Source organism: Myotis yumanensis, unplaced genomic scaffold (genome assembly GCF_028538775.1).
Source record: "Myotis yumanensis isolate MYYU_CA2020_CCGP unplaced genomic scaffold, mMyoYum1.0.hap1 SCAF_5, whole genome shotgun sequence".
NCBI classification, from domain to species: Eukaryota; Metazoa; Chordata; class Mammalia; order Chiroptera; family Vespertilionidae; genus Myotis; species Myotis yumanensis.
The window spans coordinates 89,895,941-90,429,240 of record NW_027223756.1 but is presented as its reverse complement, the minus strand read 5'-3'; the positions used below and the strand labels follow the sequence as shown (position 1 = coordinate 90,429,240).

Below are 533,300 nucleotides of genomic sequence, written 5' to 3'. Positions count from 1 at the left end.
CCACTGAGCCAAACTGGCTAGGGTTGAACCAGGTTTAAAAATAAATAAGCCCTGGCTAGTCTGGCTTAGTGGATAGAGCATTGGCCTGCGGACCAAAGGATCCCAGGTTCTATTCCGGTCAAGGGCACATGCCTAAATTGTGGCTCAGTCCAACGTGCAGGAGGCAGCCAATCAATGGTTTCCTCTCGTCATTGATGTTTCTATCTCTCACTCTCCCTTCCTCTCTGAAATAAATGGAAATATATTTTTTTAAAAATAAATAAAATTTTTAAAAGAGGCTTGTCACACCTTCCTGGGGGCAAGGAGCCTGTTACTTCATATTGACATAGCTGAAGGCTGCAGGTCAAGGGAATTATTCTGTATGGGGTCAAGCGAGGTTATAGCCCGGTTCCCCTCCCAGTCAGTGCAAAGGTGTCTGCCGGGCCAGCAGCCACAAGGAGGAGAGCAGCCCAGACCTGGGTGGTTCCCACGTCCTTGACAGCTAAACAAACTTCACCAGTCTCTCTTTGTCTTTGGCCTGCACAAGCCGTTACAAGCCTGGCTCCCTCCTCCTCCTCACTGCTAGTTAAGTGCCTAGCAGACCCCTAGCAGAAACTCACCTGCCAGGCCGTCATTGGGCCTTCCCCATTGTGTAGATAACAGAAGCTATGATCTTCCCCTCTGGTCTCCCGTGTGGTATCTTCAGACTAGCAAAGAACAGCGCGGCACTCCCAGGATGGGGGGTCCTACAGTACACTAGGCTAGTCCGGAAAACCTGGCCTCTAGACCGAGGATGTGGGCAAGCCTAGTGGGGAAGCGTTGGGAAGGAAACCTCAAAGTCTGCCTGGGGCAGTCCTGGATCCACAGGGCGAATCCCAGGGTGGCCCGCAGGTCCCATGGTTTGCTGTATTCTGGGGGACCACCAAGGGGCAGGGGGGATGCCCCCTGCATGCCGGCAGGATTGCTCATGGTCCTGGGGGCTGAGGGGAAAGAGCAAGCAAGGAAAGGAAAGGATTATGAGGCGCGGCTGCCATGGTGGCGTGGCCCCTTTGACCCGAAGTGCGGGATGCCAACAGCGAAACAGTTGGCGGCTGAGGCAAAAGTACTCAGGCTGGAGGAGGAAGTAAAATTAGAATGGGCCGAAACCGGTTTGGCTCAGTGGATAGAGCGTCGGCTTGCGGACTGAAAGGTCCCAGGTTCGATTCCGGTCAAGGGCGTGTGCCTGGGTTGCGGGCACATCCCCAGTGGGAGATGTGCAGGAGGCGGCTGATCGATGTTTCTCTCTCATCGATGTTTCTGGCTCTCTATCTCTCTCCCTTCCTCTCTGTAAAAAATCAATAAAATATATTTAAAAAAAAAATTAGAATGGGACATGCGTCTGATGCAGGCAGTTCACATGGAGACTTTGGGGTGGCAGCGAGAGCGAATGGGGCCAGCTGCAGGATTTAGTGGTCTGGTGTGCTCTCCTGAGGGTGCGGAAGCTGACCCCAGCCTGAATCCAGGCCATGGTAGCGCACCCAGAATGGAGCGCTAGTAAGTGAGGTCCTACTGCTGAAAATATCTCTGCCTCGGATGAGGAGATATTAGTTGAGATAGACCCAGCCATGCAGGCTCGGTCCCTTATTATTCAGAAACTGAAAACTCAACAGGAGAGGCCGGACAGGCGGGACCTGCCCAGCTGCCTCTACTGCTCAAATACATGCACATCTCAGCTCAGCTGGTAGGGTCAGCCAGCAACATCACCAGGAGGGGACAGTCCAGCGCAGGGTGGCTGTGGAGGTTGTGGTACCTTGGGGCCGTTGGATAGTCCTGTCGGGCGGTGAGTTGAGCGCATGGCCTCGGTCACTCCACACCCTCTCTGTGGCAGCGCATCCATGGGGCTGCACAGCACACTGAGCATGCCTCCCTTTTGACATGGGTGATGGCAGGGTGTTGGGCCACCTGGCCCAACGAGGGACATTTACCCATGTCTGTGCCTGGCAGAGCTCCAAACTTTCCTCCCGGAGAGGGGGATGAGGCTCGCTATCTACGATGACGACTTTCTGGGGCCGGAGGCAATGGCTCTCGCCACTGGCGTGAGAGACCACAACCTGCAGGCGGCCCTGGCTGCCTACTCCAGGCCCCTGGTTCCCAGCCTTTCAGGTTTGCTGGGAGACACAGTGCAGCCAGCCGCCCAGGTAGCGTTGGATCTGGGAGAGACTGAACTAGCCTTTTACCCATAAAGGCGTGGGCAGTAGAGAAGAATAAACAGCCCGGGCGGCTGGCAGGGAGCAGCAGAGTGGTGACAGTCACCCAGAAGCAAATGTGGTGGGACCTCCTAAGAGTCGGGGTGGGTCCCAAGAAAACTGACAGGCAGCCTAATAAGATCTCGCTTCTCCTGTGGCCGCAGGTGAAGCTGCAGCAGCCGTTTCAACCCTTGCCCCAGGCTAAGCCAGAGGTGCAGGTCTTGGAATGAACCCCGAGCACCAAGGTCGAGCCACCCTGCCCCCCTGCCCCACAGCTGGTGGGTTATCTCAAATCGGGCTGGGGCAGAGACTCCGCGGTGGCCGCAGGTGGCCGGCGGCCTGGCCGGGTGGCTGTACTGCAGGCTGTCCTGGAGATGACCCTTGGGGCAGCCTCTTTGCAAAGGGGGCGGCTAACGTTCCCACCTGGTTTGGGGTCTTCCGGGAGCCACGTGTAGAGGTTGCCATCTACTGGTCCTGCAAGAGTGTTCAACGGGCGTCAGCCCTCATAGACACGGGCTGAGTGCACACTTCTCCATGGGAACCCTGGCCGTGCCATCGATGGGTACGGGGGTGCTGCCATAGGCGTGAGGCACGTCACTGGCTCATTTGCCATTGGGCGCCTGCCCTCCCTCCCACCCTGTGCTGTGCTTGTTTCTCCTATACGAGGGTGTATTTTAGGGATTGATGGCCTCCTGGAGTTCCGGTTGAGAACTACCGCTGGGAGTTCAGGCTGTGCATCTGGGTGGTGAAGACAATCCTGCAGGGGCGGGCGAGAGCACCCCCAATAGTTCTGCCACAGCCAGGGTATGTGGTAGGCACTGAGCAGTACGAGCTACCCGGGGGCCACAGAGAAATAGGGGGAACTATTGAGGAGCTCAACAAACTAGTTATTGTCTGTCCAGCTCATCGTCCCCACAATCCCCCCATTTGGCCTGTGAGAAAGCCAGACGGGACATGGTGAGTGACCATAGACTATAGGGAATTTAATGAAGTGGTTCCTCCCCTCTTTGTGGCAGTGCCCAATAGAACTGACGTCTTAGACACGCTGGCAGGTCAAGCCGACACGGACCACTGCGTGGTGGATTTAGCTAATGCTTTCTTCTCCCTTGACATCCACCCTGACAGCCAGGACCAATTTGCCTTCACCTGGGAAGGATGCCAATGGGCGTTCACAGTCCTGCCCCAGGGGTACCTGCACAGCCCTACTCTGGCTCATGGTTTGGTTGTGGGGTACCTGGCGCAATGGACCCACCCCCTTCTATGACCTTGCTAACCTCTGACTGTCTTGCACATCAGAGAATCATGCCCCTAGCTCTTGGAGCACCTAGACCAGTGGTCGGCAAACTGCGGCTCGCGAGCCACATGCGGCTCTTTGGCCCCTTGAGTGTGGCTCTTCCACAAAATACCACGTGTGGGCGTGCACATACAGTGCGATGGAAACTTAGTGGCCTATGCGCCGAAGTCGGTATTTTGTGGAAGAACCACACTCAAGGGATCAAAGAGCCGCATGTGGCTCGTGAGCTGCAGTTTGCCGACCACTGACCTAGACAAATGGGTTTGGGCCTGGCTCCTGTGTCAAATTCTTGGCTGTTGTCTGGACGGATAAGATGAAGGTCCTCCTGCAAGCAGTAGTTGATAAGATCCAGGCCTACCCACGGCCCCTCACACCCCAGCATCTGCAAGAATTTTGGGGGCTGTTGAGTTTTCATACTGCGCTTAGCTCAGATAGTCCGCCCGTTATAGGCCCTGACCCGAAGGGGGGCCACCTAGGAACGGACTGAGGCCCACCAACAGGCCTTCACAGCTGCCAAAGCAGCGGCAGCCATGGTACAGACCCTGGGGCCCTCGAACCCTCCTCACCCTGTGAACTAGATGTTACCCATTCGCCTGAGGGGTATGGCCGAGGGCTCTGGCCAAAGCAAGGCAAAACACAGGTCCCCATAGGCTTTTGGTCCCAACTATGGAAAGGGCCTGAGCCCTAACCGGTTTGGCTCAGTGGATAGAGCATTGGCCTGTGAACTGAAAGGTCCCAGGTTCGATTCCAGTCAAGGGCACATGCCCGGGTTGTGGGCTTGATCCCCAGTGGGGGACTTGCAGGAGGCAGCCAATCCATGATTCTCTCTCATCATGGATGTTTCTATCTCTCTCTCCCTCTTTCTTCCTCTCTGAAATCAACAAAAATATATTTAAAAAGAAAGAAAGGAAGAAAGGAAGAAAGAAAGAAAGGAAGAAAGAAAGGGGCTGAGAGCTGCTACAGTCCCATTGAACAAGTCCTTGCTGTCTCCCATGCTCTCATCGCCATGGAAGCAAGGACTGGGCCAGCACCTGTCCTTGTGCGGACTGCCCTTGCGGTCTCGGGTTGGATCTACAACATAGGGCAGTGGCCCGAGAGCAGACCGCCCAGACCGCCAAAGCGGAGCGCACACCGATGTGGAGAAGTCCTCTCTCCAGGAGCCCTCTAAGCACCCACTTGCAAGAACTCCTTGGCCCTGGCACTTATGTGACCACTGAAGACTCCCCTCCCCACCCAGCTGACAGACTCCACCCTTTGCCCATGACTGAAGGCAGACCGCCCATACCTGAACCTGCGGGGTATACACACGGGGCCTGTAAGGGGCAGCCGCCCGGTTAGAGGGCGGTGGCTACCACCCACAGACAGACAGTATCTGGATGGAGGACGAGGCAGGACACAGCAGTCAATGGGCAGCGCTCCAGGCAGTGTGGCTGGTGACATGTACAGACCGGTGGGTGGTGTTTCGAAGCTTGACGCTCCAGCTCCTGAAGTGGCAAGCCGATTCATGGCCAATGGGTGGAAAGCCCCTTTGGAGGTCAGAGCTCTTACAGGACCTGGTCACTCTCGGTGCCCAAAAGGCTGTCCCTCTCTATCAGGTGACTGGGCATGCCCCCTTGTGGCTAGTGCCCGGGGAATGACAAGGTGGATGCCCTAGCACGCATCCCCTGGCGAGAGGAGGCCCCCACTGAAGAGACTGCAGCCTGATCCCACCAGGAGATGACACATGTGGGCCAGCGGACGCTCTGGGCCATGGTGAAGGCCGGGTCTCCCCCTGAGCTACTCGGACATGGTGGCCGCCTGCCAAGTGGGCCCTTCCTGGCAGAGACACCTGCCAGTTGAGGGAGGGCACTTGTGCCAGCGCAGCCAACCCCTGGTGCGTTGCCTAGTGGACTACATGGGGCCACTGCCCTGCTCAGAGGGAGCTCAGTACGCTGTGACCTGTGTGGACACTGCTCAGGCCCGTTCCAAGAGCACCCGTGTGGAAAGGCATCACAGGGAGCCACCATCCAGGCCCTGAAGCAACAGGGTGCTGCGTATGGCACCCAGAGACCATCGAGAGCGACCAAGGCACCCATGTCACTGGGCACCTAGTCCAGCAAGGGGCCGAAGAGCCCAACATCGACTGGCGCTTCCACCTCCTATACAACCCCATGGGAGCAGGGCTCATCGAGCGGTAGGTACAATGGCCTGCTCAAGAAGGCCCTGCAGGCAGGCCACCAGCCCCTGCAGGGCTGGACTACCTGCTCGCATGATGCCTTGTGGACCCTGAATGAGAGACCTTGGGCCATGCCTGGGTCGGTCCCCCGTCGACCTGCTAACGCAGCCCTGGACTTCCCCTGTGTGCCTCCAGAGAGCTATGGCGGAGGAGAGGAGGCCTTGAGACCAGGGTTGGGAACCCCAAACAATCTGCTTTTGCTGGCCCCTTAGGACGTCCCCCTCACCGCCCTGGGCGAAAGGTGGCCATGGGCTGCCCAAGTTGGGCCCCGCTGATGCTCCCTGGTGGCCCTTTGGGGTGAGGGCTTAGAGAGGGAGTTGACTCTGCTCCCAGGAGTAGCTATGACATGGCACCTCACCCTGGTGTGCCATAATCCCAACACGCATACTGTGCCCACGGGAACATACGGAGCATCTATGTAGCAGGTTCGCCTGGCCCCCTTGGTTTTGACCTCCACAACCACGTGCAGAGGGGGGCCTACTTGGGCCTGGTATACCAAGCAGGCTCGCCCCCACAACAGTGACCATACTAACCCAAGATCGCACCCCTGCAAGGCTGTTACCGGATAGGAAAGACCTGCCTTGGCTGATCCCATTAAAACATCTTTCTTATCACCCCTGGTCTGACCACAGGGAGCCTGTTCCACCGGTCGGCAAGTACCCTGACCAGGGGGCCAGCCGTCCGGACTGCTGGGCAGGCTCCCAATTTCCTCCGTCGGTAGCTCCGGGTCTCCCCTGGCACATCAGCCCCAGCGACGAGACAGCACGGAGCTCCCCGCGCCTGTGGAATGACGCTGCCCCTGATTCCACTGTAAGCCGAGGAGGTCTTCCGCCTCCTCCAAGAACAGATCAGTCACAGTCGACCATGGCTGGGGTGTTCTGTGTGGGACAGACTAGGCCGGCTGATGGTGGTGCAGGTAGAATTGCAGGGTCAGACTCCCCACTGTATTGAGAGAGTAATTCCACAGCAAACACCACACAACATCGCATGGGGTAGACTCGGGTAAGGAACAATGCCAGAACTCAGCCATTCTCACTGACCAAGACCCCGGGGAAAACAGGACCACAGCTTAAAGGCTGGTGCATTCCCTGCCCCCTGGGGGACCCTCTGGGTCTGTGGAACGTATGGCTGGCCATATCTCCCCTATAACTGGACAGGGCGCTGCACTCTGGGAAGCCCCTCCATCCCCGGCCAAGGGGTGACCACTCTGCTGGCTATTCCCCCACAACCGGGAGGCCTACACAGCCCAGCATGGGACCTGTGTATGCCTGACCACCCCCTAACCCCCGTGGTTCTATGCTCTTGCCATCTTCTCCCCCCAGGGAGGGAATGTAAGGACACAACATGAGATCCAGGCTCTAGCAGACCACACAGCTCAAGCCTTGAACCACACGGACCACGCCTTCCCCTTGCTGAATCGGTAAGTCGCGGAGATGCACAAGGTAGTGTTACAGAATCGACGGTTCTAGACACGAGGGACCTTGGCTCTCATCGGGTCCCATTGCTGCACCTACATACCTGACTCAGAAAGCAGCCTGCTGACAACTCGATCTCATACACAGGGAAATCAAAATAAGTCTCTGTTTTGTTTTGTGTTTTTTTTTAAATATATTTTATTGATTTTTTACAGAGAGGAAGGGAGAGAGAGAGCCAGAAACATCGATGAGAGAGAAACATCGATCAGCTGCCTCCTGCACACTCCCCACTGGGGATGTGCCCGCAACCCAGGTACATGCCCTTGACCGGAATCGAACCTGGGACCTTTCAGTCCGCAGGCCGACGCTCTATCCACTGAGCCAAACCGGTTTCGGCAAGTCTCTGTTGTTTTAAGCCACCCAGTTTGTGGAACTATTTTACAGCGTAATACAGTAGAAACTGATACAGTAGATTTCCTTTTACAGGTCCTCTGACGAGGTACTTAATCCCAAACTTCATCTTGTAACAACTGGATCTTGATCTCAGGTCAACAAAATGACTTTCTGCTGAGATAATTGCAACCCTATCAGCCAGCCCAGCCTGTCGAGAGTGGGAACAAATATTTGGGTTCTCTTTGCCATAATAACCAACATGTTCTCCCTAGAGGCACCCCCACCAGCTCTGCAGGAACTGTTTAACTCCATTCAGAAAATCTCTCCCCTTAAGGGACCAGTGTTTGGCTTCACTCCCGCTGCAGTAAATAATGCTGTGTTCCCAACAGAGTCTGTGCCTTTCTCTGTTACTGCTTCTTATGACACAGGTTCTGCCCTGGAAGTCCCACAGACCCTTTAAATTCCTTGGCCAGTAATGGTTTCCTCGTAGCCAGACATGGGGGAGTCTGTACTATGGCAAACACTTCCTGCTACACTATAATTCTGCAGGTCAAGTAGCGAGTCTGTGATCAGAAAAAAAAAAAGGAAAAGGCCACCTGGACCTCCAGTACAGACCCCAGCTGGGTTGGGGGCACGCTCTCCTTGCCTGGATTTAGTTATCTGGGATCCTGGCTTTGGGACCTGTGAGGGGAAGCCTTCAAGATGGTCCCCAGGGATACCCCACCTCCAAGTATTCACATCTTTGTGTTAATCCCTGCCTCTTGAGCTTGGGCTAGACTTGTTAATTTGCTTTTAATGAATATCACACAACAGAAGTGATGAGATAGCACTTCCAAGATTAGGTTTAAAAGACTATGGTTTCCTACCTCCCAACTTCCCAGCTTCCTTTGCGTAGGTGTGGCTATGTTTGCAGTATGCTGTGGGATTTCTAGGAAAGCTTTTTCCATCTTGATAAGAGGGAGCTGCAGCTGGCTTCCTCCTCTTTCTGCTGTGATACCTGGAGGTTGCAACCATTTTTCAATCAGAAGGCAACAAGTCTGGGGATAAAGAGAACATGGAAATGGTGGGATCAAAAAGAAAAAAAATCTATGGCATCATGGAGCAGGTGAAAGGACACCTGTAGCTGCCTATTCTAGACTTATTGTTACATAAGAAATGTATTTAAGCTTAGAAGGAAATAAAAAAGACCATGGCTATTGTCTTAAATCACTGTTTGCTCTTGGATCACTCATGCTGATGGCAGCCAGCTGGTATGTCATTAGGCATCCCTGTGGAGTGAGTGAATATAAAATTGGATACTTCAACCCCAGTCAAGCCTTGAGCTGACCACAGCCCCCGGCAAAACCTCAACTGTGGTCTCATCAATCACATTAATCCATGTGTACCCAGCTAAGCCATTCCCAGATTCTTGACACACAGAAACAATGAGATAAATGTTTTTTTTGCTTTTAGCTGCTAAGTTTTAGGGGTCATTTCTTACGCCGCAGTATAGAGCGAACATAGGGCCTACTACATGGACTAATAAAGAGTTTATTTCTGAAAGTTGCAATAGTGCAGTTGGCCACCATAGCCTGCCCAAAGTCTGAAACTCTACTGTAGAGCCAATATCTAACAACTGCAACCAAAAAAGAAGGAGGTGCCAGGTGGCCCAGGCAGTGGCTGACTTTGCACCTTCCTGGAGACCCTAGAGCCAGTGCACCTGGTGGACAGCGTCAGATCATACCAGGTTACAACTCCTCACATCCATAAGCGACACACTCAATGGGCAGACTCAGTGAGCACCGAAGCCCCACTGAAGCAAGTCCTGCTCCATCAGGGTGTCTCCTGCACAGCAGCTCTCCCTCACAGCTGGACCTCACAGCCAGTTGGCCTGGAGGTCAATTCGTCCTAGTGACGCCAACAGCAATCAAGGCTCAACTACAACAAGACTGTGCACACAGCCCACAAAGGGGTGCACCTCGAGTGCCCAGCTCAGGTGACTGGAGAGACTAAACCACTGGGCCCTAAAGGACACCTACTACACAAGGCCACTCTACCAACTCCAGGAGACATAGTAACTCTACCCAATACATAGAAACAAACACAGGGAAGCAGCCAAAATGTGAAGACAAATAAATATGTCAGAAATGAAAGAAATGGAAGAAAGTAAACTACTGGATACAGAACTCAAAACCACAGTTACAAGGTTACTCAAGAATCTTCATGAGACCTTAAAGCGACTTAGTGAGACTTTCAAGGATTTTAGTGAGAATGCCAAAGACATGGAAAAGGACCAGTCAGAAATTAAGCATACACTGTCTGAAATAAAGAATAACATATAGGGATTCAACAGTACAGTAGAGGATTCCGAGAATCAAATCAATGATTTGAAATATGAGGATGCAAAAAACACCCAATCAGAAGAGCAAAAAGAAAAGAGAATTCAAAAATATGAAGATAGTGTAAGGAGCCTCTGGAACAACTTCAAGAGTACCAACATTCGCATTATAGGAGTGCCAGAAGGAGAGGAGGGAGACAGCAAGATACAGTGGGGCCTTAACTTACGAGTGTCTCGACTAATGAGTTTTTTGAGATACCAGCTGTCTCTCGGCCGATTTTTTTGCATCGAGTTGATAGAGTAATTTGAGTTAATGAGCTCCTTAATGAGCTCCTTAACGAGCTTGGTCTTGGAACGAATTAAACTCGTAAGTCAAGGCCCCACTGTATTTGAAAATCTATTTGAAGAAATAATGACAGAAACCTTCCCCTACCTGGTGAAAGAAATAGACTTACAAGTCCAGGAAGCATACAGAGTCCCAAACAAGAGGAACCCAAAGAGAACCACACCAAGACACATCATAATTAAAATGCCAAGGGCTAAAGACATAGAGAGAATCTTAAAAGCAGCAAGAGACAAGCAGTCAGTTACCTACAAGGAAGTACCCAGATGACCGTCAGCTGATTTCTCAGCAGAAACGATGCAGGCCAGAAGGGAGTGGCAAGAAATATTCAAAGTGATGAATAGCAAGGACCTATAAGCAAGATTACCCAGCAAAGCTATCATTTAGAATTGAAGGTCAGATAAAGAGCTTCACAGATAAGAAAAAGTTAAAGGAGTTCATCACCACCAAACTAGTATTATATAAAATGTTGAAAGGTATTCATTAAGAGGAGGAAGAAGAAGAAGAAAAAGAAAAAGATAAAAAAATATGAACAATAAAATGGCAATAAATACATATAATCATACTTGAATCTAAAAATCAAAATAAATGAATAAGAAATCGAATGAACAGAATAAACTGGTGAATAAAATAGAATCCGAGGCATGGAAATGGAACAGACTGATGATTTTCAGAGGGAAGGGGGAGTGAGGGTGGGAAGAGAGTAAACAAAGATCTTATATGCATATATGCATTACCTATGGACACAGACAATAGGGTGGTGAAGGCCTGGGGTGGGGCAGGAACCAGGTGAAGGGGGCAATGGAGGGGACAAGGGTATTACAGACATCTGTAATACTCTCAACAATAAAGATTAAAAATAATAAGAGCAGGAGGGACTAACTACCTGGCAATGCTTTCTGGACAACCAACTGGTCAGCAGTGTTGACAACATTGGAAGCCTCAAGATACCAATCAAAATAGGTGTCCCATTTAGTTTTGCTAATTTTAGACTCATCGCCGTCCAATTTAGTTTTTGAGAAAAGTAAGTTTGGGGAGATTGAAAGTTACCCAGAATGGCCATTGGTGCTCTAAATTACTTTTGGGTAAGTAGGTCCCTTTAGTAAGAAGTGCACATGAAGAGATCCCGGGGGCCAGGGATCGAACCTGCAACCCAGGTATGTGCCCTTTTCCGGGAATCGATCCCGTGACCTTTTGGTGTGGTGGCCGATGCTCTAACCATTTAGCAACATAGCCGGGTGAGTGACGTTATTTTAAACATCATTCCATTGGAGGTAAGTGAGAGTTCAAGGTGGTGATGTTTCTCATTGGCTAAGTGAGGAAATTTTCCTTCCTCCCAGTGGAGTAGTAAAGCCGTATCCACTTACCAGGGGAATCTCTTCTTGTTGTGGTCCCTACTTGACAATTCTTCTTGTTTGGGTTTGTAATTGACATGGAGTGATAGTGCCTGAGGGCTCTCCCTTCTGGCCTCCCAACTCCATTAACATGAGGTTTCCCTTCATTAGTTTTCACACGTTTTAATCATGTTAAGTGCACAGTTCATTGGCGTTAAGTACATTCACATTATTGTACAACCATCCTAACCATCTAGCCACAGAACTTTCCATCTTCCAAGCTGAAATTCTGTCCCCGTTAAACACTAACTTGCCATCCTCCTCCCTCACCCCTGGCACCCACAATTCTACTTTCTGTCTTGATGCATGTGACTCTTCTAGGGAGCTCGTATAAGTGGAATCATACAGTATTTGTTCTTTCGTGGCTGGCATATTATACTTAACATAATGTTCTCAAGTTTCATCAAGGTGTCAGGATGTCTTTCCTTTTTAAGGCTGAATACTATCCTACTGTATGAATATACACATTTTGTTTATCCATTCATCTGTCAGTGGCCACTTGGGTAGCTTCCTCCTCTTGTCTATTCTGAACAATGCCATTATGAAGATAGGTGTGCAGAAATCTTTTCAATATTTGCTTTAAATTATTTTGGGTATAAACCCAGAAATGTATTGCTGGAACATATGGCAGTTCTGTGTCTAATTTTAAAAAATATGTTTTTATTTTTTAAATGTTTTTATTGATTTAATTTTATTATTTAAAAAACTAGAGGCCCGGTGCATGAAAATTTGTGCACTTGGGGGGGGGGGGGGCGCAGGTCCCTCAGCCAGGCCCACGCCCTCTCACAGTCCGGGACCTCTCAGGGTATGTCCACCTGCCGGCTTAGGCCAACTCCCCAGGGGAATTGGGCCTAAGCTGGCAGTCAGACATCCCTCTGGCAGCCCGGGAGCCCTCAGGGGATATTCAACTAAAGGCTTAGGCCTGCTCCCTGGCCAGCCATGAGCCGGCTTCTGGCTGAGCAGCACTACCCCTGTGGAAGTGCACTGACCACCAGGAGGCAGCTCCTGCGCTGAGCATCTGCCCCCTGGTGGTCAGTGCACGTGATAGCAACCAGTCATTCCTGGTCTTTCCACTGTTAGGGTCAATTTGCATATCACCCTTTTATTATATAGGATATTTTTATTGCTTTCAGAGAGGAAGAGAGAGGGGGAGAGAGAAACATCAATGATGAGAGAGAATCATTGATCAGCTTGGCTGCCTCCTGCATGCCCCACACGGGATAGAGCCCACAACCTGGGCATGTGCCCTGACCAGGAATCAAACTGGTGACCTTTTGGTGCATGGGATGATGTTCAACCAACTGAACAACACTGGCCAGGGCTGGGATTCTTTTTTAATTAGATTATTTATTTATTTATTATTGAAGTGAAATTCACATGATTTAATTAACCAATTAAAGTGTACAATTCAGAAAAAAATAAAGTATACAGTTCAGTCATTTAATACATTCATGATGTGCAACCATCACATCTGTCTACTTCTCAAACATTTCCATCACCCCAAAAGGAGACCACATTTGCATGAGCAGCCACTCCCCATTCTCTCTCCTCCAACCCCTGGCACCCGCTAATCCACTTTCTGTCTCTATGGATTTGCCTGCTCTGGCCATTTCATAGACATGGAATCACATACTATAACCTTCTGGGACTGGCTTCTTTCACTGAGGAGGATGCTTTCAGGGTCCACTCATGTTCTAGCACGCATCCGTGCTTCCATTCTTCCTATGGCGAAGGCTGCAGAGTCTGAGTCCATGGCTCATGCTCTGAGCAGTGCCTGCTCTCCTGCTGCAGGGCTGCTGGCCCCGAGCCTCAGGCTTGGAGAGAAGCCCTCAGATCCAGCTGCGTGCAGCCCTGTACGTGCACCTCTCCCCCTCTGCCCCAGCTGCGAGCTCTGACCCTGATTAGAGGGCTTGGGGCCTCTGGATTTAGCTTGTCTTGAAAACAAATGTTTGACCAAGGACAGAATTCAGCAAACACCCTCGCCTTCATGCAGATGGCGGTGGCCTGGTGGGCTGGGCTGGGGATTAGATGTTAATGTGTGACCAGGCCCCTTGAGGACACAGAACTGCTGTTTGCTTTCTAGGGTTGACCCTTCTCCCCAATAGATGCAATCTGTGGGCTCCCTGCCGTCCTCGCACACCTCAAGTGTTTTCACTTTGCCCATTAACGGCCAATCTGGGTGCCTCTTTCCCTACATCAAACATGGGTCTCCACCAGCCACCGGCGCTTGGGGCCCCGGAGCCGGCAGCCACCCTGGTAATGCCTCCCATCCAGGGCTGTGCTTTTATAGCACCCAGAATACACACCTTTGCTTTGTTTGTTAATCCTCACCCAAGCCTATTTTTTTCCTTTGATTTTCAGAAAGAGTGGAAGGGGGAAGAGGAGAGAGAGAGAGAGAGAGAAAGAGAGAAACATCGATGTGAGAGAGACACATCAATTGGTTTCCTCCCGCATGCACCCTGACTAGGACCAGGGATTGAACCTGCAACCCAGGTACATGCCCTTGATCGAGAATTGAACCCACAACCCTTTGGTGTACGGGCTGATGCTCTAACCACTGAGCCACTGGCCAGAGCCACACACACCTATTGTCATGGACAGGGACTGAAGTAAAAGTGACAGAGCTGCCCTCGCGGGTATGGCTCAGTGGGTAGCGCGTAGGCCTCTGAACTGAAGGGTCCCGGGTTCGATTCCGGTCAAGGGCATGTGGTTGCGGGCACATCCCCAGTGGGAGGTGTGAAGGAGGCAGATGATCCATGTTTCTCTCTCTCATTGATGTTTCTAACTCTCTATCCCTCTCCCTTCCTCTCCGTAAAAAATCAATAAAATATATATTTTTTTAAAAATCAATGGAAACATATCCTCGGGTGAGGATTAAAAAAAAGAAAGAAAACTGATGGAGCTGCCCAGGTTTAGCTAGTGAACAACAAGGTCAGAATTCAAAATCTGCTCCACCAGGCTCTAAGTCCAGGGTCCTCCTCATCTCACGGGCACGGGGATGAGGAGGGGAGTGGGGAGACGGAGCAGGGTATCAGAGCTGGCTTCATGCTACCAGTTTAATTCTGTTCTGAGAGCAATAGGGAGCTATGCAGGGTGTGTGAGCCAGGGGAGGGGGGGAGGGGGGAGGCCGGTAGAGGCCAGAACACTGAAAGGGGAGAAGAGGGGCTGATCCAGTCTGAATGAACAGGACCTAGGGACAAACGGGTGCCGGGAGTGGACAAGAGGGAGGCTTGTCCAGGTGTTTGGCTTCACTCACACCTCCCCATTCCCTAACACCTTTGAGCCCACGACTCCACAACAGTGTTCATATCTCTTCCATGATTGTGTTGATTTTTAAAAAATCCTCACCCGAGGATATGTTTCCATTGAATTTAGAGGGAGAGGAAGGGAGAGGGAGAGAGAAACATCGATCGTTCGCACCCCCGGCTCATGCACCCTGAGAGGAGGTCAAACCACAACCTGAGTATGTGCCCCGATCAAACCCACGACCTTTTGGTGTACAGGGCAATACTCCAGCTAACTGAGCACACCAGGGCTGTGTTGATGTTTTTCTTGATTTCATAATTCCTGGGAACTGCAGGGGGCTGCAGCTTTTCATAACAAGCCTTCCAGAACAATCTGGCTCTTTAAACTTAATATGGTGTGATTAAAAAGTAACAAGAAAAGACACATTTAAAAAATTTAAAGATAAATAAGATTTATAATTACTAACCAGGAAACATTTCTATGATTTACTCTCCCCCCCCCCCCACTCATTAATTTATTAAAGATTAAAAAGATGAATAGTGTGGGTTTAGAGAAAGAGTGTATGGAATAGGAATATATTAAAGTTACAAGTATAAATCGGTTCACTCTTCCTGGAGGCAAATCTGGCATCAAACCTCATGAGTGGATACTCTTATTGTCCTCACTTTAAAGCTACAGCATAAAACTACAGCACAGGGAAGTGAAGCAAGATAATGAAAGTATAACAGTTAGTAATTTGCAAAATTGACAGCCAAACTCATGCTTGAGGTCTGAGCTCTTAACCTCCAGGTTGGGCCGTGAAATCCATTCAGCGGGGTGTGATCAGGATGGACTAAGGGTGCCTGACGCCTGGTGTGAGAGTCCTGTTATGGAACTTCAGCTTCTACGTTCTGGGTCAGGAAATGAAATATATCTCTTCTTGCCAGGATCGTTGCACTTGCCCAGGCAGCTCAATTCCGTCTCCAGCCCCTGCCCGGCTCTTCCCCCAGGTCTTCCCTGGGCAGAGCTTCATGTTATCTATGATTTAGTCTTGACGAAAAAAACGAAATTTCTGAGAAATGTGAATAATCTGTGTGTGTGTGTGAATAATCAGTTTTTTAAAAAAATAAAATCTTTCTCTAAATCGTTTTTTCATTTTTCATGATGTGGGGGCTCTGCCTTGCTGGGGCAACCTGGGTTTGACTGACTCTTTTTTTAAAATATGTTTTTATTGATTTCAGAGAGAGGAAGGGAGAGGGAGAGAGAGATAGAAACATCAATGATGAGAGGGAATCATTGATTGGCTGCCTCCTGCACGCCCCTACTAGGGATCAAGCCCATAATCCGGGCATGTGCCCTGACTGTGACCTCCTCCTGGTTCCTTGGTCAATGCTCAACCACTGAGCCACACCGGTCAGGCTTGACCAGGTAATAATGCAGATTTTTTCAATAGATGGAGTTACACATATGTTGATATATATGTGATTTGATATGTATGCTATTTTGTTGTATTGACAGCAAGCTTCAAAACTTCATATGTCAAATTTGCTGAAGGTGTTAACATCACAGATATTTTTAAGCTTAAAAATGTCGAATTTCGTGCCAAAAAAAGATCATTTGCAGGAAGTTTTAATTCATTACTTTATTTTGAAGAAAAGTGCTGCTGAAAGTTATCATATACTTCGGGAAGCTTATGGTGAACATGCTCCATCTCAAGATACTTGTGAACGCTGGTTTAAACGCTTTAAAAGTGCTGATTTCGATGTGGAAGACAAAGAACGTCCAGGTCAACTGAAAAAGTTTGAAGACCAACAATTACAAGCATTATTGGATGAAGATGCGTGTCAAACTCAAAAACAACTTGCAGAAAGATTAAACGTTGCTCAGCAAACAATTTCCGACCGCTTACAAGCAATGGGAAAGATTTTAAAGGAAGGAAAATGGGTGCCACATCAATTGAACGAGAGACAAATGGAAAACGGAAAAGTCCTCAGTAAAATGTTGCTTCAATGGCATGAAAGAAAGTCTTTTTTGCATCGAATTGTGACTGGCGATGAAAAGTGGATTTATTTTGAGAATCCCAAATACACAAAATCATGGGTTGATCCAGGTCAACCATCAACATTGACTGCAAGGCCAATCGCTTCGGAAAGAAGACAATGCTCTGTGTTTGGTGGGATCAGGAAGGTGTGGTGTATTATGAGCTTCTAAAACCAGGTGAAACCATTAATACTGATTGCTACCGACAACAAATAATCAATTTGAACCACGCTTTGATCGTGAAACGACCAGAATGTGCCAGAAGACACAGAAAAGTAATTTTGCTTCATGATAACACACCATCACACACTTCAAAACCAGTTAAAGACACGTTAAAAGATCTTGCCTGCGAAGTATTAACCCACCCCCCGTATTCACCAGACCTTGCTCCTTCAGATGACCACTTGTTCCAATTGATGGCACACGCGCTTTCTGAGCGGCACTTCAAAACATACGAAGAAGTGGAAAATTGGGTCTCTGAATGGTTTGCCTCAAAACAAGAAAAGTTCTATTGGGACGGTATCCACAAATTACCTGAAAGATGGGGAAATGTGTAGCTAGCGATGGACATTACTTTGAAAAAAGCACTTTTGATGTTTCTCTTGAAATTATCGTGTTTTCTTTGATTACAAATCCGCATTATTAACCAGTACACCTACTCTTTGCATGACCCATTGCCAGGTCGGGATTCGGAGAACGGGATGTGGCTGACACAGAGAGGGGCGGGGACTGGCTGCAGGAGGCCAGCTTTCCACTGGGATCTGTATTGGTGGATGGGGTGGTATTAAGCGAGCTGCCACCGGAGGAGCTGCTGGTTTAGGGGAACCCCTGATCCCAGCCCCAGTCTGAGACCCGGCTGCAAGGACAGAATGTAAGCCAGATCCTCCTTCTTGCACTGCGGTGCCCCTGGAGCCAGCAGTGCCTGAGGCTGACCCAGTTGTGAACCTGGGGAGGAGGCAGTAGGGGCATTCCAATGAAACCTACCTGCCAAGCCCCGAGTTCTGCTCAATCTGGCTCCTTGACAACGGTCCCCAGGACCAGAAGGACCAAGGACTTGAGGGCCCTGGCCGGGTAGGTCACTTGGCTAGAGCGTCATCTCAATACACCAAGGTTGTGGGTTTCATTCCCAGTCAGGGCACATAGAAGAATCAACCAATGAATGCTTGCTCACTCTCTCTCTCAAATAAATAAATTTAAAAAAAAAAGAATTTGTGGCCTCTGTCTTGGCTTTAGCTGAGGATACCAAAATCAGCAGGGGACACTGGACAAGCCCACGGCTCTGGGGTGTGTGCGGGTGAGGGGGAGCTGTATAGCTGGCCCCTTCCCCCTTTAGGAGATGATTCAACAGGACGGGGGCGGGGGGGATGGGGTGTAGAGGACCAGTGAAATAAGGCAAGGAGGCCTGCCCAGCCCATGTGGCTCAGTGGGTGAGTGTCAACCTATGAACCACGAGGTCACGGTTCCATTCCTGGTCAGGGCACATGCCCGGGTTATGGGCTCGAACTGCAGGAGGCAGCCAATCAATGATTCTCTCATAATTGACGTTTCTATCTCTCCCTCTCCCTTCCTCTCTCTGAAATCAACTTTTTAAAAAAAGGAGAGGAGACCCTCACTGGCGTAGCTCAGTGGTTAGAGTGTCAGCCTGGAGGGTCATGGGTTCGATTCCAGTCAAGGGCACATACCGCGGCTGCAGGCTCGACCCCCTGGCCCGGGTCAGGACACGTGCGGGAGGCAACCAAACGATCTGTCTCTCTCACACTGATGTTTCTCTCTTCCACTCTCCCCCTCCCTTACACACACTCTAAAAATCAATGGAAAAATTGAGTGAGGATTAGTAACAACAAAAATAGATGAAAAAAATATCCTCCAGTGAGGATTAACAACAACAAAAAAGGTAAGGAGGCTGCGCAGGGTGCAGGGTTGGCCAGCAGGCTCCTGGAGGAGGAGCAGTTCTGGGAACTGCGGAGTTGAAGTCGCCTGGTTGAGCTCCTGCGGAAGTTCTGAGCAGACCCTCCCCCATGCCCTGCGGGAGTCAGCTCAGCTGCAGGGTAAGGACCTGCCAGGAAAGGGTCAGGAGCCTGGGCACATGCAATCTGAGCTCAGCTCTGCTTAAAGGACAGCATACCAGGGGCATGCAGGGCTTTCTTCCAAGGAGGCGGGAACGTTTCACAGCAGAAAGCCTCCTTGGCTCCATCAAGACACGAAAGGAGAAAAAGGCCAAATGAGTAGCTCTCGGTGCTGGAAAACACCAGACAGCCTTCAGCACCATTCCTGATTTTTAAATTCTTAGTAAATGGGGAGTAGGAAGAAATTAGTCGGATCAAAGATTGTGATTCAAAAGAAACCGTCTGCATTGTATTGGATGTTGAAACAACAGATACCGTATTCCAGAATGGGGCAGGGGTGCCCACAATCACAGCTAATATTAGATGCTTAATATGCAAGTGCGGGCCAATGTAATAAGAAAAAGAATCGAGACCAGATGATACTATCATCAATAGAAAATCAAAAAGAAAAAACAAACAAAATGGATAGAACTGATTTAGAGGTTGGAGGCAAGACGAATACAGTATAGGTGTAACAGGGAATTTTTAAGGCAGTAAAAGTATTCTGTATGGTAGTATAACGGTGGACATTATGCACTTGCCAAAATCCACAGAATGTACAACACAGTGAATTCTAATGTAAGCTGTGGACTTCAGTTAATAATAATGTATCGATATTTACTCATCAGTTGTAACACATGTACCACACTAATGAGAGATGTTAATAATGGGGGAAACTGGGAGCGGGGAGAAAGGGATCTGTGGGAGCTCTCTGAACTTTCTGCTCAATCTTTCTGTAACCCTAACACTGTTCTAAAAATGTATATTAATTAAAAAGAAGCCAAAATAATTACAAAAAGTGCTTGTTACTGAGTTGATGCTCAGTAAACATAGACACTTTTACCCATATATGAGTAAACCACTTGGCACAAAGTATATGATCAAGGAATGTCAACCATTTCATAATATTCTTCAGATTATGAAAATGAATCACTTTATCCCTAGCTGGTTTGGCTCAGTGGATAGAGAGTCAGCCTGCGAACTGAGGGGTCCTGGGTTGAATTCTGGTCAAGGGCACATGCCCGGGTTGTGGGCTCCATCCCGAGTAGGGGGCGTGCAGGAGGTGGCCGATCAATGATTCTCTCTCATCATCGATGTTTCTCTCTCTCTCTCTCTCTCTCTCTCCCTTCCTCTCTGAATATCAACCCATGAACCAAGAGGTCATCAGTTCGATTCCTAGTCAGGGCACATGCCCAGGTTGTGGGCTCTCTATCCCTCCCCATTTCTCTCTGTCTCTCAAATCAATAAAAACATATTTAAAAATTTTTTAAAAAATGAATCACCTCAAAAATGAAATAATACAATGGAATACATACGTCATCTATTCTTTTTCACATACTAGTAGAATAGTGATGCTTGCCCTAGCTGGTTTGGGTGAGTGGATAGAGCGTTGGCCTGCGGACTGAAGGGTCCTGGGTTCAATTCCGATCAAGGGCACGTACCTCGGTTGCAGGCTCCTCCCCAGGCCGGGCCCTGGTCCGGGCATGTGCAGGAGGCAACCGACCGAGGTGTTTCTCTCACATCGATGTTTCTCTCTGTCTTTCCCTCTATCTTCCACTTTCTCTGAAAGTCAATGGAAAAATATCCTCAGGTGAGGATTAACAATAAAAAAGAATAGTGGTGCTCAACTGGGGATGACTCTGCCCCCCTACACACACACACACACACACACACACACACACACACACACACACACTGCCCAGTGATACTGGAGGCATTTCTGGTTGTCATAGCTGGGGAAGGGGAGCGTGCTACTGGCACCTGGTGAGTGGAGGCCAGGGATGCTGCTCAACACCCTACAATCCACAGGATAGCCCCCTCAACAGAGGATTACTCAGCCCAAAATATCAATAGCGCCAAGGCTGAGAAATTCTGGCCTTAACCTGACTATGGGCATTGCTGAGCAACTTGCTTTTGCACCTTGTCCCTTGGAATCCTCTGCAGCCCTCCAACCCCAGTGAATTATTTTTTTTAATTGCCAGCCTGGTGTGCTGTCCCCTAAAAGCCCATGTCCCATATTCCAGGCTCTTGCGATGGACCTATGGATGTTTTCTTCCTTGTTACCTCCAGCCCCTTGGTGATCTGAACGCCAGGGTGCCCCCTGTACACACCAGCCCATGTCCTTGGACTGGGGTCAGGTGGCATGCTCCCAAGGCTCACAGTCCCTGGCCTTGGACAATGCCGAGGTCTTACTATAAAGCTGGGGAGGCACTTGTGTCGGCATAGACCAGGGCTCTCGCTCAGGGGCAGCTTTGCCCTCAGAGGTCACTGGGCAATACCTGGAGACATCTCTGGTTGTCGCACTGGAGGAGGGTGCTACCGGCACCTAGTGAGTTGAGGTCCAAAATCAAGAATGTCTGCTTTTTAAAAATTTCTGTCAACGTCGTATTGGCAGTTCCAGCCAGAGCAATGAGGCATGAAAAGGAACTTAGAGATACCCAAATTGGATATATATGCATAGTCCACGGTCACAGACAATAATGTGGCAGAGGCCTGGGGAGGGAGGGGGGCGCTGGGTGAAGGGGGGCGAAGAGGAGGAAATGGGGGAAATCTGTAACAGTGTCAACAATAAAAAAACACAGTTAGTTAGTTAATTAATTAATTTAAAAATATATATATCCAAATTGGATGGCCAGGGTCAGGCCAAGCAGGACAGCAGAGATTTCATGACGCGACTCAGAACTGTGTGTAATTGAAAACGTGAATTGTGTCCCTGGCTTGCATAGCTCAGTTGGTTGGGCATTGGCCCACACACTGAAAGGTTGCCGGTTCGATTCTGGGTCAGGGCACATGCGCAGGTTGCGGGCTCAATCCCTGGTAGGGGGCATACAGGAGGCAGCTGATCGACATTCGGCTCTCACATAGATGTTTCTCTCTCCCTCTCTCTCTCTCTCTCTCTCTCTCAAAAAATCAATAAAAATATTTTTTAAAACCTTATTATTTACTTCTGGAATTTTCAGACCCCAGGTGACCTTAGGAAGTGAAACTGTAGATAAGCGGGGACTACTGCGTTAGTTGCTGTCACCGTCATAGCTTAAAGCCAATAAGAATGTATTCTCTCACAGTTCTGGAGGCCAGACGTTCAAAATCAAGGGGTGGGCAGCGCCATGCTCCCTCTGAAGGCTCGAGGGGAGGGGTCCTCCTTGCCTCTCTCATTTCTGGCGGCCCCGGAGTTCGGAGGCTTGTGGCAGCATCACTTCAATCTCTGCCTCCACGTCCACAGGACTCTCTGCCTTTGTGTTTATGTCTCTTTTATGTCTCTGGGTCTCTCCTCTCTTCTTCCTTTTTTTTTTTTTTAATCCTCACTTGAGGATATTTTTTCCATTGGTTTTTAGAATGAGTGGAAGGCAGAGGGAGAGACAGAGGGAAACACCAGTGTGAGAGAGACACATCGATTGATTGCCTCCTGTATCCCAGAGCTGGAACTGGCAACCAAGGTACCGTGCCCTTGACCAGAATCAAACTTGGGACCCTTCAGTCCACAGGCCAGCGCTCTATCCACTGAGCCAAACGGCTAGGCCTAGGGCTCTCCTCCTCTTCTTATAAGGACACAGTCATTGTACTCAGGGCCCATCCAAATCCAGCATGCCCTTACCTTAATTTAGATTACGTACACCTGCCAAGAACTTATTTTAAAATAAACTCACTTTCTGAGGAAAAGCTGGTGTCCAACTCTCATGAATGGGGCGGGGGCTCTATTGGACCTGGCGGCCTCGACGGCCAGGTGAGCAGGGGGCCACGGAGCCATGGCAGGTGTGTGGGCAGAGGCAAGTGCAGCCAGCGCTCGTGACCACAGAGCCCCCGGCGGCTGGTGCAGGGACATTGAGGAGGCCAACCGGGTGCACAGGGCAGCCAGGAGGGAGTGCTTCAAGGAGTCAGGAGAGGAGACGAGCTGTGGGTCAGGGAGGGCAGTACCGTGCACCCTGACCTGGGAGTGGTCACCTCTCTCTGGTGATTTAAAGACTCAGGTTTATTCACTTGCAGGCTTGGGCAAGAGACACAGAGATCCGTGCTCAGACTTGGAGAGCTGAGGCCAGAATGACTTTTCAGAGATATCAAGCCCGAGTCCGTTTATTGGATGTGTGTGGATGTCGCCTCCAGCCAAGAGCCGGGGGCGTGCACTCGCCCGGTCGATCAGACCCTGGACACCCGTGTCCTCAGTGGAGCCTCATGTAGCACCCAGGCCTGTCCCTGCCTGGCTGGACTTGCTGGGGGGTCTCAGGCAAACTCCCCGAGCTTCCGTTTCTTCCTCTGCAAAGTGGGTTCACGGTTCTTAATGAATGAGATGGGGAAAGTGTCCAGACGCAGGAGGAAAGCTGGAACGTCATTTCTCCTTCCTCCTCCCACCCTGCTCCCAAGGTCAGAGGCCATGTACCATCTGACCCTTCAAAGGGAGGAAAACAGGAAGAGGTGAAGGAGGAAAGGCTGGTGTCCACCTCTCAATGTGTCTCTGGTTTGTTCTGTGGCCTTGGCCACCTCCCTGCCCCTCTCCAGGTCTCGTTCCCCTGCCTGCGAAATGAGGGACCGGGGGACTGGGCCTGAGGACCTCCACAATCCTTGCTAAGGTTCAGGCACCTCGCAGAAAGAGCTGGGGTCTTTCTTCGACCCTAAGGTGGGACCTGGGAGTTTCCCATGTTCTCCAGAGGGGATTCCAACATCTTTTTATTGTAGGTATGGAAAAATACGGCCTCATTTTGGGGGTGCTGGCAAGGGTGCAGCATCTAAGACTGACTGACTGCTGACTGGAGGTGGGGCTGCCCCATGAGTTTCCACTCCAGGTGGCCAGTCCTGGGCTGGTTCAGAGGTCTGTCTCCCGCAGGTCACGGCCACCCTCACGTCCTCTGCCAGGGTTCCAGGAGCCAGAGCTAGCTCCATTCACCTCCTTCTGCCCCAGGAAGAGCAGCTGGTCCTCGTTCGTGGGCCGGAAGCCAGGAGGCCTCTTGGCGCTGGGAGGCAGTTCCTCGGCCCCCTGTGGAGAGGAGAAAAGAAAGACCCCTTCAGGGACTCCTTTTTCTGGGTTAGCTCATCCCCCAGATGGGGACGCCGAGGGCCTGGGAGCATGGAACCTGGGCAGGGTTGCACAGTGTCCTCTTGTCCAGCGCCTCAGCCAGTTCCCTCGGTCTCCAAAGTCTCCGTCCACTTGCCTCCCCCATGGCCATGTCATCTACAGTCCAGGCCAGGGGTCCTCAAACTTTTTAAACAGGGGGCCAGTTCACTGTCCCTCAGACCGTTGGAGGGCCAGACTATAGTTTTTTTTAAAAAAAACTATGAAAAAATTCCTAGGCACACTGCACATATCTTATTTTGAAGTAGAAAAACAAAACGGGAACAAATACAGTATTTGTATTTGCATGTGGCCCGCGGGCCGTAGTTTGAGGACCCCTGGTCCAGGCCATCAACGCTTGCATGCAGGCCTGCCTCCATTCTCTCTCTCTGACTCTCTGCCTGTTACCCTTCAAGAAAATAAATATTTCCCCACAGCAGCTGGAGGGAGCTTTAGAACATTCCAGCCAGATAGGTTCCTCCCCAACCCCCCTCTTGTCAAACCTATTCCAGCCTCAGGGCCCTCACGCTTGCTGTGCCCTCCATGGAGACTGCCCTTCCTCCTCATCTGGGCTCTATCCATGTCCCCTCTTCGGGAGGCCACCCCCATACGGTAGCCGGTTTTGTTGTCTTCCTAACACTCACCCCCTGCCCAAGACCCTACTCTTTTCTCAGCTTAGTTTTTTTTTTTTTAATATATATTATTGATTTTTTACAGAGAGGAAGGGAGAGAGAGCGATAGAGAGTTAGAAACATCGATGACAGAGAAACATCGACCAGCTGCCTCCTGCACACCCCCCACTGGGGATGTGCCCGCAACCAAGGTACATGCCCTTGACCAGAATCGAACCTGGGACCCTTGAGTCCGCGGGCCGATGCTCTATCCACTGAGCCAAACCGGTCAGGGCTCTCAGCTTAGTTTTCATCTGCTCCTGCTAGACAGTGGGCGTGGTACAGTGAGTGCTTAATAAATGAGGAAATGAAACAGGGAATCCAAAGCAGGACATGAATCAGACCCCTCAGGGACAGTGTTTCCCAAACTCAAGGCATCCACATAGCAACCACGGGGCTTTGAGCAAAGTCTGTCTAGCCCAGTGGTTCTCAACCTTCCTAATGCCGCGACCCTTTAATACAGTTCCTCATGTTGTGGTGACCCCCAACCATAACATTATTTTCGTGGCTACTTCATAACTGTAATTTTGCTGCTGTGATGAATCGTCATGTAAATATCTGATATGCAGGACGTATTTTCATTGTTATAAATTGAACATAATTAAAGCATAGTGATTAATCACAAAAACAATATGTAATTATATATGTGTTTTCCGATGGTCTTAGGCGACCCCTGTGAAAGGGTTGTTTGACCCCCAAAGGGGTCGCGACCCACAGGTTGAGAACCGCTGGTCTAGCCCATCACATTTCCTTAGGTAAGTTATCTCCATGTTGACTCACTTTTTAAAAAAATATATTTTTATTGATTTCAGAGAGGAAGGGAGAGACAGAGACAGAGACAGAAACATCAATGATGAGTGAGAATCATTGATCGGCTACCTCCTGCATGCCCCACACTAGGGATCAAGCCCACAACCCAGGCATATGCCCTGATTGGGAATCGAACTGTGACCTTCTGGTTCATAGGTCACTGCTCAACTGCAGAGCCATGCCGGCTGGGCTGTTTTTATTTTTTGTTAACCCTCATTCGATGATATTTTTTCCATTGATTTTTTTTTTTAGAGAGAGAGGGGAAGGAGGAGGGAGAGAGAGGAAAAAAATCTATGAAGGGGAGACACATCGGTTGGTTGCCTCTCGCACACACCCTAACCAAGGCTTGGGATTGAGCCTGCAACCGAGGTACGAGGTATGTGCTCTTGATGGGGAATCTAACCTGAGGCTTTTCTGACTTCAAGGCCAATGCTATAACCGCTGAGCCATACCGGCCAGGGCTGAGTCACTTTTGAATTAAGTAATTTTATTTTCAGGAGAGATTTTCTATCAATACCCTAAAGGCAAACCAGTTTCACCTGCCATAGATCGAAAGTAAGTGTAAAAACAGATACACTGTTGTTGTTGTTTTTTAAATGAAAATTATGAACTTCTGCTTAGTCTTTGTTAAAGGGGATAATAAAAAGTGTTGAAGATACATCACCTCCCGACGGAGTCTCTCCACTGGTGGTAACAAGAAGTTGAGAAAGACAGTGACTGATCATCGCGTCATCCACTTGAGTTATGGCCACGCCCAGAGCACCCCAAGCTACTTCACAGCTACTTTATTGTCCCTTCCCCCATTTTGGGAGCCCCGCGCTGAGACTGACCTTCACCAAGCTGTCACCCTGGGTGGCCACTTCTTCCTTGGGAGCCACTGATGCTGTCTGCGACGTGAGGTCCCACCACAGCAAACCAGGACCCAGGGCATTGCGCTTGGTTGGGCCTGGGGGTCAGAGAGAATTGGGGTCAGTAAGGGAGGGGTGGCTGCAACTGGAGGCTGGGATGGGACGGGAGAGCTCGGATGGACTCCAATCCAAGATCTGATAGGGACCCACGGGGCGACCCTGGCAAGCTTCTGCCCCTCTCCAGGCTTCAGTTTCCTCATCTCTACATCAGTGGATGGCCAGGGGGGGCCAGTGTGTGGTTCTGTTCACAGCACGGAGACAGACTCAGTAAACACCTGGTAAATGTAAAGTCTACACTCAGAAAGCTGAACGGGCCCTAACCGGTTTGGCTCAGTGGATAGAGCGTCAGCCTGAGGACTCAAGGGTCCCAGGTTCGATTCTGGTCAAGGGCATGTACCTTGGTTGTGGGCACATCCCCAGTAGGGAGTGTGCATACCTACAATAAAAAAGAAAGCTGAACGGGTACTGTTATTACTATTGATTTCTCTTTTTAAAAAAATATATTTTATTGATTTTTTACAGAGAGGAAGGAAGAGGGATAGAGAGTCAGAAACATCCATGAGAGAGAAACATCCATCAGCTGCCTCCTGCACACCTCCTACTGGGGATGTGCCCGCAACATGCCCTTGACCGGAATTGAACCTGGGACTCTTCAGTCCTCAGGCCAACGCTCTATCCACTGAGCCAAACTGGTCAGGGCACTATTGATTTCTCTTTATCTCTTTTCACTTCTTTGTTGGGTTCAGAATTCCCTGTGGAATGCATAGCGGCCAAGGTCCCGATGAGAAGGTGTTTCAGCACCACGGACAGCATCTCGCGGCCTTACCCCACATTCTCTAGCAAGGACTTAATCTTTGGGGGTGTGCGGGGTGTCTCCGTTTCTGCCTTTGCAAAATAAGACAAGCCCTGCAAGGTGCAGGGTGGTCCTGAAGGTGACACAACATAAAGAGTGCAGATGTGTCCAGTATATAGTGGCTGCTTGGCCACTGGGGGCTTCCTTCCTCTTCTTCCTGCCCAGTGGGTCCTGGAGGCAGAGGGATGGACAGGGTGCCTCTGAGGAAGCCATAAGCCCTGCTTACCCGTCAGGTAGCTGATGAGGGCTCCACATAGCACGGTGCTCAGTGTGCCCAGGGCACCATAGTACAGATAGGAGATGGCGTAGAAGCTGTCAGCCAAGGTGGGTCGACCAGGGTCCATTCTGGGGGTGGGAGAGACGAGCCTGAGTCTAGAAGCCACTCTCAATACATTCCCTTCCTTTCATCTTCACTGCCATAGCCTAGCCCAGTCCTCCATTATTGCTCACCCAGATGTGTGCAGTAGCCAAATACTTCTCTCCCACTATCCTGCCCTCAGCTCCAGGCTTTTTCCTCACACCACCAGAGGGAGTGTTTCCAAAATGTAACTCAGATAACCTCCTGCCTCTGCTCATGGCCCTCTGTGGCTCACTACTGTCCTCAGGATAAAACCATATTAAACTCTTAGAAGAAAACATAGGTGTGAGGACCTAAATAGGCACTTTTTGAAAGAGGACATTCAGAAAGCCAAGAGGCAGATGAAAACATGCTCAAAGTCATGAATCATCCAAGATATGCAAATCAAAACAACAATGAGGCACCATCTCACACCTGTCAGAATGGCTATCATCAACAAATCAACAAATGATAAGTGCTGGAGAGGATGCGGAGAAAAGGGAACACTCGTGCACTGCTGGTGGGAATGCAGACTGGTATAGCCACTGTGGAGAACAGTATGGAGCTTCCTCAAAAATACTAAAAATGGAACTGCCATTTGACCCAGTAATCCCACTTCTAGGAATATATCCCAAGAAACCAGAAACACCAATCAGAAAGGATATATGCACCCCTATGTTCATAGCAGCACAATTTAATATAGCTAAGATTTGGAAAGAGCCTAAATGCCCATCAACAGATGAGTGGATTAGAAAACTATGGTACATCTACACAATGGAATATTATGCTGCTATAAAAAAAGAAGGAATTCTTACCATTTGCAGCAGCATGGATGGAACTGGAGAGCACTATGCTAAGCGAAATAAGCCAGGCAGTGAAAGGAAAATACCACTTGATCTCACTCATTTATGGATAATAAAGAACATTATAACCTAATGAACAGAAAGATAGATACAGAGGCAGAGAAGCATCAAACAGACTGTCAAATTACAGCGGGAAGGCTGAGGAGTGTTGAGGGGGGGGTAAGAAATCAATTGAAGGACTTGTATGCATGCATATAAGCATAACCAATGGACACAAGACACTGGGGGGGTGGGGTAAGGGCATGTGCCGGGGGATAGGGGAGGCCGGGGGAAGGTCAATGGGGAAAAAAAAGGAGACATATGTACTACTATTTGTAATACTTTAAACAAGAAAATAAAATTAAAAAAAGAAAACCATAGGTGTGAATCTTTATGACTTTGGGTCTGGCAATCATTACTTGGATATAACACCGAAAGCACAAGCAACCAAAGAAAACATAGATAAATTGGACTTCATAAAAATTAAAAATTCTTGTGCATCAAAGAACACTATCAAGAGAAGAAAAGACAACCCACAGAATGGGGCTGGAAGGAGACTTTACTCTGGGTGGTGAGTGCACGATGCAGAATGCAGATGATGTTTATTGAGTTGTACTCTTGAAACTTGTATGGTTTTATTAACCAATGTCACCCCAATAAATTCAATTAAAAAACCTAACACTTGCCCTAGCCGGTGCGGCTCAGTGGATAGAGCGTCGGCCTGTGGACTGAAGGGTCCTGGGTTCAATTTCCATCAAGGGCACATGCCTGGGTTGCAGGCTCGATCCTCAGTAGGGGGCATGCAGGATGCAGCCAATCCATGATTCTCTCTCATCATTAATGTTTCTCTCTCTCTCCTTTCCTCTCTGAAATCAATAAAAATATATTCTAAAGACAAAACAAAACAAAAACCTAACACACACACACACACACAAAGACAACCCACAGAATGGGAGAAGATATTTGCAAATCAAACATCTGATAAGGATCTAGTATCCAGAATATATAAAGATATAAAGAATATATAAGTTACAACTCAACAATAAAAAGACCCAATTTAAAAATGAATGAAGAATTTAAATAGACATTTCTCCAAAGAAGGTATACGTATGGCCAACAAGCACATGAAAAGATATTCAACATCATTTGTCATTAGAGAAATGCAAATCAAAACCACAATGAGATACCTCCTCACACCCACAGGGTGGCTAGAATTTTTAAAAAAGGAAACTGATGAGTGTTGGTGGAGAAATTGGAACTCCCAGACATTGCTTGTGGGAATGTGAAATGGTGCAGCTGCTACAGAAGACAGTCTGGTGGTTCCTCAAAAAGCTAAACATAGAATCACCATATGACCCGTCAATTCCACACCTAGGTATAGACCAAGAGAAATGAAACGTATGTCCACACCAAAACTTGTACATGAGTGTTCATAGCAGCACTGGTCACATTCACCAAAAAGTAAAAACAACCAAAATATCCATCAGTTGATGAATGAATGGACAAACAAAATTCGGTCGATCCACACAAGGAAATGTTACTCAGCCATAAAGAGGACTGCAGCATTGGCAAGCACCACAACATGGATGAACCTGGAAAACATCATGCTGAGTGAGAGAGGCCAAACAGAGAAGGCCACACATTGTATGAATCCATTTATATGAAACTAGTGACCCGGTGCATGAAATTCATGTGGGGGGGTGGGGTGTCCCTCAGCCTGGCCTGCACCCTCTCCAATCTGGGACCCCTCAGGGGATGTCCGACTGCCGGTTTAGACCCGAACACATAGGTCCCTCTTGCAATCCAGGACCGCTGGCTCCTAACCACTTACCTGCCTGCCTGCCTGATCGCCCTTAACCACTCTGTCTGCCAGCCTGATTGCCCCCAACTGCCCCCCTGCCAACCTGCTCGCCCCCAACTGCCCTCCCCTCCTGGCCTGATCGCCCCTAACTGCCTCTGCCTTGGCCCCGCTACCATGGCTTTGTCCAGAAGGACATCTGGAAGGTCTCCTGACCTAATTAGCATATTACCCTTTTATTAGTATAGATGTCCAGAACAGGCAAATACATAGTGACAGAAAGTGCTTAGTGGTTGCCAGGGCTGGGGAATAGGAAGTGACTGCTAATTGGCACACAGCTTCTTTTTGAAATGGTGAAAATTTTCTTGTTAGTTAGTGGTGGTGGTTGTATAATCATGCAAATATACTAAAACCCACTTGTAAACTACTAGTTTTTAAAACATATATTTTTATTGATTTCAGAGAGGAAGGGGGAGGGAGAGAGAGAAACATCAATGATGAGAGAGACTCATCGATTGGCTTCCTACTGGGGATTGAGCCGGCAGCCTGGGCATGTGCCCTGACTGGGAAGCCAAGAATCCAACTGTGACCTCCTGGTTGGTTCATAGGTCGACTCTCAACCACTGACCCATGCCGGCTGCGCGTAAATGACTAATTTTATGGTCTGTAAATTATGTCACAATAAAAAAAAAAAAATCAGACACCAAAGCCCTAGCTGGTTTGGCTCAGTGGCTACAGCATCAGCCTGTGGACTGAAGGGTCCCAGGTTCGATTCCGGTCGAGGGCATGTACCTTGGTTGCCGGCACATCCCCAGTAGGAGGCGTGCAGGAGGGCACATGCCCAGGTTGTGGGCTCGATCCCCAGTAGGGGCAGCCGACCAATCATTCTCTCTCACCATTGATGTTTCTATCTCTCTCTCCCTCTCTCTTCCTCTCTGAATTCAATAAAAATATATATATTTTAAAATTTTTTAAAAAGTAAAAGAAAATATAGAAGACACTTGTTAAAGGGAGAAGAAAGAATAGGAGACAAGGTCCAGACAGGGGAATTGGGTCTGTTTTTTTGTTTGTTTGTTTTGTTTTTTAATTTATTGATTTTTTACAGAGAGGAAGGGAGAGCGATAGAGAGCTTGAAACATCGATGGGAGAGAAACATCGATCAGCTGCCTCCGGCACACCCCCCACTGGGGATGTGCCCGCAACCAAGGCACATGCCCCTGACCGGAATCGAACCTGGGACCCTTCAGTCCACAGGCCGACGCTCTATCCACTGAGCCAAACCGGCGAGGGCTTGTTTTTTTTTGTTTGTTTTTTTTTTAATTAAGTCCACCCCAACCTCACCGCACTCATCTGAACCTGGGATCCCTGCTCCCTCAGCTGGGAGCGCCTTTCCTCCCCTCTTACCAAGCTCCGGCTCCTCATCTGGGGCTCAGTTTAAGGCCCTTCCCGACCACACTCTCCCGCCAAGCCTCCCCGCTCACCTGGCGGCCCCGCTGGAGGCGTTGGCGAGGAGCAGCGGGCCCAGGAGGCCAGAGGCGTTGGCTGCGGGGCCCGCACAGCCGGCGGCCGAGGACGGCAGGACCCCCATGGCCTTCGCGGTGGGCGGGTACAGAGTGGCGCCCACGGCCACCCACAGCGAGACGATCAAGCCGGCCAGCAGCCCGGAGAGGACGCCCTGGGAGCCGAGCCGGAGTCAGCCTCGGGGGAGGCTGGCCGCGCCCCCAGCCCCGAGCCCCGCCGCCGGCCCCACTCACCGGCGTGTTGCAGGCGGGGAGGAAGATCCCCAGGGAGAAGGCTCCGAGGAGGGGGCCGCTCAGGACGCCCATGACAGTGAAGGAGCCCTGCGGAGCGGCGGGGGGCGGGGGGGGGGGGGGGACTGAGGGCAGAGCCACCCCCTCTCCAGCCTCGGTTTACCCGCTGGGAAAGCAGGACCCGAGGAATCCCACTGCGGGCCTGAGATCCTCTGTGCCTCAGTTTCCCTAGGAGAGGGGAAGCCCTGTTTCTGTCTCCCTGGGTTGGAGGCGAAGAGACCCATTCTCTCCCCTAACGGATGCATGCGGGTGCGATCGATCCCATCCCACGTCCAGTCCCTTCCTACCCCCAGGCCACCGCCTCCCCCTACCCCCCTCCTCCCAGGCGGCTGCAGGCAGTATCCCTCCGCGGGTGGCAGACGGGACCCAGAGAGGGTGTGACGCCCTCTAACCTCAGTGCAAGGCAGAAGGTGCCCGACCTCTGGGGCGAGGGCTCACCTGGAGGACCCCGCCCCCCAGCAGTGAAGACAGAGCCGCCACGGAGATGCAGGCGGAGCCATAAATGAGCGCTGCAGCGAGGGGAGGCACCGTCAGTGGGGAGAGGCTGCCCTGGCCCCCCACCCAGATCCCCCCAACTCACAGAGCGCCTTGGAGATGATGACGAGCCTGCGGGGTGCCAGGCCGGGCAGCCGCGGTTTGATGAGGTCCTCCACAGTGACCGCAGCCATGGCATTGATGCTGGTGGATGCGGTGCTGGGGGGCGGGGGGAGGGAGGGTGTGTGGTCAGGCCATATCCAGAGACTGGTCAGCCATCTCTGGGGCCCACCTGCTGGGGATCCCCCTGCTGGCCACACCGTCTGGCCTGCCAGGACCCCACCTAGCCAAGGGCAGAGGTATGGGTGACAGACTCCCCTAAGAGTGGAGGCGAGGCCTACCCTGCCCCCATCCACAGACTTGAGACCCCCCCCCCCCCACACACACACACACACAGGAGCAGGGATACCCATAACCAGAGACACAGATGACACACGTTCTTGTTACAGAGTCATAATGGGCTGCAGAGACCTGCCACCTGGGACTCTGGTCACCCTGTGGCCAGAAGTCATGGAAGACTTAAAACCACCTGAATGTGAGGCCCATGAGGGCAGGAGAGGGGGACGACTTGGTCACGGCTGTGCCCCCCGGGATTTAAAACAGCAGCTTTAAAGCAGAGTCATTCTCAATAAATATTTGTTTGGGGGAGAAGATGGAGAGGGAGAAGGAAGACAGGGGAGCCAGCTGTGGCTGCCAGGTACTGAGGCAAAGACCCCACAGCTGGGGTCCGTGTGCCCAGGGTGTGGCCTCTGCCAGACCCACCCGAGCTGCCGCTGGGAACCAAGCAGGAACTGTGAGTGGTAGGCGTGGTCCAGAGCACTCTGTCCCAAAGAGGGGCGGCTGGTAGGGACAAGGCTCTGAGGGGCTGGGACAGGCTGGGCGAGCAAGCAAGGCCACTCACCTGAGGGTGCCACTGTAGGCACAGGCCAGGAAGAGGCCAGGGACTCCAGGCAGGTCCTTGAAGATGTCCAGCACGAGCAGGGGCATGTACTGGGGGGAGCAGGGGGTCAGCCTCCGGGACAGGAGCACCCAGAGGCTGGGGCTTCTGTCTGTCCTCACCCTGCACGGCCCCAGCGCCCAGTGCAGACCGGGCTCACAGTGGACACTCAGTGTGTGTTTGTGGATGGGCTGCACGCACCTGTGATTGCCACTGAGCCCCGCCACGCAGAGCCCCGGGGTCCCGCCGAGGCAGGGCCCTGTGTCATCGCTTTATTGACGAGGACAGTGAGGCTGAAAGGTGCAGCCCCACCTGAGGTTGCAGTCAGGCAGGCAGGATTCTGACCCCAGAGGATGGCAGATGCAACAGCCTTGCAGCCTCTGTCCGCTCTGTGCCCTGTAGCTAGAGCTGCCCTTGACTTGCCTGCGGACCCTAGACAGTTGCCTCCTACCCTCTCCAGCCTCAGTTTGCTCATCTGTAAAGTGGGCACCATGACATCCTTGGCCTTATCACATACTGAAGGATTGGATGGGACACTAACTGCTTGTGAAGGGAGGGAACGGCATGAGGCATAGGGTCAGTGCTTGGCACACGGGAACTGGTCATTATTAATATTAACACCGTCACTGTGCGTCGGACCACGGTCCCATCTTCTCCTTGATACCCCTCAGGGAGTCTGACTCGAGGTCTGAATGTGCCCCTCTCCTGCTCACATCTACCATGGCTCCTCATCGCCTCCCAGATCCTCCTCTGAGCCAAACTCTCTCCTGTGTCTGCACCTTTGCACAGGCTGCTAGGAAAGCTCTTCTACCGTCACCCCCAGAGATTCATCCATATAGAGATTCAGAGTGGGGTGGGGTCAGGAGTGGCCTAGGAGCCTGGACCAGACTCACCTGGTCGGGGGCAGAAATACGCCCTGTGAGGAGGGGGTCGCAGTCCATATAGAGTGTGAACATGATGATGCCACAAGCAACAGCACTGGACACAATCAGGAACAGGCCCAGCTGGTTGATGAGCAGGGCCCTGTGGGGAGGTGTGCCTCAGGCTGGGGATGGGGGGCACGGTGCATCCTAGAGACCCCCATCCTGCCCCCCCCCAAACACTTACAGCTTGGCCTGCTTCTCTGTGCGGCAACCCACATAGCGCTGCACCTGTGCTTGGTTCACGCCATACATTGAGAGCCACACCAACGTGCCGCCCACCGTAAGAGTCCAGAATGTGTACCGACTCCGTGGGTCTGGGTCAAAGCTGGATGAGGGCAGGGCAAGCCATCCATGTGGGGACACCACATTGAATTCACTTTCCCAAGGGCCCCAGATGGCCATTACCCTTAAGGGCCTTAAGGGGACATTTGGGATGGGTTTTGAAGTGTGAGTAGGAGTTTGCCTGATTGAAAATTCATTTATTTGTTTACTGAGTCATCTGTGTTTGTGCCCCAAAACCATTCTTTCTGTGCCCTGCTAGGACCTCAGAGAGCCTTCGGTTTCCAGTCTGGCCGGAGGTGGGGGTGGGGGAGTACAGAGAAGGGGAGCCAGGGTGCTACCTTTGGGGAGTCTGGGGAGAGAATGGGGGGGGGGGCTTCCTGGAGCAGTAGGCATTGGCTGGCTTCTCCCAGGGCAGAGGGATGCCAGCTCCATCCTCTTGCATTATCCCCCTCTACAGTTTCACTCACTCCAACAGGTTGATCCGGGAGTGGTTCTGGGCAAGCTTGAACACCTGTCTGGGCCCGCCCACAAGCATCATCCCTCGAACCAGGACAACCCAGAAGCCAGCCAGCATCACCACAACCTGGAACACATCGGTCCAGATCACAGCCTTCATGCCGCCCTGCAGGATGTGACAGAGAGGGAGAGAGGGGGTCAGACAGAGACCTGTCTGGGGCCTGCAAGACAGGACAGAGTGAGGCAAAGAGGGAGCAGACAGGAGACCTGGCTGGGCCCAGTCTGGCCTGGCCTCCCCCAGTAGCCTGGACCAACGTCCCCTTCTGCCTGTTTCCTATCTGTAAAGCAGGGTTAAGAACAGTACTCTCCTGCCCTGGCCGGTGTGGCTCAGTTGGTTGGAGTGTCGTCCCATACAAGGAAAGGTGGCGAGTTTGATTCCCGGTTGGGGCAGGGGTTGGATTTCCTGTCAGGGTGCGTTCGGGAGGCAACCAATTGATGGTTCTCTCTCTCTCTCTCTCTCTCTCTCTCTCTCTCTCTCTCTCTCTCCCCTCACCTTTCCTCTCTCTAGACTCAATTAAAACAAATAACAGCACTCTCCTTATGGTGATGTAAGAATGAAATTAGTTAATATGAGAAAAATATTTGGAATGGCGCATATAAGTGTTCAGTCAGTGAGTGAGTGATGGCTGCTGCTATGATGACTATCACCATTATTATTCCCTGCTGCCTTTTCCCTCCCGGCCTCCACGCCTTTACATTCCCACGGCAGCCCCTGCACTTTCCTCTGGAGAAGCCCCTTTTCCCTCATAGGCTGTTCAGGTGAGGCCAGTCCTGCTCCCAGCTCCAAGAATAGCCAATGAGAATATCCGAACCCCAAAAGGTGAAGGGATTAAGCCACAAAACCAAAAACCTCTTAGACACAGACAACAACATGGCGATTCCCAAGGAGGCTGGGGAGGGTGGGGAGGTGGAAGAGGGCCTCGGGGGTAAGTGGTGATGGAAGGAGACGTCTTGGGGTGGTGAACACACAACAACGTACAGATGGTGCATTATAGAACTGTACACCCGGAACCGATATACCTTTATTAACCAATGTCACCTCAATAAATTCAATTAAAAAAAAAAAAAGAATATCCCTGCCGAAACCGGTTTGGCTCAGTGGATAGAGCGTCGGCCTGCAGACTCAAGGGTCCCGGGTTCGATTCCGGTCAAGGGCATGTACCTGAGTTGCGGGCACATCCCCAGTGGGAGATGTGCAGGAGGCGGCTGATCGATGTTTCTCTCTCATCGATGTTTCTAACTCTCTATCTCTCTCCCTTCCTCTCTGTAAAAAATCAATAAAATATATTAAAAAAAAAATATCCCAGCCCCCCAAACTTCTGCTCATTCTGTGCACAAGACCAAAGCCGGCTAAACAGAGCCCTCCCGGACTTTAGCCAGCCCATCCTGAAACAGGAACTCACTTTCTGCCAAAGGGATGGATGCATGGGGCTGATGGAGCCCCTAGAGATGGGAGCGGTACACAGAGGACACTGTTGTAGCCCCTGGATCCAGCCAGGCCTGAAGCGACCTTATCCCTGGACCCTAACCAATAAGCCTTTCAAATATTCTTTCATTCTAAAGATGAGGAAACCGGCCCAGCTGACACGGGGCTTCCTCAGGAGGAAGGAAACGTAGGGAGTGTAGACAGCCAGCCCAGGGTCTCCCTTATCCAGCGGGCATGAAGCCCCCAAGTGCGGGGGGGAGGGGGGGCGCGGCGGGGGGCGGGGTCACTCACCACAGTGGTGTACAAGGTGCAGATGACTCCAGTGGACAGAAGTGACCCCCAGATGTCCAGCCCGGTCACTGTTCAAGGAAATCCCCCCATTAGGCCACCAAGTGGGGTACAGATTTGGACTCCAGTGTCTTGGGCTCTTCTCCCTCCAGGAGTCTTCCCTCCCCAGGGTCCCTGGGACAGCCCCTGCCGCCTCCTCTGGGATAGCCTGTAAGCCTTTGCCGCATCGCAGACACCCTCCCCTCTTTTCTCTCTCTCTCTCTCTCTCTCTCTCTCTCTCTCTCTCTCTCTCTCTCTCAGAGCCAAACCTTGGTTCAGGATGAGTGCAGGGGCGTAGATCACGATTCCAGTGTATAGCACCTGCAGGGGGGAGAGGAGGAGGGTAGTGGTTGTGGTGACTGGGAATGAATCAGAGATGGGAGAAGGAGGGTGTTTGGGGTAGAGAGGAGGCAGGTGGGCGGGGGAGGGCAAGTGGGGGCGGGGTCAGGTCAGGTCAGGTCTTGGCTGGCATAGGGGGAGGCCGCCAGACCAAACCTGTAGACCTGACGGAAGTGGGCAGGGCGCAGGCAGAGTCTTGCTTGGTGGAGATGGGACCCACAGGGGTAGGTGGGGAAGGATGGGGGAGGGCTGTGGGCAGGGCCGACGAAGGCAGGACCCTGGGGGAGAGGGCAGGGCCCAGGCCACTCACTGTGGCCAGCAGGTACTGCAGGGTCCCACAGAGCCGCACCGCCCGGCTGAAACGGAGCTCCAGGTACTGCAAGGAGGAGCCGAGGACTCGTGGTCACCTGGACAGATCCTACCTCGGGGCTCCAGACCTCGGGGTTCCTTCACCCGCCCCTTTGGCTTCTGCCCTCTCTCCAGAGGACAGCTTTGCTCTCTGCACTCCTGCCCGTGGGAACCTCTACCAAGTGCACACATTCCCACCGTCCGCACACACCTGTGCACACCCACCACCTCCATGCCTGTGCCCACAGCATGTGCGTACACGTCCCCCCCCCCCCCCCACACACACACACTCGTGGCCAACAGTTATTAGCCTCGATTTTAATCACTTCACCCACTGCCTAAGGAAGGTCCTGTAATTAGCCGGGTTGGACACGTGGGAAATCTGGACAGAGGCCTGCCCTCAGCCCAAGTAGGAGACAGAGGGGAAGTCAGGTTTGGAATTTCCAGCCCGCCGTCCGTCCGACAGCACTCAGGCATCGACATGCTGAGGCATGTGGGGGGCAGGTGCGCACCTGTCCACAGGTGAGTGCAAGCCCGGCCCCACCCCCTGCGGGCTTCCACCGAAGAGAACCAGGACAGGGCTCCTCTTCCTCCTTCCTGCCCCTGGCCTCACTGCCTGGGGCTTCTTCCCAGAACCCTGCCCACCTGGATGCCTAAGGGGTGGGGGCGGGCACGAAAGCACCAAGAAGCCCCTCTGTGTACCCCTGCATAGCGGCCCACCGCCCCAGGGCTCCCCCACTGCATCCCCGCGTCCCCAGCCAGGCAGGTCCGGCTCCCGGCCTCTGCCCAGTACCTGGTACGTGCTGGTGAGGCCCAGGCGGTAGAAGACGGGCAGGTAGAAGGCAGCGGTCAGGAGGGAGTTGAGCAGCTGGCCCAGGCACATCCAGAGGAACTTGAGGCCGTAGCGGTAGGCCTCCGCGGGGACACCCAGCACCTGCACGGCCGACATGAAACTGGCGGCCAGCGAGAGGCCGACGGGCAGGGCGGCCAGGCGCCGGCCCCCGGTGAAGAAGTCCTCCGCGCTGCGCTGTCCGCCCCCCGCCAGCCCCACCCACAGCCCGATGCCCATGGACACGAGGAGCATGAGCGCGAAGACCCCATAGTCCCAGGCTCCAAACGTGGCCCGCGCGCCCGCCCCGACCGTGGCCATGAAGGGCAGGTGCAGGTGCAGGTGCAGGGACCAGGCGCGACCCCGCCCACCCCGCGCGCGGTCCCCGCAGGCAGGCGGCGGCGGGGGCCGGGGCTGAGCGGCGGTGGAGGATGCTCGGCCTCCTCCGCGAGGCGCACGCCTGTTCCCTTCGGTTCCTGGCGGCCTTCGCCGTGGCCCGCTGCCTCCCTAGCTCTCCTTTCCGTGTACGCGGTTGCCTCCGCCGTCTGTCTGTCTGTCCGTGCACCTCGCCTCCCGCTCCGTCGGGCTCTGTCCCTCTCCCAGGGAGGCGCGCCCAGCGCTGACAGCAGGAGGTCTCGGTGGGGCTTCAAGGGGCGGCCCCAGGCCGCGGGCTGCGGATTTATTGGGCTCCCGCCCAGGTCAGCAAAACTCCACCCCCGGACCTGCCCGCACTCTTTCCTCCCTGGACGGGGTGGGTCACGTGAGTGGCTGCTGGGGGTTGGGGCGGGAGGCTTCGCCGGCGCTCCACCCTGGCTCCTCCTGTCTCCCGTTGCCCGGTGCGGGAAACTGAGGCTCAGAGGTGGCTGTCACTCCCCCGAGGCCGCACAGCTGGGAGCAGTGGCCTCGGCATTCAAGCCCCGCTGTGCTGGAGGGCCTTTGAGCTACCGGGGCTCACGCTCGCACAGGACTGGGGTTCGCTTTCAAGGCTGCGGGGTCCTCTAGGGCAGTGGTTCTCAACCTTCCTAATGCCGCGACCCTTTAATACAGTTCCTTATGTTGTGGTGACCCCCAACCATAACATTATTTTCGTTGCTACTTCATAACTGTAATTTTGCTACTGTGATGAATCGTCATGTAAATATCTGATATGCAGGATGTATTTTCATGGTTACAAATTGAACATAATTAAAGCATAGTGATTGATCACAAAAACAATATGTATTATATATGTGTTTTCCGATGGTCTTAGGCGACCCCTGTGAAAGGGTCGTTCGACCCCCAAAGGGGTCGCAACCCACAGGTTGAGAACAGCTGGAGAACTGGGCTCGGTTGAACCCCTTCTCCAACTGGACTCCCCGTTCTCTAGAGCCTAGCGGGAGCGCATCACCAACCCCACCCTCGGGCTAAGCCGCATGGAAGACATGGGGGCCAAGTCCTTAGTGCATACGCCCTGGAAGAGGTGCGTATGGGCCCGTTTCCCCGTCTGAAGTAGGGATAGAGGAGCCCCTGCCCCAGAGGAGTAAACTGAACCCGCAGGACACAAACCTGGTGCAGACTAAGAGCCTTTCCCGTCAGTCCTTAATTTATTCGTTGGCTCCTTGTCAAACACGCACAGAGCATCTGCCTGTGTCGGGCGCACCGTACAACGAAGGTGGCGCGGAGGGGCTGTCGGTGGCCACGAACCCGAGTAAGTGGTAGACCCACGACTACCTGGGAAGGTGGCGTCAGGCGAGTGCCCATCACACAAATGAGGACACTGCGCCGGGAAGTCCCTTGCCTGGGGTCATGCCGCCCAGGTACCCAGACACTGTCATTTTGGGGCCCTTCGCCGGGGGGGGCCCCAGAAAGGACTTTGGTCTCTGGCGGCTCCAACCTCTGATTCGCCCTGGAAAAGCTGGGTACCTTCCTCGGTAAGGGGGCGGGACCTAAAAATCCGCGGGTGGAATGCTAGGGCCCCCTCAGTCCTCACCGGCCTCTGTCGCCCCCTGGTGGCCCCCTCTGGCCTACATGCGCCGCCCCAGCTGAGTCCAATGTGCGGGGTACTTGGGGGAGGGGGGGGCGCAGGGGAGAGGGAACGGGGTGGGGGGAGGCGCCTTCACGAGTGTCCCCGGGACTCGCTTCTCATTATATATGTGATGTGTAGGCACCTCTCTTAGGGCTCCGGCACCGCAACTGTCACACTTCCATCTGTGGCTCGCTGGCTTGCCCCCCCCCCGCCTACGCCGGGAGGATGTGGAGGACACCAGTTTCTCTTCCTCCCGCCTCCATTATTTTCCCAGGCCCAGGCGAGACATCTTCCTGGAAAACCTGCTGGGAAAGGGGAAATCCAGGCAGGGATCTCTTTTCCGGAAAAGTCATGCGAACAAATTAAAACATATGCAAACCTGTCCTGTCTCCCCAGGGAGGTTCTTGGAGGGGGTACCGTTTGGTGTCAGCATGAGTCTTCCCCTACCCTACCCTGGAGGCCTGTTCATGGAGCACCTACTGTGCACAAGGCCCTGCACCAAGCGCTGGGGACCCAGGTGGGCCCATCGGGCACACAGGATCAGGACACTGACCCAGCCAGCAGATGAATACCCATCTTAGAAGCGATTGGATGACAAGAATGACGGTCTGGGGGCAACCATAGGTGGGGCCTGTGGGTGGGGCACTTTCTGGGTGGTGAGTGGAGACTTACTAGCAGAGAATGAGCCAGGCTGGGGGAAGGGCCAGGGGTGGAAAGGAGCTGGGCAGGGAGGGCCACCAGGGGATCTTGAGCCTTGGTGGGGGATGTGGATTTTATTCCAAGGGCACTGGGAAGCCACTGGAGAGTTTGGAGCAAATGAGGGATCTAATCAGTGGGGCCTAGCGGGGCAGATCTAATCACAGACCTAATGAGATGGGAGAAATGTGCGGATTCACAATGTTCCGGAATTTCAGGGCGTGAGAGGAGGAGGTTCAGAGTTGGGAGCCTTGGGGGTAGGCAGGGCCATCTCCTGTGCCTGCTGCGGAGTTGGGGCAGGAAGCATGGAGGGGGGCAGGGAGCAGGGTGGAGAGAAGTAGCACCTTAATGGGAAGGAGGCAGGCAGGGCCAAGGAATATGAAGGGGTAAGGCAGTCCTGAAGACCCAGCAGCTGCAGTCTGAGCAAAAGGGGCAGGAATATTGGGATGTCACCTTATCTGCTGTCCTGGGAATCCTGTCCTCCCACAGCTCCCTGGAGACATGGCAAGGGTCAGGCTGTGAGCTACTTGCTCCAGCATGATCTGCTGGGTCCTTGAACTTGTACCCTGCACTCAGTAAAAGCAAACCTTTATTACCCCTGGTGCTGTCACTGTGAGATTCCAGGAGTCTAGTCCATTATTATTATTATTATTATTATTATTATTACTAGAGGCCCGGTGCACAAAAATTTGTTCACTCGGGGGGTGGGGAGGGGGGTCTCCCAGCCCAGCCTGTGCCCTCTCGCAGTCTGGGACCCCTCGGGAGATAACGACCTGCTGGCTTAGGCCTGCTCCCGGGTGGCAGAGGGCAGGCCCAATCCTTAAGTGCAGCCCCTGGTCAGGCTCAGAGCAGGGCCGATTGGGGAGTTGGGGCGCCGCCCCGTCATGCACAGAGCAGGGCAGATCGGGAGGTTGCGATGCCACCCTCAGTCACGCTCAGGGTAGGGCCGATTTGGGGGTTGGGGCACCGCCCCCTGTCACACACAGAGCAGGGCGGATCAGGGGGTTGGGGCGCTGCACCCTGTCACACTCAGGGCAGGGCCAATGGAGAGGTTATGGCTCTACCCTGTCACACACAGAGCAAGGCCCATGGAGGGGGGTTGGGGCGCCACCCTCTATCACCCACAGAGCAGGGCCGATCAGGGGGTTGGGGAGCTCCCCACTGTCATGCACAGAGCAGGGCCGATAGGGGAGTTGGGGCACCGCCCCCTGTCACACACAGAGCAGGGCTGATCAGGGGGTTGGGGCGCTGCACCCTGTCACACTCAGGGCAGGGTCAATGGGGAGGTTATGGCTCTACCCTGTCACACACAGAGCAAGGCCCATGGAGGGGGGTTGGGGCGCCACCCTCTATCACCCACAGAGCAGGGCTGATCAGGGGGTTGGGGCGCCGCCACTGTCATACTCGGGGCAGGGCCGATGGAGAGGTTATGGCTCTACCCTGTCACACACAGAGCAGGGCTGATCAGGGGGTTGGTGCGTTGCACCCTCTCAAACACAGAGCTGCAGGGCAATCAGGGGATTGGGGAGCTCCCCCCTATCAGGCACAGAGCAGGGCTGATCAGGGGGTTGGGGCGCCTTCCCCTGTCACAAACAGAGCCGGGCGGATAGGGAGGTTGTGGCCCCACCCCCTGTCACACACAGACCCGCAGGGCGATCAGGGGGTTTGGGCGCTGTCCCCTGTCACGCTGATCCCGGTGCCGGGAGCCTCGCTGCTCCGCTGATCCCTGTGCCGGGAGGCATATTATCCTTTTACTATATAGAATAGAGGCCTGGTGCATGGGTAGGAGCTGGCTGGTTTGCCCTGAAGGGTGTCCTGGATCAGGGTGGGGGTCCCCACTGGGGTGCCTGGCCAGCCTGGGTGAGGGGCTGAGGGCTGTTTTCCGGAAGCGAGTGACTGAAGCTCCCAACCGCTCCTTGTTTTCTTTTTTTTTTTTTATTCTGGGCCAGCTTTAGCTCTGAGGCCTCGGCTGCTGAAAACATCGATACAATGTTGCGGTCTGGCTGGCTTTCAGTCCGGCTGGTTTCTGGGGTTTTGTTTAGCTTCTTATTTGCAACATAGTATATAGTTGTTTAGACTTGCAGCTGAGAGGCCGGCAAGTTAGGCGGGGAACGTTGAGTCCGCAGTCACTGAAGCAAGCAAGCCTCCCTGCTTGCTTCAGTGCATGGCTGCCGGCCGCCATCTTGGCTGACAGTTAATTTGCATAAGGATATGCTGATTAGCCAATGGGAAGGGTAGTGGTTGTACGCCAATTACCATGTTTCTCTTTTATTAGGGTAGATTATTATTATTATTGGTTTTAGAGACAGAGAGGAAGGGAGAAAAATGAAATTTGTTGTTCCACTTATCTATGCATTCATTGATTCTTGTGTGGCCTGACGGGGGGATTGAACCCGGAACCTTGGCTTATTGGGATGATGCTCTAACCAACTGAGCTATCCAGCCAGAGCCCAGGGGCATCCAGTTGGAGAAGTTCAGGATCCAGTCTTAAGAATGTTATGATCCTGATTCTCAAGTCTCTGTGTCTCCTGGGGCCCCATTCTTCTTGCCTTGGTACCTACCTGATGGTCCTAACTCAGGAGCTGGGTGCAGGGTGGGTCAGGGAGGAGGGGTTCTGTCTCTCTCCTCCAGGGCTCCCAGCCTTGCCTGGGCAAGATGCCTGGCACCTGGACATGCCCAGGAAGGGGTCCTGGGATGCCTCAGCACCTGAGGCAGAGGGAAGGGTGCACTGGGAAGACCAGTGGTGTCAGCAATCCAAGGACCATCCTGCCTCACGGGCCCACCTCCTCCTAATTCTGGCCTTTGCCCTGGTGGTTCCCGCACAGCACCCTTGGTTCAGTGGCCCTCACCTCCAGCCAGTGTCCCACCAGCTGCTCTTTGCAGGGTTTGAGGGGAATTGGCAGGTGGGTGGTTACATGGCAGAGGAGTCTGTGGGCAAACCGGTAAGACGATGAGCAAATGGCAGGGTGGGTGGGTGAGCAGGTTGAAGATAGGGAGCTGGGCTTACTATCCTCAGTTCAAGGCCCCTCAATAATGGGATTGGCCCCACACCTTGGCTAGTGGGGGCAAAGCCCTCCCAACTGGTCCCCAGGCCATAATGTGGATGAGGCCTCAATGGAACCCCAAGGTGGAGATGAGGTGCCTGGTGGGCCTTTGTGGGACGCTGAACTTCCACATTCCTGGCAGTATATCCTGGATGCTCAACCGCTAGCTTATCTGAAGCCTTCCCACCCCCCAAACTAAAGGATCACCATTCCCACTTTACATAAAAGGAACTAGGCTCAGAGTAGGCAGTGACTTGCTCCAGGCACAGCCATCAGGGCCCACCTCCAGGCCACATCAGGAGTGATCTAGCAGCCGCACAGAGGGTCAGGAACCCAAGCTCTTCCCACTTGGTTGCTGGTGTGGCTTGTGTCCAAGGATGGCTGTTGGAGGATTGGGTATTGTGGCAATATTCCAACTGTATGGGTACTTCCTGTTAGTGGCACACATCACTACTGCTATCACATGGCCACTCCTAACTGGAAGGTAGGCTGGGAAACTTTCTGGGTGGCATCTAGATATAGAGAACCTATTACTGAGGGGGGAAAAGGAATATTTGGAGAAACTAGGAACTTTTGCTAGAAACCACAATAAGTTAACGGAACTCCACAAGGCAAACGTGTTTGCAACATGGGGAGATTTTTCTTCCACGGTTTTACAGATCCATAACCAACGGCCCAATGAGCCAAGATGATACAAATGAATTCATGGGGAGGTGGGGAAAGCCAATCCTAAAATTTGATTTTTCAGCCATCAGTTTACTAACCCACCAGTGCTGGCAAACTTGGGGAAAACCAGGATCCCTTTTAAAATATATATTTGAATTCAGAAAGGGATAGAAACACCAACAATGAGAATTGATTGGCTGCTTCCTGCCCCTTAATGCTGTTGGATATAAAGGATGTCCCAAAATTCACCTAAGATTTGAATTTAATGGTGCTCGCTATCGCGACATGATAATCCAGTTTTTTGTGCCTAAATTGCAAGATATGGATGTTGATGACGTGGTTTCAACAAGACGGTGCCACATGCCATACAGCCAGAGAAACAATTCAATTACTGCATGAGTCATTTCCTGGTCGTGTAATTTCCCATTTTGGTGATCAGAACTGGCCGCCCAGATCATGTGATTTAACGCCATTGGACTTTTTTGAAGTCTAAGGTTTATGCCAACAAGCCCATGACCACCCACGCCTTGAACAAGGAAATTGAGCGCTGTATCAACGAAATTCAGCCACATTTATGCAAAACGGTCATGGAAAATTTCAGCAAGTGCATATGTGCCAGCAAAGCCGTGGAGGCCATTTACCCGATATGCTATTCCATACATAACCCTATACTTGTATACTTTATGAATCAATAAAAAATTTACAATTTTTAATTACAAACCTGTGTTTTCTATCAAAATTACTTCTTGTGTGAATTTTGGGACACCCTTTAGATGCATCTACGGAGGGTAGTCTGGCAGTGCCCAAATCAAATACCTGGCCCAGCAACTTAACAGTTAGCCCATGTGCTGCAGACACACACAGGTGGAGGGATAGTCATTGGCCATCTGCCCTTTTCTGGGTCCCACAAACTTACAGCTCTGCCAGGGACAGTGACAGATGTGGTTCCAGCCCTGTCTGGTGGGGGTTGAAAGCTGTCCTTATGGATATACTAGAGGCCTGTTGCACAAGATTCGTGCAATAGGCCTTCCCTTCCCCTGGCTGCTGGCACCGGTATTCCTCCGGCACCCCGGACCCAGGCCTTAGCTCCGGCCGGAGGTGTCTGACCCCGCCACTTCGTGCCTACGTATGCAAATTAACCGCCATCTTTTGTTGGCGGTTAATTTGCATATCTCACTGATTAGCCAATGGGAGGCATAGCAAAGGTACAGTCTATTACCATGTTTGTCTATTAGGATGGTTCAGAAACATTACTGAGGGGAACCCAGTGATAATCTGTGGAGAGCAGCCCAGGTAGAGGGCCCAACATTGTTGACTAAGCAAAGCAGCTCTGAGGTCCTCAGAAACCTGGGACCCCCAGACCCATCTCGCCTAGAATGGGGGCTATGCACACACTGTGCCCTGGGGATCTGGCCTCTCCAGGTGGGTTGGAGACCTGGTTTTCATGCACTGCTCCCCTTCTGTGGCCCAGCAGCTGTGTTCCCTGCCCAGGACTGGCTTTCTGCCTTTTGGTGTTTTGGGATCCATGGTGGGTCCTGCCCAGCCTGTGCCTCTGGTGCTTGCACCCCGAGCACTGCTGATCAGTAAAGGTGGTAGGTGGCCTGGACACCTGTGCTCAGAGGGATCAAGGTGACACATTAAGGACAGGTGCTCCCACAGCTTGTGTCAACCTCCTTGTTGAGGGCTCAGCCAGGTGGGATTAGCTTTGTGCCTGCACTTTCCAGGCTTCCAGTGGTTTCCTGGAGACATGCCCTCAAACACCCTGGAAAGACCTTGGAACCAAGAACCAGGTTCTGGGCCAGGAGGGGAGGTCCCAGGTAGAACCAGCCAAACTATCCTGGTTTCCCCCAGGGTCCAGCTGCCGCATCTCACCACCAGAATGGGGGGAAATGGAGGCCCGCGGGACAGATTTGGGGGCCAAGCCTGTGTCCTACAATGCACCCTCAAAACTCACAGCAGAGGCTGCCTGATAGGGCTGAAGACTCTGCCCTCACACTAGGACCCATGACAGCTCCTCACTGGACAAAGCCCCAAGAAACTGAGTGGGCAGGAGAGCTTGGGGGCGAGACCCTCGCTATTCCTGGGACTCCCACCACCCCTTCTGAGGGTCCTGCTGTCTGGGCCCCACTGGAGCAATACCCCCTCTCAGAGCAGAGAACTCATAGCTTGGCTGTGCCCTTTTGAGTTCTGCAGGGTGTGCAAAGAAAACAAGTGTGTATGAGCACCCGACTTTCCCAAAGAGTTTATTTGGGCAGACCAAGGGACGGAGAGACCCTGCATCTAAAAGAAGGTGTTGGGCCTCTTGGTGGTGAAGCGTGGCTTGTGCTGGCGACGAAGGACCCGGTGCGGCAACGGGAACTTGATCTTGGAGTCCTGTGACAAAGAGAGGCAGGTGAGGGGGTGGTGTGGTGGAAGCCTCTTAACCTTGTCCTTTGAAAGGTCTACAGAGGTGTGGACATGCCCCACTGGGCTCCTGCGTCAGACCCAAGGCTAGGGGGAGCCCCCCCTCAGTCCAGCAGGGGCCCAGCGCACTCACGTGGAACTGCTTGACTGCTGGTCGGCGGCACTTGCTGGCTGCAATCTCCTCCACCTTCATGATCTGGATTGAGTGGGCGCGGGCACGGTGCCGGGCCCCCATATCTCGGTCTGCAGGGTGAACAGGCACGAAGGTCTCTGGGTGTTCCTCAAAACTCCCATTAGGTGCTTGCCTAGGAGACCCCTCTCTGGCCACCGGGAGTGTAGAACCTTCCAATTCACTTTGAGGGGCACAGTGACAGCCCCCAAAGGCGACAAGATCCACTTGCTGTTAGCACCTGTTTCAACTGCTGCTACAGCAAACAGCAGTTCTTGGGTTTAGGTGCTTGGGTTTCAGCCCTGATAGGTGGCCCACCCTGGGAGCACCTTGGCCCACTACAGGTCCCAACACTGGACAGGGGCTGGACGCGGTGATGGGTGGGAGCTGTGTCTCTACCAGAGACTGGCCCCAAAAGTCCACTTGCTGCCAGGATCCAGGAAAAGGTGTTCCTGGGATATCCTCTCCATTTCTACCCCTAAGCAAACACCCATCACCATCCCCGGGACTCCCCACACCCCCAAAAGGCTCCTGCATTTGTCCTGCCCAGTCTAGGGGGGAGGTGTCAGACAGATGTCTGTCGAGGATGACTCTAAAAGGAAGGACGTGGCTGTGGCACAAGACAACTCACAGCACTGGGTGACGGCGCCGGCGGTGGTCAGGTCCCGGTACTCCCGGTACATGTTGTGGGTGCCGCTGCGGGAGTCGTAGCGCAGCCAGATGCCGAAGTTCTTTACCCGAAGGGGGGATTTTTCAAACACCTGCCAAAAAGGAGACTGGCTGAGGGGAGAGTAGTAAATGGGCCTCCACCCCAACCACTACCCTCACTTAGCCAATACTTCTACCCTTGCTGTCCCAAGGACAACCCCTGAACCGGTGGTTCTCAACCTTCCTAATGCCGCGACCCTTTAATACAGTTCATGTTGTGGTGACCCCCAATTTCATTGTTACAAACTGAACATAATTAAAGCATTAGGTCTCTGGGTGTTCCTCAAAACTCCCATTAGGTGCTTGCCTAGGAGACCCCTCTCTGGCCACTGGGAGTGTAGAACCTTCCAATTCACTTTGAGGGGCACAGCGACAGCCCCCAAAGGCGACAAGATCCACTTGCTGTTAGCACCTGTTTCAACTGCTGCTACAGCAAACAGCAGTTCTTGGGTTTAGGTGCTTGGGTTTTTGTGATTAATCACAAAAACAATATGTAATTACATATTTGTTTTCCGATGGTCTTAGGCGACCCCTGTGAAAGGGTTGCGACCCAAGGTTGAGAACCACTGCCTTGAACCTTCAGACAACAAAGGGCAATCTGCTGTCCACAGAGATCTCCACGGCAAAAGTGGGGGGTGCAGAGTAGTCCAGGCCACTTTCCTCACGGGGACCAGCTGCCACCCAGTGTAGCCACATGATGCAGAGTACAGTGCCCATTATGGCATTGTGCCCAGGCGACGGCACCTTTTCCCCTTCACAGATGAGGTCCAGGGAAGGTGGTGACCTCAGCTGAGACATCCCAGGCCTTGGGCTTTCTCGTTAAGAGAAGAGCAGATTCACCCACCCCATCCTGATCTAGGGCCTGAACTATACCTGTGAACAGGACCAGGGGCTCTGAAGCGCCATAACCCTGTGAGGCCAGGGCTGCCTCATGGGAGGTGTAAACCCACTCCAGACCCCACCGTGTCCTGGGCACTCCATACCTGCCCACAGTAGACGATTTCCCCTGAAGACTTCTTCATCTTCTTTAGTTGAGACACAAAGTACCAGAAGCGGGACTTGGCAACAACATGGTTAGGTGCAAAGATGCGCATGCGGTAGAGGGGTGGCGTGTGGCACTTGGGGGTGGGCAGGCAGCGCCCCACCACCTTGTACTCTCGAAGCTGAAACAGAATCAGAGGTGAGGTAGGACCAGCAACCAGGCAACTGTGGAGATGCCTCGCTCTCGTTCCCCGAGACTTGTGATGTCGATCAGGGGATAGATGGAGGGCAAGTCCCAGCCCTGGGCTTCCACGTGGAATCCAGGGGATGGTGGCTCACACCACTGTCCTGCCTTCCCCATAGAAGTAAGGGCGGTGTGCCCGTTGCCCTGGCTCCAGAAAGCTGGGCAGGACCATCAGCCCCACTGTCTCTCCCTTTCTCTTTATACTTGTGGCAAAATGGAGGCCTAGACTTGCAGCCTCAGGTTCAGAACCATCAGGCAACCTTCTTGTCCACAGCATCTCCGCAGCTCACGAACATCCTGCCAAAGTTCTCTTTCACTCTGGGGCTGAGACAGAAACCAGCCCCGGATCTCACAGCCCGCCCCAGGTAGTCCCGAAACAAGAACCCAGTTCCCTCTCCAGCCTGGGTTCCTGCACCGCTGCCAGCAGCTTGCAGCTGCCTGCATTTCCCAGGTGCCCAGGAGATGTGGGTTCCCCGTCTACATGATGCTAAGATGAGGTGTCTGCCAAACCGAAGCCCTGAGACATAGCAGAAAAGAGCCACCTACCTAAACGACTCGCCATCCTTTCATTAAGATCAGAAGGCAGCACCAAACACTGCAAACTCGGCTACTTCCACCTCTGAATCGGCCACATGAACCGCGCGGACCACCCGTTCTTAAAGGGGCCGACGCAATGCCTTTCCCAGCGTGGAAACCGAGGCTGGAGAGCTGCACATGGCACCCCGCCCTGTATTTCCCCGGGACCCACTCTCCCATCTCTGCCTCACAGCGCCCTCTGATTCTGCCCAGCACCTGCCACAGCGATAAGGCTCGCAATCTCCTCGTCAATTCGAGTTCATAACTTTCCTCTACTTCTCACGGCCATCCTGGGAAAATGGGAACACTACTGCCGCCCCCAGAACCACGCTCACTACCCAACTGAGATCCGGAGACTCAACGAGGTCTGGTAGCACGAGCCTCCCTCCGACCCCGCGATCCCCGAACGGGCCCGGATCAAGAACCGGCCTCTCTCTCCACGCGGCGCCCAGAGTGGCCGCCATGTTGACTGCACCTCCGGGCAGCCGCACGCGACCGCACGGGTCCCATCCGGGAGCGCGCACTACCGACTCGGCCCACAACCCCTCCTGGGTCCCCCATTCGATCCACGACGCGCTCCCCGGCCCCCTCCCTTGTCGCGGCCGCCTTACCGTGCCCGAGGCCTTCATGGCGTTCTCCCCGCGTTCGCCACCACCCACAAAAGGAAGTGTCTACTCTCACGCAGCCGCTCACCACGACTTTGTTACAGGAAGTCCCGCCCTCTCGAAGCCGCGGGTCCATTGGCTTCTTGGCCCCGCGCTCAACCAGATCTGTTTCTTCATTGGCTCTAGATGCACCAATCACTTTACAGCCCCGTCTTCCTTAGCGACTAGACTACAACTCCCAAGAGGCAACGCGGATAGTTTCTCCTGTTCCGTCGCGACCATAAGGGTGCGTAGGCGCGCGCAGCACGCGGGGAGTGGTAGGCTCCCGGAGAGACCTCTGTGGCGGGTTATAGCGTTTTCATCCCACCCCCACCCCCCCTCCAAGCTTAAGTATAAATGGAACCAGCTCTAGGGTGGGCGTGATGTTATGATACGATGGCGGCGCCTTTCCTGGAGGTGTATTACGGAGGTCTCAAGCCACATCTCTGAGAATTCTTATCTGTAAAATGGGAATAATTCCACTGTTTTTCTCCTAGAAATGTGACCATAATTAGCTGGGATAACCCATGTAAAACGCCAGACACAGAGCAATTAACAAGTGGTAACATTCATTAAGCGCTAGAATGCTAGTTGTTGCTATTATTATGGGGACCTGTTTGTGTTTCGTAGAAGCAGAAATTCAAACCCTGTCTCCTTGCCTCCACTACAGATCCTGGGGGGCGGGGAGGAAGTGGGGGCGCTGGAACTGACCTGGTGCAGCCCCGCCTTTGAGAGGCTCCCCTGGAGGAGAAACCGGAAGATGGAAAAGGAGAGAACCACAAACACCTCACGATTTCAGGCTGTGAAGAAAAACAGAGGAAAGAGGATAAATTGGAGGGCTTATTGGGGCGGAGGCGGCTCTTGGAGAAGATGACAAATGAGCCCAGTTCGCATTTTTCTTTTTCTCTTTCTAATTAAGTAATTAATAGCTTCATTGACACATAGTTCACATACCATACAATTCGCCCATTTAAATTGTACAATTCACTGGCTTTTACTACCATTTATTCCCAGACGCATTCATATACTTAGTATATGCACAGTTGTGCAGCCATCACAGTAAAATTTAGAACATTTCCAGCATCCACAAAAGAAGCCCCTCACAGTTAGCAGTCACCTCCATCTCCCCGCCCTCAGCCAAACTAGGAATCTGTTTTCTGCCTCTAAACAGCGGTTCTCAACCTGTGGGTCGCGACCCCTTTGGGGGTCAAACGACCCTTTCACAGGGGTCGCCTAAGACCATCGGAAAACACATATATAATTACATATTGTCTTTGTGATTAATCACTATGCTTTAATTATGTTCGATTTATAACAATGAAAATACATCCTGCATATCAGATATTAACATTACGATTCATAACAGCAAAATTACAGTTATGAAGTAGCAAAGAAAATAATTTTATGGTTGGGCGTCACCACAACATGAGGAACTGTATTAAATGGTCGCGGTATTAGGAAGGTTGAGAACCACTGCTCTAAGACTTGCCTATTCCAGGTATCTCACATTATTGTAACCAGACAAAATATGAGGTCTTTTGTGATTGGTTTCTCTCACTTAACGTCTTCAAGGTTCATTCCCTGTGTAGCATGGCTTAGTACTTCATTTCTAATTACTGCTGAATGATATTCTATTGTCTAAATATATCTTGTTTATCCATTCGTCAGTTGATGGGTGGTTCCCACTTTTTGGCTATTGCAAATAATGAGCTATTGATATTTGCATGCAATCTTTGTGTCTTAGCTATTGTGTAGTCAGATTTTTTAAAGTTGTATGTTTTCATTTCTCTTGGGTATATATAGGTAGGAGTGGAATTGCTGGGTCACAGGTAATTCTATGTTTAACCTTTCAAAGAACTGCCATACCTTTTTCTAAAATGTCTGCATCATTTTACACTCCCATCAGCAATCTATGAGGGTTCCAAAGTCGCATCCTCACCAACACTTTTTTTTTTTAATATATTTTATTGATTTTTTACAGAGAGGAAGGGAGAGGGATAGAGAGTTAGAAACATCGATGAGAGAGAAACATCGATCAGCTGCCTCCTGCACACTCCCTTCTGGGGATGTGCCCGCAACCAAGGTACATGCTCTTGACAGAATTGAACCTGGGACCCTTGAGTCCGCAGGCCGACCAGTTAGGGCCTCACCAACACTTTTTATTTGTCTTTTTTATTGTAACACTAGTAGCCCAGTGCACGAAATTTGTGCACATTAAAAGGGAATTAATTGCCCTAACCGGTTTGGCTCAGTGGATAGAGGATCTATCCACTGTAGACTCAAGGATCCCAGGTTTGATTCCAGTCAAGGGCATGTACATTGGTTGCAGGCACATCCCCAGTGGGGAGTGTGCAGGAGGCAACTGATCAATGTTTCTCTCTCATCGATGTTTCTAACTCTCTATCCCTCTCCCTTCCTCTCTGTAAAAAATCAATAAAATTTATAATAAAAAAAAGAGTGAAAACACTTTCAGAGTGCTTGAATTGGTCATTTATATTGGGAATGAAAGGTTCTTCCACCGAGAAGTAAATTTGCAGTAATTCCTGTAGGCACTGTGGGTAAAACAGTACCACCACAACCTCTAATATAATGTATTAAAACTTTATTGTGGAGAGCCGCTACAGTGTTCTGGACAGGTTCAAGCCTTGGACTGATGAGAGGGCACAGTCCTCTCATTGCCACGTGCAAGTCCCAGCTTGGAGGGCAGGGCCCTCCCAGCACAATTATAGCCAACAGCTATAGTTGTGAGCTTGAACCTATGGTCGGAACATGTGGCCCCATGTGTCTGAGTAATATGGGCTTGATAGAGTTCAGGTGCATGTAGTTGAGTAGGATTGAAACCCAGGAGAATCTTGTAAACATCTTAGTCACACCCTTACTTTGCCTTGTGGAATCTGCTATAAAATAAAGAAACGGCTGTGGGCGTAGTCGCTGTCTCTCAGAGAAGCAGCCTCCCAACGAGACCCAGATTTCATTCTCTTGTCTGTCTTTTCTAAGCCTTTCAGCTGTCCCCACTCAGGTTCACCCTTGGCTGTGCCGGCGTGGCACACTTTATAAAGATATGCCTCCATGCTCCGAGGGTGGGTTCCTGCCTCAAACCCCGCCCTTACAGGAAACAGCTCCGGGAAACAGCTGCGGGGGAGGGGAGGGTGCAGCTGTTTCCAAGAGGACCCCTGCAGGACTGACTTCCTTCCAGTTGGTTGCGGTTCTGGACGTGATGTTATACCCAGGGTTTTTATATAAGTAGATTCCTAGTGAGTGGAAGTGGTTTTGATTTGCTTTTCCTTATTTTATTTCTTTGTTAATCCTCACCAGAGGATATTTTTCCATTGATTTTTAGAGAGAGTGGAAGGGAGAGGGAGAGACAGAGAGAGAAACATCAATGTGAGAGAGAACCATTGATCGTTGCCTCCTGCACCCCTACCTACACCCCCATCCCACCCCGGAGATCGAGCCCGCAACTCTGGCATGTGCCACTCTCCAGAATCAAACTTGGGACCCTTCAGTCCACAGGCCCATGCTCTATCTACACAGCCATTCCCGCCAGGGCTCTTTGCCCATTTTAGATACATAGTTCCTTATCAGACACATGACAAAAACTTTTTTCATTCTGTGGGTTATCTTTTCACTTTCTTTTTTTAAAAGTTTATCTTTATTGTTGAAAGTTTTACAGCTGTCCCCCTTCCCCCCCCATTGACCCCCTTCTAGCCCACACACACCCCATCACTCTTTTCATTTTCTTAAAAAAAAAATTAAATCTTTATTTTATTTTTGTTTGTTTGCTCATCCTCACCTAAGGATATTTTTCCATTGATTTTTAGAGAGAGTGGAAGGGAGGAGGTGAGACACACAGAGAGAAACATAGATGTGAGAGGGCCTGACCGGGGCCGGGTGGGGATTGAGCCTGCAACCGAGGTACATGCCATTGACTAGAATCAAACCTGGGACCCTTCCGTCTGTGGGCCGATGCTTTGTCCACTGAGCCAAACCAGCTAGGACTTTAAAAAAAATTTTTTTTAATTTCCTTCTTTCACTTTGTTTTTTTAATGAACCACTTTTTAAAAAAACATATTTTTATTGATTTCAGAGAGGAATAGAGAGATAGAAACATCAATGATGAGAGAGAGTCATTGATTGGTTGCCTCCTGCACACCCTCACCTCCTGCACACCCCCTACTGGGGATCGAGCCCGCAACCCACGCATGTGCCATTAGCTGGAATTGAACATGGGACTCTTCAGTCTGCAGGCTGATGCTTTATCCATTGAACCAAACTGGCTAGAGCCCTCTTTCACTTTCTTGACTGGTTTCTTTGAGGCACATTTTTAATTTTTTTATTTTATTGATTTTTTACAGAGAGGAAAGAAGAGAGATAGAGAGCTAGAAACATTGATCAGCTTCCTCCTGCACACCTCCCACTGGGGATGTGCCCGCAACCAAGGTACATGCCTCTGACTGGAATCAAACCCAGAACCCCCAGACTGCAGGCCGACACTCCATCCACTGAGCCAAACCAGTCAGGGCAACATTTTTAATTTTGGTGAAGTCCAATTTATCTTTAAATATATACTGAGTGGCCAGATTATTATGACTACCTGACGTTTGTAGGCAAATTAGCTATAATTTCGCTCTGAAGTTGCTAGAGGGCCAGACCATTATAAATAGGGAAGCAGGTTGTTTACCACGAGAGTAGAAGTGATTTTTTTTTTCTGAAGATATGGGTAAACAATGCGATTTAACAGCCTTTGAACATGGGATATATTTGAACGTGAGTGGCCAGATTATTATGACCACCCCATCAGTACTACGTTGGGCCACCTTTTGCCTTCAATACTGCGGCGATTCTTCTTGGCATTGACTCCACGAGATGTTGAAAGGTGATGCGAGGAATCTGACAGTGCCTAATGAATAGCACTGTCCAGTTCTGTGAGATTTTATGGTTGTGGAACCAGCTGCCTGATGGCTCTTTTAACTTTGTCCCACAAATGCTCAATTGGATTGAGATCTGGTGATTGTGGGGGCCACCTAAGCAAGGTTAAGTCTCCCTCATGTTCTTGAAACCACTCCTGCACAATACGAGCACTGTGGCATGGCGCATTGTCTTGTTGGAAGAAGTCATCTCCATTGGATACACCACAACATGATAGGATGAACTTGATCAGCAATGTTACTTAGGTATGTTGTGCTATTCAGATGTTGTTCCACACGAATTAAAGGGCCCAAATCATGCCAGGAAAACATGCCCCAAACCATAACCCTGCCCCACCAGCTTGAAGGGTTGTACTCATGCATGTGAGGTACATGCTGTCATGCTGTTTCCGCCAAATTCTCACTCTGCCATCTGCATGATGCAACTGGAAACGTGATTCATCGGACCACGTGACTTTTTTCCAATGCTCAACTGTCCAATCCTTGTGTTCCCGTGCGAATTGGAGGCGTTTTATCTTGGTAACTGCAGACAGCAAAGGTGTTCGAACAGGCCTTCAGCTGTTTTGCTGATACTCACTCCATGGCTCCAAGTGCCAACAATCATCCCACGTTCAAAGGCTGTTAAATCGCATTGTCTACCCATATCTTCAGAAAAAAATCACTTCTGTCATGGTAAACAACCTGCTTCCCTATTTATAGTGGTCTGGTCCTCTAGCAACTTCAGCAAGAAATTGTAGCTAATTTGCCTACAAACGTCAGGTGGTCATAATAATTTGGCCACACACACACTCTATTGGCCCGGTGCATGAAATTCGTGCACATTAAAAAGGGGATTAATTAAAGGAAATATTTTAATATTGCTATTTGCCCTTTCTCTGTAATAGAAGTGTCAGAGATGAAAGAAAATTAGTAAAATGTATATGAAAATCTTCCTCCTGTCAGAGTCTGGGGTGTGCAGCGGGACCTAGAGTCAAGTCCCCGCACACCTGCAGAGCCTCAAAATTACGCAAGACCCAGACCCAGCCGGCCCCACCCCCATTGGGCGAGATCCAGACCTGGCTGGCCCCACCCTTGTCAAGCCCCGCCAGGCGGGGGGCGCAGCCTCAGGTCCCCAAGTGCACCCTCAGGTCCCCTGGCCCGGTGCCAGGGCTGGGGCATGACCTGAGGTCCCCTGGCTGGGGCAAGGGGCACGCCTTGAGGTCCCTGTCAAGCCCTGCCGGGTATGGGGCGTGGCCTCAGGTTCCCTGTCAAGCTCCACATGGCGGGGGCGGGGCCTCAGGTCCCCCAGCCTGGCACCAGGGTGGGAGGCACGGCCTAAGGTTCCCTGTCAAGCCCCAACCGGCGGGGGGCGCAGCCTTAGGTCCCTGCTGATTGCTCATTAAGGCTTGTTACAGGAACTCAGCCTCCACTGTGGGTGCAGCCATCTTGACCATTAAGGCACGATGGTCAATTTGCATATTCCTTCTTTATTAGATAAGGTGTTTGTGTATATGTATATGTGTGTGTGTGTGTGTGTGTGTGTGTGTGTGTGTGTATTATTGATTTCAGAGAGGAAGGGAGAGGGAGAAAGGAATAGAAACATTGCCCTAACTGGTTTGGCTCAGTGGATAGAGCATCGGCCTGCGGACTCAAGGGTCCCAGGTTCGATTCCAGTCAAGGGCATGTACCTTTGTTGCGGGCACATTCCCAGTATGGGGTGTGCAGGAGGCAGCTGATCGATGTTTCTCTCTCATCGATGTTTCTAACTCTCTATCCCTCTCCCTTCCTCTCTGTAAAAAATCAATAAAATATATTTAAAAAAAAAAAGATACATCAATGATGAGAGAGAATCATTGATCGGCTGCCTCCTGCACGGTCCACACTGGTGATCGAGCCTGCAACCTGGGCATATGCCCTGACTGGGAATCGAACCATGACCTCCCGATTCATAGGTCAACATTCAACCACTGAGCCATGCTGGCCAGACTATCTTTTTCTATTACTTGTACTTTTATTTTTAATTGATTTTTTACAGAGAGGAAGGGAAAGGGATAGAGAGTTAGAAACATCGATCAGCTGCCTCCTGCACGCCCCCTACTGGGAATGTGCCCGCAACCAAGGTACATGCCCTTGACCGGAATTGAACCTGGGACCCTTCAGTCCACAGGCTGATGCTCTATCCACTGAGCCAAACCGGTTAGGGCTATTACTTGTACTTTTGATATCATATCTAAGAAACTATACCTAATCCAAGGTTATGAAGTTTATGTCTATGTTTTCTTAAGAATTTTATAGTTTTAGCTCTTCTATTTAGGTACTTGATCCATTTTTAATTAATTTTGCATATGTTATGAGACAGGGGTCCAATTTCATTCTTTCACATGTGGATATACAGTTGTTCCAACCATTCGTTGAAAGATTATATTCTCCTTTGAATTGTCTTGTTGAAAATAAAATGTGATTATTTCTGGAATTTTTAAAATTGGATTTCTCTGATCTGTATGTCTCTCTCACTTTATACCAGTACCACTCTGTTTTTTGTTTTTTTTTGTGGCTTTTAAAAAAATTTTATTTATTGATTTTGAGCGAGAAACGTTGACTTATTGTTCCACTTATTTATGCACTCAATAGTTAATTCTTTTTTATTTTTATTTTTTTATTTCTTAAAGTATTACAAAGAGTGTTACACATGTCTCCTTTTTTCTCCCCCTTGACATTCCCCCGGCTCCGCCCACTCCCCAGTGTCTTGTGTCCATTGGTTATTCTCATATGCATGCATATAAGTCCTTCAGTTGATCTCCTACCCCACTCAACCCTCCTCAGGGTTCCCACTGTAGTTTGACAGTCTGCTCAATGCTGCTCTGCCTCTGTATCCATTTTTGTTCATCAGTCTATAGTGGTCCTTATTATCCATAAATGAGTGAGTTCATGTGGTATTTTTCTCAGCTTCCCAGGGTCCATCTCAGTCTCACAGGGGCCATCTCAGCCTCACAGGGGCCGTCTCAGCCTCACAGGGACCGCCTCTACCTCACCGGGGCCGTCTCAACCTCACCGGTGCCGTCCCAGCCTCACCGGGGCCGATTCGACCTCACCGGGGCCGTCTCGACCTCACCGGGGCCATCTCAGCCTCACCAGGGGCGTCCCAGCCTCACAGGGGCCGTCTCAACCTCACATGGGCCGTCTCAACCTCACTGGGGCCATCTCAGCATCACCGGGGTCATTTCAGCCTCACCGGGGCCAATTCAACCTCACCAGGGCTGTCTCGACCTCACTGGGGCCGATTCAACCTCACCGGGGCCGTCTCAGCCTCACCGGGGCCGTCCCAGCCTCACCGGGGCCGATTCGACCTCACCGGGGCCGTCTCGACCTCACCGGGGCCATCTCAGCCTCACCAGGGGCGTCCCAGCCTCACAGGGGCCGTCGCAACCTCACATGGGCCGTCTCAATCTCACATGGGCCGTCTCAACCTCACCGGGGCCATCTCAGCATCACCGGGGTCATTTCAGCCTCACCGGGGCCAATTCAACCTCACCAGGGCTGTCTCGACCTCACTGGGGCCGATTCAACCTCGCCAGGGCCGTCCCAGCCTCACCGGGGCCACTGCAACCTCACCGGGGCAGTTGCAACCCCACTCTGTTTTGATTACTGTAGCTTTGCAGTCAGTTTTGAATGGGAAAGTGTGAATTCTCCAATTTTGATCTTCTTTTTTAACACATTTCTTACCGCTCAGGAGTTTTCTCATGTTTCGCGCGCCATCTGTTAAGGACTGCTCATGAGTATTCTCGTTTTTCATGCCCATGGAAAAAGGAGTGAATCTAGATACTTATGTAAATTTTGTTTGGTCCCTCTTCATAGAGGAAAATGTTTTACGCAGTACCATATGTTAAAAAAGTACTAGGAACTTTAATTGTTTAATTGTTTTTGTAAATAAAAATGTTATAATTATTGAAAAACAACACCTAAAGTGCATTATGATGATTTAAATAACGTGCAGTTTTCCCAAAAACGTGCGGTCCCTGGCATATGTCTTAGAGATTTCTATGCGGTATGCAATGTGTTAAGATAGAAAAGGTTAACCTGAGTCCCTTGAGTTTTCATATGAATTTTAGGATCAGCTTGTCAATTTCTGCAAAGAAGCCAGCTGGGATTTTGATAAGGACTGCATTGAATCTTTAGATTGATTTGGGGAGGATTGTCATTTTAACAACATGACATCCACAATTTTACTTTTGTTTTTCTATATCTGGTGTCTTTTTTGTTGTTGCTTCTCTATTCTTCCTTTACTGCTTCCTATGCATGAAATGACTGTTTTCTAGTATAACATTTTAATTCCTTTAATTATTTTTTCAATATATTTTTTGAGTTATTTCCTTAGTGGTTACTCTAGGGCTGAACATATACATCTTAACTTAGAATCTACTCTAGGTTTATGCAGCCTTAATTTTAATGACATATAGAAATGTGATTTCTATATAGATCATTTCCTCTCCCCCCCCACCCTTTTTTAAAATAAATCTTTATTGTTCAGATTATTACAGTTGTTTCTCTTTTTTCCCCTCACAGCTCCCCTCCACCCAGTTCCCACCCCACCCTCTGCCCTTACCCCCCCCAACACTGTCCTCATCCATAGGTGTACGATTTTTGTCCAGTCTCTTCCCACACCCCCACACCCCTTTCCCCCCCAGGAATTATCAGTCCACTCCCTTTCTATGCCCCTGATTCTATTATATTCACCAGTTTACTCTGTTCATCAGATTTTTTTAAAAATATATATTTTATTGATTTTTTTACAGAGAGGAAGGGAGAGGGACAGAGAGCCAGGAACATCGATGAGAGAGAAACATTGATCAGCTGCCTCCCGCACACCTCCCACTGGGGATGTGCCCGCAACCAAGGTACATGCCCTTGACCGGAATCGAACCTGGGACCCCTCAGTCCACAGGCCAACGCTCTATCCACTGAGCCAAGCCAGCCAGGGCTGTTCATCAGATTTTTTATTCACATGATTTTTAGATACACTTGTTGATAGATATGTATTTGTTGTTCATAATTTTTATCTTTACCTTTTTCTTCTTCTTCCTCTTCTTAAAGAATACCTTTCAGCATTTCATATAATACTGGTTTGGTGGTGATGAACTCCTTTAGCTTTTTCTTATCTGTGAAGCTCTTTATCTGACCTTCAATTCTGAATGATAGCTTTGCTGGATAAAGTAATCTTGGTTGTAGGTTCTTGGTATTCATCACTTTGAATATTTCTTGCCTCTCCCTTCTGGCCTGCAAAGTTTCTGTTGAGAAATTAGCTGACAGTTGTATGGGTACTCCCTTGTAGGTAACTGACTGTCTTTCTCTTGTTGCTTTTAGGATTCTCTCTTTGTCTTTTGCTCTTGGCATTTTAATTATGATGTGTCTTGGTGTGGTCCTCTTTGGATTCCTTTTGTTTGGGGTTCTCTGCGCTTCCTGGACTTGGAAGTCTATTTCTTTCAGCAGGTAGGGGAAGTTTTCTGTCATTATTTCTTCAAATAGGTTTTCAATATCTTGCTCTCTCTCTTCTTCTGGCACCCCTATAATTCTGATGTTGGTACGCTTGAAGCTGTCCCAGAGGCTCCTTACACTATCTTCATATTTTTGGATTCTTTTTTCATTTTGCTTTTCCAGTTGGGTGTTTTTTGCTTCTTCGTATTTCAAATCTTTGACTTGATTCTTGCGATCCTCTAGTCTGCTGTTGGGAGTCTGTATAATATTCTTTATTTCAGTCAGTGTATGCTTAATTTCTAGTTGGTCCTTTATCACAACCTCGAGGGTCTCATTAGATTTCTTGAGGGTCTCATTAAGTTTATCGGCGGTTTCTAGAAAGTTCTTGAAAAACCTTAAAAGTGTGGTTTTGGCCAAAACCGGTTTGGCTCAGTGGATACAGCGTCGGCCTGCGGACTGAAAGGTCCCAGGTTCGATTCCGGTCAAGGGCATGTACCTGGGTTGCGGGCACATTCCCGGTGGGGGATGTGCAGGAGGCAGCTGATCAATGTTTCTCTCTCATCGATGTTTCTAACTCTCTATCCCTCTCCCTTCCTCTCTGTAAAAAATCAATAAAATATATATATTTTTTAAAAGTGTGGTTTTGAACTCTATATCCAGTAGTTTGCTTTCCTCCATTTCTGTCATTTGTGTCCTGTTTCTTTGTCTCCGCATTTTTTTATGCTTCGCTGTGTCGATAGAGTGGCTTTCTGTACTAGGTGTCCTATAGGGCTCAGTGGCTCAGCCTCCCCAATTACCTGAGGTAGACACTCTTGGTGCACCCCCTTGTGGTCTTTGTGCACAGTCTTGTTGTAGTTAAGCCTTGATTGTTGTAGGTAACACTGGGAGTGATTGACCTCCAGGCCAATTGGCTGTGAGAATCAACTGTGTCTGCAGTGAGAGAACTTCTGTGCTGGAGACACCCCTCCGGGGCAAGACTTGCTTCAATAGGGCTTTGGTGCTCACTGAGTCTGCCCCCTGAGTGTGTCCTTTATGAAATCGAGGAACTGCAGTCTGGATGGTCCCACTCTGACCACCAGGCACACTGGCTCCTGGATCTCTAAGGAGATGCTAATCTAGCCTCTTCCTGAGGCTATCCAGTAGGAGCCAGCTGTGACACAATGCAAGTTTCCCTGGGGCCTTGGGCCAGCTGCAGATTGTTAGGTAATTATCCGATTGCAATGGGCCAGGCCTTTCATATGCAAAAGCCTCTGTGGCTTGGGCACAGTGGGGTTCCAGGGGATCAACAGGGCGGAGCGAGCAGTTATGGCTGCTCTCAGTCCTGCCCTTAGAGGCCCTGCTTCTCAGTGTCCCAGCAATTGCTGCAAGCACCCCCAAGAGAAAGCTGCCCTTGAGTTTCGACCGATGCCAGACAGTCCAGTTTCTCCCGTATGAGTCTGGGTCCCCAGAGACTTGCCTGGAACTGGAGCTCAGAGCTTGAGACTCCCTCCTGATTGAAAAAGACAACAGTGTCCTCAGCCGCCAGCCCTCTCCACATGCACCTCCATACCTCTGTATTTTACTTCCGCACCGCAGCTCCTCTGCGTCTCGGTATGCTTTTCTCTTTCCTTCTAGTTGTAGAATTTCCACTCAGCCAGCCTTCCTGTGGTTCTGGATGATGTCCGTTCCATCTTTTAGTTGTATTTTTGAAGTGGTTGTGTGAGGCAGCAATCTCCGGTGTTTACCTATGCTGCCATCTTGGTTTCCTCTCCTCTTCCCCTTTTGTACAATTATTGTTATTACTAGTGGGCTGGTGCACAAAATTTGTGCGGGGGGGGGGGGGGGTGTCTGTCAGCCCAGCCTGCACCCTTTCCAATCTGGGATCCCTCTCGCAATCCAGGACTGCTGGCTCCTAACTGCTCACCTGCCTGCCTGCCTGATCACCCCTAACCACTCTGCCTGCCAGCCTGCTTGCCCCCAACTGCCCTCTCCTCCTGGTCTGATCGCCCCTAACCACCTCTGCCTCAGCCCCGCCACCATGGCTTTGTCCAAATGGACACCCGGAAGGTTTCCCAGTCTAATTAGCATATTACACTTTTATTAGTATAGAAGAAGATAGAGGCCTGGTGCACGGGTGGGGGCTGGCTGGTCTGCCCTGAAGGGGGTCCTGGATCAGGGTGGGGGTCCCCACTGGGGGCGGTGCTGGCCTGGGCAAGGGGCTGGGGAGGTTTGCAGGCAGGCCATGCCCCCATCGGGGTGAGGGTCCCTGTTGGGGGGCATGGCCAGCTTGGGCGAGGGGCTGAGGGCCATTTGGGGGCAGTTTGCAAGCCGGCCAAGCCCCTGGCTTTGTTTAGAAGGATGTCCAGAAGGTTTCCGGAAGGTCTCCCAGTCTAATTAGCATATTACTCTTTTATTAGTATAGACTAGAGGCCCAGTGCACAAAAATTTGTGCACTTGGGGATTGGGAAGGGGGGGCCCTCAGCCCGGCCTGTGCCTTCTCGCAGTCTGGGACCCCTCGGGAGATAACGACCTGCTGGCTTAGGCCTGCTCCCAGGTGGCAGAGGGCAGGCCCAATCCTTAATTGCAGCCCCTGGTCGGGCTCAGAGCAGGGCCGATTGGGGAGTTGGGGCGCCGCCCCCTGGCATGCACAGAGCAGGGCAGATTGGGAGGTTGTGATGCCACCCTCAGTCACGCTCAGGGTGGGGCTGATTGGGGGATTGGGGCACTGCCCCCTGTCACACTCAAGGCAGGGTCAATGGGGAGGTTGCGGCGCCACCCCCTGTCACGCACAGAGCAGGGCCGATCAGGGGGTTGGGGCGCTGCACCCTGTCACTCACTGAGCAGGGCCCATCAGGGGGGTTGGGGTGCTGCCCCCTGTCACACACAGAGCAGGGCCGATCAGGGGGTTGGGGCGCTGCCCCCTGTCACGCAAAGAGCAGGGCCCATCAGGGGGTTGGGGCGCTGCCCCCTGTCATGCACAGAGCAGGGCCCATCAGGGGGGTTGGGGTGCTGCCACTGTCACACTCAGGGCAGGGCCAATGGGGAGGTTATGGCTCTACCCCGTCACACACAGAGCAGGGCCCGTGGGGATGGGGGTGGGGCGCCGCCCTCTATCACCCACAGAGCAGGGCCAATCAGGGTGTTGGGGCGCAGCCACTGTCACACTCAGGGCAGGGCCGATGGGGAGGTTATGGTGCTACCCTGTCACACACAGAGCAGGGCTGATCAGGGGGTTGGGGCGCCTTCCCCTGTCACACACAGAGCAGGTCCGATCAGGGAGGTTGTGGCCCCGCCCCCATCACACACAGAGCTGCAGGGCAATCGGGGGTTTGGGCGCTGCCCCCTTTCACGCTGATCCGGTGCCAGGAGGCCTTGCTGCTCCGCTGATCCCGGTGCTGGGAGGCATATTACCCTTTTACTATATAGGATAGAGGCCTGGGGGCCGGCTGGTTTGCTCTGAAGGGTATCCTGGATCAGGGTGGGGGTCCCCACTGGGGTGCCTGGCCAGCCTGGATGAGGGGATGATGGCTGTTTGCAGCTGGTCACACATCCTTCAGAGTGGGGGTCCCCACTGGGGTGCCTGGCCAGTCTGGGTGAGGGGCTGAGGGCTGCTTTCAGGCTGGCGGTTATTGATTGAAGCTCCCAACCGCTCCTTTTTTTTATTTTATTCTGGGCCAGCTTTAGTTCTGGCTCTAGCTCTGAGGCTGCGTATCTGGTTTGTTTCGGTTCTATAATCGAAACAATGTATAACTTCAGCTCTGAGATCCCAGCCGGCTATATTTGTTAGAATGTTTCAAACTGCCAGCTCAGAGGCTGGCAGCGGCAGGCGGGGAACGTTGGAGTCTGCAGTCACGGGAGCAAGCAAGCCTCCAGTTCGCTTCCAGCTGCCTGGCTGTCGGCCGCCATCTTGGCTGACAGTTAATTTGCATAAGGATACGCTGATTAGCCAATGGGAAGGGTAGCGGTCGTACACCAATTACCATGTTTCTCTTTTATTAGTATAGGATTGTGCTATTAATGTTGTACATACTACATCTACATATGTTGTAAACCCCCACAAGGCCTTGTTATAATTACTACTCCATACCATTAAATTGTATGTCTGTTGAAGAAGCAGACAACAAGGGCAAGTATATATTTCCTAGAGGCCCTGTGCACAAAAATTCGTGCACTCTGTGGGGAGGGGATCCCTCAGCCCGGCCTGTGCCCTCTCACAGTCTGGGACCCCTTGGGGGATGACCACCTGCTGGCTTAGGCCTGCTCCCTGGGGGATTGGGCCTAAGCTGGCAATCAGACATCCCTCTGACAGCTCGGCAGCCCTCGGGGGATGTCCACTTGCCAGCGGGGAGCAGACCTAAGCTGCAGTCAGACATCCTTAGCGCTGCTGAGGAGGCAGGAGAGGCTCCCACCACCACCGCTGTACTGGCAGCCACCAGCATGGCTTGTGGCTGAGCAGAGCTCCCCCTGTGGGAGTGCACTGACCACCAGAGGGCAGCTCCTGCATTGAGCGTCTGCCCCCTGGTGGTCAGTGTGTGTCATAGTGATGAGTCATTCCCAGTCTTTCTGCTGTTAGGGTCAGTTTGCATATTACCCTTTTACTATATAGGATAGAGCAGGGGTAGGCAAACTTTTTGACTCGTGGGCCACAATGGGTTCTTAAACTGGACCGGAGGGCCGGAACAAAAGCATGGATGGAGTGTTTGTGTGAACTAATATAAATTCAAAGTAAACATCATTACATAAAAGGGTACGGTCTTTTTTTTTTTTTTTTTAGTTTTATTCATTTCAAATGGGCCGGATCCAGCCCTCAGGCCATAGTTTGCCCACGGCTAGGATAGAGGCTTGGTGCACGGGTGGGGGCCAGCTGGTTTGCCCTTAAGGGTGTCCCGGATCAGGGTGGGGGTCCTGCTTGGGTGCCTGGCCAGCCTGGGTGAGGGGCTGATGGCTGTTTGCAGCTGGTCACACCCCCTTCAGGGTGGGGGTCCCCACTGGGGTGCCTGGCCAACGTGGATGGGGGGCTGATGGCTGTTTTCAGGCTGGCCACACTCCCTTTAGGGTGAGGGTCCCCACTGGGGTTCCTGGCCAGTCTGGGTGAGGGGCTGAGGGCCATTTTCAGGCTGGCTGGCAACTGAAGCTCCCAGACTCTCCTTTTTTACTTTTTTTTTAAATTCTGGGATTTATTTACCTTCTATAATTGAAACTTTGTTGCCGTCACTGGAGCTGAGAGCTGGGTCTTGCTCCCTCCAGCTCTGAGGCCACAGCATGCTGAAAGCAGGTATCTGGGGTTTGTTTAGCTTCTATAATTGAAACTTTGTTGCTTTCAGAGCTCAGAGCCAGGCCGCGGCAGGCGAGGAACCTTGGCTTCCTCCATCACTGGAGCAAGCAAGCCTCCTGCTCGCTTCAGCTGCATGGCTGCCGGCCACCATCTTTGTTGGTGGTTAATTTGCATATCGCCCTGATTAGCCAATGGGAAGCATAGCAAAGGTATGGTCAATTACCCTTTTTGTCTTTTATTAGATAGGATAGAGTTGTTATATTAATTTTCTACTTTTGAGTTTCTGGTTCCCTTCATTAGTTTTTGTGGATTAATTATTACTTGGTGTCATTTCCTTATTCCAATACAACTTTGCTCCCTCCACCTCCTTTGTGCTGTTATGGTCAAATATATATGCTATAAACCCAACAGTACAATGAATGTATATAGGGTGTCACAAAAAACATATACACACTTTGAATGATTATAAAGTCAGTGTTTATTAACATCCAGTTCATTTTCAAAATTTAAAAGAATCTACAGAAATAATCATTTTTTTTGGTCTACACCTGTTTTCAAACTGATGACCGTCCTCGTGCAGGCACTGTTATAATGTGAAGCATTGGAATCCCAAACATCAGGAATCATTTCCTTCGGTATTTGTGTGCCTGCAATTTGTCCACTGTTGCCGGTTTTGTACCGAAAGCTTTATCTTTCATGTGTCCTCATAAAATGTTTTAGTGGATAAATTTTCTTTGTTCAAAGCTTAATCTGACTTCACCCATTATTTCAAATCAGTTAAACCCGAAAAGGAGTGAAAATTAAGTGAGTTATCAGCTGTTAAAGTGTGTATACATTTTGGGGGTGATACTGCCCCCCCAAAATGTATACTCACTTTGAATAATTATAGAGGCAGTACTTGTACTTCAACTGCGTTTGCAAACTTCCAGCCGCATTTTAGGATGAATTTCCCTTGTTCAAAGCTTAGTCTGGCTGAAAAGAAGCATCAATTGGGCTATCGACTGTTAACGTGTGTATACGTGTTTTGGGGACACCCTGTATTTTTATACAACTGTTTTTTGAATAATGTAAGAGACAAAAGGAGAAGCAGTGCAGGTATGGCCTCTTTTATAATTACAGAATTACTTTGTGGTCTTGTCCTGGTCCCTTTCCAGGCTAGAGGGGACGCCAACCGAACGGCACCGCCCCAAAGTTCCACTAGGTGGCAGCAAAGCCCTTTTGTCTCCGGCGGGCAGGTAGCCTGGACACTGGCTGGTGGGGGGCAGGTTTGAATCCCATTGATAGCCCCTCAGTCTTCCCACCCATTAGATGAGGCTAATAATAGGTCCCGGCTCGTAGGGTTGCTGTGCGACTCTATAACTGTCAGGACTGGGGAGGCAGGCGTCCTGCCCCTGCTGGTCGTGCCCCTCCCTTTGTGTGTGAACTCGGGGCTCTGAGCCTCAGTTTCCCCAGACTACGTGGAGTAAATGGTGGGTGGAAAGAGGTCCTGAGGAACTCGGGGCTGGGACGGGGGTACAAAGTAAGTGTCCCAGGGAGAGCACGAGATGGGCCAAAGGAGAGTCAATAGTGAGGACAGAATTAAAAGGGAGGGGGAGGAGGAGGAAGTGGGGACGGAGAGCCCCAGCCTTGGGGCCTCCTGCGTCTGACTCCAAGGTCTTGGTCAGGGTGACCCGCCCTGCAGCTGAAGAGGATGATCTGGCTAATGTTTGTTTAAAACCTTTTTTTGTTGTGGTACATTTTGGCTCCCCGCTGTGCCCGGGACACACTGTCTGGTCCCAGTGCACCCCTCCCTTCTGCTCCCCCCAGCCTCCACCCATGCAGGAATCCAAGCCGGGAAAGCTGGTCCTGGACCTCGGACCACAAGCCGAGCCCTCTTGTGCTGCTCGCCCACTCTTCCGTCTTGGCTGCTGGTACTCCAGGGCTCACCTGGCTAGAGTTCTGCTCAAAACGCCCCAAACCACCCACTCCCCTGTACCCTCACTGCCAACCCATTCAGACTCTGGCCTTCTGTCCCCGATTGTCCCTGCTCCCAACCCTCCCGAATGCATTCATTCATTCATTCATTCATTCCCACTGAGGACACAGCCCAGATCAGGACAACCAAAACCTGCAGTCCTGGGGGGAGCTGGCATGCAAACGGGGTAAATAAATGAACAAAAACAAAATAAATAAGAAAAATATGTATCTGGGCAGAGTGATATGTGTTAGGAAGAAAAAGAAGGTGAAGAAGGGGTTCCTATGGGCTCCAAGTGGTGTCTCCCCGTCCCCTTTCTCCTTGGCTCAGCCTAATGAGGGGTGTTCTGGGGCGTTGTCAGAAGGGGGAGCAAAGCAAACTGGAACCTCTTCCCGCCTGTCATTTCACACCCCAGCCTCAGTGTCCCCCTTTGTAAATGGGTTCACAGCGCACCCCTCTGAGACGGTTTCAGGGCTAAACGAATGGCTACGGGTAAGAAGCAGTGGCGGCTGCCCGTGCACTGCTGAGCACTGGATACGTTTGCTATTGTCGTTAACAATACGGTTGTTTTGGTTCATGGTCAACTTCTGAGTAACAGCTCCAACTGTTCCATTTCTATCCCATTCCGTGTGGTTACCTATACTTTATTTTTGTATGAAACACCTTTTAAACACTATTCACAGATACAGAATTCAACAAAAGGTAAAAGCTATAAACTAAGTCTCCCCTTTTTGCTGATCATGGCTCCCCAGTACCCCTCCCCAGGGGCCACCAGAGGAACAAGTTTTTCATGTTTTGATGCAGAGAGCGTCTACGCAGAGGAAATCTACATCAACTCTTCTCTTGACAAACTAACCCTTCCTGCCCAGGTGGATTTGCTCCTGCTTTTTCCTCACAAAGTCTCCCCACGTTGTCAGCACTGTGCTGCCCTATTCTCCTGCACAGCTGCCGACCATGTCACGCTGAGAATGGCCAGAGTTTCCCAGCACATCCTCGGCAGCTAGGCGTTTAGGTCCTTTCCAGCTGGTTGCCGGTGCAAACAGCACTCAGGGAAATAAATAACCCTGGATGGATGTCATTCCTGGACGGCTCAGTCGCTTGCAGGAGACGCCCTGGGGCCCAGGGCAACTTCTTCAGCTCCCAGCTGAGCCAGTCTGTACAGCTGAGCCATTTCCACTCCTCACAGCAGCAAACGAGGATTTGTTCCTACACACCCTTGAGAATACACTGAGTTCTCATACCTTTTATCTGTCAGTCTGACAGGTGGAAATGGCCCCTTGCTATTCCTTCCTCTTCCTCCTACCCGTCTTTTCAACGTTATTGAAGTATAATTGGCGTACGCTAAATTGCACATTAAAATTTTTTAAAATTTATTTTTCAGTCATATTTGCCATGCAGTATTAGGTTAGTTTCAGATGTACAACATAGTGATGAGACACTTACATAACTTACAAACCGGACACCCAGACACAGTTATTACACTGTTATTGACTATAGTCCCTGTGCTGTATTTTACATTTCTGTGATATTTAAAAAATATATATTTTTATTGGTTTCAGAGAGGAAGGGAGAGGAAGAGAGAAAAACATCAATGATGAGAGAATTATCGATCGGCTGCCTTCTGCACGCCCCCTACCGGGGTTTGAGCCTGCAACCCGGGCATGTGCCTTGACTGGGAATTGAACGGTGACCTTTGGGTTCATGGGTCGATGCCCAACCACTGAGCCACACCAGTCAGACTCTGACTTCTTCCTACCTTCACCTTTCTACCCAGGCTCCAACCCCTCCCATTTGGCGATCATCAGTTTGTTCTCTGTATCTATGAGTTTGTTTCCATTTTTGTTTGTTTATTGCTCTTTTAGAGTCCACATATAATATATTGAACATATTTTAAATCCACACTTTACACCATTTTGACACGGGTATAAATCTATGAAACCATGACTGTGATCAAGATTAATTTTCGTGTTTTATTTATTTTTTTAAAAATATATTTTATTGATTTTTTACAGAGAGGAAGGGAGAGAGAGAGATAGTTAGAAACATCGATGGGAGAGAGACATCGATCAGCTGCCTCCTGCACATCTCCCACTAGGGATGTGCCCGCAACCCAGGTACATGCCCTTGACCAGAATCGAACCTGGGACCCCTCAGTCCGCAGGCCGACGCTCTATCCACTGAGCCAAACCGGTTTCGGCAATTTTCGTGTTTTAAAAAAAAGATGAATTTGCTTGTTCCAGAATTTCATATGCAAGCTTTGTGCTTGCTTCATGCACTTGAAGCATATGGTCCCTCCTCTGGAAAAACTGCTGTTTGAACTGCTCCATTATTCTTAGTCTCTTATTCTATAGATCAACTCCGTTATTTTTAGGCTGTAAAATAACTTTGTGTTTTGCTTGAATAGAAAAGATAAACTGAATTGTCTGACCTTGCAAGCCAGCCATCTAAAGGGGCTGATCCACTGATACTGATATTAATTCACATATTCCGCCACGTGTTTGTTCATCCAAGGTTACAGGTGTTTGATTAGATATAATATGTACTCAGAGTTACAAGCTGTCTGTGTAGATATGACAGGTGTTTGATTAAATATGATATGTACTCAAGGTTACAAGCTGTCTTACACAAAGAACTAGATGGCTATAAAAAGGAAATACTCCCGCCTGTGTTTGCTCATGATTTGACAGAGGTAATCTGCTCTGAACCTGCACGCAATAAAGATGACTCCTAACTAACTGGCTCATTGGGCGTCCTGTCCAGCTCGCTGATTTGCGATACAACACACGTGGCGTGATGATTCGGAGACTGCTCCGTGCGGGTGCATGCATCAATATTTTGTTGCCTTTTATTGTTGAGTCTACTCCAGTGTATGGCTGGACCACAGGTTGTTCACCTATTTGCCTGCTGAACATTTGGGTTGTTTTCTGTTTGTAAGTATTACGAATAAAACTACTATAGATGTTCATTTATGTCATATGGTCACCTGCTGTAATTTCTCTCAATACCTACGAGTGGCATGGCTGGGCCGTAGGGTAATTCTACTTTAAGAAACTGCCAAACTGGCCCTGGCTGGTGTGGTTCAGTGGTTTGGGCGTGGTCTCATGCACCAAAAGGTTGCTAGTACGATTCCCCATCAGGGCACGAGGCAGCTCTCACATAGATGTTTCTCTCTCTCTCTCTCTCTCTCTCTCTCTCCCTTCCTCTCTCTAAAAATCAATAAAAAATAAAGTTCTTACCCTGACCGGTTTGGCTCAGTGGATAGAGCATCGGCCTGCAAACTCAAGGGTTCCGGGTTTGATTCCGGTCAAGGGCATGTACCTTGGTTGCAGGCACATCCCCAGTAGGGAGTGTGCAGGAGGCAGCTGATTGATGTTTCTCTCTCATCGATGTTTCTAACTCTCTATCCCTCTCCCTTCCTCTCTGTAAAAAATCAATAAAATATATTTTTTTAAAAAATAAAGTTCTTCCGGCTGAACATCGCACCAACTCCTGCTGGTGTGTTTTTCTGGGGCCAGAGTAGCAGATTAGCCTGTGCCCAGCAAACAGGAGCTGAGGCCTTGAGCAGACACACCAGCCCAGTGACCCCAGCTGCCTTCCCCCATCGACTGTGGTACTGTTGGCCACTGGCATGCTCCTCACCTCCTGGTTCTTCTTTTATGAGGTCACCTCCACCCAGCCCACTGGGGACATCTACAAAGAGCTCCTCAGTTCGGCCAGTGAGGCTCAGGGGTTGAGCATCCACCCATGAACCAGGAGGTCACTGGTTCGATTCCCAGTCAGGGCACATGCCCAGGTTGCAGGCTCGATCCCCAGTGTGGGGCCGGTAGGAGGCAGCCGATCAATGATTCTCTATCATCATTGATGTTTCTCTCTCTCCCTCTCCCTTCCTCTCTGAAATAAATAAAAATACTTTTTAAAACAAACACGCATATTAAAAAAAGAAAGGAAGAAACTGCCAAATTGTTTGGCTGCACCATTTTGCATTCCTGTCAGCAATACATAACCCACACGTGCTATTGCGTATCTTTGTAATCTTGCCCATCCTAGTGTGTATGAGCTAGTAGCTCATGGTGGATTGTGCTAGGACCAGAGGGCCGTATAACCCTTAACGGCCATTTGTAAGCTTTCCACCGCAGAAGGACAGAGACCAGGAAGATTTGCTGGACACCAGGCATCTGAACATGTAAGCGATTAAAACTGTCCTTTGGCTCAGTGGATAGAGCGTCAGCCCGAGGACTGAAAGGTCCCAGGTTCGAATCTGGTCAAGGGCACATGCCCGGGTTGCGGCCTCAATCCCCAGTGGGGGGCGTGCAGGAGGCAGCCAGTCAATGATTCTCTCTTCATTGATGTTTCTATCCCCCTCTCTCTCTTCCTTCCTCTCTGAAATCAATAAAAATATGTTTAAAAAATTTTTTAAAAACAAAAACACCTGATCACACATCTGAGCTCCCAGCCCAGCAGCCCAGCCCCAGACCCACTGGTGACAGGAGCTTCCTGCCAGTGGCTGCCCGTGAGCGTGAGACAGACTCCAGCCCCTGGTGCTGCTGTCACCCACCCGGTGTCTGCTCGGCTCGGGCTGTGCAGCCCTTCCCTTTGGGTCTCCCACCCACCATCCCCTTCCCGTAAATACATTCAATGTTTCTTTATCTGCCGTCTGAGACGGCCCTTTAGCCTGTCCACGTGCCGTACCGTTAACCTCTCAGTTTGGAGTTGCATTTCCCTGATGACGAATGAGGTTGAGCATCTTTTCCTGTGGACAGGCTCCGCCTCAGGAGTCACTACACTCTGTGCTGACTGTTCCCTCCCCGGCTCCTCCATCCTCACCCTGCTCACCTCTCCACCTCCCCTCCCCCCTCTCAGAACTCTGCCTGAACAGCCTGGAAGGTTCTGAGCTCTCTCTGTGTCTCACATTCAGCCCTTCGCATATTTGGTGTCTTCTGCCTAGAACACCCCTCTTCTCTCTCTTCCCTAATTCCTACCGATCCTCACCGCCCCAGAACCGTTGCCTGATCTCCAGGCTGTGTCGGCGGTCTCTGGCCACCCCGGGTGCCCTGCGCTGTCCCCATCGCACACGATCATGTCACCTGGCCAGCCTGTCACGTTCTGGGCTGTGCACCCAACTCCTGGGGTGAGCTAAACGGGTGGGATGGAGGGTGGAGGGCAGTGTGGCCCTGACAGAGTGGCAGAAGGTAGTCAGTGAAGTGACATGGAACCAGGTCTGGCCTGAGAGTGTTCTGGGGCTGGTATTGGTGGGAGCCTGGAGGGCGACTGAGGGGCACATGTACAGCGATGGGCCCTGGAGAGGCTCAGTGAGGCGGTGGGAGTGGGGGGTGGAGGGTGGGGGGGCACAGGGTGTCTCTTACTGTCTCCGGCTATGCAAGCGCCATGAAGCAACACGAGATGCTGATATGACACTTGGCTCATCAAACTCGCTCAGTCCAAAGGCAATTTGGGGTTCGGCGCAAAGCAAGTCACCAGGTCAGACTTCTCCCCGAAAGCCCGCGCCTCCCTGCCCTTGGCTTCCGTGCACAAAGCGCAGGAAGGCCCGCTCGCTGGGGGCGCGGCCGGCCCTGGTCACGGAGGCGGGCTCGCTGGAGGCCTGCGGACGCTGCTGCTGGAGCCAGCGCGGCGCAGTGCCGGCTGCGGGCCCGCCCTCCGGGCTCCCAGCGCCCAGCACCTCGCCTGCCGGTCAGCATGCGCTTCGGCACCATCGCGCGGCGTCGGGACCAGGCGCCGTGGCCTGGAGCTCCTCCTGCCCCAGGCTGAGCGGCGTGGCGACTGCAGCCTGGCCCTGGCCGCGGGCAGCTCAGCCGCGCGTCTTTCAAAGGAGGAGATGAAGCTTTCCCAGCTGCCTGCCCCGAGCTGTGCAGCAAACCGCCGACCGCCACGCGGCTCGGCCTCCCCCTGAGCACGGACGCCCCTGACAGCTCGGGATGGGGTGCAGATCCTGCAGCGCCCACTCCACGGTCAGGGTGGCCCCGTGGAGCCCTGCCCTTCCGGTACGGGGGGAGGGGGTGTGGCTATCATGCCTTCCGCAGGGACATGCTGGATGCCCTGGGCATCACGGCCTTGCTCACTCTCAGCCATTGTCCCAACCACTTGGAGCGTCACTACCAGAGCAGGGCATCCCGGAGGAGGACAGCACCAGGCGGACATCAGCTCCTGGTTCAGAGGCGATGGCCTTCATAGACTCCACCGAGCATGCGGGGGAGCCCGGCTGGTTTGGCTCAGCGGATAGAGCGTCAGCCTGCAGACTGCAGGGTCCCGAGTTCAATTGTGATCAAGGACACAGCCGGGGTTGCCGGCTCTATGTAGGGGGCGTGCAGGAGGCAGCTGGTCAATGTTTTTCTCTCAGCATTGATGTTTCTATCTCTCCCTTTCCCTTCCTCTCTGAAGTCAATAAAAATAAAAAGGAAGGAAGGAAGGAAGGAAGGAAGGAAGGAAGGAAGGAAGGAAGGAAGGAAGAAAGAAAAAGGAAGGAAGGGAACCAAACCTCCTGGTTCATAGGTCAATGCTTAACCACTGAGCCATGCCGACCGGCTGTTACTTATTAATTATTGTATTTTTTATATGAACAACTGTAAACCTACTTTTGCTCCAACCTGTATAAGACTATAAAGTGTGTAAAAATGCAATAGAATTTTGTCTATTAACTTTTTAACCTGTAAACTTGCTAAATTCACTTATTAGTTCTAGTAATTGTCATAGATGTCCTTGGGTTTTTTTGTTTTTGGTGTGTGTGGTTTTTTTTTTACACTTTTTTATTGATTTCAGAGAGAGGAAAGGAGAGGGAGAGATAGAAACGTCAATGATGAGAGAGAATCATTGACCGGTTGCCTCCGGCACACCCCCTACAGGGGATGGAGCCCCCAACTCAGGAATGTGCCCTTGACCAGAATCGAACCCGGGACCCTTCAGTCCGTAGGCCGACGCTCTATCCACTGAGCCACACCGGCCAGGGCTCCTTGGGTTTTTACATAAGCAATCATGTCATTTGCAAATGGGCACGGTTTCCCTTCCTCGTTGTGAAGCATGGTGGTCCCTCCTTTGGAAAACCGCTGTTTGAACGACTCTGTCAGGGCCAGCCTGACAGGTGGAACCGGGCTGAGGCAGGGAGGTGGGAATTGAGAAAAGAAAGAAAGACAGGAGAGCGGGATCGGGAGGACCGCCGTTCCATCGAGGAACTGCGGCAGCTTCATTAACCACACAAGGCCTTTTACACACAACACACTGAATAGGAGGTCTGTCAAGAGGAACGAATTCTTTGTTCCTCTTAATCTCTAAGGGAGGACGGAGCAGGACAAGTTCTCGGTACAGCAAATCTCAGTAAATAGTTACAGACTTCTTGGTAAGCCGTGAAAGGCCGTTCTCATTCTACAAAGGTTGCTCTCATCCTCCTGATAACCGCCATCCAAACAAGTCTGGGAAAACTGTGTGGGTAAGGGTTCCAGCCTCGCTAGCCCCTTCAGGTGCAAGGACCGTGTCAGCTCACACCCGGTCTCCAACAGGAAAACTGCTGTTTGACCTACTCTGTGATTCTTAGACAGTCTCTTATGTTGTAGGTCAGCGCTATTATTTTTAGGCTGCAAAATAACTTTGTTTTTTAGCTCGAATACTAGAAAAGATAAACTGAACTGTCTGACCTTGCAAGCCAGCCATCTACAGGGGCTGATCCACTGATACTGATATTAATTCACATATTCCGCCAAGTGTTTGTTCATCCAAGGTTACAGGTGTCTGTATAGATATGACAGGTGTTTGATTAGCTATAATATGTACTCAAAGTTACAAGGTGTCTGTGTAGATATGACAGGTGTTTGATTAGATACGATATGTACTCAAGGTTACAAGCTGTCTTACACAAAGAATGAGAAGGATATAAAAAAGGAAATACTCCTGCCTGTGTTTGCTCATGATTTGACCGAGGTAATCTGCTCTGAACCTGCGCGCAATAAAGATGACTCCTAACCAATTGGCTCATTGGGCGTCTTGTCCAGCTCGCTGATTTGCGATACACTTTTCCATCTTTTTTTTTTTTCTTTTTTGTCTCACGTTTCCATCTTGATGCCTTTGATTTGTTTTTCTTGCCTTATGGCCATGGCTACAACATCCAGAACAGTGCTGAACACAGGTGGTGAGAACGGGTACCTCTCTTATACCTCGTCTCAGGACACAGTTCAGCCTTTCACAGTTAGTGTGATATTACCTGTAGATTCTTTCAGTAGATGCTCCTTATCAGTTTGAGGAAGTTCCCATTGATAACTAATTTGCTAAGAATTTTTATTTTTAACTATATTTTTATTGACTTCAGAGAGGAAGGGAGAGAGAGAGAGAGAAACATCAATGCTGAGAGAGAATCATTGATTGGCTGCCTCCTGCACGCCCCCTACTGGGGAAGGAGCCGGAAACCTGGGCATGCGCCCTGACCGGGAATGGAACCGTGACCTCCTGGTTCATAGGATGATGCTCATGCATTGAGTCATGCCCGCCCGGCAAGAATTTCTATTTTTAAATCATGAATGGGTGTTGAATTTTGTCAAATCTTTCCTGCATCCACTGAAGTTATCATATGGCTTCCTGATACTTTTAATTTGCATTTAGCAAGGCTGAATGTCTATTTCTGGGGTTAAGAGTACTTCATTTTCTGTGATTTCTAGGTTCATAGCCTGCAGTTTCTGGCATTTTCTTATTGCTTCCTAGGAGTTGCTGATATAACAAAGATATTTTATCCATAATGTGCGTTTAACTTTTTACCCATTTCCTTTGTTTCCTCCTTGACTTCTTATGGGTTTTTTTTTTGAGCAGAAAAATTGGGATGTTTGTATCACTGAAGTTTTCAGTTTGCTCTTAGGCAAGTCCTGGGCTTTGCCTCCTCAGAAAGTCCTCATGGAGCCTTCATGCCCCCCTCTTTGGAGCTGGGGGTGCCACCTTTGTCTTGACCCTGTCCCCCTCCTGCTCATTTTTCAAATACCGCGGTGGCCATCACGCTGGAGTTGCCGGGGTCCAGAGACTCCCGGTCCTGCCTGGGGTCAGCAGCCTCTGTCTCAGGGGCAGGGACGGGAGTATGTCTATGTTTGTATTTCTCTCTGCTGAAGCCACTCAGGAAGTGAAAGAAAAACACTAAGCCCCACATAGCACTTCCTGCCACAAGCCAGCTGTGCTCCCACTTTGCTAAGGGCAAAACCCCAGCCCTTTTCTTCCCCCCACGAGGCCCCACTGATCCCTCTAAACAAGTCTTGGCATCTTGTGCCTCTGCCACCCCACCCTCCTCAGGAGCACCCACCCCTCTCAGGAGCACCCTACCCCTCTCAGGAGCACCCTACCCTCCTCAGGAGCACCCACCCTCCTCAGGAGCACCCCACCCCTCTCAGGAGCACCCCACCCCTCTCAGGAGTACCCCACCCCTCTCAGGAGCACCCTACCCCTCTCAGGAGCACCCCACCCCTCTCAGGAGCACCCTACCCCTCTCAGGAGCACCCCACCCCTCTCAGGAGCACTCTGACCTTATCCAGCCTCCACGCCTCCACATCACTCTCTGGCTAATCTTACCTGTCCTTGGATTTTAGTATCAAAGTTGCTTCCTCGCCCTGACCAGTTTGGCTCAGTGGCTAGAGCGTCGGCCTGTGGACTGGGGAGTCCCAGGTTCAATTCCGATCAAGGGCATGTACCTTGGTTGCGGGCACATCCCCAGTGGGGGGGGGGGGGGGGTGCGGGGTGTAGGAGGCAGCTGATGGATGTTTCTGGCTCTCTATCCCTCTCCCTTCCTCTCTGTAAAAAATCAATAAAATATATATATTTTTAAAAAGTTGCTTCCTGCAGAAAGCCCTCCCAGACTCGGGGGCCTCTCCTAGCAGCCTGGGCGCAAGGGCCATTGCAACAACTCCTAGGGAATAGATTTCTTTCCTGTCATCTCCCCAGAGGGTGTGTCTGCTGTGTTCCCGGCTGTGTCCTCCTCGTACCCTTCACGGGGAGGTGCCCAATAAGTATCTGGAAGATTGCATTAAAGTCAACAAAATACATACCTAAGTCATTTTTGGGCCAGGACGTGTGATGGGATTACCAAGATAAAAGAGTCCTCTCAAACCTCTCCCCAAATTTCTTTGCATGGTTCTTATCCTATTAAGGACACTGGCCGCAGTCTCCCCTGGATGGGGTCCAGCTTCCTCCACTGAAGACCGCTTCAGGGGAGTTAAACACACAAACCATCAATCAGACCCCACCCTCTGTCCCTCGCCCTCCTCACTTCCTCCAGCCCTAGGAGCCTCCTGCTTTTGTCCTTGCGGTGCCCTCTGCCAGGAGAGCTCCGTGTCCTGCCTCAGATCCCAGCTGGATGGATCCTGGCCTTTGCCCAGTCCCACTGGGCCCTGGCCTGTCAGCTAACTTTCTTTGCTGTCCATGATGATTAATTGCCTCCCTGCCAGACAGATGGTGAGGTGTGCCCTCGGGCAGGAGCAGCTGGGGGCTGGGCACAGGGCGCCATGCACTGGGGGGGAGGGGCTCTGCCCCTCCAGGGTCTCCTGGGAGATACATCTGGAAGGAGAACTTGACCTTTGAGACAACTTCCTGGCCTCCTTTCTGGGAAGATCCAGCCCAGTTCCCTTCCCTGGGCATAAAATTAGTTCCTCTGGGTGCCCAATCTACCCATGCCACAGATGGGTAAACTGAGGCCTGGGGAGCTGGGGTGTTGCTAGGACCCCACAGAGAGTGGGTCTGGAGCCTGCTTGTAACTGGGCAACGAGTGGGTCCGGGCTGCCCGTCACTACTTGAGCCAATAAAGCAGACACAGGGTTGAATAGGATATGAGTGTTTATTCTGATACTGCCGGCATATGGGAGAGCAGCAAGTCATCCAGGAAAATCTGCTCTGTCCCTCCCCATCCGCCAGCTGCTTCTATTGGGTCGGAGGTAAAGATTTCATGGGAAAGGAGGAACTACAGGCCTGGGGAAGTAGGTAAGGCATAGTGCTCACAGGTTACAGGCCACGCGGGCTGAGGGGGTGGCAGAGGGCGGGCGCCTCCGGGAAGAGATGGACTGCATTCCAACGTTAGTCCTCATGTCCCCAGGGGCGTACAACTCTCAGCCCAGTTAGAATGCGCTTCCTCTAATCAGCACAGAACAATCACCGTTAACAACATGATTAATATTTCTTATAATTATAGCTAGTCCCCGTTTCTCTATTTCTGCCCTCAACATACTGATACCCCTACGTGACCCGCTGCTGCGCAGGCTTCTGGAAATTTCTGCCCCTCCCCAGCTGGGCCCTCTCACCTCCCCGCCCCCGTCCCCCACAAGGCCATGACTTTCGGTAAGTGACAGCCGCTCAGGAAGCAGAGGGGCCCACACAGGAAAGAGCCCAGCGGGACTTTCCTTCCACTGCCACCGGCTCTGCCTTCCCGTCGTTGGCCCAGGGTCCCCACCTGCCAGGTAAGATCTGGTGGTGCCACGGGGCTCTGGCCAGGCCCAGGGGGGTGCACGGTTGGGTCTGGGGATGTCAGGGCGAGCGGAGGGCACTGTGACCGCCAGGGCGAGTTCGCCTTCCCGGGCCTGCGAGGAAAGCTGCGAGCCTCATGTGAGCTCGGACGCTGGCCAAGGACCGGCTCTGGGGGCCTCGGCTTTGTCGGCCATAAAATGAGGCGTCACCGTCCCAGCTGTGGGAACCCGAGTCAATCCCCGTACTTGCTTCGGGGACCAGCTCCAGCCCAGACCCTTGCAGCCCCCGCCAGAGCCCGGGCTGACCCAGCATGTGGGAATTTTGGTGTCAAACCAAGGGCATTTTTCTCGTCCCCAAACCGTGGGTTTTCACCTCTGAGTTTTCCTTTTTTTTACTTTCGATATTTAAACAATCATGTGGGAGTTTTTTGTTTTTTTTTAAAGACTTATTTTAAAGAGAAGACATGCTGTGTGATTCTGTTTTTATGAAAGTACAAAGTCGGGCAAGATCCGGGTGGCTGTTAGAAACAGGACAGTGGTCCCCTCTGTGGGGCGACGGGGTCCCCGGGCTCCTGAGGCTGTGAATGTTCCCATGGCTGGTCTGGGAGCTGCTGGCACTGAGGTGTTCCTAAGGGAAAGTCCTGTCCCTACCACACCCTCCCTCCCTGACAGGAACCTCTAAACCACCTTGCCAGGGGACCTTCCTGTGCGGTTTAGCTGGCGTTTGTCCAGTGCTCACTCGCTAAGGATTGGGTCAGTTACTGCAGATTGAACGGGTTGACACCTCTGGCCGGGCTCAGGGCACCACCTCACTGAGGTGGGTGAGGAGTCAGCTCATTTCACAATTGACAGAGAGACCCAGTGGTAGGAGCCCTGCTAGGGTCACCTGGCCAGGACATGGGCGTGGGGTGGGGTGGGGTGGGGGTGGGGGCTGGGATTTGAACCCAGAGCCTGGAGTCTTCATCTATCCCAGCCCCAGGCTGATATTCTGAGTGCGTGACAAATACATTAATGCTGTCCCCTCTTACTCCCATTCCCTACTATTATTTTGTAACATCATTTTTTACCCAACATTCTCTTTGTATTGTCTTAATTCTGGGCAGTTTAAGTGGAGCTTGACCACCTCCCCAATTTTCCTCATTGGGTTCAAAGACCAACCCCTTGCCCAGCCCAGCCAAGGGCCCTGAGCTCTGGGGATCCCCAGGGGTGATGCTGGAGGTTGGCTGTGAATAAAGGGGGTATTTTCCTCTTGGGCTTCCTGCCCTGGGGCCTGAGATGCCCTGAGGGGCTCCATGATAGGAGTGATGAGACAGAGATGGTGGTGGTGGTGGTGGTGAGTCAGACACAGGGACCCCTGTGGGCAGAGTCATCAGACTGGGTCTGCCCCCTGGGCACGAACCACATCAGCTGCGGAAGCTTCCAGCTGGAAGTGCTTGAGTACCACTCCCACCAGCAGAGAGTGAGGGATACCCTTACTCCTGTGAACCCTTATGTGCAAAAGCCAGCACCCATCTGCTTCCTGGTGGCAAATCTGCACATCTGTTATCAATTGCTCCTGCCTTCCTGGGGCAGGGGCTGGACTAGGGGGTAAGTGCAGAGGCCGCAGATTGACTGGAGATGTCTGCCTTGGGGACTAACGATGTGGGTGCAGAGCGTATTCCAGCACAGACCAGCCGTGGCTCCTCACCCGCCTGGCATACTCAGCACCCCCCCCTCCCCCATCTTTCTCGTTCTCTCTGTGTATCTCTGTCTCTCTGTCTTCTTTCTCTTTTTCCAGCCGAATCCCTACCTCACCCACCCCCACCCCCACCCCTTCCCAATCTAGGAGGTTTGTACAGTAAACCCTGCACTTTGTGGAGCTTGATTTAACAGATTTGGGCTATAATGAACAAAATTTCTGTATGTGAAAATTAATATCTTGTTAATTTTAAAATGCTTTTAACCAACATTTACTTATAATTAAATCAGCGGTTCTCAACCTGCGGGTCTCGACCCCTTTTGGGGTCGAACAACCCTTTCACAGGGGTCGCCTAAGACCATCGGAAAACACATATATAATTACATATTGTTTTGTGATTAATCACTATGCTTTAATTATGTTCAATTTGTAACAATGAAAATACATCCTGCATATCAGATATTTACATTACGATTCATAACAGTAGCAAAATTACAGTTATGAAGTAGCAACGAAAATAATTTTATGGTTGGGGGTCACTACAACATGAGGAACTGTATTAAAGGGTCGCAGCATTAGGAAGGTTGAGAACCACTGAATTCAATTAACAGAGGGGTTTTTTTTGTTATTAATTCACTGTTATTTTATTATTTTTGCTTAATTCTCACCTGAAAATATTTTCCCATTGATTTTTAGAGAGAGTGGAAGGGGTGGGAAGAGACACAGAGAGAGAAACATCGATGTGAGAGACCCACAAGCCCCGACCAGGGTCGGAATCAAGGTACATACCCTTGACTGGAATCAAACCCCAGACCCTTTAGTCCACAGGCCGATGCTCTATCCACTGAGCCAAACCAGCTAGGGAAATTCATTGTTATTTTTAACAAATTTTAGCAAATAGACCATATGTTGGGAAAAAACACTAATAATTTCGCCGACAGAAATAAATATTACATATCTACAACTATAGTTTACATATTTAAGTCCAAGAGTCACTGCTCCTAAACAATGTTCGGGAACGATTAGCACGTGGTCACCCATCACGCAATTGGTTCTGTGTCTATTGGTGTGACTTTCTGCAGAGGCCCGTGTTCCAATGTGCACTGAGCCACACCCAGCCTGTGTACTGTTTACTCTCTGTGACTGGTGAGTGCGTGCATTTACTAGACCCATTCAGTATAAATTTAAAACTATAGTAATAGACAGAGAAAATTTTCTGTGAAATTAAACTGTTCCTACATACTTGACTTTTAAAATATATATTTGTATTGGTTTCAGAGAGGAAGGGAGAGGGAGAGAGATAAAAACATCAATGTTGAGAGAGAATCATTGATCAGCCCACAACCCAGGCATGTGCCCTGCCCGGAATCCAACCATGACCTCCTGGTTCATAGATCAATGCTCAACCACTGAGCCACACCGGCCAGGGCCACACATACTTAATTTTAAGCACACAAATGTGTCTACATAAGTAAAAAACAGGTAAACAAACTAATTTGTCAATTTTTTAACATACACATCCAGAAAACCCACTTTATTATAGAATGGACTCTTGGCTTTAACGGACCCCGCCTCGCCCAAATTAGTCCGTGATATCAAGGTTTTACTCTATGTCGTCTCGCCCCTCTGCCCAGAACTCAGGGCCTGCCCCTCTCTGTCCAGGCAGCTGCACTCATGGCGCCTCCCGGTGAAGAGACACCCCTGATCCCCGAGCGCTCTTACAGCCTCTCGTCTTCCGAGGCTGGTGCCCTGCATGTGCTGCTGCCCTCTCGGGGTCCTGGGCCCCCTCAGCGCCTAACCTTTTCCTTTGGGGACCACTCGGCTGAAGAGCTGTGTGTTCGGGCTGCTAAGGCCAGTGGTGAGTGGGCCCTTAAAATGCGGGGCCAGAGGGATGGGTAGGAGTGAGGGGCCCGGATTGGGAGCTAGAATAGCTGCCAGCCTGAGTCTGCATGGGAACTGAGGCGTGGCGGGATGAGTAGGAGTTTGGTAAGGGAGGAGGGAATGGCATGTGATAGCACAGGAGGGAAAACAGCTGATCATCCTCCAGGTAAAGAGTACAGGGGAGAGAGATACCCTGGGGAGAGGGGGAGAGAGCCCTGAGAAGATGGTGAGTGGCTTCTCTCCTGAGGGCAATGGGAGCCCGGGAGTGTGTGTGAGCAGGGGTGGAGCAGTGTCACAGCTGAAGGTGCCAGAGAGCCTGTGGCACTGTTTGGGGGCAGCAGAGGAGAGGCGGGAGACCAGGAGGGAGCTGACAAGGGCCTCCCCTCAGGCATCCTGCCCGTGTACCACTCCCTCTTTGCTCTGGCCCTGGAGGACCTGTCCTGCTGGTTCCCCCCGAGCCACATCTTCTCCGTGGAGGATGAGGGCACCCAGGTCCTTGTCTACAGGCTCCGGTAGGAAGCCCCCCCTCCCCCCCCCCCCGCCAAGCACCCCTCACCACCACCCCCGCCCCCTAGCAGGATGCCTTTGGCTGAGGGCTTAGGAAATGGGAGTTTGAAACAGTGATCCTACAATGTATCATTTCCCTGTACCTCACAATGAGCGCTCCAGGGAGGGTATGATCACTGTCCATTTCACAGATGGGGAAACTGAGGCCAGAGAGGGTAGGTGGCTTGCCCAAGGTCATACAGCAATTCATTGGCACACCCTGGGTTCTATGAGGTCTTGGCACAGTCCTCTACCCCCACCCCCACCCCCAATACCCCACACTCTAGGGTTCTCCCCTCCCCTACACAGCTTTTACTTCCCCAACTGGTTTGGGCTAGAGACGTGTCACCGCTTCGGGCTTCGGAAGGACTTGGCCAGCGCCATCCTTGACCTGCCAGTCCTGGAATACCTATTTGCTCAGGTAGGGGTCTGTGTGGGGCCTGGCCCAGGGTTGGGGGTCTGCAGAGCCACCTCAGGGGTGGCCTTGGCTGATCCTCCCTGTGGCAACCCAGGGAGGGGGGTCAGCCCAGGGGTGGGGGGGCCACAGGGCAACCTCAGGGCTCACAGTTGGGCTATGACCGGCTCCCAGCACCGCAATGACCTGGTGAGTGGCCGACTTCCGGTGGGCCTCAGCCTCAAGGAGCAGGGCGAATGTCTCAGCCTGGCTGTGCTGGACTTGGCCCGGATGGCCTGTGAGCAGGCCCAGCAGCCGGAGGATCTGCTGAAGACCGTCAGGTGAGGGCCTCCAGGCTGTGGTGCCCAGCTGCTAGCTGGGAGCGCACACATATGGCTCCACCAGGGCATCCCAGAGCTCAGGAACCCCAGAAGGCTCCCTACCTACAAGCCTGCAGTGTGTCCATGTGATGACCCAGGCCTCAACCCAGTCCCATGCCCCACTGAGGCTCCAGGGCCCTGCCTCCTGCCCCCGAAGGCCTGCCCGTGTCCCTGTCTGTCCTGTGGGCCCCAATGACCTTCACCACACTGAGGCCCTGCTCCCATGCACGCCCCTGAGTGTGTCCCCATGCCTGCAGACAGGCCACACTACGGCCCCTCAACTACAGCCTGGGTGGGGTGCGTCCCTGTCAGTCCTGCCGGGACTCGTTCCCACACTGAGAGTCCACGCCCCCCACTCACAGCTACAAGACCTGCCTGCCCCCTGGCCTGCGCGACCTGATCCAGGGCCTGAGCTTCGTTACGCGGAGGCGCATCCGGAGGAGGGTGCGCCAGGCCCTGCTCCGCGTGGCCACCTGCCAGGCTGACAGACACTCACTCATGGCCAAGTACATCATGGACCTGGAGAGGCTGGACCTGGCGAGGGCCACGGAGACCTTCCTCGTGGGCCTCCCCGGGTCGGCTGGGGGTCAAGAGGCGAAGGGGCTGCTCCGCGTGGCCGGTGGTAGCGGCATCGCCTGGAGTCCAGGAACAGAGGAGGTGCCAGCAGAATCTGGGCGGGGGCCAAACGGCGGGGGCGGGGCCTATCTGGGAGGGGCGGGGAATGGGCAGGGCTCTTGGGGGCGGGGCCGAAGCTGGGGGGAGACTGGGAGGGCTCAGGTAGTGGCTAGCAGAGTGAGGAGGCGGGGCTGAGTGAGGAGGCGGGAATGAGAATGGGCGGGGCTGAGAGGGAAGGAGCTGGTTGGGCGGAGCGAACCGATAGTACAGGGAGGAGGCGGGACTAAGAGAGGGGGTGGGGCTTCCGACTGGACTAAGGAGAAATCAAGTGGAGCTCAGCAAGGGAGGGGCTCAGGGAAGGTTCCCACTGAGATGGAGGAGGGTTTTGGCAGGGGTCGGGTGGGGGAAATTTGGGGATGGGCAGGGTAGGGTCGAGAGGGGTGTGATTAGTAGAAGAGGGGGGCTTGGCAGGGGCGAGGTGGGAAAGGCATGGACTGGGCCCGGCTGCGAGCTGGAGGGTTCATTGTGCGGGCTGGTGGGGTTCAGGCTTCCAAGAGCGTTTGGGGGCTCCGAGAAAGCGGACTCCCGCCCTCAGGCCCCGCCTCCCTCCCAGGTCTTCCAGCCTTTCTGCGACTTCCCAGAAATCGTGGACATCAGCATCAAGCAGGCCCCGCGCGTTGGCCCAGCTGGGGAGCATCGCCTGGTCACCATCACCAGGACGGACAACCAGATCCTGGTGGGTGCTGGACGCCCCTCTTCCGACTTACCCGAGAGCGGGGACCACAACAGGCGCTAACGCGGCGCTCGACCCCTCGGCCCCTCGCAGGAGGCTGAGTTCCCGGGGCTGCCAGCCTCCTTGTCCTTCGTGGCGCTCGTGGACGGCTACTTCCGACTGACCACGGACTCCCAGCACTACTTCTGCAAGGAGGTGGCGCCGCCGCGGCTGCTGGAGGAGGTGGCCCAGCAGTGCCACGGCCCCATCACGTAAGGACCGGCCTCCCATACCCGCCCTGGGTAGCCTGTTCCATCCCGGTCCAAACCCTGGTCACTCCCTTTCTTGGTGCCTCAATGTCCCCGCCTTCCCGGAGCCCTGGACAAGGGGTCAAGTGCTGGACAGCGGCTGGTGCATGGTCAGCACTCAAAGAGGCTGGGGTCTCTTGCTTCCCGGGCAACCATGTCCTTCCCTCTGATGCCTGGGGTCCCAGGCCATTTCCTCTTGCTTAATCTCCTAGGCAGAAACCCATCATTTGGCCCATTTTCCATATGGGGGAGGGAGGGACTGTTACCTGGTGAGGATCCCAGGGCCTCAGAGAGACCAGAGTTAGAAACCAGGCCTGGCTTGGTTTCTCTGCCTCCATCTCTTTGTCTTGCAATCTTGGCTCCCTTCCACCTTTCCCCAAGCCTGGATTTTGCCATCAACAAGCTCAAGACTGGAGGCTCCCTCCCTGGCTCCTACGTTCTTCGCCGCAGCCCCCAGGATTTCGACAGCTTCCTCCTCACTGTGTGTGTCCAGGTTAGTCCACTGCTAGGAGCCAGGAGGTCAGGGAGGGCTTCCTGGAGGAGGTGAGATTTGAGTGGAGACCTGAAAGATGTGTGAGCATTTGCTTCCTGAAGAAGGGAAGGGGAGAGACATTCCCAGTGGAGGGAAACAGCATGTGCAAAGGCTTGGAGCGCTGTAGTGCTCAAGGAAGTGGGAGAGATCGAGGGGTGTGGCCTACTCCCACTCAGGGACCACTCCTCCTTGCAGACCCCGCTGGGCCCCGATTACAAGGGCTGCCTCATCCGGTGCGACCCCACAGGAACCTTCTCCCTGGCTGACCTTGGCCGACCCCATAGCAGTCTCCGAGAGCTCCTGGCGGCCTGCTGGGATGGTGGTCTGCATGTAGATGGGGTTGCTCTGAACCTCACCTTCTGCTGCACCCCTAGGCCCAAAGGTGAGCCCGCCCTCTCCTTTGAGCTGAGGAGTCATCTAGGGACCTGCTCTTCTGTTTGTCACAGCTCTTGGGTGGCAAGTGGCAGAAAATGCAAGTGCTTTAGGGGAAAAAAAAAGTTGATTCATTGGCTTGTGGGATAGATTACTGCCTTCGGGCTGAATCCAGAATCTGATGGAGGGATGCCACTAGCACTCAATCTCCCTTTGTCTTTTGCCCTTCCCTCTGGGTGAATTTCACTCTCAGACAAACCCCTGGGATGGGGCAGCTCTGTGGTCTGAGTGCTGAGTCTCCCAGAGCCCCGGGCAACACTGAGACCCCGTTGACCATAGTGCTGGTTGCTCATTGGCACCCCCCACAGGTTCCTTCCCTCTCTGTTTCACTCCCCAACCCCTCACCCAGGGGCTACCCGGAGTCTTCTTTCAAGTGAACCCTGTGCCCTAGAGTCCTCATCTCAGAGGGCCGGCTTCCTGGGGCGACTCCAAACTAAGACAGGAAGTGAGCAAACCTTTGAGGGCCTTTTACCTCTGACCTCTGGTTTTTCTCTCTGCACCCCCTCCTTGCAGAAAAGTCCAACCTGATTGTGGTCCGGAGAGGTTGCAGTCCACCCACATCATCCCCTGTTCAGCCCCACTCGGGATGCCAGCTGAGTCAGATGACATTTCACAAGATCGCCGCTGACAGCCTGGAGTGGGTAAGGAGCCTCAGGAAACAGGGGTGGATGGCGGCCTCAGCTGGAGTCCAGAGACCTGGTCTGTATCCACCTCTGCTGTGTGGCCTCAGGCATGTGATGTAACCTCTCTGTGCTTCTGCTTCATCATCTGAAAAATGGAACCAGTATCTGTGCCTTGCTCAGGCCAAGGGGGGCGGGGGAGGTCAGAATCCCACAGGAGTGCCCTTACTGGCCTCTCCTATTGTTCCCTCACCCTCCAGTGTGAGAACCTGGGTCATGGATCCTTCACCAAGATTTACCGGGGCTGTCGCCACGAGACTGTGGATGGGGAGCCTCGGGAGACGGAGGTGCTGCTCAAAGTGTTGGATGCTAAGCATAAGCACTGCATGGAGGTGAGCGGGTGGGGACCAGGCCTTTGGGGTCAGGGCTGGCTGGAGAGAGGGTCATGGAATCAGAGGCATTTTAAGACACAGAAATGTAGCCACAGCATCTCCAAATGATGAAGTACAGAAGAGCTGGGGGACACCAATGCAAATGGAAAGAATGCACTAGCCAGTGCAAGGGTCAGTGAGGAGGCCAGTGGGCTAGAGAGGAGTGTGCAAAGGACAGGGAGTGGTGCCGATGGAGGCATCAGAGGGGCTAGGCCTTGCTTAACCCCCAAATCTCCCACTTACCTGTGAGAGACTCAAGGTAGACTACAGTGCCCACTTCCAGCCGCCGTCAGAAAATTATGGTATACCGTGCGGTGTCCACTCACAGTGGGACCCAGGCCCAGAAAAAGTTGGGGCCAGGCCTCCTCCCAAGGCAGGTTTGTGAGCTGCAAGTTTGGGGCCTCTGGTCGGATCCTGGAGTGAGAGGAACCCATGCATCTTCTCTCCCTCCTGACCTCCCCAGTCATTCCTGGAAGCAGCGAGTTTGATGAGCCAAGTGTCGTACCAGCATCTCGTGTTGCTTCATGGCGTGTGCATGGCCGGAGACAGTAAGAGACACCCTGTTCCCCCCCACCCTCCACCCTCTACCCCCACCGCCTCACTGAGCCTCTCCAGGGCCCATCGCTGTACATGTGCCCCTCAGTCGCCCTCCAGGCTCCCACCAATACCAGCCCCAGAACACTCTCAGGCCAGACCTGGTTCCATGTCACTTCACTGACTACCTTCTGCCACTCTGTCAGGGCCACACTGCCCTCCACCCTCCATCCCACCCGTTTAGCTCACCCCAGGAGTTGGGTGCACAGCCCAGAACGTGACAGGCTGGCCAGGTGACATGACCGTGTGCGATGGGGACAGCGCAGGGCACCCGGGGTGGCCAGAGACCGCCGACACGGCCTGGAGATCAGGCAGCGGTTCTGGGGCGGTGAGGATCGGTAGGAATTAGGGAAGAGAGAGAAGAGGGGTGTTCTAGGCAGAAGACACAAATACACAAAGGGCTGGATGTGAGACACAGAGAGAGCTCAGAACCTTCCAGGCTGTTCAGGCAGAGTTCTGAGAGGGGGAGGGGAGGTGGAGAGGTGAGCAGGGTAAGGATGGGAGGGAACAGTCAGAGCACAGAGTGTAGTGACTCCTGAGGCGGAGCAGAGGCGGAGCCTGACGCACAGGATGCAGTCCTGCCTCCCAACCCTGCCCTTCCCTGTGCTGCCACCAGGCATCATGGTGCAGGAATTTGTACACCTGGGAGCACTGGACACATACCTGCGCAAGTGTGGCCATTTGGTGCCAGCCAGCTGGAAGCTTCAGGTGATCAAACAGCTGGCCTATGCTCTCAACTATCTGGTGAGTGCTCCTCTGCCTGCTCCGTCCTCCATTCTGGGGGGGCGGGGGGGGCGGGGTTTGAGGGTGGGCTCTGTTGTATGGATCGCAGTTTGCCAAGGGTGCCAGGGGAGGCATTTTAGATGGAGGGCAAAGCATATGTACGGGCTCAGAGATGTAAGAGCAGAGGAAGGGAACAGCTGGTCATGTGGACGCCGGGGGGTAGTGAGCCATGAGGCTGGGTCAGGGGGACGTCTTCCCCAAGAGCCAGGGCCTGGAAGGTTGAGCTGGAGCTCATCATGAGGAGAAAGCAAGGAGGGCGTGTCAGGCTGAGAGAACAGCCTGGGCAAAGGCCTTGCAGCGAACAGGGTATGTTTCATGTCGGGGTGCATCATTTCGTTCACTTGGCAGGAGACCAGGGTGGGGGTGTGCGAGCTCATGGGAAGAATGCAGAAGGGCTGGGCTTCAAAAGACCTCGAACGCCAGGCTGAGGACCTTTGTCTTTTTTAAAAAATATATTTTATTGATTTTTTACAGAAAGGAAGGGAGAGGGATAGAGAGTTAGAAACATCCACGAGAGAGAAACATCCATCAGCTGCCTCCTGCACACCTGCTACTGGGGATGTGCCTGCAACCAAGGTACATGCCCTTGACCGGAATTGAACCTGGGACTCTTCAGTCCACAGGTCGATGCTCTAGCCACTGAGCCATACTGGTCAGGGTGGACCTTTGTCTTTATCCTGAAGCCAATGGGGAGCCAGCCACAGGGTGGGAGAGCAGTATTCGAGGAGGGCGGGGGGGCGTTGTAATAGGGGGTGGACTAGAGGAGGCCAGTCAGGCTGCCAGTATTCTAGGGAAGATTCTAGAGTGTGGTCTGAGCAGCCCCAGGCGGGCTTTGCAGGGCGCGTAGCCGTCAGCAGCCAGCATATTCACGCATCACACCCTCCCCGGCATCTCCTTATGCCCGGCCCACTTAGGAGGACAAAGGCCTCCCGCATGGCAATGTCTCAGCCCGGAAGGTGCTCCTGGCTCGGGAGGGGGCTGATGGGAGCCCGCCCTTCATCAAGCTGAGTGATCCCGGTGTCAGCCCCACTGTGCTAAGCCTGGAGAGTAAGTGCGGAGGGCTGGAGGCAGGAGGGGCCTCGTGGGGCAAGGAAGTGACCCTTGGTGCCCTCTCCGCCCCCACAGTGCTCACTGACAGGATCCCCTGGGTGGCCCCTGAATGTCTCCAGGAGGCCCGGACACTTAGCTTGGAAGCTGACAAGTGGGGCTTCGGTGCCACAGTCTGGGAGGTGTTCAGCGGTGTCACGATGCCCATCAGCACCCTGGAGCCCGCCAAGGTCAGAGTTCCCCTTTGACAGCTGCGGGAGGACGAGTGGGTCCGGGAAGGGCTCCTGAGGGGGCACCAGGGTGACTAGCTCCTCCTTCCATCCTCAGAAGCTCCAGTTTTATGAGGACCGGCAGCAGCTGCCTGCCCCTAAGTGGATGGAGCTGGCCCTGCTGATCCAACAGTGCATGGCCTACGAGCCAGGCCACAGGCCCTCCTTTCGTGCTGTCATCCGTGACCTGAACAACCTCATTACATCAGGTGCTCCCTGGGCCGCAGGGTGGGCAGGACCTGCATGTGGTATTGGGCCCCGTGGGAGCAGAGCCCAATCTGTGTGCCTAGAAAGATTGGAGTGTTGGTCCTGTAACAGTCAGCTATAATGGGCAGTTTGATAGCAGCTGTAACAAACAGCACCTGAGCTCAAGGCTGAACATGATGGGTGTTTAGCTCTCATTCAATGTCCAGGTCAACAGGCACCTCTTCTTTGGTGGCTCCACCCATCCCAGGGCCTCAGGTCTCTGTTGGATCCTCTGTAGTTAAGAGAAAGAGTGTGGAGGGTCCCATTCTAGGTTTCCATGTGCCAGGCCTGAAGGGGTGCAGAGTGCATCTCCCCCATCAGTCTGAGCTCAGTCATGTGACCACAGCTCACAGCAGTGGAGTCTGGAAAGGCCCTTCAATACCCATAGCCACGTGTAGTGGCACAGGGTGTGCCCTGCCTGAGGGACCTGCCTGGGCCCTGAGGGCACTACTTCAGCCCCACGAACTACCCTTTGGCTCGCAGTGGCCATGTGCACAGAAGGGATCTGCGTGCAGATTGAGGTCACACAGCATATCAGTTTCAGACCACTCACTGTCTGTGGCCCCCAGATTATGAGCTCCTCTCGGACCCCACACCTGGTGCCCTGGCGCCCCATGATGGGCTGTGGAATGGCGCCCAGCTCTACGCCTGCCAGGACCCTACCATCTTTGAGGAGAGACACCTCAAGTATATCTCACAGCTAGGCAAGGTGAGGTGGGCTGGGCTGGGGTGGGCAGGGTGGCACCCAGGCACGTGGACACCAGCCCTGCTCTCCCTCAGGGCAACTTTGGCAGCGTGGAACTGTGCCGCTACGACCCACTGGGAGACAACACGGGCGCCCTGGTGGCTGTGAAGCAGCTGCAGCACAGCGGGCCAGACCAGCAGAGGGACTTCCAGCGGGAGATCCAGATCCTCAAAGCCCTGCACAGCGACTTCATTGTCAAGTACCGCGGTGTCAGCTATGGCCCAGGTGCACCCCGCCCCAACGGGCGCTCTTTACATCCCACTTCCTCACCACCCTGCAGTGCCGCTTTGGGGTAGTCTTCGAACACCAATAGGTGCCGTGGACACTGTTATTTATTCTTCACTATCACTTCCCACCCTGTCCCAAGGGCTGACCGTGGATGGGTGATTTTTCTGAGTTTCAATATTCCCACCTGAAAAATGGGTCATTCTGAGGTGTCAATGCATCAGTATATATGGTGCAAAGTACTCAAGAGACATCAGCAGTAAGTGTTGTTGCCTTCCCATCTATAATAATAAAAGCGTAATGTGCTAATTAGACCGGACGTCCTTCCGGTCCAAGCCCGGGCTGCGGATGCAGCCGCTGCATTTCGTGCATCGGGCCTCTAGTGTTATAGAAAGCAATACTGAGTCCAGGAAGAACCCAGGGTCCCACTCGTACAGGAGGAAGCATGGGGAAGGGAGTAGACAAGGGCTGGGCCCCTGGTGACTCCTCCCGCCTCCCTGCCTCCTAGGCCGCCAGAGCCTGCGGCTGGTCATGGAATACCTGCCCAGCGGCTGCCTGCGCGACTTCCTGCAGCGGCACCGGGCGCGCCTCGATGCTGGCCGCCTGCTCCTCTACGCCTCGCAGATCTGCAAGGTGCGGCGGAAGCCCCTGGACCTGCGGCCGAGCTGGCTGGCCTGGGGGGGTGCGGGGAGGGGGGCAGTCTGAGTGGAGTCTGGGGAAAGCAGAAGGTTTATGTTCGGGGTCCAGGTCTGGTTGGAGGTGGGGTTGAGTTCGGGCTAAGGTCAGGACTGGAGTGTAGGATGGGGCAGTGGGGTTAGGCTGGGATCTGGATCCAGGTCGGGCTCGAGGACCGCTGCTGAGTCATCCTGGGGTCCGGACCCCATGTCCGCCGGCAGGGCATGGAGTACCTGGGCTCCCGCCGCTGTGTGCACCGCGACCTGGCAGCGCGGAACATCCTGGTGGAGAGTGAGACGCACGTCAAGATCGCTGACTTCGGCCTTGCCAAGCTGCTACCGCTGGACAAAGACTATTACGTTGTCCGGGAACCGGGCCAAAGCCCCATCTTCTGGTGGGAAACCCCGCTTCAATTCAAACCCGCCCTTCTTCCCCACAGGCCTTTCCCTCCCTGGCCACGCCCCTCCTCCCAGGGTGCTGGCCCCGCCCACAGCTGCAGCTGCACCCTGAGCCCCGCCCTGGTCCCTGCTTCTCCTCTCCACCATCCCGGCCCCTCCCTTCCTCCCACAGTTCTGATCCGGCCCCTTCTCCTTACAGTCCTGGCTCCCCCCTCCTCCCAGCCCTTCCCAGTGTACTGGCTGCGCCCCTCCCCCTCGGCACTGGCCCCTCCCGTCCCCACAACTACAGGCCCCACAGTTGACTCCCCACCCCACCCCACCCCCGCCCCCAGGTCCCGCCCTGGCTGGCCACAGACTCAGCTCCAATCCCACAGTCAGGGGGCCTGAGACCCTGGAGCTGGAGTCTGACCCTCCTTTAGCCCACCTGGCCTGGACAGCTGCCCGAGCCCAGTGCTGCTCCTCTCCTGTCCTCCGCCCCGCGCTCACACCCCAACGCCGCCCTGTCCCCTCCAGGTACGCCCCGGAGTCTCTCTCGGACAACATCTTCTCCCGCCAGTCAGATGTCTGGAGCTTTGGGGTTGTTCTGTACGAGCTGTTCACCTACAGCGACAAGAGCTGCAGCCCCTCCGCTGTGAGTCAGCGCCCTGAGCCCCTAGCACCCTCCTTCTCCCACCCCCTCGCTATGGCTGACCCCCTCCCCTCAGGCAGCCCCCTGCATCACAGAGGACCCCTCCCCGACCCCCACCAGCAGTGAGCCCTTCCTCCCTTCAGGATGGCTTACCCCCTAGTCACCTGCACCCCTCTTCCCCGCCATCACCTGGGTTCCCTCTGGCCCCAGGAGTTCCTGCGGATGATGGGATGTGAGCGAGATGTCCCCGCTCTCTGTCGTCTCCTGGACCTGCTGGCCGAGGGCCAGAGGCTGCCTGCACCTCCAGCCTGCCCTGGTGAGGTGAGTGTTTGCAAGAACTGACTCGGTCCCACACTAGGGTTTTGGGCAAGCCGGCTGGCCCCTCTGAGTCTCTCCAGCACGTTCTCTCTTGGTTGAGAGCTCCTGCTGGGGCGTGAGGCTGAGCGTTTTCAGAGCCACAGTTTACCCAAATCCAAAATGGAAATAACAGTGGCTGACGGGATGGGAAGGCCCAGCACACAGTGGGCTCTCAATAAAATCGTAGGGACTCATGTTTATCATCACAACTTTGTTGTTGTTGTTGTTAGTCCTCACCAGAGGAAATTTTTTCCATTGAGTTTTAGAGAGAGTGGAAGGAAGGGAGGGAGGGGGAAAGAGAAAGAGAGAGAGAGAGAGAGAAACATCAATGTGAAAGAGACACATGAATTGATTGCCTCCCATGCTTGCACCCCAGCGGGGCAGGAATCAAACCTGCAATCCAGGTACACTCCCTGGACCAGGAATTGATCCCACGACCCTTTGGTGCATGGGTCAACACTCTAACCATTGAGCAGCACCAGCCAGGGCTATCATCACAACTTTTGTGAGAGTTTCTGCCATGCAGTTGGTCATTCATAAATTAATTGGTTTGGGCCACAAATATGGAGCTACGACTGTGTGCGGATGCTGGGGACTCAGCAGGGTCCTCCCAGGAACCAGCAGAAACTAACAAAAACATTCTGGTGGCTCCCTGGCCTGTGTGGCTCAGTTGGTTGGGCAAGATCCTGTGCACAGAAAGGTTGCTGCTTCAATTCCGGGGTCCGGGCACATGCCAGGCTGCAGGCTTGATCCCTAGTAGGGAGCGTGCAGGAGGCAGCCAATTGATGTTTCTTCCTCTCCCTTCCTCTCAATCTAAAAATCAATACAAATATTTTTAAAAAAGAAAACCATTCTGGTGGGAAGGAGATGAACAGGGGAGATGAACAGGGGAGGTGATCAGGGAGGACCTCTTAGAGGAGGTGATACCTAGAGGAGGAGCCCATCCATGGGGAGAGCTGGCAGAGGGCTTTCTCGGTGGAGGATACGGCAGCTGTAAAGGCCCTGAGGTAGGAATGAGCTTGGTGCGTTTAAGTAATGATGTGGCTGATGGAAGAAGGAAGGAGGTAACGGAGGGAAGGAGGCAGAGGAAGGGTGAGGTTTTGTTCTAAGACCCGTAGGGAGCCATGGGAGGCTTTGGAGCAGGGGAGGGATGGAGTCTAAGCATATTTTAGAACAAGAGTCATGTCCTTCCTACCACTCCCATGTGACCCTGTTGTCTTCCCCTCCCCCACCCCACCCCCAGGTTCATGAGCTCATGAAGCTGTGCTGGGCTCCTAGCCCACAAGACCGACCATCCTTCAGCACCCTGGGCCCCCAGCTGGAGGCGCTGTGGAGTGGAAGTCGGGGGTAGCGCCCACCTTCCCTGCTTGTCCGGAGGGAGGCCCTCACTCACTGTCGTTTTTATATCTCCCGCACCTCTGGGTCCTTGTCTCAATGGACTGGCCTCGCGAGTTTGGGCAGGATGCTGCTCCTCTCTAGGCCACCGGCTTAGAGTCTAATGACATTGCATATGGGGCATCCCTGGCTTGTGGAGCAACGGCGGCTTCGTGGCCTTTGGAACTTGTAAAACTTCAAGACAGATGGCTCTGTGGGGCCGCTGAGCCCTGCTCCCAGAGGGGAGGGGCCACATTTAAGCTCCTCCCATTTCCCCATCTTCTCAGGGGATGCCTTCCCGTCTAGTTTCCAGCAAGGACTTTGTGTAGCTCTCAATATATGATCTCAGGCTTCTGTTCGCCCATCCTGCTCTCACCGGAGGAAGCCAAGGACACGAGCAGCTGCTCTGGTTGGAAACTCACTTTTTGGGAGAGCAAGTGTGACTGGGACTATGTCAAGGGCCCGGAGACGCTGGGGTCCCAGTCCACCCTAATTGTACCCCAGGGCTTTTCCCCACCTGTACACTGGAGCCTTTCTCTCTTGACCAGAGGGTTACACACTGATGACTCTGAAAAGCCTGACAGGAGCTTTTCAGCAGCTGAGGGAGGGAAAGGCATTCTTGGCAGAGGGAACATCATGGTGACAGTGAGGAGGCTCAGTACAGAGTTTGTTGGAGCCACTTATTTGCTGTGTGACAGAGGGCAAGTTGCTTGCCCTCTCTGGGCCCCAGTCCCATATGCTGGCTCCTCAGCTGTGCAGAGTCAACTTGCAGAGTCAACTTGTGGAGGCTTGTGCAGATTAAGCCCCACCAAACCTCCTCACCTGCCTGCAAGGCTTCCCTGCCCGTTAGCCCCCCTGGAAAACTTGCATTCATCTCTCAACCCCCAGCTATCAATCACCTCCCTGTAGCCTTCCTCGGTGTGCTCCCGCCACACCCCGCAAGGCCTGTGCTTCCTTCTGACCATAGGGCTGGGGTGCCGACTGTGTCCAGCTGTCTCTTCTGACCTGGAGGCTCCATGGGGGCTGGGTAGGGCGGGCACAGAGGGGACTCTGGGGTGTTTGTTGAACGAGTAAAGGAGTTCAGTGGAAGGGATGGTTTGTTGCTGGACTTGGGTGATGGGGAACCTTGAGAAGGGTACTATCAAGAGAAGTGTAGTTAGGGCTCGGGGGATAGAGACTCCTGAAGGGCACAGGCGGGGGGGGGGGGGGGGGGGGGGGAGGGCGCCTTGGGATAGGCTGCAGGAGGAGACACAGCAGGGTAGGGCATTGGCTGGGGCCCTGGAGGACAGAAGCCCTCCCCCAGCCCCAGCTGCTGGCCTCGGCTCTGTCCTGGGGAGCTGATTACAGGCTTTTGGAGGGTGGAGGGAACAGGCTGTTCTGCGTGGGTCAGAGGGGAAGGCCCGGTTGGAAGAACTAGGCTGAGGGGAGGGGTTCGACATCAGGAGGGCCAGCTAGTCCCCTGTGTGCTCCTCAGGACTGCTGGAAAGACATGGAGAATGACAGAGAGGGAGAGGGAGAGAGAGAGAGAGGCAGGGAGGGAGAGAGGCAAAGACAGAGATCTCTCAGCCCAGGAAGAGCCTCTTCTTCTTCTTCTTCTTCTTCTTCTTCTTCTTCTTCTTCTTCTTCTTCTTTTTTTTTTTACAGAGAGGAAGGGAGAGGGATAGAGAGTTAGAAATATCGATCAGCTGCCTCCTGCACACCCCCTACTGGGGATGTGCCCGCAACCAAGGTACATGCCCTTGACCAGAATCGAACCTGGGGCCTTTCAGTCCGCAGGCCGATGCTCTATCCACTGAGCCAAACCGGTGAGAAGAGCCACCTGCTTTGGTGAAAAGTGTGGAGTGAGCGATGCTCTATCCACTGAGCCAAACCGGTGAGAAGAGCCACCTGCTTTGGTGAAAAGTGTGGAGTGAGTCAGGGTTGCAGGGCCGCTTTAAACTTGAGCAAGACCAGCTCTTCGGCTCAGGCTCTCTCTGCCTTAGCTTCCGTTCTTGGTAAAACAGGGTCCTGTGGCCTCCCGGGCACCAGGGTGCCACCCAGTAGGTGCTGAGCAAATGCAGCCACACTTGTCTGGGCCCTTCGGTCCCTGCCCGGCCCAAGGGGACCCTAATGTGAGAGAGGCAGAGCAAGCCAGCACCCCCATCCCAGGGCCCAGCCCCCTGCGACCTTGGGCAAGTGTGGGGTCTGCTCTCCGAGCCAGTTTCCTTATGTGCACCCTCCTAACAAGACTCCAGATATCCCCGGTCTCAGCTGGCTGAGCGCCACCCTCACCCCATGAAATTATTTCTCAGTTTATCTATTTCACTTCTTTCAAACAGTTAGGAATGATAATAAAGACTCCTCAGCCAGCAGTCCACTTGAGGTGGGGACACCCAAGGCCCTGCCCAGGGAGAGAGACCCTTGCCGTTTCGTGTCCCTCTCAGCCAATCAATAACCAGCGCAGTGGACAAGACGCCATCAGTCACCATCCGGGAACTCTGAGAAAATAAAGGTTTATTATCTACTTAGAACCTGGAAATGACACAACACACGTGGGGCCACACAGCCCAGTGGCAGGTGGCGGGAGAGCATGGTCAGGTCTGGGCGTTGAGGATTGGGGCCTAACGTAAGAGTGGTCATTTCAAGCATCAAAGAGGAAAAGCAAGGGGCCCAAATGGCCAGTTACCAGAATCAACCAAGATCTCTCAGACAGGAGCCTCGCGGAGAAGGGCAACTGCGCTTCATCTAGCTGCTGGGCAGGCGAGCGCTTTGTGGCAATGGCTATCACGGGGGCGGCTGCCTCCACAATCAAAGCTTCATGAAGTCAGGCGCTAGCATTACAACAGAGAGCACAGCGTCAGGGCTCACGCTGGGTTCACCCTGATCCTGACCCTGACCCTCTCACAGGCCTCCCCCTGCTTCCAAGGCCCCCAGCTGGGCCGGCTGGGAGCCTATAAGCCGGGTGCCCGCTGGGCTCAGGCGCTTCCCGCCGCCATGGACCCCCGCCCGCTCCCCTGGGCGCTGGTGCTGCTGAGTTCGGCCCTGGTGGTGACGCTGGGCCGCGCGCCCACCCCGGAGGGGCCGGAGAAGCTGTGTGGCCACCATTTCGTCCGCGCGCTGGTGCGAGTGTGTGGGGGCCCGCGCTGGTCCCCCGAGACCGGGAGGCCAGTGGCTGGCGGAGACCGTAAGTGGCGCAGGCGGGGGCCGTGTTCCTGGGTTTCTCAGTGGGCACGGGGTGCGTGTGGGCTTCAGGGCGCGGGCGGGTTGGTACGCGCGCGGGGCGGACCGGGGTCCACCTGCCGGCCGCAGAGGATGCTCTCCCCGCTGGGCGGGAACCGGCGCGAGGCCTAGCGGCAGAGTCTTGCAAGTGCAGTCAGATCCTCTACCGCTTCAGGATTGTGATCTTCGAGCATTTTTGTATTAATTTTGATTTTTTAAAATTACTGCATTAAGACAGGATTTATTTTGATTGTTTTGGCGCTACCAGCGCTCACTCTCCTCCCCTAGCCCTGGCCCTGGTGCAGAGGGCGTAACACAGGTTTGTGCGCACGTGTGTCACACACGTGTTCTGTGTGCGTGTGTCTGTGTGACATGGGTGCAGACAGGTGTGTAGAGGTGCACCTGGCAGGTGGGGGCAGTGGGAGGGGGTTTGAGGGCATGCTACTTGTGTGTGCTCATCCAGGGGCGTGCTTGTGTCCATGTGTACCCACTGTCTGCACACCCATGCGCATAAGTGTGTCACATGCCACCTCTGCTGTCTTCTACTCTGGGAAGTGCCTGTGCGTCCATGTGATGGGTGGCACATGTGTGTGTGCACTGCGAGGGGCTTGAGTGTGGGTCAAACGTGCACACACCTGGATGGTTGATGAAATCTGTGCCCGGTATACAGTAGTTACTTAATAAGTGCTCGCTATTTGTGTGCATGATGAGTGTTTGGGGGGGCACTTAGCAGGATGTGAGCATGCAGGGGTGTGCACACAGAGTGGGGGTGTCTTCTGGGGTCCCCTATCTATGCTGAACTCTACCCTGTCCCCAGGTGAGCTGCTGCAATGGCTGGAAGGACGACATCTCCTCCATGGCCTGGTGGCCGAGGACCAAATGCTGGTACTCGACCCTCAGCCCCTGCCCCAGGCCTCTCATCATCACCACCACCACCACCACCACCATCGCCGGGCAACTGCCACCAACCCTGCCCGCCACTGCTGCCTCAGCGGCTGCACCTGGCAAGACCTACTGACCCTCTGTCCCCACTGAGCCCTCCTAGGGCAGGGCCTCGGGGAGTCAGAGACCCTGGTTTGGTGACCTCCTGAAGCCATACAGCACCATAAAGCCCATATCTGGGGGATTGTTGATTACATCCTAGGACAGGGTACTCACCACCTACCCTAGGTCACCCAAATTCTATGGGCTCAACTCAGGGGGGGGCACCCCACCACCCTGGCTTGGAGAATCCTTGATTTTACAGTGATGTCAGACACGGAGGGCCAAATATTCTCACCTCCAAGTAGCCCCAGGTACCACCCTCTCTGCACTTGTGAAACCCCATCTTTCTGTCTCCCCAATAATAAATAAATAAAACTCCTGCAGAATTCAAAGCAGCTTTATGGCATTTCCTCAAGAAAAAGGGACCAGCCTAGGTCAGCCCTCACATGGGCTTGGCCCCTGGCAGCCATAGCCCCACCAACACTTCTAGGAGTTTGACAACTTGAGTCATCACAAGGAAAAATGGGGAAATTAAGGCCCAGCGAGATGACTGCTTGCCAAGATCAGACAAGGCGGGAATGGCCAGGTGCAGGACTCAAATCCTGGGAGGGCCTTAATGTCATTTAATGCCCACTTAACGGTACACACACACACACACACACACACACCTAAGTTAGTCACAGTGGATATTTATTGATTCAGTTCTGACCATTCTTCTCACTTGCATCCTCCCTTCATCCTGGGATGGGGATCCTATGATATAACCTCCTTGCTATAAGGTGGGTCTGTATCTGCTGACCCTTCCCATGGGTTTGGGAGAAAGAGTACCGGGCAAGGTGTGCAACACACAATAGGTGCACAATAATTACTTAAAGGGAGAGGAGGCAGGATAGAGGACAGCAGAGGCACAGTCCTCACGGGAGGAGAGGAGGTTGGGTGGGATTGAGCAGGGGCCTGGCCAGAAGCAGGAGCCTGAGGTGGGCCCCGTGTCCCTTGCAGACAGGAGCAGACTCAACCCGTGCCTTTCTCTCCCGAGACTGTCACCAAGCTGGTAGTGAGAGTCAGACTTGGGGTATATAAGCTTAGGGCAAGTGGGAGCCATGGTGGGTGTGTGAGCAGGGATGAGGTAAGGTCAGATCAGCATGAATGAGACTCCTGCAGGTCTATCTTTTCTATTGGAAATGAGATTTTTATAAATAAATGTAGATTGACCTGAGTTAAAACTTGTAAATAACTTAAAAAAAAAAGACGCCAGGTCTTCAACAAACATTTTATTCCCTGAGGACCCACTCCCCCATCTGTACTCTGCTGCCTGAGGTGCCCCGCCACCGCCCCAATGCCTGGGAGGACCGAGTCCCAGACACCTGTCAGGGCCGGCAGGATTAGGGTTCACCAGTTAGCTTAGATCTCCCTAATCAGAAAGACACTCGGGGCGGGGGGGCAGCCCTGGGCCCCAAGAGCTCAGGGCCACTCGAGGATCTGAACCTCCTCCTTCTCAGGGCACTGGGGTGAGTGTTTGTGTGGCCTTGAGCCCAGTGAAGAACCCGCTGGTCCCAGTACTGTTTCCTGAGTTCTTGGGGATCCCAGGTGTGGGGCCTGGGGCCTGCCGGGTACTCCAGAGCGAGTCTTCACAGCCTGAGACAGACCGCTGCCCCCTCCTCTGGCCACTATTTCCACCACCAGAGCAGTTAATACCACAGGCAGGGAGGGGGCGGTCCCATTCATGGCCTCTCTGACCCCTCCTACCATCTGAGGGTCCAAGGCCCTTCCTCTAGCTGAAAAATGCTTCTCCCTTCAGCTGCATGCGACCTCGGGAATTCCCCATTGGCTGTGAACCATGGCCAGACCTCACTCACGATTACCTGCAATCCACGCATGTGGCCACTATTTAGGGGCCAGTCCATGATCAAGTTGGGGCTGGGATGTGGGACTTTATTTTTATTATTTTTTTATATTTTTTTTAATTGCTTTTAGAGGAAGGGAGAGGAAGAGAGGGGTAGAAACATCAATGACGAGAGAGAATCATTGATTGGCTGCCTCCTGCACACCCCCTACTGGAATTCAGCCTGCAATCCAGGCATGTGCCCTTGACTGGAATCGAACCTGGGACCCTTCAGTCCACAGGCTGACGCTCTATCCACTGAGCCAGACCGGCTAGGGCTGGGATGTGGGACTTGGACTCAAATGGGCTGGAAGCAGCAGCAGCAGCAGCTGGAACCCTGGCCGAAGCGCTGAGAGTCTAGGAAGGATGATGAATCTGGTCTGAGCAGTACTGGGTGAGTTTTGAAGGATGTGTAGGAATTTGCCACAAAGCTATTCACTAAATCAGCCCTGGCCAGTGTGGCTCAGTTAGCTGAGCACTGCCCCGTGCACCAAGAGGTCGCCGGTTTGACTCCTGGTCAGGGCACATGCTGGGTTTCGGGCTCAAGCCCCAGTGGGGGCACGCAGGAGCCAGCTAATCAATGTTTCTCTCTCTCTCCCTCTCCCTTTCTCTCTCTCTCCCTAAAATAAATAAAAGCTTATATGTATAAAAAAAAAAGCAAACAAACAAAATTATTCATTCATCAAACCCTCCCTGGCACTTCCCTATGCCCTAGGAGGACAAAGGTCTCTTCTGGGAAGAAAATGTTCCCCCCTCCTGCGGGGTGGAGACAGGAGCCCAGGGGCCAGGGCCCCGACGCCCCTCAGTAGATCTGCCTGCGCTTGCCACAGGTGAGGTTGGGCTGGCTCAGTGCCTCCCACATGAGCCACATCTCGTACGGCAAGAAGCGGTGCACCAGCAGCAGGTCCCGGTAGAAGCAGGGGTCAAAGGTGGACAGACGGGCCGAGGGGGCCCAGATGCCGGCAGTGCGGATGCCACTGTGCGAGGCGGGCTTCAGGCCCTCGTGCTTTAGGCACATGCCCAGGAAGACATCATCGATGGGGAAGAGGTCTAGCGCGGGGGCCGCCCGGCGCAGGGCCGCCGCCGTGAAGCGGGACAGCAGGAAGCCACCGCCTCCACAGTAGGGCGGGTAGTGCTCCTCCTCTGTCACTATCTTGGGCACATAGTACTTGCTCCAGGAGACCCGGATGGGGCCCACGTACTGGATGAGTTGCCCCACAAAGAGGTGGTGGTCAGGGTTGTGGCCCTGCAGGTAGGAGACCATGTTGTCCGTGTGTGCAAAGACATCATCGTCCCCGTTGAGTATGAAGCTGGCGTTGGTGCACCGAGTCTCCTGCCACTGTAGGAAGAGCACCTGCAGGGGGTGGACAGGGCATGTGGGCTGAAGGGCGGGGACCATCAGCCTCCCCAGGCCATTGAGACCAGGGGAGGATGTGTCCCCCAGTCAACCCAGCCTGGGTTCAAGGCCCCCCCTTCCCCACCCTGTGGGGTGACCTCAACCACCAACTGCTCTTCTCTGTGCCTCAGTTTCTAACTTTCCACTCAGGACCTGCCTGCAGGATTGCGGGGGATCCATGGAGATGATGTTTGTTAAAGCGCCAAGAAAATGGTCACATTTATGTTTATTGCTATTCCTCCCACTCTGCCTGGTCGAGTGCTGCTGTCATATAATTACTTGTGTGGTTGTCATTGAACATCTACCTCCCCTGCCAGACTCTGGGTCCCCCCTGGGTGGGGGCTGTGTCTCCTACCCGGCCATGTTCCGGGCAGCCGTTGTGGGCTCAATGCCTCACGGGGGCTAGATTCATGTCTAAGTTAATGTTTACCATGCCCTTCGGTGTTTTGGGTTAAGATCGTGGCATGTTGAGGGGTTCTGGCGCTCTGCTTACTTTGGCTTCCGTTTCCTCCATCATAACCTTTGCTGCCTGCCAAGTCATGTCCTCAGGGCCTGCCCTGCTTTGAATCCCTAATGCAACCACAAGCGGTACCTGTGGTCTGCAATCCCATTTGCAAATGAGGAAACAGGCTGTCCAGAGACGGTGCCCTGAGCAAGGTCACATAACACAGAAGTAGCTCCTTGAGATCTGAACCCAGACCTGTCTGTACCTACGAGGAGCAGGAACCTGAACTGAATCTCCACCCAGCTTGCTCTACCCCACCCCCAACCTGCTCGACCCTTGGAGCCGCCAACTCCTGCTCTGCATGCGGATTCTCTCTACCTGCCATGGGTTCTTGTCCATCAAAAATGTCTTTATTGCCCGGCCAGAGTGGCTCAGTTGGTTGAGCATTGTCCCAGGCACCCAAAGGTTGCCAGTTCAATTCCTGGTCAGGGCACATACTTGGGTTGTGGGTTTATCCCCGGTTGGGGAGTATACGAAAGGCAACCAATCAATGCTTCTCTCTCTCCCTCCCTCACTTCTTCTCTCGAAGCATGCCCTGGGATGAGGATTTAAAAAAAAAAAAGTCTTTATTGAGTACTCACTGCACAGACTAGACCTCATGGGGAGACAGAACCAGACCAAATAAACAAGAGGCGTTCTGTCCAGTACCCGCGCCCCCCACACCACTGCCAATATTACTTGAGAGCCTGGCACTGGTCCAGGTGCCTAATCTCATCTCATGTAATCCTTACAGCAGCCCTCAGGTGGATTAGTCCGATTAATAGCCCACGTTCCCTGATGAGGAAACTGAGGCACAGAGGGGTGGACCATCATTAAGGGCAACACCGAGCCTGAGTTTAAGCCTGGGTCATCCGGCCCCTAGAGCCAGGCTTGTAACCTCTGGCCCCACCCCCCACCCCCACCCCCGAGAGGAAATGGACTACGGGTGCCATGTAGACAGTAGAGGGGGTAGGGTGGGGGGACGGGTCTGCTGGTCCTCTCGGAGCCCCCGGAGGAGATGCTGGTGACCTGGGCAGGAAGGACAGGGGCCGCCTCGCCAGCCTACCTGCTTGAGCGTGAGGTTGAAGAAGGAGTCGTGGAAGTCCCACTGCAGGATGTCCCCGTGCACCCTGGCCTCCATCGCCAGCAGCTGGTTGACCTTGCGGGCCTCCTTCGGCTCCGGGGCCGTGCCCACCAGGAAGAGACGCCGCAACAGGACGCCGTGCACCTTCCGCTCGCGGCCCCACGTGCGCCGCACCAGCTCGCGGCGCTCGTAATTGCTGGGCGAGGACTTGATGGCCAGCAGCAGGAAGACGGGCTGCGCGCACTTGTTCAGCGGCGCGTCCTGCAGCAGCGGGAAGTCGCGGCAGTGTCTGTGCAGCAGGAAGTCGCGCACGTGCTGCGGCTGCTCCGCGAAGTCCGGCAGCTGGGCCACCGAGGTGTTGGCCCGGCAGGGGGCGGGCGGGGGCCGGGAGGGCAGAGGGGGCCAGGTCACGGCCCCCCGGGTGCCCGGCAGCTCTTCCCGGCGCGCGCGGGGGCACGGGGCCGGCGCCGGTGCTGTGTGCAGACTGAGGAGGAGGAAGAGGAGCGAGAAGGTGCAGAGGACCACGGCCAAGACCGTCTCTGTCCGCAAGGACCGGAAACACCTCATCGTGGTCTCCAGGTTTGGGATTGGTCCAAGGGGAACCCCGGGGCGGCTCCTGGGGAGAATACCATTCACTGACGATCCAGGATGCGCCAAGCACTTTGCCGGAGACGCCTGCGGGCCCCAACACCTGTTGCAGTGAACAGTTGCTCAGGTTAGTAAAATACTGACATTCACCCCATCGAGTCCCCCACACCCCATCTCCTCTAGCACCCCAGGCCAGGTTGACTCTGACAGTTGCCGGGGATTCTGTTTATAAAGAAAGCTGAGGCACAGGAATGCAAGGGGAGCCCGCCACACTCAGCCTGCCCAGAATCCGCCCCTCCATATCCCACCTGGTCCTCACGTCCCTGCCCCGGCATGGCCCGGGAGCCTCCCAGATGCGGGAGGGGTGGTGGGGGCAGAGAACTCCCTTTCTACCAGTTGAGAGCTGCTGGGATCCTTCTTGCTTCCCTTTCACCTGCCCCTCTAGGAAGCTCTGAGCTCTGGGATTCTGATACAACCATTCCATTCTTCTTGACTATATAACGGGCCAATCGAGCAGTGTCTGTTAAATCTGAAAGCCTATCCTATACAATAAAAGCCCAGCAACCATAATGGCGTAACTACCAGAACAGAACGACTGCTCAACCAGTTGCTATGAGGTGCACTGACCACCTCTCGGTCCCTACTCCCCTCTGCCCCCCCACCCCCCCCTCCCCACTCCCCCGCCAGCCCACAGGCTCCGATCGCTGGATGGCGAATGGGGAACCAGGGTGGGTGGTGGTGGGGCGGGAAGGTCAGACCTCTTGGTCCCTCCCCCCGGCCTGCAGGCTCCGATTGATTGCAGGATGGCGAATGAGGAACCACAGGGAACCGGGGTGGGTGGCGGAACTGGGGACTGGTGAGCAGGCGGAAGATGGCCCTGATCGCAGGCTACGCCTAGGGACTCTACCTGTGCACGACTTCGTGTGCTGGGCCTCTAGTTATATAATAAAGTAGGTTTTCCAAACGCATATGTTAAAAAATTAATAGATTTGCCCTAACTGGTTTGGCTCAGTGGATAAAGCGTCGGTCTGTGGACTGAAGGGTCCCAGGTTCGATTCCAGTCAAGGGCATGTACCTTGGTTGCAGGCACATCCCCAGCACGGAGTGTGCAGGAGGCAGCTGATTGATGTTTCTCTTTCATCGATGTTTCTAACTCTCTATCCCTCTCCCTTCCTGTCTGTAAAAAATCAATAAAATATTTAAAAAATTAATAGATTAGTTTACCTGTTTTTACTTATGTAGACATGTTTGTGTAATTAAAATGAAGTATGTGCCCTAGCCAGTTTGGCTCAATGGATAGAGCGTCGGCCTGCAGACTGAAGGGTCCCAGGTTCGATTCAGGCCAAGGGCACATACTTGGGTTGCGGGCTCGATCCCCAGTAGGAGGCATGCAGGAGGCAGCTGACCAATGATTCTCTCTCATCATTGATGTTTCTATCTCTCTCTCCCTCTTCCTTCCTCACTGAAATCAATAAAGAGATATATTTTTAAAAATAAAATTAAGTATGTATGGCCCTGGCCGGTTGCTCAGTGGTTAGAGCAGTGACTGGTGGACCTGAGGGTTGCAGGTTGGATTCCTGGTCAAGGGCATGTGCCTCGGTTGCAGGTTCCCCAGCCCAGATAGGGGCTCATGCTGGAGGCAGCAATTGATGCATGTCGATGTTTCCCTCTCTCTCTCTCTCTCTCTCTCTCTCTCTCTTCTGCCTGCCCCCCTTCCACTTGCTCTGGAAACCAATGGAAAAAATATCCTCAGGTGAGGATTTAAAAAAAAAAGAAGTATGTATGAAAGTTTAATTTCACAGGAAGGTTTTTAATATGTATTGCTGTAACTTTAAATTTATACTAAATAGGTGTCGTAGATGCGTACACTCACCAGTCACTGTAAGTAAACAAAAGTGCACGTGGGAAACTGAGCCAGTCGGCATTAAAACTGCTGCAGAAAGTCGTTCATGCACAAAAGAACCCATTACCGCGCAACGTGATCCTAGTCACGCCTGGGACATTGTTTCAGAGCGGTGGCTCTTGGATTTAAATGTGTAGACGGCCCTGGCCGGTTTGCTCTGTGGCTGGAGCAGCCAACTGCAGACCAAAGGGTCTGGGGTTCGATTCCTGGTCAAGAGTATGTACTTGGTTGCAGGTTCCCCAGCCCCGGTAGGGGCACATGCAGAAGGCAACCATTCGATGTGTCTCTCACATTGATGTTTTTCTCTGACTCTCTCTCCCCTCCTCCTCCCTCCCTTCTACTCTTTCTAGAAATCAGTGAAAAAAATATCCTCGAGTGAGGATTAAAACATTCATTGAAGTCAATATTTATTGTGTCTGTACTCTGCCTCCAGGGAGCTGGGCACACATGGTGAACAGGTACAAAGGACCTACAAGTCTCTGCCGCTATGGAACCAATACTCTCAAGGGGGACAAACACTGAATGAAAAACCTTGATGAAATGATACAAGGTGCCCTAGCCGGCTTGGCTCAGTGGATAGAGCGTCAGCCTGCGGACTGAAGGGTCGTGGGTTTGATTCCAGTCAAGGGCACATGCCTCGGTTGCAGGCTCCATCCCCAGTAGGGAGCGTGCAGGAGGCAGCCGATCAATGAGTCTCTCTCATCATTCATGTTTCTATCTCTCTCTTCCTCTCTGAAATCAATAAAAATGTATTAAAAAAAAAAAAAAAGAAGAAATGAGACAAGGCAACAAGAGGCAAGGGAGAAAATGGGGTCTGGCGGCAGGTCTGGATTTTGAGGGCTGGATGACATTGAAGCTGGGTTGTGAGCGTGTGGAGGAGCCAGCAGGACTGCGGTTTGGGGGAAGGTGCCCCAGGGGAGGGAACAACAGGTGCAAAGGCCCTGAGGTGGGAACCAGCTGGAGAGCCTGCCTGCAGGGGGCACAGAGCCTGTCTTGTTGCCGTGGCATCCCTGGAGCGGCTGCCAGTTCCCCGGGGTTCAGCTTCTGGCAGGCAGACTTGGGAGACCCAAAAGGCAAACCGTCTGGGGATGAGACTGTGAACTGATGAATGTGACACAAGAATGAACTGAATCCCTACAAGGACCTCTTCCCGCGCTGAAGAGTGGCCCGCGTCCAGGTAGGCGATGACCAAGGAGCCCTCTGGGCAGACGGGCAGATCTCTGAGCTCCAAGGATGGGGAAGTGTGGGGCGAGGTTACGGTGTTTGGCCAGGTTCAAGCCTCGGACTAATGAAAGGACGGGGTCCTCTCATTGCCACGTGCAAGTCCCAGCTGGAGGGCAGGGCCCTCCCAGCACAATCATAGCCAACGGCTGTGGTTGTAAGCTTGAACCTATGGTCCAAACACGTAGCCCACGTGCCTTGTGATAGAGTTCAGGTGCATGTAGTTAAGTGAGGTTGGAGCTCACCAGAATGCTGTAAACAACGTGATCACGCCCCTACTTTGCCTCGTGGCATCTGCTATAAAATAAAGACACGGCTTGTGGGGGCTGTCGTTGTCTCCTCATCAGGGAGGCAGCGTCCCACCGAGACCCAGCTTTTATTCTCTTGTCTGTCTTTCCTTAATCCTTTCACCCCCCCCCCCCCCCCCCCGCCCCCGACTCGGGATCACCCTTGGCTGTGCCGGCGTGGCACAGGGAAGACCTCAGGAGCTACAGCAGAAAGACGGAGCCACCAAATAGTAAGTCAGACGAGAGATGCCACAGCATCTCCTGCCACAGGGGTGCTGGAGACCCCAAAGGCTGGGAGACAAGGACGCACCTAAAAACCCTCCTCCCAAGCCATTGGAGGAGAGTTTGCCCTCAGGGACGCGTGGCAAAGTCTGCAGACATTTTTTGTTATCATGGCGTGGGTGGGGTGGGGTGGGGTGGCGGTGTGGGAGGCCAGGGGTGCCGCTTCACATTATGCGGCCCTGCTACATAAAAGCCCCAAATGTCAACATTGGCAGCATTGAGAAACCCTGGTCTAAACCAACAGAAACCAGAATGGAGAACTCAAGATGAAGGATGGTCAGAAAAGGAGAATTAGGGAGTGAGCAAAGAATCTTTTCTTAAAAAATATATTTCTTTATTGATTTAAGAGAGGAAGGGAGAGGGATGAAGAGATAGAAACATCAATGATGAGAGAGAATCATTGATTGGCTGCCTTCTGCACGGCCCCTACTGGGGATCAAGCCTGCAATCCGGGCATGTGCCCTTGGCCGGAATCGAACCCAGTACCTTTCAGTCCACAGTCCGATGCTCTATCCACTGAGCCAAACCGGCTAGGGCTGAGCAAAGAGTCTTAATATAGGTTTATATAAATTCACCATATGGACTATTTATGAGATTTACTACTGCTTATTTATATATTATTTATATGTTTATTAAACATGTATTCAATAAAAAAAATCAAACCTAAATGGCCAAGGATCAGTTCACTGGGAGTGCATTCTGTAAGTTCTAAACAAGGGCTCCAAAGCAAAGGAAGACACCTCTGCAAATACAAATAGTTACAACTCAGCCAAACCTGAGGGCTGGGGAGGGGAAAAGCCTGAGAGGAGGTAGCACAATTACGTATATAATGGCTCGTATGACGGGGATCAGAGAGTTAGGGCAAAATAGAACCTCAATTATTTCCATTAATGCCTGTTCCTTTCCTTGCATTCTTTTTTTTTCTTTTTTATTTGTCAGAACTCTTTGCATATGGAACACCCTTTGTTGGCTGTCTGCATTCTCAACTTTTTCTCACCTTGTCTGTCTATCCTTTCTCTAAACGGAGGGATCCCAGGGCGATTCCACCCTGCAGGCCCCCATGAGGTTCCTGATGGAGTGAAGAACTCGTCAGAGGCTGGCTTCTCCTCTCCCCTGCACTAGACCTCCATTAATGCACCCAAGATCTGCTTCCCTTTCCATCCACCAAGGGCCTCTGCTAACTCATGGTCTCTTAAAACCTCAATCAGGAAATGACGCCAACCTCACGATATCGCACAGCTAGGTTGGCTTGAGAAAGAACCCCGGGGCCTCCCTTTTGGGAGGCCTGAGAGTGCTGACGATTCACTGGCCCAGGTGCCCCTGTGGGCTGTGCCCAGGTAGTCACTAACCTGTCCTCAAGGCCTTCACTGTCTGAAGGGGCTGGGGCCCCACACCTGCCGTGGGAGACCTTGAGATTCGAGGCTTGGCTTTGCAAGGAAGGAATGACTCTTGGTAGCAACTCTAGGGCCACAAGAAGCTCTTCTCGGGCTTGGGTTCGAGTCCCCGATCCCCACCCAAGATCCTGCTGTCCATCCTCTCCAGGTCTCATTGTAAAACAGAACAACTAGCCTGGTTGAAGACCAAATAGCTGTTTAGTCTGAAGTTCACAGGGTCTGAACAACTCTGGGGGAGCCTTCACCCCACTTTATAAATGGGGAAATGGACTCAGGGGTTGTCCCAAGTGCTTGCTTCACATTACCACAGAAACGACCCATTTTGTCTGCAGGTACTTCAGCCCTAACGGTCTCAGCAGCTCTTATCCCAAAACACACACATGAAAATCATTCATTTATTTAACAAATAGGATCTGAGGAACCCAAGAAGCCTCAACCCTGAGCCTGGCCCCTTGGAAACCCTTACTTTAGGGGAGATAAATCCAGACACCGGTGGGATCAGGGCTGGGCCAGAAGAAGGTACCAGGATACTGAAGCTGAGGCTTTGAAGGATGAATAGGAGTTCACTAAGGGCATGGAAAATAAGACATATTCAAGGAATTGCAAACAGTATATTTTGCTGACAAGTAGAATTTGGAGAAGGGGTGATTTCTGAGGCTAGGGGATGTGTGGCCAGACCCTGTAAAGACCTTGAATGCCATGCTGAGAAGTGGGACTGTCTCCTGGGGGGCAGGGGGGCGGGCCATGGAGGGTGTATGAGCAGGGAGCAGAAAAGTAAGATTTAGATTCGTTGTTGTGTGCTGCCTCTTTGCCCCGAGCTGACCTCGGCAAGTTGCTTCGCCTTGGGAGTCTGTTTCCCCATGAGGATGTGGGAGAGCTGAGACACCTGTCACTTTCAATTGTGCATCAAAGGGCGTGGCTGAGACAGGCCATCCTGCTCTGGGCTGATTGCCCTCAGTGCCCTGGTAGGATTTCACCAGAACCCACTTCCTCCAACAAAATAGCCATGTGTTTCCATTGGCCAAGAACCTCTTGGGCTGCTTCTGCCAGGTGTGGGTGCTCTCGGGCACCCGCCTCCCCTGTTATCTCCCCACCACCAGGAACTCAGCCGCCTCTCATTTGGTCCAGCCACACTAACCTCTTCACGGTTCCTCAACCGCCCAGGCCCAGCCCTTTGCACTGCGATTCCTGGGAAGCCCTGCCCTCCTGCCCTTGGTCTTCGCACTCAGCCCAGTCACTTCCTGGGAAGCTGACCCTCCCAGCTAACATACCATGCTCTGGCTTTGCGTCTCTCTGCAGCTCTCGCCACTGTTGGACAGATCTACCCACTTCTCTCCTGTCCATCTCCCCAACCAGCCTGGACCCCAGAGGTGGGCCAGGGGTCTTATGCCAACAGCTGTGCCCCCACTTGCTGCTCACTGGTGTTTGTTGCCAGAGGTAAGGATATAATGACCCACATGCTAGCCATTTAGTGCTTCACTTCAGCCTCGTTCCTCCGAAGGTGACAGCTGCCATGGCGGGTGGGGGTGGGGTGGCCTTGAAGAATGCATTGGATTCAGGGGGCAGGACCGAGAGGCACTGAATATTCCCCACTCTAAATATTCCTCATGTGCCAACGGGCCCCACATTCACAACACTGAAATATTCAGGAAGTTTTTAATGAGCAAGACGTGCTGATTGTTAGGGAAGGGCTGAATATTAATGACTCGCTAAATATGCAGGAGGCACCCAGTATTTACAATACATGACACAGTTGTAAAGCAACGATTAATAGCTGCCAGGCACATTCATGATGCACCAAGAAGTATTAATACTGTCACAATGAATAGGAACAAGCCACTGAACAGCCCCGAGGCACCAATATAGACAGTCACTAAATATTCATGACTCATTGTATTATACACAGTACTAAATATTAATGAATTGTTGAATATTAATCACACACTAGGCATATGGAAAGGACTGACCACTCAGCAGCATTAGGGTCCCTATTTTTTTTTAAAATATATTTTATTGATTTTTTACAGAGCGGAAGGGAGAGAGATAGATAGTAAGAAACATTGATGGGAGAGAAACATCGATCAGCTGCCTCCTGCACATCTCCCACTGGGGATGTGCCCGCAACCCAGGTACATGCCCTTGACCGGAATCGAACCTGGGTCCTTTCAGTCCGCAGGCCGACGCTCTATCCACTGAGCCAAATCGGTTTCGGCTAGCGTCCCTATTGGTGACAGTGCCCTGGCCACACATCTGTCTTAACCCTCAGAAAACAGCCAAGGCCTGGGAAGGCTTCAAGCATGTGTGGCTCCAGGCAACTCTGTCCTCACCTTGTTCTTTCTTACTTTTGTCAACCTCACCCAAGGGTATTTTTCCATTGATTCCTAGAGAGTGGAAGGGAGAGGGAGAGCCAGAGAGAAACATCAGTGTGAGAGAGACACATCAATTCGTTGCCTCTTGCACACGCCCCAACCAGGGCCCAGGATCGAGACTGCAACTGAGGTACGTGCCTTTGACTGGAATCGAACCCGGGACCCTCCAGTCCAAAGGCCTACGCTCTATCCACTGAGCCAAACCAGCTAGGGCTCCTCACCTTGTCATTGTCACTGTCATGGGGGAGGCCAGAAAGGCAGGGAGGCTAAGATACATGGGGTGTGTGGAAAGACACCAGGTGGCAAGGACCCCAGTGCTCACACCCTCGGGGCCTGGCCCTGCTCCCTCCGCACCCTGTGCTATTCAAGACCATGGGGACCTGCCTGACACTGACTTGGAGGCCTCAGGGTGACCCCAACCAGACGCTCCCACTTTCCAGATGAGGAAACGAAGGCTTGGAGGTGAGTGTTGGGTCCCTCTCCAGGCCCATCAGACACATGCTCGCCCCCCTCCCCAACCTCACTCCAGCTCCAGGGACCCACAGGCCTGAGTGCCTCCAGCTTCCAAACCAGGAAAACAACAGCTCATGCCCTCCTTGTCCAGCAGCTGGTGCCCTTGAAGCAGCCTGGTGCCCCTGGGGAAGGACATCCTGGTACCCCAGGGCTTTGGAATCCTTGCCTGCAAAGTTGGAGGGTGTCAGCTGCCAACTCACAATTAGCCCCCAACAGGTGCTCAGTATCAGCCTCACTGTGGTGGTCATTGGTCCTGCACGTTCACCAACAGTCCCCTGGGGTTCGGATAGGGGCATGGGACGTTTCTGGGCTGCTGAAAGGGGAGGTGAAGGGTGGGGGTGACAGAAGCATCTGGAAGAACCCTACTTGTGTGCCCAATGACCTATGTCCTGGGACAGGCTGGAGGCCAAGCAGTGGCCTTTACTCTGTCATTCGCTTATGAAGTGGCAACAATGACAATATCACCATCAGCCACCACGATCACGTGTACACTCATGACGCCTCTGAGCATCTGGTCCGAGCCATGCCCTGGTCTAGGTTCTGGGCACGCAGACCACTTGACAGAGACATGCTGAGCTCACGGGGCTGATGTGCTAATGGGGGCAGCGAGGCCGTGAACAAGACCATTTTCTGGGGACTCAAGAATGAGAATCGGGGCACTTGCAGGGGAGGGTTTAACCCCTTGCCTGTGGATGAGTCCCTGTGGCTCTCACTGAGCCATCTACGGGGCCCCTAGGTTCCAGTTCCCAGGGAGTGAACTGGGCACAGAGAGGGCGCCCACCTACCAGAGCTCACACAGCCAACCGAGGCCAAGGGGTTGGTGGGATTTGGACTCTGGCCTGCGGATCTGAGGGTGACCCCTCACCATTTTTTTACCGGCTTGGCCTCTAGTGGTGATGGGCTGGTCCCTATTCACAAGGAGCATGAGTGGCTTTTGTAAGCAGAAAAGAAAAAAAGAAAGAAGAAATAAAACACCAGTAAAAATAATTCTTCTTAAAAAAAAAAAAAAAATATATATATATATATATATATATATATATATATATATATTTCAGAGAGGAAGGGGGAGAGAGAGAGAAACATCAAGGATGAGAAAGAATCATGTGCCCCCGACCGGAATCGAACCCGGGACCCCTCAGTCCCCAGGCCAATGTTCCATCCACTGAGCCAAACCAGCCAGGGCAAGGTCATTCTTTAGAAAGGTGTGTAATGCAGATTCTGCTTTAGTAAAACCATGTGTGCAGGTGGATTTACGCAAACATGCACTTCCACACTGATGAACACCTGGGTGACGAAGAAGGGTGGCACGCACCCTTTAGACCTTCGCATTCTCCGCTTCTCGTCCCAAGGCTAACACAGTGACTCACTGACTGAGCTGGTCCTCCCCTATAGCAAACCAGCCTTCCTGGGAGGAGTCCAGGAAGGAATCTGAGGCTCCTGATTAAGTGCCAGCCCTGCCCCGGCTGAGCCTCAACGGGCATCTCTGGGCCGATTTCCCAGTTGGGGAAACTGAGGCCTCCTGGTGCCTTCCTGTGGGAACCTCCTGAAGGACCCCCACGCCTTCGTGCTGGTCAGGACCCTCCTCTAAGCTAGGCCTGTGCTTAGAGCCCTGCAATCTTCACATTATTCTGTGTCACCCAGAGATCAATGTCAGGAATGAGAACACAATGAGCAGTGCAGTCAGGATTAGAGGTGACACACCAGGTCCTGCGTGCGGCCTCCAGGTGCTCATACATGCGCACACCTACACTGAAAGGGAAGGCCGAGGTGGCCTCGATTCTACGGACAGGGAAACTGAGGCCAGAGAGGTCAAAGAACTCATTCAAGAAAGGTCAATCCTGCCTTTAACCACCACCTGATGGGACCTCCTTTAGTCTGCTATGTTGGTGGTGAGCTCCTCATCACGGGGAGCAATCAAGCCCAGCCAGACTCCCATCAGGAGGGATGACAACGGGCATCCTTCCTGGTTCACAGGGGGGGGAGGAGAGGGGCCATGTTGCTCGCTGCTCCAATCTGGACCTTAGATGCAGTGGCAGGAAGTCACCCAGTGGCATTTTACCTCTTGGGGCCAAACTGGCTTGTCTGGATTCCCCGCGTCTGCCCTGGAGCAGATCACCTCTGAGGCCCCTTCTTGGTTTCCCCACACTCTTGGGGTCATCACACACTTGGGATAAGAGGGAGGAAGAACAGGTGCCAGGCTGGCCTGGCTAAATATTAGCCACTTATCGAGGCCAGACTGGAGCCTAATCATTGTCTGACACAGGCCGCACCTGTCCCTATGACCTCCTCAGCCATGTCTGGTGTGGCAGCAGCCTCCACGCCTTGGAAGCTCAAAGGGCAGTGGGAGGAAATGGTGGTCCCAGGGCTGGCTCCAAACCTGACCAGCTCCCCCTGGACCCTGAACCCCAGATCTGGGCCACAGGAAGCCCTGGACTGGGGAGGGTGGAGGACCCTCAGTTTACCCACCTGGAAAGTGGCCATGGAAAAAAAGCCTAATCCCGAGGAAAAGTTGGTTGGGAACTAGCTAATGCTGTAATTGTGATTATACTAATAATAGTTATTATTCCGATAGTGATGGTGATGGTTGAAGTTCCCGGGCTCCCACGTGATAACCATAGGGCTCACTGACTGATTTCCCCTTCACCACTTTCACCCGCACCATGAGCTCCGCTTGACCTCCTAGAGCAGTGATGGCGAACCTTTTGAGCTCGGTGTGTCAGCATTTTGAAAAACCCTAACTTAACTCTGGTGCCGTGTCACATAGAGAAATTTTTAAAAAATATATATTTTATTGATCTTTTACAGAGAGGAAGGGAGAGGGATAGAGAAATAGAAACATCGATGAGAGAGAAACATCGATTAGCTGCCTCCTGCACACCTCCTACTGGGGATGTGCCCGCAACCAAGGTACATGCCCTTGACCGGAATCGAACCCGGGACCCTTCAGTCCGCAGGCCGACACTCTATCCACTGAGCCAAACCGGTCAGGGCTAGAGAAATTTTTTGATATTTGCAACCATAGTAAAACAAAGACTTATATTTTTGATATTTATTTTATATATTTAAATGCCATTTAACAAAGAAAAATCAACCAAAAAAATGAGTTCATAGGTTCGCCATCACTGTCCTAGGGAAAGTGAAACTCAGAGACCTAAGGTCACTCACTTGAGGCCCCCCATGGCCAGAAGTACCCTAATCATACAGCCTCTGCCTGCTGAACACCTTGGACATCCTCCTGGGAGCTGGGCCATTGTCCTGCCTCACAGAGGAGAAACCGAGTCACGTCAAGAGCCAGCAGCAACCTGCTCAAACCACAGGGGAGGCACTGGCCGAGCAGAGATCTGAACCCCAGGGGAAGTCGTGGCTGGGGCCCTCAGGTCTCAATGTGCCCAGTGCCTGGCATGGCGGGGGCCATGGACGAGGCTGGGGTGGCAGCAATTCCTTCAGTGGGGCCTTGACTTACGAGTTTAATTCGTTCTGAGACCGAGCTCGTTAAGGAGCTCCTTAACTCAAATTACTCTATCAACTCAATGCAAAAAATCCGCGGAGAGACAGCTGGTATCTCACAAAACTCGTTAGTCGGGACACTCCTAAGTCAAGGCCCCACTGTAAGCCCCACCTGGGCCCCAGGTGCTCTTCCTGCCCAAACCCTCCCAACCAGTGCCCCTAACGATGTCCACAATGAGACAACAGTAACAGTACCGGCCAGAGCCCTCCACTCCTCCTTCAGGTCCCCCCGATCCTGGGAGGAGGGCAGGTGGGGGCAGGGGTCCGGGCCACCTCGCTTGTCCACCGGGAGGGACGGTGCAGGGCTCGGGGATGCCAGAGACCCAGGTGGCCTCGGCCTCCCCTCTCCGCTGGCGTGGGGGAGACTTCCTGCCCAGCCCCGCTGGGTGCGCCTTGGAGAAGCCGGGGTTCGTAGGGATGAGTGAGGACCACGGGGAGTGGGAGGGGTGTGAGACGGGGTAAGGGGGTGGGCTCCGGGATCTCCTCGCAGGTCCACAGTCAATGCGCGCGGAGATCTGACCCCAGGCACCTGCCCGAGGTCCTCTAGTGTCCCACTTCCTCCCTCCACCCCGGGGGCTCCACCCCGGGGAACCCCGACACTCACCCCCAGACACGGACCGGCCTCCGACCGCTGCTCCTCTTCGCTGGCGATGAGGAGGACGAGCTCCACCTGGGCGTGAGCCCGGATGCCTGGCGCCTCCCCGTCTCCCTCCGGGCCTCGCCTCCCGCCCGCACATCCCTCCCGGCACCCGCACCCTCAGCTGGGCCGAGTTTCCTGGTGGCCCAGTCGAGATCGCCCCGCCGGCTCCTCCTCCTTCCCTCCCCGGCCCCGCCCCTTCCCCTCTGCGGCCGCTGTTTCCCGCGCCGGCCTTCTCCTGGCCTCGCGGTCCTCCAAGGCTCACGGTGCTCCTGGAGTCCAACCCACAGACGGGTAGTGAGCTCCCCGCCGCTGGTGGTGTGCAAGCCGCGCCTTGTCAGTCCCGGGCCCAGGGCCCGCCCAGCGCTGGTCCAACGTGTGTCCAGTGAAGAGAGGATTGAAAGGGGGCAGGAGGCAGTTTGAACTGAAGCACAGTGGTCTCTCCTTTGGGAAAACGGATGTTTAAAACCGCTGTTTGAACTACTCTGTTATTTTTATTTTTTTTTTAAATATTTTTATTGATTTCAGAGAGGAAGGGAGGGATAGAAACATCAATGATGAGAGCGAATCATTGATGGGCTGCCTCCTGCAGGTTGGACCAAGCCCGCAACCCAGGCATGTGCCCTTGACCGGAATCAAACCTGGGACCCTTCAGTCCGCAGGCTGATGCTCTATCCACCGAGCCAAACTGGCCAGGGCTACTCTGTTATTTTTTTATAATCTCTTATTCTATAAAATATAACTTTGTTTTTTAGCTCGAATAATAGAAAAGATAAACTGAACTGTCTGACCTTGCAAGCCAGCCATCTAAAGGGGCTGATACACTGATACTGATAGTAATTCACATATTCCGCCACGTGTTTGTTCATCCAAGGTTACAGGTGTCTGTATAGATATGACAGGTGTTTGATCAGCTATAATATGTACTCAAAGTTACAAGGTGTCTGTGTAGATATGACAGGTGTTTGATTAGCTATAATATGTACTCAAAGTTACAAGGTGTCTGTGTAGATATGACAGGTGTTTGATTAGCTATAGTATGTACTCAAGGTTACAAGCTGTCTTACACAAAGAACGAGGAGGATATAAAAAAGGAAATACTCCCTCCTGTGTTTGCTCATGATTTGACAGAGGTAATTGTTAGGTCGACAGGGGGTCCAGGAGCTGGTGCATGCCTCTGCCAGGCAGATGGTGAGGTAGATACTGGGCGCTTCCTAGAATCGGTAACAGGCCAGTGCACCAGGTAGACGGTGACGCAGATACCGGTCCATACCGGTCCCGCCCTGGAATTCCTAACTGGTCAGCTACCAGGCAGATGACGACACCTGGAAACGTGACGAGCCCCGAGGCGGGAACTCCCACAGCGCGTGCTCCCCGGCCCTCACTGAACATCTGTATAAAAAAAGCGCCCTCCTCCCTGTAGGTGCGGATCCACGTGCCCTGTCTTTGGGGTCGGTGGGCCGCCCAGGGACGCAGAATAAAGCCTTTCCTTTCTTTCTTTTCTGATTCACTGGACTCTCTTTATTTCCTACGCCGCCTCCTGAGCCACCTAACCTAACAGTACTCTGCTCTGAACTGCACGCAATACAGATGACTCCTAACCAATTGGCTCGTTAGGCTTCTTGTCCAGCTCGCTGATTTGCGATACAACAGAACCCAGTGGTTCTTCAGGTCTCTGTAAGCGCTTGGAAAGTTGTGAGCCCTAAAAACAGAGTCCCCAGACATCAGAGGCTACGGTCTAGCATTCGGAAAGATTCCGGAAGTGGCAAGCCCGATGGGAAGATTCTTGGGGTTGAGGCTAGTGAAGATTTGAAACCCCCTCACCCCAACCCGGAGCTGTGTCTGTCTGAGTCAGAAGTTTCTAATCTTCACACGTTGGGGTCAGGAGATGTGGGTCCACAGATCTAACCCTGCACTCAGGGCGGAGGAAGTGGGTTCTGTATACAACCAGCCCTGCAGGCCTCAGGAAACTGAGGCTTGGCCTTGTCAGTGTTAGGTTAGGTGGCTCAGGAGGCGGCGTAGGAAATAAAGAGAGTCCAGTGAATCAGAAAAAGAAAGAAAAGGAAAGGGTTTATTGTGTCCCCGGGAGACCCACGTACCCCCCAAGGACAGGGCACGTGGATTCACGCCAACAGGGAGGGGGGCGCTTTTTTTTATACTGCGGTTGGGTGAGGGGCGGGGACATGAGCTGAGGGATTCAGCTGAGGAAGTTTCCGCTGCAGGGGGTCAGCAAGGTATTCAGGAAGGAGTCAGTATCTGTGTGGGGGTCGTGGAGAAGCCAGTATCTGTGTCTAGCATGCTGATCTGTTAGAAATGTCAGGGGGAGTCCATTATCTCGTCACCCGTCTGCACGCATCCGATCCTGGGCTCTTTCTGATCTAACAGTCAGGGATTGAGGAAAGGAGACCCCCCCCCCCTCCCACTCCCCTCCCCTGAAACAGGAATTTTAGGGGAATATAGGCAGGCTTCGGGGATTTTTAGAATTGGGGTCCATGGAAAAACACAGGGCTACAGACTGGGACAGGGGTGGGCAAACTTTTTGACTCGAGGGCCACAATGGGTTCTTAAACTGGACCGGAGGGCCGGAACAAAAGCATGGATGGAGTGTTTGTGTGAATTAATATAAATTCAAAGAAAACATCATTACATAAAAGGGTACGGTCTTTTTTTTTTTTTTTAGTTTTATTCATTTCAAACAGGCTGGATCCGGCCCTCGGGCCATAGTTTGCCCACGGCTGGACTGGGAGAAGTTACATTTCCATCACACAAGGAAGCCAGGCGCAGCTCCATTTCCTTAAGACAAGGGAACTGGAAGTAGCCAAAAATAAGTCTACATTTACAAAATAAAGGAGGAAGAAAGCCCAGAGGGAATAGGAGGACAACGAGGGAGGAGGGCCCCAGGAGTTACTATAGTAACCAATTGGGAAGGGAATATTGACCAATCAGAGGGGATATCAGGACACAGGAACTGCAGCCTTTATAAACCCTGGAAACAGGAAGTGGGTGGGACCCTTTCTCCCTGCAACGTGGGAGTCTGTACTTGTTCTTCAATAAATCTCCACTTTTGCTAAACTACCCTCTGTCCGGGGATTCATTCTTCGACTCCAGTGGCCAAAGAATCTGGGTTCCAGGCCCAAAATTCCGTTTCACCCCCATCGAGAGTGGCTCCAGAGATCCCGGGGCAGATTCTGGCACTGAAGGGCCCCGGTTCAAATCTGGACTATTGTTATCATAGTGATATTGTTATCATATGACTCAGCAATTACAGTCCTAGATAACCACCCCACACAGGTGTTCACACCAACCCTTGCACATGCATGTTCATAGCAGCACCAGACACGAGCACCGAAAGGTGAAAACTGATAGATCCTCCCTTCCCCCAACTGGTGGGCGGAGTATGACTGGAAATACCTGAGTGACTAACCAGGTACCTTATATGGACTGTACATTGGACCACCAATCCACACCTGCCAAATACCCTAAGGCTAAGCCCTTGTCCTATATGGGCAATGCAGTAAGCCACCAATCAGTGTGCGCCGAGTACACTAAGCCCCCACCCCTTCCCATTCCGCCCCTCAAAAGGCGTGCCCACCCTGCACCTGCTGCTGTCCTCCCCTTGCCAGACAGCCCGGCAGGTGCTTCTCCTCTAATAAAGCCTGTAGTCCTGGTTTTCGGCCTCCGATTTTTCAACAACAACCCCAATGTCCATCAGCTGGTGAAGGATGAACAAAACGTAGCTCACACACACACAGTGGGCCATTACTCAGTCATGAGGAGGACTGGAGCACGGACACAGGTTTTTGTGGGCGAACCTCAAAACATGCTGAGTGAGTGAAGCCAGACACAGAAGGCCACGTGTATGACTCCATTTATATGAAATGCCCAGAACGGGCAAATCCATAGAGATAGGAAGCCCGGTTTGTGGTTGCCAGGGGGAGGGGAGCTGGCGGGGAGGGGGAGGGGGAGTAGGAAGGGACTGCTCATGGGCTTGGGGTCTTCTTGGAGGGTGATGGAACGTTCTGGACCTAGAGGCTGTCAACTGAAAAAATAATATCGACTAGTTGTTGTTAGGTCGGAGAGAGCGCAGGATCAGATACATACAGACATGGGATGAGACAATGGACTTCCTCTGGAATTTCTCACAGACCTGGGATTTCTCACAGGTCAACGTGCCAGACACAGATGGCTCCTTCTCCCTGAATACCTTGCTGACCCCCCTGCAGCTGAAGCCTCCTCAACTGAATACCTCAGCTCATGTCCCCGCCCCCCACCCAACCGCAGTATAAAAAAAGCGCCCCCCTCCATGTTGGTGTGAATCCACGTGCCCTGTCTTTGGGGGTACGTGGGTCTCCCGGGGACGCAGAATAAACTTTCCTTTCCTTTCTTTTCTGATTCACTGGACTCTATTTCTTGCGCCACCTCCTGAGCCACCTAACCTAACAGTTGTTTTGTCACCAAAGGGTTTATTTGGAAAAAAGAAAGGCTTGCAAAGTGCACACAGGTATGGCAAGCCAGGTGCACAGTCCAGCCTGTGCGCCGAGACGGAGGAGTCCTTACATCAGGGAAAGGAAGTTAACCATAAAGTTTATTATCTCTCGCTTCCTCTCTGAAATCAATAAAAAAAAAAAAAAAAATTTCCAGTCAGTCTTTATCAAGGTGGTGGTTGTGCAACATTGTGAATGTGCTAAATGCTACGGAATTGTTCACTGTAAATGATTAATTTTATTATGTGAATTTCACCTTAATTAAAAAATAAATCCCCAACCAGGCCACTCACCAACCGGGGTGGCCTCTGGCGAGTGACCCAGACACTCTGTGCCCCCCCCCCCCCCCCCCCCCCCCGTGAGGTTTTGGGCTTCCCAGGCATGGGAAACCCGGGTATCAAACAATGCCAACCTGCCCGCCCTGGGTTGGCAAGTTAAACAGGCGTCCCACCCTCCTTCCTGGCACATGTCACACCAGTTCTGGATCGCCAGGCAGTGGAAAGGCCACACGTGGGAAATGCCTTCTGTTTTATTTATTTATTATTTAATTTTTATTGATTTCAGAGAGGAAGGGAGAGAGATAGAAACATCAATGATGAGAGAATCATTGATCAGCTGCCTCCTGCACACCCCACACGGGGGATTGAGTCCGCAGCCTGGGCATGTACCCTGATCGGGAATCGAACCGTTCATGAGTCCTGGTTCATAGGTCGAGGCTCAACCACTGAGCTATGCAGGCCGGGCTAAATTTCTTTTTGTTGTTGTTAATCCTCGCCAGAGGACATGTCTTCCATTGATTTTTTTTTTTTTTTTTTTTAGAGAGAGAGAATGGAAAGGAGGGGGAGAGACACAGAGAGAGAAACACTGATGTCTCACACCGACTGGCTGCCTCCCTCACGCGCCCCAACCGGGCCCCCAATAGAGCCTGCAACCAAGGTATGTGCCCTTGACCGGAACGGGACCTGTGACCCTAGAACAGGACTTTGGAGCCGGTTGAGGGATCCTCGCCCCCTTGCGAGGCCTGAGCCCCATCAAGGAGCCAGAGTCAAACATCTGATCCTATGGGTGTTTCCCCTCCGTCCCAAGTCTTTGTACACACACGTGTGTGCACATGTGTGTGTGCAAAGACTGCAGGCCGACGCTCTAACCACTGAGCCAAACATAGGGCTGCCTCATGCTTCAGAAGATACCTAACCTCACTTGTGACCCACCAGGAGGTGATGATGAACAGCGACCCCTCTCGCAGGAGGAGATAACCCCACTTCCTGCTTCCTGGGCTCCACCTGGCCTGGCTTGGTCCCTGGGATCTGCACAGCCTCAAGGTCAGGTACGCCGGGTCCTCACATGTCCATCAGGACCCAGGACTTTCCACGGAGCTCAGATCTGCTCCCCACCAAAGTGTGCTGGTTACCATGCCTGTCCTGGCCCCGATCAGGCTGCTTCTTGCCCACCTGCACTGAGGCCCACCCCCTCCCTCGCTCCCATCAAAGAAAAGCTGCTGGCACTGCTGGGGTGCTTCCTCTGCACCAGGGTCTTGTCAAAGTGTGCGCCCTCCCCTCAGCCACCAGATGAGGAAACTGAGGCCCAGGGAGGTCAGGTCACTCGCACGCTCTAAACCTCGGCTCACAGCTGCATGGCTCCCAAGAGCTTTCTCCTGCTCACTGTTGGGTCCTTACTGCCTGACACACAATAGGTACTCAATTGATATTCGTAGATGGACTAATTGCTTTCTCACGGAACTCACAACTCTGTATCTCTCTGCCTGGGGTGTCCATCCCCATCTTGCAAACTCCTACTCATACCTCAAAGCCCCATTTAGAATATCCACTCCTTAGGAAGTCTTCCTGACACTCCCACTCTAGTCTGTGTTCCTCTAGTCCTCATTCCTTCCACCAGCCCAGCTCTGAGTCCATGGAACTGGAGGTGTCCATGGGGCTGGGGTGTCCATGTTTGGCTTTTTCTGCCCTGAGTGGGAGTAAGCGGATGGGTGGTGCTGGGGTCCAACCCCAGCAGGTCCAGGGGTCCCCAAAGGTGAGGACGGGGACGGGGAACATTAGGGAGGTTAGATCTCCCCCACGCATCCGTCTTCTCTTCCTCTCCTCTCTGGCGATGGAAAGGAAACTTCCAGGAGCAGGAAAATTATTTTATTAGAAAATAAAGTGTTTATTCAAAGAACATTAAAAGTCCAAGGACCTGTGTGGGAGCTGGTATGAGCGGGAGTGAATCTCAGGCTCAGCCAGGCTGGGCGTGGGGCTCCTCTCCACAGAGTCAGGGCCTCGGAGGAGGCCAGGTTGGGACCCCAGGATCCGGCAGGCAGGCAGGGAGCAGTCACCAAGCACCAGGACTCTGCAGAGCTGGGGCCAGTGGGCTGGTCAGCCTCCCGGGCTCAGCAGCTCACCAGGTACATCCCTGTGGGGGTGGGGCCGTGAATGGGAGGAGGGTCGCTTGTCCCTACCCTCGGATCCCCCAATCCTTCTCAAAATACCCCTTAACTCACTGCCCCATGGACCCCAGCAGCCCCCCGTGGGGGCAGGAGAACAGGGTGAGGGTGCTGGTGCAGTGGTGTTTCTGGCTGTGAGCCTTGGATCCTTGCAAGGACACCCACTCTCCAGGGGATGGCCCAGACACATTCATCTTCTTTCCTGACCCCTTCCCCTGGGACCCTGGCCACCCCTCCCTGTCTGTGACCACCCCACACTGGGTTTCCAGACCGGACACCCACCTATCCTTCCCAAATACCTCAAATGCCTCCCTCACCCCTGCATCCTGGCAGAAGCAGGGGGTGGGGCTTGGCCACAGCAGAGGCCTGGCTCCCAGGAAGGTGGGGGTGGTAGAGTCAGTACGTACCTGTGGCGAACCTTCTCTTTACCAGCGACATGCGGTAGCCACTGCCCACCAGCTCCACGTCCACGCCGGACAGAGTGGCCCCTTCACTGGTGAACTGAGCGGCCACGGGGCTGGGCGTGCTGGGCCCTGAGCATGGCTCCCAGCTGGCAGACAGGCGGCCAGAGCCTGGGGAGGCCTGAGGTCAGCTGTGTCCCATTCCTGGCCCCAGGCCCACAGTGACCCAGACTCTTCCCTGGCCCTGCTTTGATTTGTGGCCTCTCTGACCCTCTGACCTCCTCTTGTGCCCCTGCACCTGTTTTCTTTGGCTCCACAAGACTGTGTGTGGTTTGTAAAGCGGCCCTGCCCCAGTGCCTTTGCACCTGCTGTGCCCACTCCCAGGATGCCTCTCCTTCAGCTCTGTCAAAGCCCTTCCAAGCCTGGCCACACTCCCCTACCCCAAGCACATCCCCGATTCTCCCACCTGAGACCCCTGAGTCCTGATGTACAGCCACAACTCACCCCCTGCCTCGGAGACATCTGGAAGCTTCCATAGGAACCGCTTCTCCTCCAGGTTCCTGGCATCAAGAGAAGCTTGGTCAGGTCAACCCCAGAGAGAACACTTAGAACCCAGGGTCCCAGCTCAGTTTCCTCTCAGCTACAGTGGGGCCTTGACTTACGAGTTTAATTCGTTCTGAGACCGAGCTCGTTAAGGAGCTCGTTAAGGAGCTGGTTAACTCAAATTACTCTATCAACTCAATGCAAAAAATCGGCGGAGAGACAGCTGGTATCTCAAAAAACTCGTTAGTCGGGACACTCGTAAGTCAAGGCCCCACTGCATATGACCGGAGCAAGCCAGGCCCTCCCTTGCTTCAGTTTCCCGTCGGTGAAGCAGGGGTGGGATGTGGAGCAGCTGGTCCCGAGGGCCCACAGCCTTGCAGCATCTTTAGAGGATGCATTTGGTCCTGTAAGCCTGGCTTCTCCGTGACAGGTTCTATCCTTTATACAAAACCAAGGCAACACTGGAGCTGGATTCAGATCCTGCTGTGATCTTAGATAAGCCATTTAGCCTCCCTTTGCCTCAGTTTCCCCACCCATACATAGGGACAATGGCAGTCTACACCCGGAGGGATTGCTACGAGCTGTAAGCCAATCAGCGCGTGCTGAGCCCATGGACACCCCTGGCACGGAGGAAGCTCTGTGTCAGAGAGTATCCCTGTTTGATCACAGCACCCTCAGCTGTGAGCGGGTCGAGCTCACACCCACCAGTCAGGTGCAGGGTGGACCCTTTAGTTATGGGGTGGGGCCACAACATGAGTAACAAAGAAACAGAATTTCCGGAGGATGAGGCCCAGAAATCAGGATTTTAGAAAGATTCCCAGGTGATTCTCATGTGCAGCCAAGGTTGAGAACCACTGCTCTAGTTGCTTCATCAAGGGGAGGGTTGGGGGGTTCAGGGGCACCGCTGAGCCCCTCTTGGCCGTCCACATGCCCTCACCAGGTGGCAGCCGGCTGCAGGCGGACATTGGTCACAGGCTCCCCCACAGGCAGCAGGATCTGGACATTGGTGAGTGGCGTGGGCACAGCCGTGGCACCGGGCCGGTAGCTGTACTCCACCGAGACCTGCGTGAGGGTCGCCTCACACTGCCAGTGGGCGCTCAGCTGCAGCGGCACAGACTGGGGACCCGGGCGGGAGAACTGGAAAGAGAGAGGACGGAGCTTGGGCCATCCTGTCCTACCACACGGCGCACTACAGCCAGCTGGAGTCTGTATGGCACACACGGCCCCAAGAAAGACCCTTTCCCGGAGGCTTTGTAGACAGGAGTCTGCATTACACCACACGTCCAGCAGAGGGCAGGAGAGGGCCTCATTCTAATACAGTCTGCGGACAGGCACCGCAGCAGGGGCCTGGGAGGGGCACTTCTAATTTGCATAATGATAGCATCTGCACTGTGGAGGCCTGGCTCCCTACAATGCCTATCTGGCCACCATTTACCCTCTGCCCTCCCTATACTCCCACCATCCCTTCCCTGCTCCCTCTGCCCTGCCCGTTCCCTCCGTATCCCCCATCCCCTCCGTATCCCCCATGCCCTCCCTACCCCTCCGCCCACCCCATCCACCTAGTGCACCTGGTACCGCAGCAGCACCACATTGTAGTAGGAGGCGGCTGGATTCTGCTCTGCCTGGCGCTGCAGGGCCTCGGTCAGGGCTGTCATGTTGAGCCAGAAGTCTTTGGTCTCGGGGTCGCTCTGGGAGGGGTCGCTGCAGAGACCCGGAATAATCACCCCCACCCTCGGAGGAAGCCTCTCAGGGTCCCCAGCACCCCACCCACCCCAAGGGCTTCCTAAAGATGCTGATTTCCCAGGCCACCTTGGCCCCCACAAAGAGCATTTGCAGGGGAAGGAAGCAAAGGAAAGTGAGGTCCAGAGAGAGGGAGGGCCTTGCCCAGCGACACACGGCAAATCCTGGGAGGCAGAGGAGGAATTTACGGCTGGGGAGCTCCTGGCCCCCACTAGCCTCTGGGACCCCCTGCTCCCGCCTCCCTCCTCCCAAGGTTACCTGAAGAGCAGATCGGCATTGGGCTGGAAGTGCTCGATGGGGGTGGTGTGTACAAGACGGAAGCTGAGGACCGGTGGGGGTGGGGTCCCGCTGAACACACGCACAATGCCGGCTGGGAAGGTCATGGTGAGTTCCCCAGTTACTCGAGCCAGGCAGCTGGGTGAGAGGGGAGGGGACTGGGCTTTGGCTCAGGGCTCTGCCGGCATCTCATCCTCCCCTCTTTCCTGGGGGCTCCCTGGGTCTGCAGAAGCAGCAAGCCCTGGCTATACCCAACCTCCTCCCGTTGTGTCCCCGCCTGCATAGCAATCCAGGCTCCAGGAAGAAGCCACACTGGGCTGAGGAGGCAGAACAGCTCTTGCCCTGGTTCTCTTTTCCCCTAGGCCGCCAGGAAGCTCACAGCAAAAATTCAGCTTTGTAATTGTCTTCATGTTGGGCTTGGGGTCTAATGCTCTCTTCCTCTCTTTGGTTTGACGTGAAGTTCTTTTCTTCTGGGCACCACCCCCAGACGACCCCTGGCCCCTCAATTCACCCTTTACCCACCTCCTCCACGGGCCTGGCCTCTGGAGTTCCTGCCTTCAGGTTGAGGCCCTCTACACAGTGGCAGCAATGACGCCAGCCCTGTTCCCACGCCCTCAGTCGCTCCCACTGCCTTTCAGGAGAGGGGCCTGGTGGCTCAGCCCAATGGTTAAGGCCCTTCCGTGGGAAAGCCGGCCACAAAACCCACCTGGAGGCTGTCCCTGCTAGAACCCAGACACACAGCCCGGGGAGCCCCGTTTGCCCCTCACCGTCCACACTCTCCCCCGCACTGCATACCTAGGGCTGTGGCCACGGAAGTAGGCGTGGACATACTCGGTGAAGACGGTGGCCACGGGCAGGGCATCCTGGGAGCCCAGGACCACAGGGCTTGGGCCCCGGGAGATTCCTGTGGTGGTGGTGGGGGGAATGGAGGGCAGACAGAGAGTGTGAGGACAGGTTTCAGGCTCCAGAACCTGCCCTCTGCCAACAGGGTGTCTAAGGTATCACAGCCCCCACCCACCCCGGCCAGAGAAGGTGAAGCCCACAGGTACAGGTACCGTGTCCTGTCTGGGAGGAGACGCTGGAGCGCTCGGGGGCGGTGCCAGGGACGGAGGAGCCCAGCGGGGAGGAGCTCAGAGAATGAGACTGGAAGGGAAGGAGACAGGCCGGGCTGTGGCCACACCAGGAGCAGTGTCCTGCTGCTGACCCCGAGGCGCCCCAGCCCAGCACCGGCCACGCCCCCTCAGCCTACCAGATCCCCGTTGCTGCTCACGACGGGGCAGGACACCTTCCGGGAGCGGGGCCTCCGGGGTGGGGCTGCCAGGCCCTCCGTGGCCGGAAGGTCAGCAGGTCCGGGCGTCGGGTCTGGGGAGCGAGTGTGAGGAAGCCGCGGCTGAGAGGCTGCCTGGGCCTCTCGGGCCTCCCCAGGGGAGGACTCAGTCAAACCTGGGAGTCAGACTGATTGTGGGGAGACCCTGGATGGTCTGAGGTCCTGGGGCTTCAGAGAAGGTGCTGGATAGGACTGCCCTGACACCAGATTGTGGCCTCATAAGAGGGGGGCTCCCTGCCTCAGGGCCCTGGATGCTCAGGAGGCAGGCACACTACACTAAGGTGGGGGGGAGGGGGGTTGGAAAAGGGCTTTTCCCTGACTTTCAGCAATTCCATGATTGTCACCCTTTCTGAGAGGGTAGCAGAGGCCTCCTCCCTGGCCCACGTCTGAGTCTCACCCTCCTAGTCGTGGTGTCCCACCCAGGGTCCCCTCGCTCTCCTGCCTCCCAGCAGCCCCTGCTCTGCTCCAGCTGAACGGCTTGCCCACGCACCTCCCCTCCCACCCGCCCAGGCCGTGTTCCTCTCCCTCTGTTTCCTGAGGTGCTACCGTCCTCTGTGCTGCAGGGGGAACCGCACCCCTGGCCTTGGTTGTACCCATCCCCCGGGGTGACAATCCCACATCGGTGGTCACGTGGCTGAGTGTGCCCCGGGCCGCACACTGGCTGGCTGAGAATCCCTGTTCTGCAGTGAAGCTCTGACTACTCAGCTCGTCTACACTCTCTACACTCACTCCCTCCCGAGGGCCCTCCCTTGAAGCAGCTCCATTCAGGGTCTTTCTCTAACCATGGCCTCTGCCTGGCACCCCCTTACCACTGCTGGGGACCTCACGTGGTCACAGCCGTTTCTCTAAATGCAAAGGGGGCCCTAACCGGTTTGGCTCAGTGGATAGAGCATCGGCCTGCGGACTCAAGGGTCCCAGGTTCGATTCTGGTCAAGGGCATGTACCTTAGTTGCTGTCACATCCCCAGTGGGGAGTGTGCAGGAGGCAGCTGATCGATGTTTCTCCCTCATCGATGTTTCTAACTCTCTATCTCTCTCCCTTCCTCTCTGTAAAAAATCAATAAAATATATTTAAAAAAAAATAAATGCAAAGGGGACTCCACTCTCCTCGAGTGACCTCCAGGCACCCACTCCTGCCTGCTCGCCTCCTCCCTGCTCTAGCCCTGCCTCAGCTCAGCCTTGGTCCCTCTTCGTTCCTCTCCGGCCCCAGGTGCCTCCCGGTGCCTGGCCCATCTCTTTGCTGACAACGTCTTCCCTTCCTCCCCCCTCCCTGCCATCACTCTGTTCTGGCCACACCAGCCTCCCCGCTGTTCCTCAGGGAGCCTAGCCCACTCCCACCCCATTGCCTCTGCATAGGCTCTAACCCTCTACTGGGAACCCCTGCCCCCACACCCATATGGCTTCACCTCACCTCCATCATGTCACAGCTCAGATGTCCCTCCTCAGAGAGGCCCCTGCCCTTGGGTGTCCTCACCGGGCACCTGCCACCTCCTGCCTTGTTAATTACCCATCTCCTTGTTGCCCTTGCGAGGGTGAGGTTTCCGCCAGCCTCGTCTCAGCTCTGTCCCCAGCCCCCGGCACTGATCATGGTAGATGCCCCATCCTCCCCACAGCTCCCATAACAGTTCCTGGCCTCGGGACTTACCGCCTCCAGCCACAGCCTCCCGCCCCCAGGGGCCTGGGGATGCCGCAAGGGGCAGTGGCGAGTCTGATGACAACAGGGACCGCGTTCCCCTCGACTCGGGTGGCTGCGGCCTACAGGTAGGTGGGCTCTGCGGGGTGCCAGGGCGGAGGGCCCAGGAATCTGGGAAGGGGCCAGGTGCTGCGTGGGATGGTGAGTCCAGGCCGGAGTCTTCCACGTTCTCCGGCGATGAGGAGGAGAAAGGCGAGGGGCTGGAGGTGAAGCCGAGGCTGCTGGAACCTGGGGGGAGACGGGCGACTAGCTCCAGACCCTGCCCATGCGGGGGTCCGGGCCATGCAAAGCCAGTGCTCACAGCCCACCCCAGGCCACTCCCGCTGGTTCCTTCTCTCTCCACTGACACCTCACCCACCCACCTACTGCCACCCCACTACCAAGCGGCTCCACCTTCTCTCTGGCTCTTCCTACGCATGCTGTGGCCCCGCCCACCCTCACACTGACCTGGCCCCACTGATCTTCCCCTTGGCCCACAAAGGACCCCAGCGTCTGCCCTCCTGCCCACAGAGCCACCTATGCTTGCAATGGCTCCATCCGTCCACCCGCCGGCCACACCCACGCTCCCGGAAGCCCCATTACCTGTAAAGTCTTCGTGGTCAAAGGCTGACTCTAGGGGTGGCCCAAAGAGGGTCTTGGAGGCCAGCTCATCTGATTGAAGCTTCTCTGTGCAGCTGGGGACCAAACGGACAAGAGGGGCTGTTCTGTTGTCTCCGTGCCTCCTCTCACCTCAGGGCCTTTGCACATGCTGCTGAGTTTGGCCTCCATCCTCCCAGGTCTCCCGTGGCCACTCCTGCTTCTCCTCAGGGCTCAGCGCAAAGTCGTCCTCCCCACAAGCCCAGAGGCCCCCCACTACCAGCCCGACTGAAGTCGCCACTTCTCTCTTCCATCACATCACCTGCTTCGGTTTCGTCAGAACACGTGGACGTAGTGAATATGCGCGAACTTATTTGTTACTCATAAAACCTGAGCCGCTAGGACGTAACTCTGAGAAGGAGAACCTATCTTGCTCCTATATCCTCAGAACCCAGAATGGCATGAGTACACAGTAGGCACTCAATAAATGTTTACCAAATGAATCACTGCTAGAAAGTGGTCTCTCAAAATACAGCACAGCCTCAACTCCCTGCCTGGATGAGAGGAGGGGACACAGAGACACAGGGAGGGAGCCGGGGAGGTGGGTGGGGATGGCCCACCTGCCCACTGTGCGGACCCGATGTCCCACCCCGTGGAACTCACCTGCTGGCCCTCGGGGCAGACCGAGGCCTCTGTGGCTTCCCAGCAGCATCCCCTACAAGAGAAGGGCCTCTCCCTCTGAGCCGTCCTGTCACCCAGCCTGCTCCCGACTCCACAGACCAGGAGGCCAAGGCTCGGGGCTGCCTAGCCGGCTGGCAGGAGAGGCCAGATCAGGCAGAGAGGGCTTTGGACCTGAGCCGCGCTGTCTCCAGGTTTTGGCTTCTTTCCCAGAAACCCCTCTTGGGTCTCAGCTAATTCTCATCATGACCTTATTTCTCAGAAGAGGAGACTGCGTGGCAGAGTGGGTGAGCAGCCTGCCCAAGTCACATGGCAGGGCTGGGATTCAAACCCACCCAACTCGTTAGGCCTAGTCCTCCCTCCATGTTCTCCTCCCGCCCCCCCAACCCCCCAAACCAAAGACCCCTGAATACCGGCCAGTGTGTGGCTCAGAGGTCACTGGTTTGATTCCCTGTCAGAGCACATGCCCGGCTTACGGGCTCCATCCCCAGTGGGGGGCATGCAGGAGGCAGCCAATCAACGATGCTCTGTCATCGTTGATGTTTCTCTCTCTCTCTCCCCCTCTCTCTAAAAAATCAATTAAAAACATATTTAAAAAAGGGAGTCCTGAACAGGTACTCACGCGAGGAGTGGCGTTTCATGGTGCCCTGTGGACAAAGGGTGGTGTCAGGCGGGGTGCCTCTAGCCAGCCCCCGGGCCCCACCGGAACACCTCTCCCAGCCTCACCCCTGGGCCTGGAGGGAGGATGAGGCTGCCGGCCGTGGCCCTGAGCTGTGCGGCAGCCGCCTCGGGGCTGCAGGCCGGGGCCCGGGCCGGGGCGGGCTTGATGTGCACATAGAACTTGCGGGGCTCTTCGTCGTCAAAGTCTGAGTCGCTGGATGAGAAGCGGGAGGGCTCAGCTGTGCGTGCGCCTGGGTCAAGGGGCCAAGCAGATGCCAATGCAGGGCCTCCCTCCAGGCAGCCCTCAAACTGACCATATCCCTTCCCGTTCAAGCTCTTTGAGGCCCTGCAGCATTCTCTCTCACCTGCCACCTTGGCCCTGACACCGTTTTACCTCCCCACTTACCCCGATCCAAGCCCTTGCACAAGTATGTCCTGCCCTAGGTAGTGAACGGCCTAGCCTATTCAACTGTTAAGCCCCAACACGGGTACCCCCTCTTTCAGGAAGCCCTCTTGGATCCCCCTCTCTTGTGACCCAGCCCCTCCTCTCTCCCACAGGGCAGGGGTCTTTGCTTGGTCCTCACTGGAGGCTCCCCACAGGGTGTACGCAGAGAAGGTTGCTAATGGCAGCGAAATCACTGCGGGCAGCGCTTTCTCATTGCTATGCCAACAACCGCCCCCAGAGGGCGCCACGAGGATATTGTTCTGGGTCACATCAGGCCGGACAGTGAAACCTTCTTCATCCACTTCTGCACAGGCCTGGAGGACAAGCGGTGAGTCAGGCTCTCCCCTACCAAACCTCGATTTTCACCCTGTCCCCACCTCCCGCCCCCCCCTCCCCCCCCCCCCCCCCCCCCGCTGCTTCCCAGACCTAAAAACAACCCTGAGGGCACTCACGGGTGGATCAGGCTCCAGAGAATCTCTGCAGATAAAAAAAAGAGAGGTTGGTATCAGCCCTCCCGCTCCACCTGCCCCGTCCTTGGCCCCCAACACTGGAAATGGCAACTGAGGGGGTGGGCCTGGATTGTGATAATGTCCGGAGCTGGCCCTGCAGGTGGGGGAACCCCGGGGCTGGCCTGGGGTGAGGGACAGTGCATCTGGGGTTGGCAAAGCAAGGGGTGTTCTCAAACAGCTGGAAGGGGAGGAACCCTGGAGCTAGTCTGAAGGGCTTGCCTGAAAACATGGAACGTAGGGGCTAGTCTTGGAAAGGAAAGGATCCGGGCCAGCCTGGGCAGGGTCAACCTGGGCCAGTCAGGGAACTGGGGCACAGAAGGAGTGGGTACTAGTTTGGGCAGGGAGATTCCGGGCTCATCTTGGCTGAGTAAGAAAGGCTGGGACAGGTTAAGTGAGGAAATAGCAGGACTAACCTTGATCAAGGGAGGAATCCTGGACCACCCTGGGCAGGGTGATTCTGGGTGAGTCGGGGCAGGCAGCCCTGGTCTAGCCTTGGCAGGAGGAAGATGTCTGGACTCGGTCAGGCAGGTAACCCTGAGCTAGCCTGGGTCAGAGGTACTCGGTGCCTAGCCTGGAGTGAGAATGCTCCTGGACTACCCTAAACAGGGGACTTCTGGGACAGCCTGGCAGGAGGAGGTATCCCAGGCCAGGGCGGGGGCGGGGGTGGGGGTTGCGGGGTGGGGGGGGGCATGGGGGGCGGGGTGCTTCCTCACACAGCTGCAGGTGGCTCCCGCTCCCGCCGGCTCAGTCCTGGGAGGCGAAAGGCCTTGGCTCCCCGCAGACGCTTCATTGCTGAGGATGGGTGATGGGTGCAGCTGAGCCCTGGGGGTGCCCCCTCCCCATTCAGCTCTGCCTCCCTTTCCCCTACAGTCCAGCCTGGGCATCCAGGTCCAGACGTACTTGCCTTCCTGCAGGGCGGCTGTGCTGTACGCCTCAAAGTCCAGCGGCCCTGAGACAGAAGGGATTGGAACACTCAGCAGAGAGGGCGCCTGGGCCCGAGGAGGGTAGCAGTACACCCCTGGCCACACACACACACGCACCCGTCCCGGAGCTGGTCCTGAGGGGATGGGCCAAGGGTTCTGCTCCCACCTTGGGATGGACTGGGGGGAGGGGTGATGCCTGAGTCATTTCTACGTCCAGCTTTTCTGGATGGACCTTGGGTGGGTCAGGGACAGGCCACAAGTCTATGCAATGGGCTGGGCTGCAAGTGCCAGGAAGAGGAGCTGGGACTCTCCTCAGGGAGATGGGGAGCCAGGGAGGGTGTGTGGGCAGGAGCAGGGCATGATTGATCTGGGGCCAGGGAAGGGCTGGAGTAAGGGCCTACGCAAGGAGGGGTGGGCTGAGCTGTGTAGCTAGGAGGGAGAAAGGACAGGCCTTCGTGCTAGACGAGACTTGGGGACAGACTGTGTACCAGCATCTATTGAATTCCTACTGCGTGCCAGGCTTATACTTCGCCTATTACCTGCATCGAATTACTGAACATTCACATGCCATCAGTTGGGGATCAGTATCATCCTCACTTTACAGATGAAGAAACTGAGGCTTAGAGAAGTCAAGACCCACATCCGAGTTCTCACAGCAAAAAGCAGTGAGGAAAAGAGTCACACCCAGGTCTGACCCCAAACGCTTGCTCTCCACATCTCCCGGCCCTGCACCTGGGCGGTTTCCAATTGGTTTTTTTGCTCAACAGCTCGTAAGGCCTCCCTTGGCCCTTGGGGGTAAAGTTTGAACAACAGAGTCTGGCATTCGTGGCCCCTCGGGTATCTGGTTGTATTAGATTTACACATAAGATCAGGCATCAAATCCTCTTCCTCTGTGGGCTGTAGAATTAGACTTGTCATCAGCCCATTTTACTGATGAGGAAACTGAGACCCAGGGAAGTCTCCTGCCTCGTGAACCCTGTCCTTCCACGCAGCCTGACCCCCAGGTGCCCCGACTCACCAGGCTTCTCCTGGCCCGTGCCCTTGCTTTCTGCGAACTTTCTCAGCAGCATTTCCACGCTGATGTTCTCTATATTTTGCTTAAACTCCTCGTGAACCTGGGCAGAGTGGGTGGGGTGTGTAACTGGGCAAGGCCAGGGACCTCTTGTTCAGCACCTCCACCCTCATGCCCCACCCCTGGCCCCACTCACCTGGCCGATCTGCACATGCGTGTCCTCCACCGAGTGGGCGTAGGAGCCCAGCAGGGTCTTCATGTGCCGCAGGTGGGTCTCTTCCATGGTTTGGAAGTGCTGAGGCAGCAGGGGAGGGGCAAGCAGAAAGGGGGAGGCCACCAGGAGTTGCCCTGTGACTCAGCCTGATCAGTCAGAATATTTCAACCCCCTAGGCCCAGTGATTGGTTTGGGGAAGAGCCAAGGAGAGTCTGCCCTAGGTCTTTTGCTGGAACTATGGGGAAAGGACATTTTCTTATCCCGAGTCAATGAATTGGTGGGATGCATGTGGACGCTGCTGGTGGCCGCTTTGCCGGACACACACACACACACAGGCATGTTTGCTTGAGAATGAAGCCCCAGAGAGAAAAACAGACTTGAAAAGGGGAGAGGCACAACTTCCTGCCAACACCATTCGAGTACCTGGATCCAGCCATGCCTGGAGCCCTCCCCTCCAACTTTTCTGTCCTGTGAGCCTATAAATCTTTGTCAGTTGGAAGAAGGTCTCTATCATTTGTAACTTTCCATCACTTGCAAAATCAGAAGAAAAAAAAAATCTGATTCCTAATCCTGAGATTCCAATCTGCTTTTCACACATTTGGATGGACAGAGACCCAGAGAGATACAGGATCTTGTAAAAAGTGACTTAGCTGGTGAGGAATGGAGGCTGGACCAGAAGCCAAGCCTTTCAGCCACCATGAAATGTCAGGAGACTCTTAGAGTCTAAATCCTGCCCTATCTTGTTAAAAAAACAAAAAACAAAAAACCTCATCCTATTCTGTATAATAAAAGGGTAACATGCAAATTGACCCTAACTGCAGCATGACCAGAATGACCGGGCGCTATGACACACACTGAAAGGGGAGGGGGCAGATGCTCAATGCAGGAGCTGCCCCCTGGTGGTCAGTGCGCTCCCACAGGGGGAGCTCCGCTCAGCCACAAGCCAGGCTGATGGCTGCAAACGCAGTGGTGGTGGATGGAGCCTCTCCCGCCTCCTTGGCAGCGCTAAGGATGTCCAACTGCAGCTTAGGCCTGCCATTCACTCCCCTTTGCCAGCTGCACGTGCCCTATCCCTGGGATTACCATTTGCCTCCATCCTGTGATGACAATGGACCAACCCGGTCATCTGGTCGACCTAGCTTTGTTTGAGGGTTATAAAAGCGGCCTCCAGGCAGGTGGCACATGACTTGTGAGCCAGACAGGGACAGGTCGCATCATGACCACCCAGGTGGCAGGGACGCGGGGCCGGGCCTAACCTGGCATGTGGACATCCCCTGAGGGGTCCTGGACTGTGAGAGGGCACAGGCCAGGCAGAGGGACACCCCCCACCCCAGTGCATGAATTTTTGTGTACCAGGTCTCTAGTCAATAATAATATAAATAAAAATTATACCTCATAGAATGGTTTCTATGCACCTGGTACTAGTCTGAAAACTTCACATATAGTGACTCATTTAATCTTCACAACAACTCTATGAGGCAGGTATTATTACTGTTCCCATTTTACAGGTAGGAAAACCAAGGCACAAAAATTATTTGAGCCCTAGCTGGTTTGGCTCAGTGAATAGACCATCGACCCTTGGACTGAAGGATCCCGGGTTCTGGTCAAGGGTACCTACTTCAGTTGCAGACTCGATCCCCGGCCCTTATCAGGGTACGTACGGGAGGCAACCAATCGACGTGTAGCTTTCATATCTATGTTTCTCTCTATCTCTACCCCTCCTTTCCACTCTCTCTAAAAATCAATGAAAAATATCCTCAGATGAGGATGAACAAAAAAATAAAATAAAAAGTATTTGACTTTTGAAATAATAATAATAATGTCAACAACAATAACACTAGCTAACTGGCTCTGGCATTTGATGGCTTTATCCCTGTGACCGAGGCTCCTGGGAGTTGAGGGTGTGGGAGGTTCTGGGCTTCTGAGGCCCCTGGCCAGGGATGTGTGGTCTCTAAGGTACAGACCTCCGGTTCTTACCAGAGCGGAGTCCAGCATCTTCTGCTCGAAGTCAGCGCGGGCAGAGTTGTACTTCTCCACGGAGCGCCGCAAGCTCTCGGCCGCCTTCTTGGTCTTGGTCTCTGCCTGGGAGGCACAGAGAGGGGACAGGGTTGGGCGAGGACACCCAGGGAGCTTTCCTCCACCGCTCCCCCAGCAGGTGGACTTCTTGGGGTGCCCAGGGTCTGGGGACCACACTCAGGTTCGATAACCATAGCTCTGTGACATGTTCTCCCTCTCCCATCAGGCAGCCCTCACGCCTCGGCCAACTCCCCGGACCTGCGGACATGGGCTGGTGTGGGCTGGAGACTGGCAGCCGTGGGCTCACCTTGTCCATCTCCTTCTGGCTGGTGCTCTCCCTTCGCAGCCGCTCCTGGTCCATGCACCGGTTCAGGTAGTTCTCTCGGGACTTGGGCAGGAGCTGGCTGACGCCCGCGAGGACCTGCACAGCGTCCAGGGTGCCCCCTGCCTCCTCTTTCAGCTGCGAGGGAGGGGAAGGGGGAGCATGGGTGCCACCTGACACCCATGGGCGCAGGACCTGAGCAGACCTCAGGTGCAGACTGTGAAGTTGTCATGTTTAAAGTAGGTCATATTTACACATAATTCAAAAAGTTTTAAGGGGTGAGCTCCCTAAAACCTCCCATACCCTGCCCTGGCTGAATAGCTCAGTTGGTGAGAGCATCGTGCTGATACAGCAAGGTTGTGGGTTTGATCCCAGGTCAGGGCACATACAAGACCTAATGAATATATAAATAAGTGGGACAACATCTCTCTCTCTCTCTCTCTCTCTCTCTTTCTCTCTCTCTCTCTCTCTCTCTCTCTCTCTCTCTCTCTCTCTCTCTCCTTTCTACTCTGTCTCTAAAAAATCAATAATAGCCTGACTGGTGTGGCTCAGTGGTGGAGCATTGACCTATGAACCAGGAGGTCAGGGTTCAATTCCCGGCCAGAGCACACGCCCGGGTTACAGGCTCAATCCCCAGTGTGGGGCCTCCAGGAGGCAGCAGAGAGAGAGAGATCTATGATTCTCTCTCATCAGTGATGTTCCTATCTCTATCTCCCTCTCCCACTCTGAAATCAATAAAAATAAAATATATATTTTTTAAAAATAACAATCAATAATAAAACAAAAGCCTTCCATTAATGGACCCTGATCCCCAGCCTCCCAGGCCTCTGCCAGGGTGCCCCCATTATTACCATCATAGGTCTCCAGAATTAATCAGCACATGGACGAGTAAATATGCTTGTTTTCGCCCATTTTTTAATGACAAATTGCAGCAGCCTGTGCTGTTTATCACACTGGTTTTCCTACTTCATGGTCCTTTCCCAAGATTGTTTCACATCAGCCCACAGGAAACTTCCTTGTGCCCAATTTTTAAAAAAATTTTGATAAAATACACATAATATAAGATTTACTATATTAACCATTTATAAGTATACAATATTGAGTATTACTACCAACTCCCCTTTTTAACAGAGTTGAAAATGCAGGTTTGGGCTCTGTAGATGCCAAGCACCTATGAATTATCAGACGCTACTATTTTGGGATCCTGAGAGTCTAAGGCTTGACGCTTTCAAGATTCTAGGTTTGAAAGCGTCTAGACTTGTCAGATAATAGCATCTGTAGGTGCTAACCGCTGAGATGAGAGGTTAGCAAGCTTTTTCTGTGAAGGGACAGACAGCAAATGGGTTTGCCTGTCATGGGCTCTCAACTCAAAAAAAGTCAGACTATTGTACACAAGTGGACATGGGTGTGTGCCAATAAAACTCGATTTACAGCCACTGAAACCTGAGTGTCATGTCGTTTTCACGTTTCACAAAATATTCTTCTCCTCCGGATCCCACCACCACCATTTAAGAATGTAATAACCAGCCCTAGCCGGCTTGGCTCAGTGGATAGAGCATCGGCCTGCGGACTCAAGGGTCCCAGGTTTGATTCCGATCCCCAATAGGGGGCATGCAGGAGGCAGCCGATCAATGATTCTCTCTCATCATTGAAGATTCTATCTCTCTATCCTTCTCCCTTCCTCTCTAAAATCAATAAAAATATATTTTAAAAATAAAAATAAAAATGTAATAACCATTCTGAGCTCGTGGGCTGGACAAAACTCGGTGGCAGCTGGAATCAGGCCCCCAGGCTGCAGCGCGCAGACTCTGCTCGAGGATTCTGAGTCTGAAATGTCTGACAGTTCCCTGGTCTGCGGGGTTCTGGGTTCGAAATTTCAGAATTCCCAGCATCCTCGGTGGCACAAGTGGAGGCTGGAGGTTTGCAGGCCTCAGAAGGCCTGGGCTCCTTTCAGCCGCCGGCGCCCCCTGCCCACCCCACCGGGCAGTGCCCGTCAGGCACACACCTTCTTGTGCATCTTGAGCTGCTCCTCGCTGTAGCGGAGCACGTCCTTGATGAGGTCCTGCAGCTTCCGGGTCAGCTCCAGGTGGCAGAGCGCCAGCTTGTCCGAGGAGACACGGAAGACCTCCCAGAGCGGGGCAAAGGTCCTGGAGACGGGCAGAGTCACACACGGGGCCCAGCAGGCCCAGCACCTCTGGGTCCCCTCAGACAGCATAACTGGCATTGGCTCCGGCACCTACTGTGTGCCAGGCCCTGCTAAGCATCAACACACATTAACTCATTTAATCCCCACGGCAACCATATAAGGCAGCTTGTGACAGATGGGGAAACTGCGGAACAGGAGGCTCCATGACTCGTGCGAGGCCCCACATGAAATGACCATCAGGGCTGGGATGTAAATTCAGGCCCTGAGGCCCGGAGTCCTCGCTCCAGGCCCCACCTGATACCCAAAGGCAGCTAGGACCCAACCAGCCCCAACCAAGCTCACGGGGCCTCTCTGCCTCAGCAGAATCCCCCTCCCGCTTCCCCCGCCTTCCCTCCCTCGGCCTCCCTTTCTGCCCCTGACAGAACTTTTGCCCCACAGCAGCCACAGGGAACTTTGCAAATGTCAGTGGGACCACATCGCATCCTTGTTTAAAGTCACCGGTGCGTCAGGCCCCGTGTCCAACCCCCCATCTCATCTCCCGCTCACACCAGCCTCTCTGCTCCTCCTTGAACATATAGGGCGCGGCTGCGTCAGGGCCTCTACCCTGGTCGAACTGCCGGCCTGGGTCTCTGTCCCCCAGACACTCATTCCCAGGGCTGACTCCTTCCCATTATTAAGGTCTCAGCTCATAGAACCGAAGTCCACCCCGGAGGAGGTGCCCAACCTTCACGCTCTTATTTCATTGCCTTCCTAGCACTCTTAGCCCCAGGAAAGGACTGTTCATGTTTGTAGTTAACATGTGTCTTGTCACACATCCTAGATGTACACGGCATGAACATAGCCTGCAGGTAACTGAGGATTTTATCCGTCTTGGTGGCCACTGGGTTACTAGTGCCTCGAACAGTACCTGGCACAAGGTAGGTACACAGTAAATATGTGTTAAATGAGTGAATGAGATAGTGAATGAATGAATGAATGAATGATATACCTTCCTCTGTTTGATTAGCCCCATAAGTGGGGGTATGACTCCCTATCCTACACAACACACCTGTGAAAAGATGTCCAACCCAGGGAAGGCTCCTGATGACCCCAGGGCCCCACAACCTTGGGGACCCCTTCCCCACCCATGGCCCACTCACCCCACGGGGGTCCCGTTGCTGGCCAGCTTGGAAAGTTTTGCCATTGCTTTCGAGTAGGTCTCCTCGATAGTGGCCCTGGATAGGAGGACAGGGAAAAGCTAGGGAAGGTTCTGGGCACCCATGGGAGATACCCTGGCCCCCCGAGCCTCAGTTTCCCCATCTCAAACATCTGAGTAGTGGCTCTTAGTGAGGACAGTACCAGGAAATTCATGGGAGAGGTTTGTATCCTTAAATAATACATTTTACAACAATAGTAGTGGCAGTAGTAGCAACAGTAGCAGCAACAGGTCAAAAAATTTTTGAGCACATATAATATAAATGAGAAAAACCATATAACATTATATGGTTTTTCTCGTTTAGTTGCAGCAGGCAAACTCATATCTACTTCTTCCCTTTGGACAGACACCGCTAAATGCCTACCTCGTATCCACTCACTTTTTAAAAATATATATATTTTTTATTGACTTTTTACAGAGAGGAAGGGAGAGGGATAGAGAGTTAGAAACATCGATCAGCTGCCTCCTGCACACTCCCTACTGGGGATGTGCCCGCAACCAAGGTACATGCCCTTGACCGGAATCGAACCTGGGACCTTTCAGTCCGCCAGCCGACGCTCTATCCACTGAGCCAAACCAGTCAGGGCTCCACTCACATTTTCATCTGGATTAATAGAACCTTAATTTTGTTTGGGGCAGCAATGAGCCCAGTTAAAACCAATTGCCCATGGGGGCATCTTAGGATAGAGGCATCCGTGGAGTACCACAGAGGTGGAAGACCCACAAAATACAGAGTGGCCTCTGTCCTGTATGGCAAGTCCCACTTGGCAGCCATGAAGAGAAATACTTGGTTATAATCCTTTGAACTCTCTGCCCGCATGTAACAGGCACTCACTCCTGAGTGATCAGGGAGCTGCTTTGCAATCTGATTTATTATGTTTTCTGGGATATTAACAGCAGAACACTTACATGCGGAAATGTAGACTATTTTATCATATGTGTTTTCTTTGATCATGCTTAGGGCACAAGATTGCGTTTTCAAATTCCCCTTTAGGTAGGTCATATGTCTTTCCAGGAGGCGTGAGACACCTGGGAAAGGTTGTTTACAGATCATGGGGCTGAGAGTGTTGAGAAGACTAGTTTTGAGGGTCTTCAAGCAAGTGTGGTCCCTGGAGCCCACAGGGATCTGCACCTGATGGGGCGGGGCCTGGGGTGGCGGTGAGCCGAGATGGGCGGGGGCACGAGGTAGGCCAGGCTGGGTGGACTGTGGGGCCCGGCCGTGTGCAGGTGGGCGTGGGACCCTCACCTCTCCCGGATGAATTCTGCCAGCTCCTTGGTGGAGATGGGTCCCTGCTTCATGTTGTGGTACAGAACCTCAAAGCCATGGTTCTTCTCGCCCTGCAAAGGTGAAGGGAGACTGAGAAAAGGATGCAGAAAAAACATCAGTGTTGTCCAGCAACAGGGGCCTAAACGGAGGACCCAACCGGCAGAAGTCCATCCCCTTGGCTCTGGGGATTGGTTCATTTACACACCACACACGCACGCGCACGCGCATTGGTGCATGGGCCTTAACTTGGCCTGATCAGAGAGAAGCTTGGGTTTTTTGTCCCACAGTTGAAGAAGATGCATTCTCATTCACTGGTTGCCTCTCTCTATTTGTACCTTTCTGTGGGTGTCTCTCCATCTCTCTCTCCTTTTCTCTCTGAGTCTCTCTGCCTCCACCCGTCTCTTCTCCCCCGGCTTTTCTGTCTGCATTTTTCAGTAAATGAGGAATTCTGTGGGCACGGGAAACATTGGAAGCCGAGTGGAAACCACGAACTTTGGGAAAAAAGCTGAATCGGAGAGGCCCAATAACAAGCGTATTGAGTCGAGTTGCTGGATCAAACCAGCTCTGAAAGCCTCATTGCCCCACAGAATTTCAGTTTTGTGAAGCAATAGGACCACTGCCCTGTAAGTCACTGTAGTTCGTTTTCTTTCTCTTTATCATGGAAATTCCTTGTCTGAGGTCTGGGTCTGACCCTCTCAGCACCTAGCAGTGTCCAGTTAAGGATGGGACACAGGACGGGCACTGGAGTTTGTTAAATAAATGAACAAATGAGCAAAATTGAAGCAAACATTGACTAATGCCTTGAATTAGCAAAACCTAGAGCTATTCTTCTGTTACCGGGTGCCGGTGGGAACGGAGCTCCCACCCTGTGCCTGCTGGTGCGCTGAACAAAACCCCTTACGTCCAAGTTCTGGGGTCACCATGGGGGGGACGGCCAGGGCTGTGCTGTGTGGTCCGGCAATCGCTGTCCCTCTGTAGTGGACGCTCATAAGACGAGGGCAGGAGTCACCAACCTCTCAATGAGGACGAATAAACACCAAGACGACCAGGGCCCCCCAGCGCCCCAAGGCAACCCTAGGTTTTGCTAATGCGAGGCATTAGTTAATGTTTGCTTTAATTTTGCTCATGTTTCTTTTCCAGACACACTTTTTATTGAAAAGGCCAACTTTCACCACTACTCTAAGTGGACAACCAGGACCCCATGCCATCATGAAGGGAACAGGGGAGAAAGTAAGGCAACAGCTATGTTTTTATGCCGCCAGACCCTGCACACGTAGGTGCATCATGTCTGAACACCGAGCTGCTCGTAAAAATGGGAGCTCAGCTGGGGTCCAAGGGAACTGGAGACATTTTAGCACCAAATGGGGCTTATAATTCCGACAGAGAGAAGAGGCTCGTGGAGGGATCCGATGTTATTTCGCTGCCAATACCAATCACCGAAGCAACCCCTTTGGCAGCATTTTGCAGGCCCTTCCTCCTCCAATTTGTGGGGTTCACCTTCCTAGTTACCTGGAAGCTTGAAGGCCAGAAGTCACTATCAGATGATCCCTCTTGCTGCACAAATGGAGAAACTGAAGCCAAGACTGGGGCAGACCCAGGACAGACTCAAGCCCAGTTCTCAGTCCCTGCTCAGACTCATTGATGGCGCCCTGTCAGCCACCAGCTGCCGTAGTCCAAAGCGCTTGGCCTGGAATTGCCTTTCCACACTCATCTCTCAGCTTCCTCTCTGCCTCGCCCGCGAAACAGCAGACAAGGCGATGGCCTGCTGCACCTTCCCGCCGTCGCACAGTCCCGCCACCCGGCTGCCAGCCTGCACTTCGTTCCCCCCATCCAATACTTCCACCTCTCAAGGGTCACCGCCAGACCTCCCTCCTTCCAGAACCTTCTCAGACCCTCCTCAAACTCTCCCTTCCCTGAAGTTCACGGTTGATCCCTCCAGCTCCCCAGGAATCTGTTTCCTCTCTTTCCACATCTATAGTTGTACTTTCAAGGTTCGCGAGTCAAATGCTCCTTTTATGCACTGATTGGGCCAGTGACTTCGCCTCTCTGGGCCTCAGTTTCCTCATCTGACAAATGGGGACAATGACAGCACCTACCTGCCAAGAGTTTTGGTGACATGAGGTTAGTCTAGAGCTGGACACAGGGCTCCCTGCCCGGTAGGGGTGCTCAGCAAACAGCCCAAACAGCCCCACCAGCACCGGCCAGGGGATCCTCGGGTGAGGCTGCACCAGGCACCGCTGACCAGGCCAGCATCTGGGGCTGACTCGCAGCCAACTGCTGGCCCATTTCCCAGACCTGGCAAAGCCCCCAGCAGTGTCTGCCTCCCCAGGCTGGGCTGGCAGCCGAGGGTCCGTCTGAGGAGGGGCTGTCTCGGAGGGTATTTCTAACACAGATTAATGATGTCCCTTTCCGGCTCACACTCCCTCCGTGGCTCCCGAGTGCCCTCTAGGCCTCCAGCCCCGCTCTGGCCCAGTGCGGCTACAGCATCCCTGTCTGGCTTGATCTCCCCTGACTGGAGCCTCCTTCAAGCCAGCCAGCCAGAGTCCCAGTGTCACCCCGCAAAGAGCCGCCACTACAAACAATCGATTTAACAAAACGGACATCCCAGAAGCCTTTGCTGGGTCCCAGGAAGGGGGAATTTCATCCCCCGCTGGGAATAAAGATTGGGAAACTGAGGCTCCAGGAGGCCAAGTCACCTTTCCAAGAGCTCCCAGCCGAGCCCACTCCAAATTATTCACTGTGCATGAGCCTATCTCTTGGTGGGGGGGAGGGGTCGGGGGTGGCTTCTATTTTCTCTTTGCTGATCTGAATTTTCTCCAGGGAGCTTGCATGCCTCATGCAATTAAAAAGAAATGTTAAATAAATGTAGGTGCCGTTGTCAGGGTTCCAATGCGTGGGCAACGTGACTGATCCTCAACCGGTCAGTACCCCTACACAGAGCTGCCAACAGGGTCTCAGAGAGAGGCAGCCCCTTTGGGGGTCACACAGCTATTCAGAGGCAAATCTGGAGACTGACCTTTGGGGAGGGGGACAGGTCAGGTCCCCACAGGTGGCAAGGGGGTGTGGCCCCTTTAAGAAAGCAAGGCCAGTAAGGAGAGCCCCAACTGGGGAGGGAGAAAGGAAGGGAGCAGGGCCAGTTGCTAGGGGCAACCAGTTGCCTAGCAACAGACTTCCTCTCTGCTAGCTCAGGGCCAGCAACTGGGGAAGGGGCTTTCTGCCCTGGTCCTTCCTAGATTCTCCTGGTCACACATCCTCGGTTGCTCCCCGTTGGCCTGGCCCTGCAGGAGGAGTCCTGTGTCCTCTACTAGCCAGCCAGTGTCACACCTCTGGGCTTTCGTCCAGGCTGTTCCCGTGCCTGGAATGCCTGGAAAATCTCAGCCTTCAAAGCCCACAGCAAACATGACTCTGTCCTGGCTCCTCCTCTGGGTGCCTCCAAGGTACGATAGGGCTGGAAGTGTCAGGCTGGCTCTGTGTTCTCCAGACTCGGGGCTCCCTGGGGTCAGAGTTGGGGTGGAGTCTCTTGGGGGGAAGCATTCCCCGGAATTGGCTGGGTGTGCAATGTTGGTGGCCGGGATGGAGAGTGTGAATGAATGAATAAATGAAAACAAGTCCATCTCGCTTGGCCCCCTGGGTCACAGTAAGTAGTCCCCAGCTTGGAGGGCAAATGGGTGGGGTGGCCATGAACTCCCCCCACCCCTACCCCCAACTCTCCAGGATGGGAAAGACAGGGAAATCCTCTGGCTGGAATAATGCTGGATCCTGGAGATTCTGTCTGGTCCTGGGTTTGAGCCCTGATCCTGCACGTTCTCACTGGGCAACCTCAGGTAAAAGAGTCCTACTCTGAGCCTCAGTCTCTCTGTTTTCCAAGCTGTGACTTGCCCAAGGTCACAAGGCCCATTTGGTCTGGGGTGTAGATTCAAGCCCAGCCTGCCTCTTCCCTTTAACTCCTATTCCTTACAGACTCTCCACTTGCCCAGGATTCTGCCCACAAGTTGCCAGGTCCCCCCACCTCCATAAAAGCCCGTTTAGGAGAACCCACCAAAATAAGAGTGGGTCATACTTACCCAAAAATGCTCCCCAAAATACGACATCCTGATGCCTTCTGTGGAGACCCCTGCAGACTCCTGTCTAGTGCCTGTCTGAAGAGAGAGGCAAGTTTGAGCTGCAAAGTCACGGATATTCCAACTGTCCTCCCTGTGGAGGAGAGAGAGAAGACAGTGGAGGAACCAACAGCTGGGAGCATGCCAGGGCTCCTGAGATGACTCAGTCCTAGGCCAAGTAGCCCCAGTCTAGGAGGAAAAAGCTGGATACAGATGCCCCAAGTTCTGTGGGGTTAGGTCAGGGGTCCTCAAATTTTTTAAACAGGGGGCCAGTTCACTGTCCCTCAGACTGTGGGAGGGCCGGACTATAGTTTAAAAAAAAAACTATGAACAAATTCCTATGCACACTGCACATATCTTATTTTGAATTAAAAAAACAAAACGGGAACAAATACAATATTTGTATTTGCATGTGGCCCGCGGGCCGTAGTCTGAGGACCCCTGGGTTAGATAGAGGGCTAGGGGCTAGGGGAACCTAGACTAGAGGAAGGGGCAAGGGAACTGGGGTTCTTAAGCACAAATAGGAGTTCACTGTTGAGAAGGTTATTGGATGAGCCCTAGACCGGGGAGAAAAGTTATTGGCCATTTTATTTTTAAATATGTTTTAAAAAATATATATATTTTATTGGTTTTTTACAGAGAGGAAGGGAGAGGGATAGAGAGTTAGAAACATCGATAAGAGAGAAACATCGATCAGCTGCCTCCTGCACACCCCCTACTGGGGATGTGCCCGCAACCAAGGTACATGCCCTTGACCGGAATCGAACCTGGGACATTTTAGTTCGCAGGCTGACGCTCTATCCACTGAGCCAAACCAGTTAGGGCTTAAATATGTTTTTAAATAGATTTTTAGAGAAAGAGACATGGAGGAGAGAGAAAGAAATATCAATCAGAGGAACATCATTGATCGGCTGCCTCCTGCATGCACCCCTACCGGGGATCGAGTCTACAGCCTGGACATGTACCCTGACCGGGAATTGAACCAGTGACCTCTTGGTTCCTGGGTCGATGCTCAACCCCTGAGCCACACTGGCTGGGCTTTGGCCATTCTATCGATGGGAGAACAGGCCCCCATCCCTGAGGGGAAGCCACTTGCCCAGGTCACACAGTGAGGAACGGATAGATTTGCACTCTGAGCCCGCCGAGTCCAGTCCTGAGCACTCAGCTCCACACTGGGCAGCTCCTGTGGGAAAAGGGTTTGGTGAGAAATGGATACTGGGGCTGTGGTTAGCAACATGGGTGTTGGGGTCCCTTGGGGTCTCCTGAGTCCCTCTACAACAGCCCCCCTGTCACGCATGCTCCTGGAATGGAGTGCTCACCCCTCACCCAGGTGCTATTGGCGCCTGCAGGAGTCCTAACCCTACCCCCGGAAGCCAGTGTTCACCTGGTATCTGAGTCACTGTCCGGCTCTATGCCTCAGTTTCCCCATCTGCAAAACAAGAGAGAATGCCGAGATGGGGTCTTGCTGGGGGGACCCCAGGTCTCCCTGAAGAGGGGGTGGGTCAGGCCACCTGGCGACGGAGGGACACTTGGTGTCCTTGGCATGTTCTCCAGGCCGGGCTTGTCACTGGAGCCTGCTGCCCCATTCATAATTCATGACTCCGAAGGCAGCTCAGCAGCAGCTGGGAGCCCAGGACGCACAGTGGCAACAGGGACAGAGCTGGTGACCGCAGGATTGGCAAGCTCCCTGGGCCTTACCAGGAAAGGACTGAGCAAGGACCTTGGACAAGGCTGCCCCTTGCTGGACCTCAGTTTACCTAATCTTGAAAGTGAGTTTACCTTGATCCATCATCATCTAGCCCCAGCCCCTTGACTTCACCCAGCACCCACCATGTGCCCACAGGGCCAGGACAATACCAGGATCTGTGAGATGATTCAGCCCTGGGCCTGCTCCCCGAGGAGCCCCCCAGTCTAGGGGAACAGAACTGGTTACAGACACCTGGTCCTGCAGGACCACGGCTGGGCCAAATGGAGGAACAAGAACTGGGGAAGCCTGGACTGATGAAGGGAGGCATGGGTGTTGGGTTAAAAAAATATATATATATTTAAATATATTTTATTGATTTTTTACAGAGAGGAAGGGAGAGGGATAGAGAGTTAGAAACATCGATGAGAGAGAAACATCGATCAGCTGCCTCCTGTACACTTCCCACTGGGGATGTGCCCGCAACCAAGGTACATGCCCTTGACCGGAATTGAACCTGGAACCCTTGAGTCCGCAGGCCGATGCTCTATCCACTGAGCCAAACCGGTTAGGGCAAAAACATATATATTTTTATTGATTTCAGAGAGGAAGGGAGAGGGAGAGAGAGATAGAAACAACAATGATGAGCGAGAATCATTGATTGGCTGCCTCCTGCGTGCCCCTTCCTGGGGACCGAGCCCACCACCAGGGCATATGCCCTTGACCAGAATCCAGCTATGATCTCCTGTTTTATAGGTCAATGCTCAACCCCTGAGTCACATCAGCCAGGCAGGTGCTGGGGTTTTAAAGCAATGAATAGGAGTCCAGGCGCGCGCGCGCACACACACACACACACACACACACACACGAAATTGATTCAACAAACATTCCCAACCTCCACCCTGGTGATGCTGGGACTTGTGAGAACCTTCAGTGCCCAGTGCAGCCCCTGAGGAACCCAGCCTGTCACTCTAGGCTGACATCCCAAAAAGGAAAAGCCTTAAATGTCTATCTCATTTCTTAGTTTCTGGCCATGATCTAGACTCTGAGCTTCTCTAAATCCCTTAGAGCTAGGCTGACCGACATAGGAACCACTAGCCTCATGTAGCAGCTTTTTTATTTTTTATTTTTAATCCTTACCAGAGGATATGTTTTTCATTGATTCTAGAGAGAGAGGGACGGAGAGGGAGAGAGAGAGGAACACCGATGTGAGAGAGAAACATTGATCAGTTGCCTCCCGTGCATTACGTGCCCTGACCCACTTGGGTATGTGCCCTGACCAGGAATCGAACCTACGACCCTTTGGTGTACAGGACAATGCTCTAACCAACTGAGCCATACCAGCCAGGGCTGTAGCCACTTCATTTTACTTTTGTTGTTGCTGTTGTTAATCCTTACCAGAGGAATTGGTTGCCTCTAGCACGTGCCCCAACGGGCTGGGATAGAACCTACAACCCAGGTATATGCTCCTGACCAGGATCAAACCCAAGGCCCTGTGGTGTGCAGGCCAACGCTCTAACCACTGAGCACACCGGCCAGTGCTAGCCACTTAATTTTAAACTAAGTAACTAACTTTTACATGAATCCCCTCATTTGTGCCAGCCTTGCTTCCAGGGCTCAGCAGCCACACAGGCTGCCAGCTGCCATGTAGGCCAGCACAGACAGAGACGTCCGTGAGTGCTGTTTTCAGGGATCCCGGGAGCCACCAGGCCCAAGTTCCACAGAAACCAAAAATCCCGACACTGCTTTGACAACTCCGATTAGATTCCTCCCCTGCAGTGAGTGCCAGTGTGTGCGAGGCGCTGTGCTCAGCTCTCACAGGTCCCAGGTCATTTAACCTTCGCAACCACACGGGGGGAGCATTCCCATATGAGGAAATCGAGGCACAGAGCGGTCACTCACTGTCCCCAGGCCACTGTGATTTTGTCCGTGGCCTGTCTGCCAAAGGGCTCCTGTTCAGAACCGTCATGGGTGGCTCTGGGCCCACACGTCCCCTCTACTGCCTGGCCGCCCACCACACCACTCGGAACAGTAACAGGAGGCAGCCCGCAGGCTCGGCCAGGCCCAGGAAGTTACACCTGCTGATTCTGAAACCCAGGAGGCAGAGGGGTACCCTTTCTGTCCCTGAGGGGGGCAAAGAGGGGTCGCGGGGCCTCCCGGCGGGGCTCAGACTCACCAAACAGCGCAGCCAGTGGGGCCTGGCTCCAGTCAGACAGGGCAGGCACCAGACACACGCAGCCCCTGCCACTTCCGCCAGGCCGAGGCCGTGGGTGTGGGGGACAGGAAGCGCACCCGCCCCGCCCGCCGCCCAACTGCCACCTCACCTTCCCCTCCCAGAGCAGCACCCTTGGGACCTCTCTGGACCGGAGCAGACCACAGACAGGCAAACTGAGGCCCCTGGATCTACAGCCCTCAGCCGAGGGCTATTAACCAACAAATCGTAATCATGACGATTGTGAAATAATAGAACCCACAAAGTGAGTACCAGTCCTGGGCTAAGCATTCCACAGCTCACCATCCGAGGTGGGCCAGTGACGCCTGCTCACAGATGGAGAAACCGAGGCTCAGAGAGGGCAGCCCACATGTCTAAACTTGCACAGCTAACGAATGGCAGTGCTGAGTGAGACTCAACCCAGGGTCTCATTAGGACTTTCACAGGCTTGGGGCAATTTTGCCTCCCTGGGCCCCAGGCTCCATTCAGAAAATAATGTAGCCCAGCCAGCGTGGCTCAGTGGTTGAGCATCCACCTATGAACCAGGCGATCATGGTTCGATTCCCGGTCAGGGCACATGCCCAGGTTGTGGGCCCAACCCTTAGGGGTCACACAGGAGGCGGCCCATCGGTGATTATCGCTCGTCATTGATGTTTCTATCTCTCTCTCCCTTTCCCCTCCTCTCTGAAATTTAAAAAAAAAATTTTTTAAAGAAAGAAAATAATTTGTACTATATTTTACAGCTACATTGGCATGAAGACAAATATATTGATATCATATATTTAAATGTTTTCTTTGATCCCACAGCTCATTTTTCCCCTTCTGATTTTAAAAGAAGTCAAAACATCTTCAGGGACCCCTGAAAGTAATACACCAGAGAGAGACACGGTGGTCATGGCATCTGTCTCCTGGCCTCAGTAACGCCAGTGCAAAGCCCAGAGATAGGCAGGGACTTGCCCAAGGTCAAACAGCAGGTAGTCAGCTGACCAGGATGCCCCCCAGCTTCTGGCTGCTAGAAGCAGGGAACAGAGTCCTCCCTGGGGATGTCTGACATGAGCCTTGGCACCTCCTGGAGATGAATCCTGCCTCCCCAGCACCAACTCCCCCAAACCTGGGGCTCTGTGCCTGGTCTGGTGTGAGGCCAGGCCCAGGACAGGAGCCCAGTCAGCAAAGAAAGTCAGACTTTGGCTGCTGGCCTCCGGCTGGGTGACCTTGGGATGCCCCTGACCTCTCTGGGTTTCCTGAGTTTTGTGAAACAGGATCTGCTATTTTGCTCCCCTCAATGCGTTTGCTCACAGTAGGGCCAGTTCAGGGTCTTCCTCTCCTTTTCGGTGTCCACCTCGCGGCCATGCTGTGTCGATGGCCAGCTGTCACGGGCTTCCTCCCTGCAGGCTCGGCCATCAGAGCTGTGGCCACTTACACACTCCGGCTTGATCCCCACAATCGCATCAGAGACAGTATCTCACCCAGGCCATCACCCCAAATGGGGAAACTGAGGCACGGGCCCATGTTACACAGCGATTGGGCCATTGAGTGGGCATCTGAGCTCACACAGGAATTTTTCAGTCCTCCCCACTGGTGCCCCCCCTTCATCACCGTTTTGGGCAAACACTGAGCCCCCAACTCCACCTGACTCCAGGCTGGAGACAGCAGGCGACACCCCTGCAGACTCCCTTCTCTTCTCTCCTCTCCTGGTCAGCTGTGACCCCATTTATGATCGGTAATAGCGCAATTAGTATTATAATGACCATGTCTATATTTACAGCACTCCCATCCTCCCACAGTCTCCTTTGATCTTCCAAGAGGGATTCAGCCCATTTCACAGAAAAATACACCGAGGTGCAGAGGGCCAAAGCCATGTATAGAAGAACCAGATTTGAACCTGGGGCCATCAGACTCCCAGCCCAGTGCTCACCCCTATGTCCACTACAGGCACAGAGCTTCAAGGGAAAGGGGACAGGCAGGCCCAGCACCTCCTCCTGCCCAGGATCCTGCCCAGGCACTGTCTTGCCCCTGGTGTGGGTGATGGTATGTGGGTCAGGGTGTGCCCTGGGCGGTCCTGCTGGTGAAACCTGGGTGGTGGAGCTCCTGTTCCAGTGATTGCAGCCTGGTGATATAATGTACTGCATGACAGAGTAGCCCTTACAGCAATGCCACAGTGGGACCATCAACCCATTTTGCAGTGCAGTAAACTGAGGCTCAGAGGCCAGCAAGGCATGTCAGGGGTGGGGGTACGTGTGTCTTCAAACCCATTGCTCTCTCACTCCCAAACCACCAACATCTTAAGCAAAAGGGTGGGATCAAGATCTGGCAAAAGATGGGGGCAGGGGGCGTCAGAATTTATAGAATACAGGCTCTGAAGCCCCCCACCCCATTTTCAAAGGAGAAAACTGGGGCTCAGGAAAGGGCTGCCACTTGCCCAAGGTCACCAGAGACAGGTCCATCCAGAACCGCCTCCTGGTCCCCACTGCGACTCGGGCAGATGACTCCTAAGATCCGAGGCAGATGGAGGGGCCACCCACCCTCCTCCACACCCCCTCACAGTCAGCCTCCAGCAGGATCCCAATTTACCTCGATTTATTTTAATACCCAGGAACAGATGCTCACTGCCCAACCCCCACCAAGGCAGGGACCACTCCCAAGTCTACTCCAGGCCCTTCCGGGCCAGGCCTGACCGGCCAGGCAAGGCACCCTACACCAACCCACTCCCCAGAATTCAACCTCGGGGTCCATGAAGAGGATGCCAATGAAAGGCCCCCCACCCGATCCTTGTGGCAGGGGACAGTCTACAGGAGGGGCCCGGAGGACCCCCAGTTCCTCCACTAGGACTGGATCGGGATTCCCAGTGGAGAAAAAGGGAAGGAGGTTCCTTATCTCGGCCCCCAGAGGGTCTGCAGGTCCCAGCTGGGAAGAGGGAAATTGGGGGTGGTCTCCACTTCATCTATCCTGGGTCCCAGGCTAGAGGGGGGGGGCGGCGCCCCCATCTTTGCAGCCCCAGAACCTAGACCCAGATACAGGCTTAGAATAAAGGGATTTGAGGAGGGGTCTCGCATCATAGCTGTTCCCCTGTGCGCCCCGGTTCTAAGCCAGGAGACGGGCCATTAGGACAGGGGTCCATGTCTCCCTCCGTGGGCCCCTGATTATCACCTGGGGGAGGCAGGGCGCCCACCCTGCAGCCTCCCCCCGAATCCCTGTTCGCCATCCCTCCAAGTCCCGCCGCACCTTTGCCGCCCCGTGGCCACCGGGACTGCGGGGCACGGTGCGTGCGCTCGCGGGGCCGCGCGGGCCAGGGGCATGGGTGGGAATCCACTCACCTCCGATCTCGGGCTGAGCCTCGCGCCCGCCGCCACCTGCGGCTCGGTCTCTGACACCCGAGCCCGCCCCGCCCCTCCCTCCGCCGCTGCAGCAGGGCCGCCGGGTGGCTCCGCCTCCGGGGCGTGGCCACGAGAGCACCCCGCGGCCGCGCCGGCACCCGGAGGCAGGGCGGGCTCTCCACGCAGCCAGCCATTGGGCCATGTGGGCATCCAGCTCCGCCAGCCCGCGCCCTGATTGGATGAGTCAGGCTCCTTTAATCTCCCCCCACCCCTTCCACCACCTGCAGGTTATCTGCATAATTTAAAGCCACAGGCGTCGCCCCATCCGAGACCCGGTGGGAGGGGGAAGGGACGACCAATTTATTTGAGCGCCCACTGTGTGCCAGGCACTGAGCAGGGCTCATGCGATGCCCCCACAAGCCTGTGAGCGGGACATTATTGATCCTCATTATGAGGGCTGCCCCTGGGTGGGCCCCAGGGGTGGGGAAAACTATCCCCAAGAATGCTGTCATGTCACAGATCTGAAAGGCTCCTGCCCCTCTCATCTGGGTCCCCCCCAAAAATGAGATTTATTTTATTTTATTTTTATATTTTATTGTATTTTTACAGAGAAGAAGGGAGAGGGATAGAGAGTTAGAAACATCGATGAGAGAGATCGATCAGCTGCCTCCTGCACGCCCCCCAGTAGGGATGTGCCCACAACCAAGGTACATGCCCTTGACCGGAACCGAACCTGGGACCCTTGAGTCCGCAGGCCGACGCTCTATCCACTGAGCCAAACCGGTTCGGCCAAAAATGAGATTTAGTGCCTCCCTGTACCCCATTCAACCTTCCACTTCAATACCCTGCTGATCCCCCCCCCCCCCACCCCCCACACACACACCTGGTACCAACCCAGCCTGCTCCTCCACCAGCCCCAGAGGCCTGGGAGTCCCTGAGGGTCTTCTCCCTTCATCATCCACATTGGTCCTGCCGGCCCTGTGTCTCTGAAACACTGGACTTGCGGCTTTTCCTGTACCCGGGAGTGGCCCGGTCCAGGCCCAGGGTTCTCAGGCTGGATGCTGCCTCCGTTTCCTACCTGGGCCTCTTGGTGCCTCCACCCCTGCCTCAGACAACCTCTGTTCTCCATAGCAACTATCTTTTTTAAAATTAAATGTTTTGTTTTGAGCAGTTTTCAATCTACAGTATTATTGTGAAGATGGTATAGAAAGTTCCTGTGTATCCCACACCCAGTTTCCCTATTATTAACATCTTACATTAATGCAGTACATTTGTCACAATCACTGAACCAACATTGAGACGTTAACGAAAGTCCATAGTTTACTCAGATTTCCTGTTCTCACTAATGTCCTTCTGCTGTCCCAGGATCCTATGTGACATTTAGTGGCCGCGTCTCCCGAGGCTCCTCTGAGCTGAGATAGTTTCTCAGACTTTCTTGGTTTTGATGACCTTTACAGTTTTGAGAACTGGTCTGGGGTTTTGATTTAAACACATATATATTGGGTCCTGGCCGGTGTTCTCCGTGGTTAGCGCATAGGTCCGAAAACTGAAGGGTCACAGGCTTGATTCCCGGTCAAGGACACGTGTCTGGGTTTCATGTTTAGTACCTGGATTGCAAGTTTAATCCCAGGAAACAGAAAAGGGTGTGTGCAGGAGGCAACCAAATCAATGTCTCTCACATTGATGTTCCTCTCTCTCTCTCTCCATCTCCCTTCCTCCCTCCCACTCTCTCTAAAAATTAATGGGAATTTATTAATTTAAATATGTTTTTATTGATTTTAGAGGCCCAGTGCACAAAATTTGTGCACTGAAGTGGGGGAGTCCCTCAACCTGGCCTGTGCCCTCTCACAGTCCGGGACACTTCGGGGGATGTCCAACTGCTGGCTTAGGCCCAATCCCCCTCTCCCAGACTGGGATCCCTCTTGCAATCTGGGACCCCTTGCTCCTTAACGCTCACCTGCTCATTGCTCCTTACCACTCAGCTCGCTGCTCCTTAGCCCTGATGCCGAGGCGGGAGAGGCTCCTGCCCCTGCCACCCACCACCACCACCGCGCTCGCCAGCCGTGAGCCCAGCTTCTGGCTGAGCTGTGTTCCCCCTGTGGGAGTGCACTGACCACCAGGGGCAGCTCCTGCATTGAGCGTCTGCCCCCTGGTGGTCAGTGCACATCATAGCGACCGGTCATTCAGCTGTTCGGTCAATTTGCATATTAGGGTTTTATTATATAGGATTGGCCCTGGATGGTGTGGCTCAGTTGGTTGAGCATCATTCCATGTACCAGTTGCTGGTTCAATTCCCAATTAGGGCACATGTCCAGGTGGTGGGTTTGATCTCTGGTCAGGGTGCATACAAGAGGCAATTGATGGATGTTGCTCTTACATTGATGTTTCTTTCTCTCTCTCTCCCTCTCCTTTCCTTGCCCTCTAAAATCAATAAAACATATTTAAATATGTTGAAATATACTTGACATACAATATTGTGCAAATTTAAGGTGTACATGTTGATTTGATATTTATATGATTGCCACCATTGAGATTTGTGGTGTTTTTCTCATGGTTGGACTGGGGTGATGCGTGTGGGGAGGAGAACGGGTGTGAAGAGATGAAGAGCTCATCTCATCACACCGAGACCAGGGCGCATGCCATCAATATGACTTATCACTGTGATGTTGACCTCAACCATCTTGTTGAGGCGGTGCTGTTAGGTGTCTCCTCTGTAAAGCTTCTCTCTTCCCCCTTCCCGTGCTGTATCCCTTGGAAGGAAGTAATTATTTACAGCCCACACCCAGGGGTGGGGAGTCCTGCTTCCCCTTGAGGGCAGAGCATCCGCATAGATTATTTGGGATTCCTCTGCTTGGGAAATGTCTCTCCTCCCCCCTTTATCTATCTATTCAATTATTCATGCAGTGAATCCATGGACCCGTGGATATTTATTTTACACGTTGGGTTATAATCTAATACTACTCTACTGATTTTCTTGCTCAAACTGTCCCAGCTTTGGCCTCGGGGAGCTTGTTCAGTTGGCTCTCGTGTCTCCATCGCATGTATCCCTGGTATTCTTCTCTTAGCCCTTCCTTACTGTCACTACAGGGTGCTCCAAGCTCATCTCATCTATTTCCAGCCCCAGCCGAGAATCAGCCTTTTCTCCGAGGAGCAACCTTGGTGCCTTTCCCTGGAGAATGGTGCTGGAAACCAAGACTGGAGCAGTAGGGGTGCTCACTGCCCCTGAGCGTTCACTGCTTCTAGGCCCGCTCAGCTGACAGAACAGGGACATATATGTGTGTGTGCTAACCTGTGTGTGTACACAAATCTCTAGGTATTTCCATATGTAACTGCCTGCATCTATAAAAGTTAAACATGAGTTCGTGTAGATGGCTCCAACGAGAAACCTGCCCCCCCCGCCCCCCCGCCCCTCCATTTGCTTCATAGTTCCATTCCAGGTGCAGAGAGGCTGTAGGAGGTTAATCCCAAGACATGGGGTTTTGTTGTTGTTGTTGTTTTAAATATATTTTTATTGATTTCAGAGAGGAAGGGAGAAGGAGAGATAGAAACATCAATGATGAGAGAGAATCATTGATTGGTTGCCTCCTGCACGCCACCCGCTGGGGATCAAACCCATAACCCAGGCATGTGCCCTTGACCAGAATTGAACCTGGGATCCTGCAGTCCACAGGCTGACGCTCTATCCACTGAGTCAAACCAGCTAGGACTTGTTTTTGTTTGTTTTTTAATAGAAACCCTTTACCTGCTTCTCCAGCTCAAAAACCTCCCCTGACTGCCCAGGACCCTCAGTCAAGACTCCAGCCCCTCCCCATAGCCCTGCGTGCCTGTGCAGTCCAGCTTTGCCCCCTCTTTGCAGTCTGAACAAAAGCAGCCCCACCCCAGGACCTTTGCTCCTGCTGTTCCCTCTGCCTGGAGTGCTCTCCTCCCAGCTCCACATCTGACTGGTAATTTAGCTCTCAAATCCTATCTGGAAGTTGACGCCCCCTCCCACTCCAGGACCGACTTGGGGTGTTGTGTCCGGCTCAGCCCTCTCCTCTGACATGCTGGGCGCTCCTTGGGGGCCCTGGCACCATCCACACCAGCCAGGTGGGGTCTGAACTGCATTCTACTCCCCACACTTGCCTCCCTCAAGCCCGGGACAGGGGCAAGGTAGGGAAGAGGGAGAGAACTCTTGTTTCACAGGCAAGACCTTGGCTCCTGGACAAGAGGATACTCTCTGAAGTCCCAGAGTGTCAGAAGCTTGACTTGATCCAGGAGCACTAGAGGCAAAGCTCTCACCTGCCCTAATCTTGGATCCCAGCAGGTTCTGTGGTGACGAAGAGGACAGGATACAGAACAGATCCATGTGGGGTGCCTGGAGCGAAGCAGGCCAGAGGACACTCAGAGGTCCCGTCAACACCCATACAGCCCAAGACCACCTCAGCTGGAGGTTCACGAGCCAATGTTTTTATTTCTGAGATGGGGGCGGGGTGCCCGGAGAGGTTAAATAACGTTCACAGATCACCCAGCAGTGTTGCCAAGCTGGATATAACCACCACTTCCTGAGCACCTACGTGCCAGGCAGGTAAAGCTACATACTGTGTGTAGGCAGGTGCCTGTCCCAGCAGCAATCCAGGCTACGGACTAGAAGGAAACACAAGAGGGTGGACAGGGTGGCATTGAAAAAGGAGTAGGTCAGGCAGAGCCAGAGGAGTGCCTGGGCTGGGGGTGGAGGTGGAGGTGGGATGAGAGAGCACGGAGGGCTTCCTGGAAGAGGGGCCCTAGCAGGGGGCGCTTGGAAGATGAGAAGTGATTGTGCTGCTTTTCCCAGGAGAATCCTCTCCTCCCTTCTCCCTCACATCTTCCCAGAAAAGTGCTTCAATCCCACCCAACCAGGGACCTGGGTCCCCAGCCCACACCCTCTCCTCCTCCTCAGTGCCTCCAAATCTGTGAGCCCCAAACCTGGTCTTCTCACTGCTCCCCAGCTTGGCCCGCCCTCAGCCCCAAGAAGGGGAACTTGCAACTGCTCAGTGGGGCCTTCAGTGTCACCAGTCTCCTCTCAGTTCCTCTGCCTCTGCGGGTCCCTCCCCAGGCCTGCTCATTCCCCCTAATGTGGCTCGATCCTTTGCATCCTTATCCTGGGCGGCATGGGGGACCCCTCTGGGCACGGTATGCCACCCCTCCACCCCACCCTTGTGGGTTGTGATCTCCTGTGTCTGGCTCCCCCTCTCAATACTGTGTGGTCTGTGAGGGCAGCATCTGCTGAATGATGACAGGCTGCATGGTGGCATTCCAAGCAGAGGACACGGGAAGTGCAAAGGCCTGGAGGCGGGATCTGGATGTTGAAGCAACACGAGAAATCCCAGGAGGGTGGTTTCGGCTCAGGCAGCTCAGGGGTAGGGTGTCAGGGAGGGGCTGCCGGTTGGCAGGCGGTGCAGTGGGCGCCTGTGCCAAGGGCACACATCTGGCTCCTGTGCAGGCCCAGCACCCTCAGGTGCTTCACTGCTGCAGGGATATTTTTAGTGGCTGCTCCTGCAGAGGCTGAGCCAGACAGCTGTCAGAAGAGATTGGGAGAGAGAATGCAGAAGGGTGCAAGCTGTTCTAGCATGTAGATGGGAAAGGGCCAGAGCTATGCCCTGGACCTCTCAGCCTCAGCCTTGTGGTGTAAATAAAGTTTTATTGGAATGCAGCCATATCCATCTGTTCAGTTACAACAGCAGAGCTGGGTGGTGTGGACAGACTGTATGGCCCATGATGCCAAAAATCTACCTGGCTTTTTTTTTTTTTTTTTAATAGAAAGTGCCAGGGCAAAACTCTCTTTGCGGGGGAGAGGGGGGACTTGGTAGTGGTTACTAGATGATTTCCCCACTATTTCTGATTCTCCTCCTTCCAGGTACAAGGGAGGACTTAGTTTCGCTCAGCTCCAGAATTAGGCAGTCATGTGACCTGCCTTAGTCAATGAAATGCTTCCTGGGCAAGCCTTTAGGAGATGGTCTCACTCACCGCCATGTGACCCTTCCTGTCTCGCCACCTGATGTTGGAGGTGGTGCAAGTTGTCAAGTTGGGATGCTGAGTGAGGGTGATGAGAAACAGCAACGTCAGAAATGTGGACGGAGGGAAAGACCCACCACGTATTCAGGGCCAAAGCCTAAATGCCTCCTGCCCCCCAGCTTATTAAAATAAAAATAGAATCAAAGTAGAGATTTCAACACCTGAGACTCGCCCTGTGACTCTGATCCCTAACTGCTATAGACTGATGTGTCCCCCTTAATTCCTATGTTGTAGCCCAAATCCCCAATGACATGGTTAGGAGGGAGGGCCTTTGGGAGGTCACTAGGGTTCGATGAGGCCATGAGGGTGGAGCCCTTGTGATGGGATTAGTGCCTTTATAAGGGACCCAGGAGCATTTGCTCTCTCCCCTGCCATGTGAGGACACAGCAAGGAGGCAAGTGTCTGCAAGCCAGGACCCCATTATGCTGGCACCCTGATCTGACCGCCAGCCTCCAGACCATGAGAATTAAGCGTCTGTTGTTTAAACTGCCCAATCCATGGTATCACTATAGGAACCTGAACAAACTGAGACAGTGAGACAGCCCGAAGAAGGAATCTGTACCATGAAATACGCAACCACACACAACACAGCAACCACACACAGCGATTCAGGCAGAAATGCATGGGCTGCTGTTACAAAGTATCACAAACTGGGGGGCTTAAAGAAACAGATGTGAGTAGGGCTGGCTTCTTCAGCAGGTTCCAGGGGAGGAGTCCTCCTCCTCTTCCAGCTTCTGGGGCTCTGGTGTCCTCAGCTTACGGCCGCGTCACTCGTCTCTGCTTCCACCTGCACTCAGTGTTCTCTGGGTCTGGCCTCCCTCTGTCCTTCATAAGGACACTTGTCATTGGCTTTAGAACTACCTGAATCTTGGATGATCTCATCTCAAGATCCTTTACTTAATTACATCTGCAAAGTCCATTTTCCACATCCAGTCACATTCACAGGTATCAGCAGCCAGGATTCTGACGTGTTTTTTTGAGTCACCATTCAACCATCCTATCTAATACAGATGGAATATGCAAATTGACCATAACTTTGCGACAAAGATGGTGGTGCCCACAGCCAATAAGGAGGGAATATGCAAATTGACGCAACAAGGTGAGAGGTGGAAGACGGCTCTGGCTGGAGTGAAGGCAGTGCTGGCAGCCAGGGGAAGGAAGGCCTATCCTTGCACAAATCTTTGTGCATCGGGCCTCTAGTTACAGGTGATGTCTTATCTAAAACTAGAGGCCTGGTGCATCAATTCATGCACGGGTTGGGTCCAGCCGGCCCCGCCCCGATCGGGGGGGGGGGGGGTGGAGGGCGATCAGGGGCAGGGGCAGCTGGGGGGGTCTGTGGGTGGTTGGCTGGCTGGCCCCACCCCCTGGTTGAATGCCCAGTCAAGGGGACAATTTGCATATTAGTCTTTTATTATATAGGATTTTATCTAGGAGCTTCTGCACATGCAGTGACAAGGGCAGGGGCTCATCAAGAAGCTGCTGTTTGCACCTTTGGGATTCAGATTCTCCTTTAAGACCTTCCTGCGCTGTGACTCCAGGCACAAGCACCGATTTTCTCCAGGAACAGAGGGCAGCTTTTGTTTCATGGCTTTGGAGCAGAGACTCGGGCGCACACCTCACCTCAGCCATGATTGGTCTCCATGGCAGGGCTCCAGCAGCTGCCTCCCTTGTCTGTAAAATGGCCAGGGTGGCCTGGAGGGCAGCGGTTAACAGAGTGCCACTGCCAGCAATCACTACTGGGGAGGCATGGCCCGTCTGTGCCTGACCTGGGGACCCACATGGTAGGGATGACTGTCCCAGGCGCCGCCAAGTCTCCTGTCGGCAGAAGGAACCGAGGCCACAGTGGAGTGGGGCACCTGGTTTATTTCTGATGCAGTGATTCGCAGGACGGTGGCAGATCTGGGCTGACGGGTGGGGTAGGTGTAGGGGTGAGGCAGGACTAGAACTCCACCTTGCAAGCAGGGAAGGCCTCGTCCTGCATGGACACTGTGCTGTTACTGCCCAGCACCGTGATGCCTAGCGCCTGGTGCCGGGCATGCGTCTCCTCGTACCACTCGTGCATGGCCATGGAGTCGAAGGTGGGGATCAGGGTCACCTGCGGGCAGGAAAAATGGACGAGCAGTGAAGGGGAGAGCGCTCTGCTCTTGTGTCCCAGCCCCTGGGCAGCTGAGGTGCCCTTCTCTGACCACATGTGCTCCGCCTCCCCAGCAGCCAGCCTGTCCCTGAAGTCCCTCTGATCCCACAGCACCCAAAGGATCCTCTTACAACCCCGGAGACCAGGCCAGGGCTCTGCGAACCCCTCTCTGTGCCTCCCAATCTAGGCTCACCCGGGCCTCCCTGCAGCTCCTTGAACACAACAGGCTCACTCCCACCTCCAGGCCTTTGCCCATGTTGTGCCCTTCACCCAGACTCTCCCTCCTGGCTGCTTTGCAAGCTGTGTGCAAGGTCAGGGGTCTCACACTCACATACTGAGTGGGCAGCCAGGTACCTAAGCTCTCCCTCTACCCAAGCTTGCCCCACCCTTCAATGCTCTGTTTCAAGGCTTCCTTTGGGGACGACCCCCGTCCTCTTTCTCAACTGTGTAGATGCCACACGCCCCACCTGTTCCTCCTGGCCGTGTTTCATGACAGCGGGGAGGCTAAGAACTGGGGGTCAGGAGAGGTGACCAAACCAGCGCTGCCCTGCGTCCCCAGGCAGGTTGCAGCAGAGAATGCGGAAACGGATGTGACAGGAACAGCAACCTGAGAGATGGGGAGGGCGCCTGCCTCCTTTCCTGTGGCCTTGGGGATGCAGGTGAATCTCTGAGCCCCAGTCCCACCTGTGTGGGTTCAACAGGAACACACTGGGAGGCACTGACCTCGCCCTGTGTCAAGGCTGTCTAAGGCCGTAGGGTGGTCACTCACCTGTAGGTCACGGTCCCACTGCTGCTTGCCGGCCAGCAGTGCGTCCAGGACGGCCCGCATGCCCTCTTCCTTGTGCTGGTCCTGGCCGCTGATGACATAGCAGAGTGAGCGCACCCGCCGAAAGAACTCCTCATTTAACAGGCAGACGCTGCCCCCGCTGGGCAAGTAGGCCAGGTCAAGGTAGACAGGGGAGCCAGGTGAGGCCTCCAACCCACCTGGCCGGCTGCTGGCTGACCCTGTGGGCAGGAAGGATGGCGTCAGTCATGAGCTTCTGGGCCTGAGAAGGGGCTGAGTCTCAGGGCTTGGGGCCAGGCTTCCAGCTCTATGTGCACCTCCCTGAGTGCTTCTCCTCAACAGGAGGCCTGATCTCATTATGGCTGGTTGACAAGCCCTCCCTGGCATGGACAGTTACTCATTGAACTCTGTAAACCTCCCTGGCTGCCTCCTCAGTGCCTGGACCCTCCCTTGTCAGTCCCCAGACACAGACATCCTTCAGGCCAGAAGGAGGGGGCAACTGTGGAGGGCTTCCTGGAAGAGGAGGCTTTTGGCACTTGAGCCCTAAAAGCAGCTGATGCCTGGAAGGTTCGCTGCTCCTGCAGCATCCATCTGTTCAATTACTCAAGGGACATTTGTCAAGCCCTCCTGGGCCCCACGTCCTGGAGACATGGTAGTGACCAAGACAGACAAAAATCCCTGCCCACAGGGGCAACAGAGAGCAAGAGCTGGTGTGGGAGGGATCGCGTTGCAAGAAGGAGACCCAGGACAGGGAGGCCTGGATGGAACTGGGGCAGCTGTGCTCGGAGCCTCGTCCGCGGCCCTGAACCCAGAGCCATGCAAGGGGGACAGTGCTGCCGCTTTGGGGTGAGTGAGTTCTAACACCCGGTTGAGGTCTTGGGCACAGGAAGCCTACCAGACGCTCGATGTCAGGAACATAAATGTTGCGCAGCTCAGGGTGTGGCCCAAGGGGCTGCCGGGCAGTTGCAAGTAAATGAAACTCCTGGCTTTGGGCAAAAGGCAGCTGTCACTCGAAGCTGGGGTTGTGGTGGTGAGGACCCCGCATGGGGCCTCAGGAAGAGAAAGCTACTGTGGCTATGGAAAGCGCAAGGGAGACAGGCGCAGGAGAGCCGGGGGGCAGAGAGAAGATGAGGGGGTCATAGGCAGGAGGATAGGGGCAGAGGAGGGACCGGGCAAGCGATGACCTATAGGCTAAATATGGCAACCACCTGCTTTCATAAAGATGGTTTGACTGGAATATCTGTTCAGGCACTTACTGAGATGCCCTGAGTTTGAGACAGAGATGGTCTGGTCTGCAAAGCTGAAGTTTACCCTCTGGCCCTTTAAGACACTGTTTGCTGATATAGCATGGCGGGGCAGAACCCTGAGTGGCCAACACTGTGGCCTCTCAAAGAGGCCAGATGCCCCGGCGGACAGAGCCTCAGATGACCCCCAGCCTCTAAGTGCCCACGGACCCGAGGGGGCCATCCTCTCCCTGTGCTGGGAACCCCTGACCTGCCAGAGGTCACAGGGGCCCATCAGGTGCCTCCCTTGGAATCTGCCCGAAGACAAGAGGTGATAGCTCAGGTGGGAGCTGAGGCTTGAAGAGCCTCAAGAGACCAGGGTGTCCAGCAGCCAAGGACACCCCTCAGCTCCTGGAGGGGACAACCCAGGTTCCTGGAATGGGGCCCAGCCCACAAGCAAGTGCTCAGTAAACGCAGCTACAGTTATTACTGTTGTCATATCATTGCTTTCTCACCAACCCTCCCCAGGTGATCTAGCCCTGTGCTAACCAATGCAGTGGATACCAAGTACTGAAAAGTGGTGGGCGTGAGCCAACACGAGCTGGGAGTGCCAGCTGTATGCCAGGCTCCCAAAACTTAAGAGTAGAACAGAGAAGGGGAACTATCAAATAATTCATCTGGTTGATTACACATGGAAGCATCGCCTTTATACAGTGCTATGCAGGAGGATTCTAGGAAGATGGGGCGGTAGGAAGCACCAGGAATTCCTCTTCCCACCCAGAGGACAACCGAATTGTAGCCTCAAGTTGAAGCGACTTCCATGGGATTTAAAGGACTGCATAACGCCCGCCCCCCCCCACACCCTCCTCAGTCTGGGAGCCAGATATTTAAGCAACTACATATACAGGAGAACTTAGAAAGTCACCCCACAAGCCCAGAGAAAGGTAGAGGCTGAGAAAAGACCTGACAACACTGTACTTTACACCCCAGACCGATCCCCATCACAGAGAGAGCCCACGATAATGAAAGACACAAAAAGCCACAGCAAGCCCCAGGGAAGGAGAAACACCAGATTTCTAGAGTTATCACATTATTACATTCAAACATCAGTTAAAAAAAAAAAAAATCAGAGGGCACACAAAGAAAGAGAAAAGTATGGACCATTTAAAGGAAAAACAATAAATCAACAAAAATCAACACTGACAAAGACTTCAAAACAACCGTGTGAAAGATCCTCAAAGAACTAAAGACATGGAGAAAATCAAGAACACAGTGTATGAACAAAATAGAAAACCAATAAGGAGATAGAAAACAAAAAAGTAAACCAAAAAGAGATTCTGCAGCTGAAATAAGTGTAATAGTTTAAGTGAAAATTTCATTAGAGGGATTCTGTTCAAGATTTGAACAGGCAATAAATAAATAAATAAATCAGTGATCTTGATGATAGAACAATGGAAATTACCTAATCTGAGGAACAGAAAGAAAAAAGATTAAAGAAAGTGAATAGGGTCTAAGAAACCTCTGGAACACCATCAAGAGGACCAACATAGTCTGGCCGGCATGGTTCGTTCAGTGGTTGAGCATCTACTTATGAACCAGGAGGCCACGGTTTGATTCATGGTCAGGGCAAATGCCCAGGTTTCAGGCTCGATTCCCAGAGGGGGGTGTGCAGGAGGCAGCCGATCAATGATTCTCTCTCATCATTGATGTTTCTATCTCTCCCTCTCCCTCTTCCTTCCTCTCTAAAAATAAAAGTAAACATTAAAAAATAATAATAATAAAAAGAGGAACAGCCGAAACCGGTTTGGCTCAGTGGATAGAGCGTCGGCCTGCGGACTGAGGTGTCCCGGGTTCGATTCCGGTCAAGGGCATGTACCTGGGTTGCGGGCACATCACCAGTGGGAGATGTGCAGGAGGCAGCTGGTCGATGTTTCTCTCTCATCGATGTTTCTGACTGTCTATCTCTCTCCCTTCCGCTCTGTAAAAAATCAATAAAATATAAATAAATAAAAATAAAAAAATAAAAAATAAATAAAAAGAGGAACAACATATGTACGATGGAATTCCCAGAAAGAGGAGAGAGAAGAGAGGGGCAGAAAGATTATATGGGGAAATAATAGCCCTAAACTTCCCATATTTGATGAAAGACACAAACATCAGCATCCAAGAAGCTTAATGAACTCCAAGGACAATGAACTCAGAGACCCACACTGAGACACATGATCAAACTCTTGAAAGCAAAGACAAAGAGAGAATCTGAGAGAAAGTGCTGTTAAAAGGGAATTTTATAGCTATAATCTTACATTTCAAAAGCTTATATTGAAAAATAATATCTCAGAGATTCCAAAATGGCAGCAGAGTAAGTGGAAGCTACACGGACATGCTCCCAGGACCAAAATGGAATAACAACTAAAATACAGAAAACCATCCTGAATAATCAGCTAAAGACCCGCTGGAGAGAACCCTGGTAACCAAGGGTGGGAAGTCAGACCACAGGAAGTGCAGAGGTGCACAGGGCTGGCTGAGCTGCCAGGCTGCACCTGAAGTTCTGGGGGAGATCTCAGCTGTGGGGGGTCCCCATCGAGAACTCTGGGATCTAAACCCCAAGCTGGGCCCACCAGCCCAGAGCACGAGAACCGAGAAAGGTGCCTACACAACACCTGGCTGTGAAAAGCAGCAGGATGGTGTCTGCCTGGGAGAGGCGGCTGGAAATGCAGGCACCTTCTCAAAGGGCCAACACAACAATTGTGTGCAGCCACTGACACTGGGCTCTGACAGAGGCGGGTAGAGTGGACCAGAGCTGTGTGAGTAGAATCCAGGGTTGTGGGCTCTGGGACTTGAGCTCAGAGGCAGCTGCCCCAGTTTCCTGTGCTGAGTCATTCCCTCATACTGCAGAGGGCATTTCTCTCCAGCAGACCTTTATCATCCAGGTAGCTTTTTCCTGGTGGGGAGGGAGCAATTGCCCCATGATATAGAAAAACCTCTCACTCTACTCTGAGGCTAATCAAGACAGATAATAATCAGAATGCAGGCAGAGATGAGTCCCTGGAGGCTTTGAGTCTTTGCCTGATCTAATTCTGGACCTGGGGCTAGGAAAAGCAGACCTTGGTGCATATCTTGGTCCTTTCCAAAGGCACCCAGCTCCAGCAGAGGGAGCCACACACTGTGGATTGCTGACAGCTCCAAACGGTACTCGGGGCCAGTCACAGAGAGCATCTGACACTGTCCTGCACTAGGGACTGGGAGTTGTCACAGATTACCTACTGCACAGACACAAACCCAAACAGGCAGCCAAAATGGGAAGACAAATAAATAACCCCCACGTGAAAGAACAAGAGAATTCTCCAGAAGAGGAACTAAATGAAATGGAGATAAGAAATTTATCAGATATAGAGTTCAGAATAATGATGGCAAGGATGCTCAACAGCATGGGAAAAGATATAGTAACTATGAAAAAGGACCAGATGAAAATGAAGTATGACATAGCACTAATAAAGAACACATTGGAAGTAATACACAGCCGATTAGGGGAAGCTAAGGATCAGATCAGTGAATTAGAAGACAGGGTAGAAAAAAATCAATCAGAGAACCAAAAAGAAAAAAAAAAATTAAAAAACCGGAGGACAGCTTAAGGAAGCTGTGGGACAATATGAAATGTAACTATATTCACATGATAGGACAGCGGTTCTCAACCTGTGGGTTGCGACCCCTTTGGCAGTCAAACGACCCTTTCACAGGGGTCGCCTAAGACCATCCTGCATATCAGATATTTACATTACAATTCATAAGAGTAGCAACATTACAGTTAGGAAGTAGCAACGAAAATAATTTTATTGTTGGGTCACAACATGAGGAACTGTATTTAAAGGGCCAGAAGGTTGAGAACCACTGTCATAGGAGTACCAGAAGGTGAAAAAAATGAGCAAGGGATAGAAGGTGTTTGAAGAAATAATGGCAAAAAACTTCCCTAACGTGGTGAAGGAAAAAGTCACACAAGTCCAGGAGGCACAGAGAATCCCAAGCAAGAACCCAAACAGGCCCACACCCAGACACATCATAATTAAAATGCCAAAAATTAAAAACAAAAAAAAGAATCTTAAAGGCAGCAAGAGAAAAGCAATGTTACCCACAAAGAAGCTCCCATAAGGCTATCAGCTAATTTTCTTCATCAGAAACTCTACAGGCCAGAAGGGAATGGCATGAAATATTCAAGGTAATAATAATAAGCAAGGAACTGAAAACAAGATTACTATACCCAGCAAGGCTATCATTCAAAATAGATGGTGAAATAAAGAGCTTCCCAGCCAAAAAAAGGCTAACGGAGCCTATCACCATCAAAACAGCACAGCAAGAAATGCTAAAGGACTGGTGTAATGAGAAGAATAGAGAGAGAAACAGGCATAAAGAATTTTTTTTTTTAAATGTATTTTATTGATTTTTTACAGAGAGGAAGGGAGAGGGATAGAGAGTTAGAAACATCGATGAGAGAGAAACATCGATCAGCTGCCTCCTGCACACTCCCTACTGGGGATATGCCCGCAACCAAGGTACATGCCCTTGACTGGAATTGAACCCGGGACCCTTCAGTCTGCAGGCCGACGCTCTGTCCACTGAGCCAAACCAGTTAGGGCAGGCATAAAGAATTTAAATGGCAATAAATAAGTACCTATCAATAATAATCTTAAATGTAAATGGATTAAATGCTCCATTTCTCAGTGGGAAGACAGGGGTGGGTAGGAGGGAAGAGATCAACCAAAGAACTTGCATGCATATATGCATAACCCATGGACACAGACAATAGGGTGGTGAAGGCCCAGGGTGGGGGTGCGCTAGAAGGGGTCAATGGGGGGTGGGGGGGGAACGGAGAAAGGAGGCATATGTAATACTTTCAACAATAAAGATTTAGCCGGCCGGCATGGCTCAGTGGTTGAGCATTAACCTATGAACCAGGAAGTCACAGTTCGATTACTGGTCACATGCCCAAGTTGCAGGCTCGATTCCCAGTATGGGGCATGCAGGAGGCAGCCAATTGATGATTTTCTCTCATCATTGATGTTTCTATCTCTCCATCCCTCTCCTTTCCTCTCTCTGAAATCAATAAAAAGTATATTTAAAAAATATATATATCAAATCAACAACCTTACTTTACAACTTAAAGAACTAGAAAAAGAACAAAGTAAATCTAAAGCTAGCAAAAAAAAGAAATAAAGATTAGAGCAGAGAGCAATAAAATAGAGAATATAAAAACAACACAGAAGCAATGAAATCAAAAGTTGTTTCTCTGAAAAGATTTTAAAAATTGAGAAATCTTTATTTAAAAAAATTGTTTGTTAAGCCTCACCTGAGGGTATTTCTCCATTGACTTTTAGAGAGAATGGGGGAGGGGGAAAACAAAAAGAGGGAGAGAGAGAAACCAATGTGAAAGAGACATATGGATTGGTTGCCTCTTGCATGCACCCCAACTGGGGCTGGAGATGGAACCTGCAACCCAGATATGTGCCATTGACCAGGAATCGAACCTACAATCCTTCAGTGCACGGGCCAACGCTCTAACCACTGAGCACACCAGCCAGGACCAAAATTGACAAATCTTTAGATGGGCTTAGAACAAAAGAGAGAGAAGACTCAAGTGAGTAAGATAAGAAATAATTCATGGAGCCCTGGCCAGTGTGGCTCAGTTAGTTGGGTGTTGTCCCATGCACCGAAAAGTCACTGGTTTGAACATACCCAGGTTGTGGGTTCAATTCCTGGTTGGGGTGTGTACAGGAAGCAACCAATTGATGTTTCTCTCTCACACTGTTTTACTCTCTCTCTCCCCCTCCTCCTTTTCTCAAATCAATAAAAACATATTTTTTTAAAAAAATCAATGGAATAAAATAAACAGCCCATAATGAACCTTCACGTATACGGTCAAATAATTTTTAAAAAATATATTATTTTTATTGATTTCAGAAAGGGAGAGGGAGAGATAGAAACATCAATGATGAGAGAGAATCATTAATCTGCTGCCTCCTGCATGCCCCCCACTGGGGATCACGCCCGCACCTGGGTATGTGTCCTGACTGGGAATCACACAGCGGCCTCTTGGTTCACAGGTTGACGTCAAACCACTGAGTCACACCGGATGGGCATAATCAAATGAATTTTGATAAGGGTGCCAAGACTATTCAGTGGGGGACAGAATAGGCTTTTCAACAAATGGTGTTGGAAAACATGGATATCCACATGCAAAAGAATGAAGCTGAACCCTTGTGTAGCACCATCCTATATAATAAAAGGCCAATATGCAAATTGACCAAACAGTGGAAACGACCAGTTGCTATGACGTGCACTGACCACCAGGGGGCAGACACTCAATGCAGGAGCTGCCCCAGGCTGGCAGGGTCCGATTGCCGAATGGGGAACGAGGAACCAGGGGTGGGTGGTGGTGGATGTGGGTGGTGCCAGGCTAAGGCCCCCGCCCCACTGGTTGTCCCACACACAGAGGGCCACAGGCGGCAGGGCTGGCAAGCGGGCAGGAACGGCCAACCTCTTGGACCCTCCGAGGGCAAATGGGGAACTGGGGGTGGGTGGCGGCAGTGGGTGGGGCCAGCTGCCAGCAGCCTGGGAAGATGGCCCTGATCGCAGGCCAGGCCTAGGGACTGTACCTGTGCACAAATTTCGTGTACCGGGCCGCTAGTATTTAAAAATTAACTCAGCCCTGGCCAGGTAGCTCAGTTGGTTTTATAGTATAGCTGAACTACTAATGATCAATAAGACAAAGGGACCATACTTCCTGGTGGATAATTGTCCAGTCAGGGAGCATACAAGAATCAACCAATGAATGCATAAATAAGTGGAGGAACAAAAATTGATGTCTTTCTTTCTCTATCTCTAAAACCAATTAATAAATTAACTCAAAATTGATCAAATAGATAATTTAAGAGCTAAGACTATAAAACTCTTGGAAGAAAACATAAGGCAAAAGCTTCCTGACATTGGATTTGGCAATGAGTTCTTGGATATGACACCAAAAACAACGGCAACAAACAAAAAGACAAGCTATACTTTATGTTAGGGAAAGAAAGTAAAAACTTTTGTGCATCAAAGGACACTATCAACAGAGTAAAAACGCAACTCACAGGCCTGGCCATGGTGGCTCAGTGGTTGAGCGTCGACCTATGAACCAGGAGGTCACTGTTCAGATCCCCATCAGGGCACAAGCCTAGGTTGCGGGCTTGAACCCCAGTAGGAGGCACGCAGAAGGCAGCCAGTCAATGGTTCTCTTTCATCATTGATGTTTCTATCTCTCTCCCTCTCCCTTCCTCTCTGAAATCAAAAGGCAACCCACAGAATGGGAGAAAATAATGCAAATCATATCTCATAAGGGATTCATATCAAGAATACAAAAAGAATTCTCAGAACCCAATAAAAAAAATATAAACAACCCTATTAAAAAATGGGCAAAGGACTTTGTAGACATTTCTCTAAAGATATATAAACAGCCAACAAGAGATAAAAAGATGCTCAACACTGCTAATCATCAGGGAAGTGCAAATCCAAACCTCGAGATACCACTTCACACCATCAGGATGGCCACTATAACACAAAACACAAACAGCAAAGTGCTGAAAGAAAATAACTCCATCTAGAGCAGGGGTTCTCAACCTTCTGGCCCTTTAAATACAGTTCCTCATGTTGTGACTCAACCATAAAATTATTGTCGTTGCTACTTCATAACTGTAATGTTGCTACTGTTATGAATTGTAATGTAAATATCTGATATGCAGGATGGTCTTAGGCGACCCCTGTGAAAGGGTCGTTCGACTGCCAAAGGGGTCGCGACCCACAGGTTGAGAACCGCTGATCTAGAGAAAATATACACAGGGATGAAGGCAAAGTAAAGACTATTCTCAGATGAAGGAAATGAAGAGAACTGTTAGCACACCTGTGCTATGAGAAATGCTCAAGAAAGTTTTTTAGGCTGAAGGGAAATAATAGCAGAGGAAAACTTAAGGAATGAAGGGAAACATTAAGTTCTTCTAAATATTTGTTATTGAGAGCAAAAACTGTAACAGTATCTGGTCAGGTTTTCAATGTACCATATGGACATAGTTCATATAACAACTATACGATAAAAGGAGGATAAAAGGATCTATAGAGTTGTAGAGCTTCTACATTTTACTTGAAGTGATAAAATATTAACTGTACAGACTGTAAACTGTTCTGATTCTGTATTAACTTCATCATGAGTTGAAAATCCTCTATTTGGTGCCTAAGGCAGCTTCCAAAACTTTCTCTTTATAGATGTAGATGTAAACAAAGCTGACTTCATTTTTGTGTGTGCCCCTGATTTTTTTCAAATTTCCATGTTTTGAACCTGACCAAACTAGACTCAGCCAGCACCAAAGCCTCACCATTAATGACCAGCCGAGTCTGATAAAGTTATATGTGACCATAAAGATTCCCAGCAGTGCCGAACCGGTTTGGCTCAGTGGATAGAGTGTCGGCCTGCGGACTGGAGGGTCCCGGGTTCGATTCTGGTCAAGGGCATGTACCTTGGTTGCGGGCACATCCCCACTGGGGGGCGTGCAGGAGGCAGCTGATCAATCTCTCTCATCGATGTTTCTGACTCTCTGTCCCTCTCTCTTCTTCTCTGTAAAAAATCAATAAAATATATTAAAAAAAAAAAAAAAAGGATTCCCAGCAGCAAAAGGCCAGAATGGCACAGCAACTGAGCTAAATATCAACTGGTGTTAACTGTAAATGAGTATCCATCGTAAGACCACCAGAAGGTATGGTCCTTTTGTCTTGTCCATCATTAGTAGTTCGGTTATACTATAAACATTTACTGTAACAACGGTCTAGCAGCGGAGATTATCTGCACAGACTGTGGGGTTACTTTCCATTCTGACCCAATCTTCCTACAATAAATTGTTATAAAAAATATATAAAGAGTGGCCTGCGGGGAGGGAGCCTGCCCCGTGGGCGATTGGGAGCTGTGTGCAATCCAAGTTAAAAAAATTTTTTTCTTAAATGCAGAAAATAAGTGTTGATAAGGATGTGGAAAAACTGGAACCCTTGTGGCCACGGCCGGGTAGCTTAGTTGGTTGGGTGTCATCCCAATAAACCAAGGGTGGGGGTTTGAACGCTGGTCAGGGCACATACAAGAAGCAACCAATGAATGCATAAATAAGCAGAACAACAAATCAATGTTTCTCCATCTGAAACAATGAGAGGGCCTTTTTGTGGAGTGCTATCTGCCCAGAACTGTGCTGGGCCCTTTACAAATATGTTCAAAAACAAAGAAAGAAATTGGCTCCCTTGTATACTGTTAGTGGAAATGTACAATGGTGGAGCCTCTATGGAAACCAATATGGAGGTTCCTCAAAAAATTAAACAGAATCATCACATGATCCAGCAAGTCCACTTCTGTATTTATCTCAAAGAATTTAAAGCAGGGTCTTCAAAGAGATGTTTATCTATGTTCATAGAGGCGTTATTTATAGCAGCCAAAAGGTGGAAGCAACCCAAGTGTCCATGAACGAATAAACAAAATGTGGTCGGTCCATCTGTGCAATGGAATATTATTCAGCCTTAAAAAGGAAGGAAATTCTGCCCTGGCCCATGTTTTACAGTGGTTAGAACCACAGGGTTGAGGGTTTGATTCCTGGTTAAGGGCACATACCTAGTTGCAGGTTCAATCCCGTTTCTCTCTCTTTCTCTCTCTCCCTCCCCCTCCATCCTTCCCTTCCACTCTCTCTAAAAAAGCAATGGAAAAAATGTCCTTGAATGAAGATTAACAAAAAAAGGAAATTCTGACACATACTACACCATGGATGAGCCATGAGGACATTATGCTAAGTGAAATAAGCCAGTCACCAAAAGGATAAACACTGATTCCACTTCTATAAAATCCCTAATGGAGTCAGATCCAGACACAGACAGGACGGTGGACGTCGGGCTGGGGAAGGGAGAGGGGGAGTTAGTGTTTAATGGGGACGGTCTCAGTTTCGCAAGGTGGAGTTCTGGAAATGTACGGGTGATGGCAGCACAGCAGTGTGAATGCACTTACTGCCACTGAACTGGACACTTCGAAATGGTTAAGGTGGGAAGTTTCATGTTCTGTATCTCATCGCAATGAGAGAAAACTGGAAAAGGTTAGCATAGCAGGCTCAAGACTGCTGTCCTTAGGAAGGCCTGGGCTGGCACCTGGGAACAGATTTCTGAAGAGCTCCAACATTCCGTAAACGAACACCGTTCCTATAGCAACGAGGCTTAAGATGAACACTGGCTTTCCCCTTGCTGAGGAGTCTGGACTATGGTACAAGCCAGACAAGGATGCTGATGTGATGAGCCCCCAACTGAAACCCCACGGCTGAGTCTGATGGGCCTTCCCAGTGGCGGCCACATCTCCCATGTCATCACAGCTTGCCTGTCAGGAGTTAAGCACATGGTAGGGGACCCCACTGCAAGGGGACTCTAGAAGCCTGTGGACAGGGTCTCGGATGGAGGGGGGGGGCGGGGAGCAGCCCCCAACCCATCTTTTCCCCCTGCAGCTCCTGCTCTGTGTGCTGTGAACTCTCATATATTGTAGCCAGCCGAGCTGTGTCCTCCTAGCCAGTCATCAACCTGGGCCTGGTCGTAAGAACCTCAACACAAAGGGTTATGTAAAATATCCTCCTAACTTCACCTGTTTTTTTTTCCCTCACTGTGGCACTGTGGCTACCAGCAAATCTATGACATATGTGCTCACTGTATGTTTCCATTGAGCAACTGGGATCATCAGTGCACCTCTACTTTATAGAGGAAACTGAGGCTCAGAGAGGGTGGCAAGTGTGACTAAGGCCACACAGCATTAGGAACAGAACTTGGAACAAACCAATGCAGATTTCCAGCTCCCCGGTACTTACCGGATGGGCCCCGAGGGGTCATCTTGGGGACTGAGGGCTTTCTGGACAGGGGTGCCCGACCGCCCTTGTCACTGGGCTCGCTCCGGGCGCTGAGTGGCCGACTGGCCTGGTCCCTGCCAGCCAGCCCCTTGGTCTTGGCAGCGATCGCTGGAGTGGATTTGGAGGTGGCAGTGCTGGAGGTGGGGCGAGCCAGGGACTTCCGGGTATGGCTGAGGCTCTCTTTCAGCCGGGCCTGTTCGGGGGGCAGCAGCTCTGGGTCCACCATGCAGATGTTGGGTGGGGTTGGCAGCGGTGGGGGAACCTTGAGGGGGTTGGGCAGCTGGTTGTGACGAGGGACTCCAAAGCCCTCCATGTCCTCATCTGAGTCTGCAGTGCCAGGGGCAGCGGGCAGGGGGTCTGAGTCGGACAGCGTGGGCAGGGACTCGCTGACAGATGTAGGCGGCGTTTCCTCAACCCCCAGAGCACCTGCCCGCTCCTGGGACCGGGCACTGCTGTCATTGGAGCTCCCAGGGGACGTGGGGGCCGGCGCCATGGGCACCATCTTGCGGTGCTCAAACTCACAGGGCGACACCAGGCACAGGTCCACGTCATGGGGGGAGGCCGAGCGCCGCACCCGGGGGCCTCGAAGTGGGAGGCTCAGCCCTGCCTCGCTCATGGGAACAGGGGGCGGTGGCAGCACCTGCTCAAAGGAGACGGACAGGGACTCGTCCACCTCTGTGGAGTGCGGGGAGCCCACCTCAGCTGGCAGGGAAGGCGTGGTCACTGTGGGGGAGCCATCCGGCCCCACCTCGCCACCCCGCAGGGGGCTCAGTGACAGCTGCCTGCTACCGTCAGCTGGGCCCTGGGGAGCTCCAGCTGGCGAGGGGGTGCAGGGCGGGGAGGTGCCACTGGCTGCCAGCTGCTCCTGAGTCTTTAGGCTGCTACTGTCCTCCCCTGTGGGGCTCAGCACCAGCTCCAGGCTGCTCCCTTGGGTGGGGGTGGCCGCCAGCTGGGGGACAGGAGAGCTGCAGGCCTCTATGGAGGGACTGGCCTCTCCACACCGGAAGGTGGGGGGGCTGTGGGGCCCATTCCCCGCCAATGGGACACCCGGGCGGTCATTGTTCGGTGCTCTTCGGGGCTTGGGGGCTGCCTGGGCACCTGCCTTCTTGCCACTGACCACAGCAGAGGATGCCCGGGACAACTCCCTGGGCTGGGTCCGAGGGACACTTGGTTTGGGGTCCTTCTTCACCTCCCTGGTGTCCTTCTTCACCTCAGCCCTGCGAGAGGCCTCGGATCGTGGCGGCTCCTTCCGGGCCACCCCAGAGCGCTCCTGGGCAGGCCTGGCAGGCACCGTAGTCCGGCCCTCTCTCCTCAAGCTGTCCCGGGAGCCCACACTTTCCTTGCTCTCGGTGCGCCGAGGCCCTGTCAGGTCTTGGGGGGTCACCACGGGCTCCCGCAAAAAGCCCAAGTGCTGCAGGCGGACCAGCCCGTCCAGGAGGCGAGCAGGCGGCGTGCAGCCAGGGAACAGCACGCGCACTACCTTCTCAGTGGGGCCCGTGGGATGCCACACCAGCAGGGCACACACGGAGGCCAGTGTGCGCTCGGCACCGGCGGAGGGCGGGTGCAGCACGTACATGTCCAGCCGGCCGACACCCATTTTCTGGAAGAGTACCGTGGGCTCGGTCGGCGTCAGCCCCCGGCTCAGGGGCAGAGGCTCTATGCCCAGCCGGGCCAGAAGGCTTCGGGCCACCTCCGCCTCATCCTCGCCACGCACTAGGCGGGAGGTGGCCCCGCGGGCGTTGAGGAACACCACACCCAGGCAGGGGGAGACCAGTCTGCGCAGCCTGTCATCCCCAGAGCCCCCGCCGGTGGCTGCCTCCTCGTGCTCCGCCAGCTTGCGCCGCAGCAGACTGTTGAGGCCCGGAAGGCTGTCAGCGCCCGCGTGCGTCACCAGCACAGCGTCCACCCGGTCCAGGTGCCGCACCAGCTTCCAGAAGCTCGACTTGGGGTTCGAGCCGCCGTTGACCAACATAGTGAAGCCGTTAACGGCGAAGAAGGCGGCGTCCCCGAGGCCACCAGGGAAGATGTAGCAGCAAGGCCGGGCGAGCCTGAGGAAGCCCACGGATGCTGGTGGCTCCAGCAGCTCAAAGGGGGACGGCAACTCCAGCGACTCGGCCACATACTCCAGGAACTCACGCAGGCCCTCGGAGGCCGGCCGCTGCACGGGGGGGTTCAGCCGCAGCCGGAGCCCGCCCTGGAGGCCAGGCACTTCGGGTGCCAGCTGGGCCCAGTCGCCAAAGGTCGGGCAGGTGATGGTGAGCTTGGGCGGGTCTGCAGATGGAGGTGCAGAAGCCAGGAGATCCCGGATCTGCAGAGGGGGGGAGTGGTTAAAGGGCCACCTGGAGCCAGGCAACACCCAGTACCTTGGGAAAACTGAGCAAGGACACCACTGTCCTGCCCCTGGGGTTGTGAGGGTCACTTGTCACCCTCAAGACAAAACCCAGGCCTCCCGCAGTCCTTTCTCACCCTTGCTCCCCTAATCCCTCCCGCCTCTCTCACTCTCCTTGCCTCAGGGCCTTTGCACTTGCTGTTCCCTCCAGGGAGGTCTTCCCTGCCCTCTCACTGGTTCTTCTCTTACCGTGGTTACATCACTCACTACAATGTGAACATACAGTTTCGGAGGTGTTTTTGCTCATATGCCCCACCCAGACTAAGGATTCCAGAAGGGAATCCGGTGCCACTTGAGGCCTCCGGGATGCCTGTCATCCACAGGCACCCTCTTGGACCGCACACTGCAGTGGGTGATGGGACCACACCCCGACAACAGGAGGGATACTTGTCACCTTCATTCTTCCAGAGGAGGGGATGGGGCTCCAGACAGCAAGTCACGGGGCCACACAGCCCAATGGGAACAAGCCAGGATGCAGAGCTGGGGGAAGCAAGGTGGGGAGGAGGCAGCTTACCTCTTTGTCCCTCAGAACCTGGAGGAAGTGGCGGGGTGAGAAGCCCCCAGTCTGGAGCAGCAGCTCCCCTGTCTCCTCCAGGCAGGGCCCAGCCAGCACCAGAAGCTTGTGAGGGGCAGGGTCTAGGAGAAGGTTCCGGAGCTGAGGGAGGGGGAGACTGTTAAGGCCCTATTCTGCACAGTGACATAACCAGCACTCCCCATGGGTGACCACCAACCCTAAATCTATGTCCTCCTACCCCCCAGACTCCTGCTCAGCCTACAAAGCCCGGTTCCAGTGCCACCTCCTCCTGGAAGCCCTCTATACCCTGTCAGGGCTCCCTCAAGCCCACCTCTCCCCATGGTCCAGCCCCAAAGCCATGAGCTAGCTGTTTCCTAGAGGGAACATTTTTGATTAAAGGAATCAACCTGTGCGAGGGTCTCTACAGGAGTGCCCTGGGCTCTATCTTGTACATCTTCTCCTAGCTACTGGGGAGAAGGATACAGACACCCACGAGCTAGACCAGTGATGGCGAACCTATGACAAGCGTGTCAGAGGTGACACGCGAACTCATTTTTTTGGTTGATTTTTTTTGTTAAATGGCATTTAAATATATAAAATAAGTATCAAAAATATGTCTTTGTTTTACTATGGTTGCAAATGTCAAAAAATTTCTATATGTGACACGGCACCAGAGTTAAGTTAGGTTTTTTTAAAACGCTGACACACCGAGCTCAAAAGGTTCGCCATCACTAAGAAATCAATTCAGACAACTACTAGGGCCCAGCCAGAGGGAACACGAAGTGCAAACATCAATCAGGCCCTGCCTTCCCACTCCTCGCCTCCAGACCCTCCCTCTCCCATTCCTTCCTCCCAAACTCCAGCCTTTCTGATCCCACCTGCTCCCACCATCACCCATGCGGAGAGGATAAATTAGAGCTGGAGCCATGGGGGTGGGGAAGGCTTCCGAGGGGCGAGGGCCCTGCTGCTGGGTGCTGGGAAGAGGATTTCAGGCAGCACGAAGTCAAGAACACAGGGGATCAGGATGGGGGATGGTGTCAGTCCCGCAGCCCACACCCCCAGGAGCTGACGGGTCCCTACCTCATCACACAGGGACTTGTCTGACGGGTTCACGAGGACTAGGATATCCAGGGCGTCTCCTCGGAGGTGCAGGCTGCGCTGGCCTGCGTGGGAATTGGACCCTGTGAGTTTGGAGCTGGGCCACGTGCGCACAGTCAGGCTGTCCGGGGTCACACCCTGCCTCCCTGTGTGACCCCAGGCAGCCACACGTCCCTCCAGGATCTGTTTCCAGGGAATCCCAGCCCGGAAGAGGTGGCCTACAGGGTGGTGCCACAGGTCAGGATGAGGCAAGAACAGGAAGCCTACCTCAGCGGGCCTCCCATTGCAAACAGCAGGGACAACAAGGCCACCGCTGCTTATGAGGCCCAATTCACAGCTGTCAGCTGTGGGGGATGCCATCGTCACCCCCCTTTTGTAGACAAGGAGCCGAGCCCAGGGAGGGCCATGCGGAACAACATGGACCCTGAAGCAGGACTATAGGATGGGGAAGTGGCAATTGGGGCTGGAATGAGGGGCAACAGGGGGGAGCCGAGGACAGGGAAGCCTCATGAGGCGAGAGAGAGGAGTGGGGTTAATTCCAACCCTAAACTGCCCCATGGAGTCCAGATGTGCTTCCAATATGGAGCACCCGGCCCGGAGGAGAGAGAGGCAAGGAGCCTCCAGGGTCACACACGTGGCTATTGCCTCATTCAGGCGGGGACACCAAGGCACAGAGAGGGGAAGGGGCCCCTGAGGTCGCACAGGGCCAGCAGGATTTCCAGTCCCCCCTTCCCACGAGGGGTCAGGAAGCCACCAGCACCGCTGGGACAATGAGACTACAGAGTCACTTCCTTCCCCTCCCACAGCAGCCTGGAGGTGACTCAAGGGGCTGGCTGCAGGGCCGGCTGAGGTGGGGAAGCTACAGGCAACTCCAGGCCCGGCCAGCAGCTGGGCCGTTGACCTGCAATCACCACAGGATCTCCAAGGAGCCACAGGCTCTGTGGGTCTTGCTCAAGCATCTCAACTCCCTCCTGGACCCTGCTCCTTTATCGGCTCCGCAGCTACCAAGCACCCACGACGTACCCGACCCAGTGCAGGGGTCTCAGGCATGAACCAGACACATTCTCTGCCACACGAAGCCCACAAACCACCCTCCAGGCCTGCCCGGCAGCCCCTCACTTTCCAAATGTCTTGTCCCTTTGCCAGGGCCCTTCCCTCCACCCAGCACAGCAGCCCCAGATGCGTCTCCTCTAAAGCCCCCTCGTTAGAGGTCTCCCCGCCCCCCGCACCTCAGCTGCCTCATCTGTCAAATGGGAACAGAACACAAGTACCTGCCCCGTGGGCTGCTGAGGACCAAGGTATAGAGACGTCTGGACCAGGACCCACCCCTGCCCCATGCTCAGCGGAGGTCGGGTGTATTGTCACTGTGGTAGAGGCGTTCAGAGAACACCTGCCCAACGATCACACAGGGTCCCCAGCCTCACCTTTCACGATGCTGGAGAAGGTGGCCGAGTGCCGGGACACAAAGATCTTGAGCTGCTCATCCAGGCTGCAGATGCCAGGGTCAATGTCCCAAGACTGGAGGCCTGGGGGGGAGGGAGGGAGAATGGAGGTGGGAAGTCAGCCCCTCCCCTCAACGGCCCGGCCCCTGCTTCTCGATCATCTCAGTCATCTCCTCCCCTCCAGCATCTGCCCCACCCCCACCCCGTCTCATTGCTCCTTCCCACTACCAGGCCCGTCTTCACCTCTGGGCCTTGGCACCAGCTGTGCCCATTGTCTGGGCACCACCCCCTCTCAGGTCCTCAACGCCCATTGCATCCTTCTGCACCGTGCTGACACCATGCAAGCTTAAAGCTGGTTCCTCCTCACTCACCTTGGGTTCCCCCCCCACCCCACCCCCCGTGAGCCTCCAGTCTTCCCCACCGTGCGCCCTGCGGGGGAACACTCTCCAAGCATGAGAACCGCGTGTGCTGACGCCCCATTTTACAGGCCATGGAGCCCAGGCCCTGCGCATCGGAGAGATGAACGCCCTCCAACCGCAGGTGGGGCGCACCACGCCGGCCAGGGTGCCAAGTAGCTGCAGGTGAACGGAACCTTGCAGGTGCACCTATGACTCACCTCCGCTGGTGCCAAATCCCACTGGCAGCCGCCACCGCCCACACCCCCATTAGCAGCTCCCCCTGGAGCTACGGAAAGCGGGGCCTGGGCTCCCGGCTCGGCCTCATCCCGGCGGCTGCGACCCGGGATTCCAGGCGACCCCGCCCTCCCCTTGGCAGGCCCGGCGGGCGGGAAGCGGAGCCGTCGCCGGGGTTGCCCAATCGCGCGGTTGCAAAGCCAGGCCACGTCCCCTCCAGGCTGCACCCGGGTCGGGTCGGGGCGGAGCAGCGGGCGGCCCGCCTCACCCCGAGGGACCTGAGCCCCCGGCCCGAGGATCTCGCCGCCCAGCCACCCGGCCCCCGGGATTCTGCCACTACCCACCCCGCGCTCCGGGCCCCAAACCCCGGGTTCCACCCTTCCCGCCCCACCCCGCGGCCCCCACCCCCGGCCTGGCCGCCCCCCCCGCCCAGCCCAGCCCAGCCCCACCTCGTTCGAGCTCCCCCAGCACGTAGCTCAGCAGCCCCGGGCAGCTGCACTCGCCGCCCACCACCAGCAGCAGCGAGCTCGGCGCCTCGGCCGCCCGGGGCCCGGCCGCAGTCGCCGCCGCCGCCGCCGCCGCCTCCGCCATCTTCGCACCGCCCTGGGCTCAGAGCCCGCCCCGCCGGCCCGCCCCTTAAAGGGGCTTTCCCGGAAATGCTGACCACCCGCCGGAAGTCCCCCTCCGGCCACGGTCTGCCCCCTGCTGGCCCCTTGCAGTCATGGGAGCTGGTGCCGGCTTTTGGGTCTGCACGGATGCCTCAGTCTGTCCGCCCAGGCCTGCCTCTGCCCGTCAGAACCGCTGCCCGCGGGCAGTCACATCACCGCAGGTCCAATCAGAACCGCGCCCTGACGCTCCCGGCTCCCTGGGTCGGGGCTTGAGCAGAGAAGAGAAAGGTATTTTGTAAAACGGGGGACAGCTGTAATAAGTGCTAACAATTTAAAAAAAGAAAAGAGAAAGAAAAAAGAGAGAGAGAGAGAGAGAAAGAAAGAAGAAAGGGCGGGAGGGAGGGAGGGAGGGAGGTATGTATCTTGTACCTAGGGTTTTGAGGGATGTATCAGAGTTTGCCAGGTGTGGGTGGTGGGGCAAGAGCATGTGCAGGAGTGAGAACGTGCAACGCTTTTTAGAGTTAGCAAAGTACAGTATGTTTGGGACACATTCCAGAGCCCTCCGGCCTGGAGCAGAGCAAAATACTTCTGCGCCTGCTGTGTGCCCGGCATTTTGTTCCGTTAGCTCATCGAATACATGCACGAACCTCCGAGGTCGATGCTGTTGTCCGGGTCACTTCAGAGGAAAAAGAAAACCGAGACTTGGAGAAATGAAGTCATCTGGCCAATAAGTGTCAGAGATTCGAACTCAGGTGGGTCTGATTCCAGATACAGACTGTGGCAGGGACTGACTGCCCAGCTCACAAGGGCATCCCTCCCCGCCCCCCCCCCCCCCCACACACACACCCCAAACAATCTCATTCAGCCCTTTTGCCTATGGCAGTCACTACTTGAAAAACCACATTGCGTTAAACATCTGACAGGTGTGCATGCCATGCTATCTACCTTGGGAGTGAGCTCCCATCTCTGGAGGTTTACAAAAGAAATCAAGTGAAAAGGCCTGGGAAGCAGGATCAGCCAGCCTTTACTCTTCGTTATTTGAGTTGTTCACCCCAACTTCCTCCCTGGTCAGTGGGTAACAGTCACTGGCCACATACCATCTAACGTTCTGGCACTCTACTTCCTCTCTCTTTCTTTTTGGCCCTGGCATACTTCCTCTATTCTGTACCTCCCTCATGATTTTTTATTATTATTATTGTTATTGCTCTGAGCAATCATGAAAAGTGGGATTTTCTGTGTCAGGCTCTGTCTTCTTCACTGAGATGAGAGCTTGTTGGAGGCCTCTCTGGGGCCCTGGTCTTTGCAGGACAAGACTGGGCACCTAGGAGTGTATGAGAAAGGCTTGTGGGACAGGGATGAAAAGCCCATTGGCCCACCATTCATCATTCATTCATTTATTCCTTCATGTGTGTTTATTGATTGGGTCAGGACACAACCCAGGACTTTCTGACTGAAATCTCTATTCCTCCTTTTGCTCAAGGCTGTGAGTTATTCATGCTAGTTGGCCTTAAAGGACCCTGAGTTGTCAAGATGTGTCTCCACCAGAGACTCTGATTGGGAGGGAAGAGTGCCCCCACAGGCCTCTGGTATTCTTTTCATTTTTAAGACTAGAGGCCTGATGCATGAAATTCCTGCATGGGGCGGGGGAGGGGGGAGTCCCTCAGCCCAGCCTCTGGTCCGAGGCCCCTCCTCGAGGCCAGGGTTATGGACGCTGGGCTCGTGTCCCCTGGGCGACACCGCCAGCGTCCCACCCCAGCCACTATGGGCACTGCCATATTTGTTGTAGAGTGATGGTTAATTTGCATATTACTCTTTTATTAGATAGGAAATTTAATTTAATTTAAATTTTTTTTTTTTTTTTTAAGAAAGAGACAGAGAGAGGAAAGGGTCGAGCCCAAAATCCAGGCATGTGCCTTGACTGGGAATTGAACGGGCAACCTTTTGGTGCCTGGGCCGACGCCCAACCAACCAGGCCACACCAGCCAGGTGACCTCTGATATTTCTAGTGTCCTGGAGCCCTGAGGTTTTCCTGTCCCCATGCTGGGGACTTTGGTGTGGCATCTCCCTAGAGATGAAGAGGCATCTGGGGATCATTTCTGAAATCCCAGGAACCAGATGCCGGTCACTTCCCTCCTACCTTTGTCCATGCCCACCCAGCTCCATGCCTGTTTCAAAGTCACCAGGGGTCAGGTGATGGCATTTGTGAAGAAATGGGACCCTGGGTCCTCATGACCGCTGGACGCTCTCATTTTTTCCCCCTGGTAAATTTTTTGTGTCTAACATGGGTTTAGTCAAGTTCACCAGTGTCAGGAGTGGGGCTTGGTGAGGGGACGGCTCTCAGGATGGGGTCTAGGACATTTCCCAGCCCTGGCAGTTGCTTGGACCCTCCAGTTGATTCTCTCCTTCCTCCAGGTGACCACTGCCATGACCTCTGTCACTACAGGTGAATTTTACCTGGTTTTGAACTTCACAGAAATGGGGTCACACTCGCTCCTCCTGCAGGTGTTTGAACCTTTTCATGGATGTGGAATTGGTAGGGGGGAAGGGCACATAATAAGAATAAGACCACGCCGAACTGGCTTGGCTCAGTGGATAGATCATCGGCCTGCGGACTCAAGGGTCCCAGGTTCGATTCCGGTCAAGGGCATGTACCTTGGTTGCGGGCACATCCCTACTGGGGGCTGTGCAGGAGGCAGCTGATCGATCTCTCTCATCGATGATTCTAACTCTCTATCCCTCTCCCTTCTTCTCTGTAAAAATTCAATAAAATATATTAAAAAAAAAAAAAAGAATAAGACCACGATTGTTCAATGATTACTCACCTCACGAACTAAGGATGAAAGACTTTCTTACAGACCCTGGGAAACTGAACGACGTGTTCCCAGAAGGAGAACAGGCCCTGGAGATAAGGCAGCCCAAAGCCCAGGTCAAGGACAGAAGCTATCTGAAGGGAGACGGTGTTCCCAGCTAATCTTTGCAGCTCTCTGGGGCTGATCTTTGCAAAGACGATGAAAGAAGGCAGACGCTGGGAACTCACGAACTTTAGGTTTTTATATAAGAGCTTGTTTAAAATGAAATGTCAGAGCAGAACTTCCAGGCTGACTGACTGCTCTCCACATGCTGCTGGCCTTCCTGGGATAAATGCGCAGACATGATTTAACCCTGTCTCTGCTTAATTTGACTCTCAGAGTGACAGGCAGCTTCACACCTGTTGTGTCCGGTATCAAAATAGTCCCGGGTACTATTTTTTTATTTTTATGTTGTGGTAAACTACATTTAGCATATAACATCATTTTAGCCATTTAAAGTGTATAATTCAGTTACATTTAGCACATTCACAATGTTGTGTGAATATCTAGCTGCATAACACTTATCTACCCTTAAAAGGAGACTCGTCCTGGCTGGTGGTGGCTCGGTTGGTTGGAGCATCATTCCGTGCACCAAATGGTCATGGGTTTGATTCCTGGTCAGAGAACATACCCCGGTTGCGGGTTTGAGCCCCGATTTGGAGGCAATCAATCGATGTTTCTCTCTCACATCAATGTTCCTCTCTCTCTCTTTCTTTCCTTCTCCCTCTCTTTCTAAAATCAGGTTTTTAAAAAGCATATCCTTGGGCGAGGATTAGAAAAAGAAAAAGAAAAAAGGAGACCTCGTCCCCCTCAGCAGTCACTCCCCTTCCCCCTTCCCTCCAGCCACTGTCAACCCCTAATCTACTTTCTGTCCCTATGGGTTTTCCTGTCTTGGACATTTCATGCAATGTATGGCCATTTCTATCTGGCTTTCTTCACTCAGCATAATATTTCCTTTTTTAAAAAATTTAAATTCTTTATTGTTTAAAGTATTATATATATCTCCTCCCCCCCCCTCCCCCCCATTAACCTCTCCCTGGCCGCTCCCACCCCCAGCACATGCCCTCACCCCTCTACCGTCTGTGTCCATTGGTTATGCTTATATGCATGCATACAAGTCCTTTGGTTAATCTCTTACTCCACCCCCCCACCCCCCACCCTCCCCTGCCTTCCCTCTGAGGTTTGACGGTCTGTTCAATGCTTCTATGTCTCTGGATCTATTTTTGTTCATCAGTTTATGTTGTTCATGATATTCCACAAATGAGTGAGATCATGTGCTATTTATCTTTCTCTGACTGGCTTATTTTGCTTAGCATAATGCTCTCCAGGTAGCATAATATTTTCAAGGTTCGTCCATGTTGTAGCATACTTCATTCCCTTGTAGGGATGGCTATCCACACAGTATGTCTATCCAGTCATCCATTAGTGAATATTTGGGTTGTTTCCACCATTTTGCTATTGTGAATAGAGCTGCTCTGAACAAGTTTCTTTGAGTACCAGCTCTCCATTCTCTTGGATCTATACCTAGCAGTGGAATTGCTGGATCTTGTGGTAATTACATGTTTAGCTTTAAAAAAAAATGTTTTCATTGATCTTTCTTTTTTTAGAGAGAGAGAAGCATACATGAGAGAGAGAACCTGGGCATGTGCCCCGACTGGGAATCAGACCTGCAACGTTTTGGTGCATGGGACAGGACGATGCTCAACAAACTGAGTCACATGTCAGGGCTCATGTTTAGCCTTTTGAAGAACTGCTAGGCCGCTTCCACAGCGGCTGCACCATTTTACATTCCCATCAGCAGTGTGTGAGGGTTCCAATCTCTCCACATCCTTGCAAATACTTGGGTATGTTTTTTCTTCTTATAACAACCTGGTGCCAATTATTCACTATTTGTCCATTTCACCTATTGGTGGACATTCGGGTTACTTCCAGTTTTTTACTATCGTGGATAAAGCTTTTTTGTGTCTTTTTGCACATGTCTTTTAATGAGTATATCCCCTTTCCACCCAGTAAATGCTCATGGGTGAAATGGCTGGGTTATGGGTGAGAAATGACCAGGCTATTTCCCCAAGTGGCCTATCACCAGTACTTAGATTTCAACCTTTTATTATTTTTTTAAAATATATTTTATTGATTTTTTTTACAGAGAGGAAGGGAGAGGGATAGAGAGTTAGAAACATCGATCAGCTGCCTCCTGCACGCCCCCCGCCCCCCAACTGGGGATGTGCCCGCAACCAAGGTACATGCCCTTGACCGGAATCGAACCTGGGACCCTTCAGTCCGCAAGCTCTATCCACTGAGCCAAACCAGTTAGGGCTATTATTATTATTATTTTAATTGATTTCAGAGAGGAAGGGAGAGGTAGAGAGATAGAAACATCAATGATGAGAGAGAATCATCGATTGGCTGCCTCCTGCACATCCCCTATTGGGAATTGAGCCAGTAACTCTGGCACCTACCCTAACCAGGAATCGAACCGTGACCTCTTGGTTCATAAGTCAATGCTCAACTACTGAGCCACACAGCCAAGCAGGTTTCAGCCTGTTAAATATTCACCTGTCTTCCTTCCTTCCCCCACCTCTCTCACAAACCCTGTTTGTCAACTTTCATGGAACATGCTGTTGACAACACTCCAGTTCTGGGTGCCGGAGAGGGGAACATAGCCGCTGGTCCTGGGTTGAGTCACTCTCCGTGTGGGACAGGAAGGAGTCTGAGGTCCCTAAAACCATATGCTTTATGTGTTGACTCATTTCATCCTTGCTACTACTTGGGGCCCAGGCCCTGAGTAAACACATTTAATAAATGGGCAAGTGAGGTCAGAGGACAGATTCAGTGTCTAGCACCTTGGCTAGGATGTGAATCCAAGACATATGACTTCTGGTGTTTCATTCACTCAGCACTTCCTGACGATCTTCCTGTACAACCAGGAGGCCTCAGTCCTGGTCCCCAAGAAGACCCCAGCTTGCAGGAAGAAGAGCTGGCCACAGGGGCACCCAGCCTGTGAAGTCAGGGTTGGGCTAGAGGGTGGGTCCTGGAGCTGGAGGAATGGGGAGGAGGGGAGTGGCGGCCTCTCTGGGGAGAGAAGGAAGGTACCCTAAAAAAGGGATGTTGGGGTTGGGCTTTCGAAGGGTACACGGTAGTTCGGTAGGCATATAATGCATTCATTAACTTGACAAATACCTCTCAACTAAATTCTCTGTGCCAACCTCACTCCAGCCTGGTCCCTAGGAGGACCACACACAGACTCTCCAAGGGGCCATGGATGGGATGGAAAGAAAGGTAGGAGCTGGAGAGCTCCTGGATGGAGGAACAGGGGTGCTCTTCAGGGAACCAGAAGGAGGTCTCCTGGGAGGAGCGGGTGGCTTCAATTTGCTATTCCAGAGCAGAAAGGGCTGATGTTGAGTGTTTTTGCTTTGAAATGCACTGCTTGGGTCAAATGAGGCCAAGATGTCATTGACCTGTTCCACTCCTCCCCCCAGCAGTGGAGCCTCCGTTTCCACAGGTGAGATATATGGGAGGAAAAACTGGGTGGTGTGGTGATAGAGAACTTCAATTTGTTGCCTGTGGATGGAGGTCCTTGCAAATGAAATAAACAGGGACCCGGGAATATAATAGGGGTGTCCCAACCAGATCTGGAGGGATCTAGGAGGACTTCCCAGGGAAAGCAGCACTTGAGTCAGACCTGAGGGAGGAGGGGGAATTGTGTACTGTGCAAGGATGAGCATCTGGAAAAGCAAGAGCTTCCCCTGCGAAGGGAGCAGCATGTGCAATGGCCCTGAAGCCAGGTCAGGCTGGGTGCTGTTGAGGACAAGAAGACCACTGAGCGGCTACATGGTGCGACGGGAAAATGCAGGGCCACCTGCGTCACAGGAAAGGGTGTGGGTTTTGCTCTGAGGGCCATGGGGAGCCATGGGGGTGTGGGAGCAGAGCGGGCATGAGCACTGAACTGTAATAACAACGATGAGCTGGTTTCAAGCATTTTACAAGATTAACGCACGTAAGTACCCATCCTATCGCGCAGGTGGGGAAACTGAGGACTACAGAGGGTAAGTCATGCGCCCAGGATCACACAGACAGCACAAGGCAGACCCTGGATTTGAACCCAGATGCTCTCCGTGTTAGAGGTTGGGCTCCTAAACATCACTCTTAAGGGTGGAGGGAGAGGCCTGGCCCGGGTGGGCACCCGCTTGCAATCAGTTCATTCTGTAAAGTCTTCAGGATGTGGTGCGAGGAGTGAGTGGAGCGAGGCTATATTTGTTTATTTAAAATGCAGTTCTTGCCCTAACCGGTTTGGCTCAGTGGATAGAGCGTCCGCCTGCGGATGCAAGGGTCCCAGGTTCCATGCTTGCGGGCACATCCCCAGTGGGGCGTGTGCAAGGAGGCTGCTGATCGATGTCTCTCTCATCAATGTTTCTAACTCTCTATCCCTCTCCCTTCCTCTCTGTAAAAAATCAATAAAATGTAAAATAAATAAATACATAAAATGAAATGCAGTCAGTCCTCTTCGGAGGCCCTCAGCCCCTCCCGTACTCCCCCCAAATAGTGCAAAGACATCCACAGAAACGGCGATTCCCTGCCCTCTTCCCCCACTGGCTCAGGGTCCCGTCAAGCTCCACCCACGGGGGAGGATAGGACCGACAAGAGCACTGTGGACGCCCAATAGGCTCAGGACACAAGTCCCGCCCCTTTTTCTTCTTTAGGCCGCGCCCCAACCCCGCCTATGGGCCGCGAGTCGGCAGGGCGGTGGCAGGCTAGAGCGGTTTCTGTCCTTGGGGGCTGCATCGGGCCATTAGGTGGTGCCACGAGCCACCATTGAGCACCTCATCCTCAGAAATGACGCACGTCCCTTCCCTCCTCCTGTCCACATTCGTGTGTAGAGCAGCCAGTGTGTGGCAGGCCCTGTGCGGGGCCAGCTGCGGCGAGTCGGTCTCGCCCTCAGTCCTCTCCAGAGGGCTGGGGGTTCTCTAGTCTTTGACACCAGATTAATTCGTGAATTATTCCACTCGACACATATTTCTGGAGCACCTACTATGTGCCAGGCATAGGGGAGACAATGTTTTCTGAGACCCCGTCATGGCTTCTAAGGAGCTTGCTGCCTGAGTGGGAGACAGACAAGAAAACGGGTACGAAAAGAACACGGGATGCGCTCTCCCTCCTGGGAGCAAGCCCATGCCTTTCCCTTCTGCCTCTTCTCACCCCCCGCCCCCCTCCCCACGTGTGTCCTTTACCTTCCTTTCTCCTAAGCTCCAATGGCCTTTCTTTTGCTTCTGTGACTTGTTTCCTGAGCCCATTTCTTTTCTTTTTTTTTAATCAGAAAATTTACGCATTAGCCCACTTCTTCTATAGCATACTTCTACCTCTGTGACTTTCTAAATAAACTTTCTCTTTGAAGAAGAAGAACAACAACAACAACATGGGGTGCTGAGGCCCAGAGGGAGGTCTCCACCCAGCCTGGAGGTCAGGGCAGGTTTGCAGGAGGAGGGACCATTAAAAAAAACTTTTTTTTAGTAAGTTGTGAAACCATAAAAATCCCAGAAGAAACCATAGGCAGCAAAATCTCAGACATCTGTCATAGCAATATGTTTACAGATACATCTCCTAAGGCAAAGGAAACTAAGGAGAAAATAAACAAATGGGACTACATCAAAATGAAAAGCTTCTGCACAGCAAAAGAAACCATCAACAAAATGAAAAGGGAGCCACTGTATGGGGAAACATATTTGGCAATGATACATCTGATGAAGGGTTAACATCCAAAATATATAAGGAATTCATACAACTTAACAAAAAGGAGACAAACAATCCAATTGAAAAATGGGCAAAGGACCTAAATAGACACTTCTCCAAAGAGGACATACAGATGGCCAAGAGACATATGAAAAAATTCTCAAAGTCACTGATCATCAGAGAGATGCAAGTTAAAATGACCTCACACTTGTCAGAATGGATGCCATCAACAAATCAACAAATGACAAGTGCTGGTGAGGATGTGGAGAAAAGGGAACCCTAGTGCACTGCTGGTGGGAATGCAGACTGGTGCAGCCACTGTGGAAAACAGTATGGAGTTTCCTCAAAAAATTAAATATGGAACTGCCATTTGACCCAGTAATATCACTTCTAGGAATATATCCTAAGAAACCCGAAACAACAATCAGAAAGAATGTATGCACCCCTATGTGCATAGCAGCACAATTTCCAATAGCTAAGATCTAGAAACAGCCCAAGTGTCCATCAGTAGATGAGTGGATTAAAAAGCTGTGGTACATTTATACCATGGAATACTATGCAGCAGTAAAAAAGGATATCTTACCCTTTGAGACAGCATGGAGGGACCTAGAGAGTATTATACTAAGCAAAACAAGCCAATCAGAGAAAGACAATTATCACATGCTCTCACTCATATGTGGAATCTAATGAACAAAATGAACTGATGAACAAAAATAGATCCAGAGACAGAATAGACTGCAGAATCTCAGAGGGAGATTGGGTAGGAAGAGATCAACCAAAGAACTTGTATGCAAATATGCAACACCCATGGACACGTACAATAGGGTAGTGAAGGCTGGGCGGGGCGGGGGCGGGGGCGGGTCGGGCTAGAAAGGGTTAATTGGGGAAAGGGGACATATGTAATACTTTTAACAATAAAGATGTAATTAAAAAATTGTTTTGAGAGAGGGAGAAACATTGATTTGTTGTTCCAATTATTTGTGCATTCATTGTTTGATTCTTGTATGTCCCGGACAGGAGATGAACCCGCAGCCTTGGAGTATTGGGACCCGCTCTAACCATCTGACAACCCGGCCAGGGCAGAGGAGGGGCCATTTCAGCTGAAAGCAGGAGAGAAAGCAGCTTTGTCCAGAAGAGAGAGGAAGGCGTGTTTCTGACAGTGGGCATAGCGCGTGCAAAGGCCAGCTGGAGAGGTGGGTCCGAGGGAGGCCTAGTCCGGAGAGGGATGCGAGAAAGGTGGGGGGCGAGGGGGAGGGCGCAATCACCGCGCGAGAAGGCCCTTGGGGGCAGAGCTTTCGATAGGCGCCCTCTCATTGGTCGCCAGCTGGTCCAATCAGAGGCGGTCACGGGGGCGTGGTAAGAGGCGGAGTTGCATCCTTCCTGGGTCCTGAGCTTTAGACAACCTGCCTGTGGTGGAGATTGGAGGAGACCGAGATGGATCCCGACCCAACCCAGCTTCCTACTCTCGTCCAGATTTGTACCCGTAGGGAGTGCCATTTCCCGACATCCAAACCGGAAAAGCAAGCCAGAAGTCACCACTGTACCCACATCTCCCATCGCACTGATGTCCCGGCTGTAAAACACAAGGTTAAGGACTACACGGGGGTTCAAACCCGAGCTGGGGTCTCTCTCCAGCTGTGCGATCTCCCAGGGCCTCAGTTTCTCCATCGCTTGAACAGCCTCCACTTAGGGTTGCTGTGGGGTTTACCCGAATTAAAAGCACGCTGAGCATGAACCAGCCCCTGTACGTGCTAATGAAACCAGACAACCACTGGGCCCGGGCTGCCTGTCACAACTTGAGCCAATTAAGCAGAGACAGGGTTGACTCATATTCGAGCATTTATTCCAATAGTGCCAGCAGTATGCGAGAGCAGCAGCTCACCCACAAAAATCTGCTCTACTCCTCCCCATAAACCAGCGGCTTGTATTGGGTAGAAGGACAAAAGATTACATGGGAAGGCAGGAATTACAGGCACGGGGAAGTAGGTGAGGTATAACGGTTATAGGTTACAGACAATGTGAGCTTGGTGGTGGCGGGGGCGGGGGGGGGGGGTGCAAAAAGTGGGCACCTCTAGGACCAGATTGTACAGTCAATTCTCGGAAAAGGAGGATGGACTGCATTCCTGTGTTAACTCCCATGTCCTGGGGCATACAACTCTCAGCCAGGTTAGAATGTGCTTCCTCTAATCAGAACAGAAATCAGTTAACAGAGCATGATTAATATCTATCTATACAAAAGCCAAGCGACCTGAACAACTGGTTGCTATGACGTGCACTGTGGCGGCCAACCAGCCCAATCAGGCCCAATCAATGGGTTGGCACCTCCAACCACCTGCGGCCCCTCCCCCCGGCCAACCTGCCCCCGGTCGCCTCCCTCCCCCACCCCCCACCATGATTGGGGGCAGGGCTGGCTGGCCAACCTCCTACGTCCCCATTCCCCGGCCCCCCCCCCCCCCCCCCTGCCAGCCCGGCACCGATAGGCCTTCATCAGGGCAGGCCTGCCGGACCCCACCTGTGCACAAATTCGTGCGCTGGGCCTCTAGTTTCTTATAATTATGGCTAGTCCCCACAATTGTATTTCTGCCCCTAACACTAACTGCTCACCAGTTAGGTATTCTTGTAATTTATAATTTTGTTTTAGAAATCAACTGGCCACAGGTAACTCTCTTGAGTAGATGTCTGGCCTGTTCCTAGATGCAATGATGTTAGTCCTGGCAAAGCTGACAGCTGCTCCTGAATGTAATTCATGGATTCACCTGGACGTTGTTCTCCTTTTGCATTCTGGAGCCAAAGTGTGTCTGTATCTTGGGTTCTCAAATGTTTGTGTTTTTTAAAAATATGTTTTTATTGATTTTAGAAAGAGAGGAAGGGTAGGGATTGAGAGAGAAACACAACTGGGATTGAACCGGAAAGCTGGGTATGTGCCCTGACCAGGAATTGAACCAGTGACCTTTCGGTGCACAGGACGATGCTCAACCAACTGAACCACACCAGTCAGGACTCAAACTTTTTTTATAAGACCCTGGGGTGCTTGGGATCCCCAGACACCAATGGGCTCACACAGCCTTGCTTGTCAGTGACTTAATGGCATTCCTGGAGGCGTGAGAGGCTGGTTCAAGTGTAGCTGTGCCTGTTACTGCCTGCTCAGTTTGGGCAAATGCCTTGGCTTCTCTGATCTGTCGGTTTCCCTCCTGTCAAAGATAAAATCATGGAGGCCCTGTGTGAAGGTTCTCAGCCCTCTCATCAGGCTGGGTGTGAGTCCACGGTATCTCCAGTAAGTCTAGGGTGATAAAGGAGGACTCAGAGGGGTGGCATGAATGAAGGTGCAGCCCTGAGTTGGGGTACACTGAGGAGCTTGGCTAGGGGCAGTGGTGGCATCAAGGGTCTGGAGGTCGGAAAGAGCAGAGGCTTGGGGTTCCCACTGGCCACTCCCTTGAGGTGAACTCAGGCTTAATGGTAGATGAGTCTCACATGCTCCTGGGATTCTCATGTTGGATATAGCACCACCTTGGCTCCCAGTGTCAGGTCTTTGTGCCTTAGTTCCTTCATTTGTAAAATGGAAATGATTGTACTGTACATGCTTGGAGAGATGGCATAAAAGGTACATAGCAAGATCTCAATAATTGAGAGGGAGGCCTTGCTTTTTTGTTTTTTAAAACTATCATTTTAGGAGATTTGGGAGAATGAGAGCCAGTAGAATGTAGGGGTTAAGGGGCCCAGCTGGGCTGCCTGGGTTTGAATCTCAGCTCTGACATTTGCCTCCTGTGTGGCCTAGGGTGCCTGACTTAATGTTCTTATTCTCAATCTCCCTATCTACAGGGTAGACGCAAAAGCAGAGTTATAGTTGTATCCACTTCTGAATACAACAATTAATAAATAAAAATACCAGAATAATCCCACCCTGGGTAAAATTAATTACGGGGATTAAGCAGGTGAATATTTGTGGAGTTCTGCCCAGGGTCTGGCACAGGACAGGCATTTTTTAAATGAGTTAATTTGCTTCCGGAGGATCCCTGCCTCCAGGCCATCCCCAGCCATAGGGTCACCCACCGGCCCAGTGCTGTCCCTGCTGGTCACTCTGGGAACTGTGGGCTGAGACCCCACCTTCAAGCCTGGAGCTCCTATCCCAGTCATTCTGGACCTATCACCCCCCCCCCCCCCCCCCCCCCCCCCCCCCCCGCCTTACAGATCTCTCTGCATCTCATCCTCCTGGCCAATCCAATTGCTTTCTTTTATTACCAGCCCTCCCCAGGCCAATCCAACTGCTTTACTTTCTCCAGGCCTGCAGGTCAGGTCCCAAAATTTGCAAGGGGTCAGCACTGCCCTCGGACCATTAGTTTTCCAGGAAACAATTATTTTTTTTTTATCCCTACTTTATAGGCGATAAACCAAGATTGTCTTCACTGATTTCTCTCTGTCACTGTGGGCCTGAGGGCAACAACTAGGCTGATCAGGACGGCCAGCATGGCATTTGCCCTTGCCATGCCTTCTGCCAGGAATGCCCTCCCCCCAAGCCCGCCACGCTTACCAAACCTCCTCACTCTCCAGCTTCTTTCTTCTTGGAATCCTTTCCCAACATCCAATCAGAGCCTCCTCCACCACCTCCCAGTCCCTCTCCTTTTCTTTGTCCCAGCCCTGACCTTAGAGATTGAGTTTAAAGGAGATAGCATATGTCAGTCACTCCGCACATTGCCAAGCACACAGTAGGCCTTTAGGAACCACATGAATACTCTTCTGCTGGGGTTCTTGTTCCAGCATCTAGTAGGGTTCAGCAATCTGGAGAAGGGGCTGTGCATAACTTAATAAGGAGTCCAGAGACGAAGCATAATTTTGAAAGGCATTTGGGGGTCGGCGGAGCCTAGCTAAAGAAACTAAGATCTCCTCATCTCAGGACCCCATGCTTTTCATTAACACAAACTGTCCTGAGGCGAGGTGGAGATATACACTTCAAAGGGTCAGGTTTCCTATACAGAGTCCATTGTCAGAATGGGGACAATTAGCCTAGGGTTGTTCAGGTGTTTGGCCAGTAGGAGGCAATAACATGTAGATTAAGATGCCCTGAGCTGTCTGGCAGCAAGCAATCAATTTATGCATCCCTTTCAGGTTTGGGGAAATGCCCTTCAGCCACTCCAGATTCAGCCCGGCTGTCAAGCTGGAATTGGCTTCCGGCACTCTTCCCCTCTCCAGTCGAGAGATCCTCAAGTCCTACTTCCTCTCAGTACTCCTCCACCCCGACCCCACCCAGCATCCAGGGCAAGGCCATTGACAATAGAACTGCCAGAAGAGGAGGAGAGCATATGGCCCTGTGCTCACCATCACTTGCTGCTGGATAACAGCAACTACAGATGGGGGTGGGGGGTGGGGGGGGGGTGGTGAACAAACACGTGGAGGGCGGACCCTGGGTTGGATGTCTTAGTTTGGGCCCTGGAAGCCAGGTGGCCCTCTACCCTCTGTCTACACTCTGACCCCAACAAATGTTTGCTGAACAATTGATGGACATCTGATTCATGTCTGTCCCTTCTGTGGAGCCTTGCACAGTGCCAGAAACATCAAACATACCCAGGAAAGATTAGGAACTTACTTGAAGACGAAGCAGGATTGCCCTGGGTTGAGACTTCCCGAATAAGCTCTGCTCATTCTCCATTACAAAGCTGAGCTCAGCAGATGCTGTGGAAAGAAGCCTTCTTGTCTGAAGCCCAGATGTCTCCATGGCTGCTCTCCCACAGGGATGGGCAAATTTGGACAAGAGGGCGGTCCCTGGGGATGGCCAGGAGCTCAGACACCTAGGAGGAGAGTTTGTGCATGTGATGGCGGGGGTGGTATTTCTATCTCTCTGCATGTGTGTTGTACTTTTCATCCGTTGTGTACCATTTCCCATCACTTATCTTTCAATGATGTTTTCTCTGTGGATTTAATAAGATGGTGGCGAGAGAGCAAGACATCAGAAGCCAAGAGAGAAAAGAGATGGGAAGTCAGAGAGTCTGAGAGAGTTTGCTAAAGATATGAATGTAGATGCATAATGAGGAGAGCAAGGGAAAGAGGGACCCACGGAGAAGGGAATGCACGGGAAAGATGGAGACAGCATGGCATGATCATGCGGAGAGACGAGATAGCTCAAATAAATAGTTTTGAAATAAGGTGAGCTGTTGACGGGAGTAAAATGGGGCACTGGCACTTTAAAATTAATTGGATCTGAGTGATCAATTTATCAAGGGCTTTGGCAGGAGGGAGATGAGGTGTGGATAAGAGAGACAGAGAATAACAGAGACCAATGTGTGTTAAGCATCGTGAGAGATGTAATTCACCTTAACAGATTAAAGATGAAATGTTATCTAGGTGTCCCAACGATGCAGAAAATGCATTTGCTAAAATTCACCACTTATGTTTGATAAAAGGAAAAAAAAGATCTTAGGCCCTAATCGGTTTGGCTCAGTGGATAGAGCATCAGCCTGCGGACTGAAGGGTCCCAGGTTCGATTCCGGTCAAAGGCATGTACCTTGGTTTCGGGCATATCCCCTGTGGGGGTTGTGCAGGAGGCAGCTGATCGATGTTTCTCTCTCATCGATGTTTCTAACTCTCTATCCCTCTCCCTTCCTCTCTCTAAAAAAATCAGTAAAATATATTTTTTTTTAAAAAAAGAAAAAAAATCTTAGCAAACTGGAAATAGACCTGGACCTCCTTAACTTGATTTTCTATTAAAACCTACACCAGATGTCATATGTAACGGTGAATACTGAAATGCTCTTTTTAAGATGGGAACAAAGCAAGGGTGCCTGTTGTCATGGTATCTGGGATCGTACTGATGGCCTGGCTGGTGCAAGAGGACGGGAAAAAAAACAATGAGCGGTTCAAAGACTGGAGAAAAAAAAAAAAAGAAAGTGTTTTTATTTACAGATGATATCACTGGAGACAATGCAAACCCCAAAGGATCTGCAAATATAATTATGTACTAGATTTACAAAAACTGAGAAAGCTTCTTAGATGCCGAAGCCAATTGCATTCTATGCTACTGCAACTTACCGATTGAAAAATGTAATCGTGCCCTAGCTGGCTTGGCTCAGTGGATAGAGCATTGGCCCGTGGACTTAACAACTGGCCTGCTCATTATTAAGTATGCATGTGCGACAACTTCCTTTAAAGGTATTGGGATGATGGGTTGTCCACATGGAAAAAATATGCGATTTGACTTTATCACACTCCACACTCCCCTATCAGTCCCCACAGAGGCCAAGAGTTGACAGTAAGTAACAAAACTCTAAACATGCTATGAGAACATCTTGGTGACGTTGGGGCAAACAAGAATTCCTTGAACAAGACACCGTGTGAGTACAGCAAAGGAAAAGATTTAACATAAGTCCAGAGACGGAAAGCAGATTAGCAGTGTCCAGGGACTGGGGGAGAAGGGATGGGGAGTGGCTATTCATGGGGACAGGTCTTCCTTCTGGGGTGATGGAAATGTTTTAGTGCTACATACAAGTGGTGGTTGCACAATATTGTAAATGTACTAAATACCACTGAATTGTATACTTTAACATGGTTACAATGGCCCTGGTCAGTGTGGCTCAGTGGTAGAGCATCGGCCTGAGCACAGAAAGGTCGCAGGTTCTATTCCCGGGCATGTACGTGGGTTGCAGATTCGTTCCCAGGCCCAGCTGGGCCAAGTGTGAGATACAACGATGTTTCTCTCTCTCTCTCTCTCTCACCTCCTCTCTCCCTTCCACTCTCTCTAAAAATGAATGGAAAAAATATCCTCAGAGGGAAGGATTTAAAAAAATAATAAAATCGTTAAAATGGTCAATTTTGTTGTGTGCATTTTACAGCAATAAAAAATTAAATTAAGAGCCCTAACAGGTTTGGCTCAGTGGATAGAGCGTCGGCCTGCGAACTGAAGGGTCCCCGGTTCGATTCCGGTCAAGGTCACATGCCTGGGTTGCATTCAGGAGGCAACCAATCAATGATTCTCTCTCGTCATTGATGTTTCTGTCTCTCCCTCCCTCTCCCTTCCTCTCTGAAATCAATAAAAAAATATTCTTTTTTAAAAAATTGTTTTATTGCTTAAAGTATTACAAAGAGTATTACATATGTCTCCTTTTTTTCCTGCCCTTGACAATCCCCTGGCCTCCCCTACCCCCCAGTGTCTTATGTCCATTGGTTATGCTTATATGCCTGCATACAAGTCCTTCGGTTGATCTCTTACCCTCCCCTCCTGCCCCTCAACCCTGCCCGGCCTTCCCGCTGTAGTTTGACAGTCTGTTCGAGGCTGCTCTGCTTCTGTATCTATTTTTGTTCATAAGTTTATAATGGTCTTTATTATCCATAAATGAGTGAGATCATGTGGTATTTTTCCTTCATTGACTGGCTTATTTCACTTAGCATAATGCTCTCCAGTTCCATCCATGCTGTTGTAAATGGTAAGAATTCCTTAAAAAAAATTAAATTAAGAGCTTTGTAGAAACTCCCACTCTAGGAGGCGGAGCACAATTCCTTCTCCTTGAGTTTAGCAATTTGCTAACAAGGAACAGGGTAGGGCAAGGGAAAAAATAGTAACTTACGTTAGATAAACCTGGCAGACAGCACTTTGCCCAGGTGATCAAAGTTAACATCACCTGTGGGCACCGGGGACCTCTGGTTTGATGTGACAAGGAGGGAACCCCATCTCTGTGATCTTCCCCTCAAACTTTATAACCTCAGTCTAATAACGAAAAGATAACAGATAAACCCAAACCAAGGAACTTCCCACAAATACCTGACCAGTACTCTTCAAAGTGTCCAGGGGATGAAAAAGAAGGAAACACAGAAAAATAAGGAGACACAAGGTGGGGACAAGAAGATAAGATGACTAAATGCAATGTAGGATCTGGACCGGATCCTGGACTAGAGAGATGAAACACTGGTGAAATGTAAAATCTGCTATGTAGTTAATAATAAGTGCCTATGCTAATGTCTTCATCTTTACATAGATACATATAACCCCCGTGTAAGGGGGTTTATAGGCGTGTTCTATCCCTTTACAGTTCTGCAACTCTGTAACTTTGCTGTATATCTCAAATTTTCCCACAATAAAAAAATTATTTTAAAAATTAAGAGCTTCTGCCCAGCTGGTGTGGCACAGTGGTTGAGCTTTGACCCAGGAAGCAAGAGATCACTGGTTCGATTCTGATCCACATACCTGTATTGCGGGCTCAACTCCTAGTGGGGAGCATGCAGGAGGTAGCCAATCAATGATGTTTCTCTGTCATTGATGTTTCTATCTCTCTATCCCACTCCCTTCCTCTCTCTCTAAAAATGAATAAAAACATTTTAAAATATGTCTTTATTGATTTCAGAGAGGAAGGGAGGGGGAAGAGAGAGGTAGAACCATCAATGATGAGAGTATCATTGATAAGCTGCCTCCTGCATGCCCCACACTGAGGATCGAGTCTGCAACCCGGGCATGTGCCCTGACCAGGAATCGAACCTGGTTCATAGGTCAACCCTCAACCATTGAGCAACACCAGCTGGGCAATAAAATCACTTTTTGAAAAATAAAGAGCTTCTGCCCTGGCCAGGTGGCTCAGTTGGCTGGAGCATTGTCCCATACACCAAAAAAAAAAAAAAAAAAAAAAAAAAAAATGCAGGTAAGACTCCTGGTCAGGGCACATACCTAGGTTGGAAGTATGATCCCTGGTAGGAACACCAATGGAAGGCAATCAGTGTTTCTCTTTCACATAGATGTTTCTCTCTCCCTTCCCCTCTCTCTAAAAACAAAAAGAAAACATATCCTTGGGTAAGGATTTAAAAAAGTTAAGAGCTTCTGTTCAGAAAATGACACCATTAATAGAATGAAGAAAAGCCCCAAAGTTGAAGAATTTTACAACACATGAAGCCAACAAAGGATTTGTATCTAATATGTATAAAGAATTACCAAAAAAAAAAAAAAAAAAAATAGAGAAGGGCTCAAAATTTAAAAATGGATGAAATACTTGAACAGGCATTTATTTCATCCTAAGAAGAAACCAATAATTACATATAAAGTCCCACCTCATGAACAATCAGAGAGCAAATCAAAACCAAAAAGAAGTACCACTTCACCCCCTCCACTTTGGCACAATCAAAAAACCTGGACAATTCAAAGTGTTAGCAAGAACGTGTAGCAACCGAAGGCTTACTTGGTGGTGGTTCGATGTAAACTGCTGGAGCAACATGGAAAAGCAATTGGATGTTATCTTGCGAAGCTGTGCATGTGGGTGTCCTATGATCAGCCATCCTTACCCATGTTTACCAGCCTGTATTTCTGAGAATGGTCCTAAAATCTTTGGTTGTAATAAACCCAAAGTGAAATTTTAATGTCCACCAACTTAAGAATAGTGAGTAATCAATGGTGTACTTATTCGAATGAGTACTATATGGCAGTGAAAAATGCATGTTACACCCACGACCTGGGGCACTGTTCTAGGCACAGGAAATACACAGTAAACAGGTTTTCGGGGGCACTGATCTACATGGAACTGCCCAGCGACATGTGTAGGGAGGGATGGTGATCAGAGCTGTGCCAGGGACAGGGCCCAACCAGAAGAAGCTGGGGTCTGGGGTCATCCAGAAAGTAAAGGCTCAGTTTGGGCGAATCAGGGAAGGCTTCCTGGTGGAGGGTATGTTCGAACTCACCACTGATGGATGAACAGGAGTTTTCCAGTTATACAAGGGAGTGAAGACGGGATCCAGTCCGAGCGTATGCACAGATCCACGGGCTGAGTGGCTTAAAGAGAGTGAAACAGACACACAGAGGGAGACTTAGGCCGTGGCAGAGACACAGAGACTGGACAGAAAGAGGCTCAGAGGGAGACACGTGATGGAGAAAGACATGGAGACAAAGATTCAGAGGAACAGAGAGACCCAGGGAGACCAAGAAATAGAAAAACAGAGGCAGAGACAGAGACGTAGACAGAGGACTAGAGATACTCAGGGCGAATAGAAGCAGCAAACCCACAGAACGATCCGGGAGACACGAGAACCAGGAGGGAACCTGCGTGGAGGCGGCCGCCCTCCATCACTCTGTTTGGGGAGCCCCAACCCGGCTCAGGCCCTTTAAAGCCCCCCCCTCCCCCCATCTCTCCCCACCCCCGCGGCCGCGATCAGGCGTCCCCGGCCCCGCCCGCCGCCTCCCGCGTCAGCCGCACGTCAGGCGCTGTCCGCGCCCCCGGTGCTGAAGCAAGATGGCCGGCGGCGGAGGCCGGGCCCCGGCGTGAGCCGAGCGCGGGCGGCAGCCCCGCCATGCACCACCTGCCCAGCGGCCGCTGAGCCCGACCTGACGGAGCCGGCCCGCCGGCGACCCCGCAGACATGTCGCTACTGTGCGTTGGAGGTAGGAGGCCAGGCTGCGGGGCGGTGGCCGGTGGGGACCCCATTGGCTTCGGGGTCCGTGTGGATGCGGCTGGACCCCGGCGGGGAGGGGCGCCGAACGGGGTGCACGCGGCGGGGCTTCTGCAGAGGCAGCTCCCTCGGTGCGTCGGGGCGCCGGGTCAGGGCAGACGCCGCTGCTGGGGTCGTGTGGCCACGGCTGCACGCGGAGGCCGGCGTGCGCGCCAGCAGGGATCTGGGGCTCCACCTGGAACCGTCTAGACCGGGGCGTCTGTGCAGGACAGGCTATGAGGGGCCCCGAGGAAGGGGCTGCCTGGGGAGCTGGAATGGACCCTGCGGGGTGCTAGGAAGGAGTCCTGTGCCGTGGGCTGGGCGGCGGGTCCAGACCCACGCGGGCTGAGTTCGGAGCTGGAAGAGGAGTGCAGAGGAGGGTCTCCGCCCCTGGGCGCGGGAGATGTGGGTAAGAGGGCTCAGTCCTGGGGCAACCGCGAGCTCGAGGAACCCCCCAGCCCTGGCTGTGGAGAGGGCTGGGAAGGGGCCGGGGAGACCCCTCCCACGCCCTGAGCCGTCTGTGATGGGGATTCTGGGGCGCTTTTTCAGTTAACTCTGGCTTCCCGAACCGGGGGGCTGGGGAAGGGGCTGAGGGCCTCCCGGCTCCCCGACCCTCTAGCGCTTCAACACGCGTGGAGGGCCTTCTCTGCAGGGAGCCGACCTCTGGGAGGTACGGTGCCCCCCTGCACCCCTCCCGGCCCGGCCTCACCTCATCCATTTTGTGCATAAGGGAGGGAAAGAGAGGTGGGGTGAAGCTATTTTGGGGCCAGAACGCCATCTGTATACCGAGGCCCACGCCCAGGCTATGCTCTGCATCGGGTTGGCGGAGGGAGGGACGCGGGAGGGGCCAGGCGGTCCCCACCTCAAGGGCTGGGCTGGCGGGGGTGGGGGGGAAGCCAGCTCTCCAGGACACAGGCGTCCCGGGCTCCCCTGCTGAGAACTCGGGCTTTGGGGTCCTTGGGCGCCACCAGGCTTCTGGGGGTCTCGATCTTGGGTATTGGGACGGGGGTCCGCCTCCCAACCCCTACTCCCTTCAGGAAGGCTGGGGTGGGGGAAGAGGTGTGTCAGCCAAGTCTGAGATGCCAGGCTTCCGGAGCCCTTAGGCAGCGGGGAGTGTGTGTGTGTGTGTGTGTGTGTGTGTGTGTGTGTGTGTGTGTGCCTAGACGGGGGGGAGAGGGGGGCAGGCCCGGGAGCCCGGAATGGTCCCCGCAGCCCCTCCCCTTCCCCCTCCCCCTCCCACCCCCCTCCCCTCGGCCTTTCCATTCACAAACCCAGCCCCGCCCTCCTGCTCCCCGCCGCGGTGCTCTCCGGGTGCAGAGCGCGCCGGGCTGGGCTGGCGGGGACGCTGGTGTTCTTAAAGAGACAGGGCCTCCCTTCCCTGGGCCGCTCCCGCAGGCGGGGCTGGGTGGCAGACCGGCCCACAGGATCAAAAGTCTACTCATCCCGCTCTTGGCCTATGGAGTTGGGGGAGTGGAGAGGAGGAGGGGACCCGCCCCCATGCCACTTCCACAGAGAGGCCTCAGAGGCCCCTCCCGGCCCCTCCCTTTTCTAAGTTGCCTTGCACGTAGGGGAGGTGGAGTGGGGTGAGGCGCTGGGTGGGCTGGCACTGGAGCGGGGAGCCTCTGCGGTTGTTCTGGCTGACTTTCTGCTCTTCCCACCTCTGCCTCACATCCTCCGAGCTGGGCTCTTCTGGAAGGTTTGCCTGGTTAGGGAGGGGAGCGTCTCATCCTTACCTCTGACGCAAACAGGAGGCTGGGGGCAGTGAAGGGGGCAGTAAGCAGAAGGGTGAGGCTCCCTGAATTGGGTGTCTGGGCGAAGAATTGTGTTGGACGATACTGGGGAGCTTACTGGGAGGGCGTCACTAGCAGAGTGGAGGGGGGGGTCGCTGGGAGGGGCAAGGCTGGGGACAGTCCTGAGGTGTAAGGGGAGCAGTATGACGCTGGGAGAGGCTGAGGGAGAAACCGGGAGAAGTGGGAAGTGAGGGAAATGCTGGGCGCAGTGGGGGTGACCTGGCGAGTGGAAGGGGAGCGTGGGAGGAGAGAGGACACAGTACAGCAGGGGAGCTGGGCTGGGAGGGCTTTCCATGGGTCTGCGCTCAGCCTTGGAGTTGAGGAAACACCTGACCACCCACGCAGGGGACACCCACATGCACCCATACCTGTGCACACATGAGCTGGCACCTTCATACCCAGACTTGCCCTGTGTGCACAGGAAGGCTCAGGATCCAGCAAGGCTCCATGAAAACCACATGCCTGTGACTGCACACATGGACAAATGTGCACATTCACACGCCCATGTTAACACATGCACATACATGTATACAGGACACAGTCTGACTCCACAGACATGGTCCCTGCAATATGAGTGTGTGTCTGTATATGTACACACACGTATCCACATGTGTTTGCTGTGTGTTCACAATATCCCTGTTTCATAAAAATCTGTTCATGCCCTAAAATACAGGTATGTACCCATACATACAAGCTAGGATCCCAAATCTCTAAGAAACACATATGTATACACATAAGCACATGCCAAGCTATGTGTGTACAAACATGAAAGCACTTGCCTGGACACTCAAAGCAGCCCTTTTGCACAGGTGAATGATGACGCATACAGAAACATGCTTATGTATATAGCTTCACAGGAGTGTGTACATGCATGCAAGTAAAAAAATACACATGCCATAAAACTGCATCACACAATCTGAAATACTGCCAACAATAAATTTTTTTTAATATATTTTATTGATTTTTTACAGAGAGGAAGGGAGAGAGATAGAGAGTTAGAAACATCGATGAGAGGGAAACATCGACCAGCTGCCTCCTGCACATCTCCCACTGGGGATGTGCCCGCAACCCAGGTACATGCCCTTGACCGGAATCAAACCTGGGACCTTTCAGTCCGCAGGCCGATGCTCTATCCACTGAGCCAAACCGGCTTCGGCTCCAACAATAAATTTAAAAATAATAATGAAAAAACCCAGACTTCTCATCATACTAAAATGCTTCTCTGTGATAAAATTTGAACCCAGAAATTGAAACAGATTTTTCCCCTTTTTATTTTTATTGAACTTATTGGGGTGACATTGGTTCACAAAAACATACAGGTTTCAAGTTTACAACTCAATCAAACATCATCTGCACACTGAAAAAAACCGCGTCACACATACACACCAACGTGTGTTTCTACCTGACACATCACCTACAAGCCCACACGTACCTAAGCTCACACATATTAGCATGTTCCACATACAGTCACATCCTATTCCCCAGCACATACATGCAGACCCTCACCTGCATTCAGATACTGCACATGTGCACATGCCCTTCATGCATGCACACACACGTACACACACCTGCCTGCCCTGGCAACACAAGCAAATATACATGCAAGCTTACATAAATGCAAGCTTACTTACCTCACACCAACACCTAGGAGACCGCCTTGCCTTTGCCTCCTCTCATTTCTTTCTTTATGTGGAATCCATTGTTCCCACCACCAATTCGCTTGCTAGATCTTAGCAGAGTCCTGAGGCTGCAAATAACAAGGACCACCTGGTTCCTTCATGCAGTCATTCATATATTTACTTAGTAAGCATTAATTGAGCACCTACTATGTGCTAGACACTGTTCCTGGCTCCAAAAATCCAGCCCTACTTCTGGCCTCATATTGGTGGGGTCAGAGTGGGAAGGAAATGGAAAGGCTGAGGGAGCCTGGGAGGGGGCATCTAGTGTTCTTTTCCTCTGGGAAGCTTGCCCTGATATCACCACCACCAATTGTTTGGTCTCAGAAGATGAGGGGATGCTAAGAAGAAGGAAGGTGTTGCTCTAGGTCAGTGATGGTGAACCTTTTGAGCTCGGCATGTCAGCATTTTGAAAAACCCTAACTTAACTCTGGTGCCGTGTCACATACAGAAATTTTTGGATCGTTGCAACCATGGTAAAACAAAGACTTATATTTTTTATATTTATTTTATATATTTAAATGCCATTTAACAAAGAAAAATCAACCAAAAAAATGAGTTCGCATGTCACCTCTGGCATGCGTGTCATAGGTTCGCCATCACTGCTCTAGGTGGAGGGAACAACACATGCAAGATCATGGTAGAGTAGACTCAGTTCTAGATTTTCCTGTGCGCTGTGCCTCATGGCATTTGGCCAAGCCACTCAGTGTTTTAAAGGCTCCATAAATATTTGATGAATGAATTTTGTGTACAAATTAGCAAACTCATATAAGGATGAGTTTGCCTCACAACTAATAATATCAAGAAGCACCATTTACCCAGCGTTCTACAAGCAATGTTGAGGACTTTTGTGCTCATTGGCCTCTTTAATCCTCATAGCAAGTCATTTTACAGATGAGGAAAACTGAGGCTCGTTCAGCTTGCCTCAGACCACAACTTGCCTAGTCAGAGGTGTAGCTGCCTGGCTCCACAGCCTCTACTGAAGTGGGAGGAGGTTAAAAGATCAGCCTCCTCTCAGCCTCCAGGACCTGGGAGACACCCAAGTCCCTTCCATGGGGTGAGAATCTGTGCTGGGATGGCCTTCCTTCATTCACTCAGTAAACAGACATGTCATGATCTCCTCATTCATCATGGCTGTTCTCCTGCCCCTCTCCAAAGAAGCATTCCCAAATCCCTCTGCTCCTGGCTGCCCTGTTTCTGATACCACCCACCCAGGAGGTGTGTGCATCTGGGTCTTTGCTGTCACCATCCTCAAAGGATCCCTTCAAGGTTGGCTCTGATTCATCTTCAGGGCTTCAATCTTAGCTGCTTTCATACCTGGACTTCACTCTCCACCCACACAGAATGGGCTTGCTCTGTAAGGCGCCAACCAGGACATCCTGAGTCCAGCAGGTCTGGGTTTGTATCCCTAGCAAGTTCCATACCCTCTTCATTCCTCAATGTGCCCATCTGTAGTATGGGCACACTAATAGTGCCCACTGCCTAGGCTTGCTGGAACTGACCGGTGAGATGAGGCACACAGAGCCATTGACACAATACTTATTCTGTGGAAAGTTTTAATAAGTGTGAGCCAAAGACAGGAAAAAATCAATGATGGTGTTTTTATTAATGGGGCTTAAAATCTTTCTTGAAGGGGGTCCATAGGTGTAGGACATTTCCTGAGCGCTCACTGCGTTCTCAGGCCTGAAGAGGGCTCAGGAGCACACAGGTGGCAAAAGAGGTGCCTAGTTCTTTGAAAGTACACGGGCGGGGACTGTGAGTTCAGCACCATGGACAGTTGCGTGGAGGGCGAGTTCAACGCAGTGAACAGCGGGGGTTGGGGGGGGGCGGGCGCGGGGTTTGGAGTGGCGGTGGAGAGAGACACACACACACACACACACACACACACACACACACACACACACACACACACACACGGAGGGTTCAGCACCTTGGACAGCACAGGGGCTTAGCAGGGCCTTTCGTGTTTCAAACCAGGGACAGCACCTGTGCTAAGCTGGGCCAGGTCTGACAGCAGAGCTAGGGGGAGAGGAAATGAGTTACTTATTCATTTAATGATCACCTGCTATATGCCAGGCCTCGTTCTAAGTGGTAGTTGGTAAACAAAAAAGTAAGAAGTCCCTGTCAAGGTTCTTGGTGTGTTTTCTACACCGGAGGCTCTGGCTTATTTCTGTCTTTGGTAAGTGAAGAGTCCTCTCCCCCAGATGCAAAGCCATCAGGGCCAGTATCTTTATCACAAAGCGCATGTCCACCATCAATATCACATATGAAACCACCAAACATTCCAAACATTTTTTTCTGAATTCTCTAGGCTTCACCCCCACCTTATAGTATCTTTTTTTTCTTTTTTTTAAAATATATTTTATTGATTTTTTACAGAGAGGAAGGGAGAGGAATAGAGAGTTAGAAACATCGATGAGAGAGAAACATCGATCAGCTGCCTCCTGCACATCTCCTACTGGGGATGTGCCCACAACCCAGGTACATGCCCTTAACCGGAATCGAACCCGGGACCTTTCAGTCCGCAGGCCGACGCTCTATCCACTGAGCCAAACCGGTTTCGGCCACCTTATAGTATCTTCTGACACCCGGTAAGCATGTCCTGTGGAGGGGGGTGGGCATTCATACATTTCTCTTGAGGGCTGGAATTCTCTACTCCCTACCCCCAGGCCCGGCATAGACCAGGTGCCCCAAGACCGGAGTCCACCTCAGTTAGAATCCAGGACTGTCCAGGCCAGGGGCACATAAAAAACCCAACCCAATAACAATAGTAACGATACTATTGCTAATAATAGTAGCCCAGGCCTGTGCAGCTCTTGGTTGGAGCATCACAAAAGGTGGCAGGTTCGATTCCAGATCCCCAGTGCGGGAAGCAAACAAGTGTCGTTTCTCTCTCACATCGATGTTTCCCTCTTTCTTTCTTGGAAATAAATAAATAAGTAAACAAATATTTTTGTTTGTTTGTTTATTTTAAAGAGGAAGGGAGAGGGAGAGGGAGATAACATCAATGATGAGAGAGAATCATTGATCGGCTGCCTCCTGCACACCCCACACTGGGGATGGAGCCCACAGCCCGGGCATTTGCCCTGACAGAGAATTGAATCATGACCTCCTGGTTCATAGGTCGATGCTCTACCCCTGAGTCACGTGTCCCGGCCCCCCTCTCTCTTTAAAAAACCGGTTTTAAAAAATAATAGTAGTAATGATAGTATAATAATGCTGATCCTAATAATGATGGAGAAGAAAGGGAAGAGGGAGGAAGAGAAGGGAAGACGAGAGGAGGAAGAAGGGAGACCAGCTAGCTCTACCTGGCCCGGCGGCGCCTATGGGAGTCCCGAGCCCCCGCTCCCGACCCCACGGATTCTGCCCTCGCCCGTGTCCGCCTGTGTACCCACATTCATCGGTCAGCATGGATGGGGGCTGCAGGGGCCGCGGAGGCCGCGGGGCAGGCTGTGGCCCGGCCTGATGAGGTGTCCGGCGGCGTCTCCGGCTGGCGGGCCAGAGGGGCCAGCAGCGGGCACCGCCCCCACCCGCCATTCCCAGCGGTCGCAGCGCCCACGCCCTCTGCGCCCAGGTTATAAATAGCTGCGTGCATGTGACCAGGAGCTTGCGGGGGAGGGGGGGTGCCCTCCCGCCCCAGTGACCCCAGCACCCCGCGAGGACGGGGCAGGGGCGGGCACCGATGTGATGATGACGGTGGTGAATGCTGGCGGTGAAAGCCACGGTGACTTGGGAGCGTTTACTGATGAGAAGGCGACAGCGGCGGGCTGGGGAGGGAGGAGTAGAAAGAGACTTGGTTCTTTCTCCTCCCTCCAAGCCCTCTTCTCCCCCGGCTGCGTTCCAGACACGCCCCACTCCTCCGTGCCCCTCCCACCTCCGGAGTCCCCTCCCCCACAGAGCCTCCCCCCCTCCCTCTATCCTGCACCTTGCTATGAGCTCCCTACCCTCTGAGTCCTCTCCCGACCCTCCCTGAGCCCTCTTGCCTGACCCTCCATTCCTTTCTGAGCCCCCTCCTCCATCCTGATCCCCCCTCCTTCCTCCGAGTCCCCACGAGGAACATATATAGATACCGTTATCCTAGACTCCCTGGGGCCCTGAGCCTGGCCTCTGCCCTCAGAGCTGGACTCCGCAGCAGTCTCCCGCTGCTGGTGGACCCCAACTGAACCCATGGCCGTCTGCCCTCAGAGGCTCAGGCAGCAGGAAAGTGAATAGAGAAAAGGAGGGGGGACAAGAGAGACAGAGACAGCGGGAGAAGGGGAGGAGACAGAAAGGCAACGACAGGATGGAGAGAAACAGAATGGGGGGAGGGAGGCAGGGAGAGAACCTGCACACCCCCAGCCCCCCACCAGGACAGATGGGAGACAGACTTTGGGCCATGGGCCTCCTCTGAGTCCTGTCCCAGATCTGTGAAAGGGGGTACAGTGGGAGCTGCAGGGTGGAGCCCAGGCCAGGTCAGGCTAGACCCCAGTCAGCCCCTGGATCTTCCCAGGGCCTGGCACCGCCCCCCTCCCCCCCAGCTTCCTCTGTCTGATTCTTCTTTCCCAACTTGGCCAGTTCTCTCCCCTGCCTGCCCTTCCTTGTGGAAGTCTACCCGTCTCTCTTTGTGTCTCTTTGTGTCTGTCTGTTCATGACTTGTTCTCTCCACTCCCACTTCCTCCTTTTCCTTTCTCTCCCGGTGTTGGTCCCTCTGTGTGTGCGTTTTTCTCAGCCCCTGTCTGTGTCTCTTCCACCGTCACCCTCTCTGCTCTGTCCCTGCACCCCCTCCCTTCGCAGAGTCATCAGGTTTGCAAGCAGGAGTTCCCCCAAGGAGGGAGGCCTGGAGCTCCTGGTGCACACCGTCCTAAGCACCCCTGAGCTTCTCTTGGCCCCAGGGTTGAGGGGCTGGGTGGGTTAGCTCCCTGTGAGCTGGATAGAAGAAGGGGCCAGTGGGAGGGGGGTTGAGCATGCATCCAAGAGAGGGGCCTTTGCACGAGCCACAGGTGGAAAAGTGAGGAAGATAGGAAATGGTGACTGATTCGGGGTGGGGGGAAAGAGACAGACAGAGACAGAAAATACAGGGGGAGGCCCTGAGGAGATCGAAGATGGCGGCATAGGTAAACACCGGAGATTGCCGCCGTAAACAACCACTTCAAAAATACAACTAAAAGTCGGAACGGACATCAACCAGAACCACAGGAAGGCTGGCTGAGGAGAGACTCTTCAACTAGAAGCAAAAACAACAGCATTCCGACGCTCAGAGGAGGCGTAGTGTGGAAAATTTAAAGGTACGGTGGTGCGGTGGTGAGGTGGTGCGCGCGCAAAGCGGGCTGGCGGCTGAGGGCGCGGTTGTCGTTTTCAATCAGGAGTGAGTCTCAGACTCTGGGCTACAGATCCGGGCAAGTCTCTAGGGACCCAGACTCAAACGGGAGAAGCGGGACTGTCTGGCTACGGCCCCTCCGAGGTTTGCAGCGGTTGCTGGGACAGAGAGGCAGAACCCCTGGGGACGGACTGAGAGCGGCCATAGCGGCTCCCTCCCCCCGCCCGCCCAAGCCCTGCGCACAGCCATTTGCCGATCGCCTCAGGCAAAGGCTGGATTAGCGCCTCCCCAGAAGGCAGACGTTTTCCCGCATAGCTGATTCCTACAGCCAGTCGGCCTGGTGGTCAAATCCCTCTAGTGTTAACTACAACAATTAAGGCTTGGCTAGAACAAGACTGCACACAGAGACCACAAAGGGGTGCACCAAGAAAGCATAAAAGATGCGGAGACAAAAAAAACATGACAGAAATGGAGGATATGGAGCTAAGAATCGCAATTTTGAGGGCTTGCCATAAATTTGTGCAGAGCCTCACGAAAACTAATGAGACCCTCGATGCTACGATAAAGAAATTAGAAAGTAAGCGTACACGGACTGAAATAAAGAATATTATACCCAATAGCAGACCAGAGGAGCTCAAGAATCAAACCAAAGATTCGACAAAAAACACCCAATTGGAAAAGCAAAATGAAAAAAGAATCCGAAAGTGTGAAGATAGTGTAAGGAGCCTCTGGGACAGCTTTAAGCGGTCTAATATCAGAATTATTGGAGTGCCAGAAGATGAGAGACAGCAAGATATTGAAAACCTATTTCAAGAAATAATGGCAGAAAACTTCCCCCACCTGGAGAAAGAAATGGACTTACAGGTTCAAGAAGCGCAGAGAACCCCAAACAAAAGGAATCCAAAGAGGACCACACCAAGACACATCATCATTAAAATGCCAAGAGCAAAAGACAAAGAGAAAATCTTAAAAGCAGCAAGAGAAAGAGGCTCAATTACCTACAAGGGAATACCCATACGACTGTCAGCTGATTTCTCAACAGAAACTTTGCAGGCCAGAAGGGAATGGCAAGAAATATTCAAAGTGCTGAATACCAAGAACCTACAACCAAGATTACTTTATCCAGCAAAGCTATCATTCAGAATTGAAGGTCAGATAAAGAGCTTCACAGATAAGGAAAAGCTAAAGGAGTTCATCACCGCCAAACCAGTATTATATGAAATGCTGAAAGGTATCCTTTAAGAAGAGGAAGAAGAAGAAAAAGGTAAAGATACAAATTATGAACAACAAATATGCATCTATCAACAAATGAATCTAAGAATCAAGTGAATAAATAACCTGATGTACAGAATGAACTGGTGATTATAATAGAATCAGGGACATAGAAAGGGAATGGACTAACTATTCTTGGGGGGAAAAGGGGTGTGGGAGATGCGGGAAGTGACTGGACAAAAATTGTGCACCTATGGATGAACACAGTGGGTGGGGAGTGAGGGTGGAGGGTGGGGTGGGAGCTGGAAGGAGGGGAGTTATGGGGGGAAAAAAGAGGAACAAATGTAATAATCTGAACAATAAAGATTTAAAAAAAGAAAATACAGGGGGAGGCCCTAACCGGTTTGGCTCAGTGGATAGAGCGTAGGCCTGCAGATGCAAGGTCCCGGGTTTGATTCCGATCAAGGGCATGTATCTTGGTTGCAGGCACATACCCAGTAGGGGATGTGCAGGAGGCAGCTGATCGATGTTTCTCTCTCATCGATGTTTCTAACTCTCTCCCTCTCCCTTCCTCTCAGTAAAAAATCAATAAAATATATATTTTTAAAAAAGAAAATACAGGGGATACAGAAGGACACACACACACACACACACACGCCAGATCTAGAAAATCAAAGAGAGAATAAGTCAGAGTGAGACGGAGATGGAAGTCCAGAGAGGGGGGTCACTTCCCTAGGGTCACACAGCAGGTAAACTGAACCTGACTCCACCTGAGTCCACATTGAACTGGTGCTCACCTCTCCCAATGCCCAGCCAAGGGCTCCAGGGTCACTCTACCTCTCAAACACAAACCCAAGTGGGGGTGGGGGTATGATGCCCAGCCATTTACAGTTGAAGTCCGGGTCTTTGGGGGCAGAGGAAGGCATTGGCTTCTTCTCTGGCTCTGCAGCTCTGAGGAGCTCACTCGTGCTTCTGTGAGTCCATCCCCCCTCCACACCCCCACCCCGCGACAGGAACAAACAGTATTTATTGACAAGTGTTCCGAACCACTCCGCTTTATTTTTTCCCACCGGCTCCATTCAGCTGCTTTTGCATGATAGACATTCAAGTGATGGGGACAGAGACACGGACAAGATGGGAGGCTGTGGCATTTGCCCAGAAAAAGGCCAAAGTTGACTTTCAAAAAAGAAGAAAGAGCCCTAGCTGGTTTGGCTCAGTGGGTAGAATGTCGGCCTGCTGACTGAAGTGTCCCGGGTTCGATTCCGGTCAAGGGCACATGCCCAGGTTGCGGACTCCATCCCCAGTTGGGGGCGTGCAGGAGGCAGCCAATCAATGATTCTCTCTCATCATTGATGTTTCTATCTCTCTCTCCCTCTCCCTTCCTCTCTGAAATCAATAAAAATATATTTAAAAGAAGAAGAAAGAGTAGAACCACAGATTTAGCCTCCAACTTGCTTGCCCAAACTCTTCAAAATATACTGGAAAACACAAAGGTTCTGTGGAGGGTGTCAATGCCGCTATTTGTGTAGGAAATAAAGTAATTAATGTTCATGATTGCTGACTCCAGACTGTCTCCAGTGCCTGCTGATGTTGATTGCACCTGGGAGGGAGAGTGGGGGCTGGGGTAGATAGAAACTTCTTCTTATTGTGTAATTTTTTGATGAGTCTGATTTTTGTGACGTGTGTATATTGCCTGCTCAAACAAAAACATTCACTTGCAAAGAAAAGAAGGGAGGAGAAATGTGGAAAGGAGGAGGGCTCCATTTGGTAACACGTTTTAGGTGGAGGTGGAGCGTGAATGGTGGAGAAAGATGTTGGGGGCAGCCATAAGGTGCAAGAGATGTTGCAATGGAAAGTTTACTATCCTGGGAGAAAAGCCAGCAAAGAGTGAAATTGCTTCGAATCCCTTAGGGCTGTGGGTTATGTGAAATCTGAAGAGACTGGACAACATGGAACCCTGACATGTATTTGGTTGCAACTTTCACAGGCGAGTGGGACTGGACAAGCTCTAACAACCTCCCACCCAGGACTGGGAGGTCCTGTTCCACCTCCTCCAGTCTCCTTTGAATATTGAACCCCAAACCTTGGGAGTGTTTGGTAGGGCAGACTGAGCTAGACAATTGGGGAAGAAGCTTGCTAGCTTCACAGGGGGATGGGGTCATTGGAAATTGTCTCTTCCCCCCCCCCCCCCCACCTCTTCCCCAACTGTGTCCCTCCCTCTGTGGCAATCCTGGAGAGCTTCCTGTGGGAGGCCTTTCCTGCCACTGCCCAGCTCCTTCTTTAGAATCTTGTTCAATGGAAGATAAAGCCAAAGCTGGAGGAGAGAAGCTTCAGGGGAGTTTAATAGGGAGGGAGGAGGGGCAGGGATTGCTCCCCGGGTTTAGATTCCTTCCACCCCAGGGTCTGCCTCTGCTCATCTATCTGATGGCTTCTCTCTCTCCCTCTCATCCCTGCCTCCCTCCTCTCCTTATTTTTCCTCCTCCCCTCGTCTCTTTGTCTCTGTCTCTAATTTCACCTTTGTCTTTATCTTGTTTTTTTTTTTTTTTTCCTGTTTGGTCTCTGCATCTGTCTCTTTTGCTTTCTATCCTTGCCTCTGTCTTCTCTCTGTTTCTTTCTGTGTCTCTATCCTCTCTGTCTCTCTCATTATGTCTCTGTTTTGGTGTCTCTCTCTGTGCCTCTGTCTCTCTCCTCCCTGCCTCTCTCCCCATCTCCCTTCCCTATCTGTCTCTCTCCACAGTCAAAAAAGCCAAGTTTGATGGTGCCCAAGGTAAGTGGCCTCTATACCTGTCCTGTCCTGTGTTGTCTGTCTATTTGTCTATCCATCTCTTGGAGAGACAGGAAGGGGGTCTGAGCCATTGGTGGGGGACTTGGGCTGTGTCCGCTAAACATCATGGAAAGTGTCAGACATGGCCTGCGGTCCCAGCAATCTCCTCATATCCCCTGAAAACCCCAGGGTGGGTGGGGCTCACCCTGAGCCAATGGCCCTTTCCAGGATCCCAAGGGATAATGTGGGACTCTTAGATCAGGCTCCAGGTGGGGAAAGTGAGACTCAGAGAGATGGGTGTTTCTTATAGTCACCTTTGTTCCCATCTGGGGCCTCGGTCTTTCCAGCTAAAAACCCAGGCTGGTGGACGCAGTTATTTTTAAGCAGCAGGACTAGGCATTCCCGAATTCCACGTCTCCCTGCACCAGCGTCCCTCCCTTGTGCTCTGAGGGACTGGGCATAGGGGGAACATTGGGGACTGGCTGGCGGGTGGGAGGAATACACAGAAGCAGAGTGGTATGTGGAACCTGGGGTGGCCCCAAGCACACACAGCCCCTGGGGGATCACAGCAGGTTGTCTAGAGCTTAGGAAGGGGCACCAGGAGTATCTGAGCCCCTACACTAACTCCTGCTCTCACCGCCACAGAGAAATTCAACACATATGTGACCCTGAAGGTGCAGAATGTCAAGAGCACGACCATCGCGGTGCGGGGGAGCCAGCCCAGCTGGGAACAGGATTTCATGTTGTGAGTGGTTGGCCCTGCACAGCCTCAGCCCCTGGCAGCCTGCTGGTCCCACTGATACGTCCCTTGGTGTCATCTGGGACTCCCCTTCCTCCTCCCTCTGCCCCATGTCCGCCCATCAGCTTTGTCTCCAAAGCACTTCCCAAATCCAGCCACTTCCCTTTATCTCTGGTGCCGCCAGCCTCCGCTCTGGCCTCCTGCTGCAGTCTGCCTCCTGCAATCTGTTCTCCAGGCAGCCACAAGGATATTTTTAAAACTGCAAATCACATCCTGTCACTCTCCAAACTTGCCTGTGGCTCATCAACCTCAGAACAAAACCCACGCTCCTCCCCTCAGCCCCCAAGGAGGCCTGGGCCCTGTGACCTCCCACCGGTATCTCTCTCCATCTTTCCTGGCTCACCTGTCCCAGCCACAGCCACCTCTGCGAGGTTCCTCCAACGCGGCAGCTTGTTCCTGCCCCAGGATCTTTGCACTTGCTCTTCTCTCCTCCTCCCTGCCCCTCCCAGCTGGCTCCTTCTTACACTTCCTGTCTCAACTGTGTTAACTCCTTAGGGAAGCCCTCCCCAACCCTTACCCCAAGCTGCAATTGAAGAGTAATTTCAAGCCCGCTACTAATTGTTATTTTAGTCATTTGTGTGAATTTTGGACATATTTATGGCCCCTGACCCTAAACTGTGAACTCCAGGAGGGTGGGGCCTAGTCTGTCTCTGTCGCTGCTTTGACTCCCATGCCAAGCACGGGGCCTGGCACTCAATAAATATTTGCCTAATCACTGCATGAATTCATGACCTGGACTCTCCTCTTGACATAGAGCCATCCAGGGCCTGCCTACTCTGATGATGGGAACATGTGCCATGCTCTGCTAAGGCTTTGATAAAATAAATCCACCCACAACACTGGGAGAGAGGATGCTTCTGTAATCCTCATTTTGTAGCTGATGAAACAGAGGACCAGAGAGGCTAAGCCACTCACTCAGGGTCACACAGCCTGTAGGTGGCAGAGCTGGGATTTGGACCCAGGCAGTCCTCAACCCTCAGCTGGGGCCTGTCAGTGGTGGAGGCCACAAGCAAACCCAGTTAGGATCCTGGAGCAGAGGAGCATCTGGGGAAGGGAGGGAGGAACTGGCCCTACAATTCTTGGGCTAGTAAATGGGGAGGGACAGGGTGACCCTCAACTCTCGGAAAGCCAATTGCTGAATGACCAGGTCACAGTCAACAGATATATTCAGGGAGAACATTCCTTAAGATAAATGTTTGGCAAGTTGGTAAATTCAGTGAATTGGACATTCACCAAGGTTTCCCCCCAAATCTGCCTATGTCTATAGTGGGGCCTGCAGGGAAAGTGCTCACGGATAGGGTCATTGATACGCTCAGGGATGTCCCCGTGCCATTGGAAAGGGGTGACACTGGGAAGGATGGAGTCTTCCCAAATGCACTTATCCTGGGATACAAAGGGTATTTGGGGATCTTCCTCACTTAGCTAGCATTCTTAGGGTCTGAGGGCTTGAGCTAGGACCAGGCATGTTGGGGTGCAGAAGGTGTGTGATATCTGTCCCAGCCCTTCCATCCCCACTTGGAACCCTGGTTCTGCTGTGAGACCCTGAGCATGTAACTTAGCCCTCTGACCTCAGAGTCCTGTCTGTGAAACTAGAATCACTGTGTTACCTTCCTGGCTAAGCCTCCCCCAGGCCTGGGTTGAGTGAGCTGACCTTTCCGAGTCTCCTACCCTCGCTCCTGACCCTTCCTGCCCCCTCCTCTCTCTACAGTGAGATTAACCGCCTCGACTTAGGGCTAACCGTGGAGGTGTGGAACAAGGGCCTCATCTGGGACACGATGGTGGGCACCGTGTGGATCCCCCTGCAGACCATCCGCCAGTCCAACGAAGTGAGTTTGGGGCTGAGGGTTGGGAGGAATGCCTGGGAGGAGCCAGAGGCCGGGGGCCTAAACTTGATGGAAATTTACCTCCTGCCCCCGATAATGTTCACGTAGACATCGGGGCTGCAGTGGCAGCTCCAAAGGGTCTAAACTCTTTCCGTCTTATTTGCTCTTTCCTTCCATACGCTTTCACCTCCGGGCCCGGGACAGCTGCGGGAGAATCACCAATCCGTTTGCGTTACCCTCAGGGGAAGGAAAGGTGGCTAGAGGGAGTTTGCCCTCCAAATTAAGGGCCAAACCTGGAGGTTGCTGGTGGCACTTCACTCGCTTCCCATTGGACAGGAATTAGTCATGTGGCCCCACCTAGCTGCAAGGGAAGTCTGGGAAATGTAGTCTTAAGCTGCATAGCCCTGGGCCCACCTAAAAATGTGTTCTTATGGAGGAGCGGGGAAAGGATATTGTGGGTCATTAGCACTTTGTGCAGGAGGAAGGCTACTCCTGACGGTGCTAGACAGTAACCTTGGTCTCCCGGCCTTAAGTTTCCCCCCCTCCCCCCCTCCCCCTCAGCAGCACCCCATTACCCCAGGACTCTTCCCGGCCCTCCCTCCCCATCTCCCTTGGAAGCCTTCTTGATGGCACCGGCACACATTGCCAGCTTCATCTCCCTCCACACCCCAACTTCCACCCCCTACAGAGTCCCAAAGAAGGCCTCTGCACCTTCCCATATGCTGTTACCCGGGATTCCAACGTCCCTTCCATTACCCCCTAAGCCAGCGGTTCTCAACTTGTGGGTCAAGACCCCTTTGGGGGTCGAAAGACCCTTTCACAGGGATCGCCTAAATACATCCTGCATATCAGATATTTACATGACGATTCATAACAGTAGCAACATTACAGTTATGAAGTAGCAGCGAAAATAATTTTATGGTTGGGGGTCACCACAACATGAGGAACTGTATGAAAGGGTCGCGGCATTAGGAAGGTTGAGAACCACTGCCCTAAGCTTAGCTCCCATGCCCTGTCCTCCAGCAATCCCTTCCTACCCCACTCCCTCCCTCTGATCTTATCCTGGCCTCACAGGGCAGGAGGGGTCTATATCAAATCCTGTTTCCTGTGACTGTGGACTTCTTGGGGACCCTGAAATTGCCCAGCGTGGGTAGGCTTAGAGGAGGCACCAGGAAGGGTTTATTTTTTAATGAATGAATGGAGAAGGAGGAAATGGGTACAATAGTCCAGGCAAGTGAGTCCAAAAGGAAGCCTGAGGATGACCCAAAATTTCCGTAGTGACCCCCCCACCCCGCCCCCCGCCAAGTGTGAGGAAGGCCTGGTCACCTGTGGCAGCAATGGCCCATGCACAGGATCCTGGACTACTACTTCCACCCCTACCAGCCTCTCCCTGGGGCTGCAGAAAGCAAACACCACACAACATCATGCTCATTTGAGATGAAGAAACTGAGGCTCAGAGTAGACCCCACCTGCTGAAGGATTTATGCTCCCTGAACCCAGGGGGACTGTCTCATTCACTGGGGGAGGGGTTTCCGTGCTGGACTGTGGGAGCATCAGGGCTTTTAGATGAAGCCAGGGCTGCGTAACTCCCCTGAGGGATGAGGCGTGGTTGTGTAGCTCCAGGACTGCTTCTGCTGACCCCGAAGGGCCCTCTCTCTGGGTCCTTGGCTCTGAGTTCCCTGGACCCACAATGTTGCCTTGCACTGAGTCTCAGTTTCCTCATCTGTAAAGTGGGGGGAGGTATGGCCCTTGCTCTTGGGGCAGGGGTGGGGTGGAGTGAGGGAGACATCTCATGTGAGCAGATACCTCATCCACCTCGCCTCACCCAGGATCCTTACCCCTGTCACCTCCTCCCCCCGTATCTAGGACGGCCCTGGAGAGTGGCTGACCCTGGACTCCCAGGTCATCATGGCAGACAGTGAGATCTGTGGCACCAAGGACCCCACCTTCCACCGCATCCTCCTTGACACACGCTTCGAGCTGCCCTTAGGTGAGTCTGGGGGGCGCAGGACCCTGGCCCGGTCCCAGGAGAATGGCCAGGCCCGGCAAGTCCACACAACCCTCCTCTGAGGACAAGGCTTCCTCTCCCCAGGGGAGAGGGTTTTCTGGGTTTCAGCCAGTCAGCTGAGGTGGGCACCGGCTGTGCACAGAGCATGTTCCAGCTCCTTCAGGTCCCCAACGGGCAGTCAGTGCTCTGACCCATGGGACTCAGGTCTGAGCTGTCCGGGCTGGTCCTTGAGCAGACATTCTGCTGCGGGGGTGAGCTGGGCTTAGAAGACAGGCAGAGGCAGAGAGGCAGGAAAAGAGAGGCAGAGAGGCACATCCACCTTTCCTGGCAGCAGCTGGGTTCTCCCACATCGTCCTTCCGAGAACTCATGGCTCCCCCTGTTGTAATGCTAGGGTGCATCTTCTCTCCCATCCCCATCCACCTCCATCTGGGGCCATGCTGGGGCCGTGCTGGGCAGGGGCACCACCCTGTGCCTCCGCCCACCGGAGACCAGCCCCGTAGACCTGCAGGCTGCATCGGACGGATGCTGAGGGGCAGGCAGGGGCTTCCAGGCTCACAGCAGGGCTCCCCTTGCAGATATTCCCGAGGAGGAGGCTCGCTACTGGGCCAAGAAGCTGGAGCAGCTGAATGCCATGCGGGACCAGGACGAGGTGGGTATTGCCATGGGGGCTCTCTTCTTGCGTCTGTCTCTTTTGTCTCCTCACGTCCTCCATTGTCTGTCTCTGTTTCTCTCTCTGCTTGTCTTCCCCTGTATCTGTGTCTCTAACTCTTCATAACCCGAATAAATCAGTGACTCATGTGGTCCAATCTCCAAGGAGGATGTCAGCCAGGAACATAAGGATGATGCCAATGGACTCAAGTTCTTCATTTTTCAAACACCCTCAAGGGCATACAGGGGCTCCAGAGCAGTTCTCACACCCCCTCTCTGCCCCACACCCCTCAATTCCTCAAGTCAGACTTTTCTAAGCATTCTTCTTTCCCACCAGCCTCAGCCCCTGTACCTCTGACCTTCCATGCCACCCCTTCTTCTTGGCTCTGTATCCCCACAGTGCAAAGGCCCAATATGGCCCAGGAGGCGGTCTTTAGAAGGTGAGGGCAGAGAAGAAACAGCAGGCAAGACTACAACACTCTTTAGTGAGAGGTGGAGAGCAAGGGCGCAATGCTCACATGGGAGTAATTTTTGTCCAACCTCATTTCTCTCTCTCTCTCTCTCTCTCTCTCTCTCTCTCTCTCTCTCATCTTGTCCTAATCTGTCTCTTTTTCTTTTTTCTATATCTGCTTCTCACTGTCTCTCTGTGTGTACCTGTCTCCCTCTGGGAACATTTGTATCCTTCTTCTCTAGAGGGAGAGGGTGTGGGAGACACGGGGAGTCGGGATGGAACACAACAGAGCACCATCCTGGTCCCCTGGCTTCTGGCCCCCTCTGAGATGAGCCATCTTTCCTTCCCTCCCCTCAGTACTCATTCCAAGATGAACAAGACAAGCCTCTCCCTGTGCCCAGCAACCAGTGTTGTAAGTACCTGCCGATTCCTTTCTTGGCATCCCTTCCCCACCACATGACTGTTGTGTGTAGCAGGTCAGCTCCCTTCCCTTCCAGATGTGGGTCCTAAGAGTGGACGGTACCTGTTCACAGTGTGGTGGAAAGGAGAAGAGATCTGGGACTTGGGTTTGCGTTCTGCCTTGACACTGCACAGGCAGGCCAGTGGCCCTCTCTGATCAGTGGAGTCACTCGCTTTGAAATGGGGCACCTGACAGCCCTTCACTTTGAGGGGTCCCAGGACATCTAGGGGCTTAAAAAAACATTTTTGCAGACTCTTTAATCCCATTACTCAAATCCTAGGTGAGGACCTCTTTCATGGAGCCAACACAGGCCCCCAAGCAGCCCACAGTCAGAGGGCACAGACAGTCACTGCCGGTCCTGCCAACACATGTACAATAGGTGCACGTACAATGGACAAAGCTGTTTCATTCGCCCATCAAAGCTAGGACTTGAACCTGGGTCTGAGGGACTCTTTTCACTGCACCGCATCTATTAATGCTGATAACGCTCACATTCCTCTGCCTACTGCCCCTCATCAAGGCTGGAGTTTTCAAGATTGCTCATGTTCCTTGGCCCTGTGGATGCTCAAATATACCCAGACCAGGTGTCCACGGGCCAAGGAGATGCCTCTCTCCTAAAAGTTCCTCCCGAGTCCTCTAGAGTGGAGAGGAAGTGACAAATCAGAGTCTCAGGGCAGAACCCGAACCCATAACACTTGGTTCCCACCCCGCACCTCAACCTCTTCCTCCTGTTCCATCTGTTTCCTTATCCCCCTTCCCTCCTCTCACAGTCTCCTCGACACCCATTACCCACCCCCCCACCCCCATATGCCCAGGAGCCTCGAGGGGGGAGGTGCTAGGGGACTGCCTTTGGGGAACCCTGTTCTGCTCTGACTTGGGTATGTTACCAAGAAGGAAGTTTACCAAGGAGGTCGCTTGACTTCCCTGCCTGGGGGGTGGGGGGGTGGGGGTGGGGAGTTATCACTTTCCAGAAGGAATTATAAGTGCCCTCCCCCCATGAATGGGATCACTGAAGATTGTGGAGGGGGAAGGCCAGTCCAGGCGGAGGCAGGACCAATGACAAAGAATCCCTGGGCAGATGGGCTAATGTGAATGGTGGGTTCAGTTCGGGAGTAGAGACCCACCTCCCAGCACTCACCTCCAGGCCTTCTGGGAATGTTTCAAAGGAGTCAGGATTCCGCTGCAAGGCATTTCCCCCCAACAACAGGGAGTGATGGAGAGAGATGCGGTTCTCTTCCTAGCCCTGAAGCTCAGAGGCTGTGCGACTTCAGGCTGCTCATCCCACCTCTCTGAGCCCTATTTCTTCCCCTGTACAATGAGCGGAATGATGGGGGGGGGGGGGGGGGGGAGGCGAGAATCACCCAACAGGCGTGTTTCCAAATTTAGGATTTCCAGTTCAATATTGCTTTCCTTACGCACGAGATAGGGGAGGGAAGGAGGAGGGAGTGCTGACCTCAGACTTCAGAGTTGAAAAGCCCTTATCCTCAATGCCCCCTTGTTACCGCCTGACTGAGCCTCCTCAAAAGATGGCGATATCCAGCCTCCCTCCCAGGGTAGTGGGTGAAGGCGGGACGCATGTCAGTGGTTAAAGTGCTACTTGGGGACGATCCTCAGTTTGAGAGGTGATCTGGGTCCTGGGTGGGAGAAGGAGATGGGGAGAATAAGGAGGATGGGGGAGCCTCCCTCCTTGTGTCCCTCTACCTGCTCCTTTTATTATCTCTGCCCCTTTTCTTTGTAGGCAACTGGAATTATTTTGGCTGGGGTGAGCAGCAGAGTAAGTACTCAGCTTGGCGTTCTGGGAGGCCTCAGGGAGGTGGGTGCCTTGGCAGCTCCGAGGCCCCCGCCCCACCACGCAGGGAAGCGAGGAGCCTGTGGCTGGCACGTTGGGGCCAGAGTACTGGCAAGACCCTTTCTGTGCCCTGCTGCCCCCTGACCGTTAACATCTGTCTTGGGGGGTCCTGCTCTGTCTGGTGGGAAGTGGGCACTGTCATGGGGGTGGGAGGGTTCAGCTGGGAGGGGTGGGCATTGAGCAGGAGCCCTGCCTGTCTCCAGCTGGGCCCTGTGACCTCCATCCCCCCATTCCACATGTGGAACCTCCTCTCCTCCCCTGTGACTCCTTCCTCTTTGTGTCTCCCCATCTTCCTTCTCCGCCTGGAAAGGTCACTCGGGGGTGTGGGTGGGAAAGAGAGAGGGTCTCAGACAGAGCAGCAGGGCAGGGTTCCCCAGGCAGATATCATTCCAGAGGCCCCAGCTGCAAATTTGCCCCCCGGGGAAGGAGACAAGCCACCCCCCCCCCCGAATTTGGTTGCCCAGATTTCTCCCTAAGGAAGAGCTTCCTTATCGCCATGTCCTGCCTCTCCCAGAGAAACCCAGTTCCTTTGTCTGAATATGAAGCTTCATCCTTCTCTCTCCTCCACCAGCTGGGGGCTCCTCCCCCCTGTGTCCCCTGGTGGACAAGCTCCACCCCCTCTCCCTCCAGGACCAGGGGAACTGTTTACACTTACTTTGATCCAAAGCACTTTGTCAAAAACAAGTCCGTCAGAAATTAATTTGGGCAGAATAGGCGTTAGGCAGACAAGATTTGGCAACGACCCGTTTGGCACAAACAAACAATATCATCAAAAACAAAGATGTTTTTGCCTTGGCCAGTGTGCTCAGTGGTTAGAGGGCCGGCCTGCGAATGGAAGGGTCCCGGCTTCGATTCCCAGTCAAGGGCACGCGCCTAGGTTGCAGGTTCATCCCTACCCCACCCCCTGCCCCCTGCAAGGGCGTGTGCGGGAGGCAACTAAGCGATATGTTTCTCTCACATCAATGTTTCTACCCCCCCCCCCCCACACCTGCTATTACTTCTAAAAGTCAATGGAAAAATGTCCTCAGGAGTGAGGGTTAAAAAGAAAGAAAGATAGCCCTAACCTGTTTGGCTAAGTGAATAGAGCATCAGCCTATGGACTGAAGGGTCCCAGGTTGGATTCCAGTCAAGGGCATGTACCTTGGTTTCGGGCACATCCCCAGTAGGGAGTGTGCAGGAGGCAGCTGATCGATGTTTCTCTCTCATCGATGTTTCTAATCTCTATCCCTTTCCCTTCCTCTCTGTAAAAAAAATCAATAAAATATGTTTTTTTTAAAAAGAAAGAAAGATAAAAATTAAAAAGAAGGAAAACAAAGATGTTTTTAGCTAAAACCAATTTGGCTAAAGCTGGTAATTGGGTGAAGAGCAAAGACCATGGGGCCAAAAGCAGACCCTGTTGTTGAGACACAGGCATCTGAGAGTTGAAAGCAGCAATATGCTAAAAAAACAAAAACAAAAAACAACAAAACTATTTGGTAAAAAGCAGAGTCTGGATTAAAACAAAAAGAATACAATCAAAAGCAATTTGCCCCTCAAAAACAGTCAGTCCGTCAGAAAAACAAGGGCTGTGTGTGTGAACACACACACACACACACACACACACACACAGCCTCCCTCATGTGATTTGGTTGAAAACATCTTGGCTTTGTCAAGGACAGTTTGGTAAGAAAAACACCAAATTTGGGCAAAGACCCAGATAATTGAATAGACAAATTGTCCAGAGTTTTAAGGGGGGGTCATCCAGGTTCCAGATCCCCCACCTCAGGCTTTTACAGGCTCACAGTTTCACTCTGAAATCCAAACAGCTCAGTCATGGACGTTTGCACCCGCCTCTGCCTGTAATATCCATGCTGACAGCACGCAGTGCCTCCGAGGGCCGTCCTGTCTGACGGGGGCGGGATGAAAAGCCTGTAGGTCATAGTGGCCCAAGTCACATGAGAGACCAGAAACCAGAGCTGCCGGCTTGGTAGGCGAGCTTTGCCAGCTGAAAAGGAGTTAAGGTTTTTCTGAGGCAAAATAACTTGGGGAATGAATAGCATCCTGTGTGAAGTGTGAATGAACTGTTTAAATTGACCACATTTTAAAAATGGAACCTCTTTGGCCAATATATAGAAGCAGGCACAATTCACTGGAAAAGAATTAAAAGGTAAAATAACAAAGAGAGAAAAATAAACAAAGATCTAGGAAATGAACAAAAGTACATAAAAGCATAAAAAGGGCCAAGCCACCCCCTGGTGTTTGAAACCAGTGAATTGATGCCATGGGCCTGTCCAATCAGGGTTTCAACTTTTCTGCACCCCGTTTTCCACCCAAGTGTTGCTTTCTAAATAAATAGAGCCTGTCCTGTCGCACGGCAACCTACCATCCCTTGACACCATTTTCTTCTTACTGAGAAAGAAAGCCCGTGTTCTTTTTGCTAAGGAAAACGACTCAAACCAAATAAAACATTGTTTGATTATTATGGAACACTTGGAGTGTGGCAGCTCCCCGCTGCTCCAGCTCAGTGACGGATTCTGGGCTTGTGGTGGTCTTGCCAACCTACGGATCTAGTGCTTTTTGAGGTAGATGGTGCCTTGTCAGACCCTCCTCTTGTCTGTGCATGTGAGTTCAGACCTGAGGTCTCCATTCTCAGATATCAAGAAATCTCTTGATAAAGGGCAGTTGTACTCCACCTTGTCCTGATCTTCCTCTAACTTAACTTTGAGTGTTTGAATGACCCCTGTTATGGGAAACTCACTGCTGATGGGAGGAAAAATTTTTTGTTTGCAGAGAGCCTGGACTTCGGCAAAGTCCATTCTTACATTTGAGCTGAAGGACATCCTCCAATTTGCGATTATCCTCATATTGTAGCACCTACCCTGGACCCCAGACTCTAGGTCCAGTTTGACCCATATAAGGCAACACAAGGTTTTCACCTCCCTTATTCTAAAGCCTGTACCTCTATTTACATGACCCCATATCCTTCATTCATTCTGGTAATGATTACTCTTCTTGGGTTAGCAACCAGTGAAGATCCCCCAAGTCTGAGATACTGCTTTGGCCCCATTGTGTTCTCTCTCTCTCGTTCTCTCTCGTTCTCTCTCCCCCTCCCTCCCCTCCTCACTCTCTCCCCTTCCCTCCTCTCTGTTCCAGATGATGACCCTGACAGTGCGGTGGACGATCGTGACAGTGACTATCGCAGCGAGACAAGCAACAGCATCCCACCCCCTTATTACACTACATCCCAGCCCAATGCTTCGGTCCACCAGTATGCTGTCCGCCCACCACCCCTGGGTTCCCGGGAATCCTACAGCGACTCCATGCACAGTTATGAGGAGCTCTCTGAGCCGCGGGCCCTCAGGTAGCCACCATGGAACTGAGGTCCTGTGTGTGTGTGTGTGTGTGTGTGTCCAGCCCTGTCTCCTGGGGTGAAGGGAAGAGTAGAGGGCTGGAGGGAGCTGGGGTGTAGGTGAGTGGGTCTAGAAAGCAGCATTCTCGCTTTCTTGTAGGCAGTAGAGCCCTCGCTTTACCTGAAAATTCCACAAGATTGAGAAAAGTGGGTCACTTTGGCTGAAGAAAGAAAGGAAAGTCCAGAGGCCCCTGAGAGGTCCCCCTGGAAATATGGGGGCTCCTTGCACAGCTTTATTTTTTACAATAAGCATTTAAAGATATGTTTTTATTTATTTTAGAGAGGCGGGGAAGGGAGAGAGAGAGAAACATTGATCGGCTGCCTCCTGCACACCCCCTGTTGGGGACTGAGCCAGCAACCTGGGCATGTGCCCTGCTGGGGCATCGAACCAGCGACCTCTTGATGCATGGGACAGTGCTAACCAACTGAGCCACACCAGCCAGGGTGCAATTCCGGCACCAGGGCTCCTTTAAAAAGCCCCTGGTCCCCATGTACTCTCTAAATGGATTGGGGTGGGGTAGGTGGAGGAAGAGATGATATTAGTGGGGGGATGTGAAGCATAGTGATGATGAAAAAAATCCCAGCAAGCAGCTAGCTGGTGGTCCCAACCTTCCTGGTGCCCCCTGACCCTGTGCTCCTGGCCAGCAAGCATGGGCACAGTGACTTGGGAGCTGCCCTATTCTGTACAGCCATCATCACCCCTGCTTTAAAGTAGGCTGTCCCTAGACCTGCCCAATAGGTGGGTCCCTGGCCCAGGTGGGCCATACCACTGCCCGGTACAGGGTGCTGGTCCTTGAGCCTGCTGCCCCTCCTCGCTGACCTGGTCACCCCAGTCCTGGCCTCCAAACAGAACAATAACAAGCAACAAGCATGATATTAAACAGGTTGGATATTTGTAAAGCACTTAGACGGAAGACATTTCCATCCTTGCCGGAAGTTCTATTGGGCAATGTGAATTGTAGAGATTTGGGGTAAAATATAATTGAAAGGAAAACTTCATAAACTTTCTACTCAGACTTTAGCGTTGACCAATCTAATTTTTTGCAAGTATTTGAACAACTTTTACTTTAAATTTTTCTGTACTTTATATATACCATAGAAAGCTTGGATCGTTTATAGACTGAATGTTTTGGAAGGAACTTTTTAAAACACTGAACATCTACACTAGCCTCTATTTTTAGCTCCAAGGCAATGAAAGAACATATTCAAGGCAAAACATTGAGTGCACAGGTGGGATGAGACTCAAGGGAGAAAGGGTGTTCCTGGCAGAGGGCACAGCAAGTGCAGCGGCCTGGAAGTGGCCACAGGTTGAGGGTGTGGGAGGAACCGCACGAAGGCCAATGTGATAGAGCAGGGGGCGGAGATGGGGACAGAGAGGGAGACGAGGGTGGGAAGGTGGGAGGGGATTGGGGTTCTTGTTCCAGCATCAAGAAGGGTTCAGGAATCTGGAGAAGGCTGTGCGTAGATTAAATAGGAGTCCAGAGACGAAATATAATTTTGAAAGGCTTTGGGGGTCAGAGGAGCTTAGCTTAAAGGAAACTAAGATCTGAGATTTTCTCGTCTCAGGACCCCATGCTTTTTATTAACACAGCTTGTCCTGAGGCGGGGCAGAAATAGATGTACACTTCAAAGGGTATACACAAGCATTGTCAGAATGGGGGGAATTAGCCTAGGGCTGTTCAGGTGTTTGGCCAGTAGGAGGCAATAACATGTAGATTAAGATGCCCTTTAGCTGTCTGGTAGCCAAGCAATCATCCCTTTTCAGGTTTGGGGAAATGCCCTCAGCCATTCCCAACAGGTGACTACGTGTGTGACTCAGCCCTTGTTGAGGCCCCAAGTTCCATCAACCTTTTGATGAAACTTGAAATGATGACCTGCTGGACCTGGCTTCCGGCAGGAGGGTTTGGGCCACATGAGGGGTGCAGGGCACAGCGTGGGCTTTATCCCAAGGGCACGAAGGAGCCTGGTAGGGTTTGGAACAGGGAGGTACGCGATTGGGTTTATGATTCAAAGAGCCTCTCTGTGGCTTCCATGGGAAGCAGGGGCTGCTGGGGATGAGAGTGGGTGTTGGGGCAGCATCTCGTGCAGGTGGCAGAGCCTGGACCGGCCGGCGTGGGCCCCAGGGTGCAGAGAAGTGAACGCGTTTTACAGATGCTTGGGAGGTGGAGCCCAGGGCCTGTGGCAGGGTCGGCGGCCAGTGGGGGCTGAGGCGAGGAGTGGAGGCGGACAGGCCCCGGCCCTGGTGAATGCAGGGGCTCAGCGGTGGAAGGACCGGGTTGAGGTGGGAGACATTAAGAGCCAGGAACGACCCTGTTCAAGTTTCAGGAGCCCTAGGTCTCCAGGGGGGCTGTGGCGAGGACACTGATTCTGGGTTCCCAGCGTGTGGCTGGAGCACTTGCCTCCTCCACAGGCAGGGACCGGAGTGGTGTGCAGACAGTTATCGATGATCAGTCATAACATCCATCTGGCTTGTTGCCTGTCCAGCCCGACCATAAATGCCACAGGAGTGGGGTTTTTGTCTCTTTTGTTCACGGCTGTGTTTCTCTGGCACCTGCAGCAGAGCCCGGTGCACAGTAGGTGTTCAAGCGATGTTGAGTGGATGACTGGGTGTTGGACCGGTGTGACGGGGGCTGGTGGGGCAGCGGCTCTGTGCCTGGTCCCTGAGCCCCAGCTGTCCCCTCAGCCCCACAGGCAGCAGCCGCTACGCCTCCTCAGGGGAGCTGAGCCAGGGCAGCTCACAGCTGAGTGAGGACTTCGACCCGGATGAGCAGAGCCTGCAGGGCTCCGAGATCGAAGATGAGCGCGACCGGGACTCCTACCACTCCTGCCATAGCTCAGTCAGCTACCACAAGGACTCACCGCGCTGGGACCAGGACGAGGAGGAGCTGGATGAGGAGCTGGATGAGGAGCTGGATGAAGACCTGGAGGACTTCCTGGAGGAGGAGGAGGAAGAGGAGGAGGAGGAGGAGCTGCCTGAGGATGAGGAGGAACTGGAAGAGGAAGAAGAGGTGCCTGATGACATCCGTGGTTATACTGAGCGCCAGGAGGCAGCCGTGGCCGAGCCCAAGGACTTCAAGCGCGTCAGTGTTCTGCCCGCTGCCCCCGAGAAGGAGGACAAGGCCCAGGCCATGCCTGCTGAGGCCCCCGCTGTGGCTAAGGTGGCTCCTGAGCCATCCATGCCTGAGGAAGTGCCTGCAGCTGAGCGGGTGCCCGAGGACAAGCCCCCCAAAGCTGAGGAGAGGTAATGGGAGGGGGCCTAAGGCCTGTCACAAGGTCACTATGGTCAGGGGTCTGGTGTCATGATGGAATGAACATGAACCTGGGGAATGGGTTTATTGAAGAAATCAAGATGGGTCCAGGTGGTCAAAGGGGGTCCAGTGGGGTTGGAGGGGGTCGAGCTGGGTCATGAAGTAGTCTTAGGGGTTGTGAGGGGCTAGATGGCTTGCTGGGGTTGGAGAAGCCACAAACACATTGGAAGGACCGTGGGCAAATAGGACCCTGTCAGAGGGCCAGGAGTATGGGAAAGGGAGCCAGGGGGCCCAAAGGTATAAGAGATGATGGGCACTGAGACAGGTCAGAGGGGGCACAGGGCCAAGTTGGTGTGGGCAGAGCCATGGAAGGAGCAGGATATACAGAGGTATAGTCCCTAAGACTACTTCATGACCCAGCTTGACCCCCCCCAACCCCACTGAACCCCCTCTGGCCACCTGGACCCATCTCGATTTCTTCAATAAACCCATAGCCTTGTGACAACTCCCCCGCCCTGTTCCCCAGGTTCATGTTCATTCCCTCATGACACCATAGTGTCTCTGAAGGGCCAAGCCTCACTCGGAGGGTGGAGGGTGGAGGGTGGAGAGTGGAGGGCGGAGGGCGGAGGGCGGAGGGCGGAGGGCGGAGGGCGGAGGGCGGAGGGCGGAGGGAGAGCCAGCCCTGGATGCCCCTTGCCTCAGTTTCAGGCCAAAAGAAGACGAGGAAGGCCAGGAAGGTCAGGACTCCATGTCCAGGGCCAAGGCCAACTGGCTGCGAGCCTTCAACAAAGTGCGGCTGCAGCTGCAGGAGGTGAGTGAGAGCCCTGGCCAGCCCACGCCTGAGCTCAGGGGCCCACCCATGCCCGAGCCCAGGGGCCCGCCCACGCCCACGCCCAGACTGGCCATGCTCCCGTCCCCACTCCTCTCCTGCCCCACCGCCCTGGTCCTCTTCCGGGCCCCACCCACACCAGGCCATGCCACGCCCCTTGGGCAGCATGGCCATGCCCACTTTCCCCCTCCACCCACCATGCCTTTGCCTCTGTACATCCGGGTCCTTCCATGGCTCTGTCCACACCAACTTGGCCCTGCCCTCTCCTGCCCTTGCCCTGGCGCCACCATTCCTGGCCTCACCCACACCTGCCTGGTATTTCTAAGCAGGGAAGGGGGAGCGGTGAGCTGTAACCTTGGAGCGAGGTCATGGCTACAGCCCTGTCAGGGGTCAAGTTCATGGTTAGGGATAGAGCTTAGGGGTAGAGATCAGAATTAAGGCAGCAGTCAGAGGTCAGGGTTAGAATTGGTATTAGAGCAAGAGGTCAGGTCAGATTGGGAGTCAGGGTCAGGGTGGGGGAAAGGTCTGAGGTCGGGTCAGTATCGGACAAGGAATTCAGTGAAAGATACAGTTGGCGCCGGGGTCAGGTGATCTGATGACTGTTCAGATGGGGAGTAGGATTGAGACCATTACTCATTCCTTCAGTCATTCAACCTGCCCTGGGCTGGACACAGAGCAGTGTTATCATCCAGGGGGACCTTCGAAATGTGGGTGAGCTGGCAGAAGGAGATCTTAATCACATCCCAGAGTCTTCAACCAGCCAACATCAGAGCCACAGAAACTTCAAGTCAAATTTCATATCCGTTTAAACAAACAATTTTCTTTTTTGACCAAATACTATATTCACACGGTTCCAAATTCAAAAGATAGGAAAGAATATACAGTGAAGTCTATTGAATAACTTTCGCTACATCAGCAAATTAATTGAAAAAGCAGCAGTTACTACCTTTGTAATGGAACTAGTGGTATGACAAGAAAAATAAACGTGGGCAGGCTCTCTGGGTTTTATAGATGGGGCATAAAACAAACCCAAGGCCATCAGAAAAACTCCCTGGAGGAGGTGACACTTAACATGTTCAAAATGCTTTAGTAATATTTCAGAAGAGAATGTTTCCCAGCCCTGCTCCAACCACGTCACCTTTAGTTGCACGGGATGTGGGGGGTACAGACCCTGGGTCTACACTGAAACCTGAATGATAAATGGTCGGTTCAGAAGGTGGGAGGGCATACAAACAGATGACACAGTCTGGGCAAAGGCCCTGGGGCACAAAAGCAGGACAGCAGATGAGGCTGCAGGGAGCTTAAGGAATGACAGATTCTTATGAGTGTCTGAATCCCAGGAGACTATAGAAGTACTAGAGGCCTGGTGCATAATATTCCTGCACTCGGGGGCGATGGGGGGGGGGGGTTCCCTCAACCCAGCCTGCACCCACTCGCAGTCCGGGAGCCCTAGGGTTGGGGGGAAATGTCCAACTGCCACAGAGGCGGGAAAGGCTCCCACCACCGCTGCTGCACTCACCAGCCATGATCCCAGCTTCTGGCTGAGCTGTGCTCCCGCTGTGGGAGCACACTGACCACCAGGGGGCAGCTCCTGCGTTGAGCGCCTGCCCCCTGGTGGTCAGTGTGCGTCATAGCAACTGGTGGTTCCTCCTTTTGGTCGATTTGCGTATTAGCCTTTTATTATATAGGATAAGCTCTTGTTGGAATGATGCTAACACATCCCCAGGTTTGACAGATGAGGAGACTAACATCCACTAAGGTTGGTGGCAGAGAGGAGCTCCTTCCTCTCTCCCCATTTTACAGATGGAAAAGCTGAGGCCTAGCGAAACCCAGTGAGGTCCCTAAGGACACACAGGTTTCCTGGCTCCCAGCCCAAAGGGGAGACAGAAGTGGGTGTGGGGCCTGTTTTGCCTGGGGAGGGACAGCCACACTGACCACATTTGTCTGTCGGTCCCATAGGCCCGGGGAGAAGGAGAGATGTCCAAATCCCTGTGGTTCAAAGGCGGGTGAGTAATGGAGCTTTTGGGGGGTGGGAGGAAGTTTTGAACCCAAAGCTTAAGGCCGGTTTGTACCATAGCCTGAGGCCAGCAAAGGCTGGGAGATGTTCCATTTATAGACAGGGCAGAGATTAGGCAGGGGTGAAGTAATGGAACCCCTGTCGTAAGGCACTCAGGAGCCAAAGATAATAACATGTTGAACCCTTACAACAAACCCATGGTAGGGGCCACTACTCTGTTTTACAGTGGGGAAACAGTCCAGAGAGGACCATGCCTTGCCTTGCCTTGTCCAAGCCACTCATAATTCACAAGTGCTTCCCCCAATGTGAGATAAAGGAGAAACCCATTTTCCCCACACCGCCCATCTGTCACCCTGGAGCGAATTTTTTGCTTTGGTTCTGCGTTTAACAATCTCAGATTATTGCTACGGCCGCTGGCACTTTCATTAGCAATGGTCATCTGGGCCCTGGCGGTGTGTCTAAGTGGTTAGATTATCAGCCTGTGGACCGAAGGGTTGTGGGTTCAATTCTGGCGAGAGCACACGCCTGGGTTGCAGGTTCATTCCATCGGGGCACGTGCAGGAGGGAGGTAACCAATCAATGTGCTTCTCTCACTTCGATGTTTCTCTTTCTCTCTCTCCCCCTCCCTCCCTTCCTTCTCTCTCTAAAAAAAAAAAAAAAAAAAAAAAAATCAGTGGGAGGAAAAATTAATCCTTTGTTCTTAAATGGAGCAATTTGTCAGATCTAACTTCTTAAGTTACTACTTTTTAGGGATGTCTTTTTCAGCCTTTGGGTGGTAGGGTTAGAGGATGGAAAAGATATTTTTAAAGTACACTCATGTTTTTAAAATAGCAGCAGGCGAGTGACCTGCTCCCCTCATAGGTCTTTTGCAAACAGAGACAGGCGTTGTGATTCCCAGATGGGCAGGGGAGCCCCGGACTCGGGGACTGAGATGTGTGCCTGACAGAGGAAGCTCTCTCGGGACACCTATGTGACAGACAGGATCAGGCCTGGGAGCAGCTTGAGCAGAAATGTCGTTCAGGAGTCGCCAGGCCGCTGCCTGATTTTGCAGGGGGCACTGGAGCGTGAATTACACCCCAGAGCTTGTCCAAGAGTCATTGGCTGCCAGGCATCTCTCTCATCGGTCAGTCATTGGCCAGTGAGAACCTTCTGGAGAGGAGCCACAGCTGAACTTCTCAGGGATGAGCACACCTCTCAGGAGAGAGAATTCAGACAGGCCACTATGGCGTCTGCCACAGGGCTCACTCAACCCTCCGGCTACCGCAAAACTGCAAGAGACAAGAACACAAACACGATTTCCAGCTCCCTCATTCCCATGGGAGTTGAAATCACTTCTTCCGGGGTAGATTTCCAATAAACACACACACACACACACACACTGTGCACCGACCCCTGCACCAAGAAGTCTGGTTCGATTCCCAGTCAGGGCACATGCCCAGGTTTCGGGCTCCATCCCCAGTAGGGGGTGTGCAGGAGGCAGCTGATCAATGTTTCTCTCTCATCGATGTTTCTATCTCTCTTTCCCTTCTCCCTCTCCCTTCCTCTCTCTAAAAATCAGTAAAAAAAAAACCAAACAAACAAAAAAACCCAAACCCACACATTTTTATAAAAAGGAAAGATTTCCTTGATATTTTTATATATTATTTAGGATTGCCTTAATTCAAATTTTCACTAAATACGGGCGCCTGCATCATCTCCCCACCTCCCAGACGAAGTTGAGGCCTGGTGTCTTTATTTCCTGGGTCTGCTGTGACAAACGACCACAAACGGGGGGGTTTAAAACAACAGAAGGTTATTTTCTCACAGTTCTGGAGGCCAGAAGTCCAAAGTCAAGGCGTGGGCAGGACCACCTGTAGGGGAGAATTTCTCCCTTACCTTTCAGCTTCTGGTAGCTGTCAGCAAGCCTTAGCATTCCTTGGTTTGTAAACGTGTTGCTCCAATTTCTGCCTCCATTGCCACACCGCTGCCTTCTGCTTGTGTGTCTGTCTTTATAAAGACACCAGTCATATTGGTTTGGGGCCCACGCTACTCTGGTATGACCTCATCTTAACTAGTTACCTCTGCAATAACCCTCTTTCCAAATCGGTCATATTGTGAAGTCCTCTGGATTAGGATTTGAATGTATCTGTTGGGGGAACACAATTAAATTCTTGATACTTGTGAAATCGGACGTCCTGCCCCAGCCTCGGGCGACGTCTGTTGGAGGAAGGGAGACTCCGGGGCCCTTGACGTCCTGTGTGTGTCTTGCAGCCCTGGAGGTGGTCTCATCATCATCGACAGCATGCCGGACATCCGCAAGAGGAAGCCCATCCCCCTCGTCAGTGACCTGGTACGTGCCTTCGCCCGCCCCCGCCCTAGCGCTCAACCTGTGCAGCCAACTGCCCATGGCAGACCGGGCCTGGGGGCGGGCCAGGCCTTTTCTGGGACTAACACAGTCTGATTTCTGCCCCATGTGCTGCGCGGACACTGCAGGCCATGGTGAGTGAGTGATGGTGACCGGGGCCCCCGCGTCCCCTTCCCAGACCCCTGCACTGCCATCTTCCCACTGGCCCCACCCGTGGGTTCTGAGGAGGGAACCTTGCCACGTTCTGGTTCATGGGGGGGTGGGGGGGGGGGAGGAGAGCAGGCGACTCGCCACCGTGGTTCGTGGGGTGGCTGGCGGTTTTGCTCTGTGCTGGTGACCATGGCCAAGTCCGGCCCAGGGTGGTAGGTGTGGGTGAGTCAGGGGTGCGGGGCTGCTCCCCTCCCAGGGCCCCTTCTAACTGGAGCTCCTGTCGTTTTCCAATCCTTGGCTGGTTCTGCTCCTGCTGCTGTGACCTGTGTCCTGTTCCTCGTGACGGTGGATCCTGGTCTGCGCCACAATCCATGGTGTCAATCAACCCCCTGGCTCCCTGGGTGTCTTCCCACCGCAGTCCCTGGTCCAGTCCAGGAAAGCCGGCATCACATCAGCCTTGGCCTCCAGCACTTTGAACAACGAGGAGCTGGTGCGTGGGGTTGAGGGGTGGGCTGAGCTGGGGGCTCCTGGAGGAAGAGGAAGAGGGTGTGGCAGGGACAGGCCCTCCTCCCTCTCCAGGGTTAGGTCGCTCAGCATCCGGTTAGCACCCTCTGTACTGGGGAACCGGTGGATTCCGACCCCCTGGGGCGTCGGAGGGACTGGGCCTAGACCAGAGTCTGCACCGGGTGAGGGTGTGGCAGACAGGGCCCCGCGAGGACTCTGCGCCCCACGCCGCTCCCCCCCTCCCCCGCAGAAAAACCACGTTTACAAGAAGACCCTGCAAGCCTTAATCTACCCCATTTCGTGCACTACGCCGCACAACTTCGAGGTGTGGACGGCCACCACGCCCACCTACTGCTACGAGTGCGAAGGGCTGCTGTGGGGCATCGCGCGGCAGGGCATGCGCTGCACCGAGTGCGGCGTCAAGTGCCACGAGAAGTGCCAGGACCTGCTCAACGCCGACTGCCTGCAGCGTGAGCGCGGGCGCGGGCGGGACTGAGTGGGGGCGCGGGGGTGCGGGGGCGCGGGCGGGACTGAGTGGGGGCGCGGGGGCGCGGGCGGGACTGAGTGGGGGCGCGGGGGCGCGGGCGGGACTGAGTGGGGGCGCGGGCGGGACTGAGTGGGGGCGCGGGGGCGCGGGCGGGACTGAGTGGGGGCGCGGGGGCGCGGGGGCGCGGGGGCGCGGGGGCGCGGGGGCGCGGGGGCGCGGGGGCGCGGGGGCGCGGGCGGGACTGAGTGGTGGGTGGGCTCCGCGGAGGCGGGGCGGGATCGGCTGGACTGCGCGAAGGGCTTGAAGAGAGGGGCGGGGCCGTGAGCGGTGGGGGCCTCGGACAGGGACTGGGGGCGAGGGTTAGGGCGAGACTCCTTTTGGGGGGAGAGTGTGAAGGGGAGAGGAGGGGAAAGGAGGTGTGAGAGAGTCGAAGAAGGCTGGGGCGGGGCTCAGGCACTGGCTTCATGGCCGGGATGGGGTTCATGAGACACCCATTCCCCTGGAGAAAACGGGTTAGGGTTAGCTCAGCAGGAAGGGTGCTCAGCGTCAGGGGAGAGACACGGGGAAGGGGCGGGTCTTGGAGGGGGCAGGGGACTCAGAGGGCCGGTTCTGAGGGCATAAAGCCCGGCGGGAGGAGGTATTGAGAGAACCAGTAGGAAGCTCTGGCTTTGGGGGTTATTCACATGAAGCCGCGGAGGGAGCCCTGGAGTTGGGGTGCTGGCTCCGCGAGTGCTCCCCGACCGCGCCGCCGTCCGCTTCCGCAGGGGCGGCGGAGAAGAGCTCCAAGCACGGGGCCGAGGACCGGACGCAGAACATCATCATGGTGCTCAAGGACCGCATGAAGATCCGGGAGCGCAACAAGCCCGAGATCTTCGAGCTCATCCAGGAGATCTTCGCTGTGACCAAGGCCGCGCACACGCAGCAGATGAAGGCGGTCAAGCAGAGCGTGCTGGACGGCACGTCCAAGTGGTCGGCCAAGATCAGCATCACTGGTGAGGCCAGCGGGGTGGCCACCGGTCCCTTCTTCCCAGCCCTCGGGCTCCCTCCCAGGCCCCCTCCTTCCCTTTGCTGCTTGAGCGTGTCCGTGGCTTTCCCAGGTCCACGTGCGTGTGCATTTGTGCCCACAGGTGGACATGTATGTCTCCAAACGTATGTGCATGACACGCTATCTGGGTGCCTCTTGATTAGCGCCCCCAGAATCAGATCCCAGGAAGAGGAGTCGAGGGCACATGGTTTGTCTGGGGGGCGATCCCAGGAAGCCCTGTGGGCGTTTGCAGGTGAAGCTGGACCAGAATAAGCTCTACACCGGGTGCCAACAGCGGGCAATGCTGTGGACACCTGGGGCTCATTCCCACCTGGGACCACCAGGAGGCAGTATTGTGCTCCCACTGTAGTGTGGTCCTCCCCTAGGGTGTTTATCCAGGCCCAACCTCATTGAGATTTCCCAGGAGACAGGCCCCAAGATGATTTCAGGGCAGATGGGTGTCCAGGAGGTGGTCCCGGGGAGCCCTGGTGGTGGGTGGAGACAGAAGTCTGGGAGCAGAGAGGGGAGTTGCCCTGTAGAGGGGCACCAATGAGTAGGTGATTTTGTGGTCAATGGGGGTTCAATCCTACAGGGGAACTTCCAGGGCACAGTGCGGAGCACACGCCTGAGAATGTCCCACTCTCGGGGTGGCCCTGGGGCTCCTTCCTCTCCTCCTTTGACTGAGGGTTCTCTGGATGTTAATTCTTCCACAAGGTCAGGTGCCCTCTGGCTCCAGTAACCAGTCCCAGCCCTTGGGCCACATCACAGGTGTCCCCAGCAAGCAACCCGGAGTCCCTGGAAATGACTGTTTTGGTTTTTAAAAATATATATTTATTGATTTCAGAGAGGAAGGGAGAAGGAGAGAGAGATAGACACATCCGTGATGAGAGAGAATCATTGATAGGCTGCCTCCTGCACGCCCCGCACTGGGGATCAAGCCCAAAACCCAGGCATGTGTCCTTGGCCGGAATCGAACCTGGGACCCTTCAGTCTGCAGGCTGACGCTCTATCCACTGAGCCAAGCCGGCCAGGGCAAAATGCCTGTTTTCAACATACCTTCTTCCTGAGCCCACCGTTATATGTCCTATGTGTCTTCCAGTGGTCTGTGCCCAGGGCTTGCAGGCAAAAGACAAGACGGGATCTAGTGATCCCTATGTCACCGTCCAGGTCGGGAAGACCAAGAAGCGGACAAAGACCATCTACGGGAACCTGAACCCTGTGTGGGAGGAGAACTTCCATTTGTAAGTGCCTGCCTGGGCCCCCTGGATCCCATGCAGAGCTCCCTCCTGGGGCAGCCAAAGGGGACTCCAATACCAGCCCCAGCCAGCTGCTTGACCCTTGTTCCCGCCTCCCCCCTGCAGTGAATGTCACAACTCCTCAGATCGAATCAAGGTACGAGTCTGGGACGAAGACGATGATATCAAATCCCGCGTGAAACAACGGTTCAAGAGAGAGTCTGACGACTTCCTGGGGCAGACAATCATCGAGGTGCGGACGCTCAGTGGCGAGATGGACGTGTGGTACAACCTGGGTGAGCAAGGGGAGGAGCCTGCAGGAGGCAGGGAGGGGGCTCCCGGGAGCCAGCCAAAGTGGGGAACCCAGCTGGAGGGGAGAGACACCGTGTCAGAAAGAGTCAGTCCTGGAGCCCAATCTGATGGAGGAGGCAGGGTCTGTGGGCCCCGATCTGATGGCGACAGGAAGCACCCCAGGTGAGAGGGCGAACAGAAGAACCTAGGAGGTTCTTAGTTTGGTTTGAGAGGGTGTGGGAGGGACAGAATCTCTGTATTCCAGTCTCATGGTGGACACAGGAAAAAAGGCCTGGGGATTCTAGTCTGAGGAGAGAGGCACAGACCCAGGAATCCAACCTAAGAAGGAAGATTGAACTGTAAGAATCCAGTGTAAGAGAGGCGGTATCGTTTGGGCATCCGAATCCGAGAAGTGATCTATAGACCCAAGAACCCCGTCTGAGAAGATGAGTAGAATCTCTGAGCCCCATCTGGTAGGGGATGCAGGGTCTGTGAGCTCAGTCTGGAGGTGTAGGGAGAACCCACTCCAAGAGGAGTGAGCAGAGTCTAGGAACATAGTTTGGTTGGAAGAAATTTAGATATCTTAGTCTGATGGAGAGTCAGGAAGAAAGACTTGGGGATCCTCGTCTGAGGAGAGAGGCGCAGACCCAGGAACCCTGTACAACAAGATGACTAGACTTTGGGAAGCTTGATCTGATTGGGAAGGCAGGCCCTGGGAGCTCCATGTGGGGGAGAAGCAGTGCATAGGGCTCCTAGTTTAGAGAGGGAGCTGCAGACCAGGAATTTAATCGGAGTGAAGAAGCAATGCCTGGGATCCTAGTTTGAGAGAGACAGGGCCTAAGGCAGTGATGGCGAACCTTTTGAGCTCGGCGCGTCAGCATTTTGAAAAACCCTAACTTAACTCTGGCGCCGTGTCACATATAGAAATTTTTTTATATTTGCAACCATAGTAAAACAAAGATTTATATTTTTGATATTTATTTTATGTATTTAAATGCCATTTAACAAAGAAAAATCAACCAAAAAAAGGAGTTCGCGTGTCACCTCTGACACGCGTATCATAGGTTCGCCATCACTGGCCTAAGGAATTCTAGTCTAATGGGAGAGACACAAGTCTAGAGAGCCAATCTGAGGAGGGACACCCAGGCCTTAATTTCAGGGAGTCTGGGAGCGCCATAGTCATGCATACATTAAAATAGCCCAGGGATAGCCCTGACCAGGCTTGGCTCAGTGGATAGAGTGTCGGCCTTCGGACTGAAGGGTCATGGGTTCAGTTCTGGTCAAGGGCGTGTACCTCAGTGGCAGGCTCAATCCCCAGCCCAGGGCTCATTCACGAAGCAACCAATCGATGTGTCTCTCTCACATCGACGTTTCTCTCTCTCTCTCTTCCACTCTCTCAGAAAATCAATGGAAAAATATCTTCGGGTGAGGATTAACTAACTAACTAACTAACTAACTAAATAAATGCTTTCTCTAAAATAGCCCAGGGCTAGCCTGGGAGGTTCTGACACTACCACCCCTTTCTGCCCTCAGACAAGCGGACCGACAAATCTGCTGTGTCGGGTGCCATCCGGCTACACATCAGTGTGGAGATCAAAGGGGAGGAGAAGGTGGCCCCCTACCATGTTCAGTATACTTGTCTGCATGAGGTGAGGCCACTGCTCCACCCTGCCTTCAGAGCTCACGGTGATCTTCCACAGTACCTCCGCTCGCCATTTCTGCCGGCCCAGCTCCTCCTTCCTCCTTCCACACTCCCCTGGGCTTCTGAGGCCGCCCCCCAGGCCATTCTCTCTGCCTGGAAAATTCTTTCCCGCCCATCAAGGTCCGCTTCAGGGTCCCCTTCCCTAGGAAGCCCTTTCTGACCTCCCGGCAGACTCTCACTACCCAGCTCCAGGTCTTCCATCTGTCCCATCCCTGAACCTCAAAGTTGGGCTGTTTGGGTCTGTGTCTATCTCTTCCAGCTGCCTGGGTATAATTTAATTTGTTGTATGAATAAATGATTAAATAGATGAATGAGTGACGAATGGATAAAAAATGGAGGGATGAGTGCATGTGTGTGTGATTGAACTATTGGAAGTATAGATTAATGGATGGGTGAATTTGGGGGTAGTTGGATAGGTGAATGGGTGACTAGATGGATGGATGGATAGATGATGGATGCATGTATAAATTGATGGGAGGATACATGATTGAATGGGGAGATGGATGAATTATTGGATGGGCAGATTAAGTTGTATGTAGCAGATGGGATAGATAGGTGTGTGGTTGAATTTGGGGGAGAATAGGTGAATTTGGGGGGTAGTTGGAGAGATGGGTAGGTGGATGGGTAGGTAGATGGGTGAATGAATGGAAGGAAGGGTGGGTGGGTGGACAAATAGATGGGTTGGTGGATGGATAGATGTTTTAACTATTGAAAGCATAAAGGTATAATGAGTGAATTTTGGAGTAGTTAGACAATGGATGGGCAAATAGATGCATCAACAGATGAATGAGAGATGGATGGGTGGATGGATGATTGATTGAGTAAAAGGATGAATTGTTGGATGGACTGATTAAGTTGTGAGTAAATGTGGATGGGATGGATGGATGTGTGGTTGAATTATTAGAAGAGTGAATTAGTGGCTGGGTGAATTTGGGGATAGTTAAGTGGACAGGTGGGTGGGTGACTGGGTGGATGAACAGGTAGACAGATGGGTGAGTGAATATATAGGTGGATAGATAGATTATTGGAAGAATGGATGAGGGATAGGTGAAATTTTTGGTAGCTGGATGGGTGAAGGAGTAGATGAATGAGTTCATGAATAAACAAATGGATAGATAATGTAAGAAGCCCTACACCGGACCCCTTGTGCCCCCTTGCACTCTCTGACTCCTTCTCCCTTGTGTTGGCAGAACCTGTTCCACTTCGTAACTGACATGCAGAACAATGGGGTCGTGAAGATCCCGGATGCCAAGGGTGACGATGCCTGGAAAGTCTACTATGATGAGACAGCTCAGGAGATTGTGGATGAATTTGCCATGCGCTATGGAGTCGAGTCCATCTACCAAGCCATGACGTGAGGCTGTAGGCTGGGGTGGATGTCAGGGTGAGGTGCAGAAAACTGGGGCAGGGGGCTCACCAAGCGGATACTGGCGGGTCTGGGATGGAAGGGGTTCCTAGGAAAAGGAGTCAGAGAGGAAGTGGGTGTGGTAGGTGTTACATAATTCCCCTGGAGGTTAGGAAAATGCCAGTGCTGGGGACGGCAGTGACAGGGATGAGAGCTGGAGTTAGAGGCAGACATAGGGCAACTCAGAGAGGAGACAGCGAAGCTCAAAGGACAGAATCAGGCAGAGGAAAAGGGAATGGTGCGGGGGCTGGGAGGAGTCACTCACTGTGCTGTCTTGGAGGCATTCCAGGTGGGGCACAGCCTGTCCTGGCTGGACACCAGGCCCAGTGCTTCCCATTCCCTTCCACCAGCCACTTTGCCTGCCTCTCCTCCAAGTACATGTGTCCTGGGGTGCCTGCTGTCATGAGCACCCTCCTTGCCAACATCAATGCCTATTATGCGCATACCACCGCCTCCACCAACGTGTCTGCCTCTGACCGCTTCGCAGCCTCCAACTTCGGGGTCAGTCCCAGGGGCTGGGGGATGAGGGAGAACCCACACCTGTGCTGGTGAAACCCCATTCAACTCCCAGATTTCCAATGTGGACTTGATTTGCTGTGTGACTCTGTACCAGTCACGTCTCTCTGAGCCTCCGTTTACCCTTCTGTAGAATGGAAACAGATGTTCTAAGGGTTCAGTTCAGTGGTGGATGGGATGCCCTTACTGTAAGCCCTCAGCCAATATGGCAGCCACCTCTCACTGCTACACTTGATGCCCAAGTCCCTGCTTCCATCTATCCTCCTCCTCTTCTGCTTCCCCAGAAAGAGCGCTTTGTGAAGCTCCTGGACCAACTGCATAATTCCCTGCGAATTGACCTCTCCATGTACCGGGTGAGAAGTGCATGCGTGATGACTTGCTTACCCCCATACACATGTGTGCCCAGAAGGGACAGCTTCTAGCAGGCGTGCCCACGGGAGGGCCCATCTCAACATGCAGAATGTGCTCCTCTAACAAGTGTACACGTATGTGAGCAGCACCTTCCCCACCTACTTGGTGCGTCCAACAAGACCTCCCAGTTACATCAAGGTGTTCTCATTGACCCCCAACTCACTTCCTGAAACTTCGGGGCTCTTGTATCTCCCCTAGAACGCTGTCTCCTATCCTCTCCTAACTTCCTTCCATAACCTCTCCTCTCTTCTCCCTCCCAACAGAATAACTTCCCAGCCAGCAGCCCAGAGAGACTCCAGGACCTCAAATCCACTGTGGACCTTCTCACCAGCATCACTTTCTTTCGGATGAAGGTAGGAAAGGGAACCCAGTCCCATCAGCTCTCCAAGAAGGTGTCTCTAGGACTCTTAGGTCTTAAACAAGTAGCATTTCTCCTGGAGAGCAGTGCCCTTTCTCAGTGACGCTCCTTTTTCCTATTGCTACAATCTTTCCTTAAACCCAGAATCGCTTGTAGCCACTTCCTGGGCAACTCTTGTCCCAGTTTTACCCACCCATGCCCTCTCCATCCCTCTAGGTGCAAGAACTCCAGAGCCCGCCCCGAGCCAGCCAGGTTGTGAAGGATTGCGTGAAAGCCTGCCTCAACTCTACTTATGAGTACATCTTCAATAACTGTCATGAACTCTACAGTCGGGAGTACCAGACAGACCCTGTAAGGACTCCAGATGAGGCAGGAAGGAATAGTAGACACCCACCAGGCCCTGGCCTAAGTCCCAGACCTGCTCCTTCCCAAGCAATTTAACTGTTCTGAGCCTCAATATTTCCCTCTGTAAAATTAGGTCATTAACCAGCATCTCAGGATTGAGAATGAGATACAAGCTTTAGATAAAATTTAGTTACATGCTTAGTACCTGGTACACAATAGGTGTTCAATCAATTTGGTTTTAGTTAAACTTACTTGAGTTTGACGTAACACAGTATGCCTGGAATTGGATTACTGCTCAATAAATGTTGAGTTGGTTAAATTTTTTAAATGATTTTTATTGATTTTTTTTTTTTTAGAGAGAGGAATGGAGAGGGGGAGAAAGAGAGAAACATCAATGTGAGAGCGAAACATCGATTGGTTGCCTCCTGCATGACCCCTACTGGGGATTGAGCCTGCAACCGGGCATGTGTCCCACCCAGGAAATGAACCAGCAACCTTTCAGTGCACAAGACGACACCCACCCAACTGAATCACACTAGCCAGGGCGGGTAGAATTGATTCTTTTTAGTAGAGTTCAGTTTTGGTCATTTCAACTTAATTTATTTGATATCTTTCAACATGTGTTTATCTACGCATATAATGTCCCAGGCTATCAGAAGGAAAAGATGTATAAATTACAAATTTAAAACCCAGGGTGATTAGCCTCAGGTGGCCCCTACCTCAGCTTGTGTTTCTGACAGGAAGTAACCACATAAGCCAAATTCAGTTCAATTTTATTTCCATCTGTTCATTTACATTCATTTTACTTGAGTTGAAATCAAATTGCTCTCAATTGAATTGAGTTGAGGTAAAGTGGATTAAATTGAGTTTAGTTCAACTATAATCAGTTTAGTTCCATTTATTTCTATTTGGTTGACTTAAGTTAAAATTGCTCTTGGCTAATTAGTGAGCAGCACTGAATTGGATTGAGTTTAATTTAATTGAAGAAAAGTTTATTCATTTCCACTCAGTTGAATTGAGTTGAAGTTGCTCTTGACTGGGTTGAGTCCGAATGAGCTGGGTTGTTGGATTAGGTACAGTGAGTTCAATTGAGTTGGTTTCAGTTGGGCTCATTTCAGTTGAGTTGAGTTACATTCATTTCTATTGATTGACTAAAGTTAGATTGAGTTAGCCTGAGCATGTTAGGTTGAGTTGGATTGTGTTGACTTGGATTGGGTTGGGTTGGGTTGGGTTGAGTTCAGATCAATTTATGTCCATTCTTTTTATGTAGGCTGATGTTGATCTTGGAGAAATTGATTAGGCTAAATTCAGTTCACTTTATTTGAGTTAAATTCCATCCAGTTAAGTTTAATGCTGCTCTATAAAGTGTAATTGGCCCAAGTTCAGTTCCACTGAATTAACTCTGAGAACTGCCAACTGTTAAGCTAAGTGGGTATGATTTATGTTCACTTCAGTTCCATTTGGTTTAGTGGGCTTGAGTTTGTTCAACTAAATGCAGGTCCATTCTGTTTTATGAGCTGAGTCTAATTAAGCCTCATTAAGCCGAATAGATATAAGCTCTGCTTGAGCCAGTTTACGAGTTCAGTCCCTTTCCGTGCCGACCTTCCACCTGAACCACACACATGTTAATGGGGCCCATTCATCAGCAACCTTCGGCACCTCAATAATGAACTGACTGAAGCCCCATCCCTGGACCCCTTGTAGCCAACATCTCCACTGCCCCATCCAGGCCAAGAAGGGGGAAGTTCCCCCAGAGGAACAGGGCCCCAGCATCAAGAACCTCGACTTCTGGTCCAAGCTGATCACTCTCATAGTGTCCATCATCGAGGAAGACAAGAATTCCTACACTCCCTGCCTCAACCAGTGAGTTGTGTGTCTGTAGTTACTTATCTGGAGGTTATTGTGTATGTGTGTGCACAATTTTGTGTTTAGTGTAAAAAGGCAATCTTGTCTAATTATACATAAAAAGTGTTGTGTATGTGGGGAAAATTGTGGGTGGGCCTATGTCTGGATGAAATATGGCATAATTTGCAAACATAAACATAAAATTGTGTGTATATACACAATTAGTGGTGTAATCAGACATGTATTTTATATGTATTGATTTGTGTGAATAACTGTACATATGTATATAAATTTGTGTGTGTAGATTCATAAGTAACAATAGATGATGTTCTAGTATTTACTGTGTGCAAAATACTCCTCTGAATTTTTTGCATTTAAATTGCATTATCTCTTACATGTGTGGATGACATTTTGTGTGTAGTTGTGGTCTGTGCGTGCAAGTGTGAATTGACTTCAATATACAATATTGTGTATTGTGTGAGACTGTGTGCAGGTTTGGTTTGTGGATTTATTTGTCTGTAGGCTTTTCATCTCTTATAGTTTAAAGAGCTATTGTGTTTTATTTCTCCCTACGGTGAATGCTAGAGAGGCCCCTAACTCTGAGGTGCCATGATCTCTTGGTTACTTAGATATGGAGTTAAGATCAGGGACATTGGATGGATGGATGGATGAGTAGGTGGATGGAGATGGATGGATACATTGGTGGAATAATGGATGGGTGGATAAAGGAATGCATGTGTGTATGGGTGGATAGATGAATGGATAGAGAAATGGATGGATGGATAGGTGAATAAATGGATAAATTGGTGGAAGGATGGGTGAGTGGATAAAGGAATTGATGTATGTGTAGATGGATGGATAGATGGATGATTGGATGGAGGGATGGAGGGATGGATGGATGGATGAATAGATGGGTGAATGGATGAATAGGTAGATAGGTTGGTGGAAGAATGGGTGGGTGTATAAAAAGGATGGATGGATGGATGGATGGATGGATGGATGGATGGATGAATAGAGAGATGAGTGGGTAAATGGATGGGTATATGGATGGATAAAGGGGTAAATTAATAGATGTGGGATATGTGGGTAGAGGCTCAGGAGAAGAAGGGCCTCAATGCAGAGTCACTCAGCAAGTTGGTGACTATGAGGGAACTTGAATACAGGTCCCTCTGCTTGTACTGCACAACTCTTTGACCAGGAAGGCCTAAGTAGCCTACGCCATCAGGCTCCTAGCTGTCAGGTTTTCATACTTCCGTGACTTCCATCAGGTTTCCCCAGGAGCTGAATGTGGGTAAAATCAGTGCTGAAGTGATGTGGAACCTGTTTGCCCAGGACATGAAGTATGCCATGGAGGGTGAGTCCCCCACGCCATGTCTCCCAACCTGGTTTGAGCAGACAGCTGTGTCTTCTCCAAGACTGCGAGTGCCCTGTACCTTCATGCCTGAGCTCGAATACCAATGGTGGCCAGTGTGGGCACTGCCAAGACAGAGGGTGGCAGATCCTCCTGGCTGAGCCACCCCCTTATTCCCTGCTCCAGAGCATGACAAGCATCGCTTGTGCAAGAGCGCCGACTACATGAACCTCCACTTCAAGGTCAAGTGGCTCTACAATGAGTATGTGACAGAGCTTCCTGCTTTTAAGGACCGAGTGCCAGAGTACCCTGCGTAAGTCCCCTGCCCAGAACCCAAATCAGAATATGGTGCTGACACTAGACTGAGCCCCAGGGAGGAGGGCTCACCTACTCAGGGTTCCCTGGGTATCAAGGGCACAGGTGGGGCTCAAATCCAGGGTTCTCCATTCTTAGCCATTGGCCTTTGACTCCTATAGCCAAACAATTAATAATCATCAGTATCAGGAACTGTGCTGAGCAATCCCACATGTCTTTTCTCATTTAATCCTTTCAACAATTCTAAGAGATGGAAACATCATAATTTCCATATTGTGGATGAAGAAATAGAGGGTTAAATGCTGAAGGATTTAGTGGTGGAGTCCAGATTTGAACCTGGAACGTCTGGCTCACAGGCTGTGTTGGAGAGTGGGTTGGTAGTCACCATTGACTGAGGACCTATAATATAGTATGTTGGGGTCTCAGAGAGTAAATCTACTTACCCCTGGGCAGTTTATCAACCAGGATTCATGCAAGTCTGGGCCTTGCTCTGACAGTGGTCACTTGGTTCATTTCATGGGTGAAGTAACCAAGGCCTGGTAGGGGAGGGGAGCAGAGAGTGACCACCCAAGCCCCAACCTGGGTGAGTGCAAGCAGAGGGTTATGGAGACCAGAGATGGAAGGACCCCATCCCAACTCTCCATTCCAGGTGGTTTGAGCCCTTCGTCATCCAGTGGCTGGATGAGAATGAGGAGGTGTCCCGAGATTTCCTGCATGGAGCCCTGGAGCGAGACAAGAAGGATGGGGTGAGAAGGCTAACCCACCACCAAGCTCCCAATCTCTCCACAGTGGATTCACTCCCTCTGAGGTCCATTGAGATACAATTTGGGGACAAAAACTACCCTTGGGATGAGGCCAGTCTCTGAATGGTATCCGCAACCTTTGTCTTGTTCGTGGTGTTTAAAGTATTTTGTTCACTCAGCAGATGAATGTGAGTTTATCAAGCCTGACCCCACCCACCCACTCAGTGGCCTCTGTTTCTGGCTCGAAGTCAACCTCACATACTATCCATCTCACCCCAAGGCAGTTGATCTCTGGCTCTCCTTGTGGAGAGTAGGAGGGTTGGGCTATAGGGACTGTCTGACTCTGACTCTCCTCTTTCCTGGCCTCCCTTACCCTGCAGTTCCAGCAGACCTCAGAGCATGCCCTGTTCTCCTGCTCCGTGGTGGATGTCTTCTCCCAGCTTAACCAGAGCTTTGAGATCATCAAAAAGCTCGAGTGCCCTGACCCCCAGATCGTGGGGCACTACATGAGACGGTTTGCCAAGGTGCGGGAGTGTGGGTGGGGTTGGGGATGGGGTCCAGGTCGGGGAGAGGGTCAAGATTGGGGTGAAGTTGAGGTTGGGATTGGGGTCAGGATCAGGGTTGGGGTTGGTGATATTGGGATTGAGGTTGGGGTTGAGGTCTATGGAAAAACCAACCCAAACCACTGTGTTAGAGTAGGTCATGCCATAGAGGTTGGAGTTGTGGTTGGGGACAGGGTTTGGGTTGAGGTTGAGGTTAGAGTTTGTGATGTTGTTGAGATTGGAGTTGTTAGAATTTGAGGTTAGAGTTTGAGTTGAGATTGGGTTGATGATGTCGTTGAGATTGGAGTTGAGGTTGGAATTAGGACTTGGGTTAAGGTTGAGGTCAGGACTGAAGTTGGGATTGAGTTTGAGGTAAAAATTGATATTGGTTATATCACTGGGATTGAGGTTGGGGTTGAGGTCAATATTGGGGTTAGTTCTTCCATAGAGGTTAGAGTTGTGTTGGGGGCAGCGTTCGAGTTGAGGTTACGGTTGAGGGCAGGGTTGTAGTTAAAGTTGGAGTTGAATTTGGAGCTGGGATTAAGTTTTGGGATCGGGATGAGGTTGGGGTCAGGTTTAAAATTACTGTTGGGATTGGGATTTGCTCTGGTATTATTAGAGGGTTGGGGTTTATAGAGAATTTGAGTGGGACCTGGGGTGAGTCTGGAGGTTGACAACATTGGTCTGGGGTTAATTGGATTTTCAACGGAGGTTCAATTGGATTTTCTTTAAGCTGGGTTGACGTTGGGGAGTGCAGGTAGGAACTGAGATTTGGTTTAGGATCAAGTAATGCTTGTGGATGGGGCTGGCTATGTTAACAATCATATTAGATGGTTGTTGCTCTGAAAAAGAGCCGAGTCTACATAAAATAATCATCTTCCTGTGGTGGTGTCCCCCTTGATTGTGATGGTTACCCCGGCTGGAGAATTCACCCAGCCCAGCGGTCCATCTTAGGTGCTAAAGGGGGTTTGAGTTTATCCCTCACCTCACAGCCTCAGCCCCAGCCCCTCCTCTCAGCCTCTCTCTGTGCCCTATCCAGACCATCAGTAATGTGCTCCTCCAGTACGCGGACATCATCATCAAGGACTTCGCCTCCTACTGCTCCAAGGAGAAGGAGAAAGTGGTGACCTGCGGGGACCCTTGTCCTCCTTCCTAACCCAATTCTGCACAACCCCCCCCCCCCGAGTTCCATCCTTCCCTGGGTTGTGAGACGTGTGTCTGCTTGTGTGTCCAGCTGTGTGTATCTGACTGTGTGTGTATGGGGGGTCTGGAGGTGAGGGGACATGGCTTTAGTGTGTCATTGTCTGGTTGTTGCAAATGAAGCCTTCAGGGTGTATGTATGTGAGCATGTAGGAGAACATGGGTATGTGACAAGAACACCCCTCCCTGCTACCCTTAGAGGCCCATCCCACTTACTTAGGTCCTCCTTCCCTCTGCCCGTCCTCAGAGACCACCCTCCTCAATACTCCCAGGAACCTGGTCCCAAATACTGTCTTCCATTCTTAGATGACCTTGTGGGACCCCAGGTTTCTCCAGACCCAGACGCTGAAACCATCCAGGACCCCTGGTGGTGGGTGAGGGAGACTCGGGAGGGGTCCTGAGCCCTGACTCCCTGCTTTGCTCCCATTCTCAGCCCTGCATCCTCATGAACAACACTCAGCAGCTGCGAGTTCAGCTGGAGAAGATGTTTGAAGCCATGGGAGGGAAAGAGGTGAGGTGGGACCAGGTGGGCTGATGCCCCCTATCCCCATGGGCCCCGGAGCTCATACCTGATGAATTCCAGCTCAGCCAGTCCTTCAAACCCAAGCAAGTGGCTTCACTGCCTGTGTCTTGGTTTCCTCTCGAGCCCCTTGAGGTCCCTTTCCCTGGGTTGGGTGGGAAAATGCCCCCAGATGTGTGGACGCTCTGTAAACTTGACCTGATGGATGTCCCTTCCCCTTCCTCAGCTGGACGCTGAGGCCAGCGACATCTTGAAAGAGCTCCAGGTGAAACTCAACAACGTCCTGGATGAGCTCAGCCGGGTGTTTGCTACCAGGTGGGGGTACCTCCAAGCCTGGGAGCAGGGGGAGGGGCACCCCCAGACCTAAGCCTGGGGCATGCAGAGACCCCGCAGATGTGGTGGGGAAGACCTCAGGCTTGGAGTCAGATGGAGTTGGGTTCAGTCATGGCTTCACTGCTGACTAGCTGTGTGGCCTGGGGTGAGTCATTCAACTTCTCTGAGCCTGAGTTTATTCATCTGCAAAGTGGGGATGATGATAACAATAGTACATGAGTAGGAGTGTGTGAGGAAATAAACAACACAGGGAAAGGTCACAGCCTGGTGCCCGGTTCCGCTGTTATTAATGCTGCCCCCCTCAGTTATATGCCATGGCTCCCCGATGCTGATGATAAAAGTCAAGGTCCACAGATCACCACGGATGGCCTCATCCAGTCCTTCCGCCAGAGGCCAGGAGCCTGGTCTGAGCTTCTCCCTTTTATGCCCCCAGCTTCCAGCCTCACATTGAGGAGTGTGTCAAACAGATGGGCGACATCCTTAGCCAGGTGAAGGGCACGGGCAATGTGCCAGCCAGTGCCTGCAGCAGCGTGGCCCAAGATGCTGACAACGTGCTGCAGCCCATCATGGACCTGCTGGACAGCAAGTGAGCCATGTCGGGTGGACTGGGCGAGTAAGGGAGGGGCCACGGGTGAGGCCTCTGAGGCTGGCCTGGGGAGAACAGTTGGGCAGCTTGCTGGGTGGTGGTTGAATGGTTTGGATGGGTGTGTGGGTGGAGGCAATGAAGGGATGGAAAGATGAATGGACACATGATTGGAAGATATGGTGAGTAAATATTTGTATAGATGAATGAATGATGGTTGGATAGAAAGACATAAGGGTTGGGCAGGTGGGTAGATTAAAAGATAAATGCTAGAAGACTAGATGGAGGATAGACGGATGGAAGAATGGATGGATGGACAAAAGGGTAAATGAATGGATGAATGGATGGATAGGTGGGTAAGTATTTGAATGGATGAATAACTGGATGGATTGATGAGAATAAAGATAAATGGAGGAAGGGTAGATGGGAGGATGATGGAAGGAAGGAGGGAGAGAGGGAATAAGGAAGAATGGCTGATGGATAGTTGGATGTATGAAAGGAAGGAACAGGAGGGAGGGAAGAAGGAAGGAAGGAAGGAAGGAAGGAAGGAAGGAAGGAAGGAAGGAAGGAAGGAAGGAAGGAAGGAAGAAAGAAAAAAGATGGAAGTAGCACTAAAGAAAGTTGGGGGAGGGATGGTTTGGTGGATGGGGATCAGTTGCTGGATGAATAATGGTAAATTGCTCTCTCCTTCAGCCCTCAAATATCATAAATTCTTTGTGGTTTTCCCTCCTAAGTCTATCCTCTTCCTGCCATTCCATTCCCCTTCCAGCCTCCTCACAGTCCCTGTTCTCCATGCAGCCTTCTAACCCAGTTTATCCCCACTCTGCTTTTTCAAACAATAGTACCTCTCTCTCTCTCTCTCTCTCTCTCTCTCTCTCTCTCTCTCTCTCTCTCTCCTCTTGAATACTCCATGGCTCCCCACTGCCTTCATGCTAAGGCCCAGGCCTTCCTCCCAGACATTGAGGCCCCCTTCCTGCCTGGCCCCTGCTGAGCTGTCCAGCCGCCTTTTGCCCTCCACACGTATCCCACACTGTAGCTCCACCAGACCCAAGGGCCTTGCACAGGCTCTGTACAGGGATGCTTTCCCACCTGGCCCATATGTTGAAGGGAAGGGCCTGGTTCTACAGGTCAGGGCCAGCTGGGCCCTCTCTCAGATCTGCTCCTCACCCCCAGCCTGACTCTCTTTGCCAAAATCTGCGAGAAGACGGTGCTGAAGAGGGTACTGAAGGAGCTGTGGAAGCTGGTCATGAACACCATGGAGAAGACCATTGTCCTGCCACCCCTCACTGACCAGACGGTGAGGCCCACAGGGGTCGGAAGGGATGCCTGGGCCACCTTCCCTGTGGGAGCCCAGAGAGCTTGGTGCCAAAAGCATTGAGGTTCAGAGGTTGTCCAGGCACAGATGTCATCCAGGGGTTGTAGAAGCCACCAGAGGTAAATGAGGCCAAAGATCAGTGAGGTCACACATGGGTCAAAGTCATAAAAGGGTCAAAGAGGTCACGTAGAATAATGACATCTAAGGGACTTAGAGGTCACATGAATCAAGAGGTCATTCAAAAGTCAGAGATCGCCCAGAAAACAGGTCACCTTGGGGCTCAAGGCCACCCATGGGGCACAGAAGTCATAGGGGTCAGTGGGCTTGTCAGAGGCCCTTGGGGGATTCAATCAAGAGACAAGGAAGGGAGACTCCATGGAGTTCAAAAATCAAAGAGGAACAGAACAGAGGCTCTCAGAGGTTAGACAGAGGTCATCCAGAGCATTAAGGTCAGAGATGTCAAGCAGAAGTCTGCGGCCATCCAGAGAGCAGGACTGTGCCTCTGGGCCCTTTGGGGAACAGCTGAGAGACAGTGATCCCCAGGGATCAGGCTGTCGGGCGGGAGTGGGGGTACCATGATGTCTGTGGAGGGGTGTGGCTGGGCATGGGTCCTTCTGGGGAGGCATTGAGGGCCTGGATGGTCTTGGTACGTGTATCGATGGCTCAACACAGGGTGGGAGGGCACTCCTGGGTGAACGTGGACAGCTTGGGGAGGGTAGTGGGGTCCCCCCAAGAGGCAACTATGGAGTAGGAGGCTCAGATCTACCTCGGCCAGCCCCGCCTTCAGGCTGGGCTGGGGCATGGGGTTCGCCCCTCAGTGCCCTCTCCACCCTCTCCCTGGGCTACGGGAGACTCATGGTGACTTATTCCCCCCTCCCTACCACCTGGCCCCCATCATGGCTGACAGATGATCGTAAGTAGAGGCCCTTCTGTCCGTCTGTCTGTCCGTCCGCTCTGTGTCTGGACTCGGCCCACCGTGTGGCTGCAGCCCCCCCCCCACCCACCCAGTGCCCCCTCCTCACCCACTGCCTCCCCCACCACTGTCCCACCTCCTGCCTAGATGTGCCTGTGTCTGTCTGGGTTGGGGTATGGGGAGGAGGCGGGGCCTGGAGGGAGGGAGGCCACGCCCACCACCTTGCCCCATTATAATATGGAGGCAGTGCCTTCAAGTTTCCCAAACCCCAAACCTTCATGTCTGCCCTAGTCCTTTAGTTGTGATACCCCCCATTCCATGATCAGATGCCATCAAGGTATCTGAGTATCTCCTAGAAGCTAAGAGGTTCAAAGTCAACACAGCCCCTGGGACCTCCCCTTTGGGCTCACCACTCAGGACCCTACTCAGCTACTTAGCACAGGCCCTCCACCACTCCTTCCCAGCCCGCTCCCGCTGCACATACAGACGTACACAAACCCCAGACACACCCAAGCACCCAGGTGGGAGATGGCATGTGACTTTCGTGTCAGACTTAGTGTCAAATCCCAGCCCAGCCTCTCTCTCTCTCTCTCTCTCTCTCTCTCTCTCGCTCGCTCTCGCTCTCTCTCTGACCTTGGAAAGTCACTTCACCTCCCAACCTCCATTTCTTTGTCTGAAAAACCAGTTAATTGTAGCAACTGTCTGAGTGTTTTTGTCAGAACCAAATGGGATGATGCATTAAAGCGATCATCTCGCCTGGCCGATGTGGGCCAGTGGTTGAACATCGACCCATGAACCAGGAGGTCACCGTTTGATTCCCCGTGGTCAGGGCACATGCCCAGGTTGGGGGCTCCATCCCCAGTGGGGGGCGTGCAGGAGGCAGCCCATCGGTGATTCTCTTTCATCACTGATGTTCCTATCCCTCTCTCCCTCTCCCTTCCTCTCTTTGAAATCACTAAAAACATATTTAAAAAATAAATGAAGTGCTCATCTCCATGTCCAGTGGGGGCAGTGCTCGCTGAATTAGACCTTATATTGTTGTTTTTGTGGTGAGGGTAGTAATGGACACATACCAGGGCAGAAATCAGTAAAACCACTTCCGATTCCCACCCTTGATGAGAACGACCGGCTGTCACAGTATTTAATCTTGTCAAAAGTTTACAAGAGCTCATCTTATTTCAGCGAGCGTCTCTGGCTGGAACCACAGATAATGCATCTGTGGGCCGGGAGCTAGGGGAATTTGCGTTTGTTGGTGATTCCCTGTATGCCCGACCCCTTAGCTGCGGTTTCAGCTCACCTTCCTGACCACCTTTTGAGCAAGGTGGATATTAAGATTCCCATTTTGCAGATGAGAAAAAGCTGAGACTTAGAGAGGAGGAGTCACTTACTCAAGGCCACAGAGTAAGTAGATGCCAGAGTCAGGATTTAAATTCAGGTTCATCTGAATATGAAGCCTTTTTGCTTTCCTGTTAACCCGAGAACCAAAGCCTCATCTATACAACACACGTAAATGGACTGTATTTTGGCAGCAACTTCTCTCCTTTCTCTCAGGCTCTGTATTTCTATTTCTCCTTCTCTCTTTCCTGTCTTTCTGACTCACACATTTGAAGAATTGGTCATTAAGACATACACACACACATACACACACACACGCGCGCGCGCGCGCGCGCGCGCGCATCCCCTTGCAATCCAGTCGCCAGCCCCCTGGGCAGTGCAGATGCCCTTACCCCCCCCCCCCCATAACTACATGTGTGATCGCCCCGGGCTCCCGCCCCACATGGCTTGCCGGGTTGATCACCCTGTGACGTTGTCTCTGCAGGGCACCCTCTTGAGAAAACATGGCAAGGGATTAGAAAAGGTAATGAGGGCCTCGTGGTGCTGAGGTCCTGAGCCGTGGTGTCTGGGCCCGTGTGTGCATGTCTGTGTCTCTGCGTGGGCAGCAAGGCCCCTGGGGGTCACGAGTTGAGGAGGTGAGGGTCCTAACCAAGTCCCACAGAACCAGATCCAGGGACGTGGCTTGCAGCGTGTGGTATGTGTGAGCTAGTGTGTGCACATGCCGTTCCCACCCTTTCCAACAACACCCCAAGGGTTAGCCCAGCCCTGCGCTCAGCTGAAATTCTGTAGTTTGAAGAAGGGCTCAGACACTGGCCCACTGCCATGGATTGAGACGTTCTTGTTTTTTTATGTAGATTTTTTGGTTCTAATTGTTTATTGTAAAGAGATGGGAGCTGCCGAGACCGGTTTGGCTCAGTGGATAGAGCGTCGGCCTGCGGACTGAAAGGTCCCAGGTTCGATTCCGGTCAAGGGCATGTACCTGGGTTTCGGGCACATCCCCAGTAGGAGATGTGCAGGAGGCAGCTGATCGATGTTTCTCTCTTATCGATGTTTCTGTCTCTCTATCTCTCTCTCCCTTCCTCTCTGTAAAAAATCAATAAAATATATTAAAAAAAAAAAAAAAAGAGAGATGGGAGCTGTAGCAGGACATGAACTGTTGCCCTTGCGTGCACGCATGCAGGAGCTCTCACACCTGTGTGCACACAACTGGGCTCTCCACTTGACGCACGTGGATTGTAGGACTTTCCTACGCACGCAGGCAGCCCTTTAGGGGACACATTCGATGTGCCCGGCACTGTACACATGTATGTACACTCCTGGGGGGGCGGTGGGTTTAGGAGTGTGATGGTGTGCACACGTGCAAGTGTTTAGGCGTGGACTTGTATGTGTTAGCCTGTGAGTTCTGCATGTGTATGTATGTGTATGTCAATCTGGGTGTGTGTGTACAGAAGCTTTCTACACGCTCACGAATGCGCCTGGGTGTGTGTCAGAGTGAACTTGTGATACCAGTTAGCACTTTCCTTGTAGAGTCAGGCCTGCCGAGGCGAGGTCTTGGGAGTTGGGGTGCAATAGACCTTAAGCTCGGTCTTTTCTTCCCCTACCCAAGGCGCCCCCCCTGGGCAGGCTGACTATGGGATGGGGCATCTGTCCCAGGTGATGGGCTGGTTCCAGGCTCCTGGCACGGCAGCCCGGGAGCCTGGCCCCAAGCCCGCCCTGGGGGACAGGGCGAGTGCCTAGCTGGGGAGGGGGCTCAGCATTAGACCCAGGACCCGGGGGGGGGGGTGGAGTGCGTGGGCTGGGGGGTGGGACTGTGCTTTGAGAGGGCAGGGAAGTCCCACTGACTATCCTCCCAGCCGACACCTGAACTCTGACCTCCGCCTGATTCTCTTCACAGGGCAGGGCGAAACTGCCAAGCCACTCAGATGTAAGACCGACCTCTCACTGTCTGTCTGGCTCCCCTCTCCCCCCCCCCCCCCCCCCCCCCGCCACCCCGTGCCTCCTTCCACCCTTGTGGTCCGTGCCATCCAGTGGCATTCTGTGAACCCGTCTGTCGGTCTCTTCTTCCTCTGTCTGTCTGGCTTGCTTGTGAGGGTGGGGGTGGGGGGTGGGGGCGGGCAGCAGGCAGGGCGGAGGGGGTATCCAGGGAAGCTGAGGCCCAAGCAGCTGGGCTCCTGAGTAACTGTGCCTCGTTACAGCCTCGGGGAATCACAGACCAGGCAGAGGAAGGGCAGGGACAGCCAGGATGATGATAGCACTAGTAGTGCCAGGCTAACCAGCTTCCGTGGCTCAGCCGGTAGATTGTCCATGTGATTCCAAATCTCCCAGCTACAAGTGGCTCCCTCCCTGCCCGACCCCCTCCCCCCAGGACCCCCAGCCCAGCCCAGGACCTGTAAGGCAGGACTCCTTATTTCATTGGTACTCAGCCCCACACTGTCACCCAAGCGGGTGCCCCTATTAGCCAGGGGAGGACACTGAGGCCCAGAAAGTGTCTGGGACACACCTCGTCACCCCGCACCGTGACAGAGGAGCCAGGACACGGGACTTCCGGGCCTGGACCCTGTCTTCCCCAGCTCTGCCCGTGACCTTGAAACCAAGAGCTAGTGACAGTAAAACCTGAACAAAGGCACACTTAGTTCCAGCCACACCTTGAGGTGGATAGGATTCCCTTCACCTAGATGGCAACACTGAGACTCAGAGAGGTTCCGTGACTTGCCCAGAGCCACACAGCAGAGCTGGGATTTGAATCCAGGCCCACTCCGCTTGTTGGAACGATAACCAGGACACTATCTTGCTTGAGAGAGGAGAAGGGGGAAGGTTATATTGAGATGTGTGTTGGAAGGTCAGACTAACAGTCCCGTCCCCCTCCCCCCCCGCCCCCAGATTACTGGGGAACCCCTCCCACAGAGGGACTGGTCCTGCAGGGAGTGAGGGTTTCACTAGAGCCCATCCCACGGTTTCCTCCAGGCCCTCTGAGCTGGGCTGGCAAGGCCCACCCAGACCCACAAACAGCACCCCAGCCGCCAGCTGCCCCCCCTCCCCCCGCCCACTGCCCCTTGCAGCCCGCTCTCTCAACATTTCTCTTCTCTGTCCCACAAACCCGAGGTCATGGTGGAGGTGGGAGGGTGATAGCATCCCCACAAGACTGGGATTTCTGGGGACAAAGTCACCACCTCCTCCTCAGCACTTCCTGGGCGGGGGTCGGGGTGGGGGGTTCCCGACCTCTGTCTCTGAGACACAACCACTGCCCTGCCCAGAGCCTTTGGACAAGAACCGAGAAGACTCCAGGGCGAGGGTGTCAGCAGGGGCTTGAGGGGCTTGGGGATGGGCTGGAGGACTCCCACCCTCACTGGCTGTGTCTCTTGTTATCTGCAGGGAACCCAGATGATCTTCAATGCGGCCAAGGAGCTGGGTCAACTGTCTAAACTCAAGGTGAGGCCAGGAGTGCGGGGAGGAGGTCGGGGTTGGGGGATTCCCTGGTGGGAGTCCCAGAATAGTGACACGCTTTGTAGGTTCCCGGGACGGGAGCCCTGCACAGACTGCCTTAAGCACAATTTTTTTGCTCTGGTGTATTGGAAAGGTACAGCTCGATCAAGAGTATAAACCATTTATTCCACAAATATTTATGGAGCACCTGCTGTGTGTGCCAGGCACATGCTGGGCACCGGGCACATGCTGGGCACCGGGCACACTGTGATGAAAAAGCAGACCCGCTACCCAACCCCTCACGGTTTTACAGGATTAGTACCATAGATAGTCAGATCCCTAATGGAGGCCTGCTCTGTCCACCTGGCCCCTCTCTCTGTTCATCCAGGACCACATGGTACGAGAGGAAGCCAAGAGCTTGACCCCAAAGCAGTGTGCGGTCGTAGAGCTGGCCCTGGACACCATCAAGGTGAGAGGCCCACCCCTGCCCATCTCAGGTGGGGCAGGCAGAGGGTGTGGCTGGTGTGGACATGAACCGAGATTCAAACCCACCTTCATTCATTCAATTTATGAACACTCCCTGATGACCCGCTGGCACGGCCCCGAGGAGCCCCCGACTGGGGGTTGTGGGGGCAAACATCTTTAGTCCTGTGGTCAGGGTGCTGTCGAGGGAAGAATGGGAGCTGGGGTAGCTTGGGGAGAGAGCAGCAAGGACTTTCTAGAAGAAAACATGTGGGAGGTGGGTTTTGAGGAATGCATAGGAGTTCACAAGGCCAAGCAAACAACGTTCTAGGCAGGGGCCCAGCCCATGCGAGAGCATGGAGTCATGAGAGAGGCTGTGGTCGCAGGAAATGAAAACTACTCTGAAAACAAATGTTTTGCTAAAATGGAGTTGGCAACATATTAAAGGGGTGGGGTCAAGGAAGGCTTCTTGAAACCTTAATCAAAAACAAGGAGCTAGAGAAGATCCAGGGCCAGGTGTGGAGAGGACCTCACCACCACTGATCATAGTAAGCGCAAAGGCCCTGAGGCAGGCGTGGTCTAGGGAAGACAATGGAGAGAAGTCAAGGAGGTTGCAGGGTTGAAGCTGATGGGCCTGGGGAGGGGCTGGAGGCACGAGTGTTATTCTGAGGGTGCTGGGAGCCCACTGGGAGGGCGGGGGCAGGAGTGGAGGTGGGGGAGTAGGCACCGGACTTGAGTGGAGACCCGGGTTCACCCAGGGCCTCATTGCAGAGGGCAGAGGGCAGAGGGATGGAGGAGCCAGTAGGGGTGCCTCTGGCCTCACCTCCCCACCCTGTGCCCACAGCAATACTTCCACGCGGGCGGCGTGGGCCTCAAGAAGACCTTCTTGGAGAAGAGCCCGGACCTGCAGTCGCTGCGCTATGCCCTGTCCCTCTACACGCAGGCCACCGACCTGCTCATTAAGACCTTCGTGCAGACGCAGGCTGCCCAGGGTAAGGGGCAGCAGGGTGGCCCCAGGCCAACACTCGCCCGCAGGGGCAGCCCCGCCGCGAGCTGCCATTGGCTCGTCTCCTGTGACATCATGAGCGCGGGAACAGGTCCCTGGCGCTTGTGAACTGCTTGGTCCTGGGCCAAGGAGCAATTCACAGTTTGTGGGAAAATCGATGGACGTCTTAGAGCCAGAAGTGATGGAAAGCTCTGGGGCGGGACCGCTTTGACGGCTAGGACCAAGGTGATTGACAGATTCTGGGGCCGCGCGACCCGAGGCCTGGTTGACCGCTGTGGTGGGCGGACCTCTGTGATTGGGGGGTTGGGGTGAGGGGGAGGAACTAAGGAGCGATTGACAGCTCTGGCATGGGCGGGGCTTGTGCCGTCCTGTGGCCAATGAGGGGTTGGCAGCTCCAGGGGAATGGGAGGGACGTCTGGAAGGTCTGGGCTAAGGAATGATTGACAATGGGGTTGGCAGCTCCAGGGATGGGCGGGACCCCAACCTTGAGGGGGTGGGGAGAGAGGAAGTCCCCATGTCTCAAATTCTTTCTAATCTCGCTGTCCCCCTCTGAGCTCACACACCACGGCTCGGGTTGGGGGACAGGACTCCAGGTCCTGGCTCCCCTCCCCGGGGACCCTCCCCTGCTCCAAATTGGCTCTAAGAACACAAGCCAGGGTGAGCAGTTGGGTCACCGCGCCGGCTGAATCCCGGCAGCGGAGGGGGAGCCCGGGGGGGGGGGGAGCAAGGCCCTGCGCCCCCCCCGCACGAGAGGGGCCCCTTCCCCACCCCCGGCGGCCCAGGGCGCTCCCCGGGCGTCAGGCCTCTCCGCTCAGCTTCGAGCCCGGTCCACGCTGCTGCTTCTGGTGTCCTGGTGTCCCCCGGAGTGGGAGGCTGTCTGTCTGTCCATCTGCCGCTGACGTTTCTCTCTCTCTTGTCTCTCCTCCCTGCCACTCGCCGCCCCCTCCGCGCCTCCCCTGCTCCCCCCACGCACACTCGCCCTCCATCCTCGCCCCCGGATTGCTCGTCTCTGCCCCCGCTTCCCTCTCTCCTCCCCGCCCCCGCGATTAGTCCATGGTGGAAAAGGGACTAGGTTTACCCTTAGTGAAGACATTTATCCTGAGAAGGGTACGTGCCTCCGCCGCCCGCCGCCCTCCCTCCCCCGCGCCCGGTGCCCGGTGCCTGGTGCCTGCGCCCTCCCCGCCGCGGCTAGTAAAAGGCCCTCCTTCCGCCTCCAGCCCCGGGCTGGACCGGCCGCGGGGGCCAGGGCGGACAAGGAGGAAGGATGGCTTGCTGGTTCCACGTGGGGAAGGAGAAGGGATTCGAGTCGGCAGCCTAAGCGCAGCTCTTGAGCCAGATCCCAGCTCTGCCGCCCCGTGGCTGGGCGCCCAGGGCACCCGGGGCAAGGTGGCCTCTGAGCCTCAGTCTTCTCGCTGGGCTGGAGGAAGGCCAGGACCTTAATCCATAGGATGCGATGAGTTAAATTCAGAGCAGTTTCTGGCATTTAATAGCGCCTAGCAATTTTAGTTACTGCTGCTGCTGCTGCTGCTTATTATTATTGTTATTATTATTATTAAGATATCACTTTTCTGAACGTAGAAAACTACCTTTTTTTCAGGCTCTAACTATGAGTCAGCCCTCGTACTAAGAACTTCTCAAGGATTCTTACCAAGATTCCTTCCAAATGCCACACTAAGGGGGGTTCATCATTCCATAAACGAGGATACTGAGTCTCAAAGGAGAAGCCACTGGCCCAGGGACCCTTACCCTGCAGGGGGGCAGGGACTTGGGGGTGGGGGAGGCGCGAGAGAAGCACAGGCAGGCCCGGGAAAGACCCTTCCTCTTGGAGCCAGCAAACCACGGGAAGGGGGCTCCCAGCACCGCCCCCCTCCCCCTTCTTACTAGCTTTGGCCTTGGTCTGACCCTCACCCATCCCAACCACTGTCCGGTTCCCTCCTGGCACCTCAGTCTGGCCCGATTGAGCTTGCAATGAAGCATCAGCCTGGGGTGGGGGTGGGGAGGTGAGGCTGAGCATGTGATTGGGGGAGGGGAGGGAAGGGGGCTAGAGCCTGAGATGATAAGGAAAGTGGCCTGGGGTAGCAGTGAGGATGGGGGTGCACTCCCCAATACTGGGGTGCTGGGGGTGGGCAGGTTTTTATGCCCTTGAGCCTCTAACTTCCTGCCCCTCGCAAGTGACCTGGATCAACCTTGGACTGACCCATTCTCCTTCCCCACCCCCACCCCAACTTTCCTCCTGTTCCTCCCCGTGCATGGGGTGCACCAAGCGTGGAGAGCTTCCTAGGGGGCTTAGGCGGGGCCGGGTTGATGTGCTGGCAGTCACAGGTCTCCAGGCCCCACAGGGTGCCTTTCTCAGAGTCACAGGAGCTTTTAAGCTGCCCTTCAAGGATCCTCATCAAAACCCATCAGGATCTTGTGCTGGGCAGACACAGAAGTGCACCTCCCCTCGACTCAAGTAGACAAGGGAATCTGTTGGCTCTGGAACTAAAATATTAGAGGCTGGGTTGACATCAGGAGAAGCTGGATCCAGAGCCTTCAACAACGCCTCTGGTCATTGATCTCTGCAGACACCTTTGGGGTGGCCTCTCCCCTCATTAGGCAGCAACAGCCTTGCCAGTTTAGCACCAGATAGAGAGACGCTCTCCTAACAGCCAAAGTCCCAGAGCCAACTCCTACTGGCCCAGCTTGAGTCACATGACCATCCCTCTGCCTATGACTGCAGCCATGGGCAGGGAATGCTCTTAATTGGACAGCCATGGTTCATTCAGCCATACCTGAAGTGTGGGATGGAGCCACCCTGTCTGAGGTGAGGGTGGGGGCATCTCTAAATGGAAACTTGGGATTGTCTATTAGAAGAGGAATGGTGTGGAGGCAGGGAAAATAGAAGAGGACGTCCATGTGGCCAGAGCAGAGTTAGCAAGGGGGAGAGTGAAGGGAGGTGAGGCAGCAGAAGGAACCGTGAGGCATATCGGGAGGGACACGGCAGGTCACAAAAAGGACTCGATTACCTCAGAGTGAGATGGGAGGGTTTGGAGCAAAGGAGGGATGTGATCTGACTCACTGGGGTTGTTCTGGCTGGTGTATTGAGAGAAGCTCAGAGGAGGATGCAAGGAGACAGGCAGGAGTCTACTATATTGTAGTGGCCCAGGGGTGTGATGATGGGGGCTGGGTCAGGATGGACGTCAGGGAGGTGGGTGAGATTCTGGATGTATTTTGAAGGCAGAGCTGGTGGGCTCTTCTAATGTACCAGTACTTAGGGAGGAAGTAAAGGGGATCCAGGAGTGAGGTATAGGGTGCCCCAACAGTTTGAGGATTGACAGAAAAGGAGGAAGTGATAAAAGAGGGCGAGAAGTAACTAGTGTGTAGGATGAGAATGTGGAGAGTGTGGCATTGTTGTAGCCAAGAGGAGAAACTGAGGCACAGAAACCAGAGCGTCAGATTTTGCCACGATGGTTTGTAAGATGAAGACCGAGTTTTGACCTTATGGTGGTCAGTCAAAATAAAAAAGTGGGGGGCAGACACATTAGGCTCAGAGAAGTTAAGCAATCACAGAGCAAGGCAGTGAAAGGTCAGAGGCCTGGGTTCCTGGCCTCCCCAAGATTACCTGCCACTCCCACCAACCCTCCGTGCCTCCCTGTCAGGGCTGTTGACCTGGTGCTGCCAGCACATCCTGGATAGGGGACAGTCCGGGTCCCTTCCGGTGGGTGGGAAAGAATGGAGCTGACGCCAGCATCCTCCCCTGCCCTCCCAGGCTCCAACGTGGAAGACCCTGTGGGTGAAGTCTCTGTCCACGTTGAGCTCTTCACTCATCCAGGAACCGGGGAACACAAGGTCACAGTGAAAGGTAAACAGCCTGAGGGGGGAAGGGAGCGCCCCAGCCAGGATGTACAAGGTTCTAAAACGGAAGCCAGACTATCGGCTTAAGCAAGAAAAACGTTTTCATTAAGAAGAAAAAGTTTCCATATACCTGAAAATTCCAGCCCTGGCCAGCGTGGCTCGGTTGGTGGGCATCATCCCATGCACTGAAAGGTTGTTGATTCGATTCCTGGTCAGGGCACATGCCTGGGTTGCAATCTTCCTCCCCAGTAGGGGGCATGCGGCAGGCAGCTGATTGATGTTTCGCTCTCACATTGATGTTTCTCTCTCTCTCTCTCCCTCTCCCTTTCTCTCTCTCTAAAAAATCAATTAAAAAATCTTTAAAAACAAAAACTGAAAATCCCAGCAGTATACCACCTTCAGGCATGGCTGAATCCAGGGGTGCAAACAGTGTTAACAGGACTCAGTTTCACTTTCTCCATCTCTCGGCTCCTCTATCCTTTTATTTTGTTCATTAGCATACAGATCTATTTTAGCCATGGCCTAGAACAGTGATGGCGAACCTTTTGAGCTTGGTGTGTCAGCATTTTGAAAAACCCTAACTTAACTCTGATGCCGTGTCACATATAGAAATTTTTTGATATTTGCAACCATAGTAAAACAAAGACATATTTTTTGATATTTATTTTCTATATTTAAATGCCATTTAACAAAGAAAAATCAACCAAAAAAAATGAGTTTGCGTGTCACCTCTGACACGCGTGTCATAGGTTCGCCATCACTGGTCTAGAATAACAGTGGCTTGAACAAGATAGAATACATTTTTTTTCTGAGTTGACTCCAAGGACAATCAGAGCTGACTCTGAGGCATCACAGTGTTGGGGATCCAGGCCCCTGTCATCTTTTGTTGGACTCCTACCCCTAATATGTTTTCCTCCTCTATAGGGTCCCAAATAACTCAGCCCTCACCAGTACCCCAGCCTTCAGCTAGAGGAAAGAGAAGTTTAGGTCCTAAACTTTAGGGCATTTTCCCTTTTAAGCCATAACCATGGCTACACTTAGCTACAGTAGCATGCTGGGAAATGTAGTCTTTCGGACAGGCTTTGAAAACCATGGCCCCAAAATGAGGGAACCTGACCAACCTTCTCCTCCACTTCCTCCAATAGTGGTGGCTGCCAATGACCTCAAGTGGCAGACTTCTGGCATTTTCCGGCCGTTCATTGAAGTCAACATCATCGGGCCCCATCTCAGCGACAAGAAACGCAAGTTTGCAACCAAATCCAAGAACAACAGCTGGGCCCCCAAGTACAACGAGAGCTTCCAGTTGTGAGTCTGGGGTGCTCTGGGGAGGGGGCATTTGCTGGGTTAACCTCAGCCCACGAGGCAGGAGGGATGTCTGATGGGCCAGTGGTCTGTGGGCACAGGGATGTGAGAGGTCACGTCCTAGGTAGGGTTGGTGGGAACAGAGGCACCTTTGTGCAGAACTGACCTCAGTGAGGGAACATTGAGAGGGAGTTGACCACCTTGGGGGGCAGGCAGGTGTGTGTTTGGGGATTGGCATCGAGTGTGATATAACATCATGATGAGGGCTTATAAAGCGGAGGGGAATCTGAGCAGAGGGGTGTGTTGGTTGGGGTCATTTCTGGGGCTGGAGACTCTGGTGGTTAAGTAGTGTGGGTGGCCATGGTGGGGGGGAGATGGGGACTCATGGAGTCAGCTGTGAGCCTTGTCAGGTCTGTTGGGGCAGGTTATCTGGAGGAGTCTGCTGTGGGGACAGGAGTGGACTGTGATTTAGTTTAGGAAGTGGGGATGTGTATCATGTGAGGTGGGGTGGGGTCACTCTGGATAGGGATTCCTGGTGGGCAGGTGTGAGCTTAGACAAGGCATCAGGTGTCTAGACGGGAGAGACCCTGGGGAACATAAATAAATCTGATCAGGGTGTACAGAGGGGTTACCAGGGGTGGAGTGGAGTCATGTGGGTGGATTTTTGGATGAGGTGTGAACCTCACTGGAGCAGGGTAACATTGGGGGCTGTTCTTGAGGGACAGAAGTGCAGAGGGCATCAGAGCTGGGGAGAGTTGGGGGCCCCTGAGAGACAACCGCGGGTCAGTTGTGTTACAGGAGCCAGGGGCCAGAGGACTTTGGAGGAGTTGGTCACCTGACACAATGCTTGGGAGCAAGAGCAGGGCCTGGTGGGGGCATATGCCTCCTGGGGTGGGCTAGAGTCCTTGAGGGCTAGGAGTGCTGCCTGAGAGCCACGTGGGTGGGGTGGGCGTGGCCAAAGGGAGAGGCTCATCATCTGCTAGCATCAGGGCCGGTCACCTGAGGGGCAGGAGCCCAAATTCACTAGAGATGAAGCCTGGGGACAGGGGGCGTCAAGCTGAGACTTCAGGGCAGGGTCTGACGGGGAGGGCATCTTGAGGATCTAGGGGCCATGCGGGAGAGGCCACGCATCACGGGGAGAACTTGAGTTCTGGCGGGAGCCTGGTAATGGGGCTTCTCGGTGCAGGATCTGAAGCAGCTGGATGGTGAGGTCAGCTGCTCAAACTCAGGGTTTGGACGCTGGGTACCAGAGAGTGGTGGGAACATGGTCTAGCCAGCAGCTCTGGGGGAAGGCCACTGGAGTGGGGACGTGATGTGGCCAGGCTGATGGGATGTCGTTGCGTGGGGAGCAGAATGGAGGGAAGAGACATGGCACAGACACTTCTTAGAGGTTGTGGTGGGGGAGAGAGGGTCAGCAGCTGTGGACATGGCCCAGCGAAAGGCTGTAGGGCCAGTCACTTGGGGCGGGGACTGATGGCCTGAAGGGGGAGGTTATGAAAACCGGAGGATGGCGCAGGGTGTGGTCCAGCGCCGGGGCGGGGCCACCTGGGTGGTCGAGTGGGAGGGGTCTGGCGTGGGGCGGGGCCATCGTGGGGGTGGTGCTGGCCGGTGGGCGGGGCCTGACCTGACGCCCCGCCCCCCGCAGCACGCTGAGTGCGGAAGCGGGCCCTGAGTGCTACGAGCTGCAGGTGTGCGTCAAAGACTACTGCTTTGCGCGGGAGGACCGTACGGTGGGGCTGGCCGTGCTGCAGTTGCGTGAGCTGGCCCAGCGCGGGAGCGCCGCCTGCTGGCTGCCCCTCGGCCGCCGCATCCACATGGACGACACGGGCCTCACGGTGCTGCGCATCCTGTCGCAACGCAGTAACGACGAGGTAGCCAAGGAGTTCGTGAAGCTCAAATCGGACACGCGCTCCGCCGAGGAGGGTGGTGCCACGCCTGCGTCCTAGGCGTGGCAGCACTGCGCCTGCGCGAAGGGGCGGGGCGGCGCCTGCGTGCTGGGACCTTCCTGAGGGCGAGTCTGCGGGCTCCGCGCCGAGGACAGTGTGCGCCTGCGCCCTGGACTTAGCTTCCCACTGAGGAATTGTGAATGGACGATGCCCCGCCCCCTCGGGAGGCCACGCCCTAGAGCGCGGGGAAGGAAAAAGCCACATTCCCCCCTTGCGGCCACGCCTGCCGCGCCTACGGGGCCTACGGAGCTAGGATGGGAGAACCCCGCCCCTTATGGAGGAGGCCTGGTCCCCGGGCTCTGGTCCCCTGCCTCCTGTCCCAAGGAAAAGCCATAAGACGGGTCCCCAACCCCTGGGGCCCAAGACCAGTTGCCAAGTATGGAACTTTCGGCTCCTTCGAGGGGCGGGCCCGAGGCAAGGGGCAGGGCTTCCTGGAGCACCCGCTGGTGGCCTGGGGGCTGGAGGGGCTAGGATGGTGGACCCTTGTGCAAAAAATAAACGGGGGGAGAGAGGAGGATGGAATTTCAAAAGCACATGCGCCCTCCGGCGCCCAAACCCTGGGGGCCCAGGGAAGGGCTCTGGGGCACCCGCATTTCCCTGTGGGTTTTTTCTCCTCTTTACCCCCCACATGCCCCGTCCTCATATCATAGAGTTCAACTCACTCATTTGACAGATGGCAAAAAGCCGCAAAGAGTTGTGAGGGACCCAGTGCCAGCCTTGTCCCCACGCCCTTTGGCCTGTGTGCCCCATCCGAGGGTGGACTGAGATGACCCCACAGAGCTCCCCATTGCTGCTACCCCCCCAGGGGACCTCCCCCAACGCTTACAAGGAAGGGGGGTCTGCCCCCTCCCGCCTCTGGTTGCCAAGAAAACCGCCTGCCCTCAGCCCTTTCTGCTAGGACCCCATGGGAGCTACCCTGAGAACTCCTGACCTGCCAACAAAAAGTGAGGATTTGGGATTCTCTGGACCCAGCCCCCTGCCCGCTTCTTCCTCTCCCAGAATTCTCCAGACAGGAAAGAACAGAAGAGACTAGAAACTCCAGGGGTAAGGGGTGTGTGTTTGGGGAGGGGGGGGCAGCTTTTCCAGCACCAGCCTGAGCATGTGATTGGGAAATTTCCTCCCTCTTTTCCTGGAGAACTTACTCATCCCCCAGAACTCAGCACAAATATCTCCTGTAGCAAATCATCACTGTTCCCCCTCAGGACTTCCCCACCCTTTGCCCCAGAAGCAGTGGGACTGGGGGTATTGGTGACTGGCTCTGTCTTCTCCAGGCTGGGGTCAGGTCTCTCAAGGCCCAGGCAGGCTGTTGGGCCAGGGATGACAGCGAGGCATGCCTGGTTGAATTATGTCTTGGGGAACATCTGTGTGTGCCCACGCATCCACATGTGTGTCTGTCCATGACCATCCCTATCAACCTTCCCCTCCAACACAGATCTGGGCACACAGGAGGTGTTTGAGCCCGACTGTGGCTGAGTCACAAGACAGAGTGAAGGGGGGATGTGGGCGAGACGGGAGGAAACCAGGGAGTTGGAAGGGTTTGAAATCAGGAGCCATAAGGCTCAGAGAGGAGCAGGACTTTCCCCCAGAGGCCACCCAGCAAGTGTATTTAGTGCCCAAGCTTGGAGGATCCCGCTAGGCTTCTGCCACCTCACCTGGGGTGACCACGGTTCTTAGCCCTGATGGGGTTGCATTGACCTTGCTTCATGCCAAGCTATGGCCCAAGTTTTCCATGGATCAGGAAAAAGACGAAGTAGGGTGGGCCTCTGACGCGGTAGAGAGGTGGACCAGAGGGACATCTTGGGCAGAGCCAGTCCCCTCCCCAGGGACAGACGCAGAGTAAGGACACAGACCAAGAGAAAGAGGGAGAGAGAAGGTAGATCGGGAAAGTGAGATCACAGCCCCATGGGGACAGAGAAAGACCTTGAGGTGGAGAGAGACTCAGAGAGGGGGAGCTGCAGAGACAGAGAGAGGAGAGAAGGCAAAACTGGTGACCTGGAAGGAGAAGGGACCGACTCCCTGGCTCTCACCAGCCTCACCTAGAAGGGTTTACCTACAAGGAGGAGGTACCTGGCCATGTCCCCCAAACTCTCAGACTCAGGCACCAGAGCCTGAAACCTCACCATGCCCCCATCAGAGATGCAAAAAACACTTAACACCCAACTAGAAATCCTTGGGGCCTCTGTGCTGGGGCCTCAGAGACCTTTTTGTCCCCAACATCCAGCCCCGACACTGTCCATCTTGCAGATGGGGACGCCGAGGGGCGGGACCGCAGGAGCATCCCAGAGTCACCCCGAACTCTGCTGTCTGGATGCAGGGGAAGGGGAGCTCTCTGGGGACTTGGTTGGTATCACGACCCTGAACGTCCCCTTAACATGCTTTCCTAAGAATTGTCAAGGACCAAAGTCGTCTTCGCTGACACGTGTTGCTTTTCTCTTTGCCTTTTATTTTTTTAAAAGAGAGAAATCCAGTTGGTGGTATTGAGTAAGACCTCCTCCCCCCCTCCGCCCCCCACCCCCCATCCCCTCACCCCTGCCCAGCCATAGTGACTCCAGGCTGGGTCACAGGTGTAGGATTCCCTGTGCATCCCGGCCACACAGGTGGGTGCAGGGGGTTCAGACCCACCCCTGGCCCCGCCCCTCAGACCCTGAAACCTGCCAGGGAGGTTCTTCCTCTACACGTCTCCAATCAGCATGTAATTGCAAATGTGAAATCAAAACACTTTTAACTCCACCCTGTCGGTCTAGCATCGTCACAGATGCCCCCATTTCTCTGTAAATACGTGACTTGGAACAAATGTTTAAAACCCATGAAAAGTGGTCATGAGTGCATGATGTGGAGATGTTTTGCACTATTCTGATTTTTTGGTCTCTGTAAAAATATTTTATTAACAGCAGATATTAAAAAAAGGAAAAGCACCCCGCCTCGGACGCATGGTGATGGCTTTGCATTCCCAGAAACACAGAAATGCGCACAGTAGCCTTTTCTATGGGCAGGTGCTGCCGCAGCATTGCCCACTTCACAGGGCAGGAAAAGGGGTGGAGTCAGGATGCGAACCCCGACATTGGGCAGCTGTTGCTCTTAGCTCAAGCAAGTTAGAACACAAAAGCCAGGGACACCACCCCCCGCCCCCCAATTCAACCCAGAGCCCCATGTTTGGGATTTTGTTTTGTTTTGATGTAGCAGGTGAGAATCTCATTTAATTAATCTCATTTTATTTGTTTTATTTTATTTCTTTAATCTCAAAGAACAGAAACTTCCTTTTTCTACAACTAAACTGAATTTCTGCTTTGAGCCTTCACCTCATCAGGGAGCAGAAACTGAGTCTCATTCAGCTCAGATTCCCTCGGTAAATTCAGGGACTCCCCTCCTAAGATCTGGGCTACTTCTGTGTTTGAGTGGCCAGAGCCCGGCCATGGGATTCACCATCGGGAATGGATTTCATGAATGCTTTTAGTTGCAAATAAAATTTTAAAAAGGGCCAGCCCTAGTTGGTTTGGCTCAGTGGATAGAGTGTCAGCCTGTGGACTGAAGGGTCCTGGGTACAATTCCGGTCAAGGGCACGTACCTCAGTTGCATTTTCCACCTGGCCCAGGCCCTGGTCGGGGTGCATGCAGGAGGCAACCAATCGATGTGTTTCTCTCACATCAATATTTCTCCCTGTCTTTCCCTCTCTCTTCCACTCTCTGTAAAAATCAATGGGAAAATATCAGGTGAGGATTTAAAAAGAAAAGGGGGGGGGCTAAAAGTGGAACCAAGAGTGGCTAAACCACAGGGGTTACCCATAACTCAGCCTTTCCACCCCCAAGACTTACACGTGGGCAACAAGATGGAAAGCACCTCAATGTGGTCTTTTCACACGGGGATATTATGCAGCTGTAAACATGGATGAACTACAGCTGTCTGCATGATGTCGAAAGGGCCAGCCCGCCGGGGGCCCCCGAGTGTTTCCAAACATTCTTGGTGGCAGTGCCAGACAGAGACCTTATCTCTTCCCCGAGACCCAGCAGTTTCCATAGCAACACAGGTGGGCCATGCCGCGTTGGGTAACTGCTCACTTCCTGATGGGGGAGCTGGCTTGTTTGCTGCTTGCTACAAGCCATGCTCAGCCTTTGGCCCTGTGTCCCTCAGTATGTGGGGTCCATCATGTCACCCACGGGGCTCGAAGACCGAGGAGCATGCTGCTTGCTGTGCTGTGAGAAACATTCATTTGCAGCTACAAGCATCTTGCGCTGAGTCTCAGAGTTGCACCTCTGGACCGGGAACAGGTGTACTTCTGCATTCTCCATGGGTAAGGTTTTTCTCTGACAAATGACACAAGTGAATCTTAGAAATGTGACGTTGAGTGAGAGGCATCAGAAAACATGACACCACATTTGTAAAGCTCAAAGACTCACTATACATATTTATACCCACAAGATACACCCACAGAGATATAACTTAATGATACATAAATGTGATTAATAAAAAACAATAAGCATGGAACTAAGGATTAAAAAATTGAGGACTCCACTCCAGACCCATCAGGATAGCTACTATTTTTTAAAAAGTGTTAGCAAGGCCCAGTGGTGTGGCGCAGTGGTTGAGCGTCAACTTATGAACCAGGAGGTCACAGTTGGATTCCCAATCAGGGCACATGCCCGGGTTGCAGGTTGGATCCCCAATAGGGGGCGTGCAGGAGACGGCCAGTGGATGATTCTCTCTCATCATTGATGTTTCTATCTCTCTCTTCTTCTGCCTTCCTTGCTCTGAAATCAATTACATATTAAAATCAAAAACATTTAAAAAAAATAAAAAGTGCTAGCAAGGATGTGGAGAAATTGGAACCCTTGTGAACTGTACGTGGGAATGTAAAATGGTGCAGCTGCTGTGGAAAACAGTATGGAGGTTCCTCACAAAATTAAAAAAAAGAATTACCATGTGACCCAGCAATTCTACTTCTGGATATATGTATCTGAAAAAAATGAAAGCAGCATCTCAAAAACATACTTGCATACCCATGTGCATAGCAGCATTAGTCACACTAGCCAAAAGATGACCCTAGCTGGTTTTGCTCAGTGGATAGAGCGTCAGCCTGCGAACTGAAAGGTCCCAGGTTCAAGGGCACATGCCTGGGTTATGGGCTCAATCCCTAGTGGGGGACTTGAAGGAGGCAGCAGATCCATAATTCTCTCTCATCGTGGGTGTTTATCTCTCTGTCCCTCTCCCTTCCTCTCTGAAATCAATTTAAAAAATGTATAAAAAAGATGGAAGCAACCCAAGTGTCCACTGATGAATGGAAAAACAAAACATAGTCCATCCATACAATGAAATATTAATCCGCCTTAAAAGAAGGACATGCTGACCTGTTACAGTTGGTGAGCATTGAGGACATGGTGCTGAGTTGAATAAACAAGCCACAAAAAGACAAATACTGTGTGACCCCACTTACGTAAGGTCCCTAGAGGAGTCAAGGTTCATAGGGATAGAAAGTGGGATGCGTGGGTGCCAGGGGCTGGGGGAGGGGAATGTGAAGTTAGTGTTTAATGGGGACAGAGTTTCAGTTTCGGAAGATGAAAAAGTTCTGGAAATGGATAGAGCTAACGGTGGGACAACAACGTAAATGTATGCCATGAGGACTTACACTTGAATGTGGCTAATTTTATCTGAATTTCACTTCAATTTAAAAAACAACAACAAACATAGGTGGCTGGCCAGATTTGGCCCATGGACCATCGTTTGCCAACTCCTTGACCGAATAATTCTTCTTCAACTTCCCCTCCTCACTGTTCCCATCCTTAGGCAAACTCTAGCACCACCCTCATGCTCACTTCACCCTCCACTCACACCGGAACCCTCAGCCTCAGCGTCACCCTCTCCTTGCCCTCTCATCCCCTTCATCTACCCTAATCTCTCCCCCATTTATTCATTGTCTTTCCATCGCGTCACCTGCCAACATAGCAGGATCACCCGGGCAATGTCTACAAGATGTACATTCAGTTTCCTGGAGGGTTGAACACAATGATGTGGTTCATGATCTCTGTGAGATTACATTTCATTACATAATTTATTACATTGCATATAATTACTCTGCTCCTAATCCTGCACTTACACATAATAGTTTCTCTGACTATGCCTCCTGCAATTACACAATCATCCTTACCATCCCATACTGTACGGTAATTAACGAGAAGAAGTTGTGGGTAGACAGCAGCACCCGCCCCACCCACCCCCTTTCCCGCAGAGGCTGCAAAGCTGCCGCCACGCTCTCAGGTTTCCATGTTGCTGGGCACCTGTTGGGGTCCACCAGCCGGAAGCACCAGTGGGACTTTAGATGGAAGAAGGAACTGCTATCTCGGTTTTTCCTTCTCTTCACTCTGTCAGCAGCCAACGTTGGCGGGCGTGCTGGCCGGCGTGGCTCAATGATTGAACATCAACCCATGAACCAGGTCACAGGTGGATTCCCTGGTCAAGGCATATGCCCGAGTTACCGGCTCAATCCCCAGTAGGGGGCGTGTGGGAGGCAGCCAATTGATGATTCTCATCACTGATGTTTCTATCTCTCTAAAAATAAAAAAATCAAAAAAACCTTTTTTAAACTGCCCTGGCTGGTGTTCTCAGTGGTTAGAGTGTTGGCCCAGGCACCAAAGGGTTGCAGGTTCGATCCCTGGCCCTGGTTGGGGTGTGTGCGGGAGGCAACCAATCAATGTGTCTCTCTCATATCAATGTTTCTCTCTCTCCCCGCCCCCCCTTCACTCTCTCTAAGAATCAATGGGAAAAATATCCTCTGATGATGAAAGAAAGAGAAGGGAGAGAGAGAAAGAGAGAGAGAGAGAGAGAGAGAGAGAGAGAGAGAGAGAGAGAGAGAGAGAAGAAGAAGAAGAAGAAGAAGAAGAAGAAGAAGAAGAAGAAAGAAAGGAAGAAAGAGAGAAAGAAAGAAAGAAAGAAAGAAAGAAAGAAAGAAAGAAAGAAAGAAAGAAAGAAAGAAAGAAAGAAAGGAAGAGAGAGAGAAAGGAAGAGAGAAAGAAAGAAAGGAGATAGTTGTGGATCCTATTTCTTAATCACAGATATGGAGTCTGTGCCCAAAGTTGGAGGTTTCAAGGACCCCCCTGACTTCCTGTCTTCTGTGGTTGTGGAGGGACTCAGTTCCCTGGGTGAGCCAGTTCTGCAAAATCATTTCTACAGGACCAGACGGGTCCTACTCCTCTGCACCAGAATTTGGCAAACAATGGCCCCTGGGCCACATCTGGCTCACTGCCTGTTTGTATAAATGAGCCTGCAACTGAGGTACACACTCTGGACCAGGAATCGAACCTGAGACCCTTTGGTGCAAAGGCCGACACCCCAATCAGTGAGCCCTGCAGGCCAGGGCTGTGGCTGTTACTGTAATGGCAAAAGGAACTTTGCACATGAGATTAAGTTAAGGATTTTGAGACGACAGGGCGATTATTCAGGATTATTTGAGTGGGTCCTAAATGTAATCAATCCCAAGGGTCCTTACAAGAGGAATCAGAGGAGCCAGATGAAGAAGTGGATGTGATGAGGGAAGCAAGAGGTTAGCGTGGTGCAGGAAGGGCTCACAGGCCCAGGAAGCCAACAGTCTCAGAAGCCAGAAAAGGCAAGAACACGTTCTCCCCCTGGATCCTCCCAAGGAACCAGCCCCGCTGACACTTTGCAGCCAGTGAAACTGATTTCAGACTCCTGGCCTCCAGAACGACATGGGAATAAATGTGTGTTGTTTTATTACTTATTTTTAAAATCCTCACCTGAGGACATGCTTAGAGAGAGGAAGGGAGGGAGAGAGAGAGAGCGACCTGAGAGGGAAACATCGACTGGCTGCTTTCCGAACACTCTGACTGCAACCCAGATCATCGAACCAGCAACCCTTCGGCACATAGGACGACACTCAACCAACTGAGCCCCTTCAGCGGGGCAATGTGTGCTAAGTCACTGAATCCGTGGGAATTTGTTATTGCAACCACAGCAAGCGAGGACAATGAGCTGATGGACCAACTGAAGGCTTTTTCCATGAACATGAATCACTTTTCAATTCAAAGTTACAGTAAAACTACACACACACACACACACACACACTTATATATAATCTCCTGGCCGGTGTGGCTTTGTTGGTTGGGCATCGTCCTGTGCACCAAAAGGTTACTGGTTCAATTCCCAGCCAGGCATATGCCCGGGTTGTGAGCTAATTGATGTTTCCCTCGCCCTTCCTCTCTCTCTAAAAAGCAATAAAAACATTTGAAACACTATCTACAGGAACCATTACAGAAGGAATGATCGGCTCTCCTGGAGGGTAAGAGAAGAGGAAAGATCTCGTTAGATAATTGGATGGGAGGGTGGGGCATTCAGAATGAAATTCAGATTCCCAGGCACTGCCCACAAGCTTCTAACCCCTTCGATCTGGAGGCAGAGCCCGAGAAGCTATGTTTTAATAAGAGACATTTTGCAGCAAAAAAACCCCACTGCGTGCCACAAAGACCCTCTAGGCTCGGGTCCCCAAGAGGCCGAATGGTATTGGGTGCAGAGTCTCAGTCCTGGTGTGGGGGGCTTTGGGAGCCCCACCATTCTTTGTTCTGGGGCTGCTTTGTGCTCTACAGGACGTTTAGCTGCATCTCTGGCTTCTGTCCGTCCACTGGACACCAACAGCATGATCACCAGGAATGTCTCCGACATCAGCCCATGTCCCTGAGGGACCATGTCACTCCCAATTGAGATCCACTGGATTAACATACGATCTGAAAACATGTAACTGTAACAGATGAGAAGTGATTGCAACGTCCCCTGAGAGGGGACTGGTTACTAAACTCGGATCAGCCACCCTGGATGAAGGGCGAGGAGTTAACAATAACTCCGCTGGCCGCTACTGAAGCTCGAAGTGCAGCTTTGTTAACCCAGGGACTCCAGCTGTTACCAACTTACCCAACTGAATACAAACCCCAGCGGCAAAGACGTATCACATGATACTGTTCACTGCACGCTGTGATGTTCTCCAACCGGAATGGTCCACCCCCCACAGAACAGCGAATGTTACAACCAAAAAGAACCGGCAGAACCGCGTAGATCAGGTCCACAATGTGTTAAACTTAAAAAAAAAAATTGATCCCATGTTTATGAAATAAAAATGTGTTGGATGGGGGAGAAGAAAGCAGGTTGGAGTTTATGTAACATGATCCTCTTTTTTATTATTGTTTAAAATGTTTTTATTGATTTCAGAGAGAGAAAGGGAGAGGCAGAGACAGAAACATTAATGAGAGAACCATTGATAGATCAGCCGCCTCCCACATGCCCCACACTGGGGATTGAGCGTGAAACCCGGGGCCTGTGCCCTGACCAGGAATTGAACCGTGACCTCCTGGTTCATGCTCAACCACTGAGCCACACCAGCCCGGCACATGACCCTCTTTTTATTTTATTTTTATTTTTTTAAATATTTTTTATTGATTTTCTACAGAGAGGAAGGGAGAGGAATAGAGAGTTAGAAACATCGATGAGAGAGAAACATCGACCAGCTGCCTCCTGCACACCTCCCGCCGGGGATGTGCCTGCAACCAAGGTACATGCCCTTGACCGGAATCGAACCTGGGACCCTTCAGTCCGCAGGCGGACGCTCCATCCACTGAGCCAAACCGGTTTGGCGACCCTCTTTTTAAAAAAGTGTATAGATATGCTTCAGGCAGATGGATAAGGCTAGGTTTTATACCAAAATGTTCTCTGAGGACGACTCAGCTTTGCTTTTTTAGTTTGCTTAGTTGCACCCTAAGGACTTAAGGATCTTGAGAATCCTGAACTATTTGACACAGAAAATCTAAATCCCTGAGGTGGGACCACCGAGGCCTCTGCTCCAGGCCGTGTCCCTGAGATCCCCAGGTGCCCAACTGCCCGCTGGTGCCTCCTGCAGCCACTTCCTCCCTGTCTCATGTCCCACCTCCATCGGGGCTTCCTGTGGGGACCTCCTGGACACCAAACCCCCATCTTAGAGTCTGTTTTCTGGGGACTCCCAACCATGAAAATCCCGCTCCACAGTCTGTCAACTAAATCAACCCTGCAGCTGATCCCACAGGATAGAGTGAGCTTGGCCATCTGTCCCTGGGCTATTTTAGGGGGTGCTTTAAGGGACAGGCTGGGCCACAGGGCTCTCCCTGCCCCCTCACCCACACTCACGCCCCCCTCAGCCTCTCTCCAGCACTGGTTGCATCCCACACCTTGGCCAGCAACGGGGGAGGGGGCTGGGTGTAGTGTCGGCAGTGAGAACACTGCCCTGGCCTGGTGACTCAGTTGGTTGGAGCGTCGTCCCCGTCCCATACGCCAAAAAGGTTGTGGGTTCATTCCCAGTCAGGGCACATGTGGGAGGCAACCCATCAATGTTTTCTGTTCTCTCCCTCCCTCCCTTGCCTCTCTCTCTAAAAATCAATAAACGTATCCTCAGGTGAGGATTAAAAAAAAATAAAAACACAGACTTACGTGAAAACCATCCAGGACCGTTTAATAAAAAAATAAGCAAGTTATCCAGGATCCGACCCAGCAAGCAGCGTCCATCCCGAAGAGCGGAAGGCACCGCTGGCCGGCTCTGACATTCACTTCCGGCTGCAGGCGCAGCAAGCCCTCCAGCCTGGGCCGGGGAACATCCTGCCCAAGCTGCAGACAGCACCCCAGTGCCCCTGAGCCCCCCAAAGGCTTAGATAGAGGAACCCCACTGAGCAGGCGGACACCACACCTGAGACGCAGGCCTGGGAGGCCAAGCAAACAGGACCAGGAGCAGGCAGGGAGATCCAGCCCCCTTCCTCACCCCGCCCCCTCCGGGGGGGCTGGCGCAGGAACCTGCAAGCGGCCATGTGGTTACTGGGGCCAGCAGAAGCCCCTGGTGAGAGAAGTCACCCTCCCTCCGGGGTGGTGACCTGCACATAGCTCAGGTGACTGGGGGATGAATAAGGACTCAAACTCAACCCTTCGCTAACCCCACTGGGAGTCCACAAGGTCTGGTACACAGGAGGCACTCAATAAATGCCTAATGCATGAAATGAAAGGACTCTTTTTGTTCATCTCTGGGGCCCAGCACACATGTGGGAAATCAAATGTAGTGACTGAACAAGTGTTATACTGTTTTGTATCACGAATGTCTAGCGCACACAGTAGGTGCTCTTCAGGTGAGTGGGGAAGAAGCCAATTAAAGAGTGAAAAGCACCTTGTTCATCTCCATGCCTAGCACCCAGCTCAGCTTCTGGCGCACAGCAGACATTCAATAACAGCACAGAGTTGATAAGAACTTTTGTGTCTCAAGTACCAGGCACACAGTAGGTGCCTGATGTGCGTTTGAATAAATGAAAGTGTCTTATTTATCTCAATATTCCCAGAGCCTGAAATGGTGCCCAACCGTCAGTAGGCACTCAATAAATACTTAAATTAATCTTTAAAAAATGAATGTGTATCACTAGTGCCTGATTCTTGGGGGGCGAGGGGGGTGTCAATAAATGCTTGATGACTGAATCATCACTGAGGAAATCATTATGCCTCATTCACGGCCATCACCCACGAACCTGGTACAGTCAATGCTTAAGAAATGTCAGGCACGTGGAGATGAATGATGGCTTGTTCCCACCCAGTCTCCCAGTGCAAAACACTATGCCTGGCATACAGTCGGCACTCCATTAATGCTGCCTGTGTGTACAAGATTGCTGAGCAAGAGCTGGCTGGCCACCACCCTGCATGGAGAGCCCTCCAAGGCCTGCCAGGGTCCGCAGGGGCCCTGCTGTCCCCAGCAAGCACATGGAGGCTGCTGTGGCCACTGCCCCTCAGAGCTCGTCCCGGGCAGCGCTGTCCAGCGGGGACTGGAGCACATCCGAGTTTTTGGCCTCTCGGCTCAGGGCCTGCTGCTCCCTCATCTTCTGGGATTTGGCACGGTCCCAGTCGGTCTTGACGTGCTCGTTGTTCCACACAACCGAGGTCTCTGTGTCGCTCACGTACCCATCGTCCCCCGTGTAGTGCGTGGGGAACACGAGCAGAGGCTCCACGGAGAAGGCGCGCAGGTCGCGAGGGGAGAAGTGGGCCTTATACTCGGACCTGGAAGGGCAGGGAGTAAGGGGCAGCAGTGGGTCGAGGGGAAGGGACCGAAGGAGGGAGAAGTGAAAGGAAACAGATTGAGACAGAAGGGGGATGGGGTTCAAATGGAGCCAGAAGTGGAGGGGACACACAGAGGAAGTGGGCAGAGAAAACGGCACCTTCCTGGGGCCCCCCCGATGCTCATGCCCCGCCCCCTCCAGGACTGCCGCCTGAGACCACAGCCCACTGCAACCCCTTCTCACACTGGGTGCTTGTCGAACATGACTGGCAGGAACTCGTCCACGGGCAGCATCTTGGAGAGCGGCTGGGCCGCCAGCAGCTTGCGGGCGCCTTGCAAGGAGATGACGTAGGCCAGTGTCCAGTAGGAGTAGTCGGCCTCCACCAGGTTCCTCACGCGGGGCACAGCCTTCTCGGGGTGCTCCACCTGCATCCGCTTCCGGCCCACATAGCTGGGGTGTGGAATTGAGGCCGTCACCCTCCTCCCACCCACCAGAGAACCCTAACCCAGCAAGGCCCCTGTCCGGCCCTGGGGAGGGAGCAGGCTTGGGGTGTCTGGGGCATAACAAGGAGGCCAGTGTGGCTGGACTGGCAGAACCACAGGGGTCTGTGGCCCTCGAGGAGGAGGGTGGGTTTTTCCCTAGGGCACTAGGGAGCCATGGAAGGATCTGGAGCTGGGGGCAATGGGATTTCTGGGACATTCTCTGAGGCTGTACTACAGGAGGAAAGGGGCTGAGAAGGAAGCTGCTCTGGGCTCAGAGGGCTGTGTGGCAGTGGAGGAAGGTGCAAGGGTCTGTGAGCAGTTGGGAATGAAGGGGTGCAGTTACGGTCAGGGCTCTGCACACTGCAGGGAGAGAGGGAGGGAGGGGGGGAGGAGGAACCAACCCCCTTCCCCGCCCCCCCGCACCCTCCCATATGAGATCCCAAAGAACTGTTCCAGAGATATGCTGAGCACACCTGACCTAGTGCTGAGCTAAGACCCAGGCTCCCCGGCTACTTCCCACACTGGGCCAGCTCTGAGCTACCAAGTCCTGACCACACCTACCCCAGGCCACACCCCCAGCTCCTTGGCCAGCCCACAGACTTTCTGGGCAAATCTTCGCCACTCCACCCACCACAGGACACCTCCGGTCTCCAAGCCCTGAGGAGGCCTCATCCCCACAGCCAGGGCCCTAGACTTCCTGGTCATCCTCCCACGGTCCTACCCCACAGGCCCGAGGCCACGCCCCAGCCCTGACTACCCTCAGGTCCACCCTCACACAGGCCACACACACACACACACCACTCCTGCCATACTTCCAAGAGCTGGCCCAGCTAGTCCCCCACAGATACCTGCAGGCACAGATGTTCTTCTGAGCTCTAGCCCCACCCGGCTCCAGTTCCACCCACTCCAGACAATGCCCGAGCCCTGGCCCCAACCTCAGCCCCAACCCACTCCACACCCGGCCCCAGAGCCCTGGCCCCAGACCACACCTCTGAACTCTGGCCCTACCCCAGGCCCCAATCCACCCCACCCCATACTTTACCCCTGGGCTCTGGCCACGCCCCAGTTGTGCCTCTGCCCCAGGCCACACCCCCTGGCATGGCCCCACCCCAGGCCCCATACTCACATGAGGTCCCAGTCCAGATCCTCCCTCTCCACATCCCGCATGAGGTTCATCAGGCGCCTCTTGAAGAAGATCTCGAAGCGCAGGTCGTCCTCGAAGACGAGTGATTTCTTCAGTCCCTTCTCCACGACCTGAGGGAGAACAGGGCCAGGCCTAACCCTGAAGCCAGCTCAGCTTAAAGGCTCTGGGGCAGCAGGTGGCTCTGGGGCAGCAGGCGAGAAAATGCACCCCTCGCCGCCACTGTCTGGACTGACTTCCCCTCGGGCTACCACTTCCTAGAACATTCAACAACACATGCCCGGGCCTGGCTGTTCCTCCCATTCCAGGGCCTGGGGCTGAGCTGACACAGCCTCTCCCTCATGCAATGGCAGGTAGACTACCTCTCACCCTTTAGGCTTCAGCTCCAATGTCGCCCACCCAGGAGCTCCTTCCCAATCACCACCCAAAGCTGCCAGTTGAGGACAATTCATAGCCCTAGGTCCCTTCTCCAGATGTATCTCACTTATTTCACTCTGATTTGTTTCTTTATGACTTATCATCAGCCCACCCACTTCCCAGGGCTGTGAGCCCCTTGCAGGGGGCTGGGTCTGTCCTGGGGGCTATCATGTCCCAGCACCAGCACCAGGCCAGGTGCACAGTAGGTGCTTGGCAAATGTTTCCTGAATCTTCATGACGGCCCCTGGAGGCCATGACTGTCATACGGGGAAACTGAAGCTCAGGCTGGGAAGAGCCTTCCTGCTCACAGGGCTCAGCCCTCTAAGAAGCAGGGCTGGACTTAAACCCAGGGCCGCATGGACACCACCACCTCTGCCCCATGCCACCCACAATGAATCTCAGAAAAAGAGGGCAACCTAAGCGAGCACTCATTGCCTGAAACCCCTGAACACCCCCTCCAGAGCACCCTCCCACCTGCATCTGGACACTGCATCTGGCTTTGTGCCTGGTAGTCCCAGGTTCGAATCCCAGCCTGGCATCCCCACCTACCACAGCCTCTCTCTCCGAGTGTGGCTGATGAGCCCCAGGGCTAATGCGCTACCCCTGGCGTGGGCTCTGTGCCGGTTAATGTCACCATGGCTGCTACAGCTATCAGTAAATGTCAAGACCAGAGTCCAGGCTCTAGATATGTGAAAGAAGCTAGGTGTGAAGAGGCCACACTTGGAAACTGGGCTCCCTCCTCCCCCTTCCCGTCTCAGTGTCCACATCTACACAACGGAAGGACATTCCCTAAGAGGGGCCCTGGGTCCTGCTGCAGCCTGGGAGTCTGCCTAGGGGGCAAGCAGTGCCCTTCCTGAGCTGTGCAAAGGCCGAGGAGGACCCTGCCCTACTCACTCCGCCCAACACTCTACCTGCCGGACTCACCTCCTTCCAGACGTTGTAGTGGCTGAGGAAGCAGCCCAACTCTCCCTTGGTGAGGGGCCGCCCATGGTAGGGGTCCTGGTAGCCGGGCAGCATCTGGATGCCCAGTGCCTCCACCTGGCTGGTGTTCATGGCTCTGGAAGGGGGACAGGAAGGGGTCAGTGGACAACCCATGCTGCAGGCTACTCCACCATCGGTTAGTGCCCTCCTGCTGAGCAGCTGCTTCCCTCTTCCACTGCTGGCGCCCCTCCCGGACCTGTGCCAGGTCTGCAGGGGGCGGGCCACCCAAGTGTGGCTCTGCCAGCCGTCCCCTAGGGTCAGACTCACTTCCCCTCCACCATGGCCCCATCAGCATGGTCTACAGGGTAGGGCTCAGCTGCCACCCATGGCCCCAGTGCACGGTCTACACCCCTCCCCCAGGGTAGGGCTCAGCTGCCACCATGGCCCCAGTGCCACCATGCCTCAGAGTTGGACTCACTTGCCGTCCACAGCCTCCACCAGCCGGACCTTGATCTCCTGCGCCCACAGCGCCCAGAGCATGCGTTCCCGCCGGTCCTGCCGCCGCTTCAGGTTGATCATGAAAACCTGTGGCACAGAGCCTGTTGGACTCTCCAGCCCTACGTTCCCCACCCTTCCCCTCCCCACCCCAGAAGGCCTGGCCCACCTCGTCGAAGCCCATCTTGTCAGGCATCTTGGTAGGCACCGAGACAAACCGGGAGGGCTCTGCTGGGGGGTGCTTCACTGCGGGGCAGAAAGAAGCCGAGGGGTTGCTTGGGTCATGGGGTGCGGTGGGGGGGAGCATTCCAACCACTTTCCATTGGGCCCTCCGCATCCCCTCCATGGCTCCATATCAGCCTGAGGTTGGAGAACTGCCGGACCTGTCCCCAACCATAATCCTGGTGCTAGTCCCTCCCTCACCTCCTACTCACTCTGGCTGTTAGCACACCAACCTCATCCATTCCTACCTCAGGACCTTTGCACATGCTGAGCCTCTGCCTGGAACACCCTTCCTTCCTCCTCCCCCTACCCCAGTTCTCAGCTAAGATGCCATGTTGAGGAGGGGTGAGTCTCCCAATGCCCTCAGGTTGAGTCAGGCACCTCCTCCCGCTCCCCACAGCACCGGGGCTTCCATCATCAAACCTCCACCCTGCTATCCTAACTTGCTATCTGTCTACTGTGAGCCCCGTGAAATGAACACCAAGTCTGTCCACTCACACTGAGTCTCCAGTGCCCAACATAGGGCTCAGCATACAGCAGGCACTCAATAACTGCTCACAGAATGAACCAAGGATGAATGACCTTGACCTACCCGGGCCTCAGATTCCTCATCTATAAAATGGGCTGATAACACCTCAGAGGTTATTCATGAAATGATGCCATGAAGTCACACTTGCATGGGCTGAATGGCAGGCATCCTCCCACCAACAGTTAAGTTGGTGTCCAAACCCCCAGGACCCCAGAATATGCTCTTATTTGGAAACAGGGTGTTTACAGAGGTGTTCAAGGTAGAACGAGGTCGTTAGCGTGGGCCCTAATCACTATGACTGGGATCCGGATAAAAATGGAAAATTTGGTCCTAGCTGGTTTTGCTCAATGGATAGAGCATTGGCCTGCGGACTGAAGGGTCCTGGGTTCGATTCCAGCCAAGGGCACATGCCTGGGTTGCGGGCTTGATCCTCAGTAGGGGACGTGCAAGAGGCAGCCAATCAATGATTCTCTCTCATCATTGATGTTTCTCTCTCTCTCCCTCTCCCTTCCTCTCTAAAATCAATACAATATATTTTAAAAAAGATAGTACACTCATATGTAAAACTTTAAAAAAAAAAAAAAAAAAAGGAAAATTTGACTGGCCGGGTGGCTTAGTTGGTTGGAGCGTCACCCCATACACCAAAAGGCTGTGGTTTTGATTCCCAGTCAGGACATATACAGGAGGCAACTGACCGATATTTTGATGTTTCTCATATCAATGTTTCTCTCTCCCCGCTCCTCTCTCTAAAAATCCATAAAAATATATCCTCAGGTGAGGATTTTTTTTTTTAATGGAAAATGTGGACACAGAGACACACAGAGGGAAGACACAGGAGAAGGCGGCCATCGGACCGAGGGGCACGTCTCCAGCCCACGGTGCGCCCAGAATGTCAGAGCGGTCATGACTGCTCCCCATTGGCTGCTCAGACCACATCCCCACAGCGATCTTGGCATATGTATGCCTGTGGTTCCCCCAGAAGGGCCAGACTTTCAGGTACACATGAGCCTGCAGACGTCCCTGCCTGCCCCCCAGGCTGCCCAGAAAAGCCCAGCTGGATTCCAAGTGTGGTGTCTGCTTCACCAAGAACAAAGGCCCCATGTGAGCACAAGGGATAAACACAGGTCCCTCTGTCTGGAAGAGACCTGGACAAGGCCCAGACCTGACCCAGAACCTTCCACCGCACAGCCTGGGCCTCCTCCAAGGCCACCACGCCCCAGGGCTTCCTCCCCCCAGAGTCCCGCAGCTCCTGGGCACCCCACTCTCCTTGGGACGGCTGACACCAAGGGCAAGACTTGGGGATCTTGGGACACAGGCTCCAATCCCAGGTGCCCATCCCTTCTCTGTCTGACCCTCAGCTCAACCCCCCATTGGGGGCGGGGGTGAGTGGTGAGAGAAGTGCCAGTGGGAGGTGGGATCTTGTCACCCTGAGCCTTTCTGCTCTGAAACTTCACTGTAAGAGAGATCTTTGGACACATGAAAAACCCCCTGCTCGGCCCAGGTCCGGGTCCCCACACGCGGACGGAGAGGAAACGTGCTTTAACAGAGGAAGGATTTACACACATTTCTGAACCCCCCGGGCCCTCCTCCCATCTGTTCTGTGTGCTCAGCTCTGGCCCTCAAGAAAGAAACAGGAGGGCATTCATGCCTCTGTCACGGCGGAGTCTACAGCAGCAGAGGTAACGGTTTCTTGACCAGAAACAGTAACAGAAACAGGTGAGATTTAAATGAGGAAAACGATGGCAGCCACAGGGATGCTCCAGGGTCCAGTCGCAGGTGCGAGTGGGCGACAAGCAGAGGCCTCTCTCTCGTGACAGTGGCCAGTGGGGCTCCTGGCCTAGGCCCGAGCATCTGCATGTGACAGACACTTGCGTATTGTGGGGTCTCCACCCTGGTGACCTTGGTCATTTCAAAAGACCAAACAGGGAGTGTGCCGTTCCACCTTCAGCCACCAGGGGCGCGCGCGCGCACACACACACACACACACACACACACACACGGAGAATCTTCTAGAAGCGGGTAAGAGTGGGGCAACTGAGACCAACAGCAGGAGCCTGGACCTGCCCCCCCTCTTCTGTGAAGTGGGGGGCGGGGGTGCTGCTCTGCAGGCCTTCTCTGAGATGTGTGGCCAGTGGAGGGCAGAGCGCCCCGGAAGTGGACACTGTCCCACTGTCCTCTTGTTCTGGAGACACTCCACGTCCACCAGGAGGCCACTCCTCGAGCAACCTTGATGGCAGCTCGGCCCTGTGTGCTCAACCCATCTCAGGGCCACCAGAGGTAGGGCTGCTAGTTTAATAATTTATAGATTTATTTACTGGAAAGACATGAGCTTGCAACTATGGTAAAAATATGTAATTCCCTTTTTAAAATAAATGTATTCAAGTAAAACAAAAGTATACACATAAGATATATATTAAATAAGTAATGGGTCTGAGGTTTTGAAATGGCCCAAAAGGCTGTGGCCCAGACACTGCCATGCACATAAAGGTTCATCAGTGAAAACCTTCTGTCCTCCCTGCTCCCATACCCTCCATGGCTCCTGGCTGCCCCTGATGAAAACCAATGCCTAAGGCCGCTGCCCTGGCCCGCCAGCTCTACCCGCTCATCAGCCCCACTTCTGCCCCGCTGACCTTGCCTGCTCCCTGAGCTCATGTCCCCCCTAGCCTCCCAGTCTGCAGAATGCTCCCTCTGGCTACAATCCCCTTCTGGCTAACTAATACTCACTCTGCCTCTTAATGCCACCTCCTCCTGGAAGCCCACCCTGACTTCCATGCACAGCTGCTGCAAGCCAGTGCTCCCTGAGAGCAGGGACAACTGCTCACCTTGTTCATGCCAGGTTTCCAGCGCCTGGCAAAGGCACTAGCACCCAGCAGGTGCTCAATCAGCGTTCAGGGTATGGATGTGTGATGACCGAGAAAGGGCAGTGTGGGCAGACTCACCCATAACCTCCAGCTGCACATGCATGAAGCTCTCAGCCTCATCCTGGAGGGTACTATGTGACCGCAGCGGCACTGGCAGGAAGCCATACATCTCCTTGTTGCACACGTACATCTGGACCTCTGGAGCCAAAAACAACTATCAAAACTGAAAACTGAGCAACAAGGTGGCAGTGGCCACCTCTGACCACAGCGTCAGCCTCACAGCCCAGTGTGGGCTGGAAAGGCAAGGAGTCCCGCCCACTTTTCCCAGCAACCAGCAGAAACAGGGGTTCCCGCTGGCAGGCGAGACACTGACAATCAGAACTGTTAAAAAGCACCTTATGCCGAAACCGGTTTGGCTCAGTGGATAGAGCGTGGGCCTGCGGACTGAAAGGTCCCAGGTTCGATTCCGGTCAAGGGCATGTACCTGGGTTGCGGGCACATCCCCGGTGGGGGATGTGCAGGAGGCAGCTGATCGATGTTCCTCTCTCATCGATGTTTCTAACTCTCTATTCCTCTCCCTTCCTCTCTGTAAAAAATCAATAAAATATATTAAAAAAAAAAAAAAAAAAAAAGCACCTTATGCCCGGCTGGTGTGGCTCAGTGGTTGAGTGTCAACCTATGAACCAGGAGGTGAGGGTTCAATTCCCGGTCAGGGCACATACCCAGGTATCAGGTTTGTTTCCCAGTCGGGGCAGGTACAGAAGGCAACCGGTCAATGTTCCTTGTTCACATCAATGTCTCTCTCCCTCTCTCTCTCTCAGCATGTCATCTGGTGAGGATTAAAAATAAAAAAGATACACATTTCTCTTTTTTTTTATTTTAAATATGTTTTACTGATTTTCTACAGAGAGGAAGGGAGAGGGATAGAGAGTTAGAAACATCGATGAGAGAGAAACACCGATCAGCTGCCTCCTGCACACTTCCTACCGGGGATGTGCCCGCAACCAAGGTACATGTCCTTGACTGGAATCGAACCTGGGACCCTTGAGTCCGCAGGCTGACGCTCTATCCACTGAGCCAAACCGGTTCTGGCACATTTCTTTTTCTTTTTTTAAAAAATCCTCACCCGAGGATATTTTTCCATTGACTTTTAGAGAGAGTAGAAGAGAGAAGGAAAGACAGAAAGAAATATCGATGTGAGAGAAACACATCGATTGGTTGCCTCCTGCACACTCCCTGACCAGGGCCTGGGCCGGGGAGGATCCTGCAACTGAGGTATGTGCCCTTGATCAGAATCGAACCCAGCACCCTTCGGTCTACAAGCCAACGTTCTATCCACTGAGCCAAACCGGCTAGGGCTGATGCACATTTCTGCACAAAAATGGGATGCAGTTGAATAAAATGTCAGTCAGGTGACCTCCATCTGTATTTGTCCTTTTCTGGATGGTTTAAATTTTTATACTGAGTGTGTATTTTAAAAAGTTAGTAAGTCGCCCTAACCAGTTTGGCTCAGTGGATAGAGCATCAGCCTGTGGACTGAAGAGTCCCAGGTTCGATTCCGGTCAAGGGCATGTACCTTGGTTGCAGGCACATCCCCAGTAGGGGGTGTGAAGGAGGCAGCTGATCGATCTTTCTCTCTCATTGATGTTTCTAACTCTCTATCTCTCTCCCTTCCTCTCTGCAAAAAATCAATAAAATATATATTTTTTAAAAAGTTAGTAAGTCAATGAAAATAATTTTCACTTTAACTGGCTAGCTTTTACATAATGAGGGTAGATGGTAGAGATCTTTTAGGCTGCTGGCCTGACAGTTTCTGTCTTAACAACTCAACCCCGCCCCTGGAAATGTGGAAGCAGCCGTAGACCACACTTAAATACACGGGTGTGGCAGCGTGCCAGTGAAACTTCCCCTATAGGCACCGAAATTTGACTTCATGCAGTTTCAGATGTCACAAACTATTACTATTCTCTTCATGTTTTCTTCCAACGGTTTAAAGATATAAAAACCATTCTTAGCTTGTAGCCATACAGAAACAGATGGTGGGTCAGATCTGGCCTGCTGGCCACCGTTGGCTAATAACCCTTGATTTAAAGTAAATGGCGGGTTAGCGTACGGCTGTGTTCTCGTTCTCTCTAAAAGGCTTTTTCACTAATTATACAATTAGGGAATCGTTATGTTCAACCACGGGAAATTAGGAGAATGTAAGAAAATATTAAGTTGGAAATAACCTTCCATAAGTAGGTCCCCTTTAGACCTGGGAGGCGAAGACCCTCGGCAAAGCCAGGGCTGGAGAAAGAATGGGTCTGTGGCCACCATCTGAACACCTGGACACACCCCCACCTGCAGCCACCCCCGACCCTGCGTTTGTTTTGGTTCTGTGGACCTTCTGTGGCCTCTGCTGGGACATGTTCAGCTCAGATTCCAGAGAACCGACCAGGTGACATCCCCGGGGACAGCAACCCCCAGGGCTCACCTGCCTGCTTGCAGGAGAACGCGAAAACGATGATGTCATCGAAGGCCCAGGTATAGTCCTCGTGTGGAGGGTAGAACGCCAAGTTCCTGGACGCCGCCTTCCGCAGGTCGATCAGGAAGGTCGAGTGCACCATGGGGACCGCGAAGCAGCCCTGGCGGTCCCGCTTGCGAATGGGGATGTAGGCAGGCGTGCGCTTGTAGTAGCCCTGCGGGGAGGGGCGGAGTTCTGCATGGGGGTCCCCTGAGGGGAGGAGGCCTGCGACCCAGGACAACGAGAGACAGGGAACAAACACCTAGAGAGCGAGGCCCAGGTGCCAACGCCTGCCTAGGGCGGGCATTCCCTGAGCACCGTGCTCTGGGCGTGGGCAGGGACAGGCTCCGCCCCCAGCGCCTGGGCTAATGGGACAATGGCTGATAAAAGAAAAACGGTTGTCTACTTGCAGACCTGGCCCCACACTTCCGATCAGAACGGCAGCCTATGAAGGAGGAAATTTAAAAGCTGGAAAAGGTTTTAACATTAAACTGGCCTACAATTAAAAACAAAAACAAAAAGAGTAACATCCAATGTTGGCAGAATGCTAACTGCTTCAGTCTTTGAGAATTAATATTGTTAAAATTAAAGTACTATGCCTTGTGCCCCAGGAAAACCACTTTGAGATTTATCCCATAGAAATAAAATGTGTACGTTCAGCACCGGCTTTAGCCTATTGACGGAACTATGAAATGTTATGTGACTATTTTAAGTATGTGTTTGAGGGGGCGGGGATGGGCTGCAGGGGGTTAATGGGGGGAAAACGGGGACATATGTAATACTTTCAACAATAAAGATTTAAAAAATGTGTTTGAGCTATGTCTGTTCTGATGGGATGCACATCCGTATTATTCAACGGAAAAATCAAATTATAAATTAAAGTATATAATTCAGTTTTTATATGAAGTAAATCCTACATGCGTTTATGTTTCTTGGGACATGAATAAAGGTGTGGAAAGACGTATTTTTTAAAAGCTGAAAAAGGGACTGGACATTCAACATCCTTTGACTTACATATAAATGGAACGTCAATTTAATCTAGAAGAGGAGTCTTAAAAGCTTCTGGAACAATCCCTGAGTTGCCCTCTCTCTTCCTTGGACCCTTTACAAATGAGAACTATTAGCATATGACACGTAGATTCCTTCTTCTTTTTTAAATCTTTATTGTTGAAAGCATTACTTGTCCGCTTTTCTCCTCCACTGCCCCACTCCTTCCCGCTCCCACCCGCCCCATAATATTTCTATTTCTGACACATTTTTAAAGATGGAAACCATTGAATTATTCACTTTAAAATGGCTTTATGTTTTCTGAACTGTATGTCAGATAAAAACAAAAAGACAGGAGGAGACAGGATAGGTCAGCCTCAGGCTCCAGCCACACAGACCCCCTGACTCCAGCACCCACCCTGTCACTCCCCCCTCCCACGCCCCCCGCCCCCACCGACTCGGCCTGAAACCTCAGCCTCAACCCTGGAGTGTACGGCACAGGCCTGGCCAACCAGAGCCTGGCATGTTCTTGGCTTCAGTAACTGGTCCAGGGGTGAGAGGAGAGATGGACAAGGCCAGTCCGAGAGGACTTCAGCTAGAAGCTGCTGGGATCGTTCCCCAGGGTCTGAAAATGAAGCCACCCAGGGATGGAGGAAGGCAGGAACGCTGTCTGAACATCTGAATCAAGCTGTGCCTGCCGTCCCATCCGGGCACCACCACTCCCTACTGTGTGGACTGTCTAAGGATGATCACGAAGGTGTGAAACGCTCACCATGAGCTGGTGTGATAATAAGTTAGGCCCCACTTGCTTGGCCCAGCCTCCAGCCCCCCAACCCCCCTGTGCTACCCAAGCAGGCGCCTGACCTGAGAAGTCATCCCACACCAGAAATTGGAGTACGCAGCCCGGGAATCCAGCATGGGCGCCACCACCGTCTTGTTCTCGGCGATGAGCAGCGTCAGCGTGTCAGGGTTCAGGATCAGGTTGTCTGCGTCCACAAACTACAAAACATCCAACAGGACATCACTGGGAGCTGCTGGAGGGACCGGGCTGGGCAACAGCTCGGGATGATGGGGCAGAGGCAGGGTCCTGGGGTCTGAAGAACCGTCCGGTGCCCCAACCCACAGCTCTACCTTAGTAACAAGCCAAGTTACATCCACACAAAGAAACGGGCTACTAGGGAAGGGGCAGGAATGGGCCACACGGCGCACAGACACACAAACGGGTCCCAGGCATGGCGCTGTCGAGATACCAGACATGACAGGGAGCGGGCCATGTGGCTCCATCAGTGGGAACTTCCACAACAGGCAGTGCTGGTCAATGGAGAGGGGGCGTGGACCAGAGGCCACCTCTGAGAGGAATACACTTTTTTCTCTGTGAGTTAGATGCCAATAAAAAGTTCATAAAAATAGATACTTTATTTTGCTTTAACGCCTTGAATGTTGGGGTAAAAAAATGGCAACTTGTTTGTTACAAAGAAAAAAGTTTGGAACAATTAGGTAAGGATGTTCCTGTCCTGCAGGTCCCGTACAGAACGATTAGGAGGTGGTTTTTAAGAAATGCATCTGGCCCTGGCTGGTTTGGCTCAGTGGACAGAGTGTCAGCCTGCAGACTGAAGGGTCCTGGGTTCAATTCCGGTCAAGGGCTCATGCCAGGGTTGCGGGCTCGATCCCCAATGTTGGGGCGTGCAGGAGGCAGTTGATGTACGATTCTCAGTCATCATTGATGTTTCTATCTCTCTCTCTCCCTCTTCCTTCCTTCTAAAATTAATAAACAAACAAACAAACATGCATCTGGCCAGGCCAGTGTGGCTCAGTGATTGAGCATGGATCTATGAACCAGGAGGTCACTGTTCGATTTCCAGTCAGGGCACATGCCTGGGTTGCGGGCTTGATCCCCAGTAGGGGGCATGCAGGAGGCAGCCAATCAATGATTTTTCTCTCATCATTGATCTTTCTATCTCTCTCTCTCTTTCTCCCTTCCTCTCTGAAATCAATAAAAAGATATATTTTTTAAAGATGCATTCTGTTACTCACAGGGGCTTTTTAGAGCATTTGAATCACTTGAGGAAAACAACAGCAAACAGTAGCATTCCAGGCTTCTCTGGCACCACGGAACAGCATGCCGCACGGGACCCTCAGCTGGAGACAGGAGGGGGCAGCCCTGGGACAGGCTGCTCAGGTGTGCATGTTCCCACCCAGCCCCCTGAGGACATTTAAATTCTGACCTCTGGATATATGTGCAATAAAAGCAGCTGGGCCCTCACCGGTTTGGCTCACTGGATAGAGCATCGGCCTGGGGACTGAAGCGTTCCGGGTTCAATTCCGGTCAAGGGCATGTACCTTGGTTGCAGGCACATCCCCAGTAGAGGGTGTGCAGGAGGCAGCTGATTGATGATTCTCTCTCATTGATGTTTCTAACTCTCTATCCCTCTCCCTTCCTCTCTGCAAAAAATCAATAAAATATATTAAAAAAAAAAAAAAGCAGCTGGAACAGTCCAGAAGGTCCTCAAAAAGTTAAGAACATAGTTATCATGTGACCCAGCAAGTCCACCCCTGAGGATAGATCAAGAGAACTAGAAACAGGGACTCCGACAGATACGTGAACAGCTATGTTCAAAACAGCAGGATTCACAGTTGCCAGGACGTGGAAACAATGCAAGTGTCCAACAACAGATGAATGGATAACCAAAGCGGGGTCCGGCCACACAGTGGAATATCGCTCAGCCATAAAAAGGACAGAAGCACTTACGCCACAACATGGATGAACCTTGAAAACATGCTGAGTGAGAGAAGCCGGACCCTAAAGGCCAAGTGCTGTGTGACTCCATCTACACAAAATGCCCAGAACTGGCAGGCCCAGAGACAGAAAGCAGACAGTGGCTGCCAGGATGGGAGGGAGGGGACTGGGGTGACTGTTTGGGATGATGGGATGTTCTGGAACTAGACAGGGATGGTGGTTGTACAACACTGTGAATGTGCCAGAAACCACTCGATTACATAGTTTAAAAGGCTAATTTTATGTTATGTAAATTGCACCTCAATTTCAGCCTCTCTGAAAGGTAAGATTACGAGGTTTGTTTCTTTCTTTCCTAAACTCCTTATTTTTTCTTCTAGCTTTTCTTACAAGCAACACCGATAGCGTTTGTAAAAAGAGAAGAAAAAAAGAGGCCCTTTTAACAATAATTTTAAAACACTGGACAAGTGACTTCACATCCCAATATGGGCTTCCAAAGTCCCCGGTTTAAAAAAAACACGGTGTGTCAAAAGCTGCTTTGAGTTTTGAACCAACACCTGGAGTTCTACCCAGGTTTGCTGAGGGGAAAAGTGAAACCCAGTCAACCTCAAACCGTGAAAACAAAACAGACGCGGCGGCCCCGTGCAGGATGGCGCCAGGCAGGGCCAGTCCCACCTCTGTGCCAGCCCAGCCAGCTGAAACCTCCCTCTCCAGGCCTCTACTTTCCCATCTGTAAAATGGTCTCAGGAAGTACCAACCTACTGGGCCCAGGAGGAGCCCTCCTCTTCCCAGGGGACACCTCTCTCCTCCCCAAAGGGCTCAGGCCAGGGGCCTGGGATCCTCCTGGCACCCTCACATCTAGTCCCCAAGCAGGGCCTGAACCCACCTGCCTTTCTCCACAGCCCCATCCCTCAGGCCTCCACCCCAGCCTCCTGCTGTCCCCACTCCTGCACAGGGGCTCTGAGAATCATAAATTAGAACACAGCCCTCCCCTGCTTACATACCTTCCGTGGCTCCCTACTACCATCAGAGTGAAAACCAAATCTTTCCCTCAACCTGCATAGGCCAGCCCCCACCCACCACCTCGGTATCACCCCCTCCCCCGCTCCCTCATCAGGCCATTCCAGCCACACTCGCCTCCTCACAGTCCTTGAACACCCAACGCTTGCTGCCTGTTCTGTTCCCTCTGCCTCAGACACTGTCCTCCGGCTTCCCCTAAGGCTGGCTCCGTTGCTCCTTCAGATCTCTGCTGGGGTCCCCTCCTAAGGAAGGCCCCCCAACCCTGCTCACTCATCACCCCACCCTGGCTAGGCCATCTGTTGGAGGTTGAATGTTGGGAGTCCTAACTCCTGGTATCTGTGGCTATGGCCTTATTTGGAAATACGGTCTTTGCAGATTTAGTAAAAATGTAAGATGGGGTCGTACTGGACTAGGGTGGGCCCTAAATGCAATGACGGGTGACCTCAGAAGAAGAGAAGAGACACACAGGAGAGAAGTCCATGTGACCACAAAGGCAGAGACTGGAGCGATGCAGCCACAAGCCAAGGATGCCCGAGCCTCCTGGAGCTGGAGGAGGCAGAAAGGACCCTCCCTTGGCGCTTTTTGGGGGAGCACAGCCCTGCTGACACCTGGATTTCAGACTTCCAGCCTCCAGAACTGAGATAATACACTTCCCAGAACACAGTCCCCCAGCGTGTGGGACTCTGTCCCAGCAGCCCCAGGACACTGATTCACCACCGAAGGCCTGTCTACGACTTCACAGCACCGGCTGCCTTCTGATGGTGCCTCTCTCAGTTTGGTTTTTCCGGTCACATCCACCTTTCCCGGGACACCAGCAAGATGGGGCTCAGCCTGGGTCCCCAGGGCTCGGCAGGAGGGCACTGGTAGGGGCTCATAAATGAGTGTTGATTGATAAATAAAAAAGGTACAGACTTCAACTCAGGGCCTGGCACATACACAAAACCAGCCAGACTGGCATCACAACGTGACCTCCCTGCCATCAACTCCCTCCCCATCTGCACCAGGGGAGGGAATCACGCCCAGGTCAAGGACACAGGAAGGCCCGGGACCTGTGGGCACTTATCCAACGTGATTTCGTGGAACACTCAACGTCCCCGCCTTCCCAGAGGCAAAACTGGCCCAGGAGGAGGAAGTGAAAACCAGGATTCAGCAGCTCAGCGTCACCAAGTTCCCCCCGTCCCCAACCCCCCTTCCTGCTTCTTGCAGTGACCCGGACAGTGTCACTGAGGGTGTGTGGCGATCTGGTGACCCTATAGCTGCTCCTTAGAACTCATGATGGCGATAAAAGCAGAGACGAACCGAGTGTCCAACCACAGAGGACAACGGAGGACACATCTGCTGGTTAGGAGCCCAGGGCCCCCTGGTTGAATCCCAAATCCTCCACCTAACCAGCCGGATCACTTCTGACAGCTCACATCCCTTCTGGGGCCTCAGTTTCCCCCTCTGTAAACCGGAGTTCAGGAGTCTCCACCCTCACTGCTCTGCCTTCCCTTCGGACACCCCAGACGCCTTCTGTGATCCACGGGCCGGGAAACTCACCAAGATGTAATCAGCCCACATGTCCCGGGCAGACTTCAGGGCCGCCTGGCGCAGCTTCATGACGTGCTCGTAGCGTGCGTCGGACCAGTGCTTGGGGCCCTCCTCGTCTTGGTAGGACCTGAGGGGAGGCAGCTGTGATGGGGGGAGGCCCGGGCGCTGCGGAGCCCGGAGCCCGACAGGGCCCAGGTGCAGAGCGGCCAGAGGTGGGCTCCTGGCGGAGGGGACGGCTAAGCTGGATCTGCAGGCTGGGAAGAAGCAAGCACAGGGAACACAGGAGGAGAGAGGTATGTCTGCAGCAGGGGGCAGGCTAGTGCCAAGGCCCGGAGGGGAGGACGCCCGGGCAATCCATAGAGAAGGAAGAAAGCTCAGGAGGAGGCAGAGCCACTGGGAGAGAACAGAGAGCAAAAGGAAAGTGGAACCGTCCTCCCAGACTCAGAATCTGTGAAGCTGAGGGCAGGAGAGGAGTCAGAGGGGCCAGGGCTGGCACTTAAGGCTGCAGAACTGGCTAGAGAGCCAGGGGCGGAGGGGCCAGGGTTCTGAGGCCGGACAATGGGAATCTGTGGAGGCGTGTGGGCAGGGGTGCAGCTGAGTCCGACGGGGAGGGCTCGCTCAGGGCAGGGCCTGGCACTCACCGGGGCTCCTCTGCCGGCCGCCACTCTACCGAGTGGTACAGATTCTTCACGGCCACCAGCCATTCCCGCAGCACGGCCGTTGTGTTGTCTGAGTTGTGGTCTGTGGCCACCCTGCGGGCGGAGGGGGACAGTCAGGGAGGTTGGGGAGCCCAAACCAGGACAGGGCAGCAGACCCGACCCTGGGCTCCGTGCCCTGGCTCAGCCTGCTCTCCGATACACAGACGGGGCCAGGCGCTTCCCCCTCCATGCCTCAGGCTCCTCATCACACGGGGTGAGGACACGTCACTAGCTGCAGAGGTTAAACAAGCTAATTTAGAAAAACACAGGAGGCACTATTAGTATTACTGAGCATCTAGGACAGCGGTTCTCAACCTGTGGGTCGCGACCCCTTTGGCGGTCGAACAACCCTTTCACAGGGGTCGCCTAAGACCATCCTGCATGTAAGATATTTACATGACGATTCATAACAGTAGCAACATTACAGTTATGAAGTAGCAACGAAAATAATGTTATGGTTGGGTCACCACATGAGGAACTGTATTTAAAGGGCCAGAAGGTTGAGAACCACTGATCTAGGCTCTTATAAGAAGCTTAGGTACTAAATATGTGAGACTTAATAAAAATACAGCTACATCACACAGTCCCATCCACCTTCCTCCAGTCTCTCCTATGAACACCACCACCTCAACAAACGTTGCTGAAACATCAACCGTGCGCTTGGGTGATCCAGGCCAGGGAGTCTGGAGTAGGGAAGAGGGACACCTGGGAATCTAGTTTGACGTGGCGCCCAGAGCTATTTTCCCACGTGAACCGTTACCAAGTTGCCAACAAGGACCGCAGTGATAACAGTAACCATCAGGGCAGCGCTGGGTACCCCGTTCCCCTTCCAGGAAGGGGCCATCCCCCGCCCACGCTCCGGTTAGAATGCCCGATGCCTGCAGGAGTGGAAAGATTACAGCTGGGGGGGTGCAATGGGGGCCACAGCCGCGCCCTGGCGGCCCCGGCTCCCCTTCCCGGGAGCCTGCGGGTATTGCAAGGGGTTGAGAGGGTGAGGCAGGCGGCCTGCCTGGGTGTGGTCCCGGATCTGCCTTCATGGGGCCGGCAGGCAAAGCGAGGGTCTTGCCCATTCGTATGCGGGACAGGGAGGGCGGTTTTAGGGGGGGGGGGCGGGACAGCAGGAAAAGGCACGCGTGGTCTGGTGCGCAGATGGGGGACAAGAAGCAGAAGGCACGCGTGGGTCTGGCCCGCCCTGCCCGGGGCCAGGACAGCTGGCGGGACGCGGCGCGGACCCGCCGACCGGGCAGCCGGCCGGACTCGGCGGCGCCGCACTCACCACAGCGCCGTGCGCTCCCGCGGGTGGTGCAGCCGCTCCAGCGCGCCCAGCGTGGCCGGCAGCGCGTGGGCCGCGTTGCGCGCCAGCAGCGCGATGAGCACGCGCGGCGCCTGCAGCGGCGACTCGGGGCTCCAGCGCTCCTCCGGGAAGTAGGCGGCGGCGCCCGGCGGGCCCCCTGGAGGCGGCAGCGCCAGCAGCAGCAGCAGCAGCAGCAGCTCCGGGAGCGGCCGCCCGCACCGCCGGCACGCGCGTGGGGTCGCCGCCATCGCGCCACGCGTCTCCTTTAAGCCTCTTTTCTGCCGGCAGACGAGGGCCGCGCCTTAAAGGGGCCGTCGGAGTCCGCCGCTGCCGCGCCTTAAAGGGGAGGAGAGCGCAGGCTGGAGTCGGGCATCTGGGGCCGCCTTCCAGGCCCCGCCTCCGGATGCCTTAAAGGCACGGAGTTCAGTGTCTGACCTGCGACCCACTGCCTCCGCGGGACCCGCACTTGATGCCCCGTCCAACATGGTTTTATGAAATCCTCATCGAGGATGTTTTTTCCAGTGATTTCTAGAGAGAGTGGAAGGGAAGGAGGAGGGGGAGAGAGCAACATCCACGTGAGAGAGACACCCCCTACCGGGGCTGGGGAGCCTGCCACGGAGGTACACGCCTTGACCAGGAATCGAACCCGTGACCCTTCAGTCCCCAGGCTGGGGCTCTAACCACTGAGCAAACTTTCCAGGGCCCATTCAACTTTTATTGGTACAATCCCTGGGTGGTACCAGGCGGACCTGGGTAATTAGGACCGGATCTGAGCCTCGGTTTCCCTGGCTGCAACCCAGGTTTATCATCCTGGGTCCCGGCCTCGCTGGGGTGCCCTCCAGGCTTATTGGGTTTTAAGCGCATGGACCCTGGTGTCCCCAGCCGCCCTGCATGGGCTGCTGTGTGAGCCTTCCTGTGTCCACTGTAAACCCGGGTTCTACTGACCCCGCAGGGCTGGCATAAAGAGGAGCCACGTGATGCTTTCACGTGTTGAGCACGTGCCCAGAGGCAGGATGGCTTTTCCATGGAAATGTTACCAGGAGACTGTTTTCCAATACTGGACTGTATTTTCTAACTGATCGTGTTGGGGTCATTCTTAAAAATTAAATGTTACGAATGATGCTAGGGCCCTAGCCGGTTTGGCTCAGTGGATAGAGCGTCGGCCTGCAGACTAAAGGGTCCCAGGTTCGATTCCCGTCAAGGGCACATGCTTGGGTTGGGGGCTCGATCCCCAGTAGGGGGCTTGCAGGATTCCCTCTCATCATTGATGTTTCTATCTCTCCCCTCCTTCCTATCTGAAATCAATAAAAATATATTTAAAAAAAATAAAAGAGAGTAGACAATATTGAAAGAACATAATTTTTTTTTAAAAAAAGAATGATGCTCAGATGTATATTTATTAATGTGCATGGCAGAGGGTTAAGGTTGCTAGGTAAAATTCAGGGACGGGGTTGTGTGTCCTGGTTGGCATGCAAGATGGGAGCTTGGGGGGAGGGGAGCCCCAAAACTCCCAGCACGTCTATGGAGTCAGGTGACACTCGCCCCTCCTTCTCTTCAGGCTCTTCCCCTTGTCCATGCCCTTCCTCTAATTACTTTTCTCTACTTTGCGCCTGTTTTCTGATTTTTTTTTACAGTAATTATCTGCACAGGTTAAGTTTGGGGCTGACTCTTTTAGAAACGCAGCCCAGCCTTTTCTGGTTCCGTGGTTTGACTCTGAGTGGAGGAAAGGGGACTGGCAACAAAAGGTCTTTCATATTAAGCAAGAACAGCAGGGTGACAAGTGTCTCCTGTTCTGACACACGGAGAAAAGACTGGAAGGATTTAGATCCCGGGGCACACAGCGGTTTTCTCAAAGTGGGCAGGGTGACAAATTCTTGTTGCTGCGATTTTCCCAGAATAACGTCGACATCCTGGGTAAAAAGCAGCCAGCTGGACGGGACCGGGCTGTGAAGCACAAATGCATCTCAGAAGATGGTGGTGGAGGGGGAATCCGGAAACGAGAGGGAAATCTTATTCCTTTGGGGAAGACTCAAATCTCCAGGACAGAATGGGAGGAAACCATCGCTGCGGGCTGGGAAGGCCCCCCTGAAAGCTGAAAGGAGAAGAACATTGGGGAAGTCCCTCAGGAACCGGCTCCGGAAGCAGCTGGAAGGCTTGTGATGTGGGGAAGCTGCCAAGCTCAAGTGCACAGATGACTTTTCTGGCAACAGAGGGAAGTCTGTCTAAGTTCTCTCCGCTGAGAAACTTGTTACCGAGTTAAATTTGGGAACGGTGTAAGCAAACCCAAAAGGCCCACAGCAAGCTGAGAAAAAAAATATCTGTAATCTAGATACAAAGTGTTAATACCAGTAATATATACAGTTACCAGGGATCCATATGAAAAAGATAAAATCTGGGGAGGGGGCGGGGGTGGTATGGAAATCCATGAACAGACAATTCAATGTTAAACAACCCACAAACATATAAATGGCCAATAAACATTTTTAGATTCATTTTAGTCATCAGAGAAATTCAAAATTAAAAAATGAAATGTGTGTGCCCATCAAGTTGACTTTTTTTTTCTTTGATGAAAATTCCTAATATTTGGAAAGGATCTGGAGAACATGCACCAATTCTGCTGGTGGAGATGTGAGAGGGCGCGGCCCTTCAGAAGAGGAGTGAGGCGGAGGTGAGCTGGCTGTGAGAGCCTTGGCTTGGTTCGTTTGACCCGGAAGTCCCACTGGGCGACATTTCTCTGCTGGCGTGAAGATGGCTGTGGGCAGATCAGCTCCGGAACGTCCTCGGAGGCAGCAGCGGGCAGAGCGGCTGGACCTCAGTGCGGGAGCCTGGCTGCTTGGGGCAAATCCCTCTCTGAGCCTCAGTTTCCTCATCTGTAAAATGGAACGTGTCATAAGGATGCCAAAAAATTGGACACATCAAATGCCTGGCACGTAATAAATGCTCAGTAAACGGGATATTCGCAATAACAATTTAATTTATAAGCACCTAGAACATAAGTGAGCCAAGGAGAGGAACAGGGCTCCACAGAAGAGCTAAAAACAGTTCCGAAACACATGAAAAGATGTTTATTTTCCTCTCCAAGAAGATGTGCTCATTCAAATGAAGCCAAGACTCCATTTTCCACCCAGAAGGTATGAGAAATTTCAAGTCAGCTGACAGCCTGTGCAGCCTGTGGGGTAAGGGGCCACCTGCACACAGGTGAGGGGCAACAACCAGATGGGACCACACTGATGGAGAGAGCTCTGAAGACCACCACTGGAATGACAAGCACCCATGCTCTAAACCAGTGGTCGGCAAACTGCGGCTCGCGAGCCACATGTGACTCTTTGGCCCCTTGAGTGTGGCTCTTCCACAAAATACCGACTTCTGCGCATGGGCCATGAAGTTTCAATTGCACTGTACGTGCGCACCCGCACGTGGTATTTTGTGGAAGAGCCACACTCAAGGGGCCAAAGAGCTGCATGTGGCTCAAGAGCCTCAGTTTGCCAACCACTGCTCTAAACCATGAGGTTTCACATCCAGGAGTTTACCCACAAACATCTGCACTTGCCTGGAAAGTACATAGGAGGCCATCCCCTGTGGTGGCACCTGTTAGAGGGAACGACTAGAAGCAAAACCCATCATCACTTAGATTCTGCTTAAGTAGATTAAGGAGCTCCCCTACAAACTCTCATTGCCAATTGCAAATCACAAAGCATTCTGACATCCTGAAGTCTTGGTAAGAAGTCTTTGTTTAATCTTCTGTTCATCCCAATGTGTGTGAATATGCATCAGTTTATCTGTGGCAACTGGCTAAGGCAGTGGTTCCCAACCTTCTGGCCCTTTAAATATAGTTCCTCATGTTGTGACCCAACCATAAAATTATTTTCGTTGCTACTTCATAACTGTAATGTTGCTACTTTTATGAATCGTCATGTAAATATCTGATATGCAGGATGGTCTTAGGCGACCCCTGTGAAAGGGTTGTTCGACCGCCAAAGGGGTCGCGACCCACAGGTTGAGAACCACTGGGCTAAGGGATACTGCCCTAGATCTGTGTTAGTTAGCTATAGCTGCATAACAAATGGCCCCTAAAGTTAGCAGCTGAAAACAACACACATCTATTATCTCAGAGTTCCCATGGGTGAAGAACATGGATGCAGTTTAGCCGGGTGGGTTCCCAAAGCTCTCGTAACAGCAGTTCCCAAGGGAGCTGTCAGGCACTCTCGAATCCCTGCTCCCATCTTGCAGGGCCCTTACTCAGGGTGAGTCCAAGGCTCTCACCACCACAACCTCGCCTTTCAGTGTTGGGAACTAGCGGCTGCTGGGAGAGGCCCCGCTGAGTTTTGGCCAGATGAGATGGGACACAAATTCATGGCAGAGCCTGGGCTAAGAGGGTCCCTCCGTGGCTCCAACACACTCCGTGGCTCCCCACTGCTCTTGTTCCCCGTGAGCTTGACCAGACCAGCCACATCAGGAGACAGGTGGATGCTGTTCCATCCAGGAACCTACACTTTCAATGATCCCATACACCCTGTAAAGGCCCCACCCCTCACCCCCCATCAATTCACTGGCCTGGCCCAAGAATCTGTGAGGTCCTCACCTGCTCCCGCCTGGTCCCATGGGTCCTCTGAGCAGCTGTCCAGAGCACAGGATATGTCGCTGGCACCGAGGGCCTTTTTCAGCTCTGAAACAACAGATAACTCCCTGGACCCACCTGGAGAAGCCTGGGCATCAAAGGGCTTCCATCATCCCCCCAAAGAAGCCACAAAAGGGCAAAGGATGGAGGAAAGGGCTCAACCAAGAACTTTAAACAAATGGCTTATTTGAGCCTCTCTCCCTGCCTGTGCCCTAGGCAGACATTGCTAGCTGATCCCCGACATCTTCACTGAGCCAGATGCTACCAGCTCCAGCTCAAAACACTGCATTCCAAGCAGATGTCACAAATCCATTAAGGATCAACCCCCCTAAGGACATGGAAAACCTCTGGGAATGGAGGTGTTACCTGTTTGGGGCAACCCCCGCGCCCCCCACCCCCACCCCAGTCAGAGAATAGCCTTTTTTCATTTAAAGTGTCCCCTATTTGGTTGTCCCGAGCGACAGCATGCCCCATCGCTGGTTGCGGGGTGCAATGAGCTCGCGTTACCGAAGGGGGGGTCCCCGCCCTGCCCTGCGAACTTCTTCATTCAATAAACACTTCTCAGGAGCCCGCCCAGGGGCATCCGAGGACTCAAGAAAAAAAAAAAAAGTGTCCCCTATTTAAGAACTCGGGGTTTTTTGTTCAACTACCCATAGATGGAGCCCACATCCTCACCCTTACTTCCTGCTCCCAAAACTCTGCTGTCGCCTATCAAGCTGCTCTGCGTCCCTTCTTCCTCTTTATGTCCATCAAATACCGGCTCTCAGGGATGCCTCCCTTTCCCTACACTCCGTTCGCAGGTGGCGGGCTCTCCTATGTACTCGGCGACACCCAGGCCAGCAATTCTGGCACCTCTGCTCCTGCCTCATCCTCATCACTGGGCTCCGTCCTCTGGGAGCTGCCCCTGCTTGGGCCCATCATTTGTTCCCAGGGCCGAGCCCTCGGCCTCCTCCCTCATTTTCAGCCTGGCCACTGTCATCCTCTGCTCACACCCGCTCCGTGACTCCCAATTGCCTGTCATTCAGGCCCTGCATGTCTGCCTCGGCAGCCTCCAGCCTCCTCTCCACCTGTTGTCTTCCCCTCCCTCGGTGAGGGCCGCGTGGATGCCCTGAGTCGCCATTACATGCTGCTCAGCCCCAAGTTACTGCACGCGTCTCAGCAGCACAGACATTGGGTCCTGAGTGAACAGACCAGGCAGGAGGGAGAAGAGACAGTTCTGGAGCCTTTTCCCAGGGCGGGAGATCCTGGGAGGCCAAGCTCACGTCCAAGAACTCCTGGGGGCTCAGTGCCAGCAGCAAAAACACAGGCGGCGATTGTTGAATGACTAAATGTGAATGTCTACCTGCAGTTTTTTAATTTTGCCTCCTTCCCCTCATCCTGAGAAGTCCTACACACCCCTGAGAGCCTCGTTCCAATGCCCTCACCCAGGGAGCTGCTATCACTGCCCGTTCAGGCTCGTCCACCTCTGTCCCGGGCTGGACCCGCAGTCACAAGGCTAGTGTTCACAGGAAGTGAGGCAACTGGGCTCAGGGGTCACCAGGCTCCCCCGAGCCACGGGGTGGGGAGGCTCACCTCCGTCGATCCTCTGCCGCAGGACCCCCCGGATGACATCCTCATAGATGCCCTCGATGGTCAGGGCGGGGCTGCCCACAGCAAGAACGTCCCCTTCCAACTCAAGCAGCTCCTGGAATGGAGGTGGGGAGGGGCTGGGCTGGAGGGATGGGCACTTTGCAGGTGCTAGCTCCTGCTCCGACCCCGGTCTAGGTACCTGGGTGGCCTTGAACCTCATTTTCCTCGTCTTTAAAATGGACTCCGTGACCTGTACTCCCTCGGATTGCCGTGCAGATTGATAAAACAAGCACCTCCCACCTCAACAGGAATAGCACAGATGTCTCTTCTAGGACCCCCCACAGCCACTTCCTCTAGGGGAGCCGGTTAGTACCTGAAACCAAGCCCTGCCTGGTGGCCCGTAAGCCCTGTGTGGCCAGGCCCCTGTGACCTCTCCCCTCAGCCCTTTCCCACCGCCTCACTGTTCCCTAACACGCTAGCCCAGGCCTACCTCAGGGCTTTTGCACATGCTGTGCCCTCTGCCTGGAATGCCCTTCCCTGGGACATGGCTCGTGCCTTCAGCTCACTTCCTCTCCAGTGTCTTCTTCTCAGGGAAAGCCTCCATGCCCATAGCCCCCCACGCACCCCCTCTGCTCCTCCCTTCTCTGAAACCTGTGTCACCTGCTAGGTGTGATGCATGTGCCCTCACCCCAGCTCTCAAGTGACCGATATTGAGCACTGTCATGGGAGAAGCAGAGGGCATTTGTGGGAGCCCTGTGGAGCCCCAGAACTTAGGGAACAAAAGTCTCTAATTGTCACAGTGGCTCTGTGCGGGAAGCAAGCACTTCGTAGAGAGATACAGATGCTTGGTCATGCCCCTCCCCTGCCTGCATGTCCCCCATTCGCTCACCGCTTTGCAGCGCGGCTCCAGCTGGCTCAGCACAAAGGGCAAAAAGATGCAGAGCTGCCACCCACAGACGAACCTCCTCCTCGCTGAGCCACTGTCCGACTGGAACTTCTGCACGACACACACAGTGGCCAGTCCAGTGGCCATCGGGGCACCCAGGCCCACGTCCAGGCCCTCCCCGCAGACCTCACCTTCAGCACGCGCCCCCTGACTTTCTCCAGCTGCTGGGCAGCCTGGTTGCAATCCAGGGCCCTGGTCAGACACTGGTCGGCCAGCTGCAGGAAGGTGGCCACGGCGTCGGCCATGAGCTGTGGAGGGAGGAACTGGGATGACTCCCGGGTAATCCGCTCTCTGGCCTTATCAGCCTCGTTCCTGCCCAACTGACATCTTCTCAGCATCCAACCCATCCCTGCCAGCCACTTCCCTCAACCTCCTCCTCGTCTCAAGAAACAACACCTCCTGCCCGGCCGGTGTGGCTCAGTGGGTGAGCGTCGACCTATGAACCAGGAGGTCACGGTTCAACTCCCAATCAGGGCACATGCCTGGGCGCCATCCCCAATAGGGGGCGTGCAGGAGGCATCCGGTCAATGATTCTCTCATCATCGATGTTTCTATCTCTCTCTCCCTCTCCCTTCCTCTCTCTCTAAAGTCAAGAAAAACATATATTTTTAAAAAAAAAATAGCACCTCCTCTCAGGAGCCAGAGATCACCCAGTCGGTGGGGGCCTATGTGCCAACTGGGAGAAAGCAGTCTGCCCACTGGAGAACGGTGCCGGGGTGCCCAGCCTGGGGAGCAGAGAGCGGGCTGGATTCCACCTCATTGGCTGAGTGCTCCTGAGCAGTATGCAAACTGAACAACTGTGCCGGGCACCACTGGGTCTTCTCAATCCCTGTCTCCTTCACATACCATGTCTGTTAGCAGGTCCGTCCCCTTGGCCTTCAAAACACACCTGCTTCTCTTCACCAATAGCACCCAACTAGTGGAGGCCTCCGCCCCTCCTGCCCCTCCCCCCCCCCACGCCCCCCACCCCCCCCTCCACAGCCCATGCTTCCCAAGGCAGGTGTGGCTTCTGAACTTTAAATTGGTCACGCCCCTCCCCTGCTGTGGCTCCCCATTGCCCTTGGGACAGAGCCCGGCCTCTTAACCCCATACAGAGGGCCCTGGCCCATCTGCCCACCCTCCTCACTGGCACATCTCCCACCTTTCTGCCCTCCCTGGAAACCTACAACCCAGTGTCTCTAAATTGTTTAATTTCCCCAAAGGCAGACAAGCTTTCTCGCTTCCCAGCACTTACACACGGATCCCTCTACCCAGGACACGCCCCACCCCCATTTCTCCCACTGCTGCCCCCGCTTGGAAGTCCTCTCCTGAAGTCCTCCCAACCCTTGAGACTGACCAAGCACATCCGTGGGGCTCGCACAGCACCTTGTGCATCCGCACCACCGCCCTGTCCATCCCGTGCTCACGGCCTGGTCATGGTTCATGTCTACATGACACCGGGAGCCCAGCGAGGGAGGCCAGGTCTGTCTCGGTCACCACGATCTCCCCAGCACACAATCGACGCCTGCTCAGTGAAGGCAGCTGCCTTGGCCTCACCTGTTGTGCAAGATCCTGGGCCCCAAACACCAGACTTTGTGCTCCGAGGAACCCAAACGGCACCACCAGCTGCTCCAGGCGGCCCCGGCTCCGCTCAGCCTCGCGGTAGCAAGCCTGCATCAGCTCCGGATCCCACGGCATCTCCCCAAAGGAGTAAACCTGTGCTCCAACGGCAGTCAGGTGAGAGAACACCATCAGCTGATGGAAAAGCAGGGCCCAGGGCCTCACAGCCGATGCAGCGAAGGAAAAACACAAATGGGAACACATCTTACCTTGGCTATCACCACAAAAATGCACAATAAAAGCAACAGTAAGGTGTGGTGTGATGGGCATAAAACGGTAAGGCCTGGAAAAATGATACTATGCGGTGCCGGCAGCACTGAGGGGAAGTGGGCACACTCAGTCCTTGTGGCACCTACGCCCACCACCTGATGGCCTCTCGGGGCTGAGCCCTAGGCCTGCATGAGTGGAGTCATCCAACACCTCCGGGAGCTCACAGGAAAGTTTGGGGCGATAGACTGGAGACAATCAACCACAATGGTGTGTAACGGCCTCCGTGATGAGGGAGGCACAGGCAGCTGCAGATGCAGAGAGGGGCCAGGGACAGTTCCGCATGGAGGTGATTAGGGAGTGGTTGCGTAATGAGTGGAAGGTGCATAGTAGGTGCTCATTCAATATCAGAAGACCTGAGCTGACCTGCATGGAGCAGAATTCTCTGGGGACAGGGAGGGCTCTGGCTAAACAGAGGAATGGCAGGAGGGAGAGTTTGTGGGGAAGGTGACCCCAAACTGACATTGTTAAGTGCTACTCTCATCATCTCACCCCTTTCCTCCACATTTTATTTTATTTTACTTATTTTTTTAAAATATATTTTATTGATTTTTTACAGAGAGGAAGGGAGAGAGATAGAGAGTTAGAAACATCAATCAGCTGCCTCCTGCACACCTCCTACTGGGGATGTGCCCGCAACCCAGGTACATGCCCTTGACCAGAATCGAACCTGGGACCTTTCAGTCCGCAAGCCGACGCTCTATCCACTGAGCCAAAAAGGTTTCGGCCCCTCACATTTTAAACAGTGTGCTGATAACCATAGCATGGTTGTCCATAATAAGAAAAAAAAACAGCCTAGAAAAAGATTGTTTCGAGGTTTTTAAAAAGAAAAGGTTGTCAAACAAGAAAGATGCAAGGTTCAGGCAGCTCTCCTATGAGGTTAACAGCCCGCACCCGCTAGAGCCCACCTCTTTCCGCAGCCGGGCGCCCGAGGGATTCCCCCGCAGGTGGCGGTCCAGGCGGTCCATGCCCTGGGCTAGGAGGGTCTGCACGGCCGCCAGTGCTGCTTCCACCATGTCCAGCAGAGTCTGCGTGACCCGGGGCAGCTGTGCGTCCACCCTCCTGCGCAGGCAGCACTCCAGGGCGCCCTGGACTTCGGCTGAGGGCGGAAGGCACTGGCCTGGGTCTCCCTCGCCACGTGCTCCGCAAGTGGGGTCGTGGGAGACTCGAGGCTCCGCAGGGTGAGGTGGGCGGAACGCAGACTGAGCACCCGCTCCGTCCCATTTTACTGAGAAACGAGGCTTCGCTTCGAGTGCGGTGGGGTCGGCTCAGAAGCGATGCCGGTAAGGCCGAGTCCGGTTGCCAGCCCGGCTCACGTTGTACCTGAGCCCAGTGGGCGCCCCTCCGCCATCTGACTGAGCAACCCGGGTACGTGCCACCGCCAGGGCTTCCTGTCCTCTCCACACCTAGACTCACCCGCTCCATCCCTGGCCGAGCCCCTTTTCCCCCGGCCCGCCCTCCTCCTAGACCCCTCCCCGGTCCGGGCACAGCCGCAGGGCCACGCCCATTCTCCCCGCTTAGTCCCCGCCTATCGTGCCACGCCCTCCCACCCTCCAGCCCCGCCCCTGCGCGTCTTCAGCTCCCGGACTCCAGGCCCCGCCCCTTACACCCACCTGGTCCCCTTTTTTCTCTCAAGCTCCAGGCCCCGCCCCGCCCCTCCCGGTCCCGCCCTGTCCCTCAGGCTCTGCCCCTTACACCCACCTGGTCCCCTTCTTTCTCTCAGGCTCCTGGCCCCGCCCCGTCCTCCAGGCCCCGCCCCTTACACCCACCTGGGTCCCCTTCTTTCTCTCAAGCTCCAGGCCACGCCCCTCCCTGTCCCCCAGGCTCCGCCCCTCCCCTCCCGCCAGGCCCCGCCCCTTACACCCACCTGGGTCCCCTTTTTTCTTTCAGGCTCCCCGCCCCGCCAGGCCCCGCCCCTTTCCCAGGCCCCGCCCTTACACCCACCTGGTCCCCTTTCTCTCAGGCTCCCGGCCCCGCCCCGCCAGGCCCAGCCCCTTCCACAGGCCCCGCCCCGTCCCCCCGGCTCACTCCGCAGCCTCCCTGCCACGCGCCCCCGCAGCCCCATCAGCTGGTCCACGTCTGGGCGGATCGTCCTCTCCAGGGCCGCGAGCAGCTCGTCTTTTTCGGGCTGGAAGGCGCGGAGCCCTGCGGCGGCACCGGCCAGGACAGCGGCGTGAACCGCATCCAGGAGCTGCGGGGATCAGCCCAGGGGATCCCACGGCCCGGAGCGCAGGATGGAGGGACGGAGGGACGGATAGAGACAAACACGCGGAGAGAGACGGAGAGTTTAGGCGACAGTCCGAGGAGGCGAAGCTGGGTGCCCGGGTCGGCTCCCACCCCCTCGGCAGTGACCCTCCCCCGCCCTCTACCCCCCCCCCCCCGCCCCCGTGTCCCTGCGGCACCTCCGCGACCCCGCGCGCACCTCGGTCCAGGCCCAGGCCCTGGCTCGGCCGGCCCCCCGCAAGCCCGGCTGGGTCTGGGCTCGCAGCGCCGGCAGCAGCTCCCGCACCAGCACTGCGGTCAGCACCTGCAGGAGAAGGGACTTGGGCTCCGGTGAAGGCCGAGGGGGCTTCTGGGGGTCGGGGTGAGGCCTTGCACGGCACTGACCTCCGCGTCCGAGCCCAGCGTCATGTCGTCGTGGCCAAAGTGGCCTCGGTGCTGCCGGTAGAGCCGTACGGCCTCCAGGAAGGCACGGGCGGCGGGGGCCTGGCTTCGCTGTAGGACTGGGACGAGGGGGAGGCTCCTGAGTGCCCGCCCACCCTCCTGTGCTCTCGCTCTGCCTGGCTCCCCTGCTCCCCAAGAGGACGGAAGCCCTCGTCCTCCCTGCCAGGTCCCGAACACCCAGGTCACACCCACCTCCAGACCTTGGCCCTCGCAGGGAACACGCTCCCCAAGACCTCGCCAGCCCACCAGGAGCCTTCACACAAGGTGGGAACGGCACCTCTGCGGCAGCCCCAGCCACGCTGCACTGCGTCTCCCTGCCTCTCCATTCGGGTTCATTCTTTCCGCCAACAGCCTGCCCACTTGTTTGTGTTGGTCCTGTTCCCTGTATCGCCTGGTTGGCCTCTCCTCTTTTTTGGATCCCAGCTTGGGCACCTCCTCCTCTCAGAAGCCCTCCCTGATCCCCCAGGGGAAGCTCCCACCAGGAGTGTCCCGTCACAGCCGTATCCTGTCTGTCTTCCCCCACAACCCATTTTACAGACAAGGAAACAGACTGGGAGTGGGTCCCGCAGCCAGCAGGCGCAGAGCCCCATCCCTGCCCGACCTTCCCGGGGGCCCACCTGTGCCACGGAGCCGGATGCCACCCTGCAGGGCCAGCCTCCACGCGCGCTGTGCCTCCGCTGTGGCTGCAGAGAAACAGAGGTGCCTTCGGAAGGGGTGCTGCAGGAACAGGGGGAAGCTCACGGGCGTTTCCAGGAGGGGGTCAGGCTCCTCCTGCGTGTGGTCTCCTGAGAGGAGGCAGAGGGGTCACAGCTGCATTCGTGCCTTTGCTCAACAATCATTCGTTCTCCAGGAGAAAGTAACCATGAAATACTTAGAGGAGGTGCTCAGTATGCCTGTAATCCAAGCTACAGGCACAGTGTCCCTATTCCAGCTCAGTCTCCAGGGAGGATGTGCCCGGGCATGGGCAATTCATCCCAGCACTGTCTCCCAGCCTCTGCGTCCTCCTCAACACGGTGGCCTGGGCAGCCACCAACAACCTATCCTAGTTGGCATGTGAGCTGAGCCCTGTTTGCAGGGGGGTCTGGAGTCAGCCATGCCCAGGTTCAAACTTGGCCAGACCATTTTCTGTGCGTAGGGCACCGTTTTTCATCTCTCTGATCCTGTAAAATGGGTTCGAAGGTGTTATCAATGACCTAGAGTGGTTGGGGGGACACAATGGGTGGATTTCATTCTGTTTAATCTATTTGAGGCCTCCTAAAGTCCACAGTGTTTTGTCCTGATCTCTGGAGTAGTATATACAGACTGCAGGGAAATACATTCATTTTGCTGAGAGTGAGGTTGGTCACTGGACCAGAAGCAAAGTAGCGAAGGGTGACACAAAGGGGTGTGTGGGTGGATCCCCATGTTTGCAACGTCCTCAACATTCCTGCAGACTGTCCTTGTTGCTGCATTTGCATCATTGGCTGGCAAGATAGCTCCTCAGTGAAGTCAGTGATGCAGTTCTAGCTCTGAGCCTTACTGATGTATATGACAGGCCTGGGCCTCAGCCTCAGTGCGTGCATCTGTGGAATGAGGTAGCTAGTGATGGGGCGGCCTGATATTCATGAGATAACGCAAGCCCTCCTCAGATGCATCCAGCCCAGCTGTGCTGTGCCTTTACCTGTTCCTGCACAGTGTGTCCTGGGAGGGAGGAGAGAGGAAGACAAGGAGGGAGAGATTGAGAAAGAGAGGAGGCCAGGGGAGGGAGAGGAGGAGAAGGGGCAATGGAAGGAGAAAAGGAGGGAGGGAAAGAGGGAGGAAGTTAGAGAAAGAGAGAGAGGGGAGGGCGGGGAGGAGGAGAAGGGAGAAAGGAAGAAGAGAGCGAGGAAGGGAGAACCTCCTGGAAACGCTAGACTGAACCATCCCCCAGCACCTCCCCCCACACACACACCAGCGCCCATCTCCCCACAGACTTGCTGCTCCGGGGTTTGTTTTCACTGCTCTGCTACTTTGGTTCTGGTCCTGTGACCAGCCTCTCTCGCTGATGAGAACGGTGTTTCTCTTTCTAGAGTTGGGCTGCTTATCCAGAAACAACGCTGCCCCCCGGGGACACGTGGTCATGTCTAGAGACCCATTTGGTGGTCACACTTGGGGTGGGGGGGCGCTGCTACTGGCATCTAGTAGCAGCTGTTCAACACCCCGCCGTGCTCAGGGCGGCCCCACTGACGGCCCTGGTCAACAGCACTGAGGTAGAGACGCCTGCTTTTGGGGTCCCCGGGCCTTACCTGCGGAGTCTGGGCAGAGAGTGTCCAACAGGTGGAGATACTCCCGCTGGGAAGTCAGGACTGTGTACCCTGTCAGGGCTGCGGAGCCCAGAGGACGGCCCCCGTTTTCATATTCCTACAAAAAGTGTCCAAAGAACCGCGTTGGGACGGGTCTAAACTGTGGCTTCCACGTCTCAGTGCAGGATCCGGGGAAGGTCTGGGGTTAGCTGGGGAAATCCCCACCTCCCTCCCTGCCTCAACCTCCCCCCGCCCCCACAGAAGCTCTGCAGCCTCCACTGTGCGCTGGGCTGGGTGGGGTTGCCTCACTGAGTCAGACAGCCCCGTGCTTCGTGGGCCAGCATCACCCATCTCATAAGGTGGAAACTGCCTCCCAGGCATCAAGGGACCTGAGTGAATTCCCCAGCCGGGAAGCAGGGCGTGGGCCTGACGCACGCAGGCCTAACATGGCTTCAACCTCGGCTCTGCTGACGGCCATGAGTAAGCCCCTACCCCTGGCCCTGGCCTCAGTCCAACCACCTGGCACAACAGGAGATGGTCGCCCAGCCCAGGCCAGGGACACAGGGGCCCTCGATTCAGGCTAGATCAGTGGTCGGCAAACTGCGGCTTGAGAGCCATATGCGGCACTTTGGCCCCTTGAGTGTGGCTCTTCCACAAAATACCACGTGCGGGCGCGCATGTACAGTGCGATTGAAACTTCGTGGCCCATGAGCAGAAGTCGGTATTTTGTGGAAGAGCCACACTCAAGGGGCCAAAGAGCCGCATGTGGCTCAAGAGCCGCAGTTTGCCGACCACTGGGCTAGATGATTGAAGAGAGGAGAGGGGCTATGCTGGTAGCTGGACCCTAAGCCCACTCTGGGGAGGGCGGGATGGAGAATCTGGAGGCCAAAGGGACACAAGCCACTCACTCACCTCCCTGTGGCTGAACCACTCCAGGTGGCCATTCCCACGCAGGACACAGAAGATGGGCTGCCACTGGGGTGGGTGGCCCCGCAGCTGGGTCAGGGGCCCGCAGTGCTCACGGACTCGGGGGAGCTTCTGTGGAGGAGGGGCTCTCAGATGTCCGGGGCCCTGCCCAGTGCCCCGGGGTCCAGACCATCAGGACAGCTCCCACAGGTGGCACTAAGCATAGGGCACTTGGGTGCCAGGTGGCACTCCTGTCTTTACCAGGCACCCTCAGAGCATGTACTTATTTGTGGCCCTTCCAAATAAGAACTGATATATCTTTTTTTAACTTATTATTATTTTTAAATATATTTTTATTGGTTTCAGAGAGGAAGGGAGAGGGAGAGAGAGAGAGAAACATCAATGATGAGAGAAAATCATTGATTAGCTGCCTCCTGCACGCCCCCTACTGGGGATCGAGCCTGCAACCCAGGCATGTGCCCTTGACCGGAATCGAACCGGGGACCCTTCAGTCCACAGGCCGACACTCTATCCACTGAGCCAAACCAGCGAGGGTGAGAACTGATGTATCTTATTAGGTGTATCACACAGCCCTGAGACAGGCATTCTTGTCATCGCCACTCCATCTGGAGGCGGATCCTTCCTCACTTGAGCCTCGGATGAGATCCCAGCCCTGGCCAATATCTCGATTGCAACCTGTGAGACACCCTGAAAGGAAGGACTCAGAGAAGCTGCCTCTAGATTCCTGACTCACATCAACTGTGAGAGAAGGGTGTGTTGCTTTAAGCTACTGACTTGCAGTATATTGTCACACAGCATTAACTAAGCAATACAAGTGGAGTTGCTGGGTCCTGGGGCAGGTGTAGTGTAACTATATGAGAAAAGGCCTCGCCTCTGTCCACAGACCCTGCCCTCAGGGGGACACTTTCTCTGTCCTCTGTTTCATTTCCTTTGTCACTCTCCCTACTACCTGACACCTGAATTGTGTGTTTTGTGTCATTACTGGGTCCCAGAGCAGTGTCTGGTGCCTAGCTGGTGCTCAATAAATATTCGATGAATCAATTAACTGCAACTGTGATATTTTGACTCTTTGCTGGGGTGGTGGGAACTCAGTATGTTTTTAATGATTCTCCATACCTTTTCCCAGGTCTAAACATTTTCATAAAATATTGTTAAAATGCTATTATAGAAATCCTATATAATAAAAGGCTGATATGCAAATCGACCAAACAGAGGAATGACTAGTCGCTATGACACGCACTGACCACCAGGGGGCAGACGCTCAACACAGGAGCTGCTCCCTGGTGGTCAGTGCGCTCCCCCTGTGGGCTCATGGCTGGTGAGCACAGTGGCGGTGGCGGGAGTCATCAGTCGGACATCCCCCAAGGACTCCGACAGATTGCGAGAAGGCGCAGGCCGGACTAAGGGACCCCCTTGAGTGCATGAATTTCGTGCACTGGGCCTCTAGTGATATATAAAATACAAACATATAAAATAAGTATTATTTTATAAATTAATAGTAAATGTGTTAAATTACTATATATTAAGGATATAATTTGAAAATTAAAAAATAAAATAAAATAAGTATTGCCCTAGCCTGTTTGGCTCAGCGGATAGAGCGTTGGCCCACAGACCAAAGGGTCCCGGGTTCGATTCCAGTCAAGGGCATGTACCTCGGTTGCAGGCTCCTTCTTGGCCAGGCTCTCTGGTCAGGGCATGTGCAAGAGGCAACCAATCGATTTGTTTCTCTCGCATTGATGTTTCTCTCTGTCTTTCCCTCTCCCTTCCACTCTCTAAAAAATCAATGGAAAAATATCCTTGGGTGAGGATTAAAATAAGTAAATAAATATTATATAAAATGTTCAAACTGAAGCAAGGGGAAGCCCCTCCGCACTGCCCGAAACCCAATGTCAGCTGGGCCCTGGCCATGTGACTGAAACCAGCAGGTGGTGTAAAGTGCAGGTGGGAGTGACACCCGGGCCCCATGATGCCCCAAGAGGGACAGGGAGAGCTCTGGTTGGGAGGGTGCTCTGTGTCCACAGCGCCAGGGAGCCCCCACCCAGGGCAGGCACAGCTGGGAGAAGAGGCACCTGGCTGAGGTAGGAAAACCCAGTGCCCTGATGGGCCAGGGGACCCAATGTCAGTAAGGAATATGAGCTCCGAGTTCAAATTATGCCTCTGCCTCTTGCTGGTGGTACTAGTATGACCTCAAGCAGATCCCTTTGCCTTTCTGTGCCTTGGTTTCCTTGCTGGTCAAAGACCCATCTCTGGGGCTGGTAAGGATTGAGTATGTTGTGTCGGGGACATGGAAGACCTGGGTGCCATTGCCAGCTCAGCAGACATGTGGAGCTGGGACCAGACAGCTCCAGGCTCCTTTGTTCCATCCACAAACTATTCCTGCACCCCTACTATATGCTGGTACCATGTGGGTATGAGGAGCGGGTGTGAGGGAAAGAGGAGACTATGCCTGGCTCCTCCCTTGCAGCAGACCCATGCAGGTGACTAATGTGTGACCTGGGGCTTTGCTGGGATGGGGGTTTCAGGGGAGGCGCCTGACTGAAGTGGGGGCAATGGCAATCCAGGAAGACTTCCTGGAAGAAGTGGCAACTGAAGTACAAGGAGGAATGGAAAGTCCATGAGACAGAGGTCACCTCACATGCAAAAACTTGGGCATCCTGTGGTTGTGCTGTGTCCTTGAGTGTGGCACTCAGGGCAAGCTTTTTCCAACCTCAGGGCTTTTGCCCTAGCTGTGCCTTCTGCCTACAATGCCCTTCCCATTCTGGGCTCTAGATCTGGCTTCTTCTCATCCTTTATATCTCAGCTCAAAGGGGCCCCCTGCACCTCGACTCCCCACACCCAACTGTGCCCTTCCTCTTGATTTCCTAGCACCTATCAGAAGTTACCCTGCGTCATGATCTGTTCACTTGTTTGGGGTCATTTCCCCCAATCAGACTGTGAGCCCCAGAGAACAGAACGGGATATGTCTCGGTCTCTGCTGTGTCCCCAGCGTCCAGCCCAGGACACGCTAGTGAATGTGTATAGCCATCCTAGGTTGTGGCACCAGCAAGGACAAAGGTGTGAGAAGCCTCCCCCCCCCCCCAGCCCACCCCCCGCTGACCAATGGCCTCCGCAGTCTTGTGTGCTCAGCAGCCCTCCCCCCGCATTTGTGGCACCCACTTTGCTGTGCAGCAGTTGGCATCCAGCCAGCTCCTGGGGGACCAGCTCCCGGGAAATCTGCTGCAGGACAGAGGCTGCCAGCTGTACGCGGTATTGAGGCAGGAAGTTCCTTAGCAGGGCCTCCACCTGGTCTGCAGGGACAAGGGAACAGCGAGGTGACTGAATCAGGCCACCTACCGGGGCAGGCAAGCCAGGATGGAAGTAACTGGTGGGCTTCTACCGTCACCCCACACCCCAAAGTTACCCCACGAGACATACTCCGAGTTCCATTCGCCCTTAACCACCCACTGTCTGTTTCCATCCTTGGGGTCTGGGGGGGTGGGGGGGAGTTAAGAGACTCCAGCTTAACTTATAACTGATGCACAACAAACTTGAATAAAAGCACATGTCCACACCCAGAAACCACGATCAAGATAATGAACAGTCCCATTGCACCTGAAAGCTTTTTCACGCCCCTTACCTAGAGAATTTTTCAAAATCTTTTAAAAGCCTCAGCCCAGAACAGAGGGACTTTCTGGAGTGATGGAAGTATTCTGTATCCTGATCTAAGAGGTGGTCACACAAGTATTAAAGTTCTTCCAGCTGTTTCCCTAAGATGCACTCACTTGACTGTATGTAAAACATCCAGTCCATCTTGCTGCCTGGAATGTGGACCCAATGGCTGGAGCTTCGGCAGCCTTTCTGTACCGTGAGGTGGCCTCAGACGCAGAAGCCATGCATGGCAGAACCATGAGATGGAAGAAGCTGGGTTATCTAACTTTTCTCTGCCTGCCTGCCACTGCACCCCTCTATAGGAAAGAGGAATAAATCTCTGCCTTAAGCTGCCATAGAAGTACCTGACACTTGCAGAATAGCCGGTTGAATCCATTTGTATAATGGTGAGTTGACCTTTCCTGATCTAGATCATGAACCCATCGTATTCCCGTGCCCAGCACACAGTAAATACTCAACCCTGTGCGTGGAGGATGAAGGGCACTGACACGTCTTTGTCTCAAATCAGAGGACTGTGACTCAGTCCCCAGGGTCCACACAGAGGAATCTATTCATCCCTGCCCCCCCTGGAAGAATTATCCCCCAAGATCCGGCTGGGCCCAGGGCAGCTCCCACCTGGGCCGTGCCCCACACCCCAAACCCATGCCCTTAGTCAGGTTGCCAGATTTACCCCAAAAATGTACATGACACCAGTTAAATTTGAATTTCAGGTAAATAAGGAAATATTTTTTAGCATAACTATGCCCTTATGCAAAATTTGGGGCATACTTATACTAAAAAAAAAAAGTTTATTTATTGCTTATCTGGAATTCACATTAATAGGGCATCCTGCGTATCTGACAACCCTGAACCCTCCTCCCCATCCCCACCCCTCCCCACCCTCACTCACCCCTCAGGTGCTGCTGCTGCCGCTTGTCCAGGGGGCTTGAAGGTCGCCCGCCCATCCTGCTGTGGCGTCCCCGGATCCCCTAGAGTGAAGCCGACACCCCTCTCCACCCCCCGGCTCCCCCAGCTTCCTCTGCTCAGGGGCACTCTGGGAGCAGGCAGCCTGTGAGGATCCTGGATGCTATGGCGACCAGTGTCTGGGGTCAAAAGCCAGAGCTTGGCCCTCCCGTTGTGTGTGCTGGGGGGGGGGGGGGGGGGGCGGGGTGTGTGTGTGTGAGGATGCCCGCCCCCTGCCCCACCCAACCCTGCACCTGCGTCCTCCCAACTCCCCTGGGGCCAAGGCCCCCAGAGCTGCTGGTTTCTGTAGGGGCTGCCCCAGCAGCCCCAAGAGTGGGTACACGGGTGGGAGACAACAATTCTGCTGGCTTTGGAGGAGGGATGCAGGGCAGGTATCTGGCAGGATCAGCAACCAGTTGTTGGTGTGAGGGGAAAGAATGAACAGGATGGGGTGTCTAACCCCTCTGATGCCCACCCCCTGGTCCCCCCCCCCGCCCCCCCCCCGCCGTGCCTGCCCCATGCTGGGCAATGCTGAGAGGATTCAACCCTGGCCCAGCCCCTAGAATCCCTAGGCTGGGGAGCGAGAGCTACGCCCCCACCCCTCCCGTCCCTGGAGTCAGTGTTGAGACTGAGGGAGCAAGCGGTGGGTCCCAGATGAGGGGGGAATGGGAGGTGTGGAGATTTAAGGGGGTTCCTGGGTACTTCCTGACCTCCAGCACGATCCCTAGCCCCACCAAGCAATCACCTCATCTCCATTTAATTCTTTTGACTACTAAAGGTGCCCTTACTCTCAGGCCCCAGCCCAGCACACTCCAAATTCCATGACCTCTAGCACCTCCCACGAGGCTCTGCAGAGCCCGAGGCTCATCTCTCAGTGACCCCCTCCAGCCCCACGCAGTTCCCGGCAGCTGCCCCAGCAGCCCCCATGACCATCATAGGCACACTGACAAAACTGTCAGATAACGGTGAGAGGAAGGGAGAAAAATGGAACAGGAGGGGACAGGAAACGCTAGGGGCAGGGAGGAGATGCTGCACCAGGATCGAAGACAGTGCGAAAAGCTGGAGGACAGAGAATCGGCAGGGGGCACAGCGCAAGCAAAGGCCCTAAGGTGGGAACAGCACAGAGTGGGTGGGACGGAAAAGGGAGAGTGAACGGCAGATGTTACAGGGGAGGGTGGGGGTTGCAGGGGCCACCCAGGGGCTTATGGGCCAATAGGAAGGGTAGGCTTCCCTCCAGGTGAAAGGGAGCCACAGGCAGGTCTGTGCAGGGACAGCTGCCGTCATGGGGAGGGGCACCGAGAGGTGACGCCTCAGGAAGGGCCCCCAGTGAGGTCCCCCTGCCATTCTCAGCATTTTCCCTCTGCTCTAGCCACCCTGTCCCGGACTCCGCCCCAGGGGTCATGGCCACCTGAGCTTGCTCAAGCCCACCGCTGGGCAACCTTCCTTTCGGCTGCCTCCTCTGCTTTCTCAACCTGTTTCCTTCCGACCAGGCCCCGGCCCACTTCCTCACTCTCACATCTGAGAGACTGACCCCAAGACGTTGAAGGAAACTTCTCTTTCTGTGGTTTCGGCTTTGAGCTTTCAATTTCCATGTCCCCTTCAGGCGCATCTGCGGGACGCCCCCAGGCCCCCATGCTTCCCACTCTCTGCTGAGGTCCCAGGAGCCAGAGAAGCTGGGTGGGCCCAGCAGATGGAAAGGCTGCAGTCTTGGCACAGTTGAGACTAAAGATGCCCTCTGACACATTCAAGGCTCTGGGCAGGCCTGCAGCGGGACTGGGTGGAGGTTAAGACCGGCTCTGGCCCTGGCTGGTGTGGCTCAGTTGGTTGAGCGTTGTCCAGGCACCAAAAGGTCTTCCGTTTGATTTCCAGTCAGGGCACAATCCCAGGTCAGGGCACGTGTGGGAAGCAGCCAATTGATGTTCCTCTCACATTGATGTTTCTCTCTCCCTTCCTCTCTCTAAAATGAGTAAAAACATGTAAATAAAAACATTTGCTGTGTGTGTGCAGTGGAAACTCTGCCAGAGCGTGTAGTGGGTTGAATTGTGTACCCCTGGAAAGAAACATCCACAGGTCACTATAAAAAAACACAGAAAACAACCAATGGTGATGATAGGAAGAAACTGGAACCCTCGTGCACTGTTCGTGGGAATGTAAAACGGTACAGCTGCTGTGCAAATACTATGGAGGTTTCTCCAAAAATTAAAAACAGGCCCTAGCCAGTTTGGCCTGCGGACTGAAGGGTCCCAGGTTCGATTCCGGTCAGGGGCACATGCCCAGGGTGCAGGCTCAATCCCCAGTAGGGGGCGTGCAGGAGACAGCCGATGGATGATTCGCACTCATTGATGTTTCTCTCCCTCTCCCTTCATCTCTGAAAATATATTTTTTTAAAATTAAAAACAGAATTACCATCTGCCCTAGCATTTCTACTTCTGGGTATATCCCCAAAAGAATTGAAAGTAGGGTCTCAGAGATAGTTGTACACCATTGTTTATAGCAACATTATTCACAAGAGCAAAACCATGGAAGCAACCCAAGTGCCCACAGATATGAATGGAGAAGCCAAATGTGGTCCATCCACACAGTGTATTATTATTCAGCCATAAAAGGAAGGAAATTGTAACACATGTGACAACATGGCTGACTCTGAGGACATGATGCTGAGTAAAAGCAGACACAAAAGGACAGATACTGTACGATCCCATTTACATGAGGCCCCTAGAACAAATTCACAGAGACAGAGTAGAGTGGGGGGCTAGTGGAGGGGGAGATGGAGCTACTGATGAATAGGACAGAGCTTCAATTTGGGAAGATGGTAAGTTTTGGAGATAGGTGGTGGGGATGGTGGTACAACAGTGTGACTGTACCATTTCTGGAAACCTAGAGATGGTTCAGATGGTGAGCTTTACATTATGTGTATTTTAGCACATGCACACGCACACATACACGATACAGCGGGGCCTTGACTTGCGAGTGTCCCAACTAACGAGTTTTTCGAGATACGAGCCGTCTCTGGGCCGATTTTTTGCTTTGAGTTGTGAGCTAAAATTCAGGTTACGAGCCAGCTTCAGATACCCCACCGCTAGTTGGCGCAGCGAACGTCACAGTGAACGCCACAACATCAGCCCAGCATCATGTGTCTCACTCGTTCACTTTAATGATTTGACATACGAGTAATTTGAGGTACGAGCTCAGTCACGGAACGAATTAAACTCGTAAGTCAAGGCCCCACTGTATGTCCATGTCCTAACCCCGGGAACCTCAGAAGGTGACCTTATTTGGAATAAGGGTCTTTGCAGATATAATTAGCGAAGGATCTTGAGATGAGTTCATCTTGGATGTAGCGTGGTCCTAAGCCTTGTGAGGACAGGCAGAGCCTGGAGTGATGTTGTCACCAGCCTGGGGTTGCTGGCAGCCCCCAGAGGAGCCTGGGAAGACTTTCCCTCAGAGCCTCCAGACGGAGCCACCCCTGCCACCTCCTTGACTTCACACCACAGGACTGAGTCAGTAAATGCTGTGGCACCTGCTGCACGGCCCCCGGGAACCGAGCGCAGATACCGTTCCTGTCCTCCACCTGCTGGGATAAGGGCTTCGAGTCGGCCTGGGAGCCCCTTGTCCCACTGCCCACCAAGGACCACCAGGCAGTGGAAACTTGGAGCAAGTGCTCCTTTTATACAGTTTTTAAATGTTTTTATTGATTTCAGAGAGAGGAAGGGGGGGAGAGAGAGAGAGAAAGAGAGAGAGAGAGAGATAGAAACATTAATGAGAGAGAAACATCAATCAGCTGCCTCCTGCACACCCCCTACTGGGAATCAAGCCCGCAACCCAGGCATATGCCCCAACCAGGAATCGAACCGGCGACCTCCTGGTGCATATGTCCATGCTCAACCAGCTCAACCACTGAGCTACACCGGCTGGGCCAAAGCTCCTTTTAATATCTGGGCAGAGCCAGTGGCCAGGCCCTGTCAGCACCATGTGGCTTTTCTAACGTGAAGCCGAGAACACAGCGGTGGAGGGGCCCAGCCCCAGGAAGATCCCAGCCCCCTCAAGCCGCAATGGTCCAACGGCGGTGTCCCCGGGGACCAGCTACAAAGTGGAATGCTTCTCGAAGGGCACGGTCAGGAGTCGGGCTGCTGCCTCATCCAGGAACCAGCAGAGTTTCCCAGTGTGGGGCTGCACGAGGGCGGCAGGGAGCGGGCTGGCCTCCTTGTCCTCCAAGATGCGCTGTGTGAAGAGGACATGCTGGTGAGGCCAGGCCGCACGCCCGGGCCCCTCAGAGCTCGCAGGCCCCGTGGACTAGACTCTCCTGCTCTCAAGACGTGATGTCAGCCTTCCAGCTGCCCAGCTTAAAACAGTGAGCAGGGACAGGCCCTTCCCTTCTAGCTCCCGTGACTGTATAGCATGGTGTTGGCACACCTTTCCTGCAAAGACCAGAGAGTCGCTATTTGGGCTCACGTTGGCATATGGGCATCTGTGTTCCAACAGATCATTGTTGGTGAACACTGACATCTGAATTCTGTTGAATTCTCACATGTCTGGGAATATTCTTCTTTTGATCCACCCTCCCCCCCGCCCCCCGCCCAAACTTAAAAAGGTACAAGGTAAAAACCCTTCCTGGCTGGCACACGGGCTGTGGTGTGTCAACCCGCTAATGTGACCTCATGGTGAATGGACATTATAAACACTGCTTTTTGCCGGCTGGGCCTGCCCCCAAGAACTCTGTGCTTATAAATCACTGGCTTCTGATCCCGACCCTGTGAAGTGATCTCCGTTCCCACCCCATTGTACAGTCTGGGAAGCTAAGGCTCCAAGAGGCCTCTCTCAGGGGGTCTATGGCAAGGGGCCCCTCATGACCCACCTTACAGATGGGAAAGTTGAGGCTGTGGGGGGAGGACCACCTGAAGCCATGGTGGGCACCACTGGCAGGAACATGGGTCTGCTGCACTCTTTAGAATCTGCCCCCCAAACCACAACATTAGCCACCCCTGTGAGGACATCTGGGCCCAATGGTCTGGGGGAGAGAATTATTATTTATTTATATTTCAAAATATTTCCAGTTTCTCCTATAGTTTTGGCATTTTCTTTTAAAAATAATTCTTGCCCTAGCTAGTTTGGCTCAGTGGATAGAGCGTCGGCTTTCGGACTGAAGGGTCCCGGATTCAATTCCGGTCAAGGGCATATGCCCAGGTTGCAGGCTCCAGCCCCCGTAGGGGGCATGCAGGGGCAGCCGATCAACGATTCTCTCTCATCACTGATGTTTCTATTTCTCTCTCCCTCTCCCTTCCTCTCCGAAATCAATATAATATATAAATATATTTTAACACTTGGAGTGGGGGAAACGAGTTAAGTTGGCTCGCGTGAATTGCGCGTACTCCGCGGGAGCCGTCTTAACTCGGTTCATATAGATTTGCGGTGGAGTGCGGGAAATGTGTAAACTCGGGCCGATTGTAACTGCGTATTACCAAATATTTGTTTGTTTGCCGTTCACAAAGATACCTACCTGCGTATGTGAACCGTTTCATACCCATTGGGGTAATAGGTATCATAAAAATCCCTGATTTTGCGCGGGAAACCTAAATAATTGCCCGCGCCATCTTATATTTTGGCGGGAAATTCACCCCACACCGGAGTGTTAAAATAAATAATTCTTTATTGTTGAAAGTATTACATATGTCCCCCTTTTCCCCCAATAGTTGTTGGTTTTTTCAATGATGGCAATTAAAATATTCTTTATTTTATTTTTTTAAAATATATTTTTATTGATTTCGGAGAAGAAAGGAGGGGAAAAGAGAGAGAAAAATATCAATGATAAGAAAGAATCATGCCCTGGCTGGTTTGGCTCAGTGGATAGAGCATCAGCCTGTGGACTGAAGGGTCCCAGGTTCGATTCCGGTCAAGGGCATGTACCTTGGTTGCAGGCACATCCCCAGTAGGGAGTGTGAAGGTGGCAGCTGAATCGATGTTCCTCTCATCAATGTTTCTAACTCTCTATCCCTCTCCCTTCCTCTTTGTAAAAAATCAATAAAATATATTTTAAAAAAAGAAAAAAAAAAAGAATCATTGATGGGCTGCCTCCTGCACGCCCCCCACTGGGGATCAAGCAACCTGGGCATGTGCTCTGACCAGAAATCAAACCGTGACCTTCTGATTCATAGGTTGACACTCCACCACTGAGCCACACCAAACCAGCTTAGTTTGTTTTTAATATCTTAGTTTATATTTTCCTAAAATATTATATATAACTATACCTTCTTTCTTATTCCTACTTTTTTTACTTATTCCTATATATGATTTTTTTTCCTTCTTGGTTAGCTTTGCCAGTGGTTTGTCTATCTTTTGGACCTCTATATCATTAAATTTTCAAAAATAATGCCCGGCCAGTGTGGCTTAATGGTTGAGCATCAACCTATGAACCAGGAAGTCACCGTTCTATTCCTGGTCTGGGCACATGCCCGGGTTACAAGCTTGATCCCCAGTGGGGGGGCGTTCAAGAGGTAGCTGATCAATGATTCTCTCTCATCATTGATTTTTCTCTCTCTTTTCCCATCCTCTCTGCAATCAATAAAAATATATTTTAAAAAAATTAACCAATTCATTAATTTCTGATTTTGATTTCATATATCCCTTTTGCTGACTTTACTTAGATTGACATTATTGTTCATTTTTCTAATTCAAGAGTATGTGCTTGATTTGTTTATTCAATAGTTTTCTATTTAACTACAGGCCCGAAGCACGAAAATTCATGTAAGAGTAGGCCTTCCTTCCCGTGGCTGCCGGCACTGGCTTCCCTCTGGCACCCAGGACTGGGGCTGCTTTCCTCCTCTGGCCGCCCGCAGGCACCGGGACCCAGGCTGCTTCCCTCCAGCCCCGGCTTCATCAGGAAGGACGTCCGGAATGACGTCTGGTCTAATTAGCATATTATCCTTTTATTATTATAGTTATTTTAAAAATGTATTTTAATATTATGAATTTACCTCTCAGTGTAGCTGTTGTCTCATCTCATCAATCTCACTTTGTACTTACTCCTTCCTAACCAGCCTGCAATGGCAGTTTCCATCTCCCCTTCAACCCAAGAATTACTGAAGGATCTTGGGATCTGGTGCTTCCAGCACAATAGCACCTGGGCTCCTATTCTGTCCCCAGGCTCACATGCCCCCAGTCTTCCTGGGAATGGGCCCCCAGTTTACCTTCAGAACAGCTGCCTTGCCTTCTCCAGTCGCCACAAAGATGACAGTTCGGGCCGCATTCAAGACAGGGAGTGTGAGGGTTACGCGCTGTGGAGGCGGCTTTGGGGAGTCACTGATGGGAGCCACAATCTTCTCCCGTTCCTGGGGGGGAGTTGAAGAGGACAATGTCACTTTGACTTCTCAAGCACTCGCCCACATCAAGCATAATCCATCCATCATTCCATCCCTCCCAATCCAGTGGTACTGGATTTAAGGGCCCCATTATAAGATGGGTAAACCGAGGCTTGGGAGGATTAAGCCCAGCGGGCATGCCTATTGGCAGAAGCTGATTCAAACCCTGCTGTAGGCAACTCCTGGCCTCCCTGTGGAAGCCCCAGAGAGCAGAGGCCAGAGCGCAGGTGTGCCTGGGGCCTGTGTGGGTGCACTCACCTGCAGCAGGGGATGGTCTGGGAAGAGTGAGCAGGTATGGCCATCGGGGCCCACCCCCAGGATCAGCAGGTCAAAAACTGGGATGGAGTCCCCTTGAAAGGCCTGGCCAGGGGGAGAAGACAGTCCACAGAGGTTGAGGAAGGGGAAGAACAGAGACAACTGTCAGAAAAAGAATCACAAGGGGAGCCTGGCCAGTGTGGCTCAGCAGCTGAGCATCAACCCAGGAACCAGGAGGGCGCCGGCTGGATTCCTCGTCAGAGCACATGCCCAGGCTGCAGGCTCCACCCTCAGTAGAGGAGGCAGCTTATCATCAATGTTTCTATCTCTCTATCCCTCTCCCTTCCTCTCTCTCTAAAAATCAATAACACCATATTTTAAAAAAATTTAAAAAAGAATCACAAGTAGCTGTAACACAAGGAATGATGCTCAGCCTCACCTGCATAAAAGGGACTCTAATCTATGAGGTTCTACGTTCACCTGCCCAACTGGCTAAGAATCTGGGGACAAAACTGTTTCCAAGATGTGAGGACGCAGGCCAGCTCCTAGGTGTCAGAGGTGAGGGCACCCCTGGGGACCCCAAGGCAGGGGTGTGGCCTATTAATGTGTCTACCCAGGGCAGGGCTGGGTCTGCTGACTGACCCCAGGGGAGTGTCTGCCAATGACAATCACAGACTGCTACCTGCAAAACGGCTGTTGCCCTGGGATTAGCCATCAAGTGGACAAGGTCTCCCTGTGGCGACTCGGAGGGACTCACCTGTCGCAGCTTCTTGGCGTAGTCCTCTGCTGCCTCCTCCACAGGAAGCTGGGGGTTAATGGTGATCACCTGGCTGTCGGGAATGGGCAGCTTGGAGAGCAGGTGGGTCTGTGGCACATGGAGGGACAGTGTCACCAACAGTAATGAATGGGTCTCAGCATTGTGTCCACATGGGCCATCCAGGCCTGTGTGAGTCAGGCTCATAGTGGATCCCAGTGTAATGCACCAGGGGTCTTTCCAGTCCATGATGATTGGGGGTTGGCCCTAGCCAGTTTGGCTCAGTGGCTAGAGCGTTGGCCTGTGGACTGAAGGGTCCCAGGTTCGACTCTGGTCAAGGGCACATGCCCCAGTTGTGGGCTCGATCCCCAGTGGGAGACGTGCAGGAGGCAATCAATGATTCTCTGTCATCATTGATGTTTCCATCTCTCTCTCCCTCTCCCTTTCTCTCTGAAATCAATATAAATATTTTTAAATGACAAAAAAAAAAGGGACAGGGTTTCGCCCTGGCCAGTGTTCCCAATGGTTAGAGCGCCGGCTTGTGCTCCTAAGGGTTGCCGGTTTGATTCCCCGTCAAGGGCACTACCTGGGTTTCAGGTTGCAGGTCTGGTCACCAGTCAGGGTGCAGGCAGGAGGCAACCAATTAATGTGTCTCTCTCATCAATGTTTCTCTCTCTCCTCACCCCCGCCCTCCCTTCCACTCTCCAGAAATCAATGGGAAAAATATCCTCGGATGAGGATGAACTAGATAAACAAAAAATCATCAGCTCAAGCTTCTATACAAAAAGAATGCAACACCCAGGACCCCAGTGACCCGAGGCTCCTTTCCGGTCCCGCGCACCGCCCCACGCCTCCCTGGACAGGTTTCCGCCTCCGGAGCAGGAGGAGTGGACACCGAGGAACCCAGCAAACCAGGGCTCCTCCAGCCTTGTTTCCTGCTTGTAAAACGCTGGGGGCCGGGGCTCAGAGACACCGCCTCGGGGGTCAGGAACGCAGCAGGCGGCGTGGAGACCGGGGAGCGCTCGTCCAGGCTGCAGGTGAAGACACTGAAGCCCAGGCTCCGGCCAGACCCCCGCCTGGCTCTTCCCGTCACCCTGCGCCTGGGGGTCCCTCGGTCCCCGGCAGCGGCCACGCTTCCCGGCCGCCTGGGCCGCGGCCGCGCCCTCTCCGCAGCCCCGCCGGCCGGTCGGGAGGCAGAGCGGCGCCGCCCAGGGGTGACCTCCGGGGCGCCGGGCCCACCTGGCCGGCTCCCGCCCCGAGGAGAGACCGGGGCGCAGCGTGGCCCTCGGCGGCCCCCGTAGCTCACCCGGTAGAGGCCGTACGTGCTCTCGGCGTGCTCGAAGGGCACCAGGCGCTCGTCGCAGAAGCCCAGCGTCCAGTGCTCGAGGCCGGCCGGCCCGGCGGGGGCGACGGCGGCGGGCAGCTCGCGGGCCAGCATGGAGACGAGGCTGCCGCCAGACAGGCCGAGCGCAAAGCGGGCCCGGGCGCCCGCCACGCAGCACGCCGCCCGCTGTGCCACCAGTTGCGCCAGCGACGCGCCGAGCTCCTGCGGGCTGGAGAAGACCGAGATGAAGCCGGGGGCCGGCGCGGCCATCGCGACGGCGGGAGGCGGAAGCGCTCCGGGCGGCGGCCAGTGCGCCTGCGCGCCGGGGCCAGGACGCCCGGGGATCAGTACCTTGGGCGGCAGCCTCTGGCACATGCGCAGCTCCGCAAGGGAAGCCGGGGCAGGGCAGGGCGGTTGGATGCTCCGTGCTCATTTATGTCTTTTGCAAACTGGCGTGGACACAAGTTCTGTCCTGGGTTGGGGCTGGCAGAACCGGCTCCCAACCTCATAGCGTCAGGGCGAGGCCAGACAGGGGAGCACAGAGCTGGGGAACCCCAAGAGGAGGACATGGGGTGGGGTGGGGTGGAGATATGAGATTTCCTGAAGGAGGACGCATTTTGGTGGACTTTGGAACCTTCTAACATTTATCTTGTTGCTAGTATTGTTTCTTTAATCTATAATAAAAGCGTAATATTGCTAATTAGACAGGAAGACCTTCCGGACAACCTTCTAGATGAAGCTGGGGCTGCGAGGGAAACCTGAGTTCCAGGTGCAGAGGGAAGCCGGTGCCGGCAGCCGGGGGAAGGAAGGCCTACTCTTGCACGAATTTTGTGCATTGGGCCTCTAGTTAAAATATAAACTCCATGAGGGCAGGGTTTGTTTTATTCACTGATGCCTTGAAAGTCTGGAGTTATGCCTAGCACAGAGTGGGACTGAAAACCTATATGTTCACTTCCTTCAGCAGGTTCTCCCAGGGGACCTTTGTCTCTTGGAGGACCCAGATGCCTCCACCCTGGCTCTTGCCTGGAGGAGCCCCCAGACCAGCTCAAATAGGATAGAGCTTCTCATTTGGCATAAAATACAGAGCTGTCAAGCCACGGAGGAATCTTAAATGCATCTTGCCAAGTAAAAGAAGCCAGTCTGAAAAGGCAAAACTATGGAGACAGAAAAAAAATCAGTGGTTGTTTGGAATGGGGGTGGAAGGAAAGAAGAAATGGAGCACAGAGAATGTTTAGAGCAGTGGTTCTCAACCTTGGCTGCACATTAGAATCACCTGGGAATCTTTTTAAAATCCTGATTTCTGGGCCTCATCCTCCGGAAATTCTGTTTCTTTGTTACTAATGTTGTGGCCCCACCCCATAAGAAAGAAACAGAATTTCCGGAGGATGAGGCCCAGAAATCAGGATTTTTAAAAGATTCCCAGGTGCCGAAACCGGTTTGGCTTAGTGGATAGAGCGTCGGCCTGCGGACTGAAGGGTCTCGGGTTCGATTCCGGTCAGGGGCATGTACCTGGGTTGCGGGCACATCCCCAGTGGGAAGTGTGCAGGAGGCAGCTGATCGGTGTTTCTCTCTCATTGATGTTTCTAACTCTCTATCTCTCTCCCTTCCTCTCTGTAAAAAATCAAAAAATATATTAAAAAAAAAAAAGATTCCCAGGTGATTCTAATGTGCAGCCAAGGTTGAGAACCACTGGTTTAGAGGGAAGAAACTATTCTTTAAGATGCTGTAATTGTGGATGCATGTCATTATGCACTAGTTGAAATAGAACTTAGAGTGAACCCTAATTTAAACTGCAGACTTGAGTAAATGATGAATCAATATTGGCTCATCAACTGTAACAAATGTAGCACTAATGCAAGATGTTAATAACAGTGAGAGGATAGGCAGGAACTCTGTGCTTTCCGCTCATTTTTCTGTAAACTGAAAACTGCTCTCATGAAGTCTCTGACTTACACACACACACACACACACACACACACACAACATAGAGCCTGATCAGGAATGTTTTTATCGCCACCTGGGAAGGAACTTAGTTTAGTTTTTGCAGCTGGAGTCACAGGCTTTGGGAACTCTCCAAGGTCCCCACAGGTCCACTTTCTCGACAGGAGACCCCAGCAATGACCTCATTCCCCTCCCCATGCTTGTTTCCTTATCTGTATGAGGGGTGACCATGATGACACTATGGAGTGGGGATGTTACCCAGAACACCCTTGCTTATAAGGACACCAAGAGTGCTCCATGCTCACTGGCAGCAGACCCTTCTCCTCCCCTCACTGGGCATCTCAGAGAGCTCTAACCTCCCTCTCCTTGCAGACCGGGCATCCAAAGACCCACCCCACACATTGATGGTTCATCTAGCCTTGACCCAGCCAAGGCCCTGTCCGTCCCCCGATACACCCCCAGGTTCACCCACTCAATACCCCCTCCCAGCCAATGTTCTGTTGTCAGACATTTCTTCCTCTGTCCTCTGAAGTGGAGACAAGATGAGACACTAATACTGGAGGGGGGACAGCAGAAGGTAGAAGTTGAGACTCTGGAGCTCAATGTCCTGGGTTAATATTCCAGCTCAGTCACCCAAAGCTACAAGCTCAGCAGCTCTCACCCAGAGCTACAGCCACACCTGCTGGCCCCATACACAGAGCGGCACCCTTCCTGGGGCAGCAAACCGTGCCACCCACAACACACATGCTCTGTTTTGAAACCAACAGGCAGATTGGCCGACTCTCCCCTAGGACCACTGAGACCAGAACGGCTTTGTGAGGCCCAGAGGTTAGGGAAGCGGTGAGAATGCTAACCTGAGTCCCCCTCCTCCCAGAGGCCGTGCTGGTGTAAGAACAGGCAACAGAGGGCAACAAGAAAAGGCCAAATCTGCCTCGCTTGTCTCTGGTGCAGCATGTTCCCCAGTGAGGATCCTGTCTTCTGAGACTCAGGGTTCTGTGCACATGGGGACAGTGAACAACTGGGCTCGCATCAGGCATCAGATAGTCTGTAGCTTTATTTCTTAAACTCAACTATAAAACAAAACCTTGGTGCTTGGAAAGGCCCATGCAAAACAATGCAGGGTCACTGGCTACTGGCCCTACTGCTTTTGTTCTAGGTGCTGGACGGCGCTGTTGGAGGACTGACAGGCAGTCAGAGTGGCCAGCCCCAACAGGAGTACGGGATGAGCCACGAAGGAAGGCTGGATTATCTAGGATGTCACCACCAACACAAGGTCCAGGCTGTCACTAGCAAGGCCAGTAGGGACATTCAATGACTGGAACCCCTGAGTCCATTTCGGATGCCACCAATGGCAGACCACCCCCCACCACCACCCCCCTATTGCTGCCACTCCCACGGGTCCCACAGCAGCTATGCTGGATGGGGACACCCAAGAAGCCTCTTCCAGGGTGAGCATCTGAGTGGTGGGCAAGCAGCCACCCAGCACAGTCTTCAGGGTCGCTCCAGCAGGAGCTCTGTGCAGATGCCTGAACAGGGACATCCAGGTAGAGGCAACATCCAAACGGTCACAGCAATTCTGGGAGCGTCCAGGGCATCAGGAAAGGCAGGCCAGGCAGGGGAGACCCACCAGGGATGGGAGGTACAAAAGGCAACGGGTTTGGCCTAGGAGCGATTTCCAGCTGACCCGGAGGTCCCTGCTGATGCCCCTGCACCGGGTGGGGAAAGCAGACCACTCTGGCGCCTCCATTTGGCAGGGTGGACGGAGGGCCTGCCTGGATTTCACATGGGACTACACATCCTGGAACCAGCAGCCTCAGAAGACTGGACTGGGTGGGGCTCCGTAAGGCACAGCTGAGGGGAAGTGGGAAGGCCCCACTCTGGGTCTAAGGCTCAGCAGGGATGATAGATGGAGGCCCCAAGCAAATGCCGGGTCCCAGGAAATGTCTGCTCTGCACTTCACAGGAGAACAGAGGAGGAGAGGGGAGATGGAGGAAAAGAGGGGTAAGGTGAGGACAGATGGGGACAGCAGGGAGGCCACGGCCAGGAAGCAGAGAGGAGAAAGAGACACAGACACAGCAGGAGACAGGCAGAGAGGGGCAAGGAGACAGCTCAGAGGACCAGGCAGGGGAGACTCGGGCTCCTCCTGGGGTCCAGTTTCTCCGCCCCAGGACAGGGCAGAGCTGCCTGGCTCCAGCCCACCTGGCTCGAGGGGCCTGGCCGGGAGTCTCTGGCCAGCAAAGGAGGAGCTTCAAAGGGAGAAGGACCCCGAGCAGATCTGGGTGTAGACACCCTGGTCCAGGGGCAGGTAGTGTCCCTGCTTCAGGTCCAGGAAGAAGAGCCGGTCTGAGGTCTGGGATGGGTCAAAGCCTTCATGCTGCAGCCGTGTCTTCTGGATCTTGAAGGTGCCTGTGGGGTGCAGGGGGAGGTGAGGGCGAGGCAGGTGGCTTTCAGGAGCCCCCAACTCACCATCCTCTCCTGTGACTCCAGGCTTTTGCATATGCCCTCCCCGAGGCCAGGAACATTCTTCCCCGTTTTGCCTGCCCAACTCCTCCATGTCCTTCAGGCCCGAGCTTCATGTCCCCTCCTTCAAGGGAGGCCTCTCTGACCATCCTCATCACAGCCTGAAACTGTGCTCTCGCTGCCTGGTTACCTGTCTACTCCCCCTCCCCCGCAATGAGACCGAGGCAGAGAAGGGTCTGTCACACAATAGGTCAGGGGTCAGCAACTTAAAGCCCAAGGACCAAATTCAATCCACCGCCTGTTCAGTAAATAAAGTTTTATTGGCACAAAGCCATGCCCATTCACTTACACACTGTCTAGGCTGCTTTTGGGCTATAAGGCAGACCAGAGTTGTTGGGGCAGAGAGTGTATGGCCCACAAAACTGAAAATATTTACTATCCAGGGTCTAAGAAAAACTTTGCACTCCTGCAGTGGATGATTAAAGAAGGGTTTTGTAAAAGATAGGATTGGGGTTAGTATTAAAAAGCAAAGGAGAATACCTACGCGCTCTAGAGTTGGGAAGGTCTGTTGTTTTTTAAATATATTTTTATTGGTTTCAGAGAGGAAGGGAGAGGAAGAGAGACAGAAACATCAATAATGAGAGAGAATCATCGATCAGCTGCATGACCCACACTGAGGATTGAGCCTGCAACCCGGGCATGTGCCCCAACCAGGAATCGAACCATGACCTCCTGGTTCATAGGCCGACGCTCAACCACCAAGCTGCGCAGGCCAGGCAGGTCTGTGTGGGTTTTTTTAAACAAAAATTCAAAAGCACAAACCATAAGATTTTTTAAAAGGATAAATATGGCCCTAGCTCAGAGGTTAGTGTGTCGGCCTGTGCACTGAAGGGTTGTGGGTTTGATTCCTGGTCAAGGGCACATACCTGGGTTACAAGTTCAATCCCAGACCCCAGTCAGGGCATGTGCAGGAGACAACCAATTAATGTGTCTCTCTCACATTGATGTTTCTCTCTCCCCCTCCCTCCTTCCCTACATCCCTCTCTCTAAAAATCAATGGAAAAAATATCCTCGAGTGAGGATTAACGAAACAAAATAAAACAAAACAAAAAAATGATAAGTATGTGACAAAACTAAGGGTTTCTTTCCAACAAAGGCTACAGTGGATAAAGTTCACAGACTCCCAAACAGGAGAAGAGACTGACAATGCCTGAAGTTGCTTAGTAATTGATATCCAGACCATTCTGAAGAACTCCCACAAATCAAAAAGAAAAAGAGTGAGGCAATACAGAGATGGGTGAAAGATCCGAGAAAGATCAGAGGTGTGCGATGATTTGCTCAAACTTCCATCAGAAAAATGCAGAAAATGAGGACATACTGAAAACTGAAGGATGTCTAGTGCGGTTGGGAATGAGGAATGGGAGTAAATATGTAAGTAAAACAAGAGAAGGGTCCTGCACAAGCCCATAGTGCCAGCTGGCTGTGAACCACTATGTCAGACTTGGCCTGAGTGCCTGAACTAGGACAAATACGGGGGTGGGGGAGGGGTGCAGCGAACCTGTGGTGTCCATCTGAGGCAGGAGACGCAGGAAGATGGGCCGGGCATAGGGTGCTAGCACCTTCTGTAGCTCCTGGTACAGTGCATTGGGGCTCAGCTGGCCATGGGGGTCTGCAATGGCCGCCATGCCTGCTTTGCCTTCTACTCCTAGAAACAGAGGCCCAGTTGAGAACACCATCCCTCGCCCGCCATGGGACCAGACACACTCACACAGCAGCCCCTGGCCTCTGATCTCCAGTCCCTTCCACCTGGGCTAACACTGGCCAAAGCAGAAAACATTCTGTTGAGCTCCTGCTACACTCCTGCAACCCTGAGCCAGAGTCGCTTTCATGATCCTATTTTCTGGATGAGGAAACTGAGGCTCAAATCACACAAGAGGGGGGACTCCAGTTCCAGTGGCACCCACCCAGGCTGTCGTGTGCAGTTGTCCAGGATGTGTACTGCCCACGGGCACCTGTACCTTCAAGCTCCTCCTGGCTGGGCTCCCTTGGGGCTGCCATACCCTAGGACCACCCCCACAGCCCCAGCTTGCCTGGCACGGCCACCCCGTACACGGCCACATCTGTCTGGCCCAGCAGGCGGCTCAGCACACCCTCCACCTCGGTGGTGGAGACATTCTCCCCACGCCAGCGGAAGGTATCCCCACTTCGGTCCCGGAAGTACATGTAGCCCAGCTCATCCATCACCAGCACATCACCTGGCAGAGGGGGGAGGGGAAGGTGAGATGACAGCCACCATCCCCACAGCCAGCCCCTAGGGTGTGCACACCTGAGAGGTAGGCACTGTCGCCCTTGCAGAAGACGCTGTGGGCAATCTTCTTGCTGGTGGCGCTCTCGCTGATGTAGCCATCGAAGCGACGCAACGGGTCCCGCTGGTTGATCTGGCCCACGAGGAGGCCGGGTTCCCCTGGGGAGGAGGCCACACTCAGGTTGCACTAGGAGGGCAGAGGGCAGGGACCCCAGCTCCGGGAAGACTGAGTGAGGGTCCGCTCACCTTCCTGGCATGGGATACAGAGGCCCTGGGCATCTCGCAGGAGTTCCATGGTGTCCTCATTGACCTTCACCAGCCGGATGGGGTACACATGGGGCAGGATGCGGCTGTTGAAGCCACAGGAGCCCACCTGGAACAAGGAGAGCTGAGTCGGCAAGGAGCCCCAGGGTGGCACAGTGTCCCCCATAACACGCGGCCTTTCCTGCCCCAGGGCCTGGAATAGCACCCCAGTGTCACCCCAGCTCTGTGACCCTGGGTGACCTGAAAAAGGGGGAATTAAGTAGAGTGCTCCCTAGGACTCCTCCTCCCACCTTCTCAGTCTCCCTTACAGTTGCAGGTGACCTGCTGGCTTGCTGCCACTTCCTGGTCCACAAAACCCTCTACACTGGCTGAGTGGGCACCTGGAGTGACTGGAGCCCTGTGGGGACACTGCAGAGCTGCCGCTCACTGCTCGCAGCATGTCAGCCTGCCTGGTCAGTCTCTGAGCAAAAATGCCTGTCTGATGGGTTTGTGCTGCTACATCCTGTTGGGCATGTTTGTTACAGTAGCAACCTGAGCCAGTGAGGCCACGGTGGCCCCTGGGGATGTCCACTCAACAAATATACACTGTGGGGGCCAGGCCTTGTAGTCAGGTGCTGGGGCCCCAGCAGCCAGCAAGACAGAAAAGAATTCTGGCTCTGGTGCTTGCTTTCTTATTATTCTCATCTGGTCCTGGCCTCGAGGAGGAGGAGGTTGGGAAGGGAGAGGGGTAAGGGCAGAAGGGAGGTAACTGCTAATCATAAAAGCATCTGTTTGCAGAGAGCGCCAGTGAGGGGTGCTGCACTGAGCTCATGATGTTGAGTAAGCAGAACACACCCAATGAGCTATTAAACCCCTGTTATAGAAGAAAAAACAAACAAAGCCCCCCAAAAAACAAGGAGCCTGAGACTTGTCCAGTAGGAGGGGATCAGCACCCAACCTCCTCCCTTGGTGCCCATGAGCCCTGCTCTCCCTGCCACCTCCCCAGGTGGAAACTGAGGCAGCTGCCTAGCGCACACAGCCACTCCATGGACTTGAACTCAGGAGTGACAGTTACATGACTGTGTGTACTAGAAGAGGGTCCCCACATGTGGGGGGCAGCCCAGAAGCCCTCTTAACCCGCCACTGTGCTCCGGGCCACAGTGATTCCCAAACCCGGACTCGTGCCAGACACCCTGCCACGCTCACCTTCCCATCCATGTTGGCGATGCTGCAGTTGCACTCGGTGGCCCCATAGAACTCGCCAATCTGGCGCACACCAAACCGCTCTGTGAACTCCTCCCAGATGGCAGGCCGCAGCCCATTGCCCACGGCCAGGCGCACCTGGTGCTGCCCCTCTGCCTCACGCACCGGCTGCTTCAACAGGTAACGGCAGATCTCCCCGATGTACTGGACCACCTGGCAGAGAGGGAGCACCATGGAGCCTGACACCCCAGGACAACCCGCCCCCCTATCCTGGGCGCTAGAACAAAACAGCCCTAAGGTTCATGACTGTGGGGAAACAGCCCAGTCCTCCAAAGGGGCCTCAACAGGTCTTCTACGTAAATGATGCATTTGGTTCCCCCTCTGCCCCTCCACCGTCTCTCTATCCCCATGCTGCTTCCTGGGGACACCTTATGTGCTGCACGCAGGCCACGAAGGTGAGCCTCAGCATTGACACCCCAAAGGGCAACTCAGCCCAGAGCCCATGTGCTCTACTCTGTCCCCCAGAGCCAGGCCGGCTGAACCCAGGCGCCCGCAGCACCGCCCCTGGGGCGGGACCACTGTCAGGCACATACTCTATGTACTCTGCACTGCCTCTCAATCACAGTGGACGAGCCCCACCCAGTTGCCCTCCAAGTCACCTGCTCATTGACGCCCTCTGCAGGGAGTACCTGGACAGGAGCTGGGAGGTGATCATCAACCTGGGACCCCCCAGCTAGGACACCGCTAAGTCAGGGTAATTTTGTGCAACCAACTAAGCCACACCTGCTTAACCACTTTATTTTTATTTTTTTTTGTTAATTCTCACCCGAGGATATTTTTTCCATTGAATTGCAGAAAGGGGGAGGGAGGGAGGGAGGGAGAGATGGAGGGAGGGAGGGAGGGAGAGATGGAGGGAGGGAGGGAGGGAGGGAGGGAGGGAGGGAGGGAGGGAGGGAAGGAAACAGGGAAGGAGGCGCGGAGGGAAGCAGCATTATGAGAGGGACACATGGACTGGTTGCCTTCCCCATGCTCCCTAACCGGGTCGGGGGATGGAACCTGCAACCCAGGTATATGCCCTTGACCAGGAATCAAACCCACAACCCTTCAGTGCTCAGGCCAACGCTCTAACCACTGCGAGCAACACCGGCCAGGGCAAGGCTTAACCATTTTTTAAAAATATATATTTTTATTGATTTCAGAGAGGAAGGGAGAGGGAGAGAGAGAGAGAAACATCAATGATGAGAGAGAATCATTGTTTGGCTGCCTCCTGCATGCCCCCTACTGGGGATCGAGCCCACAACCAGAGCATGTGCCCTTGACCAGAATCGAGTCCGGGACCACAGGCTCTATCCACTAGGCCAAACCGGCTGGGGCACGGGCTTAACCATTTTTAAGTGAATAGTTCAGTGGCATAAAGTACATTCACACTGTTCAACATCCATCTCACCATCCATCTCCAGAACTTCTCATCTTCCCAAACTAAAACTCTGTCTCCATTAAACATTAACTCCTCATCCCCAACCCCCAATGCTGGCACCCACTATTCTACTAACTGTATCTATGAATCTGACTACTCTACAGATTTCATGTAAGTGGAATCACACAGTATTTGCCCCTTTGTGCCTGGCTTATTCACTTAGCACAATGTCCTCAAGGTTCATGCACATTGTAGCATGTGTCAGAATTTCCTTCCTTTTATGGCTGAATAATATTCTACTGTGTGGATGGACCACATCTGCTTCTCCATTCATCTGTCGATGGACACTTGGGTTGCTTCCATGTTTTAGCTATTGTGAATGATGCTGCTATGAACATGGGTATACAGACATCTCTTTGACACTCTGCTTTTAAATCTTTTGTTTTAAAATCAGTCCTCCACAGACACAAACAGCCACACAGTATATTATTCCATTTACAGGAAATTTCCAGAACAGGCAAATCCACAGAAACAGAAAGCAGATTAGTGTTTGCCAGGGGCTAGGGGAGTGGGGAGGGAGTGACTGCTCATGGGTACAGATTTTCCTTTTGGGGTGATAAACATGTTCTGGAACTAGATAGCGGTGATGGTTGCACAACATTATGAAGGTACTAGACGATGAACTGTTCACTTTAAAATGGCTAATTTTATGTTATGTGAATTTCACCTCAATTTTTAAAAAGGTCATCATCTCTCAGAGGTTTTACTGAAACATCTATGCAGGAAGCATGCTGCTGTCTGGGCGGCTTCACAATGCTGCAGGAGGGACTGGGGTCTGGGATCTGGGTGGGGGTGGGGGAGGCAGTGACAGGTGCTCAGGAATCCCTCATACTTTCCTGTCCACATTTATATGCATTTGCAACTCTCTGTAAGTAAGATAAAAACCCAGACTGTCTGCATTTCAAGATTCAGATTAGCAACATCCCCCAAGACCTCAGCCCAAGCAGAACGTAAATCCTCAAAAGCAGAGAGAGTACAGCCATTGCCCCAAGGGGTCCCCAGGATGCCCTGCCGAGAGCCCCTGCCCAGCTTTGTGACCTGGGATGGTGGCTGAACCTCGCTGGGCCCCACCTGTCCACTGTGGGATAGCACCTGCCAACTTGCAGTCCCATTCTCTCCCCCCCTCCCCCTCCCCCTCCCTCTTCTTGGAGAAAGGGGCTAGTATCTGTATTTCCACCCCATCACAGTGGTGAAACCCTCCTCATGGGGGGTGGGGGGGGAAGGGATGTGTCTTAGCCCGCTTGCTGCCAGGAACAGAAAATGTCCTCCATCTCTGCCTCATGCGCACCCCACCTGGAAGTCCCCTCGCCTTGTGGCCTTAAATATTAAATAGCCCAGGGTGGTGACTGAGCCCGCTGGTCTCATTTCCATTCAGAGCCTGTAGGGAAGACCCGGGAGGGAAGGAGGGGCCCAGGGCACAGGGAAGTGGAGCCCAATTGCAGTTACACTGCAAGCCTTAGTTTCCCCATGTGCAATCCCCATATGCAAAATGGGTGTGATGTCTTTGCCCACTCCCAGCGTGGGCAAAGGGTTAGCCCTGGGCTGGACACAGAGCTCAAGAAACACTGGTCACCCTTGTCCCCATCAGGAGCCCTGGAGAGGGGGTGGGAGAGTGGGCCGCGCTGCAATGGAGGACCCGCGGGAGGGGCAGGCCTGACCGTGCATTTGTGCTTGACGCAGTCGTCCCAGAAGCGGCTGGCTGAGAACTTCTTGCGGAGGACAACCGTCATCCCGTAGAGGAGACACTGTCCCACGCCCATGATGTTCCCTGCAGAAGGCAAGCTTGGTGAGGGGTTCCCGGCCCCCCGTCCTGTCCCCCAACCCCAGCACCCCCATGGTACCTGCGGAGTGATACAGGGGCAGGCAGTCATAGAGCACGTCTGATGGGCGCATGCTGTAGGCATGGTGGCCAAAGGCTGCGATGCGGTAGTACCTGTGAGGGCAGGGAGTGCAGGGGCTGGGACCTGCATCCTCCAGGGCACGGGAATGGAGAAGTGTGCTGGGAACTGGGGACACAGCAGCAAGCCAGGCAGAGCCAGCCCAATCCCCAGGCTTGCAGGCTGGCAGAGAGGCACATGCAGCACAGAACTGTCCATGGTGCTGTGTGCCCTGAGGGATATAACGGGGCTAAGGGACAGAGAGGGGCTGAAGGTGACACAGCCAGGGAGGGTGGGGGATCCTGCCTGGGGAAGTGACACATTAGCTAAGGCCTGGCAAGGAGCTGAGGGGGTGAGCTAGGGAAGGGCAAGCAGGCAGTGGGCATAGCACCTGTAAAGGCCCTGAGACCAGAGGAGCCTGGCCAGACTGAGGAAATGTGAGTGGCCGAGAAGACAGTGAGCAAGGGATGGAAAGGAAGAAAACATCAGAGCAGTGGCAGGGCCACACAACATGAACGGGGGTTTTATTCTGAAGGCCAAGGCAGGTACAGGGAGGTCTGGCCCGGGGGGGGCGGGGGGGGGGGCGGGGAGGGCTCTGAATTAAGACTTTAAACCTTCCTGTGGCCACCGAGGGGAGCAGAGCCTTCAGGGGCAGCAGGATGCTAAAGAGGGACTGGGGCAGGTCTGGGTAGAGTGGGGGGGGGCGGGGTGTGTGGAAAAAGTGGACAGATTGCGGGACAGGCCCCGCGAATGGGCTGGATGTGGGGAAGAGGTGCAGCAACGAGGAGCCCGAGCACCAGGAATAGGGCAGTGGGATTTATGGGGCTGGGGAACCAGGCTATAGAGATGACCATGGGCCCCTCACCTGCTGTGCACGACAATGGCGGCCTTGGGTAGCCCCGTGGTCCCCGACGTGTAGATGTAGAAGAGTCGATCTGCAGGAGATGAGGGTGTTGGCAACCAGGGGCTGGGAAGGTGGGGTGAGGGGACAGAGTGGGCATTGGTGGGGAAGAGGGGCCCCACCTTGGACTCACCATCCATGCCCTTCCCAGGGGACTGGGCCAGGGGGGCCGTGGATGCCTCCTTTAGCAGCGGGTCCAGGAGCTGGGTGTCCGGCCAGCTGCCCTCAGGACCCAAGTCTCCAGAACAGAACTTGAGCAGGCTCTTCCCTAGCTGTCCACTCACCTCAGCCACCACTGCAGCCCAAAACAGACGTGTCATGGTCAAGGAGGGGCCGGCCCCTCCTAAGGGCTGAGGTGCACTGTCTCCTTGCCCTGAGCAGCCACAGGCCCCTGCCCACGATAATGCCTGCACCCAGCCTCACCTGCTGCCAGCTCCCCTCCAAAGATGAGGGCCTTGGCGCCCGAGGTGCCCAGGCAGAAGGCGAGGGGCTCGCGTCGCAGGTTGACATTGAGCAGAGCGGCCTCCACGCCAGCCTTGGCCAGGCCCAGCCACAGACCCACAAACTCCGGCCGGCCCTCCAGGAAGATGGCCACCACATCGCCCGGCCCGAGGCCCAGCTGGTGGAAGACGTTGGCCACAGCGTTGGAGTAGGCGTCCAGCTGCGCGAAGGTCCAGCACACACCGCTGCCTGCATCCACCAGGGCTAGCCGGTCAGGCTGCTGCCGTGCCACTGCCTGGAAGATCCCTGGGATGGTGTGGTGAGCTCGCTGGTGCCGCCGCAGCTCCAGGCGCACTCTGATCAGCACAGAGAGGCCACTGGGAGGGGGCACGGAGGGGACGGCGTTACTGGGTACCTGGCCAGGCCCCCAGGAGACCACCCCAAGCCTCTGTGCCACATCTGGAGAAAGTGGAAGAAAAGGTCCCTGTACCCCCGAGACCAGTGAGGGTTCAAGGAGGACCCTTTGGTTGATGGGCTTTTCAGGGACTAAGGTCCATCTACCAACCAGCCCAGAAAGCAGCAGATTCTCACAGCTGGCCAGGCCCTCCGTGACCCTGAGGGAGCTGAGGCCTAGTCCTGTCTTTGTTTCTCTCCTTTGGGACGTGCCAAGCACACCTCGCCAGACTCCTCAGGCGCCATCTGCCCCAACCAGACCCTGGGGTCCAGCCATGAGCTGGGCAGCTGCTCCACCCCCAAGTCACTCGATGGGTGGCCAGGGGAGGGGTGGCTTCTCCCGGGTCGGGCCAAGAGACCTGTTGTCAAGATAGGGGGGGATACAACTCAATGAGCATTTGAAGCAGGTTCGTCTCACTTCCACTTCCCAACATGCCAGTCTGAGGGGATCAGAGGCTGCGGGGGATGGCAAGACCCCAAAAGGAAGCAGCCAGGGCCCTGAATGACTGTGTAAAGGTGAGCAGCCACCAAGGATGCCAGGCTGTCAGATGAGTGAGAAATTAACTCTTTTTTTGTTTTAAGGAAACAAAAATTGCTTTAATTTCTAAATTACTTGGTGTGGCAGCTTGAGAAACGAGTGGTTCCCCTGTTTTTATGTGGCTCCCTGCCCCGGTGCCCAGAGTCTCTGGCTCTGAGAGGTAACCTCAAACCTTGTTAAGACACTGATAATGGGGTTCTGTTTGTTACAGCAGCTTGCTCTGCCCTGAACAATACAGACATAGTCTCAACTATACCTCCATTTAGGCCTCATCTGGCCATCATGTCCCACCTGATTTATCATCAAATTCCTTATCAAATCCATTCTTTGCACCCCCGCTGCCTCCCCCTTGCATCCTTGGTTCCTTGAAATGGCTTCCTTCCATCCCTGGACTCAACATCTTCACAGCAGACTTCAGCACTGCCATTCACTCACTCATTCATTCATTCCCTTCCTCCTCCACTTAGCAGACAGCTGATGTGTACCAGCACCTATTATGTGCTGGGGACAGTTTTGGGCTCAGGCACAACCAGATCCGACCCTCAGGGGCTCACAGTACTTCCAGGAGACACACCCCCTCCTCAGACATGAACGAGCATGAAGGAAGGGCTGGCTGGTGACAAGGCCCTGATGGGTGATGCAGCCAGAGTGATGTGGACGGGGGGAGGGGTGGGAGTGGCCCTGAGGGGAGACAGGTAAATCACTTCTCAGCAGGGCCTGGCAAGATGAAAAGAAGAGGCCATGGTAAGGCTGGGGCACAGCCGGTACAAAGGCCCTGAGGTAGAAATGGGCCTGGAGAATGAGGCACATTCGAGAACCAGAGCAGAGGCCAGTGTGGCAGGAATCAGGCAAGAGGGGGATGGAGGGAGACGAGGTTCTTGGTGGGCAGACAGGTCTGTTAGAGGAGAGATGTACAGGCCTGCAAGCATCTGCAGTTTTTTGTGTGTGTGTTTTTTAAAATATATTTTAAAAATATATTTTATTGATTTTTTACAGAGAGGAAGGGAGAGGGATCGAGAGTTAGAAACATCCATGAGAGAGAAATGTGGATCAGCTGTCTCCTGCATGCCCCCTACTGGGGATGCGCCCTCAACCAAGGTACATGCCCTTGACCGGAATCGAACCCAGGACCCTTCAGTCCGCAGGCCGATGCTCTACCCGTTGAGCCAAACCGGTCAGGGCTGCAGTTTTTAAAACTAAGGGTTCAGCGTTCTGATGACATTTGTGAGCCTTCCTGCTTGGGTCACTGCTTATCCTGGGAGCCCCTAGGAGCCCCTCCAGCTGCACCTGGGAAGGGATCAGGGTTTTTGGTCCTTGTAGGAATTTGCCCCCAGGAATTTGGACCAGCTGAACCCCAGCATCCGCACACATGCTACCTGCCAGCACACTGACATACGCACAGGACTCACCTGCCCGCCCATTCACTGAGCATCCTTGCCGCCTCCCCCAGGAAGCCTTCCGGGGGTCAGCCCTTGCACTGTGCCTGCTGCTCCCCCATCACAGAATACACTCCCCCAAATGGGGCCAAACTTGGCCAGATTCACATAAGAGGTGAGCGTCATTCTGGGCAAAGAAGGGAAAATGCAGATGGACAGTGGGGCAGGCTGCTGCCACTTGAGGGAGTAGGCTTAGAGTCTTTCATCCCAAAGCGTATATGACTTAAATAAAAGTAAAAATTACAAATGAAAGTAGAAAGAAGAAAGAGAGCACCAGAGGAGGAAAAGGATGGAGAATGTGTGCATTTGTGGGCACGAAGAACAGACGAGGTCTGCATAGATTCCTGTAATCATATCTTGGAAAAGCGATACTGAGGAGGGGAACTGCAGGGCAGGGGGCAGCAAAGAGAGGGCACTGCACACCCCTCTAGAACAGTAGCTGGCAAACTCATTAGTGAACAGAACCAAATATCAACAGTACAATGATTGAAATTTCTTTTGAGAGCCAAATTTTTTAAACTTAAACTATATAGGTAGGTACATTGCTATTAACTTAATTAGGGTACTCCTAAGGCTTAGGAAGAGCCACACTCAAGGGGCCAAAAAGCGGCACGTGGCTCGCGAGCCGCAGTTTGCCGACCACGGCTCTAGAACATTCAAAATCTGTACCATGTGTTATGTATTAACTATTACAAAAAAAAGTAAGGATGCAAAATATTAAAAGTTAGCTGTTTATACATCCATCTCCCTGGTCAGATCCCCATTGCTCATCCAATCAACTAATAAACAGAGTAGCTAAGATGAGCAGCCTTTGCGTTTACTGAGGAACTACTATGTGATGGGCGCTATGCTAACCCTTATGGTCACCTTCCAAAGTTGGGTCCTAAGATCCCCATTTGTCAGATGAATGAGCTGAGAGCTCAGAGAAGTAAATTAACACGCCCGAGATCATAAGGTCACAGTCAGGGACAGAATAACCAAGAACCAGGTCCCCTGGCACGGTCTCTATGCTCCTCCTCAGGCTGGCCACAAAGGCAGGCCAAGTGCCCATGGTGCACACAGCAGTTGCTCAATTCATCCTTCTTGAAGGACAGGCATTGTACACAGACTACTCTTACAGATAAAGGAACTGGGACTCGAAAGGCGATGATCCAAGGGCCAGCAGGGCACAGGGCCACGGTCCAGTTAAGACATGCTGACTCTGCCACCAAACTGGTAAACATCAGCTTACAGAGCCACCGAGGCACCCACGCCAGCTGAGGGCAATCAGCAGCAGCACATCTGAACGCCTCTGTGTGCCCAGCTCCCCTCTTAGAGCTTCCCTGATAGAGCATCCAAAGAACTCCATGAGGGGGTACTTGTGCAACAGCCATGGGGAGAGGGTTATCAGCGAGGTTTGGAACCACAGAAAGCAGCCCCTGCATGGGGGCTCCCCATCCACAGACCATACAGCAAGAAACCGGAACTGAGGCTGTGGCTGGTCACACTCAGGTTACTTAAGCACTCAAGGCGGGGTCCCAACCCCCTCAGCCTGTCACCAGTCCGTCCAGCGAGCCCCAGGCTCTCCGAAGCACACCCACACAGGCAAGCAGTGAGCACCAGTGCTCAGCTCCAGCCACATGCCTGGGCAGAAGCCCAAGCCATCCCCACCCTGGGGACAAAGAGGCCACTCTCCGCCTCTGGGTCCTTCCCAAGGCCTCTTCTCACCCCTCCGTTCCTTGTGCGCCTTCTGTACTTACCCGGGGCAAGAAGAAAGCAGTCAGGTTAAATGTGGTCAGATTTCATGCCACAATTACAAGACCAGTTGGAAGAACTGGGACAGGGGCTTAAATATTTTCTGAATGCAGGGTCTAAATACAGCTCCCACCACCACGGGCACAGCATAGCAGCTAAAAACATGGACTCGGAAGCCCTGCCCTTCCCTGGCTGTGTGTTCCTGGGCAAATGTATTCACCTCTCTGTGCCTCGGTTGACCAACCTGTAAAATAGGTTTCATAGGCACTTCTTCCTTACAGAGCTAAGAGAGAGCCTTAGAACAAAGCCTGCTGCATGGAGTGGGCTATACAAGCTGCATTAGTTACTGCGGCGTAACAAATTACTCCCAAAACGAACGCTGGAAACAACAATCTATTATCTCACAGTTCCTGTGCGTCGGGAACTGGAAGTGGTTTCGCAGGGTGGTCTGGCTCGGGGTCTCTGGTGAGGCTACAATCAAGGTGTCAGCTGGGGCTGTGCTCAGCTCAAGGTTTTACTGGGAGGGAATTCGCTTCCAAGTTCATTTATGTGGGCCTCTCCCAGCGCTGCCTCCCACGTGGCAGCCAGCTTCTTCCCCATGTGGCAGCCCAGGAGAGAGCACTCAACGTGGAAGCCACGGTCTTCAGAGGTAACATCCTATCACGTCTGTTGTGTGTCATTCATTAGAAGTGGGTCACCGGCCCAGCCCACACTCAAAGGAAGGGGATCTGATAGGAGCATGAAGACCAGGGGGTGGGGCCATACGCAAGGCTGCCTCCTACAGAAAAGTGTGGTGTCAAGCCCTGTGTCAAGGCCTCAGCGTGGACCGCACTCCTGCCCTGTCCCCAGAGAAGACCGGGCCAGGCATGGATACACCCAGTTCCATGGGGTAGAGCGAGGGCCTTGACAAGCCCAAGGAGGCAGGGAGGGCCCGCCAGCCATGCTCCTGGGTGCTCGACCCTAAGTGGAGGCCAGGGCCACGGGCTCCATCTGGGCTCCCCAAGTCCCCAAGAGGAGAGGACACTTGTGAAGGCAAAGAGTCAACAGACCCATGGCAGGTGCTCACACTCTCCCAACATGGGCTGCTACTGAAACATCTCTGCCGGGAACCTCCAGCAATACCGATTTCACACAAGAAGACTCCCACAGCCTCTCTGAGCCAGACCCTCAGAGACCCAGAGACCTTCCAAGGACACCTGCCATGACACCAGAATCCTCTCCCCAGGGATCCCAGTCTCCAGAGACCACCACACAAGCCAGAACACACAGCAACCTCCCCACAGACCCTGAACCCCAAGTGCCGCCCAGACCCCAACTCTCAAAGAGCACCTGTCAGTGGTCACAGAGAAACCTGTCAATGGCTCAGAGGCACACACCCTTCAAAGACCGTAACTGTCCTTTACAGATGCCCCAAGAAGCCCTTTCATTCCTTCTCCCAAAGCCCTAAATAGACCCAAAGTGTCCAGTCAGTCTGGACAGCCTCCAGAGATGACTGAGCTGCCCGTGTGAGCCCCTTGGGACCTACCAGAGTCCCCCGAAGAGCCCTCAGAGGCCTCCTACCAAGGCCCCCCCCCCCCAACACCCTCAGCCTCACAATCAGCCCCGGTTCTATGGGACTCCTACCAGCTGCCCACAGACCGCCCCCAAATCCCCCCCAAGCCTCCTGAGGTATCCCACGTGGCCTCAAGAACTTGGGAACCTACTCAGGTCCCTGCAGAGACCCTCAAGCCGCCACCTGCAAGTCCCCTCGTTCCCCAACCCGTCCCTCTCTCAGGCCCCGCCCGCCCGAGCCCCGCTCGAGCCCTCGCCCCGCCCCCGCGTGCAAACCCTCCGCACAGGCCCTCGGGACCCCCACGCCGCCCCAGCACCCTCTCCTTCCGCCCCCAGGGAGCACGGCCGGGGGCCAGGCCGGGGTGGCACTCACAACAGGTCCCGCCTCGCGGTCTTGCAGACGATGCGCAGGAAACGCCAGCCGCCGCCGCCCACGTACACGCAGAGTGCCGCCGCCGCGCTCCAGGTCCACGGCAGCCCCAGCAGCCACAGCAGCCCCAGCGAAGCCACGGAGGCCGTCCCCGCACCGGGAGCCCGCATCCTGGGGAGGCGGAGAGCGCTGAGGCCGCTGGCCGCTCAGGCCCCGCCCCGCGGCCCGGCAGGGCCCGCCCCCGGCTCAGGCCCACCTGCTCCGCGCCAGACCTCGCCCCCAAGTCTGGGACCGGCCCCGTCGCGGCCAGACCTCGCCCCCGGGCCGGGGTCCCATCTGGCCCCGTGTTGGGCTCAGGCCTCCCAGCTCCTGGCCCGGCCGCACTTCTCTACCCGTTCGTTCGCGTCCAGGCCACGCCCCGCACACAGCCGCCCCCCCCCCCCCCGTCCGTCACTGTCAGCCGCACCCCTCGCCGTGACCCAGCCGTGCGACCCCAGACCCCGGCTCCGCCCTCGGGACTCGGCCCGAAAGCCTGGCTCCACCTGGTCCGCCCCGCAGACCCAGGCCCTGCCGACCAGGCCGCGCCCCCACGCCCCGACCTAGCGGCGGCGCCGGGTCCGGGCGCCTCCCCACTTCCTGTCCCCAACCTGCCCAGCCACCAGCCCCGGGTCTTCCCGAGCGTCCCGCCTCCGCCACCCGCCACTCGGCGGGCCCCGCCCCACGCGGGCCTCTGGCCCCGACCCTCAGCACCAGCCCCCGCCCACCCCGAACCGGACCCCGCCCCCAGCCCCGGACCCGGCCCGCATTCCAGCTCCAGGTTCCATCCCTGGCTGCCGGCCCCACCCCCACGCTGCGGCCGGTCGCCCGCCAGGACTCACCCCGGCCGCCTCTAGCGCCCTCGGCCCCGCCCCACCTGCGCCCAGTCCCACCCTAAGCCCCTCTTCCGACCTGCCCGCCTAAGCGCCCCGGAGCCGCGGAGCCGAGGCCCGCCCCCTTCCGGAGGCCACAACCATCAAGAGGGCCCCCGGGCCAGAGAAGCGACGGCTAACGAGACCCTGGGGCTAGAACGGCCCGGCGAAGCCGCCGGCTGTCTCCTTGACAACCAAACTTCATCCGCCCCGACACCGCGCCTTCCAGCAAACACTTGCGTCCCGCAGCCGAGGGGCGTGGCCTCCGGGCGTTCGCGCCCCCCTCTTCCCCCCATGTCATCCCGGATTCCTACACTGGGGAGCTGGGAAATCCCAGTTTACAAACCGGGCCTGCCTGGACTGGACTCCTGCCCCAGCTTGTACTAAATACAAGCCCCAAGCCTCTTGGATCTCAAAGCCACATTCCAGTGACCTTGGGAGTCCTACACTCACAGCCTGGGGCCCTGGACGTTTCTAAATTCAAACCTCACCTTAGTCTGAAAAATACATTACTAGGACCCAGCTAGTCCCAAATCTATACCCCAACATCTTGTCAGTGAGGTTCAATGTAACACCCCAGGAACCCAGGGAGAACAAAATCCACACCCCAGACCCCCACCCTCCCACAGGAGTCCTTTATTGGCACCCGAACACCCTAATGCTCACCCAGAGCCCCCCAAAGCACCTCCTGATCAGGTGGGGCCAGCGCCGGCCTGGCTGCCCAATACCCAGTTTCCTGGCTGACCTGGAGCTGCTCGCAGAGCCTCAGTCCTGGCTGCTCCCTCGTGGGCTCCCAGAAGCTCAGGCAGGAGGCAGGCGAGTCCAAGATAGAAAACCCCAACCTAGTCCCAGCTAGTGGACCTTCCGGAGGGCCTCTGTTTTTGCAGACTCCTGGGTCCTGCTTTCCTGCACTGTGCCCATGAGGGCCTCTGCCCTCTGCTCCTCTCCAAGCTCCCCCTCCTCTGCCCTCCTACCCACCCCACCCTGCTTGTTTTCTTCCCTGCTTGGCAGACCTTTTCAGTGCAATCCTTGGAAGAAGGCCTGGGCCTGTTTCCAGAGCCATTTGGAGGACAAGGCTTGGCAGGAGCTCACTCGCCCTCCCCCTCCCCCCTCTCCCCTCCCCCCTCCCCCATGCTGTCATTGGTTCCTGCTGGCCTTCCAGGGTGGATGGAATGGGTTCGAGGAGACAAATGCAACGGGCCCAGAACAACGACCAGTAACTATCCTGCCAGGTAGCCCTATTGTGATTACCCACATTTTACAGGTAAAAAACTGAGCACTGGAACTGTCACGCCAGCTCAGAGTTGAGATTCATTCATTCACACATGTGGGCAGAGGGCTTGTCCCCCCTCCTCCTTCCCTTTCCTTCTTCCCTAAACTTCTCTACCCCTTGCAGCTTCTTGCCCAGATTTCCCTCTTCTCCCCTGCCTCCCTCCCTCCTCCCCCGCCCTCCTCCGCCCTCCTCCCCCTTCTGTTTCTTTCTCCCCTTCCCCTTTCCTCCACTTCCCTTTGTGCTCTTCTTCCCCTACTTCCCTCTCTTCCTCCACCCACTCCTCCTTCCCCTTCTCCCTCCTTCTATCCCTCCTCCTCTCCCTCCTCCCCTCCTCCCATTATCTCACCCAGCTCACGGAGCCAGAACTGAATAGTGCACGTGACAATCTCTTCCAACTCTACCCACAGCTCCTGGAGATTCTCTTATGAGTCTTCAGCCTGAAATCATGAAATCCAAAAGGCTCTGGAAGCTCAACTTTTTCTTAAGGTGGTGTCAGAACTCCAGCGGTGACCTAGGCTGTTTTCGGTGATCAAAACTGAAAACATTTTTTATTCCTCTTTATCCCTTATTCTTCCCTTTTCAGCGATACGCCACAACCCAGCAACATCATGCAACACCCAGTTACCTTCCTAAGATAGAAAAAATTCCCAATCCCAAAATACATGGTGACCTTAAAAATAAAACAGCGATTTTACCAGCAAAAAATAGGGAACAGCAAAGAATTTCAACTCGGGACAAGCAAGTTTTAGCAAAAGCCATAGGAAAGTCCCACATACAAAAGAGAGGAATGCTACTTTATGGAGGGAAAAGGAGGAAGTTGGGAAGGGTTGCTGTAAGAGGAAGTCCAGCAGAGAAAAGTGAGAGTTCAGGGAGATTAGTTTTTCACTGGCTAGGTAACCGGGGTAGGGGGAATGCACACCCCGTTCTGTTGAGGGTCTGTAATTGACATGGAGCGGTACTGTATGAGAGCGCCCCCTGCTGGCCTCCCCACTCCATTTTAGTGAGGTTTCCCCCTTCTTTTCTTTTCTTTTTTTAAAATATATTTTATTGATTTTTTTACAGAGAGGAAGGGAGAGGGATCGAGTGTTAGAAACATCGATGAAAGAGAAACATCGATCAGCTGCCTCCTGCACACTCCCTACTGGGTATGTGCCCGCAACCAAGGTACATGCCCTTGACCGGAACCTGGGACCCTTGAGTCCGCAGGCCGATGCTCTATCCATTCAGCCAAACGGGTTAGGGCTCCCCTTATTTTCATACAACCTTACCCATGCCAGGGATTCCAGATGAGCAATTAAGAAACCGGTTTGGCTCAGTGGATAGAGCGACGGCCTGTGGACTGAAAGGTCTCAGGTTCGCTTCCAGTTAAGGGCATGTACCTTGGTTGCAGGCACATCCCCAGTAGGAGGTGTGCAGGAGGCAGCTGATCAATGTTTCTCTCTCATGGATGTTTCTAACTCTCTATCTCTCTCCCTTCCTCTCTGCAAAAAATCAATAAAATATTAAAAAAAAAAAAAGAAATAGTTCATTGGAGATTTTTTTGAGGAGCTGAGAAAAGGAACCTCACATAAGAGGCGATTAAAAAAAAAAGAAATAAAGAAACTGGCCAGGTAACGCAGTTGGCTGGAGCTAATCCGGTGCACCAAAAGATTGTGAGTTTGATTCCTGGTCAGGGCACATACCTAGGTTTTGAGCTGGATCACCACCAGTCCGGGCATGTAAGGGAGGCAAGCAATCCGTGTTTCTCTCCCCCTCCCTTCCCTTTTCTCTAAAGAAAAACCAATAAAAATATACCCTTGGGTGAGGATTTTTTTAAAAAAAGAAATGAGCCGAAACCGGTTTGGCTCAGTGGATAGAGCGTCGGCCTTCGGACTGAAAGGTCCCAGGTTTGATTCCGGTCAAGGGCATGTACCTGGGTTGTGGGCACATCCCCAGTAGGAGGTGTGCAGGAAGCAGCTGATCGATGTTTCTCTCTCATCGATGCTTCTAACTCTCTATCTCTCTCCCTTCCTCTCTGTAAAAAATCAATAAAATATATTTTAAATTAAATCCCTTCATCTTTAAAAAGAAATGAAAGAAACAGCCCTATTCCCATTTCACAGACGTGGAAACTGAGGCTTAACGGGGGGGACAGAACTCAGGGTCAAACCAGGCTCTCACCTTCTCCAGCTGGGTGGCCTTGGGAGAGTCACCTCTCCCCTCTACCTTGCTTGCCCTGTGGGTAATAACACCCGACTCCTGAGGCGCTGTAAATCACATATTTATTGATCACCCACTGTACAAAGGCTGACAGACAAGGAACTCTTTATCTGGAGAATGAAGGGGCTACCACAGTAGCTGTGGGGGGCACAACCTGATGGGCATCTCCCTCCCCAGAGGGACCCCAAGTGCCTGCAGGCCATAGCAGAAGGAATTCTTCAAACTTTCTAGAAGGAGAGAAATGAAACATACATTGAAATAAGGTACGGAGAGAGCAGAGCATGGGTGTGGGAGTGAGCAATTTCTCTGCCGTGGTCAAGTGCCCACCACAGTAAAGGTATGAGTTTCCCGGGGCTGCCAAAACAAAGTACAGTCAACCCTCGATTTTGCAGGCCTTCGTTTAGTGGACTTCGTAATTAATGGACAAAACTTCCCGGCCATATGTCATATGTGAAAATTAACGCCCTGTTAATTTTACAATGTTTTTGACTCAGATTTGCTTATAATGAAATTAACAGGTTTTTTATTATTAATTCACTGGTTTTGGTGTTTGTGTGTGTGTTTTGTTAATCCTTACCCAAGGATAAGGATTAACCCATTGATTTTAGAGAGAATGGAAGGGAGGGAGGGTGGGAGGGAGAGAGAAATTGGTCGCCTCCTGCACACTCCCTGACAGGGGCAGAGATCAAACCTGCAACCCAGGTAAGTGCCCTTGACCCGGATCAAACCCAAGACGCTTTGGTGCCCAGACACTCTAACCACTGGGCAGCACCAGCCAGGGCTAGGCTGTTGTGTGTGTTATTGTTGTTGTTTAATTTAAGCCCAGTTAGCCACCAGGAGCCCTTCTTAGTGTTTTTTTCTCAGGGTTCACAGTCGCATCTAGAGATCCTGAATTTAGTTACATCTTCAAATTTTGTTATTCCTCCAAATAAGGTCACAGTCACAGGTCCTGCGGGTTTGGACTTGGATGTATCTGTTTGGGGGCCATCATTCCACCCACTACAACTGGATAAAGGGTTAGAACAGTGGTTCTCAACTGCCCCCTGGGGACACTTGGCAACATTTGGAGACATTTTAATTGTCACAACCAGGGAAGGGGGAGTACACTACCAGCATCCCGTGGGTAGAGGCCAGGGGGCTGCTAAACATCCTGTAATGTACAGGACAACCCCCACACCACAAAGAGTGATCTGGCCCAAGTGGCAAGGGTGCGGCAGTCTGAGAACCCTGGGGCAGATGGCAGCTTCAGTCGGGTTGGAGTTGGCTCCACAGCCTGACATGGTCATTCACTGGCTGATTCAGTCAGGGGGCTCAGCTTCTGCCCGGCTCCATGCTTCCCCCGTCAAGTGGGACAGCACTGCACGGACCTTGCAGGCTGTGCTGAGGGCACTGCACAGGAGTTCACTGTTGAGATGATTCTGCTCTCAGTGCCCTCTTGAATTCCCAACAGGCCTGGACTTTCCAGGGTTCTGGCAAAGGCGAAGTGAAGAAAATCTGTCTAGGAAAGTGTTTCCAAATGGAGTGGAACAGGCACATCTGGAAGGGATCCATTCATGAGGCCTTGACAACGTGAATTAAACTCTTGGCAATGAGGACTTTGTGGGTTTTTTTTATTGCTTAAAACCAATAATACCAAGTTTCTTTCAGAGTCTCCCACATTTTCCCAGGCCCTGAAAAATCCTTTAGAGCAGGTGTTTTTGTTAGCTACTGCTGTGTAACAAATTGCCCCAAACGCGGTGGCTTCATAACTGTCACCAGAAAGGGGCCAGGCCTGAGGAGGGCCTGCCCTGGGGCAGTCGGGAATATGTGGGTTCTTCACTTTGTGCAGGAGTTTACGAATTGAGTTCAGGTGGTTTTGAGAGCACATTTACAAAAGCCGGGAACAGTGAAACAAAGGAAGGACTTAAGATAGAAGAGGTGCCCTAACCGGTTTGGCTCAGTGGATAGAGCGTTGGCCTGCGGACTAAAAGGTCCCCGGTTCGATTCCGGCCAAGGGCATGTACCTTTGTTGTGGGCACATCCCCAGTAGAGGGTGTGCAAGAGGCAGCTGATCGATGTTTCTCTCCCATCGATGTTTCTAAACTCTCTATCCCTCTCCCTTCCTCTCTGTAAAAAATCAATAAAATATATTAAAAAAAAAAAAAAAAGATATAAGAGGCACCGAACCGGTTTGGCTCAGTGGATAGAGCGTCGGCCTGCAGACTCAGGGGTCCCAGGTTCGATTCCAGTCAGGGCATGTGCCTTGGTTGCGGGCACATCCCCACTGGGGGGCATGCGGGAGGCAGCTGATCGATCTCTCTCATCTATGTTTCTGGCTCTCTATCCCTCTCCTTTCTTCTATGTAAAAAATCAATAAAATATATTTTTTTAAAAAAAGATAGAAGAGGTAAGATCACAGCAACAGGAGTGAGCCTAAGCTGAGCTGCCTAGACTCAGGGAAGGAAGTCACAGTCACAGAAATGAGCCACACTGGGCTGTGTGGGCTCAGGAAACAAGTTACAGAAGCAAAAGGGGGGGGCCCTTGGAGATAAATTCAGGGAGTTAGCCTGGGGCAAGTTGCTGCTGCCTGATGCTCCCCTGGTTGCAAGTCTGGTAGAAATCCTGGGAGATTAGGAGTAAAAAAGCAAAGATACATGTCTGAGGAAGGACGGGAGGGCATGGGCGAGCTCAAGGGAGAGCCAGCACTGGCACCCTTTCTTTTTTTAATATATTATATTGATTTTTTACAGAGAGGAAGGGAGAGGGATAGGGAGTTAGAAACATCGCTGAGAAACATCGATCAGCTGCCTCCTGCACACCCCCTACTGGGGATGTGCCCGCAACCAAGGTACGTGCCCTTGACCAGAATCGAACCTGGAACCCTTCAGTCCGAAAGCCGACGCTCTATCCACTGAGCCAAACCGTATGTGCAGCACTGGTATCCTTTATCTCAAGGGGTTTTTTGTCTGTTTTCTTTAAATATATTACATTTATTATTATTATTATTATTATTGATTTCAAAGAGAGAAAGGAGAAGAGAAACATCAATGATGAGAGTGAATCATTGATCAGCTGCCTCCTGCACGCCCCCACTGGAGATCGAGCCTGCAACCTGGGCATGTGCCCTTGACTGGAATCAAACCCGGGACCCTTCAGTCTGCAGGCCAATGCTCTATCCACTGAGCCAAACTGTAGGGCTAGCTGGCTGTTAATTGCTTGGCCTTATTTAACTATGTGTCTGTGTTTTCCTCATTCCACTTGCCAAGGTGTTTCCTAGCTTCTTACTAACCTGCCTCAATACAACAGCCATCAAATATTTCTCAGGATACATGGGTTGCCTGGGCGGCCAGTCCCTCTGTGGTCTCACTGGACTCAGTCACTCGGCTACATTCTTTGGGTGGCTGGGCTAGAGGATGATACGTGTGGCAGGCGGTGCTGGCTGCTAGCTGGGCATCTAGTTCTCCAGGTGGCCTCTCACCCAATAGACTAGAAAAGGAGTCTGCAGACCACAGCTCACAGGCCAAAGCCAACTCGCCAGGAGCTAGGAAGGGTTTTTACATTTCTGAATGGTTGAAAAAAGTCAAAAGACTAATATGTCATAACACATGACAATTCTATGAAGTTCAAATTTCAGCATCCATAAATAGCATTTTACTGGAACCCAGGCATAAATTCATTTACATATTTTCTAGAGCAGCTTTGCATGACAATATTTAAAGTTGCAACAGAGACTATATGTCTCACAAAACTGAAAATATTTATTACCTGGCCCTTTACAAAAAAGGCTTGTCAACTTCTGGGCGACCTTGGCTTCCTTGTGTTAACCAACTCAAAGGGTTCATAGTTTGCGGGGGTGCTCTATTCAGAAATGAGACATGGACCCGGGCCAGTGTGGCTCAGTTAATTAGAGCTTCTTCCTGTTCACTAAAAGGTAGTGGGTTTGCTTCCTGGTCAGGGCACATACCTAGGTTGTGGGTTCAATCCGTGATGGGGGTGAGTATGGGAGGCAATCGATTGATGTTGCTCTCTCACATCAATGCTTCTCTCTCTCTCTCCCTCCTCTCTCTAAAATAAATTTAAAAATTAAATAAATAGCCCAGCCCGTGTGGCTCAGTGGTTGAGCGTTGACCCATGAACCTGACGGTGACCGTCTGATTCCCTGTCGGGCACATGGCAGATTGTGGGTCCATCCCCGTAGGGGGCTTGCAGGAGGCAGCTGATTCTTTCTCATCATGGATGTTTCTATCCCTGTCTCCCTCTCTGAAATCAATAAAAACATATTTAAAAAAGAAAACTCTGCCTTCTTTATTTAAAAAAATTAAATTAAAAAAATTAAATAAAAAGGAATGACACATGGTTGTCGCAAGGTAGTTTTACTTACTTGCAGCAAGTAACGGAAACAGGGGATTCATATCTGAAGCTGGTGTCCCCTAAGGAAGACTTAGCCATTGGTTTGGGGTTTTATTTTTTAAAATATGTTTTTATTGATTTCAGAGAGGAAGGGAGAGGGAGAGAAAGATAGAAACATCAATGGATTGAGCCCGCAACCTGGACATGTGCCCTGACCGGGAATCGAACCATGACCTCTTGGTTCATAGGTGGACCAACGCTAACCACTGAGCAGACCAGTTAGGCAAAGCTTAGCCATTGTTTATATACACTATTTGGTTAATCACACATTGATTTCTTCTTTGCAATTGGCTACAATGATCTGGTTGGGTTCTTGTCAAGCTCATCCTGTTTCTAGCTGTCTGCAAAACACTGTGCTACATTTTAACTTTTAGTGTAAGGCTTAGAGCTGCCCAGACCTTGAGACCCTTGTCCTGTCTAATACTTGGAGCATCTGGAGGAGCATTCCAAGAGAGTGACAGCGGGAGGTGAGAGTAATCCTGTAAACTCACACCTTCTGCCGCGTTCTGTTGAGCGAAACAAGTCACAAGCCTGCCTGGATCCAAGGAGAGGGGAACTGGTTTCCCTCTCTTGATGGAGGGGCTGCAAAATACGGTGGCCTTGATGTTCAACCTTGCACATCAGGGGACCTTAAGGTGGACTGTCCAGTCAGAATTCAGGGGGGAAATCATCTTTATTTCCATGAACTTCTCACCGGAATCTAGCAAGCCTCTCAAGCCTGTCACAGCAGGCACGGGCCGGTCCTGTGACCCTTTCACCCGTGGAAACCCAAGATAATTTCACATCACATCCTGGTCACGGCAGACACCTCAAAATACCACTCATGCCCATCTCCACTTGGAGATGGCAGTGATTAGTAGAGCCCTGGTGAATCGGGATTACTTAATGTGCTTATGAAGAAGCATGTGTTTTTACATCGCATAAGGAAAAGGTTTCATACCTTATGTCAGTCTGACGGGCTTCCTTTGCGGTCCTGCACATTTTTAAAATGCATTTGCAGTTATGCCTTGAGAAAGGGCCCTGGAAGCTGCCCTCCGCCCTGGGAGGCTCTGCAGAATCAGGTCATGGCTTAGGCAGATTAGCAAGGCCCTAAACTGACCTCCTAAAGATCCCTAATCCTGGGACAGCAGCCAGCCAGCAGGCCCAGGGCCACATAGGTCCCTGCACCCTTTTCCAGGCCCTAGCCAGGGCTGCCATGGCCTCCCTATTCTCTGGTCGAGTTCTGATCCGAAACAACAGTGACCAGGACGAACTGGATACAGAGGCAGAGCTCAGCCGCAGGCTGGACAACCGACTGGTGCTGCTGTTCTTTGGCGCTGGGTCCTGCCCCCAGTGCCAGGCCTTTGCACCGATTCTCAGGGACTTCTTCATTCGGCTCACCGATGAGTTCTATGTGCTGCGGGCAGCCCAGCTGGCCTTGGTGTATGTGTCTCAGGACACCACAGAGGAGCAACAGGACCTGTTCCTCAAGGACATGCCCAAGAAGTGGCTCTTCCTGCCCTTCGAGGATGACCTGAGGAGGTGAGGTGGGAGGGGAAAGTCAGGGAGGGCTTCCTGGAGGAGGGGCTGTTTCTGCTGAGAGTGAAGTATTTTTTTGTTTTATTGTTGACAGTATTACAGATGTCCCCCACTTTCCCCCCCTCCACCTAGTCCCCACCCCATTCCAGGCCTTCACCACACTACTGTCTCTGTCCATAGGCTATGCATATATGTATATAAGTTCTTGGGTTAATCTCTTCTTGTCCCCCTCCTCTCCTCCCCTCTGAGATCTGTCAGTCTGTTCCAGGCATCCATGCCTCTGGACCTATTCTGTTTATTTTGATCTTTAGATTCCACATATAAATGAGATCATGAGAAATTTATCTTTTTCTGACTGGCTTATTTCGTTTAGCATAATAGTCTCCAAGTCCATCTATGCTGTTGCAAAGGGCAAGAGATCCTTCTTTTTTTTTTTTTTTTTTTTTTTTTTTTTTTTTTAAATATTTTATTGATTTTTTACAGAGAGGAAGGGAGAGGGATAGAGAGCCAGAAACATCGATGAGAGAGAAACATCGATCAGCTGCCTCCTGCACACTCCCCACTGGGGATGTGCCCGCAACCAAGGTACATGCCCTTGACCGGAATCAAACCTGGGACCCCTCAGTCCGCAGGCCGATGCTCTATCCACTGAGCCAAACCGGTTACGGCAAGAGATCCTTCTTTTTTACAGCTGCATAGCGTTCCATTGTGTAAATGTACCACAGCTTTTTTATCCACTCATCTACTGATGGGCACCTGGGCTGTTTCCAGATCTTAGCTATTGTAAATAACACTGCTATGAACAAAGGGGTGCATATATTCTTTCTGATTGGTATTTCGGAATTCTTAGGATATATTCCCAGGAGTGGGATCGCTGGATTAAACGGTAGTTCCATTTTTAATTTTTGGAGGAAACTCCATACTGTTTTCCATAGTGGCTGCACCAGTCTGCATCCCCATCAGCAGTGTACTAGGGTTCCCTTTTCTCCACATCCTCGCCAGCACTTGCTGTTTGTTGATGTAGTGATGGTAGCCATTCTGGCAGTTGTGAGGTGATACCTCGTAGTTTTAATTTGAATCTCTCTGATGATTAGTGATGTTGAACATTTTTTTCATATGTCTATGGGCCATCTATATGTCCTCTTTGGAGAAGTATCTACTCAGGTCCTTTGCCCATTTTTTAAAAAATATTTTTTTTATTGATTTCAGAGAGAAAGGGAGAGGGAGAGAGAGATAGAAACATTAATGATGAGAGAGAATCACTGATTGGCTGCCTCCTCCATGCCCCCCATTAGAGATCCAACCCACAACCCCAGGCATGTGCCCTGACCGGGAATCGAACTGTGACCTCCTGGTTCATAGGCTGACGCTCAACCACTGAGCCCATTTTCTTTTTTTTTTTTTTTAAATATATTTTATTGATTTTTTACAGAGAGGAAGGGAGAGAGATAGATAGTTAGAAACATCGATGGGAGAGAAACATCGATCAGCTGCCTCCTGCACATCTCCCACTGGGGATGTGCCCGCAACCCAGGTACATGCCCTTGACCGGAATCGAACCTGGGACCTTTCAGTCCGCAGGCCGACGCTCTATCCACTGAGCCAAACCGGTTTTGGCGGCTGAGCCCATTTTCTAATGGGACTGTTTGTCTTCCTTTTGTTGAGTTCTTTATATATTTTGGAAATTAACCCCTGATCAGTTGTATCATTGGCAAGTATGTTCTCCCAATGCAGTGGGTTCCCTTTTCATTCTGATGATGGTTTCTTTTGCTGTGCAGTTTTTTAGTTTGATGTACAGTATTCGTTTACCGACAGAGTGCCATCTGGTGTTGAGCAGCCAGTCCATATTCGGAGGACTGAGGACCACAGAGTTGGGCCTACACATCCCTGTGTCCATCCAGCCCCCAGGGAGTTCACAAAGACTCAAATACATAATAGCAAACTGCAGTATGTTCTGGAGGACAAAGGAAGAGGAAGGATGCCATGTAGAGATATAATGGGGGGACCTTGCTGAGATGTGGGGGTCAGGGGATGCTCACTTAAGGAAGTGGCTTTAAAGAGAGACCTCTAAGGACAGGAAGGTTGGGAGGATGAAGTCTGAGGAAAGGGGAGGGTTTCTAGGCAGAGGCCATAGCACAGCACAAAGGCTCGAAGGACAGCCAATTTAGGGGCCGATAAGTAATTGCAGGTGTGAGAAGTCAGCAGGCACCAGTGGAGCAGCGCCCCAAATGCCACCTTACCAAGTGTGATGTGGTCCTCAGCATAGCTGGGAGCCATGGAGGGCGTTGGAGCTGAGGGAGGGAGAGGTGGCGGGAGTCAAGCTTTACAATTAGCGGCCCAATAAATGGTGCTTTAGTTTGTGGCTATTTTTTTAAAAATATATTTTTATTGATTTCAGAGAGGAAGGGAGAGGGAGAGAGAGAGAAACATCGATGATGAGAGAGAATCATTGATTGGCTGCCTCCTGCACACCCCACACTGGGGATCGAGCCCACAACCAGGGCATGTGTCCTTGACCAGAATCGAACCCGGGACCCTTCAGTCCACAGGCCGACACTCTATCCACTGAGCCAAACCAGCTAGGGCTATGGCTATTTTAGAACTTTCCCCTTTTCTGCAGCAAGCCTTTCACTCTTTTTAAACCCCAACTTTTTATTATGAAAATTTTCAAAAATACCAACAAGTTGGAAGAAGCACACAAGGAAACGCTAGGTCAGTGTTAACGTCTTGCCATATTTGCTTTACCTACATACGTGCGAGGTTTCTGCTGAAACATTTGAAAGTGAGTTGCAGACTTCGTGACATTTTCCGATTTCATTCATTTTGTTACACAACAAGTTGGAAGTTTCTGGTCATGAAGAACTTCATTCTCCACCCGAGATTATCAAAGTTTGGACACTGGCTCACTCCCACTGCCCTCTGCAGCTGGGCGGGGGTGGGGGTGGTGGTGGGGGTGGGTTTCTTTCCCCAGAAGTGGCAACATCGCCCTCCCCGAGGCAGAAATGCCAGCTGCCAGGGCATCGTAGGAAATGCTGACCTTGTTTGAGGTGCTCCTCTCACCAAAACATCCACCCAGCTGGCACCCGGAGAAAGTGAGCCAGTTCCAACCCTCCACCCCCACCCACAGGATTGCCAGATACAGTGGGGCCTTGACTTACGAGTGTCCCGACTAACGAGTTTTTTGAGATACCAGCTGCCTCTCAGCCGATTTTTTGCATTGAGTTGATAGAGTAATTTGAGTTAACGAGCTCCTTAACGAGCTTCTTAACAAGCTTGGTCTCAGAACGAAAGTCAAGGCCCCACTGTATAGGATGCCCAGTAAAACACAAATTTCACACAAACTATGAACAACTTCTTAGTATAAGTTTGTCCTACAGATTACATGGGACATCCTTATACAAAAAAGTATTTGTTTATATGAGTTTCATACTTAACTGGGTGTCCTGTATCTTCACTTACTGTCTGGCAACCTACTCCTGTGGGATTTTGCAGGTATCGTGTGTTCTCTGTTTGGAGGCCTGGAAAAGGGCCACCCAGGAACCAAGGGGGTGGAAATTAAGAACCGAGGGTGAGGCGCGATCCCCGGCCTTTCCCTTCCCCCTCCTCTTCCCCGCAGCTGTATTAGCTTTGCCTTTCTCTCTCCGGAGCCAAGGGGCCCTTCTTCTGCCTCTAACTTGTTTCCTGAGCCTACGCAGCCCAGCTGGCTCGCTTCTACCACTTCTGTAACTTTGTAATTTGGAAAAAAGAAAAAGAAAGAAAGAACTGTGGGTGATGGGCCCAGTCTGGCTCCCTTTACTCAACGCAGACTGTGAGGGATTCTGGCCTAGATAGGTGGGGGCGGGGGGGGGGGTGGGGGGGGGGGAGGCGGGGCTGTGGATGGTTCTCACCAGCTTCCTCCTCAGACTGAAAAGAAAACGTGGTAACCCTGTGGGCCCTGCGTGACCAAGTCAGCACCCCAATCTCCCTCCCACCTCAGGGCCTTTGCATGGGCTGCGCCTTCTGCCTGGGACCCCTTCTCCCAACTCCTCCCCACACCCCTCCTCCTGCAGATCTCAGCTCAAAGGTCACCTCCTTGGAGAGGCCCTCCCTAACCGCCAGCCCCTACCCACACTTCTTGATGGCATTTATCAATATCCATTCATTCCTCCCACCCATTTCAGGAGTACGTACTCTGCGTCCCACACTGTTTCAGGCACTGGGGACACAGTGAGTAAGAACAGAACCCGTGCCCTGGCGAAGCTAGTTCCATTGTGGGAGAAATCGCTCATGCAATGCGCAGGATGCTGACCGGCACTGAACGGCAGAGGGAAAGGGGGTGCTGCGATGTGAAGTTGGGTCTCAATGGGCAGAGGTCTGGGAAGAGCGCACCAGGAAGAGCAGACAGGAGACGGCGCGTGCGAAGTCCCTGAGACGGGAGCGAGTGTTGGAGACACAGCGCAGGGCCGGTGTGGCCTGGCCTGCCCCGGTCCCGGCTTCCCCAGCGCCCAGCCCGGGCATGCACGCGGGGCGTTCAGTTCAGTAGAAGTGGGGGGTCCCGGCTCGGGGTCACTGACCTGCCGGCCCTGCAGGGACCTCGGACGCCAGTTCTCGGTGGAGCGGCTGCCCGCCGTCGTGGTGCTCAAGCCGAGCGGGGACGTGCTCACGCGCGACGCGGCCGACGAGATCCGGCGCCTGGGCCCCGCCTGCTTCGCCAACTGGCAGGAGGCGGCGGAGGTGCTGGACCGCAGCTTCCTGCAGCCCGAGGACCTGGACGACCCCGCGCCGCGCAGCCTCACCGAGCCGCTGCGGCGCCGCAAGTACCGCGTGGACGGGGCGGGGCGGGGCGCACACGGCCGGGCTGCGGGGGGCGCCCCCGGGGCGGAGGGCGGGGCCGGGGAGCTGTTCTGACCTGGGCGGGGGGAGGGGGGGGGGACCAGAGGGGGGCCTGTAATGACACCTCCGAGGAGGCGGGGGTGGGGTGGGGGGTTGTTCTGACCCCCTGGTGGGGCGGGTCTATGGGGCGCCCTCACCCCTCACCCCTTATCCGGTGGTGGGTGGGGCCGGGGGCTACTCTCAGCTCCCCAAGGTGGAATCAGAGACGGGCCCCACAGGGTCCGAGGGGGGGGCATTCTGAGTTCTGGCCAGGAGGTGGGGCCCCAGCAGGAGGCTTAGCAGGGAGGCGGGGGAGTGTAGGGGGAGTTCTCCAGATGGCGGGCAAGGCCCACGGGGAGTGGGAAGGGCCTGGTGCTGTTGTTAATCCTCACCCCAGGACATTTTTTCCATTGAATTTTTTTAAAGAGCGAGTGAAAGGGAGGAAGGGGAGAAAGAGAGAAAAAAACATGGATGTGAGGCACATTGGTTGCCTCCCACACGCGCCTGCATCCCAGGTACTTGCCCGTGACCAGGAGTCAAACCCGAGGTCCTTCATGGGCAGATGCTCTACCCACTGACCCAGGCCGGCCAGGGCCGAGAAGGGTCGTTCTGAGGCCCCGGGTGGGAACTGGAGGAGTCTGTTCTGATCCTGCCCGCCCCCCCCCCCCCCGCCCCCGCAAACACACCCCCCCCCTCAGGTGAAGGGCGGGACGGGGGTCTGGCTGTGAGATACCCTCTCCCAAAAGGGGGCGGACCCAGGGCCTGTCCTGTCCTCCAGAGGCGCGTGTCTGAGCCTTCGGTCCGGGTCTCCAGAAATATTTTTAAGACCTGGGTGAGGTGGGATCGTTACTGGTTCCAACACGGAAAAATGCAAATCAAATCGAGTAATCGTGCTGAGGACGCTCAGCCCATCTTCCATGAACTGAGATGTCCATGCTGTGGAATTGTGCACCTGAAACCTGTATAGTTTTGTTAAGCAGTGTCACCCCAATAAACTCAATAAAAGGGGGGAAATGAGGTGTCCGTGTATTTAATATGCAAGACTACAACACGGGATGCATTTCAACACTTGGTGCCATGGATGCCGGGGTCCCGAGTGTTCCCGGAGAGACAGCAGAATCCTATATAGTAAAGAGCTAATATGTTAATTAGGTCGAACAGCGGAATGACAGCCCGGACGACCTTCCGGACAAAGCCGGGGCCGCAAGGGCCGGCCGAGCCCCTTGCACGAATTCTAGTAGAGAAATAAAAAAATCAAAACCCCAGTCTGGAACCCCTTCCTGGCTGTCTGACTCGGACAGTGACCGCCGTCTCTAAGCCTCCTTTCTTTCTTCTGAAAAATGACACGAAGGCCAGGTCCTATCTGGCAGGTCCCGCGAGGACAGGAGCTCTCTGGGCGCCACGAACCTCTGGGTTTTGCCTCTGGCGCCACCTGAGCCAAGTTGAGGGGGGCGGAGCCAAACAGGTAAATGAGATGTAAACCCCCTTCCCTGGGCCTGATCTCCGGAAAGGTTGAGACGCCGCTGCTCTGGGCCGCGGAGGCCTGGGGACTGGACTAGTGCGCGCCTTCTTTCATTCTCACCCCCAACCCCCGACCTCCGGGTCGGTGACGCCGCCTATTGAAGGTTCCAGCCAGTTTTCCCTTTGCGGACCTCAGTGAGCCCCTGTGCATGCGACCCGGTGATAATCTCTTAAATTCTGTGTACCTAACGGCAGGGTGCAGGCTGTCCGCAGCTTTTAGAGGACAACGGTTTTGTGAGGCTTTTATTGAGAGGGGGGGGGGGGGGGCGAGAGAGAGAGAGAGAGAGAGAGAGAGAGAGATTGATTGCACACGCCCGATCTAGGCATGTGCCCAGACCCGAATCCAACAGGCAACTTCTCTGGTGTCCCAGAGGACGCTCCAACCAGCTGAGCCGGGCCAGGGCCAAGTTTCTTTTAAAAAACAACAATGAAACAGGTGCTTGGGCCGGCGGTGGGGGTACTTTAGAGACCTCGAGGGGCCCCTGGATGGAGCTACCAAGCCCTTGCCCCTCGTGGGGGCCACCCTCCCCTATTGGCCCCGCCCCACGCCGGCCCCTCCCCGCCAGCACCCGAAGCCGGGAGGGGGCGCCCGCGGGGTCCTCCAAAGGAGGAGAAAACACGGTCTCAAGTTTTCGCAGAGCTTCCTCGTCCCCATTGCGACCTGTACCCCGAAGCTCCTGAAGTCACCCCAACTTTCAAGCACCCCTGCTACCCCGCCCCCTTCAGGACCCCCGCTACTCCCAGCTCCCCTGCCCCCGAAAATCTCTGACTCCTGGACGGCCCCCGGCCGGCCCGCCAGCGCCCGCCATGGCCCGCTCCTACAGCGACCGGGTGCTGGGCGCGCTGATCCTGCTGGGCGTCCCGGCGGCCGTCCTGGCGGCGCTGGGCGCGCAGCTGCTGTTCCAGCTGCAGGCGGGCCGCGCGGAGCTGCGGGGGACGCGAGCTGACGGGCTGGGTCCGGAGCTGGGCGCGGGCCCGGGGCTGCCCGAGGACGCGGCCGGGGCGCTGCTGCCGCTGGCCGCCGCGCTGGCCGCGCTGGCCCTGGTGCTGAGCCTCACCTGCCTGCTGCTCGCCGCGCTCTGCGGCCACCTGGGCGCCGAGCTGGCCAGGGGGCCCGGCGCCGGCAGGTAGGAGGACTGGCCTCGCCGCCCGGCCCGGGGCTGGGCGAGCCCAGGCGAGCCACGACCCCTCTCTGGGCCTCAGGTTGGGGGGAGCTTCCCTTCCTTCCCCCATCCCTTTATCATCTCTCCCTCCCCTCATGTATCCTTCCCTCCTCCCTCCTTCCTTCTCTCCCTGCCTCTCTCTCAATTCTATCAGCTGAAAATGTATAGCAGGTGAAACCACTGCTGCGACCCCACCACCACCACCCGCTTTACATATGTGCCAACTGAGGCTCAGAGAGGGCCAGGGGCCGACTAGCTCTCTGGTCATTTCGGGGGCACTAGGCCCTGAGTGCAGAGAGACCGGGGTTAGGCTTGGGGTTGATAAGTGATGAATGGATGCATGGGTGATGGATGCATGGATGAGTGGACGGATGAATTCATAGGGCATGGTTACATGAATGGGGAGCTATATGGTTGAATAATCGACAGGAATGGCTGGATGGTGAATGGTGGTGAACATTAACCTGGAACAATGGATGGATCCTCACACAGATCTTGTTTCCCCCAAAGCTGGGCCACTTCCCGTCCCCCCCCCCCCCAACCTTCCCCAAGCAGCTCCACCTCCAGAGCCCCCCTTCCTGCCCCCTCTTCCCAGGTCTGACTGGTTTTTCTATGACTGCCGCCTCCTCAGACATGTGGCCGTGGGCCTCTTCTGCTGTGGGGTCTCCGTCTACCTAGCAGGTGCGTGCCGGGGACAGGACGTGGGGGTGTGGGGGCCGTGGGTGGGAACGCCCAGGGTTAATGGTCCCATAACCGGGGTCAACTCTGGAGCCACCCTGCCTGTGTTTGACTCTTGGGTCTGACACTTTCTGCCTCAGTTTCCTCATCAGTACAATGGGATAATAACAGTTTGTTGCTTAATAGAATTGCTGAGAGGATTTTGAGTTAATCCTCCTAAAAGCCCGCACATAGCTTCTGGCTCCAGTGGGGGGTGATGGGGTGGGGAGGGGGGAGGATTCATAAAGGGTACTTGTCTTCCGAACACTCCTGATTCATCAGTTTTCTACATTTGGTTTTGAACAAAATTTTCTACATTTTCAACTGATAGAATTGAGAGAGAGGCAGGGAGAGAAGGAAGGAGGGAGGAGGGAAGGATACATGAGGGGAGGGAGAGATGATAAAGGGATGGGGGAAGGAAGGGAAGCTCCCCCCAACCTGAGGCCCAAAATTTTCTGGTAGTTTCAGGAGATAGTTTCAGAGGTTGGCCTTAGCAAAAAACTGTTTTGGTTACAAATATCAGAACTTCAAGAATGGCTTAAGGGGGGGGGGGGGGGAGAGATATACTTTATAAACCAGAAATATAATTTAAAATCCCCAAACATAAAGGAGAGTAAAAATAATTAGCTGGGTGCCAGAGGACACATCACCCTCTTTCCTCCCTGGCTTTTAATAACTTAGATCAATGTTCTCACCCACACCTCCTGGTAAAGGCATCAAATCATCACGTTTCTTTAAAGAGACTCCTGACATGTTATATTTGGTTGTAATCTTGACAAATGTTTAGGAGACACAATTAAAATACATATTTATGAGATGTGAGCGTGGGGCTTACTATGGGAATTTGTATGTAAAGTGCGGGAACTCTGCTTAACTTTTGTTGTTTGACTTAATAAAATGCCCCAGGTGTGGCTTCTTTTTTTAAAAGAGAGTGGGGCCCTAGCCGGTTTTCTCAGTGGTTAGAGCGTCGGCTCTGGGACTGAAGGGTCCCAGGTTCGATTATGGTCAGGAGCACATGCCTCGGTTGCAGGCTTGATCCCTGGCCCCGGGTCGGGGCGCATGCAGGAGGCAACCAATAGACATGAGATGTTTCTCTCTGTCTCTCCCCGTTCCTTCCACTCTCTCTAAAATTCAATGGGAAAAATGTCCTTGAGTGAGGATTAACAACAGCAGCAGCAAAGAGAGAGGACGGGGCGACCAGCGTATCTGAAAAGACCAGGGGTTGTTGGCCTCAGGTGCGATTGAATCCAGGTGCTCAAATGAGCCCATCTGAAATGCCTCTTGCTTCCCCTCTTCCCCTTAGAAAGATGGTTGTATCTGTGCTTTCAACAAAATGCCTACAACCTCCCGTCTTTTCACGAACCAGCAAACATGTTGGAGACTTAAAGTATCCTCATTTTAAAATATGAGAAAACTCACAAAGGGCAAAAAAAAAAGTAACTATGTCAGTCTCATCAAGCATTAAGAATTCGTTCAGCTCCCACTTAGATTCTTCCTGAGGTTACGTGACCTCACTTGGCAAGAATTCCCCAGTATGTCCAGTCAACCCTCCATTCATTGCTGACCAGAGCCAAAAGAATAATTAAAAGACCTTTTAAAAAATGTTCAGAGCGGCACGCTCTTTCTCTCTCTTGAGCACGCCTCGGCCTTTCCCCCTCTCCTTCCCCAGGCGAGTCCTCTCTTTCTTTTTTCTAGGCTCCTAGGGCCCTTCTCTTGCCTCCGTAACTCATTTCCTAAGCCCACATAGCCCAGCTGGCTGGCCTTTCCCACCTCTGTACCTTTCTAAATAAACTTTCTCTTATAATTTGGAAAAACAATTGTTTAAAGCAAAAACACCCTTGGCCTCACTTTAACATCAGATACAATGTGTCATCTTCAAAAGCAAGAGTACAGAGCCAAAGAAGGCATAAAACGCTCCCATAAAGTGCCAAGAAATCCTCTGTCAGCCCTCGGCTTCTCTCTCCAGTTCCCCAGGGGTCGCAGTAAAAATTTCTGGGTTCTCATATCCCAAGCAAAAGTCTCAGTGCTGACTCTCATTGGCTGAGCTTGGGCCATGTGAAAGCCCTGCACCAATCACTACAAGATGGGAAGCAATGCTCTGATTGGCCACGCCTAGCACTATCCTGTCACTGATGCCACAGGGGTGGGTCAGAGCTTCTAGACCAGCCTCCAGCGTGGGGATAGGGACTGGACTGGCCGTTCTCAATGGGGGCTGAGGCTATGCCCCAGGGGATATTTGACAATATCTGGGGAAATGTTTGCTTGTCACACAGGTGGGAGAAGGTACTATTGGGATCTAGGGGGTAGACACTGGTAAATGTTCCCACAGAAATGAATGGTGCTGACTGCATGCTGGACCAGCAAGGCCCTCAAGGCCAGGTCATCAACTGCCTTGTTCAGATTAGCAAACCAAGGCCGGAGGGGAGCCGCGATTCACTGAAGGCCAATGATGGGGATTCAGAAAACCCGAGATCTGGGTTGTTTTAATTGTGGTGAAGTGTATATAACGAAATTCACCCTTTTATGGTAAAATTGACATCATGATGATATATTTGTGGGCTGTGAGAGGATCGACGAGTTGATCCACGTGCCTACCGTGTTGGACGGTTTTGAATGACTGCCCCTCTGTGGGAAGCTCTCCCAGGGCTTGGGGAGCACATGTTTGTAGACTGAGTAAATGAGAAACATTTCCTTCCTCAGGACTATCCATCTATGCCCTGCTGCTCTTCGAGATCGAGGCGGGAGCAGCAGCCGCCTCCATCCTCGGCTTGGGCGCCGTGGCCCTGGTGGCCGTGCTGACCCACGCTCTGCTCCGGGCTGCCCAGGCCACCCGCCGGGGTCTCCGTGAGCTGTCCCCACCGCACTTCGAAGATGACCCTGCCCGCTCCGCTGAAGTCTCCAAGGCCAGCCCCAGGGCTCCGCCCCAGCAGGGTACCCACCACCAAATCCCCTACTCATTCTGCCCAGAACCTGGGGACCCCCTCAGACCCTCAGTCACTGCCTCCATGCCTGCATCTGTGGGGGGTGTCCGGGAGAGCAGCCTGTCTGCGTCCTGCATGCACCAGACACTGTTGGTCAGTGGGGGGCACTGGGAAGGGGTCACCCATGAGATGCGCAGCATGCTGGGACACAGGCCAGGGGGGTTGGGGAAAGATTCCACACTGGTGTGAGCTCAGGGGTCAGGGACAGAGAGCTGGTGTCAGGCAGCAGAAAGAGCAGTCTGCAGAGATCGGTCACAGTAGCAGTACAGCGTGGTTTATCTTTCAGTTCGTAGCATCTCTGGCTTTTGCCCTCAAAGTTGCCTCATGGCACAAAATGGCTGCCAGGGTTCCAGCCTTCACACCCTCATTCAGAGAGAAAGGCAGAGGCCAGGGCTGGCTCAGCATCTTTCCAAAGTCTTCCAGGGAGGCCTTGGGACCTTTCTGCTTATTTCGCACTGATCAGGGCATGGCCACAACTTGCTGCAGGGGAGACTGGGAAATGCAGCTACGCAAACAATGAGGTTCTGGGATAGGCAGGAGGGGTGGGTGGGGCTTAGGCAGTGGTTCTCTAAATGTCTCCGTCCATTTTACAGATGAGGAAACCGAGGCCCAGAGAGGGGCAGTGACTCACCACGGGTCCCCCGGCCAGTACTGAGCATCAGAGCCAGGTCCTGTAACCCCCATGCTGCTGACAGTGCAAGTCTCTGCGACTCCTTCCAGTCTGTGAGCATTTGAAACCTGTGTGTGCAGAGCTCAGAGAAGCCCAGGGCCACAGCAGCCCTGCAGGGCTGCACCCAGACTCCTGGCTGTGGGTCCGTGGTGAGGGCTTCACACTCCGTGTCTCAGTTTCCTTGTCTGTAACATGGGGACAGAATCGATCCCTCTGCCTAGGGCTCCCATGAGACTCCGTGTAAGCCATTCCGGGGGCCTGTGCACAGTAGGTTGTCAATGTGTGGTAGCCGGTGCTGCTGTCAGTCGGGGCACCTGGTGGCTGAGAAAGATGGGTTGATGGCCAGGTTCTGGGGCTCATGGAACTGGCAGGGCTTGGAGTGGGTAACTCAGAGTCCCAGGGGCCTCCAGGGGCCCTGGCCCCACTCCCATCCTGCAAATAAACTCTGGCCCACACTATCTCCACGTCACTTGAACCACACCTGAATGTGCTTGTGGCCAAGCCTGGGCTTGGGGTAAGGAGTGGGGTGGCAGGAATGGGAGACGGGGTTTGCCCTGGGAACTGTCTCCCACAAATCTTCAAACATTACAAATTTCACCAGGAGTAGGGGTGGTCTCACCCCCCACCCCTACCCCAATGTGCAGATGGCCCAGGAATTTTCCAGCCTGTCCCTTCCTGAGCCATGTGAGGACTCCCGGGCCCAAGGAGCAGAGGAGGCTCAGCCACAGCAAAGGAAACCCCCTTAGGACTCTTCCCAATGGGCCGAGAAGGGGCAGCACCCAGCAGGACGGCTGGTCCCCAAGCCTGACCCTGGGTAGGGACCCAGCTGATCACAGACCTGGGTGTCCCACCAGCCTTGACCTCTCCTCCCTGGGTCCCTGGGAAGCTGCACAGACTTCCTCCGCACCGTGGCGTGGGGTCAGGAGACCATGTACGTGAGCATGCCCAGTGAGCGTGGGCTCTTGGGGAGCATGATGGATATCAACAAAGAGGATAAAATGAGAATAAATGTTATGGGCCAGGTGCTTTCCTGTCCTCAGTTCATCTTCAGGACAACCCCACTCACAGATGGGGAAACTGAGGCCCGAGAAGTGAGGCCACCCAGCAGCACTGGCTGGAACCCCATCACAGAGGGATCCAGGACAGAGCAGGTTCCTGAGGATACCAGGGACTCCAGTTTCTAAAACTCCCTGGAATGGGGCAGGCCTTGGGGACTCAGGGCAGAGGAGGACAGGCTGGCTGCCGGTGCAGAGGGCCTCACTCCTGGACTGGTCAGGGGAGCTAGAAGCTGGGCCTCTCGCCTCATAGCCAGGACTAGGGTGGGAGTACAACATGTAAGGAGGCCGAAAAGGATTGAAAACAGGTGTTCAAACAAGTCCTTGCACATGCATGTTCACAGCAGTACTAGTGACAATCACCAAAGTCCACAAACTGATGAATGGATGAACAAAACATGGTCCATTTGCACAGTGGACTATCGCTCAGCCATCAAAAGGGATGAAGCACCGGCACACGCTGCAACACGGATGAACCCTGGAATCAGCACACTGAGTAAGAGCAGCCAGACACTAAGGGCCACATATTGTGATTCCATCTGTATGAAATGTCCTAAACAGGCAAATCCAGAGACGGAAGCAGGCCGGGGGCTGCCAGGAGCTGGGAGTGGCTGCTGGGCCTCCTTTTGGGGTGATGCAATGTTCTGGGAGTGTAGAAGTTAAGTTACTGCTCAGGGCCACCAGCTGGCAAGCAGTGGAGCTGGGACATGTCTCTCCAAAAGGTCCGTCGTCCCTCTGGGTACCCGGATTCCGGCGATGCCTGGCTCTCAGCGCCCAGGAGCGAGCAAAAGGCAGGAATAGGTAAGGCTTCGTTCCCTTTGTAGCCCAAGACGATGTCAGCTCAGCCTGGGGCTGTTTGACATTTTTTATTTTATTTTTTAAGGTATATTTTTATTGATTTCAGAGAGGGAGAGACAGAAACATCAATGATGAGAATCACTGATCGGCTGCCTCCTGCAGGCCCCCTACTGGGGACCGAGCCCGCAACCTGGGCGTGAATCAATTCCAGGACCCTTCAGTCCGCAGGCCGAAGCTCCATCCACGGAGCCAAGCCAGCCAGGGCGCCTGGGGCTGTTCGGATTGATGTGGCCCTGGGCCCTCCCGGATGCTGTGAGGGGCCAGGCCCAGCAGGGCACAGAGGGTTGGGATTTTGCAGGGTCATATGACAGCTGGCCCAGTTAGACCAAGGCCAGCACAGGTCATCCAAGGGCCCCGATCACACCCGGTTGCCCTGGAAAGTGATCCAGGGATGGTTTCGGGGTAGCTGAGAAGGCAACCAGGGAAAACAAACAACCTTTGCTTTCCAGCCAGATTGAATTCCCAGGCCGGCGCCAGAGCAGCCTGGGCGGGACCTGGCAGGGGCCCGCAGAACCCACAGGGGAGATGGGGAGATAGCTCAGCACTGGAGGCCTAGTTCTCTCAGGGCAGCTGAGTGTGTGGGGGATGGTTTCCCCCCACCCTCCAAGACAGCTGTCTTCCCTATTAGACCCCAGAGCAGGGCTCGCCCTCCCCCTCCAGACCCCAGAGCAGGGCTCGCCCTCCCCCCCCAGACCCCAGAGCAGGGGCTCACCCTCCCCCCTCAGACCCCAGAACAGGGGCTCACCCTCCCCCCCCAGACCCCAGAACAGGGGCTCACCCTCCCCCTAGACCCCAGAGCAGGGGCTCGCCCTCCCCCCTCTAGACCCCAGAGCAGGGGCTCGCCCTCCCCCCTCAGACCCCAGAGCAGGGGCTCGCCCTCCCCGCTCAGACCCCAGAGCAGGGGCTCGCCCTCCCCCCCTCAGACCCCAGAACAGGGCTCGCCCTCCCCCCACAGACCCCAGAACAGGGCTCGCCCTCCCCCCACAGACCCCAGAACAGGGGCTCGCCCTCCCCCCACAGACCCCAGAACAGGGGCTTGCCCTCCCCCCTCAGACCCCAGAACAGGGCTCGCCCTCCCCCCACAGACCCCAGAACAGGGCTCGCCCTCCCCCTCAGACCCCAGAACAGGGGCTCGCCCTCCCGCCTCAGACCCCAGGACAGGAAACCCTCTTCCCTCAGGCCCCTGGGGTCGTGTTGTTAGACATAAAGGTATGGTTGGGTGGTTTGTCCCTTTAGGCCCCATGGGACCCATTCTGGCCAATGAGCTGTGACCTGAACTTGAACAAGGAACTTCCTAGCTCGGCCATTTAACTGATAGCCCAGACTTTTCCGAGTGTCCCACCCCCGCCCCGTCAGGAGATGGTGGCGGCCCCTTCACCTGGGTTTCCACAACTACGACCCAACCCGCAGAGCCTGCTGCTTCACCACGGGCACTGGTGTGGATGAGAAATGACCCTTAGCCTCTGAGCCAGAGACCTGGGGGCTTTCCTGATGCTGCAGGGATGTGGGGAGAGCAGAGGGGAGGGGCACACACGTGACAGGGGCCTGGGGCAGGAATTTCACCAACACCGCCCGCCCACCCGCATTGTTTGCAACTCCACGTTTGCACATGCTCCTGCCGGCTACAATGTATTTGCAAACCCCCAAATCAAAATGCTCCTGGTGCTCTCGTGGTCCCTGGAGGACAGTGCAGAGCAGGGCACAATCCGAGTCCCGGAGGCAGAGCAGGGTGACACCCTGCCTCCTGTTCTAGCTCAGACTGTAAACGAGTCTTTTCTGCGGTCTACTTTTCCCATTCTGTGCTTTCTCTTGGCATTTCGCTGTTTAAAAAGGCCCCCACGCGTGGTGCCGAAGTGCCGTCTGGTGTCCCTAAGCTCCAGCAGGCTGCCTGGTACTATCAGAGAAGATATGTGTGAGGTGAGCTGTGTTCAGGTGTGAGTTACACTGCTGTTGGCAGCGAGTTCAGCGTTAACGATGCAGCAGTATCCGTATAATAATCAAGTATCAACCACTTGACAAAAATGTGACCACAGCTACTCCTAGAAACCCACCCATTTTCCTGAGGAGCCCAAGATTCACTCATTCCGTTTTCTCCGCAACTTTAGTATAAAATGGAACGACTGCGAATAGTGAGGGTCGACCATTGTAGCCATAGCTCAGCGGAGGGAAAAGGATGCACAGACAGCTTTCTGGTGGCGAGCAGGCTCTGGGTCTAAGCCCAGCTGTGATCTGAGCTGTCCACTGCCTCAGTGTCACCATCTGTAAAATGGGGACAGCACAGGGGCTTCCCACCGGCTGTGACGGGATTAAATGAGACACCTGTCTAAGGCGTTGCGAAGTGGTCCCCGAGATACATGGCAGCTGTTACTATGACATTATGTGCGCAAGGACAGAGGAGCAGGACTGGGTCTTCCTCGTGACCTAGACTCCTGGGCCTCAGTTTCCATCTGCGGAACAGGAGGAGCAGCGGGGCCACCTCCCCGGGATTTTCCCCGCTTGCGGGGTCACGGCTGTCCGGCTGGCACACGGTGAAGACCACGAGCCGCGCTCAGGGCCAGGATCAGGACTCCAGGCGGCATAGTGTTTATTGCCCAGAGGACAGCCTGTGGCCTCCGGGCACCAGAGAGTCTTGACACAAATGACGTGAAGGCACCGGTTTCCATCGAGCCCACCTCTGCCCTACGGGGCCCGGGGCAGGAGACCCCATCCAGCAGCCAGGTCCACCCCCATCGGGCTAGCGCTCCCCATGGGGCTGAGGGTCCAGAATGGCCTGTGCTGCCAAGGTCCCCAACATGAGCTGGGTGGGGCAGCTGCCAGTCCTGGGGGTGTGGGGCAGGGGCCTCTTCCCTGGGGCAGGAAGGGGCTATGACACGCTGGGGGGCAGGCGTGCAGCTGCTGTTTTCTCCACCACGAAGCCGTAGTTGTACTGAGCGGGGAGGAAGAGCACAGAGTGAGGGAGGGGCCGTGGAGGGTGCTGTGAGGCATGGGAGGCAGGGGGAGAGCCACTGAGGGACTAAGTGATCTCCAGCCCTGGAGAGGTGGGGTGCAGCTGGGGGAGACAGGTGGCCTGCCTGGGGGAGGGTCCCAGCACCCCCTGCCTTTCCTCCCCGCCCCAGCACCTACCTCCTCCTCAATGTCTGCCAGCGACTTGATGGTCAGATCAGCAAAGGCAGAGAAGGCCTGGTGGGCAGGGGCGGGTCAGTCTTGGACCCAGACCCCTACCTGGAACCCCATCCCCTCATCTTTGAGCCTCTCTCAATATCTGCCTGGACATCCCCTCCCTCTTCCTGCCACAGCCTCTGGCCACCAGCATCCAGCTGCCCTCGGGACTCCCCCATTCCAGACTGGTGCCCGCCAGCCCCACTGCTTGGTCTCCAGTCTCCCCCGACCCAGAAACTTGGGCCTCAGTGCTGGGGGCCGGGGGCCTGGATGATGGTCCCCGTGTCCCTGTCTAGAAAGGCGATGGGCAGGGACAGACCCAAGTTCCCCCAGGGCAGACTCACCAGAGGGCCGCAGCTCTTGCCTTCGAATCGGGGGTGCAGCGTGAAGGGAACCCCGTCCATGGCTGAGGAAAGCACGGGGTGGGGAGTAAGGAACTGAGAGGCAGGGGGCTTGGGGCTGGCTGCTGCCCACCCCAGAGCCCACCCGGCACGCTCCCTTCCCCCTGACCAGTTTTATTTTTAATCCTCACCAGAGGATATGTTTACTGATTTTAGAGAGAGGAAGGGAGGGAAAGAGAGAGAGGAACATTAATGTGAGAGAAATATCCACCAGTTGCCTTCTGTACACACCCCAACTGGGCATGGAAGCCGCAACCTAGGTATGTGCCCAACTGGGAATTGAACCCAAAACCTTTTGTTGTAAGGGAGGACGCGCCAACCAACTGAACCACGCGGGCCAGGGCAGCGCCCCTGCCAGTCTTTACGGAATGGGGTGGGGCCAGGCCTGGTTCCAGCCGTGGCCACGCCCTTCTGGGCTGTCTAAACCTTTGGCCAGTCGCACCCAGCCTCAACCCCAATCCCTGTTGCCCGCTCTGCACTCACCTGAGATGCCATAGAGGTTGGAGGCCTCGTAGATGGAGTCACTCCTCCGCAGGGTGGAGGCCCTGGAACCCAGTCTCGACAATGTCCCCTCTGGGAAGCCGCCCTTGCTGGTGGTGATGGGACAGCCCCGGTCAGACCTGACGACCCCCCGACCCCCATTCCCGCCCCCACCCCCGAGCCCAAGGACTCACCTGGGCTGGCTGGGTTGGTCCAAGGACAGGCCCTGCATGTCCCGGCTGAGAGCTCGGGGCTTGGGCACTGGCCGAGGGGCCTTTGCCTTCTTGCACCAGATGGCAAAGCCACCCATGTCCCTGGATGGGGAGGGAGGGAGAGGGGCGTTCTGACCCAAGGCAGAGCCAGGGCTGAGAACAGCGGCCAGGAGGAGAAAGGAGGAACCCAGATCTCTGGGTGACCCCTGCTTTTTGGGGAATTTTCCTTTCAGTATCTCAGCCCACATCTTAAGCAACTGCTGGGGCTGACCACTGTCCTGTGGACTTCAGACACACCAACCCGTTTATCCCTCATGACGACCCCACAACTGTCCCTTGTTAAATGTGGAAACTGAGGCACAGAGAGGTGGCAGAAGGGATGGAGGCCTCAGGGGAGTCTCTGAGGATCAGGGCGTACACATGGGAGTTGGGGGGCAAGGAAGGAGGCCAAAAGCTGGGGGGAAGCCCGAACTTTCCCCCTCACCCTCTTCTTTCCCCAGGTGTGCTGTCTCTGCTTTTCCCTCTCCTAAGTTCCAAGGGCCCTTCTACTACTTCTGTAACTTTCTAAATAAACTTTCTCTTATAGTTTGAAGGGGGGGAATGCCCTACCCTATTCGAAGGTATCCAGGCACCGTCTTGGTCTTCCCGCTCAGCCGGATATCAAACACAGCTGTGTCCGCAGCTCCCAGGGGCACCAACTTCATACACATGCGCTTCTTCTTAGACACAGAGGCCTCTGGGAGGGTGGGGGAGTGAGAAGAGGGAAAAGCAGGGAAGGGACCCAAAGATGGCTCCAAGACAACAGTCGCCAAGGCACTGTTTAAGGCAGTCACCAGACGGTGTTAATCTCTCTGGTTAAACCGTGAATGATGGAGCCACAGGAGAGAACCCCATGCAGCCCCTAGGAGCTTTGGGGCAGGCTCCTCTCTGGTGACAGGCAGGAGCATTCACAGGGTGGCCATGTGCACCACTGTGAGGATGGGTAGCTATGGAATCAGACAGAACTGAGTGCCCATGAGGCAAATCCCACCCAACAAATGTTTCCCTAAAAATGGTTTTTCCATTTTTAAAGGGGGTGGGGAGTGTGAGAGAGTATGCAGCAGACATCACCTGGCTTGCAAAGCCTAAAATATTTACTATGTGGCCCTTTACAGAAAGTTTGCGAACTCCAGTATCAATAGGTATATGCCAGCGGTTCTCAACCTGTGGGTCGCGACCCCTTTGGCGGTCGAACGACCCTTTCACAGGGGTCCCCTGAGACCATCCTGCATAAAAGATATTTACATCACGATTCATAACAGTAACAACATTACAGTTATGAAGTAGCAGCGAAAATAATTTTATGGTTGGGTCACAACATGAGGAACTGTATTTAACGGGTCAGAAGGTTGAGAACCACTGGTATACCCTAAAAATCAAATAGGAATGGCAAGACACGGTGGGAGGCGGGGAAAGCCAGATGGTTAGAAAGCAGGGCCGTCAGGGCCAGAAGCGGAGGGGTGCGGAGGGGGAAGTATCAGCTAACCCGGAGAGGGGTCGGAGTGTGCAAAAGCCTGGAAATGAAAGAAGAGAACTGCGCCTGGTTGGTGTGGCTCAGTGGTTGAGCATGGATCCCCGGGTCAGGGCAATGCCCCGGTTGCACACTCGATCCCCAGTAGGGGGCGTGCAGGAGGCAGCCCATGGACGATCCTTTCTCATCATTGATGTTTCCATCCCTCTCTCCCTCTCTAAAATCAATTTTTAAAAATATTTAAAAAAAAGAACTGCGCGCCCTAACCGGTTTGGCTCAGTGGATAGAGCGTCGGCCTGCGGACTGGAGGGTCCCAGGTTCGATTCTGGTCAAGGGCATGCACCTTGGTTGCGGGCACATCCCCAGTAGGGAGTGTGCAAGAGGCAGCTGATGGATGTTTTTCTCTCATCGATGTTTCTAACTCTCTATCCTTCTCCCCTCCTCTCTGTAAAAAAAATAAATAAATAAAAAAGAACTGGGCGTGGTTCAGCTTGGCTGCGGTGTAGGAGCTGTGGTAGTAACAATTACAAAACAGGTCTCTGTTGTTACTCCAGGAGCGACTGTGCCAATTGCACATTTTTACGCAGGTAGGGCCCGCCACCCGCCCGGGAACAGCTCCGAGTCCTCGGCCAACCCTTCAGCAGCCAGTGCGTCAGGGGGTTGCCGAGGCTCAGAAATCGCGCCTGTCACCCTCCATCCCTCTCCCCGGTCCCCCCTGCAGGGACGCGGACGCACCCCCCACCCCCAGCCTCCGACGCGAGCCTCACTGGAGTCCAGGGGGTCGCAGACCGGGGAGAAGCCCGGCGGGAGGGGGCTCTTGTCCACCAGGACTTGGATATCGGCCACCACGTTCTCCTGCGGATTCTGGGGGTCGAGTGGGGAGAACACAGCGAGTCACGGAGCAGCGGGGACGGCGCGCCTGGCGCAGGGCCCCGCGAATGTACCCGGGGAGTGGGCGGACCCCGGGGTTCCTGGAGGTGGGCGCCTCTTACCTCCAGACCGCCCAGGGTACTGAGGCACAGGAAGTAGCCAGATTTCTGCGCGAAACTCTTGCCGAAGTTGGCGGGCGCCCCCTCCACGGTGCAGGAGATCTACGGCGGGACGTGGGTCAGCCCTAGGCGCCTGTCCAGCCGCAGCCTCCGGTGCCCCCGTTCAACCCCTGCCCCCCGATGCCGCTCACCGCGCTGAATCCCCGCGGCGGGGGCGCCGAGGCCGACGACCAGGCTAGGCCAGCCAGAGGCACCGCGTCAGGCCCCGGATCCATCCTTCAAGCCAAAGGTGGTGGACCGCCTCGGATTTCGGAGCCGCCGCCAGGCCAGAGTTCGGGAAGGGGTCAGAACTACAATTCCCAGACGGCCCTGCGCTGGCGGGGCCGTAAAGCGCCGTTTGCGCGTGCTCAGAAAGCCGCAGGCCAATCGCAAGGGGACGCGGAGCCACGGCCCCCAGGCGTCGTCCAGGTGCGCCCGTGAGCAAAGACGTTTGCGGAAAACCGTCTTCTCCTTCCTTCTCACGCCCAGCAACTTCCGCTGGAAGTGTCCCGGCTCAGCGCCAGAAGACTCACTCGCTGCAAGCCGGAACTACGTTCCCCAGAAGGCCTTGCGTTATCAGCAGTTGCAGCGATTAGGTTTCAGTTTCCCGGGAAATTTAAGGGAAAAATAGGAAAACCCACAAATCTAGTTCTGGGAAATCATATCAAAGGAAACTTTCATGGGTTATGCAGCAATTCGTTTAATGAACAACCATAAGCCATGAAAACTTGGTATAATTTGAGGACTTGTTCACAGATACAATGAATTGTTTAAAATGAGATTTAAACGTATTTAATATGGAAACATGTTTTTACACCCTTCAGAGGCGGACTATGGAAAATTAGGGACATAATGTAACCTACTCTTCTATATTTACAGTATCATGGGTTGGCCCACTACCTGTTTTTGTATGATCTGTGTGAGATAAGAATGTGTGTTTTTTAAGCACAGAAGTTTGTTTTTTTGTTTTGTTTTAGAGAGAGAGAGAGAGAGAGAGAGAGAGAATGACATCAATTGGTTGTTCCACTTATTTATGCATTCATTAGGTGATTCTTGTATGTGCCCTGACCAGGGAAAAAAACCCATAACCTTGGCATATCGGGATAACACTCCAACTAACTGAGCTACCTGGCCAGGGCATGAATGGCTTTTTATATTTGTAAATGTTGGGGCAAGAAATCAAAAGAAGAAGAATATTTATTAACATGTGAAAATTATATGAAACTCAAAAGTCAATGCCCATAAGAAACATCCTGGGAAAGATGAACCAACAATGAGATACAGGAGTGAACAAACCATGGGTTCCCATAGAAGTACCCCATTAGTCCTGTCAATGAAGAATTTTTTTGTGAGTTTATTTGAGCCAAGCTGTCGACAAATGCTGGGAGGCAACATCTCAAAGGATCGAGATGGTGCTCTGGGGAAATGGCAATTCTGCACCTTGTTTTATACATTACAATCAAAAGAGAAGACAGAAGTGTGTTACATGAAATCCATTGGTGATAGATTAGGGAGGTGGGAGAAAGCAAAGTGGGGGAGACCTCTGGTACTAGATCAAAAGCAAAATAATAGACACACACTTGTTTTACTTAGGTGAGTGCAGGATAGTTAACTGCCAACAATAACAATGAGCGGATCTGTGGTCTCCGCAGAGCAGTGCCTGTGCTTTGAGGGGTCTGGAGAAAAGAAAATTACTTTGACATCCTTTTTTTAAAAAATATATTTTTATTTCAGATAGGGAGAGAGAGGGAAAGAGAGATAGAAACATCAATGGTGAGAGAGAATTATAGATTGGCTGCCTCCTGCACACCCTACACTGGGGATCGAGCCTGAAACCTGGCATGTACCCTGACCTAGAACCGAACCCTGACCTAGAATCGAACCATGACCTCCTGGTTCTTAGGTTGACGCTCAACCACTGAGCCACACCGGCAGGGCTATTTTGACATTCTAATGATATGTTATCATAGATGCAAAAGGATAATAGTCAGGCTCAGTTAAGGTAGAGATTAACTTGTGTCAGGGAAGATACCCGCCTAGGATATGATTACCCACCATAAACTGCTTTTAGTTAAAATTTTAATTTCAGATCATTCTTTGTGATTACTTTCGGCCTCTGAGTTTGCAAGGCTGCAATGCAGGCCTTCCCTGAGCTAGTCAGGTTACCATGTGGCCCCTTTTCATCCACAGTCTCACTGCGTTAGGAAGAAATTTGGTTCCAAACATCAGAAGTTCCCCAGGTGAAATCTGAAACTGGCCCACATACACAGAGGACAAGTAGAGATGGCTGAACGAGGCGGACCACTCCAGTTGTTAATTGGCAGTTTAACAGGCAAGGGAATACACCTGAGGCTTGTCTTTCACGCTGTAGGATGAGTAGATCAACACACCACCTGCCAGAATCTTAAAAGTTTATACAGAGACCTTATCTGGGTTCAGTCACGTGCACCATCCAGCCGGTCTCAACAACACATTACTCTCTCAAGTTTGTGCATTGAAGTGGCTCCTACTTTGAAAAAAAGTGGGCAGGGAGTACAGCCCAAGGCAGGAGGGGAAGGGAGCCTCTGATGACCTTGGCCCACCTCAAAGGTCACCTGGCCATCATGTCCTCTTCTCCAGCATTTCACCCCTTGTGACCGTCTCTTAGCATCTTACTCGTTCCCCATTTTCTGCAGTGTGCCCTGAGTGGTCAGCAAGGGGTTTCACTAGCATGGACATGGCTCATTTAGCAGCTATGTCACTGCACTGGAGGCAGATACCATAGCAACAATATAGGCACATGCAAGAGAAAATACAGATTAAGATAATGAATCAGTTGGTTAGAGCATGGTCCAGATATGCCAAGGTTGGGGGGTTCAGTCCTTGGTCAGGGCACACATAAGAATCAACCAATGAATGCATCAACAAGTGGAACAACAAAAATTTGCTTTCTCTCTCTCTTTCTCTCTCTCTCTCTCTCTCTCTCTCTCTCTCTCTTATTCCCCCCCCTCTAAAACCAATAAATAAAAATTTAAAAAAAGAAAATATAAGGATTCCCCAAATGAGTAGCAACTATTTCTTCCATCAAGGGCCCCATGATCTGCCTGGCCAGGTGTGGCTCAATGGTTAAGCATCAACCTATGAACCAGGAGGTCATGGTTCCATTCCCAGTCAGGGCACATGCCCTAGTTGCAGGCTCAATCCCCAGTAGGGGGCATGCAGGAGGTAGCCGATCAATGATTCTCTCTTATCACTGATGTTTCTCTATCTTTCTCTCTCTCCCTTTCTCTCTGAAATCAATAAAAACATATTTTAAAAATAAAACTAAAATAAAGGTTGCTGGGGGAGCCCTGGCCAGGTAGCTCAGGTGGTTAGTTGTACCTATACATCAAGGTTGCAGGTTTAATCCCTGGTCAGGGCACATACAAGAAGCAACTAATGAATGCATAAGTTAGTGCAAATCAATATTTTTTTCCTCTCTCCCCTATTCTCTCTCTCTCAAATCAATAAAATTTAAAAATATTTTTAAATAAAACTTGCTGGGTGAATGAAGTTAGGGCTCCCACAGGTGCTATAATGTCCTCCAGGCCAATGGAGGGAGCAAAGATGGCAGCCAAATGGTCATACTGTCCCTGGAACCGGACCGAGCTGAGCCAGGTCTGCCCCTGAACCAAAGAGTATCACCCCAACGGGACCACGCTGAGGCGGTCTGCCCGGCACAGTTTGGGATGTGCAGGTTCTTGACTCGAGCAAAAAAAAAATTTCAAGACAGCCCTAGCCAGTTTGGCTCAGTGGATAGAGCGTCGGCCTGCAGACTCAAGGGTCCCAGATTTGATTCCGGTCGGGGGCATGTGCCTTGGTTGCGGGCGCATAACCGGTGGGGAGTGTGCAGGAGGCAGCTGATCGATGTTTCTCTCTCATCGATGTTTCTAACTCTCTGTCCCTCTCCCTTCCTCTCTGTGGAAAATCAATAAAATATATTTAAAAAAAAAATTTCAAGACATGAGTCCAGGTGAAAGTGAGAGTAAGTTTATTAAAACTTAGATCAGGGAGACAGAAGGAGGGCCCTTGGAGAAAGATCAGGGTAAGCCTGGGATGAGCTGCAGCCACCTACTGCTCCCCTGGTAGCAAATCATGTCCGACCTTAACGTTTAGGATAAAGAAATTGACAGCATGCTCCGGAGGAAAGGGGCCAGGGTGCTCAAGGAAGAGCACATACTAATGTCCTTTGTCCTGAGGGTTTTATGTTTTATTTATTTTTTATTTTTGTAAAGACACATTTATTCAGTGTCGAGATCAGACTATTACATTTAGCAATCAATAGCACGGGTGCAAAAGAAAAAATAAAATCTCCATTAAAACCCCTTGTTGGAATGCTTTCCAGTTTCCACAGAACAGAAACTGAAATAACCTGTTACACAATTAGTCACAGACACAGCCCTCCAGGTTTCCTTGCCCGTCCACACGAGTATTGTCTAACACATGACTTCTTGGTAGCAGCCCAGCCCTGCCGCCACTGTGCTTGGCTGAGTTCACACGTCTGCGGTAACCGGTAGCTTCCCTGCCACGTCTCTGGCTCCCTTCTCCTGCTAAGCGTTGTTTCCTGGCAGTAATTAAAACCTTCTGCCCCTGCCATAGCTACAGCTGCTGCTGGAACCGCCACAGCCACCTTGGTTTCGTGGTTTGGCAAAGTATTGACCTCCACCACCACAAGGGCCGCCAAAGTTTCCTCCTTTCATAGGCCCAACCTTTGAAGATTGATGGTTGTGATTGCCCAAATCATTGTAGCTTCCGCCACCTCCAGCATTGCTTCCACCTCCCGGGACCCAGGACCCTTCAGTCCACCGCCAAAGCTGCCTCCACCTCCTCCACCTTCTCCATTGTTATAGCTGTCATAGTGGCCACTCCCGCCATCACCACTGCCCTGCTTTCCATAACCCTGTCCACCACTTCCATAGCCTCTGCTTCCTCCAGAGTGACTAGGAGTGACTAGGGCCGCCTCCTCCATAACCACCATCATTACCAAATCCATTATAGCCACCCCCATCGCCACCACGGCTGCCACCACAGCCACCTCGACCACTGAGGTTTCCTCCGTGACCAAAGTTGTCGTTCCCACCACAACCACCACCACGACCACCTCCCAAGCTTCCAGAACCACGTCGGCTTCTTCGGCTGGAGGAAGCAGGGGCCATCTCTTGCGTAGATGGGGCTTTCCTTCTTCGCAGTGTGGTCATTCACAGGAGGGTATTTCTGAATGACAACCTTGCCTACAGAGTCACGGCCAGCAAAGGGTACAAAAGCAAAGCCTCTCTTTTTGCCACTGACTGCCTCAGTCAGTCATGATTTCAATCACTTCCGTTTTCCCGTACTGTTCAAAATAATCTCTTAGGTGGTGTTCTTCAGTGTCTTCTTTTCAAAAAAAAAAATATTTTTATTGATTTCAGAGAGGAAGGGAGAGAGAGAGAGACATCAATGAGAGAGAGTTAGTGATCGGCTGCCTCCTGCATGCCCCCCACTGGGGACCGAGCCCACGGCCTGGGCATATGCCCTTGACTGGAATCGAACCTGGGACCCTTCAGTCTGCAGGCCAATGTTGTATCCACTGAGCCAAACCAGCTAGGGAGAGTGTCTTCTTTTTTAAAAATATTTTTATTGACTTTAGAGAGGAAGGGAGAGAGAGAGAGAGAGATAGAAACTGCCAGGGTTCTTGTTCCAGCATTAAGAAGGGTTCAGGAATCTGGAGAAGGCTGTGTGTAACTTAAATAAGAGTCCAGAGATGAAGCATAATTTTGAAAGGCATTTGGGGGTCAGAGGGGCTTAACTAAAAGGAACTGGTTTGATCACTCTAACAGGAGGGGGCCAACACAGGGGCTGGGTAGGCTTCCAGAGTTGGACTTTGTAGGGTATCATTGCCTGACCTGTTCTCTGGTGTTGGAAAGATTAAAACCTCATATTCCTGTGTGTTTGTTTTTCAAAATACAATCAAACGTTTATTTAGAAAGTCGCAGCGGTAAAAGAAGTGAGCTAAGAAATGAGCCAGCTGGGCTGTGTGGGCTCAGGAAACAAGTTACAGAAGCAAAAGAAGGGCCCTTGGGACTTAGGAGAAAGAAAGCAAGGATATACCTGCCCAGGGTAAGGAAAGGGGGAAAGGCTCCAGGGACAGGGCGCTGGGAAAAGAGGGCAGGAAGGCGCAGGGGTGCTTGAGAGTGAAAGCTGCAAAACCTCATATTCTTTGTATTTTTAAAAAATCCTCACCTTTTAGAGAGAGTGGAAGGGAGGGAGGGAGGAGAGAGAGTGAAATGTCCATGTGAGAGAACACATCCCTTCATTGCCTCTCACAAGCACCCTGACCTGAGCCAGGGATTGAGCCTGCAACCGAGGTACACGCCCTTAACCAGGAATGGAAACTCAGACCCTTTGGTCTGTGGGCTGATGCTCTAAGCACTGAACCAAACCAGCGAGGGCAAAACCTCCTATTCTTGCCCTGGTGGGGTGGATCAGTTGGTAGGAGCATCATCCTATACACCAAAAGGTTTGATCTATGGTTGGGGTGTATGGGAGACAATGTATTGCTCTCACATCGATGTTTCTCTCTCTCTTCCTCTCTCTTGTATCAAAAAAAAAATCAATGAAAACATATCCTCTGGTAAGAATTAAAAAAAACACACACAACACTTTGCCCAGCTGATGGTGTGGCTCAATAGCTGAGCATCAGGGTATGAACCAGGGGCCATGATGGATTCCCAGTTATAGTACATGCCCCACTTACAGGCTTGGTCCCCAGTTGGGGCGTCCTGGGGGCAGCCAATCCATGTTTCTATCTCGCTATCCCTCTCCCTTACTTTCTCTCTAAAAATCAATAAAATCATATTTACATAAATGAATGAATAAAAAAAATCTATAAAAAGCATATCTTCCTGTGAGGGGATTTTTTAAAAAGGGGGGAGGGGCAGGGGAATCCTGTCCTGGGAAGGTGTGGGTTGCTCCCCGGCTGCCACCACTGCAGGCAAGCAGCTGCTTTGCCCACATATGTAAGTTTCTCCTCTTCAAGCTCTTGTCAATTTGAATACGGCTACATGTCAGTTCTTCAGAACTCATCCATCCCATGAGTGGGCTCACAGTGGATATCTGCATCTCTAACTGGGTGCTGGGGGCAGACTGGAGCATCTTGGTTTGCACTCCTGCAGTGAATGTGGCCCCAATCAGGGCCCTCAAAAATGGGGGTGTAGTTGGCCTGTAGCATTCTCAGATCCCTAGGAATTTGTGCTTCCCCCTCTATAGATCTCTAGGGTCGCACTGTTACCGATTCAAAGTTCATGTACCCGATGCTTCAAAACAGGCCAATATTCAAAACATCAGAGCTTGGAGGAAGAAAAGGTTTACTGCTCAAGAAGGCGCCAGCTGGAGAAGACGCGGGCCTTAAAGCTCCCACGAATCCATCTCACGAGAGCCCAACATTCAGGCTTATTTCGTGTCAAGGGAAGGGAGAACAGGCGAGAGGTGTGTGACACCTGGGCCCCAACAAGGATCCAAGGAAGAGCACAGAACTCTCTGATTCTCTTTGTCCCCCAGTTCTCCAGTGACCTCTGCTCATCGCATTAGGTCTTGAGGCTCCCACAAATCTTTGCCAAAAGTTCAAGCTTTCAGCAGAATTTCTCTAATAATTAGCATACCTAGAGCATGACCTGAAGGCCATGGGAGAAATGCAGGCTAGAAATAAGATAGAATCAGAGAGAGCTTTTCCTTCTGTTACACCACCTGCCCAGGGAGGCCCCTCACTGGGCAAAGCCTCCCTGCAGAATAACATAATCCCACCGAGAAGGGAGTAGAGCCTTAAGCCTCCTGAGCACAGGCAGGCGCTGCCAGAGGGCAGGGTGTGTGGGAACATTGCTCATTTCTCTGCCTCCTGCAGGTCAGAGAAAAGCCATTGCCCCACAGATTTCATAACCGCACGAACCACACCTGCATACTTTCCCTGCCTTTTTCGGGAAGCTGGCTGCTGTATCAACAAGCCAGGCTGCAATCCTAGCTGGTTTGGTGCTGGGGATAGAGCATTGGTCTGTGGACTGAAGGGTCCCAGGTTTGATTCCAGTCAAGGGCACATGCCCATGTTGTGGGCTCGATCCCCAGTAGTGGATGTGCAGGAGGCAGCCAATCAGTGATTCTCATTCACCATTGATGTTTCTATCTCTCTTTCCCTCTCCCTTCCTCTCTGAAATCAATAAAAATATATTTAGAAATGTAAGCTAGGTGGGAGTGTATTATCACAAACATTCCCTGAGTCTGGGCAGCCCTCTTAGCTGGGTTGTTGTTTCTGTGGAGGGGAGCAGAGCGTACCGCCCCAAATATGCCTTTGGAGATACTGACTGTTTCAGCTGTTCCTTTCAAGAAACAAAAGCCTCAGGAAGAGCCCCGCCCTTCTCCCTAACTGCCTGAAAGGATCTAGAAGAGGACTTGCTCCAGGACGGGGAGCTCAGCACAGGCATCTGTAGTTTAATAGGAACTGGGTGGGAAGGTCAGAGAGGACACTAGCAAGGCCCTCTGATCACAGTCCCATTGTTCAAGTGGCCCAGCAAACATCTGTTTTCCAAGTCCATGGAAATTGTCTTCCCCCCTTTCAAGTCCCAAACCACAACTTCCCCTCTCTTTAGCTCTGGATGGCACCTGAGCCTCAAATGCCCAGTCTGGCCTTGATATTCTCATGGCACAATATAAATCTATACTAATAAAAAAGTAATATGCAAATTGGTCACAACACCCTCTCAGTCATGACCAGATATGCTAATTAGTCATGACCAGTATGCAAATTGACCATCACTCCATCACACAAGATGGCCGCCCCTATGTGGCCATAAGATGGCCTGCAGGGGAGGGCAGTTAGGGGCATTCAGGCCTCCAGGGGAGGACAGTAGGGGGCGACCAGACTGGCAGGAAAGTGGTTAGGGGATGATCAGGCTGGCAGGCAGGCGAGTGGTTAGAACCAGAAGTCCTGGATTGTGAGAGGTATGTCCCAGAAAGGAGAGGGTGCAGGCTGGGCTGAGGGAAACCACCTCCAGTGCATGAACTTCGTGCACAGGTCCTCTAGTATGTAATAAATCTCATGTGTAATAAATATGTCATGTTCAATAAAGGTGGCTGTTTGCTCCTGTTACCCTGTCTGGTGTTAATCTGATTTTAGTCTAGCCAAAAGACTTAGAAAGGTGTAAGGAAAATGTGTTTTCCACACCCACACTGTGCTTTGCTTTTCCTGGTATTAAGGGGTCCAATGGCATGGGAACATCATCAACTTCCTCATCAATAATCACAACTGCCGCCTCATAATTTTCATCACATTCCCTGAGATTCTGCCCCTTCCCTGGCAATCAGACTTTGTCACAAGTGCTTGGACCTTAACCCGAGTGAAACCCAGAAGAAAGGTGGCAAAACCGATTTATAGGGGAAACCCAGGAACTTTCTGTTTGCAGGGCCAGGACTAGTGCGAGGTGAGGAAGGCGCTTGCCTTGGGTGCAGAATGTACAGGGGGAGGGGAAGGGGGGGATATGACAATGTTACTCTTTTTTAAAAAAATATATATTTTATTGATTTTTTACAGAGAGGAAGGGAGAGGGATAGAGAGTTAGAAACATCAATGAGAGAGAAACATTGATCAACTGCCTCCTGCACAACCCCTACTGGGGATGTGCCCACAACCAAGGTACATGCTCTTGACTGGAACCGAACCTGGGACCCTTCAGACTGCAGGCCGATGCTCTGTCCACTGAGCTAAACCGGTTAGGGCAACAATGTTACTGTTACCATGACCCCCATTTTACAGCTCCTCCATGGAAACTGAGGCAGAGGGGACATTGCTTGCCCAGAGTCCCACAGGGAGGCTGGGCTGTTCACACAGCCTTAGCCTCTGACCCGCAGTGCTGGTACCGAGTTGGCCCTAAAGTTTGGAGGCTAGCACAGCGCAGTTCAAAGAAGTCCTCTCACCCAGGGCTGTGTCCTTGCACCTGGGCTCCTGGTCTGGGAGAGAGGCTCCTGCTCATGGGATGCACAAGCTCCTTGGTGGCTCTTCAGCACGACCATCCCCATCCTGGTCCTGTGGCTGGCGAGTGGCTTTAAGCCAGTGGTTCTCAATCTTCCTAATGCCGCGACCCTTTAATTCAGTTCCTCATGTTGTGGTGACCCCCAATTTCATTGTTACAAATTGAACATAATTAAAGCATAGTGATTAATCACAAAAACAATATGTATTTTCCAATGGTCTTAGGCGACCCCTGTGAAAGGGTCATTCGACCCCCAAAAGGGTCGTGACCCACAGGTTGAGAACCCCTCCTTCAGGTGGTCAAGGCAGAAGGATATTCCTCCCTTGACACCCTCCATGGCCCCTAGGGTCCCCTCTGAGACAGCAGCAGGGATGCTATGGGAGCTCCTGCTGGGTCACTATGGAGAGTGACACCAAAGCCAGCCTCTTGGGTGAGACGCTGGCCCTGCCCACTCCCAGTCCACCACTCACCTCTCAGCCTCAGTTTCCCCAGCTGGGGACTGGACCAATGATGCTCAGCCTCTCAGGTCACAGTCCACAGGAACAGGAGCCTGGCATGCCCTAGGCTTCCTGTCACTGCAGCTGTCACCTTCAGGAACACAGGAGAAGGGCAGGGACTTCCAATGGGGTGTCCTCTCCCATAGGAGCTCATGGGCCAGCACCCAGCCCAGAAGGGCCAAGCCCATAATTTGGCAGAAACAACACACCTCATTTCTGGAAAAGGAAAGTGAAAGCTAAACTGTCCTCTTCCTGCAGATGCTCCGTTTTGGACCTTTTCATTGGTCAGCATAATCCCATGCTTATAAGGGGGCAGCTCCAGCACGTATAAAGTTCCAGCTCCCTTTCCTCACTCCCTCCCAAGCTTCCCTGCATCCCTCTGAATGGCACCCACTTCTCAGCGCTACTCCTGTGTGCCCACGGATGAGTTCCCAGAGAACCTGGAGGACCGCAAGCTGCCAGTGTGGGTGGGGATCCTGCTGGGCCTCCTGGTGCTAGTGGTGGTAGCTCTGTCTGTGGCAGTAGGCGTTTTGGCTGCCAAGGCCAATAGCCCAGCTTGCAAGGATGGCCTCCGGGCTGAGCAGGAGTGTCGAAACATCACCCACCTCCTAGAGCAGGAGCTGACCCAGGCCCAGGAAGCCTTGCGGGGAACTGAGGCCCAAGCTGCCACTTGCAACCAGACTGTGGTAAGTCACTGCCCCTCCTACAGAGGGCCCTGTGCTTGGGGGACTCCCAGGGTCTGGGTGCTAGGGGACCCCCAGGGTCTAGGTGGAGATGAAGATAGACCTTGAAACTGCCCCTAGGTCCCTGCATGGGCAGCCTGAATTTCCCCACCAAGGTTTTGGGGAGCTCTAAACTCCCTCTGGGGTGCCAGTGTGGGACCCCAGAGCACCCAATAAGGGGCCTCAGTATTCCCAGTAGCATGTGGATGAATCACCAACTCCAGAACATTGGTCTAGGGCAGCTGGGAACTCCCCCTGGGCACAGTCTTAGGGAAGCAGAAATCCCTCTGGGGGTTGGGATGTGCTCCCCATCAGACTCTGATTAAGGCAGGGCCTTTTTTTTTTTTAAATTTATTTTAGAGAGAGAGGAAGGGAGAGAGCAAGAGGAACATTGATTGTTGTTCCACTAATGGATGCATTCATTGGTTGATTCTCAGTATGTGCCCTGACCAGGAATAGATCCCACAACCTTGGCATATTGGGATGATGATCTTACCAACTGAGCTACGTAGCCAAGGCAAGGCAGGGGCTCTTGATACTTCCACTGGATCCCTATGAGGCAGCATTTTAACTGGGGTCTTGATATGGGGGTCCTTGAAACTCCCACTGGACATCTAAATTGGGTTCAGAAATCCCACTGTGTTCTGGGTTTGAGGTGATGTCTAACTCTTCTTGGACAATAGCCCAGAAGATCTGGACATTTCTCCTAGGCTTTGGGCCAAGAGAGCCCCCAAATTCCTAGGGAGGGGGTACTTGAAACTCCTATTTAGTGGATCACATCCTGGGAAGGTAGGAGGCTGTGGCCATACTTCAGGGTGAACTCAGGTTCAGAAAGGGTTAGAAGGAATTCTGAAAGGGGTTTGGGCCTGAGCCATCTGACTCCAGGGCCTGGAGAAGGACTCAGGGCCCAAGAACAGCAGCCAAGCCCACCAGGGACAAGAACCCCAGTTTCCAACACCCTTACTCTTCCCGGGCATCCCAGGAGACCCTGAAGATTTCCCTGAAAGAGGAGAAGGCTGCGGGCCACAAGCAACCGGAGCTGGTGCAGAAGCTTCAAGGTGAGAAAAACACAGGCCCTGGTTGCAGTCAGGGCGTTTGCAGGAGCAGGTCAGGTATTGAAGAGGAGGGAGAGGGAGGGCCTCTGGATTGGGGTCCGGCCAGAGGGACAGGACCAAAGCAAGTGGAAGTAGGAAGGGGCGGGCATGCCACACTTCCAAGGTGCACTGGCTCAATGGTGGGCTAGAAGCAGGATCCCGTCCGGGGGTGGGGCCAGCTGAGGGGCGTGGCTACGGTGCGGACTCACTCTGTCCCTCCTTAGAGGAGATCAAGACATTGAATCAGTCGCTGCGGGACAAGTCCACGGAGCTGGAGAAACTAAGGTCAGGACACCCACCCACCCCCAGCCACGCCCCTTCCTCCTTCCAACCCCAAGACCTAGGATCCCCTTTGGCTCTGAAAATTCCCATTGCCCTGGGGACAGAGTTGGAGCCCCAGGCTGGTCCCTCCAGTCACCCAACTCTGGGTGGCAACCGGCCACTCCCCTGCCCAGTGACCTGGTGGGGAAGGAGAAGAGATTTTGAGGGGCTTCGAGCCCAGCACCAGTGCAGCCAGACCTGGCAGCCTCCTGAGTTTTCCCCATCTCCTCCTCAGAAAAGGCTCCGGGATCGGCCTCAGTCTCTCCGTGGCCGCTGTGCTGATCCTCCTGGGTCTGCTGGTCCGTTGTCCCTGGAAGCGTTCCTGCCGGTGAGGAGGGGGCTGGAGAGGGATGGGAGGAGTTAGGGACAGTCAGGGTCTGGGGTGGTGGCCTGCCTGCGGGGAGGGGGCTGGGGGCTGGAGAGAGAGGAACCTCAGTGAGGAGCTGTGGAGCAGAAACAGAACAGTGGGGACCGGCTATGTTATCCTATTAACCCTGTCTGTTAACCGTGACTGTTCTCTTCTCATTAGGGCCATTCGCACCTGACTGAGAGCTGTTCGCCCAGGGACATGGGGCTTAACCTCAGAATGCAGTCCAGGCTCCTTTTCTGAGAGTTTCCTGTATCTTGGAAAGATGACAACCTGGTCCCACAGATGCTCTCTCCCATTCGGCCGGCAATCTAACCACAACTCCCCCTCCCTTTAGCTCTGGGTGGCACCTGTGCCTCAAATGCCCAGTCTGCCCTGCGGTTTCTCATGGCACAATATAAATCTATACTGATAAAAGGGTAATATGCAAATTGGTCATGACACCCTCACAGTCATGACGGGATATGCTAATTAGTTATAACCAGTATGCAAATTGACCAGCACTCCAACAGACATGATGGCTGCACCCCTGTGGTCAATGGTAACTGGCCCCATGTGGTCACAAGATGGCCTGCAGGGGAGGGCAGTTGGAGGCGACCAGGCCTGCAGGGGAGAGCAATTTGGGGGGGACCAGGCCAGCAGGGGAGGACCTTTGGAGGGGACCTGGCCTACAGGGGAGGGCAGTTGGGGTCGACTGGGCTGGCCGGGGAGGGCAGTAGGAAGCGATTGGGCTGTTAGGGGCAATTGGGCCAGCAGGGGAACAGTTAGGTGTCGATCAGGCGGGCAAGGGAGTGGTTAGAGGTTGATCAGGCTGGCAGGCAGAAGTGATTAGGAGCAATCAGGCAGGCAGGCAGGCTAGCGGTTGGGAGCCAACAGTCCTGGATTGTGAAAGGGATGTCCCAGATTGGAGAGGGTGCGCAGGCTGGGCTGAGGGACACCTCCCTCCCCGCTGAGTGCACAAATTTCGTGCACCAGGCCCCTAGTATGTAATAAAGCTGTCATGTGTAATAAATATGTCATGTGCAACAAAGCTGGCTGTTTGCTCCTGTTAACCTTTCAGGTGTTAATATGATTATTAATCTAGCCAGAAGAATTTAGAACGTTGGAAGGAAAATGTGTTTTCCACCCCCACACTGTGCTTTGCTCTTCCTGGTATTAAGGGGTCCAATGGCATGGGAGCATCATCAAATTCCTCATCAAAGCTCACAACACCCGCCTCTTCACGCTCATCACTTCCCCTGAGATTCTACCCCTTCGCTGCCAAACTGACTTTGTCACAAGTGGTTGGACCTTAACCTGAGAGAAACCCAGAAAAATGGTGGCATAACAGCTTTATAGGGAAAACCCACGAACTTCCTGCTTGCAGGGCCAGGACTAGTGCGAAGTGAGGAAGGCACTTGCCTTGGTTACAACATTTAGGGGGGCACGGAAATGTTACCGCTATCATCACCCCACTTTATAGCTCCATGGAAACTGAGGCAGAGGGGACATTGCTTGCCCAGAGTCCCACAGGGAGGCAGGGCTGTTCACACACAGCCTTGGCCTCTGACCCGCAGTGCTGTTCTCGACTTGGCCCTAAAGTTTGGAGGCTAGCACAGCACAGCTCAAACAAGTCCTCTCACCCAGGGCTGTGTCCTTGCACCTGGGGTCCTGGTCGGGGAGAGGCTCCTGCTCATGGGATGCACAAGCTCCTTGGTGGCTCTTCAGCAAGACCATCCCATCCTGGTCCTGTGGCTGCTGAGTGGCTTTAAGCCAGTGGTTCTCAATCTTCCTAATGCCGCGACCCTTTAATTCAGTTCCTCATGTTGTGGTGACCCCCCAATTTCATTGTTACAAATTGAACATAATTAAAGCATAGTGATTAATCACAAAAACAATATGTATTTTCCAATGGTCTTAGGCGACCCCTGTGAAAGGGTCATTCGACCCCCAAAAGGGTCGCGACCCACAGGTTGAGAACCGCTCCTTCAGGTGGTCAAGGCAGAAGGATATTCCTCCCTTGACACCCTCCATGGCCCCTAGGGTCCCCTCTGAGACAGCAGCAGGGATGCTATGGGAGCTCCTGCTGGGTCACTATGGAGAGTGACAGTAAAGCCAGCCTCTTGGGTGAGACCCTGGCCCTGCCCACCCCAGTCCACCACTCACCTCTCAGCCTCAGTTTCCCCAGCTGGGGACTGGGCCAATGATGCTCTGCCTCTCAGGTCACAGTCCACAGGAACAAGAGGCTGGCATGCCCTAGGCTTCCTGTCACTGCAGCTGTCACCTTCAGGAACACAGGAGAAGGGCAGGGACTTACAATGGGGTGTCCTCACCCATAGGAGCTCATGGGCCAGCACCCAGCCCAGAAGGGTCAAGCCCATAATTTGGAAGGAACAACACACCTCATTTCTGGGAAAGGAAAGTGAAAGCTAAACTGTCCTCTTCCTGCAGATGCCCGGTTTTGGACCTTTTCATTGGTCAGCATAGATCCCATGCTAATAAGGGGGCAGCTCCAGCACGGAGAAAGTTCCAGCTCCCTTTTCTGACTCCCTCCCAAGCTTCCCTGCATCCCTCTGGATGGCACCCACTTCTTACAGCTACTCCCGACTGCCCAGGGATGAGTTCCCAGAGAACCTGGGGGACCGCAAGCTGCCAGTGTGGGCGGGGATCCTGCTGGGCCTCCTGGTGCTAGTGGTGGTAGCTCTGTCTGTGGCAGTAGGCGTTTTGGCTGCCAAGGCCAATAGCCCAGCTTGCAAGGATGGCCTCCGGGCTGAGCAGGAGTGTCGAAACATCACCCACCTCCTGGAGCAGGAGCTGACCCAGGCCCAGGAAGCCTTGCGGGGAACTGAGGCCCAAGCTGCCACTTGCAACCAGACTGTGGTAAGTCACTGCCCCTCCTACAGAGGGCCCTGTGCTTGGGGGACTCCCAGGGTCTGGGTGCTAGGGGACCCCCAGGGTCTAGGTGGAGATCCAGATAGACCTTGAAACTGCCCCTAGGCCCCCGCATGGGGAGCCTGAATTTCCCCACCAGGGTTTTGGGGAGCTCTAAACTCCCTCTGGGGTGCCAGTGTGGGACCCCAGAGCACCCAATAAGGGGTCTCAGTATTCCCAGTAGGATGTGGGTGAATCTCCAAACTCCAGGACATTGGTCTAGGGCAGCTGGGAACTCCCCCTGGGCACAGTCTTAGGGAAGCAGAAATCCCTCCGGGGGTTGGGATGGGGACCCCACCAGACTCTGAAGAAGGCAGGGTCTTTTTTTTTTTCCATTTCTACTTGTTGATTTTAGAGAGAGAAGAAGGGAGAGAGCAAGAGGAACATTGATTTGTTATTCCACTCATGGATGCATTCATTGGTTGATTCTCAGTATGTGCCCTGACCAGGAATAGATCCCACAACCTTGGCATATTGGAATGATGATCTAACCAACTGAGCTATGTGGCCCTGGCAAGGCAGGGGCTCTTGATACTCCCACCGCATCCCTGAGAGGCAGCATTTTAACTGGGGTCTTGATGTGGGGGTCCTTGAAACTCCCACTGGACATCTAAATTGGGTTCAGAAATCCCACTGTGTTCTGGGTTTGAGGTGATGTCTAACTCTTCTTGGACAATAGCCCAGAAGATCTGGACATTTCTCCTAGGCTTTGGGCCAAGAGAGCCCCCCAGTTCCTACAGGGAAGGGGCGAGCTTGAAACTTCCCTTTTGAGGATCACATCTGGGAGAGTGGGAGGCTATGGCCATTATTCAGTGTGGAGACATGTTCAGAAAGGGTTGGCAGGAATCCTGAAAGGGGTTTGGGCCTGAACCCTCTGACTCCAGGGCCTGGAGAGGGTGTCAGGGTCCAGGGACAGCAGCCAACCCCACCAGGGACAAGAACCCTAGTTTGCAACACCCTTACTCTTCCCGGGCATCCCAGGAGACCCTGAAGATTTCCCTGAAAGTGAAGGCTGGGGGCCACAAGCAACAGGAGCTGGTGCAGAAGCTTCAAGGTGAGAAAAACACAGGCTCTGGTTGCAGTCAGGGCGTTTGCAGGAGCCGGTCAGGTATTGAAGAGGAGGAAGGGGGAGGGCCTCTGGACTGGGGTCCAGCTAGAGGGACAGGACCAAAGCCAGAGGAAGTAGGAAGGGGCGGGCATGCCACACTTCCAAGGTGCACTAGGTCCAATGGAGACGGGCTAAAGGCGGGTCCTGTCCCGGGGTGGGGCCAGTTGAGGGGCGTGGCTACGGTGCGGACAATCTCTCCATCCCTCCTTAGAGGAGATCAAGACATTGAATCAGTCTCTGAGGGACAAATCCACGGAGCTGGAGAAGAAATCTGGGGATCTGGAGAAGAAATCTGCGGAGCTGGAGAAGAAATCCGGGGATCTGGAGAAGAAATCCGGGGATCTGGAGAAGAAATCTGCGGATCTGGAGAAGAAATCCTGGGATCTGGAGAAGAAATCCGCGGATCTGGAGAAGAAATCCTGGGATCTGGAAGAGAAATCCGCGGATCTGGAGAAGAAATCCGCGGATCTGCAGGAGCAATACAAGGAGCTGGATCAAGTAAGGTCAGGACACCCACCCACACCCGGCCACACCCCTTCCTCCTTCCAACCCCAAGACCTAGGATCCCCTTTGGCTCTGAAAATTCCCATTGCCCTGGGGACAGAGTTGGAGCCCAGCCTTGTCCTTCCAGTCACCCAACTGTGGGTGGCAACCGGCAACTCCCCTGCCCAGTGACCTGGTGAGGAAGGAGAAGAGATTTTGAGGAGCTTCGAGCTCAGCACCAGAGCAGCCAGACCTGGCAGCCTCCTGAGTTGTCCCCATCTCCACCTCAGAAAAGAGAATGAGGCCTTGGTCTCTGCCAAGTGCCCCCCCAACTCCGGGATCGGCCTCAGTCTCTCCGTGGCCGCTGTGCTCCTGATCCTCCTGGGTCTGCTGGTCCGTTGTCCCTGGAAGCGTGCCTGCCGGTGAGGAGGGGGCTGGAGAGGGATGGGAGGAGTTAGGGACAGTCAGGGTCTGGGGTGGTGGCCTGCCTGCCGGGAGGGGGCTGGGTGCTGGAGAGAGAGGAACCTCAGTGAGGAGCTGTGGGGCAGAAATAGAACAGTGGGGACCAGCTATGTTATCCTATTAACCCTGTCTGTTAACCGTGACTGTTCTCTTCTCATTAGGCACATTCTCACCTGACTGAGAGCTCTCCACCAGGGACATGGGGCTTAACCTCAGAATGCAGTCCAGGCTCCTTTTCTGAGAGTTTCCTGTCATCTTGGAAAGATGACAACCTGGTCCCACAGATGCTCTCTCCCATTCAGCCAGCAATCTAACCACAACTCCCCCTCCCTTTAGCTCTGGATGGCACCTGTGCCTCAAATGCCCAATATGCCCTGGGGTTTCTCATGGCACAATATAAATCTATACTGATAGGGTAATATGCAAATTGGTCATGACACCCTCACAGTCATGACGGGATATGCTAATTAGTTATAACCAGTATGCAAATTGACCAGCACTCCAACACACATGATGGCCGCACCCATGTGGTCAAAGAAAACCGCCCCCATGTGGCCACAAGATGGCCTGCAGGGGAGGGCAGTTGGAGGCGACCAGGCCTGCAGGGGAGAGCAATTTGGGGGGGACCAGGCCAGCAGGGGAGGGCAGTTAGGGGTGGCCGAGCCTGCAGGGGAAGGCTGTTAGGGGCAACCAGGCCTGCAGGGGAGGACCTTTGGAGGGCACCTGGCCTATAGGGGAGGGCAGTTGGGGGCGACTGGGCTGGCCGGGGAGGGCAGTAGGGAGTGATCGGGCTGTTAGGGGCAATTGGGCCAGCAGGGGAACAGTTAGGCGTCGATCAGGCGGGCAAGGGAGTGGTTAGAGGTTGATCAGGCTGGCAGGCAGAAGTGATTAGGAGCAATCAGGCAGGCAGGCAGGCTAGCGGTTGGGAGCCAACAGTCCTGGATTGTGAAAGGGATGTCCCAGATTGGAGAGGGTGCGCAGGCTGGGCTGAGGGACACCTCCCTCCCCCCTGAGTGCACAAATTTCGTGCACCAGGCCCCTAGTATGTAATAAAGCTGTCATGTGTAATAAATATGTCATGTGCAACAAAGCTGGCTGTTTGCTCCTGTTAACCTTTCAGGTGTTAATATGATTATTAATCTAGCCAGAAGAATTTAGAACGTTGGAAGGAAAATGTGTTTTCCACCCCCACACTGTGCTTTGCTCTTCCTGGTATTAAGGGGTCCAATGGCATGGGAGCATCATCAAATTCCTCATCAAAGCTCACAACACCCGCCTCTTCACGCTCATCACTTCCCCTGAGATTCTACCCCTTCGCTGCCAAACAGACTTTGTCACAAGTGGTTGGACCTTAACCTGAGAGAAACCCAGAAAAATGGTGGCATAACAGCTTTATAGGGAAAACCCACGAACTTCCTGCTTGCAGGGCCAGGACTAGTGCGAAGTGAGGAAGGCACTTGCCTTGGTTACAACATTTAGGGGGGCACGGAAATGTTACCGCTATCATCACCCCACTTTATAGCTCCATGGAAACTGAGGCAGAGGGGACATTGCTTGCCCAGAGTCCCACAGGGAGGCAGGGCTGTTCACACACAGCCTTGGCCTCTGACCCGCAGTGCTGTTCTCGACTTGGCCCTAAAGTTTGGAGGCTAGCACAGCACAGCTCAAACAAGTCCTCTCACCCAGGGCTGTGTCCTTGCACCTGGGGTCCTGGTCGGGGAGAGGCTCCTGCTCATGGGATGCACAAGCTCCTTGGTGGCTCTTCAGCAAGACCATCCCATCCTGGTCCTGTGGCTGCTGAGTGGCTTTAAGCCAGTGGTTCTCAATCTTCCTAATGCCGCGACCCTTTAATTCAGTTCCTCATGTTGTGGTGACCCCCCAATTTCATTGTTACAAATTGAACATAATTAAAGCATAGTGATTAATCACAAAGACATTATGTATTTTCCAATGGTCTTAGGCGACCCCTGTGAAAGGGTCATTCGACCCCCAAAAGGGTCGCGACCCACAGATTGAGAGCCCCTCCTTCAGGTGGTCAAGGCAGAAGGATAGTCCTCCTCCGACACCCTCCATGGCCCCTAGGGTCCCCTCTGAGACAGCAGCAGGGATGTTATGGGAGCTCCTGCTGGGTCACTATGGAGAGTGACAGTAAAGCCAGCCTCTTGGGTGAGACTCCGACTCTGCCCACTCCCAGTCCACCACTCACCTCTCAGCCTCAGTTTCCCCAGCTGGGGACTGGGCCAATGATGCTCTGCCTCTCAGGTCACAGTCCACAGGAACAGGAGCCTGGCATGCCCTAGGCTTCCTGTCACTGCAGCCGTCACCTTCAGGAACACAGGAGAAGGGCAGGGACTTACAATGGGGTGTCCTCTCCCACAGGAGCTCATGGGCCAGCACCCAGCCCAGAAGGGCCAAGCCCATAATTTGGCAGAAACAACACACCTCATTTCTGGAAAAGGAAAGTGAAAGCTAAACTGTCCTCTTCCTGCAGATGCTCCGTTTTGGACCTTTTCATTGGTCAGCATAGATCCCATGCTAATAAGGGGGCAGCTCCAGCAAGTATAAAGTTCCAGCTCCCTTTTCTGACTCCCTCCCAAGCTTCCCTGCATCCCTCTGGATGGCACCCACTTCTTACCGCTACTCCTGTGTGCCCACGGATGAGTTCCCAGAGAAGCTGGGGGACCGCAAGCTGCCAGTGTGGGTGGGGATCCTGCTGGGCCTCCTGGTGCTAGTGGTGGTAGCTCTGTCTGTGGCAGTAGGCGTTTTGGCTGCCAAGGCCAATAGCCCAGCTTGCAAGGATGGCCTCCGGGCTGAGCAGGAATGTCGAAACATCACCCACCCTCCTGGAGCAGGAGCTGACCAAGGCCCAGGAAGTCTTGCGGGGAACTGAGGCCCAAGCTGCCACTTGCAACCAGACCGTGGTAAGTCACTGCCCCTCCTACAGAGGGCCCTGTGCTTGGGAGGACCCCCAGGATCTGGGTGCTTGGGGACCCCCTGGGGCTAGGTGGAGATGAAGATAGGCCTTAAAACTTCCCCTAGGTCCCTGCATGGGGAGCCTGAATTTCCCCACCAAGGTTTTGGGGAGCTCTAAACTCCCTCTGGGGTGCCAGTGTGGGACCCCAGACCACCCAATAAGGGGCCTCAGTATCCCCAGTAGGATGTGGATGAATCTCCAAACTCCAGGACATTGGTCTAGGGCAGCTGGGAACTCCCCCTGGGCACAGTCTTAGGGAAGCAGAAATCCCTCTGGGGGTTGGGATGTGCACCCCATCAGACTCTGATTAAGGCAGGGCCTTTTTTTTTTAAAACTGATTTTAGAGAGAGAGGAAGGGAGAGAGTGAGAGGAACATTGAATGTTGTTCCACTAATGGATGCATTCATTGGTTGATTCTCACTATGTGCCCTGACCAGGAATAGATCCCACAACCTTGGCATATTGGGATGATGATCTTACCAACTGAGCTAAGTGCCAAGGCAAGGCAGGGGCTCTTGATACTTCCACCACATCCCTGAGAGGCAGCATTTTAACTGGGATCTTGATATGGGGGTCCTTGAAACTCCCACTGGACATCTAAATTGGGTTCAGAAATCCCACTGTGTTCTGGGTTTGAGGTGATGTCTAACTCTTCTTGGACAATAGCCCAGAAGATCCGGACATTTCTCCTAGACTTTGGGCCAAGAGAGCCCCCAAATTCCTAGGGAGGGGGTACTTGAAACTCCTATTTAGTGGATCACATCCTGGGAGGGTAGGAGGCTGTGGTCATTCTTCAGGGTGGACACAGGTTCAAAAAGGGTTAGAAGGAATTCTGAAAGGGGTTTGGGCCTGAGCCATCTGACTCCAGGGCCTGGAGAGGGGCTCAGGGCCCAAGAACAGCAGCCAAGCCCACCAGGGACAAGAGCCCCAGTTTGCAACACCCTTACTCTTCCCGGGCATCCCAGGAGACCCTGATGATTTCCCTGAAAGAGGAGAAGGCTGGGGGCGACAAGCAACAGGAGCTGGTGCAGAAGCTTCAAGGTGAGAAAAACACAGGCCCGGTTGCAGACAGGGAGTTTGCAGAAGCCTGTCAGGTATTGAAGAGGACGGAGGGGGAGGGCCTCTGGATTGGGGTCGGGCTAGAGGGACAGGACCAAAGCCAGAGGAAGTAGGGAGGGCGGGCATGCCACACTTCCAAGGTGCACTGGCTCGATGAAGGCGGGCTAGAGGCGGGGTCCTGTCCGGGGGTGGGGCCAGCTGAGGGGCGTGGCTACGGTGCGGACTCACTCTGTCCCTCCTTAGAGGAGATCAAGACATTGAATCAGTCGCTGCAAAATAAATCCTGGGAGCTGCAGAAGAAATCCGAAGATCTGGAGCAACTAAGGTCAGGACACCCACCCACCCCAGGCCAAGCCCCTTCCTCCTTCCAACCCCAAGACCTAGGATCCCCTGTGGCTCTGAAAATTCCCATTGTCCTGGGGACAGAGTTGGAGCCCCAGGATGGTCCTTCCAGTCACCCAACTCTGGGTGGCAACCGGCCACTCCCCTGCCCAGTGACCTGGTGGGGAAGGAGAAGAGATTTTGAGGGGCTTCGAGCCCAGCACCAGTGCAGCCAGACCTGGCAGCCTCCTGAGTTGTCCCCATTTCCTCCTCAGAAAAGAGAATGAGGCCTTGGTCTTCGGCAAGGGCCCCACCAACGCCAAGAGCCCCCCCATGCCAAGAGCCCCCCCAATGCCAAGAGCCCCCCCAATGCCAAGAGCCCCACCAACGCCAAGAGCCCCCCCAACGTCAAGAGCCCCCCCAATGCCAAGAGCCCCCCCAATGCCAAGAGCCCCACCAACGCCAAGAGCCCCCCCAATGCCAAGAGCCCCCCCAATGCCAAGAGCCCCACCAACGCCAAGAGCCCCCCCAATGCCAAGAGCCCCCCCAATGCCAAGAGCCCCACCAACGCCAAGAGCCCCCCCAATGCCAAGAGCCCCACCAACGCCAAGAGCCCCCCCAATGCCAAGAGCCCCCCCAACGCCAAGAGCCCCCCCAATGCCAAGAGCCCCACCAACGCCAAGAGCCCCCCCAATGCCAAGAGCCCCCCCAATGCCAAGGGCCCCACCAACTCCGGGATCAGCCTCAGTCTCTCCTTGGCCACCGCGCTCCTGCCCCTGAGCCTCCTGGCTCTGCTGGCCTGAGGTCCCAGGAAGCCTTTCGGTGAGGAGTGGGCTGGAGAGGGATGGGAGGAGTTAGGGACAGTCAGGGTCTGGGGTCGTGGCCTGCCTGCGGGGAGGGGCTGGGTGCTGGAGAGAGAGGAATCCCAGTGAGGAGCTGTGGGGCAGAAACAGAACAGTGGGGACCAGCTATGCTATCCTATTAACCCTGTCTGCTAACCCTGACTGTTCCCTTCCAATTAGGCACATTCTAACCTGGCTGAGAGCTGTTTGCTCAGGGACATGGGGATTAACCTCAGAATGCAGTCCAGGCTGCTTTTCAGAGAGTTCCTGTCATCTTGGAAAGATAACAACTTGGTCCCAGAGGAGCTCTCTCCCATTTGGCCGGCAATACATCCTAATAAACTTTCATAGGGCTCAACCCTGTCTCTGCTTAATAATTGACTCAAGGACTGACAGGCACCCATCTGTGCGGGTTTCATAGGGAGGGGTCCAGGCAGGAGTGGGGTGAGGCTCATGGAGGGGTTGGGCGAGTTCTGTCTGACTCAGCCTTGTTGTCTCTTAGGCCACCACCTGGACTCTCCTGTTTCCCTCTGGGTTTCCCTGACCTGGCAGTTCTGAGGGGCACATGGCTGTGGGGAGAGGATGGTGAGGGGGAGACCGGGGGCCAGGTGGCAGGGGGTGGTTCATGGGGCAGCCTTAGAGGTGGGGAAGCATCACAGTTGGCCCAAAGCTGCCATCTCACCCTCCACACCTCCAAGCCGGGCAGGTCATAAAGTGGGAGGGGGCATCTGTTCTTTGCTGTCATGGTTTCTGGAAGGTAACTTCTTCTGGGGTCTTTGGGTTCCACAAAATAAGCATCCCCTTTGGGGAAGGAACTTACTCTGTAGTTCCTGGAGGATCACTGTGTCGGTCCCAAGCACCTGGGACCCCATGATGTCTACACCAGCCTCCTTGCTCCAGAATGTTCCTAGAAGCCCACAGGGTTTGGTCAGGTACCGCCCCACTGCATACCCAGCCCTCTTTTCTGATGGATTCACCCTAAAGGACTGTCCACTCTTCCCCACCCCCATCGGTGCTCACTCAGTGCTCAGCATTCTAGTCTTATCTCCTCACCCAGCTCCTGAGGCTCTTGGTCCCCATCCCTTTCCATGGGAACGAAGGCTGTGAGGAGGAGGGCATCTTGTCTTGGTTCCCCATCTCCTCCCATGGAAAGTGCAGGGCTGGCCCCGGTGGGTGTTGCTCAGTGGGTTGTGCATCTTCCCAAACACCATAAGGTTGCCAGTTCAATTCCTGGTCAAGGCACAGGCTTGGGTTGCAGGCTCCTTCCCGGGCAGGGGGCATGCAGGATTCAGCCAATCCATGTTTTGCTCTCACACAGATGTTTCTCTCTCTTTCCCTCTCCCTTCCCCTCTTCCCTCCTCTCTTTCTAAAAAGCAGTTAAGCCGTAACTGGTTTGGCTCAGTGGATAGAGCGTTGGCCTGTGGACTGAAAGGTCCCAGGTTCGATTCCGGTCAAGGGCATGCACCTTGTTTCCCGGCACATCCCCAGTAGGGAGTGTGCAGGAGGCAGCTGATCGATGTTTCTCTCTCATCGATGTTTCTAACTCTCTATCCCTCTCCCTTCCTCTCTGTAAAAAAATCAATTAAATATATATATATATATATATTTTTTTTTTTAAAATATATTTTATTGATTTTTTACAGAGAGGAAGGGAGAGAGAAAGAGAGCCAGAAACATGGATGAGAGAGAAACATCGATCAGCTGCCTCCTGCACATCCCCCACTGGGGACGTGCCCGCAACCCAGGTACATGCCCCTGACCGGAATCGAACCTGGGACCCCCCAGTCCACAGGCCGACGCTCTATCCACTGAGCCAAACCGGTTTTGGCCAATTAAATATATTTTAAAAAATAAAAATAAAAATCAGTTAAGCCCTGGCTGGGTAGCTCAGTTGGTGGGAGTGTCCTCCTAGTATGCCAAGGTCACGGTTCAACCCTCAGTAAAGGCACACACAAGGGTCATTCAGTGAGAGCATGAATAAGTGAGACAACAAAATGATGTTTCCCTCCCTCCCTCTCTCTCTAAAAGCAATCAATCAATTTAATAAAATAACAGCAGAAAGTGTGGGGCTGGGATTCACACCTGGATCTGCAGACACACCCAGGCCAGCTATTAGTCACAAGGTACCTCCCTCCTCCATCCCCCAAATTCTTACTCATCCTGCAGAGCCCCACCTCCAGAGAGTCTGCTTCTCCAAAATGGAGGGCCACCATCCTGAGATACCCTTCACCCACTCTCCTGGGTCCTCACATGCCCCCTAATTCCTTCCTCTCTCTTATCTTACTTCCTCCAACTTCTGGAATCCCGACTATTGTCCATGAAACTTCCTGTGCATGGCACTGGGGTCAGGACCCCTGTGTCTGCCCGAAATTCTGCATTGCCCTCAGGTCCCGCAGTCCCCAGATGAGGTGGTCAACCACCCAGGGACCCCCAAACACATCCCTGCCACAGGCTCCCCTGGTCCTTCTGTCCCCTCCCTTGCCCTGTTCACAACTGCCCACCCTCCCAGACGATTTCTCTGTGCAGGGACCTTGTCAATTTCCTTCCTTCCTCATTCTGACATCCTAGGGCAGGTATCTCCACCTCTGCACTGTTGACATTTGAACTGGAGTGCTCTCTGTGGTGGGGGCTGCCCTGAATGGGTAGGAAGTCATGGTATCCCTGGCCTCCCCCCACCTGGTGCCAGACCCTCCTACCCCCAGGTTGTGACAGGAACTGCCTTCAGATATTATCAAGTGTCCCCTGGGGGTCAGAATCATATGCTGTGAGAACCTCTGCTGGAGAGGGCCAGGCTGGGGCGCCCCTCCCCCTTCTGTGTCCCCAGCCTGCAGCAGGGCTCAGTGGGAGCCCCCGAGGCCCCTTTACTATGACTGAGTCATGTCACTCCCCACCAACCTCATGTAGCAAATGAGGAAACAGGTCAGAGAAGTCTCTGCACTTGCTCAGGGCTTTCAGCTGCTCAGGCGATTGAACCCTTGACTTCAGCATGTCCCTTGATTTCCAGGAAGCAAACCCTTCCACGGGGCCACATGACCTCATCACTTCTCCACCTCCCCTCCTCCACTCCCACTCCCAGCTGGGGCTACCAGAATGTTCCAAAACAGTGTCGCCAGCCCCAAAGCCCAACAAGATGAATTTGACTTGTTCAATGTCTCCCCGCTGAACCCTGACACAATGGCCCAATTATACACTTTTCTCCTTCCTAAAAATGCCCCACTTCCCCTCCTGGCTGTGGCCAACTGAGCCAGGGGTTGAGAAGTCAGGACTCATGTCCTGCAGGTCTGGAGGGGTTCCAAGTCCCACAGGAATCTGGCAGCGACCAGCGGCTGCTGTGTGTTCCTGGCCTGAGACTTGGCCTCTCTGGGCTCTGATTTCTTCATGTGGAAGAAAAGGGAGGGGGGTTCAGGGGTGGGGAGTCAGGACCCTGAGATTCTAGTTCACAGTGTTTTCTCAGCTCACATTTCCTGCCCAACCACTGTGTGCCAGGCCCCAGGCTGGGGCAGTGGGAACCAGGCAGATGTGAGCTTTGCTTTTTAGGGGTTCATCCAGTCTAATGGGGGAGGCAGCTGGGAACCAGTCAAACACCACATTAAAGTACAGCAGAGCTGAGAGATCATCAAAAGGAATCTGAGGCAGTTCAGGGAGGGGAGGGGAGGGGAGGGTTCTGGAGGTGAACATACACCAATGGATGAAGGAGGAGGGATAGAGGTCACAGAGGGAGATCAGGGCCCTCTGGCAGAGGGAACAGCCAATACAAAGGCCCTGGGGCAGGAAGGTGCTGGCCAGAAGAGCATTGAGGAGGGCTGGAGTGTGCCCAGGAGAAGGAAAGGACATCAAAGGTGCACTAGAGGCCTTGCAGAGGAAGGAGAAGGAGGAGGGGGAAGAGGGTGATGGATGAGGAAGGGGCCAAGGGTAAAGGGTGAGGCAAAGTGGGAGGCAAAGAAAGAGGGGGAGTAGGGAGGAGGAGGAAGAGGAGATAAAACTGGAGGAAGGCCTGCCCCAGCCAGTTTGGGTAGAGCCTAGGCCCATGAACTGAAGGGTCCCAGATTCAATTCCAGTCAAGGGCACATGCCCAGATTGAGTGCTCAATCCCCAGAGGAGGCCATGCAGGAGGCAGCTGATCAATGATTCTCTCTCATCATTGATGTTTCCATCTCTCTCTCCCTCTCCCTTCCTCTCTGAAACCAATATATATATATATATATATATATATATATATATATATATATATATGTTGAAAATTCCTACAAAAATTCTCACCTTTTACAGGTCCCGGTGGCTGTGCTTGCACCTTGTCAATCACAGCCTCTGGGACAATGAGCATCTCACCCAACCATCAGCTCCCAGACACTCCATGGTGGTGCCTGGGCCATGAATTGTCTGTGGGTGAACCGCCCACCCTCTCGCCTGCAGACATTCCAGCAAAGTGTGCAGAGTGTCCTGCCCCGAAGGAAGTCTCCACCGGGCACCATTACCTCATGTGCAAGGGGCCACTTCACTGATGTGGGGAAGGACAGGGACAGGTGTCAGGCTCCCACCTCAGGACACTGTGGGGCGGGCGGGTAGCCCTGGGGGAGCCCTTGAAGGTCTGCTTTGTTCTTCCCACACGCAGGCAGCTTTATGTTGTGCCGGTCAACCAGGGACAGACTGAGAAAGCATTTGCTAAGGACAATACAGGCTGGTTACTCCTAGGATCATGGTGTGCTAGGGGCAGGGACCATGGGAGAGAAAAATTGCTAATTATCTCGCTAGAAAAGCAATGTGTTATGATTAAACCCAGCCAGGTGTGACCCTGCTCGTAAATTTTATGTAAAATTTTTACCCTGCCAGTACCAGGAACGGCTAATGAACCGCTTTGCAGTTTGTTTTTTCTTTTTTTAAAAAAAATACTTTGAAGTCTTTGCAGATAAAAGGTCTTGCTGTACTCTCGGTCAGCACTGCAAGTTGTGAGGCTCCTACGGGAGGGACACAACTGTAGTCAGCTGGCCAGTTTAATAAAGGCTCTTAAGCCAAAACCGGTTTGGCTCAGTGGATAGAGCGTCGGCCTGCGGACTGAAAGGTCCCGGGTTCGATTCCGGTCAAGGGCATGTACTGGGTTGCGGGCACATCCCCCGTGGGAGATGTGCAGGAGGCAGCTGGTCGATGTTTCTCTCCCATCGATGTTTCTGACTATCTATCTCTTTCCCTTCCTCTCTGTAAAAAATCAATAAAATATATTTAAAAAAAAAAAATAAAAAAAAATAAAGGCTCTTAAATTTAAATTTTGAGTCGGTGGTCTATCTCGCTGATTGAACCCATAACAATGGCCAAGGTATCTAAGATGGTGGCAGTGTTCACAGAGCCACAAAGAATGGAGGGGGTGGGGAGGTACCACCTTGTTCAATTCTTCTTAGTCCATAGTCATCTGCCATGCGCCAACTGGCTTTTTTACAAAAAGAGCTGAGGCCCTAACCACTTTGGCTCAGTGGATAGATCGTCGGCCTGCGGACTGAAGGGATCCAGGTTTGATTCTGGTCAAGGGCATGTGTCTTGGTTGCGGGCACATCCCCAGTAGGAGGTGTGCAGGAGGCAGCTGATTGATATTTCTGAATCTCTGTCCCTCTCCCTTCCTCTCTGTAAAAAATCAATAATATATATATATTTTTAAAAAGTGCTGAGGTCCCAGACAACCTCAGCATATTGCTCTTGGATTCCCAAAGAAATAACTTGGAGGAATGGCTGTGAAAGACATGGGTTTCGGAGGACTTACAAGTTGAACCACTAAGTCCCATCAGGCCCAGAGGGATGCACTGGGGGTGGCCGGCCTTACTGTTGTTTTGCCGCCACCCAGACTTCCCCTACACCAGGTTCACAGAGGACAGCGAACAGAAACACAGGACATGCAGGGGGAGGGGCGGGCCTGTGTAAGACCAACACTGCAAGCTGTCTTCTTCACTGAGGATCTGGCCAGGCTCCCAGCTCTCACAGTCCGCGGACTGAGGGCCTTCACTGTCTCCCCGCAGGAGGGAGGGAAGTTGGAGCATGGGAGGGTCCATGCACCCACTTACCAGACACAAGCCACACCAGGCCATGAAAAGCACTCTGGGCAGGGCATTTGCTCCCCACTCCACAGTTCTCAGAGAGTTCCTCCTCTCTGCTCATGCCCTCCACGCTGGGTAATTTATATTGTGTGACAGCCACCACTCTTCACAGGGGTGTAGACTGCCTGGTTCCCAGCGGGCATTTCCCCTCAGCACTGGTGTGATCACTCTAACAGGAGGGGGGATTCACCAACAGAAGGGCTGGATATGCTTCCAGAGTTGGACTTTGTAGGGTATCATTGCCTGACATGTTCTCTGGTGTTGGAGAGAGGAAACCTTCAGATTCTTGTGTGTGTTTGTTTTTCAAAATACAATCAAAAGTTTATTTATAGCCCTGGCCGGTTTGGCTCAGAGGATAGAACATAGGCCTGTGGACTGAAGGGTCCTGGGATCAATTCCGGTCAGGAGCACGTGCCCCTGTTGCGGGCTCCATCCTCAGCGGGCGTGATGGAAGCAGTCAATCAATGTTTATCTCTCATCAATGTTTCTATCTCTCTATCTCTCTCTAGTCCTCTTCACCCAGAGCTGTGTCCTTGCACCTGGGCTCCTGGTCTGGGAGAGAGGCTCCTGCTCATGGGATGCACAAGCTCCTTGGTGGCTCTTCAGCATGACCATCCCCATCCTGGTCATCTGGCTGCTGAGTGGCTTTAAGCCAGTGGTTCTCAACCTTCCTAATGCCGAGACCCTTTAATTAAGTTCCTCATGTTGTGGTGACCCCCAATTTCATTGTTACAAATTGAACATAATTAAAGCATAGTGATTAATCAAAAAACAATATGTAATTATATATGTATTTTCCGATGGTCTTAGGCAACCCCTGTGAAAGGGTCATTCGACCCCCAAAGGGTCACAACCCACAGGTTGAGAATCTTTGCTTTAAGCAGTCGAGGCTGAAGGATATTCCTCCTCCGACACCCTCCATGGCCCCTAGGGTCCCCTCTGAGACAGCAGCAGGGATGCTATGGGAGCTCCTGCTGGGTCACTATGGAGAGTGACACCAAAGCCAGCCTCTTGGGAGAGACCCGACCCTGCCCACTCCCAGTCCACCACTCACCTCTCAGCCTCAGTTCCCCCAGCTGGGGACTGGACCAATGATGCTCTGCCTCTCAGGTCACAGTCCACAGGAACAGGAGCCTGGCATGCCCTAGGCTTTCTGTCTCTGCAGCTGTCACCTTCAGGAACACAGGAGAAGGGCAGGGACTTACGATGGGGTGTCCTCTCCCACAGGAGCTCATGGGCCAGCACCCAGCCCAGAAGGGCCAAGCTCATAATTTGGAAGGAACAACACTCATCATTTCTGGGAAATGAAAATGAAAGCTAAACTGTCCTCTTCCTGCAGATGCTCCGTTTTGGACCTTTTCATTGGTCAGCATAGATCCCATGCTAATAAGGGGGCAGCTCCAGCAAGTAGAAAGTTCCAGCTTCCTTTCCTCACTCCCTGCCAAGCTTCCCTGCATCCCTCTGGATGGCACTCACTTCTTGCTGCTATTCCCGAGTGCCCACGGATGAGTTCCCAGAGAACCTGGGGGACCGCAAGCTGCCAGTGTGGGTGGGAATCCTGCTGGGCCTCCTGGTGGTCGGTCTGTTTGTGGCAGTAGGCGTTTTGGCTGCCAAGGCCAATAGCCCAGCTTGCAAGGATGGCCTCCGGGCTGAGCAGGAGTGTCGAAACATCACCCACCTCCTGGAGCAGGAGCTGACCCAGGCCCAGGAAGCCTTGCGGGGAACTGAGGCCCAAGCTGCCACTTGCAACCAGACTGTGGTAAGTCACTGCCCCTCCTACAGAGGGCCCTGTGCTTGGGGGACTCCCAGGATCTGGGTGCTTGGGGACCCCCAGGATCTAGGTGAAGATCGAGATAGACCTTGAAACTGCCCCTAGGTCCCTGCATGAGGAGCCTGAATTTCCCCACCAGGGTTTTGGGGAGCTCTAAACTCCCTCTGGGGTGCCAGTGTGGGGCCCCAGAGCACCCACATAAGGGGCCTCAATATCCCCAGTAGAATGTGGATGAATCTCCAAACTCTAGGACATTGGTCTAGGGCAGCTGGGAACTCCCCCTGAGCACAGTCTTAGGGAAGCAGAAATCTCTGGGGATTGGGATGGGGAGCCTGCCAGACTCTGAAGAAGGCAGCAGGCCTTTTTTTTTTTTTTTTTTTTAGTTTTTATTTATTGACTATAGGCCCATTGCACGAAATTCATGCAGGGGGGCGAAGGGGGGGTGGGCGGGGGCCGGATCCCTTCACCCTAGCCTGTACCCTCTCCAATCTAGGACCTCTCGGGGGGATGTCCTAGTCCTGGGGATCGGGCCTAAACCAGAAATCAGACATCTTTCTCATAATCCGGGACTAGTGGCTCCTAAATGCTCACATGCCTGCCTGCCTCATCGCCCCTAAGTGCCACCCCTGCTGGCCTGGTCACCCACAACTTCCTCCCCTGCTGGCCTGGTCACCCACAACTGTCCCCTGCACCTCGCCAACCTGGTTGCCCCTAACTGCCCCTCCCTGCTGGCCTGGTTGCCCCTTACTATCCCTGCTGTCGGCTTGGTTGCCCCCAACTGCCCCCTCTGTCAGCCTGGTCACCTCCAACTGCCGCCTCCCCGCCCTCCCCCCCCCCCCCCCCCCCACCTCGCCTGCCGCCAGCCTGGTCATCCCTCACTGCCCTGCCCCTGCCACCGGGTCACCCCCAACTGCCCCCCCCTGCAGACCTGGTCACCCCACGCAGCCTGCTACTCAGTCATTTGGTTGCCCCTCACTATCCCCCCTGGCGGCCTAGTCACCCCATGCAGGCTTTTTTGTAGTCCTTTCGGTTTCGATGGTCGCCTCGGCTTTTATTATTATAGATTTGAGAGAGAGAGGAAGGGAGAAAGTGAGAGGAACATTGATTTGTTATTCCACTTATTGATACATTCATTGGTTAATTCTTAGTATGTGCACTGACCAGGGATTGAACCCACAACCTCAGCATATTGGGATGAGGATCTAACCAACTGAGCTACCTGGCCACGGCAAGGCAGGGGCTCTTGATACTTCCACTGCACTCCTGAGAGGCAGCATTTTAACTGGGGTCTTGATGTGGGGGTCCTTGAAAGTCCCACTGGACATCTAACTTGGGTTGAGAAATCCCACTGTGTTCTGGGTTTGAGGGGACGTCTAACTCTTCTTGGACAATAGCCCAGGGGATCTGGATATTTGTCCTAGGCTTTGGGCCAAGAGAGCCTCCAAATTCCTAGGGAGGGGGGACTTGAAACTCCCATTTTGAGGATCACATCCTGGGAGGGTGGGAAGCTGTGGCTACTCTTCAGGGTGGGAGACAGGTTCAGAGAGGGTTGGAAGGAAACCTGAAGGGGTTTGGGCCTGAGCCCCTCTGACTCCAGGGCCTGGAGAGGGGCTCAAGGCCCAGGGACAGCAGCAAACCCCACCAGGGACAAAACCCCAGTTTGCAACACCCTTACTCTTCCCGGCATCCCAGGAGACCCTGAAGATTTCCCTGGAAAAGCAACAGGAACTCTTCCTACAGAAGCTTCAAGGTGAGAAAAACACAGGTGCCGGTTGCAGTCAGGGAGTTTGCAGGAGCCGGTCAGGTATTGAAGAGGAGGGAGGGGGAGGCCTCAGGACTGGGGTCGGGCACAAGGGACAGGACCAAATCCAGTGGAAGTAGGAAGGGGCGGGCATGACACACTTCCAAGGTGCGCTCACTCAAATGGGGGCGGGCTGGAGGCGGGGTCCTGTCCGGGGTGGGGCAGGTTGAGGGGCGTGGCTACGGTGCTGACACACACTCTCTGTCCCTCCTTAGAGGAGATCAAGACATTGAATCAGTCCCTGCAAAATAAATCCTTGGAGCTGGAGCAACTAAGGTCAGGACACCACCCACCCCAGGCCACGCCCCTTCCTCCTTCCAACCCCAAAACCTATGATCCCCTTTGGCTCCAAATATTCCCATTGCCCTGGGGACAGAGTTGGGGCCCAGCCTTGTCCTTCCAGTCACCCAACTCTGGGTGGCAACCGGCCACTCCCCTGCCCAGTGACCTGGTGAGGAAGGAGAAGAGATTTTGAGGGGCTTCGAGCCCAGCACCAGTGCAGCCAGACCTGGCAGCCTCCTGAGTTGTCCCCATCTCCACCTCAGAAAAGAGAATGAGGCCTTGGTCTTCGGCAAGGGCCCCACCAACGCCAAGAGCCCCCCCAATGCCAAGAGCCCCCCCGACTCCGGAATCACCCTCCATCTCTCCGTGGCTGCCGTGCTCCTGCCCCTGAGCCTCCTGGTTCTGCTGGCCTGAGTTCCCAGGAAGCCTGCAGGTGAGGAGGGGGCTGGAGAGGGATTGGAGGAGTTAGGGACAGTCAGGGTCTGGGGTGGTGGCCTGCCTGCGGGGAGGGGGCTGGGTGCTGGAGAGAGAGGAATCCCAGTGAGGAGCTGTGGAGCAGAAACAGAACAGTGGGGACCAGCTATGTTATCCTATTAACCCTGTCTGTTAACTGTGACTGTTCCCTTCCAATTAGGCACATTCTAACCAGGCTGAGAGCTGTTTGCCCAGGGACATGGGGATTAACCTCAGAATGCAGTCCAGGCTGCTTTTCTTTTTTTTTTTTTTAAATATATTTTATCGATTTTTCACAGAGAGGAAGGGAGAGAGATAGATAGTCAGAAACATCGATGGGAGAGAAACATCGATCAGCTGCCTCCTGCACACTCCCCACTGGGGATGTGCCCGCAACCCAGGTACATGCCCCTGACCGGAATCGAACCTGGGACCCTTCAGTCCGCAGGCCGACGCTCTATCCACTGAGCCAAACCGGTTTCGGCCAGGCTGCTTTTCTGAGAGTGTCCTGTCATCTTGGGAAGATAACAACCTGGTCCCAGAGGCGCTCTCTCCCATTCGGCTGGCAATCCATCCTAATAAACTTTCATAGGACTCAACCCTGTCTCTGCTTAATAATTGACTCAAGGAGGGACAGGCACCCAGGCCCATCTGTGTCGGGTTCAGAGGGAGGGGTCCAGGCAGGAGTGGATGAGGCTCATGGAGGGGTTGGGCGAGTTCTGTCTGACTCAGCCTTGTTGTCTCTTAGGCCACCACCTGGACTCACCTGTTTCCCTCTGGGTTTCTCTGACCTGGCAGTTCTGAGGGGCACATGGCCATGGGGAGGGGACGGTTAGGGGGGGGCGGGGGGCAGGTGACAGGGGGTGGTTCATGGAGCAGCCTTAGAGGTGGGGGAGCATCAAAGTTGGCCCAAGGCCATCCGCCCGCCCCCCTCCAAGCTGGGCAGGTCATGAAGTGGGAGGGGGCATCTGTTCTTTGCTGTCATGGTTTCGGGAAGGTAACTTCTTCTGGGGTCTTTGGGTTCCACAAAATAAGCATCCCCTTTGGGGGGAAGGAACTTGCTATGAAGTTCCTGGAGGATCGCTGTGTCAGTCTCAAGCACCTGGGACCCCGTGATGGCTACACCAGCCTCCTTGCTCCAGAATGTTCCCAGAAGCCCACAGGGTTTGGTCAGGTACCACCCCACTGCCTACCCAGCCCTCTTTTCTGATGGATTCACCCTAAAGGACTGTCCACCCTTCCCCACCCCCATCGGTGCTCACTCAGTGCTCAGCATTCTAGTCTTATCTCCTCACCCAGCTCCTGAGGCTCTTGTTCCCCATCCCTTTCCAGGGAAACGGAGGCTGTGAGGAGAAGGACATCTTTTTTTTTTTATTAGTTAAATCTTTATTGTTCAGATTATTACATTTGTTCCTCTTTTTTCCCCCATAACTCCCCTCCACCCAGTTCCCACCCCAGCCTTCTCCCACACTCCCCACCCACTGTCCTCATCCATAGGTGCACGATTTTTGTCCAGTCTCTTCCCGCACCCCCCTCACCCCTTTCCACCCCAAGAATAGTCAGTCCATTCCCTTTCTATGTCCCTGATTCTATTATAATCACCAGTTCATTCTGTTCATCAGATTATTCACTTGATTTTCAGATTCACTTGTTGGTAGATGTGTATTTGTTGTTCATAATTTGTATCTTTACCTTTTTCTTCTTCTTCCTCTTCTTAAAGGATACCTTTCAGCATTTCATATAATACTGGTTTGGTGGTGATGAACTCCTTTAGCTTTTTCTTATCTGTGAAGCTCTTTATCTGACCTTCAATTCTGAATGATAGCTTTGCTGGATAAAGTAATCTTGGTTGTAGGTTCTTGATATTCATCACTTTGAATATTTCTTGCCACTCCCTTCTGGCCTGCAAAGTTTCTATTGAGAAATCAGCTGACAGTCGTATGGGTACTCCCTTGTAGGTAACTGACTTTCTTTTTCTTGCTGCTTTTAAGATTCTCTCTTTGTCTTTTGCTCTTGGCATTTTAATTATGATGTGTCTTGGTGTGGTCCTCTTTGGATTCCTTTTGTTTGGGATTCTCTGGGATTCCTGGACTTGGAAGTCTATTTCTTTCACCAGGTAGGGGAAGTTTTCTGTCATTATTTCTTCAAATAAGTTTTCAATATCTTGCTCTCTCTCTTCTTCTGGCACCCCTATAAATCCAATGTTGATACACTTGAAGCTGTCCCAGAGGCTCCTTACACTATCTTCGTATTTTTGGATTCTTTTTTCATTTTGCTTTTCCGGTTGGGTGTTTTTTGCTTCTTCATATTTCAAATCTTTTAGTTGATTCTTGCGATCTTCTAGTCTGCTGTTGGGAGTCTGTATAATATTCTTTATTTCAGTCAGTGTATGCATAATTTCTAGTTGGTCCTTTATCACAACATCAAGGGTTTCATTAGATTTCTTGTAGGTCTCATTAAGTTTATTGGCAGTTTCTAGAAAATTCTTGAAAAACCTTAAAAGTGTGGTTTTGAACTCTATATCCAGTAGTTTGCTTTCCTCCACTTCTGTCATTTGTGTTCTTTTTCTTTGTCTCCGCATTTTTTACGCTTCCCTGTGTTGATAAAGTGGTTTTCTGTGCTAAGTGTCCTCTAAGGCCCAGGTTCAGCCTCCGCAATTACCTGAGGTGGACACTCTTGGTGCACCCCTTTGTGGGCTTTGTGCACAGTCTTGTTGTAGTTAAGCCTTGATTGTTGTAGGTATCACTGGGAGGAATTCACCTCCAGGCCAATTGGCTGTGAGAATCAGCTGTGTCTGCAGTGGCAGAACTTCTGTGCTGGAGACACCCCTCCGGGGCAAGACTTGCTTCAGTGGGGTTTTGGTGCTCACTGAGTCTGCCCCTGAGTGTGTCCTTTATGGTTCCACGGAGCTGCAAACTAGATGGTCCCACTCTGACCTCTGGGTTCATTGGCTCTTGGATCTCTAGGGAGGTGCTAATCTAGCCTCTGCCTTAGGCTATGCAGCAAAAGCCTCCCTGCAGGGCTTGGGCGGGGCGGGTCCCACAGGATCAACAGGGGGGGCTAGCAGTTATGGCTGCTCTCAGTCCTGCCTTCAGAGATCCGGCTTCTCAGTGTCTCAGCAATCGCTGCAAGCCCCTCCGAGAGAAAGGTGCCCTCAAGTTCCGACCGATGCCAGACAGTCCCGCTTCTCCCATTTGAGTCTGGGTCCACAGAGACTCGCCTGGAACTGGAGCTCAGAGCCTGAGTCTCCCTCCCGATTGAAAATGACAACCGTGCCCTCAGCCACCAGCCCGCTCCGTGTGCGCCTCTGTACCTTAGTATTTTACTTCTGCACTGCGCCTCCTCTGAGTCTCGGTATGCTTTTCTCTGTCCTTCTAGTTGTAGAATTTCCACTCAGCCAGCCTTCCTTTGGTTCTGGATGATGTCCGCTCTGTCTTTTAGTTGTATTTTTGAAGTGGTTGATCGAGGCAGCAATCTCCAGTGTTTACCTGTGCCACCATCTTGGTTTCTCCCTAGAAGGACATCTTGTCTTGGTTCCCCATCCCCTCCCATGGAAAGTGCAGGGCTGGCCCTGGTGGGTGTGGCTCAGTGGGCTGTGCATCTTCCCAAGCACTAAAAGGTTGCCAGCTCATTTCCTGGTCAAGGCACATGCCCGTGTTGCAGGCTCCTTCCCGGGTAGGGGGCATGCAGGATTCAGCCAATCCATGTTTTGCTCTCACATAGATGTTTCTCTGTCTTTCCCTCTCCCTTCCCCTCTTCCCTCCTCTCTCTCTAAAAACAAGTTCAGGCCTGGCTGGGTAGCTCTATTGGTTGGAGTGTCCTCCCAGTATGCCAACGTTATGGTTTCATCCTCAGTAAGGGCACAGACAAGGGTTAATCAGTGAGAGCATGAATAAGTGAGACAACAAAATGATGTTTCCCTCTCTCTCTCTCTCTGAAATCAATCAATCAATAAAAAGAAAAATCAATTAAAAATATACAGGCAAAAAGTGTGGGTCTGGGATTCACACCTGGATCTGCAGACACACCCTGGCCAGGCATTTGTCACAATGTACCTCCCTCCTCCATCCCCCAAATTCTTACTCATCCTGCAGAGCCCCACCTCCAGAGAGTCTGCTTCTCCAAAATGGAGGGCCACCATCCTGAGAGACCCTTCACCCACTCTCCTGGATCCTCACATGCCCCCTAATTCCTTCCTCTCTGTTATCTGAGTTTCTCCAACTTCTCCTGGAATCCCAACTATTGTCCATGAAACTTCCTGTGCATGACACTGGGGTCAGGACCCTTGTTTCTGCCCAAAATTCATCATTGCCCTCAGGTCCTGCAGTCCCCAGATGAGGTGGTCAATAGATCCCCCTCTATGGCTCCTGCTGTCCACCCAGGGACCCCCAAACACCGTCCCTGCCACAAGCTCCCCTGGCCTTTTTCATATCCTCCAGGGTCTCACTAAATTTATCGGCGGTTTCCAGAAAATTCTTTAACCAGTTTGGCTCAGTGGATAGAGCGTCGGCCTGCAGACTGAAAGGTCCCAGGTTCGATTCCGGTCAAGGGCATGTACCTGGGTTGCGGGCACATCCCCAGTAGATGTGCAGGAGGCAGCTGGTCGATGTTTCTCTCTCATCGATGTTTCTAACTCTCTATCTCTCTCCCTTCCTCTCTGTAAAAAATCAATAAAATATATTTTAAAAAAATAAAAATAAAGAAATGAATTTATTGGTGGTTTCCAGAAAATTCTTGAAAAACCTTATAACCGTGGTTTTGAACTCTATATCCAGTCGTTTGCTTTCCTCCATTTCTGTCATTTGTGACCTGTTTCTTTGTCTCCACATTTTTTATGCTTCCCTGTGTTGGTAGAGTGCCTTTGAGTGGTAGGTGTCCTATAGGGCCCAGTGGCTCAGCCTCCCCAATTACCTGAGGTGGACACTCTTGGTGCACCCCTTTGTGGGCTTTGTGCACAGTCTTGTTGTAGTTAAGCCTTGATTGTTGTAGTTATCACTTGGAGAAATTGACCTCCAGGCCAATTGGCTGTGAAAATTAGCTGTGTCTATGGTGGGAGAACTTCTGTGCTGAAGATACCCTTCTGGGGCAAGACTTGCTTCAGTGGTGCTTTGGTGCTCACTGAGTCTGCCCCATGAGTGTGTCCTTTATGGGTCTGAGGAGTTGTAATCTGGATGGTCTCACTCTGACCACTGGGTACACTGGCTCTTGGATCTCTAAGGAGGTGCTAATTTAGCCTCTGCCTGAGGCTACCCAGCAGGAGTTATGAAGAGATCTGCAGATTCCCCTTCCTTTTTGGGGGTTTGGAGGTGCCCAGATGAGGCCCAGCTGTGAAGTAATGCAAGCTGCTGTGGGGCCTTGGGCCTTCTCTTGGATGTTCTGGGTCTCTCTGACCCAGCTGCAGTTTGTTAGGTAATTTTAGATTGCAAAGGGCCAGGGCATTCATATGCAAAAGCCACTGCTGCAGCCTGGGTGGGGCGGGGTCTCAGGGAATCAACAGGGTGGAGCAAGCAGCTATGGCTGATCCTTAGCCCTGCCCTAAGGGGCCCCAAGTCTCAGTGTCCTGGTAATTGCTGCAAGCACCTCTGAGGGAAAGCAGCCCTCAAGTTCCGAGTTCTGCCTGCTGCCAGACCAGTTTCTCCCCGTATGAGTCCTGGGTCCCCAGAGACTTGCCCAGAACTGGAGTTCAGAGCAGTGGGGAGCTTGTGACCCACTCCCCATTAAAAAAGACAGCCGCGTCCTCAGGTGCCAGCCCCTTTCCAAGCGCTCGAGCCTCAGTATCTCTGCACTTTACTTCCACAGCTGCTCTGAGTCTCAGTGTGCTTTTCTCTTTCCTTCTAGTTGTAGAATTTCCACTCAGCCAGCCTTCCTGTAGTTCCAGATGATGTCCATTTTGTCTTTTTGTTGTATTTTTGAAGTTGTTGTGGGAGGCAGCAATTTCTGGTGTTTACCTATGCCGCTATCTTGGTTTCTCTCTTTATGCTTAATCTAAAGGACACTGCAAACACATGTGTCCTCCCAAGATTACTTACCTTACTGATTGTTTCTAAATTATGAACTTTATCTCAAAGTGCTGTGACAATAAAATCCTAAAAAGGCAGGCGATTGAGGCTTTCTGGTTCCTTTAGCCAGGCAGTCCCTTAGCCCTCTCTTTCACAGCAAACATTGTGTCAGAGTAATCATTCATCCCATGCTCAGGGTCTGCTGGTCACCCCAGGCAAGGTGGTGCCCCATGTGACAACCAAAGAATGCTAGGAGACATGGCTGAAACCTCGAAATAGAAGAGGAATGAAATGAAAGTAACTGCGCAGTAAGTCATTGGAGCTCACTTGGGATTTCCAAGTTCCAGGGTATGTTTTTCAGCTAAGGTTTCACAATGGGACAGAAGTTGTCCATAAAACAACAAAAATATATAACAGTGCTTAAACAGTTGTGAAAGGTGAATGGTGCCTCGGTTACCAAGAAACAATTAAAGGGCCTTTTGCAGACTGTCATAACTTATAATCCTGGGTTCCCTGATGCTGGAACAGGAGACCTGGATCTCTAGGAACAAGAAGGTAGGAATTTAAAGAGAAATCCGGCCCAGGGAAAACAAGTGCCTTTGTCATCTGTAATTATGTGGGTTCTTGTTGGAGCTGCACTGTGTCCACTTCATATTGAGGATCAAAAGCCTTGCCCTAACCTGTTTGGCTCAGTGGATAGAGCATCGGCCTGCGGACTGAAAGGTCCCAGGTTCGATTCCGGTCAAGGGCATGTACCTTGGTTGTGGGCACATCCCCAGTAAGAGCTGTGCAGGAGGCAGCTGATGGATGTTTCTCTCTCATCAATGTTTCTAACTCTCTATCCCACCCCCTTCCTCTCTGTAAAAAATCAATAAAATATATATATATTTTAAAAAGCCTACAGTGCCCTAACCGGTTTGGCTCAGTGGATAGAGAATTGGCCTGCGGACTGAGGGGTCCCAGGTTCGATTCCGGTCAGGGGCGTGTGCCTTGGTTGTGGGCACATCTCCAGTGGGAAGTGTGCAGAAGGCAACTGATCGATGTTTCTCTCTCATCGATGTTTCTAACTCTCTATCCCTCTCCTTTCCTCTCTGTAAAAAAAAAAAAAAAGTCAATAAAATATATATAAAAAAAAAAAAAGCCTACAGAACGCCAGGAGGATTTACCACCCTCCTCCTCCTGAAGTAGAGCCTGTAGAGCCTGTAATACCTAAGGCCCGCCCTAGCTGGTTTGGTTCAGTGGATAGAGCATAAGCCTTCGGACTCAGGGTCCCAGGTTTGATTCCGGTCCAGAGCATGTACCTGGGTTGTGGGCACATCCCCAGTAGGGGGCGTGCAAGAGGCAGCTAATCGATGTTTCTCTCTCATTGATGTTTCTAACTCCCTATCCCGCTCCCTCTCCCTTCCTCTCTGTAAAAAAATCAATAAACTATATTAAAAAAAAAACTCAAAAAAAAAATAAATAAATACCTAAGGCCCCAGACTCTCGCCTCCGATGTGGGAAGGCTCATCAATAGGTCCTCGGTTATGGGATCAGGTGCCAGGGAAGCTATGCTACAAGGAGAGCTTTTGGCTGCCCAGTGATGCAAGAGCAGCAAGGTAACTGGATGCATGAACCGCTCCCCTTTAATACCTTTAAAGAAATAAGGAAAAGTGTTAGAGAACATGGGCTCACAGTCCGTTTACAAAAGGATCCTAAAGCCTGGTCTGAAAATGACCACAGGATGCCAGGGGACTGGCAGATTTTGGCTGAAAGGACTTTAGATGCCAGTCAGTATCTATTATGGAGAGCAGGATATGATGAGATCTGTGAACAGCAGGCTGACCAAAACAATCTAGTGGGTGCTGGTCACCTGACAGCCCCAATGCTGCGGGGGCGGGGACCATATGTTCATGTACAACAGCAATTGAATCTGCACCCTCAAGTATTTGCCCAAGCCTCTCTGTGCACAGTGGCCTGGAGTGTATTCCTGAAGGTGGAATTCAGCAAGGCTCCTTTGTCAATGGAGCCCAGGAATATGTTGACCTTGTAAATCGCCTTATCCAATCCATTCGGCCGCAGATCAGTCATAGTGAGGCTGCAGATATCCTCTTGTTGCAACTGGCATATGAGAACACCAACGCTGATTGTCAAAAGGCTATGCCGCCCATGAGGGGAAAGGCCACCACGGTGGGGGAATTTGTCAGACCTTGTCAGCTAGTAGGAACCGAAACCCACCGGACTTAAATATAAGCCATGGCTCTCCAGGCAGGGAATAAGGGCAAAACAGATTCCAAATGCTATTAGTGTGGGAAATGGGACATTTTACAAAGGATTGCAAATCTCAAATAGCAACCTCCTCTTCTGAGAATATTCAGCCCCCATCTACTTGTACCCATTGCCATAAGGGGCGGCATTGGGCCAACCAATGCAAATCAAAATTTGCCAAACATGGCAATTCTTTACCACCACTGCAGGGAAATGCCCAGTGGGGCCAGTCCCGGCCCTGCAACAAATCGGGTCACAGATGGCCTCCCTAGTGCAGACGGGAAATCCACTGTCTACTCACTCCAAGCAGCTACCACTGGGAGGGCAGCACTGGACTTACTCCAACAGAATTGATTCTAAAGAAATGGGCCGACCCTAAATGGGTCCCTATGGGGACTTCGTGGCCACTGCCACTGGGCATGGTAGGCATTGTTTTGGGGCGCTCCAGCCTTAACTCAAAAGGAGTCACTGTAATACCAGAGTCCTTGATAGTGATGACCAGGGAGAAATCCAGGTGCTCATGCCATGCAAGGGGTTGCATATTTCCTCCTCGCAAACTAAGATCCTGCAACTGTTGTTACTACCATATTGGATCCAGAACGCTAAGTGGTTCTCAACCTGTGGGTCGTGACCCCTTTGGCGGTTGAACGACCCTTTTACAGGGGTCGCCTAAAACCATCCTGAATATCAGATATTTACATTACGATTCATAACAGTAGCAGCATTACAGTTGCAGATACTCTGTAGCAACGAAAATAATTTCATGGTTGAGTCACAACATGAGGAACTGTATTTAAAGGGCCAGAAGTTTGAGAACCACTGCTCTAGGGAAGGAGAGAAAGCTAGGGGGGAGGGAATTGGCAGTACTGGAGATTGAGGGGTTTAGTGGAATGAGTTCTAAGAGACTAGCCCTTCCTCACTATAGAAATTCAAGGGAAAAGATTCACCGGATTCATAGCTCCTGGGGCCGACTGCACTACAGTTAGTCATCTCGATTGTCCCTCCTCTGGCCCACGGTGAAGCAAGGTCAGAGGACTGTGGGAATAGGAGAAGTTTCCCAGACATTACAACGTTCTTGGCGCGTATGCTATAAAGGTCCACATGGCAAATTGGCTACATGCAGCCCCTAATCGTACAGATTCCAATCAATTTGTGGGGATTGTTATGGGTTAACTCAGAGAGATAGACCACCGACTCAGAATTTAAATTTAAGAGCCTTTATTAAGCTGGCCAGCTGACTACAGCACGTACCTCTCACAGGGAGAGCCTCGCCGCTGAAACCCGACCGAGGGTATAGCAAAGCCTTTTATCTGCAACACTACAAAGTATTTCAAAAAAGAAAAAAACAAACTGCAAAGCGGTTCATTAGCCGTTCCTGCTACTGGCAGGGTAAAAAGTTCACATAAAGTTTACAAGTACAGATGGGAGGAAAGCAGGGTCACATCTAGCTGGGTTTAATCATAACACATTGCTTTTCTAGTGAGATAATTAGCAATTTTTCTCTGCTATGGTCCCTGCCCCTCAGCCCACTAAGTAATTCTTCTCTGCCAGGCCCCTGCCCCTAGCACAGGGATGTGATCCCCTTTCGCAGTGGGGGTTAATGCTATAGATGCCTCTTTAGGAGTGGCCACTGTTGTTATACCTCCCCTACCCTTGACTTGGTTAAGCCAAACCCCTATTTGGGTATAGCAGTGGCCCCCTAAAGGGAGAAAAGTTGCAACAAACCCATCTATTAGTAAAAGAATGGTTGTATTTAGTACACATAGACCTTCCAACAGCCCCTGGAATTCTATTTTCATAATCCCCCCAAAATCTAACAAATGCCGGCTCTTACAGGATTTAAGGGCATTTAATGCCAACATTCAACCCATGGGTACTCTCCCACCTAGACTTCCATCTCCAGCCGTGATCCCACAAGACAGGCCCATTATTATCATGGATTTAAAGGATGGCTTCTATACCATTCCTCTAGCTCTCCAAGATCAGAAGAAATTTGCATTTACTTTCCCTTGGGTTAACAATGAAGAGCCGCCCAGAGACATCACTGGAAGGTCCTCCCACAGGGAATGCGGACCAGCCCAACTCTGTGCCAACACCATGTACATCAGGCACTTCTGTCAACCAGGCGGCAGTTTCCTGCTGGAAAGATTATTCATCACACGGATGACACTCCTCACAGCCCCTGAGAAGGACCTGTTATAGCGTATGTGCTCTTCGGTGCAAAAGGAAACTGCCTCGAGAGGCCTTTTAATAATCCTTGAGAAGGTGCAGATGACAAAACCATGGAAATATCTAGGCTATATCTTCACTGAAAGAACCACCAGACCCCAAAAGGTTACCTTTGACCACAGGGAATTAAAAACCCTAAATGACTTTCAAAAATTACTAGGAGATAGAAATTAGATACGACCAGCGCTAGGTATTCCCACAGTGTGCCGGAAGCCAATTCCAGCATGACAGCAGGGCTGAATCTGGGAATGGCTGATGGCATTTCCCCAAACCTGAATAGGATACATTAAATTGATTGTTTGCTACCAGACAGCTCAGGGCATCTTAATCTACCTGTTATTGCCTCCTACTGGCCAAACACCTGAACAGCCATAGGCTAATTCTTCCCATTCTGACAATGGATTCTGTATAGGAAAGCTTGACCCTTCGAAGTGTATATCTCTGCCTCGCCTTAGGACAAATTGTCTTAATAAAAAGCATGGGATCCTGAGAAAAGGAGATCTTAGTTTCCTTTAAACTAGGCTCCTCTGACCACCAAAGGCGTTTCAAAATTATGCTTCATCTCTGGACTCCTATTTAATCTATGCACAGCCCCTTCTCCAGATTTCCTGAGCCCTTGTTAATGCTGGAACAAGAACACCGGCAACAGCGAACTCATAAAACCTGTTTAATATCCTAAAAGATATCCAGCCTTAAATTCCCTTGATAGATATTCCCAGAAGGGATAAAAGAACTCTGCTTGGTGGAGGGTGCGCTCAACACACGATATTTGAATAGAATCTCTCCCCAGCATTCTCTTCAACTAATTTTATTTCCCAACAGGCACACACCTACAGGACTTATAGGACCACTGGTACCTAAGCAGGGGTTTATTAAGTGGTTGTTTTTTCTCATACTCCCTCCAAAACCTGATCCCCTTCTCTAGCACTGACTTGCTCTTTAATTCTCAATGGGAGGCAGCGCTGTACAAAACTAACAGCACAAGATCCCGATGTCATTCGCCTTCCATTAACTAAAACTCAATGTGAGGCACTATCGACCGCCATTGATTGGCAAATTCTCTAGCTGATTTGCTAGGACAGGGGGAGCATTCTCTCCTGCAGATAAGACATTACATTTTTTGCCCCACACCAAGTTACTGTGCCCCACTAAGACTGTACATATCCCTATCCCAGGAGCACTTACTGAGCTCACAGATGGCTCAGGAAAAGCTGGTAAAGCAGCCATCCATTGGCCACCTAAGGGTGCCATTCAGCCATTCAACAGAAGAGCGAGCGAGGGAGGGGGTTATTTCGACTAAGTCAGTGGAAATTGGAGCTCTGATTCTAGCACTAGAAACATTTCCCTCGCAGCCCCTGAACATTGTTAGAGATTCTGCTTATTCCGTTTATATCTTACAAAACCTAGAAACTTCACTCATCAAGCCTACATTAGATCCACCCCTGCTAGCACAGTTCCTTCACCTCCAGGCCCTTCCACATGGTCAGTTACATCCTCTCTTTATGTCTCATATCAGGTCCCACAGTCCCATTCCTGGACGCTGGTACAAGGCAATGATCAAGCAGACCGCCTGGTGATGACCGCTGCTTCACTAGAAGCCCTTCAGTCTCATCAACTGTTCCACCAAGATTGGAGGCAACTACAGAAAGAATTTCACCTGACCCAGGGAGTAGCTCAGCAAGTTATTTACAATTCCTGATTGTCACAGGACAGGTCCTCACCCTCCTCCACGGGAGTTCATGCCAGAGGCCTGTGGGCCAATGACCTTTGGCAAACAGATGTCACTTACATTACCTCTTTTGGGAAACTCCCATATGTACATGCCGTAGTGTGTATCCAGGTCTGATACAAACACTTTTTTCTGGTTTGATCAGTGCCCATGCTCTTCATGGCGAATCCAGGCGCTATGTGATTAAACATCTGCTACTTACATTTTCCTTTTTTGAAATTCCATCCAAGATAAAAACAGAAAATTGGCCTGCTTATAGCAGCCATGGCTTCGCCACCTTTTGCAGAACTTGGTCCATGCAGCATCACACGGGAATGGATTACAATCCAAAAATGTAGCCCATTGTTGAATGTGCCCATGCTACCTTGAACAATATGCTGGTAAAACAAGAAAGGGGAATGTGGGACTCAAGATTCCTGCTATACAACTATCTGAAGCATTCTTTACCCTTAATTTTTTGAATCTGAATAATACTTTTCAATGCTCTGTAGAACGGCACTTTACCTCATTAACTCCATCTCAGAAACCACAAGTCTTATGGCAAGATGTGAACACTAATAACCAATGGGACCCAATGAATTATTACTAACATGTGGTGTTATGCCCATATTTCAAGATCCCCAAAAGACCACCAGGGAGCCAGCCAAGTCCGATGCAAAAGCAAAGAGTCTTTATTCGAGCTAGCTCAGCTCCCCGACCACACTCACCTACGCAGCGGCAAGCGGCAGAGAGAGGCTGAGCTCTGTGGGGAGAGGGGTTTTATAGGGGGGTTGGAGTAAGGGGAGGAGAGAGGACTGTGGGCCCTGCTGATTGGCCAGGCGAAGTCGGTGTCTTGTTGCACAGGATATGGTCATATGTATTGTGCCCACTTCCCTTGGTTGTCATTGGTTAGTTTCCTGGGTGTGGCTAGCAGAGGCTTGGGCTTCCAGGAAGAAGCTCCTTGCCGAGCACATGGCTAAGACTGCTGCCCAGAAATGGAGGAGAGGATATGGGTGTGTTTCTACCCCCACAGGGCTGAAGTGGATTCCAGTGCACAGGATTAAACCCTATCATGGCATGGCACGGGACCAATCCTCTTCCGGAAATGAAGAATTTGAGCCAGGGCACTCCGCACCCCCGAACGATGGGCCTTCTCTGGATCCAGACAGCCCCCAGAATAACTTGGGGGATGATGAAGAAGCTGACAGCAGAATCTGAGCCACTCTTAGAGCATCCTCACACTCCACGCATGCCAGATAACCTCTTTCTTGCTATGAATTCTCTTGTTCATCTCAACTCTTGTGCGGTATGGATTGGTATTCTCATCTGGCTTTGGGCACCAGCATCAGCCACCATGTAGTGGGCCCACGTTATAGCCCTCCCTCACCCGGGGAGACACCCTTTCCCTGTCTCTAACAGTGTGACCTCCTTCCTAGGAGGCATGGACCTGCCACCTGTAGGCATCTTGAAAATGGGACCCATTGGACCCCAGGGCCTCCTAACACTACCTTCCACTCTAACCTGTTACCCCTTGTGTCACTACTTCCTCTACACCCCAATATTGTTTAAAGGCTCTAATCAGATCTGGATACACACTATCCCCTAGGAAGGACAAGCAAGGGCCCAGTATCTCTTCCTCTCAGCAGGAAGTCTAGCCAAGGGCAAGCATACCTGTGCTCAGCTCCACCCCTGCCTCCATGTCAGCAAAATGAGAAGCGGGATCCCTCCCAGAGGCCTTCCACTGGGAAGTCTGCTGAGGGGAACGGGTTCATGATTACCTGGGAGACCACCCAATTCTAGACTGGGACCCACATGGCCATCTGCATACTATTTTAGCCCATCGTGCCTCCAATAGCCCTTTGTGGGGTCAGCTAGGATCCCTCTTGCATGGACAGGAGGAGGATTTGGTTCCAGTCGCCCTCAACTATAAGATTTTCCGGTTCATGAAACTTCATGGAGGAAGAACAAGTTTTCCATCCACTGAACTTATGGGACGGGGATTATCAACACAAATCCAATAATTATATATGAGCTTTTCACAATATCATTCGGATAGTAGCTTGGTGTGTACCACTCATCCTTAAGTATTTCTCATGGGTCCCAGCTTACAAATTACTTATAATAATTCATTTCTAATACAGGTAGGAAAAGGGGCCTACTATATATCCCATATTACCAATCAAAATGTCACCTCGCCTTAACTAGTTTGGCTCAGTGGATACAGCATTGGCCTGTGGACTGAATGGTCCTAGGTTCAATTCTGGTCAAGGGCATATGCCCAGGTTGCAGGCTCGAACCCCAATTGGGGGCATGCAGGAGGCAGCCTATCAATGATTCTCTCTCATCATTGATGTTTCTATCTCTCAGTCTGTCTTCCTCTCTGAAATGAACAAAAATATTTGAAAGAAAAAAATGTCACGTCATTGAACATAAACACCATTATAACATTGAGGAGACAGGCTGAGGTCTTAAGACCCGTTGACCTCACAAGGGAGTGGCAAGGAATTGAAATTTTAGAAAAAGCACCCAATCATTTGCAGCCTAAAAGATTAGGGGGCTGCTCATTACAGCCATCCTCTCAGCTATTGTTAGTCTTACTACTGCCAGTGTAGCCATGGCGGCCCTTTCTGAGTCTGTGCAGACTGCCACATTTTTAGACGGTGTGGCCAGGAATGCAACTGAGGGATTTACTGTGCAACAGCACATAGATCCAAAGTTTTGGCGAGGTTACATGCTGTAGAAGCAGGCAGAGGATACTTGGGGGAAAGACAGGACGCATTAGCGTACAGACAAATGCTTCATTGTGATTGGGAACATAAGCACATATGTGTCACCCCCTTAAAATAAAACAGTCGTCAGAGAAACCAAGATGGTGGCATCGGTAAACATCGGAAATTGCTGCCTCACACAACCACTTCAAAAATACAACTAAAAGACAAAAGGGACGTCATTCAGAACCACAGGAAGGCTGGTTGAGTGGAAATTCTACAACTAGAAGGAAAGAGAAAAGCACACTGAGACTCAGAGGCTGTGAGGAAGTAAAGTGCAGAGGTACGGAGGCGCACGAGGAAAGGGCTGGCAACTGAGGACTCCGTTGTCTTTTGCAATGGGGAGGGAGACACAAGCTCCCAACTGCTCTGAATACCAGTTCTGGGCGAGTCTCTGGGGAACCAGACTCATACAGGGAGAAACTGGTCTGTCTGGCATCGGCAGAAATCAAGGTCGGCTTTCTCTCAGAGGTGCTGGCAGCGATTACTGTGGGACACTGAGACCCGGGGCCTCTTAGGGCAGGGCTGAGGATCAGTCCTAGTTGTTTGCTCCACCCTGTTGATTTCCTGAGACCCCGCCCCACCCAAGCTGTGCACAGAGGCTTTTGCACATGAATGCCCTGGCCCTTTGCTTTCTAACATTAACTAACAAACTGCAGCTGGGTCAGAGAGACACAGAACATCCAAAAGAAGGCCCAAGGCCCCACAGCAGCTTGCATTGCTTCACAGCTGGGCCTCATCTGGGCACCTCTAAACCCCAAACAAAGAAGAAGAATCTGCAGATCTCTTTGTAGCTCCTGCTGGGTAGCCTCAGGCAGAGGCTAAATTAGCACCTCCTTAGAGATCCAAGAGCCAGTGTACCCAGTGGTCAGAGTGGGACCATCCAGATTACAACTCCTCAGACCCATAAAGGACACACTCATGGGGCAGACTCAGTGAGCACCAAAGCCCCACTGAAGCAAGTCTTCCCCCAGAAGGGTGTCTCCAGCACAGAAGTTCTCCCACTGCAGACACAGCTGATTCTCACAGCCAATTGGCCTGGAGGTCAATTCCTCTCAGTGATACCAACAACAATCAAGGCTTAACTACAACAAGACTGTGCACAAAGCCCCCAAAGGGGTGCACCAAGAGTGTCCACCTCAGGTAATTGGGGAGGCTGAGCCACTGGGCCCTATAGGACACCTAGCACAGAAAGCCACTCTATCAACACAGGGAAGCAGCCAAAATGTGGAGACAAAGAAACAGGTCACAAATGACAGAAATGGAGGAAAGCACTACTGTATATAGAGTTCAAAACCACACTTTTAAAGTTTTCAAGAATTTTCTAGAAACCGTCAATAAATTTAGTGAGATCCTTGAGGATATGAAAAAGGACCAACTAAAATTAAGCATACACTGACTGAAATAAAGAATATCATACAGAAATCCAACAGCAGACTAGAAGATTGCAAGAATCAAGTCAAAGATTTGAAATATGAAGAAGCAAAAAACACCTAACCAGAAAAACAAAAAGAAAAAAGAATCCAAAAATATGAAGATAGTGTAAGGAGCCTCTGGGGCAACCTCAAGCCTATCAACATCCAAATTATGGTGGTTCCAGAAGAAGACAGACAGCAAGATATTGAAAACCTATTTGAAGAAATAATGACAGAAAACTTCCCCTACCTGGTGAAAGAAATAGACTTCCAAGTCCAGGAAGTGCAGAGAACCCCAAACAAAAGGAATCCAAAGAGGACCACACCAAGACACATCATAATTAAAATGCCAAGAGCAAAAGACAAAGAGAGAATCTTAAAAGCAGCAAGAGAAAGAAAGTCAGTTACCTACAAGGGAGTACCCATACGACTGTCAGCTGATTTCTCAATAGAAACTATGCAGGCCAGAAGGAAGTGGCAAGAAATATTCAAAGTGATGAATAGCAAGAACCTATGACCAAGATTACTTTACCCAGCAAAGCTATCATTCAGAATTGAAGGTCAGATAAAGAGCTTCACAGATAAGAAAAAGCTAAAGTAGTTCATCACCACTAAACCAGTATTATATGAAATGCTGAAAGGTATCCTTTAAGAAGAAGAAGAAGAAAAAGGTAAAGATACAAATTATGAACAACAAATACACATCCATTAGCAAATGAATCTAAAAATCAAGTGAATAAATAATCTGATGAACAGAATAAACTGGTGAATATAATAGAATCAGGAACATAGAAAGAGAGTGGACTGACAATTCTCGGGGGGGGGGGGGAAAGGAGGTGGGGTGCAAGAAGAGACTGGAAAAAAATCGTACACCTATGGATGAGGACAGTGGCGGGGGTAAGGGCAGGGGGGGTGGGAACTGAGTGGAGGGGAGCTATGGGGGGGGGGGGAGACGAACAACTGTAATAATCTGAACAATAAAGATTTAATTTTAAAAAAATCACACAAGCAGAACCATAAAAAATAAATAAATAAACAAATAAATAAATAAATAAAACAGTAGTCACCATCAGTGGGTTAACGTTAAGAAGCATTTGTGGGGAGTATTTCATGACAATCTTACTGAAGAAGTGACTACTCTACAAAAACAAATGAAAGACTCTGTACTTGCCATTAATGAGCCCATACAGCAGACTACTGCTTGGAATGCAGGAAGGGAGCATTTACACTGGATAGACCCCACCACAGGGTTTCCTGGAATCAATTGGCACCTGATTGGACTAACTGTAGCCATCATTGTAATTCTTCTTTTTAAAAATTTTATATTATTGTTTCAAGTATTACAAATAGTAGTACATATGTCTCCTTTTTTTTTTCCCACCATTGACCTTCCCTCTGACACCCCTACCCCACTCATCCAGGCACAGTGATCCCACCTGGTCCCAACTGTATTTTCTTGTCTGTTTTCTTTCATCCTTCACCGCCCTTCCTCTGGTTCACCCCTGGCCATGCTGGACGTGGTGCACCTTAGCTCTCTCTTTCACAGCAATCCTGTGTCAGAGTAATCATTCATTCGTTGCTCAGGATCTGCTGGTCAGCCCTGGCACACTCTGACATTCTAGGGTAGGATTTCTCGACCTCTGCACTGTTGACATTTGAACTGGAGTGCTCTCTGTGGAGGGGGCTGCCCTGAATGGGTAGGAGGTCATGGTATCCCTGGCCTCCACCCACCAGGTGCCAGATCCTCCTACCCCCAGTTTGTGACAGGAACTGCCTTCAGATATTATCAAGTGTCCCCTGGGGGTCAGAATCATATGCTGTGAGAACCTCTCCTGGAGAGGGCCAAGCTGGGGGCCCCTCCCCCTTCTCTATACCCAGGGCTCAGTGGGAGTTCCTGAGGACCCTTTACTATGACTGAGTCATTTCACTCCCCACCAACCTCATCTAGCTAATGAGGAAACAGGTCCAGAGAAGTCTCTGCACTTGCTCTGGGCTCTCAGCTTCTCATGTGATTGGACCCTTGACTTCAGCATGTTCCCTTGATTTCCAGGAAGCAAACCCTTCCATGGACCACATGACCTCATCACTTCCCCACCTCCCCTCCTCCACTCCCACTCCCAGCTGGGGCTACCAGAATGTTCCAAAACAGTGTGGCCGCCCCAAAGCCCAACAAGATGAATTTGAGCTGATCAATGTCTCCCTCCAAACCCTGACACAATGGCCCAATTACTAACTTTTCTCCTTCCTAAAAATGCCCACTTCCTCTCCTGGCTGTGGCCAACTGAGCCAGGGGTTGAGAAGTCAGGACTCATGTCCTGCAGGTCTGGAGGGGTTCCAAGTCCCACAGGAATCTGGCAGTGACCAGCGGCTGCTGTGTGTTCCTGGCCTGAGACTTGGCCTGTCTGGGCTCTGATTTCTTCATGTGGAATAAAAGGGTGGGGGGTCCAGACGTGGGGAGTCAGGACCCTGAGATTCTAGTTCACAGTGTTTTCTTAGCTCACAATTCCTGCCCAACCAACTGTGTGCCAGGCCCGAGGCTGGGGCAGTGGGAACCAGGCTGATGTGAGCTTTGCTTTTTAGGGGTTCATCCAGTCTGATGGGGGAGGCAGCTGGGAACCAGTCAAACACCACATTAAAGTACAGCAGAGCTGAGAGATCACCAAAAGGAGCCTGAGGCAGTCGGGGAGGGGAGAGGAGGGTTCTGGGGGAGAACATACACCAATGGATGAAGGAGAAGGGATAGAGGTCACAGAGGGAGATAAGGGCCCTGTAGCAGAGGGAACAGCCAATGCAAAGGCCCTGGGGTAGGAAGATGCTTGCCAGAAGAGCATTGAGGAGGGCTGGAGTGTGCCCAGGAGAAGGAAAGGATATCAAAGGTGCACTAGAGGCCTTGCAGAGGAAGGAGAAGGAGGAGGGGGAAGAGGGTGATTGATGAGGAAGGGGAGAAGGGTAAAGAGTGAGGCAAAGTGAGAGGCAAAGAAATGAAAGAGGGGGGAGTGTGGAGGAGGAGGAAGAGGAGATAAAAATGGAGGAAGGCCTGCCCTAGCCACTTTGGATGGAGCATAGGCCCATGAACTGAAGGGTCCCAGAATCAATTCCAGTCAAGGACACATGCCCCAGTTGAGTGCTCAATCCCCAGTGGGGGGCCATGCAGGAGGCAGCTGATCAATGATTCTCTCTCATCTCTCTCTCCCTCTCCCTTCCTCTCTGAAACCAATAAAAATATATTTTAAAAAAGAAGTCCTCGCCCTGGTCGATTTGGCTCGGTGGATAGAGCGTTGGCCTGCGGACTGAAGGGTCCCAGGTTTGATTCCGGTCAAGGGCATGTACCTTGGTTGCCAGCACATCCCCAGTAGGGAGTGTGCAGGAGGCAGCTGATTGATGTTTCTCTCTCATTGATGTTTCTAACTCTCTATCTCACTCCCTTCCTCTCTGTAAAAAATCAATAAAATAAATATTTTTTTAAAGTGCTGACGTCCCAGACAACCTCAGTGTATTGTTCTTGGATTCCTAAAGAAATAACCAGAGGACTGGCTCTGAAAAGCATGGGTTATGAGGACTTACAAGTTGAACTGCTAAATCCCATCAGGCTGCAGATGGGGGTAGCCAGCCTGTGCTGTGGTTTTGCCTCCATCCAGACTTTCCCTACACCAGGTTCACAGAGGACAGCGAACAGAAACACAGGACACGCAGGGGGAGGGGCGACCCGGGCCTGTGTAAGACCAACACTGCAAGCTGTCTTCTTCACTGAGGATCTGGCCAGGCTCCCAGCTCTCACAGTCCACTGACTGATGGCCTTCACTGTCTCCCCGCAGGACGGAGGGAAGTTGTAGCGTGGGAGGGTCTATGCGCCCACTTATCAGACACAAGCCACACCAGGCCATGAAAAGCACTCTGGGCAGGGCATCCACTCCCCACTCCACAGTTCTCAGAGAGTTCATCCTCTTTGCTCATGCCCTCCACGCCGGATAATTTATATTGTGTGACAGCCACCACTCTTCATAGGGGGGTAGACTGCCTGGTTCCCAGGGGGCATTTCCCCTCAGCACTGGTGTGATCACTCGAACAGGAGGGGATTCGCCGCCACAGGGGCTGGATATGCTTCCAGAGTTGGACTTTGTAGGGTATCATTGCCTGACATGTTCTCTGGTGTTGGAGAGAGGAAACCTTCATATTCTTGTGTGTGTTTGTTTTTCAAAATACAATCAAAAGTTTATTTAGATCCCTAGCCAGTTTGGCTCAGAGGATAGAACGCAGGCCTGTGGACTGAAGGGTCCCAGGATCAAGTCCGGTCAGTGGTACATGTCGCTGTTGCCAGCTCCATCCCCAGTGGGCGTGCTACAGGCAGCCAACCAATGTTTCTCTCTCATCAATGTTTCTATCTCTCTATCCCTCTCCCTTACCATCTCTCTAAAAATCAATAAAAAATGTTTAAATAAATGAATAAATAAATAAAATCTACAAAAGCATATCTTCCCTTGAGGGGATTTAAAAAAGGGGGCGGGGGCAGGTGCAGGGGGAATCCTGTCCTGGGAAAGTGTGGGTTTCACCCCGGCTGCCACCACTGCAAGCAAGCAGCTGCTTTGCCCACATATGTAAGCTTCTCCTCTTAAAGCTCTTGTGACTTTGAATACGGCTACATGTCAGTTTTTCAGAACTGATCCATCCCGTGACTGGGCTCAGAATGGATATCTGCATCCCTTATCAGGTGCTGGGGGCAGACTGGAGTATCTTGGTTTTCATTCCTGCAGTGAATGTGGCCCCAATCGGGGCCCTCAAAAATAGGGGTGTGCTGCCCTAGCCGGTTGGGCTCCATGAATAGAGCTTTGGCCTGGGGAGTGAAGGGTCCCGGCTTCGATTCCAGCCAAGGGCATATGCCTGGGCTGCTGGCTCAATCCTCAGTGGAGGGTTTTACAGAAGGCAGCCAATCAATGATTCTCTCTCATCATTGATGTTTCTCTCTCTCCTTCCCTCTCCCTTTCTCTCTGAAATAAATAGCAAAAATTTAAAAAGTAGGGGTGTAGATGAACTGTAGCATTCCTAGCTCCCTACGAATTTGTGGTTCCCCCTCTATAGATTTCTAGGGTCGCACTGTTACCAATTCAAAGTTCATGCACACAATGCATCAAAAAAGGCCAATATTCAAATCATCAGAGGTTGGAGGAAGAAAAGGTTTACTGCTCAAGAAGGCGCCAGCTGGAGAAGACGGAGGCCTTAAAGCTCCCACAAAGCCATCTCAGGAGAGCCCAGAATTCAGGCTTATTTCGTGTCAAGGGAAGGGAGAACAGGCGAGAGGGGTGTGACACCTGGGCCCCAACAAGGATCCAAGGAAGAGCACAGAACTCTCTGATTCTCTTTGTCCCCCAGTTCTCCAGTGACCTCTGCTCATCTCATTAGGTCTTGAGGCTCCCACAAATCTTTGCCAAAAGTTCAAGCTTTCAGCAGAATTTCTCTAATAATTAGCATACCTAGAGCATGACCTGAAGGCCATGGGAGAAATGCAGGCTAGAAATAAGATAGAATCAGAGAGAGCTTTTCCTTCTGTTACACCACCTGCCCAGGGAGGCCCCTCACTGGGCAAAGCCTCCCTGCAGAATAACATAATCCCACCGAGAAGGGAGTAGAGCCTTAAGCCCCCTGAGCACAGGCAGGCGCTGCCAGAGGGCCGGGTGTGTGGTTACATTGCTCATAGCCGCAGTAACCACACCTGCATACTTTCCCTGGCTGTTTGCGGGAAGCTGGCTGCTATATCAATAAACTAGGCTGCAGCCCTAGCTGGTTTGGTGCTGGGGATAGAGCATTGGTCTGCGGACTGAAGGGTCCCAGGTTTGATTCCAGTCAAAGGCACATGCCCATGTTGCTGGCTCGATCCCCAGTAGTGGATGTGCAGGAGGCAGCCAATCAGTGATTCTCATTCATCATTGATGTTTCTATCTCTCTTTCCCTTTCCCTTCCTCTCTCAAATCAATAAAAATATATTTAGAAATGTAAGCTTGGTGGGAGTGTATTATCACAAACATCCCCTGAGTCTGGGCAGCCCTGTTGGCTGGGTTATTGTTTCTGTGGAGGGGAGCAGAGTGTACCGCCCCAAATATGCCTTTGGAGATACTGACTGTTTCAGCTGTTCCTTTCAAGAAAGAAAAGCCTCAGGAAGAACCCCCGTCCTTCTCCCTAACTGCCTGAAAGGATCTAGAAGAGGACCTGCTCCAGGAGGGGGCGCTCAGCACAGGCATCTGTAGTTTAATAGGAACTGGGTGGGAAGGACAGACAGGACACTAGCAAGGCCCTCTGATCACAGTCCCATTGTTCAAGTTGGCCCAGCAAACATCTGTTTTCCAAGTCCATGGAAATTGTCTTCCTTCCCTTTCAAGTCCCAAACCACAACTCCCCCTCTGTAGCTCTGGATGGCACCTGTGCCTCAAATGCCCAGTCTGTCCTAGGGGTTCTCATGGCACAATATAAATATGTAATAAAGCTGTCATGTGTAATAAATATGTCGAGTGCAATAAAGCTGGCTGTTTGCTCCTATTAACCTTTCAGGTGTTAATTTGATTATTAGTCTAGCCAGAAGAACTTAGAATGGTGGAAGGAAAATGTGTTTTCCACCCCCGCACTGTGCTTTGCTCTTCCTGGTATTAAGGGGTCCAATGGCATGGGAGCATCATCAACCTCCTCGTCAAAGGTCACAACACCCGCCTCTTCACCCTCATCACTTCCCCTGAGATTTTACCCCTTCGCTGCCAATCAGACTTTGTCACAAGTGGTTGGACCTTAACCTGAGAGAAACCCAGAAGAAAGGTGGCATAACCGATTTATAGAGAAAACCCACAGCTTTCTGTTTGCAGGGCCAGGACTAGTGCGAGGTGAGGAAGGCACTTGCCTTGGGTGCAACATGTAGGGGGGCACGAAAATGTTACTCTTATCATCACCCCATTTTACAGCTCCATGGAAACTGAGGCAGAGGGGGCATTGCTTGCCCAGAGTCCCACAGGGAGGCAGGGTTGTTCACACACAGCCTTGGCCTCTGACCCGCAGTGCTGGTCCCGAGTTGGCCCTAAAGTCTGGAGGCTAGCACAGCGCAGCTCAAACAAGTCCTCTCACCCAGGGCTGTGTCCTTGCACCTGGGCTCTTGGTCTGGGAGAGAAGCTCCTGCTCATGAGATGCACAAGCTCCTTGATGGCTCTTCAGCAAGATTATCCCCATCCTGGTCTTGTGGCTGCTGAGTGGCTTTGAGCGGTGGAGGCAGAAGGATAGTCCTCCTCCGACACCCTCCATGGCCCCTAGCGTCCCCTCTGAGACAGCGGCAGGGATGCTATGGGAGCTCCTGCTGGGTCACTATGGAGAGTGACACCAAAGCCAGCCTCTTGGGGGAGACCCTGGCCCTGCCCACTCCCAGTCCACCACTCACCTCTCAGCCTCAGTTTCCCCAGCTGGGGACTGGACCAATGATGCTCAGCCTCTCAGGTCACAGTCCACAGGAACCCGAGGCTGACATGCCCTAGGCTTCTTGTCACTGCAGCTGTCACCTTCAGGAACACTGGAGAAGGGTGTCCTCTCCCACAGGAGTTCATGGGCCAGCACCCAGCCCAGAAGGGTCAAGCCCATAATTCTCATTCTGGGAAGGCAAAGTGAAAGCTAAACTGTCCTCTTCCTGCAGATGCCCCATTTTGGAACTTCTCATTAGTTGGCATAGGTCCCATGCTAATCAGGGGACAGTTCCAGCAAGTAGAAAGTTCCAGCTTTCTTTCCTCACTCACTCCCAGTCTCCCCTGCATCACTCTCGATGGCACCCACTTCTCACCCTTACTCCCCACTGCCCAGGGATGAGAATCCCAAGACGCTGGAGAACCGCAAGCTGCCAGTGTGGGTATGGATCCTGCTGGGCCTCCTGGTGTTACTAGTGGTCGGTCTGTCTGTTGCAACAGGCGTTTTGGCTGCTAAGTTCAATAGGCCAGCTTGCAAGGATGGCCTCCCGGCTGAGCAGGAATGTCGAAACATCACCCACCTCCTGGAGCAGGAGCTGACCCAGGCCCAGGAAGTCTTGCGGGGAACTGAGGCCCAAGCTGCCACTTGCAACCAGACTGTGGTAAGTCACTGCCCCTCCTAGAGGGGGCCCTGTGCTTGGGAGACCCCCAGGGTCTGGGTGCTTGGGGACCCCCAGGGTCTAGGTGGAGTGGTGATAGACCTTGAAACTGCCCCTAGGCCCCTGCATGGGGAGCCTGAATTTCCCCAACAGGGTTTTGGGGAGCTCTAAACTCCCTCTGGGGTGGCAGTGTGGGACCCCAGAGCACCCACTAAGGGGATTCAGTATCCCCAATACGATGTGGATGAATCTCCAAACTCCAGGACATTGGTCTAGGGCAGTGGTCGGCAAACTCATTAGTCAACAGAGCCAAATATCAACAGTACAACAATTGAAATTTCTTTTGAGAGCCAAATTTTTTTAAACTTAAATTGTATAGGTGGGTACATTGTTATTAACTTAATTAAGGTACTCCTAAGGCTTAGGAAGAGCCACACTCAAGGGGCCAAAGAGCCGCATGTGGCTCACGAACCGCAGTTTGCCGACCATGGGTCTAGGGCAGCTGGGAACCCTCCCTGGGCACAGTCTCAGGGAAGCAGAAATGCCCTCTGGGTATTGGGATGGGGACCACACCAGACTCTGAAGAAGGCAGGGGCTTTTTTTTTTTTTTTTTTTTTTTAGCTTTTACTTATTGATTTTAGGAGAGAGCAAGGGAGAGAGCAAGAGGAACATTGATGTGTTGTTCCACTTATTGATGCATTGATGGGTTGATTCTCAGTATGTGCCGTGATCAGGGATTGAACCCACAACCTTGGCATATTGGGCTGACACCTAACCAACTGACCTACCAGGGCAAGGCAGGGGTTCTTGATACTTCCACTGCATCCCTGAGAGGCAGCATTTTAACTGGAGTATTGATGTGGGGGACCTTGAAACTCCCACTGGACATCTAACTTGGGTTGAGAAATCCCACTGTGTTCTGGGTTTGAGGGTACGTCTAACTCTTCTTGGACAATAGCCCAGGGGATCCGGACATTTCTCCTAGGCTTTGGGCCAAGAGACCCTCCAAATTACTAATGGAGGGGGGAGGGTTTGAAACTCCGATTTTGAGGATCACACCCTGGGAGGGTGGGAGACAAGTTCAGAGAGGGTTGGCAGGAATGCTGAAAGGGGTTTGGGCCTGAGCCCTCTGACTCCAGGACCTGGAGAGGGGGTCAGGGCCCAGGGACAGCAGCCAAGCCCACCAGGGACAAGAGCCCCAGTTTCCAACACCCTTACTCTTCCCCCGCATCCCAGGACACCCTGAAGATTTCCCTGAAAGAGGAGAAGGCTAGGGGCGACAAGCAACAGGAGCTGGTGCAGAAGCTTCAAGGTGAGAAAAACACAGGCCCGGTTGCAGTCAGGGCGTTTGCAAGAGCCTGTCAGGTATTGAAGAGGAGGGAGGGGGAGGGCCTCTGGACTGGGGTCCGGCTAGAGGGACAGAACCAAAGCCAGAGGAAGTAGGAAGGGGCGGGCATGCCACACTTCCAAGGTGCACTGGCTCAATGAAGGCGGGCTAGAGGAGGGGTCCTGTCCGGGGGTGGGGCCAGCTGAGGGGCGTGGCTACGGTGCGGACACACTCTCTGTCGCTCCTTAGAGGAGATCAAGACATTGAATCAGTCGCTGCAGGACAAATCCGCGGAGCTGGAGGAGAAATCCACGGATCTGGAGAAAAACTCCGCGGATCTGCAGAATAAATCCGCGGATCTGGAGAAGAAATCAGCGGATCTGGAGAAGAAATCCGCAGATCTGGAGAAGAAGTCAGCGGATCTGGAGAAGAAATCCGCGGATCTGAAGCAGAAATCTGAGGATCTGGAGAAGAAATCCGGGGAGCTGCAGAAGAAATCCGCGGATCTGGAGAAGAAATCCGCGGATCTGGAGAAGAAATCCGGGGATCTGGAGAAGAAATCCGCGGATCTGGAGAAGAAATCCGCGGAGCTGGAGAAGAAATCCGGGGATCTGGAGAAGAAGTCAGCGGATCTGGAGAAGAAATCCGGGGATCTGGAGCAACTAAGGTCAGGACACCCACCCACCCCCGGCCACGCCGCTTCCTCCTTCCAACCCCAAGACCTAGGATCCCCTTTGGCTCTGAAAATTCCCATTGTCCTGGGGACAGAGTTGCAGTCCCAGCCTGGTCCCTCCAGTCACCCAACTCTGGGTGGCAACCGGCCACTCCCCATCCCAGTGACCTGGTGGGGAAGGAGAAGAGATTTTGAGGGGCTTCCAGCCCAGCACCAGTGCAGCCAGACCTGGCAGCCTCCTGAGTTGTCCCCATCTCCTCCTCAGAAAAGAGAATGAGGACTTGGTCTCTGCCAAGTGTCCTCCCAACTCAGGAGTCACCCTCCATCTCTCCGTGGCTGCCTTGCTCCTGCCCCTGAGCCTCCTGGTTCTGCTGGCCTGAGATCCCAGGAAGCCTGCAGGTGAGGGGGGGGCTGGAGAGGGATGGGAGGAGTTAGGGACAGTCAGGGTCTGGGGTGGTGGCCTGCCTGCGGGAAGGGGGCTGGACGCTGGAGAGAGAGGAATGCAGTGAGGAGCTGTGGGGCAGAAACAGAACAGTGGGGACCAGCTCTTATCCTATGCATTGTGTCTGTTAACTGTGACTGTTCTCTTCTGATTAGGTACATTCTAACCTGGCTGAGAGCTGTATGCACAGGGCCAATGGAGATTAAACTCAGAATGCAGTTCATGCTCCTTTTCTGAGAGTGTCCTGTCATCTTGGAAAAATAACCACCTGGTCCCAGAGGCGCTCTTTCCCATTTGGCCAACAGTCCATCCTAATAAACTTTCATAGGATTCAACCCTGTCTCTGCTTAATAATTGATTCAAGGAGTGACAGGCACCCAGGCCCATCTGTGTCGGTTTCAGAGGGAGGGGTCCAGGCAGGAGTGGGGTGAGGCCCATGGAGGGGATGGGCGAGTTCTGTCACCTGCATCCTGCCCTGACTCGGCCTTGTTGTCTCTTAGGCCACCACCTGGACTCGCCTGTTTCCCTCTGGGTTTCCCTGACCTGGCCAGTTCTCAGGGGCACATGGCTGTGGGGAGGGGACGGTAAGGGGGAGCCCGGGGGCCAGGTGGCAGGGGGTGGTTTATGGGGCAGCCTTAGAGGTGGGGAAGCATCAAAGTTCACCCAAAGTTGCAATCTCACCACCCCCCCCCCCCACACACACACACCTACAAGCAGGGCAGGTGATGAAGTGGGAGGGGGCATCTGTTCTTTGCTGTCATGGTTTCTGGAAGGTAACTTCTTCTGGGGTCTTTGGGTTCCACAAAATAAGCATCCCCTTTGGGGGAAGGAACTTGCTCTGTAGTTCCTGGAGGATCACTGTGTCAGTCCCAAGCACCTGGGACCCCGTGATGTCTACACCAGCCTCCTTGCTCCAGAATGTTCCCAAGTAACCCACAGGGTTTGGTTAGGTGCCACCCCACTGCCTACTGAGCCCTCTTTTCTGATGGATTCACCCTAAAGGACTGTCCACCCTTTCCCCACCCCCATCGGTGCTCACTCAGTGCTCAGCATTCTAGTCTTATCTCCTCACCCAGCTCCTGAGGCTCTTGTTCCCCATCCCTTTCCATGGGAACGAAGGCTGTGAGGAGAAGGACATCTTGTCTTGGTTCCCCATCCCCTCCCCAGAAAGTGCAGGGCTGGCACCGTTGGATGTGGTCTAGTTGGTTGTGCATCTTCCCAAGCACCAAAAGGTTGCCAGCTCATTTCCTGGTCAAGGCACAGGCCCGGGTTGCACGTTCTTTCCTGTGTTGGGGATTGCAGGATTCAGCCAATCCATGTTTTGCTCTCACATAGATGTTTCTCTCTCTTTCCCTCTCCCTTCTCCTCTTCCCTCCTCTCTCTCTAAAAATCAGTTAAGCCCTGGCTGGGTAGCTCAGTTGGTGGGAGTGTCCTGCCGGTATGCCAAGGTCACAGTTCAATCCTCAGTAAGGGCACAGACAAGGATCAATCAGTGAGAGCATGATTAATGAGAAAACAAAATGATGTTTCCCTCCCTCCCTCTCTGAAATCAATCAATCAATAAAAAGAAAAATCAATTAAAAACATACAGGCAGAAAGTGTGAGGCTGGGATTCACACCTGGATCTGCAGACACACCCAGGCCAGGCATTTGTCACAATGTACCTCCTTCCTCCACCCCCCAAATTCTTACTCATCCTGCTGAGCCCCACCTCCAGAGAGTCTGCTTCTCCAAAATGGAGGCCACCATCCTGAGAGACCCTTCACCCACTCTCCTGGATCCTCACCTGCCCCCTAATTCCTTCCTCTCTGTTATCTTATTTTCTCCAACTTCTCCTGGAATCCCAACTATTGTCCATGAAACTTCCTGTGCATGGCACTGGGGTCAGGACCCCTGTGTCTGCCCAAAATTCTTCCTTGCTGTCAGGTCCTGCAGTCCCCAGATGAGGTGGTCAATAGATCCCCCTCTATGGCTCCTGCTGTCCACCCAGGGACCCCTAAAACCATCCCTGCCACAGGCTCCCCTAGCCTTTTTTTCTCCTCATCTCCCCTCTCCAGCTCACAACTCCCCACCCTCCCAAACCATTTCTTTGTGCATGGAACCTGTCAATTTCCTTCCTCCTCACTCTTTTGGGGAAGCATGGGTCTTGGTTGGAAAGTTTGTAAGGAGGACATTGGAGAAAAGGGATGTGTGCTGATGGCGGCCCACCCTGTTTATCTGGATTTTGACTTAGGGGGGTGCTGAAGGTGGTGCCCCTAATTATTCCTTGACCTTTCCAAACAAGTCTGTGCTCCTACAGACCCCTGGGTGTTTACTGGAATCTTTATGCTTAATCTTTGGTGTCCTTGCTTAATGGACATCGCAAACACATGTGTCCTTCCAAGATTACTTACCTTACTGATTGTATCTAAAAGATAAACTTTGCCGAAACCGGTTTGGCTCAGTGGATAGAGCGTCGGCCTGCGGACTGAAAGGTCCCGGGTTCGATTCCGGTCAAGGGCATGTACATTGGTTGCGGGCACATCCCCAGTAGGAGATGTGCAGGAGGCAGCTGGTCGATGATGTCTCTCTCTCATCGATGTTTCTAACTCTCTATCCCTCTCCCTTCCTCTCTGTAAAAAATCAATAAAAAAATATATATATATATTAAAAGATAAACTTTATCTCAAAGTGCTGTGACAATAAAATCCTAAAGAGGCAGGCAATTGAGGCTGTCTGGTTCCTTTAACCAGGCAGTCCCTTAGCCCTCTCTTTCACAGCAAACATTGTGTCTGAGTAATCATTCATCTGACACTCAGGGTCTGCTGGTCAGCCCAGGCAAGGTGGTGCCCATGTGACAACCAAAGAATGCTCGGAGACATGGCGGAAACCTCAAAATAGAAGAGGAATGAAATGAAAGTTTACTGTGCAATAAGTCATTGGAGCTCATTGGGAATATCCAATTCCAGGGTATGTTTTTCAGCTAAGGTTTCACAAGGGGACAGAAGTTGTCTATAAAACAACAACAATATATAACAGTGCCTAAACAGTTGTGAAAGGTGAAAGGTGCCTCAGTTACCAAGAAACAATTAAAGGGCCTTTTGCAGACTGTCATAACTTATAATCCTTAGTTCCCTGCTGCTGGAACATTAAACCTGGATCTCTGGGAACAAGAAGGTAGGAATTTAAAGAGAAATCCGGCCCAGGGAAAACAAGTGCCTTTGTCATCTGTAATTATGTGGGTTCGGTTGGAGCTGCACTGTGCCCACTTCATATTGAGGATCAAAAGCCTTGCCCTAACCTGTTTTGCTCAGTGGATAGAGCATCGGCCTGCGGACTGAAAGGTCCCAGGTTACATTCCGGTCAAGGGCGTTTACCTTGGTTGTGGGCACATCCCCAGTAGCAGCTGTGCAGGAGGCAGCTGATGGATGTTTCTCTCTCATCAATGTTTCTAACTCTCTATCCCTCCCCCTTCCTCTCTGTAAAAAATCAATAAAATGTATTTTTAAGAAAAAAAAAAGCCTACAGAATGCCAGGAGGATTTACCATCCCCCTCCTCCCGAAGTAGAGCCTGTAGAGCCTGAAATACTTAAGGCCCGGATAGGTCCTCGGTTATGGGATCAGGTGTCAGGCAAGCTATGCTACACGGAGAGCTTTTGGCTGCCCAGTGATGCAAGATCAGCAAGGTAACTGGATGCATGAACCGCTACCCTTTAATACCTTTAAAGAAATAAGGAAAAGTGTTAGAGAACATGGGGCTAACAGTCTCTTTACAAAAGGACTCCTTAAATCCTGGTCTGGAAATGACCATAGAACGCCATGGGACTGGCAGATTTTGGCTAAAAGGACTTTAGATGCCAGTCAGTATCTGTTATGGAGAGCAGGATATGATGAGATCTGTGAACAGCAGGCTGACCAAAACAATCTAGCGGGCGCTGGTCACCTGACAGCCCCAAATATGCAGGAGCGGGGACGATAGGTTAATGTACAAAGCAATTGAATCTGCACCCTCAAGTATTTGCCCAAGCCTCTCTGTGCACACTGGCCTACAGTGTATTCCAGAAGGCGGAATTCAGCAAGGCTCCTTTGTCAATGGACCCCAGGAATCTTATGTTGACCTTGTAAATCGCCTTATCCAATCCATTCGGCCGCAGATCAGTCATAGTGAGGCTGTAGATATTCTCTTGTTGCAACTGGGATATGAGAACACCAACGTTGATTGTCAAATGCTATGCCGCCCATGAGGGAAAAGGCCACCACGGTGGGGGAATTTGTCAGGCCTTGTCAGCTGGTAGGCACGGAAACCCACTGACTCAAATGTTGGCCAAGGCTCTCCAGGCAGGGAATTAGGGCAAAACAGATTCCAAATGCTATCAGCGTGGGAAATGGGACATTTTACAAAGGATTGCAAAGGTAAAATAGCAACCTCCTTTTCTGGGAATTCTCACCCCATCTACTTGTCCCCATTGCCATAAGGGGCAGCTTTGGGCCAACCAATGCAAATCAAAACTTGCAGGGAAACGCAGTCCTGGCCCACAACAAACCGAGGCAAGGATGGCCTTCCTAGGACAGACGGGAAATCACTGTCTACTCCCTCCCAGCAGCTACCACTGTGAGGGCAGCACTGGACTTACTCCAACAGAATTGATTCTAAAGGAAGGGGCTGACCCTAAAAGGGCTCCTATGGGGACTTGGGGGCCACTGCCACTGGGCATGGTAGGCATTATTTTGGGGCTCCAGCCTTAACTCAAAAGGAGTCACTGTAATACCAGAGTCCTTGATAGTGATGACCAGGGAGAAGTCCAGGTGCTCATGCCATGCAAGGGGTTGCATATTTCCCGTCAAAAACTAAGATCCTGCGACTGTTGTTACTACCATATTGGGTCCAGAACACTCTAGGGAAGGAGAGAAATCTTGGGGGGAGTTGGGGGAACTTGGCAGTACTGGAGAGCGAGGGGTTTACTGGAATCAGTCCCAAGAGAATGGCCCCTCCTCACTATAGAAATCCAAGGGAAAAGATTCACTGGATTCATAGCTCCTGGGGCAGACTGTACTATACTTAGTCATCTCAATTGGCCCTCGTCATGGCCCACGGTGAAGCAAGGTCAGAGGATAGTGGGAACAGGAGAAGTTTCCTAGACATTGCAACATTCTCGGCGCCTATGCTGTAAGGGCCAGGTGGGCAAATTGGCTACATGCAGCCCCTAATCATACAGATTCCAGTCAATTTATGGGGACGTGATCTCCTTTCGCAGTGGGGGTTACACTGTTGTTATACCTCCCCTCCCCTTGACTTGGTTAAGCCAAACCCCTATTTGGGTACAGCAGGGGCCCCTAAAGGAAGAAAAGTTGCAACAAGCCCATCTATTAGTAAAAGAAAAAAGGGATTTAGGACATAGACCCTTCCAACAGCCCCTGGATTCTCCTATTTTTATAATCACCCCAAATCTAACAACTGGTGGCTCTTACATGATTCAAGGGTCATTTATGTCGATATTCAACCCATGGGTTCTCTCCAACCTGGACGTCCATCTCCGGCCGCGATCCCAAAAGACAGGCCCATTATTATCATAGATTTAAAGCAGTGGTTCTCAACATTCTATCCCTTTAAATACAGTTCCTCATATTGTGGTGACCCTCAACCATAAAATTATTTTCATTGCTACTTCATAACTGAAATGTTGCTACTGTTATGAATCATAATGTAAATATCTGATATGCAGGATGGTCTTAGGCCACCCCTGTGAAAGGGTCATTCGACCGTCAAAAGGGTTGCCACCCACAGGTTGAGAACTGCTGATTTAAAGGATGGCTTCTATACCATTCCTCTAGCTCTCCAAGATCGGGAGAAATTTACTCTCCCTTCAATTAACAATGAAGAGCTGCCCAGAGATATCGCTGGAAAGTCCTCCCACAGGAAATGCGGACCAGCTCAGCTCTGTGTCAGCACCATGTACATCAGGCACTTATGCCAACCAGGCGGCAGTTTCCTGCTGGAACGATTATTTATCACATGGATGACACTCCTCACAGCCCCTGAGAAGGACCTGTTATAGTTTATGTGCTCTTCGGTGCAAAAGGAAACTGTCTCGGGAGGCCTTTTAAAAGCCCCTGAGAAGGTACGGATGACAAAACCATGGAAATATCTAGGCTATATCTTCACTGAAAGAACCATCAGACCCCAAAAGGTTACCTTTGTCCACAGGGAATTAAAAACCCTAAATGACTTTCAAAACTTACTAGGAGATAGAAATTGCATACGACCAACGCTAGGTATTCCCAGAGTGAACTTAGAAAACCTGTTTAACATCCTAAAAGGGGATCCAGCTTTAAATTCCCCCAGACAGCCTTCCCCAGAAGGGATAAAAGAACTCCGCTTGGTGGAGGATGCCCTCAACACACGATATTTGAATAGAATCTCTCTCCAGCATTCTCTTCAGCTAATCTCTCTCCAGCATTCTCTTCTTTCTTTCCCACCAGGCACTCACCTACGGGATTTATATGACAACTTGTATCTGAGCTGGGGCTTATTAAGTGGTTCTTTTGCTCTCATACTCCCTCCAAAACCTGATCCCCTTCTCTAGCATTGATTTGCTCTTTAATTTTCAATGGGAAGCAACGCAGTACAAAACTCCCTGGACATGATTCAGATATTGCTCATCTTCCATTAACTAAAACTCAATGTGAGGCACTATAGACCGCCATTGATTGTCCAATTCTCTAGCTGATTTGCTGGGATAGGGGGAGCATTCTCTCCCCAGAGATAAGACATTACATTTTTTGTCCCACACCAAGTTACTATGGCCCACTAAGACTGTACATATCCCTATCCCAGGAGCACATACTGTGCTCACAGATGGCTCAGGAGAAGCTGGTAAAGCAGCCATCCATTGGCCACCTAATGGTGCCATTCAACCATTCAACCATTCAACAGAAGGCGGGGAGGAGAGGTTACTTTGACTCAGCCAGCAGAAATTGAAGCTCTGATCCTGGCACTAGAAACATTTCCCTGGCAACCCCTGAACACTGCTAGAGATTCTGCTTATTCCGTTTATATCTTACAAAACCTAGAAACTTCTCTCATCAAGCCTACATTAGATCCACCCCTGCTAGCACAGTTCCTTCACCTCCAGGCCCTTCCACATGGTCGGTTACATCCTCTCTTCATGTCTCATATCAGATGCCACAGTCCTCTTCCTGGACTCTGGTACAAGGCGATGATCAAGCAGACCGCCTGGTGATGACCGCTGCTTCACTAGAAGCCCGTCAGTCTCATCAACTGTTCCACCAAGATTGGAGGCAACTACATAAAGAATTTCACCTGACCCAGGGAGTAGCTGAGCAAGTTATTTACAATTCCTGATTGTCACATGACAGGTCCTCACCCTCCTCCACGGGAGTTCATGCCAGAGGCCAGCGGGCCAATGACCTTTGGCAAACAGATGTCACTTACATTACCTTTTTCGGAAACTCCCCTGTGTACATGCAAATACACTTTTTTCTGGTTTGATCAGTGCCCATGCTCTTCCTGGCGAATGCACACACTATGTGATTAAACATTAGCTACTTACATTTGCCGTTTTAGGAATTCCATCCAAGATAAAAACAGAAAATTGGCCTCCTTATAGCAGCCATGGCTTCACCACCTTTTGCAGAACTTGGTCCATGCAGCATCACATGGGAATCCCTTATAATCCACAGGGGCAGGCCATCATTGAACGTACCCATGCTACCCTGATGGTATGCTGGTAAAACAAGAAAGGGGAAATACGCTATACAACTATCTGAAGCACTCTTTACCCTTAATTTATTGAATCTGAATAATACTTTTCAATCCTCTGTAGAACGGCACTTTACCTCATTAACTCCATCTCAGAAACCACAAGTCTTACGGCGAGATGTGAACACTAATAACCAATGGGACCCAATGAATTATTACTAACATGGGGGAGAGGATATGGGTGTATTTCTATGCCCATAGGGCTGCTGTGGATTCCAGCTCACAGGATGAAACCCTCTCATGGCATGGCACGGGACCAATCCTCTTCCAGAAATGAAGAATTTGGGTCTGGGCACTCCGCACCCCCGAACGATGGGCCTTCCCTGAACCCAGACAGCCCTCAGAATAACTTGGGGGATGAAGAAGAAGCTGACGGCAGAGGCTGAGCAACTGTTTGAGCGTCCTCACACTCCACCCAAGCCAGGTAACCTCTTTCTTGCTATGACTTCTCTGATTCATCTCAACTCTTGTGCGGTATGGATTGGTATTCTCATCTGGCTTTGGGCACCAGCATCAGCCACCATGTAGTGGGCCCACATGATAGCCCTCCCTCACCTGGGGGAATGCCCTTTCCCTGACTCTAATAGTGTGACCTCCTTCCTAGGAGGAGACATGGGGTTGCCACCTGTAGGCATCTTGAAAATGGGGCACATTGGACCCCAGAGTCCCCTAACACTACCTTCCACTCTAACCTGTTACCCCTTGTATTACTACTTCCTCTACACCCCAATATTGTTCAAAGGCTCTAATCAGATCTGGTTACACACTATCCCCAAGGAAGGACAAGCAAGGGCCCAGTTTCTCTTTCTCTCAGCAGGAAGTCTAGCCAAGGGCAAGCATACCTGTGCTCAGCTCCACCCCTGCCTCCATGTCAGCAAAATGAGAAGTGGGATCCCTCCCAGAGGCCTTCCATTGCGAAGTCTGCCGAGGGGAACGGGCTCATGATTACCTGGGAGACCATCCAATTCTAGACTGGGACCCACATGGCCACCTGCATGCTATTTTATCCCACCGTGCCTCCAATGGCCCTTTGTGGGGTCAGCTAGGATCCCCCTTGCAAGGACAGGGGGAAGATTTGGTTCCCCTCACTCTCAGCTACAAGATTTTCCAGTTCAGGAAACTTTATGGAGATTAGGACATGTTTTCCACCCACTAAACTTATGGGACGGGGATTATCAACACAAATCCAATAATTATACTATGACCTTTTCACAATATCATTCCCATAGAAATTGGTGTGTACCACACATCCTTATGGGCACTGGCTTACAAATTACTTATAAAAATTGATTTCTAATACAGGTAAGAGAAGGGGCCTACTGTATATCCTGTATTACCAATCAAAATGTCACCTCCCCCTATCTGGTTTGACTTAGTGGATAGAGCATTGCCCTGCGGACTAAAGGGTCCTGGGTTTAATTCCGGTCAAGGGCATATGCCCAGGTTGCAGGCTCGATCCCCAATAGGGGGCATGCAGGAGACAGCCAATCAATGATTCTCTCTTATCATTGATGTTTCTATCTCTCCCTCTCCCTTCCTCTCTGAAATTAATAAAAATATTTGAAAGAAAAAAATGTCACCTCATTGAACATAAACACCATTATAACATTGAGGAGACTGGCTGAGGTCTTAAGACCTGTTGACCTCACAAGGGAGTGGCAAGGAATTGAAATTTCAGAAAGAGCATTCAGTCATTTGCGGCCTAAGAGATTTGGGGGCTGCTCATTACAGCCATCCTCTCGGCTATTGTTAGTCTTACTACTGCCAGCCTAGCCATGGTGGCCCTTTCTGAGTCTGTGCAGACTGCCACGTTTTTAGACGGTATGGCCAGGAATGGAACTGAGGGATGTACTGTGCAACAGCACATAGATCCTAAATTTTGCCTAGGTTACAGGCTGTAGAAGCAGCCACAGTATATTTGGGGGAAAGACAGGACGCCTTAGCATACAGACAAATGCTTCATTGTGATTGGGAACATAAGCACCTATGTGTCACCCCTATAAAATAAAACAGTGGTCACCATCAGTGGGTTGACATTAAGAAGCGTTTGTGGGGAGTATTTCATGACAATCTTACTGAAGTAGTGACTGCTCTACAAAAACAAATGAAAGACTCTGTACTGCCATTAATGAGCCCATACAGCAGACTACTGCTTGGAATGCAGGAAAGGAGCATTTACACTGGATAGACCCCACTACAGGGTTTCCTGGAATCAATTGGCACCTAATTGGACTAACTATTGCCATCATTGTAATTTTTTTTTTAATTTTATTTTATTGTTTAAAGTATTACATATGTCTCCTTTTTTATCCACCATTGACCTTCCCTCAGCCAGCCCTACCTCTCTGAGACCCCTTCCCCGGTTCATGCCCTCACCCTCCACCCCCAGTGTTTTGCGTCCATTGGTTATGCTTATATGCATGAATAGAAGTGTTTCGGTTGATCTCTTACCTGCCCTCAACCCTCCCCAGCCTTCCCGCTGTAGGTTGACAGTCTGTTCCATGCTTCTTTGCCTCTGTATCTATTTTTGTTCATCTTATCTAATAAAGATGGAATATGTAAATTGACCGTTACACTGCCACAAAGATGGCGGCGCCCAGTCCCCTCACCCCGCCGGAGATTACTATGGCAAGTGGGCCCAGAAGGGTTTCAGCAAGTGTGAGAAGCAAGCCTTGGTGGGATCGAGGGAGAGCTGGCAGGCTCAGGGCCACTGCCGCCCAGGGAGGCCCTTGGAGTTTGGTTCTGAAACCGCAGGGACCCGTTCCAGCAGGGGCTGGGGAGGAAGCACCACAGCCTCCTGCCCAGCACCATGTCCCTGGTTAAGGAAGCGGGTCCAAGTCGCACCCACGGCACCTGGTGGGGCTGTCTCACCCTGGACCATCATAGCTGAGCTCTGGCGGGTGCAGCGAGCACCCCCGGGATCACTGTCTGCCCCGAGGCCGCCTGCGGACACCAGTGGAGTGGGCGCTGTTGAACATTTTAATGAAAATGGGATGCCTGGGCCCTGTGCTGCTATGCCCCATCCCAGGTGAGGAGAGGGCAGCAGGATCTGGGGTGCAGCCTCAGGACCCTGTTAAGAGGCACAGGGGCTCAGGAGGGTCTGGGAGCAGAGGGCCCCGGTTGCCAGGGTGACAGCAGGACGAACCCAAGGTGCCTCCAGTCACCCTCACCCGCCCAGTGCTGGGCCACGGGTCCTCACTCCGGAGCTCAGCCATAGGAGGCGCCGGTCCCGGGATGTTTTTCCTTTTATCTGGCTGGAAGTACAGGAGGCAGTTGAATTAGTGTCATGTTTGTAATTTAATTTCTCCAAAGTCAGAGCTATTTTCCTTCCAAATACATCCGGGGCCTGGAAACATTCAAACAACTGGGGAACCATTCCTAAATCAGGAAGGGAAGTCACAGGGTGCATATCATTGCTATGAATACAGTATTTCCCACTACTTACAGCATATACAATGTAATGTACTAGATGCCTTCCTATCACATGAAGTACGTATTCTCATAGAGTAATACTGGTAGATATGTTATAGTTATGGTGGTATGTCATATCCTATCTACACTAATAAAAGGGTAATATGCTCATTAGACTGGGAGACCTTCTGGACAAAGCCATGATGGCAGGGCCAAGGCAGAGGCAGTTAGGGGTTATCAGGCCAGGAGGGGAAGGAAGTTGGGGGCAAGCAGGCTGGCGGGGGGCCGTTGGGGGCAATCAGGCCAGCAAGGAAGGGCAGTTGGGGGTGAGAAGGCCTGTGGGGGAGGCAGTTCGGGGCGAGAAGGCCTACAGGCAGAATGGTTAGGGGTGATCAGCAGGCAAACAGGTGAGCGGTTAGGAGCCCGCAGTCCCAGATTCTGAGAGGGATGTCCCAGATTAGAGAGGGTGCAGGCTGGGCTGAGGGACACCCAACCCATGCACAAATTTTGTGCACTGAGCCACTAGTCAGTTTATAATGTTCTTTATATTCCACAAGTGAGTGAGATCATGTGGTATTTTTCTTTCACTGAGTGGCTTATTTCACTTGTTGTAATGCTCTCCAGTTCCATCCATGCTGTTGCAAATGGTAACAATTCCTTCATTTTTTAAAGCAGCATAGTATTCCATTGTGTAGATGTACCACAGTTTTCTAATCCATTCACCCGCGGGTGGGCACTTAGGTTGTTTCCAAATCTTAGCTCTTGTAAAGTGTGCTGCTATGAACATAGGGGTGCATATATCCTTTCTGGTTGGTGTTTCTGTTTTCTTGGGATATATTCCTAGAAGTGGTATTACTGGGTCAAATGGCAGTTCCATTTTAAATTTTTTGAGGAAATGCTATACTGTTTTCTACAGTGGCTGTACCAGTCTGCATTCCCAACAGCAGTGCAAGAGGGTTTCTTCTTCTCTGCATCCTCTCCAGCACTTGTCGTTTTTTTGATTTGTTGATGATAGCTATTCTGACAGGTGTGAGATGGTACATCACTGTTGTTTTAACTTGCATCTGTCAGATTCTTAGTGACTGTTGAGCATGTTTTCATATGTCTCTTGGCTTTCTGAATGTCCTCTTTCATAAAGCGTCTATTTAGGTCCTTTGACCACCTTTTGATTGGATTGTTTATCTTCCTTTTGTTAAGTTGTATGAGTTCCCTGTAAATGTTGGAGATTAAACCCTTATCAGAGATAACATTGGCAAATATGTTCTCCCATGCAGTGGGCTTTATTGTTGTTTTGTTGATGGTTTCTTTTGCTTTGCAGAAGCTTTTTATTTTGATGTAGTACCATTTGTTTATTTTCTCCTTAGTTTCCATTGCTCTAGGAACTGTATCAGTAAAGATATTGCTACAACAACTGTTTGCTATTTTGGTGCCTATGGCTTCTTCTAAGATTAAAAACATGGACGCTTCACGAATTGGCAAGTCATCCATGTGCAGGGGCCATGCTAATCTTCTCTGAATCGTTCCAATTGTAGTGTATGTGCTGCCGAAGCAAGCCCATTGTAATTCTTTTTGTTTTTCTTATAGTCAGTAAAATCGGAGCTTGAGCAGTGAACATGCTTCATAGAACCCAACATTTACAGGCAACAAGTTCACCGCAGACCTCTACCTTCTATACCCCGGCCAAACAAAAAAGGGGGAGATGTGGGGAAGCATGGGACATGGTTAGAAAGTTTGTAAGGAGGACATTCTGAGAAAAGGGATGTGTGCTGAAGGCAGCCCACCATGTTTATCCGAATTCCAACTTAGGGGAGTCCGAAGGTAGCGCCCCTAATTATTCCTTGACATTTCCAAACATGTCTGTGCACGTGCAGACCCCTGGGCGTTTACTGGGATCTTTATTCATAATCTTTAGGTGTCATTGCTTAAAGGACACTGCAAACACATGTGTCCTCCCAAGATTACTTACCCTACTGACTGTATCTACCGGTAAAAGATAAACTTTATTTCAAACTGCTGTTATAATAAAAGCCTGAAGAGGCAGGTGATCTGAGCTGTCTGGTTCCTTCAGCCAGGCAGTCCCTTAGTGCAGGGAGTGGCTATTGGGTCAAGTCTCGGACTGACCTGTGGCAGAGCCACATACATGTCCCAGCTTGGAGGGGAGAGCCCTTCTAGCACAATTAAGCATGACCTTATAGTCCTCCCTTGTTCCTAGAGAGCTAACAGAATGTGGGAAGTGCAGAAAGTGCTGCCAAAACAAGGCTTGAGAAAGGAAATAGATTTGAACTCATAAGAACATTGTCAACATGTTGACCACTCCCCTTGTTTTGCTTTGTGTGCCCACAGGAGGGCACAGTGATCCCACCTGGTCCCAACTATTCTACTTCCCGTTTTCTTTCATCCTTCACCGCCCCTCCTCAGATTCACGCCTGGCCATGCTGGACCTGGTTCACCTTAGCTCTCCCTTTCATAGCAATCCTGCGTCAGAGTAATCATTCATCTGTTGCTCAGGGTCTGCTGGTCAGCCCTGGCTCACTCTGACATTCCAGGGCAGGATTTCTCAACCTCTGCACTGTTGACATTTGAGCTGGAGTGCTCTCTGTGGTGGGGGCTGCCCTGAATGGGTAGGAGGTCAAGGTATCCCTGGCCTCCACCCACCAGGTGCCAGACCCTCCTACCCCCAGGTTGTGACAGGAACTGCCTTCAGATATTATCAAGTGTCCCCTGGGGGTCAGAATCATATGCTGTGAGAACTTCTGCTGGAGAGGGCCAGACTGGGGCACCCCTCCCCCTTCTGTGTCCCCAGCCTGCAGGAGGGCTCAGTGGGAGCCCCCGAGGCCCCTTTGCTATGACTGAGTCATTTCACTCCCCACAAACCTCATGTAGCTAATGAGGAAACAGGTCCAGAGAAGTCTCTGCACTTGCTCAGGGCTCTCAGCTGCTCAGGCGATTGGACCCTTGACTTCAGCATGTTCCCTTGATTTCCAGGAAGCAAACTCTTCCACGGGGCCACATGACCTCATCACTTCTCCACCTCCCCTCCTCCACTCCCACTCCCAGCTGGGGCTACCAGAATGTTCCAAAACAGTGTGGCTGCCCCAAAGCCCAACAAGATGAATTTGACCTGTTCAACATCTGCCCCCAAACCACAATGACCCAATTATTAACCCTTCTCCTTTTTATAAATGCCCCACTTCCCTTGATGGCTGTGGCCAATTCAGCCAGGAGTTGAGAAGTCAGGACTCATTTCCTGCAGGTCTGGAGGGGTTCCAAGTCCCACAGGAATCTGACAGTGACCAGTGGCTGCTGTGTGTTCCTGGCCTGAGACTTGGCCTCTCTGAGCTCTGATTTCTTCATGTGGAATAAAAGGGAGGGGGGTCCAGGCGTGGGGAGTCAGGACCCTGAGATTCTAGTTCACAGTGTTTTCTCAGCTCTCATTTTCCTGCCCAACCACTGTGTGCCAGGCCCCAGGCTGGGGCAGTGGGAACCAGGCAGATGTGAGCTTTGCTTTTTAGGGGTTCATCCAGTCTGATGGGGGAGGCAGCTGGGAACCAGTCAAACACTACATTAAAGTACAGCAGAGCTGAGAGATCATCAAAAGGAGCCTGAGGCAGTCAGGGAGGGGAGAGGAGGGTTCTGGAGGAGAATATACACCAATGAATGAAGGAGGAGGGATAGTTGGTAACAGTGGGAGCTAAGGGCCCTGTAGCAGAGGAAACAGCCAATGCAAAGGCCCTGGGGCAGGAAGATGCTTGCCAGAAGAGCATTGAGGAGGGCTGGAGTGTGCCCAGGAAAAGGAAAGGACATCAAAGGTGCTCTAGATACCTTGCAGAGGAAGGAGAAGGAGGAGGGAGAAAAGGCTGATGGATTACGAAGGGGTGAAGGGTAAAGGGTGAGGCCAAGTGGGAGGCAAAGAAAGAGGGGGGAGTATGGAGGAGGAGGAAGAGGAGATAAAAATGGAGGAAGGCCTGCCCCAGCCAGTTTGGATGGAGCGTAGGCCCATGAACAGAAGGGTCCCAGATTCAATTCCAGTCAAGGACACATGCCCCATTTTAGTGCTTAATCCCCAGAGGAGGCCTTGCAGGAGGCAGCTGATCAATGATTCTCTCTCATCATTGATGTTTCCATCTCTCTCTCCCTCTCCCTTCCTCTCTGAAACCAATAAAAATATATTCCTAAAAAAGAAGCCCTCCAAATTCCTGCAAAATTTTGCACCTTTTATAAGTCCCGGAGGCTATGCTTGCACCTTGTCAATCACAGCCTCTGGGACAATGAGCATCTCACCCAACCATCAGCTCCCAGACACTGCCTGGTGGTGCCTGGGCCTTGAATTGTCTGTGGGTGAACCGCCCACCCTCTCGCCTGCAGACGTTCCAGCAAAGTGTGCAGTGTCCTGCCCCGAAGGAAGTCTCCACCGGGCACCATTACCTCATGTCCAAGGGCCCACTTCACGGATGTGGGGAAGGACAGGGACAGGTGTCAGGCTCCCACCTCAGGACACTGTGGGGCGGGCGGGTAGCCCTGGGGGAGCCCTTGAAGGTCTGTTATTGTGCCTCCCACACACAGGGAGCTTTATGTTGTGACTCGGCAGCCAGGGACAGACTGAGAAAGCATTTGCTGAGGACAATACAGGCTGGTACACTCCTAGGATCATGGCCAAGGTATCGAAGATGGTGGCAGAGTTGGGCAGAGCCACAGGGAATGGGTAGGGGCAGAGGGGAGAGGCAACACCTGTTCAATTCTTGTTAGTCCAGAGGCATCTGCCATGAGCCAACTGGCTTTTTTTTACAAAAAGAGCTGAGGCCCTAAACACTTTGGCTCAGTGGATAGAGCATCAGCCTGCGGACTGAATGGACCCAGGTTAGATTCTGGTCAAGGGCATGTGCCTTGGTTGTGGGCACATCCACAGTGGGAGGTGTGCAGGAGACAGCTGATCGATATTTCTAACTCTGTCCCTCTCCCTTCCTCTCTGTAAAAAATCAATAAAATATATTTTTTTAAAAAGTGCTGAGGTCCCAGACAATCTCAGCATATTGCTCTTGGATTCCCAAAGAAATAACCCAGAGGACTGGCTCTGAAAAGCATGGGTTATGAGGACTTACAAGTTGAACTGCTAAGTCCCATCAGGCCACAGATGGGGGTGGCCGGTCCGTGCTGTGGTTTTGCCACCACCCAGACTTCCCCTACACCAGGTTCACAGAGGACAGCAAACAGAAACACAGGACATGCAGGGGAGGGGCGGGCCTGCGTAAGACCAACACTGCAAGCTGTCCTCTTCCCTGAGGATCTGGCCAGGCTCCCAGCTCTCACAGTCCGAGGACTGATGGCCTTCACTGTCTCCCCGCAGGAGGGAGGGAAGTTGGATCGTGGGAGGGTCCATGCGCCCACTTACCAGACACAAGCCACACCAGGCCATGAAAAGCACTCTGGGCAGGGCATTCGCTCCCCACCCCACAGTTCTCAGAGAGTCCCTCCTCTCTGCTCATGCCCTCCACGCTGGATAATTTATATTGTGTGACAGCCACCACTCTTCACAGGGGGGTAGACGGCCTGGTTCCCAGCGGGCATTTCCCCTCAGCACTGGTGTGATCACTCTAACAGGAGGGGATTCGCCGCCACAGGGGCTGGATAGGCTTCCAGAGTTGGACTTTGTAGGGTATCATTGCCTGACATGTTCTCTGGTGTTGGAGAGAGGAAACCTTCAGATTCTTGTGTGTGTTTGTTTTTCAAAATACAATCAAAAGTTTATTTAGATCCCTAGCCGGTTTGGCTCAGAGGATAGAACGTAGGCCTGTGGACTGAAGGGTCCCGGGGTCAATTCAGGTCAGGGGCACATGCCCCTGTTGCGGGCTCCATCCTCAGTGGGCGTGATGGAAGCAGCCAATCAATGTTTCTCTCTCATCAATGTTTCTATCTCTCTATCCCTCTCCCTTACTCTCTCTCTCTAAAAATCAATAAAAACATATTTAAACAAATAAATGAATAAATAAAATCTACAAAAGCATATCTTCCCTTGAGGGGATTTAAAAGGGGGGTGGGGGGGGGCGGGCAAGAGGAATCCTGTCCTGGGAAGGTGTGGGTTTCACCCCGGCTGCCACCACTGCAAGCAAGCAGGTGCTTTGCCCACATATGTAAGTTTCTCCTCTTAAAGCTCTTGTGAATTTGAATACGGCTACATGTCAGTTTTTCAGAACTGATCCATCCCATGACTGGGCTCAGAATGGATATCTGCATCCCTTACCTGGTGCTGGGGGCAGACTGGAGCATCTTGGATTTCATTCCTGCAGGGAATGTGGCTCCAATCGGGGACCTCAAAAATAGGGGTGTGCTGCCCTAGCCGGTTGGGCTCCATGACTAGAGCTTTGGTCTGCGGACTGAAGGGTCCCGGCTTCGATTCCAGCCAAGGGCATATGCCTGGGCTGCTGGCTCAATCCCCAGTGGAGGGTTTTACAGAAGGCAGCCAATCAATGATTCTCTCTCATCATTGATGTTTCTCTCTCTCTTTCCATCTCCCTTTCTCACTGAAATAGATATAAATAATTTAAAAATGGGGGTGTAGATGGCCTGTAGCATTCTCAGCTCCCTAAGAATTTGTGCTTCCCCCTCTATAGATTTCTAGGGTCCCAGTGTTACCAATTCAAAGTTCATGCACCCAATGCTTCAAAAAAGGCCAATATTCAAATCATCAGAGCTTGGAGGAAGAAAAGGTTTACTGCTCAAGAAGGCGCCAGCTGGAGAAGAAGGGGGCCTTAAAGCTCCCACAAAGCCATCTCAGGAGAACCCAGAATTCAGGCTTATTTCGTGTCAAGGGAAGGGAGAACAGGCGAGAGGGGTTTGACACCTGGGCTCCAACAGGGACCCAAGGAAGAGCACAGAACTCTCTGATTCTCTTTGTCACCCAGTTCTCCAGTGACCTCTGCTGGTCTCATTAGGTCTTGAGCCTAAAGATTTGTGAGGCTTCCACAAATCTTTGCCAAAAGTTCAAGCTTTCAGCAGAATTTCTCTAATAATTAGCATACCTAGAGCATGACCTGAAGGCCATGGGAGAAATGCAGGCTAGAAATAAGATAGAATCAGAGAGAGCTTTTCCTTCTGTTACACCACCTGCCCAGGGAGGCCCCCTCACTGGGCAAAGCCTCCCTGCAGAATAACATAATCCCACCGAGAAGGGAGTAGAGCCTTAAGCCCCCTGAGCACAGGCAGGCGCTGCCAGAGGGCAGAGTGTGTGGTAACATTGCTCATTCTCTCTGCCTCCTGCAGGTCAGAGAAAAGCCATTGCCCCACAGATTTCATAGCTGCACTAACCACACCTGCATACTTTCCCTGCCTTTTTTGGGAAGCTGGACACTATATCAATAAGCTAGGTTTACATCTACACGATGGAATACTATGCTGCTGTAAAAAAGAAGGAACTCTTACCATTTGCAACAGCATAGATGGAACTGGAGAGCATTATGCTAAGTGAAATAAGCCAGTCAATGAAGGAAAAATACCACATGATCTCACTCATTCATGGATAATAAAGACCATTATAAACTTATGAACAAAAATAGATACAGAGGCAGAGCAGCCTCAAACAGATTGTCAAACTGCAGCGGGAAGGCCGGGGAGGGTAGGGGGGCAGAAGCGGGGGCTAAGAGATCAACTGAAGGACTTATATGCATGCATATAAGCATAACCAATGGACATAAGACACTGGGGGGTAGGGGAGGCCAGGGGATTGTCAAGGGTGGGGGGAAAAAGGAGACATATGTAATTGTTATGCCCAGATTTCAAGATTCCCAAGAAATCACATCAGGGAGCCATCCAATCCGATGCAAAATCATAAGAATCTGTATTTCAAGCTAGCTTGAGCTCTCCATCCACCAGACTCACCGACACATCTGCTAGCCAAGTGGCCAAGAGAGCCAACCCCGCCCAGAGACTGGTTATATAGGGGGGGGTCGGAGTAAGGGGAGGAGAAAGGACTGTGCTCTGCCGATTGGCCAGGCGCAAGCCGGGTCCTGTTACACAGGATGTGGTCATATCTATGGCGCGCACTTCCCTTGATTGTCATTGGTTAGTTTAAAATCCCTGGCGTGGCCAGCAGAGGCCTGGGCTTCCGGGAAGAAGGCCGCACGTGGCCCCAACATGGAGGATACAGGCAAGATGGAGGGCATAGCCCTCGCCCTTTCAGTAATAGCCTTTGTAATACTTTAAGCAATAAATAAATAAATAAATAAATGAAATAAGCGAGGCTGCAGCCCTAGCTGGTTTGGTGCTGGGCATAGAGCATTGGTCTGCGGACTGGAGGCTCCCGGGTTTGATTCCATCAAGGGCACATGGCCATGTTGCGGGGACAATCCCCAGTAGTGGATGTGCAGGAGGCAGCCAATCAATGATTCTCATTCACCATTGATGTTTCTATCTCTCTTTCCCTCTCCCTTCCTCTCTGAAATCAATAAAAATATATTTAGAAATGTAAGCTGGGTGGGAGTGTATTATCACAAACATTCCCTGAGTCTGGGCAGCCCTGTTGGCTGGGCTGTTGTTTCTGTGGAGGGGAGCAGAGTGTACCGCCCCAAATATGCCTTTGGAGATACTGACTGTTTCAGCTGTTCCTTTCAAGAAACAAAAGCCTCAGGAAGAACCCCCGCCCTTTTCCCTAACTGCCTGAAAGGGATTTAGAAGAGGACCTGCTCCAGGAGGGGAGCTCAGCACAGGCATCTGTAGTTTAATAGGAACTGGGTGGGAAGGACAGACAGGACACTAGCAAGGCCCTCTGATCACAGTCCCATTGTTCAAGTTGGCCCAGCAAACATCTGTTTTCCAAGTCCATGTGAATTGCCTTCCTCCTCTTTCAAGTCCCAAACCACAACTCCCCCTCTGTAGCTCTGGGTGGCACCTGTGCCTCAAATGCCCAGTCTCCCCTGAGGATTCTTTTTTTTTTATTATTAATGAAATCTTTATTGTTCAGATTATTACCTTTGTTCCTCTTTTTTCCCCCCATAACTCCCCTCCACCCAGTTCCCACCCCACTCTCCTCCCTCACTCCCCACCCACTGTCCTCATCCATAGGTGCACGATTTTTGTCCAGTCTCTTCCCACATCTCCCTCACTCCTTTTCCCCCCAAGAATAGTCAGTCCACTCCCTTTCTATGCCCCTGATTCTATTATAATCACCAGTTCATTCTGGTCATCAGATTATTCACTTGATTTTCAGATTCACTTGTTGATAGATGTGTATTTGTTGTTCATAATTTGTATCTTTACCTTTTTTTTTTCTTCTTCCTCTTCTGAAAGGATACCTTTCAGCATTTCATATAATACTGGTTTGGTGGTGATGAACTTCTTTAGCTTTTTCTTATCTGTGAAGCTCTTTATCTGACCTTCAATTCTGAATGATAGCTTTGCTGGATAAAGTAATCTTGGTTGTAGGTTCTTGGCATTCATCACTTTGAATATTACTTGCCACTCCCTTCTGGCCTGCAAAGTTTCTGTTGAGAAATCAGCTGACAGTCGTATGGGTAGTCCCTTGTAGGTAACTGACTTTCTTTCTCTTGCTGCTTTTAAGATTCTCTCTTTGTCTTTTGCTCTTGGCATTTTATTTATGTTGTGTCTTGGTGTGGTCCTCTTTGGATTCCTTTTGTTTGGGGTTCTCTGCACTTCCTGGACTTGGAAGTCTATTTCTTTCACCAGGTAGGGGAAGTTTTCTGTCATTATTTCTTCAAATAGGTTTTCAATATCTTGCCCTCTCTCTTCTTCTGGTACCCCTATAATTCGGGTGTTGGTACGCTTGAAGCTGTCCCAGAGGCCCCTTACACTATCTTCGTATTTTTGGATTCTTTTTTCGTTTTGCTTTTCCCGTTGGGTGTTTTTTGCTTCTTCGCATTTCAAATCTTTGGCTTGATTCTTGCGCTCCTCTGGTCTGCTGTTGGGAGTCTGTATAATATTCTTTATTTCAGTCAGTGTATGCTTAATTTCTAGTTGGTCCTTTATCACAACATCGAGGGTCTCATTAGATTTCTTGTAGATCTCATTAAGTTTATTGGCAGTTTCTAGAAAATTCTTGAAAAAACTTAAGTGTGGGTTGAACTCTATATCCAGTAGTTTGCTTTCCTCCATTTCTGTCATTTGTGTTCTTTTTCTTTGTCTCCACATTTTTTATGCTTCCCTGTGTTGGTAGAGTGGTTTTGTGTGCTAGGTGTCCTACAGGGCCCAGTGGTTCAGCCTCCCCAATTACCTGAAGAGGACACTCTTGGTGCACCCTCTTGTGGTCTTTGTGCACAGTCTTGTTGTAGTTAAGCCTTGACTGTTGTCGGTATCACTGGGAGGAATTGACGTCCAGGCCAATTGGCTGTGAGAATCAGCTGTGTCTATGGTGGGAGAACTTCTGTGCTGAAGACACCCTTCTGGGGCAAGACTTGCTTCAGTGGGGCTTTGGTGCTCACTGAGTCTGCCCCCTGAGTTTGTCCTTTATGGTTCCACAGAGCTGCAAACTGGATGGTCCCACTGTGACCTCTGGGTTTCCTGGCTCCTGGATCTCTAGGGAGGTGCTAATCTAGCATTTGCCTGAGGCAAAAGCCTCCCTGCAGGGCTTGGGTGGGGCGGGTCCCATGGGATCAACAGGGCGGGGCTAGCAGTTATGGCTGCTCTCAGTCCTGCCTTCAGAGGCTCTGCTTCTCCATGTCTAGGTAATCGCTGCAAGCCCCTCAAAGAGAAAGCTGCCCTCGAGTTCTGACCGATGCCAGACAGTCCCGCTTCTCCCGTATGAGTCTGGGTCCACAGAGACTCGCCCGGAACTGGAGCTCAGAGCCTGAGACTCCCTCCAGATTGAAAACGACAACCACGCCCTCAGCTACCAGCCCGCTCCGCATGCACCTGCGTACCTTAGTATTTTACTTCCGCACTGCGCCTCCTCTGAGTCTCAGTGTGCTTTTCTCTTTCCTTCTAGTTGTAGAATTTCCACTCAGCCAGCCTTCCTGTGGTTCTGGATGATGTCCGTTCCATCTTTTAGTTGTATTTTTGAAGTGGTTGTTCGAGGCAGCAAACTCCAGTGTTTACCTATGCTGCCATCTTGGTTTCTCCCCCTCGGGATTCTTATGGCACAATATAAACATGTAATAAAGCTGTCACGTGTAATAATATGTCATGTGCAATAAAGATGGCTGTTTGCCAATGTTAACTTGCCTGGTGTTAATCTGATTATTAGTCTAAGCCAGTGGTGGGCAAACTCATTAGTCAACAGAGCCAAATATCAACAGTACAAAACTTGAAATTTCTTTTGAGAGCCTAATTTTTTAAACTAAACTATATAGGTAGGTACATTGTTATTAACTTAATTAGGGTACTCCTAAGGCTTAGTAAGAGCCACACTCAAGGTGCCAAAGAGCCGCAGGTGGCTCCCAAGCCACAGTTTGTCAACCACAGGTCTAGGCAGGAAAATTTAGAAATGTGGAAGGAAAATGTGTTTTCTACCCCCACACTGTGCTTTTCCTGCTATTAAGGGGTCCAATGTCATGGGAGCATCTTCAACTTCCTCATCAAAGGTCACAGCACCTGCCTCTTCACTCTCATCACTTCCCCCGAGATTCTACCCCTTCCCTGCCAATCAGACTTTGTCACAAGTGGTTGGACCTTAACCTGAGAGAAACCCAGAAGAAAGGTGGCATAACCGATTTATAGGGAAAACCCACAGCTTTCTGCTTGCAGGGCCAGGACTAGTGCGAGGTGAAGAAGGCTCTTGCCTTGGGTGCAACATTTAGGGGGGCACGAAAATGTTAGTTATCATCACCCCCATTTTACAGCTCCTCCATGGAAACTGAGGCAGAGGGGACATTGCTTGTCCAGAGTCCCATCATGAGGCAGGACTGTTCACACACAGCCTTGGCCTCTGACCCGCAGTGCTGGTCCCGAGTTGGCCCTAAAGTTTGGAGGCTAGCACAGCGCAGCTCAAAGAAGTCCTCTCACCCAGGGCTGTGTCCTTGCACCTGGGCTCCTGGTCTGGGAGAGAGGCTCCTGCTCATGGGATGCACAAGCTCCTTGGTGGCTCTTCAGCAAGATTATCCCCATCCTGGTCCTGTGGCTGTTGAGTGGCTTTAAGCGGTCGAGGCAGAAGGATATTCCTCCTCCGACACCCTCCATGGCCCCTAAGGTCCCCTCTGAGACAGCAGCAGGGATGCTATGGGAGCTCCTGCTGGGTCACTACGGACAGTGACACAAAAGCCAGCCTCTTGGGTGAGACCCTGGCCATGCCCACTTCCACTCCCACTCCACCACTCACCTCTCAGCCTCAGTTTCCCCAGCTGGAGACTGGACCAATGATGGCTCTGCCTCTTCAGGTCACAGTCCACAGGAACAAGAGGCTGACATGCCCTAGGTCAGGGGTGGGCAACCCTTTTGTGACTGTGTCCCAAAACCTGCAAAATCTCTGACTCAAAATTCTTCTGCGTGCCAACCCTTATTTTTTGAGAACATGTCACGCCTACTCGATATCTCTTAAGGTGTACGTATGTGAAGAACCTTGAAGAAATAATAAAATTCATTCAAGCAACAAAAACACAGTATATGGAGGAAACCAAGATGGCGGCATAGGTAAACACCCGGAAATTGCTGCTTCCGACAACAACTTCAAAAATACAACTGAAAGACAGAACGGTCATCATCCAGAACCACAGGAAGGCTGGCTGAGTGGAAATTCTACAACTAGAAGGACAGAGAAGAGCACACAGACTCAGAGGAGCTACGAAAGTAAAGTGCAGAGGTACGGCTCGGGGAAGGGGGCTGGCACTTGAGGACGCGGCTGTCTCTTTGAATCAGGAGGGAGTCACAAGCTCCCGACTGCTCTAAACTCCGGTTCCGGGAAATCTCTGGGGCCCCAGGGCTCATACGGGGAGAAACTGGATGGTCTGGCAGCAGGAAGAACTCAGAACTTGAGGATGGCTTTCCCTCAGAGGTGCTGGCAGCAATTACCGGGACACTGAGACACGCGGCCCCTTAGGGCAAGGCTGAGAATCAGCCATAGCTGCTTGCTCCGCCCTGTGGATTCCGAGATCCCGCCCCATCCAGGCTGCTGCAAAGCCTTTTGCATATGAATGCCCAGATCCTTTGCAACTTGAAAATTACCTAACAAATTGCAGCTGGGCCAGACAGACCCAGAACTTCCAAGAGAAGGCCCAAGGCCCCACAGCAGCTTGCATTGCTTCACAGCTGGGCCTCATCTGGGCACCCACAAACTCCCAAAAAAGGAAGGGGAATCTGCATATCTCTTCGTAGCTCCTGCTGGGTAACCTCAGGAAGAGGCTTAATTAGCACCTCCTTAGATCCAAGAGCCAGTGTACCCAGTGGTCAGAGTGGGACCATCCAGATTACAACTCCTCAGATTCATAAGGAACACACTCAGGGGGCAGACTCAGTGAGCACCAAAGCCCCACTGAAGCAAGTCTTCCCCCAGAAGGGTGTCTTCAGCACAGAAGTTCTCCCACTGCAGACACAGCTGATTCTCACTGCCAATAGGCCTGGAGGTCAATTCCTCCCAGTGACACCTAAAACAATCAAGGCTTAACTACAACAAGACTGTGCACAAAGACCACAAGGGGGTGCACCAAGAGTGTCCTCTTCAGGTAATTGGGGAGGCTGAGCCACTGGGCCCTGTAGGACACCTAGCACACAAAACCACTCTACCAACACAGGGAAGCAGACAAAATGCGAAGACAAAGAAACAGGTCACAAATGACAGAAATGGAGGACAGCAAACGACTGGATATAGAGTTCAAAACCACGGTTCTAAGATTTTTCAAGAATTTTATGGAAACCGCCAATAAATGTAGTGAGACCCTCAAGAAATCTAGTGAGACCCTTGATGTTGTGATAAAGGACCAACTAGAAATTAAGCATACACTGACTGAAATAAAAAATATTATACAGACTCCCAACAGCAGACCAGAGGAGCGCAAGAATCAAGTCAAAGATTTGAAATGCGAAGAAGCAAAAAACACCCAACGGGAAAAGCAAAATGAAAAAAGAATCCAAAAATACGAAGATAGTGTAAGGGGCCTCTGGGACAACTTCAAGTGTACCAATATCAGAATTATAGGGGTACCAGAAGAAGAGAGAGGGCAAGATATGGAAAACCTATTTGAAGAAATAATGACAGAAAACTTCTCCTACCTGCTGAAAGAAATAGACTTCCAAGTCCAGGAAGTGCAGAGAACCCCAAACAAAAGGAATCCAAAGAGGACCACACCAAGACACAACATAAATAAAATGCCAAGAGCAAAAGACAAAGAGAGAATCTTAAAAGCAGCAAGAGAAAGAAAGTCAGTTACCTACAAGGGAGTACCTATACGACTGTCAGCTGATTTCTCAATAGAAATTATGCAGGCCAGAAGAGAGTGGCAAGAAATATTCAAAGTGATGAATACCAAGAACCTACAACCAAGATTACTTTATCCAGCAAAGCTATCATTCAGAATTGAAGGTCAGATAAAGAGCTTTATAGATGAGAAAAAGCTAAAGGAGTTCATCACCACCAAACCAGCATTATATGAAATGCTGAAAGGTATTCTTTAAGAAGAGGAAGAAGAAAAAGGAACTCTTACCATTTGCCACAGCATGGATGGAACTAGAGAGCATTATGCTAAGTGAAATAAGCCAGTCAGAGAAGGATAAATACCACATGATCTCACTCATTTGTGGAATATAATGAACATCATAAACTGATGAACAGGGACTGATCCAGAGACGGAGAGGCATTGATTGGACTGTCGGGCCTTGGAGAGAAGGTAGGGGAGGGTGGGGGTGAGGGGGAAAGATCAACCAAAGGACTTACATGCAAGCATATAGGTCTAACCAATGGATATGGACAACAGGGGGGAGGGTGAGGGCATGAGCGAGGAGGGGGGGGTAGGAGGTAACGTGGGTATAAGGACACATATGTAATATCTTAATCAATAAAAAATATTTTTAAAAAATAAAATAAAATAAATTAATAAAAAAAAACACAGTATATGATGATAAAAAATACACTTATTCTTTTTATGTACACTGATAGTCCGACAGAAAACTTCATGACTCCGTTTGATATTATCAGTGGGACTTTTGCTGCTGCATCACTGATGACAGAGATTTTACATCAGGTTTATATTTCGTGACCTTCAGAGATATGCACGAGCTACTACTTTCATCGGTCAGGCTATTCCTATTACGAGACTTAACAAAATTCATCACTGAGAACAGAGATTCACAATTGTAAATGGAAGATTATAAGAGAGGGTTTCGTGTGCCAGCAAAAGTTACTGGCATGCCACGTTTGGCATGCATGCCCGGGGTTGCTCACCCCTGCCCTAGGCTTTCGGTCACTGCAGCCGTCACCTTCGGGAACACAGGAGAAGGGCAGGGACTTACGATGGGGTGTCCTCTCCCACAGGAGCTCATGGGCCAGCACCCAGCCCAGAAGGGTCAAGTCCATAATTTGGTGGCAGTAATACACCTCATTTCTGGGAAATGAAAATGAAAGCTAAACTGTCCTCCACCTGCAGATGCTCCGTTTTGGACCTTTTCATTGGTCAGCATAGATCCCATGCTAATAAGGAGGCAGCTCCAGCACGTATAAAGTTCCAGCTTCCTTTCCTGACTCCCTCCCCGGCTCCCCTGCATCCCTCTGGATGGCACCCACTTCTTACTGCTACTCCTGTGTGTCCAGGGATGAGTTCCCCAAGAAGCTGGGGGACCCCAAGCTGCCAGTGTGGGTGGGGATCCTGCTGTTCCTACTGGTGGTAGGTCTGTCTGTGGCAGAAGTCGTTTGGGCTGTCAATTCCAATAGCCAAGCTTGCAAAGATGGCCTCTGAGCTGAGCAGAAGTGTGGAAGCATCACCCACCTCCTGGAGCACAAGCCTGAGGGGTGGGGGTTGGTGGGCAGCAGGATCAGCCCTGACCCCATCAGTTTCCAACTCCCTTATTCTTCCCAGGTATCCCAGGCGACCCTGATGATTGCCCTGCAAATGGAGGTGGCTGGGGGCTGCAAGCAACAGGACCTGGTGCAGAAGCTTCAAGGTGAGAAAAACACAGTCCCGGTTGCAGTCAGGGAGTTTGCAGGAGCAGGTCAGGTATTGAAGAGGATGGAGGGGGAGGGCCTCAGGATTGGGGTCCAGTGAGAGGGACAGGACCAAAGCCAGGGGAAGGAGGAAGGGGCGGGCATGACACACTTCCAAGGTGCACTCACTCAGTGAAGGTGGGCTAAAAGCAGGGTCCTGTCTGGGGTTGGGGCCTTTTGAGGGGGTGGCTACGGTGCCCACACACTCTCTGTCCCTCCTTAGAGGAGATCAAGACATTGAATCAGAAGCTGCAGAGGAAATCCGGGGAGCTGGAGAAGAAATCCGCGGAGCTGGAGAAGAAATCCGCGGAGCTGGAGCAACTAAGGTCAGGACACCCACCCACCCCCCGGCCACGCCCCTTCCTCCTTCCAACCCCAAGACCTAGGATCCCCTTGGCTCTGAAAATTCCCATTGTCCTGGGGACAGAGTTGGAGCCCCAGCCTTGTCCCTCCAGTCACCCAACTCTGGGTGGCAACCGGCCACTCCCCAGCCCAGTGACCTGGTGAGGAAGGAGAAGAGATTTTGAGGGGCTTCGAGCCCAGCACCAGTGCAGCCAGACCTGGCAGCCTCCTGAGGTGTCCCCATCTCCTCCTCAGAAAAGGGAATGTGGCCTTGGTCTCTGCCGAGGGCCCCCCCGACTCCGGAATCACCCTCAGTCTCTCCGTGGCCACCGTGCTCCTGCCCCTGAGCCTCCTGGTTCTGCTGGCCTGAGATCCCAGGAAGCCTTTCCGTGAGGAGGGGGTTGAAGAGGGATGGGAGGAGTTAGGGACAGTCAGGGTCTGGGGTGGTGGCCTGCCTGCGGGAAGGGGGCTGGACGCTGGAGAGAGAGGAATCGCAGTGAGGAGCTGTGGGGCAGAAATAGAACAGTGGGGACCAGCTATGTTATCCTATTAACCATGTCTGTTAACCCTGACTGTTCCCTTCTGATTAGGCACATTCAAACCTGGCTGAGGGCTGTTCGCCCAGGGACATGGGGCTTAATCTCAGAATGCAGTCCAGGCTCCTTTTCTGAGAGTGTCCTGTCATCTTGGAAAGATAACAACCTGGTCCCAGAGGAGCTCTCTCCCATTTCACAGGCAATCCATCCTAATAAACTTTCATAGGACTCAACCCTGTGTCTGCTTAATAATTGACTCAAGGAGGGACAGGCACCCAAGCCCATCTGTGTCGGGTTCAGAGGGAGGGGTCCAGGCAGGAGTGGGTGAGGCTCATGGAGGGGTTGGGCGAGTTCTGTCTGACTCGGCCTTGTTGTCTCTTAGGCCACCACCTGGACTCCCCTGTTTCCCTCTGGGAAGGAGAGAAATCTAGGGGGTGGGGGGAGTTGGCAGTACTTGAGAGCGAGGGCTTTACTGGAATCAGTCCCAAGACAACAGCCCCTCCTCACGATAGAAATCCAAGGAAAAAGATTCACCGGATTCATAGCTCCTGGGGCAGATTGCACTACACTTAGTCGTCTCCTTTAGCCCTCGTCATGGCCCACGGTGAAGCAAGGTCAGAGGACAGTGGGAACAGGAGAAGTTTCCCAGACATTACAAAGTTCTCGGTGCCTATGCTGTAAAGATCCAGGTGGGCAAATTGGCTACATGCAGCCCCTAATCTTACAGATTCCAGTCAATTTATGGAAAAGTGGCCTCCTATTGCAATGGGGGTTAACGCTACAGACGCCTCTTTAGGAGTGGCCACTGTGGTTGTACCTCCCCTACCCTTGACTTGGTTAAGCCAAACCCCTATTTGGGCACAGCAGGGGCCCCTAAAGGGAGAAAAGTTACAACAAGCCCATCTAGTAGTAAAAGAACAATTGGATTTAGGACACATAGACCCTTCCAACAGCCCCTGGAATTCTCCTATTTTCATAATCCCCCACAAAATAGCAAATAGCGGCTCATACAGGATTCAAGGGCCTTTAATGCCGATATTCAACCCATGGGTTCTCGCCCACCTGGACGTCCATCTCTGGCCGAGATCCCACAAGACAGGCCCATTATTATCATAGATTTAAAGGATGGCTTCTGTACCATTCCTCTAGCTCTCCAAGATCGGGAGAAATTTGCATTTACTCCCCACTTAATTAACAATGAGGAGCCGCCCAGAGATATCACTGGAAAGTCCTCCCACAGGGAATGCAGACCAGCCCAACTCTGTGCTGGCACCATGTACATCAGGCACTTGTGCGAACCAGACCCCAGTTTCCTGCTGGAAAGATTACTCATCACATGGATGACACTCCTCACAGCCCCTGAGAAGGACCCAAATGTACTCTTTGGTGCAAAAGGAAACTGCCTTGAGGCCTTTTAGTAGCCCCTGAGAAGGTGCAGATGACAAAACCATGGAAATATCTAGGCTATATCTTCACTGAAAGAACCATCAGACCCCAAAAGATTACCTTTGACCACAGGGAAATAAAAAGCCTAAATAACTTTCAAAGATTACTAGGAGACAGAAATTGCATATGACCAGCACTAGGTATTCCCACAGTGAACTTATAAAACCTGTTTAACATCCTAAAAGGGGATCCAGCCTTAAATTCCCCCGGACAGCCTTCCCCAGAAGGGATTAAAGAACTCCGCTTGGTGGAGGATGCGCTCAACACACAATATTTGAATAGAATCTCTCCCCAGCATTCTCTTCAACTAAAATTATTCCCCACCAGGCACCCACCTACAGGACTTACAGGACCACTGGTACCTGAGCTGGGGGTGTATTGAATGGTTCTTTTGCTCTCGCACTCCCTCCAAAACCTGATCCCCTTCTTAGCATTGACTTGCTCTTTAATTCTCAATGGGAGGCAACACTGTACAAAACTCACAGCACAAGATCCAGATATCACTCGCCTTCCATTAACTAAAACTCAATGTGAGGCACTATCGACCTCCATTGATTGGCCAATTCTCTAGCTGATTTGCTAGGACAGGGGGAGCATTTTCTCCTGCAGATAAGACATTACAGTTTTTGCCCCACACCAAGTTACTGTGCCCCACTCAGACTGTACATATCCCTACCCCAGGAGCACATACTGTGCTCACAGATGGCTCAGGAGAAGCTGGTAAAGTAGCCATCCATTGGCCACCTAATGGTGCCATTCAGCCATTCAACCACTCAACAGAAGAAGAGGCAGGGGAGGGGGTTACTTCGACTCAGCCAGTGGAAATTGGAGCTCTAATCCTGGCACTAGAAACATTTCCCTGGCAACCCCTGAACATTGTTAGAGATTCTGCTTATTCCGTTTATATCTTACAAAACTTCTCTCATCAAGCCTACATTAGATCCACCCCTGCTAGCACAGTTCCTTCACCTCCAGGCCCTTCCAGATGGTAGATTACATCCTCTCTTTATGTCTCATATCAGGTCCCACAGTCCTCTTCCTGGACGCTGGTACAAGGCGATGATCAAGCAGACCGCCTGGTGATGACCGCTGCTTCACTAGAAGCCCGTCAGTCTCATCAACTGTTCCACCAAGATTGGAGGCAACTACATAAAGAATTTCACCTGACCCAGAGAGTAGCTGAGCAAGTTATTTACAATTCCTGATTGTCACATGACAGGTCCTCACCCTCCTCCACGGGAGTTCATCCCAGAGGCCAGCGGGCCAATGACCTTTGGCAAACAGATGTCACTTACATTACCTCTTTTGGGAAACTCCCGTTTGTATATGTAACTATAGACACTTTTTTCTGATATGATCAGTTCCCATGCTCTTCCTGGCGAATCCACGCCCTATATGATTAAACATCTGCTACTTACATTTGCCTTTTTAGGAATTCCAACCGAGATAAAAACTGAAAATTGGCCTGCTTATAGCAGCCATGGCTTCGCCACCTTTTGCAGAACTGGGTCCATGCAGCATCACACAGGAATCCCTTATAATCCACAAGGGCAGGCCATCGTTGAACGTACCCATGCTACCCTGAAGGGTATGCTAGTAAAACAAGAAAAGGAAATATGGGACTCAAGGAACCTGCTAAACTACTATGTGAAGCACTCTTAACCCTTAATTTATTGAATCTGAATAATACTTTTCCATCCTCTGTAGAACGACACTTTACCTCATTAACACCATCTCAGAAACCCCAAGTCTTATGGCGAGATCTGAACACTAATAACTGGATGAAACCCAGGGAAGTATTACTAACATGGGGGAGAGGATATGCTTGTGGTTCTACCCGGATTCCAGCTCACAGAATTATACCCGATCATGGCATGGCACGGGGCCAATCTTCTTCCAGAAATGAAGAATTGGGGCCTGGGGACACGGCAGCCCCGAAATATTCGCCTTCCCCGGACCCAGACAGCCCCTGGTATAACTTGAGGAATGATGAAGAAGCTGACAGCAGAGGCTGAGCCACTCTTGGAGCGTCCTCACACTCCACGCACGCCAGATAGCCTCTTTCTTGCTATGACTTCTCTGATTCATCTCAACTCTTGTGCGGTATGGATTGGTATTCTCATCTGGCTTTGGGCACCAGCATCAGCCACCATGTAGTGGGCCCAGGTTATAGCCCTCCCTCACCTGGGGGGATGCCCTTTCCCTGACTCTAACAGTGTGACCTCCTTTCTAGGAGGCATGGACTTGCCACCTGTAGGCAGTCTTGAAAATGGGGCACATTGGACCCCAGGGCTCCCTAACACTACCTTCCACTCTAACCTGTTACCCCTTGTGTTACTACTTCCTCTACAGCCCAATATTGTTTAAAGGCTCTAATCAGACCTGGTTACACACTATCCCCAAGGAAGGACAAGCAAGGCCACAGTTTCTCTTTCTCTCAGCAGGAAGTCTAGCCAAGGGCAAGCATACCTGTGCTCAGCTCCACCCCTGCCTCCATGTCAGCAAAATGAGAAGTGGGATCCCTCCCAGAGGCCTTCCATTGGGAAGTCTGCCGAGGGGAATGGGCTCATGATTACCTGGGAGACCATCCAATTCTAGACTGGGACCCACATGGCCATCTGCATGCTATTTTAGCCCACCGTGCCTCCAATGGCCCTTTGTGGGGTCAGCTAGGACCCTCCCTCCCCCGCATGGACGGAAGGAGGATTTGGTTTCCCTCGCCCTCAAGTACAAGAGTTTCCGGTTCAGGAAACTTTATGGAGATTAGGACATGTTTTCCATCCACTGAACTTATGGGACTATCAACACAAATCCAATCATTATACTATGACCTTTTCACAATATCATTCTGATAGTAGCTTGATGTGTACCACTCATCCTTAAGTATTTCTCATGGGCCCCAGCTTACAAATTACTTATAATAATTCATTTCTAATACAAGTAGGAGAAGGGGCCTACTATATATCCCATATTACCAATCAAAATGTCACCTCCTCCAATCTGGTTTGGCTCAGTGGGTAGAGCATTGGCCTGCAGACTGAAGGGTCCTGGATTCAATTCCAGTCAAGGGCATATGCCCAAGTTGCAGGCTCGATCCCCAATAGGGGGCATGCAAGAGGCAGCCAATCAATGATTCTCTCTCATCATTGATGTTTCTATCTCTCCCTCTCCCTTCCTCTCTGAAATTAATAAAAATATTTTAAAGAAAAAAATGTCACCCCATTGAACATAAACACCATTATAACATTCAGGAGAAAGGCTGAGGACTTAAGACGTGTTAACCTCACAAGGGAGTGGCAAGGAATTGAAATTTCAGAAAGAGCATTCAGTCATTTGCGGCCTAAAAGATTTGGGGGCTGCTCATTACAGTCATCTTCTTGGCTGTTGTTAGTCTTACTACTGCCAGTGTAACCTAGCCATGGCGGCCCTTTCTGAGTCTGTGCAGACTGCCACGTTTTTAGACGGTGTGGCCAGGAAGGCAACTGAGGGATTTATGTGCAACAGCACATAGATCCAAAGTTTTGGTGAGGTTACAGGCTTTAGAAGCAGCCATAGAATATTTGGGGGAAAGACAGGATGCCTTAGCGTACAGACAAATGCTTCATTGCGATTGGGAACATAAGCACATATGTGTCACCCCCTTAAAATAAAACACTAGTCACCATCAGTGGGTTGACGTTAAGAAGCGTTTGTGGGGAGTATTTCATGACAATCTTACTGAAGAAGTGACTGCTCTACAAAAACAAATGAAAGACTCTGTACTTGCTATTTTTTTAAAATATTTTTTTTATTGATTTCGGAGAGGAAGGGAGAGGGAGAGATAGAAACATCAATGATGAGAGAGAACCATTGATAGGCTGCCTCCTGCATGCCCCCCACAGGGGATCAAGCCCACAACACAGGCATGGGCCCTTGACTGGACTCGAACCCAGGACCCTTCAGTCCACAGGCCGACACTCTATCCACTGAGCCAAACCAGCTGGGGCTGTACTTGTTCTTAATGAGCCCATACAGCAGACTACTGCTTGGAATGCAGGAAAGGAGCATTTACACTGGATAGACCCCACCACAGGGTTTCCTGGAATCAATTGGCACCTGATTGGACTAACTATTGCCATCATTGTAATTCTTCTTTTTTAAAAATTTTATTTTATTGTTTAAAGTATTCCAAATAGTAGTACATATGTCTCCTTTTTTGTCCACCATTTGACCTTCCCTCTGACACCCCTACCCCACTCATCCAGGCACAGTGATCCCACCTGGTCCCAACTGTATTTTCTTGTCTGTTTTCTTTCATCCTTCAACGCCCTTCCTCTGGTTCACCCCTGGCCATGCTGGAAGCGGTTCACCTTATCTCTCTTTCACAGCAATCCTGTGTCAGAGTAATCATTCATCCGTTGCTCAGGATCTGCTGGTCAGCCCTGACTCACTCTGACATTCTAGGGTAGGATTTCTCGACCTCTGCACTGTTGACATTTGAGCTGGAGTGCTCTCTGTGGTGGGGGCTGCCCTGAATGGGTAGGAAGTCATGGTATCCCTGGCCTCCCCCCACCTGGTGCCAGACCCTCCTACCCCCAGGTTGTGACAGGAACTGCCTTCAGATATTATCAAGTGTCCCCTGGGGGTCAGAATCATATGCTGTGAGAACCTCTGCTGGAGAGGGCCAGGCTGGGGCGCCCCTCCCCCTTCTGTGTCCCCAGCCTGCAGGAGGGCTCAGTGGGAGCTCCTGAGGCCCCTTTACTATGACTGAGTCATTTCACTCCCCACCAACCTCATGTAGCTAATGAGGAAACAGGTCCAGAGAAGTCTCTGCACTTGCTCAGGGCTCTCAGCTGCTCAGGCGATTGGACCCTTGACTTTAGCATGTTCCCATGATTTCCAGGAAGCAAACCCTTCCACGGGGCCATATGACCTCATCACTTCGCCACCTCCCCTCCTCCACTCCCACTCCCAGCTGGGGCTACCAGAATGTTCCAAAACAGTGTGGCCGCCCCAAAGCCCAACAAGATGAATTTGACCTGTTGAATCTCTCCCCGCAAACCCCGAAACAATGGCCCAATTAGAAACTTTTCTCCTTCCTGAAAATGCCCACTTCCCCTCCTGGCTGTGGCCAACTGAGCCAGGGGTTGAGAAGTCAGGACTCATGTCCTGCAGGTCTGGAGGGGTTCCGAGTCCCACACGAATCTGGCTGTAACCAGCGGCTGCTGTGTGTTCCTGGCCTGAGGCTTGGCCTCTCTGAGCTCTGATTTCTTCATGTGGAATAAAAGGGAGGGGGGTCGAGGGCTAGGGAGTCAGGACACTGAGATTCTAGTTCACAGTGTTTTCTCAGCTCACATTTCCTGCTCAACCACTGTGTGCCAGGCCCCAGGCTGGGGCAGTGGGAACCAGGCTGATGTGAGCTTTGCTTTTTAGGGGCTCATGCACTCTGATGGGGGAGGCAGCTGGGAACCAGTCAAACACCACATTAAAGTACAGCAGAGCTGAGAGATCATCAAAAGGAGCCTGAGGTAGTTGAGGAGGGGAGGGGAGGGGAGGGTTCTGGGGGAAAAACATACACCAATGAATGAAGGAGGAGGGACAGTTGGTCACAGAAGAAGACAAGGGCCCTCTGACAGAGGGAACAGCCAATACAAAGGCCCTGGGGCAGGAAGGTGCTTGCCAGAAGAGCATTGAGGAGGGCTGGAGTGTGCCCAGCAGAAGGAAAGGACATCAAAGGTGCACTAGAGGCCTTGCAGAGGAAGGAGAAGGAGGCCGGGGAAGAGGGTGATGGATGAGGAAGGGGTGAAGGGTAAAGGGCGAGGCAAATTGGGAGACAAAGAAAAAGGAGGGAGTAGGGAGGAGGAGGAAGAGGAGATAAAAATGGAGGATAGAGTGTAGGCCCATGAACTGAAGGGTCCCAGATTCAATTCCAGTCAAGGGCACATGCCCAGATTGAGTGCTCAATCCCCAGAGGAGGCCTTGCAGGAGGCAGCTGATCAATGATTCTCTCTCATCATTGATGTTTCCATCTCTCTCTCCCTCTTCCTTCCTCTCTGAAGTCAATAAAAAAATATATATTTTTTTTAAATGTCCTCCAAATTCCTACAAAAATTCGCACCTTTTACAGGTCCCAGAGGCTGTGCTTGCACCTTGTCAATCACAGCCTCTGGGACAATGAGCATCTCACCCAACCATCAACTCCCAGGAACTTTATGGTGGTGCCTGGGCCATGAATTGTCTGTGGGTGAACCGCCCACCCTCTCGCCTGCAGACGTTCCAGCAAAGTGTGCAGAGTGTCCTGCCCCGAAGGAAGTCTCCACCGGGCACCATTCCCTCATGTGCAAGGGGCCGCTTCACTGATGTGGGGAAGGACAGGGACAGGTGTCAGGCTCCCACCTCAGGACACTGTGGGGCGGGCGGGTAGCCCTGGGGGAGCCCTTGAAGGTCTGTTATTGTGCCTCCCACACGCAGGCAGCTTTATGTTGTGACTCGGCAGCCAGGGACAGACTGAGAAAGCATTTGCTGAGGACAATACAGGCTGGTACACTCCTAGGATCATGGCCAAGGTATCGAAGATGGTGGTGATGGGGAAAAAGAGACATTTGGGAGCTAGCAATCTGAATCCAGTCACTGCCCCTTTAATTGTCTGGTCCTGCAAGACCTGTTTACTCCCATTTTAGGGAGGTCATAAACCTTTCCCAGAAATGTTATCAGTGAAGTTATCAGTGCTGGTGCCAGGCCAGGCCTTTGGTTGAGGTCTCAAAGCCCCAGCACACAGGGCTCTTTAAGAACTTGCATAGTGGACCAGAAAACCCCATATTTGGGAGACAAAGGACTGAAAAAGGTATAAAAAGGGACAACTTCCTCCATATTTTTTGCTCAGGATTTGAAAGGCATTTTTCTCTGAGCCCACCAGTGTACAATAAAGTGTAACTCCACCTCTAAGCATTGCTTGGTTTTCTCCGGTTTTCTGTCACTGTGGCAGGTCGTTAAACTGGAATTGGGACGTCCCACGGAAGGACCTACATGGAGGGCTGGACGCCGCGGTACTCCTGGTCCTGACCCGCGGCCACGACGGTGGCCGGGGTCCCTGGTTCGTGCGGCTGTAGGCTGCACTGGGTTTGTCTGTCTGGTATTTGTTTGTCTTGGTATTTGTGGTCAAAAAGTTGTCTGCTTCTGTGTATACCCTGCTGCAATGTTTTTTGAAAAATTTTCAGGACTTCAAGGAGCAAGCTGCAGGTTCCGGGCAACCTTAGGTTGCATTTGGCTGATTTATTTTGTCTTTGTTCTTTGTTGTCTTTGTCTTTGTCAAATGGGATAGGGTCAGTCATCTTTGTCGACCCTCTATCAGTCAGGCCCACTCCGGGTGAGTGGAAGGGGAGCTTGATCACCTCCCGGGAAGCTATAGAGCTCCCTCAGGAATTGGGAATTTGTTAGGAATTGGGTGGATTGTTTAAACTCTGAGTGAATGTCTGGTGAAAGTGTGTGAGTGTGGAGGGAGGGGCCCTGCCCTCTCCTTGCCTTTATGTGGCTCCACAACTTCGGTTACGGAGTCCGAGTGGGCCCCAACCTGCGGTTCTGCGATACGTCATATGGCATAACGGTGACTCACCCCCATGTGGAGGTGACCAGGCCCAGGGTTTATACTGGTGCACCTTAGCTACGACGAATCTAAGCTCCCCAGGGACGCGGCCAGGCGGGCATCTGAGTGAGGATCTGTGAAAACAGGTCACCCCCTCCCTTGTCTGTCTCTCGCCACCGATCATCATGGGGTCGGGGCAAAGTTTGTTTGTGTGGGACTGGCCAAATTACTACAGAGAAGGGAGACTGGATACAGCTCCAGCCTGGGCTGGTCTATTAAGAAAGTGTAAATCATTACTGGTCTGTATGAAGTAAAAACTACTTTGATTTATTCTGCTTTCTGTTGATACGCTTAGCTGAACGTTTGGGCTGGCCCCTTGGCAGTCTGCAAATAGTCTCTCGGCAGCTGCGAGAATTATTTTTGTCAGAGTCTTTTGCTCACTGTTAAGGAGAATCAGCTCACTTAGTTAATAAAGATTTCTGTATATCAGCTGCTCTTACCTAGGTTGTAATTTACTGTATTAAACTGAAGTTCTAGGGTAGATTTAAAGGTTATAATGTTAACGCATTTGATTTACAGCGATTCTGTGAATGGGAGTGGCCCACTTTCCAGGAGGGGTGGCCGGATGCAGGGTCTTTTGATCTGACCACTGCCTGCCAGGTCCATTATGTCATACACGGCCGCCCAGGGCATCCTAATCAAATTCCTTATATTCAAGTTTAGGTTGACATATTGTCCAAGTAACCCGGGTAAATGAGGGTTTGCCTCCCAAGGGAAAAATTGGGACAGAGACAGACAATTCTTTTGGCCGGGCCCCAGAAGGGAAAGGCTCCCCCAGTCCTTCAGGGAGAGCAGGAAGAACCCATTAGCCGGCCGCCCCCTAAGTCCCCAGGCGCTGGATCCGGGTAAGCCCCGGCCTCAAGCCCAGGCCATGCCACCAGCTCTTGACCTGGAGCCCCTGCCTCCCCCGATGCCAATTGTCCTCCTTCAACCCCTTCAGTCCATCCCATACTAGACAGGGTCAGTGTATGGGGAGAGAGGGAGGGGGGCGGCGAGAACCTGCAGGACCTTGCGACATCCGCCAGTCCTGCAGTTCCTATGTTGCCACTACGGCAGGCCGGCCCTCTATAGATCTGGGGCCAGACAAGCAGCCCTCTGGGGAAGCAAGGCAGATTGAGACCCTATTTCCCAGCTCCAGACCAGATTGGGGAGTGAATGAACAAAGAAGGGGGGCTGGATGCCTGAGCTGCCTGCAGTGGCCCTGAAAAAAGAAGCAGCAGCAGCGAAAAAATAGAGAACAGCAGAAATTTACCTGACACTAGAGCTGCCTCGCTGCTGCTGCCCAGTGAGAAATGAGTGTTTTACAACAAGCAATACAAGACTTAGGCCTTTGGCTTGCAGGCTACAGCAGTTAAGCCAGAAGCCAGTGACTGGTACTAGCCTTCCTACAGCCCCAGGAATAGAGCAGCAAGCCTGAGATCTATGAAAGCTGCAGATAGAGTTAGTAAAAGCTTCCTGCTTGCAAATGTACTGAAAGGGTTTAGTACCTGTTGCTGCTGAAAGAGGAGGGGCTGATATCCCCTTCCAGTACACTCCCTTCAAAGAGGCCTGGTCACTGTTCTACCATAAAGGGGACTGGTGGGAAGACAAGGAAAGCAGGGCCCTGTAACTAATAAACAGAGTTAAGAAAAGGGCACTCTCCCTGGACCTGGGAGCCATCAGGACTTTGAAATTCTCCAAGAGAGGAGAAGTCTGACTCAGAGATTAGCCGAAACCTCGTTGGGTTAGGAGGACCAGAGGCTGCATATTGAACTTATAGACTGCAATTTGCTAGGCAGAGGTCCAAGCCCAGTTGTATAGGGATTAAGCTACCTATGTACAGCAAAACAACTTTCTCCTGTGCCAGAATACATTTTAAGGAAATTGGACAAACTGTATTTGTGGCTAGAAAGAACTGGCCTATGTGTAAACTGTCCTGGAAAAAGGCTATGTGGAATGAAACCCAAAAAGTAAAGGGTGTCTAGCTGCCGAGAGGGCAGTTGCCCAGGTGGGCAAAGAAGAATACCCATTACATTTTGGTCTCTGTTGAGAGACAGTTGACAGTTAGCAACCTGTATACTGTCTTACAGGCCTGTGTGACCATGCCCATGTCAGGGGTGGCACAAAACCTCAACTATAGGAAACTGGGGAAGGCCTGTCTAGAACAGAGGGGTTAATAAAGTGGTGAATACTAGCCCTCTGTTACAGGAATTACAGACCCTGTGAGGTCCTGTGACATATAAGACCCTGTAGGGAAATAAAGCTCCTTTAGTCCATTCTGAAAGAACAAATAAAAGACAGATTAAAGGCTGTGTTTCCCTCCAGGCAACCCAACTGGAACCCCTATAGTGACAGGGGAAAGGAGGCTCTCGATCGGTATCGCCAGACTCTATTAGGGGCATCCGAGCTGCTGCTTGGAGACCCACAAACCTCTCTAAGGTGACAGAGACAGTCCAGGGGCCTAACCCTGATCCCCTGGAAAGTTGGAGGGCTGTCAATGTTGCATTTGTTTCCAAGTCGGCCCCAAATATTAGGAAAAAAATGACAGAAGTTAGAAGGCTTTGAGGGGAAATCAATCTCTGAGTTGGTTGAGGTGGCCCAGAAGGTTTTTAACAATCGGGAGGACCCGACGGCAGATTTAAACACCCAAATGGCGAAGATCCTCCTGGCCCTAAATGAGGAAAAAGGCCCAAGGGGCCGGAGAGACAACAAGGGCCAAGAAAAGCCTCGCAGGAGAAAAGGAGTCCAATCCAGGCTTGGGAAAAATCAATGTGCATTTTGCAGAAAGGAAGGACATTGGAAAAGGGAGTGCCCTGAACGTGCGGGAACCGACTCCCTCCCATGCTGGTGGAGGAGGTGGATTGGGGTTGTCGGGGCTCAGCTGGCCCCCAGGAGCCCAGAATGACCCTGACAGTGGGGGGCCAAAAGGTGGACTTCCTTGTGGAACTCATAGCACTCACTCAGGCCCTCTGGTAGGGAAAGGGAAAAAGAGTAAACATTCCAGCTTCCTGAAAACAGCTGCCTTGAGCCCTGCCACACTCCTCCCTGACGAGAAGGCAGAGGCCCCTCTGCCTGACTGCGAGGAGACACTGACTACCCTCACTTCCCTCCGTGAGGACCTTGTGGACCAGCCCTGCAGAATCCGGATGAGACCCTCTACACGGATAACGGGAGCAGCTTCGTAGAGGAAGGTACCCGGTAGCGGGGGGCACATGAGGAGGAGCCAGGGGAGATCTAAGAAGCCCTGGTAAGCGCCCCGGCACTGGCCCTGCCAGACCTACCCAGGGACTACAGGGATATATCTCCTCACACTGCCCTTACAGGAGGACACGGGAGCCACCTTAAAGAAGTCTCCTGACCTCAGGAGGAAAGGAAAAAGCTCCTGAGATACTTAACCACCTGGCAGCCATATAGGGGCCAAGGAATTGGCTAAAAGACCAGTAGGGCCCCTAGAAGTTCTCGTAGCCCTGCCAGCACGAAGGCTCCCAGAGAAGCCTACTCATCTGCCAGAGGAGCAGAGGCTAGCTGAAAAACTAAGGGCCCGGGAAGGAGAGGCTGGATGGCTAATTCTGCCAGATGGGAGGCCTATAATGCCAGAAGCCCTGGGGCAGACCATCGCTTCCCAGACCCACCAGAGCACCCACCTGAGGGAATGAAGCTATCAGAACTACTGGGAAGAGAATTTTACATCCCAGGGCTCCAGAAAATATCTCAAGAGTTGGCTAGAAGGTGCCAAGTGTGTGCCCGGGTGAATCAAGGGCCCCTGTTGTGGCTGCGCCGGGACAGCGATTCCGAGGTCAGAACCCCGGAGAACACTGGGAAGTGGACTTCACCGAGATACCAGGAGGACAAGGAGGGTATAAATACTTGCTGGTTTTCATTGATACCTTCTCTGGCTGGCCTGAGGCATACCCAACCAAGGCAGAGACAGCACAGGTAGTAGTTAGAAAACTCCTCACTGAAATTGTCCCCCAGTTTAGCCTGCCACTATACATGGGGTCTGACGATGGCCTGGCGTTTATGGCCAAAGTTACAATCCAGAGTTAAGGCCCTAAGAGTTACTTGAAAATTGCATTGTGTTTATAGACCACAGAGTTCTGGACAGGTAGAGAGGATAAGTTGGATCTTAAAGGAAACATTAACTAATTTAAAATTAGAGACTGGCGATAACTGGGTAAGTCTCCTTCCTTTTGCCCTCCTCAGAGCTAGGTGCACCCCGTATATAAAAGGACTCACCCCTTTTGAAATTATGTTTGGTAGGCCGCCACCTCTTCTTCCCCGCCTAAGGGAGGAAGAAATTGCCCGGCTGTCTACCCGAAATTTGCTTAAGTCCTTACAGGCTTTGCAGAGCAGCACCACGTCAGCACAACGGGTGGTGAGAGCCGCACGGGAGGAGGACGCACTGAGAACCAGTCCAACGCAGCCTGCCTTCTCTCCGGTGACCTCGTCTGGGTGAAATGTCACGACCCTAGCAGCCTAGAACCTAGATGGGATGGACCCTACCAGGTGGTGCTGAGCACTCCGACCACCATCAAAGTTGCAGGAAAGAGGCACTGGAAATTGTAACCCCGTCCTCCTCATGCCTCTCACCTGGTGAACTGACCAATGGGAAGGAGAAAGACATGGGAACTAAGACTCTATGTCAGTGGCCGAGACCCTGGCCAATTCTTCACCATCAAATGCCGGACTCTTCCCCGGCGGCTTGACCCCTACATTGCCAAATGCCTCCTCAATTTCATATCGTAGAGGAGGGCGCTGAATCAAAGATTTGATTCGGACATAAGACCAGTAGGGAATGTGCTAGGGTGAGGGACTGCGGCATGGAAGGGTTACAGAATGTTACAGAATGTGCTAAAGGGAGGAAATAAGACATGAGAAATTGAATGTGCTCGGAGGGAGGGGGATGTAGGAGGAAGAATTGTGTTGCCAGGATATGAAGAAGGATTGTGTATGTGCTGGGAGGAGGGACTGACGTATGGAGGGGGGTTGCAGGGTTAGGAACCATGGAAGAAAAATTGCTAGATTGTCTTAGACCAGTCAGGTGTGACTCTGTTTACCCCCCCTTTTGTGCTTATGAACTTTCTGTGAACTTCTAAGGTAACACTGTTTTGCTATAAAGGATCATACTTCACCCTTGGTCTCTGCCACATGCCGCGAGGCTTCCCAGAGGGGGAAGGTACGGGCTGTGGTCAGCTGGCCAGCTTAATAAAAGGCTTTCAAATTTAAATTCCGAGTCGGTGGTCTATCTCGTTGAGCCAACCCATAACAGGTTTCTCCCCGGCTGCCACTACTGCAAGCAAGCAGCTGCTTTGCCCACATATGTAAGTTTCTCCTCTTAAAGCTCTTGTGAATTTGAATACGGCTACATGTCAGTTCTTCAGGACTGACCCATCCCATGACTGGGCTCACAGTGGATATCTGCATTCCTTACCAGGAGCTGGGGGCAGAGTGGAGTATCTTTTTATTTTTTTAAATATATTTTATTGATTTTTTTTAAATATATATATTTTATTGATTTTTCACAGAGAGGAATGGAGAGGGATAGAGAGTCAGAAACATCGATGAGAGAGAAACATTGATCAGCTGCCTCCTGCACACCCCCCACTGGGGATGTGCCCGCAACCAAGGCACATGCCCTTGACCAGAATCGAACCTGGGACCCTTCAGTCCGCAGGCCGACGCCATATCCACTGAGCCAAACCAGTCAGGGCTTATTGATTTTTTTACAGAGAGGAAGGGAGAGGGATAGAGAGTTAGAAACATCGATGAGGGAGAAACATCGAACAGCTGCCTCCTGCACACTCCCTACTGGGGATGTGCCCGCAACCAAGGTACATGCCCTTGACCGGAATCGAACCTGGGACCCTGGAGTCTGCAGGCTGATGCTCTATCCACTGAGCCAAACCCGTGAGGGAAGACTGCAGTATCTTGGTTTTCATTTTTGGAGTGAATGTGGCCCCAATAAGGTCCCTCAAAAATAGGGGTGTGTTTGGCCTGTAGCATTCTAATGTGGACGAAAGGGGCCACATGCTGACCTGACAAGCTCAGGAGAGGCCTGCATGGCAGTTCTGCAGACTTGGAGACCTAAGTAACCACAAAGGATGGTCTGAAATTAAACTTGAACTAAAAGCAGTTATGGTGGGCAGTTATGTCCTAGGCCAGTATCTTCACTGACAAGATCAACTTTGATCCTTACTGAGCCCATTTGCCTTTTTGCCTCTAAGATAACATACCCTTGAAATGTCTGGGTAACTTGTAACTTCCCTTTTTTCTGGAGCCCCTGGGGCACAACCAAATGTTCTGGGCGCCAGGACAGATACTACAAATTCCTTCATTATCATGTTAATTGATCCTGCACCCACCTAAGAACGTGTCCATCATTTTACTTTTTATCCTATCACAGAGGTCCCCCCCCCCTTCGCTAAATCCCACCTCCTTAAATCTGTCACCAATAAATTTCATGTATAAATACGGATGTAACCCTGCCATTCTCCGGAGCACTATCTCAATTCATTGAGGTTCTGCTTCCCGGCATATGTCGACAGTTTGGCTCAAATAAACTCACAAAAATTCTTTACAGGTTTCAATGGTTTTTTACGTTAACACTAACCTCCCTAGGAATTTGTGGTTCCCCCTCTATAGATTTCTAGGGTCCAACTGTTGCCGATTCAAAGTTCATGCGCCCAAAGCTTCAAAAAAGGCCAATATTCAAAACAACAGAGCTTGGAGTAAGAAAAGGTTTACTGATCAAGAAGGCGCCGCTGCCCTGACCAGTTTGGCTCAGTGGATAGAGCGTCGGCCTGCGGACTGAGGGGTCCCGGGTTCGATTCCGGTCAAGGGCATGCACCTGGGTTGTGGGCACATCCCCAGTGGGAGGTGTGCAGGAGGCAGCTGATCTATGTTTCTCTCTCATCCATGTTTCAAACTCTCTATCCCTCTCCCTTCTTCTCTATAAAAAATCAATAAAATATATATATTTTTTTAAAAAGGCGCCAGCTGGGGAAGAAGGGGGTCTTAAAGCTCCCACAAAGCCATCTCAGGAGAGCCCAGAATTCAGGCTTATTTTGTGTCAAGGGAAGGGAGAACAGGCGAGAGGGGTGTGACACCTGGGCCCCAACAGGGACCCAAGGAAGAGCACAGAACTCTCTGATTTTCTTTGTCACCCAGGTCTCCAGTGACCTCTGCTGGTCTCATTAGGTCTTGAGGCTCCCACAAATCTTTGCCAAAAGTTCAAGCTTTCAGCAGAATTTCTCTAATAATTAGCATATCTAGAGCATGACCTGAAGGCCATGGGAGAAATGCAGGCTAGAAATAAGATAGAATCAGAGAGAGCTTTTCCTTCTGTTACACCACCTGCCCAGGGAGGCCCCTCACTGGGCAAAGCCTCCCTGCAGAATAACATAATCCCACCGAGAAGGGAGTAGAGCCTTAAGCTCCCTGAGCACAGGCAGGTGCTGCCTGAGGGCAGGGTGTCTGGGAACATTGCTCATTCTCTCTGCCTCCTGCAGGTCAGAGAGAAGCCATTGCCCCACCGATTTCATAGCCGCACAAACCGCACCTGCATACTTTCCCTGCCTTTTGTGGGAAGCTGGCTGCTATGTCAATAAGCTAGGTTGTAGCCCTAGCTGGTTTGGTGCTGGGCATAGAGCATTGTACTGCGGACTGGAGGCTCCCAGGTTTGATTCCAGTCAAGGGCACATGGCCATGTTGCGGGCTCGATCCCCAGTAAGGCTGTGCAGGAGGCAGCCAATCAGTGATTCTCATTCATCATTGATGTTTCTTTCTTTTTAAAAAAATATTTTTTATTGATTTTTTACAGAGAGGAAGGGAGAGGAATAGAGTTAGAAACATCCATGAGAGAGAAACATGGATCAGCTGCCTCCTGCACACCTCCTACTGGGGATGTGCCCGCAACCAAGGTACATGCCCTTGACCAGAATCAAACCTGGGACCCTTCAGTACACAGGCTGACGCTCTACCCACTGAGCCAAACTGGTCAGGGCCATCACTGATGTTTCTATCTCTCTTTCCCTCTCCCTTCCTCTCTGAAATCAATAATAATATATTTAGAAATGTAAGCTGGGTGGGAGTGTATTATCACAAACATTCCCTGAGTCTGGGCAGCCCTGTTGGCTGGGTTGTTGTTTCTGTGGAGGGGAGCAGAGTGTACCGCCCCAAATATGCCTTTGGAGATACTGACTGTTTCAGCTGTTCCTTTCAAGAAACAAAAGCCTCAGGAAGAACCCCGCCCTTCTCCCTAACTGCCTGAAAGGGATTTAGAAGAGGACCTGCTCCAGGAGGGGAGCTCAGCACAGGCATCTGTAGTTTAATAGGAACTGGGTGGGAAAGACGGAGAGGACACTAGCAAGGCCCTCTGATCACAGTCCCATTGTTCAAGTTGGCCCAGCAAACATCTGTTGTCCAAGTCCATGTGAATTGCCTTCCTACCCTTTCAAGTCCCAAACCACAACTCCCCCTCTGTAGCTCTGGGTGGCACCTGTGCATCAAATGCCCAGTCAGACCTGGGGGTTCTCATGGCAAAATATAAATATGTAAGAAAGCTGTCACGTGTAATAATATGTTGTGTGCAATAAAGCTGGCTGTTTGCTCCTGTTAACCTTTCAGGTGTTAATTTGATTATTAGTCTAGCCAGAAGAACTTAGAACGGTGGAAGGAAAATGGGTTTTTCACCCCCACACTGTGCTTTGCTCTTCCTGGTATTAAGGGGTCCAATGGCATGGGAGCATCATCAACTTCCTCATCAAAGGTCACAACACCCGCCTCTTCACTCTCATCACTTCCCCTGAGATTCTACCCCTTCGCTGCCAATCAGACTTTGTCTCAAGTGCTTGGACCTTAACCTGAGCGAAACCCAGAAGAAAGGTGGCATAACCGATTTCTAGGGAAAACCCACAGCTTCCTGTTTGCAGGGCCAGGACTAGTGTGAGGTGAGGAAGGCACTTGCCTTGGGTGCAACATGTAGGGGGGCACGAAAATGTTAGTTATCATCACCCCACTTTATAGCTCCATGGAAACTGAGACGGAGGGGACATTGCTTGCCCAGAGTCCCACAGGGAGGCAGGGCTGTTCACACACAGCCTTGGCCTCTGACTCGCAGTGCTGGTCCCGAGTTGGCCCTAAAGTTTGGAGGCTAGCACAGCGCAGCTCAAAAAAGTCCTCTCACCCAGGGCTGTGTCCTTGCACCTGGGCTCCTGGTTGGGGAGAGGCTCCTGCTCATGAGATGCACAAGCTCCTTGGTGGTTCTTCAGCCAGACCATCCCCATCCTGGTCTTGTGGCTGGTGAGTGGCTTTAAGCGGTCGAGGCAGAAGGACATTCCTCCTCCGACACCCTCCATGGCCCCTAGGGTCCCCTCTGAGACAGCAGCAGGGATGCTATGGGAGCTCCTGCTGGGTCACTATGGAGAGTGACACCAAAGCCAGCCTCTTGGGTGAGACCGTGGCCCTGACACTCCCAGTCCACCACTCACTCTCAGCCTCAGTTTCCCCAGCTGGGGACTGGACCAATGATGCTCTGCCTCTCAGGTCACAGTCCACAGGAACAGGAGGCTGGCATGCCCTAGGCTTCCTGTCACTGCAGCTGTCACCTTCAGGAACACAGGAGAAGGGCAGGGACTTACAATGGGGTGTCCTCTCCCACAGGAGCTCATGGGCCAGCACCCAGCCCAGAAGGGTCAAGCTCATAATTATCATTCTGGGAAATGAAAGTGAAAGCTAAACTGTCCTCTTCCTGCAGATGCACAGCCTTGGAACTTTTCATTGGTCAGCATAGATCCCATGGTAATAAGGGGGCAGTTCCAACACGTAGAAAGTTCTAGCTTTCTTTCCGGACTCCCAACCAGGCTCCCGTGCATCCCTCTGGATGGCACCCACTTTTTACTGCCACCCCCCTGTGCTCATGGATGAGTACCCCAAGAAGATGGGGGAGCGCAAGCTGCCAGTGCAGGAGGGGATTGTGGGGATCCTGCTGGTAGTGGTGGTCGGTCTGTTTGTGGCAGTAGGCGTTTTGGCTGCCAAGGCCAATAGCCCAGCTTGCAAGGATGGCCTCCGGGCTGAGCAGGAATGTCGAAACATCACCCACCTCCTGGAGCAGGAGCTGACCCAGGCCCAGGAAGTCTTGCGGGGAACTGAGGCCCAAGCTGCCACTTGCAACCAGACTGTGGTAAGTCACTGCCCCTCCTACAGAGGGCACTGTGCTTGGGGGACCCCCAGGGTCTGGGTGCTTGGGGACCCCCAGGGTCTAGGTGGAGATCCAGATAGACCTTGAAACTGCCCCTAGGCCCCTGCATGGGGAGCCTGAATTTCCCCACCAGGGTTTTGGGGAGCTCTAAACTCCCTCTGGGGTGCCAGTGTGGGACCCCAGAGCACCCAAAAAGGGGCCTCAGTATCCCCAGTAGGATGTGGATGAATCTCCAAACTCCAAGACATTGGTCTAGGGCAGCTGGGAACTCCCCCTGAGCACAGTCTTAGGGAAGCAGAAATCCCTCTGGGGGTTGGGATGGGGACCCCATCAGACTCTGATTAAGGCAGGGCTTTTTTTTTTAATTGATTTTAGAGAGAGAGGAAGGGAGAGAGCAAGAGGAACATTGAATGTTGTTCCACTCATGGATGCATTCATTGGTTGATTCTCAGTATGTGCCCTGACCAGGAATAGATCCCACAACCTTGGCATATTGGGATCATGATCTAACTGAGCTACATGGCTAGGGCAAGGCAGGGGCTCTTGATACTTCCACTGGATCCCTAAGAGGCAGCATTTTAACTGGGTCTTGATGAGGGGGTCCTTGAAAGTCCCACTGGACATCTAACTTGGGTTCAGAAATCCCACAGTGTTCTGGGTTTCAGGTTACATCTAACTCTTCTTGGACAATAGCCCAGGGGATCTGGACATTTCTCCTAGGCTTTGGGCCAAGAGAGCCTTCAAATTCCTAGGGAGGGGGGACTTGAAACTCCCATTTAGAGGATCACACTCTGGAGAGTGGGAGGCTGTGGCCATTCTTCAGGGTGGAGACAGGTTCAGAGAGGGTTGGCAGGAATCCTGAAAGGGGCTTGGGCCTGAGCCCTCTGACTCCAGGGCCTGGAGAGGGAGTCAGGGCCCTGGGACAGCAGCCAACCCCACCAGGGACAAGAACCCCAGTTTGCAACACCCTTACTCTTCCCGGCATCCCAGGAGACCCTGAAGATTTCCCTGAAAGAGGAGAAGGCTGCGGGCCACAAGCAACTGGAGCTGGTGCAGAAGCTTCAAGGTGAGAAAAACACAGTCCCGGTTGCAGTCAGGGCGTTTGCAGGAGCCGGTCAGGTATTGAAGAGGAGGGAGGGGGAGGGCCTCAGGATTGGGGTCGGGGGAGTGAGAGGGACAGGACCAAACCCAGTGGAAGTAAGAAGGGAGGAAGGGGCGGGCATGCCAGACTTCCAAGGTGCACTCACTCAGTGAAGGTGGGCTAGAAGCGGGGTCCTGTCCCGGGGTTGGGCCTTTTGAGGGGCGTGGCTACGGTGCCCACACACTCTCTGTCCCTCCTTAGAGGAGATCAAGATATTGAATCAGTCGCTGCAGGAGAAATCCGCGGAGCTGCAGGACAAATCCGCAGAGCTGGAGAAACTAAGGTCAGGACACCCACCCACCCCAGGCCACTCCCCTGCCCAGTGACCTGGCTGTTAGGTTAAGTGGCTCAGGAGGCGGCGAAGGAAATAAAGAGAGTTGATCAGAAAAGGAAGGAAAGAAGGAAAGTTTATTCTGCTTCCCCGGGAGACTCACGTACCCCCAAGGACAGGGCATGTGGATTCACGCCAACAGGGAGGGGGGCGCTTTTTTTATACTGAGGTTGGGTGAGGGGCGGGGACATGAGCTGAGGTATTCAGCTGACGTAGTTTCAGCTGCAGGGGGTCATCAAGGTATTCAGGAAGGAGTCAGTATCTGTGTCTGGCATGCTGATCTGTTAGAAATGCCAGGGGGAGTCCATTATCTCATCACATGTCTGCATGTATCCGATCCTGGGCTCTCTCCGACCTAACACTGGTGGGGAAGGAGAAGAGATTTTGAGGGGCTTCCAGCCCAGCACCAGTGCAGCCAGACCTGACAGCCTCCTGAGTTGTCCCCGTCTCCTCCTCAGAAAACAGAATGAGGACTTGGTCTCTGCCAAGGGCCCCCCCGACTCCGGGGTCAGCCTCCATCTCTCCATGGCTGCTGTGCTCCTGCCCCTGAGCCTCCTGGCTCTGCTGGCCTGAGGTCCCAGGAAGCCTGCTGGTGAGGAGGGGGCCGGAGAGGGATGGGAGGAGGTAGGGACAGTCAGGGTCTGGGGTGGTGGCCTTCCTGGAGGGAGGGGGCTGGGCGCTGGGGAGAGAGGAATCTCTGAGGAGCTGTGGGCAGAAATAGAACAGTGGGGACCAGCTATGTTATCCTATTAACCATGTCTATTAACTGTGACTGTTCTCTTACGATTAGGGAAAGCGCATTCTAACCAGGCTGAGAGGTGCTGGCCCAGGGACATGGGGATTAACCTCAGAATGCAGTCCAGGCTCCTTTTCTGAGAGTTTTCTGTCATATTGGAAAGATAACAGCCTGGCCCCAGATCGGTTGGCAAACTATCCTAATAAACTTTCATAAAATTCAACCCCGTGTCTGCTTAATAATTGACTCAAGGAGCAACAGGCACCCAGGCCCATCTGTTGTCGGTTTCAGAGGGAGGGGTCCAGGCAGGAGTGGGTGAGGCTCATGGAGGGGTTGGGCGAGTTCTGTCTGACTCGGCCTTGTTGTCTCTTAGGCCACCACCTGGACTCGCCTGTTTCCCTCTGGGTTTCCCGGACCTGGCAGTTCTGAGGGGCAACATGGCTGTGGGGAGGGGATGGTGAGGGGGAGGCCGGGGGCCAGGTGGCAGGGGGTGGTTCATGGGGCAGCCTTAGAGGTGGGGAAGCATCAAAGTTGACCCAAGGCTGCCCCCAACCCCACCTCCAAGCTGGGCAGGTGATGAAGTGGGAGGAGGCATCTGTTCTTTGTTGTCATGGTTTCCGGAAGGTAACTTCTTCTGGGGTCTTTGGGTTCCACAAAATAAGCATCCCCTTTGGGGAAGGAACTTACTCTGTAGTTCCTGGAGGATCACTGTGTCAATCCCAAGCACCTGGGACCCCGTGATGTCTACACCAGCCTCCTTGCTCCAGAATGTTCCCAGTAACCCACAGGGTTTGGTCAGGTACCACCCCACTGCCTACCCAGCCCTCTTTTCTGATGGATTCACCCTAAAGGACTGTCACCCTTTCCCACCCCCATCGGTGCTCACTCAGTGCTCAGCATTCTAGTCTTGTCTCCTCACCCAGCTCCTGAGGCTCTTGTTCCCCATCCCTTTCCAGGGAAATGGAGGCTGTGAGGAGAAGGACATCTTGTCCGGTTCCCCATCCCCTCCCATGGAAAGTGCAGGGCTGGCCCGGTGGGTATGGCTCAGTGGGTTGTGCATCTTCCCAAGCACCAAAAGGCTGCCAGTTCAATTCCTGGTCAAGGCACAGGCCTGGGTTGCAGGATCCTTCCAAGGTAGGGGGCATGCAGGATTCAGCCAAGCAGTGTTTTGCTCTCACATAGATGTTTCTCTCTCTTTCTCTCTCCCTTCGGCTCTTCCCTCCTCTCTCTCTAAAAACCAGTTAAGCCCTGGCTGGGTAGCTCAGTTGCCAAGGTCACGGTTTAATCCTCAGTAAGGGCACAGACAAGGATCAATCAGTGAGAGCATGAGTAAGTGAGACAACAAAATAATGTTTCCCTCCCCCACCCCCCTCTAAAATCAATCAATCAATAAAAAGAAAAATCGCCGTAACTGGTTTCGCTCAGTGGATAGAGCGTCGGCCTGCAGACTGAAAGGTCCCAGGTTCGATTCAGGTCAAGGACATGTACGTGGGTTGCAGGCACATCCCCAGTGGGAGGTGTGCAAGAGGCAGCTGATAGATGTTTCTCTCTCATCGATGTTTGTAACTATCTCTCTCCCTTCCTCTCTGTAAAAAATCAATAAATATATATTTTTAACAAAAAAGAACGAAAAATCAGTTAAATACATACAGGCAGAAAGTGCGGGGCTGGAATTCACACCTGGATCTGCAGACACACCCAGGCCAGGCATTAGTCACAATGTACCTCCCTCCTCCATCCCCCAAATTCTTACTCATCCTGCAGAGCCCCACCTCCAGAGAGTCTGCTTCTCCAAAATGGAGGCCACCATCCTGAGAGACCCTTCACCCACTCTCCTGGATCCTCACATGTCCCCTAATTCCTTCCTCTCTGTTATCTTACTTCCTCCAACTTCTCCTGGAATCCCGACTATTGTCCATGAAACTTCCTGTGCATGGCACTGGGGTCAGGACCCCTGTGTCTGCCCAAAATTCTGCACTAGCCCTCAGGTCCCGCAGTCCCCAGATGAGGTGGTCAACCACCCAGGGACCCCCAAACACCATCCCTGCCAAAGCTCCCCTGGCCCTTCTGTCCCCTCCCTTCCCCTGCTGACAACTCCCCACCCTCCCAGACCATTTCTCTGTGCAGGGACCTTGTCAATTTCCTTCCTGCCTCACTCTGACATTCTAGGGCAGGATTTCTCAACCTCTGCACTTTGACATTTGAGCTGGAGTGCTCTCTGTGGTGGGGCTGCCCTGAATGGGTAGGAAGTCATGGTATCCCTGGCCTCCCCCCACCAGGTGCCAGACCCTCCTACCCCCAGGTTGTGACAGGAACTGCTTTCAGATATTATCAAGTGTCCCCTGGGGGTCAGAATCATATGCTGTGAGATCCTCTGCTGGAGAGGCCCAGGCTGGGCGCCCCTCCCCCTTCTGTGTCCCCAGCCTGCAGGAGGGCTCAGTGGGAGCTCCTGAAGCCCATTTGCTATGACTGAGACATTTCACTCCCCACCAACCTCATGTAGCAAATGAGGAGACAGATCCAGAGAAGTCTCTGCACTTGCTCAAGGCTCTCAGCTGCTCAGGCGATTGAACCCTTGACTTCAGCAAGTTCCCTTGATTCCAGGAAGCAAACCCTTCCACGGGGCCAGATGACCTCATCATTTCGCCACCTCCCCTCCTCCACTCCCACTCCCAGCTGGGGCTACCAGAATGTTCCAAAACAGTGTGGCCGCCCCAAAGCCCAACAAGATGAATTTGACCTGTTCAATGTCTCCCTCCCCGCACCCCCCGAACTCTGACACAATGGCCCAATTACTAACTTTTCTCCTTCCTAAAAATGCCCACTTCCCCTCCTGGCTGTGGCCAACTGAGCCAGGGGTTGAGAAGTCAGGACTCATGTCCTGCAGGTCTGGAGGGGTTCCAAGTCCCATAGGAATCTGGCAGTGACCAGCGGCTGCTGTGTGTTCCTGGCCTGAGACTTGGCCTCTCTGGGCTCTGATTTCTTCATGTGGAAGAAAAGGGAGGGGGGTCCAGAGGTGGGGAGTCAGGACCCTGAGATTCTAGTTCACAGTGTTTTCTCAGCTCACATTTCCTGCCCAACCACTGTGTGCCAGACCCCAGGCTGGGGCAGTGGGAACCAGGCAGATGTGAGCTTTGCTTTTTAGGGGTTCATCCAGTCTGATGGGGGAGGCAGCTGGGAACCAGTCAAACACCGCATTAAAGTACAGCAGAGCTGAGAGATCATCAAAAGGAGCCTGAGGGAGAGAGAACCAAGATGGAGGCATAGGTAAATACCGGAGACTGCTGCCTCGCACAACCACCTCAAAAATACAACTAAAAGACGGAACAGACATCACCCAGAGCCACAGGAAGGCTGACTGAGTGGAAGTACCACAACTAGGAGGAAAGAGAAAAGCATACCAAGATTCAGAGGAGGCGCAGTGTGGAAGGAAAATACTAAGGTGCGGAGTGCGTGCAGAGAGGGCTGGCGGCTGAGGGCGCGGTTGTCTGTTTCAATAGGGAGGGAGTCTCAGACTCTGAGCTCCAGATCCAGGCGAGTCTCTAGGGACCCAGACTCATAACGGGAGAAGCGGGGACTGTCTGGCATCGGTCGGAACTCGAGGGCAGCTTTCTCTCCGAGGTTTGCAGCGGTTGCTGGGACACTGAGAGGCAGAGCCTCTGGGGACCAGACTGAGAGCAGCCATAACTGCTCACTCCGCCCGCCCTGTTGATCCCGTGGGACCCGCCCCACCCAAGCCCGGCACAGAGGCATTTGCCGGATAGCCTCAGGCAAAGGTTAGATTAGCACCTCCCTAGAGGACAGAAGTTCTCCCACTGCAGACACAGCTGATTCTCACAGCCAGTTGGCCTGGTGGTCAAATCCTGCCGAGTATTACATACAACAATCAAGGCTTAACTACAACAAGACTACACACAAAGACCACTAGGGGGTGCACCAAGAAAGCATAAAAAATGCGGAGACAAAGAAACAGGACAGAAATGGAGGATATAGAGATCAAAACCACACTTTTAAGGTCTCTCAAGAACTGTCTAGAAGCCGCCGATAAATTTAGTAAGGCCCTCGAAAAGACTGGTGAGACTGCCGATAAATATAGTGAGATCCTCAAGAAATCTAATGAGACCCTCGATGTTGTGATAAAGAACCAACTAGAAATTAAGCATACACTGACTGAAATAAAGAATATTATACAGACTCCCAACAGCAGACCAGAAGAGCGCAAGAATCAAGTCAAAGATTTGAAATGCGAAGAAGCAAAAAACACCCAACCGGAAAAGCAAAATGAAAAAAAGAATCCGAAAATACAAAGATAATGTAAGGAGCCTCTGGGACAGTTTCAAACACACCAACATCAGAATTATAGGGGTACCAGAAGATGAGAGACAGCAAGATATGGAAAACCTATTTGAAGAAATAATGACAGAAAATTTCCCCTACCTGGTGAAAAAAATAGACTTCCAAGTCCAGGAAGCGCAGAGAACCCCAAACAAAAGGAATCCAAAGATGACCACACCAACACACATCATAATTAAAATGCCAAGAGCAAAAGACAAAGAGAGAATCTTAAAAGCAGCAAGAGAAAGAAACTCAGTTACCTACAAGGGAGTACCCATATGACTGTCAGCTGATTTCTCAACAGAAACTTTGCAGGCCAGAAGGGAGTGGCGAGAAATATTCAAAGTGGTGAATATCAAGAACCTACAACCAAGATTACTTTATCCAGCAAAGCTATCATTCAGAATTGAAGGTCAGATAAAGAGCTTCACAGATAAGGAAAAGCTAAAGGAGTTCATCACCACCAAACCAATATTATATGAAATGCTGAAAGGTATCCTTTAAGAAGAGGAAGAAGAAAAAGGTTAGGATACAAATTATGAACAACAAATATGCATCTATCAACAAGTGAATCTAAGAATCAAGTGAATAAATAATCTGATGAACAGAATGAACTGGTGATTATAATAGAATCAGGGACATAGAAAGGGAATGGACTGACTATTCTTGGGGGGTAAAGGGGTGTGGGAGATTCGGGAAGAGACTGGACAAAAATCGTGCACCTTTGGATGAGGACAGTGGGTGGGGGTGAGGGCGGAGGGTGGGGTGGGAACTGGGAGGAGGGGAGTTATGGGGGGAAAAAAGAGGAACAAATGTAATAATCTGAACAATAAAGATTTAATTTTTTTAAAAAAAAGGAGCCTGAGGCAGTCAGGGAGGGGAGGGGAGTGTTGTGGGGGAGAACATACACCAATGGATGAAGGAGGAGGGATAGAGGTCACAGTGGGACATAAGGGCCCTCTGACACAGGGAACAGCCAATGCAAAGGCCCTGGGGCAGGAAGGTGCTTGCCAGAAGAGCATTGAGGAGGGCTGGAGTGTGCCCAGGAGAAGGAAAGGACATCAAAGGTGCACTAGAGGCCTTGCAGAGGGAGAAGGAGGAGGGGGAAGAGGGTGATGGATGAGGAAGGGGTGAAGGGTAAAGGGTGAGGCAAAGTGGGAGGCAAAGAAAGAGGGGGGAGTAGGGAGGAGGAGGAAGAGGAGATAAAACTGGAGGAAGGCCTGCCCCAGCCAGTTTGGGTAGAGTGTAGGCCCATGAATGAAGGGTCCCAGATTCAATTCCAGTCAAGGGCACATGCCCCAGTTGAGTGCTCAATCCCCAATGGGTGGCCGTAGAGGAGGTAGCTGATCAATGATTCTCTCATCATTGATGTTTGTATCTCTCACTCCCTTTCCCTTCCTCTCTGAAACCAATAAAAATATATTCTAAAAAAAGAAGTCCTCGCCCTGGCCGGTTTGGCTCAGGGGATAGAGCGTTGGCCTGCGGACTGAAGGGTCCCAGGTTTGATTCTGGTCAAGGGCATGTACCTTGGTTGCCGGCACATCCCCAGTAGGTGGTGTGAAGGAAGCAGCTGATGGATGTTTCTCTCTGACTGATGTTTCTAACTCTCTATCCCTCTCCCTTCCTCTCTGTAAAAAATCAATAAAATATTTAAAAAAAAAAAAAAAAAGCCCTCTAAATCCCTACAAAAATTCGCACCTTTTACAGGTCCTAGTGGCTGTGCTTGCACCTTGTCAATCACAGCCTCTGGAACAATGAGCGTCTCACCCAACCATCAACTCCCAGGAACTTTATGGTGCTGCCTGGGCCATGAATTGTCTGTGGGTGAACCACCCACCCTCTCGCCTGCAGACGTTCCAGCAAAGTGTGCAGTGTCCTGCCCCGAAGGAAGTCTCCACCGGGCACCATTACCTCATGTGCAAGGGGCCACTTCACTGATGTGGGGAAGGACAGGGACAGGTGTCAGGCTCCCACCTCAGGACACTGTGGGGCGGGCGGGTAGCCCTGGGGGAGCCCTTGAAGGTCTGTTATTGTGCCTCCCACACGCAGGCAGCTTTATGTTGTGACTCAGGAGCCAGGGACAGACTGAGAAAGCATTTGCTGAGGACAATACAGGCTGGTACATTCCGAGGATCATGGCCAAGGTATCGAAGATGGTGGCAGAGTTGGGCAGAGCCACAAGGATGGGGGGTAGACACCTCCATGTCCAATTCTTGTTAGTCCATATGCATCTGTTATGAGCCAACCGGCTTTTTTACAAAAGTGCTGAGGCTTTAACCAGTTTGGCTCACGGGATAGAGTGTCGGCCTGCAGACTTAAGGGACCCAGGTTCGATTCCGGTCAAGGGCATGTGCATTGGTTGTGGGCACATCCCCAATTGAAGGTATGCAGGAGGCAGCTGATCGATGTTTCTCTCTCATCAATGTTTCTAACTCTTTATCCCTCTCCCTTCCTCTCTGTAAAAAATCAATAAAATATATTTTAAAAAAAGAAAGAAAGAAAGAACCCAGAGGACTGTCTGTGAAAAACATGGGTTTATGAGGACTTACAAGTTCAACCGCTAAGTCCCATCAGGCCTCAGAGGGGCACACGTGGGGTGGCTGACCCGTGCTGTTGCTTTGACCAACACTGTGTAAGAGCAACACTGCAAGCTGTCCTCTTCCCTGAGGATCTGGCCAGGCTCCCAGCTCTCACAGTCCGCTGACTGATGGCCTTCACTGTCTTCCCGCAGGGGGGAGGGAAGTTGGAGCGGGGGAGGGTCCATGCGCCCACTTACCAGACACAAGCCACACCAGGCCATGAAAAGCACTCTGGGCAGGGCATCCGCTCCCCACTCCACAGTTCTCAGAGAGTTCCTCCTCTCTGCTCATGCCCTCCACGCCGGATAATTTATATTGTGTGACAATCACCACTCTTCACAGGGGTGTAGACTGCCTGGTTCCCAGCGGGCATTTCCCCTCAGCACTGGTGTGATCACTCTAACAGGAGGGGATTCACCAACAGAAGGGCTGGATAGGCTTCCAGAGTTGGACTTTGTAGGGTATCATTGCCTGACATGTTCTCTGGTGTTGGAGAGAGGAAACCTTCAGATTCTTGTGTGTGTTTATTTTTCAAAATACAATCAAAAGTTTATTTACCCCGCGCTGGCTGGAACCGGCCGACAGGAAGCGGCGCGGTGGCCCCTGCGGGCAGCGGCACCTCTTCTGCTCCTGCTACCTGCGCGGGCGGAGATGGGGTGGCGGGCCTCCCCAGCCGATCAGCGGAACCACCGCAGCCAGACCCACCCGAACGCCGCGCGGCCTCTTTGGCTGACCGAGGACTGGAAGAGGGGCGCAGGCCCGGTTAGATGACAGACGTTTTATTTCCTTACATCAAAGAAAAAGTTAAAGAGTATTTGCAGAACACATTGGGAAGAAGAGGAATGCCAGCAGGATGTCGGTCTTTTGAGGAAACAGGCTGAAGCGGACTCCCAGCTGGATGGGGCTGTTCCGATCCCTGCTGCACCTGAGGATGGAGCAGATGACCTGCAACTGATGGTCCAGGCAGCGGCAGATACCGTGAGCCGGCAGGTGTCTCTGGACCGAAAGACGCCGGCACTGAAACAGCTGCAGGGCCACATGTGGAGGGAAGCATTCCTAGCAGGGCACGTGAAAGCAGAGTTCTTTGAAGATGTAGGTCCAGCAGTCAGGAAGTGGAGAGAGGCTGGAATGAGGCGTATATTTATTCTTCAGGGAGTGTAGAAGCACAGAAACTATTACTCGGGTGTTCTACAAAGGGAGATATTCTTGAGCTTGTTGATGGTCACTTTGATACCAAGACTGGACACAAAGTAGAGAGTGAGAGTGATCAAAAGATTGCAAACAGCATTGGGTGCTCAACCAACAACATCTTGTTTCTGACAGACGGGACTCTAGAGGCTGGTGCTGCTGAGGAAGCAGATGTACATGGAGCTGTGGTGGTGAGACCTGGCGATGCAGGACTAACAGATGATGAAGACTTACTACAGCCTCATTACGTCCTTCAGCGAACTGTACCTGCCTTCTTCCACCTAGAGGATTTCCGAGGAGGACCAAGCTGTCTCCACAGAGTCGCCCTGTAGTCTAGTTTTTTTCTAGTGGTAAAAGGAAAGAGAAAGGAAAAGGAAAAGAGAGAGAGAGGAAGAGAGAGGAAGAGAGAGAGAGGAGATAAAAACATCAATTGGGAGAAACCAAGATGGCGGCATAGGTAAACACCAGAAATTGCTGCCTCGCACAACTTCAAAAATACAACTAAAAGACAAACTGGACATCATCCAGAACCACAGGAAGGCTGGCTGAGTGGAAACTCTACAACTAGAAGGAAAGAGAAAAGCACACTGAGACTCAGAGGAGGTGGGGAAGTACAGTGCAGAGGTACGGAGGCGCACCTGGAAAGGGCTGGCAACTGAGGACACGGTTGTCTTTTTCAATCGGGAGGGAGTCTCAAGCTCCCGACTGCTCTGAACTCCAGTTCCGGGCAAGTCTCTGGAGACCCAGACTCATACGGGGAGAAACTGGACTGTCTGTCATCGGGCGGAACTCGAGGGCAGCTTTCTCTCAGAGGTGCTTGCAGCAATTACCCGGACACTGAGACATGGGGCCTCTTAGGGTAGGACTGTAGAAGTCAAGTGGAATGAAGTTAACTAGAAGAGGACGTTCTGCCAGGAAAAAGCGGGAGCCTGCAAGCAGGCCACGTCAGAACAAAGTCTTGCAAGCAAGACTTACTGTTCAGAGGCAGGACTTTCCCCAGCGTGATAAATAGTCCATGAGCACATGGAAAGTTCAGGGGAGGGTGCTCTGCTGCAGGTGGAAAGGGTCTTTGTATAACATAGGAAATTAATAGTGTGATGTATAACTTAGCTCTGATGATTTCATAAGCATGCTTGTTAATCATTGTCACTTGCTGTACTCCATTATTGTTTGCTGTACTCACTGCAATAAAAGCCAGAAGGCATCAGGGAATCTTTGCTACTCGCCTGATCGAGCGGTAGCCCTCTGCTTCTCCGTATCCTGTCGTCTGACTCATCTCCTTGTCACTGTTCATGAAGAACATCAATATAGGACTGAGGAGCAGCCATAGCTGCTTGCTCCACCCTGTTGATCCCCTGAGAACCCAGCCCCACCCAAGCTGTGAGCAGAGGCTTTTGCATATGAAAGGCCTGGCCCTTTGCAATCTGAAAATTACCTAACAAACTGCAGCTGGGTCAGAGAGACCCTGAACTTCCAAAAGAAGGCCCAAGGCCCCACAGCAGCTTGCATTGCTTCACAGCTGGGCCTCATCTGGGCACCTCCAAACCCCAAACAAAGAAGAGGAATCTACAGATATGTTCATAGCTCCTGCTGGGTAGCCTCAGGCAGAGGCTAAATTAGCACCTCCTTAGAGATCCAAGAGCCAGTGTACCCAGTGGTCAGAGTGGGACCATCCAGATTACAACTCCTCAGATCCATAAGGGACACACTCAGGGGGCAGACTCAGTGAGCACCAAAGCCTCATTTGAAGCAAGTCTTGCCCCAGAAGGGTGTCTCCAGCACAGGAGTTCTCCCACTGCAGACACAGCTGATTCTCACTGCCAATTGCCCTGGAGGTCAATTCCTCCCAGTGATAACTACAACAATCAAGGTTTAACTACAACAAGACTGTGCACAAAGCCCACAAAGGGGTACACCAAGAGTGTCCACCTCAGGTAATTGGGGAGGCTGAGCCACTGGGCCCTATAGGACACCTAGCACAGAAAGCCACTCTATCAACACAGTGAAGCATAAAAAATGTGGAGACAAATAAACAGGTCACAAATGACAGAAATGGAGGAAAGCAAATGACTGGATATAGAGTTCAAAACCATAGTTATAAAGTTTTTCAAGAATTTTCTAGAAACTGCCAATAAACTTAGTGAGACCCTCAAGAAATCTAGTGAGACCCTCGATGTTGTGATAAAGGACCAACTAGAAATTAAGCATACACTGACTGAAATAAAGAATATTATACAGAGTTCCAACAGCAGACTAGAGGATCACAAGCATCAAGTCAAAGATTTGAAATACGAAGAAGCAAAAAACACCCAACAGGAAGAACAAAAAGAAAAAAAAATCCAAAAATATGAAGATAGTGTAAGGAGCCTCTGGGACAACTTCAAGTGTACCAACATCCGAATTATGGGGGTGCCAGAAGAAGAGAGAGAGCAAGATATTGAAAACCTATTTGAAGAAATAATGACAGAAAACGTCCCCTACCTGGTGAAAGAAATAGACTTACAAGTCCAGAAAGCCCAGAGAACCCCAAACAAAAAGTATCCAAAGAGGACCACACCAAGACACATCATAATTAAAATGCCAAGAGCAAAAGACAAAGAGAGAATCTTAAAAGCAGCAAGAGAAAGACAGTCAATTATCTACAAGGGAGTACCCATACGACTGTCAGCTGATTTCTCAACAGAAACTTTGCAGGCCAGAAGGGAGTGGCAAGAAATATTCAAAGTGGTGAATATCAAGAACCTACAACCAAGATTACTTTATCCAGCAAAGCTATCATTCAGAATTGAAGGTCAGATAAAGAGCTTCACAGATAAGGAAAAGCTAAAGGGGTTCATCACCACCAAACCAGTATTATATGAAATGCTGAAAGGTATCTTTTAAGAAGAGGAAGAAGAAAAAAAAGGTAAAGATACAAATTATGAACAACAAATACACATCCATCAGCAAATGAATCTAAAAATCAAGTGAATAAATAATCTGATGATCAGAATAAACTGGTGATTATAATAGAATCAGGGGCATAGAAAGGGAGTGGACTGACTATTCTTGTGGGGGAAAGGGGTGTGAGGGATGCGGGAAGAGACTGGACAAAAATCGTGCACCTATAAATGAGGACAGTGGGAGGGGGTAAGGGCAGAGGGTGGGCGGGGAACCAGGTGGAGGGGAGCTATGGGGGGGAAAAAAGAGGAACAACTGTAATAATCTGAACAATAAAGATTTAATTTTTAAAAAAAGAGTAAACTAAAAAAAAAAAAAGAAAGTTAATTTAGAACCCTAACAGGTTTGTCTCAGAGGATAGAACGTAGGCCTATGGACTGAAGGGTCCCGGGATCAATTCCGGTCAGGGGCACATGCCCCTGTTTCGGGCTCCATCCCCCGTGGGCATGCTAGAAGCAGCCATCAATGTTTCTCTCTCATCAATGTTTCTATCTCTCTATCTCTCTCCCTTACTCTCTCTCTAAAAATCAATAAAAAACTTATTTAAATAAATAAATGAATAAATAAAATCTACAAAAGCATATCTTCCCTTGAGGGGATTTTAAAAAAAGGAAGCAGGGGCAGGGGCGGGGGGAATCCTGTCCTGGGAAGGTGTGGGTTTCACCCCCGGCTGCCAGCACTGCAAGCAAGCAGCTGCTTTGCCCACATATGTAAGCTTCTCCTCTTAAAGCTCTTGTGAATTTGAATACAGCGACATGCCAGTTCTTCAGAACTGATCCATCCCATGACTGGGCTCAGAATGGATATCTGCATCCCTTACCTGGTGCTGGGGGCAGACTGGAGTATCTTGGTTTTCATTCCTGCAGTGAATGTGGCCTCAATCAAGGACCTCAAAAATAGCGGTGTGCTGCCCTAGCTGGTTTGTCTCCATGAATAGAGCATCAGCCTGCGGACTGAAGGGTCCCGGCTTCGATTCCAGCCAAGGGCATATGCCTGGGTTGCTGGCTCAATCCCCAGTGGAGGGTTTTACAGAAGGCAGCCAATCAATGATTCTGTCTCATCATTGATGTTTCTCTCTCTTCTTCCGTTCTCCCTTTCTCTCTGAAATAAATATCAATAATTTAAAAATAGGGGTGTGGATGGCCTGTAGCATTTTCAGCTCCCTAGGAATTTGTGCTTCCCCCTCTATAGATTTCTAGGGCCCCACTGTTACCGATTCAAAGTTCATGCACCCAATGCATCAATAAAGGCCAATATTCAAAGCATCAGAGCTTAGAGAAAGAACAGGTATACTGATCAAGAAGGTGCCAGCTGGAGAAGAAGGGGGTCTTAAAGCTCCCACGAATCCATCTCACGAGAGCCCAGAATTCAGGCTTATTTCGTGTCAAGGGAAGGGAGAACAGGCGAGAGGTATGTGACACCTGGGCCCCAACAAGGATCCAAGGAAGAGCACAGAACTCTCTGGTTCTCTTTGTCCCCCAGTTCTCCAGTGACCTCTGCTCATCTCATTAGGTCTTGAGGCTCCCACAAATCTTTGCCAAAAGTTCAAGCTTTCAGCAGAATTTCTCTAATAATTAGCATACCTAGAGCATGACCTGAAGGCCATGGGAGAAATGCAGGCTAGAAATAAGATAGAATCAGAGAGAGCTTTTCCTTCTGTTACACCACCTGCCCAGGGAGGCCCCTCACTGGGCAAAGCCTCCCTGCAGAATAACATAATCCCACCGAGAAGGGAGTAGAGCCTTAAGCTCCCTGAGCACAGGCAGGCGCTGCCAGAGGGCAGGGTGTGTGGGAACATTGCTCATTCTCTCTGTCTCCTGCAGGTCAGAGAGAAGCCATTGCCCCACAGATTTCATAGCCGCACGAACCACACCTGCATACTTTCCCTGCCTTTTGCAGGAAGCTGGCTGCTATGTCAATAAGCTAGGTTGTAGCCCTAGCTGGTTTGGTGCTGGGCATAGAGCATTGGTCTGCGGACTGGAGGCTCCTGGGTTTGATTCCAGTCAAAGGCACATGCCCATGTTGCTGGCTCAATCCCCAGTAGTGGATGTGCAGGAGGCAGCCAATCAATGATTCTCATTCACCATTGATGTTTCTATCTCTCTTTCCCTCTCCCTTCCTCTCTGAAATCAATAAAAATATATTTAAAATGTAAGCTGGGTGGGAGTGTATTATCACAAACATTCCCTGAATCTGGGCAGCCCTGTTGGCTGGGTTGTTGTTTCTGTGGAGGGGAGCAGAGTGTACCGCCCCAAATATGCCTTTGGAGATACTGACTGTTTCAGCTGTTCCTTTCAAGAAACAAAAGCCTCATGAAGAGCCCCGTACTTCTCCCTAACTGCCTGAAAGGATCTAGAAGAGGACCGGCTCCAGGAGAGGGAGCTCAGCACAGGCATCTGTAATTTAATAGGAACTGGGTGGGAAGGACAGACAGGACACTAGCAAGGCCCTCTGATCACAGTCCTATTGTTCAAGTTGGCCCAGCAAACACCTGTTGTCCAAGTCCATGTGAATTGCCTTCCTCCCCCTTTCAAATCCCAAACCACAACTCCCCCTCCCTTTAGCTCTGGGTGGCACCTGAGCCTCAAATGCCCAGTCTGCCTGGGGTTTCTCATGGCAAAATATAAATGTATACTAATAAAAGGGTAATATGCAATTTGGTCATGACGCCCTCACAGTCACGACCAGATATTCTAATTAGTCATGAGCAGTATGCAAATTTACCATCACTACACACAAATGGCCACTCCCATGTGGTCACAACATGGCCTGCAGGTGAGGGACATTGGGGGCAACAAGGCTGCAGGGGAGGGCAGTTGGGAGCGATCAGGCCAGCAGGGGAACAGTTAGGCGTCTATCAGGCTAGCAGCAAAGTGGTTAGGAGTTGATCAGGCTTGCAGGCAGAAGTGGTTAGTGGCAATCAGGCAGGCAGGCAGGTGAGTGGTTGGGAGCCAGCAGTCCTGGATTGTGAGAAGGATGTCCCAGATTGGAGAGGGTGCAGGCTGGGCTGCGAGACACTACCATTAGTGCAAAATTTCATGCACCAGGCCTCTAGTAAGTAATAAATCTGTCATGTGTAATAAATATGTCATGTGCAATAAAGCTGGCTGTTTGCTCCTGTTAACCTGTCTGGTGTTAATTTGATTATTAGTCTAGGCAGAAGAATTTAGAAAGGTGGACGGAAAATGTGTTTTTGTATTCCCCACACTGTGCTCTTCCTGGCATTAAGGGGTCCAATGTCATGGGAGCATCATCAACTTCCTCATCAAAGGTCACAGCACCTGCCTCTTCACTCTCATCACTTCCCCTGAGATTCTATCCCTTCCCTGCCAATCAGACTTTGTCTCAAGTGCTTGGACCTTGACCTGAGAAAAACACAGAAGAAAGGTGGCATAACTGATTTATAGGGAAAACCCACAACTTTCTGCTTGCAGGGCCAGGACTAGTGCGAGGTGAGGAAGGCACTTGCCTTGTGTGCAACATTTAGGGGGGCACGAAAATGTTACTGTTATCATCACCCCATTTTACAGCTCCATGGAAACTGAGGCAGAGGGGACATTGTTTGCCCAGAGTCCCACAGGGAGGCAGGGCTGTTCACACACAGCCTTGGCCTCTGACCTGCAGTGCTGGTCCCGAGTTGGCCCTAAAGTTTGAAGGCTAGCACAGCTCAGCTCAAACAAGTCCTCTCACCCAGGGCTGTGTCCTTGCACCTGGGCTCCTGGTCTGGGAGAGAGGCTCCTGCTCATGAGATGCACAAGCTCCTTGGTGGCTCTTCAGCAAGACCATCCCCATCCTGGTCCTGTGGCTGGTGAGTGGCTTTGAGCAGTCGAGGCAGAAGGATAGTCCTCCTCCAAGACTCCGTGGCCCCTAGGGTCCCCTCTGAGACAGCAGCAGGGATGCTATGGGAGCTCCTGCTGGGTCACTATGGAGAGTGACACCAAAGCCAGCCTCTTGGGTGAGACCCCGACCCTGCCCACTCCCAGTCCACCACTCACCTCTCAGCCTCAGTTCCCCCAGCTGGGGACTGGACCAATGATGCTCTGCCTCTCAGGTCACAGTCCACAGGAACAGGAGCCTGCATGCCCTAGGCTTCCTGTCACTGCAGCTGTCACCTTCGGGAACACAGGAGAAGGGCAGGGACTTACGATGGGGTGTCCTCTCCCACAGGAGCTCATGGGCCAGCACCCAGCCCAGAAGGGCCAAGCCCATAATTTGGCAGAAACAACACACCTAATTTCTGGAAAAGGAAAGTGAAAGCTAAACTGTCCTCTTCCTGCAGATGCCCCATTTTGGAACTTCTCATTGGTTGGCCTAGATCACATGCTAATCAGAGGGCGGTTCCAGCACGTAGAAAGTTCTAGCTTCCTTTCCTTACTCACACAAAACTTCCCCTGCATCAATCTCGATGGCACCCACTTCTCATGGCTACTCCCCACTGCCCACGGATGAAAATCCCAACAAGCTGGAGGACCACAAGCCGCCAGTGTGGAGGAGGATCCTCCAGGGCCTATTGCTGGTAGCGGTAGGTCTGTTTGTGGCGGTAGTGGTTTTGGCTGCGAAGTTCAATAGCCCAGCTTGCAAGGATTGCCTCCTGGCTGAGCAGGAGTGTCGAAACATCACCCACCTCCTGGAGCAGGAGCTGACCCAGGCCCAGGAAGTCTTGCGGGGAACTGAGGCCCAAGCTGCCACTTGCAACCAGACTGTGGTAAGTCACTGCCCCTCCTACAGAAGGCCCTGTGCTTGGGAGGACTCCCAGGGTCTGGGTGCTAGGGGACCCCCAGGGTCTAGGTGGAGATGAAGATAGACCTTGAAACTGCCCCTAGGCCCCTGCCTGAGGAGCCTGAATCTCCCCACCAGGGTTTTGGGTAGCTCTAAACTCCCTCTGGGGTGCCAGTGTGGGACCCCAGAGCACCCAAAAAAGGGGCCTCAGTACCCCAGTAGGATGTGGATGAATCTCCAAACTCTAGGACATTGGTCTAGGGCAGTGGTCGGCAAACTCATTAGTCAACAGAGCAAAATATCAACAGTACAACCATTGAAATTTCTTTTGAGAGGCAAATTTTTTAAACTGTATAGGTAGGTACATTGTTATTAATTGGGGTACTCCTAAGGCTTAGGAAGAGCCACACTCAAGGGGTCAAAGAGCTCCATGTGGCTCATGAACCGCAGTTTGCCGACCATGGGTCTAGGGCAGCTGGGAACTCCCCTTGGGCACAGGCTCAGGGAAGCAGAAATCCCCTCTGGGGGTTGGGATGGGGACCACACCAGACTCTGAAGAAGGCAGGGGCTTTTTTTTTAATTTAGTTTTTATGTATTGATTTTAGGAGAGAGGAAGGGAGAGAGCAAGAGGAACATTGATTTGTTGTTCTACTATTGATGCATTGATGGGTTGATTCTCAGTATGTGCCCTGATCAGGGATGGAACCCACAACCTTGGCATATTGGGATCACATCTAACCAACTGACCTACCAGGGCAAAGCAGGGGCTCTTGATACCTCCACTGCATCCCTGAGAGGCAGCATTTTAACTGGGGTCTTGATGTGGGGGACCTTGAAATTCCCACTGGACATCTAACTTGGGTTCAGAAATCCCACTGTGTTCTGGGTTGCAGGGGACACCTAACTCTTCTTGGACAATAGCCCAGGGGATCTGGACATTTCTCCTAGGCTTTGGGCCAAGAGAGTCTTCAAATTCCTAAAGTGGGGGGGGCTTGAAACTCCGATTTTGAGGATCACACCCTGGGAGGGTGGGAGACAAGTTCAGAGAGGGTTGTCAGGAATCCTGAAAGTGGTTTGGGCCTGAGCCCCTCTGACTCCAGGGCCTGGAGAGGGGCTCAAGGCTCAGGGACAGCAGCCAACCCCACCAGGGACAAGAACCCCAGTTTCCAACACCCTTACTCTTCCTGGCATCCCAGGAGACCCTGAAGATTTCCCTGAAAGAGGAGAAGGCTGCTAACCACAAGCAACAGGAGCTGGTGCAGAAGCTTCAAGGTGAGAAAAACACAGGCCCGGTTGCAGTCAGGGCGTTTGCAGGAGCCGGTCAGGTATTGAAGAGGAGGAAGGGGGAGGGCCTCTGGACTGGGGTCCGGCTAGAGGGACAGGACCAAAGCCAGAGGAAGTAGGAAGGGGCGGGCATGACACACTTCCAAGGTGCACTGGCTCAATGAAGGCGGGCTAGAGGCGGGGTCCTGTCCCGGGGTGGGGCCAGTTGAGGGGCGTGGCTACGGTGCGGACACACTCTCTGTCCCTCCTTAGAGGAGATCAAGACATTGAATCAGTCGCTGCGGGACAAATCTGCGGATCTGCAGAAGAAATCCGCGGATCTGCAGAAAAAATCCGCGGAGCTGGAGAAGAAATCCGCGGATCTGGAGAAGAAATCCGGGGATCTGGAGAAGAAATCCGCGGAGCTGGAGAAGAAATCCGCGGATCTGGAGAAGAAATCCGGGGATCTGGAGAAGAAATCGGCGGATCTGGAGAAGAAATCCACGGATCTGGAGAAGAAATCCGCGGAGCTGGAGAAGAAATCCGCGGAGCTGGAGAAGAAATCCGCGGATCTGGAGAAGAAATCCGGGGATCTGGAGAAGAAATCCGCGGATCTGCAGAAGAAATCCGGGGATCTGGAGAAGAAATCTGCGGATCTGCAGAAAAAATCCGCGGAGCTGGGGAAGAAATCCGGGGATCTGGAGAAGAAATCCACGGATCTGGAGAAGAAATCCGCGGATCTGGAGAAGAAATCCGCGGATCTGCAGAAAAAATCCGCAGATCTGGAGAAGAAATCCGCGGATCTGCAGAAGAAATCTGCAGAGCTGGAGCAACTAAGGTCAGGACACCCACCCACCCCCGGCCACACCCCTTCCTCCTTCCAACCCCAAGACCTAGGATCCCCTTTGGCTCCGAATATTCCCATTGCCCTGGGGACAGAGTTGGAGGCCCAGGCCGGTCCCTCCAGTCACCCAACTCTGGGCGGCAACCGGCCACTCCCCATCCCAGTGACCTGGTGGGGAAGGAGAAGAGATTTTGAGGGGCTTCGAGCCCAGCACCAGTGCAGCCAGACCTGGCAGCCTCCTGAGGTGTCCCCATCTCCTCCTCAGAAAAGAGAATGAGGACTTGGTCTCTGCCAAGGGCCCCCCCTACTTCGGGATCAGCGTCCCTCTCTCTGTGACCGTCGTGCTCCTGTTCCTGATCGCCCTGGCTGTGGTGGTCTGTTGCCTCTGAAAGCCTGCAGGTGAGGAGGGGCCTGGAGAGGGATGGGAGGAGTTATGGACAGTCAGGGTCTGGGGTGGTGGCCTGCCTGGGGGAGGGGGCTGGACGCTGGAGAGAGAGGAATCGCAGTGAGGAGCTGTGGGGCAGAAGTAGAACAGTGGGGACCAGCTATGTTATCCTATTAACCCTGTCTGTTAACCCTGACTGTTCCCTTCTGATTAGGCACATTCTAACCTGGCTGAGAGCTGTTTACCCAAGGACTTGGGGATTAACCTCAGAATGCAGTCCAGGCTCGTTTTCTGAGAGTGTCCTGTCATCTTGGAAAGATAACAACCTGGTCCCAGAGGCGCTCTCTACCATTTGGCCAACAGTCCATCTTAATAAACTTTCATAGGATTCAACCCTGTCTCTGCTTAATAATTGACTCAAGGAGTGACAGGCACTTAGGCCCATCTGTGTCGGGTTCAGAGGGAGGTGTCCAGGCAGGAGTGGGGTGAGGCTCATGGAGGGGTTGGGGCAAGTTCTGTCTGACTCAGCCTTGTTGTCTCTTAGGCCACCACCTGGACTCGCCTGTTTCCCTCTGGGTTTCCCTGACCTGGCAGTTCTGAGGGGCACATGGCTGTGGGGAGGGGACGGTTGGGGGGGGGGGCGGGGGGCAGGTGGCAGGGGGTGGTTCATGGAGCAGCCTTAGAGGTGGGGAAGCATCAAAGTTGGCCCAAGGCCGTCCGCCTCCCACCCCCCACCTCCAAGCCAGGCAGGTCATGAGGTGGGAGGAGGCATCTGTTCTTTGCTGTCATGGTTTCGGGAAGGTAACTTCTTCTGGGGTCTTGGGGTTCCACAAAATAAGCATCCCCTTTGGGGAAGGAACTTACTCTGTAGTTCCTGGAGGATCACTGTGTCAGTCCCAAGCACCTGGGACCCCTTGATGTCTACACCAGCCTCCTTGCTCCAGAATGTTCCCAGAAGCCCACAGGGTTTGGTCAGGTACCACCCCACTGCCTACCCAGCCCTCTTTTCTGATGGATTCACCCTAAAGGACTGTCCACCCTTCCCCACCCCCAACACTGCTCACTCAGTGCTCAGCATTCTAGTCTTATCTCCTCACCCATCTCCTGATACACCTCATTTCTGGGAAATGAAAGTGAAAGCTAAACTGTCCTCTTCCTGCAGATGTCCAGTTTTGGAACCTTTCATTGGTCAGCATAGATCCCATGCCAATAAAGGGGCAGATCCAACACGTAGAAAGTTCTAGCTTTCTTTCCAGACTCCCAACCAGGCTCCACTGCATCTCCCTGGATGGCACCAACTTTTTACTGCCACCCCCTGTGCTCATGGATGAGTACCCCAAGAAGATGGGGGCCGCAAGCTCCCAGTACGGAAAGGGATTGTAGGGATCCTGCTGGTAGTGGTGGTCGGTCTGTCTGTGGCAATGGGCGTTTTTGCTGTCCAGGCCAATAGCCCAGCTTGCAAGGATGGCCTCCCGGCTGAGCAGGAATGTCGAAACATCACCCACCTCCTGGAGCAGGAGCTGACCCAGGCCCAGGAAGTCTTGCGGGGAACTGAGGCCCAAGCTGCCACTTGCAATCAGACTGTGGTAAATCACTGCCCCTCCTACAGAAGGCACTGTGCTTGGGGGACTCCCAGGGTCTGGGTGCTAGGGGACCCCCAGGGTCTAGGTGGAGATCCAGATAGACCTTGAAACTGCCCCTAGGCCCCTGCCTGAATTTCCCCACCAGGGTTTTGGGTAGCTCTAAACTCCCTCTGGGGTGTCAGTGTGGGACCCCAGACCACCCAATAAGGGGTCTCAGTATTCCCAGTAGGATGTGGATGAATCTCCAAACTCCAGGACATTGGTCTAGGGCAACTGGGAACTCCCCCTGGGCACAGTCTTAGGGAAGCAGAAATCCCCTCTGGGGGTTGGGATGGGGACCCCACCAGACTCTGAAGAAGGCAGAGGCTTTTTGTTGTTGTTGTTGTTGTTGTTTTTATTTGTTGATTTAGAGAGAGAGGGAGAGAGAAAGAGGAACATTGATTGTTGTTCCACTCATGGATGCATTCATTGGTTGATTCTCAGTATGTGCCCTGACCAGGAATAGATCCCACAACCTCAGCATATTGGGATGACAATCTAACCAACTGAGCTACCTGGCCAGGGCAAGGCAGGGACTCTTGATACTTCCACTGCATTCCTGAGAGACAGCATTTTAACTGGGGTCTTGATGTGGGGGTCCTTGAAAGTCCCATTGGACATCCAACTTGGGTTCAGAAATCCCACAGTTTTCTGGATTTCAGGGGACGTCTAACTCTTCTTGGACAATAGCCCAGGGGATCTGGACATTTTTCCGAGGCTTTGGGCCAAGAGAGCCTCCAATTCCTAGGAAGGGGGGACTTGAAACTCCCATTTAGAGGATCACACCCTGGGAGGGTGGGAGGCTGTGGCCATTCTTCAGGGTGACTCAGGTTCAGAAAGGGTTAGAAGGAATTCTGAAAGGGGTTTGGGCCTGAGCCCTCTGACTCCAGGGCCTGGAGAGGGAGTCAGGGCCCTGGACAGCAGCCAACCCCAACAGGGACAAGAACCCCAGTTTGCAACACCCTTACTCTACCCGGCATCCCAGGAGACCCTGAAGATTTCCCTGAAAGAGGAGAAGGCTGGGGGTGACAAGCAACAGGAGCTGGTGCAGAAGCTTCAAGGTGAGAAAAACACAGGCCCGGTTGCAGTCAGGGAGTTTGCAGGAGCAGTTCAGGTATTGAAGAGGAGGGAGGGGGAGGGCCTCAGGATTGGGGTCGGGCTAGAGGGACAGGACCAAAGCCAGAGGAAGTAGGAAGGGCGGGCATGACACACTTCCAAGGTGCACTTGCTCAAATGGCGACAGGTCCTGTCCGGGGGTGGGGCCAGTTGAGGGGCGTGGCTACGGGGTGCGGACGCACTCTGTCCCTCCTTAGAGGAGATCAAGACATTGAAACAGGAGCTTTGGGACATATTCGCAGAGCTGCGGGAGTTGTCCCCATCTCCACCTCAGAAAAGAGAATGAGGCCATGGTCTCCGGCAAGAGCCCCACCAACGCCAATGGCCTCCCCAAATCCGGAATCACCCTCAGTCTCTCCTTAGCCACAGTGCTCCTGCCCCTGAGCCTCCTGGCTCTGCTGGCCTGAGGAGGGGGCTGGAGAGGAATGGGAGGAGTTAGGGACAGTCAGGGTCTGGGGTGGTGGCCTGCCTGCGGGGAGGGGGCTGGGCTCTGGAGAGAGAGGAATCGCAGTGAGGAGCTGTGGGGCAGAAATAGAACAGTGGGGACCAGCTATGTTATCCTATTAACCCTATCTGTTAACTGTGACTGTTCTCTTACGATTAGGGAAAGCGCATTCTAACCAGGCTGAGAGTTGCAGGCCCAGGGACTTGGGGATTAACCTCAGAATGCAGTCCAGGCTCCTTTTCTGAGAGTTTCCTGTCATCTTGGAAAGATAACAACCTGGTCCCAGATCGGTTGGCAATCCATCCCAATAAACGTTCATAAAATTCAACCCTGTCTCTGCTTAATAATTGACTCAAGGAGTGACAGGCACCCAGGCCCATCTGTGTCGGGTTCAGAGGGAGGTGTCCAGGCAGGAGTGGGTGAGGCTCATGGAGGGGTTGGGCGAGTTCTGTCTGACTTGGCCTTGTTGTCTCTTAGGCCACAACCTGGACTCGCCTGTTTCCCTCTGGGTTTCCCTGACCTGGCCAGTTCTCAGGGGCACATGGCTGTGGGGAGGGGACGGTGAGGAGGAGGCCAGGGGCCAGGTAGCAGGGGGTGGTTCATGGGGCAGCCTTAGAGGTGGGGAAGCATCACAGTTGGCCCAAATCTGCCATCTGCCCCCACCACCACCACCACCACCGCCGCCGCCAATCCAGACAGGTGATCAAGTGGGAGGGGGCATCTGTTCTTTGCTGTCATGGTTTCGGGAAGGTAACTTCTTCTAGGGTCTTTGGGTTCCACAAAATAAGCATCCCCTTTGGGGGAAGGAACTTACTCTGTAGTTCCTGGAGGATCACTGTGTCAGTCCCAAGCATCTGGGACCCCGTGATGTCTACACCCAGTCTCCTTGCTCCAGAATGTTCCCAGAAGCCCACAGGGTTTGGTCAGGTACCACCCCACTGCCTACCCAGCCCTCTTTTCTGATGGATTCACCCTAAAGGACTGTCCACCCTTCCCCACCCCCATCAGTGCTACTCAGTGCTCAGCATTCTAGTCTTATCTCCTCACCCAGCTCCTGAGGCTCTTGTTCCCCATTCCTTTCCATGGAAACGAGGTTGTGAGGAGAAGGACATCTTGTCTTGGTTCCCCATCCCCTCCCATGGAAAGTGCAGGGCTGGCCCCAGTGGGTGTGGCTCAGTTGGTTGTGCATCTTCCCAAGCACCAAAAGGTTGCCAGTTCAATTCCTAGTCAAGGCCCATGCCCGGGTTGCAGGCTCCTTCCCGGGTTGGGGATTGCAGGATTCAGCCAATCAGTGTTTTGCTCTCACATAGATGTTTCTCTCTTTCCCTTTCCCTTCCCCTCTTCCCTCCTCTCTCTCTAAAAATCAGTTAAGCCCTGGCTTGGTAGCTCAGTTGGTGGGAGTGTCCTCCAGCCATGCCAAGGTCACAGTTCAATCCTCAGTAAAGGCACCGACAAGGATCAATCAGAGAGAACATGAATAAGTGACACACCAAAATTGAAAGGGCGAGGGCTATGCCCTCCATCTTGCCCCGTATCCTCCATGTTGGGGCAGCAGCCATGTGCTCAGGAAAGTACCTTCTTCCCAGAAGCCCAGGCCTCTGCTGGCCACGCCCGGGATTTCTTTAAACTAACCAATGACAATCAGGGGATGTGCGCACCATGGATATGACCACATCCTGTGTAACAAGACCCGACTTGCACCTGGCCAATCGGCAGGGCCCACAGTCATCTCTCCTCCCCTCACTCCACCCCCCTATTAAAACCCCATTTTTTCCCACGGGCGGGCTCTCTAGTCTCGCCGTTGCATCGGTAGAGGCTGGGAGCCAGACCCGGGTCTGTAATAATAATAAAAGACTCTTTGCTTTTTGCATCGGACTTGGCTGGCTCCCTGTTGGTCTATTGGGGATCTTGAAATCTGGGCATAACATCTGGGGGCTCGCCGGGATCCCCAAGACCATCAAGGGACCCCAGATCCGAAGAGTCTGACTGACCGTGGTAGGTGTCTGTGTCGTTGTGTTTTCTGTATCTGTCCTGTGTGAGCTCACTTCTGAAATCTGTAATTGCCCGCAACGGTTTAAGTGGACGCACTGGGGGATCACAGGCGGGAGGAGTCGGGGGACACCTTGACCCTCCATCTGGAGGGATGTAGTTTTGCTTCCGCAGAGTCGGAAGGTCTGTAGGAACCCCTCAATCTGAGACAAGGCGGGTCGGTCCCGCTGGTTGGCGCGCAGCCATCGTCTAGCTTGCGGTTTTTGCTTCCATGGAGTTGGAAGATTGTTTTGGTTTCTCTTCCATGGAGTTGGAACACTGTATTCTCGGGCCCCTTAGTTGTTTGTGTTTGTGTTTTTTCGGTTTTATTTTGTGGACTTACTGGACGGACATTATGGGACAGACTCAAACTACTCCTTTAAGCATTATGGTCAATCATTTTAAAGAGGTAAAGGGAAGAGCCAGCTACCTCAGTGCGGAGGTCCGGAAGGACCGGTGGCAGACTTTTTGTTCCAGGGAGTGGCCAACTTTTAATGTCGGGTGGCCGCAGGAGGGGAATTTCGATCTCCCCACCATCCGCCGGGTTAGGGACGTCATCTCCCAACCCAACGAGGGACATCCTGGTCAACTCTCTTACATTGTTACTTGGAAGGACCTCATGGAAAACCCACCATCTTGGCTTAGACCCTTCCTACCTCCACGCCCTCCGGAGCCGGAACCCATTCTAGCATTGCAGGAAGCGGAGAAGAAGGAGGAGAAGAAAGCCACCCTGCCGTCAGCTCCAGCTCCCCTCTACCCGGTTTTGCAGGGGGGAACTGGAGAAGAGTTAATTTTTCCTCCCCCGTATCATTTCCACAGGATGCCAGAGAGATTCGATCCTGCCCCGTCACGGGAAGCTGACGCAGTTCCGGGAATGGCTGGGGGCAGAGTTCCGGGAATGGCTGGGGGCGGAGTTCTGGGAGTGGCTGGGGGCGGAGTTCCCGGAGTGGCCGCGGTTCCGGCAGGAGGCCTGCCTCTCACCCGGCAGAGAGCTCAGCGGGAACTGTCTGTCGCAGCACCCAACTCCCCTATCAAGACCCTGCCCTTATGGGCCGCTGGACCCCCAGATGCAGATGGAAACCAGCCCCATTACTATTGGCCTTTCACAACCAGCGACCTCTATAACTGGAAGGCACAGAACCCTAAGTTCTCCGAAAAGCTGGGGAGACTTATTGACTTGCTAAATTCTGTTCTTTTCACCCATCAGCCCACATGGGACAACTGTCAGCAGCTTTTACAGGTTCTGTTCACAACGGAAGAGAGAGAAAGGATCCTCAATGAGGCCCGAAAGATGGTTCCTGGTGTAGATGGAAACCCAACCACAAACCAGGCCCAGATAGATGTCTCTTTTCCCTTAACTAGGCCTGAATGGGATTTCAACACGGCAGAAGGTAAGGAGAGACTTTTGGTCTACCGTCAGACTCTAATGGGGGGTCTCCGAATGGCTGCTAGGAAGCCAACTAATTTGGCCAAGGTGGGGAATGTTCAACAGGAAAGGGATGAGTCTCCAGCTGCCTTTTTAGAATGGATCATGGAGGCTTACCGCACCTACACCCCCATGAATCCAGAAGCTCCTGAAAACAAGGCAGCTGTGATCATAAGCTTTGTAAACCAATTGGCCGCGGATATTAAAAAGGAAACTACAAAAAGTAGATAGATTGGGAGAAAAGAGTTTACAGGATTTACTGGCAGTGGCAGAGAAGGTGTTCAATAACCAAGAGCCCCCTGAGGATAGGCAAGCCCGCACCATGGTGGCTGTCAGTGACAAGCAGACCCAAAACCTGGCCAAGATTCTGCTAGCCACCACCACGGAGTCCCCTGAGGAGCGGACCCGCCGCCTTCGCCAGCTTGCCAATGGCCAAGAAAGAGGTAAGGGGACTGCCCGGGGCAGGAAAAAGAAGCTGCAACGGAACCAGTGTGTTTACTGCAAGGAAATAGGGCACTGGGTCCGAGAATGCCCAAAGAAGGCCGGTAAGAAGGAAAACAAGACAGACCGGGTGGAGGTCTTGGAGCTGGAAAGACTGAGTGATTAGGGGAGTCGGGGTTCGGACCTCCTCCCTGAGCCCAGGGTAACTCTTAGAGTGGAGGGGGCCCCTGTTGACTTCCTTGTCGACACTGGAGCACAACATTCGGTTCTCTGCACACCTCAGGGGAAGCTAGCCAATAAAAAGTCCTGGGTGCAAGGGGCAACTGGCATGAGCCAGTATTCATGGACTACCCGAAGAACAGTAGATCTAGGAACGGGCCGGGTATCCCATTCCTTCATGGCAATACCAGAATGCCCCTACCCCCTATTAGGACGGGACTTGCTAACCAAGATTGGAGCCCAAATAACTTTCAGACAAGGGGGGCCTCAGGTCACTGATGGCAAAGGCTACCCTATCCAGGTTCTGACTCTGAGACTGGAGGGTGAATATCGTCTCCACCAGGGGGCGCCCTCAGTAGAGAACAATATGGACGGGTGGCTGCAAGAATTCCCCACAGCCTGGGCAGAGACGGGGGGAGTAGGACTGGCCGCTCACAGGGACCCAACCCTGGTAGAGCTAAAACCAGGAGAAGGCCCGATAAGAGTCAAACAGTACCCTATGTCCCAGGAGGCTCGGAAGGGAATCCAGCCTCACATCCAGAGACTGCGAAGCCTAGGGGTACTGGTTCCATGCCAATCTGCCTGAAACACCCCCCTCCTGCCAGTCAGAAAGCCCCACACGAATGACTATCAACCAGTCCAGGACCTCCGGGAAGTAAATAAAAGAGTCCTGGATATACACCCAACCGTTCCTAACCCATACACTCTCCTAAGCTCTCTGGCACCCTCTAGTCTGGTATACTGTATTAGACTTGAAGGATGCCTTTTTCAGCCTGCCGCTAGCGCCTCAAAGCCAACCCCTGTTTGCCTTCGAATGGCACGACCCAGAGGAAGGCTACAGTGGACAATTAACCTGGACGCGATTGCCCCAAGGATTCAAGAATTCGCCCACCATCTTCGACGAAGCACTGCATGAAGACCTCGGTGAGTACAGGAGAGAGCACCCCAATCTCACCCTCCTTCAGTACGTAGATGACATCCTGATTGCTGCCGATACCGCCAAAGATTGTGAGCAAGGGACCAAAGATCTGCTGGCCACCCTAGGGACCTTAGGGTACCGGGCCTCTGCGAAGAAAGCTCAGATATGCCAAAAGAGGGTGAGTTACCTGGGATACATACTGGAGGGCGGACAGCGGCGGTTGTCAGACGCTAGGAAAGAGACAGTCTTGAAAATCCCTGCTCCCACCTCCCAGAGGGAGGTGAGGGAATTCCTAGGATCGGCTGGCTATTGCCGCCTCTGGATACCAAGTTTTGCTGAGATCGCCAGGCCCCTATATGAAGCCACCAAGGAGGGGAAGGCCTTTAAATGGACTGAGACAGAAGAAATTGCCTTTAATCAGATAAAGAAAGCTCTTTTGGCTGCTCCAGCCCTGGGCCTACCAGACATTACAAAACCCTTTCGCCACTTTGTAGACGAGCGCAAAGGAGTAGCAAAAGGGGTTTTAACCCAGGCTTTAGGCCCCTGGAGTCGCCCAGTAGCATATTTGTCTAAAAAGCTGGATCCCGTAGCCGCTGGCTGGCCACCGTGCCTAAGAATCATTGCGGCAACCGCGCTCTTAGTCAAGGATGTCGACAACTGACCCTGGGACAGGAGATCTGGATCACAACCCCGCATGCCATTGAAGGGGTCCTAAAACAGCCTCCTGATAGGTGGATGAGCAATGCTCGCATGACCCACTATCAAAGCTTGCTGCTCAACCCCCCTAGAGTACGGTTCCATCCCAGTGGGGCCCTCAACCCTGCTACCCTGCTACCTGACCCTGACTTAGATGCCCCACTACATGACTGTGCGGGAATCCTGGAGCAAGTACATGGACTTCGGAAGGACTTGACCGATCGGCCCCTCCCAGATGCAGAGGCCACCTGGTTCACGGATGGAAGCAGCTTCATGCGGAACGGGTGCAGGTACGCAGGTGCAGTGGTGGTCATCAACACGAACACCGTGTGGGCGGAGGCTCTGCCCCCCTGGGACATCAGCTCAGTGAGCAGAACTCATTGCACTCACCAAGGCACTGACACTGGGGGCTGGAAAACAGCTTAACATTTACACAGACAGCCATCATGCATTTGCTACAGCTCATGTTCACGGGGCAATCTACCAGGAGAGAGGGCTATTGACAGCAGAGGGACGGACAATAAAAAATAAGTAGGAAATCCTCGACCTGCTCGCGGCCTTATGGCTTCCCGCTAAGCTAGCCATTATCCACTGCCAAGGGCACCAGAAGGCAGATGACCCAGGGGCAAGAGGTAACCAAAAGGCTGATCAGGCAGCCAAGGCAGCAGCCTTCATCTCGGTCCCCACTATGGCCTTACAACTACCAGACCCCAGGGACCCAGTCCTACCAGACCAGCCCAGGTACTCTCAGGAAGAGCTGCAGCGGATCAGGAAGCTTCCTCTTGCCCAGGAGGTGAGGGGATGGTGGTCCACCTCGGACAAGAAACTTATACTGCCGGACTGGCTCGGGGACACGGTATTAGAACACATGCACCGATCCACTCACCTGGGAACCTGGAAAATGAAGGACTTAATCCGACATGCCAGGATCAAGATTCACCAGCAGAATACCAAGATAGATCAGGTTGTGTCTGCCTGCAAGACCTGTCAACTTACCAAGGTGAGGGTCGGATCAAATGAAAAAGGGACAAGGCTCAGAGGCACCAAACCGGGAGCACAATGGGAGGTCGACTTCACTGAAATTAAACCAGGGAAGTATGGTTATAAATATCTTTTAGTATTTATAGACACCTTCTCTGGCTGGGTAGAGGCATACCCAACCAAGCATGAAACAGCTCAGATGGTGGCCAAGAAGCTGCTGGAAGACATCTTACCCAGGTATGGTTTTCCTGCTATGATAGGGTCCAACAACGGGCCAGCCTTTATTTCACAGGTAACGCAGGTAGTAACCAGGGCTATTGGGGCAAATTGGAAATTACATTGTGCTTATAGACCCCAGAGTTCAGGTCAGGTAGAAAGGATGAACAGAACTCTAAAGGAGACCCTTACCAAATTAACCATGGAGACTGGCGGGGACTGGGTGGCTCTCCTACCGTATGCCTTTTACCGTTAAGGAACTCCCCTTACACCCTGGGCTTTACTCCCTATGAAATCATGTTTGGCAGGCCACCCCCTATCATTCCTAACCTTAAAGCTGACTTTCTTGCCGAATTTGAAAATCAAGAACTATCTCTTTCCTTGAGAGGGCTCCAGAGGGCGCACGGGGACATTTGGCCGCGCCTCCGCGCCATCTACGAGACCAGCCCAACCCCAACTCCTCATCAACACAGACCAGGAGGTTGGGTCTACATCAGAAGGCACCACCGAGAGACCCTTGAGCCACGTTGGAAGGGTCCCTACACTGTGGTGCTGACGACCCCCACCGCTCTCAAGGTAGACGGCGTCGCGACCTGGATCCATCACACTCACGTCAGGTCAGCGGACCCATCTGTAATCTGGAAAGACTTCATCACCAAATGGAGCGTCGATCGAGATCAACACAACCCACTCAAGCTCAAGCTACGGCATGCTCAACCTGCCTGGTAACATTGAATAGATTTAGATAATGCCTGCACCTTCATGGACACGGCTCCAAAAAGACAAGGACAATTCATAGGAAGGTCAGGAATAGACTTTAGTATCACATATTTAGTAGCAGAAGATTTGGCTGCCTGAAGCGGCCATGATGCCAATATTATGTTTCATTGTATTGATATGTTGTATTAACCTTCAATTCTCTTACAGGTTTAGATGTAGCTGTAGCTGTGGACTGATGATGGTCCACAGTCCTTAGTAGTCTTTGGAAAAAACTGGCAAGTGTCCAGTCTCCCACACTGAGGGATATTGTTATAGCTATGTATGTTGGCTATCCTGGAAGGGGACTGTGTGGGGTGAACCCCAAAAGTAAAAGATGTCTAGCTGCCAAGAGGGCAGGTGCCCATCAGGTTTTGGTCTCTGTTGAAAGACAGTTAATGGTTGGCAGCCTGCATACTGTCTTGCAGGCCTGTGTAACCATGCCCATATCAGGGGTAGTAAAGCTGGAAAAAGCCTGTTTAAAATAAAAGATCTGAGGCATGGTTATGTATAAAAAAAAATTATGCCAACAGTTACTGTTGTGTTATAAATCCATAAAAAGAAATTAACAAGGCAGATCAGTATGTTTTTCTCCTTATGTAGTTCCTCCAAAATCTGGCAATGCTAAATAAATCATGGCAATAAATTTCTTTGCATAAATTCAATAAGACTGGTTCTTAATAGTGGTTTTATTAATGAAAAACTTTGGCTGGAATATCATGTTTTAAAGAGCCCTGTCCAAGCTCTAAAGACTTGGAGCCTAGAGCGTGGGCTCAGGTGGAGTTGCTAAAATTCAACCATGAAATTCCAGCAAAGGTAGTCAGTTACCATTCTTGTTGTGTTTATGCAAACATCAGGACAGTAGATAAATTAATCTTAATTTGGCTTTTTGATAGCCATGGAGGAATTTTAAGAAGAAAATCCTATTTCAATAGAAGTTATTAAAGCTAAAAATGAATTCAGTTGATAGTTCTGTGTGCCCAGTACGTGCCTCTAGCAATGGTGAAATAGAAATGCAGTCCGTCTCATGATTGTGCCGCAAGTTCCAAGACAAAGGGGGAAATGAAAGGGCGAGGGCTATGCCCTCCATCTTGCCCCATATCATCCATGTTGAGGCAGCAGCCATGTGCTCAGGAAAGTACCTTCTTCCTAGAAGCCCAGGCCTCTGCTGGCCACGCCCGGGATTTCTTTAAACTAACCAATGACAATCAGGGGACGTGCGCACCATGGATATGATCACATCCTGTGTAACAAGACCCGACTTGCACCTGGCCAATCGGCAGGGCCCACAGTCATCTCTCCTCCCCTCACTCCACCCCCCTATAAAAACCCCATTTTTTCCCACGGGAGGGCTTTCTTGTCTCGCCATTGGGTTGGTAGAGGCTGGGAGCCAGACCCGGGTCTGTAATAATAATAAAAGACTCTTTGCTTTTTGCATCGGATTTGGATGGCTCCCTGTTGGTCTATTGGGGATCTTGAAATCTGGGCATAACAAAAATGATGTTTCCCTCCCTCCCTCTCTAAAATCAATCAATCAATAAAAAGAAAAATCCATTTAAAAAAATAAAAGCAGAAAGTGTGGGGCTGGGATTCACACCTGGATCTGCAGACACACCCAGGCCAGGCATTAGTCACAATGTACCTCCTTCCTCCATCCCCCAAATTCTTACTCATCCTGCAGAGCCCCACCTCCAGAGAGTCTGCTTCTCCAAAATGGAGGCCTCCATCCCGGGAGACCCTTCACCCACTCTCCTGGATCCTCACATGCCCCCTAATTCCTTCCTCTCTGTTATCTTACTCCCTCCAACTTCTCCTGGAATCCTGACTATTGTCCATGAAACTTCCTGTGCATGGCACTGGGGTCAGGACCCCTGTGTCTGCCCGAAATTCTGCACTGCCCTCAGGTCCCGCAGTCCCCAGATGAGGTGGTCAACCACCCAGGGACCCCCAAACACATCCCTGCCACAGGCTCCCCTGGCCCTTCTGTCCCCTCCCTTCCCCTGCTGACAACTCCCCACCCTCCCAGACCATTTCTCTGTGCAGGGACCTTGTCAATTTCCTTCCTGCCTCACTCTGACATTCTAGGGCAGGTATCTCTACCTCTGCACTGTTGGCATTTGAGCTGGAGTGCCCTCCCTGGTGGGGGCTGCCCTGAATGGGTAGGAGGTCATGGTATCCCTGGCCTCCCCCCACCAGGTGCCAGACCCTCCTACCCCCAGGTTGTGACAGGAACTGCCTTCAGATATTATCAAGTGTCCCCTGGGGGTCAGAATCATATGCTGTGAGAACCTCTGCTGGAGAGGCCCAGGCTGGGGCACCCCTCCCCCTTCTGTGTCCCCAGCCTGCAGGAGGGCTCAGTGGGAGCCCCCGAGGCCCCTTTGCTATGACTGAGTCATTTCACTCCCCACCAACCTCATGTAGCAAATGAGGAAACAGGTCCAGAGAAGTCTCTGCACTTGCTCAGGGCTCTCAGCTGCTCAGGCGATTGAACCCTTGACTTCAGCATGTTCCCTTGATTTCCAGGAAGAAAACCCTTCCACGGACCACATGACCTCATCACTTCGCCACCTCCCCTCCTCCACTCCCACTCCCAGCTGGGGAGTGTGGCCGCCCCAAAGCCTAACAAGATGAATGTGACCTGTTCAGTGTCTCCCTCCCCGCATCCCCCGAACTCCGACACAATGGCCCAATTACTAACTTTTCTCCTTCCTAAAAATGCACACTTCCCCTCCTGGCTGTGGCCAACTGAGCCAGGGGTTGAGAAGTCAGGACTCATGTCCTGCAGGTCTGTAGGGGTTCCAAGTCCCACAGGAATCTGGCAGTGACCAGCGGCTGCTGTGTGTTCCTGGCCTGAGGCTTGGTCTCTCTGGGCTCTGATTTCTTCATGTGGAATAAAAGGGAGGCGGGTCCAGGGGTTGGGAGTCAGGAGCCTGAGATTCTAGTTCACAGTGTTTTCTCAGCTCTCATTTCCTGCCCAACCACTGTGTGCCAGGCCCCAGACTGGGGCAGTGGGAACCAGGCAGATGTGAGCTTTGCTTTTTAGGGGCTCATGCACTCTGATGGGGGTGACCGCTAGGAACCAGTCAAACACCACATTAAAGTACAGCAGAGCTGAGAGATCATCCAAAGGAGCCTGAGGCAGTTGGTGAGGGGAGGGGAGGGTTCTGGGGGAGAACATACACCAATGAATGAAGGAGGAGGGATAGAGGTCACAGAGGGAGATAAGGGCCCTCTGGCACAGGGAATAGCCAATGCAAAGGCCCTGGGGCAGGAAGGTGCTTGCCAGAAGAGCATTGAGGAGGCCTGGAGTGTGCCCAGGAGAAGGAAAGGACATCAAAGGTGCACCAGAGGAAGGAGAAGGAGGAGGGGGAAGAGGGTGATGGATGAGGAAGGGGGAAAGAGTAAAGGGTGAGGCAAAGTAGAAGGCAAAGAAAGAGGGGGAGTAGGGAGGAGGAGGAAGAGGAGATAAAAATGGAGGAAGAGCCCTAGCTGATTTGGCTCAGTGGACAGAGTGTCAGCCTGGGGACTGAAGGGTCCTGGCGTTGATTCCAGTCAAAGGCACAGGCCGGGCTGTGGGCTTGATCTCCAGTATGGAATGTGCAGGAGGCAGGTGATCAATGATTCTCTCTCATCAATGATGTTTATCTCTCTCCCTCTCCCTCTTCCCTCCTCTCTGAAATCAATAAAAAAAAAAAAAAAAAAAAAAAAAATTTTTTTAAAATGGAGGAAGACCTGACCTAGCCAGTTTGGATAGAGCGTAAGCTGGTGAACTGAAGGGTCCTGGGTTCAATTTCAGTCAAGGGCACATGCCCGAGTTGAGTGCTCCATCCCCAGTGGGGCGGGGGAGAAGAGGGGTGCTCTCATCATTGATGCTTCTATCTTACTCTCCCTCTTTCTTCCTCTTTGAAATCAATAAAAATAATTTTTAACCAATGGGAAAATATCCTCAACTGAGGATTAACAGAAAGAAAAAAATAAAAATGGAGGAAGGCCAGGAGGATGTGAAGGCTGGAGGGTGGAGGAGATTGGATTCTGAGAGGGACTTTGTGAACTGGCCCGGATCTGATTCTCGTTGTAAGGTCGCCCCCTGGCGACCCAGTGGAGAATAAGCAGGGTGATGTTGCCGGTCCACCCTGGCATCTATCTTCCCTCTGGCCCTTAGAGTTGGTCAAAGCAAGTACAACAGCCTGACCCAGGCCAACTTCAGTCAGTCGAGTAGCCTTTAGTCTTACAGCCTCAGTTTCTCCATGAACAGAATGGGGACAATATGCCCCTGGCACATTGCCAAGGAGCCCCTGTGCCTGGATGTGCCCAAGTGATTGTCACTAAGCCCTAAGGACCTACTGCCATCCCCAATTCACAGAGGGGCAAACTGAAGCTCAGAGCAGAGCACTCAGAGGCAGAGGCAGAGGCAGGACTGGAAAACGCAGGACCCCAGGCCTGGTCTGGCTCCTGGTGAGGACCCAACCCCTCCCAAAGGATTTAGGGAACACGCCCTGGCTGGGCGGACCCGTGGGTGTCCCTGGCGTCCTAAGGTGCCAATTAAATGCTCGTGGCCGTCTCCAGGCCAGAGCTGTGGACAGCAGCATGGCCGAGCCTGGGCCGGAGCCGGGGTACGCTTGGCGAGTTCTCGCCCTGTGCGGGGCTGCTGTGTTCCTGGCGGCGGCTGCAGCCGGGGCAGCCCTCCTGGCCTGGAATCTGGCTGCCGCCACCTCCAGGGCCTCTCACTGCCCAGAGCTGGAGCTGGGAGTCAACGCCACGGTGCCCCCCGGGGACCCCACGCTGGAGGTCCAGGAGCTGAAGCGACAGCTGGCAGAGGCTGCCCAACGCGAGGAGGCTCTGGCCAGGCAGCTGGACCAGGCCAAGGGCGTCCATCGAGAGCTGGAGGAGGCTCTAAGGGCCTGTGAGGGCCGCCAGGTAGGTGGGCAGTGTTGGGGCCTGGGGCATCCAGAATGTGGGAGGGAAGAGGGTCTGCGCAGGGGGGAGGGGGGGACCGCGTGTGTGCACACACACACACACACACACACACACGCCCCCTTGTGCCTTGGTTTCCCCAGTTCTTTTGTTGTTGTTAATCCTCACCCGAGGATCTTTTTCCATTGATTTTTAGGGAGAGTGGAAGAGAGAGGGAAAGACAGAGAGAAACATCCATGTGAGAGAAACACATCGATTGGTTGCCTCCTGCAAGAGCTCTGACCAGGGTCCAGGCCAGGGAGGAGCCTGCAACACTTGACCGGAATTGAACCCGCGACCCTTTGGTCTGCAGGCCGATCCTCTATCCACTGAGCCAAACCGGCTAGGGCAGTTTCCCCAATTCTTTTTTTTAAGATTTCTTTTACTGATTTTTAAAGAGAGAGGAAGGGAGAGAGAAACATTGTGTGAGAGCCCAACATCGCTGTCTCCTGCATGCCCCCTATCGGAGATTGAACCCCCAGCCTGGAGATGTGCCCTGACCAGAAATCAAACCAGCAACCCCTCGGTGCACAGGAGGACGCCCACCCCACTGAGCCACACTGGCCAAGGCATTTCCCCAATTCTTCCATGAGAATGAGAACAGCACCATAATGCCAGCTCCCACCATGTCAGTCACCTTTATTACACCTCTGATCCAGAAGGCCCCACTGTCCTCTGCTACTTGCCAGAGAAACAGCAGTGGATAGAGAAGCCCCAGAGCCCTGAGCCCACCTGGGGACGACCTCCTTTATCCTTTCCCCCAAGTGCCCACTCAACAGCCCCTTTCCCCCCCGAGCCAGTGTCCCAGCCCTATTTTGGGAAAAGGACATTCATGTCACCTGTAATTAGGAGGCTAAAGTTAGCTTCTTGGAGGAGGTACCAGCCAGGTCCTCCCTTTTTCTCTGGCCGCCTCCTTCACACTCTCTTAACCTTTCCCAACCCTGGGCCTCACAAGAACCATGCCCATCCTCAAAGTCCCAACGATTCATATTTATTAACTACTGTGTGCTTCTGTGTACCGGGCCCAGCAGAGGTTGTGCTGTGTGTGAATTTTAAAATTCAAAACAGACCCCTTACCCTCTTCCTGCCTACTTACTAGTAAGGGAAGGGTGTGGGACAGCCAAGGTTACGAGCAGCCTGCCCTTGGTTCAAATTCTGACTTTGCCTCCCAATGGAAGATGCTCTAAGGCAGTGGTTCTCAACCTTCCTAATGCCGAGACCCTTTAATACAGTTCCTCATGTTGTGGTGATCCCCAACCATAAAATTATTTTCGTTGCTACTTCATAACTGTAATTTTGCTACTGTTATGAATCGTGATGTAAATATCTGATATGCAGGATGTATTTTCATTGTTGAAAATATTTACAAATTGAACATAATTAAAGCATAGTGATTAATCACAAAAACAATATGTAATTACATATGTGTTTTCCGATGGTCTTAGGCAACCCCTGTGAAAGGGTCGTTCGACCCCCCAAAAGGGTCGCGACCCACAGGTTGAGAACCGTTGCTCTAAGGCCAGGCTAGTTGCTTTGCAGAATGTCTGAGAGGTGACAAACTACCCACAAATGCAATCACTACCAACAACCAAATGGGCTTGTGTTGGTTTTAAACCCCAGTTGGCAAGTCTAGATGTAGCTGGGATTGAAACCACAGTCTGACTGCAGAGCCAAACCCTTTCCACATCCCCATGGCTTGGGGGGCGGTGGACCTAGGAGGAGACCTCCCTCCAGGCAGGCAGCTGTCACCACGCGGTATTCCAGACTTCAGGACCCCAAAGGACATTCCAACAACGCTCAGGGAACATCAGAGTCATCTCAGCCTCCCCTAGGAAGAGCAGGGCCAATTCACTCCTTCTGCCCTCCCAGGATTCCCCCCTCACGTCCCCTCCACTCTGCAGAGCCGGCTTCAGACCCAACTGAAGACACTGAAGACTGAGATGGACGAGGCCAAGGCCCAGGGGACTCAGATGGGGGCCGAGAACGGGGCGCTGACAGGTGTGTTGGGGCGAATGGGTGCTGAGCGGGGCTAGAGGTGGGAGGAGCCTAGTTTCCTAGTTACGCAAACGACAAGCACGGGTGGAAACGTAATGCAAACAACATGCCAAGGAACGCGAAAACTTATGAAAGGAATGCACACGACATGCAACGGTCACAAATACGCAAATGCAACAAAACATGTCAACAACTTCCAAAAGCAGCGCAAAGCTATGAAAACTTCAAGTGGCACGTAAAGGCCATGTAAACCGCACACGAACTTAAACAAAGCAAAGCACGCAAACAATAATAGGCAGACGATACACTCCGCCGCCGGCACGCGCAGGGTCGGGATCCTGGTCTCCCGCCTGACCGCGCCCGCTGCGCCCGCAGAGGCCCTGGCGCGATGGGAGGCCGCGGCCGCCGAGTCCAAGCGGCTGCTGGAGGAGGAGCAGCGGCGCGCACGCGCAGCCGAGGCCGAGGGCGGAGCCTGCGCGGCCCGGGAGGCGGCTCTGCGCGAGCGCGTGTGAGTGACAGGAGGGGGGCGGGGCCTTGGGAGAACCCGAGTCGGGGCCCTGCAGTTGGAACCTGGGGTGGGGAGCGGGGTGGGGAGCGGGGTGGGCACGTTGGGAGAGGGGATCCCCAGGTTGGGGGCGGCACGCTGGAGGCCTGGGTTCTTTGGGTCGGACGCATATGGGGGGTGGGGGGCCTGGGAGGGTGATGGGAGGGTGCAAGGAAAAGAAGTATCGAGGGAGGGGCGGGGATCTGGAGCCGGGCTTCGGGGGAGGGGTCCCGGGCATGGCCGGGGGTGGGGAAAGGATTAGGACCCTGAGGGTTGGGGTTCCCAGGGAGGAGGAAGAGTGCTGGGGGGTCCCTGGGGACCCGGGTCCACGTTCTCACCGGTCCCTCCTCCTTCCCGGCAGTAAAGTCCTGGAAGCCGAGATGGACCCCCAGCGAAGACTGCCGCACCCCCGGCCCCGCTCGGGGTCCCGACACCGGCCCAGCCCCCGGCCCCGCTCGCGCTCCCGCCCCACACCCTCCGGGGGCTGCCGGCGGCCGGCGCAGCGCACACACGGGTGAGTCAGCCCCGTGCAGGACGCGGGCTCCAGCCAGGAGGGCAGACACTGCCCGGTCCTGGGCGCACGCTTCGCGGTGCCCACGCTGGATGAGATGCCCAGTCCGTCTCCATCAACGCCCAGCTTAAGACCAACCGCTCTGAACGGAAACGAAGGCGACTCCATCCTCTATCCCCGACCATCTCGAGCTTATTCTGCAGACGAGGAGCAGGTTCTGCTGATCTGGGACTTACGTCCCCTCTAACGATAGCGTTGCCCTCCTCCCACCGACACGGGGACTTAAGATCCGGCCTGGCTTGGGAGTGGCCTGAACAGGTCACTTCTCCCCCCGGGCCTCGGTTTACTTTGTGAAATGAGTGATTGGAATCATGTTTGGGGAGCGGGCTTCTCTTCGACACCAAAAACTGACAAAGGCAGCACAATAAGAAAACGGCAGGCCCCTCTTCCTGTAAGGATGGTACGAAACTCCCAAATGATATTTTAGCAAAGAAAGCCGAGCAACACTTTTTAAAATATGTCCCATCAAAGGTGACTTATGCCTGAGGTGCAGGGAGGGTCACTATTCCGAAGTTTATCCATAAAATTCACCATACTAAAGGATCAAATGAGAAAAGTTCCGAAAGGGCCATCACATTCAGGGACAAGGTAAAGAGAACCACTATCAAGTGCTTAATATTGTTTGGCGGTACTAACCATGCAATTAGACAAGAAAAACAAGAGATATAAATATTAGAACAGAGAAAGGGAACGTGTAGGTTGAATCATTTGCAAGCACTGTTTATATAAGGTCAAAAATAATTGAAATAACTATTTTATGTGGTGCAATTTCATATTATTTTTTGTCTTTTACCTTTATATTTGACATAACGTAAGACTTACAGAAAAATTGGAAGATGAGTACAAATTACCCCTGGGCACTCTTTACCCAGACTCCACAGATGTTAACTTTGACCAGCTTTGCTGTCCTCCTCCTCCTCCTCCTCCTCCTCCTCCTCCCCCTCCTCCTCTTCTTCCTCCTCCTCTTCCTCCTCCTTCTCCTCCTCCTCTTCTCCTTCTTCTCCTCTCCTTTCTCCCTCCCTCCCTTCCTCTCTCCCTTTCTACCTTTATGAAAAACTTGCAGAAATTATGTCTCTTTACCCATAAATATTTGAGTTTGCGTTTCCTAAAAACAAAGACATTCTCTCACATCAGCGTGGCACAACTATGAAAATCAGGAAATGGACATTAATAAAAGACTGTTATCTAATCTGCAAGCCTCAAACAGATTTCGCCAATTGTTCTGATAATGCCCTTTATAACAAAAGAGTATTTTGGCTCACACGCTATTTGTCAAGTCGCTGTCATCTGCTTTAATCCGGAACTTTCCTCGGTGTGTCTTTGCCTTTCATAATATTGCATTTTTAAAGAGCCCAGGCCAGTCATTCTGTGGAGGCTGAGTTTGGGTCTGTGTGATGTTTCCTTATAATTTCTGATTGGCATTTTTGGCAGGAATACATCAGAAACCATTAAACCTAATAATGTTACCTGCTGGTGGCATGGTTTTCTATATAGAAGACCCAAAAGAATGAACTGAACTTTCCAATATCTAAACAACCAGCTAGAAATCCTTTGAAGAAAAGAAAGACCCATTCAAATAGTTAGGGTTTTTTTCATACCCAGGAATCATTTCCATATTATGTAAGGGGCTCTTATAAATGAAGAAAAAAAAAAATTACCGCCCTAGCCGGCTTGGCTCAGTGGATGGAGCGTCGGCCTGTGGACTGAAGGGTCCCAGGTTCAATTCCGGCCAAGGGCACATGCCTGGGTTGCAGGCTCGATCCCCAGTAGGGGGTGTGCAGGAGGCAGCCGATCAATGATTCTCTCTCCTTCTCCCTTCCTCTCTGAAATCAATAAAGAAATATATATTTTTTTAAAAAGTTAAAAAAAAATTACCTATAGAAAAATAGCAAAGAACATGAACAGTCAGTTCACGGAAACACACCAAAAAAGATACCCAACCTCCTCACTCCTAGAAAAGAAATGCAAATGGAAACAACAACGTGGTACCACTTTCCACCAATTAGTTTGGCAAAGATAAAAACAAAAATAGATTAAAAGTTTGCAAACACACTGTGCCGGCACTGCTGTGGGGAAACAAGTGGTCCCAGGCAGCACAGGGGGAACTGCTGTAGCCTTTTTCTAGACTCTCAACATTAAAGTGCAAATGCCATTCCACCCATCAGTTCCCCTCTGGCTACTTTCTACAGGCAGATGTCCATGGATACATCAGAAACAACTGATGGGTTAGATACAATGCAGAATCCTGGGTTGGATCTTGGGACAGAAAAACACTTAGTGGGTAAATCAAATAAAACCTAGAGTTTAGTTAATAGTATATACTAAGGTTAATTTGTTAGTTTTGACAAAGGAAGCATCCTATCTAATAATAGACAAACATGGTAATTAACCGTACCTCTGACATGCTTCCCATTGGCTAATCAGGGCGATATGCAAATTAACTGCCAACCAAGATGGCGGCCGGCAGCCAGGCAGCTGAAGCAAACAGGAGGCTTGCTTGCTCCAGTGATGGAGGAAGCCAAGGTTCCCCGCCTGCCGCCACCCAGCTCTGAGCTGCACTCTAAGCAACTATGTTGCAATTATAGAAGCTAAACAATCCCCAGAAACCTGCTTTCAGCCAACCGGGCCTCAGAGCTGGAGTTGCAACAGTGTTACAATTATAGAACCCAAACAAACCCAGAGACCTGCTTTCAGCAGCCGAGGTCTCAGAGCTGGAGCCGAGCCTCAGTGCTAAAGCTGGCTCTCAGCTCCAGTGACAGCCATAGAAGGTAAATAAATCCCAGAATAAAAAAAAAAAGAAAAAAAGGAGAGGTTGGGAGCTTCAGTCACCCACCAGCCTGAAAACAGTCCTCAGTCCCTCACCCAGACTGGCCAGGCACCCCAGTGGGGACCCCCACCCTGAAGGGGGTGTGACCAGCTGCAAACAGCCATCATCCCCTCATCCAGGCTGGCCAGCCACCCAAGCAGGACCCCCACCCTGATCCAGGACACCCTTCAGGGCAAACCAGCCGGCCCCCACCCGTGCACCAGGCCTCTATCCTATATAGTAAAAGGGTAATATGCAAACTGACCCTAACAGCAGAAGGACTGGGAATGACTGGTCACTATGACACACACTGACCACCAGGGGGCAGACGCTCAATGCAGGAGCTGCCCTCTTGTGGTCAGGACGCTCTCACATGGGAGGAGCTCTGCTCAGCCACAAGCCAGGCTGATGGCTGCCAGTACAGCGGTGGTGGTGGGAGCCTCTCCTGCCTCCTCAGCAGCACTAAGGATGTCCGACTGCAGTTTAGGCCTACTCCCCGCTGGCAAGTGGACATCCCCCGAGGGCTGCCGGGCTGCCAGAGGGATGTCTGATTGCCATCTTAGGCCCAATCCCCCGGGGAGTGGGCCTAAGCCAGCAGGTGGTCATCCCCTGAGGGGTCCCAGACTGCGAGAGGGCACAGGCCGGGCTGAGGGACCCCCCCCCTCCCCCCTGAGTGCACAAATTTTTGTGCACTGAGCCTCTAGTCCTATCTAATAATAGGCAAACATGGTAATTGACTGTACCTTCGATACACCTCCCATTGGCTAATTGGCATGATATGCAAATTAACTGCCAACAAAGATGGTGGTTAATTTGCATATACCAGCTGGGAGCGAAGACTGAAGACAACATGGAAACGAAGCACTACAGAAGGGAGCTAAGTAGAGGCGGCAGAGACAGGAACGGAGCCAAGGCTGCAGAGGTGGGAGGCGGGAGGTGGGAGGGGAAACCCGCCACAGCGACTGGGAGCAGGAGGGGAAACCCAGCCACAGCAGCTGGGACCTGGAGGGCAAAGCCAGCCGCAGCGGCTGGGAGTGGGAGCGAAGCCTGCCGCAGCGGGTTTCGCTCCCTTCTCTGCTTTGCTCCAGCCGCAGGAAGCCCTATTCCTTCAGGAATCTTTCCGCAACAGGCCTCTAGTCATGGTATATAAGATGCTACCATGGACGAAGCTTGGTGAGGGCTATTCTGGGACTCTGTATTATCTCCGCAAATTTTCTGTAAATCTAAAATTATTCCAAAATTTTAAATGTACTTTGAAAAAGGAGAGGGAGGAAGAGGACATTGTTACGACATTTTTGGTAATTGCAAAAACAAAATTGAAAATAGCCCTGGCCAGTGTGTCTCAGTGGTTGGGCATCGACCCGTGGACCAAAAAGTTGCCATTTCGACTCCTGCTCAGGGCATATGCCCGGGCTGCATGCAGGAAGCAGACGATTGATGTTTCTCTATCTCTAAAAATCAATAAAAAATATATATATTTTTTAAATTGGGAACAACCTCAGTGTTAGCAAATTGGGGACTTTAAGTGAGTGTTCATTCACACAGTAGAATACTATACAACTCTTTAAAAGGCCAAAGCAGGTCTGGAGACTCATAATATAAAAAGCAGGACAGCACCCTAGCTGGTTTGGCTCAGTGGATAGAGCGTCGGCCTGTGGACTGAACGGTCCCAGGTTCGATTCTGGTCAAGGGCACATGCCTGGGTTGCGGGCTCAGTCCCCAGTAGGGGGCGTGCAGGAGGCAGCCAATCAATGATTCTCTCTCATCATTGATGTTTCTATCTCTCTCTCCCTGTCCCTTCTTCTCTGAAGCCAATAATAATATTTTTTTTTTTTAAAAAAAAAGCAGGACAGCAATAATTCGGGGGAGACTTGTATCCAAATATTTCCAAAGGAAGTACTGGTCACAGTTGTGGCCTCTGGGGAGGGGAAGGAGGACCAGAGGTTTGGGGTTTGGGGTTGGTGGGGTAGGCAGTCTCATGTTTCTCTGTATATCTTTTTGTAATGTTTGCATTTTTAAAATCATGCACATGTATTACCTTTAGAAATTTAAATTTTGGCCTGGTGCGGCCCCGTGCTTGAGCCTCGACTTTGAACCAGCAGGTCACAGTTGGATTCCCAGTCAGGGCTCGATCCCCTGACCGGCTCCATCCCTAGTCGGGGGAATGCAGGAGGTGGCTGATCAATGATTCTCTCTCATCATTGATGCTTCTTTCTCTCTCTCCCTCTCTCCTCCTCTCTGAAATCAATAAAAAATATATTTTTAAAAAATTTAAATTTTGTTTTGAAAAAATTCTGAAGAGGCTGGTTAGGGAGAGGAGTAGGAGCCGTGGAAAACTGACCCCCCTACCCCGCCTCAGCTAGTCATGCTCATTATTCCCTCACCAGCCTGGGGTTTGGTGGTACCTGATCAGGATGGTGACCTGAGCCCCATCCCAAAGGAGGAAGTGAGGCTGAGGAGAGGAATAAGAGCTCTAGCCTCTGCGTCCGCTGTGGCCACCAGGGGACGCCCCAGCTTCCTGCCTGTTTGCTGCCTGCCAAAGGCACAGAGCTTGGGGCTAAGGGTGGGTCTGAGAACTCCTGGACGCTGGCACAGATCCAGATGCGCAGGCAACGGCTTCTCCTACTGCAGTCAGCCAGGGCTACAGGCCAGGAGGCCTTTGACTTAAGTCCTCCTCACTGTGCAGCGTGGGGTCCAAGAGCTGATCCACATAAAGGGCTGAACGCAGGGCTAGACTCAGGACCTAAAACATTATCAGACCAGTGGTTAGAGCGTTGGCCGGTCAGGGTGCATGTGGGAGGCAACCCATTGCCGTGTTTCTCTCACATCGATGTTTCTCTCCCTCTCCCTCCCCCCCTTACACTCTCTCTAAAAATCAGTGGTGAGAATTTTTGAAAATTCTCATTATTATTCTGCTGGCTCCACTTAGACCATCCCCGCAGAACACCTGAAGCTCAGCTCTATGGATGGAGGAAAATGGGGAGCCATGGCAGGTGTGTGAGCAGGAAAGGCACAGTCAGATCTGGTAAGGGAGAAAGAGCAGAGGGAACTCTGAGCCCCTGGGGAGACCCACAGGATTTGGGGTAATTTAGGGAGAAGAACCCCAGGCACCTGGCTGCACCAAGGCCCCCCAGCTGTCCAAGGGGACAAACAGCACTTCTTGGTGGGACCTGCCTCCTGGGCCCCCCTGCTTTCCACTCCACAGGGCCTGCCTCGGGCCTGGCCTTGATCTGTGCTGCCTCATCTCACCACCTAATTCCCATCTCAAGTCTCTATCGTCCCTCTGTCTCTGAGTCTCTCTTTATCACTGTGTCTCCAGCCCTGTTGCCAGCACACCTTCCCAGGTCTCTACCTGGCCTCCCCTATCCGTGGTCAGTAACCCTGAAGCCTCCCTCTGTGGCTACAGAGACAGGAATGGGGAGAGGAAAGGAGTAACCTTGGTGCAGCTGTGGGCGCAGAGCATCTGGGCCTGCAGCAGGCTGACCTCGCCAGCCCTTCAGTTCCAGGTAAGAAGTGGGTCATCTTTTTTCAGCCCGGAACACGGAGGCCCAGCGAGGACGGGCTGTCCCTCGCCAAGGGGCTCGCTTTGCCTCCTCTGTCGCCTTCAAAAGCACACGCTTAATTTCACTAGAATTTAACCAAACCAAGCACATTGTTGGCATACACATGGAGGCTTCTGATCTTTTTTTTTTTTTTTTAATATATTTTTATTGATTTCAGAGAGGAAGGGAGTGGGGGAGAGAGCTAGAAACATCAATGAGAGAGAACCATTGATCAGCTGCCTTCTCGCACACCCCACCCTGGGGATGGAGCCGGAGACCCAGGCATGTGCCCCCACCGGGAACTGAACCCTGGCCTCCTGGTTCCTACGTCGAAGCTCAGCCACTGAGCCACGCCGGCTGGGAGAGGCTTCTGATCTTCGCTGAAATTATTCTTCACCAGAAATACCACCTCCTCAGAGACCTTCCAGCAGTTCTGTGAGAGTTGTTTGTTTTGTTTTGATTGTTTTAAGCCCTTGTGTCTCCAGGAGGACCTGTGTCTGTTTTCAGGTAGCGACAGAGTTGACTTCCTTGTCACAGTTTCCCCTTCTCCTCCCACACAAATAAAACCAACATCGTCGTGTTTCATTTTAAAAAGATTTAAAGTTGATACCTAATTTTGTGATGGACTTCTGAGGAAATTCAGATAGGTTCATGCACAAAATTTCCTGTGGACATAAATCATTTTCAGGAAAAAAAACACTGACATCAGGGCCAATGCATTTGACGGAATGTGAATCCGAGGGCTGCGCGCCTCCTCCCTCTGGAATTTTCTGACCAGGGACACAGGCAGAGTGTGTTCAGAAAGTCTGTCTTTAGAGAGTTTAGACACGCTGGCAGGGGTGTCAATGGAAACAACCTCTTTGGAGGACAATTTGGTGACAGCTGTCAAAATGTCAAAATGTAACATGTGACTGCGCTGGGACCCAGTGATTTCCTTTGTGGGGATTTGATATCAAATCTTATTTTGTTCATTGGAACAACAATTTTAGAAAAAGGTTTTTAGAAACTGTCTAAATGCCCATTGATAATTATTATGGTATCCTATGTAGTGAAAACAGGAGGCAAAAGGAATAAACAAATCCCAAAGACATAATGTTGAGCAAATAGAGGAAGTTACATCATTAGTTTTTTCATTTAAAAAAAAATCTAGCCCTGCCAGGGTGGCTCAGTGGTTGAACGTCAACTCATGAACCAAGAGATCACCGGTTCAATTCTTGGTCAGGGCACATGCCCAGGTATTGGGCTTGATCCCCAGTAGGGGGTGTGCAGGGGGCAGCCAATCAAGGTTTCTCTCTCATTGATGTTTCTATCTCTCTATCCCTCTCCCTTTCCCTCTCTCTAAAATCGATTTTAAAAATTTCTATATATAAAAGGCTAATATGCAAAGTGTCCCTTAGGGAGTTCAACCAGGAGACCGGGAGTTCAATCGCTTGCTATGACGTGAGCTGACCACCAGGGGGCAGTGCAGAACGAAGGAAGGCCCTGGCTGGCAGCCGGAAGGCCCCAATCTGCCCTGATCACCTGCCAGACCTAGTGACCCTATCCATGCACAAATTTCATGCACCGGGCCTCTAGTATTTAAAATAAGAGGGGGGGGAATCTAGCTGAGGTTAGCTCTTCACTTCACCACATTTTTTTGGAATTTGGATTTTTATCTATATTTCCAGGCCATATGGTTCTTTCCAAGCTACTTTGTAACAATTTGAGAGCTTTGAGCAATACGTTCTGCTTGAACCCTTTGGAGGATCTAAGAGGAGCTTCTAGACTTCCAGTGGCCTCACTAGAGAACTCCACCCCCAGAGTCTTCTCAGATGCCCAGTGGAGAAGATTCAACTGCCTCTCCACCTGCCTCGGAAGTACTAGCAAAAAACCTTAGTATCTAGTTCCCTTCGCTTCCACCAGGATATTCACCAAAACAGCAGGACACAGAAAAGAACCTACAGGTGCTTAGGCTGGGTCTGGGGCAAGGCATCCTCTACGGGAAGACGCATGGATTACGGACATTGGCACCTCTTTGGAAAGAAAAGATGCAAAGGATGTTTTGGTTATTCCATAGCACATCCTGTCTCTGCTTTGAAAAGACCCACAGAGAGGAGCATTGGGATTGAATCGAGACTCAGAAGGTTTAGGTGTAACTGTCATTATTGCCTACATCATGGAGAGCCTTCCGATGATGTTCGCATGGAGAATAATGGGGATATGGAGTCAGGTTAGCCATGACCTTGTGCTGTTCTTTCCTTGCTAGCAATTTTAGGACCCTATGGCAGCAGCTTGGGAAAGCTACTCTCTACTAGGACAGACTGTATATCAATATTTTGATAACCTCCAATGTAAGTTCTGTGTTGTCTCTTTTTCTTGCATCTCTTTCTTGTCTACCTTGATACCAGTAACCTATAAGAAATCTCTTGAAAGGTTCGGAGCAGGCCGGGGTCGAGCACCGATGACAGGAGGCCATAATGTATCAAAGAAACTTTTATTTCAGGCACCTGGGTGCAGGTGGGCTGAGTCTGAAAAAGGAATCAGAGACTGAAGGGAGAGGCACAGTTTTATTAATTATTAATAACTTATTAATTATTTTTATGAACAGCTGCAAGCCGTTCTGCTGACGTGAGGGTCCAGTCCGTCCTTGGTTCCTCCCTGCGTCAGATGTCTAGTGGCTACCTAGGCTGAGCCGTGCTCAAGGCTGCAAGCTTTCTGCAAGATATCTGCTAAGCACGAGTTTTCTCTGCCCCGTTTTATTCTCTTTAACCCTCTCACCTATGTAATTTATATTTGAATGACTATTCTCTTTAACCCTCTCATCTATGTAATTTATATTTGAATGACTATTCTCTTTAACGCTCTCATCTATGTAATTTATATTTGAATGACTATAATGATATTTCAGTTCCACTTTTTTATTTGACCCAAAGAAGCACTAATAAGTCTTAAGTATTGCCGGTGTGTTTTAGAAGCCTGAAGCCAGTAAGATGAAACTCAACATGAAGTATTAGAAGCAAGTAACTTGTGTAGGAGGAATGTGAAAAAGAAAACATTGAGTAGTTTGGCTAGAGCATAATTAACCTAAGGTGCATTAATTCTCTGGTTTTTTAAAACTTGAATAGTAACAAATTATTTTTGATGTGTTATTTCCATGTTTAGTAGCAAATAAATGTGTATATATAGATCTTATTAAAATTTGAGACATAGTTGAGTACTTTTTTAAAAATCTAGCTACTGAAACAAGTTATTAAAAAGAAACTTTACTGCCCTAGCAGGTTTGGCTCAGTGGGTAGAGTGTTGGCCCCCCGGACTGAACGGTTGCGGGTTTGATTTCAGTCAAGGGCACGTACCTTGGTTGCAGGGATCCTGGCCTGAATCTCGGGAGGCAACCAATCGATGTGTCTCTCTCACATCAATGTTTCTCTCTGTGTGTCTTTCTCCCTCCCTTTCATTCTCTATTTTTAAAAAAAATCAATGGAGCCCAGCCGGTTTGGCTCAGTGGATGGAGCGTCGGTATGGGGACTGAAGAGTCCCAGGTTCGATTCCAGTCAAGGGCATGTACCTTGGTTGCAGGCACATCCCCAGCAGGGGGTGTGCAGGAGGCAGCTGATGGATGGTTCTCTCTCATCGATGTTTCTAACTCTCTATCCCTCTCCTTTCCTCTCTAAAAAATCAATAAAATATATTTTTTTAAAAATCAATGGAAAAATATCCTCTGGTGAGGATTAATGGGCCGGTGTGATTGAGTGTAGACCCGTGACCCAGGAGGTCACTGTTGGATTCCTAGTCAAGGGACGTGCCCAGTAGGGAGCCTGCAGGAGGCAGCAGATCCATGATTCTCTCTCACCATCGATGTTTCTATCTCTCTCTCCCTCCCCTTCCTCTCTGAAATCAATAAAAAAATATTTTTAAAAAACATTACTAATCAAAGATGTGAGATCAAACTTCCAAAAAGAAACAGAAATTATTTTTGATCTCGATACGACGACATTACTGTGTATATTTAAAACTCTTGTTCTGACATTGTAGCAATTGCTCAAAACGGTAGCACATCCACACCATCATGTCTAGGCGGCTTCTTACTTTTGGGGGTGTTTTCGGTTGCCTTTCTTTTTCCTTTACAACAGGCATCATGCTCATATATACATATATGCAACACCTTCACTATATCATGAACAGCCACGATCTTAACTACAAGCCAACTCTTGTCCCCCCTCTTGGCACCGGCCCGGGCACTGCCTCCCTGCCTGCACTCCCCCACTGGACCCTGGTCGCTCAGGCTCTGCCCCTGTCATGCCCCCTTTTAACTGAGTTCCCACAGGCCCAGGACAACAGCGTCCGGAGGCAATGCCCCTCCAGGTGCCTCCGTTCCTCAGCCTGGCATCAGAGGCTGCACATGATCCATCCGCTCCCACCTTAAAAAATGCCACCATGCCAGTGTTTCACAGCGGCTCTGTGGCCTCCGTTTTCGACAGGAGAACACCCGCTGGCCTGAGCTCACACAACAGCGAGTGGCACAGCCAGACCTTAACTCCGAGCCCCCCATTGTAGGCCGAAATTCACCCCGCCTCTATGGCCCCCTAAGGAAGATGGAAGGTGTCCTCTCACACCCCCTGGGGTGGGGGGCCGGGGACCTGTGTGGGCCTGGCCAACCTAGAGGAATAACTGGTTGGGCACCGCCTGCAGCCCCCAACCCTCCTCCCTTCACTCCCCAGCTGGGAAGGGTCTGGGAATCAGGAATCGCTGGGTAGCTGCGAGGACCAAAGGTCAGACAGGGGTTTCCTGCCCACCCCTGGGAACTTCCTCCTTCCCGACACAACTTCTGCCTCCTTGATGAACACCACCCTGGGGTACCCCTCCCAGCTGTCCATCCCCCCACTCCATTACAGTGGCTAATGGGGAGATGGGTCCCCCTGCAGCAGCCCTTACCCGGCTGTGCTCCCCACCAGGCAAGGGACACCAATTCCATCTCCTTGTCCCTTTCCCCTCAGCCCCGTCCCTCCTTCCTGCCACCCTTGACCCCCTGGGGCTAGGGGTTGTGTCCCATCTGTCTCCTCAAGCCTGAGGGCCCTCCCAGCTGGGGCTGGGGCTGATGCCTCTTGGGGGGCGCTGGCTTCACCCAGCACGTGGAGGTTTCCCTGGAACTCCTGGCTCTGGGGTGACAGGCAGGAGGGCACACCCAGGACCCTTTGCTCCTTGGTTCCAAATCTCCTGCACGCCCACCTGGGCTCACCCCCAATGAAGCTCAGCTCCCACCCATCGGGCGCCTTCTCCTCACCATCTCACCGGGCCCCGAAACAATGCTTGCAGCAGGAAATGGTAGCAATAATAGCAGCTTCCCCACACAGCCCCGTGACTGGGCATCATGCACACCCACCTCACAGAGGGGGAAGCCGGGGCACAGGCAGGAGAAGCCCCTCCCATGAACCCGCACAGCCAAACCCGGCTCCCCATGCCTCTAACGTCATTGCTGCTCGTGAGGTGAGGCCGGAGCACTTCTTAACCACCTGCGAGAGCCGGGATGGGGCGGGATGACAGCTCCCGGAGTTGTCCCTAGCAGATCCCAGGGAAGGATCTGGGGTGTGTATCTAAGGCGTCCCTTGAGATAAACTTTAACGGTGCAGATGTGGGACATTCAAACAGTTACTAGTAAAGAGGCTGCTCTTACGCAAGCAGGACCAGAGGGGCAGGCTTTGGGACCAACAAAGACCAGAGGCTTTAATTTAAACTTTTAAGCGGACGCAAATAAATTCAATTAACTGCCGAAGGAATCACACCACAC

General features: G+C 52.5%; 23 protein-coding genes, 3 non-coding genes and 2 pseudogenes across 39 annotated transcripts; 15 read left to right on the top strand and 13 right to left on the bottom strand.

Annotated features, from left to right (window-relative positions):
- Nucleotides 1-23,464: 23,464 nt before the first annotated feature.
- SLC5A5 (solute carrier family 5 member 5) lies at nt 23,465-39,118 on the bottom strand. The gene is made up of 15 exons (XM_070416402.1): nt 38,445-39,118; nt 37,614-37,679; nt 37,234-37,285; nt 36,929-36,996; nt 35,163-35,317; nt 34,598-34,738; nt 34,384-34,513; nt 33,455-33,543; nt 32,600-32,712; nt 32,458-32,528; nt 31,963-32,049; nt 31,690-31,883; nt 27,458-27,576; nt 26,301-26,416; nt 23,465-23,914 (listed from the first exon to the last, which is right to left on the bottom strand). Exons 1-15 carry the CDS (start codon nt 38,799-38,801, stop codon nt 23,744-23,746), a joined length of 1,929 nt encoding a protein of 642 aa, XP_070272503.1. The 5' UTR covers nt 38,802-39,118; the 3' UTR covers nt 23,465-23,743.
- Nucleotides 39,119-47,107: 7,989 nt separating this feature from the next.
- On the bottom strand, nt 47,108-50,672 carry RPL18A (ribosomal protein L18a). Its single transcript, XM_070416401.1, has 5 exons — nt 50,584-50,672; nt 49,155-49,334; nt 48,095-48,224; nt 47,428-47,537; nt 47,108-47,264 (listed from the first exon to the last, which is right to left on the bottom strand). The coding sequence occupies exons 1-5, from the start codon at nt 50,599-50,601 to the stop codon at nt 47,172-47,174; spliced, it is 531 nt and encodes a 176-aa protein (XP_070272502.1). The 5' UTR covers nt 50,602-50,672; the 3' UTR covers nt 47,108-47,171.
- Nucleotides 47,626-47,755, bottom strand: LOC139011893 (small nucleolar RNA SNORA68). The gene has a single exon (XR_011471706.1). It is a non-coding gene; the product is annotated as a small nucleolar RNA SNORA68 (small nucleolar RNA).
- On the bottom strand, nt 48,505-48,634 carry LOC139011892 (small nucleolar RNA SNORA68). The gene has a single exon (XR_011471705.1). It is a non-coding gene; the product is annotated as a small nucleolar RNA SNORA68 (small nucleolar RNA).
- A 28,847-nt stretch (nt 50,673-79,519) lies between the features above and the next one.
- On the top strand, nt 79,520-96,677 carry JAK3 (Janus kinase 3). 2 transcript variants are annotated; one of them, XM_070416400.1, is made up of 25 exons: nt 79,520-79,626; nt 82,007-82,091; nt 82,977-83,168; nt 83,580-83,703; nt 84,047-84,158; nt 84,327-84,472; nt 84,874-85,168; nt 85,740-85,862; nt 85,953-86,110; nt 86,528-86,639; nt 86,874-87,060; nt 87,624-87,751; nt 87,991-88,122; nt 88,625-88,709; nt 89,372-89,499; nt 90,453-90,585; nt 90,664-90,815; nt 90,913-91,063; nt 91,670-91,809; nt 91,881-92,070; nt 92,579-92,703; nt 92,967-93,139; nt 93,657-93,774; nt 93,982-94,092; nt 95,372-96,677. In XM_070416400.1, exons 3-25 carry the CDS (start codon nt 82,985-82,987, stop codon nt 95,477-95,479), a joined length of 3,315 nt encoding a protein of 1,104 aa, XP_070272501.1. In that variant the 5' UTR covers nt 79,520-79,626; nt 82,007-82,091; nt 82,977-82,984; the 3' UTR covers nt 95,480-96,677. The 2 variants fall into 2 exon arrangements, with proteins under 2 accessions (XP_070272501.1, XP_070272500.1); XM_070416399.1 differs by having other exon boundaries at nt 82,973-83,168.
- Nucleotides 96,678-96,737: 60 nt separating this feature from the next.
- INSL3 (insulin like 3) lies at nt 96,738-100,070 on the top strand. The gene is made up of 2 exons (XM_070416398.1): nt 96,738-98,665; nt 99,518-100,070. The coding sequence occupies exons 1-2, from the start codon at nt 98,476-98,478 to the stop codon at nt 99,733-99,735; spliced, it is 408 nt and encodes a 135-aa protein (XP_070272499.1). The 5' UTR covers nt 96,738-98,475; the 3' UTR covers nt 99,736-100,070.
- Nucleotide 100,071: 1 nt separating this feature from the next.
- On the bottom strand, nt 100,072-117,332 carry B3GNT3 (UDP-GlcNAc:betaGal beta-1,3-N-acetylglucosaminyltransferase 3). Its single transcript, XM_070416396.1, has 3 exons — nt 117,199-117,332; nt 104,513-105,221; nt 100,072-102,920 (listed from the first exon to the last, which is right to left on the bottom strand). Exons 2-3 carry the CDS (start codon nt 105,095-105,097, stop codon nt 102,369-102,371), a joined length of 1,137 nt encoding a protein of 378 aa, XP_070272497.1. The 5' UTR covers nt 105,098-105,221; nt 117,199-117,332; the 3' UTR covers nt 100,072-102,368.
- Nucleotides 117,333-123,854: 6,522 nt separating this feature from the next.
- On the bottom strand, nt 123,855-153,462 carry FCHO1 (FCH and mu domain containing endocytic adaptor 1). Of its 3 annotated transcripts, none has more exons than XM_070416394.1 (29): nt 153,408-153,462; nt 147,582-147,626; nt 147,294-147,380; nt 146,162-146,232; nt 142,077-142,168; nt 140,775-140,849; nt 139,495-139,636; nt 137,475-137,627; nt 137,129-137,233; nt 135,134-135,232; nt 134,944-135,040; nt 133,907-133,951; nt 133,716-133,794; nt 132,946-132,970; nt 132,750-132,807; nt 132,115-132,293; nt 132,011-132,035; nt 131,374-131,425; nt 130,717-130,808; nt 130,087-130,362; nt 128,365-128,477; nt 128,171-128,258; nt 127,911-128,019; nt 127,098-127,253; nt 126,668-126,800; nt 126,037-126,236; nt 125,061-125,116; nt 124,563-124,727; nt 123,855-124,124 (listed from the first exon to the last, which is right to left on the bottom strand). In XM_070416394.1, the coding sequence occupies exons 4-29, from the start codon at nt 146,186-146,188 to the stop codon at nt 124,102-124,104; spliced, it is 2,664 nt and encodes an 887-aa protein (XP_070272495.1). In that variant the 5' UTR covers nt 146,189-146,232; nt 147,294-147,380; nt 147,582-147,626; nt 153,408-153,462; the 3' UTR covers nt 123,855-124,101. The 3 variants fall into 3 exon arrangements, with proteins under 3 accessions (XP_070272495.1, XP_070272494.1, XP_070272496.1); XM_070416393.1 differs by lacking the exon at nt 153,408-153,462 and adding an exon at nt 150,058-150,135; XM_070416395.1 differs by lacking the exons at nt 140,775-140,849; nt 153,408-153,462 and adding an exon at nt 150,058-150,135.
- Nucleotides 153,463-161,280: 7,818 nt separating this feature from the next.
- MAP1S (microtubule associated protein 1S) lies at nt 161,281-181,175 on the bottom strand. Its single transcript, XM_070416392.1, has 7 exons — nt 181,034-181,175; nt 179,935-180,036; nt 178,493-178,575; nt 177,413-177,553; nt 174,471-176,817; nt 162,341-162,576; nt 161,281-161,532 (listed from the first exon to the last, which is right to left on the bottom strand). The coding sequence occupies exons 1-7, from the start codon at nt 181,173-181,175 to the stop codon at nt 161,377-161,379; spliced, it is 3,207 nt and encodes a 1,068-aa protein (XP_070272493.1). The 3' UTR covers nt 161,281-161,376.
- Nucleotides 181,176-200,958: 19,783 nt separating this feature from the next.
- UNC13A (unc-13 homolog A) lies at nt 200,959-268,205 on the top strand. 7 transcript variants are annotated; one of them, XM_070416385.1, is made up of 43 exons: nt 200,959-201,108; nt 213,867-213,896; nt 214,539-214,638; nt 216,401-216,518; nt 218,382-218,505; nt 219,100-219,173; nt 219,981-220,035; nt 221,822-221,857; nt 225,065-225,272; nt 228,004-228,561; nt 229,271-229,379; nt 231,357-231,403; nt 233,665-233,743; nt 234,327-234,398; nt 234,663-234,882; nt 235,664-235,891; nt 237,023-237,164; nt 237,285-237,454; nt 238,983-239,098; nt 240,342-240,505; nt 240,907-241,057; nt 241,357-241,425; nt 241,747-241,836; nt 242,058-242,192; nt 243,916-244,049; nt 245,300-245,385; nt 245,569-245,695; nt 246,347-246,443; nt 246,821-246,964; nt 248,022-248,102; nt 248,616-248,693; nt 248,929-249,017; nt 249,469-249,621; nt 250,792-250,915; nt 253,666-253,704; nt 255,076-255,105; nt 256,554-256,610; nt 256,993-257,073; nt 257,911-258,058; nt 259,123-259,179; nt 261,821-261,913; nt 263,052-263,211; nt 264,854-268,205. In XM_070416385.1, the coding sequence occupies exons 1-43, from the start codon at nt 201,087-201,089 to the stop codon at nt 265,152-265,154; spliced, it is 5,196 nt and encodes a 1,731-aa protein (XP_070272486.1). In that variant the 5' UTR covers nt 200,959-201,086; the 3' UTR covers nt 265,155-268,205. The 7 variants fall into 7 exon arrangements, with proteins under 7 accessions (XP_070272486.1, XP_070272485.1, XP_070272487.1 ...); XM_070416384.1 differs by having other exon boundaries at nt 248,022-248,105; XM_070416386.1 differs by lacking the exon at nt 221,822-221,857 and having other exon boundaries at nt 248,022-248,105.
- A 7,397-nt stretch (nt 268,206-275,602) lies between these two features.
- On the bottom strand, nt 275,603-295,320 carry COLGALT1 (collagen beta(1-O)galactosyltransferase 1). Its single transcript, XM_070416383.1, has 12 exons — nt 295,018-295,320; nt 293,685-293,795; nt 293,053-293,170; nt 288,624-288,758; nt 286,743-286,947; nt 284,348-284,467; nt 280,827-280,903; nt 280,641-280,747; nt 280,166-280,298; nt 278,810-278,937; nt 277,445-277,651; nt 275,603-277,202 (listed from the first exon to the last, which is right to left on the bottom strand). The coding sequence occupies exons 1-12, from the start codon at nt 295,281-295,283 to the stop codon at nt 276,935-276,937; spliced, it is 1,875 nt and encodes a 624-aa protein (XP_070272484.1). The 5' UTR covers nt 295,284-295,320; the 3' UTR covers nt 275,603-276,934.
- A 2,018-nt stretch (nt 295,321-297,338) lies between these two features.
- On the bottom strand, nt 297,339-314,633 carry NIBAN3 (niban apoptosis regulator 3). Of its 4 annotated transcripts, none has more exons than XM_070416379.1 (15): nt 314,424-314,633; nt 313,043-313,173; nt 309,872-309,997; nt 308,963-309,077; nt 307,316-307,483; nt 306,642-306,757; nt 306,457-306,561; nt 306,063-306,225; nt 304,943-305,133; nt 303,705-303,863; nt 302,300-302,416; nt 302,112-302,219; nt 301,226-301,337; nt 299,618-299,701; nt 297,339-297,905 (listed from the first exon to the last, which is right to left on the bottom strand). In XM_070416379.1, the coding sequence occupies exons 1-15, from the start codon at nt 314,476-314,478 to the stop codon at nt 297,799-297,801; spliced, it is 1,857 nt and encodes a 618-aa protein (XP_070272480.1). In that variant the 5' UTR covers nt 314,479-314,633; the 3' UTR covers nt 297,339-297,798. The 4 variants fall into 4 exon arrangements, with proteins under 4 accessions (XP_070272480.1, XP_070272482.1, XP_070272481.1 ...); XM_070416381.1 differs by having other exon boundaries at nt 307,316-307,381; XM_070416380.1 differs by lacking the exon at nt 314,424-314,633 and adding an exon at nt 313,648-313,723.
- Nucleotides 314,634-318,120: 3,487 nt separating this feature from the next.
- Nucleotides 318,121-324,474, bottom strand: PGLS (6-phosphogluconolactonase). 2 transcript variants are annotated; one of them, XM_070416376.1, is made up of 5 exons: nt 324,147-324,455; nt 322,844-322,951; nt 322,090-322,191; nt 321,661-321,801; nt 318,121-318,697 (listed from the first exon to the last, which is right to left on the bottom strand). In XM_070416376.1, the coding sequence occupies exons 1-5, from the start codon at nt 324,432-324,434 to the stop codon at nt 318,560-318,562; spliced, it is 777 nt and encodes a 258-aa protein (XP_070272477.1). In that variant the 5' UTR covers nt 324,435-324,455; the 3' UTR covers nt 318,121-318,559. The 2 variants fall into 2 exon arrangements, with proteins under 2 accessions (XP_070272477.1, XP_070272478.1); XM_070416377.1 differs by lacking the exon at nt 318,121-318,697 and adding an exon at nt 320,111-321,379 and having other exon boundaries at nt 324,147-324,474.
- Nucleotides 324,475-327,134: 2,660 nt separating this feature from the next.
- Nucleotides 327,135-344,958, bottom strand: SLC27A1 (solute carrier family 27 member 1). The gene is made up of 13 exons (XM_070416374.1): nt 344,748-344,958; nt 343,098-343,265; nt 336,995-337,389; nt 336,705-336,866; nt 336,536-336,605; nt 335,635-335,726; nt 335,452-335,561; nt 332,320-332,529; nt 331,117-331,243; nt 330,892-331,029; nt 330,656-330,820; nt 330,124-330,270; nt 327,135-328,511 (listed from the first exon to the last, which is right to left on the bottom strand). The coding sequence occupies exons 2-13, from the start codon at nt 343,262-343,264 to the stop codon at nt 328,354-328,356; spliced, it is 1,941 nt and encodes a 646-aa protein (XP_070272475.1). The 5' UTR covers nt 343,265; nt 344,748-344,958; the 3' UTR covers nt 327,135-328,353.
- Nucleotides 344,959-353,058: 8,100 nt separating this feature from the next.
- NXNL1 (nucleoredoxin like 1) lies at nt 353,059-358,268 on the top strand. Its single transcript, XM_070416375.1, has 2 exons — nt 353,059-353,384; nt 357,950-358,268. Exons 1-2 carry the CDS (start codon nt 353,059-353,061, stop codon nt 358,266-358,268), a joined length of 645 nt encoding a protein of 214 aa, XP_070272476.1.
- Nucleotides 358,269-360,560: 2,292 nt separating this feature from the next.
- TMEM221 (transmembrane protein 221) lies at nt 360,561-366,294 on the top strand. The gene is made up of 3 exons (XM_070414050.1): nt 360,561-360,880; nt 361,512-361,597; nt 364,334-366,294. The coding sequence occupies exons 1-3, from the start codon at nt 360,561-360,563 to the stop codon at nt 364,801-364,803; spliced, it is 876 nt and encodes a 291-aa protein (XP_070270151.1). The 3' UTR covers nt 364,804-366,294.
- Nucleotides 366,295-369,764: 3,470 nt separating this feature from the next.
- Nucleotides 369,765-374,301, bottom strand: MVB12A (multivesicular body subunit 12A). The gene is made up of 9 exons (XM_070416373.1): nt 374,140-374,301; nt 373,952-374,050; nt 373,727-373,823; nt 372,059-372,185; nt 371,432-371,551; nt 371,241-371,347; nt 370,701-370,762; nt 370,321-370,377; nt 369,765-370,123 (listed from the first exon to the last, which is right to left on the bottom strand). The coding sequence occupies exons 1-9, from the start codon at nt 374,221-374,223 to the stop codon at nt 370,061-370,063; spliced, it is 816 nt and encodes a 271-aa protein (XP_070272474.1). The 5' UTR covers nt 374,224-374,301; the 3' UTR covers nt 369,765-370,060.
- A 10,531-nt stretch (nt 374,302-384,832) lies between these two features.
- Nucleotides 384,833-388,031, top strand: LOC139011112 (bone marrow stromal antigen 2-like). The gene is made up of 5 exons (XM_070416371.1): nt 384,833-385,183; nt 386,202-386,277; nt 386,538-386,598; nt 386,870-386,962; nt 387,164-388,031. Exons 1-5 carry the CDS (start codon nt 384,881-384,883, stop codon nt 387,177-387,179), a joined length of 549 nt encoding a protein of 182 aa, XP_070272472.1. The 5' UTR covers nt 384,833-384,880; the 3' UTR covers nt 387,180-388,031.
- A 1,507-nt stretch (nt 388,032-389,538) lies between these two features.
- Nucleotides 389,539-393,054, top strand: LOC139011110 (bone marrow stromal antigen 2-like). Its single transcript, XM_070416369.1, has 5 exons — nt 389,539-389,860; nt 390,893-390,965; nt 391,231-391,522; nt 391,793-391,924; nt 392,126-393,054. Exons 1-5 carry the CDS (start codon nt 389,558-389,560, stop codon nt 392,139-392,141), a joined length of 816 nt encoding a protein of 271 aa, XP_070272470.1. The 5' UTR covers nt 389,539-389,557; the 3' UTR covers nt 392,142-393,054.
- Nucleotides 393,055-394,556: 1,502 nt separating this feature from the next.
- LOC139011113 (bone marrow stromal antigen 2-like) lies at nt 394,557-397,429 on the top strand. The gene is given in 7 exon segments (XM_070416372.1): nt 394,557-394,803; nt 394,805-394,885; nt 395,904-395,979; nt 396,241-396,322; nt 396,594-396,636; nt 397,020-397,140; nt 397,341-397,429. Coding segments are annotated over 6 exon segments (606 nt in total). The 5' UTR covers nt 394,557-394,581; the 3' UTR covers nt 397,122-397,140; nt 397,341-397,429.
- A 7,273-nt stretch (nt 397,430-404,702) lies between these two features.
- LOC139011111 (bone marrow stromal antigen 2-like) lies at nt 404,703-408,134 on the top strand. Its single transcript, XM_070416370.1, has 5 exons — nt 404,703-404,999; nt 406,704-406,761; nt 407,028-407,088; nt 407,358-407,527; nt 407,729-408,134. The coding sequence occupies exons 1-4, from the start codon at nt 404,706-404,708 to the stop codon at nt 407,506-407,508; spliced, it is 564 nt and encodes a 187-aa protein (XP_070272471.1). The 5' UTR covers nt 404,703-404,705; the 3' UTR covers nt 407,509-407,527; nt 407,729-408,134.
- Nucleotides 408,135-431,696: 23,562 nt separating this feature from the next.
- On the top strand, nt 431,697-434,752 carry LOC139009932 (bone marrow stromal antigen 2-like). Its single transcript, XM_070414049.1, has 5 exons — nt 431,697-431,999; nt 433,233-433,308; nt 433,573-433,990; nt 434,262-434,395; nt 434,594-434,752. Exons 1-4 carry the CDS (start codon nt 431,697-431,699, stop codon nt 434,374-434,376), a joined length of 912 nt encoding a protein of 303 aa, XP_070270150.1. The 3' UTR covers nt 434,377-434,395; nt 434,594-434,752.
- Nucleotides 434,753-447,057: 12,305 nt separating this feature from the next.
- On the bottom strand, nt 447,058-447,164 carry LOC139011828 (U6 spliceosomal RNA). Its single transcript, XR_011471659.1, has one exon. It is a non-coding gene; the product is annotated as a U6 spliceosomal RNA (small nuclear RNA).
- Nucleotides 447,165-481,420: 34,256 nt separating this feature from the next.
- Nucleotides 481,421-484,230, top strand: LOC139011109 (bone marrow stromal antigen 2-like). The gene is made up of 5 exons (XM_070416368.1): nt 481,421-481,781; nt 482,790-482,865; nt 483,142-483,223; nt 483,730-483,863; nt 484,062-484,230. The coding sequence occupies exons 1-4, from the start codon at nt 481,482-481,484 to the stop codon at nt 483,842-483,844; spliced, it is 573 nt and encodes a 190-aa protein (XP_070272469.1). The 5' UTR covers nt 481,421-481,481; the 3' UTR covers nt 483,845-483,863; nt 484,062-484,230.
- A 7,245-nt stretch (nt 484,231-491,475) lies between these two features.
- Nucleotides 491,476-492,394, top strand: LOC139011108 (enolase-phosphatase E1 pseudogene; annotated as a pseudogene).
- Nucleotides 492,395-499,408: 7,014 nt separating this feature from the next.
- On the top strand, nt 499,409-502,653 carry LOC139011106 (bone marrow stromal antigen 2-like). The gene is made up of 5 exons (XM_070416367.1): nt 499,409-499,754; nt 500,965-501,040; nt 501,305-501,869; nt 502,141-502,274; nt 502,475-502,653. The coding sequence occupies exons 1-4, from the start codon at nt 499,455-499,457 to the stop codon at nt 502,262-502,264; spliced, it is 1,065 nt and encodes a 354-aa protein (XP_070272468.1). The 5' UTR covers nt 499,409-499,454; the 3' UTR covers nt 502,265-502,274; nt 502,475-502,653.
- A 930-nt stretch (nt 502,654-503,583) lies between these two features.
- On the top strand, nt 503,584-505,405 carry LOC139011107 (bone marrow stromal antigen 2-like; annotated as a pseudogene).
- Nucleotides 505,406-517,712: 12,307 nt separating this feature from the next.
- Nucleotides 517,713-522,632, top strand: CCDC194 (coiled-coil domain containing 194). The gene is made up of 4 exons (XM_070414048.1): nt 517,713-518,042; nt 519,980-520,076; nt 520,449-520,581; nt 520,979-522,632. Exons 1-4 carry the CDS (start codon nt 517,713-517,715, stop codon nt 521,133-521,135), a joined length of 717 nt encoding a protein of 238 aa, XP_070270149.1. The 3' UTR covers nt 521,136-522,632.
- Nucleotides 522,633-533,300: the final 10,668 nt, after the last annotated feature.

What these genes read in the sequence shown, in the direction of transcription:
- SLC5A5 (XM_070416402.1), bottom strand. Translation starts at nt 38,801, where the DNA reads ATGGCCACGGTCGGGGCGGGCGCGCGGGCCACGTTTGGAGCCTGGGAC. An exon ending in TGCAGTACCTGCTGGCCACA is followed by an intron (nt 37,286 to 37,613) that starts GTGAGTGGCCTG and finishes TCCCCCCTGCAG; the next exon opens with GTGCTATACACTGGAATCGT. An exon ending in CATCATCTCCAAGGCGCTCT is followed by an intron (nt 32,529 to 32,599) that starts GTGAGTTGGGGG and finishes CCCTCGCTGCAG; the next exon opens with CGCTCATTTATGGCTCCGCC.
- RPL18A (XM_070416401.1), bottom strand. An exon ending in AAATCGTCTACTGTGGGCAG is followed by an intron (nt 48,225 to 49,154) that starts GTATGGAGTGCC and finishes CCTTTTTGGCAG; the next exon opens with GTGTTTGAAAAATCCCCCCT. An exon ending in CAGCAGTCAAGCAGTTCCAC is followed by an intron (nt 47,265 to 47,427) that starts GTGAGTGCGCTG and finishes TCTTTGTCACAG; the next exon opens with GACTCCAAGATCAAGTTCCC.
- JAK3 (XM_070416400.1), top strand. Translation starts at nt 82,985, where the DNA reads ATGGCGCCTCCCGGTGAAGAGACACCCCTGATCCCCGAGCGCTCTTAC. An exon ending in GGAGTCCAGGAACAGAGGAG is followed by an intron (nt 85,169 to 85,739) that starts GTGCCAGCAGAA and finishes CCTCCCTCCCAG; the next exon opens with GTCTTCCAGCCTTTCTGCGA. An exon ending in CGGTGTCAGCTATGGCCCAG is followed by an intron (nt 92,071 to 92,578) that starts GTGCACCCCGCC and finishes CCTGCCTCCTAG; the next exon opens with GCCGCCAGAGCCTGCGGCTG.
- INSL3 (XM_070416398.1), top strand. Translation starts at nt 98,476, where the DNA reads ATGGACCCCCGCCCGCTCCCCTGGGCGCTGGTGCTGCTGAGTTCGGCC. An exon ending in GCCAGTGGCTGGCGGAGACC is followed by an intron (nt 98,666 to 99,517) that starts GTAAGTGGCGCA and finishes CCCTGTCCCCAG; the next exon opens with GTGAGCTGCTGCAATGGCTG.
- B3GNT3 (XM_070416396.1), bottom strand. Translation starts at nt 105,097, where the DNA reads ATGAGGTGTTTCCGGTCCTTGCGGACAGAGACGGTCTTGGCCGTGGTC. An exon ending in TCAACCTCACGCTCAAGCAG is followed by an intron (nt 102,921 to 104,512) that starts GTAGGCTGGCGA and finishes CACCCCCTGCAG; the next exon opens with GTGCTCTTCCTACAGTGGCA.
- FCHO1 (XM_070416394.1), bottom strand. Translation starts at nt 146,188, where the DNA reads ATGTCGTATTTTGGGGAGCATTTTTGG. An exon ending in TGGTGCTGCTGCGGTACCAG is followed by an intron (nt 126,237 to 126,667) that starts GTGCACTAGGTG and finishes CTCTCTTTCCAG; the next exon opens with TTCTCCCGCCCGGGTCCCCA. An exon ending in AAAGAGAAGGTTCGCCACAG is followed by an intron (nt 124,125 to 124,562) that starts GTACGTACTGAC and finishes CCACCCCCACAG; the next exon opens with GGATGTACCTGGTGAGCTGC.
- MAP1S (XM_070416392.1), bottom strand. Translation starts at nt 181,175, where the DNA reads ATGGCGGAGGCGGCGGCGGCGGCGGCGGCGACTGCGGCCGGGCCCCGG. An exon ending in CTTCTCCAGCATCGTGAAAG is followed by an intron (nt 178,576 to 179,934) that starts GTGAGGCTGGGG and finishes ATTCCCACGCAG; the next exon opens with GCCAGCGCAGCCTGCACCTC. An exon ending in AGGTTCTGAGGGACAAAGAG is followed by an intron (nt 176,818 to 177,412) that starts GTAAGCTGCCTC and finishes CCCCCTCTGCAG; the next exon opens with ATCCGGGATCTCCTGGCTTC.
- UNC13A (XM_070416384.1), top strand. Translation starts at nt 201,087, where the DNA reads ATGTCGCTACTGTGCGTTGGAG. An exon ending in CCATGCGGGACCAGGACGAG is followed by an intron (nt 219,174 to 219,980) that starts GTGGGTATTGCC and finishes CCCTCCCCTCAG; the next exon opens with TACTCATTCCAAGATGAACA. An exon ending in TACAACGAGAGCTTCCAGTT is followed by an intron (nt 263,212 to 264,853) that starts GTGAGTCTGGGG and finishes CGCCCCCCGCAG; the next exon opens with CACGCTGAGTGCGGAAGCGG.
- COLGALT1 (XM_070416383.1), bottom strand. Translation starts at nt 295,283, where the DNA reads ATGGCGGCGACCCCACGCGCGTGCCGGCGGTGCGGGCGGCCGCTCCCG. An exon ending in GGTGTGGGATGACTTCTCAG is followed by an intron (nt 286,948 to 288,623) that starts GTCAGGCGCCTG and finishes CCCTCCCCGCAG; the next exon opens with GGCTACTACAAGCGCACGCC. An exon ending in ACTACAACGTCTGGAAGGAG is followed by an intron (nt 278,938 to 280,165) that starts GTGAGTCCGGCA and finishes GTTCTCCCTCAG; the next exon opens with GTCGTGGAGAAGGGACTGAA.
- NIBAN3 (XM_070416379.1), bottom strand. Translation starts at nt 314,478, where the DNA reads ATGGGCGGGCGACCTTCAAGCCCCCTGGACAAGCGGCAGCAGCAGCAC. An exon ending in GCAGCAGCAGCACCTGAGGG is followed by an intron (nt 313,174 to 314,423) that starts GTGAGTGAGGGT and finishes TTGTCCCTGCAG; the next exon opens with ACCAGGTGGAGGCCCTGCTA. An exon ending in AGTGGTTCAGCCACAGGGAG is followed by an intron (nt 309,078 to 309,871) that starts GTGAGTGAGTGG and finishes CACTTTTTGTAG; the next exon opens with GAATATGAAAACGGGGGCCG.
- PGLS (XM_070416376.1), bottom strand. Translation starts at nt 324,434, where the DNA reads ATGGCCGCGCCGGCCCCCGGCTTCATCTCGGTCTTCTCCAGCCCGCAG. An exon ending in ACGCCAAGAAGCTGCGACAG is followed by an intron (nt 322,192 to 322,843) that starts GTGAGTCCCTCC and finishes CCCCCTGGCCAG; the next exon opens with GCCTTTCAAGGGGACTCCAT. An exon ending in GCAAGGCAGCTGTTCTGAAG is followed by an intron (nt 318,698 to 321,660) that starts GTAAACTGGGGG and finishes CTCTTCACACAG; the next exon opens with CGCATCTTGGAGGACAAGGA.
- SLC27A1 (XM_070416374.1), bottom strand. Translation starts at nt 343,264, where the DNA reads ATGCGGGCTCCCGGTGCGGGGACGGCCTCCGTGGCTTCGCTGGGGCTG. An exon ending in CGACAGTGCCTACCTCTCAG is followed by an intron (nt 330,821 to 330,891) that starts GTGTGCACACCC and finishes CCCCTCTGCCAG; the next exon opens with GTGATGTGCTGGTGATGGAT. An exon ending in GCCTCAGATGGACACCACAG is followed by an intron (nt 328,512 to 330,123) that starts GTTCGCTGCACC and finishes TGCACCCCACAG; the next exon opens with GCACCTTCAAGATCCAGAAG.
- NXNL1 (XM_070416375.1), top strand. Translation starts at nt 353,059, where the DNA reads ATGGCCTCCCTATTCTCTGGTCGAGTTCTGATCCGAAACAACAGTGAC. An exon ending in TTCGAGGATGACCTGAGGAG is followed by an intron (nt 353,385 to 357,949) that starts GTGAGGTGGGAG and finishes CCGGCCCTGCAG; the next exon opens with GGACCTCGGACGCCAGTTCT.
- TMEM221 (XM_070414050.1), top strand. Translation starts at nt 360,561, where the DNA reads ATGGCCCGCTCCTACAGCGACCGGGTGCTGGGCGCGCTGATCCTGCTG. An exon ending in AGGGGGCCCGGCGCCGGCAG is followed by an intron (nt 360,881 to 361,511) that starts GTAGGAGGACTG and finishes CCCTCTTCCCAG; the next exon opens with GTCTGACTGGTTTTTCTATG. An exon ending in GGTCTCCGTCTACCTAGCAG is followed by an intron (nt 361,598 to 364,333) that starts GTGCGTGCCGGG and finishes TTCCTTCCTCAG; the next exon opens with GACTATCCATCTATGCCCTG.
- MVB12A (XM_070416373.1), bottom strand. Translation starts at nt 374,223, where the DNA reads ATGGATCCGGGGCCTGACGCGGTGCCTCTGGCTGGCCTAGCCTGGTCG. An exon ending in CCTGGATACCTTCGAATAGG is followed by an intron (nt 371,552 to 372,058) that starts GTAGGGCATTCC and finishes CTCCCCATCCAG; the next exon opens with GGACATGGGTGGCTTTGCCA. An exon ending in GACCAACCCAGCCAGCCCAG is followed by an intron (nt 371,348 to 371,431) that starts GTGAGTCCTTGG and finishes CATCACCACCAG; the next exon opens with CAAGGGCGGCTTCCCAGAGG.
- LOC139011112 (XM_070416371.1), top strand. Translation starts at nt 384,881, where the DNA reads ATGGCACCCACTTCTCAGCGCTACTCCTGTGTGCCCACGGATGAGTTC. An exon ending in CCACTTGCAACCAGACTGTG is followed by an intron (nt 385,184 to 386,201) that starts GTAAGTCACTGC and finishes CGGGCATCCCAG; the next exon opens with GAGACCCTGAAGATTTCCCT. An exon ending in GCTGGTGCAGAAGCTTCAAG is followed by an intron (nt 386,278 to 386,537) that starts GTGAGAAAAACA and finishes GTCCCTCCTTAG; the next exon opens with AGGAGATCAAGACATTGAAT.
- LOC139011110 (XM_070416369.1), top strand. Translation starts at nt 389,558, where the DNA reads ATGGCACCCACTTCTTACAGCTACTCCCGACTGCCCAGGGATGAGTTC. An exon ending in CCACTTGCAACCAGACTGTG is followed by an intron (nt 389,861 to 390,892) that starts GTAAGTCACTGC and finishes CGGGCATCCCAG; the next exon opens with GAGACCCTGAAGATTTCCCT. An exon ending in AAGGAGCTGGATCAAGTAAG is followed by an intron (nt 391,523 to 391,792) that starts GTCAGGACACCC and finishes TCTCCACCTCAG; the next exon opens with AAAAGAGAATGAGGCCTTGG.
- LOC139011111 (XM_070416370.1), top strand. Translation starts at nt 404,706, where the DNA reads ATGGCACTCACTTCTTGCTGCTATTCCCGAGTGCCCACGGATGAGTTC. An exon ending in CCACTTGCAACCAGACTGTG is followed by an intron (nt 405,000 to 406,703) that starts GTAAGTCACTGC and finishes CCGGCATCCCAG; the next exon opens with GAGACCCTGAAGATTTCCCT. An exon ending in CTTCCTACAGAAGCTTCAAG is followed by an intron (nt 406,762 to 407,027) that starts GTGAGAAAAACA and finishes GTCCCTCCTTAG; the next exon opens with AGGAGATCAAGACATTGAAT.
- LOC139009932 (XM_070414049.1), top strand. Translation starts at nt 431,697, where the DNA reads ATGGCACCCACTTCTCACCCTTACTCCCCACTGCCCAGGGATGAGAAT. An exon ending in CCACTTGCAACCAGACTGTG is followed by an intron (nt 432,000 to 433,232) that starts GTAAGTCACTGC and finishes CCCGCATCCCAG; the next exon opens with GACACCCTGAAGATTTCCCT. An exon ending in GCTGGTGCAGAAGCTTCAAG is followed by an intron (nt 433,309 to 433,572) that starts GTGAGAAAAACA and finishes GTCGCTCCTTAG; the next exon opens with AGGAGATCAAGACATTGAAT.
- LOC139011109 (XM_070416368.1), top strand. Translation starts at nt 481,482, where the DNA reads ATGGCACCCACTTTTTACTGCCACCCCCCTGTGCTCATGGATGAGTAC. An exon ending in GCTGGTGCAGAAGCTTCAAG is followed by an intron (nt 482,866 to 483,141) that starts GTGAGAAAAACA and finishes GTCCCTCCTTAG; the next exon opens with AGGAGATCAAGATATTGAAT. An exon ending in GCAGAGCTGGAGAAACTAAG is followed by an intron (nt 483,224 to 483,729) that starts GTCAGGACACCC and finishes TCTCCTCCTCAG; the next exon opens with AAAACAGAATGAGGACTTGG.
- LOC139011106 (XM_070416367.1), top strand. Translation starts at nt 499,455, where the DNA reads ATGGCACCCACTTCTCATGGCTACTCCCCACTGCCCACGGATGAAAAT. An exon ending in GCTGGTGCAGAAGCTTCAAG is followed by an intron (nt 501,041 to 501,304) that starts GTGAGAAAAACA and finishes GTCCCTCCTTAG; the next exon opens with AGGAGATCAAGACATTGAAT. An exon ending in GCAGAGCTGGAGCAACTAAG is followed by an intron (nt 501,870 to 502,140) that starts GTCAGGACACCC and finishes TCTCCTCCTCAG; the next exon opens with AAAAGAGAATGAGGACTTGG.
- CCDC194 (XM_070414048.1), top strand. Translation starts at nt 517,713, where the DNA reads ATGGCCGAGCCTGGGCCGGAGCCGGGGTACGCTTGGCGAGTTCTCGCC. An exon ending in GGGCCTGTGAGGGCCGCCAG is followed by an intron (nt 518,043 to 519,979) that starts GTAGGTGGGCAG and finishes TCCACTCTGCAG; the next exon opens with AGCCGGCTTCAGACCCAACT. An exon ending in GCGGCTCTGCGCGAGCGCGT is followed by an intron (nt 520,582 to 520,978) that starts GTGAGTGACAGG and finishes CCTTCCCGGCAG; the next exon opens with TAAAGTCCTGGAAGCCGAGA.